The sequence below is a fragment of the Pseudophryne corroboree genome, chromosome 12 (assembly GCF_028390025.1).
Source record: "Pseudophryne corroboree isolate aPseCor3 chromosome 12, aPseCor3.hap2, whole genome shotgun sequence".
NCBI lineage: Eukaryota > Metazoa > Chordata > Amphibia > Anura > Myobatrachidae > Pseudophryne > Pseudophryne corroboree.
In genome coordinates, this window is record NC_086455.1 from 48,621,272 (window position 1) to 49,082,677 (window position 461,406).

General features: G+C 45.9%; 1 protein-coding gene and 2 long non-coding RNA genes across 4 annotated transcripts; 1 reads left to right on the top strand and 2 right to left on the bottom strand.

Moving 5' to 3' along the window:
• Positions 1-12,504: 12,504 nt before the first annotated feature.
• Positions 12,505-23,922, bottom strand: LOC134980014 (uncharacterized). 2 transcript variants are annotated; one of them, XR_010190314.1, is made up of 3 exons: positions 23,774-23,922; positions 22,833-22,982; positions 12,505-13,340 (listed from the first exon to the last, which is right to left on the bottom strand). It is a non-coding gene; the product is annotated as an uncharacterized LOC134980014 (long non-coding RNA). The 2 variants fall into 2 exon arrangements; XR_010190315.1 differs by having other exon boundaries at positions 23,748-23,922.
• A 36,817-nt stretch (positions 23,923-60,739) lies between these two features.
• On the top strand, positions 60,740-450,005 carry AKAP6 (A-kinase anchoring protein 6). Its single transcript, XM_063947473.1, has 14 exons — positions 60,740-60,845; positions 117,764-118,061; positions 177,841-178,092; positions 181,193-182,335; positions 234,777-234,899; positions 251,409-251,505; positions 261,405-261,559; positions 310,532-310,671; positions 311,689-311,809; positions 419,940-420,086; positions 423,676-423,891; positions 436,176-436,388; positions 438,727-441,531; positions 443,881-450,005. Exons 2-14 carry the CDS (start codon positions 117,825-117,827, stop codon positions 443,917-443,919), a joined length of 5,688 nt encoding a protein of 1,895 aa, XP_063803543.1. The 5' UTR covers positions 60,740-60,845; positions 117,764-117,824; the 3' UTR covers positions 443,920-450,005.
• On the bottom strand, positions 261,556-302,429 carry LOC134980596 (uncharacterized). Its single transcript, XR_010190442.1, has 3 exons — positions 302,229-302,429; positions 292,927-292,990; positions 261,556-261,817 (listed from the first exon to the last, which is right to left on the bottom strand). It is a non-coding gene; the product is annotated as an uncharacterized LOC134980596 (long non-coding RNA).
• Positions 450,006-461,406: the final 11,401 nt, after the last annotated feature.

Below are 461,406 nucleotides of genomic sequence, written 5' to 3' on the forward strand. Positions count from 1 at the left end.
TTCAGTTAGTCAAAAAAACTGCACTTTTCATCCTTTTTTTAGGTCGAATTTACAATGCCCGTGACATTTTTTTCGACTGGTCGAAAAATCCGGTATTTCGAAAACCACGTGTATTAGTGAATTCACCACTGATGCACGTGTTTTGGCAAATTATGTTATTGGCACCATTTTTGCCCATGCCGATTCAACAAAAAAAGTGAAATGGCATTGGCGAAAATGCCCGCAATTGAATACCTGGTGTCAAATTAGTGAAGTTTTTTTTTTACCAGTCTAAAGCAAACTGCACTTAATTACAGAAACACCTAGGAGAGTGGTTTTCAACTCCAACCCCCAACAAGTCATATTTCCAAGATTTCGGTTTATGGAAACAGGCAAGATAATTTTTCACCAAGCAAAATAGGTGAACTCACCTGTGTATGGTTAAAGAAATCTTGAAAACAAGACCAGTTGGGATCACTTGAAGATTTCATTTTGAAATCAAATGATTTAGGAAGCTTAATATAATGAAATCCGCATTAACTGGTAAAATATATAATCCGTAAGGAATGGACACAGATGGAAAAGCAGCAGTCTAATTCCAATTGATTAAAATACATGTATCCATTTACAGATGGAGAAACACAGAAATTAAGTTTGATCCCTAAATTAGTTGCTGCCATAGCTAGCATGTCTACCAGAACTACAATCTCCCACATCCTGGCATTAGTAAACACAATGGTGGCCTCATTTGATGCCTAGCGCAAATGTTATCACTTCTTGGATTCCTTATTATTCATACATATTTTAGGAATATCATTTAAGCATAAAAAATATATAATTATTATTTATTATTGATAGATAAATTATCATTTACCAGCTCAGATATTATTATGAAAACCTACATGTAGAATTATGTTTTTGAATGTTTTTGTATGTTGCTTATTTTTAAAGTTGGATTAATGCCAAAGGATTTCTTGGTGGTGGTAAGAAAAAATTTTGCTCACATTCTTGTAACTTCAGAGCAACAAAAAATAAAGCCGCATAGGGGTTAAATCCAGTATGGCCACAGTGGGCAGAGCCCCCAGATTATGAGGCAGACGCTCCGTATGGATATTCTGGAAAAGGTAAATAACCAGTACTTGGTTAAGTAGTATGGGAATCATTCAGAGGGATGAGTTTCCTGTATAGAGGCACCCTTAGCAAGTTATATTGCATTAACTATAGTGGCGAGAAAAGCCCTTGCTATTCCCATAGTCAGATGCTCAGGGGTATTTTTACTAAAGTGTAAGGGGAAACTTTAGGCTCCATGATACTGAAGTCTTAGAAATTAACCCATTTGGCACAGGAGCAAAGGTGAGGTATTTTTTTTTTTTATCTTGCATTACATCATCAATTCAAAGATGTTTAAGAGGATATAAATCAGGAATGCAATACAGCAGGCAGAATATTTATTCTACCTATAGGCAGCCCTTTTTAGGTTCCGAGATATAAGGTGAGTGGTAAAATCAGAGAATCCTCCACTTGCTATTGTCAGAATTGATTTAAGCACAGGACGTTATTCAGGTTCTGGATCATGTGATGAATCTTCCTGTTTACCGATCTGCCTTTCACCGTGGCAATGTCTTCAAGAACCTTTATAAAAGTGCTGGTGACATTAGTGGCACAATTATGAAAACCTGTTTAAGATATGGCCATATATGGAACATTTTATAAATGCCAATACAATGCAAGTAACCTTTGTGCAGAACCTGAGCTGACTCAACTTGTCCCCACAGCAAAAAAATAGTTCTACAGTAGGTATACAAATAAATACCATACTTAGCAAGTTAACGTTCAAATGAAAGATGTCTCAAATGAAAGTACGTGGCACATCACATCCAGATCCATCAGCCAACAACTGTAAGGAAATTGCTTCAACTCTTGGAATGGTTTCTACCACCATAGATATAGTCACCTGGGTAAGGTGGCATATGAACAGTTTTCAGATAGAATTACTGAACCTGGAATCAAAGACTCTGCTCTCTAGACCTAGAACTTACCATCAGATTAATCAGAACCATGCAGTGATATTTTGGCTGGTCACAAAATTCCAAAATGAAGACCAGTAATGATCCTGCATGGCTAATGCGGACAGCTGTAGAGGGCTCTTTCTGTCAAAGATAGTTCAGGGTACATGAGAAGAGCTGAAATATTGCATAAATGTACTGGAAATGAGAACAGTGTTGACAGCAGTTCCAACAAATTCACCAACCGTTACTGTTAAAGCATCCTGTATAGCCAGACAGCAAATCAGTGCTGGCCTTCATAAATGGTCAGACAGCAGAAGCACAAATCTGATGGTTGAGCTAGCAAAACTAGTATCTACGGCAGAAACAAAGCTAAGGTCACTTTCATAGTTACACATGGCGGGCAAAGAGAATGCAGTGCTTGATTATCTGAGCCAAAGGCAAATTTTTCCAAGGTAATGGTTTCTTAGGTATTTTTCCAACTACCAAGAATGAAATTGGGTTTCCCTAAATTGATATTACGGCTATAAACTATAGTGCCACATTATGCAGATTCTTCTGTAAACACAAAGTTCAAGGCACAGGAGTGACTGCAGTGTCAACCCCATGAAGGGTTCCACTAGCTCATGGGTCTTCTATCTGCGGCCTGCCAGCTGCTTGTGAACTACACATCCCAGCATGCCTTAATAGCAAACCTGTGGCATGCTGGGATGTGTAGTGTCACAGCAGCTGGAGGGGTGTAGTATGGTATGCCGGCGGTTGGGCTCCCAGCGACCAGCATACCGGCACCAGAAATCCCAACCGCCGGCATACTGACAGCTGAGCGAGCGCAAATGAGCCCCTTGCGGGCTTGCTGCGGGCACGGTGGCGTGCCACACTATCTATTATCCCTCCAGGGGGTCGTGGACCCCAAAAGGGAGAAGTGGTGTCGATATGCTGGTCGCCGGGAGGCCGGCCACTGGCAAAATGAAGACCACCCCAGCTGGAGGACCACAGGTTGAAAACCCATGCACTAGCTCATGGGTAGCGCTCCAGCTGCTGTGACACTACACATCTGCATTACCTGCAATAGTTTAAGCATGCCTTAACAGCAAAACTTTGGCAGGTTATGCTGGGATTTCTAGTGCCTAACCGTGATCTAGTCTGTGCCTTCCCTCCACTTATTCTCATCTGTCACACGCTGAGAGATGTAAGAAAAAGTGTTTGCAATCATTCTGTTTTGCCGTGAGCATCCGTGGTGTTCTGTAGCCTAAGAGAGAGAGAAACTTGATCCTCATGTACTCTTTTCCCAGTTTTCTTTCTTTCAGGGGTCCAGTTTTTGACACAGATATACAGCAGCTTGGACAAGACTTATTACAGAGTGATTATAAAATAAATCTGCCTAAGGCAACCATTCTACACATTGCTGACTTTCTGTAAAGGAATTGCCTTATGTACAAAGTTTCAGCACTGCATCATTGGAGACTGGAATTGTCCTTGGAAGAAATTTTTTATTTATTTTATTATTTCCAAGTAGTAAAAAGGATTTGCTCCTCTTTTAGGTCCCTTGTGGTTCTGTGCAACTCATCTCTATGCTTAAAGTGCTAATAATCGACGCACCATTTGAACCAATACGGGAAATGTCTGTAAGATGGACGACACTGAAGATAGCCTTCGTGGTGCTAATTACTTCTGCAAGAAGATTTGGATAGTGACAATCTATGGTGTAGGAAATGTTTATAGTAAAGTATTATAAAGGATAGGAAATGTGATACTGGAAACAAAGGAGGGAGAGGGTACCAGGAGATTGTTTTACTATCTTAAGAGAAGAAACGGCAGTCACTGTAGATTTATCCAGTACAAAGGGATCTGGCAAAACAGGAGTTATTTAACGGGCATGACCGGAAAAGTCATGTCCCTTAAATCATTTCCAGATGGATTAGAGAAGTGAGCATAAATGTATATATGTAACAAGGTTATAAAGTGACAGTAATAGTAAGAGTCCAGTAAACGCGAGTGGTTGGAACTTTATGGGCACAGACTGTCCAGGCCTCTGTGGACTTCAATCCATACTTTCTTTAGCCACCATCATTTAGATCTATTCTCCTCTACTGGCTATCCGTTTGCGAGAAGTTCTCAGTGCAACCACTTAGATTCTTAATTATGCGGCACACTGTGATTTAGTTTTTACTAAAGCGTTCCCTATGTTTTAATGGTGGAATTTAATGACTGCCATGGAGGAGCAATGAAGGAAAAAGGTGGTTTGCACTGATTAGTAATTCCTTTTCCTTTAAACACTTCATGGAAGCCGCGCTTCCTTTTCCACCTAGGCTGTCTACCATGTTTATTTTTCAAACACAGTTGAGTAGTTAGGAGGAGCTCATTATTTACCTTTGGGGGGGGGGTGTTTGATATTTATTTAATTAGTAGAGGAAGGCACACAGGTATATAACACAACACTTAACAAATAATGTGAATAAAAAAATAACACTCTTCATTTGAGTAACTGGCGGCTCTTAATCGAAATGCGCTTGGGTTAATCACATTAAAAAGTAATAGAAAATAACAGCATAAACTGCCCAATAGTGTGTGATTTCTTAATACACCGGGTGTATTAGGCACTTTTTATTTTCTATTTTAAATATGTATATAATACATTTTTAAATGTTAGTAAATGTACGGTTTAGGCCCTGAGACACAACGTCTAGTTATATCAATTCTTAGCAATTAAAATCAGCCCTTAAGTAAATTTACCCCCTAGAGTTTATTTTGAAAGGCTGAAACTTGGCAAGCTGATTTGATGGAAAATGACTGAGCTCTTCAGTATATCCTTTTCTGTATATGTCCATATACATTGAGGCATGATGGAAGAATCTGTCCTGCTGATGACATCGCCATGACTAGCCTTACTAGACTGGTGTGATCCCATTATCTGGTGGGCGCTGACATGCTTGTGTGTGGAGCCAATTTTTCAGTATGAAGTATTGACCAATGACTTTGGAGTAATTTGGAGGTATTTATGTACACAAGGTTTACACTATTTAAGTTCATTCTGCTGCTATAATCTTTACTACTCCATGGGGGTCATTCCGATTTGATCACTAGCTGCCGATGTTCGCTGCGTATCGATCATTGAAAAAAATGGCAAAACTACGCATGCGTATGGGGCACAATGCGCACGCACGACGTATGGGTACAAAGAGCATCGTGGTTTTGCATTGCTTCTAGCGACAATTCCATTCGCACAGCCGATCACAAGGAGATTGACAGGAAGTGGGAGTTTGAGTGTCAGCTGACCGTTTTCTGGGAGTGTTCGGAAAAACGCAGGCTTGTCCAAGCGTTTGCAGTGCGGGTATCTGACATCAATTCCAGGACCTTCGTCGCAGCAATCATCGCACAGAATAAGTAACTACAGGGCTGGTCTTGTTTTGCACAAAATGTTTTTGTACCACTCGGCTGCACAGGCGTTCGCACTCTTGCAAAGCGAAAATACAGTCCCCCGTGGGCGGCGACTATGCTTTTGCACGGCTTCTAAAAGTAGCTAGCGAGCAATCAACTCAGAATGAGGGCCCATGAACTTACCTCCACCATGTTTCAAAAATAATTTTGCACAATTTCAATCAGCTATAGTTACAGGTATGTAGAGAGTTGCCTTTGTCCCATCTGTCCATGGCACTTTATCAAGGTTTATCTTTGTCCCATCTGTCCATAATTTGCTTCAGAAAGTGACTAATTCATTTGTGTAGGTTTTTTGTTTGATTTTTAAAGACAAGTCTCAGTTTCTGGGGTTGTGTTAGCATCATGTGCTGTAGCCTTTATCCTTTGTATCTTTAGTTTGTGGTGTCATCACCAGTACACTATCATTGTGGCTGGTGACTTCAGACACGGATCATTTTCAGATTGTAAATTACATCATTTGTACCAGTATTTCCCAAACCTGGTCCTCATGGCCCACTCACAGTCCAGACATTAGGGGTATCGCTACTTCAGAACAGGTGGGTAAGGCAAACCAAGCAAATAATTAAACCACTTGTGTTCATGCATGAATATTCTTCGTACCTGGACTGTGAGTTGACCATGAAGACTGGGTTTGGGGCAGATGTATTAAGCCTGGAGACATAAGGAAGTGGTAAACCAGTGGTAAGTGCAAGATGATTAACGCATCAGCCAATCAGCTCCTACCTGTTAAATTACATATTGGAGCTGATTGGATGGTGCGTTTATCACCTTTCACTTATCACTGGTTTATCACTTCCTTATGCCTTCTCCAGGTTAATACATCTTCCCCAGCCTGTTCTTTATTGGTGTGGATTGTCCGTTCTTATTAGGCGCCAAATAGGCTGCAGAAATTCATGTTGAATGCTATGAAATGTCTGATTGGCATGACGGTTATAGGCCCTACACACTGGCCGATTTTCTGAAAGATGTGAAAGATCTCGTTCATAAATGAACGAGAACTCATTCATATCTTTCAGTGTGGAGACTCCAGCGATGAACGATGCGCGGTCCCGCGCTCGTTCATCGCTGGTCTCCCGTCGGCTGTGCATGCAGGCCAATATGGACGATCTCGTCCATATTTGCCTGCACTTCAATGGAGCCGCGTGACGGGGGGAGTGAAGAAACTTCACTCCCCCCCGTCACTGTTCCCCCGCCGCCGGGTCGGCCGTCGGGCACCTCGGCGGCGCATCGTGAAATGTGTAGGGCCCTTTACATCACTGACCAATCCGCTGCAAGCTCTCTCCATTTTGTGTGGTTTCTTAAATATGACCTATAAGCAAGCTTTGGACAATTTGCCCAGTGTTGTGGCTTCTGACCCCAGTTCCTAATAATTCTCCTATACCAATCTATATCAGTTGTCTTCAGACCTCATTTCCTGCACTGCTTGATAAATGACGCTTTGGCCTGCATATGCAGTCATCTACTATCCTCCTATTGGGCCACCAATAAAGCTTAGACAAAGACACATTTTTAGCTGATACTGTAGTAATTGTTTTGTGTGTTGCAACTTCCTAAAGTATAGGTAATAGTTGTTTTCAGTTCTGTGTGGGACAATATTTGAGATCATTAATGGCCAGAAAAATAGATTAATTCTAACTGCATATTGTGGTGGAAATATGATTCCTAGAAAAAAAGAAAAAAAACTAGCTCAATGAGAGAGTATTTCATGTTCATTATTTGTATATAGTGATGCTGCTAGTTACTAGCTGAGTCCACCAATGTGCAGGTGGGTTGGGTATGAAATTAATTTAGTCAGGACACCAACAGTGGGATCCCGAGGGCGAGAATTCCAACACATCACAGTAAGTATTTTCTACTTACCCCTAACCCACCCCTCCCGCTGCCTGACCCAAACCTCCCCCTCCCACAGCCTAACCCTAACCACCCGTTCCCTATCCCTAACCATCCATTCCCGCACCCTATCCCTAACCATCCATTCCCGCACCCTATCCCTAACCTCCCCCACTCCTGCTGCCTAACCCTCCTAGTGCCTATCACCAGCCCCAGTACTTACCTCCGGGATGTGTCGGGATTCGGACCATTGATATCCTGACTACTGGTATTTTGACCGCACCCTGTATGGGCTATATTACATAAGGGACTATCCTGCAAAAGCATCAGCTCTAGCTTCCAAAATTAAAGTCAGATGAGATAGAAAAGCCTTCTAAACAATGTCTGCTATCTCTGACATTCCCCTCACTCCATTTTTACTTGCAACGTGATCATTCGTATTCTGCTAGCTCATACATTTGTTGCCACATCTGTTGGAGATAGAATTCTAAGTAGCCACTGAAGGTTATTTACAATGTGATTGGTGAAGTGATAAGAATTCTAATAGCCCATTGCTCTGGAACAATTGTATTTTTGTGTCTGGGCAGATTAAATTATTGTATTTTCACTCTATGCACAAATTCTCAAGTTTATCATATATAGGGGTCAATCCAATTAGGTGCGAGTTGGGAGATGTTTCATGAAACTTGCAGATCTTTGCACAAATGTGTGATCCAGAGAATTCTCCAATCCAATTAAAAATGCTTATTTGCGGTAGTTGTCAGCCATATGCGATGTGAGTGAAGTGCATGAAAAAGTGGGATGTCCTTCCTGGACCCCCCAAAAAATTACAATTACATTTGCAGAAGGCTGTTAATGGGAATAAGAAAAGTACTGGAGACTTTTAAATGATGTTAAACGGCTGCTTTGTGCATTTGTTTTTTTAAAAGTAAAAAAAATCTATATAAAACGCAAACTTTTTGTTTACGTTCATGTGGAAAAAAAATTGGAAAAAAGTTGCTTTGGATGTACTCTGAGGTGACTAAAATATGTAAAAAAAAAAACAATTATAACACGCAATTATTTAAAAAAAAAATTGGGGTGCATAAAACATGATTTTGAGGTAAGCTGAGGCCATTTCTTTTAACACCCCAAAAATATATGTAGTTATTTGACTAATTAAGCTAATTGGAACTACCAATTGCCTAATTAGTTATTAGAGGGATGTCTGCACAGTGCCCTGACATTTTAACCTTAAAACAAGGAATCTCCCTTCCATCTCTCACCATCAGTGAGGTGCAAATGGAAAAATGTGAGTTTACTCTGCTTGGTTCAGTGCAAGTTTCTAATTGGATTGCAAAATGCAAATTTGCAGAGATAACTGCGATTTGCACCTAATGGGTTTGTCACCATAAATCAGGGATGGGGAACCTTCGGCCCTCCAGCTGTTGTTAAACTACACATACCAGCATGCCTGCCTTGCTGCAGTTTTGCTATGTGGCCATGCTAAAACTGTTGCAGGGCATGCTGGGAAGTGAAGTTCAACAACAGCTGGAGGGCCGAAGGTTCCCCATCCCTGCTATAAATTGTTGTGAGCAGCTACAAGTTGGCCACAGATTTCTTGAATCTGAATATTTGATTCAAATTCATGTATTTGTTGAATGTGTGTAATTAAAAAGTTAGAACCGAAACACCTGTTAGGTATAATTCTTGGGTTTTAATAATCCATAATAGATTGGATATAAGAAGGCACTGAATTCAATAGTGTTTTTTTATGTTTTTTACTATTTATTTTTTTTTACTAAAATTCATGTTTGCCTAAAATTATTTCCCTTTAGTTGTAATATAAAGCGCTATTATGTCAAGACAATAATAAAAATAAAGAGAACACTTGTATAATGTTCCTCAGCCTCCTCCCTAGTAGAATACATGCATAGGTTAATCCCCTTCACCAGCTAGACAGTACAGGTAAAGAAGAAACACCCGCAGCAAGCAGAGTCCTCCCTGTTTCCTGCGTCATCTTTTCCTTTTGTTCTAGGTCAGGACAGTTAGGCTTTCTTTTGTTTGTTGGCTTACCTGAGGTTACTCGGAGGAGGTTACAATGACCTCCATCTCTCCCGAAGACCCTGGTGTCTGACCCTACGGAGAAAAAGCCAGGGAGAAAAGGTAGGGTACCAGCCACATTAGAGACGTGCTGTAAAATTAGTGCCTCAACCGTTCCTGCAGTGGATTCTAAAAGTGCAGCTGTGATTGCTCTGCGTGGGTGTTGCGAAGGGGGGGGGATTGTCTTTACTCTGTGCAACTGCGTCAGTCCATGTGGGGGTTACAGGTGGATCGAATTACAGGAGCAGGGTTACATAGCAGCTGGTAAATATCAGAGATTATCAGCAGTCCGTTGAGGACTTGTATATTTCCACCTCCAGGGATTTTGCAGGATTGGAGCATAGAGAAAAAACACTCCCAGAGCAGGAGGTCAGGGTAAGCCCTACAAAATATTTTTGTTTTGTTTTTAGTTAGGACAATATGGTATACGGTTTCTGTGTTTAAAATAGCAATGTTTATTTTTTTTTTAGATCTGCAGAGGCACCTGTGGAAAGTCATCCAAAAAACCTAGATTTGTATATGGAAATGCAAGGTGTATCCCTTTCTAGCCCGGCTAGATATGGAAGGGAGGGGTGGTTTCACTTGGTTTGCCTGGTTGGAATTAAGGGTTCTACAGAGTATCTGAACTGGCTACAAGATTGAGTCATCCGTGGTGGGCATTTTTTCCCCCTTTTTTTACATTGTAGGTTTGTTCCAGAACAAACATCCATAGATGGAACAGATCCAATTGTATTCAACATCTTCCGATATCCCCCTTCCTGCCTCCTGTGATATTTCTCCCCACTGTGTTCGTTCCTTCTACCTTCGCTTATACCACCTTGGTCTCGTCTCTGTTTTTGTTGATGAATATGTTAAGTTGCCCTCACACCGTAATTGTTTTGAAGAATTCTTTATTTATCTGTATGTTTGTGACTGTAAATAAACATTGATTATACACACATATATATATATATATATATATATATATATATATATACACATACATACACACACAAGCGATAGAGGTAGGGTGCCACATGCGCATATGAACAACAACCGTATAAGAAGTCACTGACTGACCTGTATAAAACACTCCCTTAATATTTTCAGGTGTCAGATAGCCCCTAAGTATTAAGCATTGGTAAAGTGCTATAAATAAAGATATGGATGTAGGAATAGGGGTAAAGGCGACCAACGGTGTTTAAAACCTTATTTAGTTAAAAAGAAGGCTTAAAGGTGTGGAGAGTAATAATAAAACTAAGATATTAATTAAAAGTAAAAAAATAAATAAAATCGTATTAATTTAAGCAAGGTGAGACAAAATGCGTTTGTTTTAGCAATATATATAACAATAATTTTTATTCTAAACAATAATCATATATAAAAACAATTTAAGGGGCACATAAAAGGAGATTAAGGAGAAAGAAGCGGAACTCGAAATACACAAAACCAAAGAAGATTACAGAATCCATGAAAACGTCTTTAATAAGAAATTGGAGCATATTGAAGAGGAAGTCATACGAGGGAAAGAAAAAAAAGTTCATTTGAGTTAAGAATGATTATGACCAAGGGAAAGCCAATAGTTGGAGCAGGTTCAGAACCACAGACCAAGCACACACCACCACTCAGAAATACCAATGGAAAAAAATACCACAGAAAATACTTTGTTGATGCACCTGTGGCAGCAATTACGGCCTCAAGTCTTTTTGAATATGATGCTACAAGCTTGGCACACCTATCTTTGGGCAGTTTCACCCATTCCTCTTTGCAGCACCTCTCAAGCTCCATCAGGTTGGATGGAAAGCGTCGTTGCACAGCCATTTTCAGATCTCCAGAAATGTTCAATCGGATTTAAGTCTGGACTCTGACTGGGCCACTCAAGGACACTCAGAGTTGTCCTGAAGCCACTCCTTTGATATCTTAGCTGTGTGCTTAGGGTTGTTGTCCTGCTGAAAGATGAACCGTCGCCCCAGTCTGAGGTCAAGAGCGCTCCGGAATAGGTTTTCATCCAGGATGTCTTTGTACATTGCTGCATTCATCTTTCCCTCTATGCTGTCTAGTCTCCCAGTTCCTGCCGATGAAAAACAACCCCACAGGGGTGGTCTTCAGTTTACCGGTGACTGGGATCCCGACGAGCAGCATGCCGGCGCCGGAATCACGACTGCCGGCATACCAACGGCTTTTCTCCCTCTTGTGGATTCACGACCCCCCTGGAGGGGGGCTGTCAGTATGCCGGCGGTCGGGATTCTGGCGCCGGTATGCTGGCCGCTGGCATAACATACTACACCCCCCAACAGCATGATGCTGCTACGACCATGATTGCTGTAGGGATGGTATTGGCCTGGTGATGAGTGGTGCCTGGTTTACTCCAAACATGATGCCTGGCATTCATGCCAAAGCGTACAATCTTTGTCTCATCAGACCAGAGAATTTTGTTTCTCATGGTCTGAGAGTCCTTCAGGTGCATTTTGGCAAACTCCAGGCGGGCTGCCATGTGCTTTTTACTAAGGAGTAGCTTCTGTCTGGCCACTCTCCAATACAGGCCTGATTGGTTGATTGCTGCAGAGATGGTAGTCCTTATGGAAGGTTCTCCTCTCTCCACAGAGAAATGCTGTAGCTCTGACAGAATGACCATCGGGTTCTTGGACACCTCCCTGACTAGGGCCTTTCTTCCCTGATCACTCCGTTTAGATGGCCGGCCAGCTCTAGGAAGAGTCTTGGTGGTTCTGAACTTTTTCCATTTGCGGATGACGGAGGCCATTGTGCTTATTGGGACCTTCAAAGCAGCAGATATTTTTCTGTACCCTTCCCCAGATTTGTGCCTTGAGACAATCTTGTCTCGGTGGTCTACAGACAATTCCTTGGACTTCATGCTTGGTTTGCACTCAGACATGCACTGTCAAGTGTGTGACCTTATATAGGGGGTCATTCGGAGTTGATCGTAGCTGTGCAAAATTTTGCACAGCTACGATCAACTTTCCTGACATGCGGGGGGACGCCCAGCACGGGGCTAGGCCACCCCGCATGTCAGTCCGGCCCTCCTCGCAGAAGTGCAAAGGCATCACACAGTGGCGATGCCTTTGCACTTCAGGAGTAACTCCCGTCCAGCGCAGCTTTAGCGTATGACGTCACGCAGCCGCTGCGGACCGACCCTCCCCCCCCCCCCCCCCCCCCGTTCGGTTCGGACACAAATGCGTTGGTCGGACCACGCCTACGAAAAGGCAGCCAAAACGCTGCTGTTTCGCCCCCTTCCGCCCAGGCGATTGCTACCCTGCTACAGCCGTCCCGCAGACGCACAAAGGTGCATGCGCAGCAGGGATCCGTTCGCTCTGCTGCGTGAAAACGTGTGTGCCTTTCCAAATCATGTCCAGTCAACTGAATTTACCCCATGTGGATGCCAATTAAGCTGTAGGAACATCTCAAGGATGATCAGTGGAAACAGGATGCACCTGAGCTCAATTTTAAGCTTCATGGCAAAGGATGTGAATACTTATGTACATGTGATTTCTTAGTTTTTTATTTTTAATAAATTTGCAAAAAATCTAAATCACGTCATTATGGGGTATTGTGTGTAGAATTTAGAGGGGAAAAATTAATTTATTCCATTTTGGAATAAGGCTGTAACATAACAAAATGTGGAAAAAGTTAAGCGCTGTGAATACTTTCCGGATGCAATGTGTATGTATATATTTATTTCAGGCAGAGCAATGTCCCTCTCCTCAGACAGCAGAGCTGGTTAATGTCTTAAAGCATGTTTTTGTGCCAGAGCAGGATAAAATGGAATTTAGGCAGAAGAGGGCCAGGCCAATTGGCAGTGAGGATTCGGATGTATCTAGGTTGATTTTTCAGAGGATTTTCAAGATGAGTCTGTTGTGGTTTCAGAAGAGTGTTCCGTCAATTCTGATACGTTGGAGAATACCTTGAATGCACTTTATGAGATTATGGCCATTGAGGATATCAGTCAGAAGCTGCCACTGCCAGATATGCATTTTTGTGAATCGAGAAAGAAATGTAGAGTTTTCCTCTCTGTAATGTAATAAAAAAAGGTGATTATGGAGGAATAAAAAATGCCTGGGAAGCAAGTACTGACACTAGTAAACTTTGCCATATGTATCGTTTTGCTGAGAAGGAAACTAGTGTTGGGTCCTCCTTTGGAGGTATGACCCACATTCTAAACAGGTTGTCTAAGAAACATTAACAATGGTCCCGTGATGTTAGTAACTGTGATACAGTAATGTGTAAAAACCAGTCAACTAGGTATGATACAGCCTAGGGTATCGTGGCTCCCTGTATCTTGGTGGCAAGCGTGGGGAGGGCAGTTCAGCACATAATTTACCCAGTGAAGGGTGAACACAAAGAAGCAGGGTCAATAAAGGGGACTAGGAGGAGACAAGGAGCACAGGAAGTAAGGATAGTACTAGGGATGGGAAATGAGGAAGGAGGGCGAATCGCGGCAATTTTTCGCCGTTTTTTAATTCGACACAATTCGACAGGTGAATTCCGGCAGGTGGCTGCCGGAATTCACCATATTCAATGAAAAACGGATTCGACAGACCCGCGGGCGAAAATCGTCCAATTTGCCGGATTTTGCCGCGATTTTAAAAAGCGGGAAAAACCCGAAAAAAAAATGGCGTGGGGTCCCCCCTCCATAGCATAACCAGCCTCGGGCTCTTCGAGCTGGTCCTGGTTCTAAAAATGCGGGGGGAAATTGGGCAGGGATCCCCCGTATTTTTAAAACCAGCACCGGGCTCTGCGCCTGGTGCAAAAAATACGGGGGACAAAACGAGCTGGGGTCCCCCGTATTTTTCACACCAGCATCGGGCTCCACTAGCTGGACAGATAATGCCACAGCCGGGGGTCACTTTTATACAGTGCCCTGCGGCCGTGGCATCAAATATCCGACTAGTCACCCCTGGCCGGGGTACCCTGGGGGAGTGGGGACCCCTTCAACCAAGGGGTCCCCCCCCCCAGCCACCCAAGGGCCAGGGGTGAAGCCCGAGGCTGTCCCCCCCCCCCCCCCCCCATCCAATTGGCTGCGGATGGGGGGCTGATAGCCTTTTGTGAAAATGAAAAGATAGTTTTTTTCCAGTAGTACTACAAGTCCCAGCAAGCCTCCCCCGCAAGCTGGTACTTGGAGAACCACAAGTACCAGCATGCGGGAGTAAAACGGGCCCGCTGGTACCTGTAGTACTACTGGGAAAAAAATACCCAAATAAAAACAGTACACAGACACCTTGATAGTAAAACTTTATTACACACTGCCGACACACACATACGCACACACTGCCGACACACACACACACACTTTATTACACACTATGTTGACACGCCGACTGCCACGGTCTCCGACGATCCGAGGGTACCTGTGAAAAAATTATACTCACCTTCCAGCGGCCAGAGGTACATCCACGTCCAGATATAAATCCACGTACTTGGCAAAATAACAAACCGCAAATACCCGACCAGCGGACTGAAAGGGGTCCCATGTTGACACATGGGACACCTTTCCCCGAATGCAGAGACCTCTCAGAGTGACAGCTGTCACAGAAAGGTCTCTAAAGCCAATCAGGAAGCGCAACTTCGTTGCGCTCACCTGATTGGCTCTGCGCGTCTGAGCAGACAGCGCATCGCACAGCTCCGTCCATTATATTCAATGGTGGGAACTTAGCGGCTAGCGGTGAGGTCACCCGCCGGTCAGCGGCTGACCGCGGGTTAACCCCACCGCTAGCCGCTAAGTTCCCACCATTGAATATAATGGACGGAGCTGTGCGATGCGCTGTCTGAGTTCAGACAGCGCACAGCCAATCAGGTGAGCGCAACGAAGTTGCGCTTCCTGATTGGCTTTAGAGACCTTTGTGTGACAGCTGTCACTGACGGGTCTCATTCAGGGAAAGGGGTCTCATGTGTCAGCATGGGACCCCTTTCAGTCCGTTTGGTCGGGTGTCCGGTTTGTTTTTTTGCCAAGTCCGTGGATTTATCTCTGGACCCTGGTTGAGGTGAGTATATTGAACTTTTCTTTTCAGGTATCCGTGGATTCTACATGGAGAAGAGGACCAATGTCGGCGTGTGAACATAGGTAAGTATGTGTGTGTCGGCAGTGTGTAATAAAGTTTTACTTGTCACGGTGTCTGTGTACTGTTTTTATTTGGGTATTTTTTCCCCCAGTAGAACTACAGGTACCAGCGGGCCCGTTTTTCTCCCGCATGCTGGTACTTGTGGTTCTCCAAGTACCAGCTTGCGGGGGAGGCTTGCTGGGACTTGTAGTTCTTCTGGAAAAAAACAATATTCAGACAATTTTCTCATGGCTATCAGCCTCCCATCCGCAGCCCTTGGATGGGGGGGGACAGCCTCGGGCTTCACCCCTGGCCCTTGGGTGGCTGGGGGGGGACCCCTTGATTGAAGGGGTCCCCACTCCCCCAGGGTACCCCGGCCAGGGGTGACTAGTTGGATATTTAATGCCACGGCCGCAGGGCACTGTATAAAAGTGACCCCACGGCTGTGGCATTATCTGTCCAGCTAGTGGAGCCCGATGCTGGTGTGAAAAATACGGGGGACCGCTGCTCGTTTTGTCCCCCGTATTTTTTGCACCAGCACCAGGCGCAGAGCCCGGTGCTGGTTTTAAAAATACGGGGGATTCCTACCCAATTTTTCCCCGCATTTTTAGAACCAGGACCAGCTCGAAGAGCCCGAGGCTGGTTATGCTTTGGAGGGGGGACCCCACGCCATTTTTAAAAAAAAATTTACCGTTCCAGCAATAAAAAAGAAAAAATATTTTTAAAAATATATAAATAATACTTGTGCCTCCAAAAAAAAAAAAAAAAAGTACCTAATCCCTTCTAATATAAATAGATATGCTATTCCCCCCAAAAAAAAAACACAAAAAAAAAAATGTTTACATTTTTTTTTTATTGTTTTCACCCTCCAAAGTGTGGCAGATTGAAAATGACGAATTTGCTGTCTAAAAGCACTGCTGTCGAATTTCCAAACTTGAATTGAATATGCTTTTGTCGAATTGCAGCACTTGTATCATTGCAGATAAGTCGAATTTGCAAAAAAAACGAATTTCAAAAAGTCGAATTTTGAAAGTCCGTTTTTTTGACGGAAAGTACTGAATTGCATTGACGAATTATTTTTTTGGGGGGAAAATGACCCGAAATTTGACAATTTCGGGAATTCGACCGCAATTGCATATACCCCTAAAGGTCTTATATCTAAATATATATATATTATATATATATAGACACACAAACATACATACAGTTATGGTGTTTGTCAGTCACTATGGTAACAGCCCTGCCATCCGAGCCGGTCTGTATGGTGACCAGGATATGGAAGTGGGCGGAGCTTACTGGCATGGTGAAGGGAGCACTTAAATACCGGTATGTGCATTGTATTTTGTAAATGGCTTGATAAAAGCGCTGTACGGCGCTGAAACGTTGCCCAAACAGCCGACTGTTGTCATCTTTTCATAGCCTTGGAGTGACGCCAGTGGAGGAGTATATGACGTACAGCTGTTCAGGCTGTTATGTGGAAGGCACCGGGCGCGGTAACTTTACACATGTCGTGGAGTGCCGGGGCAATATATATATATATATATATATATATATATATATATATATATGAGTTTGGGTGATTTCTTTTTTTTGTGATAGTGTGCAGCTCCAGCCATTTGCGCCATAAGATCTTTGTCATTTGTTTATTCTCAGTGGGACTTTTATATCATAAGACAGAGTTAAAAGCTGGAGTTTTTTTTTTTCTTTGTTTGCAATGGCGCAGATTTGTGAATCACCACAGCCGAGAAGTACAGGCTATGGGAGATAATAATATGGGCGAGGCTTAGTCCCACATTCCTAAAAGGAGCAAGGTTTTTATTCAAGGACATTTATAATTCAAACACACACTGGAGTTTTCCATTCAGGGGCCTCAGCACAATAATGACCGCAGGTTCAGGATGGAGTCAGCAGCAAGGTCCATCTTACAAGCAATGGAAAGAGGACTCTATCAAAAGGTCATAAAGGCTTTTGTCTGCATAAACCTATTTATGTTTAACATCAGACGTTTATGCGATGTGCAACAGCATTAACCATTCAATTGTTTTCCCTTCGGCCTATCTGCATCACACTGCTAAATTCACAAAGGTGATCGTCGTAGTAACAGCTAAGCTAAGACAGGAATACATTTTTCTTTGGCCTTATTGATATAACGGTGGCAATAAAATCCAGACACCGTACGCTGCAAGCTACAGTCAGAGTTATTCTAGTCATGAAACAACATTGCTGGATAATAAATCAGGTAAAAAGTCATCTGCTGCCACCTCAGAGAATGATGTTCTTAGGAATGACTGAAGACACCGTTGGTAGAAAACCTTTCTTAACTCAAGAAAGGAAAGAAAAAGCTTAAGTCAGAAGTAGTTCAGTTAAGGAGGAAGTCTGGGTCCCAATAGCTGCCATAGACTTCATTCCTTGGGCTCCATTTTATGTGAGACCTTTACAACAAAGCTTATCAGGTTGCCTGGACCAAAGTGCAGTTGGATCAGTTATTGTGTCCATGGTACAAGTTAGTCGGTCTTCTATCCAATCTCCAAGAGATGAGGGAAGTAATTAAAGCATACCATCACTTTAAATCAGAGGTTCCCAAACTGTGTGACGTGGCTCTCTGGGGTGCCTCGGGACACTTGCAGGGGTGCCCTGGGTTGGTGGTCCAGGACCAATTCAAATTATTCATGGTCAATATAATAGGCAAAACCAGTGCTGGCGGCTGCCAGTCATAAAATATGTGGCCAAACAGAAGCAATTCTTGTCCCTCGCCACACAACTGACCCTAAGGATGACATATAAACGCGATATAGTAAATGTAATATTTCTTTCGAAATTTCTCAATAACAAATTTTTGGCCTAGGGGTGCCATGATTCAAAAATGTTTGGAAACCACTGCTTTAAATACAAGATACTGGCCAAAAAAAGCATTCGTCCAACCAGACAATCAAACCATGCTTTCCTACATAAATAGTCAAAGGGGCACAAAGGGTAATGATGCGTTAGTGAAGCCTTTTCTAAGATGGGCAGAGAACAAACTGCTTTTCCAGACACAAAGACAGCAATGCAATGTGCTGGCAGTCAAGTGTTAGTTCGATCTCACATATGTTTCTGCCAATTCCAATTCTCTCCAGGTGCTAAAGAAAATTCAGATAGACAAAGTGAAAGCAATGGTGTCTTCCCTTTCTTGTCACTCTGTGTAATTCCCAGGGTTCTGTACCTAGAAATTGACCAGCATCGATACCTTCCAGTCCAGTAGGATTGTTGAGGCCATAAATACACTATTACGAGCTTGGAAGCTAGCCACATAAAAAGCTTATTGGATAGTGCATGTAAGATCTTTAAACCTGGTGTGAGGGTAATAAATTGTACCCTTAGTAGCACAGCTAGATGAGTATCTGAGTTACAAGCACTCTGGATGGAGGAACCATGGCCCTCATTCCGAGTCGTTCGCTCTGTATTTTTCATCGCATCGCAGTGAAATTCCGCTTAGTATGCATGTGCAATATTCGCACTGCGACTGCGCCAAGTAATTTTACAATGAAGTTAGTATTTTTATTCACGGCTTTTTCTTCGCTCCGGCGATCGTAGTGTGATTGACAGGAAATGGGTGTTACTGGGCGGAAACACGGCGTTTTAGGGGCGTGTGGATAAAAACGCTACCGTTTCCGGAAAAAACGCAGGAGTGGCCGAAGAAACGGGGGAGTGTCTGGGCGAACGCTGGGTGTGTTTGTGACGTCAAACCAGGAACGACAAGCACTGAACTGATCGCAGATGCCGAGTAAGTGTGGAGCTACTCTGAAACTGCTAAGTAGTTTGTAATCGCAATATTGCGAATACATCGTTCGCAATTTTAAGATGCTAAGATACACTCCCAGTAGGCGGCGGCTTAGCGTGAGCAACTCTGCTAAATTCGCCTTGCGAGCGATCAACTCGGAATGAGGGCCCATATCTTTGTTTTTTTAGAACAGTGTAGTTCTTAGAACTAACCTATCTTTTCTTCCAAAATTAGTGTCACAATTTCATGCAAATAAAAAGTTTGTACTGCCATCATTATGCCCTAATCCAAAAATCGCAATGAAAGGAAGTTTCATTCTTTTGAATTTGAGTGCTATTAAAATGTACTTACATGCGACTGAGTATTTGAAAAAGTCTCGGCAATTATTTGTTCTTGTAGAAGAGAAAAACAAAGGGCAACTAGCCATAAAGGCATAAGTCTCTAGATCAGGCATTCCCAACCGCGGTCCTCAAGGCACACCAACATTGCAGGTTTTAGTGATATCCAGGCTGCAGAACAGATGGTTAAATCAAAATAACTGAGCTACTAATTATGTCACCTGTGCTGAAGCCTGAATATCACTAAAACCTGCACTGTTAGTGTGCCTTGAAGACCGTGGTTGGGAATGGGATCCGGATTGAAAGTCGACAGTAACTAGGTCGACAATGTCTAGGTCGACCACTATTGGTCGACAGTAACTAGGTCAACAGGGTCAAAAGGTCGACATGTTCTAGGTCGACAGGTCAAAAGGTCGACATGAGTTTTTCACACATTTTTTCTTTTTTTTAACCTTTTCATACTTAACGATCCACGTGGACTACGATTGGAACGGTAATCTGTGCCGAGCGAAGCAGTAGCGGAGCGAAGGCACCATGCCCGAAGCATGGCGAGCTAAGTGGTGCACTAATTGGAGTTCCCGGTCACTCTACGAAGAAAACGACACCAAAATAACATTAAAAACTCATGTCGACCTTTTGACCTGTCGATCTAGAACATGTTGACCTTTTGATCCTGTCGACCTAGTTACTGTCGACCAATAGTGGTCGACCTAGACATTGTCGACCTAGTTACTGTCGACTTTCAATACCACACCCGTTGGGAATGCCTGCTCTAGATGGATTAAGATATGTATTCAGGAATGTTTTAAGTTAGAAGAGCTTCCTGAACCGTAAGACATTAAGGCCCAATCTACAAGGGTGAGGGCTACTTCTTGTCCAGAGAAGGAATCGGCTTCATTAGAGGAGCTTTGTTAGGGGCAGGATGGTTGTCTTTTCATACAACCACTAAGCAGATGTAAAATTTGGCAGAAATGTCCTTAGGGGGTCATTCCGACCCGATCACACGCTGCAGTTTTTCGCAGTGATGCAATTGGGTCGTAACTGCACAGGCGCGTCACTGCCCGGAGACGGGAAACGGGTCCTTACGAAAAAAGCACTCGCAAGGAGATTGACAGCAAGAAGGCGTTTCTGGGTGGCAACTGACCGTGGGAGTGCCGTGGAAAATGCAGGCGTGTCCAGGCGTTTGCAGGGCGGGTGTCTGACGTCAGTTCCGGGACCGGACAGGCTGAAGTGATCGCAGCGGCTGAGTAAGTTCAGAGCTACTCGGAAACTGCACAAAAACTTTTTGCACAGCTCCCCTGCACAAGCGATCGCACACTTGCTATGCTAAAATACACTCCCCCATAGGCGGAGACTATCTGATCGCACGGCTGCAAAAAACTGCTACCGTGCGATCAACTCGGAATGTTCCCCTCAGTGCGGTAATTTAATCATAGCATTTATTAAGGTAGGGAGTAAATAATCTTCTGTTATTCTATTAAGAGTAGTAGTATTAATTTTTATTCTCAGTAACTTTACTAGAGGATCTTCTGTTTAGTAGAGGGAGTTCATGCATATATGATGTCAGGGAGAAGTACAGGTATATATATGATGTCAGGGAGAAGTACAGGTATATATATGATGTCAGGGAGAAGTACAGGTATATATATGATGTCAGGGAGAAGTACAGGTATATATATGATGTCAGTGAGAAGTACAGGTATATATATGATGTCAGGGAGAAGTACAGGTATATATATGATGTCAGGGAGAACTACAGGTATATATATATGATGTCAGGGAGAACTACAGGTATATATATGATGTCACGGAGAAGTACAGGTATATATATGATGTCAGGGAGAAGTACAGGTATATATATGATGTCAGGGAGAAGTACAGGTATATATATATGATGTCAGGGAGAAGTACAGGCATATATATATGATGTCAGGGAGAAGTACAGGCATATATATATGATGTCAGGGAGAAGTACAGGTATATATATGATGTCAGGGAGAAGTACAGGTATATATATGATGTCAGGGAGAAGTACAGGTATATATATGATTTCAGGGAGAAGTACAGGTATATATATGATGTCAGGGAGAAGTACAGGCATATATATATGATGTCAGGGAGAAGTACAGGTGTATATATATGATGTCAGGGAGAAGTACAGGCATATATGATGTCAGGGAGAAGTACAGGTATATATGATGTCAGGTAAAGTACAGGCATATATGATGTCAGGGAGAAGTACAGGTATATATATGATGTCAGGGAGAAGTGCAGGTATACATGATGTCAGGGATAAGTACAGGTATATATGATGTCAGGGAGAAGTACAGGTATACATGATGTCAGGGAGAAGTACAGGTATACATGATGTCAGGGAGAAGTACAGGTATACATGATGTCAGGGAGAAGTACAGGTATACATGATGTCAGGGAGAAGTACAGGTATATATATATGATGTCAGGGAGAAGTACAGGTATATATATATGATGTCAGGGAGAAGTACAGGTATATATATATGATGTCAGGGAGAAGTACAGGTATATATATGATGTCAGGGAGAAGTACAGGTATATATATGATGTCAGGGAGAAGTACAGGTATATATATGATGTCAGGGAGAAGTACAGGTATATATATATGATGTCAGGGAGAAGTACAGGTATATATATATGATGTCAGGGAGAAGTACAGGTATATATATGATGTCAGGGAGAAGTACAGGTATATATATGATGTCAGGGAGAAGTACAGGTATATATATGATGTCAGGGAGAAGTACAGGTATACATGATGTCAGGGAGAAGTACAGGTATATATATGATGTCAGGGAGAAGTACAGGTATATATATGATGTCAGGGAGAAGTACAGGTATATATATATGATGTCAGGGAGAAGTACAGGTATATATATATGATGTCAGGGAGAAGTACAGGTATATATATGATGTCAGGGAGAAGTACAGGTATATATATATATATATATATATATGATGTCAGGGAGAAGTACAGGTATATATATGATGTCAGGGAGAAGTACAGGTATATATGATGTCAGGGAGAAGTACAGGTATATATATATGATGTCAGGGAGAAGTACAGGTATATATAGATGATGTCAGGGAGAAGTACAGGTATATATAGATGATGTCAGGGAGAAGTACAGGTATATATATGATGTCAGGGAGAAGTACAGGTATATATATGATGTCAGGGAGAAGTACAGGTATATATATGATGTCAGGGAGAAGTACAGGTATATATATGATGTCAGGGAGAAGTACAGGTATACATGATGTCAGAGAGAAGTACAGGTATATATATGATGTCAGGGAGAAGTACAGGTATAAGGAAAAAGGTTTTATGTACCTGGTAATTGGGATTCTTTGGCAACATAATAGTTTTATGTCACTGATTTTGTTCTGGAATGTATGGTGTGCAGTGATTATTTCAGCTTGGGGAAAGCCCAATTACACAGTAGTCCGTTTGTGTCCGCTGGAGGTTTCTTCCTTAACTGTTCTGAAATGGAAGAGGAGGATATTAATCCACGTATTTATGCTGTCAAGCAGTAGGCAAGGAAACCCAGTTATCAGGTGCATAATACCCCTTTAGCTTCCTAATTACTTTAACATTTGGATACAATTTTCAATTCAAAATCTGTCTGAACTGTGAATATAGACTTGCTGCATTTAAACCTGGTTATGGGGGTAATTCCAAGTTGATCGCAGCAGGAATTCTGTTAGCAGTTGGGCAAAAACATGTGCATTGCAGGGGAGGCAGATATAACATGTGCAGAGAGAGTTATATTTGGGTCTGGTGTGTTCAATCTGCAATCTAAATTGCAATGTAAAAGTAAAGCAGCCAGTATTTACCCTGAACAGAAACAAAATAGCCCACCCAAATCTAACTCTCTCTGCACATGTTATATCTGCCCCCCCTGCAGTGCACATGGTTTTTGCCCAACTGCTAAAAAAATTTCCTGCTGCGATCAACTCAGAATTACCCCCATTGTGCACTGCAGGGGGGGCAGATATAACATGTGCAGAGAGTTAGATTTGGGTGGGGTGTGTTCAAACTGAAATCTAAATTGCAGTGTAAAAATAAAGCAGCCAGTATTTACCCTGCACAGAAACAAAATAACCCACCCAAATCTAACTCTCTCTGCACGTTATATCTGCTCCCCCTGCAGTGCACATGGTTTTGCCCAACTGCTAAAAAATTTCCTGCTGCGATCAACTTGGAATTACCCCCCATGTACGGTTTAATATTCAAAAGCGTGCTCACTTGTTGTCATTTTCTAATGAACGTACATTTTCAGAGATTTCTGCAGCAAGGTTTACAGCTGTGATTCTTTTCACCACCAGGCTGGTCTTGTCTATATAAAAATGTCTACTTTAAACCCTGCTGTAAGAATTGCAGGAAATCCTCTATTTTGCCAAATCACTGTGCATTACATTTTCATCCAAGAGTCCTTTACAAATTGAAAGAAATGCAGCCTCACAGCACATTTATGTTGCAGTTCTATGGCATTCCTAGGTTCATGGTCACATTCTGCCGTTGGGAACTGCCCCTGTGAAATCTCAAGAGAACACTGGGCTTTGTCTAGGGCAAGTGTGTGTTTAGATTGTAATGAACTGAAACAACAAATAATCATATGCAAATAACGTTAGGTGTTTGGTTATGCTGTAACGTGTGGTATTAATGTTACTGCTTTCAGCAACTTTTTATAAGGGTCAGTGCAATTAGCAGTACAGTAGGGAAATATACTATTGGGACGAAAAGAGCATTCAATCCAACAATTTAATTTAGTACACACAGGAAACCTACAGAGTTGGAGGCTGTGTGAGATACTGCAATGTCTACTGATGATTGGTCAGCAGATTCAGGGGGTAATTCAGAGTTGATCGCAGCAGCAGATTTGTTAGCAGTTGGGCAAAACCATGTGCACTGCAGGTGTGGCAGATATAACATGTGCAAAGAGAGTTAGATTTGGGTGGGTTATTTTGTTTCTGTGTAGAATAAATACTGGCTGCTTTATTTTTACACTGCAATTTAGATTTCAGTATGAACACACCCCACACAAATCTAACTCTCTCTGCACATGTTCTATCTGCCCCCCCTGCAGTGCACATTGTTTTGCCCAACTGCTAACAAATTTCCTGCTGCGATCAACTCTGAATTAGTCCCTCAGTACCAATCATTAAGAAATGGTAGCAGGACAAATTCAGGGACAGCCAGTACCAGCACTGGAATGCATGCAGTGCAGAGTAGTAAGGAGTAGTATGTAAAGTATGAACACAGAGAGCGGCATCATTTATGTTTGCAGTAAAATCACTCTTTGGTACCCCCTGCCATGCAAACTCTGCACTTGGGGGGTAATTCCAAGTTGATCGCAGCAGGAATTTTGTTAGCAGTTGGCCAAAACCATGTGCACTGCAGGGGAGGCAGATTTAACATGTGCAGAGAGAGTTCGATTTGGGTGGGGTGTATTCAAACTGAAATCTAAATTGCAGTGTAAAAATAAAGCAGCCAGTATTTACCCTGCACAGAAACAATATAGCCCACCCAAATCTAACTCTCTCTGCACATGTTATATCTACCTCCCCTGCAGTGCACATGGTTTTGCCCAACTGCTAACAAACTTGCTGCTGCGATCAACTCAGAATTACCCCCTTGGTCCAAATATTCTCTGTAAAGCGCTGCGGATTATGTGTGCGCCATATAAATAACTGGTAGTAATAATAATAATAATATACAGAAACAGCAGGTAGGATGGACAGAAATGTATCCACTGGATTGCTTTTGTAGTATTTTATCATAAAAACAATTTTGAGAGATAAACTATCATTGATTCCCAAAACTGTATAGTAACAAAACAAAACAAAAAACACCTCCAAGCATGCAAAATCTAATTTATATAATAAAGAGAAAATAATTTAAGATTTTCCAAGTGTCTCAAGGTTTGGGCACTTGTGTCTCACCTATCTGCATTGGTTTGAGAACCATTGGTGTAGTTGTAATAAATGTTCGTTAACATGAATCCGTTAGTAAACATAATTGCCCTTGCACTTTAAATTCTTACAATAAACCATCTGCAAAACTGAAGTGACTATCAAACAGCTGACCCTGGAATCACTCAAGAATAGTGAATTGGAGAAAACGAGTAAAAGTAATCCTACAGCAAAGTTGGCGACCTACTTCCACACCCTGCAGAGGTCAACGAATCAAGATGGCAGCCTGCCACTTGGAGCGAGGGATTAGAGCAGTCTGAGAAATAAATGAGATGAGCTAGACACAGAGGAGAGAAACACACATCGCCCTGTAACTGGGTGTTAAAGAATTTACTTAAAAACCTGAAAGCGTTCCATAGCCAAGATTTTACTGAGGCTGTTGCTGTAATAACATCAGACTTTAAATTCTCTTGTCACAAGAACGGAGAAAAGGAAATCTTGCAACAGAACTAACTAATAAGTACTGTGATCGTTTAGGATAAAAAATGCAAGGGATGGTGCCAAAATAATAGCGCAAAAATTAATAAATATTAATACAAGAAATACAAAAATAGAGAAAAACAAATATTACACTTAAAGGTGCATGCACATTGGGCGATATATCAATTGGCTGTTCAATTGAATGGCCGATATATCGATGTGTACCAGCAATATGTCTGTGAACTACGTCACATCGGCCATGCAGCACAGCCGATGGTCGATATATCTAAAGAAAGCGATAGAGATAGATATATATACACAAACAGATATAAAACCACAGCACTCGCCACCTCAGAAGCGGGGTGCAATGTCTGCACTCACCACTCATAGGGTGGGGTGCATGTAGCCTGTGACCACATACTTAAATACATACAAACAGAAAATTCAGCACTCTCCATAGCAAGCTCACTTATCCTCACCACATCAATAAATAAATGATGGGGGTTTAGTTAGTGAATTGGCCAATGCACAGAAGGCTGCCAACTGATCGCCAAGGTACCCCACCTTCTTGCAGGTCCTACACTATCACAGAGTCTTAAAACCTGGCAACTGTTTCACACATAATATAACTGCAAATATGCTTACTTGGTTTAATGTGCCCCAGCCAAATACCTTATGGCTTTTAAAGGTACACTAGTCACCTGACACTGGCTGATAAATTACTAAGGCACAGCTGACACAGGTTAAGGATAATTGAGTCTACATAGGGGTGCATGAAAAAGCTTATGACCACAGTTAATAAGAGTTAACCAAAGGTGCACATTAAACCAAGTGATGCATCTGGACGCTGGAATCCCAACACGATTCAGGAGACCAGCGCCGAATCACTTACAGCTGACACCTCAAAGGTGAGTATCAGGGTTAGGGTTAAGGCCGGTGGGGAATTTAGGGCTAGGCACTTGGGGGTTTAGGGTTAATCACTTAAGTGGTCGGCCGTAGCTTACACCCCTGCAGGGTTAGCCATAGACGCCACCCCCCTAAGGATTAGGGTAGGAGACGGTAAGGTAAAAAAAAAAATTGGGACGGGTAGATTAAGTGTCTGGTCAGGGGTGCCAGAATGTTTTCATTTTGTGGGGGTCAAGATATATCTATCTAAATAAATTAATTTCCACTCAGGTGTATTAAAAAATCACATCCGGAGTCTGACAAGTGGCTGTTATCAGGGAGGGATCCAAAGTCTCAGTCATAGCTCTCACCCTATCTGAGGATATTCATGAAGGGTAATGAGACTTGACTCTTGCCTCTGGCAGGGTACTTTTTCATCTGAACCCAGTGGGAAATGGGGGGTTGGGAAGTGCCGTAAGGGGGGTTGAGAGGTGTCACAAAAGGGGGGTGGTGGGGTTTGAGACCAGGTTGGGTTAATGGAAGGGGGCATGGGAGCCCAGCCCAAAGTAACTAGTAACATACTCTAGGGGTTGGAGGACCCAGATGGCAGCTGGAGAAGAGCTATTGGGAGGAAGGAAGTGGTGCAGCCAGAAAAGAGGATTTTGGTACTTACTGATAATCCATTTCTCTGAATCCACTCGGGGACACTGGAGATCTCAGACAGCTGGGGGTGTAAAGGATGCAGACTGTAGGTAGCACAATCTAATAAAAAAAAATATATTCACAACTGGCTCCTTCCCCTGCATGCCCCCTAATCCGTCCAGTTTGAAAAATTGACGGAGAGAAGAGGGAACATGAAAAATAAAAGCCATACGGGAAGGAATCAACCGCACCAACACATCAAACAGCAACCAAGAATCTTTGAACATAATGTCAAACTGTTTTAATTAAATTTAACAAGAACACGCAGGCTGACAGCGCTGAGGTGGGCGTCCAGTGTCCCCGAGTGGATTCAGAGAAATGGATTTATCGGTAAGTACCGAAATCCTCTTTTCTCTTTCATCGACTAGGGGAAACTGGAGATCTCAACCAACTGGGGACGTCCCAAAAATACTCCCATGGGCAGGAGTGCTGTCCAAAGCCTGAAGAACCAAACGACCAAACCTTGCATCTCTAGATTCAAACATGTCAAACTTGTAGAAACGAGTGAACATGTGTGCTGATGACTACGTTGCTGCTTTGCAAAACTGAGTAGTGGAGGCTCCTCTAGCCGCTGCCCATGAAGCACCAACTGACCTGGTAGTATGAGCACCTACCCAAAATGGAACTCTCTTACAACTTGGCCTGTTTTATGGTCAAATGTATCCATCTGGCCAAAGTCTGTTTAGAAGCCGGCCAGCCTTTCCTGGGACCATCATACAAGACAAACAAAGCGTCTGACTTCCTAATAAGGCTCTGACCACATCTAAGGTCAACTCCCCATCTCCGTGGAAGGAGGGGACCACAATTAGTTGGTATATAGGGAAACCGGAGACAACCTTAGGTAAAAACTCCGCCCTTGTACGTCGCTCCCCCTAACTCAGTGAGCCTCCTCGCTAAAGCTAATAGCAGGCTACTTTCCAGCTCAAGCATTTCAGATATGCCTTTTCCAAAGGCTCATAAACTGCTGATCTCAAAATCTCTAACACTAAATTTAGATCCCACAGGGCCGTGGAGGAAGGTGGTTGTATTCTCAAGACGCCTTGCAAAAACATCTGGACCTCCTGTAGAGCCACCAGATGCTGCTGAAAAATGATCGAGAGGGCTGAGACCTGGACCTTCAAGGATCCCAATATCAAACCACCATCCAAACCATTTTGGAGAAACCTCAAAAGTCTAGAAAGGCGGAACTCTCTGGGATTCCAACTCTTAGACTGGCTCCAGTCCATGTACTTCTACCAAATTCTATAGTAGTGTGCTGCAGTGACTGGCTTCCTTGCAGCTAACATGGTAGGAATAGCCGATTTTGGGATACCCCTGTCTCTTAGTATCCTGGTCTCAAGAACCACACCGTTAAACGTAGAGAGTTCGGATTTGGGTGAAGGACTGGCACTGTAACAACAGGTCCTCCCTCTGTGGAAGTCTTCAAGGATCTTCCGCTAGGATCCCCCTCAGGTCCAAGTCCCAACTTCTGTGAGGCCAATCTGGAGCTATTAAAATCACCACGCTCTTTCCCTTTTGACCTTCTTAACACTCTTGTAATAAGGGTAAACGGTGAGAAGATGTACACCCGATCGTACATCCAGGGACTCACCATGGCGTCCACCGCCTCTGCTGCTGGATCCCGCGTCCTTGCCACATATCTTGGCAGTTGATGGTTGTTCCACAAGGCCATTAGGTCTATCTGCGGTAGACCCCACCGTTGTACCACTGCCTTGAATACCTGTGGATGTAGACACCACTCCCCTGGATGCATGTCCTGACGACTGAGGTAGTATGCTTCCCAATTTTCCACTCCGGGAATGAAGGTTGCCGACAGGATTATCTTGCACTTTTCTGTCCATGAAAGAATCTCTGTGGCCTCTTTTAAAGCCATATGGCTTTTTGTTCCTCCCTGATGGTTTATGTGTGCTGTCACCATCACATCTGACTGCACTCTCACTTGCTGAGCCCATACTAGGCTTTCCGCCAGAAGGAGTGCATTGTAAATGGCTTTTAACTCCAGTACATTTATCGGGAGACTGCTCTCATGCGCTGACCATCTTCCCTGAAACTGATTGCTGCCCGGTACTGCACCCCATCCTCTGAGACTGGCATCTGTAGTCAAAATCTTCCAATCCCAGATTCCCAACCTCTTTCCCGCTGCTAGATTCTTGTGGACCGACCACCAAATTAACACTGTCCTGGCCTGAGGCGACAAGCAGGTCCTTCGGTGAAGAAGTAAATGCAAGCTTGCCCCCTGAGCAATCAGATTCAGCTGAAAGGGTCTGGAATGTAGTCTGCCATATTGGATCGCTTCAAATGATGCTACCATCTTTCCTAGAAGCCGTACACAAAGATGCAGAGAGACCGTCTGATTCATTTCCTTGATGTCTCGAATCTTCTCTTCTGAGAGAAACACCTTTATTTTAATCATTTCTAAAACAACGAGGCCCAGGAATTGAATCCACTGCATTGGTTGCAGATTGGACTTCTTGAAGTTTATGAACCAGCCGTGTCGTACCAGAAACTGATGAGTGATCTGAGCATCCCGGTTCAACTGGTCCTGAGGGGGAGCCTTGATAAGGAGGTTTTCCAGATACGGTATTATCGTTATCCCTAACTATCTTAATTTTGCCACCATGACTGCCATGATCTTTGTGAAGACTCTTGGGGCTGATGATAGGCTGAACGGTAGAGCTCTGAACTGATAATCATTCCTGCCCACTGCATACTGTAAATAGGCTTGGTGCAGGGTCCAAATTGGGACATGAAGGTATGAGTCCTTTATGTCCATCAACACCATGAACTCTCTTTGCTCCAGTCCCGCAATAACTGTCTGTATTTATTCCATTTTGAATCTGTAAGTTGTCAGGAATTGATTTAACATCTTTAAGTTGAGGACTGGCCTGACTGACCCATCCAGTTTTTGCACTACAAAAAGATTTGAATAAAATCCTATTCGTCTTTGAGAAGGTGGGACAGGCAAAATTACTTCCGTCTGAAGTAACTTTTATTTATTTATTATTTATTTATTAACAGTTTCTTATATAGCGCAGCATATTCCGTTGCGCTTTACAATTAGAACAACAGTAATAGAAAAAACTGGGTAAAAACAGACAGACATAGAGGTACGAAGGCCCTGCTCGCAAGCTTACAATCTATAGGGAAATAGGCATAGATACACAAGGATAGATGCTACCTATTGATTTGATTTTTAATTGCCTTCGCTTTCTGAAGGCAACGAGGAAGGCCTGTTGTAAAGAACTGACTGTGAGGTTGGTTCAGAAACTCTATCTTGTAACCCTGGGAAATAATATTGTTGGTCCAGAGTTCTGGTGAAGATTCGGCCCAGGTGTTCCGAAACCTTTCCAACCGTGCGCCCACCATAGGAGATCCCAGGTGAGCTGGGAGACCGTCATGCCATGGTCTTGTCAGCAGTTTTAGGGTCCTGTTTTTGGGTGTGGACTAGGGACATCCTCGGCCTCTGTTTCCACGTTGACCTCCAAAACCTCTTCCTCTAGCTTGAAAGGATTAAGACCTAAATGAATTGAACACCAGACCAGAGTAATTTCTTCTGACCAATTGCTTAGTTCTAGGATACGTGGTAGGCAGAAAAGTAGATTTTTCCGCATTAGCTTGTGAAATCCACTTGTCCAATTCTGGCCCAAATACAGCTTCCTCTACAAAGGGGATCACCTCCACCGCCTTCTTGGAATCAGAATCTACTTGCCATTCTCTGAGCCACAGAATTCTTCTGGCCAATATAGCCGAAGCCAAGATGCGTGATGCTATCCTGCTAGCATCCTTTGCAGCTTGGCAAATGTATGTAGCAGACTCACGGATATGTACCGCTAGCCGAGCTATGTCTTCCTGGTTGTTATCCGCCACTGCCGGAACAATTTGACCAGCCCATGCAACAATAGCCTTAATAACCCAAGCAGTTACAATCGTAGGTCTGTGTGATGCTCCTGCCTCCAGAAAGATCGATTTTTGTGCCGTATCCAATTTACGATCTGACACATCCTTTTGTATTGTCACGGTAGGTATGGGTAATATTGTCTTTTTTGACAGTCTAGCCAAAGATGCATCCACCATCGGTGGGACCTCCCACTTAGAGATGACACTCATGTGTAGTGGGTACTTTGCTGTAAACTTCTTGGGAATCTGGAAGCGTCTGTTTGGCTTCTTCCATGCTTCTCCCATTTGATTCTGGAAAGTCTGAGAAATTGGAAAAACTGCTGTTTGCGGTTTCTGAGACTCAAATAAATCATATACTTCACATTCCTTAACTTCTTCCTCTTTGACGTTAAGGACCTGTTTTACCTCTTTAATTAAGGAGTCTAACCCCTTGACCTCAGTGTCCTCCTCCTGAGGACTGATGTCTATTATTGCCTCAAGTGACTCTCCCTCCTCCTCATCATCTATGAGACTCTCCGCCTCTTTTGATTCTTCTTGCAGGATGGGGAGAGGTCTCTTAACCGCTTTATGCACATTCATTTCTACCAATGCAGGCGGAATTATTCTAATTAGGAATTCGTCCATAGTCTTGGAAAAACCCGCAGCCCATTCTAAATGTTGTTTGCGGAATTTCGCCATTTCCTTAGAAATATCTGCCAGGGCACTTTCCCATGACCCAGATGGACCACTGCTCCCAGGTTGAGCGTCCATTCCCAAACATGCGTCGCACACCCCAGAGCTGCCAACACTAGTGCTCTTTTCTCACATTTTGAACATACATAGCAAGTCTTTGTGGTCTTGGTTGGTGCTTTGGACATGTTAAAACACACACCAATCAGCAGTACTTTCACCATATCAGAATAGGAAGAGAAAGACCTTATGGATATAGGGAGCAATGGACACAGAGTCACCCAGCTGGAAATATATATAAAGACATTTTCTCATTTTTTTTTTTTACCAGCCTGACTTGATCAGGTTGAGTTCCTGTTGTTCCTACTCCGCAGGACCTGCAGCAGTGTCCTTTAGAAGAAAACATGAAATTTACTTTATTCAGATCGATCTTTTGTCAGGAGAGCTCTTAACAAAATATTTCTAGCCACAGGCAGTGCTATCATAGACATGATAACATATACCGAGTGCCCCCATGTCAATCACCGAAGAAGACTTCCCCCTCAGGGCGGTCCGCCGGCTGTAACTGCGCGCCTTGCAGAAAATTAAAATGGCTGCCACTGGATTTTTAACTACACATCGCAGCCTGGTCTCCCTATGTGGAGCTGATTGTCTGAGTTTGCTCTGTAATCCTCAAGCGGGCTCCCTTATGTACCTGATGTCCGTAGCTCCGCTTGCCTGATGCCGCTCTATAGTCTGGCCGAGTCCTCTACCACCACTCACAGCTTGCTCCCCCCTCAGCAGCGCATCACAGCTTTTCCCGCCGGCTGCGCTCTGAACGCTGCTCCGGGGTACTGGCCGCCTGCTGCCCTGCATGACCCTTTAGCCGAACAGCTTAGCCGCCTGCCGCTCTGAAAGCTCTGTGGGGGAAAAAAAAACTAGCGCCTATAAGGGATTAAGCTGCCCTCTATATTTCAGCCTGCGCGTCTACTCACAGCTCTCTGATCCAGATCCTCTGAGTGAGATGCTGATCCCTTCTCAACGGGATCTTTGTCTCACTTAAAACTGTTAATCCAGTTTCTCGGAGCCTTCACCTTCCTTTCCGTTAGGCAGGGTTGGCTCAGCAAGTTTTAATATCAAAAATTTTCTCTCAAAGAAGCAAGAGCTCCTTTCTTGTGCTGCTACCTCCAGCACAATTTTTCAAACTGGAGCAATTAGGGGGGTGAAGGGGGAGGAGCCAGTTGGGCATAATTTGTTTTTATTAGATTGTGCTACCTCCGGTCTGCGTCCTTCACACCCCCAGCTGTCTGAGATCTCCAGTGTCCCCCTAGTGGATGAAAGAGAAAAGGGATTATCTCCATCCAGACACACTCCTGTGGTAACCCTAGATGGCACCACTCGAACCAGTACATTGACTAGCGCCTTTCAAATGTTTGGGAAGGTTAAGGGATGGCTATTGTTGCATGGGCTGGAACCCCACTTTCAGGATGCAGACAGTCAGGATTCCGGCACCGACATTGTGATAGATGTTGGTATCCCGGCGTCGGTCTTCTGACCAGTGTCGGGATTCCAGCGTTGGGATTCTGACCACCTGTATCCCGAAAGCTGCTATATATATAAATATAGGAACAAAATTAAACGGCACTCACACAGACTTCAACTAAACGACTTCAAGTTGGTATCATAGTCTGATGTTTAAGTTCATTGTTAGACCTTTCTTTGAGAAGTGGAGTACAGGCTTTGGTTCTATGTATGTACATATATATATATATATATATATATATATATTTTCATCACAATATACTGGATATATACTACACTATAGACATGCTACATAAATATATAGCTATACTGTACAGGTGTGTCCTTATACAGCTTGTATGCATCGCGGGCTATAAGCCGCGGCATAGTGTACTGCTGCAGGTGCCGCCACTTCACAAAGTGAAAGTAAGCACACAGACGCTGCGGGTAGTAGGAAGTTAAGCTCCCGCTACCCACACCTAGAAGAGCACCCAACACTACATTAATGTGGGTAGCGTGAGGTTATGCTCCCGCTTCCTGGAGATCGCATTGCTACTGGCTATTGTAATGCGGGTGCTATGCTTTGGTATGCATCACGGCAGCACCAAGATATATATATGGTTGGGATGCAGGGGTCAGCATACCAACCGCAGCATCCCGATGATCAGAATCCCGACAGGGGAAGGTAAGTATACCTACCTTCCCCCAATGCCCCGTAACCCTCCCTTCTAGCAGCGTAAACCTAACCCTCCGTGGTGGTGCCTAAACCCAACCCCCCTTACTGTAGCATAAACCTAACCCTTCCCCACTGCAGCCTAACCCTGACCCTCCATCCCCTCCGTAGACTAACCCTAACCCTTCCCGGTGGTGCCTAAACCTAAACCCCTTACGGCCCGCCCCCCCCCCCGGTGGTACCTAAACCTAAGCCCCCTCCCTGCAGCCTAAACGTAACTCTTCCCCCCCAGGCTCAACCCTAACCCTGCCCGGCCCACTTCCTCCGCAGCCTAACCCTCCCCGGAAGTGCCTAAACCTAACCACCATCCCCACAGCCTAAACATAACCCCCCATCACAGCAGCCTAAGCCTAACCCCCTCCCCCACAGCCTAAACCTAACCCTCCCACCCCAACAGCCTTACCCTCCCAGTGGTGCCTAAACCTTACCCCCGCTCCCTGCAGCCTAAACCTAAACCCCCCAGCATGACTTACCGTCCCGGCAGATACTTGTTTGACAGGATCCTGACCACTGGGATCCTGACCGGATCCCATACACACACACAACACACACGCATACATACATACATACATACACACATATATATATATATATATAAGGTCGGCGGCGGCACTCATGGCATGAAGAAATCAGACAGCACATCCAATAGTCAATGTTTCAATGTTATTCACCAAACATTTTCATCAGGACAGATTGGGCGTGCTGCCTGATTTCTTCATGCCATGAGTGCCGCCGCCGACCTTCTTACATATATTTTGTCCAGACACCAGTGCTGAGACAATAGGGAGGCACCGGCTGTTATATTGCACTTTTGTTGATTTGGTTGTCCTGACAACGCGGTGCGGGGTGCTGACGTCACTAGTGGGCGCCTGCACGCTGATGCCGCGTTGAACTAGCCGATGGTGTTTGGATATATAAGGTATGTCTTTTTGTGTATTGACTTAACCTGAGGACGGGGTGAACAATAAAACCCAGAAACGTTGTTGCATTAGACCTGCTTCCAGAAGTTTATTCACAGAGTGCCGCCTCCATTGCTGTGTTTATGTTGGACCTCTTGCTGTGGTACCTAGGAGGGTACCAGAAAGGTTGCATTTATTATGGGAGTGCTGCCACAAGGATTTGTGTGTGTGTGTGTGTGTGTGTGTGTGTGTGTGTGTGTGTGTGTGTGTGTGTGTGTATATATATATATATATATATATATTAGATAGATAGATAGCGGAACGGTGACTCGTTTGACTTGTGGCAGCCTGCTGTAGCAAGAAAAAAAATGTTTCTGCTCTACAGCAGCTGCTCTGCATGTGCTGTGGGCCTATTTTAATGGGGGGCCTGGAGCTGCAGCTCCATCCGCCCCATTGTTAATCGGGCCCTGGCTGATTGGTTGGAACCTGATCCCTCTCCACTTTATATCTCTCCAAGCATTGATACATCTCCCCCAAAATAAGAAAAGCGGCAATGTGCATCATTTGCCAGAAACAAAACTTTAAACTGCTGTCCCTTCAAATATCTCCATGTAATGATGAAAGTAGGCAGGCATCACATGCATACTGTATATTCCCAATGTTTAATAGGTTATACTACGTAAGGATAACATTCCTTTTTGTAGGACAGGTTATCTCTGGGTGGTCTTCAGTATGAGCGCCGGCATACTGTACTACACCCGTTATCTCTCATTACCCCTGGTGCACCTCCCTTCAGCCTAGGGGTCACCACAGTTCTTAGTTCAGCATTGATTGTATGAGTTATTCTCAGCAGCCCAGGGCACAAAGTTTATTAAAAAAGAAAAAGTAGGAGTCATGTGGCTAATATAACAATATATAATAATTACCTGATTCTGGCACTGAGACTCCGTGATATGAACAGTATGTACAGGCTATGGGGGTCATTCCGAGTTGATCGCTCGCTAGCTGTTTTTAGCAGCCGTGCAAACGCTAAGCCACCGCCCTCTGGGAGTGTATCTTAGCCGAGTAGAAAGGATCGCAGAGCGGCTACAAAAAAAAATTGTGCAGTTTCAGAGTAGCTCCAGACCTACTCCTAGATTGCGATCACTTCTGACTGTTTAGTTCCGGATTTGACGTCACAAACACGCCCCCTGCGTTCACCCAGCCACGCCTGCATTTTTCCTGACATGCCTGCGTTTTTTTAATCCCTCTTCCTGTCAATCACTCTGTGGCGAGCACTGCAACTGAAAATCTTCACTAGACCTTGAGTGAAACTACATCGGCCGTTGTGAAAGTACATTGCGCGTGCGCATTGCACCGCATACGCATGCGCAGAAGTGCCGTTTTTTTGCATCATCGCTGCGCAGCGAACATTTTCAGCTAGCGATCAACTCGGAATGACCCCCTATATACAATACACACTGAGGCCATTATGGTATTAATTTAAAATGCAACTGTATTTTGGACTGTAACAAACTTAGCTAAGGGTTAAGTAGATGCTTCAACAATGGCTGGCTACAGTATTTACAAAACGTAAAGGTAGCTATATGCTTCATCTAAATGTCAGTGTACAAAATGTCAGGCAGCAGGGGTTCCACGTTTCAGTTCCAGGAGAAACTGTAGCATACACACAGTCCAGTCACATTATTATGACCACCTCCTACATTTGACGACGGCAGCACGTAGCCCATGAAGTACGTGACTTGTTGTGCGCTGGCTTGGTGGGTATATAAGGTGTGCGATAGGCCATCTGCACTATAGATTGTAAGCTTGCGAGCAGGGCTTCCTACCTCTATGACTGTTTGTTATAACCCAGTTTTGTTATATCATTGTTATTTCCAATTGTAAAGTGCAACGGAATTTGCTGCGCTATATAAGAAACTGTTAATAAATAAATATTACCAGCTCTTCAAGCATGGCGTTATGGGCCGTACGGCGTACCGGTAAGAAATTCCCAGCCGGTACGCCGTACCACTGGGCCGTCCACCATACCTGCATCCCGCTGGCTGCTATGTGAGGGGAGGAGAGCACATCGCTGTGCCTCTCCTGCTCCTCAATTCTGTGATACATGGTCTCCGGTGGCTGTGGTGGGGTGAATCTCAATAAGGCACCGGTTTGCTAGCCAATCAGAGCTCGCGGACCGGTAGCTGCGGCTACTGATTGGCTGCCAGTCTGCGAGCTCTGATTGGCTAACGTACCAGCGTCTCATTTTAGATACCCGCCGCCGGAGACCTGACTTCACAAACATTGAGGGGGAAGGAGAGGCGCTGCGCTCTCCTCCCCTCACACAGCAGCAACAGAGTGTAAATGCTGATTTACTTACAGGACTAAAAGCAATACCTTAATACACTCAATACACTTAAATTCAAGCCGCTGCGGCCGCTGTACGTAATCCTTAACCTGCGCACTTTTACTCAGTTAGCGCACAAAGGGCCGTACCATGTACGCACTTTGCGTACACACGCCGTGACGGGCGTACAAAGTGCACGCAGTACATACACACACACACATGACACACTGAGAGCACAATGCAGCTACACGTGTGGCTGTAATACACTTTAAACTTTTAGCAGGAAAGAGACACGACACCAATTGTATTTAGGATGTTGGGATCCAACCCACAAACATATAATTGCTGAAAGGGGGTTACAACAGATATACAATCACAATAAGAGAAAGGAGGCTACAATCAATGGTACATATGTTTTGTTTGGCCAGCGCCACACGGTCCCGGTGCTCAGTCAATCAAGCAAGATGACATTCAGAGAGAGTTAAATGACCAGCTAGGCAGCTTGGCTTTTATACAGTTGGGCAAAACACAATACAATAGAAACTGTAACCTCTTCATCTATAGGTCAAAGGGCTGGTCATTTACAGTACAGGAGGGGTCATAGGTTGGTTTGAATAGGTGGGCAATGTCTGGTCCAGGTGTGCTTGCAGTTGGTCTCCACTGGGTTCCCGCCGAATATCAAAGTACAGTAAACACAGTATAATATTAATATCCTGTTCCTGCGCAGGAGCGTGCTATCTTCTGCAAACTGCTACTGGAATGTTGCCCTTAAAATACCCTACAGTTGGATACCAAATACCACCTCATAACCTAATGCTGTCCCCTCATATCCTGTAAAGGTGAATCCCTTTGTTAGTTGTACCTTTTAAACAATTGTAACTTGCTGGTGTGGTGCGTGTAGGCTATGTGTACATTGTGCACTATGTGGATTAAATATGAGATATGTCCTTGTGTTTTTTTCATGCAAATACAAATGCTGCCGTAATTACTCATACCATGCGCTAATACACAGGACAGCGTGAGCGGTCATACGCAACTTGCGAATATGAGCACGCACAGCAGAACAAGTACATGCACGGAGGCCATCTGTGTGGAGTTTGTTTGTATGTGATGTGTGTACTGTAATATTTTCCAACTTCGACAGTCCACCCTTTGGCAGTCATCAATAACTGCCATTCTTAACTAATAAACTGAAAATATTACCTATACAATATATACAAAGCTTGGATGATCGGGGGAGAGTTGTAGGTGGGAAATGTATAGCCTAGTGGATAGTAAAACCATGTATGTATGAATCAATGTCTGAGGGGCATGTATCATCGTGCCATATGTGTTCTAAGTAAGCTTCAAGGTATTGCGAAGTATACATTAAATCATTCTTATCCCATTTGCGTGGGTTCAATCATGAGACCAAGCCAGTCCGTTCATTACCCACAGCCGTCAAGGTAAGGTTGTGCTTCCTCCTGAACTCCCACTTCAACTGTAAGATCTCATCCATCTTTTGATCGATGATCTCCATGGGGTTGTCAGTGCTATTCGTAATATACGTACAGCACTTCACGCCATATTGAGTTGCCAGGGTAACACAGTACCCACCTGTCACAGCCGTAACGTAATTTAGGACCATCCTGTGCTGGATCAATTCCTTTTTGTAGGCTTGTAACTCCCTTCCCGTATACCTGAAGGTGTCATCATACATCTCAGTGATATTATCTATCAAGTTCAACAGTGTATGGATGTACCTATAATGTTATATCTGCCCCCCCTGCAGTGCACATGGTTTTGCCCATCTGCTAACAAATTTTCTGCTACGATCAGGTCTGAATTAGGCCCCAGGAATGAAAGCAAGTAGCTGGGGGAATGCAGGCCAGCTATGCAGGATACCAGAGTACTGGAAGAATGCAGGCCAGCTACTCAATTACATGGGATTGACATGAGCAGAGTAGGACACAGCGATTGGCCGATGAGCAGAGCAAGAAACAGACGAACACCGGGATTGACCAATGAGCAGGGCTGAACACCGAGATTGACCGATGAGCAGTGATGCACAGTCGAACACCGGGATTGACTGATGAGCAGAGATGCACAGCAGGACAGCAACCTAGGAACACCGGGGTGGACCGATGACAACTTAGTGCAGCTACTCAGCATAGTTGTAGGAGGCAGGCAGTTTTATGGATGGAGTTAGCAATGGAGTCCAGAATTACCAGGAGCAGGTTTGCAGACTGTATATAGGCTATGAACAACAAAGTACTGGCCATTCCACAGTGCTGGGACACTGGCTTTATACCCCTGGCTGGATGGTGATTGGTCATGGCAATCAGCTGATGTCAGAGAGGCTCTGGATTGGATCCAGACCTGTCAACTGACCCGGACTATCATGGCTGCAGCGGTGTCACAAGGCGGGTGCGGGGTGTGCGGGACGCACCTGGGTGTGACACCTGAAGGGGGGGGTGACACCAAATGTCAGCTCCTACGCAGTGACAGGAGCCAGGTGCTGCAGTGAGAAAGTATCCTACAGCACCTGGCTCCTGTCACAGAAGTGCAGCCGACAGCGCACGGAGACTGTCTCTGGGGGAAGCCCAACATCTCCAGAGACTCTGGGCATGCCCCTGAGGTGACGATTCCGGAATCCCCATGAAGCCATGCCTCCTAAGTGTAAGACCACACCCCCTTTTTTATGCGATCGCGGCAGGAGATCAGGGGTGCACACCGGGTGTCACCACACCCGGTGACGCCTCTGCATGGCTGCGCCCAGTACTGGGCTTGGAGGGAAACTCCAGCATTGTGGAAACACATGGAGGTAGTAATGGCAGCAGAGTCAACGGAGACTGTATCTGGTGACACTGGAGTCAGAGAGGCATGTAACATAATGACAACATGGACAATCCTCAATGTTTGCTGTGTAGGCACAGAATGAAGAGACTTGCTGAATTCAGTATTCACCCAGAAGGTTAATCAACACAAGTGCAGCTCGTTAGCAACTCTTACCTTCCAGACAGAGAACTCAGCACTCAGGTATTTCATGGTACTGTGAGCCGTTTATACCAGTGAGCAGAAAAGACACAGGATCCAGGACAGATGGCAGAGGTAAAGCAAAAAATTATATTAATTTAGACAGGATTGTGACAATCCCAACACCAGAATCCCGACAAAGATCACCACCGGGCCCAATGCGTGGCAAACGCAGCAAACCCATTAGGGGACTCGCTACTCTCGCTGTCAGTATGGCGGCTGCCAGGAAACTGCTGATGGGATACTGACAGCCGGCATCCCAAAAGCCGGTATATCATATCATATGTATTCCACCCCTGGCCCAGATCATTGTAATGTGGTATACAGTGAACTGGGGACATTACTGGGGCACTGTAATGTGGCATAATATGAACTTGGGACACTGCGGGGAAGATTTATTAAGCCTGGTGAAGTGATAAAGAGGAAGGTGATGACGCACCAGCCAATCAGCTTCTAATTTCCATGTTACAGGCTGGGTTTGAAAAATGACAGGAGCGGATTGCCTGGTGCGTTATCACGTTCTACTTATCACTTTGCTAGGCTTAATAAATTTGCCCCCGGTATGTCATAATGTAAATTACGGACATTATATGTCATAATATGTACAGGCAGCCCCGCAATGTGACGTAATGTGAACAAGGGCACTACTGTGGTTCATAAAATAAACTAGGGCACTACTATGGGGCATAACATTAACCATACCGACCAACATTGGTGCCGGGATAGTTGGGACCCTGCACGCACATGTCCCAAAAAAGGGCAGAGCCTCACAGTCCCCCCATTCTCACCACTGTGCGGATGTGCCTAGCACTCTCTGAGATGCTTGGCTGCCCAGGCACTGTTCCCTGAACAGATGCCATGAACTCTGCTATGCAGGGGCATAGCCAGAACTTTGTGGGCCCCATAGCAACATTTTGAAGGGGCCCCCGTCCCAATGATTCTAGAGAGACACTTCTCTGCAGCAGTTGTTAATGTTATGCCCTATAATAGTGCCCTAGTTCATTTTCTGAAACATTGTACAACCTTATGTAATGTTATACCCCATAGTAGCGCCCTAGTTTCTTTTATGAATCACAGTAGTGCTTAAGTTCACCCTATGTCACATTTCAGAGCTGCCAGTACACATTATGCCGCATAGTACCCCCAATTCACATTATAATATGTACACTGTAGAGCTCCCCGTTCATATTGTGCCTCATTACAGTGCCCCGGTTCATATTATTATATTATTAAAAATGCCCTCCAGTTCATTTTGTACCACACTACAATGAGCAGCTTTGAAAGTTTGAAAGGACCAGTATGTACCACCCAATGGCGAAAAATTTATATAACACATGTAACTTCAACAGGGAAAGAGGGCCCCTCTCAGCTGTGGGCCCCATAGCAGCTGCACTGCCTGCACCTATGGTAGCTACTAGAGATGAGCGGGTTCGGTTTCTCTGAATCCGAACCCGCCAGAACTTCATGTTTTTTTTCACGGGTCCGAGCGACTCGGATCTTCCCGCCTTGCTCGGTTAACCCGAGCGCGCCCGAACGTCATCATGACGCTGTCGGATTCTCGCGAGGCTCGGATTCTATCGCGAGACTCGGATTCTATATAAGGAGCCGCGCGTCGCCGCCATTTTCACACGTGCATTGAGATTGATAGGGAGAGGACGTGGCTGGCGTCCTCTCCATTTAGATTATAAGAGACTGAGAGAGATTTACTGGAGCTGACTAGGAGGAGTACTGTTACTGTAGAAGTGTAGAGACTGAGTGGAGAGAGTTTACTAGTGAGGACAGTGCAGTTTACTTTATAATCCGTTCTCTGCCTGAAAAAAGCGATACACAGCACACAGTGACTCAGTCACATACCATATCTGTGTGCACTGCTCAGGCTCAGGCCAGTGTGCTGCATCATCTATTATCTATATATAATATTATATATATCTGTCTGACTGCTCAGCTCACACAGCTTATAATTGTGGGGGAGACTGGGGAGCACTACTGCAGTGCCAGTTATAGGTTATAGCAGGAGCCAGGAGTACATAATATATTATATAGTGAGTGACCACCAGACACACAGTGCAGTTTATTTAATATATCCGTTCTCTGCCTGAAAAAAGCGATACACACAGTGACTCAGTCAGTCACATACCATATCTGTGTGCACTGCTCAGGCTCAGGCCAGTGTGCTGCATCATCTATTATCTATATATAATATTATATATATCTGTCTGACTGCTCAGCTCACACAGCTTATAATTGTGGGGGAGACTGGGGAGCACTACTGCAGTGCCAGTTATAGGTTATAGCAGGAGCCAGGAGTACATAATATATTATATAGTGAGTGACCACCAGACACACAGTGCAGTTTATTTAATATATCCGTTCTCTGCCTGAAAAAAGCGATACACACAGTGACTCAGTCAGTCACATACCATATCTGTGTGCACTGCTCAGGCTCAGGCCAGTGTGCTGCATCATCTATTATCTATATATAATATTATATATATCTGTCTGACTGCTCAGCTCACACAGCTTATAATTGTGGGGGAGACTGGGGAGCACTACTGCAGTGCCAGTTATAGGTTATAGCAGGAGCCAGGAGTACATAATATATTATATAGTGAGTGACCACCAGACACACAGTGCAGTTTATTTAATATATCCGTTCTCTGCCTGAAAAAAGCGATACACACAGTGACTCAGTCAGTCACATACCATATCTGTGTGCACTGCTCAGGCTCAGGCCAGTGTGCTGCATCATCTATATATATTATATATCTGTCTGACTGCTCAGCTCACACAGCTTATAATTGTGGGGGAGACTGGGGAGCACTACTGCAGTGCCAGTTATAGGTTATAGCAGGAGCCAGGAGTACATATTATATTAAAATTAAACAGTGCACACTTTTGCTGCAGGAGTGCCACTGCCAGTGTGACTGACCAGTGACCTGACCACACTGACCACCAGTATAGTTAGTAGTATACTTATATTGTGATTGCCTGAAAAAGTTAAACACTCGTCGTGTGACTTCACTTGTGTGTTTTTTTTTTTTTTTATTCTATAAAAATAAAACTCATTCTGCTGACAGACAGTGTCCAGCAGGTCCGTCATTATATAATATATAATATATACCTGTCCGGCTGCAGTAGTGATATATATATATATTTTTTATATCATTTATCATCCAGTCGCAGCAGACACAGTACGGTAGTTCACGGCTGTGGCTACCTCTGTGTCTCTGCACTCGGCAGGCAGTCCGTCCATAATTGTAATACCACCTAACCGTGGATTTTTTTCATTCTTCTTTATACATACATAGTTACATAGACATCTTCTCTTTATCAACCAGTCTATATTAGCTGCAGACACAGTACAGTACGGTAGTTCACGGCTGTGGCTACCTCTGTGTCTGCACTCGGCAGGCAGTCCGTCCATAATTGTATACCACCTAACCGTGGTTTTTTTTCATTCTTCTTTATACATACATAGTTACATAGACATCTTCTCTTTATCAACCAGTCTATATTAGCTGCAGACACAGTACAGTACGGTAGTTCACGGCTGTGGCTACCTCTGTGTCTGCACTCGGCAGGCAGTCCGTCCATAATTGTATACCACCTAACCGTGGATTTTTTTCAGTCTTCTTTATACATACATAGTTACATAGACATCTTCTCTTTATCAACCAGTCTATATTAGCTGCAGACACAGTACAGTACGGTAGTTCACGGCTGTGGCTACCTCTGTGTCTGCAGTCGGCAGGCAGTCCATAATTGTATACTAGTATCCATCTCCATTGTTTACCTGAGGTGCCTTTTAGTTGTGCCTATTAAAATATGGAGAACAAAAATGTTGAGGTTCCAAAATTAGGGAAAGATCAAGATCCACTTCCACCTCGTGCTGAAGCTGCTGCCACTAGTCATGGCCGAGACGATGAAATGCCAGCAACGTCGTCTGCCAAGGCCGATGCCCAATGTCATAGTACAGAGCATGTCAAATCCAAAACACCAAATATCAGAAAAAAAAGGACTCCAAAACCTAAAATAAAATTGTCGGAGGAGAAGCGTAAACTTGCCAATATGCCATTTACCACACGGAGTGGCAAGGAACGGCTGAGGCCCTGGCCTATGTTCATGGCTAGTGGTTCAGCTTCACATGAGGATGGAAGCACTCAGCCTCTCGCTAGAAAAATGAAAAGACTCAAGCTGGCAAAAGCAGCACAGCAAAGAACTGTGCATTCTTCGAAATCCCAAATCCACAAGGAGAGTCCAATTGTGTCGGTTGCGATGCCTGACCTTCCCAACACTGGACGTGAAGAGCATGCGCCTTCCACCATTTGCACGCCCCCTGCAAGTGCTGGAAGGAGCACCCGCAGTCCAGTTCCTGATAGTCAGATTGAAGATGTCAGTGTTGAAGTACACCAGGATGAGGAGGATATGGGTGTTGCTGGCGCTGGGGAGGAAATTGACCAGGAGGATTCTGATGGTGAGGTGGTTTGTTTAAGTCAGGCACCCGGGGAGACACCTGTTGTCCGTGGGAGGAATATGGCCGTTGACATGCCAGGTGAAAATACCAAAAAAATCAGCTCTTCGGTGTGGAGGTATTTCACCAGAAATGCGGACAACAGGTGTCAAGCCGTGTGTTCCCTTTGTCAAGCTGTAATAAGTAGGGGTAAGGACGTTAACCACCTCGGAACATCCTCCCTTATACGTCACCTGCAGCGCATTCATAATAAGTCAGTGACAAGTTCAAAAACTTTGGGTGACAGCGGAAGCAGTCCACTGACCAGTAAATCCCTTCCTCTTGTAACCAAGCTCACGCAAACCACCCCACCAACTCCCTCAGTGTCAATTTCCTCCTTCCCCAGGAATGCCAATAGTCCTGCAGGCCATGTCACTGGCAATTCTGACGAGTCCTCTCCTGCCTGGGATTCCTCCGATGCATCCTTGCGTGTAACGCCTACTGCTGCTGGCGCTGCTGTTGTTGCCGCTGGGAGTCGATGGTCATCCCAGAGGGGAAGTCGTAAGCCCACTTGTACTACTTCCAGTAAGCAATTGACTGTTCAACAGTCCTTTGCGAGGAAGATGAAATATCACAGCAGTCATCCTACTGCAAAGCGGATAACTGAGGCCTTGACAACTATGTTGGTGTTAGACGTGCGTCCGGTATCCGCCGTTAGTTCACAGGGAACTAGACAATTTATTGAGGCAGTGTGCCCCCGTTACCAAATACCATCTAGGTTCCACTTCTCTAGGCAGGCGATACCGAGAATGTACACGGACGTCAGAAAAAGACTCACCAGTGTCCTAAAAAATGCAGTTGTACCCAATGTCCACTTAACCACGGACATGTGGACAAGTGGAGCAGGGCAGGGTCAGGACTATATGACTGTGACAGCCCACTGGGTAGATGTATGGACTCCCGCCGCAAGAACAGCAGCGGCGGCACCAGTAGCAGCATCTCGCAAACGCCAACTCTTTCCTAGGCAGGCTACGCTTTGTATCACCGCTTTCCAGAATACGCACACAGCTGAAAACCTCTTACGGCAACTGAGGAAGATCATCGCGGAATGGCTTACCCCAATTGGACTCTCCTGTGGATTTGTGGCATCGGACAACGCCAGCAATATTGTGTGTGCATTAAATATGGGCAAATTCCAGCACGTCCCATGTTTTGCACATACCTTGAATTTGGTGGTGCAGAATTTTTTTAAAAACGACAGGGGCGTGCAAGAGATGCTGTCGGTGGCCAGAAGAATTGCGGGACACTTTCGGCGTACAGGCACCACGTACAGAAGACTGGAGCACCACCAAAAACTACTGAACCTGCCCTGCCATCATCTGAAGCAAGAAGTGGTAACGAGGTGGAATTCAACCCTCTATATGCTTCAGAGGTTGGAGGAGCAGCAAAAGGCCATTCAAGCCTATACAATTGAGCACGATATAGGAGGTGGAATGCACCTGTCTCAAGTGCAGTGGAGAATGATTTCAACGTTGTGCAAGGTTCTGATGCCCTTTGAACTTGCCACACGTGAAGTCAGTTCAGACACTGCCAGCCTGAGTCAGGTCATTCCCCTCATCAGGCTTTTGCAGAAGAAGCTGGAGGCATTGAAGAAGGAGCTAAAAGGGAGCGATTCCGCTAGGCATGTGGGACTTGTGGATGCAGCCCTTAATTCGCTTAACAAGGATTCACGGGTGGTCAATCTGTTGAAATCAGAGCACTACATTTTGGCCACCGTGCTCGATCCGAGATTTAAAGCCTACCTTGGATCTCTCTTTCCGGCAGACACAAGTCTGCTGGGGTTGAAAGACCTGCTGGTGACAAAATTGTCAAGTCAAGCGGAACGCGACCTGTCAACATCTCCTCCTTCACATTCTCCCGCAACTGGGGGTGCGAGGAAAAGGCTCAGAATTCCGAGCCCACCCGCTGGCGGTGATGCAGGGCAGTCTGGAGCGACTGCTGATGCTGACATCTGGTCCGGACTGAAGGACCTGACAACGATTACGGACATGTCGTCTACTGTCACTGCATATGATTCTCTCAACATTGATAGAATGTAGTGATGAGCGAGGTTCGGATCACTAATAGAATGGTGGAGGATTATATGAGTGACCGCATCCAAGTAGGCACGTCACACAGTCCGTACTTATACTGGCAGGAAAAAGAGGCAATTTGGAGGCCCTTGCACAAACTGGCTTTATTCTACCTAAGTTGCCCTCCCACAAGTGTGTACTCCGAAAGAGTGTTTAGTGCCGCCGCTCACCTTGTCAGCAATCGGCGTACGAGGTTACATCCAGAAAATGTGGAGAAGATGATGTTCATTAAAATGAATTATAATCAATTCCTCCGCGGAGACATTGACCAGCAGCAATTGCCTCCACAAAGTACACAGGGAGCTGAGATGGTGGATTCCAGTGGGGACGAATTGATAATCTGTGAGGAGGGGGATGTACACGGTGATATATCGGAGGGTGAAGATGAGGTGGACATCTTGCCTCTGTAGAGCCAGTTTGTTCAAGGAGAGATTAATTGCTTCTTTTTTGGGGGGGGTCCAAACCAACCCGTCATATCAGTCACAGTCGTGTGGCAGACCCTGTCACTGAAATGATGGGTTGGTTAAAGTGTGCATGTCCTGTTTTGTTTATACAACATAAGGGTGGGTGGGAGGGCCCAAGGACAATTCCATCTTGCACCTCTTTTTTCTTTTCTTTTTCTTTGCATCATGTGCTGATTGGGGAGGGTTTTTTGGAAGGGACATCCTGCGTGACACTGCAGTGCCACTCCTAGATGGGCCCGGTGTTTGTGTCGGCCACTAGGGTCGCTAATCTTACTCACACAGCTACCTCATTGCGCCTCTTTTTTTCTTTGCGTCATGTGCTGTTTGGGGAGGGTTTTTTGGAAGGGACATCCTGCGTGACACTGCAGTGCCACTCCTAGATGGGCCCGGTGTTTGTGTCGGCCACTAGGGTCGCTAATCTTACTCACACAGCTACCTCATTGCGCCTCTTTTTTTCTTTGCGTCATGTGCTGTTTGGGGAGGGTTTTTTGGAAGGGCCATCCTGCGTGACACTGCAGTGCCACTCCTAGATGGGCCCGGTGTTTGTGTCGGCCACTAGGGTCGCTAATCTTACTCACACAGCTACCTCATTGCGCCTCTTTTTTTCTTTGCGTCATGTGCTGTTTGGGGAGGGTTTTTTGGAAGGGACATCCTGCGTGACACTGCAGTGCCACTCCTAGATGGGCCCGGTGTTTGTGTCGGCCACTAGGGTCGCTTATCTTACTCACACAGCGACCTCGGTGCAAATTTTAGGACTAAAAATAATATTGTGAGGTGTGAGGTATTCAGAATAGACTGAAAATGAGTGTAAATTATGGTTTTTGAGGTTAATAATACTTTGGGATCAAAATGACCCCCAAATTCTATGATTTAAGCTGTTTTTTAGTGTTTTTTGAAAAAAACACCCGAATCCAAAACACACCCGAATCCGACAAAAAAAATTCGGTGAGGTTTTGCCAAAACGCGTTCGAACCCAAAACACGGCCGCGGAACCGAACCCAAAACCAAAACACAAAACCCGAAAAATTTCAGGCGCTCATCCCTTGCTGCTATACAGAGCAGTGGTGACAGTGATTCCCCCAAACTTTCCCCCTACTGCGGCCCATGGGTGGGACAGTCCTAGAAAAACAGAACTGCCCAGATGAATGCGGGACAGTTGGGTGGTATTCATTAACTAAGACACTACTATAGTATAGTTCAGGAAATAAACTAAAGCTCTTTAATGGGTATAAAAATAGCACCTTCAAAATTTTGCTATGGGGACCACAAAGTTCTGGCTACGCCCCTGGTTTATAGTATCAAGCAGTAACAAAAGAGTGTAGAAATGAACAAGGGAAGAAGTTGCTCATAGAAATTAATCAGCTTCTAACTATAATTTTTTATACTATACCACATACATGTTACCTCAAAGTTGATTGGTTGCTATGGGCAACTTTTTCACTGGTTCATGTCTCCACTCTTGTCACTGCTTGGTACAGCAACCTCTTAATTCTGTGTGCGCAGTGTGAGTGCAGTTTCTGCCAACTTGGGTGCAACTCTCAAGCAATCTCAGGTTTTCTGACATTGTAAAATAAATAACTATTGGCAGTTCTTAACAATACTTGCCTACCCTCCTGGAATGGCCATGAGGCTCCCGAAAATTGGGTCTCACTCCTGGCCCCCTGGAAAGGTGGGCAAGTCTCCCAAACCTTCTGCCAACTGCTCTTACCCTCCCTCAGCCGCCCATTTATGGAGCACAAGTGGGCGGTCCGAGGGGACCCGATAATGCAATTTGTGCTGAATCGCATCATAGCAGCCCAACCCCTAACTATACAATGCCTGTTTTCTCTGCACTGTGTAGTGGAGGGGCACGATGAGGCGATCGTGCCACACACACCCCCTCCTTCCCCCACCCCCGCCCACCTTCATGCCTACAACACCCACTATGCACCAACCGGGCTGCCCCTTCCTTCAAAGTTGGCAAGTATGATCTTAACAGTTCCACCCATTGGCATATTTTTATGTAAAATGCAAAGACTGGGTTTCCTTTCTCTAAACAACCATATTTGAAAGAAACAAAGGGGGTAATTCCAAGTTGATCGCAGCAGGATTTTTGTTAGCAATTGGGCAAAACCATGTGCACTGCAGGGGAGGCAGATATAACATGTGCAGAGAGAGTTAGATTTGGGTGAGGTGTGTTCAATCTGCAATCTAATTTGCAGTGTAAAAATAAAGCAGCCAGTATTTACCCTGCACAGAAACAAAATAACCCACCCAAATCTAACTCTCTCTGCACATGTTATATCTGCCTCCCCTGCAGTGCACATGGTTTTGTCCAATTGCTATCAAAAATCCTGCTGCGATCAACTTGGAATTACCACCAAAAATATAATTGCTGGGAATTTATTATTAACAAAAAGAGAGATCTGCAAAATGTGTTTCTGAAATCTGTTGTGTCTTCTGCCACCTGCTGGGGACACCTGTTTTTGTAATCTCAATTAGTAGGATTCAACACCCAGGGCAAAGAGCGAGAAATATGCTGGTACCATATACCAATGATATCTTATATTTTATTTACATGCCCTGTTTATAGTAATGGCCGGCACTGCATCTACCTCTTAATCAAGTCCAAAGTTCTCTGTCTCAAAAAAACAAACCTTCAGTCCAGCAGGGGTGGTTTGTAGGTACTCAGACTCCCCCTTACCTTCCCCCCTTCCCCCTCCCCCCTCCCTCCTTAAGTGCACAATTAAGGTTGCATGCAGTAGATTGATTATGTGCTTGTATTAATGATCCATATGGACGTGATGAATTCCGGTTTATGGCCCTCATTCCGAGTTGTTCGCTCGCTAGCTGCTTTTAGCAGCATTGCAAACGCTAGGCCGCCGCCCTCTGGGAGTGTATCTTAGCTTAGCAAAATAGCAAACAAAAGATTAGCAGAACTGCTACTAAATAATTTGCTGCAGTTTCTGTGTAGCTCCAGACCTCCTACTAGACTGCGATCACCTCAGTCCGTTTATTTCCTGGTTTGACGTCACAAACACGCCCTGCGTTCGGCCAGCCACTCCCCCGTTTCTGCAGCCACTCCTGCGTTTTTACCTGGCACGCCTGCGTTTTTTTAGCATACTCCCTGAAAACGGCCAGTTTCCCCCCAGAAACACCCACTTCCTGTCAATCACACTACGATCACTCGAGCGATGACAAAACGTCGCTCGGCCTTGTGTAAATCTACAAAGTTTTGTGTGAAAGTACTTAGCGCATGCGCGCTGCGTACCATGCGCATTTTTGCCATTTTTTTACTTAATCGCTGCACTGCGAAAATCGGCAGCGAGCGAACAACTCGGAATGACCACCTATATCCATTGCACCGTCTTTGCTAATATGATGACATCTTCAAAAAATGATGCTGTTCCATATATGCTTGGCTCAGTCTATGAATACATTTTACTGTTGCCAGAGCAGTTTTATTTATTGACTATACTCTGTGACTTCAGATGCGGGATGACTTTTCTCAGAAACATGACAGCATGACGGAGTAACTTTTGAATAGTTTTCATGACTCACCATAGCGGCTCCAAAGCTGAAGGAAACGAAAGACAATACAGTTGATTATTCTCTACAGAATATCCAGACGTATTACAGGCAGCAAAAGCTGCAGTGTGTACAGACAATGGTCACAATGGCACTGCACTGATATAGGACAAAAAAACACTATATGTACTCTGTGTGTGTATATCTGATAATCTATGCAGAGCTTTCAAGTTCAGATCTCAGTGCTGAAGTATGCTTGTGAGAACACTGGGTTTAGCGCTTTATCTGATTTAGCATTAGCTGATCAGCCAGAAGGCAGCCTCATGTGCTTGTTGGGTTCCAATGTATGGACAGTGACTCGATCAGGCATGTCAAACTCAAAATCCCAACTGGGCCGAAATATCAAGGTCTAAGTCTTGTGTGGGCCACAAAAAAAATAAATCTATTACACATATACAGTATATATATCCATTATCCCTTATCCAAAATGATTGGGACCAGAATCATTTTGGATAATGGATTATTCTGTATTTCTGAATATTTTTATTTTTATGCCCCCCCCCCCACCTATAGTGACAGTTACACATAATGCCCCCAGTACAGTTCCAGTTACACAAAGAGCGGTATTCAAATGATATATCACGCCCAATATTCTTCCTAAAGTGATCCAAGTTATTGCGCATATCGCACCCATAGTAATCCGGTTTAGCTGCATAAAGGGTTAGGCGTCCTCGCTACAACGAGAGTAGCAAGCTGAAATGATGATACCACGCCCGTCAGCAGAAACAGAACGGGTGTGGAAGGGGGTGAAAAGAATTGAATACTGCCCATAATGTCTCCTAATATAGTGTCAGTTACACATAATGTCCCCCAGTACAGTGCTAGTTACACATAATGTCTTCTACAATACTGCCAGTTACACATAATGTCCCCCAGTACAGTGACAGTTACGCATAATGTATTCCACTATACTGCAAGTTACACATAATGTCCCCCAGTACAGTGGCAGTTACACATAATGTCTTCCACTATACTGCCAGTTACACATACTGTCCCCCAGTACAGTGGCAGTTACACATAATGTCTTCCACTATACTGCCAGTTACACATACTGTCCCCCAGTACAGTGGCAGTTACACATAATGTCTTCCACTATACTGCCAGTTACACATACTGTCCCCCAGTACAGTGGCAGTTACACATAATGTCTTCCACTATACTGCCAGTTACACATACTGTCCCCCAGTACAGTGCCAGTTACACATAATGTCTTCCACTATACTGCCAGTTACACATACTGTCCCCCAGTATATTGCTTGATACACATAATTCCCCCATTGCACCCCCATCCCCTGTGCAGCATGCCCCAGAGACTTATCTTTGCAGGGTGCTCCTTCGTGGGCACGTTGCTTCAGGGGTCTAGGCTCCAGCTTTAAGGGCTGTGGCTGACTGTGAGGCCTCAGCTGCTCCTTAATGGCTGCTTCACACCACTGCTAGCCATGACTTGTAGGTGCCGGTGGGCAGTGCAGGTACTGAGGCAACATCATCGTGGGTGGATAGAGGTGGAACGCTGGGGATGCAGTTCGCCCCAAATTAGCCCCTGCCAACGTGGCCGCAAAAGGTACCCTGCCCGCCGGCAGCAAAAAGGATGTGGTAGGGGCCGCATGCGGCCAGCGAGTTTGACACTCCTGATCTAGATTGACGGTCAATAGGTTATTCCATATGGTGGACATGCAATAGTTTGACATGGTCATAAGGTTTTTTTTCATGTTTTTGCTTTATTAACCATCCACGTGGACTATGATTAGGAATAGTAACCTGTGGCCATCACAGCGGTATCAGAGCAAACAACCTTGCCTGAAGCATGACGAGCATCTACATTTACACTAATTGTGGTCACAGACTGTGAAATGGACAAATTATGGCCAAAAATCTTGTGCCAACCTTTTTTGTGTTGACAATTTCCATGTCAACATTTTAACCCTGTTGACTTTAGACGTCAACTTTTTCACTGTTGAACTTATGGGCTGCATTCAAATAATACATCACACCCAATCTCCTTTCTAAAGTGATCCCCGTTCTCGCTCATATTGCGCCTATAGTAGTCAGGTCTAGCTGCATAAAGGGTTAGGGTGCCTCGCTTCCCCCGGGGGTAGCAAGTTGAAATGATGATACCACATCCGTCAGCAGAAACAGAACGGGTGTGGAAGGGGGAAAAAATAATTGAATACCGCCCTTTGACTCTGTCGACCTTTTGCATGTCGACCATATAGGGTGGACCTTTTGAATCTCTAATTTGTGTAGTTCTCGCTTGCTGATGGCAGGGCCACAAATAGAGGTGTGAGAGCAGTGCCTTCCCATAGAGCACATGCTCTGTAGGCAGGACCATCCCACAGAGCACATGCTCTGGAGGCAGGACCATCCCACGGAGCACATGCTCTGGAGGCAGGACCATCCCACGGAGCACATGCTCTGGAGGCAGGACCATCCCACGGAGCACATGCTCTGGAGGCAGGACCATCCCACGGAGCACATTCTCTGGAGGTAAGACTATCCCACAGGGCACAAGCTCTTGGGGGCAGGACCATCCCACAGAGCACATGCACTGGAGGCAGGACGATCCCACAGAGCACAGATTCTTGGGGGCACGACCATCTCACAGAGCACATTCTCTGGAGGTAGGTCCATCCCACAGAACACATGCTCTGGAGGCAGGACTATCCCATAGAGCACATTCTCTGGAGGCAGAACCCCAAAGAGCACATGCTATAGAGGGAGTACCATCCCACAGAGCACATGCTCTGGAGGCAGGACCATCCCTCGGAGCACATGTTCTGGAGGTAAGACCATCCCATGGAGCACATGCTCTGGAGGCAGGACCATCCCACAGAGCACATTCTCTGGAGGTAGGGCCATCCCACAGAGCATATTCTCTGGGGGCAGGACCATCGCTGCCTCATGGCACCTGCATGGGGCTTGTAGGGTGCAGAGAACACAATCCTGCAGCCATCTCCAGGCAAGCACCCTGCAGCATATGTCTACAATGTCATGGGTGTGGGGGGGGTGTACCTCTAAACATTGTTAATCACTTAGGCCAACAACTGAAAAAGTACAAGTGAACTTTATGTTCTATTAAAAAAATAAATAAAAGTAAAATGAAGACGGGGTTCACCGCACAGAGAGAGAGAGAGAGAGAGAGAGAGAGAGAGAGAGAGAGAGAGCATGTGCAGAGAGAGTTAGATTTAGGTGGGGTCTATTCAAATGGAAATCTAAATTGCAGTGTGAAAATAAAGCAGCCAGTATTTACCCTGCACAGAAACACTATAACCCACCCAAATCTAACTCTCTCTGCAAATGTTATATCTGCCCCCCCCCCCCCCCCCCCTGCAGTGCACATGGGCCCTCATTCTGAGTTGTTCGCTCGCAAGCTGCTTTTAGCAGCTTTGCACACGCTAAGCCGCCGCCTACTGGGAGTGAATCTTAGCTTCTTAAAATTGCGAACGAAAGATTCTCAAAATTGCGATTACACACCTCTTAGCAGTTTCAGAGTAGCTCCAGACTTACTCGGCATCTGCGATCAGTTCAGTGCTTGTCGTTCCTGGTTTGACGTCACAAACACACCCAGTGTTCGTCCAGACACTCCTCCGTTTCTCCAGCCACTCCCGCGTTTTTCCCAGAAACCCGTAGCGTTTTTTCGCACACACCCATAAAATGGCCAGTTTCCGCCCAGTAACACCCACTTCCTGTCAATCACATTACGATCACCAGAACGATGAAAAAGCCGTGAGTAAAATTCCTAACTGCATAGCAAATTTACTTGGCGCAGTCGCAGTGCAAACATTGCGCATGCACACTAAGCGGAAAATCGCTGCGATGCGAAGAAATTTACAGAGCGAACAACTCTGAATGACCACCATGGTTTTTCCCAACTGCTAACAAACTTGCTGCTTTAATCAGATCTCAATTAGGCCCTTGGTTTTGCCCATTAGCTAACATCATTTGCTGCTGCGATCAGGTCTGAATTAGGTCCTAAGTAGCTCCAGATTGTATGAAAAATATTTAATTTTATTCATATAAAAAAAATTACGTTAAACCCACTTGGCATCCGCTGTAACTGGTATTGATGTTGCATTGACTACATTGACTATTAAGTATTTAAATGTTATGTTTTCACAAGTCTTAAATGTTGCCGGTTGACTCCTCTACACGCAAGAATAAACAGACAACAAAAAAATATATGTACAGTATATATGCAAAAGTCAAGGCTGGCATTAGATAAAACTACAGCAGTTTAGATTTCTGGTATCAGGGATGGCAGCAGATTATGTGGTCTATTTACTAAACCTTGGAAAGAGATAAAGTGGATGGAGATAAAGTACCAGCCAAACAGCTCTTAACTGACATTTTTTCAAACACAGCCTGTGGCATGGCAGTTAGGAGCCGACTGGATGGTATTTTATCTCCATCTACTTTAACTCTCTCCAAGGCTTAGTAAATAGACCCCTGTATGTCTCTGCTGTTGTGGCTTGCCGAAGACTGAATTTGTGTAATCTGGTATATACTTACAATTGCTGGATGGTTACAGTTTTTGGTGTCCAAAAGGCATTCCAGTTCCTGTTTTTGAGCCTTGGTTTATTATTATATTTCTTAATACTAGTCTTTGGTAGAATTCCTGACTTTCTGACCTTTGCCTTTGTACTTGGATAATAAATCATTTTATCTTTATACTGTCCATAAACTGTAGAAATTCCTGTAAATTCCCTCATGTATGCTTCTTCCACCTCTGGAAAACTCAGAAATGTAATCGCTGGGATTTCCAATGATAAGAGAGAACCCTGCATCCAGTCAGTGATCCACTTCTCCCATGGAACAGCATCTGCTACATGTTACTGACATATCCCTAGTTTCCCCATAAAGAGTTTATTAAAAAATATATATATATATCCCTATAGAGTTACAATACACACATCAATCACTTCTAATAAATAACACACATTTGATATCCCAGTTAATGATGGAAATAATAGAACAAGATTATGGCCCTCATTCCGAGTCGTTCGCTCTGTAAATTTCATCGCATCGCAGTGATTTTCCGCTTAGTGTGCATGCGCAATGTCCGCACTGCGACTGCGCCAAGTAATTTTGCTTTGAAGATAGTATTTTTACTCACGGCATTTTCTTCGCTCCGGCGATCGTAATGTGATTGACAGGAAATGGGTGTTACTGGGCGGAAACAGGCCGTTTTATGGACGTGTGGGTAAAAACGCTACCGTTTCCGGAAAAAACGCGGGAGTGGCTGGAGAAACGGAGGAGTGTCTGGGCGAACGCTGGGTGTGTTTGTGACGTCAAACCAGGAACGACAAGAACTGAACTGATCGCAGATGCCGAGTAAGTCTGAAGCTACTCTGAAACTGCTAAGAAGTTTGTAATCGCAATATTGCGAATACATCGTTCGCAATTTTAAGAAGCTAAGATTCACTCCCAGTAGGCGGCGGCTTAGCGTGAGCAACTCTGCTAAAATCGCCTTGCGAGCTAACAACTCGGAATGACCTCCTATATTTGTAGGTTTACTATAACTGGGAAGACCCTGCATACAATGGAACGGATTCTGTCGGATGCAAATAGTAATGCTGACGGATCCTGCGGATTCAGCATACTGTGCAGGCACCAGAGAACGAAATTGGCGTCTGTGCATGCGCCCAATCAGACTTAAGAACACGGGCAGAGTTTGCTAGTGCATTCAGATTGATCTGTCCTTTTATGGACTGCACTGTAAATTGGGCATTACTGGGTGACCTTTGCAAAGACATGGATCTAGCAGGAGATTGTCCTGGGCATGTAGTACGACTTCATGCTTAAATGTAGTATGCAGAAGGTGGTGGGGCCATTGCTGTAACAGGTGGCAGTAGCCCTGGGCTGGCCTTGCCCCCTAAACCTGTGGTTGGCAGACTTGTGGACTTTCTGGCTGCCACCTCCGGGAGGAGGCACTGAGGCAGAAAGGTCAGCTCAACAAGGGGCGGTGCTTCAGCATAGGTGGCCGGTGCAGGGGCATGCAGGCTCGATCGCGTCAACATGGACACACCCCTGCTATACAATGCCCAGATTACCAGCATTGTCAAGCGGAAGGTGGGCCTACGATGATACGATTCAGTGCAAATCGCATCATGTGCCCGCCTACTTTCACTCAGGATGCGGAGGGGGTGGGGGACGGGAAGCTGAAGGCGTGCTCCGCAGACTTACCTACTTTTCCAGGTGTCTGAGACTGCCACCCGGTTTTCAGGAGCCTCCCAGCCGTTCCTGGAGTGTAGGCAAGTATGGTGGGTGGGAAGCTCTGGTCTACAAGAAGGAACATCAACTTGAAATTCTTTTTTTATAGAAAAAAAATAAAATGTGCACCGTGCAATACTGTAAACATCACACTGAAGAAGATCACCCTTCTACTACCCTAGGACAACCCCTTTCATATGATGAAGTTATTTTTCTCATTCTTATGCTAAGTGGGCCTAATTCATGTTTGTACACATTGGCCGATTATCACGCAGCGGATCGATTATCGGCAGACTGTGCATGTGCTGCGATTGCAATGCGCATTTGCCAAGGTGTCGGTGCATTGAGGATTTCATGGAAAAGTGATTGACGTGACCGCTTGGTGGTTTTAATGGGAGCTTATGGGAGTGGCCGTAAAAATGCAGGTATGTCATTGCCACTGCACATGCAGTCAGCTGTGTTCATGCACGCAGAGAAATATAGCGCCAGCATCATTATTGCCATATCCAGTCGGCATAGCCATACAGCTACCGTAGCAGACGATGTTCTCCTTTATTACGCATAGGCTGCGAATATGTGCGCAATTGCGAATGAGTTTGCAATGGATCAGGTGGACGTTTCTTTTCATTCCTGGGCGGCAACAGCACTTGCTATCATTTAGCAGTTCCGTAGCCTAGAAAATCACAATCACAATTACAATTGCATTTGCGTACAACCATGAATTAGATCCTGTTTTGCCTCATGTATGGATTAAATTAGTCATAGGAGTAAGGGGCGTTGGGAATTCCTTTATTACGGGGGGAATGAAGAGTTTGTTTCCATTGGACAAACTAGAGATGCAGTACTCCACTAAAGTGCACCAGGAGGGGCTAAATTCAGATCATTATGAGCGGATGAGTACCCACCGGCAGAAAGCTGTGCACCCTTCTGCAAAGCAAGGAAGAACTCTGCACCTATGCCCTCTCTACTCCTTTATCTCATTTCAATAATAAATAAGAAGTCATTTGTGTATTGCTTCAAAAATGTAGATGCTCCCAAGGAACACCCACAGTCTATCCAGCTAAAATAAGACCAGAAAGTGACTATATTATCATATATTACATAAGAGAGTCATCCTTGCATGGTGTGATTCTGTCACTGATCTTTCTGTTTTGCTAAATGAAGCTTCCTACTAGTTCTGTAATGTTACTGAAACTCCCACATGACTCAGACTGGGTTTTGGGCAATGACAGATAACACTGCCTTCCCACACATCTCAGTACTGGTACAAAGTAGCAGAAGACAGAAGAGGTCATGGCACTGACTGAGTGCATGCAAATCTCACCTCTCAGCCATTCCCACTCATTTCTGACTGCTCACATCAGAATGAAGTCATCAGTACCTCTCTGGCTGTTATCCGTCTTCATCTCCTATCATGCCAGTATGGGTGACGAGTACTGTAGTTCCACAACAGAGGTTACTTCAAACTTCTCTTACAGTCATGACACACTATTCAGAGTTTTCCAGAACCCGCAGGGGCTGATTATGAGTCATTTTAGGCCATAGCTCATTTTCCCCCTTCCTGAACAACGTCGCTCATTTTCCCCCTTCCTGAGCAACGTCGCTCATTTTCCCCCTTCCTGAGCGACGTCGCTAATTTTCCCCCTTCCTGAGCGACGTCGCTCATTTTCCCCCTTCCTGAGCGACGTCGCTCATTTTCCCCCTTCCTGAGCGACGTCGCTAATTTTCCCCCTTCCTGAGCGACATCGCTAATTTTCCCCCTTCCTGAGCGACGTCGCTCATTTTCCCCCTTCCTGAGCGACGTCGCTCATTTTCCCCCTTCCTGAGCGACGTCGCTCATTTTCCCCCCTCCTGAGCAACGTCGCTCATTTTTCCCCTTCCTGGGCGACGTCGCTCATTTTCCCCCCTCCTGAGCAACGTCGCTAATTTTCCCCCTTCCTGAGCGACGTCGCTAATTTTCCCCCTTCCTGAGCGACGTCGCTCATTTCCCCCCTTCCTGAGCGACCGCTCATTTCCCCCCTTCCTGAGCGACCGCTAATTTTTCCCCTTCCTGAGCGACGTCGCTCATTTTCCCCTTCCTGAGCGACGTGGCTCATTTTCTCGGCAAGTGTGTATGCTGCCAATAACAATCGATGCACGGCCCTGCGGGTCGGCAACGATCATCGTTGTCGGCAGTGCATGCACGCTCTATCTGGACTGTCGTCTAGGAGCTGCATGCACGGCCGGTGGCTGCGTGACGTCACTGGGCAATATAAGCGGTCATATCGTACAGTGTGTACGGGCGGCCGCCGACCGCCCGGCCCGGGATGGGAAACACTAGACGACGTCGCTCATAGAGCGACGTCGTCTAATGTGTATGGACTTTTAAATACAATATTATCATGTAAAACTAATAAATATTTAATAAGCAGATTAACAAGAGCTCATGTTAGTAGTAAAAATTCCACCAATAAGAACCAATTTCAGAAAAATTACATTGTGAGGTTTTAAGGATTTTTGTGATATCTAGAGTATATTTATATATTATGTATAGTTTTAAATGCGTCTTTATTTGCAATTTGTGTCTGTTTTACATTGTTACAACATGTTAGTTACAATGCTAGTATTTACCTTGTTTTTCCTATTTTGCTGTTGTAACAATGATTCCATCAGCAACTGTCAGTTCCAGACCATCACCTAGCAAAGAAGGCTATACAATGCCCCAAAATAAAGAGCTTGCACCTATCGAGGAAATGAAATTAGACATTGATGACTTTGCAAACTCACATAGGTAACCCTCTATTGTTATTGAGGACACAGGTGGGATGTATCATTGCATATTTGCTGTAGGTAAAGCTATAGGAAGCAGGGGTGTGCCCTGACAAGAGGATGCTGAACATGGAGGTATATAGTAATGGATGCTTGTCAGTGCACGTGAAAGCTGTAGTATACATCTGCTACATAAAGCATAACAGGACCTGCCTCGATTTTCTAACCATAGATCTGTATTGCACATGTACAAGATAAGAAAAGGTATATTCCATATTACATGAATGGGTCGGAATATGCAGTTTGGGATGTTTGGAAATATAAATCACATTGATTGCAATCTATACTATAAATAGTACAATCAATACAAATCATAGTTTATGGCATAAGCAGAGAATTTAAAAGGCTGCACAAACCTAATAAATTCACGTTAAACCGGATATCCATGAACCAGTCCAGACTAACAGCATATAAATCATTTCCCCTGACCTAAGTGTGCCTATCACAGGCTAGAGGTGTAAGTGCTCTCATCTCTATTATAGAAAGGGTTAAGACTATGTCTCAAGGTACATCCCATAATCCCAGTAATAACCATCCTCCCACCCTCCCTCTATCACATCCCAGGTTACTACAGCAACTGCAGCCCTAATGAGCAGCATCATCTGTGTTGATGTCACAGCATCATACAGCAGGTCACCGTACCAGTCACTCTCCGCCCAAAGCCTCAGACACAGGGTGCGCGGTCCGAGAGGAGGTGAGTGTTCCCCCAGACTCTTGGTTGGCCTTCCTGAGGATACTGCTGAGGGCAGAGCCTGCTCTGAGCATTTGATGGAGCTCTGAGATGTGGTACCCATACTCACAGCCTGGGGAGGAGAAGAGAGGGAGGGATGGATGCTGCAGACACACAAGGCCGTGATTGCAGGCTGGGAGACAAAGGCCTCACAATGAGAATATAGACATGCATGTACATACAGGCACCACATGCAGAACATGTACAACTACATATAGAAATAGAAAAATAGCACATGTATGTATAGGAGTCCACAGATAGCTGAACATACTGTGAAATGCATATGTAAGCTTGATGACAACAATAACACACAGCCTTCAAATATATGTGTATCATCTACAAGTGCCACAATATTTTATATATGTATATCTATATATATATATAATGTACAGGTGTAACTAATGTAGTAGCGGTTGCAGCTGACATGGGCTCTCATCTGTTGGAGACGCCTCCCCTGTCAAAGTTCCGTATGTAATTGTATATATTGTTTCCATTCTTGGGTGGTAAATGGGGGCCCTTACATAATCTTGCTGATGGGCCCCCTTGATATGCTCCCCATATATAGACTGTGTACAGTTAGACATAACCAGATGCACTATTTCCCTGAACACAGCACTAAATGGAGCTTTGCAGAGGTATCACTTATGTTCCATTACAGAACAGCGTTTCCATATTACTGTGTGCAAAGATTTGCTGCATGTGTATTGTGATATGGGTTTATTTGTGTCACTGCATTTACCTGCAGAATAGGATTTATTCTAAATAACACACATTATCTAAATGAAGTGCTTAGCATTAATGTCTCTCATATCAAAAAGAACTTTGTATGTAAATGCTCTGACATCTTTCTGCATAATAATCTTGCTTTGAAGAGTGTGATTAATACCGGAAGAGACCGGGGCATTTTATATATGTAGTTGTTTATGCAACCTTGCTTTTGTAATATCAAACACATTGTGATCCTGTACAAAGCATTCTTCCTCCTATTCAGCATCTTTGGTATATTATTGTGTTTTTTTTTTTTTTTTTTGGTGTGTCCTGTTTTATTGATGTAGTTTTAAATTTGTTGTGATTTATTTTCATGCTGCACTTTCAGATTTTTTATTTCAACACAGTTGCAGGCCTTGTATTGCAGGCTACTTCACAGTGCATTGTGGGCTCTGTAGTCCTGTTAGCTTTAGGGCGTTCCCCATAGAACTGTCTGAAAGGACAGGATCATTTTGGTTTACACAGAATATTGGGGCAGATTTATTAAGCTCGGTGAAGTGATAAAGTGGAAGGTGATAAAGGACCAGCCAATCAGATCCTAACTACCATGTCACAGGCTGGGTTTGAAAAATGACAGTTAGGAGCTGACTGGCTGGTCCTTTATCACCTTCCACTTGATCACTTCACCGAGCTTAATAAATCTGCCCCATTGATTCTTCCCTGGCTGCCCCCCTCCCCACCCCTCTCTACTTCCCCATGCTTTACCAGGGTGTGGAAATGTTTCCTTATACAGATGAATGTAAAGAATAGGATCCCTCCCAAGAGGTTTTAGCTTTCTATTTTCCAGATGTATTCAACATCTCTAAGCTTACTCAGTAACCCTTTTGTAACCTAAAAGTTGTGGCTGCACCATATATGTTTTCTGTGAAAATACTTTAAAGGGGGAGATTTACCAAAGCATGGACAGAGATAAAGTGGAGAGAAATAAAGTACCAACCAACCATCTTCTAACTAATTTTACAGGCAGTAGAAATAGGACTGGAGTTGATTGGTTGGTGCGTTATCTCTCTCTACTTCTCTCTCCAAGCTTTGTTAATGTTGTTATAGAACTGGAAGTTATTTTTTTTTAACAAAGACAGAAATGTAGATAAGACATTCTTCCTCCTGTGATGAAAGGGTTAATTCGGACCTCCCACCTACACAGTTTAAGCTACCCCTCCTGGATAAAATGGCAACAGTATTTAGTTTGGTGACCTTGGGGACATTAATTGATGCCAGACGCTGTGCGCTGCCCCAGGCCGGAATCCTATACATTGTTTATTTATAAGTGTGTACAGATTTCATGCATGTGACAGGCAGGAAATGAGGGGCCGCAGAAGTGAAACGGGATTGGATGTAAGTAAAAGGGGGATATTTAAGGATGCAGTGAACAAATGAGGCACCATGGAGGCTATCTGCACCATTCTTTTCCTGAAGATAACATCACTGGTCAGTAGTCAAACACTGGAATAGTATAATAGACATTGCTAGATGTTAGAGAGAAATGTAAAAAAGTAACATTTCATGGCGTGGGAGGTACTGAAAGAAATGTATTACTGTTAGTATCAAAGTATACTTTTAGGGGGCCAAACATTCTTCAGTGCCGCCCAATAGGGAAGTGAAGCATAGTGCATAAAAAGTGGGTAAACAAAATGCAGAACATTCAAAAACCATTAATGTAATATGAATAAGCGCAATGCAATAAGCATAATGGACAATGGGGGTCATTCCGAGTTGTTCGCTCGTTGCCGACCTTCGCAAAATAGCGATTAAGGCAAAAATGCGCATGTGCATGGTACGCAGTGCGCATGCGCTAAGTATTTTAGCACAAAACTTAGTAGATTTACTCACGTCCGAATGAAGAATTTTCATCGTTGAAGTGATCGGAGTGTGATTGACAGGTAAGGGGCGTTTCTGGGCGGAAACTGACCGTTTTCTGGGAGTGTGCGGAAAAACGCAGGCGTGCCAGGATAAAACGCGTGAGTGTCTGGAGAAACGGGGGAGTGGCTGGCCGAACGCAGGGCGTGTTTGTGACGTCAAACCAGGAACGAAATGGGCTGAATTGATCGCAGTCTAGGAGTAAGTCTCGAGCTACTCAGAAACTGCTAAGAATTTTCTATTCGCAATTCTGCTAATCTTTCGTTCGCAATTCTGCTAAGCGAAGATACACTCCCAGAGGGCGGCGGCTTAGCGTGTGCAATGCTGCTAAAATCTGCTAGCGAGCGAACAACTCGGAATGACCCCCAATGTACAGGATGGGCACGGTATAATAGGTTGGCAGTGACCATATCAACATTCATAATGTCAAAATAATAACGTTGGCATGGTCATAATGTTGACATGTTCATCATATCAACATTTAGTATGTCGACATGGGCACAGTGTCAACAATCAGGACTGTACCCATACCTAGGGGTGTACCAAGGGGTGTCTGGGTACCGAGTGCAGTACTTGACGCTACCCCCTCCCCCTTATCCATTATCCATAAAAGCATTTTTGCTTATAACTTGGCCATCCGCGCTATAACGGACATATTATTGTATACCCTGCTCGTAAACCTTACAATGTAGAATGTGAGGGAAGATACATGAGGGGGAGATTGGTCAGGTGTTGGGCAGAAAGGATGGGAGAGGGGGGCAGGAGAGGTGTAGTAGGAAAAGGGGTGAAGAGGGGGATAATTGAGGGGCAAGATGTGAAGCCTTGTAGAATATATACAAACAGAGAATAAAATATAGAGAAGGCAAGGAGGACATGACCTGAGTTACAGTGTAGAGAGGGGACATGACCTTAGTTACAGTGTAGAGAGGGGGCATGACCTGAGTTACAGTGTAAAGAGGGGACATGACCTGAGTTACAGTGTAGAGAGGGGACATGACCTTAGTTACAGTGTAGAGAGGGGGCATGACCTGAGTTACAGTGTAAAGAGGGGACATGACCTTAGTTACAGTGTAGAGAGGGGGCATGACCTGAGTTACAGTGTAGAGAGGGGGCATAACCTGAGTTACAGTGTAGAGAGGTGGGCATGACCTGAATTATAGTACAGGGAGGGGGCATATCCTGAGTTACCATGTAGAGATGGGGCATGACCTGAGTTAGAGAGTAGAGAGGTGGGCATGACCTGAGTTAAAATTTAGAGAGGACCATGACCTGAATTACAGTGTAGAGAGAGAGGAATTACCTGAATTACAATACCGAGAGGGTCATGACCTGAGTTACAGTGTAGAGAGGGGGCATGACCTGAGGATCAGTGTAGAGAGGGGTCATGACCTGAGTTACAGTGTAGAAAGGGGGCATGACCTGAGTTACAGTGTAGAGTGGGGGCATGACCAGAGTTTTAGTGTTGAAAGGGGGGCATAACCTGAATTACAATGTGAGAGGGGGCTTGACCTGAGTTACAGTGTAGAGAGAGGCATGACCTGAGTCACAGTGTAGAGAGGGGTATGACCTGAATTATAGTACAGGGAGGGGGCATATCCTGAGTTACAGTGTAGAGAGAGGGGCTTGACCTGAGTTACCATGTAGAGAGGGCACATGACCTGATTTACAGTGTAGAGAGGGGGCATGACCTAAGTTACAGTATAGAGAAGGGACATGACCTGAGTTACAGTGTAGAGAGGGGGCATGACCTAAGTTACAGTACAGAGAAGGGACATGACCTGAGTTACAGTGTAGAGATAGAGGAATTACCTGAATTACAATACAGAGAGGGTCATGATCTGAGTTACAGTGTAGAGTGAGGGCATGACCAGAGTTTTAGTGTTGAAAGGGCTGCATGACCTGAGTTACAGTGCAGAGAGGGGACAGGACCTGAGTTACAATGTAGAGAGGGGCATGACCTGAGTTACAGTGCAGAGAGGGGGCAGGACCTGAGTTACAGTGTAGAGAGGGGGCATGACCTGAGTTACAGTGTAGAGAGGGGGCATGACCTGAGTTACAGTGTAGAGAGAGGGGAATGACCTGAATTATAGTACAGGGAGGGGGCATATCCTGAGTTACTGTGTAGAGAGGGCACATGACCTGTGTTAAGAGTGTAGAGAGGATGATGACCTGAATTACAGTGTAGAGAGAGAGAGAGGAATTACCTGAGTTACAGTGTAGAGTGGGGGCATGACCTGAATTACAGTGTAGAGAGGGGGCTTGACCTGAGTTACAGTGTACAGAGGGGGGCATGACCTGAGTTACAGTGTAGAGAGGGGGGCATGACCTGAATTACAGTGCAGAGAGGGGACATGACCTGAATTACAGTGTAGAGAGGGGACTTGACCTGAGTTACAGTGTAGAGAGGGGGCATGACCTGAGTTACAGTGTAGAGAGGGGTCATGACCTGAGTTACAGTGTAGAAAGGGGGCATGACCTGAGTTACAGTGTAGAGAGGTGGGCATGATCTGAGTTACAGTGTACAGAGAGTGGCATGACCTGAATTGTAGTACAGGGAGGGGGCATATCCTGAGTTACAGTGTAGCGAGAGGGGCTTGACCTGAGTTACAGGGTAGAGTGGGGGCATGACCAGCGTTTTAGTGTTAAAAGGGGGGCATGAACCTGAGTTACAGTGTAGAGAGGGGACATGACCTGAGTTACAGTGTAGAAAGGCGGCTTGACCTGAGTTACAGTGTAGAGAGGGGCATGACCAGAGTTACAGTGTAGAGTGGGGGCATGACCAGAGTTTTACTGTAGAGAGGGGGGCATGACCTGAGTTACAGTATAGAGAGGGCACATGACCTGATTTACAGTGTAGAGAGGGGGCATGACCTAAGTTACAGTATAGAGAAGGGACATGACCTGAGTTACAGTGTAGAGAGGGGGCATGACCTAAGTTACAGTACAGAGAAGGGTCATGACCTGAGTTACAGTGTAGAGAGAGAGGAATTACCTGAATTACAATACAGAGAGGGTCATGATCTGAGTTACAGTGTAGAGAGGGGGCATGACCTGAGTTACAGTGTAGAGTGAGGGCATGACCAGAGTTTTAGTGTTGAAAGGGCTGCATGACCTGAGTTACAGTGCAGAGAGGGGACAGGACCTGAGTTACAGTGTAGAGAGGGGCATGACCTGAGTTACAGTGTAGAGAGGGGGCATGACCTGAGTTACAGTGTAGAGAGGGGGCATGACCTGAGTTACAGTGTAGAGAGAGGGGAATGACCTGAATTATAGTACAGGGAGGGGGCATATCCTGAGTTACTGTGTAGAGAGGGCACATGACCTGTGTTAAGAGTGTAGAGAGGATGATGACCTGAATTACAGTGTAGAGAGAGAGAGAGAGAGGAATTACCTGAGTTACAGTGTAGAGTGGGGGCATGACCTGAATTACAGTGTAGAGAGGGGGCTTGACCTGAGTTACAGTGTACAGAGGGGGGCATGACCTGAGTTACAGTGTAGAGAGGGGGGCATGACCTGAATTACAGTGCAGAGAGGGGACATGACCTGAATTACAGTGTAGAGAGGGTACTTGACCTGAGTTACAGTGTAGAGAGGGGGCATGACCTGAGTTACAGTGTAGAGAGGGGTCATGACCTGAGTTACAGTGTAGAAAGGGGGCATGACCTGAGTTACAGTGTAGAGAGGTGGGCATGATCTGAGTTACAGTGTAGAGAGAGTGGCATGACCTGAATTGTAGTACAGGGAGGGGGCATATCCTGAGTTACAGTGTAGCGAGAGGGGCTTGACCTGAGTTACAGGGTAGAGTGGGGGCATGACCAGCGTTTTAGTGTTGAAAGGAGGGCATGAACCTGAGTTACAGTGTAGAGAGGGGACATGACCTGAGTTACAGTGTAGAAAGGCGGCTTGACCTGAGTTACAGTGTAGAGAGCGGCATGACCTGAGTTACAGTGTAGAGTGGGGGCATGACCAGAGTTTTACTGTAGAGAGGGGGGCATGACCTGAGTTACAGTACAGAGAGGGGGCATGACCTGAGTTACAGTATAAAGAAGGGACATGACCTGAGTTACAGTGTAGAGAGGGGGCATGACCTGAGTTACAGTGTAGAGAGGGGACATGACCTGAGTTACAGTGTAGAGAGGGGGCATGACCTGAGTTACAATGTAGAGAGGGAGGCATGACCTGAGTTACAGTGTAGACATGGGGCATCACCTGAGTTACAGTGTAGAGAGAGGGCATGACCTGAGTTACAGTGTATAGAGGGGGCATCACCTGAGTTACAGTGCTGAGAGAGGGGGCATGACCTGAATTACAATACAGAGAGGGGGCATGAACCTGAGTTACAGTGTAGAGAGGGGGCATGACCTGAGTTACAGTGTAGAGAGGGGGCATAACCTGAGTTACAGTGTAGAGAGAGGGGCATGACCTGAATTATAGTACAGGGAGGGGGCATATCCTGAGTTACCGCATAGAGAGGGCACATGACCTGTGTTAAGAGTGTAGAGAGGATGATGACCTGAATTACAGTGTAGAGAGAGAGAGGAATTACCTGAGTTACAGTGTAGAGCGGGGGCATGACCTGAATTACAGTGTAGAGAGGGGGCTTGACCTGAGTTACAGTGTACAGAGGGGGGCATGACCTGAGTTACAGTGTAGAGAGGGGGGCATGACCTGAATTACAGTGGAGAGAGGGGACATGACCTGAATTACAGTGTAGAGAGGGGACTTGACCTGAGTTACAGTGTAGAGAGGGGGCATGACCTGAGGATCAGTGTAGAGAGGGGTCATGACCTGAGTTACAGTGTAGAAAGGGGTCATGACCTGAGTTACAGTGTAGAGAGGTGGGCATGATCTGAGTTACAGTGTAGAGAGAGGGGCATGACCTGAATTGTAGTACAGGGAGGGGGCATATCCTGAGGTAGGGGCCCTACACATATCTCGATGCGCCGCCGAGGTGCCCGACGGCCGATACGGCCGACGAGCGACCCGGCGGCGGAGGGGCAGTGACTGCACAGCCGACGGGAGACCAGCGATGAACGAGCGCGGGGACGCGCGTCGTTCATCGCTGGAGTCTCCACACTGAAAGATATGAACGAGTTCTCGTTCATTTATGAACGAGATCATTCATATCTTTCAGAAAATCGGCCAGTGTGTAGGGTCTATTACAGTGTAGAGAGAGGGGCTTGATCTGAGTTACAGGGTAGAGTGGGGGTATGACCAGCGTTTTAGTGTTGAAAGGGGGGCATGAACCTGAGTTACAGTGCAGAGAGGGGACATGACCTGAGTTACAGTGTAGAAAGGGGGCTTGATCTGAGTTACAGTGTAGAGAGGGGCATGACCTGAGTTACAGTGTAGAGTGGGGGCATGACCAGAGTTTTACTGTAGAGAGTGGGGCATGACCTGAGTTACAGTATAGAGAGGGGGCATGACCTGAGTTACAGTATAAAGAAGGGACATGACCTGAGTTACAGTGTAGTGTAGAGAGCGGGGCACGACCTGAGTTACAGTGTAGAGAGGGCCTTGACCTGAATTACAGTGTATAGAGAGGGGCATGACCTGAATTACAGTGTATAGAGGGGAGATGACCTGAGTTACAGTGTTAAGATGTGGCCATGACCCGAGTTACAGTGAAGAGAGGGAGGCATGACCAGAAATATAGTGTAGAGAGGGGCAAGACCTGAGTAACAGTGTAGAGAGAGGGGTATAACCCGAATTACAGTACAGAGAGTGGGCATGACCTGGTTTACAGTGTATCAAGGGAGCATGAACTGAGTTACAGTGCAGATGGTTGGGCGTGACCTGAGTTACAGTGTATAGAGTGGAGCATGACCTGTGTTGGAGTATAGAGAGGGGGGCATGACCTGTGTTAGAGTATAGAGAGAGAGGCATGACCTGAAGCAGAATCAGTAAAGAGGGGGGCATTACCTTATGTAGTCCATCAGCTCCAAGCAACCTGAAGGCTGTGCCGCACCTAGCAGTCTTATTCATTGTATTGCTATGTAGGGAGATGGGGGTCTTCTAAAACACTAATCACATCCCACATGCCCCTTCCACCTAGGAAAACAGATGATATTTTATACTCCTCCTGAATGATGTTCAGCAGGGTGTAGTCGGAAAAATATGAGCATTTTCTATACTAGCAATACCAGTGCATAAAGGTAAGCATGGCAGCTCTGCCCCAGTGTGGTTACGGTGCAGTTCCCGGTGCCCACTGTCCGGTTCTACCACTGACGTCCGGTGGGGTGAGGCAGGTGAGGCAGAGCCTTTCCTGTCATACTAACGTTTGCACCAGAGTTTTTACTGTATTAAGTATATGTAAAATACAAAGAATATGTTTGAAATATCATATTTGTATTATTCTAATAATTTTTATAGCCAAATCTCTGCAGTAAAAAAATCTATGGCAGGTGAGGCAGTGCCTCACCTTGCAATCTTTTCCGCACCTCTCAGATCAAAACTCACCAAATTTCCAGGGATTTATACTGCTGCAGATGTACCCTTTCCCTTTGGCAAATATATTGCGATTAAATCTGTCTCTGGTGCTAGCTAGTGCCTCCTGAGCCATTTAGCTCACCGCACGTCCCTGGGTTCTACTAGTGATAAGGTCCCAGATAGCTGCATGCGCCTCACTTCTATATCTTCCAATATCACTTCCATAATCATTAGCAGAACCCGACCTCCCTGCGACGTGTGGCTGAGTACAGGCCTGGCTACTTAGATACAGAGGCTGCCGCCCAGCAACAGACATGGGATATATAATATAGTAAATAATAATAAAGGTTTAGAATGGGTCATCTGTGTTATCGGATGAGCCCCCAATGGGGTGGCAGGCTGAACCAGGTGGCGCCACCCCTCGACCAGTGCCCAGGAGAGTGTCATCTGCCCAAGCCTAGTTACAGCCCTGTCGACAATGTATTGTAGAAGAATGCCTTGTTGGTATATGGAATGTATTATTGCGCTTCTTCCATGATCCTCGATAACTGAAGCATTTGATCCTTTACCAAGATGGGCGCCGTTCCTTAGTTTGCACATGCGTCACCATTTTGCCACTGTGTATGACAGCCACAGTAGTACACGCATGCGTACTGCTTAGCTCCATGGGGGACCCTGCTTAATCCTGTGATCCTGCCTCCATAAATTACTGGCTGGTCTGCTACCTGTGCAGATATCTGTGAGGGCGGCTGTACTGAAACTGTGCACTACAATAAATAGTAATACCAATTTGTGGATGAAGTATATCCAGCTGGTGTTCTATCCACTGATGTCTACTCTATAATAACTGTGTACAGCACAACATTTTGATTAATTTTCCATATGTCAACATTTTAACCATGTCAACATCATAACTGACAACATTATGAATGTCAACATAGTGACTGTTGACTTCCGGACTGCAAACTGTACAGAACACACATTGGGGGTTATTCAGGTTGGATTGCAGATTCTACTAAAAAGTCTGGCTGTGAAGCCAGGCGCACCGCCGCCTTGTTTTCCTACCGTGTGGCTACGTGTGACGTCACGCAGCTGCCCCAAAAACTGTGCCCCCCCACTTTGTTCGAAGCATCCCGCCACCGCAATACCTCTGCCTGTCAATCAGGCAGAGGCGGACGCAGCCAATGCGATCCAATCTGAATAACCCCCATAAGCCATAAATTATAGTACATAGCATGCAAGAGGAAGTGAAAGAATGCACAGATGGATCATGGGATGGGTGGGAGCAAACAAGACAAGACAAAAGGTGAATGGCCCTTTTCCATAGTTTTGACCCAAGTAGTTATTCCCATGCTTACAAATGAACTTGATGGATAGCCATAATTTTCAGATGAATGTTTCCATACCCACAATCATTAGCATAGATCGCAACAGGGGCGTAGCCAGAACTTTATAGGCCCCATTGCAACATTTTGAAGGGGCCCGTCCCAATGATTTTAGAGACACACCTCTCCCCAGCTGTTGTTAATTTTATGCCCCACAATAGTGCCCTGGTTCGTATTCTGAACCATGATAGAGCCTTAAATAATTTATGAACCATAGTAGTACCCTAAAATTATCACAAAAGAAATGCAGCGCCACTTGCGAGATTATTACTCCAAAAATAAATCTAATGACACTCCCAATTCTTGTGGTCGTCAGCTGTCCCTTAAATAAACAGTAACGGTGAGTTACTGCGAAAAAAGCATATATCAGCACAGAATAAGGGTCCCAATTTGCAGTACACTGATTAATAATTAAAAATTAAAATGCACGTATATAATAAAAATAGCAATAATATTTTATGTAAATACAAGCTCTCTCTATAAAAAAAAAATAATAATAATAAAATGCATGTGTATACATAATAAAAATGGACTATAATAGGGGACGGACAATAGCTAAAATGAATTAAAATAGTATAGGCGATATAAAGTTCAGGAGAGTCTAAGCTTAGTTGGCAGGAGGTCACAGAGGGAGAAACCAACGCGTTTCGTCCTTTAGACTTCCCCTTGAAGAATATTATTGTTATTTTTATGACATAGTAGTACCCTAGTTCACATTATGTCACATTGTAGGGCTGCTAGTACACATTATGTCACACAGTACCTCCAATGAACCCCAGTTCATATTATGCAACATTACAATGCCCCAATTAATATCATATAACATTATAATGCACTCCAGAACCACTTTACAATGAGCAGGTTCAGGGGCATACATAGATTAAATGCAGGCCCAAGGCAAAAGATTGTAAGAGCCCCTATGTACCACTCAATGGTGAAAAATGTATAGAACTCATGTACTGTAACATTGACAGGGAAGGTGGGCCCCTCTCAGCTCTAGGCCCCATAGCAGCTGCATTCCCTGCACCTATGGTAGCTACACCCTTGGATATCAATGAGGGTAATTCAGACCTGATCGTAGCAGCACATTTGTTAGCAGTTGGGCAAAACCATGTGCACTGCAGGTGTGGCAGATAAAACATTTGCAGAGAGAGTTAGATTTGGATGGGATATGTTGTTCCTGTGCAGGATAAATTCTGGCTGCTTTATTTTTACACAGGAATTTAGATTTCAGTTTGAACACACCCCACCCAAATCTAACTCTCTCTGCACATGTTATATCTCCCCCCCCCCCCGCAGTGCAAATAATCAGGTCATTCTGGCCTGCTGCCGTTCATCGCAGCACAGCGATCAGGTCAGAAGTGCTCATGCGCCGGCACCGCAGTGCGCCGGCGCATGGCTGACAGCCGATGGCTGTCGTTGCCTAGCGATCGCCTCTGCCTGATTGACAGGCAGAGGTGGTTGCTGGGCGGGAGGGGGCGGCACGGCGTTTCGTGGGTGCAGTCCGGCCAATGCAGGCATGGCCAGACCAGGCGGGGGGTCGGCCGCAGAGGCTGCATCACGTCACACACAGCTGCTGCGACCGGGGCAGCGACGAGTAGCTCCCGGCCAGCACGCAAAAGATGCGCTGGCCGGGAGCTACTCATGAGGTGCAAAAGCATCACCGCTGTGTGATGTTTTTGTACTTCTGCGGGGGGCGGGCCTGACATGCGGGGCAGACTAGCCCTACTAGCAGAGCCGGATTTAGGGTTCAGGCCGCCCCTAGGCACAATGATTCCCCCCCCCCCCATGCCCCACAGTATGGGAGGCAGAGTCCCCTTTCACACATTACAGCAACAGAGTCCCCATTTTTTTACGCATTACGGCAGCAGAGTGCCCTTTTTACACACTACGGCAGGCAGAGTCCCCTTTTAACACATTAGGCAGGCAGAGTCCCCCTTTTTACACACTATGGCAGTCGGCAGGTAGAGTCCCCTTTTTACACATTACGACACCTAGTTATGTTCTTGTATGGATCATGTTCCATAAATGTTACACACTCCACTCCATAAATGTTACCCCCCCCCCCCCCCAATAGGGCTTGCACTTGCAAAATGTAATCCTTTCTAGTTGTTGTTAACTCATTTCATTATCCATTGATGGCACTACTATCTCCTCTGCAATGTCTTGGAGTATTAATTGACTCCTCCCTCTCCTTCAAACCACACATTCAGCACCTCTCACAAACCTGCCATTTTCATAAAAAAATGATTTCGAGGATCAGACCCTTTCTGACCCAGGATACTACTAAGACTCTTATCCACTCACTGGTCATCTCCTGACAGGACTATTGTAATATCCTCCTGACTGGCATTCCTGACACATAACTCTCTCCACTCCAATCTATCCTCAATGCTGCTGCCCGGCTCATCTTCCTCACCAAACGCACTAAGTCTACCTCTCCTCTCTTACTAGACCTTCACTGGCTCCCCTTCCCTTTCAGAATCCATTTCAAGCGTCTCACACTCACTTACAAAGCCCTCACCCACTCCTCTCCCATCTACATCTCTGACCTTATCTCCCTTTACACTCCCACCCGTCCTCTTCGCTCTGCTAATGCATGCCGACTGCACGCTGACTCTCCTGCCTACTGATTACTTCCTCCCACTCCTACCTCCAAGATTTTTCACGTGCTGCTCTATTTCTCTGGAATTCCCTACCTCCCCCCCTCAGACTCTCCACCTCTCTACAAAACTTTAAACGGGCTCTCAAAACCCACTTCTTCACCAAACCCAGCCAAATCTCATCCTAACTCTGTTCCACGCTCTCTATGTACCCCGTCTGTGTCACCCCTGTCTGTCTACCCCTCCCCTTTAGAATGTAAGCTCTCACGAGTAGGGCCCTCTTCCCTCATGTGCTTATCCTTTCTTACTTTAATAATCTTCAACTGCACCAAATCCAGCAGTCTTCTGCCACCTGATACTTATTCCAGTGTCATCTGCTGATGTAACTATGTTTATTTACCCTGCACTTGTCCTATACTGTCATCAACTGTAAGTTGCTGTTTTCCTGTTTGATTATGTGCATATGTACTCTGTAACTGGGCGTTGCGGAACCCTTGTGGCGCCATATAAATAAAGGATAATAATAAGAATAATAATAAGAAGAAGAAGAAGAAAAAAGCATACCGTTTTGTGTCCTCCTCACCTCAGCCTCTCCCATACTGTGTCTTCCTGGCCGTCTCCTCATGCAGACTCACAAAGGCTCTCTGTGTGACGGTCGCGCTCAGATGTCATGTCACATGACATGACGCCAGAGCCCAGTCTGAAGCACAGATCGCACAAAGACAGAGGACGGAGGAGTGAGGAGGAGTGCCCGCGCCACCGCTGCTGATGGACGCTGCGCTCAGCAGGTGGGCGGCGCTTCTACTTATACTGCAGCACAATGGGTACACGGCTTGGCTTCTCTAATGGGGGGAAGAATTGCCATGCTGCCCCCAGCAGGTGCCACCCGTAGGCATGTGCCTCACGTGCATAGTGGGAAATCCGGCACTGCCTACTAGTCAGCCTAGGTTCTGGTCTATGGCTCTATGTGTAGTAAAAGAGTTTAGATTACCAAAATCTATTTTAACATTTTGATTTACTGAGATGCATTTTTCTCCTCTGCGCCTGCGGTTGTCTATTGCTTAAAAAACACAACATTTTGCAGATTGTTCTTTGCTGACCTATGGATGGGTAAGTAGGCAGGAGGGTGAGTTGGCTGATGCAACAAGCAACTCCGCTCTATCCTAACGTTATCAGAAAATCAGCGGGTTACAACAGGAGATGGAGTGGGATAGGGGAAAGGTGCAGAGGAATGCTATGGCAAAGGTGTTTTGGCAGCGACAATTGGAGAAGGAGCTCCGGTATTTTGGTGGTAATAATTAACTTCTGCCATTCTCAAGAATAATAAACTACTGAAATCTATAAAACTTCCCAGGTATGACTGTCACTAGCACAGGTAATCATAGTGCCATTGTTTTATATTGCTGAATCATTCTGTACTGCTGATCACAAGGGACATTTACCAATATACAGTATCTTTGTAGAAATAACCAATGTGAGAGGGTAGGTAGTGAAGAAGAAGGTAATGTATTATACCTGATGTAGTTCCACTCTGCTTGGCCATCTCACATATCTTTCCATGTGGCCTACACACGCCCATAGTCCCTCGCACCAAGCCCAATCACCAGTGGCGCCGAGAAAGGTGGGGAGAGGGTACAAATTACCCATACCTCCCAACATGACCCTCTCCAGGAGGGACAGAATGCTCTGCTCCTGGACTTCCCTCAAAATTACCTGAGCTTAGGTCTGTTGGAGGGGCCCAGGTCCACACCTCCTGTGATGAGGCCATGCCCCCTGAAAAGTACCTGGGTCCAACCAGGCTCTCCACTGCACTGGCTAGGGAGGCATGTCATGCTCCTGTGAGTAGGTGCTTCTCATGTGCTAGACACGCCCCGAAAGAGGTGTGGCCATGCCTCCAGCCCGCTGTGGTCACACCACCTTCAGGGGGACTCGGGGGCCCAGGAAGTTGTTGTACTGGGGCCCAGTATTTCTCTTGGCAGCCCTGCCAATCACTCCCTATCCAAGCAGCCTATGTGTCCAGTACTGAAGGTTCATAGAAAAATAGCAGTGTTGACAATCATGTGTAATTAGACAAGGTAAAAAAATTATTCCACAGGCACACTGCAATAGGCCAGAAAGGAGATTTACATCCTACTTAATAATAGTAATGCAGAGATCTCAGTTACACACATTTGCAAACATATGACTAGCCAGCAGCTACACCAAGGCATCTCTGTTTTACTGTATGCTAATATATTCTATGATACTATAAACTGTGCCATTATATATAGTTTTATGATCCGAAAATAAGATACATACTATGGCGGTGGCCATTGCCATTCTGGTATTTTTTGCAAAATGTAGTCCATAGGCTACAGCAGCTAATGCCAACTGAAGATGGCATCAACTGCAGGGGCCAAGCTCGGGAATGCTTTGCTTGGTAAATCTGACAGCATCGCAACTCTCTTAGAAACCTATGGGGTCTACGGCTGTTGTTGGAAATGAATGGACTACGGCAGATATGGAGATACTGTATGTGCAGCAGTCCTTCCTTCATACAGTCGAGGGATCCTGAATATTTGCTATTACCCCCCCCCCCCCAAAAAAAAAAAAAAAAAACCCCCAAAAAAACCCAAAAACCTATTTTTGGAGGATATGACTCAAATGTTCAATGATCTGGTGGGGCAGAGGATGGTCACATACTCGTGGAGCTCCCATACTCGGCTGAACAGTTGCCCTGTACTCCCTTGGAACTTCTCCGCTGATGGTCCATGGACAAGGAACGGGCACCACTTTTCCTGCAGTGGGGATATCTATGACCGCCCCAGCTGTGGATTTGCCCTCCGATCACAGCTGTGTTATGGGCTCCTGCCCGAGTCCCACACAAATAGGTCTGTGTTGATCACCCCCAGCCGTGCTGCCCACAGAGACCCCCAGACACAGGATGCCCTGGTGGCACTGCCCGCACAGACCCTGAGGCATGGGATCCCCTAGTGGCTGCCGGAGGAGAATACTGAGAGCACTGAGTCCTGGTGGTGCCCTCCATCTTGTCGTCTGCACACTGCCCTCTGGCTCTGCTAAGAGGCCACCATCTTGTCACTCACTCCCTCTGGCCAGCCGACTAGCCATTTGTCCCATTCTGTATATGCCTTGGGTCCCTGTATGGCTTACACCCTACAGTGTAACCTTTGTCGTGTGCCAAACATGGCTGCTTCATCTGGAACGCTCATGGATGGGATGTTTTTCTATTTCTAGTGTTATTAAGCTGCAACTATCCCATTTTGTGTCAACTATTCCAGGTGTAACCTATCCCACCCAGTAATTCTACATAGTGTGCTGAAGATGGCTGCCTCATCTGGTACCTTTTGTGGGTGGAATATACAACCCATGGAAGTTATTACCCAAAATATGTGCATTAACCCTGCACTACAATTATTGTGCTAGGCTGACCATATTATCCCTTTAACCTCGGACACTCATGAATTACACAGGTTCTGTGGCTGCTAAAAAAAAAACCAGGTGAAATGCAGGCTTGCAGTCAGCCAGCCACAGAACCTGTGTAAATCATGAGTGTCCCAGGTTAAAGGGATAATATGGTCAGCCTAATTGTGCCCTCTAGGTTTTGTTGTTTAATTATTTGACTTTGAGTCCTGCTGGAGAAAAGTGCTATATACAGTAAATACTACTATTATTATTATTATTATTATTATTATTATACATAGACCTCTTATAAATAGCCGTTTCTCTCTATTATAGCTCCCTAATCAGGGCTGGCCCTATAGTTACGCATACTACACAGCCGAGTAAGGCACCGCTCATCGGGGGCACTCTGCCCACAACAGAGGAGGCAGTCTGCGTCACTGCCTGCTGCAGATGTGGCTCTTCCTTGTGTAGTGTATATGTAATGAGTGACAGGGCGTCATTACGTCACACTGCACAATACAACATGCAAACTGTGCTGGGGCGGGATGCCCGCCACTGCTGCATGGAGCCTGGGGGGGGTCATTCCGAGCTGTTCGCTCGCTAGCAGTTTTTAGCAGCCGTGCAAACGCTATGCCGCCACCCACTTGGAGTGTATCTTAGCTTAGCAGAAGTGCGAACGAAAGGATCACAGAGCGGCTACAAAAAAATATTGTGCAGTTTCTGAGTAGCTTCAGACCTACTCAGCGCTTGCGATCACTTCAGACAATTCAGTTCCGGATTTGACGTCACAAACACGCCCTGCGTTCGACCAGCCACGCCTGCGTTTTTCCTGGCGAACAGTCCCTGAAAACGGTCAATTGACACCCAAGAAACGCCTACTTCATGTCAATCACTCTGCGGCCAGCAGTGCGACTGAAAAGCTTCGCTAGACCTTGTGTGAAAATACATTGTCCATTGTGAAAGTACGTAGCACGTGCGCACTGCGCCGCATACGCATGCGCAGAAGTGCCATTTTTTTCCTTTTTTTTTGTATAATCTGTTTTTATTCAGAAAGACACAGATAGTACATCACGTTCAAACACGTAGGCAACAGTGCTTATATTTAGGGTCAGGTACATTTTAGTCAAGGAAAACAGAGTGGCATGTAATTTCAGACTCTGGGAGTCGGTATAGGTACAAGCTTTAGTTCGTTGTCTTAGAGCATCAAAGTATTACCAACTAGTTTGCTACCTGTATAGTGACTACAATCGTGATGTCTTAGGTAAATATAATAAGATAGTTAAAAGGAAAAAGAGCGGGGAATGAGGTATAGAGAAGAAAAAGAAGATAGGAAAGAGTGACCAGGACTGGGGACCTTCGAAATGAGCAATAGCTGCAATGCATTCACTTTAATCAGGTGGCTGTGAAGCTAAATCATTTGGTAGCGTATACGTAGTCTTTGTAGTCCTTAGAGGACGTATATTCTATCCAGGGTAGCCAGGTGACCATGAACTCCGATAGTTTGTCTCTGGAGACCAGGAGGATATTCTCCATATTCATAAAATAGGTAATTCTAGTGAACCACAATTTTCTTGTGGGCGGGTTTGGGGATCTCCAGAGTGTGGGGATGACTGCCCGTGCTGCATTAGATAAGTGGCGGAGTAATGATATCTTATGTTGTGCCAGTGAAATTGAGGAGTGGGAGAGCAGCCAAAAGGCTGGGTCAGTAGGGACCGGGGTTTGGAGTATAGCTTGTGAAATGGAAATGATGTCGGCCCAAAAAGGGCAAAGTAGGGGGCAGTCCCACCAAATGTGCATTAGGGTGCCTGTGGCATTGAGGCATCTCCAGCATCTGTCCGTCACCCCAGGATACATAAAGTGAAGGAGAGAGGGGTGTCTGTACCATCTCATTAAAAGTTTATATTGGGTTTCCCTGACTTGAATACACACTGAGCTTTTGTGAGATTTGATGAATATCTTCTGCCACTCTTTTTCTGTAAGTTGGATCCCGAGGTCCCTCTCCCAGGCCACCTGGAAAGATGTGGGTGTCTGAGAATCAGAGCTCTGTAACAATCTGTAGAGTGCAGAGACAGTATGCTTGGGGGTACACTTAGAAACGCAGAGCCTTTCGAACTGTGTTAGTTCCCGTGAGGCCTGGATATATCTGTGCTTGGAGTGCAGGAAATGCCTAAGCTGTAGATATTTCCAGAAGTCATGTTGCGGGATTTCCCATTTTGATCGTACATCTGAAAACTGCCTAACACCTGAGGGGGACGCCAGCTGGCCTACTCTAAAGAGACCCTCAAGGGCCCAGTCTCTAAAGTGAGAGGGAGTTAGACCTGGCAGAAAGTCGGGGTTGGCTAGAAAAGAAGTCAATGGGCCAAAAGTGGATGATAGGGAGGGCCAGGTGCGTGCTTTTTTCCAGAAGGAGAGGGTAGCGGTGATAGTTGGGTGGGGAACTGGTAGCCTGGGTAGGGAAGGAAGCCAGGGGAAGATCTCTGGGAATTGTTGTATATATAGCCCCTCCAGGGCCACCCATTGCTTAGTATCCCGACTCCTCGTCCAATCCAACACCCTATTGAGCAATATTGCCCGATAATAGCCTCTGACATCAGGTAGTTGGAAGCCACCGCTACGGGAGGAACGGGTCATTATGGATCGGCTGATTCTGGGCCGTCTCCGGGACCATATGAATTGTTGTATCAAGAGCCGTATGGATATGAACCAGGAGTCCGGGATCTGTATGGGGAGGGTCTGTAATTCGTAGAGAAGCTTGGGGAGTGTATCCATTTTCACCACATTCACCCTACCCAACCATGAGAGTGTTTTGAGATACCATCTACTATAATCAGCTCTGAGTATTCGGAGAAGGGGCGTGAAATTCAAGGTGAACAAACGGGACAGATCGCTCGGCAGCTGTACTCCCAAGTAAGATAGATGGGAGGTGTTCCAAGTGAAGGGAAAGGATCGTTTAAGTGTGGCCACCGTGTCGGGTGGCGTGGAGATGTTCAGGGCACAGGATTTGGACATGTTAATCTTAAAATTGGAGAGAAGCCCAAAGTGAGACAGCTCTTGCATGAGGTGAGGAAGGGAAGAGGTCGGATGGGTTATTGTGGCTAATAAGTCATCAGCAAACAGGGAGAGTTTGTGGTCTGTATCGCCAACTCTCAGGCCAGTGATGCCATCGTTGGCTCTAATAGCTCTCGCGAGGGCCTCGATACAGAGGACAAAGAGTAAGGGGGATAGTGGGCAACCCTGTCTTGTCCCGTTACTTATAAAAAAGGGATCTGATAAGGATCCGTTAACGCGAACTCGAGCTGTGGGGGATCTGTAGAGTCCCATAATTCTACCAAGCGCTAGGGGGCCCAGTCCAATGTGCCCCAGTACAGTTCCCATAAAGCCCCAGCTAACTCTATCGAAAGCCTTCTCGGCGTCGGTAGATAGGAGCATGGTAGGGGGGCCGCCCTGGGATGCTATATGGATTAGGTTCAACACCTTTGTGGTGTTGTATTTAGCTTCACGATTTGGGACAAACCCAACCTGGTCGTTGTGGATTAGAGATGGTAGAAATGAATTTAGTCTAATTGCCATTATTTTTGCGAAAAGCTTGACATCGACACTTAGAAGGGATATGGGTCTATAGCTGGAGCACATCGAGGGGTCTTTGCCAGGCTTAGGCAGAACGGAAATGTGGGCCTCCAGGGATTGGCCCGAAAAATGGGTATCTGCGGAGATGGAGTTAAAGGCCTGTAGAAGATGGGAAGAGATGAGGTCTTTAAATTGCTTATAGTAGGTGAGTGTGAAGCCGTCCGGCCCCGGGCTCTTACCAGAGGATGTCGAAGCCAGAGCGTTTTCCAACTCTTGTTGGGTAAAAGTAGTTCCAGGGCTTCCCTATCTGAGGGTGAAAGGACGGGATAGGACACCTTTTCTAGATATGCCTTCGCCTGTTGGACATCATAGGGGGTAGCAGTGCCATCGGGTCGTTTTTCTAGATTGTAGAGAAGGGAGTAGTATTGTTTGAAGCATGCAGCAATTTCAGGGGTTTTGAATCGGAGAGGCGCGCTGAGCTTTAAGTGCTTGGGCTAGGAGGCGGCCAGGTTTATTGCCCCATTGATAATATTTGGAGTTGCATTTGCGGACCGAAAGCTGGATACTATCGGTGAGGGTTTTCTTTAATTGGGCACGTGTGTCGAGTAGCTCTAGATAGTCAGCCTCTGAAAGGGACATTTTATGCGAGGACTCGAGGTGGTGGAGACGTTCCATCAGTTTGGTGATTAGTGCTGACCGTTGTTTCTTCATAAATGACCCCAACTGTATGAGTTTGCCTCTCATGGTGCATTTATGAGCTTCCCACAAGATAATTTTGGAAACGTCATCGGTATCATTTATGGAGAAGAATTCAGCCAGGGCCTTTTCTATTTCATCTTTGCAGTATTGGTCTTGGAGTAAAGACTCGTTGAGGCGCCAAGTCCATTGGCCTGGGGAAGCCTGGGGGGATGATAGGGTCATATGTACCGGGGCATGGTCAGACCAGGATATCGAGCCTATGGAAGTAGAAGGAGTAGTCACGTTCGGAGGGATGGAGAACCCTCCAGGAATCGGCCAGCTGAAGGTCATGGAATAGTCGTCTAACTTGTTGGTATTGACGTTGGGAGGTTCGGGGGGCTCCGGAGGACGAGTCTAGTGATGGGTCCATTATCCAGTTCAGGTCTCCCCCCAAAACCACAACCCCCGAAAGGTGTGGTTCCATTTGGGTAAGGGCTGAGCGGAAAAATGGGAGCTGGTCCTTGTTTGGGGCGTAGAGAGCAACAAATGTGTATGAGAACATACATATTTTACAGCTTACTATCAAGAGGCGACCCGGGATCGGCCTATGTACTGATACGTCTGACAGTTGGAGGAACTTGGAGAATATTATCGCCACCCCTTTTGATTTAGTATCTGGGTTGTTATTATAAAAGGCCTGAGGGTAACGATGGTTTGTCAAGGGGGGGTTCTTGGCGGAAATTTTAAAGTGTGACTCTTGGACTAGCGCAACGTCTACTCTATCGGCCCAGAGGGAGCGCAGAAGGGATGATCTTTTCTCCGGCACATTAAGGCCCTTCGCATTGATCGATGTTACTTTAATTCTACCGGGGGATGCCATGGGAAGTAAGGGTCGTGGTTGAAGGCCGTGGGTCCAGAACGGTCAATGGGAGAGTGGGAGGAAGAATGGGAAAGAGTGAGAAAGAGACAGAGTGTGGAAAGAAAACAACAATAACATTCAAAAAACCCGCATTGAGGTTGCCGGTCCATCTAAGGACTGGAAACCTAAGAGGCATAACTGCCAGAGGCGGGTATGGGGCGAGTAAGGGAGCCACCGCCTGAGGCGACTTAACAGTGAGGATAGGAGAGTAACAATCATCAAACATATATAATTTGAGCTATTTGTAAACTGGAACTGTAAACTATAAACCTCGTTAACATGAAAAATTCTTAATTTGGTTAGGAGTAGGAAATCTCGTGAACATAAAGCAGGGGTTAACTCAGTGAGACATCGGATGATGTTTCGGCAGGAGTGGGGGATAGTGTCACACTAAGACCAAAAGAATCATATCCTGCTGCACCAGATCAATCAGGTAACGCTCGGGTCCCTGTCAGGGGGAGGGCCGCCGGAGCTTTTTCCTCCAGCCCTCCGCACCTCCTTCCAGGGTGCTCCGGTACACAGGGGTCGGAGGGATGGTAGCTCTGGGGTGGAGAAGTCCCAATTGCGTATATCAAGTATCGGTAGTCCCAGTCCAGTACAGAATTCCGGGAAGTCCGAATATGAGTTGAGGGTGTGGGTTTTCCCCGACAAGGAGACTTGTAGATTGAAGAGGAAGCCCCAGTGGTATTTCAACTGACGCTTACGGAGTTCATCCGTTAGGGGCTTGAGAGCCTTTCGCTGCTGGAGAATGTGCCAGGACAAATCTTGGTAGATCTGGATCGTTGAGCCATTGAAATCAACCCCATCGAGTTGCCGGACTTTACGCATGATATCGTCCTTTTGGGAGAAATAATGCAATCTGCAGATTACGTCTCGTGGTCTATCTGCAGGGAGACCTCTTGGTTTCAGAGCTCGATGGGCCCTATCGAAAGTGATGGCGTCGTTGGGGTCATTGCCCAGGATCTCGTTGAAGATTCTCGTGAGGGCGTCGACCAGACCCGCCTGTGGAACATCCTCCGGCAGTCCCCGGACACGGATATTGTTTCTCCTCCCTCTGTTATCCAGGTCCGTTAGCCGTGATTGGAGGGAGCGGATCTCTGCGGACTGAGTGTCTAGGATGGTAGTCAGGGACTGTAGGAGTGTGTCGGAGGTTTCCTGGTGGTCTTCCAGGCTCGTCACCCGGTCCGAGATGTGGGAGATGTCTTGTCGCATAGCTGCCAGCTCCCGCCTCACTGTATCCTGTAGATCTTGCTTAGTGGGCAGGTTTTTCATGTAAGCTAAGATATCCTGTAGATCCCTGCCTCCTGGGGGGCTAGTGTGTGTTGCTTCCGCGCCTGGAGGGGATGGGTGAGGGATCTGTGGGGGGGGGGTGGGGGGACCTGCGGCTGGGGGGCTATCGGCTGTAGCGGGTGGGGTGGGTTGTAAAAAGGACCTCATAGCGGACTGTGACATGTTTCCCCGCGGGGTGGATGTGTCGGTCTTTTTAGAAGGTCTCTTGTTCCTGGTCATCACTCAATCAGCAGCGGGAGGTTAAGATTCCCTGTAAGCAAATCAACGAGGTGAAATTTGATTGCATAGCTCACATATGGATGCCTGTAGCGGGGTGGCTCCCTGTGGGTTGGCATCAACAGCACATTACGGTATCGGTAACATCGACAGCCAGGTGCAGCACATGTCTAGCTGCGCTTTATACTCAGAGAGGTCAGAAGGCATTCATTAAGTTTCCCTGAGATGGGTTGGATGTACTTCTTTGGTGAATTGGCCTGAGGCGGCCACCAGGGGGAGTGCTCAGTGTGGGCGAAGACCCAGGATCCGTGGCCGGATCTCCTTCAGAGCCTCCCAGGTGTGGATGATAATTGAGACCCCGGCTTCAGAGATGGGGCTAGGCCGCAGCTTGCAGGGAGGTTTTGAGGCCCCCCCCAGCTCTGTGGGATCAGCCGCTGTTACCCAGGTGATGCCTCCTTGTCAAAGAAGGGAAAAATAAGGGGGGATTGGGTGGGTTTTGGGATGGAGGTGTTCGCCTCCGTGCGAGTGGTAGTGGGCCCGTCAGTTCAGGTGCCCCTTGTGGAGCAAGGGACTCCCGGGGCAGTGTTTCCGGGGGCGCGGGGGAGCTCCGGCATCTGTCCGTGTAGGGGATGGTCCGGGCAGCGAGGTTCACGGCGCTGCGCTGCGGGGTCGTGGGAGAGGTGCGGCCGGCCCGCGGAGATCGCGGGTGGGAGACAGGCCTGTCTACCGCCGTTTAAGCTCCGTTGACGGAGCGGACTCACCCTTAGATGCGGGTCTGGCCTCTCGTTACTCAGCCGGGGTGCGGGAGATCAGAGCGGGGCGGCGTTGTCCTCAGTCGCCGGCTCGCAGCGGGTGTCTGCCTCCGGAGGTGGTGATCCGGGTCTCCTCCGGCCCCAGGTCCCGGCTTCCGTCCGGGGAGAAGGCCGCAATCTGCAGGAGCGCTAAAAAGCGCTCCCCGACTCCGCGGGTCTCCCCGGGCCTCAGTAGTCGGTTAGGAGAGGCAGCCGGGGTCTTCACTGGTTGTTTGGGGAAGCGGACGGGGGGTAAAAGGGCCCCAATTATAATGGCTCTTGAGGAGCTGATGTAAAGCACGTCCACCGTCTGTGCTAGCCAAGCCATGCCCCCCCCCCATTTTTTTCCTTAATCGCAGCGCAGCGAACATTTTCAGCTAGCGATCAACTCGGAATGACCCCCCTGGAGCGGAGGAGACATACTTGAGCGGGTGGTCTCAGCCCACACTGCCCGCCTCCCCACCACTGTCATCTCAAGTTCCCAGAAACCACCCAGTTCTTTAGGTATGTGTTGCTTGGCTAAGTTGGCTGACAAGTATTATCAAGAGCCAGCCAGGGACAGGTTTAAGTTAACATTAATATCTTTTATACTTTTCAGTATGGTGCCCTCTTCATTCATAAACTGGAATTGCAGTGCCAGGCTCCACACAGCTTCAATGATAATGTCCCAGTCCCATTCTGTATTAACACACTAGGCTGCAGCCAGGGCCAGCAGCCCATTAGGCAAAGTAAGCATGTGCGTACGGCACCAGTTCTGCAAGGGCGCTATCTCCCACAGCTGGCCGAATCATACGCAGTCCTGTGGCTCCGATTATCATCTTGGTAGGACTCTGTTTCCCATGTTGGGTTCTGTTTTTGTCTCACTTTTAATCATTGTGTAGTATTAAATTTATATTTTATTCACATCAAGCCGGTACATTACATTTTATTGAGAAAATAGAAGTTCCTGCAAAAAGTGTAGCATTGGATTAGCGCCAAAGTGGTAGGAGTCACTTTACCATTTTCACTGCTGCATCCTGGCACCTGGGTCCCACTGATTACATTGTTAAAGCCAAATATTTATCTTATATAACACACTATAAAGAGGTTAAGAAACATAGTACGCAATTGGCGCACGAGGTACCGTAAGGGTACGCTCTTAGCGTAGCGGACGCTGTATCGGGAGCGAGCCGCTCGAGCGACACAAACGCTCGCGAGAATATGCTGTTGGTATCGGGCACACTATAGGTGAGCGACTACCGTAATGATACGCTATTAGCATAGCGGACGCTCGGGACCACGAGGAGATCACCAGCGGCGCAGACGCTCACAATGTTAAACCTTTATAACTATACCATAAACAATGTACTTATACTGTAAACCCTTGTGTAGTGATAAGGTGAAAATGCAACACAGTGTAAGCTGGTTTATACTAAAGCTGTTTGAGCGATAGAGACGCTCCTATTACCCACTGCAATATAATGAACACACACAATACCGGTCTAAGGGTCTAACGCCTTTTAAGGAAATGAATGAACGTTCAAAAAGAATAATACAATACAAGTCATACACTACCAATATAACATAGACTACCTAACCAGATAACTACACATGAAATACAATAGCAGTACAATAACAATATAAGAGAAACGAGAGAGAAAAGGGAGAAGAGAGAGAGAGAGATATATGGCTCACAATAACAAGAAAGACAATATGATTGCGGAGAAAACTTACGCACAAGGGGAAACAATCGCATGCGCCTCTGGATATCCAGCTCCCGATTATCAGCAATGAGAACCGTTGAAGAGAGTGAGCTGGATCAGGTCGGCTTGTCTATTTATGCCCCACACACAATACAATTCAATGGTCCCTACAATCTCATTGTTCATTGGACACAGGAATTCGTCTTCGCATTATAACAAAAGGTCATAGGTTGATTCATACAGGTGGGCTGAGACCATTTCCAACTGCTCAGGTGGGTGGGAAACTAGGTTTCCCGCCGCATGGATAAGTAAGTGCAAATAATAGTAAAAGTACATAAACTTCTTATGTCCATAACTATTCGCACGAGCGATTAATCCGCTTCAAACCAACACCGGAATATTGCTAATTAAATACTCTTCCGATGGATACTAAACACCACTGTATGACCCTTGTCTGACCCTTCGTATCAAACAAAGAGGGATCTCTTTGTCCATGAACATGCTATATTAACTAAACTTTCAGAATCTATCAAGGGGACCATGATCTACAAAATACATTATATAGTTAAAATATGTAACGATTGAGTCGCACGCTGGGCACACAGAAACTCTACCGTAAATGCGCATACCGTGCGCCTGCGGGTGCACGTAACAGCGGGTATGCGCACGCACGGGAGAGCGCACGCATGCGCAGCGCGGACCTGTATGAGGTGCAAATATGGTAGTGTGCATCGTGATATTTTTCTGACTTTGACAGTCCACCCTTTGGCAGTCAACAATAACTGCCACTTCCTAAAACATTTCAAAACGAGAAAAATATATGTCAGGTGTAAATACATTTCCATGGTTGGGTAAGGGAGGAGAGAAGAAGGTGTGAAAAGGGTATGACCTAGTGAGATAGCAGTAGCATGTGTGTATGAATCCATGTTTGGGGGGGTCATGTATCATCGTGCCGTACGTGTCTTAAATCAAGCTTCGAGGTATTGCGAAGTATACATTTGAATTCCTTCTTATCCCGTATTAAGGGTCTGTGGATGGGCTGTCAAACTTTACCGAGCTCTCTTCGGCTTTTGGTTGCAACAAAATGGGGGAGCACATTTTAGTTGATGATACATGAATGGGGGAATATGTGAATGCTGATATCTGTGCCGGTATTCCCTATCGACTATGTGTGTGCTTTACCTGAAGGTTGTAGAGATGAAGATAAGAAACAATTATGGTAAATGCAGTGGTATTCTATGTCAGGTTAATGAACATTTGTCGGTTGAAGTCTTGTCTGGTGTCTGTTGAATGCAGTCTTCTTTGGGCTTTTGCCAAAAAGTGCGGGCAAAAAGCTTTGTCAATGTCCATAGACTTACAAAAGTGTTGGGCTAGCGTAAATTTAAAATTTCTAGGGAAACTGGGGGTCTATGGCATAGTTCATCAATTATCTGTGTACAAGGTTGTCAAAACTTCTTCTTTAATCCATCTGTTGTCTGTATACAGGATCGCCAAATTCCTCTTCCAAGTGGGTTTTTTTTTTCCTTGGAGAAAAAACGAGAAACAGGTGAAAGAAACGGACCGCAGAATCGCATTTTCATCACATCATTGTCTCTATCGTTGGGTCATAAATCAAATCCATTGGAATTATAATGTCCTCACTCCTTAAACTCATCACCCTAGTACTTCGTTTACACTTCGTTAAAGCCTGAACGCATCTAAATATCAAGCCAATCGATATGACAACACCTAGGATACATAGAAGAAACTTCCCTACATCCATTATGACTCCTTGAGCCCATTCTCCTAAACCAGAGAACCAATTTCGCGGGTTCAACCATGACACCCAACCGGTCAGCTCATTACCCACAGCAGCAAGGGTGAGATTATGTCTCCTGCGAAATTCCCATTTTAATTGGAGAATGTCGTCCATCTTTTGGTCTATGACCTCGACCGGATCCTCGGTGCTATTCGTAATATAAGTGCAGCATTTTACGCCGTACTGCGTTGCCAGTGTGACACAATATCCGCCTGTTACTGCTGTGAGGTAATTAAGAACCATCCTATGCTGAACCAGTTCTGTTTTATAAGCTTGAAGCTCCCTTCCGGTATACCTAAAAGTGTCGTCATACATTTCAGTGATATTGTCTAATAAATTTGCAAGCGCAGATATATATTTATAATTTATCACTCCTCTGGCGGTACGAGTGATATCTAACGCGATTAGGAATTGAATCCCGGTGGATTCACTGATCAGGTCAGAGGCCGGATGCTCTGTTCTCTCTATCAGGTGCCGTTTAACGATGTGCTCGTAATGAGTGTGAGTATAAGGAGCTTGGGCACTGCGGTGAATATCTTTCATTTTAGTATGTGATACAGTCATTACCTCAGGCAGTACTTTTCCAATATAACACAACCCTTCTGAGTTTGGGGCAAGCCACTTATACGCCTTCCTCCCGCATATGAAATATGCATCATCGGGGAGAACATATGGGACAGAGTAGGACATAACCATATTACACATCTTCCATGTGAAATCTCCTAACCCTAATTCTCCCATCTGTCTAGTACACGTATCTGTTTGTATGATATGTGCACAGTATCCTGGTGATACCTCTCCAACTCTCATGATCCTATTTCCTAGGGTATACCTATATCGGAAATATTTTCCACTACCGGCTATGTGGCGTGTAAGTTCTGTATCTGTTGGCATTCTATCGGCTCTGTATGAAAAGGTCATGGTTTGGTTACTCCATGACACTTCCCAATTTCCCGGCTTTCGGGGATTGGAAATGTTAAAACATATTAGGGATCTATCCACATGATATTGGTGGGGCTTCAAACTAGGAGGACTGGAGATATTAAACCTCCTGTCCACCGGTCTCCCACCCTTTAGCTCAAGTACCTCCCCTACCGTTAAAGGGAATGGTACTAATCCTGATTTGCTATGGCCTTGAGGTACTTGAGAGCATACCCAACAATCTGTCTGATTTAACACATTACCCACTAAGGAGTGATAGTCACTCAATGGATGCCGGTTCATGTTAATGTTAAACTGGACTGACATTTCTTGATGCACCCATCCTCTACTACACTGTCACAGAGTCTACAGATACAGTTCTCTTTTCAGCTAACAATGTTTACAAATAACATGGCTGCTAGATCGTTTCCGGAACTCGCCTTTGCTTGGTGGTTGTGTTGCTATTGGAAATTTACACCTCCGTCTCAGTCATCAGAAACCCATTCTGGATCCTTTCTCGACCTCACTGGTACTCTCACCGAAACAGACTGCTCTGGTCAACATCAGGGTCAACATGAAAACACGGCTCACAGTCTCTCGAGGCGAGTCCATCTTACAGGAGGAGAAAAGGAGAAATTTGTAATGGGGGTACAGAAAAACAGTTTGAGGGGGAGAGAAACTTGTTACGATAATTAGTTCTCTAGTCTTGTCGTTCTTCTTGTTCTGCTGTCATCTCAAAGGTGCTGTCTCTCAGTCTTCCAACCGAACATTCTGGTGATACAATATTTCTTCCAAACCAGCGATCTTTCTGTAAGGAGCAAAAATCTTGCATTACCATTTGTCTAACTGATGTGTGACATACCATCTTTAAAACATGAAAACATGAGTGAGAAGAGGGAGAGGAAAAAAACAACAAGAGAGAGAGAACCGTTCACATATGTATATATCACATAAATCAACAATAAACAACCACAGGGAAAAAAACATTTTTCAAACATTTTAATATATTGTCAGATCATCAGGCTGTCATATCTACATGTCCAATGGTTTCCTTGCGCAGTCCCTCCCACCAGCACCTCCATACTCCACCCTCTGTATCTGGCCAGGATACATTGATGCGGATAGGTCATGCTGGGGTTTGGTAGACTTCTGCAAAGACCAAGTAGATATGCAATGTTTGAGTCCTACCAATAATCGTCAGGGATGGGGAGAGAAGAAGAAACATTTCACAGATACATATACAACGTTTCACCCGGTCATTCCTGTCTCTTCAGGGAATGACCTCCCAATTCATTAACTATTACCTCAGGCTTACCATCAGTCCTAATGATCACCTTTCTTGACTATATATTATGGGTGTGGCCCAAAATTCTTCCTATATGATCCCTGATTATAATTTGGTGTGTCATAATTTTGCTCATTTCTCTGTCTAGGGGGTCTGACTTTATGTGGGCTATTACAGTTGCTGGCATAATGCCCTTCTCTTCTACAAAGATAACAAATCCTTGGCTTCCTCCATGTGCTAGGGGCCTGGGGTTTCGGTCGACTTGATGCCTCCTCTAGTGCTTGGATGCTCATTACCATCAACCGTTCTCCCTGCGCTTCCCTGGTTCTTTGGATATTGCGGTCATGCTCGATAGCGGACTCTCTTAATGCAGCCACCGAGATACCTCTCCAGTGAGGTAGGGAGGTTTGTACCCTGATTTTTAGTGTGTCTTTTAAGCTGTCCATTAATACGGACACAGCTACCTCTCTGTGGTGTACATTAGTTTCAATGTCATCTATACCAGTGTACCTAGCCATATCCTGCAGAGCCCGATGAAAATACTCTGGTGTGGGTTCACTTTCTTTTTGTCTTATTGTAAAGATTTTATTCCACTTTACTACTGCAGGAAAATATACTCCTAACTGTAGATTGATTCTTTTTACATTATCTTGGTTGTACACATCCGTAAGGGGTACATCCTGATCCAATCCACAGTCAGCTAAAAATTGAGCTGAGTCGACATTGGAGGGTAAACATGCCCTCAGCAATATCTGCCAGTCTTTGTTATTGGGCTCTACAGTGTTCCCTAGGTCTCTGATGTATTTCTGACTTGCAACTAGATCTTTTCTAGGATCAGGGAATTCAGACACTATGGTTCTTAATTCCATTCGGGAAAACGGGCAGTACATGGCGATGTTCCTGACAGGAGTGGCTCCTGTAGTGTCAGTTTTCCCATTTGGTACTGCAATTACCCTGACAGGATTAAGTCCAATGACGTCATTCTGAATTGATTCTACGATATGAGGTACATTTGTTTGTGCGTGATGTATAACACCATACGTACCTGTGGACACAACCTCACCTGACCCTCCGTTAGGGGGTTTGATTACAGTCTTTACCGATTTGGTCGCGTCCACCTGGATGTCTTGTGTGATGGCTGCTGGAAAAGGTGCCGACATCGTGCTGGGCTCACTTTCTTGTTGGTGATCCTGAGGAAAGTTTAACATGGGGTGCGACTTGCATGGGTTAATAGTTGTACATTTAACACTTTCATTTTTATAAACCTGATTACGTTTGTTACTCTCATCCTTAATACAGTTGCTAAGTGCATTTTTATCGTACAACATTGTGCCTTTCTCCGCAACCATAATCCTCTCCATTGCCATGTCTCTCCTCTCAAGATGAAAGTCAGGTATGTAAGTTACATTTCTTGGCATTTCACTTTCCTGTTGCCATAACTGCAAACAATCATAATGTTTAACTCGTTGTTTCCAGGATTTTATGAGACAGATCCTCCGCCTTAAATTATGCAATACCTCTGAGTCAAAACTACCTATCCCGGGAAATGGTGCCTTATCCCCCGCAGTCATTCGTGTCCATTCGTCACAAAAGGTCTCAGTGTGGGGACCATATCTCCCCCACATTACTAACCGAGCAGACCCTCGGGGTCTGCAAGCCTCTGCAGTCTGAACCCTGACTGCTGAACGTCCCTGTGTTGTGCACTTGGCTGCCATTGTGGACCTCTTTTAACACAGAAAAACGTCCTAAAATGCACCAAACACAGTCTACGGTGGGAGTTTTCCAAGCTCTTCCACCAGCTTCTTCTGCTCCGGGTATCTCCGGTCCGCCTTCTAGCAGACACGTGTAACCATTACAGGCCCTATCTCTAGAGATTTTCCTGAGAGACCAGTGAAAATTCCCTTCCTTTTTCTTTACACAAATCACGCTTGCATGTGCTTCCCACAACACGTATGAGGGCAATTTACCTCGTATCACGTTGCGTTATTTGGTCACACCTACAACCGTGCGGTCCAATCATACCACTTATAGACACTTGTTGCCCATAAATGGTAGGATCATTGGAGTCTCCCTACTGTGCTCCAAAACAGCCAGAGCGTAATACAACGAAAAACTTTATCACACTCCGTCGCACGTTTTCACTTAGACCGTGCTCATCACGTATTCACCTTGATCGTGATTCACCAAGCACCAAGATTTCACCAAGAGGAGTTCAATACACTCATACCGTTTTCAACCCACTATCATTCTATAGTTTTCTGATCAGAAAAATCATTTCCCGTAATCTGATAGCTCTCCCCAGAGGCGTTACAGTAAAGTAAGGTATTTAAACTAATTTTTGGAAAACTGAAATCCCTTTGTGCTATTATCACGTGGCTATACTATACCGCCCCCACTAAAACAATGCTATTGTGCGATTTGAGTTTTCGGTGGGCGTACCCAGACGCTCCGTTGCGTAATATACGCTGCGTGCGTCGGCCTTTGTGTTGCGTACGCTAGTCTCACCCTTTTGTTAGAGACACGTGTACGCTGGCCACAAAAATACAATTAGCACCTTTATCAATGTAGATGATTTTTTTAACTGTAATCATCTACCAAGCACCACACAGGTCTCTCCTTGTATCTCAGGCAAAGCTGTGCGTGTGTTTTACAAATTACCCTTTAATGCATTACCTTTACTCTTTAACTACTGATAGCAACAAATCTTTCTTAGCACGTTAACAATTGTGAAATGGCAAACAGGAGAGTGATATGAAAATACACGAAAAAGAAATGCAGCTATATGCGTGTGTACGCAAAACAGAAATAAAACAGTTTTAAAAGATACTAGCGTGTTGTTCTTACCTCCGGTTCCCGGATTCCTTCAGCACCCTTTACTAAGCGAAGCAGACGCTTATCCAGTCAGCACTGCGAGGAATATGATCTCCCGCCCTTTGCTGATGGATAATGTCTGCTGAAATTACCTAGTGCAGATATGTGAAGGACGGGCGAGCCGCCAATTGTTAAAGCCAAATATTTATCTTATATAACACACTATAAAGAGGTTAAGAAACATAGTACGCAATTGGCGCACGAGGTACCGTAAGGGTACGCTCTTAGCGTAGCGGACACTGTATCGGGAGCGAGCCGCTCGAGCGACACAAACGCTCGCGAGAATATGCTGTTGGTATCGGGCACACTATAGGTGAGCGACTACCGTAATGATACGCTATTAGCGTAGCGGACGCTCGGGACCACGAGGAGATCACCAGCGGCGCAGACGCTCACAATGTTAAACCTTTATAACTATACCATAAACAATGTACTTATACTGTAAACCCTTGTGTAGTGATAAGGTGAAAATGCAACACAGTGTAAGCTGGTTTATACTAAAGCTGTTTGAGCGATAGAGACGCTCCTATTACCCACTGCAATATAATGAACACACACAATACCGGTCTAAGGGTCTAACGCCTTTTAAGGAAATGAATGAACGTTCAAAAAGAATAATACAATACAAGTCATACACTACCAATATAACATAGACTACCTAACCAGATAACTACACATGAAATACAATAGCAGTACAATAACAATATAAGAGAAACGAGAGAGAAAAGGGAGAAGAGAGAGAGAGAGAGAGATATATGGCTCACAATAACAAGAAAGACAATATGATTGCGGAGAAAACTTACGCACAAGGGGAAACAATCGCATGCGCCTCTGGATATCCAGCTCCCGATTATCAGCAATGAGAACCGTTGAAGAGAGTGAGCTGGATCAGGTCGGCTTGTCTATTTATGCCCCACACACAATACAATTCAATGGTCCCTACAATCTCATTGTTCATTGGACACAGGAATTCGTCTTCGCATTATAACAAAAGGTCATAGGTTGATTCATACAGGTGGGCTGAGACCATTTCCAACTGCTCAGGTGGGTGGGAAACTAGGTTTCCCGCCGCATGGATAAGTAAGTGCAAATAATAGTAAAAGTACATAAACTTCTTATGTCCATAACTATTCGCACGAGCGATTAATCCGCTTCAAACCAACACCGAAATATTGCTAATTAAATACTCTTCCGATGGATACTAAACACCACTGTATGACCCTTGTCTGACCCTTCGTATCAAACAAAGAGGGATCTCTTTGTCCATGAATATGCTATATTAACTAAACTTTCAGAATCTATCAAGGGGACCATGATCTACAAAATACATTATATAGTTAAAATATGTAACGATTGAGTCGCACGCTGGGCACACAGAAACTCTACCGTAAATGCGCATACCGTGCGCCTGCGGGTGCACGTAACAGCGGATATGCGCACGCACGGGAGAGCGCACGCATGCGCAGCGCGGACCTGTATGAGGTGCAAATATGGTAGTGTGCATCGTGATATTTTTCTGACTTTGACAACATGTAGGTTACACTCCAGGGACACCTGCAGGACAGCGCAGAGATACTTTTCACCCGGCGGGGGTGGAGGTGGGAGGTTGGTACTGCTGCTGCTGGAGCCTGGGGACTTCTTCAACCGCATATGTTGCCCACACTGCGCCCAGAACCCGCGCAAACAGTTACCCCCTTCACTGCCAGGCTTCATTTATCTAGACACACTGGGACAGAGCTTTCTGACACTATCTCCCTGTCACCCCTGTCTCACCAGTCACCCAATATCTCCCCAGTCTCACCTAATATCTCCCCAGTCACCCACTATCTCCCTGTCACCCCTGCCTCCCCAGTCACCCACTGTCACCCTGTCACCCCTTCCTCCCCAGTCATCTACTATCTCCCTGTACCCCCGGGGGGTACTATTGTGTGGCCACATCCCTTCATTGTGAGACCACGCTTTCAGCGTGTGCTGTCCCTTTAAGAATTTGATCTAAATTTGCTTATAAAAAAAATAAGCTTGGGCCGGGCCTGTCCCTACTACACTGTTTTATGCTTTCCTTGTCTTCTAGTTGTCTAGAAAATATAAATATTCTTTTGTGCAGACCTTCATCTTGTTCTTAGTACACTGTCATCAAGTTAATAAATGTCTTAAGGTTATTTTTTTTTTACAGCTAAGTTCTGTTTGCCCTTATCAGATGGGATGTCTTTATTAAATTACATGATCTCATAAGAACTGAATTTCTTCAAAAAACGTTGCCAATAATTTGTGCAGAATCCTTGATTCACCGTTATCTTTTCTTATAGAAAAATGTTAAAAGTATATTAAAGTACATTACTGTCTATATGGTGCTAATTAGCACCTTCCTTATGGCAGATCAATGTAACCAGTTTTACCTCCTTTGTTTATTGCACACACCTGGCGAAAAACTGGGACTACAGTGTGTGATGCTATGAAAGTGATTGAACAAGAGGGACCAATCAGACGCATCCATTGGGTATATTGTGGACCTGATTCAGTAGCACAAAAGTGTGCTCCGCGGGCAGAATTCATAAGTTGTAGCAGCTAGTGGTATGTATTGCAGCCAGTGGTCAAAGTGGGGGTATGGAAAATTCAAAGGGGTAGAATCCACCCCAGGGTGTACTGTTGTGCACACGGCAAAAAAGGTGTGTGGCCAATCACAAGGGGCATGTCCTTAAGTGGCATTGGATGAGAGGGAGGACACATGATGGAGAAAAGACTAAGGAGGACAGGGGCGTTAGATGAGGGGGGTGCAGGGTCGGAGGAGGACGCAGGGTGAGAGTGGGGTGCAGGATGGGAGAGGACGCAGGGTCAGAGTGGCATGCAGAGTGGGAGAGGACGCTGGGTGAGAGTGGCGTGCAGGGTGGGAAAGGATGCAGGGTCAGAGTGACGTGCAGGGTCTGAGAGGACACAGGATGAGATTGGGGTGCAGGGTGGGAGAGGACGCAGGGTGACAGTGACGTGCAGGGTGGGAGAGGATGCAGGCTGAGAGTGGCGTGCAGGGTGGGAGAGGACACAGGATGAGTTTGGGGTGCAGGGTGGGAGAGGAGGCAGGGTGACAGTGACGTGCAGGGTGGGAGAGGACGCAAGGTGAGAGTGGGGTGCAGGGTGGGAGAGGACGCAGGGTGAGAGTGGCATGCAGGGTGGGAAAGGACGCAGGGTGAGAGTGGCATGCAGGGTGGGAAAGGACGCAGGGTGAGAGTGGCGTGCAGAGTGGGAGAGGACGCTGGGTGAGAGTGGCGTGCAGGGTGGGAAAGGACGCAGGGTGAGAGTGGCGTGCAGGGTGGGAAAGGACGCAGGGTGAGAGTGGCGTGCAGGGTGGGAGAGGACACAGGATGAGATTGGGGTGCAGGGTAGGGAGGACGCAGGGTGACAGTGGCCTGCAGGGTGGGAGAGGACGCAGGGTGAGAGTGGCGTGCAGGGTGGGAGAGGACACAGGATGAGTTTGGGGTGCAGGGTGGGAGAGGACGCAGGGTGACAGTGGCGTACAGGGTGGGAGAGGACGCAAGGTGAGAGTGGGGTGCAGGGTGGGAGAGGACGCAGGGTGACAGTGGCATGCAGGGTGGGAGAGGACACAGGGTGAGAGTGGGGTGCAGTGTGGGAGAGGACACAGGGTGAGAGTGGCGTGCAGGGTGAGAGTGGGGTGCAGGGTGGGAGAGGACGCAGGGTGAGCGTGGGATGCAGAGTGGGAGAGGGCGCAGGGTAAGAGGGTGCGTGGTGAGAGTGGGGTGTAGGGTGGCAGAGGAAGCAGGGTTAGAGTTGCTTGCAGGGTGAGAGTGGACGCTGAGTGAGAGTGGCGTGCAGAGTGGGAGAGGACGCTGGGTGAGAGTGGCGTGCAGAGTGGGAGAGGACGCTGGGTGAGAGTGGCGTGCAGAGTGGGAGAGGACGCTGAGTGAGAGTGGCGTGCAGAGTGGGAGAGGACGCTGGGTGAGAGTGGCGTGCAGAGTGGGAGAGGACGCTGGGTGAGAGTGGCGTGCAGAGTGGGAGAGGACGCTGAGTGAGAGTGGCGTGCAGAGTGGGAGAGGACGCTGGGTGAGAGTGGCGTGCAGAGTGGGAGAGGACGCTGGGTGAGAGTGGCGTGCAGAGTGGGAGAGGACGCTGAGTGAGAGTGGCGTGCAGAGTGGGAGAGGACGCTGGGTGAGAGTGGCGTGCAGGGTGGGAGAGGACGCAGGGTGAGAGTGGCATGTAGAGGTAGGAGAGGATGCAGGGTGGGAGAGATTGCAGGGTGAGAGTGGCATGTAGAGGTGGGAGAGGACGCAGGGTGAGAGTGGGTTGCAGGGTGGGAGAGGACGCAGGGTGAGAGTGTGGTGCAGGGTGGGAGAGGATGCTGAGTGAGAGTGGCGTGCAGGGTGGGAGAGGATGCAGGGGAAGTGGGGGGTGCAGGGTGAAAGAGGGACATATTGGGGATTGTACTTTATTAAAGCCTACTGCCTACCAGTCCGCAACAGCAGGTACATGGGCTCCGGTGGCAGCAGTGACGATAGCCGGGCGCACCACATGTGGACGCCCGGCGGGGCTCCGGTGGTAGCAGGGAAGGAGAGCCGGATGCATTAGGTCAACAGGGTTTCTAGGTCAACAGGGTCATTAGGTCGACATGGGAAAATGTCGACATGGGAAAGGTCGACATGAGTTTATGATTTCTTTTGTCGTTTTCTTCGTAGAGTGACAGGGAACCCCAGTTAATGCGATTCGCTCGCCATGCTTCGGGCAAGGTGCCTCGCTGCACGCGGCACAGGTTACCGTTCCCAATTGTAGTTCACGTGCTTCGTAATGTATGAAAAAGTTCAAAAAATTAAAAAAAATTGTGAAAAACCCATGTCAATCTTTTTCCATGTCGACCTAGAACATGTCAACCTAATGACCATGTCGACCTAGAAACCCTGTCACCTAATGCATGTCAACCAATAGTGATCGACCTAATGACTGTCGACCTAATGCACGTCGACCTAAATTTGGAACCACCAGGACTCTTCCTAGAGCTGACCGGCCATCTAAACTGAGCACTCGGGGGAAAAGTCAGGGTGGTGACCAAGAACCCAATGGTCACTCTGTCAGAGCTACAGCATTCTTCAGTGGAGAGAGGAGAACCTTCCATAAGGACAACCATCTCTGCAGCAATCCACCAATCAGGCCTGTATTGTAGAGTGGCCAGACGGAAGCCACTCCTTAGATAAAAGCACATGGCAGCCCGCCTGGGGGTAAATTTACTAAGGTGGGAGTTTTTTTAGAACTGGTGATGTTGCCTATAGCAACCAATCAGATTATATCTATTATCTTCTAGAAGCAGCTTGATAAATGTTAAGTAGCATCTGATTGGTTGCTATGGGCAATATCACAAGTTCTAAAAAACTCCCACCTTAGTAAATTTACCCCCTGGAGTTTGCCAAAATGCACCTCAAGGACTCTCAGACCATGAGAAACAAAATTCTCTGGTCTGATGAGACAACGATTGAATTCGTGAATGACAGGCGTTATGTTTGGAGGAAACCAGGCACCGCTCATCACCAGGTCAATACCAGGACAACTGGTGAATGTTCTTGAGTGGCTCACCCAGAGCCCAGACTTCAAACCGATTGAACATCTCTGGAGAAATCTGAAAATGGCTGTGCACCGACGCTTCCCATCCAACCTGATGGAGCTTGAGAGGTGCTGCAAAGAGGAATGGGCGAAACTGGCCAAAGATAGGTGTGCCAAGCTTGTGGCATCATATTCAAAAAGACTTGAGGCTAAAGGTGCATCACCAAAGGATTGAGCAAAGGCTGTGAATACTTATGTACATGTGATTTCTTAGTTTTTATTTTTAAAAAACGTGCCAAAGTCTCAAAAAAACTTTTTTTCATGCTGTCATTATGGGGTATTGGCCCTCATTCCGAGTTGATCGCTCGCTAGCTGCTTTTAGCAGCAGTGCAAACGCTAAGCCTCCTCCCCCTGGGAGTGTATCTTAGCTTAGCAGAAGTGCGAACGAAAGGTTAGCAGAACTGCTCGTGAAATTTTTCATGCAGTTTCTGAGCAGCTCCAGACCTACTCCTACCTTGCGATCACTTCAGTCAGTTTAGTTCCTGCTTTGACGTCACAAACACGCCCTGCGTTCGGCCAGCCACTCCCCCGTTTTCCCAGGCACGCCTGCATTTTCACCTGTCACGCCTGCGTTTTTTAGCACACTCCCTGAAAATGGTCAGTTACCTCCCAGAAACACCCACTTCCTGTCAATCACTCACCGATCAGCAGAGCGACTGAAAAGCGTCGCTCGCCCTTGTGTAAAACTGCATAGTTTTGTGTGAAAGTACTTCGCGCGTGCCTACTGTGGCCTGTACGCATGCGCAGAAGTGACGTTTTTTGCCTGATCGCTGCGCTGCGCTGCAAACAACGGCAGCTAGCGATCAACTCGGAATGAGGGCCATTGTGTGTAGAATTTTGAGGGAAAAAATTAATTTATTCCATTTTGGTATAAGGCTGTAACATAAAATGTGGAAAAAGTGAAGCGCTGTGAATACTTTACGGATGCACTGTAAGTGTGTAGTGGGTGTGTAGATGGGATTACAGGCTGCTCAGACTTGAGTAAGCAGAGATCAGTCTGATTTCAGATGAGTCTCTTGCAACAAAGATAAGACTGCTGCAAGTCCGCAAAATAGTAATTATGGTTACTTGGACAAGTGGATGGATGGGTAGTGGGGTGTTTATATAGATGCTGGTGATACTGAATACAGCCTGAACTGTATATATTTCTCAGTAAAGAAAGCGGCCGCAGATGCACCAGCATTTTAAAGTGGGGAATGAAAATACTTTAGATAGTAAAACCAGTTTAGATTCATTTTGTACCAGTTTTAAATGATAAATTACAGGAGTGTCTGTGTTTTCATCATGAGGTGGTATGTGATGAGTACGTACGGAAAGTAACAAGTGTCTGGAGACTGTACATATGGGTTATGCCGAAACGCTCTGGATGTAACATCACTGACATAGATCGGAGGGGTCAGAGTATCAGGGTATCACAACAACTGCCATTACATGCCAGCGTAATGACATCACTTTTATCACTCTTCAGCAATATATATGTGATAGATATACCACTGTTGCGTGTGCGGTCACGCCCTGATATACGCATGCCAGAGGCTGTGTTCGTTCAACCACCCAATGCATGCGCATATCAGAGCGCAACCGCAAACCCAAGAGTGCTATAGCTATCTTATAAAATGGCCCCTGATATGATAAGATAGCTTACGTTTTTCTGTCACAAATGTGTTTGTATGTCAGTGAGGCAGGAATGTGCTGCTGTCAGTGAGGGAAGTATGTGCCGCTGTCAGTGAGGCAGGGATGTGCCGCTGTCAGTGAGGCAGGGATGTGCCGCTGTCAGTGAGGCGAGGATGTGCCGCTGTCAGTGAGGGGGGGATGTGCCGCTGTCAGTGAGGGGGGGATGTGCCGCTGTCAGTGAGGCAGGGATGTGCGAGGATGTGCCGCTGTCAGTGAGGGAAGTATGTGCCGCTGTCAGTGAGGCAGGGATGTGCCGCTGTCAGTGAGGCAGGGATGTGCTGCTGTCAGTGAGGGAAGTATGTGCCGCTGTCAGTGAGGCGGGGATGTGCCGCTGCCAGTGAGGCAAAGATGTGCCGCTTTCAGTGAGGGGGGATGTGCTGCTGTCAGTGAGGCAGGGATGTGCCGCTTTCAGTGAGGGGGGGGATGTGCCGCTGTCAGTGAGGCAAGGATGTGCCAGTGACAGTTGGAAGTAGTTCAGGTGTGCGGTTATGCTGGGAGGTGGGCGTTCATTGGGAAATAATGCACGGTCATGTGATAGTGTGTGTTAATCATGTCAGTGGGATATCTATCATTATAACAAACACACTAAATTACATGGGCCACCCGATTTCCAGGCACCTCCTGGCTGTTCATCAAATCTTCATATTGGACTATTTAGGATTCTCTAATCCCTTTCATGTTCCCTTCTATATAAATTCCTTTTCCCCCTGCCTACCCTTTTATTCATTCCTATTGTCTTATTTAGTGGAAGTAAGGATTCTATGGGGTCGCTGGAGATAACGTACCAGCCAGTCGGCTCCTAACTAACATGTCACAGGCTGGGTTTGAAAAATGACAGTTAGGAGCTGATTGGCTGGTACTTTATCTCCAGCGACTTTATCTCCATCCAAGGCTTAGTAAATAGACCCCTATGTCACTCACGTAACTAGGTGTGGGCGGATGGTGCGTTGCACATAGCGCATTTGCGCTGTGGGCGCACCACCAGCATCCACCACCACTATAATACAGTATAACATAGCAGCGTTGCGCCCAGCACTTTCTTTGCTGGACACACAGCTGCCGATTTACTGTACGTTACAGGCGGCAGCAGCAGCAGCGCACCCCGTTTCCCCCTCCTGCCTCGACTCCAGAAGCGCGCTGCACGCTGTACACGCTGTAGGAGGACGCGCCTCCGGCACATCCTGGCAGGGAGCTGTGCGGGAGCTGTGCGGCGGATGCTAGGGCTTTAACTAGCGGGCCGCAGCAGCTCCATACCTTGTTACATCCCCCGCCGCTGCCATGGCCGCCCGACCTCCCAAGAACAGCAGCTCTGAGCCTCCGGCACCGCCGATGGGTGAGTGCAGCTATGTGAACTCATCCTCTGCCAGCCCTGCACATTCACACTATGCAGCCATACACACTGACACTATGCAGCCATACACACTGACACTATGCAGCCATACACACTCACACTATGCAGCCATACACACTGACACTATGCAGCCATACACACTGACACTATGCAGCCATACACACTGACACTATGCAGCCATACACACTCACACTATACAGCCATACACACTCACACTATGCAGCCATACACACTGACACTATGCAGCCATACACACTGACACTATGCAGCCATACACACTCACACTATACAGCCATACACACTCACACTATGCAGCCATACACACTGACACTATGCAGCCATACACACTGACACTATGCAGCCATACACACTCACACTATACAGCCATACACACTCACACTATGCAGCCATACACACTCACACTATGCAGCCATACACACTCACACTATACAGCCATACACACTCACACTATGCAGCCATACACACTCACACTATGCAGCCATGGGGGGACGCTATCTGCCGTAATGTGTAAAAAGGGGGACGCTGTCTGCCGTAATGTGTAAAAAAAAAGGGGACGCTGTCTGCCGTAATGTGTAAAAAGGGGGACGCTGTCTGCCGTAATGTGTAAAAAGGGGGACGCTGTCTGCCGTAATGTGTAAAAAGGGGGACGCTGTCTGCCGTAATGTGTAAAAAGGGGGACGCTGTCTGCCGTAATGTGTAAAAAGGGGACTCTGTCTGCCGTACAGTGTAAAAAGGGGATGCTGTCTGACGTAATGTGTAAAAAGGGGGACGCTGTCTGCCGTAATGTGTAAAAAGGGGGACGCTGTTTGCCATAACGTGTAAAAAGGGGACACTGTCTGCCATACAGTTTAAAAAGGGGGACGCTGTCTGCCGTACAGTTTAAAAAGGGGGACGCTGTCTGCCGTAATGTGTAAAAAGGGGCCGCTGTCTGCCGTAATGTGTATAAAGGGCACGCTGTCTGCTGTAATGTGTAAAAAGGGGATGCTGTCTGCCGTAATGTGTAAAAAGGGGGACACTGTCTGCCGTAATGTGTAAAAAAGGGGCCGCTGTCTGCTGTAATGTGTAAAAAGGGCACGCTGTCTGCCTTAATGTGTAAAAAGGGCACGCTGTCTGCTGTAATGTGTAAAAAGGGGGCGCTGTCTGCCGTAATGTGTAAAAAGGGGGACACTGTCTGCCGTAATGTGTAAAAAAGGGGACGCTGTCTGCCGTAATGTGTAAAAAGGGGACGCTGTCTGCCGTAATGTGTGAAAAGGGGGACACTGTCTGCCGTAATGTGTAAAAAGGGGACGCTGTCTGCCGTAATGTGTAAAAAAGGGGACGTTGTCTGCCGTAATGTGTAGAAAAGGGGCTCTACCTGGTGTAGTGGCGCTACCGTGCGGCGTAATTTGAATAATGGAAATTACTGTGCACCGTAGTATGAATTGGTATTATGTTATGGCCACACCCCTTCCCCATGAAGCCACACCCCTATATATTTTTCTTGCGGGGGGGGGGCGCCAATGCCATTTCTTGCACACAGCGCTAAAATGCCTAGTTACGGCACTGATGGTACTGTACACCAAGCCATGTTTGTCAAGCTTTGTCTTTAATTATTAATAGATTGCAATTTCTTTTCAGTGGTTATTTATAAATAAAACCTTTGTGATTTATGAGTCATGATTCTAAAGATACTGTAAAAATGGTCTATATAAAGAAGTTGTGGAAATGGGACGGTCTGCAAAGATCAATAGAGATACGTAAAATTGAATAAGAGTTTAATATTATTGTAAATAGTAACTGGAAAGAGGATTTGTGTCTATGGTTGGTGCAGGAAGTGCAGTGCACACGGGCACCTGGGTCCATGTGGGCACACACCCTGCAACCATACACGCGGTGTCGGACTGGGGCACGAAGGGCCCACCGGGGGGGAATGCAGTGGTAGTGGCTCATGCTTAGGGGTGTGGCCAAGATCCAGATGGGGTGTGACCAACCGCCACAGAGGTTTTGCTAACCATTAGAGTGTGCATGGTCTGGCCCCTTTATAAATATACAGTATATACTGCAGGGGTTAAAGTGAGCCGGAACGGCGCCACAGGGAGATGCCGGGCGCCCGCTGAGATTGTGTTACCAGCAGGCGCCCGTCTCCCTCTCTACAGTGGAAGCCGGCAGCAGGAGCTCACTACTGAGCTCCGGCTTCCGGCGCTCTCACTGTGCGCTCTGGGAGAGACGTCATGACGTCTTTCCCATAGTGCCGAGGTGCGGAAGCCAAGAGAGGACTGCGGCGGGAGCGGGGCTCGGTGAGTATAGTGATTTTTGTTTGTTTTCTTCCTTAGTGTAGTGGCGCATCTACTGGAGCAAACTACTGGGGGGCATCTACTGGGGGCAAACTACTGGGGGGCATTACTACTGGGGGGGGATCTACAGGGGGCAAAGTACTGGGGGGCATTACTACTGGTGGGGCATCTACTGGGGGCCATTACTGCTGAGGGGCATCTACTGGGGGCAAACTCCTGGGGGGCATTACTACTGGGGGGCATCTACTGGGGGCATTACTACTGGGGGGGCATCTACTGGGGGCAAACTACTGGGGGACATTATTACTGGGGGCAAGCTACAAGGGGGCAAACTACTGACATGCATTTGTCAGAATGGATCCGACAAGGACTATTCAGTGATTCCTGACCATCTCTATCCGACTTTCCAAAAAGTTGGTTTGAGACGAGGGAGCTGAGAGGAGGTGACGGGGGAGAGCAGCGGCTACAGCATAGGGGAGCAGGAGGATGGGGTACCGCCACTAGGACCTCACTGCAGCGTTCACCTGGCTCCAGCAAGCGGGACCTAACTTGCTGGAGCCGGGTGGCCGCTGCTGTGAGCGGCGGCAGTGCCCCATCCTCCTGCTACGCTGTGCTGTAGCCGCTGCTCTCCCCCGTCTCCCCGCTGCTCTCCCCCATCTCCTCCTCTCAGTTCCCTCGTCTCAATACAACTTTTTTTAAAGTCGGATTGAGATGGTCGGAAATAGTGCCAAAACCTGTCGGATTTCCGACAGAAGCACGTGGATCGGCGGCTATTCCGCCAAACAACGTGCTTTCCAACAAGTCGGAATTTCTGACTTGTTGGAAAATTCTGGGGTGTATTGAAACCCTTCCGACCTAAAAAAGTCGAAAACTGTCATCTTTCTGACAGACGGCAGCTTTCGACTGCAATTGAATATACCCCATAACCACTGTAAAACGAAATGTGAATTACATGTGGTTTTGATGAGTTCCAATGTAAATTTAGTGCAGACTGAGGATTTAAGATCATGTTCTATGTAACATATATATATATATATATATGTGAAAGGGGGGATAAGGGTTTCAGCGACCAACAGTGTCTGATATAGTAAGATATAAATATGAGGAGACTTAATGGATACGTATAAAATAATAGAACATTTATTTATACAATATAAAAAATATATAATTAATATCAGGGTGGGTTAAAAGTCGGAGAACTAATACAAAATAAAAGGACAGCTAAAAAAACTAGATAATATCACATATAATAAAAGACAATAAATAATTAAATATCGGATAAAAGAGTGCTGCTTATCTTTCAAAGTGGAGAGTCAATTGAGGTACACCAAAGGGTTCTCCGGCTTTTAACCCACCCTGATATTAATTATATATTTTTTATATTGTATAAATAAATGTTCTATTATTTTATACGTATCCATTAAGTCTCCTCATATTTATATCTTACTATATCAGACACTGTTGGTCGCTGAAACCCTTATCCCCCCTTTCACATATCCTAAATTTAGGCAGTTTATCCCTGCCTAATACTTAAGGGTTAGCTGACGCCTTGTATTACTTAAGGAGTGTCTGAATTTATTGCATTTTTATCAAATTTATTTGTTCTATTGCTCACACACCTGTGGCGCCATACTTCCACTACCCAATATATATATATATATATATATATATATATATAAATTAAAAAAAATTGTCCATATTAATTACTACTTGAAGTCTGGGCTTCCAGTGCAGTGCCCAGCCGAGTCATACAGAAGAGACCGGGACTAGCTGGTAAAACATTACGTCTCTTCTGACTGCTGCTATCCAGTGTGGATGTGTAGCCGGGCATCGTGCCAGCTGCCTGGGCTAACTTCTTTTGGCAAATTGCTGCGTAAGAAAATCTTCCATCACTGCAATACAAAATCTTTCCTCTTGCCGCATAATGATAAATACACCCACCACTATTATATGCTTCTCATACTATTTTTTTCTCACATAAAATGTATATTTTGGGTCAGTAAGTTATTAATTAATTAGGAAAACTAACTGCAGAAGATAAAAGAGAAAGCTGATATTTTAACTGCAGGGATTTTTCTGTCTGTTTTCCCAAAGGATGAAACAAATACCAGGATACAGGCTGTGTATACTATACCCCTTTCACACCGCAGCTTATACCCGGTATTTTGCCGTTTTAACTGGCTTCCTAATCGGGTCAAGCTGCGATGTGAAAGGGTCCCCTTCAATTTACCGTTTTCAAAATACCGGTATTTTGAAACAGTAAAAAAGCAGGGTCCTACCCGTTTCAGTCCCATTTCACTGTGCAGTGTGAAAGGGTCTGAAACGGTATTTGCAAGCCCCAGAAGATGATAGGCTGTCTCCATGTGTGATGTCACCAGCCACAACCAGGAAACAGCTTGGAAAACATAGGAGACACATGAGAGAGTGGCTTTATACACGTTTAAATGTGAAAAACACGGGGGAAAAATGGCGTGGGGTCCCCCCTCCAAAGCATAACCAGCCTCGGGCTCTTCGAGCTGGTCCTGGTTCTAAAAATGCGGGGAAAAAATTGACAGGGGATCCCCCGTATTTTTAAAACCAGCACCAGGCTCTGCGCCTGGTGCTGGTGCAAAAAATACGGGGGACAAAAAGAGTAGGGGTCCCCCGTATTTTTCACACCAGCATCAGGCTCCACTAGCTGGACAGATAATGCCACAGCCGGGGGTCACTTTTATGCCGTGCCCTGCGGCCGTGGCATTAAATATCCAACTAGTCACCCCTGGCCGGGGTACCCTGGGGGAGTGGGGACCCCTTCAATCAAGGGGTCCCCCCCCCAGCCACCCAAGGGCCAGGGGTGAAGCCCGAGGCTGTCCCCCCCCATCCAATGGGCTGCGGATGGGGGGGCTGATAGCCTTTGTTGTAAATGAAAAGATATTGTTTTTTCCAGTAGTACTACAAGTCCCAGCAAGCCTCCCCTGCAAGCTGGTACTTGGAGAACCACAAGTACCAGCATGCGGGAGAAAAACGGGCCCGCTGGTACCTGTAGTTCTAATGGAAAAAAAATACCCAAATAAAAACAGGACACAGACACCGTCGACAGTAAAACTTTATTACACACTGCCGACACACACATACTTACCTATGTTCACACGCCGACATCGGTCCTCTTCTCCATGTAGAATCCAGGGGTACCTGAAAATAAAAGTTCAATATACTCACCTCAGCCATGGTCCAGAGATAAATCCACGGACTTGGCAAAAAAAGAAAACGAACACCCGGACCTGCGGACCGAAAGGGGTCCCATGCTGACACATGAGACCCCTCTCCCCGAATGCCGGGACATCACGTGACTCCTGTCACTGAAGTCCCTTCAGCCAATCAGGAAGCGCTACTTCCGTGGCGCTCACCTGATTGGCTGTGCACTGTCTGAGCTGTCAGACAGCGCATCGCAAAGCCGCTCCATTACTTTCAATGGTGGGAACTTTGCGGCTAGCGGTGGGGTCACCCGCGGTCAGCCGCTGACCGGCGGGTGACCTCACCGCTAGCCGCTAAGTTCCCACCATTGAATATAATGGACGAAGCTGTGCGATGCGCTGTCACAGCACAGACAGCGCACAGCCAATCAGGTGAGCGCCACGGAAGTAGCGCTTCCTGATTGGCTTAAGAGACCTTTCTGTGACAGCTGTCACTGACAGGTCTCATTCGTGGAAAGGGGTCTGATGTGTCAGCATGGGACCCCTTTCAGTCCGTGTGGTCGGTTGTCCGGTTTGTTTTTTTCTCCAAGTACGTGGATTTATCTCTGGAGCCTGGTTGAGGTGAGTATATTGATCTTTTATTTTCAGGTACCCCTGGATTCTACATGGAGAAGAGGACCGATGTCGGCGTGTGAACATAGGTAAGTATGTGTGTGTCGACGTATGAAATAAAGTTTTACTATCAAGGTGTGTGTGTACTGTTTTTATTTGGGTATTTTTTTTCCAGTAGAACTACAGGTACCAGCGGGCCCGTTTTTCTCCCGCATGCTGGTACTTGTGGTTCTCCAAGTACCAGCTTGCGGGGGAGGCTTGCTGGGACTTGTAGTACTACTGGAAAAAACAATATCTTTTCATTTACAACAAAGGCTATCAGCCCCCCCATCCGCAGCCCATTGGATGGGGGGGGGACAGCCTCGGGCTTCACCCCTGGCTCTTGGGTGGCTGGGGGGGGGGGACCCCTTGATTGAAGGGGTCCCCACTCCCCCAGGGTACCCCGGCCAGGGGTGACTAGTTGGATATTTAATGCCACGGCCGCAGGGCACGGCATAAAAGTGACCCCCGGCTGTGGCATTATCTGTCCAGCTAGTGGAGCCCGATGCTGGTCTGAAAAATACGGGGGACCCCTACTCGTTTTGTCCCCCGTATTTTTTGCACCAGCACCAGGCGCAGAGCCCGGTGCTGGTTTTAAAAATACGGGGGATCCCCTGTCAATTTTCCCCCCGCATTTTTAGAACCAGGACCAGCTCGAAGAGCCCGAGGCTGGTTATGCTTTGGAGGGGGGACCCCACGCCATTTTTTTCCTGTATTTAACCATTCCATCTAAAAAAAATAATAATAATTTAAAAAAATATATAAATAATACTTGTGCCTCCAAAAAAGACAAACCAAGTACCTAATCCCATCTAATAAAAATAGATATGCTTCAAGCTGCTGGGTTCCATCGTACGACTATCCAAATTATTAATAATGAATTAATTAGTGATTAATAATAATGTGTGGGCCAGAAAAGTCCATTTATAATGACAACCACTGTTTTCTATGGGTGAAACGGGTTCAGTGTGAAAGGTACCAAAACGGGAATGAAATGGTAATTTACTGGTTACAACATGAGATGTGAAAGGGGTTTAACTGCTCAGACCCGTTTTAAGAACCGTTTCAAATACCATTTCAAAAGCAGGTTTTGCGATGTGAAAGCAGCATTAGTAATGTATCCTGTAAAATATTACTGTCCTAACACAGGGTGAGATGCCGTTACGCCTTAACAAGATTAAGACAGATACCAAGCACCTGACTCAGATGGCATCCACCCAAGTGTGCTATAGGAACAAAGTTCAGTACTTAATAAACCATTGATTTTCTGTATTTATGGATCACGTTATATAGCCAGATTAGTGCTACAAGACTGGCAGAAGACAGATGTTGTACTAATCTAGTATAAGGAAACAAAATCTGAACCTGGAAATGTTAGCATCAGAGCCTAAATACTCAAACAAATTAAGGTGTGTCTATTTACTAAGCCTTGGATGGAAATAAAGTGGACTGAGATAAAGTAATAGTCAATCAGCTCCCAAAGCCTAGTACTGACGGGGAAATGTGATCAGAGATGTGTGCTGAGCCCCCCTGCAGTGCACATGGGGGGTCATTCCGCGTTGTTTGCTAGCTGCTTTCGGTCGCTGTGCAGCATTGAGGCAAAAAAAGGCAATTCTGCGCATGTGTATGCAGCGCAATGCGCACGCGCGTCGTACTATTACAACGAACTATGTAGTTTCACACAAGGTCTAGTGAAGCTTTTCAGTCGCACTGCTGGCCGCAGAGTAATTGACAGGAAGTGTGCGTTTCTGGGTGTCAACTGACCGTTTTCAGGGAGTGTTCGGAAAAACCCAGGCGTGCCAGGAAAAACGCAGGCGTGGCTGGGCGAACGCAGGGCGTGTTTGTGACGTCAAATCAGGAACTGAATGGTCTGAAGTGATCACAAGCGCTGAGTAGGTCTAAAGCTACTCTGAAACTGCACAAAATTATTTTGTAGCCGCTCTGCGATCCCTTCGTTCGCACTTCTGCTAAGCTAAAATACACTCCCAGTGGGAGGCGGCATAGCGTTTGCACGGCTGCTAAAAACTGCTAGCGAGCGATCAACTCGGAATAACCACCATGGTTTCCCCATCTGCTAACAAAGTTGCTGCTACGATCAGGTCTGAATTAGGGCCTAAAGCACTTGTTGACAAAGAGACACTACCTTTCATGGCTTGTACATGTGTTGTGTTCTACTCACAAGTGATTCCATATAAGTGGCCACGAGAAACCTTATTTGAAAATGAATGTAGCCATAGGAATCACTGGGCTTTAGGCCCTCATTCCGAGTTGATCGCTCGCTAGCTGTTTTTAGCAGCAGTGCAAACGCTAAGCCGCCGCCCTCTGGGAGTGTATCTTAGCTTAGCAGAAGTGCGAACAAAAAGATCATTGAGCTGCTACAAAAAAAGATTGTGCAGTTTCTGAGTAGCTCGAGACTTACTCCTAGCTAGCGATCACTTCAGACTGTTTAGTTCCTGTTTTGACATCACAAACACGCCCTGCATTCGGCCAGCTGCTCCACCGTTTCTCCAGCCACTCCTGCGTTTTTATCTGGCACGCCTGCGTTTTTCAGCACACTCCCTGAAAACGGTCAGTTTCCGCCCAGAAACACCCACTTCCTGTCAATCACTCAACAATCAGCAGTGCGACTGAAAAGAAACGCTAGACCTTGTGTGAAAGTACGTTGGCTTTTGTGAAAGTACGACGCGCGTGCGCACTGCGTACCATGCGCATGCGCAGAAATGCCGATTTTTTTTGCCTGATCGATGCACTGCGAACAACGGCAGCTAGCAATTAACTCAGAATGACCCCCTATAACCAATGCAGGAAAATGGCACTGATGATCTTATTTGAATGCATATCTTTCTCAGTTCTCCCCCCCCCAAGTATATAACAGCTTCATAATATGGGTAAGGTACAATCAGGGAGATTTCTGACTCTTCAGGGAGTCAGGGAGATTACTACTATTTCAGGAAGTCTCCTTGACATTCCGGGAGAGTTGGCAAGTATGATAGTATATAACCTACTGTAGGAGAGGAATAGAGGTCTGTCTAAACTTACACTTCTGCCCCCAGTGATTAAGCTACGCCCCTTGAAAAGTACCTGGGCCCAGCCCGGCTCTTGACTGCCCTGCTTCTGCCCCCCATACACTTGTGCGATGCCCTGCGACGCAACATCGCGGGGCATCGCACCGGCAGTTTAGGTGCAATGAAATCGCACCTGAACTGCCAAAGTGATTACCATGCGATCATGCGATAGATCACATGGTAATCACGCGATGGGCACATCACCGCTGGGTGGGAGCGACCTCTGTCCGCTCCCGGCGGGTGCCCATTGAGCATCGCTGTGCGATATATCACATGTGTTTTTAAAAACACATGCAATCGCACTGCAATGCAATAAATATTAAGTGCAGCACATAATATCTTGAGACGTGAGATTCGACCGGCGTGCCCGTGCATCGTGTCACATGCACGGGCACGCCGTGTCACATGGTACATAAAATCCTGCGATTTATCTCACAGATGCGGTCAAAATCAAACAAAATCAAATGGTTGTACCAGATATCTCACAAGTGTATGGGTCCCATTACAGTTAAGATGATAAACTTGGAGATGTTTAAAGCTTGGCAGACATGATGATGAGGTGACAGACTGGGAAATTAACCACTTAACTGACAATTTCCCCTCCACATTTTTTTTTTTACAAAAGTTGGGGGGGGGAGGGGGATTATGACAGAATTAGGGGAAAAACCTGTTTTTAAACATGTCCACAACGTTTTTATTAGACTAAAACAAAACATTTTTTCAATATTTTTTTTTTAATCCCCCCAACATCGGAACATTGGTCACCAGCGAAACATTGCGACCATTGACGCCGACGACGGTAATGGGGGAGAGATGTAAGAGGGGAGAGATGTGAGGGGGGAGGGGGTTGACGCTGGGCTGCCCTGTCACTGGCCATGATCGGGAGGGAGAAGAAGGGGGAAACAGAGCCGCATCTGTGTTTTGTTTTAATGCTTACAGGAGGGGTGACGCTGGGCTGGCTGCAGTGATCGGGACAGAGGGAGGAGGCAGGAGGGAGGGCACAGCTGTGCTGTTTAGCTTCACTTATGGTTCTATCACTGCACACAGTGATCAGGACAGAGGGAGGGAGTGTTTGCGCTGGATGGGGGAAATGCTGCAGTAATCGGGATACACTGGGGGCAGAGCCGCGGCGGTTGCAGAGGGCTGCCTAACAGGTCCCTCTGAGTGGCCGTTTCTGACCGGTCGCATCAGATGCGACCATGTCAGGGAAAGCCCAGCCTGGTGTGGTCGCATCTGATTTGATCATGCCAGGCAAGTGGTTAAGGGTGGGTACACACTAGGCAATGTGCACCATGAGCGGCGGCGTCTAGTGTGTTCCCTTTACTGCCGGGGAGGTCGTCGGCGGTACGTACACACGGAGCAGTATGAAAAGGATATCACTCATTGACGTCACGCCGCGGCCGGGCCGTGCATGCAGTTTTTGGATGACAGTCCAAAGTGAGCTACATGCACCCCGACACTGAGGGTCGTTAACGACCTGCGGGGCCGCGCATCGCTCATCGTTGGGCAGTGTAGTCAATATGGTAACCACATTGCTCAGGAAGGGTGAAATGAGCTACATCGTTTACTTTATCAGCAAGAGTGTACCCACCTTAAAGCTTTGAAAAACTGCTCTGGCATTACACAGACCAAAGGTCATTACAAAGTACTCTATAAGCTGCTGGTCATGCCCCCAGTCCCTCTCTCACCCATGAATAGACGCTGTGCGGATGAGGCAGGTGCACAGGTGTATTCATTACTCACTAATACATTTTAAAAGATCCACAGGTGGAGCTGATTATTTCACTTGCAATTCTGTGAAGAGCAGTAGCGGAACTTGCCACGGGCAAGCAGGACTTTTGCCCGGGGCGCCGCCTTCCGGAGGGCACAGGGTGCCGCACCAGGGGAAGATCCGCTGCTGCTGTGTGCCCTCCGCTGGCCGCTGCCCCCCTGCTGCCGCTGGCCGCTGCCCCCCCCCCGCTGCTGCTGTGAAGGGAAACTAGAAGCGTACGCGTCTAGTTTCCCTTCGTGGAGAAGTCCTTTACTGTGCAGTGCGCGATGACGTCATTGCGCACCGCACATCATTTAAGTCTGTACAGGGGGCGTAAATGGCCATGCCCCCTGTACGAAGCCATGCCCCCTATTGCCGCCTGGGGCGCACAGAGCCCCAGGACCGGCCCTGGTGAAGAGATCTGGAAAACATGAACTGTTTGGGTCCTGAAGACCAGGTTTGAGAACCTGCGGTCTAGGCCACTGTTTCCCAACCTTGGGCCTTAATGTACACTAAAGGCCCATACACATTGGGCGATTCTGAGCTCAAAGTAGCTCACTTTTGGCATTTTGAGCTACTTTGCGCTCAAACTCGTCCTGTGTGTATGGGCTAGCTATGAGCGCTGATGTGCGCTCCTGTATTATTGCTAGCCGCCGTTTGTTGGGCTGTTCCTGGACTTTCCTGGACCTGTGGTGAGCTAGGTAATTGATAAGAAAGGTGTTTCACCACAGGTGATGGCCATCATACATTACCAGAAAAGTCCAGGAACAGAGCATTGTCTCCCTCATGGAGAGGGTCAGGTAGGCAAGTATGGTACAAACAGCCCGACAAACGGCGGCTAGCAATAATACGTATGGTTTGTACAGCCGAGTGAAGCACTTTCCACAATCTCAGACCCTCCAACATGACCCGCCCCACTAGGTACAAAATACTCTGTTTCTGGACTTCCCTCTTAATGTATGATTGCCATCACCTGTGTTGAACTAGATAAATGATAAGAAAGCTGTTTCTTCACAGGTGATGGCAACAGGGCCCCGTGGACATCGCTGGCACAGGGAAAATAGCTCAGTGTGTATGCACTGAGCTATTTTCCTGCCAGCGATGTTCACATTATCACTGTGCATACACGCCCAGTGTGTGTGCACCATAACAGTCTAAGCCAGTGGTAGCCAACCCTGTTCCTCGAGAGCTACCAACAGTTCACATGTTCCAGCTCACCTACAGGTGCACAGGTGTATTCATTACTTACTGACACATTTTAATAAACCCACAGATGGAGCTAATTATTTAACTTGTAATTCTGTGAGGAGGAGACCTGGAAAACATTAACTGTTGGTAGCTTTCGAGGGCCAGGGTTGGCTACCACTGGTCTAAGCATTAAAGATATCTATTCTTGTGCACAGATGGTTCAATCAAAATAACCAATGCACTAATTAAGTCACCTGTGCTTAAGTATGGTTATCCTTAAAACCTGGACTGCCAGTGTGCCTTGAGGGCCATGGTTGACACCCTCTGGTGTAGACCTTTAGAATAATTATGCTTCTTGTATATGAAATTGAGTATAGTTGGATAAAAGTGAGATGGAGAAGGACGTTAGACTATTAGTTGACATGTAGCTGAATCAGCACACAGCGTGTGAGTGCAAAGGGGGATTACTGAATGAGATGCAACCATAGTATTATTATCATTGCTGTATATAAGTCATTACAAAGGCCATACCTTGATTTTGGAGTACATTTTTGGATGCCACCCTAGAAAAGGATATATAAGCTACGAAAGCTTTAGAGCAGAGGTTCTCAAACTCGGTCCTCGGGGGCCCACACAGTGCATGTTTTGCAGGTCTCCTCACAGAATCGCAAGTGAAATAATTAGCTCCACCTGTGGACCTTTTAAAATGTGTCAGTGAGTAATTAATACACCTGTGCACCTGCTGGGTTACCTGCAAAACATGCACTGTGTGGGCTCCCGAGGACCGAGTTTGAGAACCTCTGCTTTAGAGTCCAGCAAACTCATTAATAATGGGATAGGGTAGGGTTAAATAGTAAAGAGCAGCTCCAAAGTCTTGGTATGTTTGCATAGGATAAAAGGTGCTTAGAAGTGACCTATTACTCACCATGTATACAGTTACACAGTCATGTGAAAACAATAGTACACCCTCTTTCAATTAACACTGATATAGTGTTCACTAAGTTCTAAAATGTGTTAGGCAGATAATTCAATGGGGGTCATTCTTTTATAGGATCCTTGTACCATACCTCCCAACATGACCCTCTCCAGGAGGGACAGAATGCTCTGCTCCTGGACTTCCCTCTTACTGTATGATTGCCATCACCTGTGCTGATACACTTTTCTTATCCATTAACCTGTTCAAAACAGGTGACAGCAATCCTAAATTAAGATGAAAGTCCAGAAGCAGGGCATTTTGTCCCTCCTGGAGAGGGTCATGTTGGGAGGTATGGTGTACTGTAGCCTGATCCAGTTTTGGCCAAGTTACATTGTCTAACAAATAGCCTCACAGTTTCCTCTATAATGCTGTCTTATAAAGAGGATTTATAGTGGACAACCCGCATCTCCCCTCCATCACCATGCCTGATGGTTGGTATGTGGTACTTGCTGTGATTTGCTATGTTTGGTCTTTGACAAATGTGGGGGCAGATTCTGAGGGAGAAGCAGTGATAAGAGTGGAGAAGTGTGCCAGTGGAGAAGTTGAAGCCTCTGTGTACGCAAACACTTTTAGTGACACTCCCAGTGAATCTCCTTGCGTCTGATCAGAAGTCCCTCCTTCGTGACCCCTTCAGTCAGGCACAAAATGCTCTGCTCCTGGGCTTCCCTTTCGATTCATGATTGCTGTCACCTGTCTTGAAAAACCTTACTTACTGTATCAATTAACTATTTCAACACAGGTGCTAGCAGTACATTAAGATGTAAGCCCAAGAACAGAGCATTTTGTAACTGATGGAAGGGGTCATGTTGAAGGGTCTGGAATATCCACTTCTAAGTCACAGCTCAGGAACGCCCAGTACATGGCCAATGCATTTCTGAGACCATGTGTCTCAATATCTACCGTGATTCTGTGCACACGCACCGTAGGGGACACGCGCTGTACAACATTTTAGCTACTTGCACGCACAGCTGAAAAACGATGTTGTATATTAAGTCTAAATAACTCCACTTTGGTCTCATCTGTCCAGAGGATATGGTTCCAGAAGTCCTGTGTCTCAGATTATTAAGATGAAACTGTGCTAACCTTTGGAGAAATGAGACCTTCTCCCGGCCACCGACTATTCTTCCATGACAGTTATACTTCCTCAGTCTATTCCTGATGGCAGAGTCCTGAGTTTTAGCTGTGTTGACAGCAGCCTGTACATCCATGGTTGTAGTTTCTGGCTGGGATCTTTGGTATATCTTGCAGCATTAGAAGCTCTGATCTTTGGCTGAGTTTAGTAGAATAATTTGCAACACTCTTCAGATTTCTCCATTTGTAAATAATTTGCTCACTAATGATAAAGCAGTTGACTTCAAATTGCCTGGGAATGGCCTCTAGCTCTTTCCACTCTGATGAACAGCAGTCACTTCTCTGAGATCATTGCAGATGTCTTTTCTCTGCGGCATGGTATTAGCACAACCCTGTGTGCTACGGACTGTACTGCCAGACGCTCTGTCATATATAGAGGTGGTCGTACTTCCTGACAACCAAACAATGATGTGAATTTGATTAGCAACACCTGGTTCCCACTTCCTTGATTATTGATATGAGCATAGTTAGGGATTCTCAAACATAGCTTAATGTTGCTTTTGTTGCATAAAAGAATAACAATGTAATATCTGTTGTGATATTTGTCTCATGAGATTACCTAATCTTAAATGTAAAAATGTATTGAATTCCTTGTGTACAAAATATGTTATCTGTAAACAAGTTATGGGGGTGATTGATCCAGGGCATACTTACCTGGTAGATGCTAGATCCAAGTGGCCTTTGGGACCTTTTACGCCAGGGGGAGGAGCCACGATACAAGGGAGCTAGGCCAGTGGGATAGTTCCTCTACTATCCACGCCACCAACTATTACCTTTAGTAATCAGGTGGCGAGCGAAGCGGAGTGAGCCACCGAGCCCGAAGCGTGGCGAGCGAGGGTACTTTTCGGGTACCCTGTTCGGCTGTAGCTCCTCCCCCTGGTGACGTGTCTCCTCCCCTAGTGACGTCAGAAGGTACCTTCTCCCACTCCGATTTAGAACCAACCATACTTGCCTACCCTCTCGGAAGGCTCCCGAAAATCGTGTGGCGCTCCCGAAAATGAAAGGTGAACAAGTCTCCCATATCCGCCACCATCTCCCGCATCCCACCTCAGCAGCACACATCAGAGCACCAGTGACCGGTCTGAGAGGGACTAAAAGACTCGATGTGCGCTGAATTACGTCATCATAGCTTCGCCCCCCCGCTATCCATTGCCTGTTTTCTCTGCACTGTATGGAGTGTACTGTATGGGGTGGAGCCACAATGACCCATTTGTGCTGACCCCCCCCCCCCCCCGTACAGCCCCCTTCCCAACACACACACCCCCTATTTGCTGACCAGGCTGCCCCCGCCCGGATGGGACAGCATTGTAGGTAGGCAAGTATTATTCAGGGTTTTTACCCCATTGCCATTTCTGCGGTCAGTAAGGAATGCCATTCTCTTATGTCACACTATATGGGTTCTGTGTTCCTGTAGATCATTTAGAAAATAATCCTGATGGAACAGTATGTAATGCTTTCATGAAGTCCAGTTGCATGCAAACCAAAACAAATATCTGGATGAACCCTTGTAGGGGGAGTATATACTGTACTAAGACTAATGGCAATACATATATTTTAAATGTTCCATAGGCATGCCAAGCCTCCCACGAGTCTGACACTGACGCCAACTAGAAGCCAGGACGCTGATATCATGGAGCCTAATGCTTGTGATCCAAGTGAAATAAAGCCCCCTATTGGGCCGGATTGTGTCCAGCGCTATGAAAGACCACCTCCTGTCCACACGGCGGCTGACTGGAAAATTATACTGCACCTGCCCGAAATTGATACGTGGATACGAGGCACAGCTGATAGAGTGAGAGGACTTACACAGTCTGTGCAAGAGGATCCCCAGAGCAAGCACGTGGACGTGCACCTAATGCAGCTGAAGGTGAGCACAATACAGGAATGTGATGTAACACAATGCAGGAATGTGATGTAACACAATGCAGGAATGTGATGTAACACAATGCAGGAATGTGATGTAACACAATGCAGGAATGTGATGTAACACAATGCAGGAATGTGATGTAAGGTTTGCCGGCTCTGTATATTTCCCTATTACCTGGCTTGATTACTATCTTAATCCAGTGCTTAATCTTTCTGGCACCATAGAAAATAAACTACAAATCAGTATCATCCTCAGCTATGTGATTCCGACAGTACAGAGCGAGATGAATGCAGAAAATAGAGCTATGCGGGATAATTTGGTGCTGACAGTAGTTTTGGTGTAACATGTATATTTCCGCTCCACGCATGCCTAGGCGGAGTATGGTAATGGAGTGTATGTCTGACATACTCCCTGCGCACATGGGGGGGTCATTCCGAGTTGATCGCTAGCTGCTTTCGTTCGCAGCGCAGCGATCAGGCAAAAAAACGGCAGTTCTGCGCATGCGTATGCGGCGCAATGCACACGCGCGACGTACTCTTACAACGAACTATGTAGTTTCACACAAGGTCTAGCGACGCTTTTCAGTCGCACTGCTGACCGCAGAGTGATTGACAGGAAGTGGGTGTTTCTGGGTGTCAACTGACCGTTTTCAGGGAGTGAGTGAAAAAACGCAGGCGTGCCAGATAAAGACGCAGGTGTGGCTGGTGAAACGTAGGCATGGCCGGCCGAACGCAGGGCGTGTTCGTAACGTCAAAACAGGAACTAAATAGTCTGCAGTGATCGCAAACTAGGAGTAGGTCTGGAGCTACTCTGAAGCTGCACAAAATTATTTTGTAGCCGCTGTGCGATCCTTTCGTTCGCACTTCTGCTAAGCTAAGATATACTCCCAGAGGGCGGCGGCTTAGCGTTTGCACGGCTGCTAAAAACAGCTAGCGAGCGAACAACACGGAATGAGGGCCTTACTACTGTTTGAGTTTGACGCATCTTCAGATACATTCCACCCATCATCAACACAAGCTGCTCTTTGTGTACAGTAAATCTTTTCCTACCTAGGTAGATTTATCCAACTCTGTATGAGGCCTATCGTATACATACTGTGGGCTTGTGTGACTTGTCACAAGCGATCTCCATTCCCTCAGGATAAAGAAATTAGTGGAATCAAACCCAAACTGTCCATACACTTCTTCACATAAATGTTTTTTGTTTTTCTTTCTATATTGTTTTTTATCGAAAAGGAACACGTCATATCATTACACAATGTCAGTACATCGAAACACAAATGCATAGAAAAGTCTATAGCTAACAGGCTTAACTAGAAATAACGCATGAGGAAATGGCCGTCATAATGCATCCTCAGAATGGAGGGACACCATCCTCCCAGACGGTCATATTGTACCAAGCAGTTAATCTCATCACATTACGGATGTCATTAATCACCACAGGGGACAAGGTGATCAAATAGGGCAACCATATATCATTGTGCCCTAGACTCCGTAGCCAAAGAGCACTCTATCCAGTCCATTTGAAAAAGATAATGTAATCGCACCAATAATAAAGATAAGGGAATAGGGTCAGGTGTAATCCACTGGGATAGGATAGTTTTTTTGGAGACTGCTGCAATACGGGCCAATAATAATTTATTACCTCTGGAATTTGTCAGGGGGGGGGGGGGGGGGGGGGTGTATGTTCCATAAAGTCCAAGACTTTGCTATAGTTGTCACAACTGAGGGCCTGAGCTGACGGGAGGCAGCCTCAGTTGTAGGGGCTGAGATGTACCGGAACCTGGGAGGTTGTATCAGACCCCTGGACATGTAAGTAACATGAATAATAACTGCCCGAAGGCGTGACCACGACAACTTGGATAAAAGTCAATGATGTTTATTATGACAACCAAAGCACTGACGCCTTCCTTGCTCAGGCACAGTGTATTTATACCTGCAGCAAGGAAGGGATTGGCTAGGCAATTATGCAGATTATCAATACTGAGAACAGATTGGTGGAAATGATCAGCTGACAGAATCCAAGATGGCTGCGCCCATGCAGACACTTGGAGGGAAGTTTGGTTTGTAATCCATGTGGTAATGAAAACAGTAATGGCGGCGCCGGCCACCGGAGACAGGAGGCGCCAGGCTGACAGATGCACATCCAACCACGCGGACACAGCGGAGGCCGCGGCTGACGTAATCGCCACTCAGACACTCTGCATGCAGAAGTTCAGGGACGGCGGCGGAGGCCGCGGGAGACGCCATGCCAGGTGTAATATGGCGTTTACTGTGACAGCGTCCCAGAGTGACAGGAGAGGATACAGGAATGTACACATCAGGATAACAGATGGGATCCGGTCCTGGAGCGCTGAGCCAGCCTTAGGAGGCATCTGATGGGTAAGAAATGGCGTCCAGATACCCGGATCGTGACAATAGTGAAAGGAAGTTTTAGTTCGAGGTTAATATAGGTCCAGGCGGTTTTCCAAAATGTATGCACAATAGGGCACAACCTCATACAATGTAGAATTTCCGCTTCAGGAGTGGCACATTTGAAAGTTAGCATCATCTGCTACACCCGTAACAAATCACAATTTTTGTGTGTAATACGCCTTATGCAGTAGCTTATATAGTGCATCTCTGTATGGGAAGACAACACCAATTGTTTATTAAGTTATTGAAAGAAAGACAACACCTCTTTTAATGCCAAGCCAGTCCAGGCTCCCTTCCATTTACCCAAACCCAAAGCCACTTTATGCATTTCCAACTTACGTCTTGAACAACCATATATAAAGGAAGTGATATGAGTGGCCAGTGGGTTATGCCTTATTGAAACATCTAAGACACAAGGTGGGTTAGAGAAGTGTGTAAACATAACAGAGGTGAAGATACATTTATTTATTTATTATTTATTAACAGTTTCTGACATAGCGCAGCATATTCCGTTGCGCTTTACAATTAGAACAACAGTAATAGAACAAAACTGGGTAAAAACAGACAGACATAGAGGTAGGAAGGCCCTGCTCGTAAGCTTACAATCTATAGGGATAACTCTTTACTTGGAAATACAGAAATGGGAAAATCTATGGAGGTGAATTTTTCCTTAAATTGGGGTAATGTCAAAATGGATGAGCAATCCTTATCTAAAAATTGATATATCATTCTTAATCTCTGGAGGTGCCAAGTTTTATTCACCACGCCTGGAAAACCATTTTGAAAGTCTGGATTGGATGGGCCATCCGAGGGGTATAAACTTTACCACTGGGGGTAGCCGACCCACCAGAGTATGTAATAAATTTAAGAGGTCGGTACGTGGGCCTAAGGCATAATCCAGATTATGATTGCTGTGATTATCCTAACTCCCTATCCAATCCAGTGCAACCCTATAATTCACTGCCAAGGCATAATTATGGGCGCAAGGCAAATTAACACCTCCCTGAGAAGAAGGCTGTTGCAGCTTAAATAAAGAAATGCGAGGCCTCTTTCCTGCCTATATAAAATGATTGAGAGCTGTTTTAATAATCTGGTTATCCGTTTTTGAAATTAAAAAGGGAAGCATTTGTATTGAATACAGTAGTCTAGGAAATGTTATTTAATGATTGTACAGTAATACTCTTCTTCCACTTCCACAGAGCTTCTTACTCGTCGTTAGCTGTATGCTTGATGCTGCAACAGATTGGGAGGGGAGATGATTAGTGCGATCGCTCTTCCCCCATACTCTCCCTGCCCCCCCCCCCCCTCCCCGCAGGCAGAGGAGACTGCTGGTGCTCGGACCCACCGCAGCTCTACACACAGTAGCGGGGCTAGGAAGAGAGAATGCTGCCAGTGACATGTAAGGAAGGGTATGAAGATCTGGGCCCCTACAACAAGCCAGGGCCTGGGTAATTGTAGCCGCTCCCCGCTCTCCCTTCCCTTGTCAGAGCTCCTGGGCATGGTTGCACGGTTGTGAAAAGATTCAGACTGCGACACAGATGCACATTCGCATGAGAAAGTCATATTACTGGTGGTTGGTCAGGGACAGGTACAAACACTGGATTGCTAACACACTGCTGTTGATGATAAGTGCTTATTTTCATGTCTTGGGCATTTATTACAATTGTATGTGAGGATTTTAGTACATTTTATATTTATTTTTACCTTAATCGAGACATAATTGTTTCTGCTGTTTTAGAGAGGTTATTTGAATGTTTTAATGCCTGGTAGTCAGTGCTTAAAGTGGTCCTAGAGAGGTGGTGGAACTGCCCCCACCCTCCTTCCCGGCGCCTATGCAATAAAGGTATTGCGCGTGTCATAGGCTCGCACCCCCAAAAAGGGGCATGGTCTCAAAAACAAAGGGGCGTGGTCACACAATAGTAATAATGCCCACAGTAGTAGCACCCCGTAATACACAATGCCCACAGCAGTAGCACTCCTTTTACAATGCCCACAGTAGTAGTGCTCCTTATGCAATGTCCACTGTACTGGTAGTGCCCCTTATATAGAGCCCATAGTAGTGATGCCCCTTATGCAGTGCCCCCTTTACAATGCCCTCATTAGTAGTGCCCCCATTAGTAATGCCCTTATTAGTAATGCCCATGTGTAGTATTGCCCCCAGTAGTAATGTCGCCTGTAGTAATGCCCCCAGCCATTTAGCACCCTGTAGTTTAGCCCCAGTAGTTATGCCCCCAGTAGTTTAGCCCCCAGTGGTAATGCCCCTGCAGTTATGACCCCAGTAGTTTACCCCCCCTTTAGTTTAGCCTCCCAGTGGTAATGCCCCCCAGTAGTTTAGCCCCAGTAGTTTAGTCCTCATGTAGTTTGCCCCATGTAGTTTAGCCCCATGTAGTTTGCCCCAAGTAGTAATGCCCCCTGTAGTTTGCCTCCCTGTAGTTTAGCCCCCTTGTAGTTTAGCCCCCCTGTAGTAATTCCCCCAGTAGTTTAGCCCCTGTAGTTATGCCCCCAGTAGTAATGCCCCTGTAGTTATGCCCCCAGTAGTAATGCGCCCCTGTAGTAATGTTCCCAGTAGATTGCCCCCAGTGGTTAGCCCCCTCTAGCTTGCCCCCAGTAGTTTGCTGCCAGTAGATTGCCCCCAGTGGTTAGCCCCCTGTAGCTTGCCTCCAGTAGTTTGCCCCCCCTGTAGCTTGCCCCCAGTAGACGCGCTGCTAATACAGTCACACATATGTTTAAAAAAACAATCACCATACTTACCAAGCCCCGGTCCCGCGTCTGACCGCTGTGATCCTCCTAGCGTCCGCTCCCCGGCTCTATGAGAGAGACGTCATGAAGTCTCTCCCATAGTGTGCACTGACAGAGCCGGGAGCCGAAAGCAGGAGCTCAGTAGTGAGCTCCTGCCGCCGGCTTCCGCTGTGACGAGAGAGCCGAGCGCCCACTGGTAACACAATCTCAGCGGGTGCCTGGCATCTCCCTGCGGTGCCGGGCACACATCGGGTGAGGTGAGCCGGAGGAGGGGGAACTGCATTCCGTCTCCAAGTGGAACTGACGGAATGCAGTTCCGCCCCATTTCGGCTCACTTTAACCCCTGGTGATAGTGAATGTGTATATTGTAACTGTAAGCAAAACAATATGGATGTAAGCAGGGGCGGATTTAGGGGTGATGACGCCGCTAGGCACAACAGTAATGGATGCCACCCGCCCGCCTTATTTTATTATTTTTATTGATTGGTTATAAGCTCTCATTCGATGATAGCCAATTTCATAGAATAATAAAAAAGCCACTATGAAATGTTTTCATTTTTAAATACTGTATTTATACTAGAGATGTGCGGCGGACACTTTTCATGTTTTGGTTTTGGATCTGGATCCCCGCTCCTGTTTTGGAACCACTCTTTCGGGTTTTGGTTTTGGATCTGGATGATTTTTGAAAAAAACATAAAAACCGCTAAAATCACAGAATTTGGGGGTAATTTTGAACCTATGGTATTATTAACCTCAATGACATTGATTACCACTCATTTCCAGTCTATTCTGAACACCTCACACCTCACAATATTGTTTTTAGGCCAAAAGGTTGTACCAAGTACAGTAGCTGGATGACTAAGCTAAGCAACACAAGTGGGCGGCATAAACACCTGGCCCATCTAGTAGTGGCACTGCAGCGTCAGACAGGATGGCAGTTTTAAAAAAACTAGACCCCAAAGAGCACATAATGCAATGAAAGAAAAGAGACGCAAGATGGAATTGTCCTTTGGCTCTTGGGCCCTCCCACCCACCCTTATGTTGTTTAAACAGGACATGCACAGTTTCATTTCAGCGACAGGTGGTCCCCCTGGAAAAAGCTTGCCAAGTTCTCCGAATCATAGCTAGATACAAACATACCACCTCCATATTTGATGACTTTTCACATTATGAGAAGAGGCAAGAGGAAGAGGACAGTGTCAGGAAGGTGATTAAAAATTAGAGAGGCACATGCAATAAAGAACAACATTACTGGACAAACTGAAAAACTAGGCGCCAAAGCCTCCAAAATTGTACCCCCTTCTCCATTTTCAGGGATTGAGATAATCTCGGATTTAATGTTGGGATGCAAATAAACTGGTGTATACCACAGGATCAAGATTGGACATTTTCCCCTCCACGGAGTCTGGAGACTTATTTTGTGAAAAACTCGTGGGTTTCTTTTTTTCCATTTTTTTTATTGCATTTTTATTTACATATTTTGTGGCAGATGCCTTATTTTTGTTTTTCACAGCTCCCAGTTGCACGCATGTGAGCATACCTGTGTGTCCCAGTTGCACGCATATGAGCATACCTGTGTGTCCCAGTTACACGCATGTGAGCATACCTGTGTGTCTTGTTTATTTTATTCATATTTTATTTTTAACTAAAGCCGCTCCTTAAATGTTTTAGCAGCATTTCCTGAGCCCCCACAGCAGCCTTGGATGGGGCAAGTTGAGTTTGGGTAATTTTTTTGTTAATGAGCCCCTGCCCTAGTGGAGCTTACCACTCTACAGTCCAAACTCATTTCATACTATAAGAAGGACTGTGGGAGGAAGCAATGCTAACCTCTATGCCCACAGCATTCTCAGCCTGGCAAGCCAGACATCTTCGTTGCTGTAAGCCACCATGAGACTCCATACTGGGCTTTATCTAGTAACTGTTTGTGCCTCACAGGAGCTCCTGGCCCATCTAGTGCTGCAGTGCAATGGAAAGCTGATGCAATGCAAGATCACTCAAACTTTGTTCTTCTAACACCACAAGGTCTTGCGATAACCCTACGCAGCCCTTATGAAAAGAAGATCCCTGTACAACAAATGTGCATCTTCTAAATAAATAATCCCCAAAAAAGGAACATCAATAATAAATAATCAAAATTAAAGTTGACTAATTGGAGCCATTCAGTTGAGTGGTTCCCTAACATGAAATAATTGAGAAGAACCTCTCTCTAATGCTCCGGCAGAAAATATCACTTTTACCTCTCCAGCAGTTCAGCTGGATTATGATTCAGTCTCTCCCCACTTTATTTAAAAACACTTCGGCAATTTCCATTTTCAACTTTGCGGCTAGTTTTCACAAATCTGTTTGTGATGTTGAAGCTTGTTTCATATTTGCTCTACGCTTTCATTTAAATCTAGGATCAAGTGCAGCAGCACCCCTGGACTTATGCAGCACAGGCAGCGCTCTTGGAGAATTTTACAGCACAGCAGACAGTCAACAGCACCCCTGGACTTAAACAGCAGTGAGGCAGCACCCCAGGATTGATAGGGCAGAGGGGCAGCACCCCATATAGGGCAGCACCCCTGGAATGATGTGGCAAAGAAAGACGTGCAAGATGGAATTGTCCTTGGGCCCTTCCACCCACCATTATGTTGTATAAACAGGACTTGCACACTTTAACAAACCAATCATTTCAGCGTCAGGGTCTGCCATATGACTATGGCTGAAATGATTGGTTTGTTTGGGCCCCCACCAAAAAAAAGCAATTAATCTCTCCTTGCACAAACTGGCTCTGCAGTGGCAAGACGTTGTCCTCATCCTCAGATTCCCCCCCCTCTTCAGTGTTTACATCCTCACAGATAAATAATATTCAAACAAAACCACATTATTTAGGCGTCAGTGGCCTGCTTACGCTATTACCCAAAGTTTCTGAACTTGACAATGACCTATGATGAATGCGCTGCAGGTGGCGTATAAGGGAGGATTTTCCTAGGTGGTTAACGTCCTTACCCCTATTTATTATGGATTGACAAAGGCAACAGATGGCTTGAAACCTGTTGTCTGGATTGTGGAGAAATAATTCCACACCAAAGAAGTGGCTTTTTTGGTATTTTGTCCAGGCATGACAATGGGCTTTTTCATCCCATGGTCAACAACTGTCTCCACTGGTGCCTTATTCAAGCAAACCACATCACCATCAGAATCCTCATCGTCAACTTCCTCCGCAGCGCTAGCTACACCAATATCCTCCTCATCCTGGGGTACTTCTACAGTGACATCCTCACTCTCAATATCAGCAACTGGACTGGCGGTGCTCCTCCCAGCATTTGCAGGGGGCAAGCAAATGGTGGTAGGAGCCTCCTCTTCCCATACAGTGATGTGAAGGTCAGGCTTAGACATTGCAACCAAGGACAGTGCCAGCACCCCTGTATTTTAACAACACCCCTGTCATTTTACAGCATACAAGACAAGGCCAGTGTACATTTATTTATACTGCACCCCTGAATTTTTACAGCATACAAGACAGGGCCAGTGGGCCTAATTCAGACCTGTTCACGCGCTAGGTTTTTTTTTGCAGTCCTGCGTTCGCATAGTCGCCACCCATAGAGGAGTGTATTTTCGCTTTGCAAGTGTGCGAATACATGTGTAGCAGAGCTTGAGTCCTGTTTGCAGAAAGAGCGCTATATAAATAAAATTATTATTATTATTATTATTATTACAAACAGATTGTGTGCAGTCTCTGAGTAGCCCAGGACTTACTCAGCTGCTGCAAACACTTCAGCCTGTCTGGGTTGCTGTATGACCATATCATACATTAGGTATGGCAATCATACATTAGGTGAATATGCTGGTAGCATCTCACTGGGCTCCCGGGGTGTGCATGCGCAGTGCGGCCGCTGCGCGTGCGCACTCTACAAATCACAAAGTAATTTAGATTGCGATCGCTGGCGCTGCAGCGATCCAGTCTGACTTACCCCCAATATCATCAAATCTTCCTGCACTGCTCGCAGATGTGATGATGCAAGGAACAATAAATGCAAAAAGGGTAGAACAGCCAATGGCGCTTGATGGATTAACATCTGCCCAGGTGTATTCTAGTGGAACCCAACCACCAATTAAGTATAAAGAAACAGCATGAATTCGAAAAAACCCCTATGGCACTACCACCCTACTAGTTCAGCAATTTTTCTATTTTTTTTTTTTAATGAACACAATGTCACTTCATATAAAGTGTTCTAAGAAAGAAAGTCCAAAGAAAAGAAGTAATAGACATTGTATCTGCTGGAAAGGAGGTAATTTGGGAATTCGACTTCAGTTTTTTCTTAAGGACATTAATTCTTTTCTTTGGACTTTGATTCTTAGAACACTTTATATGAAGTGACATTGTGTTCATTAAAAAAAAAAAAATAGAAAGATTGCTGAACTAGTAGAGTGGTAGAACCAGAGGTGTTTTTTGAATTCATGATGCAAGGAACGATCATCCATACACACTAGACTATATGGATGATTTGTCATAACAATTCATCTCAAAATTACAAATTGTCCAATATATCGTTCAGTATGTACCAAGCTTTACTGTTGGTGTGAGGGTTACTGTTGGTGGATGTGTGAGTGGAGTTGGGGGGGGGTGTGAGGGTTACTGTTGGTGGATGTGTGAGTAGAGTTGAGGGAGGTGTGAGGGTTACTGTTGGTGGATGTGTGAGTGGAGTTGAGGGAGGTGTGAGGGTTACTGTTGGTGGATGTGTGAGTGGAGTTGGGGGAGGTGTAAGGGTTACTGTTGGTGGATGTGTGAGTGGAGTTGGGGAGATGTGAGGGTTACTGTTGGTGGATGTGTGAGTGGAGTTGGGGGAGGTGATTAGGGTTATTGTTGGTGGATGTGTGAGTGGAGTTGGAGGAGGTGATTAGGGTTACTGTTAGTAGATGTGTGAGTGGAGTTGGGGGAGGTGTGAGGGTTACTGTTGGTGGATGTGTGAGTGGAGTTTGGGGAGGTGTGAGGGTTACTGTTGGTGGATGTGTGAGTGGAGTTGGGGGACGTGTGAGGGTTACTGTTGGTAGATGTGTGAGTGGAGTTGGGGGAGGTGTGAGGGTTACTGTTGGTGGATGTGTGAGTGGAGTTGGGGGAGGTGTGAGGGTTACTGTTGGTGGATGTGTGAGTGGAGTTGGGGGAGGTGTGAGGGTTACTGTTGGTGGATGTGTGAGTGGAGTTGGGGTAGGTGTGAGGGTTACTGTTTGTAGAGGTGTGAGTGGAGTTAGTGTGGGTGTTAGGACTAATGGTGGTGAAAGTGTGAGTGGAGTTGGGGGAGGTGTGAGGGTTAATGGTGGTGAAAGTGTGAGTGGAGTTGGGGGAGCTGTTAGGACTAATGGTGGTGGAGGGGTGAGTGGAAAACAAGTTATAAGTACAGAGGGTATTTATTTAGAAAATATGGAGGGGTTGTGCAAGTCCCTTAATTTGCCTGAGGCGCTCGTACCCCTGGATAAACACCTGTAGGTGATGCATGATATACAATACATAAGAGATAGGGAGAATTCAATTAACTTACCCCTGCATGCAAAGAGGGCAAGCTGCCGTTGCGGCAGCGTTTAATTGCCGTCAACAGCATCTGAACTTCCCCCAGTCTCAGCTTGCAATCACGCCAGATATTTTTTTAATGAAACGCTTTTATTTAATTTTTCACTTCTTAACAAGTACAGAAAAAGGACAAACAGTAATAAGACAGAAAGTAAATAAGCATGATGGCATTGACATTAAAATACATTGTGTACATGTTTATCAGAGTCGGTACAAATAGATATCCCGGGAGCTGTGTTTTACAGGGACAATTCCCAGACTGAGCAGATTCTGTTTAGTAGATATATTAACATGCCATAATAGTACATGTATCCCAGAGTGCATACACGTATAGCCCCGAAAAGAGGCATTATAAGATTTAGACCATATATAAAATTTACATACATGTTTCCTATGCTAGTAAAATGAACATATAATTATAGTATCTCAGCACAACAAGGGTCGCTAATATCCAGGACCAGTCATCAACAGAACTAGTATCTACCTGGTAGGGGCTTTAGCTAAGGCGGAATTTAGCCACTTTGCCCAGATGCACTCGATCTTTGATTCCACATTTCTATCCAAATAAACATATTGTTTGAGGGCAATAGTAATATTAACCAGGGGAAACCAAGTATTGTAGACTGGTCCTGTGGGGGCCATCCCTGAACATGCAATGCAAACTTTGGCAAGCATACATAGGTTGATGCTGTATTGCCAGATATATTTATCTAGTAGGTCTTCCTCTATTACCACCAGGACACAAACTGCAGGGCTAAGGATAACACGATTTCAGATGTAGCTGATTAAACGTCTTGAGCCCTCCTTACTCATAAATCTGTCCAATGGAACCACTCCCCACTTAACCCACATCTCCCTGACCTGCAACTTGGGAAACAGAGGCATATTCCATCCTTGAACCTGGAAAATTTGTGTAACCAAGTTCCAGACTTGTAGGACTTGGTGAACTAATGGTAGCTTTATCCCAGACACACTGCCACTCAGAAGTGCCTGTAAGGGAGTATGGCCTGGGGTCAACTGAGCCATCATAAGAGTAGACAATGCATTAATGTTAGCCAATACCAAAGATGCACCAATAGAGTAGCATAGCGGTACAATCGTAAATGAGGAAGTTCAAGGCCCAACAATCGAGAGCTAGTTAGGACCTTGAGCTCAAAGTGAGTGCGGTGATCCACTCAGACCAGAGACAAGACGAGGCCATCTGTCTTATGAAATATTTAGTGGGATAAATACTCGGTCTTGCTGAAAGACAAACCAAAGTTTGGGCAGCAGAGCCATTTTAATAAGGTTAACAACACATTGTGAGGGAGAGAGGAAGCTTGTTCCAAACCCTTACTTGAGATCTCAGGTAGTCTATCTGGGACTGCAATTCAGGGCAACATAGTCCCGAGGAACATTAGAAACCTAAATGCCCTTGATATTTAAAAGTATTTACCTGTTATAATGGCAGAGACACAAAGGGCATGCAGGGCTTCGGTCCCCTAAGAGGGAGAATCCAGGGCTTTTCACAACTGATAAAAAGGACAAAGTAGGTGCCAAACTGATTGATCATCTTTAGGGCAATAGGCATGGAACAATAATATTCAGAGATAAATAATATGTGGTCTGAATATACTTTATCTTTTCTGGAGCCCAATTTGAATCCCCGGATATCCTGATGCACCCTAATCAAACAGGCCAGGGTCTCTACTCTATCACTATGGCAAATAAAGCAGGTGATAAGGGGCAACCCTGTCTCGTGCCCTGGGACATGTAGAACATAGGAAACCCATCTAGTCCAGGAGCTTTACCGCCAGGGAAGGAGCAAATAACCATATCTGTTTCCTAAAGAGTCAGTGGAGAATCTAAATATTCCCTGGCCTCTGCAGAGTGGGGAGGTCAATGGCTGCCAGACAGGAGTGAAATTCCATCACACTGCAAGCAAAATGGGTTTTATATAGATGTTGATAAAATTGCACAAACACTGCAGCAATATCGAGGGTTTGCATATTGCACTGGTTATTTTTGAGAGTCCCCAGCCACTGTAACTGTGGCATAAAGCTGTACTTACTCGCAGGTGCGATATAATTGCACCTTTTTAACTTCCCCCCCATAATATGATATATTTGAGAAGAATAGATTTATACAAAACATTTACAGATATGACAAAGATAAATATATAGGAGATACTGTACATAACAGACATGTAGCAAGCACACACTTAGGGGGTGTTTCCTGTTGCCCCTATTCCGTTCCAAATCAAGCATTTGAAAACCCCACTCTAGAAATGCCACGTTTGCCCCAGCATACATACTGTACCATGAAAAAAAATCAAGCAACTTGACAGAGCCATGTTGCATTGCAGGTGGGACAGATGTAACATGCACTGAGATTTAGATTTGGGTGGTGTGTGTTTAATCTGAAATCTAAATTTCAGTGTAAAAATAAAGCTAACATTTGTGGACTACAGTACAAGCAAAAGCAGTACCTAGAATCTCCCGTAATTCATCTGGGGGTGGAGCTTTTAGTCATGTGGCTCCGACTCTATGGAACTCACTTCCCCGCACAGTGCGAGAGGCCCCAACTATAGAATCCTTCAAAATAGACTCATGACTTTCCTGTTTATTCAAACATTTCCATAGTGTCCCTTTAGTATTTACATGCTTTTGTATTTTATGACAAGCTGTTCTGTACCTCATTGTTTCTATACTATATTATGCTATGTATCTGTTAAGCGCCTTGAGTCCTATTGGAGAAAGAGCGCTATATAAATAAAACTATTACAGGTTGAGTATCCCATATCCAAATATTCCGAAATACGGACTTTTTTGAGTGAGAGTAAAATAATGAAAATGTTGTTTTTTGATGGCTCAATGGAGGTCATTCCGAGTTGTTCGCTCGCAAGGCGATTTTAGCAGAGTTGCTCACGCTAAGCCGCCGCCTACTGGGAGTGAATCTTAGCATCTTAAAATTGCGAACGATGTATTCGCAATATTGCGATTACAAACTTCTTAGCAGTTTCAGAGTAGCTTCAGACTTACTCGGCATCTGCGATCAGTTCAGTGCTTGTCGTTCCTGGTTTGACGTCACAAACACACCCAGCGTTCGCCCAGACACTCCCCCGTTTCTCCAGCCACTCCTGCGTTTTTTCCGGAAACGGTAGCGTTTTTCCCCACACGCCCATAAAACGGCCTGTTACCGCCCAGAAACACCCATTTCCTGTCAATCACACTACGATGGCCTGAGCGATGAAAAAGCCGTGAGTAAAAATCCTAACTGCATAGCAAATTTACTTGGCGCAGTCGCAGTGCGGACATTGCGCATGCGCACTAAGCGGAAAATCGCTGCAATGCGATGAAATTTACCGAGCGAACAACTCGGAATGAGGGCCAATGTACACAAACTATGTTTAATACACAAAGTTATTAAAAATATTGTATTAAATTACCTCCAGGCTGTGTGTATAAGGCGTATATGAAACATAAATGAATTGTGTGAATGTACACACACTTTGTTTAATGCACAAAATGATAAAAAATATCATTATGGTATGCAATTATTCCAAAATACGGAAAAATCCCATATCCAAAATACCTCTGGTCCCAAGCGTTTTGGATAAGGGATACTCAACCTGTATTATTATTATTATTATTATTATTATTATTTATCCTGCACACAAAAATATAGATGTATTTGCTGGGTGGTCTTCTGTATGCCGGCGGTCGGGCTCCCGGCGCTCAGTATACGGGCGCCGGGAGCCCGACCGCCGGCATACCGACACTTATTTTCCCTTGTGGGGGTCCACGACCCCCATAGAGGGAGAATAAAATAGTGTGGCGCGCGTAGCGCGCCACCGTGCCCGTAGCGTGGCGAGCGCAGCGAGCCCGCAAGGGGCTCATTTGCGCTTGCCACACTGTCGGTAAGCCGGCGGTCGGGCTCCCGGCGCCGGTATGCTGGTCGCCGGGAGCCCGACCGCCGGCCAGCCGTAGTGAACCCGTATTTGCTTCCCTTGCATGAGAACATGGTTTGTTCCACACAAAAAGTTACTTACTTTATTTGCTTTACATAAAATTCTGAATTGGATCCTGTATGTCATAATGTGAATTGGGGGTACTGTGTGGCATAATGTGTACTGGCAAGCACTACAATGTGACATAATGTTAACTAGGGCACATCTATGGTTCAGAAAATGAACAAGGGCACTACTATGGGGCATAACATTAACCAAGCCACTACTATGGTTCAGAAAATGACTAGGGCACAGTTATGGGGTATAAAATGAACAACTGCTGTGGAGAGGTGTCTCTCTAGAAGTTTTGGGACAGGGGCCCCTTTAAAATGTTGCTATGGGGCCCACAAAGTTCTTGCTACGCTCCTGGTTGGGAAACTCCCTGGATTTCTGGATGCCAAGGACTGCTGCGAAGAAAGCTATGATTAACTTGCATAACCAATTAGTGCACAGCAGTAGGGGCCTGCTGTTCTATGTACTACATCCAGTGGTGCAAGTAGAAAAAATGTCTTACGGGTACTGTGTGCGCGGGTGCGAGCTCTGATTGGCTCACGGATCGGCGCTGAAGTAAACTGAAACACCCACCAGAGACTGAGGGGAAGGAGAGGCGCAGGCTGCGCTCTCCTGCCCTCACATCAGTGGCGGTGCGGCGTGTGCGGCGGTGCGGCGTGTGCGGCGGGGACGGCGTGGAGCAGGGGAGGGAGGGAGGGAAGGAAGAGGAGCGGTGGCCCGTCTGTGTGGGTACGGCGTACCCACGGCTAAATTCTTACGGGTACGCCTTACCCACCCGTACCCGCCCACTTGCACCACTGACTACATCATCATGACTTGTCCACCAATGCGCAATGACTCTGGGACTAATTCAGAGATGTGCACAAACCATTTCTGTTCTGCTCATGCACAGGATCTGTACTGCAAATGTGCACATCTGTGTCTGTGACAACGATCGCAGAGACCCTTGTGTGAAGGGGATTGTCCTGTCTGGTATTTGGGGTTGGGTATTGGTGATCGGCAGTTGGGATACCCTGACAGTCGGCATGCCGACTGTTGGGATTTCCCCTGTGCGGGATTCCGGCGTGGATATAGTGACCGTATTCCTTGTATTTGTGCTGCAGTGATGTTGTGAATCACTTCACCATGATCAATACCTAAAGCGTTTCTACTTCATTACTGCCTTCTTCCTCTATTAATGTTACCTTAGCTGCCTGTCCGAGATACATGTGTGCCAAAATAAGGTGTGTGTGAGCTTTCCTCTCATTTAAAAAAGAAAATAATACATAGGAAAACGAAATATGAAACATTTAACAGCGAGGGAAAAAAAACATGCATGTGCACAAAATCCAGCTCTAGGGCCTGCGTCAGATGCAGCTCCCAGAAGACAGGTAACACTGGTGTGATAGACGCAGAGGTGACTACACTTTGGTAGCACTTTCTGCTTTGGCATTCTTAGGGGGAGAAAACACTTTCCCCTAAAACTGACAGTCAGGTGGGAAGCCACAGCTAGCGCACAGACTGGGGGCTTAAAGGTAGTGCATTTTACGGGAAAGGGGGCTGCAGCTGATAAGGAATCATGTACACCCTATAACAGTTCTCACCAAGGCGGTCCAAACTCCTAGTGACTTCTAATCCTATATAATAAAAGGCGCTCCTCACCTCTGTTATGTGTGCCAGTGGCCACTAGAGGCCACCACACGGACCAAATGACCACTGGAGGGCGCCCAACGGAGCTCCGTTCAGGACACGGACACACACACCCTATGTACACTGCACTACCCACCCTATACTGCCGCTATACACACTGCACCCCCATCATCTTCCATATGCTGTACCCCGACCATATACTACCCCTATATACACACTGCACCCCCATACCCCTCCATATAGTGCCTCCTATATACAGGGCACCCCCCTCCTCCATATATTGCTCCTGTCATATACCACATACTCATACCTTCCAACTGTACCTTTTTGGCAGGTACAGTACCTTTTTTTATGATCTGTACCGATTTTTGGCTCTCCAAACTTCCACTGAAAGTATAGGAAAAGGGACCACGCCCACTTTACCTGTGGCCATGCCCTCTTTTCTAATTTGTACTGATTTTTATGTGTAAAACCTGCACCGCCTCCTCCATATACTATGCTGCCTGCAACCCCAGGTTACTTGCCGTCCCAGGACTCAGCAACAAGTAGCAGCAGTAACCAGGAAACGGATGCAGGAACCACTAGACGGTTCCCCAGCACACTGAGCGGAGGCACCGGGGACAAGTGTGGGCAGGTGAATCAGTCCAGCAGGAAGGGGGGGTCCTGTGCTCAACCCTCCCACACCCCTCGGGCAAGCTGCTGGTGGCTACTGGTGTAACCAGACTGGTCGGGAGCTGTGCGGGGTGTATATAGTACAGCATCATTATAGCCTGCCCATTACAGATATACAGCATCTCTATATAGGTATATATATTTATAAAAGGCTAACACTACACACACATTCAGCATAACATTTATTTATTTATTTATTAACAGTTTCTTATATAACGCAGCATATTCCATTGCGCTTTACAATTAGAACAACAGTAATAGAAGAAAACTGGGTAAAAACAGACAGACATAGAGGTAGAAAGAAAAAGAAAGATAACACCTGGGCGCAAATAGTTAAAAGATCTGGGATGTAACTAACAATACACCTGATCTGGGATTGCTGCTTCACCTAAGAGGTCACTGTTACCTCTCAAAAAATGTAAAAACCACAAAAGATAAAATGAAGCGCTATCCTGATCAGTATAAATTAAAACATATAACATTTATTAGACATTTATACAAACAACATTCATAACACGGCTTATAATTTCACCCTGTGGCCACTTATTAGTTGATCAACTTATTTACTGCAGTATAAATCAGCACAAATCCACATATTTATATTTGCAAAGATATAGATAGAGCAAAGCTTGGAGATGTTAGAAGCTGTTCGTTTAGAACAATTAGTTACTAACAGTTCATAACTTTTAGCCAGACGGAACCAGGCTCAGTGATGTTAGACAGGCTCACTTAATATCATGCAAGAATCTTCAACTGTTAGTTCGTAACTTTCCGAAATGATTCAAAGCATGCAAACAATTGCTTAATGGAATAGCTGTTTGAATGTTAATACTCAGGATTTTTGTCCATAGAATAATTCAACTGCAAAGTCCAGCGTGGCCACGCTATTAAATAGAACCCGACACAACGTGTCTTCAGACCAGGTAACTGATTAAAGAAGTGACGTCTCACTCTTGATAGTTACCACTCTTGTCCTCACGTATAGGTGCGGGATGCAACAGATCAACGCCGTGGATGGCACTCCTCTACGCGTTTCTCCGCCTGTGTGCAGATCGGCGGCTTCTTCAAAGAATAATTAATGAATGGTGGTACCTTCTATCCGTCTGCTATTTATACGGAGATCGGTACTATTACTACTTCCTGGTTCCGTGATTTACGCATGCGCATTCCATGCGTTCCACTCATGCGGGTCGTCTCTTCAATTTATATCGCTATCAGCTGATAAGTCCCGTTTACATACAAGCGCTGTGCGCCTTCGAATAATGCAATCCACTTTGTAACATTATAATAATTATAATACTAAAGTGTACACAGATCCAGTTATTACTTATATCATTCATCATTAATCAGAAAAATGTGCATATATATATTAAAACATAATCATTAAAAAAATATAGTTATTTAAAAAATTAAGGCAAATATTATATTCATCCCAGAACCTTTTTTCCTATACCGCTGATAGTCATTAGAAATAATTCATAAAAAATGTACTTAATTCATCTTGAAATTTTGACACCAAAACATACGTATATTTAATTAATTAAAATATCTCCAAAGCAATTAAAAAATTATTTAATTGATTCATACATGAAAACATAATAATTTGACAAAATCAATGTATGGATGTAGATACCCCTATTGCTCTCATATCATATATTATTCATATATTATTCAATTCAACTGTGTCATTCAGTCCCTGTGGTTTTAATGTGCATAATCTGAAAATCCAGAATGCTTCACGTTTACATAACCTATTGAAGCGATCACCCCCTCTTTGTGTGCTACTGATCTGTTCAATACCTTTAATTTTGATTTTCTCACATATACCTTGAGGGCAGTTAGATATATGGTTTGATAAGCAATGAGATTTAACCTTATTATTAATGTTACGTTTATGTTCCATAAACCTCACATGTAATGCCCTTGTGGTGCGGCCGACATATTGTTTTCCGCAACCACAAGTCAGCACGTATATAACATAGCTGGAACTACAATTGAGAAAATCCTTAATATCATACCTCTCTTTTGTGACAAAAGATGATATATCAGTTGACTTTTTATCCGTGTATTTACAAGTTTCACACCTATCTTTCCCACATCTGTGGAATCCAACAGGTAATTTAGTAGGTAACCAAATCCCTCCTTTGGTATCATTTTTAGAATAAGTATTTGTTCTCCTAAAGTGACTGGGTGCTAGTTTGCCCTTCAGGTTATCTGCTCTGCGAAACGTGACTCCTCCCTCTGATGTAATATATTCTCCTACATGTTGATCTAACTTTAATAATTGATTATTCTTCCTTATTATATTTTTAATATCTGTTGCACATGAGTTATATTGGGTAATAAAATTCATAGTTCTATCGTTTGTCCCTATAGCCACCTTATGTCCACTTTTTTGTCCAGTGAGTAAGGACTCTCTTTTTATTCCCTGTACTTCCTCATAGGCCTTTACCAATAGATCTTCTGGATAGCCTTGTTCAATAAATGAATTATAGAGTCTACCAGCTTGTCGCTCAAACCCATCATTAGACGAGCAATTCCTTTTCATGCGAATAAATTGTCCTTTTGGAATATTATCACGCCATTTCCTCAAATGATTGCTACGATAATCTAAAAATTTGTGCTGATCAACTTCCTTCACATATGTTTCTGTAGCTAATTTATTATCAATGACAGAAAGGGTTATATCCAAATATGTGATGGTTTCACAATTAAATTTACTAGTGAACGTGAGGCCATATTGATTCTGATTAAAACTATCTAAAAATGGAGTGAGGGGTGCTTGGTTGGAATCCCAAATAAAAAATAAATCATCTATGAATCGGCAATAGAGAACTAGGCCCGCCCCAAGCTCGCTCTCCCACACATGTTGGTGTTCAAACTCCCCCATGTATAGGTTCGCGAAACTTGGGGCGAACCTAGTTCCCATCGCCGTCCCCCGTGTTTGTAAATAATAACGTGCATCAAAAACAAAGTAATTGTGGTGCAATATAAAGTTAATGGAATTAAGTAAAAAAATTTGAAGGTCATTATTTATTGATTCATCTCTAGACAAGACTCTTTCAATAACCTGTACACCTTTATCTTGCGGTATGTTAGAGTACAATGACTCGACATCACAGGTGACCATACAATAGCCTTCCTTCCACCTTAAACCATTAATCAGGTGTAAAAATTGTGTGGTGTCTTTTATGTATGATTTCAGATTTTTTACATGACCTTGCAGAAATGAATCAACATAATGTGATAAATTATTCGTTAAGGAACCCACTCCCGAAATAATAGGTCTCCCGGGGGGTGCAGTGAGGGACTTGTGTATTTTGGGTAAGTGATAATACGTGGGGACAATGGGGTGTAGGGTGAACAAAAAATTATACGTGTCTTTGGATATTACTCCTTCTGCTTGGCCCTTCAGGAGCATCTTTTTTAATTTGGATTGAAACGATTCAGTGGGATTCCCCCCTAGCCTTTTATATATTTGGGTATTACTTAGTTGTCTCTCTGCCTCCTTTAAATAATCGGATAAATTTTGTATAACTAACCCCCCCCCCTTATCCGCAGATTTTATAATTAAATCCTGATTTTTACACAAATCTTTTATAGCTATTCTTTCATTATGGGTAAGATTGTCCCTTAGATGTTTTTTCTCTGCATTATTACACATGAATCGAAAATCCTCCATGGTTTTCTTGTAAAAGCTTTCTATATAGGGACCCCTGAATTGTAATGGATAGAAATCTGACCTTCGTCTGAATTTACTTCTATTATTAATATCATACACCTTTTCATAAGAGGTACCAATAAGACCTGTATTATGTCCTATATCATGTCCTGTATCCAAAGTTTCTAAGATAGACAGAGCAACTGCATCGTTATCATCCAAAATAATGGGTATGTCAGTATTGCCTGTCTTGGTTAGATTTTTAATTGCAAAATAGCGTTTCCTGCTCAATGTTCTAACGTATTTATTAAGATCTACAAATAATGTAAATATATTTGGTTTGCAGGCCGGGGCAAAATTTAATCCTTTGGAGAGGAGTTTTAATTCATCTTTGGTTAACTCTTTAGAGGATAAATTAAATATACCAGTGGGTTCTAATTTAGACGTACATTTTTTCCTCTGTTTCCTCCTTCCCCCTCTACATCCTCTAAATTCTGCTCTCTTCTTCTTTTGGTGGCTTCGCTCCTTTGGCTTAGATTCCTTGTGAATCTGGGTCTTTGATCTAAAAAAACATTTTGTCTAGGTGAGTAATCCTCACTCTCATTATTACTATGCCATCTAGATCTACTCGTCCCATGATTTTTCCAATATGGTGTATTAGGACTTTCTCTTCCATCCTCCTCTATTTCCAAAACATCATATTTATTTTTATGTATAAAATTTACTCTTTCCTTTTTAGTATTGGGATTTTGATAAGATTTATATTGAGATGTTCCTCTCCATTTCCCTGTATTATTGTAGGTAGAGTAGGTATTAGATGTTTTTAATTGACGATCTCTAATCAGACGATTATAAGTTCTTACAGTGCCTTTACTATAATCTCCTTTATCCCTGTTCATTTTACCATCTTTTTTTTCTATTAAGGATAATTCAAAGTCCTCTACTTTTTTATTAACCCTGGAATCTCTTTCCTTAAACCCTGAATCACCTGAGAACACAGCCAATTTTTCTTGTACTTGATCTATTTCATTTTTAATCACATTAACTTTCTCCTCTCTATATTTAATAAGTAATCGCATCAAGTTATTGGAACAATTATCCAAGAGTGTATTCCACTCGGTTACAAATTTCTCATCATCTTTAAAAGTCGCAGTTTTTAAAATACGTAATCCTCTAGGTATGAGGTTATTATCCAAATATTTCTGTAGTGTAATTTGGTCCCACCAGTGTTTAGTTTCTTGGATGCACAGATGTTCTAATTTGTTAAATAATTGGTGCATGCCACTCTGTTCATTTACAGAGTCTTTTACTATACTGGGACCAAATTCACCACCATTTAGATAACCATTCCTTCTCTCTAACCTTTCCAGGGTTAATAAAAAAGTAGAGGACTTTGAATTATCCTTAATAGAAAAAAAAGATGGTAAAATGAACAGGGATAAAGGAGATTATAGTAAAGGCACTGTAAGAACTTATAATCGTCTGATTAGAGATCGTCAATTAAAAACATCTAATACCTACTCTACCTACAATAATACAGGGAAATGGAGAGGAACATCTCAATATAAATCTTATCAAAATCCCAATACTAAAAAGGAAAGAGTAAATTTTATACATAAAAATAAATATGATGTTTTGGAAATAGAGGAGGATGGAAGAGAAAGTCCTAATACACCATATTGGAAAAATCATGGGACGAGTAGATCTAGATGGCATAGTAATAATGAGAGTGAGGATTACTCACCTAGACAAAATGTTTTTTTAGATCAAAGACCCAGATTCACAAGGAATCTAAGCCAAAGGAGCGAAGCCACCAAAAGAAGAAGAGAGCAGAATTTAGAGGATGTAGAGGGGGAAGGAGGAAACAGAGGAAAAAATGTACGTCTAAATTAGAACCCACTGGTATATTTAATTTATCCTCTAAAGAGTTAACCAAAGATGAATTAAAACTCCTCTCCAAAGGATTAAATTTTGCCCCGGCCTGCAAACCAAATATATTTACATTATTTGTAGATCTTAATAAATACGTTAGAACATTGAGCAGGAAACGCTATTTTGCAATTAAAAATCTAACCAAGACAGGCAATACTGACATACCCATTATTTTGGATGATAACGATGCAGTTGCTCTGTCTATCTTAGAAACTTTGGATACAGGACATGATATAGGACATAATACAGGTCTTATTGGTACCTCTTATGAAAAGGTGTATGATATTAATAATAGAAGTAAATTCAGACGAAGGTCAGATTTCTATCCATTACAATTCAGGGGTCCCTATATAGAAAGCTTTTACAAGAAAACCATGGAGGATTTTCGATTCATGTGTAATAATGCCGAGAAAAAACATCTAAGGGACAATCTTACCCATAATGAAAGAATAGCTATGAAAGATTTGTGTAAAAATCAGGATTTAATTATAAAATCTGCGGATAAGGGGGGGGGGGTTAGTGATACAAAATTTATCCGATTATTTAAAGGAGGCAGAGAGACAACTAAGTAATACCCAAATATATAAAAGGCTAGGGGGGAATCCCACTGAATCGTTTCAATCCAAATTAAAAAAGATGCTCCTGAAGGGCCAAGCAGAAGGAGTAATATCCAAAGACACGTATAATTTTTTGTTCACCCTACACCCCATTGTCCCCACGTATTATCACTTACCCAAAATACACAAGTCCCTCACTGCACCCCCCGGGAGACCTATTATTTCGGGAGTGGGTTCCTTAACGAATAATTTATCACATTATGTTGATTCATTTCTGCAAGGTCATGTAAAAAATCTGAAATCATACATAAAAGACACCACACAATTTTTACACCTGATTAATGGTTTAAGGTGGAAGGAAGGCTATTGTATGGTCACCTGTGATGTCGAGTCATTGTACTCTAACATACCGCAAGATAAAGGTGTACAGGTTATTGAAAGAGTCTTGTCTAGAGATGAATCAATAAATAATGACCTTCAAATTTTTTTACTTAATTCCATTAACTTTATATTGCACCACAATTACTTTGTTTTTGATGCACGTTATTATTTACAAACACGGGGGACGGCGATGGGAACTAGGTTCGCCCCAAGTTTCGCGAACCTATACATGGGGGAGTTTGAACACCAACATGTGTGGGAGAGCGAGCTTGGGGCGGGCCTAGTTCTCTATTGCCGATTCATAGATGATTTATTTTTTATTTGGGATTCCAACCAAGCACCCCTCACTCCATTTTTAGATAGTTTTAATCAGAATCAATATGGCCTCACGTTCACTAGTAAATTTAATTGTGAAACCATCACATATTTGGATATAACCCTTTCTGTCATTGATAATAAATTAGCTACAGAAACATATGTGAAGGAAGTTGATCAGCACAAATTTTTAGATTATCGTAGCAATCATTTGAGGAAATGGCGTGATAATATTCCAAAAGGACAATTTATTCGCATGAAAAGGAATTGCTCGTCTAATGATGGGTTTGAGCGACAAGCTGGTAGACTCTATAATTCATTTATTGAACAAGGCTATCCAGAAGATCTATTGGTAAAGGCCTATGAGGAAGTACAGGGAATAAAAAGAGAGTCCTTACTCACTGGACAAAAAAGTGGACATAAGGTGGCTATAGGGACAAACGATAGAACTATGAATTTTATTACCCAATATAACTCATGTGCAACAGATATTAAAAATATAATAAGGAAGAATAATCAATTATTAAAGTTAGATCAACATGTAGGAGAATATATTACATCAGAGGGAGGAGTCACGTTTCGCAGAGCAGATAACCTGAAGGGCAAACTAGCACCCAGTCACTTTAGGAGAACAAATACTTATTCTAAAAATGATACCAAAGGAGGGATTTGGTTACCTACTAAATTACCTGTTGGATTCCACAGATGTGGGAAAGATAGGTGTGAAACTTGTAAATACACGGATAAAAAGTCAACTGATATATCATCTTTTGTCACAAAAGAGAGGTATGATATTAAGGATTTTCTCAATTGTAGTTCCAGCTATGTTATATACGTGCTGACTTGTGGTTGCGGAAAACAATATGTCGGCCGCACCACAAGGGCATTACATGTGAGGTTTATGGAACATAAACGTAACATTAATAATAAGGTTAAATCTCATTGCTTATCAAACCATATATCTAACTGCCCTCAAGGTATATGTGAGAAAATCAAAATTAAAGGTATTGAACAGATCAGTAGCACACAAAGAGGGGGTGATCGCTTCAATAGGTTATGTAAACGTGAAGCATTCTGGATTTTCAGATTATGCACATTAAAACCACAGGGACTGAATGACACAGTTGAATTGAATAATATATGAATAATATATGATATGAGAGCAATAGGGGTATCTACATCCATACATTGATTTTGTCAAATTATTATGTTTTCATGTATGAATCAATGAAATAATTTTTTAATTGCTTTGGAGATATTTTAATTAATTAAATATACGTATGTTTTGGTGTCAAAATTTCAAGATGAATTAAGTACATTTTTTATGAATTATTTCTAATGACTATCAGCGGTATAGGAAAAAAGGTTCTGGGATGAATATAATATTTGCCTTAATTTTTTAAATAACTATATTTTTTTAATGATTATGTTTTAATATATATATGCACATTTTTCTGATTAATGATGAATGATATAAGTAATAACTGGATCTGTGTACACTTTAGTATTATAATTATTATAATGTTACAAAGTGGATTGCATTATTCGAAGGCGCACAGCGCTTGTATGTAAACGGGACTTATCAGCTGATAGCGATATAAATTGAAGAGACGACCCACATGAGTGGAACGCATGGAATGCGCATGCGTAAATCACGGAACCAGGAAGTAGTAATAGTACCGATCTCCGTATAAATAGCAGACGGATAGAAGGTACCACCATTCATTCATTATTCTTTGAAGAAGCCGCCGATCTGCACACAGGCGGAGAAACGCGTAGAGGAGTGCCATCCACGGCGTTGATCTGTTGCATCCCGCACCTATACGTGAGGACAAGAGTGGTAACTATCAAGAGTGAGACGTCACTTCTTTAATCAGTTACCTGGTCTGAAGACACGTTGTGTCGGGTTCTATTTAATAGCGTGGCCACGCTGGACTTTGCAGTTGAATTATTCTATGGACAAAAATCCTGAGTATTAACATTCAAACAGCTATTCCATTAAGCAATTGTTTGCATGCTTTGAATCATTTCGGAAAGTTACGAACTAACAGTTGAAGATTCTTGCATGATATTAAGTGAGCCTGTCTAACATCACTGAGCCTGGTTCCGTCTGGCTAAAAGTTATGAACTGTTAGTAACTAATTGTTCTAAACGAACAGCTTCTAACATCTCCAAGCTTTGCTCTATCTATATCTTTGCAAATATAAATATGTGGATTTGTGCTGGTTTATACTGCAGTAAATAAGTTGATCAACTAATAAGTGGCCACAGGGTGAAATTATAAGCCGTGTTATGAATGTTGTTTGTATAAATGTCTAATAAATGTTATATGTTTTAATTTATACTGATCAGGATAGCGCTTCATTTTATCTTTTGTGGTTTAGACATAGAGGTAGGAAGGCCCTGCTCGCAAGCTTACAGTCTATAGGGAAATAGGCATTGATACACAAGGATAGATGCTAACTACTGCATAATGGCCCTCATTCCGAGTCGCTCGCTCGGTAATTTTCTTCGCATCGCAGCGTTTTTCTGCTTAGTACGCATGTGCAATGTTGGCCAAGTGTCAGGAGGGTGTAAAGGCCAGTACTGACTGGCCGATGTGAGAGAGATGTGTGCTGAGCGAACCGCTCAGCACACATCTCTCCCGCCGCTCAGCACATCGCGATGTGTGCTGAGCATGCGGGGGGGCGCTCATTTCACCCAGCTGCGCATCGCTGTAGGGGGTACACACGGAGCGATCATGCTTAAAATCTAAGCAATCTAGTCAGATTGCTTAGATTTTAAGCAGCGATCGCTCTGTGAGTACCCCCCTTAAGAGTAAAGAAAGACAAGATATGTGATGTTATGTGTACTGTACAGAGAGGATATAATTAGATAGGGAAGCACTGAAGATTATGTGGGTGGGTCTGGAATTTGATAGGCTTGTCTGAAGAGGAGAGTTTTCAGGGAACGTTTAAAGGTTTGGAGACTAGAGGTGAGTCTTATTGTGCGTGGGAGGGTATTACACAGAGTGGGTGAAGCCCGGATAAAGTCCTGTCATTTTGAGTGTGAACAAGTAATACGTGTGGATAAGAGACACAGATCTTGTGCAGAGCGGAGAGGTCGGGTAGCGAGATATTTTGAGATGAGTGAAGAGATGTATGTTGGTGCACTTTGGTTAATGGCCTTGTATGTAAGTAAAAGTATTTTATAGCCCTGGCTCCCAGCAGCAGGGCTTCCAGAAACCTGGCAGCTCCTGTGTGAGTAGCGCCCCTTTTCCCACCATAATCGGGTCCTGGGGTCCGTCAATTTGACTGTTCTTTTAACTCAGTACTTTTTCAACAAGGGGATCCATTATCCCATAAATATCTACAGTATTTAAATCTCTTCCAACATTCAATGTAAAAGCTAAATTAAGATAAGAAAATCTATAAGTTAGTGAGAAGTAAAAGCACCTCATTAACACATTCCTTATTCTGTCCTCCTGGCCAGTAGCGGATCTTGCCACGGGCAAGCAGAACTTTTGCCCGGGCGACGCCTTCCGGAGGGCGCCGCACCATGGCAAGATCTGCTGCTCCTGTGGTGCCCCCCGCTGCCGCTGCCCGCTGTCCTGTGAAGGGAAACTAGACGCTACGCTTCTAGTTTCCCTTCCTGGAGAGGACCTCAACTGTAAGGATGTGCGGTGTACGTTGACGTCATCGCGCACCACACAGCAAAGGTCCGCTTCACGAAGGGAACTAGACGCTTAGCGTCTAGTTTTCCTTCGTGGAGAGGACCTTTGCTGTGCGGTGCGCGATGACGTCATCGCGCACCGCACATCCTAGTACAGTACAGGGGGCGTAACTGACCACGCCCCCTGTATGAAGCCACGCCCCTAATGTCGCCCGGGGCACAAGAAGCCCCGGAACCGGCCCTGCTCCTGGCCCAAGGTCTGACCACAAGTATGTCAGCAGCACTGCAGTAAATCCTTCTAGAAGGAACCAAATTGCTCCTTAATGAAACCATGTCATGTTGCAGGGAGGCAAATTATGTTGACAGAGTTAGTATGGGATTGTTACCGAACTCTGGTAAGAGCAGACATAGCGGCTTAGTAACTATAACATCAGCCTAGTGCTAATGCACTGTGTCTCACCTCCAGGCCGGCTCCACTGCACAATGCACATGCGCAAGATCTCCCATGTGCAGCCTGGACCCTCAGCCGCCAACACAGGTTAGTACACATACCAGCAAGTAATCCTTGTGATATGTGAAATAATGATAAGCAGCAAAAGTGCGCATATCGGTTTTTAATACATCTGAAAGATTTTCCGTTGTCATACAATATTATGGTGACAGTAAAACTGTTAGATGTTTGCAGATATTGCAGAGAAAAGTGATTTTTCTCTACGTTACTTGCTTTCATACAAGCTGAGGTTAGTTGTAAGTTTTGATATAGCGCTGGACTTTGGTTATTGAGCATTGGAAACTTACTACCTTTTTCTACATCTCCCCACTAACCTCTTTCTCTCTTTAGATCAATGACATTCTTATTGGAAACTTCATGAGAATAAGGTGGTCATTCTGACCTGATCGCATGCTAGGATTTTTCGCTGCGTTGCGATCAGGTCAATACTGCGCATGTGGATGCACCGCAATGCGCAGGCGCGTCGTACGGGTACAAAGCAGATTATTGCTGAGCGCTGAATTTTACGAAGAATCCATTCGCACAGCCGATCACAAGGAGAGTGACAGGATGAGGGCGCTTAAGGGTGTCAACTGACCGTTTTCTGGGAGTGGTTGGAAAAACGCAGGCGTGTCGAAGTGTTTGCAGGGCGAATTGTCTGACGTCAGTTACGGGCAAGAAGAGGCTGAAGTGATCGCAGCGGCTGAGTAAGTTCTGAGCTACTCAGAAACTGCACAAAACATTTTTGTACCGCTCGGCTGCACATGCGATCGCACACTTGCAAAGCGAAAATACACTCCCCTATAGGCGGCGACTATCTGTTCACAGCACTGCAAAAAATAGCTTGCAAGCGATTAACTCAGAATGACCCCCTAAGTTCACACTTCTCCCCCTGCTGTCCTGTAAATTACTAAGGGCAAGATACTAATGGCAGCCTGGTATCGGAGTAGCCACTGGCTTCTAACGTGAATAAAAATATACGGTAACTATTTATTTATCTTGTAACTCTATTTTCCCAGAATTACTTGCAAACACAATTTCAGAGCGGAGTGCATTATACCCATGAATAAACACAATACAACAATAATAATACTTAAGGTGGCACACTTCGCGATAAAGTAAACAACGTTGCTCATTTTGACACTTCCTGAGCGACTTTGTTTACTTTATCGCTAAATGTGTATGCCGCCACCGCCGCCGCCGAGCGATGCGCAGCCCCGTGGGTCGTTAATGACCCTTGGTGTTGGCCGTGCATGCAGCTCAATTTGGACTCATCGCCCAAAACTGCATGCTCCGGCCGGCCGCGGCATGACGTCACTGTGCAATATCATTAGTGATACCGTACAGTGTGAATACCCACCGTCAAGCACATCGCCTAGTGTGTAGCCACCTTTATAAAAGAAAATGGAAAATAAGCAAGACAAATAAATACAACAAGAAAAACATAAGAAAAGGGCAGACGAGTGCCAGACACATAATACAATTTTATATCACTGTAGCTCAAGGCCCATTAGAATCACAATGATGAACTGTAATATCTCTGACATTACTCCCTGCTACCTGTGTTAGGAGGCTCCTGAGGGTCATTGAAATCCAGTTTATGATGTGCCAGCAGCAGGAGTAATGGAAGAACATGCTGATGGCTTGCTTTAAGTGGCCTAATATTTATGGAACTCTTTTGTTATAACACAACAGTCAGGTTATGAGACTCCTGTCTTTCAGTCTCTATGACTGAAGTCCCGGCTCCGACCCGGGATACTGAACACATATCAGAGCTGGGCCCTCAGCTGTATGTATCCTTTTAACACCGCCTGATGGGTCCGGGTCATTGGCGTTCACACAGGATGCTTGGAGATGATGTCATCTCCAAGTGCTCCTGAGCCCGCCAATCAGCAGCCTTTTAGGCATGACCCGGGTCATGTATGACCGAGGTCTGCGCTCTGTGTGTGCCACCAGAGGAGGTGTTGTGTCTATCACTGGAAGGGTCTGCGCTTTGTGTGTCTATCACTGGAAGGGTCTGCGCTTTGTGTGTCTATCACTGGAAGGGTCTGCGCTTTGTGTGTGTATCACTGGAAGGGTCTGCGCTTTGTGTGTGTATCACTGGAAGGGTCTGCGCTTTGTGTGTCTATCACTGGAAGGGTCTGCGCTTTGTGTGTCTATCACTGGAAGGGTCTGCGCTTTGTGTGTGTATCACTGGAAGGGTCTGCGCTTTGTGTGTATTACTGGAGGGGGTTGTGCGTGTATCACTGGAAGGGTCTGCGCTTTGTGTGTGTTACTGGAGGGGGTTGTGTGTGTGTCACTGGAGAGGTTTGTGTGTGAAGGGTCTGCGCTTTGTGTGTGTTACTGGAGGGGGTTGTGACAGTGTGTTTGTCACTTGAAAGTTCTGCGTTGTGTGTGTGGTCACTGGAGGTTTTGTGTGTTTAACTGGAAGGGTCCAGGTACTTTTAAGGGGGTGTGGCCTAATCGCGGGTGGAGGGGCCAGGCTCCTTATGTAAATAAGCAGTAAACAATAATCTTTGCAGCATGAAGCAGTGAAAAATGAGAAGTGAGCCAGTGGAGAAGTTGCCCATGGCAACCAATCAGCATTGAAGTAACATTTATAATTTGCATACTATGCAATTGTACGGAGCAGCTGATTGGTTGCACTCCACAGGCTCACTTCTCCACACTTTTCACTGCTTTATCTCTTGTTAAGGCTTAATACATTTGTACCTAAATTCTTAGATTCTGTGTTACCTGCTGATTTGTATGAATATTGTAGACATGTTCTGCAATCCTTGCTCTGCATAGTTATAAGGCTGGCCTTGCAGGACTATATGCAAGTCACATCAAATGGTGTATTGAATGAAGACACAGACCGCGCCTCACAATTTGCTTTTTCCTAGTATTGGAGCACCCTCTAGTGGCTATTATCAAGTACAGCACATCTATATTGTGTATTTTTTTTCTGAATTATATATAATTTTATTACAAAAGTTGCTAAAAATAAAATAAAAAGTTAGAAAATAGTACAATGCACCAGATCTACGCTACTAAAGTATATTGGGTATTGTTACCTGCATTGGGCTACTCTTAGAACCCATTAAATATGCAGAAAAATCCCACATCAGCAGCTTAACTCTAAACAGCCCTCCAGCTAATCCTTACAGGTGAAACTCAGAAAATGAGAATATTGGGGGTAATTCCAAGTTGATCGCACCAGGAAATTTTTTAGCAGTTGGGCAAAACCATGTGCACTGCAGGGAGGGGGGGGGGGAGGGGGGCAGATTTAACATTTGCAGAGAGAGTTAGATTTGTGTGGATTATTTTGTTTCTGTGCAGGGTAAATACTGGCTGCTTTATTTTTACACTGCAATTTAGATTGCAGATTGATCTCACCACACCCAAATCTATCTCTCTCTGCACATGTTATATCTGCCCCCCCCTGCAGTGCACATGGTTTTGCCCAACTGCTAAAAAATTTCCTGCTGCGATCAACTTGGAATTACCCCCATTGTGCAAAAGTTCATTTATTTCAGTCATTCAACTTAAAAGGCAAAACTAATATATTATATAGACTCATTACATGCAAAGTGAGATATTTCAAGCCTTTATTTGTTATCATTTTGACGACTGTGGCCATGTCCCAAAAAAGGGGATGTGGCCTCAGGAGAACGGCGTGGCCTTTTTTGTCACTTGCCAGTGGCTCTGGTCTAACATCCCTCCGCCCCCCTTCACAAACACACACTGTAATCAGGTGCTCCCCTAACCTGCCTGCTGCTCACGGGATACGGTCGTTAGGTTGACACAGCTTAGGTCGACAGTCATTAGGTCGACCACTGAATGTTGACATGCATTAAACCGACATGGTCAATAGGTCAACATGGTCATTAGGTCGACATGTACTAGGTCGACAGGTCAAAAGGTTGACATGAGTTTTTAACTTTTTTCCATTTTTTGGATTTTTTCATACTTAATGATCCACGTGGACTACGATTGGAACGGTAACGGTGCCAAGCGCAGCGAGGCACCTTACCTTCGCTCGCCATGTGAGGGGACAAAGTGCACTAATTGGGGTTCCCTGTCACTTTACAAAGAAAATGACGCCAAAAACAGTATTAAAAAAAAAACTATGTCGACCTTTTGACCTGTCGACCTAGTACATGTTGACCTAATGACCATGTTGTCCTATTGTCCCTGTCGACCTAATGCATGTCGACCTCCCATGGTCGACCTAATGACTGTTGACCTAAGTTGTGTCTATCCAACGACCCATACCCGCTGCCCATGGAACACTGCAGCCCATACTTGCCTACTCTCCCTGAAGCTGCGGGAGACTTCTGTTTTTTGGGGTAGCCCCCCGCCCCCTGGAAGAGTAGGCAGGTCTCCCGCATCCTGCTTACATCGTAGTAATCAGCTCCTACACAGCGGCTTGCAATAATATGCATATTGTCTATGTCCTGTGTAAATAGACTCTTCCTGCCGGCTTCACTGATCGTCTGCTGTTTCCGAAAATACAGCATCAGATCATCTGCGTGAACAATGGCCATCTCAGTAACCCTCTTGTTAGCCAGGATGTCCATGTTTTCACGCTACTGGGTACAGAGAAGCTGCACCCAAGGACGTGGCCACTGGCCCCGACACACCCAGAAATGAGTCAGACACACACCAGTTTCCCCGCCCCCAAACGACTGTATCATGTCACTCGTGCTACGTCTTGGGGCAATGCAAACGTTGTAGCAGAAACTGATCTGCATATGTGCAGCGCGGATCTTGTGTAAGTGCAGATCACCTAACATCAGAGATGTATGTAACTCTGGTTTGCATACTGTATACTTCTGAATTTGGCCTTTAATTTATTGCTGTGGCTTCAATGTTATATCACGCTGCAGGCGTCTGTTTGCCGATGCAGCTGACTTTCAATTTACAAAATATCGCAGAGGATTGACATGCTGGACAATCTTGCATGGACGACCCATGATCGCCAGCATACACTGTACAATTATGTGCCTGCATAACAAAGCCAAAATAACTGAAAGTAGGAGAAGAGGGAGCTAGGCACACAGAACAGACACACATATGCTGAAAGGGAGCATAGTGGGCCTGGATTGCCACAACCCTAGGATACAGCCTTGAGCAAAGCCAGGGGAAGTTGTCCAGTGTACCCCATGGAATCCAGTGAAAAATGCATATGAAGTAAGAACCAAAATCCCATTTTCTCTTTTATCCATGGGGGACACAGTGATTTCCAAAAGTTGTCTCCTAAGGCAAGGAATACTCCTATTCTCTGCATAGGACCCTTCATCCAAAGCTAGCGTCCCAAGAAGTGAAGGTGTCAAATTAATAGAATTTAATGAAGGTGTGTGCAGAAAACCATGTAGCTGCCCTGCAAAGTTGCCCAATATGACAAGCTGCCCAAAATGTGCCAACCGATCGAGTCTTATGAACAGTCACCAAGTCTAGAAACAGTCTTGTTGGCCAAGGAGTAGGCCTGGCACATGACCATTTTAATCCGAGGAGCAATATCCTACTTGGTATCAGGCCAATCCCTTTTGTGGAATCAAATGAGGGGGGGGAATGTTCTACCACTTCTTCAACATTTTGTCTCAAGATGTGTGGGTTATTTTACAAAAACAGAGGAAAACAAATACAGTGTACACTGTGCAAGTCCAAAAACATATATTCTATATGATATATGCTCAGAAGTTCTGGAATGTAATAGAGCCTTGGTAAATACTGAAACCACTGCCCACCAGTGATTGCAGATTGCTTTGGTGTCTTTCAAACCTTCTGGTAGGTGTTCCTCAGGTAACGCAAAAAGGGTTACAGAAAGTTCTACTGTCGCATACTCAACCTTTGTAAATCTGTAATTAGCTTGGACATTCATTTATAATCCCAATGTCTGTTGATTTAATAGTAATAAAGTCCTGTTATCTCATTACAGAGAGGTATAAGCATTTAAATAATCTAGAGTGCGAGGGTTTTCTTAGATAAAATGTTTATATACAGTAGGGATGGTCCTCCCAATATAACGGACCCTGAGAAAGAAGACCTGGCCTAAGAGGAAGACACCAAGCAGGAGCAATAGACATCTGTCTGAGATCTACGTACTAGGCCCTGAATGGCTAATCTGGGGCCACCAGTATGGGAGACCTTCCCTCAAGCTTCAGCTTGTGAAGAAACAGAAGAAGCATAGACACTGGGTGAAAGAGGCATTTAAGGGGAAACACCCATTGGCCCGACAGAGCACCCAGCAGGGCTTCTGGATCCCAAACCATGTAGCAGTACTGGTCAAGCTTGCGATTGTGACCAGTGGTGAAGAGGGGGGGAGGAGGAAATAATTACTTGCTGGAGGTGCCCGGCATGGGCCCAGGTCAGCCGCTAAGGGGACATAGTTCAACTGCCGCAGCTCCTTTTGTGGTCCCTATTCCATTGTTTTTAGAAAACGTGGCTGCACCTACACAGATTTGGCAGTGCTCCCTTCAGTATCTGAGACCATGGCAATTTTTAATGGCCCTGATTGTAATGGGAGGCCATTACATCTATGGAAGGATGGCCCCAGTGTTCCACCAATATTTTAAACACTATGGGGTGATGGGAGAACACTCCCCCACCCTGATGACTGAGATAGTTAGCCTCCCAGTTGCCAAGACCTGGGAGATAAACTGTGGACAGAGCTGGGTGGAACCCCCTGGAGAGAAAACAGAGATAGACATTGAGCGACTTCAGGTTCGGGATACAGCGGAAGGAGCTACCGGACTTCTGCATAAGTTAAAGACTGGCGTATAAACCAGTCCCTCTTTGTTGAGATGGAACTAGGGAGATGCCTTCGTAGGCCAGAAGAGCCCTGACAGACTCCTGCTTGACTCGGTCAACAATAAGACCTGTAGTGAAGAACTGGCTTAGAGGAGCCTCTAGGAAGTCTAAAGCATAACTTTGAGACACTTGGGCCCGATAGTCAAATGCTGTCAGCAGCCATGCCTCAGTGAAAATGAGAAGACGACCTCATACCATAGGATCCCCTCAGGTGGAAGCTGAACCTGTCATGCTGCCTCCATACCCACAGACTTGGGAGCTGGCCTACGGCCTGCTCAAGTTTGTCTGCAGATAAGGCAGATAAGGGCTAAGCTTATTGTCAACTATTTCAGCTGTATTTAAAAAACAAAACAAAAAAAAATAATCCAAAATCCCCTCTAAACATGAATCAAAATCGAATTTGATTTGAAAATCGAATGCAAAATCGATTTTTAGTAAATTAGGTATTTTTTTCAGGGATTTAGAAAATCATAGAATCGATTTCAGTTGATTTTGTTGATTCATAAAAGTGATCTCGAAATTGTATTTTAGTAAATATACCCCCTGGTAGCTACAACAGAGGCTGCAACCTTAGCAGATATGTTTCAATGTATACAGTAGATAGACAGTGTCTAGAGATAAACAGTCAATGGGTAGAATTCAAATGTTTGAAAAGTCAGTTGGGTGTCAGTTTTTTCCTATTAGATAGGAAAAAACAGACACCCAATTGACTTTTCAAACAATTGAATATTCCCCAATAAGTCAACCCTATATGGTCTACATGCATTAGGTCGACGGGTTCAAGTTGTAACCGTGGCCGATTACAGATGATGAAAAATACAAAATGACACCCTAAAAAACTTGTGTCCACCTTTTTTTTGTGTCGACTGTTTGACCCTGTTGACTTTTTCACTCTATCAACCTTTTCAATGTTGACCCTAATGACCTTTTGACACTGTCGACCATATGAAGTAGACCTAATGACTGTAACTAATTACCGTAGTCTATACCACACCCTAGCGGACTGGATGCTAGAGTAAACATACCGTTAGAAATAATAAATCCCTGGTGGACGCATAGGATTTGGCCGACACTGGAAAATATTGCAAATATGCCTATACCGGTTCAAGGGGCTAATTCAGACCTGATCGCTGCTGTGCGTGTTCGCACAGCAGTGATCAGGTCTGAAGTGCGCATGCGCCGGCGCATGGCAGACAGCCGTAGGCTGTCTTAGCCCTGCGATCGTATCTGCCTGATTGACAGCGCAGGTGTGCCCGGACTTTTGGGGGGGCGGGCCTCAGCGGCTGCGTGACGTCACACGCAGCTGCTGCTACCCGAGCAGCGACATGTAGCTCCCTGCCAGCGCGCTGGAGCTGCGCTGGGGCTGCGCTGGGGCTGCGCTGGCTGGGAGCTACTCTTCCAGTACAAAAGCATCACCGCTGTGCGATGCTTTTGTACTGGTGTAACGGGGCAGGGACTGACATGCGGGGCGGACTAGCCCTGTGCTGGGCGTCCCCCCACATGTCAGGGAAGCTGATCGCAGATGTGCTAAATTTAGCACATCTTGATCGGGTCTGAATCAGCCCTTTAGTTACCTGTTGTGGTTATTCGTGGTATCACTGTAGACTCCGATTGAGTTTATATGGTTGTATGTTTGTTAATATTTATGTACTGACCCTTTATGGCTGTTCTTTTACATTTGTTACCATGAAATTTTCTTCCTTTTACCTCAAGTACCTAACACTTTCAGGATGCACCTCCACCAACTTTACTAGAATACACCAGTATAAGGTAATAAAAGTTTCTGGAACGTGGATAAGCCTACATAGCATCTAACAATTTTGGTTCATTAACACTTGTGCAACGACTTCAAAAAGAATCAGAATATCAAATAAACAATTGTGTTTTGCATCATATAAAATTATTTTTATTTTAACTGTGTGTAGGAGAAACCAGATATTAATACTATAATTGGTTTAAAGGGAAAGTGCAGAATATTTTCTAAATCCAGCCAAACTTAGCACTAAGAAGCCACGTCCCCTTCACTGTGGAGCCGACTGGTCTATAGAATGTCAGTTATACTTTTACGGCAGACCCATTTTACATGTCCCTTCTCTTACAATAGAAAAGAGGCGGAACATCAGGAGAGGAAGAAAACCGCATTTAGAACTACGACTGAGTTGTTACGTCTCAACTTTCAGTGAGAGCTAACATTAAGCTCTAGTCTGAAACTTTTTACTTTAAATAACCAATCATCCTATTATTTTACTTTCGTTTGGGATTTTATATATAGAGAACTAGGATTCCCAAGTGAGGTAGCATTTGCCTAGCCTGTGAAGGTCACCCTATACTGGGGTGCAAGATGCTGCATAACAATTACAGGAAGTCATTCAATTCAAACTAATTAAAAATTGTCTTGATCATCAGGTGTTTGAATGCTAATAAAATAGACATTTAATTCTGCTCATATCATTCAATATATATATATTTTATATATATATATATATATATATATACTGCTCAAAAAAATAAAGGGAACACTAAAATAACACATCCTAGATCTGAATGAATGAAATATTCTTATTAAATACTATGTTCTTTACATAGTTGTATGTGCGGACAACAAAATCACACAAAAATTATCAATGGAAATCAAATTTATTAACCCATGGAGGTCTGGATTTGGAGTCTCACTCAAAATTAAAGTGGAAAAACACACTACAGGCTGATCCAACTTTGATGTAATGTCCTTAAAACAAGTCAAAATGAGGCTCAGTAGTGTGTGTGGCCTCCACGTGCCTGTATGACCACGCCTGGGCATGCTCCTGATGAGGTGGTGGATGGTCTCCTGAGGGATCTCCTCCCAGACCTGGACTAAAGCATAAGCCAACTCCTGGACAGTCTGTGGTGCAACGTGGAATTGGTGGATGGAGCGAGACATGATGTCCCAGATGTGCTCAATTGGATTCAGGTCTGGGGAACGGGCGGGCTAGTCCATAGCATCAATGCCTTCGTCTTGCAGGAACTGCTGACACACTCCAGCCACATGAGCTCTAGCATTGTCTTGCATTAGGAGGAACCCAGGGCCAACCGCACCAGCATATGGTCTCACAAAGGGTCTGAGGATCTCATCTCGGTACCTAATAGCAGTCAGGCTACCTCTGGCGAGCACATGGAGGGCTGTGCGTCCCCCCAAAGAAATGCCACCCCACACCATTACTGACCCACTGCCAAACCGGTCATGCTGGAGGATGTTGCAGGCAGCAGAACGTTCTCCTTGGCGTCTCCAGACTCTGTCACGTCTGTCACATGTGCTCAGTGAGAACCTGCTTTCATCTGTGAAGAGCACAGGGCGCCAGTGGCGAATTTGCCAATCTTGGTGTTCTCTGGCAAATGCCAAACGTCCTTCACGGTGTTGGGCTGTAAGCACAACCCCCACCTGTGGACGTCGGGCCCTCATACCACCCTCATGGAGTCTGTTTCTGATAATTTGAGTAGACACATGCACATTTGTGGCTTGCTGGAGGTCATTTTGCAGGGCTCTGGCAGTGCTCCTCCTTTTCCTCCTTGCACAAAGGCGGAAGTAGCGGTCCTGCTGCTGGGTTGTTGCCCTCCTACGGCCTCCTCCACGTCTCCTGATGTACTGGCCTGTCTCCTGGTAGCGCCTCCATGCTCTGGACACTACGCTGACAGACACAGCAAACCTTCTTGTCACAGCTCGCATTGATGTGCCATCCTGGATGAGCTGCACTACCTGAGCCACTTGTGTGGGTTGTAGACTCCGTCTCATGGTACCACTAGAGTGAAAGCAACGCCAGCTTTCAAAAGTGACCAAAACATCAACCAGAAAGCATAGGAGCTGAGAAGTGGTCTGTGGTCACCACCTGCAGAACAACTCCTTTATTGGGGGTGTCTTGCTAATTGCCTATAATTCCCACCTGTTGTCTATTCCATTTGCACAACAGCATGTGAAATTGATTATCAATCAGTGTTGCTTCCTAAGTGAACAGTTTGATTTCACAGAAGTGTGATTGACTTCGAGTTGCATTGTGTTGTTTAAATGTTCCCTTTATTTTTTTGAGCAGTGTATGTCCCCTGGTAGCTATATATATATATATATATATATATATATATATATATATATATATAAATAGATGGGTATATACAATTGCAATCGAATTGCCGCAAATGTCGAAAAACGGGGCATTTTCAACACATAATAAAATTTGACAATGCAATACAGTACTTTTTGACAAAAAAACGGAGGTTTCAGATTCGACTTTTTGAAATTCGACAGTTGTCAAATTCGACATGTCTGCAATGGTCAAAATGCGGCTTTTCGACAAAAGTATATTCAATTGAAGAATGTTGATTCGACAACAGTGCTTTTCGACAGTAATTTCGTCAATTTCATTCCGCCTCACTTTGCTGGCGGAATCTAATAAAAAAATGTAAAAACATGTTTTTTTTGTGTGTTTTTTTTTTTGATTGCTAATAGCATATCTATTTATATTAGAAGGATTTATGCACTTGGTTTGTCTATTAGGAGACACAAGTATTATTTATATATTTTTTAAAAGAATATTTTTTTCTTTTACTGTCTAAAATAATATGGAGAGATCAGAGCATGTTTTTTAGTGGGAAGGAGTGGGAATGGGTTAAAAATCACGAAAAAAAATGCGTGGGCTAAGCATAACCAGCCTCGGGCTCTTCGAGCCGATCCTGGTTGTAAAAATACGGGGGGGAAATTGACAGGGGATCCCCCGTATTTTTACAACCAGCACCGGGCTCTGCACCTGGTCCTGGTGCAAAAAATACGGGGGACAAAAAGCGTAGGGGTCCCCCGTATTTTTAACACCAGCACCGGGCTCCACTAGCTGGAGAGATAATGCCACAGACGGGGGACACTTTTATACCGGTCCCTGCGGCCGTGGCATTAAATCCCCAACTAGTCACCCCTGGCCGGGGTACCCTGGAGGAGTGGGGACCCCTTAAATCAAGGGGTCCCCCCCTCCAGCCACCCAAGGGCCAGGGGTGAAGCCCGAGGCTGTCCCCCCCCCATCCAAGGGCTGCGGATGGGGGGCTGATAGCCTTGTGTAAAAAAAAAAGAGTATTGTTTTTTGTAGCAGAACTACAAGTCCCAGCAAGCCTCCCCCGCAAGCTGGTACTTGGAGAACCACAAGTACCAGCATGCGGGGGGGGGGGGAGGGCCCGCTGGTACCTGTAGTTTTACTGCAAAAAAAATACCCAAATAAAAACAGTACACGCACACCGTGAAAGTAAAAGTTTATTACATACATGCCGACACACACATACTTACCTATGTTCACACGAGGTTCGGTCCACTTCTCCAAGCAGAATCCACGGTGTACCTGAAAATAAAATTATACTCACCATAATCCTGTGTAGATCTGTCCTCTTCTGTTTTGTAATCCATGTACTTGGCAAAAAAACAAACCGACAAACCCTATTCACGCACTGAAAGGGGTCCCATGTTTACACATGGGACCCCTTTCCCCGACTGCTGAGACCCCCCGTGACTCCTGTCACAGAGGGTCCCTTCAGCCAATCAGGGAGTGCCACGTCGTGGCACTCTCCTGATTGGCTGTGCGCGTCTGAGCTGTCAGACGCGCATAGCACATACCGCTGCATTATCTTCAATGGTGGGAACTTTGCAGTCAGCGGTGAGGTTACTCGCGGTCAGACGTGGCGCTCCCTGATTGGCTGAAGGGACCCTCTGTGACAGGAGTCACGTGGGGTCCCGACATTCGGGGAAAGAGATCCCATGTGTAAACATGGGACCCCTTTCAGTGCGTGGATCGGGTAATGCGTTTTCTTTTTTTGCCAAGTATGTGGATTACAAAATAGAAGAGGACCGATCTACACTGGATTTTGGCGAGTATAATTTTATTTTCAGGTACACGTGGATTCTACTTGGAGAAGTGGACCGAACCTCGTGTGAACATAGGTAAGTATGTGTGTATGTTGGTGTGCTTATATGTAATAAAGTTTTACTTTCACGGTGTGCGTGTACTGTTTTTATTTGGGTATTTTTAATGCAGTAGAACTACAGGTACCAGCGGGCCCGTCCCCCCCCCCCGCATGCTGGTACTTGTGGTTCTCCAAGTGCCAGCTTGCGGCGGAGGCTTGCTGGGACTTGTAGTTCTGCTACAAAAAACAATACTCTTTTTTTTGACACAAGGCCATCAGCCCCCCATCCGCAGCCCTTGGATGGGGGGGACAGCCTCGGGCTTCACCCCTGGCCCTTGGGTGGCTGGAGGGGGGGACCCCTTGATTTAAGGGGTCCCCACTCCTCCAGGGTACCCTGGCCAGGGGTGACTAGTTGGGGATTTAATGCCACGGCCGCAGGGACCGGTATAAAAGTGTCCCCCGTCTGTGGCATTATCTCTCCAGCTAGTGGAGCCCGGTGCTGGTGTTAAAAATACGGGGGACCCCTACGCTTTTTGTCCCCCGTATTTTTTGCACCAGGACCAGGCGCAGAGCCCGGTGCTGGTTGTAAAAATACGGGGGATTCCCTGTCATTTCCCCCCCCCCCCCCCCCCGTATTTTTACAACCAGGACCGGCTCAAAGAGCCCGAGGCTGGTTATGCTTAGGAGGGGGGACCCCACGCATTTTTTTCTGGGTTTTTTAAACACTTTTATGCCGTCCAAAAAGTCGAATCCAGGACGCACACAATCCGTCAATTGGTCCGTTTTTCGACAGCGGGACTGTCGAATCCGTTTTTTATTGAATATGTCGAATTCGGGTCCCGGCGGGAGGGTATGTGACTGTCGAATTGTGTTGAATTTAAAAATGGTCGAATTCCAGCCGGAATTCGACCGCAATTGTATATACCCCATAGACTCGGAGCGGTGTCCGCCACTCTAAATATACAGCAGCTTACCCCGGTGCCCGAATTCGGAAGTAATGCAGAGGAGTAGAAATAAACGGCACTCGGGAAACAACAGGTTAAATGCAGTAACGGTCAACGTTTCGGAGACCTTTAATCTCCGTCGTCAGAACATACATACAGACAGTAAAAATGACATACCTTATATAAGTCACCTAAGTGCTCTGGTTTGTTCACGCCCGCTTCACGGCATGGTCCCGCCGACGTCACCAGAAGTGACCTCCCGTCCGCATCATCAGCCAGCCGGCCGGAGAAGGGAGGGCGGAACTTGTGAGTTTACACCTTAACCATGACAACGCTCAATACATTCAACTGAACAATGCTCTGTACAATCAAAGAAAGAGTAGTTTAACTTTATATACAGAATAACTGCAAGAGCCCCAGCATATCATATATTACTCACTCAGTGGTATTAATAGCATGAACAATCTGTGTAAAAAATATATGTAAAATAGTAGACCAAGTGGGACCCCCTATATAGTATATCTAGCCCAGTCAATGTGTAAACCACTTAATAATATCGGCTCTAAACACCACTTACTACTGTAAGATAACTGCTGGGGCTCTTGTAGTTATTCTGTATATAAACTACTCTTTGATTGAACAGAGCATTGTTCAGTTGAATGTATTGAGTGTTGTCATGGTGAAGGTGTAAACTCACAAGTTCCGCCCTCCCTTCTCCGTCCGGCTGGCTGATGACGCAGGCGGGAGGTCACTTCCGGTGACGTCGGCGTGACCATGTCGGGAAGTGGGTATGAACAAACCAGAGCACTTGGGTGACTTATATAAGGTATGTAATTTTTACTGTCTGTATGTATGTCCTGACAACAGAGATTAAAGGTCTCCGAAACGTTGACCGTTACCGCATTTAGGCCCTCATTCCGAGTTGTTCGCTCGCTAGCTGCTTTTAGCAGCATTGCACACGCTAAGCCGCCGCCCTCTGGGAGTGTATCTTAGCTTAACAGAATTGCGAACGAAAGATTCGCTAAATTGCAAATAGAAATTTCTTAGCAGTTTCTGAGTAGCTCGACACTTACTCTGCCACTGCGATCAGTTCAGTCAGTTTAGTTCCTGGTTTGACGTCACAAACACACCCAGCGTTCGCCCAGCCACTCCCCCGTTTCTCCAGCCACTCCCGCGTTTTTCCCAGAAACGGCAGCGTTTTTTCACACACACCCATAAAACGGCCAGTTTCCGCCCAGAAACACCCACTTCCTATCAATCACACTCTGATCACCAGAACGAAGAAAAATCCTCGTAATGCCGTGAGTAAAATACCTAACTATTGAGTAAAATAATTAAGCGCATGCGCTCTGCGAACATTGCGTATGCGCAGTAAGCGACTAATCGCAATATAGCGAAATTCGGCAACGAGCGAACAACTCGGAATGAGGGCCCTAACCTGTTGTTTCCCGAGTGCCGTTTATTTCTACTCCTCTCTCTCTCTTTCTATATATATATATATATATATATATGCAGCAAACAGAAACAGGCAGCGGCACTCAGAGACTGGATCCCAATAGATAATGTGCAAAAAAGAGGACTTTAATCCATAACAACAAAATAAGGTGACCAACGTTTCGGGGCACTAACGCCCCTTTGTCAAGGTGATATATATTTAATATTGTGTATCCCGATGACGAAGTAAATCTTCGAAACGTTGATACCATACCTGCCTGCTTGTGCATTTATTTCAGAGTGCCGCCGTTAGAGAGATATATGGTGGATCTGCAGAGGTACCTAGGAGAGCACCGGCAAAGCACTACATTTATTGGGAGTGCTGCTTCAACACAGTATATATATATATAGCTATATATGATACACAGAACTGCAGCATTTACAAAATCAAGATAAAGACTGTTTATAAAAGGGTGAATGTCAATAGAGGACACATAAGCACTTTCCTATACTCACAGAAAACATTGTAAACCTCGTGTCTCATTGAGATCTCGTGGGGCCAATGTCCCCAACTCGTGTATCCATTTTGCTTCCTTGCGTAATAAACACAATGATCTATCACCCCCTGTCAATTTTGGGGGTTCATGATTGATAACAATATACCGCAGTGCTGTCAAATTATGTTTCGCAAGTACAAAATGCCTTGCGACCGGCTGGTCGCTTTTGCCAGACATCAAGGCTGCCTTAATGGAAGATTTATGATTGGCCATCCATTCTCTCAGGGTACAGTCACTTTTCCCAATATAACTCAAGCCACATGGGCAAGTTATCATATAAATAATACATTTTGTGGTGCATGTGACCATATGTTAGATCTCATATCTTTTACCACTCCATGGATGGCTAAAAAATCTTCCTGCCGTAAGAGCCGGCGCAAGCCGCTCAGCAAAGGGATGCAGTGCAGGGAGGCGACAGGCTGGAGAGGCGCTCTCCCTGCGCTGCATCCATGTACTGAGCTGATGTCCCCCTGCTGCTGCTGCTTCTGTCGGCTGTTGCTGTGCCCTGCGGCGGATTGGCCTGCCCTTACGCCATGACAGTCTCCGCTCGGCTGGTCCCTTCATCTCATCAGGGGCTGGCCGTCACCCCTACCACTGCCTCATGCCAGGCTGGCTGCCACAAGCATTAGCCCCTCCCCCCGCCGGAGCTTACAAAGGCGGCCGATAGTGGCTTCCTTCCACTACTAAGTTTAAAGCAGCGGCATGTACATGGAGAACCCTCACTGCAGCCAGAGCTTACAACTGCGGCTGATAGTGCTTTCCCCGCCGAAGTGTTCAGCCTCAGCATGTGCAGAGAGCGGGTTTGCAGTAGAGGTCAGCATCCTGGAGCTGGGCTGTCTCTGCAGGTCAAGTCAGAGTCCTGGAGTGATTTTACCTCTGCACGGGGACAGGAGCACCATTTTAATGTTAGTTACTAGATATATAGCACATACCCAGGGGCTGATTGTGGGAGAGGTCTGGGTTTGTGGGGAAGACTGTGGGGCATGTAATGTTGTCTAGGAGGCATGTGGACATACCTCCTAATATTTACAAAACTCTGATACATCCAAACTCCAACTTGATCGGTCCAAAAGCATCCACTTTTTGATGAAGCTATGCCCTTTTGGTGATGTGGTAATGTATTCGTAACATATTACTTAATAAAATTTCACCCAGCCTCCAAGCCTTCATTAAGGCTGGGTACACATATGATATTTTGAACGATTCAGAATGACAAATCGTACAAAATCATCAAATGTGTACTCACTATCTGCATGCTCCCACAGTCATTAACAATGTTTTCTGGTCGGTGCTACAGTAGGGGTGATAGAAGACATTGCTAACGAATGCCATGCTGCGTTAGTTACCCCTGTCAATCCGTTGCCACCGGCATCGGCAAGTGTGTATGCATTTTCCCATGCCGGGTCGGCAACGCTCACGATGTCGGGCTGGTTACACATCATCTAATGTGTACCCATCCTTAAACCTGTGCTTCTAACCCTCCTGCCTCTGCAATGCCCAACTCTGCTTTCCACACCCATTTTGTATTTTGTACAAGGTGGTGTTACGTGTGTAAGTGTCACTGGTACAGGGTGGTGTTATGTGTGTAAGTGTCACTGGTACAGGGGGCGTTATGTGTGTAAGAGTTACTGGTACAGGGGGCGTTATGTGTGTAAGAGTTACTGGTACAGGGGGGTGTTACCTGTGTAAGCGTCACTGGTACAGGGGGCGTTACTTGTGTAACTGTCACTGGTACAGGGGGGTGTTACCTGTGTAAGCGTCACTGGTACAGAGGGGTGTTACCTGTGTAAGCGTCACTGGTACAGGGGGGTGTTACCTGTGTAAGCGTCACTGGTACAGGTGTCGTTATGTGTGTAAGTGTCACTGGTACAGGGGGGTGTTACCTGTGTAAGCGTCACTGCTACAGGGGGCGTTACATGTGTAAGTGTCACTGCTACAGGGGGCGTTATGTCATTGGTACGGCGGGCGTTATGTGTGTAAGCGTCAGTGTTACAGGGGGGCATTACGTGTGTAAGCATCACTGGTACAGGGGGGCGTTACGTGTGTATGCGTCACTGGTACAGGGGGCGTTACGTGTGTATGCGTCACTGGTACAGGGGGCGTTACGTGTGTAAGCGTCACTACTACAGGGGGCGTTACGTGTGTAAGCATCACTGGTACAGGGGGCGTTACGTGTGTAAGCATCACTGGTACAGGGGGCGTTATGTGTGTATGCGTCACTGGTACAGGGGGCGTTACGTGTGTATGCGTCACTGGTACAGGGGGCGTTACGTGTGTATGCGTCACTGGTACAGGGGGCGTTACGTGTGTAAGCGTCACTACTACAGGGGGCGTTACGTGTGTAAGCATCACTGGTACAGGGGTGCGTTACGTGTGTAAGCGTCACTACTACAGGGGGCGTTACGTGTGTATGCATCACTGGTACAGGGGTGCGTTACGTGTGTATGCGTCACTGGTACAGGGGGCGTTACGTGTGTAAGTATCACTACTACAGGGGGGCGTTACGTGTGTATGCGTCACTGGTACAGGGGGCGTTACGTGTGTATGCGTCACTGGTACAGGGGGCGTTACGTGTGTAAGCGTCACTACTACAGGGGGCGTTACGTGTGTAAGCATCACTGGTACAGGGGGCGTTACGTGTGTAAGCATCACTGGTACAGGGGGCGTTACGTGTGTAAGCGTCACTACTACAGGGGGCGTTACGTGTGCATGCGTCACTGGTAAAGGGGGCGTTACATGTGTAAGTATCACTACTACAGGGGGGCGTTACGTGTGTAAGCATCACTGGTACAGGGGGCGTTACGTGTGCATGCGTCACTGGTAAAGGGGGCGTTACATGTGTAAGCGTCACTGCTACAGTGGGCGTTACGTGCGCTGTCCCTTTGTAAAGTATGGGAGGGCGCAAATTTATAGTTTGCAGGAGGGCGCCGAACACCCTAGCACCGGCCCTGCCTGCCGTCATACATCATATGACGGCAGGAAGATTTTTTAGCCATCCGTTGAGTGGTAAGAGATATGAGATCCAAAATAATTTGTGATTGGTTGAAGTTGTCATCTGTTGCTAGGCAGATCAAGGTTTGTAGTGAGTGGTAATTGGTTAGGGCCAGCCTATCAGTGAGTATAGGGGCAGTGATGTTAGTGTAGGAGAAGCTTACCAGGATCCTTCCTCTTGTCGGTTTGGAAGCCCACCCACCCACCCTATTGGCTCTTTCATTTGGCTCCTTTCAGTTTGGCTAACTAATATCGTTTGTTTCAGAATTAGTGGGCGAGAAGGCGCTACAGGCCAGCAGTCACATGTAGCATAAGTGGAGTTGTGGGGCACTTACCACTTTTGAAGGACAGCGAGTGTGTCCTGCCCTTGTGTGTGTGTGGGGGGGGGGGGCGATGGACGCCTCCTTGGGGAGCGACCTCACAGTCCTATAGTAAGGGGTGGTGAGACCTTCACAACACAGGTTATGCTGATATATAGATGGGGAGTTTCAGTCGTCGCCATTTCAGTTGGGGCGTTTAGTCGCCGCCATTTTGTAAGATTTGTGACTAGAGCTGGATAGTTGTAGCGTCTTCCTGGCCACCCACTACGAATAAGGTCATTCCACTTAATAAATTCAATGACCATTTAATCCAACGCAGTTGTGTCTGTGTCTTTATTTTAGTTGATAAGCTAGCTTAAAGTGTATAGTGAATGTCAAGCACAATAAATTAATAGATGGCTTAATCATTTAAAAGCTATAAGAAGGCCACTAATCAGGAACTACAGTGAGGGACACATAATTAGTGGTAGCTGATCCTAAACCAAGATAAACTTCTGTAAAAGATTTGCTTTGTCCAATGGAATGCAAGATTTCATACATTTTGCCAGCAGAATTTGGCCTCAAGTATTCCAAGTCCTACCCCAAACGCCATGCAGCAGAATTAATTGACTATGGCAGTGGTTCTCAAATTGCGTGCCGTGGTACCCTGGGGTGCCTCGGAGTACCTGCAGGGGTGCCCTGGGTTGGTGGTCCAGGACCAATTCAAATTATTTACGGTCGATGAAATAGACAGAACCAGTGCTTGTGGCTTCCAGTCATAAAATATGTGGACAAACAGAAGTGAATCCTGTCCCTCACCACACAGCTGAACCTAAAAATGACATATAAACACAATTTACTTAATTAAATATTTTTTTTCTGAATTGCTCAATAAGACACTGTTGACCTAGGGGTGCCGTGAATAAAATTCTGATACTGGTAGGGCGCCGTGACCAGGCTTGGACTGGCCCACAGGGGTACAGGGAAAACCACCGGTGGGCCCCACTGTCCGGGGGCCCCTTCCCCTCCACTATAGACCAGGTTCCAGACTGTACACTTGACTTGTACAGTATACATGTTATTTTATACTGCACAGGACTATGGTGTATTTCTCTGGTACATTATCATGCATGCATTAGCAGTATTTACTACATATATTTATCAAGGGCCCAGCCTATGCACTCTCTCATGGTTAGGCAAACCAATGTGGTGGCTGGCCACACCCCTTCAGGAGACTGGCCACACGTCTAAACATGGGCCTCTACCACTTCATTCCCCTGGTGGGCCCTTTATGCCTCAGTCCGACACTGGCCGTGACTCAAAAAAGGTTGGGAACCACTGGACTATGGTCAGGGCCGGACTGGGACCAAAAATAGCCCCTGGCATTTTTTAAGCACACAGGCCCAACTCGGTGTCAGCATCTGACTCCTCCCCTTACTATTCCCGACCCCTCCTACTTCTTAGTCTATGCTCTTACAAATATAATTAATATTATGACAACATACAAGTGTACATCATTCTGTATTGAAATACACACAACTATTGGTTGAAGTGGGGGTATGGAAAAATAAAGGTTGTAACTAAGCGCGCGCGCTCCAGAAAAGGGGCGTGGACATGCATGCGCCCCATTCACTAGAATGAGAGCGTCTGTGTGCACTCCCGGCGGGGCTAATCGGCGACCAATCAGACAGAGAGTGTCCCAAAAATATGGGTGTGGCCAATTAAAATGGGACGTGATACACAGACATATGCCCCAAATAGTGCAGTGCCAGATCCACAATTGCCCCCACAGTGCAAGGCATACAAATGCCCCCACAGTGCCAGGTATACAAATGCCCCCACAGTGCCAGATCCACAAATGCCCCACAGTGCCAGGTATACAAATGCCCCCATAGTGACCAGATCCACAAATGCCCCCACAGTGCCAGATCCACAAATGCCCCACAGTGCCAGGTATACGGGCAGGGTGGCTATCTGCTTCAAAAAAGAACTTAAACTTAGGGTCCACCCTATTGAAATTACTCGCTCATTCGAGTGCATTGCTGCCCGGAGTTCAACAGGATTAAGTTTCAGAGTACTTCTCATTTACCGGCCACCTGGAGATGGAAAGATATTTCTACAAGAAATTGCAGACACTGTTGTTGGCCTGGTTCTGGAACATCAAAGATGGCTCATCCTCGGTAATTTCAATGCATGGGTGGATGATGAGCTCTCACGCTTTGGCCAAGACCTCCTGTGCACAATGAATGGTCTGGGCTTCACACAGGTCATTCCCTCTGCCACACATAAAAGTGGTCACACTCTCGATCTTGTCTTTCAGATTGGATTAGAAGTCACTGATCTAAAAATAAACCCAGTCATCTGGTCAGACCACTACTCCCTCTGGTTCTCAGTTGCAACCCCTCAAATAAGATCTCTGCCCGTGGAGCTGACTAGGTATTGTCCAAGGAGGGGTATGACTACCCAGGCTCTTGCAGCAAATCTGGATCTCTCTGCTATACTGGGTGCCTGTGAAGATCCCTGTTCCCTAGTCCGTTATTATAATAGGGACGTTATGGCTGCAGTTGATATTATCGCCCCTGTGCGTATAAGACCTCGTAAACCACAACGTCAAGCTCCATGGTTCGACAACAGTGTTAGTGAGCTCAAGAAAAGGGGGCGTAGACTGGAAAGACGATGGAGGAAGACTAACCTAGTGGATGACAAAATAAAACTAATAAAGCATAACAAAGAATATCAATCGACAATCACTCGTAAGAAATCACAGTTCCTGTCAAATGGGATCACAGCAGCAAACAACTCAACTTTTCCGCACAATGGAGATGCTTTGCAAGCCAGCATGCCTGCAGACTGATGAGACCCTCTCCCAGGCAAGATGCAACGAGTTTGCAAACTTCTTTGCAGATAAAGGGGTAAATTTACTAAGGTGGGAGATTTTTAGAACTGGTGATGTTGCCATAGCAACCAATCAGATTATGTCTATTATCTGCTAGAAGCAGCTAGATAAATGGTAAGTAGAATCTGATTGGTTGCCATGGGTAACATCACCAGTTCTAAAAATCTCCCACCATAGTAAATTTACCCCAAAATATCCACCATCCGGGCTGGAATCTCCACAGTGCCATCAAAGGAGTGCCAAACTACAAAGCCTGCCAATATAAGCTACCTGCCTTCATGGATCAGCTTTGACCCAGTGGATGTAAAGGACACTGCTGAAATTGCTCGGATTTTGCATCCCACCACCTGTGATCTGGACCCAGCCTCAACCAAGCTTCTAATAGGTTGTATGGATATAATTGGTCCTGTCTTTGCAAAAATTGTTCAATGCCCTTTGCAGACAGGCATTTTTCCTGGACCACTAAAGGAAGCAATTGTTAGACCGCTTCTTAAAAAACCTAATTTAGATCCCGACTGCATGACCAACTACAGACCGGTATCAAACCTTCCTTTCCTAGGAAAGGTTATTGAGAAAGTGGTTGCAAATCAACTGGAAACCCGCCTGACAACCCATGATATTTATGATCCATTTCAATCAGGATTCAGGAGAAGACATAGCAATGAAACAGCCCTGGTGTGTGTGTGTTAAATGATCTCCTGATGGCAAAAGACAGAGGTGACTGTTCAATATTAATCCTTCTGGATCTCTCGGCAGCATTTGATACCGTGGACCATGGGCTTCTGATTGAGCGACTGATACATTTCTGTGGTCTGGATGGCACAGTCCTAAGCTGGTTCAAATCATTTCTCATAGGCAGGTCACAGAGAGTATCATCTGGATTATACTCATCACCACCAGTGCCATTGCCATGTGGTGTCCCACAAGGTTCAATACTATCCCCCATGCTTTTTACAGTATACATGCTCCCATTGGGTGAAATAATCAGGCGCCATGGCCTGGTCTACCACTGCTATGCAGATGATACACAACTGTACTTGTCCTTTGCTCCGGGCACTGATAACCCAATAGCAACCCTAAATGGCTGTCTAGCTGAACTCCAGGAATGGATGAGTGCCAGTTGGCTGCGACTGAACCCGGATAAAACAGAGGGCCTTATGATATGACCGCAACATCAAAGGACAAGACTGCAGCATAGCCAACCAACTGGACTTACACTCGGGGATTCAGAATTACAAACCAGTGATCGTGTGCGGAATCTTGGCATTGTCCTGGATGGTGGCTTGACACTTAAACATCAGATATCAGCCACAATCAAATCCTCATTCTTTCACCTGAGGAACATAGCCAGAATCAAGCACTTAATTCCCTCAGATGATATGCCAAAAGTCATCCATGCATTTGTATCATCTCGATTAGACTACTGTAATGCCCTCTACCTTGGTCTACCAGCAAAAGAATTGCACCGCTTACAGTTGGTGCAAAACACAGCTGCCAGGCTGTTAACCAACCAGCCCTGTTCTAGCCACATAACACCCATCCTCTACTCCCTTCACTGGCTGCCTGTAAGATGGCGAATCATCTTCAAGATTGGCTTACTGAGTTTCAAAGCATTACATGACCAAGGCCCAAGGTACCTGAAACAGCTTCTGACCCCATACTGCCCCACTCGATTACTGCGATCTGTAGATGAAGGACTTTTAGCAGTACCTAGAATCTACCGTAATTCATCTGGGGGTCGAGCTTTTAGTCATGCGGCTCCGACTCTATGGAACTCACTTCCCCGCACAGTGCGAGAGGCTCCAACTATAGAATCCTTCAAAAGTAGACTCAAGACTTTTCTGTTTACTCAAGCATTTCCATAATGTCCCTTATAGTATCTCCATGCTTCTGTATTTTATGAAAATGTACTTCATTATTTTCTGTACTATATTATGCTATGTATCTGTTAAGCGCCTTGAGTCCTATTGGAGAAAGAGCGCTATATAAATAAAATTATTATTATTATTATTATTATTATTATACAAATGCCCCCACAATGCCAGATCCACAAATGCGCCCACAGTGCCAGATCCACAAATGCCCTCACAGTGCCAGATCCACAATTGCCCCCACAGTGTCAGGTAATACCTGACACTGTGGGAGCAATTGTGGATCTGGCACTGTGGGGGCAATTGTATACCTGACAGGTATACAAATGCCCCCACAGTGGCAGGTATACAATGCCCCCACAGTGCCAGGTAAACAATTGCCCCCACAGTGCCAGCTAATTGCCCCCACAGTGCCAGGTATACAAATGCCCCCACAGTGCCAGGTATACAAATGCCCCCACAGTGCCAAGTAAACAGTTGCCCCCACAGTGCCAGCTAATTGCCCTCACAGTGCCAAGTATACAAATGCCCCCACAGGGCCAGGTAAACAATTGCCCCCACAGTGCCAGCCAATTACCCCCACAGTTCCAGGTATACAAATGCCACAGTGCAATTGTATACCTGACAGGTATACAAATGCCCCCACAGTGCCAGGTATACAAATGCCCCCACAGTGCCAGGTAAACAATTGCCCCCACAGTGCCAGCCAATTGCCCCCACAGTGCCAGGTATACAAATGCCCCCACAGTGCTAGGTAAACAATTGCCCCCACAGTGCCAGCCAATTGCCCCCACAGTGCCAGGTAAACAATTGCCCACACAGTGCCAGCCAATTGCCCCCACAGTGCCAGGTATACAAATGCCCCCACAGTGCCAGGTATACAAATGCCCCCACAGTGCCAGTCAATTGCCCCCACAGTGCCAGGTATACAAATGCCCCCACAGTGCCAGCCAATTGCCCCACAGCAGTGCTGCAGCTGCTTACCGCTGCTTACCGCTGCTGCTCTTCCTCCGGCTGTGATGTGAGGTGTCAGGAGCTCTCAGAGCGCGCCAGCACGGCTATGTCTGGCGGCGTGTAGCGGACTTCTGACAGCTGAGACACGCTACCGCCGGACTGAGCGGCAGCGTGTCTCAGTGACACAAGAGGGGGTCGGCTGGACCGGCCCACGTGGCCATCGGCCCTTCTGGCATTTGCCAGAAGTGCCAGATGGCCAGTCCAGCCCTGACTATGGTATTCCCGACTAAAAATGGCCAAACTTAATATCTGCAAAATGACAAGTATACAAACACCGCTCAGGGGGCCTGATTACAATTTGTATGGTATTGGACAGCCGCAGGGTAGTGGCTGTGCAATTCCATACAACTAAAATGGAATTGAAGCAGGGGGTGTCTGTAATGTGAGTAATGTGACTAGTACTGTAAGGGAGTGGTCTGCACTTATGGGATGCGGTCAAGATCCCGCCAGACGGGATCCCGGCGGTCGGAATACCGACACCGAGATCCCGGCCGCCACAATCCCGACATATTCTCCCTTTGTGGGTGTCCACGACACCCATAGAGGGAGAATAAATTAGTGTGCCAAGAGTAGCGAGGCACCGTGCCCGCAAGAGGCTGCATTGTGCTCGCTCCCCTGTCGGGATTGTGCCGGTCGGGATCCCGGTGTCGGTATTCCGACCGCTAGGATCCCGTCCGGCGGGATCTCGTACTGATCCCGCACTTACTGGCTAAAAATACTGCATAAATGGACATTCTAGCCACCCTCCCGTCAACCAGCCCCAATATTAAAAAATAAAACACAAATTGGATTTATACGGCAGTACCGCTGGACATATACGGCAGTACCGCTGGACATATACGGCAGTATCAATGGACATATACAGCAGGATCACTGGATTTATACGGCAGTACCGCTGGACATATACAGCAGTACCGCTGGACAATCTGATTTTGCGTGTATTACATCTAGGCAAATTCCAGCACGTCCCATGTTGTTTGTGCCGCACACTTGTGTCGCTTAGCTTAGTCATACAGCTACCTCATTGCACCTCTTTTACTTCTTTGCATGATGTGCTGTTTGGGGACTAGTTTTTTTAAGTGCCATCCTGTCTGCAACTGCAGTGCCACTCCTAGATGGGCCAGGTGTTTGTTCCGCACACTTGTGTCGCTTAGCTTAGTCATACAGCTACCTCATTGCACCTCTTTTTCTTCTTTGCATGATGTGCTGTTTGGGGCCTATTTTTTAAATCTGCCATCCTGTCTGCCACTGCAGTGCCACTCCTAGACGGGCCAGGTGTTTGTGCCGCACACTTGTGTCACTTAGCTTAGTCATACAGCTACCTCGGTGCAACTTTTAGGCCTACAAACAATATTGTGAGGTGTGGGATGTTCAGAATAGATGAAATGAGTGGAAATGAATGTTATTGAGGTTAATAATACCGTAGGATCAAAATTACCCCCAAATTCTGTGATTTTAGCTGTTTTTATGTTTCTTTCAAAAATCATCCAGATCCAAAACCAAAACACGAAAGGGTGGTTTTGTCAAAACCAACCCCAAACCAAAACACGAGCAGGGAATTAGAACCAAAACCAAAACACAAACCACAAAAAGTGCCAGCCGCACATCTCTAGAGATGAGCAGGTTCGGTTCTCAGAGAACCGAACCCTACCGGACTTCACGTCACGAGCCCGGATCCGAGTCAGGCTCAGGTTTTCCCGCCTGACACGGAAACCAGAACGAGGCAAAACGTCATCATCCTGCTGTTGGATTCTTGCAGGATTTGGATTCCATATAAGGAGCCGTGCGTCACGGCCACTTTTACTCCAGTCTCGGAGAGTGTAGTGAGAGGAGGTGTCTCCGTCCTCAGTGTCTGTGTGGGTGGGAAAGTGGGGTGGCGAGTCTAGTGCTGTGTTGTGCTGCTCAGTCCAATCCAGTGTAGTCAGTGTCTTATGCTGCATCAGTCCAGCCAGTCACAGTGTTGGTGTCCTCTGCTGCTATATGTCCCCAGTGCTGCTGGCTGCTGTATAAGTCCCTTGCAGTTTTGCTGTATTGTCTTGCATCAGACCAGGGGAAGTGTCTTGTGCAGCATCAGTCCAGTGACCAGTCACAGTGGTGGTGTCCTCTGCTGCCATATATCCAGTGTTACTGGCGTATAATACCAGTGATATTGCCGTATAATTCCCGTGATATTGCCGTATAATTCCCGTGACACTGTCGTATAATTACAGTGATATTGCCGTATAATTCTCGGGATACTGGCGTATAATTCCTGTGATATTACTGTATAATTACAGTGATAATTACCCAAGACCAAAACACAAGTGGGGAATTAGAACCAAGACCAAAACACAAAACACGAAAAGTGCCGCCGCACATCTCTAATTTGTGCACATTTATGTATATATCACCAGCATACTCCATAGCACATTTCAGCCTTTTGTGCCTCATAGTGAAATGCAGGCTTGTTTGTAGTGGATGCTATTGCTGTACTGTAAGTTACATTGGTCACATGACTACAATGTTCTCCTCTTCCTTCTCCTCCATGTAGATTCCTGAAGCAGATTGCCTCATACTTTTCAAACAGAAATATAATAGGGGAATTTGGGAAAATTTGACAACCGCCCACACCTGACGTGGGAGTAAGCCTTGTGCATACAATTCATATTTTCCAATAGTACAGACTTTGTCTGGAATGTCCCATGTCACATGTCACAAGAGGTAACATTACAGTAGGCTGGGCTTGCAAGATGGGTATGGTTTTGATCAACTGTGGGTGTGGTTGGGCAGATTGGATGGGGATGATGTATGTAGTAGACATGCATTTTTTTAATTGTGTTTAATTTTTAGTGCAAATCATTTTTATTGATGTACACAGACAGAAGAAGACAAAGGGACTTCTTTTTTAGCTAAAACTGAAATTGTTCTACTCACATGCGGGGGAGGCGCCCAGCACAGAGCAAGGCCGCCCACCATGTGTAGCCCCGCCCTGCAATGTAATCGCAATTCAATTGTGATCGCATCGCGGAAATCTCAAATAGAGGTTGACTGGCTGCGTATGCAGGTGTATGGCTGCCGTGTTTCCAATACCAGAAAATTAAGGTGACATCATCAGCCGCCCCCAAAAATGGCCATGACATGCCTGTTTTTTTTTTTGTCGAATCGGCATGGGCGAATTGTCCCAAAAATGGGCGAAAATGCCTGTGAATTCGCCAAAACACGTGTATCAGCGGCGAATTCATTGATACACGTGGTTTGCTAGTGCTGGATTTTTCGAACAGTATAAAAAACAGCATTGGCATTAAATAGGTTGAATGTAAATTTGACCTAAAAATGGGCGAAAACAGTGCATTTTTTTCGACTGGTCGAAAAAACGGCACTAATTCATACTTGCCTACCTGACCCTCTCCATGAGGGAGAAAATGCTCTGTTCCTGGACTTTCCTGGTAATGTATGATTGCTATCATCTGTGGTGAAACACCTTTCTTATCAATTACCTAGCTCACCACAGGTGATGGCAATCATACATTATCAGGAAAGTCCAGGAATAGAGCATTTTCTCCCTCATGGAGAGGGTCAGGTAGGCAAGTATGCACTAATTGAATACCCCATAGAGCAAGAATAGAACCTGTGGCGAGCAAAGTGAGCACAACCCGGCCCACAGCGGGCCCACAAGAGGTCTCGATTGGCTTGCCCCGCTGCCAGCATTCTGGCACCCAGGATGTCAATGTCGGTATAGTGACATTCGGCATCCCGTAAGCCGGGATCCCATACCGATCCCCTAAGTAAGCTGTATTGCACTAGGCCAGTGGTTCTCAAACTCGGTCCTCAGGACCCCACACAGTGCATGTTTTGCAGGTAACCCAGCAGGTGCACAGTTGTATTAATTACTCACTGACACATTTTCAAAAGTCTGCAGGTGGAGCTAATTATTTCACCAGTGATTCTGTGAGGAGACCTGCAAAACATGCACTGTGCGGGGTCCTGAGGACCGAGTTTGAGAACCTGTGCAGTAGGCTATCAAGGGCAAATGAGAAAAGATAACTGTAATATTGCTGAGTCAACCAAAGCCTGCATGTAGTACAAACATTATATTGTAAGTCATTTATAAATAGGTTGATGCCAGCACATAAATCATACTTGCCTACCTGACCCTCTCCATGAGGGAGAAAATGCTCTGTTCCTGGACTTTCCTGGTAATGTATGATTGCCATCACCTGTGGTGAAACACCTTTCTTATCAATTACCCAGCTCACCACAGGTGATGGCAATCATACATTACCAGGAAAGTCCAGGAACAGAGCATTTTCTCCCTCATGGAGAGGGTCAGGTAGGCAAGTATGACATAAATTAAAGGGAAAACATCCTCAGAAATATGAATGTTGTGTTAAAAGTACAAGGTAAGACCGACATGTACCGGCAACTCGGGATCATACATTCCAGCAAATTAAGGAGGAGATTTATCAACGCTTGGAGAGAGATAAAGTGGTGTGAGATAGAGTACCAACCAGTTAGCTCCTAACTGCCATGTTTGAAAACTGAAAGTTAGCGGCTGATTGATTGTTACTTTATCTCTCTCAACTTTATCTCTCTCCAAGCTTTGCTAAATTGTGTCATGTTGACCTTTTGAATCTGTCGACATTTTGTACCTGTCGACTTTAAGCACGGCCAACCTTTTATCTTTGACCTATTGTACCTGTCGACCTTTTGCATGTCAACCATTTGGTGCCAACCTAATGCCTGTCAACCATAACCCTTGTTGATCCAACACCCATTGCTGTGATTATTAATCTTTAATATTGAGGGCTGGCTGCAATTATTAATAAATATGCCCCTTAAACAGATCCCCTCAGCTGTACTGTGGTGGAGAGATCCCTTCAACTGTACTGTGGTGAAGAGATCCCCTCAGCTGTACCGTGGTGGAGAGATCCCCTCAGCTGTACTGTGGTGAAGAGATCCCATCAGCTGTACCGTGGTGGAGAGATCCCCTCAACTGTACCGTGGTGAAGAGATCCACTCAGCTGTACCGTGGTGGAGAGATCCCCTCAGCTGTACTGTGGTGGAGAGATCCCTTCAACTGTACTGGGGTGAAGAGATCCCCTCAGCTGTACCGTGGTGGAGAGATCCCCTCAGCTGTACTGTGGTGGAGAGATCCCCTTAGCTGTACCGTGGTGGAGAGATCCCCTCAGCTGTACTGTGGTGGAGAGATCCCCTCAGCTGTACCGTGGTGGAGAGATCCCCTCAGCTGTACTGTGGTGGAGAGATCCCCTCAGCTGTACCGTGGTGGAGAGATCCCCTCAGATGTACCATGCTGGAGAGAACCCCTAAGCTGTATTCAGCTGTACCATGGTGCAGAGATCCTCTCGGCTGTACCATGGTGGAGAGATCCCCTCAGGTGTATTCAGCTGTACCGTGGTGGAGAGATATCCTCAGCTGCACCATGGAGAAGAGATCCCCTCATCTGTACCATGGTGGAGAGATCCCCTCAGCTATACTCAGCTATACCATGGTTGAGAGATCCCCTCAGCTGTACCATGGTGGAGAGATCCCCTCAGCTGTACCATGGAGAAGAGATCCCCTCATCTGTACCATGGTGGAGAGATCCCCTCAGCTATACTCAGCTGTACCATGGTGGAGAGATCCCCTCAGCTATACTCAGCTGTACCATGGTTGAGAGATCCCCTCAGCTATACTCAGCTGTACCATGGTGGAGAGATCCCCTCAGCTGTACCATGGTGGAGAGATCCCCTCAGCTGTACCATGCTGCAGAGATCCCCTCAGCTGTACCGTGGTGCAGAGATCCCCTCAGCTGTACCATGGTGCAGAGATCACCTCAGCTGTAGCTTTCTGAGTAGATGTGTTACCCTCCAGCAAGGTGCAGGTTAATGCTGTATCTCCTGTAATGTGTCAGTGAAGTGTGTCAGTCTCCTGTACTGCTGGGGGTTAAAGGGTCTCTCCCATTTTCTGTCACATTCCCCTGGTGAGAAATCAGCTCCTAAAATAGCTCTTGGGAGGGGCATTGAGTGACTGGCCTCAGAGGACATGGCTCAGAGTAGGGTCCTTCCAGACGCTGAGAAAGGCCCTATATCTTGGGCTTGACTGACAGACCAGTTGTGGGGACATAAATCATCTCCAGGTAGGGAACGCTTGTGTTTTTTTTGCAGGTCATGTATTAGGAATTATTAGAAAGTTTCAGGGCGTATACAAGCCTGCTCTGTATAGTGTGTCACTGTATAAGTCCCCAGAAGGTTTACCCAAAGCAGTGAATACATGTGACACTACATATTGATACTCAAATGCTCATGTTTGAGTTGTCTGAAGCATCGTCCTTCTGGTATTTATGTAGTGTGCTCCTAATGTGATTATGGCTAACAGCTCATTTGTGTGCAGTCCCCATTTTACAAGGAGATATAAAGTGTTTGTATGTAAAGTCTCAGACTGTGCCATCGATTGAAACAGCTCTGTGTGTGTTTTAGCAGCAAATAGGGCGACAGCTGAAAGGGTTGTGGCAGCTGTCCTCTTGTGTCATGATCTGGGGACACGCACAGGCACAGCCGGGGGCTGCCCAATGCCCTGCTCCTTTATACAGAGCTTACAGCTAATCTGATCATCAGCAATGGCTGCAACACCCTACTAAATTGCAAGTTCTTTGGGGTCAGAAGCATGAATGCAGATGCTTGGTATCTCTTTATTTAATGTCTATATATTTTAGGCTTTGCACAGCTGTATGGTGTAAGTATTAATATGAGACTGTTCATTTTCATGTCTTATCCTTTGTTCTCATTAACCCCTTATGAGCTGGTAAGTCAGCATAGGCTTTATTATCTTGCAGGAATATATATCGTCAGAGGGCTGAATTGCAAATCTGTATAATTTAAAGCTTCCGTTTCAGTTTATTGTCCTTTTCTTTTAAAACCGCTTTAATTATTTGATTCTTTCATTAGTTTTGCATCACTCGTTACTTCCTGTTTCTGTACATCTGTTTTTTTTTTTCTCCTTTGAATTACTATATTATGCTCTTTTGAATCTTATTGCTATGCTATGTTATGCACCTGCTGGTCTATTATCTCTGTAACATTCATTTCTTCTTTCCGTGGCAGGAAATCTGTGAGGATATCTCCGATCACGTGGAACAGATCCATGCTCTGCTGGATACAGAATTCTCCCTGAAGCTCTTGTCATACTCTGTCAATGTTATTGTGGATATACATACAGTGCAACTCTTGTGGCACCAGCTGCGGGTGTCTGTGCTGGTCCTGAGGGAGAGGATCCTACAAGGGCTGCAGGACAGCAACGGCAACTATACTCGGCAGACGGACATCCTGCAGTCGTTCACCAAGGTGGACCAAGAGGCAAGAAGCAGCAGGGCTGGGGAAAGGGCAGCAAATGGGGGTTGGAGAAAGGGAAGGGACAGAACAGAGGACAGAACAGGTGAACACAGTGCAGGGGGTGCATTAACCCAACGACTAATAATAGCTCTACTACCTTATATTATCGCATATTTCCAGCGAGGTGCAGTGAGGTAAATGGCTGGGGAGGCACTGGGTCCTACCAGAGCCAGATTTACACACACATATGATTTGGTGGTGAGTTTTAAATATAAAATGATTAGAATAATACGACGATGATAGTTATAAATATCTTCTTTGTATTATTATAATAATTTTTATAGTCAAAACTCTGGAGTACACTGGAGATGACAGGTGAGGCTCTGCCTACCCTGACTGCCCGTCGCCACCTATTTCATCCTGAAAACAACGCTCTGTAATGACTGCATCCAATGTAGGATGTGAGCATCACTTATAGTGACATCAAATATTTTTTCCACTATGATAAATACATTTTATTGGCCCTATTAGCAGTCCTTACTCCTTACTTTGGCACCCTAATATATTCATTAAGTAATATTGCCCTCATAAAGTAATTATTATTTTCTTTTTTCCTCTTTGTTCAGTGCATCTCATATATATATTTGTTCAGATCTGTGGCTCTATGACTCATTTGCTAACGCTGGGCGTGGCGCTGGGTGTGGCTAGGAGCGCTGAGTCATAGAGTCACAGATCTGGATAGGAGAGACCAGGCCTGTAAGTGTAGCGGTACGCCTGGGTACGGCATACTGTTAAGAATCTAGCCGCCCGTACGCTGTACCTGCGGGCCGCCACTCACACACACCATAGCCGCTGTTAGCGGCTATTACGGTAAAAGCCGCCGATGTAATCCTCCTCTCTTTCCCAGCCCGCTGCTGTGTCAGGGAAGGAGAGGAGAGCGGAGCGCAGTTCCGTCCCTCAGTGCTGCTCAGTCAGACTTTGGTCTCCGGGCGCAGCGTGTATCTTCTCATATGGGAGAAGATACACGGCACAGCCGGCACAGCCGGAGACCACCAGAGTCTGACTGAGCAGCACTGAGGGATGGGCCCGCGCTCTGCTCTCCTCTCCGTCCCCCGATCCAGCAGCAGCAGGTAAGCAGTTGGAGGGAGGTGGGAGGTGTGGGGTGGGTGGGACATATGTATAACTGGCATTGTGGGGCATATCTGGCACTGTGGGGCATATGTATATCTGGCATTGTGGGGCATATGTATATCTGGCATTGTGGGGCATATGTATATCTGGCATTATGGGGCATATCTGACACTGTGGGGCATATGTATAACTGGCACTGTGGGGCATATCTGGCACTATGGGGCATATGTGTATCTGGCATGATAGACTGCGGAGTGTGCGCGTCACCGTGACGTCATGGCAGTGCTGTGGGGAGACTACAACTCCCGGCATGCCTTGCGCGGCCAGGAAGAAACATGGTGATTGCTGTTTCTGGTGCTGGTGCAGAGGGAGAGTCTGTAGTGTGCAGTTATGAGGGATAAGTCCCCAGCGCCCACACTGTGTATGTGATATTATATAGGTGAGGGGCTGTATAGGGATATATATATATATATAAAATTAGGTTTCCCATTCACTTTATGAAGAAAATGACACACAAAAAAGTGAAAAAAATCATATCGACCTTATGTCATGTCGACCTAAAGTCCCTGTCGACCTAGAATCCATGTTGACCTACTTAGTGTCGACCAATAGTGGTCGACCTAGACACTGTTGACCTAACTCTTGTCGACCCTCCATACCACACCCGCCGCTGAGTAGTAGCAGTTTCACACCGCCACACAAGTTACTTATTATTATGTAGCATTTACACAAGTGTTGTTGCTATAGCAGAAGTTTTGCTACAACTTTATTGTACGTTAGTGCTCATGCACATTACATTGACATTAGATGTTTGTTCTTTAATGCATTTAGAATAGACCAATAAATACTGTAAGCAAGGAGACACACACTTTCTGATAAGCGTTCACTGTACTTTCCTGTGTGTCTATTTTAATGTGACCTGCAGCACCCAGAAGTGCTGGGTATCCGGTGGATAGATAGACAGTGTCTTGTTAGACAGTCAATAGATAGACACCATATGTTAGACAGACATTATGTCCACAGGGTCAAAAGGTCAACTTGAAAAAGGTAGACAGTACAAAAGTTCGACATGGTCAAAAGGTCGACATGAAAATGGTCGACATAAAAAAGATAGACACGTTTAAAAAAAAATAACAACATGTTTTTGGACTATTTCATACCTTCTCTATCCATGTCGGCATAGTCTTGGTTATAAAACTTGTGGCGAGCCACCGAGCCCGAAGCATGGCGAGTGAAGTGAGCCCCGCGAGGGTATGCCTTTCTACAATCGGGGGTCCCAGATGACAAAACTATCCACACAAACCACAAAAATGCAAAAAACATGGTGCCTACCTTTTTTTGTTGTTGTGTCGACTATTTTCATGTTGACCTTTTGACCCTGTCGACCTTTTGACCCTGTCGACCTAATGTCTGTCTAACATATGGTGTCTATCTATTGACTGTCTAACTAGACACCATCTATCTATCAACCCACACCCCTGCTCCCTGGTGATGTTGGCCCCGTACCCTCTGCGTAATGTCATGACACCATGCGTGCCAGGGGTGGGGGCAGCACTGGGCACACAGCTGCCCTGTTACACCACTGGTGGCACTATATAAAAGATGATGATGATGATGATGATAATAATAAATAATACAGTGGGGACGGGGCCAACATCACCAGGGAGCAGCACTGCCCAGAGTATCCTCAGGATGCTGTGAGTGGCTGTACAGAAAGCAGGGTGCATTGCCTGGAGCACCCACTCTGGGGGGTACTGCAGTAGCAATCTTGGCTCAGGAGTGCGGTTACATCAGTCTCTGGTCCACTGGCGCTCACAATATAATTACCCTAACAGACACAAACATATGGGAAGAAACCAACTTAAACTTAGTAAGCGCCACACTGATAAGGGCCTTGGTCAGAAATCTAACTCAATACTGTAAGGCACAACGCTTTGTGTACAATTGGTACTTAGGAATGGATAGTAAAACACTATTATTTTTCTTCTTTCAGGATAGGCTGGATGCTCTCACCGAAGTGGATGGCTCTGGTCAACTGACTATTCGATGCCCCCCAGACTACCTATCTCTGGATTGTGGGATAACTGCCTTCGAATTATCAGACTACAGTCCCAGGGAAGAAGACACCCCACCTCCACCTGCAAAGCCCCTAGAAGACTGGACATACAAAGCTATGCAACAGGAGTTTCCAGATCTCTTTAAGGGCCCTGGTCTTTTAAGCGTGATTCCTGACCAGGATACCCCAGTTGATGCCGAGATGGAAAAAGAGTCTGCACCTCAGATGGATGACCCAGGACATCAATCTCTCAAAACTTTACCTCCCACTGAAAGCACCACACCAAAAAGACCACTTCAGGAGAGCAGTGACCACGGAGGAGACTCTCCCACTCAGCCCTCTTTGCCAAAGAAGGGACTGTTTCTGAATGATGTGATTAACTGGGCCCAGACAGACAACGTAGCGTCTGTTGAGATGAACTCTCCACTGCCTGTATGTCTTTCTTCCCCAAAAAAACAGTTCAGTCTTAGTCTGACACCCACATACTCTTCTACAGCCCCACCATCTTTTAAATGCCAAGTACCTAAAGAGGATGGCACAGCACAGAATGTGGGGATGGAAGAGGATGACAGTCAAGTGCACCTGTCCCTTAATGGTAGACAGTTTCCTGGTAGTCCTAGTCACTCCCAATGTGGAACACCATATGAAAATCAGAGAGAGCTACATAATAACAGACTGCTGGTTTCACCACCCCAAGAATTAGGGACAGACAATTGGTATGGGTCAGATGAGTTCCTGGCCTTGCCCTCACACTTGCACCAAGCCGACCTTCTTGCCTTGCACCTAGGTAGCCTTTCACAACTGGTATCTCCAACCCCTGGAGATCCACAACCACCTCTAAGGGATGTGGAGGACTGGGAGGTTAGTTCAGGCTCAGAGGTTGGGCCCAGCTCACCCCGTTGTCTCTCTCCCAGTACCCCAAGTGACATGTCCTCATATCTGAAAGGCAGTGGGCAATCAAGTCCACATCTTGGTGGTCCAGCACACAGCGGGCGGCAAAACAGAGCAGCTCTAATACAGAGGCTAATGTGGGACATACAGAGACAGGACAATGACCGACACGTGTGGGACAGAATCCAGGTAAGGACAAACACTTTCACTGGAAACAGAAAGGGACTTTTCCAAGGGTGGAACTGTTATACATAGGTGTGTGATTGTGTATGTGTATTTGGAGCATTATCAGCAGACAAAGAATAACTACATGGTGACAATGTAGAAGATAGTGCTAGGGGTTAGTAAGTCTTATAGGAGAAATCATAATTAGTCATAAATTAATGCAGAATTTGTTACTAAAAGTAGGACATAAACACTTGAATTTTATTGATAACTATATTGGTTTTTGGGGTGCATCACCCTTAAGCGTATCACATGATCAGCATGGGATGAAATAAATATCCTGGCCGTCAGAATATTGACGCCTGGATCTCGACTGCCAAGAATGCCGACAGCTGTGCCAGGGCTATTCCCACTTGTTGGTGTCCACGTCACCCGTAGAACCTATGGCGAGCCACCGAGCCAGCAAGAGACTTTCTAGCGGCCGGGATCCCGGTGTCAATAAGAAGGTACACAATTAGATGTGAATACACAATATTGTAACAATAAAACATTATAATCAGATACTATGGAAGCAGGGTACACTGAAAATGAAGAAAGCAATAATATACAGTAATGTACAAACATACTATGGAAGCCCAAACAGCAAGTGCATACTACCAGAAGGCCCCGCAAAAATTAGTGTCTTACTGGTCACAAGGAACTGACATAAAGTGGACCGAAACACATACTTGCCTTCTCTCCTAGAAGAGTTGCGGGAGACTCCTAAGTTTTTGAATAGACCCCCGCAAGAGTAGGTGGATCTCCCGCATCCCGGCTGCTCCTAGTGAAGTGGACAGGATGGGGGGGGGAAACACCGGAATCATGGTGCTGTATTGAGGAGGCAGGGCTAAATGAAGCGACTTGTGGTGGGTGGGGCCTAATGGTGTGACCACTCAGCCCCTCCTCCCAAAGTGGCCAGCAGTATCTCCTCTCCTCTTTGGGCTTCTCCCAGAGAGGAGACAAAAATAATAATAAATACAGTATGCTGAAGCATAAGGGAAATATAGTTGAGGCACCAATGCGACTAAACAAGGGGAGGAATTATAAGGGGAAAGAAAGGATAGAAGATGATATGAAAGAAAAGGACATTAGCAGAGACCAGGGAGAGGTGAAGATTGAAGTTGGTACCACAGAGACCATACTTTGTGAAAGGTAGCAACGGTGCCATTTTTTAAGCTCGAGACGTATTCCACCGAGTCCACAAAATGACAACGAGCATGGACAGCTGTCACCGAGGTTGCTTTTGACAATCAAAGATTTTGCAGTTTAAAAAAAATATTAGCTTGTCTTGATGCTTGCTAGTGTAACCTGGGTTTAGTACTATTTTATCCAATGACAGTCGTCCATGTGATGGGATATTTTGCTATTATAAGCATCGCCCTATTAAATGTTTGGATTAAACATGTCAGGAAGCAGCCGCTTTTACAATCTGCCAATTACTAAATGAACCCCTAAAGCTGGGTACATACTAAACAATATTTTGAATGATTTGCCCGATTCCGACGGATCGGAACGACAAAATGTTACAATCATCCAGTGTGTATGCACTGTGTCGCTGTCGATGCACGCTTATGCGGGTCGTCGGCGACATCCTCTCTCGGACCTACGTTCAGGGCTAAAAGGGGATGTCATTAGCAATTGCCATGCTGCCGAATGCAGCATGACCACCACCATCACTCAGTCGCTGCCGGCATCGGCAAGTGTGTATGCATTTGCCGAGTCCAGCTCCACCACCAGGTCCCGTTGCTGCTGATGTCGCTGGGTACACACATCGTCTACTGTGTACCCAGCTTAAGAGTTTGTTTCTCCCAACTACTTTCATTTGATTATACTGCTATGCTAGAGAATTTGCAATTCCTGCATACAGCATGTAACAAAACTCAAAGCACTGGACCTGATTCTGATTTGGAAGTAAAGCAAAGTAGCAAGTAACTCTGTATGTGGAACAACCCATGTTACAATGCAAGGGGAGCAAATAAATGTATTTATTTTTGTGCAAGGTAAATACTGACTGCTTTTGCATGTAGCCCACAAATTAGACAGCTTTATTTTTACACTACAATTCAGATTTCAGTTTGGACACACCCCATCCAAATCTAACTCTCTGTCCCACCTGCAGTTCACCATAGTTTTGCCCAGGTGAACAGTAACTTTTTTTTTTGCTTTACTTCCAAATCAGAAGTTAGCAACATTCTATGGGGACGATTAAATTGTTGCCGGAACCTCCAGCTGGGCAACTGTGCTAATGGACATCTATCAGAGCTATTCAATTGTTTCTCCGATAGATTGGCTCCTATGTAACTGTTCTACGTATCTCTAACTACAATTTAGCACTGGTTTATAATTATAAATCGTTGTTTTATACCTTCTTTTTCTACCAGCCTCACAATGAATTCATTACTTTGTAAAGTGCCATTCTAAAGTCTTATGTTTTGATTGGCTCTCAATGATCACATGGGACAAGACATAGTAGTAAGTGGATTCTGAGAAACAAGTTTTCACATCACTTATTAAAAATGAATGTATGATATCTAGAAGAGTCCTTTCATACCATCTTAAGATGTTGGTCTAATTTGCATATTAACAAGATGAGAGGATGGTTAGCAGAGACAGGCGATTATACATCTACCGTTAATGCTGTAACAGCATATTATGTTCAGCAAACAAACACATTTCCCTTTATTTAACCTCTGTTGTATTTCAAGTGACTGTATAGATAACCCAGCATAAATGGAAAATGGCAAGACATGATAGATATCTAATGAAAATATCAAATCTGCACACAGAGGTTTTTGAAAAGTAGCCAAAGTCAGAATTTTGTTGCCTGTCATGTTTTGTAAGTGCCTATAGCAGTGGTTTCCAAACTTTTTTGACTCATGTCGCCCTAGAATATCAGAATTTTTTCACGGCACCCATAGGCCAAAAATTTCTTATTGAGAAATTTAGAAAGAAATATTACATTAAGTAGATCGTGTTTATATGTTATCCTTAGGGTCAGTTGTGTGGTGAGGGACAAGATTTGCTTCTGTTTGTCCACATATTTTATGACTGGCAGCCACCAGCACCGGTTTTGCCTATTATATTGACCATAAATAATTTGAATTGGTCCTGGACCACCAACCCAGGGCACCCCTGCAAGTGTCCCGAGGCACCCCAGGGAGCCACGGCACACAGTTTGGGAACCACTGGCCTATAGTCTTATACTGTATGTATTTTTTTTTAAGAGATATGCTCGGACCCCTGTGTTTTGGTTTAGGTTCTCATCCATCATCGTGTTTTGGCAAAACCACCCTCATGTGTTTTGATTTGGATTTGATTCTTGTTTCGGTTTTGGATTCCTTTAAAAATCGATAAAAATGTATTCAAAAGAATATCGATAAAAATCTGTAAAACAGCTAAAATCATGTAATTTGGACCTGTTTTGCAATCCAAAACCCTACTTCGAATTTTAAATCCAAGTTCCGAACTGATAACAGACCCGAGCCAGGACTCTGCTCCACTCAGGGTTGCACTGGCCCACAGGGGTACAGGTGAAACCACCGGTGGGCCCCACTGCCTGGGGGCCCACCTCCTCCTCTACGGATCAGGTCCCGACTGTGCACTTGAATTGTACATTATACATATTATCTACAGTGCATTGCTGTTATTAATCTGGTACATTATCATGCATGCACTAACAGTATTTACTATATACATATATATATTTATCATGGGGCCCATACCATGTTAGCCAAGCCTCTGTGGCAGCTGGCCACACCCCTAAGCATGGGCCGCTACATCTGCCCCCCCCCGGTGGGCCCTCCATGCCCCAGTCTGACAGTGGCTCCACTAGGAACCCCAAAGTGTTTCCGCACTGGGACTTGCTCCGATTTGGAAGCCCTAAGTTCAGGTGTGTTCGTATTTCAGGAAAATGGAACCACACATCTCTATATTTTATAAAACAACCCGTTTACACAGAATTGCTGTTTTCAATCTTCAAAACATAAATACATGATTCTATAGTCATCCTATTGGGCGCTGAATTCTGGAAAGAACCCTTATATACTATATGCAGTTTTAAAAACCAGGTTGACAATAGCACATTTTGGGCATGATTTGGACGTCTCTCTCCTCACTGATGCAAATAACGATTTGTACCGTAAGTACGTGTGCAGAAGCCAGATTACGCAATTTTGCGTACCTGTCATCAATTCTTAGTTGGTCGGAACTTTGTGGGATCTCGCTTTGTGTGAAATGTGCTTGAATCAGGTGGCTGCACGCAAGAGATCGGTCTTGTGTGAGTGTCTTGGGATTGTCGTGGCCATGCAGCTAAAGCAAAGCTCCACGCTGTTCTGCTTTGGAAGCATATTGTGGAGAATTGAATCTCATTCCACAAGTTATGTATACAGGCCACCATCTCTCAATGAAATCCACTTTTTTATCCATCATATAAGTAGTTGCAATGAGACTAGATTGCACAAGAGCTGACAATCCACTCCCTGGGAATAATCACTCATGTCTCTACTGTCTCCCAGTATTTAGTAGTTTCCACTACACTTAACATGTCCATTTATCTCCAATCGGGGATACGGACTACAGGTACGCTACAGTCTTGGGCCCACATTCCGAGTTGATCGCTCGCTAGCTACTTTTAGCAGCCGTGCAAACGCATAGTCGCCGCCCACGGGGGAGTGTATTTTCGCTTTGCAAGTGTGCGAACGCCGGTGCAGCCGAGCGGGCCGAAATTTTTTTATGCAGTTTCTGAGTAGCTCTGGATTTACTCAGCCCTTGCGATTACTTCAGTCTTTTTGGTCCCGGAATTGACGTCAGACACCCGCCCTGCAAACGCTTGGACACGCCTGCGTTTTCCCAAACACTCCCTGAAAATGGTCAGTTGCCACCCACAAACGCCCTCTTCCTGTCAATCTCCTTGCGATCGGCTGTGCGAATGGATTCTTCGTTAAAACCATCGCCCAGCAACGATCCGCTTTGTACCCGTATGACGCGCCTGCGCATTGCGGTGCATACGCATGCGCAGTAGTAACCTGTTCGCTGTGCTGCGAAAAACCGCAGCGAGCGATCAATTCGGAATGACCCCCTTGGTTAGTATGCTTAGGCTTCCTGACTGTACAGTCCTTGTCACACGATGGGATGACTGGACTGTTATAGGCTTGGTGCACTGTTCCCTTGCACAGAATATTTCTGTATCTCTTTATAGCTCTCGCTAATCTCACACTCGGAAACTCTACACATGTCTGACTACAGCCTGCTCTGTATCTCCCCTGTCAGTTCTCGGCTCTCTGGATCTCCTGACAGCTTCCAGACTAGGGCAAAGTTACTGTGTGCTGATGGATCTGAAATTGACGTGAGCCTGGACACACTAGAACAGACCCATGCAGTTTGGTCAGGGAAGGTTATTAAACTATTTAAATCCAAACGGCTGTACTTCCATCTCTGTCTGCGCATGTGAGGGCCACTGATCATGAATAATCGCATCCAGACCAGCCATACTGTGCAGTTCGCTAGTTGGTACTGGGGGGTTTCCCATTCATTGGGGATGGCTCCATATGGGCAGCCTATGGCCGGTATCCTATTAGCACCAATGCGATTTTGTCTGTTAAAAATGGGCGGATATCGCGATTAGTGACTCATTAGCGCTGGTCCACATCATCATAACCGTGTGCAAATGATGTCTTTCTCAAACATCTGCATGTCTCCGTCCTGGGCTGCATGTGCTCACAAATGTGTGACTACGCCTGTACTATACTGGAAATGTCCCTGTCCTACTACTTCTGTACATACATGAGATACTGACAAAGAGAAGGAATTAGGTTTTCCTACAGTATATACAGCAAGTCATAGGAAGCCTCTGTGAGCTCTCACAGCACCTGTTTCTCTTGCATGTAGACTACAGGCCCTTACTGTGGGATGAAGCCTGATGTCTTGTTAGGGGACCAAATTGAATCCAGCGACAGATCACTGCAGGGGTTTATTTGAAGCCTCCCTGTCCAACCAGTGGTGATAAGGTGACCTCTCTAACCTAGGGCCATACGTGAACATATGCATGACCAGGCTGGGTACAAGATACCACCGGTCACAATTCTGACACTGGCATTCCAACTGCCAAAATCCCGACAGGGGCAAGCAACTAAACTAACCCTAATCCTACCCCTAACCTTCCATTCCCACAGCCTGACCCTAAACCTCCCCTCCCACAGCCTGACCCTAACCTTCCCACCCCACCCCCGCCAGCCTAACCCTAACCCTCTCCGGCATACTTAGGTTTGGGATTCCAGCTGTCGGTATTCCGGCGTTGGCATTATGACAGTTGTCGGGATTCGAGTGCGGGTCTTCTAATGGCCGGCATCTCATCTCTGGGATGCCAACTACATCCCATGTGACTAAATGTGAGAAATCTGAGGGATCTGGCAGTCCGAAAGAGCACCATTAATGTGGTAGAATGATGATCACGTCTAACCATATTTACAGCATGTTCTGACATAGATAATGCTTAGAAGTCAGGAATGGTAGCTTTCTAGAGTTCAAATATTGGCATACAATATATCTTACCTTTGCTTTTTTTAGTTGTTCAACCCTCCATTTTATTTTCTCCTGGACATGTATGCAGGGCTGTGGCACCTATGTCCTATCCAGTGATGACATCATGTTGAGGGGGCAGGGCTTCTGGGACCACCAAGAAGTGCCCAAATCATCCAAAGTATGCTGCCTGGGCAGCTACACAAGCTTGCCTGTGACTTCTAATCACCAATAATTATTATATACATTATGTAGAGTATTAACACATGCATTGCATAGATGCAAGGGCGTAGCTACCATAGGTGCACTGAGTACAGCAGCTTTGGGGCCCAGAGCCGAGAGGGACCTACCTTCCCTGTCACAGTTACATAGGTAACGGGTTATATACATTTATCACAATTGGGTGGTCCATAGAGGCTCTTACAAACTTACACCTTGGGGCCTACAATATACCTAGTTATAAGCCTCTGGACCATGTTTTATAAAATAAACTGCAGGGCATTATAAGGTTAGTGCTATGAACTGGAGACATGGTAAGGTGGGGGACAATATGAGGTGGAGGCACTGTAATATGGCATAATAGGAAATGGGGACACTGGGGTAAATTTACTAAGATTCGTATTTTTCCGTTTGAGGTCAAAGTTCAATCACGAATGACATCGAAAGTGTAAATATGCAACTTTTTGAATTGATTACGACTAATTTACTAAGCTGCCGTATTCTGCATTTTCGGGTTTTCCGATGTCGATGTCATTCGTTTTTTTTGGCAGTGTTTTACGTGAGTGACTTGTAAAACACTGCCGACTTTAATACAATGAATCTCGGCCGGATCTGAGAGATCCGTGCTGGGCTTCATTGTGCACCTTGTAAAAAAAAAAAAAAAAAAAGTTTAAATGTTAAAAAAAAATTGCGTGGGGTCCCCCCTCCTAAGGCAAACCAGCCTCGGGCTCTTTGAGCCGATCCTGGTTGCAGAAATATGGGGAAAAAATGGACAGGGGTTCCCCCATATTTAAACAACCAGCATCGGGCTCTGCGCCTGGTCCTGGTTCCAAAAATACGGGGGACAAAAAGAGTAGGGGTCCCCCGTATTTTTGAAACCAGCACCAGGCTCCACTAGCTGGACAGATAATGCCACAGCCGGGGGTCACTTTTATACAGTGCCTTGCGGCCGTGGCATCAAATATCCAACTAGTCACCCTCAGCGGTTGACCGAGAGTAACCTCACCGCTGAGCAAAAAGTTCCCACCATTGGTTACAATGGAGCGCATTGTAACACTGCCGTGTGCCACCTGTCATACAGTACAGGAGCACACAGCCAATCAGGAGGGTGCCAAACGTGGCGCTCCCTGATTGGCTGATGGAACCTTCTTGGACTTAAGTCAGAGGCGTTCCAGGCATTCGGGGAAAGGGGACCCATGTGAAAACATGGGTCCCCTTTCAGTGCGAGGTCGGGTATCCGTTTTTTTATTTTTACAAGTACGTGGATTACAAAAGGATTTACCGTGGAGCCTAAAACACTGGATTATGTGAGTATAATTTTTTCTACAGTTACACCATGGATTCTACTGGAGAAGAGGACCGACCTGCGTGGGAACATAAGGTAAGTATGTGTATATGGAGGTGTGGATGGATGTATTAAAGTTATACTTTCAAGGTGTGTGTGTGTTGTATTTATTGGGGTATTTTTTTAGTAGTAGTACTACAGGTACCAGCGGGCCCATTTTTCCGCCGCATGCTGGTACTTGTGGTTCTCCAAGTACCAGCTTGCGGGGGAGGCTTGCTGGGCCTTGTAGTACTGCTACTAAAAACAATATCATTCACTTTGAACAAAGGCTATCAGCCCCCCATCCGCAGCCCATTGGATGGGGGGGACAGCCTCGGGCTTCACCCCTGGCCCTTGGGTGGCTGGCGGGGGGGACCCCTTGATTGAAGGGGTCCCCACTCCCCCAGGGTACCCCGGCCAGGGGTGACTAGTTGGATATTTGATGCCACGGCCGCAAGGCACTGTATAAAAGTGACCCTCGGCTGTGGCATTATCTGTCCAGCTAGTGGAGCCCGGTGCTGGTTTCAAAAATACGGGGGACCCCTACTCTTTTTGTCCCCCGTATTTTTGGAACCAGGACCAGGCGCAGAGCCCGATGCTGGTTGTTTAAATATGGGGGAACCCCTGTCCATTTTTTCCCCATATTTCTGCAACCAGGATCGGCTCAAAGAGCCCGAGGCTGGTTTGCCTTAGGAGGGGGGACCCCACACAATTTTTTTTTTTAATTTCAAACATTTCCCACCCCTTCCCACTGAAAAACATGCACGGATCTCATGGATCCGTGCATGCCTATCCAAACACGGGATAAAAAAGCAGGTCTGTTTTTTTTTAGCACTTTTTCACGATTTGTATTTCATCACGGCAGTGTTTGGCTATTGTCGGCAGTGTTTGTGTTTTGCACTTTTTAGTAAATTCCCGATTTCTACCAAATTGCAGGCGTATTTGACCGATGGTGTATTGATTCGTGATTTTTTCCTAGGCCTTCCAAAATATTACGAATGCCCTCATCACTGCCGTGATTTTTGCTTAGTAAATTACCGAGATGACACTTTGAAGAAAAAACGGCATCTCGGTCAAAATCGGGACCTTAGTAAATATACCCCACTATGTCATAAATTATGGGAAGTGGAATAAATGTAATTTTTTCCTTCAAAATTCTACACACAATACCCCATAATGACAATGTGAAAAAAGTATTTTTTTGCGATTTTTGCTAATTTATTCAAAATAAAAAAACTAAGGGGGTCATTCCGAACCGTTCGCACGCGGCGGTTTGTCGCTGCGGTGCAAACGGGTCCGGAATGTGCATGCATGGCGGCCGCAGTGCGGGTGCACGACTTTGCCCGGCGACAGGGGTCGCTGGGTTACATTGCGTCCTATGAAGGAAGCGGTCGCAGAGCCGACCGCAAAGAAGATTGACAGAAAGAAGGCGTACCTGGGCGGATCCGTACCGTTGAAGACTGTTTTCGGGGAGTGGAGAAAAAAACGCAGGCGTGTCCAGCAGAACGGAGGGCGGATGTCTGACGCCAAAGCCGGCTCCAGCATCGCAGAGATCGTCGCACAGGGTAAGTATGTCCAGGACTAGTCTACTTTTGCTTGAAATTGTTTTAGCTTAGCAGGGCTGCACAAGCGTTCGCAGCCCTGCTAAGCTAAAATACACTCCCCCATAGGCGTGGACTAGTTGATCGCAGCAGCAGCAAAATGTTGCTGGCTGCCATCAACTCGGAATGACCACCTAAGAAATCACATGTACTAAGAAGTATTCAGAGCCTTTGCTCAATACTTTGTTGATGCACCTTTGGTAGCAATTACAGCCTCAAGTCTTTTTGAATATGATGCCATAAGCTTGGCACACCTATCTTTGGGCACTTTTGCCTATTCCTCTTTGCAGCACCTCTCAAGCTCCATCAGGTTGGATGGGAAGCGTCGGTGCACAGCCATTTTCAGATCTCTCCAGAGATGTTCATTCGGATTCAAGTCTGGGCTCTGGCTGAGCTACTCAAGGACATTCACAGAGTTGTCTTGAAGCCACTCCTTTGATATCTTGGCTGTATGTTTAGGGTCGTTGCCCTGCTGAAAGATGAACCGTCGCCCCAGTCTGATGTCAAGAGCGCTCTGGAGCAGGTTTTCATCCAAGATGTCTCTGTACATTGCTGCATTCATCTTTCCCTCTATCCTGAGTTCCTGACTAGTCTCCCAGTTCCTGCTGCTGAAAAACATCCCCACAGCATGATGCTGCCACCACCATGCTTCACTATAGGGATGGTATTCGGCTGGTGATGAGCGGTGCCTGGTTTCCTCCAAACATGACACCTGGCATTCACACCAAAGAGTTCAATCTTTGTCTCATCAGACCAGAGAATTTTGTTTCTCATGGTCTGATAGTCCTTCAGGTGCTTTTTGGCAAACTCCAGGCGGAGTGCCATGTGCTTTTATCAAAGGAGTGGCTTCCGTGTGGCCACTCTACCATACAGGCCTGATTGGTGGATTGCTGCAGAGAGGGTTGTCCTTCTGGAAGGTTCTCCTCTCTCCACACAGGAATGCTGTAGCTCTGATAGAGTGACCATCAGGTTCTTGCTCACCTCCCTGACTAGGACCCTTCTCTCCCGATCGCTCAGTTTAGACGGCCGGCCAGCTCTAGGAAGAGTCCTGGTGGTTCTGAACTTATTCCATTTACGTATGATGGAGGCCACTGTGCTCATTGGGACCTTCAAAGCAGAAGATATTTTTCTGTACCCTTTCCGAGATTTGTGCCCTGAGACAATCCTGTCTCGGAGGTTTACAGACAATTCCTTTGACTTCATGCTTGGTTTGTGCTCAGACATGCACTGTCAAGTGTGGGACCTTATATAGACAGGTGTGTGCCTTTCCAAATCATGTCTAATCAACTGAATTTACCACAGGTGGACTCCAATTAAGCTGTAGGAACATCTCAAGGATGATCAGTGGAAACAGGATGCACCTGAGCTCAATTTTGAGCTTCATGGAAAAGGCTGTGAATACTTATATACATGTGATTTCTTAGTTTTTGATTTTTAATAAATTTGCAAAGATTTAAAAAAAAAACTTTTTCACGTTGTCATTATGGGGTATTGTGTGAAGAATTTTGAGGGAAAAAATTAATTTATTCCATTTTGGAATAAGGCTGTAACATAACAAAATGCGGAAAAAGTGAAGCGCTGTGAATACTTTCAGGATGCACTGTAAGTGAATTGGGGCACTAGTACTGTTCATAAAGTAAACTAGGGCAGAGCTATGGGGCATAAAATTAACCAGGGCATTATTATGGTTCAGAAACTTACACTATCAAGGGGTATAAAATAAACGACCAATGTGGAGACGGGGTTGGGTATGCTTTGCCGGCGGCTGGGATCACGGCGGCAAAGTATCCCGATGCCGGGATCCTAGCCGCCAGAATGCCAGCGGGGTGGGGGGGGGCAAGCGCAACGAGTGGGAATAGTCCCTGTTAGCATGCCGACTGTCGGCATTTCTAGCGGTCGGGATTCTGTCAACAGTATACTAACCGGTGGGATCCCGACTGCCGTTGTTATAATTACATCCCGTGGAGAGGTGTCTCTCTAGAACAGGGGGCCCCTTCAAAGTGTTGCTATGAGGCACTATAACATCCATAATAATAGATGTACTGAATTTGAAGAACATGTAATTATTTTTAAGTGCTTTTAACAAGGGTCTTTTTTTTTACACTGATCACCAGGTGATAACTTCTATAGGGGCGCATGCCAAGTCTGAAAGATTGCCTTCTCTGTCAGATATGCTCCACACATAAGGACCTTCATTGAGGAATGACATTTCTGAGTAACTATAGTGGGTGCAAGGGTGCCATTGCTATGGGCCCAGAGGCTTAGGGGGGCAAGGTTATAAAGTTGCATACCAATTTTCCACATCTGCCCACTAAACAATTGGGTCTGGTGGTCCACTGTCCAGCCTGAATTGTGTGACGTTACATTTTCAGTGAGAGGTTGTTATAATGGTAAGGGGGCACTGTAATGTGGCACAATATGAACTGGAGGCCACTGTAATGTGGCATAATCTGATCTGCTCATTGTGGAGTGCACTATAATGTTACATAATAAGAAATGTGGCACTTTATTGTGGCACTATGAAATGGAGGCACTATAGCATGATATAATTTGAACTGGAAGGCACTCTAATGTGGCACAGTATGACTATGGGGCACTGTAATGGGGCATAATATGAACTGGACGCACTGTATGTCATAATGTGAATTGGGGGTACTATGTGGCATAACAGCTTTAATTCAGATGCAGCGGCAAAGCTGCTCTTTTACGGAAATCGGACAATGTTCTCTTTCTGCACAAGCGTCTGAGCCACAGTGCGTATGAGCACCGAGTGAAATGCAAATGCTGTTGCACCGAGGAATTAGTAGCAAAGGTAGACTGCATATGGAACGTGGGAATGGGGAGTGGTTGGGTAAACGCAGACGTGTCATGGCCGCTCAGATGGCCTTTTCTGCACATGCATAAATTATCAGGTGCAATCTTGCTGGCTACTGGAGAGCCCCCTGCATCCCTTGAGAGCAGCTTAGCCTGCGCGTCTCCAGAGGCACTCAGACTCTGCAACATGACCCGCCGTCGCACGGCTCTGGCCGGGAGGGGACACACTAAGCAATGTCGCTCACAGTACCACCTTAACTGGTATTAAATAATAAATACATTTCCTCTCAATGGGGGTCATTCCGAGTTGTTCATTAGCTGCTTTCATTCGCTGTGCAGCGATCAGGCAAAAAATCGGCACTTGTGCGCATGTGTATGCAGCGCAATGCGCACGCGCGTCATACTATTACAACAAGCGATGTCGTTTCACACAAGGTCTAGCGAAGCTTTTCAGCCGCACTACTGGCCGCAGTGTGATTGACAGGAAGTGGGCGTTTCTGGGTGTCAACTGACCGTTTTCAGGGAGTGTTTGAAAAAACGCAGGCGTGCCAGGAAAAACGCAGGCGTGGCTTGGCGAACGCAGGGCATGTTTTTATGACGTCAAAACAGGAACTGAATGGTCTGAAGTGATTGCAAGTGCTGAGTAGGTCTGAAGCTACTCTGAAACTGCACAAAATTATTTTGTAGCCGCACTGCGATCCTTTCGTTGGCACTTCTGCTAAGCTAAAATACACTCCCAGTGGGAGGCGGCATAGCGTTTGCATGGCTGCAAAAAACTGCTAGCGAGCGAACAACTCGGAATGACCACTAATAAACAAAATTATAGGACAATTACTTTGTGATAGGCACTGCCATCTTGTGGCTACAAACATTATCACACTGCAAAGAAGTATTTTAGGTACAGTATATGTACAGTATATGTTAGTTATATAAGTAATGGAAAATAGATTAGTGTCTTGGTTAACTGCAAATTGGCTATTTTCATTAGTGTTATATTTTTGTGGGGTTTTTATTATAACAAACATGTTTTTGCCATATTTCAATATAGCAAATATTTTGTAAAATAAAAACAAAATAAAAAATGTACACTTGTACAATTAGGTACATTTCTGTCCATTAGCCGGTATAATGGAGAAGAATAAAAATAGTAAATGGGAAAAGAAATATATGATAAAACATAAAAATTGGCTTGAGATAAAAGCTGCCTTAAATAACAAAGCTATCTAGCTTCCCCTAAGGTTAGAATGACAGACAGGGGTGTATCTAGGGGTCCGAGCACCCCAGGCAAAGTAAGGGGAAGGGTGCCCCCCATATTTTAAATAAGATGTGAGTTGCCGAAAAAGAGGCATGTCCATAAAATAGTACCACAAATTGAAATTACACCACATAGTAGTGTCCCTTTCTCACGTTACGCCACACAGTAGTACCCCTTATACACAGTATGCCACACAGTAGTGCTCCTTACACACTGTGGCCAGTATTCAATTAGCTGCTGCAATTTACCGTGACTTGTTCAATTGTCTCGGCGATCATTATGCATGTTTACATCTAATATATGAACATTTAAAGACGTGGCGTGCCGCTGTTTTCTTTTTGGATACTTATATATAATACCTTAAATGCAGTGCCAGATAAAGGTCCACATGGGCCTGGAGCTGAAATGTATGAAGAGCCTATTTGCCACCTTCAGGGGGTGTGACTAGCATCATGCGGATGTGACTAGTGATGTTGGAGGTGTGACCAGTGTTGTGGGGGTGTGATCTGCACAGAGTGTATATTAATAGTATTGTGTGAGAGTCTTTGAATAAAGGTAAACACCAAGTGGAAACATGACCATAATATGCAGTGCTGTGCTGTCATTGCTATAGCAACACCAAATGCCCGCAACTGCCTCTCATATTTGAACAATAGAAAAACAATGACGTGCTAAGCTGCCAAAGTCAAAGGTTAAGAATAACTGACATAAATTATAACTAAAGATAAAAGCATATAAACATGGAGCCACACCCCAGAAAGGGATTTAAAAAACATAAGCTACTGTACCTGTGAAAGAGTGTCTGTATATTCAGGATGACAGCTTTTATGCCTAACTTTTTGACCACCCTGACATCTGTGGCTGATAAGTGTCTGGTGATCTATGGTTATACGGGTGGTATTCAGTATGCCGGCTGTTGGGATCCCGGCGCTCAGTACACCGGCGCCGGAATCCCAAAACCCGGCATACCGACAGCTATTCTCCCTCTTGGATGTCCATGACCCCCCTGGAGGGAGTATAAATAGCATGGCGCCCGTAGTGTGCCACCGTGCCCGCAGCGTAGCGAGTGCACCGAGCCCGCAAATGGCTCATTTGCGCTTGCCCCGCTGCCAACATGCTGGTGGTCGGGATCCCGGCGCCCAGCATAGCAATGTGCTGACTCCTTGCTGCATAGATAGATAGAGCAGCAGCACCACGCAGCACAACGCATGAACGGCAGCAGTCAGCAAGACAGACACTTAAAGATCAGACACCTTGCAGCGCCACCTTCATAAAGCTGAGCTCAGGCTCGACTTCTTTTCAGTGTGGTGGTGTGGCAGCACTGGTGTGACGTCACGCAGCACGGAGGAGGCAGGGATATAGCCTGGAGACATGGCACTCCGACTAAGCAAGCACATGGTATGGTGCCCCTCTCCTCCCTCCGTAGAAATTCACTAATGGAAGCATGGCCAGCATATGACAACAAGTTAAAGTGATCCTTATGAGTGGACTAATGCCATTTTAGCAAGGTGTTACACAGTGAAATGCAATGGCAGTCTTATCAGTCCTGGCATAGGCTCCCCCCCCCCCCCCCCCCAAAAAAAAAAAAAAAAAAAACACACACACACAAACTGTAATAAATATACACCTATAACGATGTAGGGAGAGATGTGAAAACCATTGCAAATAAAACTCCAATACATCGCCCCCTATTGGCATGCATGCTAGCGTTTTTGATTGCCATATACACGAATAACGTTATCCACTGGGACAGCTCTTCCAATATAGAGCTGCTCTGGTGATGCAGTTACTTCTGGGTTTATAACCTAGAAGATCAAAGGCTCGGCAGTCTGATGTTTCTCTGGGATTTTTGCAATAAGACGCCTATAGACTTCTATAGGCAATGCCATCTATTGATGGTGTTGCCTAGCAAGTACAAGCCCAGGAAAGTCAAACTTTCTGGAGTTGGTAGATGGGAGGAATAGAAAGAATAGAGGGAGATGGGAGGAATAAGGGAGATGGAAGGAATACAGGGAAGAATAGGAGGAGACAGGAGAAATAGGGGAGATGGGAGGAATACGGGGATTAGGAGGAGACAGGAGGAATAGGGGAGATGGGAGGAATACGGGGATTAGGAGGAGACAGGAGGAATAGGGGAGATGGGAGGAATACGGGGATTAGGAGGAGACAGGAGGAATAGGGGAGATGGGAGGAATACGGGGATTAGGAGGAGGCAGGAGGAATAGGGGTAGAATAGGTGGTGATAGGAGGAATAGGGGAGATGGGAGGAATACGGGGATTAGGAGGAGGCAGGAGGAATAGGGGTAGAATAGGTGGTGATAGGAGGAATAGGGGAGATGGGAGGAATACAGGGATTAGGAGGAGACAGGAGGAATAGGGGAGATGGGAGGAATACGGGGATTAGGAGGAGGCAGGAGGAATAGGGGTAGAATAGGTGGTGATAGGAGGAATAGGGGAGATGGGAGGAATACGGGGATTAGGAGTAGGCAGGAGGAATAGGGGAGATGGGAGGAATACGGGGATTAGGAGGAGGCAGGAGGAATAGGGGTAGAATAGGTGGTGATAGGAGGAATAGGGGAGATGGGAGGAATACGGGGATTAGGAGGAGGCAGGAGGAATAGGGGTAGAATAGGTGGTGATAGGAGGAATAGGGGAGATGGGAGGAATACAGGGATTAGGAGGAGACAGGAGGAATAGGGGAGATGGGAGGAATACGGGGATTAGGAGGAGACAGGAGGAATAGGGGAGATGGGAGGAATACGGGGATTAGGAGGAGGCAGGAGGAATAGGGGTAGAATAGGTGGTGATAGGAGGAATAGGGGAGATGGGAGGAATACGGGGATTAGGAGGAGGCAGGAGGAATAGGGGTAGAATAGGTGGTGATAGGAGGAATAGGGGAGATGGGAGGAATACGGGGATTAGGAGGAGACAGGAGGAATAGGGGAGATGGGAGGAATACGGGGATTAGGAGGAGACAGGAGGAATAGGGGAGATGGGAGGAATACGGGGATTAGGAGGAGACAGGAGGAATAGGGGAGATGGGAGGAATACGGGGATTAGGAGGAGGCAGGAGGAATAGGGGTAGAATAGGTGGTGATAGGAGGAATAGGGGAGATGGGAGGAATACGGGGATTAGGAGGAGGCAGGAGGAATAGGGGTAGAATAGGTGGTGATAGGAGGAATAGGGGAGATGGGAGGAATACAGGGATTAGGAGGAGACAGGAGGAATAGGGGAGATGGGAGGAATACGGGGATTAGGAGGAGGCAGGAGGAATAGGGGTAGAATAGGTGGTGATAGGAGGAATAGGGGAGATGGGAGGAATACGGGGATTAGGAGTAGGCAGGAGGAATAGGGGAGATGGGAGGAATACGGGGATTAGGAGGAGGCAGGAGGAATAGGGGTAGAATAGGTGGTGATAGGAGGAATAGGGGAGATGGGAGGAATACGGGGATTAGGAGGAGGCAGGAGGAATAGGGGTAGAATAGGTGGTGATAGGAGGAATAGGGGAGATGGGAGGAATACAGGGATTAGGAGGAGACAGGAGGAATAGGGGAGATGGGAGGAATACGGGGATTAGGAGTAGGCAGGAGGAATAGGGGTAGAATAGGTGGTGATAGGAGGAATAGGGGATATGGAAGGAATACGGGGAAGAATAGGGGGAGACAGGAGGAATAGGGGAATGATAGGTGGTGATGAGAATAATAGGAGGAGACAGGAGGAATAGGGGTAGAATAGGTGGTGATAGGAGGAATAGGGGATATGGAAGGAATACAGGGAAGAATAGGAGGAGACAGGAGGAATAGGGGAAGGATAGGTGGTGATGAGAATAATAAGAAGAGACAGGAGGAATAGGGGAAGGATAGGGCTCCATAGCAGTGCATGCTAATATGGATGAGATCGTCTATATTGGCCTGCATGCATAAGCGACAGGGCACCAACGATGAACGTGCGCGGGGCCGCGCATCGTTAATTGTTCGTGCCTACACACTGAACGATATGAACGAGTTTTCGTTCATTAATGAATGAGAACGTTCATATCGTTCAGTGTTATCTGCCAGAGTGTAGGGCCCATAAGTTCCGCATCCTGCTACAGAGCTGCTACAAGGACAGCACACCCCATGCGCAGCCGTGGGAAGGTGAGCAGTTGTCACTCACATCATACATGGAAGATGCAGGGAGAAGCTTCAGCCTGTAATACCCCTGGTTTAAGGGGCCATCCTGCCCTTGCCACTCATCAGTCTCTTCTCCTGATGTTAGCAGTGTGTGGAGCAATAACGGCTGCCACCCACCGTCTGCAGTGCAGTGCTGAGCAGCAATGCCTGCATTGGTCCCACTTGCTGACGGTGCCTGGTGGCCAGATCTCTTGCTCCAGTAGCTCCGCCCCCTGGGAGGAGGGGCCAGCCTGAAACACTGTGCTCAGTGTGCTGTGCTGCACATGGAGAGATAGTGAAGCCTCCCACTGTGCCACGGCCATGTGTGAGTCAGTGTGACAGTGTGCTTGGTGCTTTATCTGCTGGCAGGCAGCCAGAGTAGCTGGTTCACCAGGGTTTCAGCAGGCTGTAAAAGGAACAAACACTTGTCTTGTATACAGCAGCACATAGAGATGCTGTGGGCCTATTTTGGTTGGGAGGCCTGGAGCTGCAGCTCCATCAGGCCTATTGTTAATCCGGCCCTGCAGCTCCATCAGGCCTATTGTTAACCCCCCCCCCTCCCTTCCAGGGCAGTGTGCTCCTCTCTATATTCCTCACACACACACACACACACACACACACACACACACACACACACACACATACATCACTGGGCAGTGTTCTCTTCACTATACCCTCCTCATCACTGGGAAGTGTTCCCTTTTCTATATTCACCAGTGCAGTTTGTGCCTCTGTACAGCCTCCCTCCCCTCCACCCCAGTGCAGTGTGCTCCTACTTACAAGGATCCGTTTGAAAGCGCATTCTCCCTGGTTGGGAGGCTGACACTAGGCCCCGCGCGTCACTATCGCCGGTGCTAGATTGCCAAATCTGGTTAGAGACAGATGTATGCTGAGCATTCTGTGCTAGATCACTCAGCACACATCTCTGAGAGAAATCTCCCAGCGTGTACGGCCCTGTAGAGATGAGCGGGTTCGGATCTCAGAGATCTGAACCCCCCCGAACTTCACTATCCGGGAACCGAGTCCGGCTTGGGACTTCCCGCCAGACTCAGATCCCAGAACGAGGCAAAATGTCATCATCCCGCTGTCAGATTCTCATTGGTTTTGGATTCCATATAAGGAGCCGCATGTCGTCGCCATTTTCACTCCTGACTTGGAGAGTGAGGGAGACAGACCTCTGTCTCTCTGTGGGTCTTTAGGGGTGCTGTCCTGTGGTGTCCTGTGCTGTTAGGGGTGCTGTGCTGGGGTGTCCTGTGCTGTTTGAGGTGCTGTATAGGGGTGTTGCTGTCCTGTGCTGTACAGGGGTGCTGTTTGGGGTGCTGTCCTGGGGTGTCCTGTGCTGTACAGGGGTGTTGCTGTCCTGTGCTGTACAGGGGCACTATTCTGTGTGCTGTAAAAAAATACAGAGGTGCTATGAAAATACAGGGGTGCTGTGTCCCTGTCCTGTATGGTGTAAAAATACAGGGGGGTTGTAAAAATAAAGGAACACTGGCTCTGTCCTGTATGCTGTAAAAAAACATGGGTGTTGTTAAAATACAGGGGTGATGTGAAAATACAGGGGTGCTGTGTCCCTGTCCTGTATGGTGTAAAAATACAGGGGGGTTGTAAAAATAAAGGAACACTGGCTCTGTCCTGTATGCTGTAAAAAAACAGGGGTGGTGTTAAAATACAGGGGTGATGTGAAAATACAGGGGTGCTGTGTCCCTGTCCTGTATGCTGTAAAAATTCAGTGTGGGTTTAAAAAAAAAGGAACACTGGTCCTGTCCTGTATGCTGTAACAAGACAGGGTTTCTGTGAAAATACAGGGGTGCTGTATTCCTGTCCAGTATGCTGTAAAAATACAGGGTGGGGGTTTAAAAATAAAGGAACATTGGCCCTGTCCTGTATGCTGTAAAAATACAGGGGTGCTGTAAATATAAAGTAACTGTTCTGTTTACTATAAAAATAAAGGGGCACTGTTCTGTGTGATGAAATAATAAAGGGACACTGTCCTGTGAAATGGAGAACAAAAATTTGAAGGAAAAAATAATAAAGATCAGGAACCACTTCCGGTTACTAGTACCAGTGCTGAAGCTGCTGCTGCCACCAGTCATGACATTGACGATGCAATTCCATCAACGTCATCTGCTAAGGCCGATGCCCAATGTCATAGAGGGCATGTAAAATCCAAGAAGCAAAAATTAATAACCAAAAAAGAAAAAATAATTATCTGATGAGAAACGTAAAATTGGCAATATGCCATTCACGACACGAAGTGGCAAGGAAAGGCTAAGGCCTTGGCCTATGTTCATGACTGGTGGTTCAGCTTCTCATGAAGATGGAAACCCTCCTCTCTCTCGAAAAATTTATAATATAAAGCTTGTTAAAGCAAAGGAAAAAACAACTGTGCATTCAGAGATATCACAAATCCCCAAGGAGAGTCCAAGTGTGTCCGCGGTTGCGATGTCTAGGCCTGACCTTCCCAAGACTGTATGGGAAGAGGAGGCTACTAACACCATTTACAAACCCTCTGCAAGTACTGGGAGGAGCACCGCCAGTCCAGTTGCTGATATTGAGATTGAGGATGTCATTGTAGAAGTACCCCAGGATGAGGAGGATATGGGTATAGCTGGCGATGAGGAGGAAGTTGAGGATGAGGATTCTGATGGTGATGTGGTTTGTTTGAATAAGGCACCAGTGGAGACAGTTGTTGGCCATGGGATGAAAAAGCCCATTGTCATGCCTGGACAAAATACCAAAAAATCCACCTCTTCGTTGTGGAATTATTTCTTGATGAGGATGTAAACACTAAGTGGAGTGAGGAATCGGATGATGAGGACGACATCTTTCCTCTGCAGAGCCAGTTTGTGCAAGGAGAGATTTTTTTTTTCTTTGTGGGGCCCAAACAAACCACTCATTTCAGCCACAGTCGTATGGCAGACCCAGTCGCTGAAATGATTGTTTTGTTAAAGTGTGCATGTCCTGTTTATACAATATAAAGGTGGGTGGGAGGGCCAAAGGACAATTCCATCTTACACGTCTTTTCTTTGTCTGACACATCATTCCAGGGGTGCTACCCTATATGGGGTTCTGCCCCTCTGCCCTATCAGTCCAGGGGTGCTGCCCCACTGCCGTTTAAGTCCAGGGGTGCTGCTGCCTATCTGCTGTGCTGTGTAATTCTCCAGGGGTGCTGCCTATGCTGTATAAGTCCAGGGGTGTTGCCTATCTACTGTATAAGTCCAGGGGTGCTGCCTATCGGCTGTATAAATCCAGAGGTGCTGCTGTTTAACTCCAGGGATGCCCTGTCTAAACCCACTCATCTCTAGTAGATATATCTTCTAGTGTGCACTGTGTACCCAGCATTAGAGAGAGGTTCTTCTGAATTATTTCATGTTAGGGACTCAAATTGATGGCTCCAATTAGTCAACCTTAATTTTGATCTTTAAATGCTCCACATCCTGTTGTTTAGGGTTCTTTTCCTTTATTTTGTAAATGTTTTCTCCTTAATAATTGTACAATATAAGGGCTGCGTAAGGTTATCACTAGAGATGAGCGGGTTCAGTTCACAGAGAACCGAACTTACCTGAACATTCCATTCCAAGCTCAGATCCGAGTCCGGCTCAGGACTTCCCACCAGACTCTGAAACCAGAACGAGGCATAATGTCATCATCCTGCTGTTGGATTCTCGTGGGTTTTGGCTTCCATATAATCACTGGTATTTCATGTGCTGTTACGGGTGCTGCAGCTGTAAAATATAGGGGTGCTGCTGTTAAAATAACATTACACTGGCCCTGTATCCTGTAAAAATTTAGGGGTGCAGTTGTTAAAAATTAAAATCACACTGCTCCTGTATGCTGTAAAAATATAGGGGTGCTGCTGTTAAAATAACATTACACTGGCCCTGTATGCTGTAACAATTCAGGGGTACAGTTGTTAAAATTAAAAGCACACTGGTCCTGTATGCTGTAAAAATACAGGGGTGCTGCTGTTAAAATATGTATGGTGTAAAAATTCAGGGGTGCAGTTGTTAAAAATTAAAAGCACACTGATCCTGTATGCTGTAAAAATATAGGGGTGCTGCTGTTAAAATAACATTACACTGGCCCAGTATGCTGTAAAAATTCAGGGGTGCAGTTCAGCAGCGTCTTATGTGAGAAGGGGGCCCGTGTGCAGACTCCAGGTGGGCCCCCTCCTCTACACTGTGCCATAGGCTCCAACACTGTGCTGGAGCCTATTGCGCATGCACAGGTCTCCGGAAACATGGCACCCACCAAGTTCCGGAGACTAAAATTATACTGCGCATGCGTGGCAGTCATTTTGGAAGGTATTTTTGGTGCATCAGCTGTGGCTGCAGCGCCCGACGCTGGACTCCGGAGAGGTGAGTACTAAAATATGGGTGCAATGTGTGCTGTGTGGGCCCCCCTGGACACATTGCACCCATGATAGAAACACCAATGGTGCAGTTGTTAAAAATTTAAAATTAAAAGCACACTGCGCCTGTATGCTGTCAAAATATAGGGGTGCTGCTGTTAAAATAACATTACACTGGCCCTGTATGCTGTAAAAATTTAGGGGGGCAGTTGCTAAAATTAAAAGCACACTGGTCCTGTATGCTGCAAAATTATAGGGGTGCTGCTGTTAAAATAAAATTACACTGGCCCTGTATGCTGTAATAATTCTAGGGTGCAGTGAAAATCAATGTACACTGGCCCTGTCTTGTATGCTGTAAAACGTCAGGGGTGCAGTGAAAATAAATGTACATTGGCCCTGTATGCTGTAAAAATTCAGGGGTGCTGTTTTTTTTAAATAAAAGCACACTGGTCCTGTATGCTGTAAAAATACAGGGGTGCAGTGAAAATAAATGTCAAGCCATCTGTTGCCTTTGTTAATCCATAGTAAGCAGGAGTAAGGACGTTAACCACCTAGGAACATCCTCCCTTATACGTCACCTGCAGCGCATTCATCATAAGTCATTGTCAAGTTCAGAAACTTTGGGTTAGAGTGTAAGCAGTCCACTGACACCTATGTGGTTTGTTTGAATAGTATTTCTCTGTGAGGATGTAAACACTGAAGGGGGGGGGGGAATCTGAGTATAAGGACAACATCTTGCCACTGTAGAGCCAGTTTGTGCAAGGAGAGATTAATTGCTTCTTTTTTGGTGGGGGCCCAAACTAATCAATCATTTCAGCCAGAGTCGTGTGGCAGACCCTGTTGCTGAAATGATTGGTTTGTTAAAGTGTGCATGTCCTGTTTATACAACATAAGGGTGGGTGGGAGTGCCCAAGGACAAATCCATCTTGCACATCTTTTCTTTGACGCATCATTCCAGGGATGCTGCCCTATATGGGGTGCTGCCCCTCTGCCCTATCAGTCCAAGGGTGCTGCCCCACTGCCGTTTAAGTCCAGGGGTGCTGTTGCCTGTCTGCTGTGTTGTGTAATTCTCCAGGGGTGCTGCCTATGCTGTATAAGACCAGGGGTACTGCCGTACAATTCCATGGGTGCTGCTGTACTTGATCCTAGGTTTAAATGAAAGCCTAGAGCAGATATGAAAAAAGCTTCAACATCACAAACAGATTTGTGAAAACTAGCCGCAAAGGTGGAAATGGAAATTGCCGAAGTGTTTTTAAATAAAATGGGGAGAGACCACATTTGTGGCCAAAGTCAGTGTGACTCAGAAGAGACTGAATCATAATCCAGCGGAACTGCCGGAGAGGTAAAAATTTAATTTTCTGCTGGAGCATTAGAGAGAGGTTCTTCTCAATTATTTCATGTTAAGGAACCACTCAAATGAATGGCTCCAATTAGTCAACCTTATTTTTGATTTATTATTGATGTTCCACATTTTGGGATTATTTATTTAGAAGATGCGCATTTGTTGTACAGGGATCTTCTTTTCCTAAGGACTGCGTAGGGTTATTGCAAGGACCTTGTGGTGTTACTGCAGCACTAGTGCACTGCAGCACTAGATGGGCCAGCTCCTGTGAGGCACAAACTTTTACTGAATAAGGCTCAGTATGGAGTCTCATGGTGGCTTACAGCCAGGAAGATGTCTGGCTTGCCAGGCTGAGGCATGCTGTGGGCACAGGGGTTAGCATTGCTTCCTCCCACAGTCCTACTTATAATATGAAATGAGCTTGGACTGTAGAGTGGTAAGCTCCACTAGGGCAGGGGCTCAATAACAAAAAAATTTACTGCACAGTCGTGCTTAGTACTTTACCGAACCCACCCAAACTCAACTTGCCCCTCGGGGCTGCTGTGGGGGCTCAGGAGGGGATGCTAAAACATCTAAGGGGCTGCTTTAGTTAAAAATAAAATATGAATAAAATAAACAAGACACACAGGTATGCTCACATGCGTGTAACTGGAACACACAGGTAATGTGAAAAGTCATAAAATATGGAGGTGGCATGTTTGTAGCTAGCTATGATTCGGAGAACTTGGCAAGCTTTTTCCAGGGGGACCACCTGTCGCTGAAATGATGTGTTTATTAAACTGTGCATGTCCTGTTTAAACAACATAAGGGTGGGTGGGAGGGCACAAGGACAATTCCATCTTGCACCTCTTTTTTTTTCTTTGCATTATGTGCTCTTTTGGGACTAGTTTTTAAAACTGCCATCCTGTCTGCCACTGCAGTGTCACTCCTAGATGGGCCAGGTGTTTGTGCCACCCACTCGTGTCGCTCAGCTTAGTCATCCAGCTACCTCAGTGCAACCTTATGGCCTAAAAACAATATTGTGAGATGTCCAGAATAGACTGGAAATTAGTAGAAATGAATGTTACTGAGGTTAGGATAAAAAAAAAAACAAATTCTGTGATTATAGCTGTTTTTATGTTTGTTTTTATGTTTGTTTGTTTGTTTGTTTGTTTGTTTGTTTGTTTTTTTTAAATCCAGATCCAAAACCCAAAAGGGTGGTTTTGGCAAAACCAATCCAGAGCCAAAACAGGAACGGAGATCCAGATCCAAAACCAAAACACAAAACCCGAAAAGTGTCCGGTGTACATCTCTAGTTAGAGGTGTTAGTTTGGAAAGTTTGAGAGGACATTTAATAATATCAAAGTGGTGCTGAGATTTTAAATACTCAGTGGAGATGAGTGACTGAACCATACAGGACTTGTTTAGCAATGTTCAGAGCATTTTGATAGGAGTTGTTGATAGCAATATATTTCAGGACGTAATGGGGGTCATTCCGAGTTGATCGCAGCCAGCAACTTTTTGCTGCTGGTGCGATCAACTAATCCCCGCCTATGGGAGAGTGTATTTTAGCTTAGCAGGGCTGCTAAGCCTGGATCTACTTAGCCTGTGCGACAGATCCAGCGACGTTCCACCCGGCTTTGACGTCAGACATCCGCCCTCCGTTTGCCTGGACAGGCCTGCGTTCGGACGACCACTCCTCGAAAACGGCCTCCAACGCTGAGTATCCGCCCCGGAACGCCTCTCAGCTGTCAATCTTCTTCTGTCCAGCGCTGCGTCTATTTTTTTTGCACCATGCGCATGCGCAGTTCCGACCCATTCGCGCGGCAGCGAAGAACTGCTGCATGCGAACGGGTCGGAATGACCCCCAATGTAAGAGAAAGACTTTCACCAAACATTTTCAATTTTGTGATAGATCCTTTGCAGATAGTGTATTTTTGTGTACTAAGGAGATTGTGTTCCACACAGAGAAGAAAGAGTATCTGGAAACACTTCACCATGGGATGTTATTAAGATATGGCACTGTGAGATTAGGACAATATAATGTAGAAAGTGGGGAGTGAAGTTGTTGCACAGAGGTAAAAAAAAAAAAAAATGTATAGAAAAAATAAATCACTCCCTCTAGATTGTAAAGTGGCCCATACATCAATCGGGCAAATCCTCGATACCCCGGTGGCTGATATACTTGCTTCAGCAGCGTGGAAATACCAGCCACCCTGAGTAACCCGAGGGTTACTCAGTTGAACAATGAGCCTAATTCTTAGTTGATCGCAGCAGCTATTTTTTTAGCAGTTGGGCAAAACCATGTGCACTGCAGGGGGGACAGATATAATATGTGCAGAGAGAGTTAGATTTGGGTGGGGTGTGTTCAAACTGAAATCTAAATTGCAGTGTAAAAATAAAGCAGCCAGTATTTACCCTGCACAGAAACAAAATAACCCACCCAAATCTAACTCTCTCTGCACATGTTATATCTGCCCCCCCTGCAGTGCACATGGTTTTTCCCAATTGCTAACAAACTTGCTGCTGCGAATTACCCCCAATGTCCAAACGGATGATCCAATGCTTGCATGCAGCACAGATCAGAGAAGCCATGAGGAGTCTTTTTACACACGATTCCTCCTGCTCTATTAGGATATTATAGCACAGCCGCAGCACGCAGGCCAATATGTGTGTGTGTGTGTGTTTCCTGTGGGGGTCAGTGTGTGTATTTCTTTTCCCTGTGGGGCCAATCTGTGTGTTTTCCTGATTAAAAGCTTGGAAAGATCTATTTTTGGTTAATAAAATTATGACTGATGGATATAGTTGGATTGGGGGGAGGGGGCTCCAAAGTGTCTTGTACAGGGTGCAAGTAGACTTGGAGCTGGCCTTGTGGAACGTGACATATCAGCATTAGCTTAGCTGACCGTAATCACTTCCCATGCAACCGTGCCAGTTAAATGGTCACCTATGACTTTCTACCACTTTGAAATGGAATTACAGCTGCAGCCACCTCCAGGAAGTACTTTCCCTTATTCTGACTTGCATATGTTTTATTTCATTGTCAATTTTTATTTATGTAAATTCCAGTTTAAACTCCTCCACTTTTTAAAGATCCTTGAAATGCATTAAAAGGGATCTTAAGAAGACAGGCCGGGTAGGATGGATGTCTTTTGCTATTTCTCACCTCCACTCGATGCTGCTGCCACCAACACACTTCTGTGGAGAGGGTGTACAGTCTACCAATTTGTGCAGATCCTGTGCCTAAAGAGCAGAGGGGTGTATGAGGAATATATTACATAAATGTGGAATTCCTGGCTGGAAGGTAAAGGGAGGACCAGACAAGTCGCCAAGTTATGACATTTGTGGTGTTTGCTATTATCCTTCCTAACTCCTCAGGCTGAAAATCTTGTTGCCTATGCGCCAGCCTTGCGAGATTATGCTCTGCTAGTTTCTGCAGAAGGTTTTGCTTGGACACAGTCTTTATGCAAATTTTGTACATAAAGAACAGGGAAACATGGGAAATGTTTTACAGAAGAGTGAAATCACTGGAAGGGAAAACAGGACAGGGTTAGCAGGCTGAAACATTGTAATTTCTCTATTATCTTTATACCTCCAGGCGACACTTTTGCCGGGCTGGGGAGGTTGTTTAACAATTTATGCAGATTGTGTGCTTAAAGAACAGCGTGGAGCAAGAGGAATGTAGTGCACAACTGTGGAAGAAAAGTAAGTAGTGTGGCGCTCACTACATTTAGTAGTATCCACACACTTTACCAGCATTAGGCTTGTGGTGAGCACCACGCTACTTACTTTCCTATCACGCGATGTGAGAGGTCGGATACCTGTTGTGGGTTACAGCAGCCGCTATTAGGCCTGCACAGTATACTGTCTGACAGTGCATGAGTCTCATATATTGGTTATTACACAACAGTGGAATAACTGGAAGGGAATACCAGAGTAAGAAGTGAAATTGGGTTGTTTGTTAATTTTGTACCTCTTTGCACTTAAAGGGCCAGATTCAGCCACAATAAAATCTTTGTTAACCACCGTTTGACTTAACGCATTTATGGTCGTGCCGTTTAATGCACAAATCAACTAGTAAAGGCCATAGTTGCCGACATTCTGGCTGCCTTCTCCGGCTCAGCAGGGGGCATGGTGCAGCACAGGGGCGTCATGATGGGGAGGAGCAGGGAATGTGGTACGGCAGAGGGGAGGCGTGATGGGGAGGAGCAGGTGGCGTGGCCACGAGATCCCGTCATAGTGGCCCAGTCCCCGCAGCTAGGGATCTATGAGTGTTTCTCCTGGGGTCGCAGGGGCTTGGCTGCCGGCCGGGAGACTTGCAAACGTTTCCAGGTGGCCGGGAGCGCCATCAGATTTTCGGGAGCCTCCCGGCCATTTCGGAAGAGTGGGCAAGTGTGGTAAAGGCTTATCCCTGTTGTCACAAGGTAATTCTGGCTGATCATAACCAGCATTAAGTGTAGGGATACATAGGGAAATTATATGTCGAGGCTTAAGGCAAACACGGATGAATTTAAATTGTTTCTCTAATGCTGGCCGTTTAGGATATAAATGCTTTTGTATGAGTTATTACTTGAAATATCTTCCTTCTAACATTTCTTAGACATTCCCCATGTAATTCTGGCTAGTAATACCAATTGTGGGGATACATGGGGAAACTAATGCTCTAGATCAGTGGTTCTCAAACTCGGTCCTCAGGACCCCACACAGTGCATGTTTTGCAGGTAACCCAGCAAGTGCACAGGTGTATTAATTACTCACTGACACATTTTAAAAGGTCCACAGGTGGAGTTAATTATGTCACTTGTGATTCTGTGAGGAGACCTGCAAAACATGCACTGTGTGGGGTCCTGAGGACCGAGTTTGAGAACCTGTGCTCTAGATAAATTGGGGTGAACAAAAATGTCTGTCAGTTATTTTTTATTTTATGTGTCATTGTTGCCACTTTTAAAGACTTGTTAGAAATCACCTGTAACCAGGGCTGGACTGGCCCACCGGGGAAACTCCCTGTGGGCCACACTGCTTGGGTCCCCACCTCCTCCTCTAGAAATAAGTTTCCAGAACAATGCCGGAGTCTACAGCGCCATACAAAGGAGGGGGCCCACCCAGAGGTGCACACGGGCCCCCTCCTCTGTAGAAACGCCCCTGCGGTGGTCCCTCCATGCACCAGTCCGATACTGCCTGTAACTCCCATCTACAAGCTTCAAAACACCTGACCCATCCATACAGCAGTCTTATGTACCTGTTCCTCATCTTTTAACCCATTATTCTGCAAAACTTTTAAGTGCCTAATTAATCATTATGGGAGGGAATAGTCTGCATTGATTCATACGGAGAATTAACGCAGGGTAGGGTTGTACCAATAATTTGTGCTCCGACGCACATATGCTTCAGGATTTTGTGCTGTTATATATGACTGTGAGCAGGACTAGCTGTGGTTCATATACCAGAGTTTTGTTGAGAATGTAAACCAGGCTTTTAGGTATGGGAATGTATCCAAATCACTTTACAGGTACTTTCACTATTAGACCCCAAGATTTGTCTGTTTTGGATTTATTTAGCATTGCGTCGGACTCCTGCATGATAAACTCGGAAGTCCTCCCAATACAAAGGACAGCTCTTATCGGAAGAGCTGTCCTTTGCTTTTATATTTATGATTATTCATGTATATAGAGTTAATAAAGACATGTATCCTATGAAGCTCCATCCTTTCGGCCGCGGCCACACCGGGTGTCATTAGGGTGGGTGACACCTCTGCTGTACCTGCCTTTTGTGCTGAATATTGCAGATGGCAAGTGTTTCTAAGGAAATTGTGACAAGTATCTTACATAGACAACTATACACACTCTGTGCGGACAAGGTAAACAATACAGATGACTATACAAAAAACACAAAAATACATTAAATAAATAGGACAATTTATAGACATAAGCAACATGTTGACACTAGCGTCATATAGTGTAAATAATGATTGTGTAGAGTTCTAAAACCAGTTAATAAAGTATTGTGCAACAAAGAAATATAAATATGTAAGAAAAAGAATGCAGAGTTTGGGGTAGGTGTGATCCTGGGCAGGCGCCAGGGAGTGGTCATGTCTACAACATTTTGTATGAATAAAAATGGTTTATTTAAGTAAAAAAGAGCTTTAATGGCATGGGGGGATATGTTTGTGTGTTAGATGCATATGAGAGCTGTGAAAGAATATAAAGCAATTTAAAAACAGTAATTAAAGATTGAATTGAATAGTCATAAAAAGATTAAATAAAATAGCAATGTCAGACTAAATGAAAATAGTATAGCAGCTGAAACTTTGCCTTGGAAGAAGAAAGTCGAGAGATTAAAATGCAAGACAGCTCAGATCACTTACTTCTCTCCCCCATGGTGCTGTATGCTTAGGAAAGCAAAAAGAAGTAGTGCCGTAACTAGACATTCCCCCCTATGCAAACAGGACCAGTGAGCTTTGTAGTATAGGGGTGTGGCTTAATGAGGAAGAGGCGTGACCACAAAATAATACCAATTCATATTACGCTGTACAGTAGTCTCCATTATTCAAATTACGCCGCACAGTAGCGCCACTTACACACATTACACCAGGTAGAGCCCCTTTTACACATTACACCAGGTAGAGCCCTATTACACATTACACCAGGTAGAGCTCCTGTCACACATTATGCCAGGTAGAGCCCCTGTCACACATTACCCTAGGTAGAGCCCCTGTCGCACATTACCCCAGGTAGATCCCCATTTTACACATTACTCCAGATACAGCCCCTATCACACATTACGCCAGGTAGAGTCCCTTTCTACACAGTACGGCAGGTAGAATTCCCTTTTACACATTACGGCAGGTAGAGTCCCCTTTCACACAGTACGGCAGGTAGAGTCTCCTTTTACACATTAGGCAGGTAGAGTCCCCTTTTACACATTACGGCAGGTAGAGCTCCCTTTTACGCATTATGGCAGGTAGAGCTCCCGTTTAAACATTACGGCAGGTAGAGTCCCCCTTTTTACACATTACCACAGCAGAGTCGCCCTTTTTACACATTACAGCAGCAAATTAGGTGGCAGCAGGTGTGAGTGTACCAGAGATAGCGGCTGTGCACGTGTGCTGTCAGAGGGTGCGCCCTCAGTGCATTTCCGCTGTAGTCAAGGCACTATCGGCGCACACCTAGTTTCAGCCCTGAAAAGAAGGTTTCCTTATCGCAGTGCTATCAGATGATTAGAAGCAGATTCAATTAGCCATGGTGCTAACGGCTAAAGCTCTGTCTAATGCTTGGAGCTATTCAATTAATATTTTCCCATGCAGTAACCCCATGGCCAACACGTGTTGTTAACCCATAGATTAAGTGGCCAGAATATATGAGTTACCCTGTAAATTATACCTGGAGGTGCATTTAATACAGATTTTTCCTTGCAGCTACTAAGGCTGCAAGGAAAAATCTGTCTTATGTGTACCCTTTGGGGCTTAACACATGGTGTATCGGTATTTGATTCAATAGCTCAGGTAAACCCAGTGGCTAATTGAATCTGCACCATAGGGCTAATTGTTGGCATTTCCCGATTCAATTAGCTGCAGGAACCCCGTGCATTAATCCCCAGAGGCAGGATTTTTCCTTGCAGCCTCAGAAGCTGCAAGGAAAAATCTGCGTTAAATGCACCCCTCTTCATTTAACATGTGGGGAAACCCAGTCGATTCCATAATTTACACCAGGCATGTCAAACTCGTGGCCCTCCAGCTGTTATGAAACTACAGGTCCCAGCATGCTTTGCCAGCATACCTTCCACTGATCAGCTGGTAAAGCATGCTGGGACTTGTAGTTTCACAACATTTGGATGACCATGAGTTTGACATGCCTGATTTACATGGATTTGTGGGTTTCCATGCATTACCAGTGGATTTACCGTGCAGGTAGAAGGCTAAACTCACACCTAATTGAATAGCCCCATAATATTGCTTAATTATAGGGCCTTTGTGAGTAAATTGGTCAGTTGACCAAAGATATATGTGTATGTCCATACCTCCCAACATGACCCTGCTCTACTCCTGGACTTTTCTCTTAATTTGTGATTGCTGGCACCTGTTTTGAATGGGTTATTGAATAAGAAAAGTGTTTCCGCACAGGTGAGGGCAATCATACATTAAGAGGGAAGTCCAGTAGCAGAGCATTCTGTCCCTCCTGGAGAGGGTCATGTTGGGAGGTATGGTATGTCTGTGTCTATATCATACCTCCCAACATGACCCTCTCCAGGAGGGACAGAATGCTCTGCTCCTGGGCTTTTCTCTTAATTTATGATTGGCATCACCTGTGCTGAAACACCTTTCTTATCCATTAACCTGTTCCAAACAGGTGCCGGCAATCATATATTAAGAGAAAAGTCCAGAAGCAGAGCATTGTGTCCCTCCTGGAGAGGGTCATGTTGGGAGGTATGTCTATATATATATATATATATAGAGAGAGAGAGAGAGAGAGAGAGAGAGAGAGAGAGAGAGATACACATGCACGTATAGTTGATAACAATCAGGGTGGAATAGCCTCATAGAAGAAAGAATTTTAGGGACATACAGTATTATAGACTACAGGTTCTCAAACTTGCTCCTCAGGACCCCACACAGTCAGGCCCGGCGCATCCCGCTCAGCAAAGGGATGCAAAGCAGGTAGGCGCCTGGCTGGAGAGGCGCTCTGCCTGCTCTGCATCCCTGTCCCCCTTCTGCTGCCGGCAGCTGCGTCTGCAACACCGTATGTCAGGCAGCGGTGCCGGCAGCTGTACAGATAGAGGACCACCGGACTATAGCAACCACCTCTACTTAAAAGCAGTTAAAGCTCTGCCCCGGGCCGTCGCGCCCTACAGCGCGTCACATTGCTGCTGCTGCGGCCGCTCACTTCTCCCGTGCGGCCGCCAGAAACAGAATGACCCCAGACTCCTCACAGCAGACATGGGCTAAGACGGCGGGCAGCGCTGGAGCCAGAAACTCGGCATCACCAGCTGGTGGTCGCGGGCCGCGGCTGTAAGTTGTCACTGAGCAGGGGGAGAGAATGTGGGGGCAGCGCTGCAGTAGCCGGGTTAACATCATATACACAGAGACTCCGGGATCTTGCATTATTGCAGATACCTGGAAGTCTCTCATTAGCTGACAGTCACCAGGTCTCATAGGTAATAAGGGGGGGCGGGGGGGGGATGGGGGAGCAGATCGCCGGCTGTCAGGGACACAACAGTGACTTTGTACTTTGTAATCCCCCCTAACCTCTGTGTTCTGTTCTAGTCTTGATGTCACCCCCCCTCCTCTCTGTATTCTGTGTCAGCCATTGTCACCCACCCGTTTTCTGTCCCAACCATTGTCACCACCCTTGTGTTCTGTGTCAGCCATTGTCACCCCACCCGTGTTCTGTCCCAACCATTGTCACCTCCCCCGTGTTCTGTCCCAACCATTGTCACCTCCCCCGTGTTCTGTCCCAATCCTTGTCACCACCCCTGTATTCTGTCACTATGCCCCCCCCCCCCCACATGTTCTGTCCCAACCGTTGGTACCCCTACTGTGTTCTGTCCCAGTCATTGTCACCATCCCGGTGTTCTGTCCAGGCCCAGCGACAGGGGGGGTACAAAGGGTACACCCCTCCCAGGCTAGAGGTACAGAGGGGTCCCCAGGTATGGAGGGGCACAAAATGAGCCAGCTGCGGCTAACTTATTTATAATGCATACCGCACCAGCCATCCATCTGCCGCCATACGACACCCCCTGCTCGCCGACCCCCTCCCCAGCAACTCCCGCCACTTGCTGTGTGTAGCGCAATGACCCTGCCATTGCGGTGTCATGAAATGCTATCCAGGATAGCTTTTCATGACACCGCAATGGCGGCGTCATTGCGCTACACACAGCAAGATCCTCACAGCAAGATAGTATGCTGCGCCCGCGCTGAAAATCTTCTGTCCCCATTGCCAAGGCCAGCCTACAGCGGAAGGATGCAACCTGTCCAAGCACAAGAAGCAAGCTGCAGGAGCGTTGTGTGTCTTCTCCGCACTTGCAGAAACCCTCCCTACCTAGTGTGCGGTAAGCGTATATTTATTTCATTTAAATCCAATGTAATACTGACAACTTTCCGCAGTATTGTGCAACTTACAGTATTTTAGCCATGAGTGCCGTACCACTAATACTGTATCTCCCTAACTTTCATGTGAAGGCACCAGTATTTATTCATTTTACAATGAATCCGGCACTCTATGATGTCCCCTTAGGGCTTACTTGCTCCTGTGCCCTCCTTAGTAGGCCTGTGTCTCTATAATAGAATACAGATGGCAGCACTCGGAGGCTGGTGAATGGTGTAAAAGTGGATTTAATTAAGTCAACGTTTCGGGGATGTGGATTGCTGTCCATAGGAAGGGGAGTACATCTCTGAAATGTTGACTTAATTAAATCCACTTTTACACCGTTTAGAAGCCTCTGAGTGCGTTCTTCGTCTATCTATCTATCTATCTATCTATCTATCTATCTATCTATCTATCTATCTATCTAATCTTTCCTGAGACCACACTCCTATTTGCGACGCTGTCCCTTTGTAAAGTAGGGAAGGGAGGGCGCAAATTTATAGTTTGCAGGAGGGCGCCGAACACCCTGGCACCGGCCCTGCACACAGTGCATGTTTTCCAGGTTTCCTCACACAATCACTAGTGAAATTATTAGCTCCACCTGTGGATCTTTTAAAATGGGTTAGTGAGTAATGAGTACACCTGTGTACATGCTGGGTGACCTGGAAAATGAACTGTTTAGGGTCCTGAGGACCAAGTTTGAGAACCACTGCCACAGACAAACATTGACATGATATAGTGAGGACAGGTGATTCTGGATGGATTGCAGGAGTTAACTGAGCTAATGGCAGAGACATACCTGAAGAAGAAGCAAAGGAGAGTGGTTAGATCCATTCATTACCTCATAAATACCATCTAGTGAGAATATGTATTTTCTTTGATTAGAGTTTGATTAATACTTTGGCTCTGTGCATTCTAAAATCCGTCCATTTTTCTTCATTAGACCAAGTACTTAGATCTGCAATCCACTGGGCTTCATAAGCCCTTCTAGAGTTCCCCCTGTTAGGCAGGGGTAGCGTGATACAGACTAGTAATTAAACCCTTGCGTGTGTTATAATGCTTACACAGTACTTCACACAGGCTCGAGCTCTTAAAACCAGCATTTTTTTCCCCTTAATGAGGCTTTTACATCTTTTTTGAAGGCAAAGATTGCACAGATTTCTAGAGACACATATATCTCATGCTTAAATATTATCATTATCAAGAACCGTTTTGTAACCTTGTGATAGTAGTGTAATGTAATAAAATGAGTTAAAGTAGGCTTGCCACTTCAAAGTGGATGTATCATTTTGTAATACAGCCGTACATCACATACTACCTATGTATTATCCTAGTCACTTGGTACACAAATTGTTCTACACACTGCAGTGAAATAAATCATGACTGCAGAAATATCCAGTCAGATGTCTGAACAGCCAGGTATTCCCAATCTTACACACATACGTGCCGCCATATTAAACAGGCAACTGGTTGCTAGGGCCTGGATATGGCAATATAGAAATACACCAGAGATTCGGGTACTCTGCACATGGGCTGCCATATGCAGCTGCCTGCACTGCTTACTTTTTCCAGGTCATCAGCAGCAGACCGCCAAAGCAAAGAGCCTATGGGGGTCATTCCGAGTTGATCGTAGCTGTACTAAATTTAGCACAGCTATGATCATCTTCTCTGACATGCGGGGAGACGCTCAGCACAGGGCCATCCCGCCCCGCGTGTCAGTCCGCCCCTCCCCCCGCACAAATACAAAAGCATTGCACAGCGGCGATGCTTTTGTATTTGTGGAGTAACTCCCGGCCAGCGCAGCTCCTGCGACTGGCCTGGAGTTGATCGTCGCTGCCACTGGCCGCAGCACCCCCCCCCCCAACGGTCCGGCCACGCCTGCGTTGGCCAGACCGCGCCGCCATCCTGCCCCCTCCCGCCCTGCGACCGCCTCTGCCTGTCAATCAGGCAGAGGCGATCGCTACTGAATGACGGCCTTCGACCGTCCGGCATGCCAGCGCACTGTGGCGCTGGCGCATGCGCAATTCCAACCCGATCGCTGCGCTGCGATAAACTGCAGCGAGCGATCGGGTCGGAATGACCCCCTATGTGTAGTCATCTTTCCCCGTGTTGCGGTTTATCTTTTTCTCTATTTCTCTATTTCCTACGTGTTTGTCACTTTCATTCCATGGGAAAGCTTTATTTCTTTCGTTCAATGCAATAATTTGAGGTGATTCTTCCTATTTAAATAAGATTTTACTCTCAAGGTCACAGTTTTCGGTGACTCGCAGCTCCTTACCCTTGCCAACCTCCCATTCAGACCATTTTTATGAACTTTTGAAAAGGTGGCATGCAGACTGCATTTAAAGGGGATGTAGTTATGTGACAGGCGGTCTGGAGATCGCTGGTCTCAATACCTTCCACTACATGCCGACCATTTACAATCACGAAGAGTCAGCATGCCGACAAGCAACCCCTGTGATTAGTCCATCCCTAGTTCAGCAGAGAACTAGAAATGGTAGCCTTGTAGATCATTTGGTGTGACGACACTCCACAGAGAGTGCAACACTTTCCCCATATTTTGAAGGCTTTATGTGTGTGAGAATCATATAATGTGTGAGGTAGAGCACAGGGCTGCACTAAAATGTAGCTATCTACCTTTGGATTGATACAGGATCAGCATAATTGTATTCGATACACAGATAAATCAAGGACATAATATTCATCTTTTCTGGGATAGGTATTACTTTCATGCATGCACAATTGTCTATGAAGAAAAGTTAGAGATGAAAAAGGTCCCTCGTGCAGTGGACCAAGAGAAACTGGAGAGGAAGGCAAGAACATCACTGCCACCATAGAGATTGTGGGCAGTGGTCTAAATGCCACCATAGAGATTGTGGGCAGTGGTCTAAATGAATAGGAAGTTTGAACCACAAAGGAAGTTTAGGCAAAACTGAAAAACAGTTCATGAATGCTGGCTGAGGCGCTGGCTGTGATGATCGGTAAATATGGCTAGGAACCGCAACAGTTTGTTTCACAGTGCAGTGACAGACCGAGATGAGCCAGGAGCAGGGTCAGGAATTTCCAAGGCTTAGTTCAAAGGTTACGTGGTCAGAATACACAGGAGAGGAAGCAAGGATGATGCTACTGTAATTTAGCTTACAATAACCTTGCAATTACTTACAAAAAAAAAAAGTGCAATTATAGCATAAGGCGCTCTAAATTTTCTAAAAATAACAGTTTCTTTATCACATAAAAAATGATCACAGTGTTATCAGTGGATATTAAACAGTAGTTCTGATTTTAGTTACGCTCCTGCAGTGGGTTTAACATCCAGCATATAGGCCCTCACTCCGAGTTGTTCGCTCGCTGCTATTTTTAGCAGAATTGCTAATAGGCTAAAATCCGGCAGTTCTGCGCATGCGTATGCACAGTAGGGTGCACGCGCTAAGCAATTATACACAACACTATGCTATTTTACTCACGGCGAACAAAGCTTTTCAATCGCTCTGCTGATCGTAGTGTGATTGACAGGAAGTGGGTGTTTCTGGGCGGAAACTGGCCGTTTTCAGGGAGTGTGCTAAAAACCGCAGGCGTTCCAGGTAAAAACGCGGGAGTGGCTGGAGAAACGGAGGAGTGGCTGGCCGGACGCTGGACGTGTTTGTGACGTCAAACCAGGAACTAAACGTACTGAGGTGATCGCAATCTAGGAGTAGGTCTGGAGCTACTCAGAAACTGCAAGGAAATACTCAATAGCAGAATTGCTAATCTTTCGTTAGCAATTCTGCTATGCTAAGATACACTCCCAGAGGGCGGCGGCTTTGTGTTTGCATTTCTGCTAAAAGTAGCTAGCGAGCGAACAACTCGGAATGAGGGCCATAATCTCATCCTTTAGATGTCTCTATTGGGTGTGGTTCATTAGGTCGACATGAGTTAGGTCGACAAGCTATGTTTGCATACTCCTCTCTGTATTTCTTGACTGGAACACCTTTGTTGCTCCTCATTGAACTTCTGTTCCTTGACTAGTTATCTGCTTTGACACTCTTAGATTCAGACACGCTTTCTGCTGCCCGTTCATCCAATAATACATTTTCTTGTTGCTCCACTGCTCCAGTTAGTCGTGCTGTCTCGTAGAATACCACATCTCTGGATTTAAGAAGACGTTTACTTGTAACATCTCAAAGTCTGTTTCCTGTGCTTTCGTCGCAGTATCCGAGCATCATACATTCTATGGATTTTGGATTTAGCTTTCTCCTTTTCTCCTTTGGTATATGTGCGAAAGCTTTGCTCCCGAAGACACGAAGATGACTGACACTTGGCTTTTTCCTGGACCACGCATCCAGTGGCGTTTTTCCTTTGACGGCCACTGTAGCTGCACGATTCTTTAGGTATACTGCAGTAGATACTGCTTCTGCCCAAAACTTATTTTCCAGGCCAGCATCACTTAACATAGTCTGTGCTCTCTCAACAATTGTGCAGTTTGCCCGCTCACTCACGCCATTCTGTTCAGGTGCGTAGGCAATTGTTATCTGATGCTTTATGCCATATTCCTAAGGAATGCGGCTAAGACTTTGTATTCATATGCTCCACCGTTGTCTTATCTCAGGATCTTTACTTTTAGACCTGTCTGATTCTCCACCAGGTTTTTGTGTTCCACAATTTTGTTGACCACTTCACTCTTCTCTTTAAGGAAGTACACGTGTGTCAGTGTCATTCTTGTGGCGTCATCAATGAGCGTCATGAAATACAGTACCTGTAGCCACTGATTGATTCTTCCTCCATTGTACCACACACGTCTGTGCACTAGAGCTAACACTGTTTCTGCTCTACTAACTGACTCTGGAAATGAGTTGCGCGTTTACTTGCCTTTTATTCAACTCTCACACATGGGTCTTTCAGCATTGCTCATGGTGATCCCTGTTACCATTCCATCTAGCAGTTTCTGGACGTTGTCATATCCCAGATGCCACAGCTCCATCAACTGTTTTTCATCAGTAGCCATCATTGCAGTACACTTCTCGGTGTCCAGGACATATAGTTGGTTGCACCGGTTTGCTGCAGCAATAACAGTCCCTCTTTTATTCTGCACTATACATTTGAACTTCTGAAATCGGACTTCATGGCCTTTTTTTCTCTAGGACGCTGATAGCAATGAGATTACTTCCTAAATCTGGCACGTACAACACATCTTGGATATCTGTGACAACTGTTTCTCCTCCAATTCTTAAACGTACTGTGATTGTCCCAGCTTGTAATTCAGAAAGGACCTTATTTCCAATCCCTGTAACTGTAGTGGGAACACACAGTGTTAAAGTCTGAACCAATGCTTATTGCAACTGAAATGTCTAGTGGCCCCCCTAGTCCATGTACTAGAAATCCTTCCTGTGACTGTCTGCTACATTCGGTGCTGACTCATTTGGCTTGTCACGCTGCTTTTGCGCACCACTGGAATTTCTCATTCTGCAATATGAAGCTTTATGTCCTATCTTGTGAAATACAAAACACTTGAATTTGTGCTTTTTGGACTTTGTGCTCTTTGTGATCAAGGCAGAACCCTCAGCTATGGTCTCGACGGGAATACGTTCTTGGAACTGAAGCAACTTGGCCCTTACAATCTCCGTTGTCAGCTTAGTGTCATTTGACTCTAATGCAACCACCAAAAAAATCAAGTTCTGGCATCAGATTCTGTAACATAGCCATTGCCACTTCTTCCTCATCCACCTGTGCCCGCACAGATGACAACTGCTGAGCTATCGACTATAACTTATCAGTGTAATCGTTCATGTCCTTGCAGGTGCTCAGTTTCGTTCCATATAGCATGCGTCTTAAACTTATCCTTCTCATTAGACCTTTGTCTTCATATGCATTTTGCAGTGCTGTCCACATGTCCTTAGCTGACACTTTCCCACTGACTATTAAATAGACATGCTGCTCCACAGCTCTGTCTGCGTCATCTGGGTTTGGACCTGCTCCTGGGTCTACAGTAACCTTCCACAACTTTTCCCGCTTAAGCTGCATCTCCATGGCAAACTTCCATGGGGCATACTGTAGTTCTCTGAACCTTTCAGCTTAGCAAAGTTCATGCTGTGTCCTGTGTTATACATCCTTTCTGCTCTTGTATAAAATGTAACTTTAAACTTTCTGTGATTTACTCAAAAGCACTCGGGGTTAATCTTCAGGCACACATGGGTCTGGGTCACGAGACAGGGCCCATAACCTGTTGGAAAGTGTATTGGATTCCCTGGTGCAGTGACGTCAGTCCACACACTTAATGACTTAAACAGTAATGCAGGTTTATTCAATGAACACAAGTGACTCAGATGCAGTATTGATATAGGTAATTGGGCTCCTTATATCATACAAGGTAACAGCAGTGGTAGCGGTACTTATTAGGAGTTGCCTCCGGTGGTGAGGGATGGAGGACTGCACAGCTGTGCAGTCTGACTCCCGCTGTAGAGAAGATGCGGCGCCTGGCTCAGTGTCAGCTCCGGAGCCGTGATACATGAAAAAGGAACGCTGTAAGTCTCTGTATCTGAGATCTGCTCCCGGTCTCGGCACTGCACGCTTGCATTCACTCTAAGGACTTTGTCTCACACACTAAGATGGAGGAGCAGGGGATTACATCACATAGCTCCGCCTCTGAGTGACTCTTGGCTCAAGGGGATTAACACTAGGGGATGCGTCCATAGACTGCTATGTAGAAGGGGACAGGCACAGAGCGCACCATATCCTAACAGTTAGAAAGCTGGAAGCTGATTGGGCAACTTCTTTACACTCCCCTCTTTGGAACAATGTAATATATTTCCCTGAGGTGAGAAGCGTGATGGGAGAAGGAAAGCAGCGCATGCCTGGTATTGATGGTCAGATGCAGGGGCATTTCTAGAGATGAGGAGGCCCGTGTGCAGGCTCCGGCTGGGCCCCTCCTCTCTAGCCGGCAGCTCTGTGTTGACTCTGGGCACTAGGGTTCCTAGGGGACCCTAGCGCTGTCCCAGAGTCTACAGCGCATGCGCAGATCTCTGGGAAACTGGCTCGGCAGCCATTTTTCCAGTGATTTACCTACTGTGCATGCGCGAAACACTAGGAAAATGACGCAGCGCCATTTTCCCAGTGATTTTTGCAGTGCTGCTGCTGCTGCGCCCCGAGACTCCGGGTGGTAAGTATTTCTATTAATGGGTGTGCGGTGTGGGCCCCTTGGACCCCCGGGGGCCAGTGTGCACCGCACACACTGCATCCATTATAAAGACACCAGTAGTCGGATGCTTATAAGCAATTGGTGCCCCCTCTCCAGAAAAACACTGGACTGAGTGGACTGTCGTTAGGGATTTTATATGCACGTTGTAATGTTTTATGTACTGTATTTCTTTCAATAAAACCAGTATGTACATATATTAAGATATGTTACTGTATGAAATAAAAGGCCAATTCTGCTCCTCACCTCTTGGGGGGGGGGGGCGGATTGGAGATGGCTCCTGATGGAGCAATTGAATTATTGCTCTGTTCGGGCGTGCACAGTCCCCGGCGCTGACATTACTGTTATGTTGATCCATCATTTTGATGGGCTCGTAACTAGTATAAATTTAAAAAACAAAAAAGTAGGAAACATTAGAAATAAAAATAAGAAAGTATGTGCAAAAATAAGCATATGGATCACGCTATGATGAGAATTACAAACTTACATTATATATTACAAATTATATTACAAAGTAATTGTAGACTTAGTTGTTTTTCACAACCTTGCAGTTAAGGGGAGGGGGTTTATCACGTGTCACCGGTTGGGGTGCGGATGCAAAATTAGATATTTTTATGCTTGTTTAGGGGTAATCCCGGAATTGACCAAATGTACAGTAGTAGTCCTGGTAATATTCTCGGCTTAAGGGGATGCCCCATACCCTTAAATGATTAAGATGAGAGAGTTTGGAAAATAAAAGCATGTAGCCGTTTCTCTCCACTCTGATATTGTGCCAATTATATTTTAAGCGATGGTTGACTGTTGTGCAGGGAGAAGAGGCAGATAGTATTCCTGCTTGTGGTTATGCACTACTGAGACTGTCTGGTCCTACTCACCTTCACCACACGTATCTCCAAACTATTCTTACCTACTCTCCCGGAATGTCCAGAAGACTCCAGATATAATATGGAGTCCCCCAGACACACTTTTCCCCAGAAACATTGAGAGGTCCAGAAAATGACATATGTCATATGAGAGTTGTCTGCACCTCCTGTTCATTGTAGGAGACTGCACAGTCCAGGGGTCCCCAGAGTGAGCAGCACTAGACCCTGCTCCCCTTGCCCCGCTGGAAGTACCTGGCCTGTGGCCGAGTTTTGGTGGGTGATAGAGCAGCAGCACTGGCGTCCATAGGACAGCCTAACCCTGCTGCTCAAAGATGTTAAAAATAAAAACAAAATAAACCATAAAATAAAGCTTGGGGCTACTAAGAAGCAGCCTCACTGTTTAAATGGTGATCCAGCTCCTGCCAGCACCAAAACGAAACTGTTCTGCCTGATCATGGAGGCAGGGTATCGGGGGGAAGGACCGGAGCATCTTGGTATACCTAGAAGCTTAACTGTTTGGTGCCCTATCCTTTGCCACCACCTACTCCCCATTATCTCCCCTGTGGAGCCTATGAAACCTGAAGAAGTAAAATGATCATTGAACCCACACCCACCAGACTTTCACTATCAATTTCAGCCCATGCTGTCCAGAATACTGCATGCCGTGTGTCTGCCCCGGTATAGTGACACCAGCCCTGGCAGGTCAAGCATAGTGCTGGTTATTGGAAAACCCAGGGGCATCCTAATGTTTTTTGTCCCCACAATTTATCCACTACACGCAAATGTTTAAAAGCGTAATGCTTGCTAGCAATTTGCGAGAAGACCCCAGGCATTTTTTATAACAACATAGGGCCTAATTCAGACCTGATCGCTAGGCTGCATTTTCGTACAGCCTGCGATCAGGTCTGAACTGCGCCTGCGTATGCAACACAATGCGCAGGCGCGTCGGTCCGCAGTGACGGGGATCGGCGGGCAGCGACGGGATGGTGCGAGAAAAGCGATCGCACGGAGGATCACAAGGTGACTGACAGGAAGAGGCCGTTTGTGGGTGGCAACTGACCGTTTTTAAGGAATGTCCAGAGAAACGCAGGAGGGACCCGGCGTTTAAAGGGAGGGTTTCTGACGTCAGCTCCGGCCCCGATCATCACACGGGAAGAGTAAGTCCTGGTCTGTGCAGAGACAGCACAAACTTCTGTTTGTGCAGCTCTCCTGCACATGCGATCGCACCCCTGCACAGCGATTTCCCCCTCACCCTGTAGGCAGCGACTACCTGATCGCAGGGATGCAAAAAACGCACCCTAGATATCAGGTCTGAATTAGTCCCATAATGTAGAGAAGAATGCACGGATTCTAGGGTTCAGTCCAGTACTCTAAACCGCAGTGTTTATGTATTCAGTTTGCTGTGAAATCGGGGTTTAGCAAAACTCTAAACCGCAGTGTTTATGTATTCAGTTTGCTGTGAAATCGGGGTTTAGCAATTGACAGTGGGTTCTGTGTAGATTCAGAAGGTCAAAAGCACTTTTTTTTTTACATAGAAACGGCAGACCAATCCGCGGCGGGTCCTATCGGTTTATAAACCTCTTCAGAGCCATCATTTGCCAAATGTATCCCTACTTGGCAAGGTTCTTTCATCATCTGTGGATATTTTCGTTAACCTTGACATAACAAAAAAATGTAACGTCCTCACACACTTATTAATAAATGAAAAACTGCAAAAACCTGGCTCTCTGTGGAGACTATTGAGCAATGTGTGTCTTGCTGAAAAAGCATAGCAATAAAATGCTAGAAGAAACCTTATTTATAGATAAGTTATACTTTCCTTGCAACATTGTGACCAATTATCATTTAGGACTCAGTTTGCTGGAAGAACAGGCCAGAATGTGAGTTATTATAAGCCCTAGATACAGTTGGAAAACAAATTTGTTGAGCTTTCAGTAATATCTGAGGGACTATTACTGACAGCTTTTGGAATCAATCAAGTGCATAAGGGAGCCTATTAGTAATGTTTCTTAACGCTTGGGTAATTAGCTTTGTACTGCCCACAACTGCCATTATATTTATTCCAAGGATCTCAAAGTAGCAGAGCTGTTTAAAAACAACATGAAAATATTCAAGAGGTTAATGTTATGAATAAACTTCCTGAATGACTAACAATCTCTTATATACAGTATTAACCTGGTCTCTGACTCCTTATGTTAAAGAGCAGCTGTTCCATAGCTACATACAGCGGAGGCAGCCATTTTGTGTCTTATTCAATATGTATAATGATGTATAATGATGGAGGCACTTCCTGACTAAATACTCATGAGAAATGCTTCCTAGTGATTTGGCAGCATTTTCCTGAACCTACCTATAGATCTGGTCTCTCATTTGGTAAGCCAATTGTATACTCTACAAACAATTTTGATGTCCGTTGAACAACATGTCATCCAACAAATGATTAGATAATCGAATCAGATTTGAGTATTCAAAACTTGAAAGTCAGGTTGGTCAATGATGACCATTAGCACATTTGTGACAGTATCAGTCTGCTTCTTAAATGGTAGCCAGGGAAACTCTACTTTCAGATAAACGTATTGTTCAGGCAGATTTGTAATTGCCGCTCTTAAACTAGCCAATATTGCTTAATGGATGTGATGGAAAATGCATTCACAAGATGGCCGATATTTTCCTGTGGCAGTTTGGCCTTTGTCCACAATCAATGGATCCCATCCAAGTTGGCCCCTATGTTTATTGCTAAATTGAACAGTTATCCTGTAGTTTAAAATTCATACCTTTTTGTAGGATTATCCCGGAGTGGTTGCCTTATGATACAATAATAGATCTGATAAAATTGTATTCAGTATACAGACCTGAGATGTGTCTGGCGTTAAGACAACCAATGCATGCAAACATATTGCATTCCATGGGTGTTACAGTTGCTGTGGGTGAAGATTTCATTAAAATTGGGGGAGAGATTTATCAAATCTTGGAGAGACAAAAAGTGGAGAAGTTGCGTACTGTGACATCCTCCCATTCCTTCTCCCCCCTCTTCCATCACATAATAAACCAAGCATCTGTTTGCCTTTGTCAATGTAGCAGACAGAAGGGCATATTTACTAAGCATTGGACAGTGATAAGGTATAGAGAAATAAATTAAGAACAATTCAGCTTCTCACTGTCATTTTTAACCTACAGGAGAAAGAGTGCTATATAAATAAAATTATATTATTATTATTATTATTATTATTATTATTATTATCATAGCACAGCCAGAAAATGACAGCTAAAAGCTGATTGATTGGTTGGTACTTGGGCCTGATTCATGTTTGTAAGTAAAGCAAATAAAACAAATAACTGGGCAAAACCATGTTGCACTGCAGGTGGGGCAGATGTAACATGTGCAGAGAGATTTAGATTTGGGAGGGGTTATATTGTTTCTGTGCATGGTAAATACTATCTGCTTTTGCAGGTAGCCCACAAATGTTAGACGATTTTATGTTTACACTGCAATTTAGATTTCAGTTTGAACACACCCCACCCAAATCTAACTCTCTCTGCACATGTTACAGCTGCCCCATCTGGAGTGGGGATCCAGTCAGCATACCAGCGTTCGGGATGCCGGCAGTTGGAATGGCAACGCCGTATTCCCAACACTGGTTGTAATGCTGATGCTGGGATCTCAACATGAATCAAAATGCCATTACCGGAATCCCTACTGCTGGCCCCCCCCGAACGTAAGTATGCCCGGGGCTCCCTAGGGTCAGGCCGGGGGAGAGGCTAGGTTTAGGCTGCAGGGACGGGGGATTAGGCACCACCAGGGAGGGTTAGGGTTAGGCTGCGGGGTTGGGAGGGATAGGTTTAGGCTGCGGGTAGGGGGTTAGGTTGAGAAACCACCGGTGGAGGGATATAGTTAAGCTTTGTGGGGGGGGGGGGGGGATGTTAGGGTCAGACTGTGGGAAGGGAGGGTTAGGGTTAGAGGTAAAGAACAGGAGACAGGAGGCCGCAGTCGGTATGCTGATCGCTGGCATCCCACATGCCATGATCCCGATACCATCCCCAGCAGTGCAACATGGTTGTGCCCAGATGCTTGATTTTTTTCTTCACTTACAAACATGAGTCAGGACCTGTGTCTCTCTCCACTGTATCTCTCTACAAGATTTGATAAATCACCCCCTGGTTTTGATAGCATAACAGTTGAGGAGGTTCAGGACACCTTGGCAATACAATTCTCAGATAGGGAAGTTCATTTTTAACGCTGTGATCCAGTCATTCAATCTGATGCTCTAAGCCAGGGGTGGGGAACCTTTTTTCTACCAAGGGCCATTTGGATATTTATAAAATCCTTCGGGGGCCATATAAAAATTATCAACTTAAAAACTAGCCTGCCCCCAGTAGATATGCCCCCAGTAGATATGCCCCCAGTAGTTATGCCCCAGTAGATATGCCCCCAGTAGTTATGCCCCAGTAGATATGCCCCCAGTAGGTATGCCCCCAGTAGTTATGCCCCAGTAGATATGCCCCCAGTAGTTATGCCCCAGTAGATATGCCCCCAGTAGGTATGCCCCCAGTAGTTATGCCCCAGTAGATATGCCCCCAGTAGTTATGCCCCAGTAGATATGCCTCCAGTAGTTATGCCCCAGTAGATATGCCCCCAGTAGTTATGCCCCAGTAGATATGCCCCCAGTAGGTATGCCCCCAGTAGTTATGCCCCAGTAGATATGCCCCCAGTAGTTATGCCCCAGTAGATATGCCCCCAGTAGTTACGCCCCAGTAGATATGCCCCCAGTAGATATGCCCCAGTAGATATGCCCCCAGTAGGTATGCCCCAGTTGATATGCACCTTAGTGGTACTGTGTATGCGCGTCAAAGGCACGCATGCCAAAAAATGGGTGCCCCCAACAGTGCAGTGCCAGATACACATATGCCCCCAGTAGTGCACTGGCAGATACACATTGCCCCACTGTGCCAGATACACACTGCCCCACAGTTCTCCCCCTCCCCCCTGCTGCTCACCGCTGTTGTTGCTGCTATGTGAGGGGAGGAGAGCGCAGCGCCTCACCTGCCCCTCAATGCTCAGTGAAGTCCGGTCTCCGGCGGCGGGTATCTCAAGTGAGGCGCCGGTTCGTTAGCCAATCAGGAGCTGGTGCTGCTGGTCTGCGAGCTCTGACTGGCAAACAAACCAATGAGATTCACCTCACCGCCGGAGACCGGTAGGGAGCTACTTGGCGGGTGTGAAGGGGGGCTTGGGCCTGACATGCGGGGAAGGGGGGGGGAGGACTAGCCCTGTTCTGCGCATCCCCCCCACAGAGATACTGATCGTAGATGTGCTAAATTTAGCACATCTACGATCAGATCTGAATCACCCCCTTAGTTATTGTTCCGAGGCTGCTTATGTACAATTTGAACAGATAGTCTTCCATATGGGCAGCGAATAGAAAGAGGTATCAGCCAGAGTTCAGTGAAATAGCAACATTATGGGGGTCATTCCGAGTTGATAGCTCACTAGCAGTTTTTAGCAGCAGTGCAAACGCTAAGCCGCCGCCCACTGGGAGTGTATTTTAGCTTAGCAGAAGTGCGAACGAAAGGTTCGCAGAGCGGCTACAAAATTATTTTGTGCAGTTTCAGAGTAGCTTCAGACCTACTCAGCGCTTGCGATCACTTCAGACTGTTCAGTTCCTGTTTTGAACATGCCCTGCGTTCGGACAGCCACGCCTGCGTTTTTCCTGGCACGCCTGCGTTTTTTCAAACACTCCCTGAAAACGGTCAGTTGACACCCAGAAACGCCCTCTTCCTGTCAATCACTCTGCGGCCAGTAGTGCGACTGAAAAGCTTCGCTAGCCCTTGTGTGAAACTACATTGTTCATTGTAATAGTACGACACGCGTGCGCATTGCGCCGCATACGCATGCGCAGAAGTGCCATTTTTTGCCTCATCGCTGCGCAGCGACCGAAAGCAGCTAGCGATCAACTCGGAATGACCCACTATATACTGTAGTTCATATCTTCTTGTAGAAAACAAGTATAAAAAGTCTGTGAGAATGGAAAAGAGAGGACAAAATTTTAAAGGACACAAACAACCTCTGTATAATGATACTTTTTGCATGCACAGACTGTTTTTGGTGCGTGACAGCCTCTAACATATTTTTATTGCCACTCCATATAAAGTTCATATACTGAAAGGATTGTGTTCCGCCTTCACAAAGTGTAATGTGGAAACCCCAGAGTTATTGCTGCTAATTTTATAGTCAAATAGCTTCTGTGTTTCCGGCTGACATTTTGGAAGTTACTAAGTAGAGGAACTGCAATTTACTGTAGTACAATAGTTTTTTGTCCTTAATAATTGACAAACTTCCAATTTTTTCATTGTTCTGAATAATGCTAATGTCATTTAATCTTATATAAATAAGGTTGAACTACAGACTGGAAATGTGATGGGTGTGATGTAAGTTGATAACATTTCCTTTTACCGGCAGAGCCGGCCCTAACCAATATGATGCCCTAGGCAAGATTTTGGCTGGTGCCCCCTAGCACCACCGCTGGTTCCGCCTCTGACCTTGCACCTCTTTCCCAGCACCATCACCCCTCACCCATAGCAGTCCTTATTTTGGGGTTCGTACCCCCTATATTTTAAATAGGAACAGTTTGCACATTTGGCGCACAGCCCAAAAAGGAGTGTGTTTTTGCAGGCAAGGGGCATGGCCACACAATAGTAACCCCAATTCCAATTACGCCACACAGTACTGCAACTTTATTCACATTAGATCATGCAATAGTGTCCATAATTCATATTACATCCCACAGTAGTATCACTATACCTTATAAACGTTACTCCTCACAGTAGAGCCCCTTATTCACATAACATCACACTGAATTGCACCTTATTCACATTACACCACACCCTATCGCTCTTTATTCACATTAGATGACACAATAGTGCTGTTTCTATACGCAACACCACATAGTAGAGCACCTTATATACATAATGTAATGCATTTATACACATAATTCCACACAGTAATGCCCCTTATACATATGAGATACATTATTAATGTCCATATAAACATAATGCGCCTTACACATTATGACAACCTTTATTAATGCCCTTTTACACATAATGTCCCTTACACATATGCCGCACATTATACACATAATGACACACATAGTGCCCCCTACACATTTGCTGCACATTATTAGTGCCCCTATACACATAATGACCCACATACAGTAGTACCCTGTTACACATATGCCGCACATTATTAATGCCCTTATACACATAATGACACACAGTGCCCCTTACACATACAGTATGTTGCACATTATTAATGCATTTTTACATGACACACATAATGCTCCTTACACATTTTCCGAACACTACTGCACAACCAACCCACTCACATGCACACAGCACTCACACTGCCACTAACACTGTGACCTCTGCCTCTGCTTGGATACAGATGTGTCCTTATAAATCTTGCCCCAATGCTAACTTCGGGCACATTTTTTTTAATGAAAATGCATCTTATTTGCATTGATATGTGGCTAGGATGCACAAGCAGCTTCTGCTGATTAAAATGATATGCAGCATGCCTATATACTGTGTGAGACTGTGGCTGTATCTGCATATGAAATGGTACACACAGAATATAGGCATGCTGTATATCATTTTAATCAGCAGAAGCTGCTGATGCCCCTAGGCATATCAAATGCCCTAGGAAATTGCCTAGTTTGCCTATGCCTATGGCCGGATCTGTTTACCGGAACATAGTAATCATGGTTTTTCATAACATACTATTGCACAAGGGGGAGATGTATGATACCAAATTATATTCCGTCATTTCATAGACAGTGCTAGGTAACTGATAGCTAGAAGCTGATTGGTTGGGAAACTTCTCCACTTTATCTCTTTAAGCTGGGTCACCAGCTGGATTACTAAAAGTATCACAAAAACAACTGAACTGTGCAGTTAATTACATTTTTAGAATGCCCCTCCGGGAGACATCAAAGAGCTGGGATGTGCTGGGGGCATGGTACATGGAATTGTGCCATCGTGACCAGGATACTGCTTTGGCCATCGGGGGACTGGGCTGCAATGCATACTTGCCTACCCCGCTGATTCCTGCAGGAGAACCATGATATTTTGCGGGATTTTTCTGCACCCCTGGAAGAGTGGGTGCCCTTCCCGCATTCCGCCCTCTTCCTAGGGAAGTGGGCAGAGTTGGGAAATAAATACAGTGAATCTGTGGTCACTGAGGCATGGGCGAGGCCTAATTATTCGATTCTATGCTAATCACTGCTGTGCATTATGCCTGTGAGTGGGCACGGCCTAATCCGCACCCATGTCACCGCCCACCTGCATCTCCCAGAAAGGAAATCGGCAATGTAGGTAGGAATACGGCAATGAAGCATTCCACTGCAAAATACCTCATCAAGTCCCCAGAGAGTAACCAAACATGCTAGACTCTAATGGCATTTGTTTTATATAGGCTATAAATAGTGATAAAATACATTGGGGTTTCTGTATCAAGCATGAAAAGAGTGAAGAAGTGGATAAGTGGAGAAGTTGCCATTAGAAACCAATCAGCATATACTGTACCTCAGGGGCGTCTCTAGAGAGAAGGGGACCCGTGTGCAGGCTCCGTGTGTGGGCCCCCTCCTATCCCATAGCCGTTGCGCTGTAGACTCTGGCACAGTGCCAGAGACTACAGCGCATGTGCAGGACTCCGAAAAATGGCCGCCAGAGTCTCTAGTGGACAGTGCGCTAGCAGCGGCGCGACGGCTAGGGGAGAGTAGAGGGCCCACACACGGTCAGCAATGGACTCCGAAAAGGTAAGTATAGGAGAAATGGGTGCAGTGTGTGTGGTGTGTGCACCCCCCCCCCCCGTGACACTTTACCCATTACAGAAACGCCAGTGCTGTACCTATAGTTTTATAGTATGTGTACATGACAGCTGCTTACCCAAAGCTGATTGATTCCCGTGGGCAACTCCTCCACTGGTCTACTTCTCCACTATTTTCCATGCTTGATACATCAACCTCATTGTTCTGTGCTCCCTTGGCATTCAAGTAAAGTTTAGTATAGTGTAACCGCAACACCATTACAGCCAGCTACAGCCATACTGATATCCTTAGAACAGTGTCATCACTGGATCTGAGCAGAGGGGGATTTAGACCTCATGAGGCCCTAAGCAAGACACTGATTTGGGACCCCCCTTCCTCAAACAATTTCCCCCTCCGTCAGTCAGTGTATGCTAAATCCCCCTTAAAAAGGGGCGTGGTCTTGTGGTGAAGTGGTGTGACCAAAGAATAGTACTCCTAATTCAAATCACACTACATAGTAGTGCCCTTTACTCACATTACCCTTACACCACACAGTAGCCCCTTATTAACATTACATTACAAAGCAGTACAAAGTAGTGACAAAACGAAAAATACACTACAGCTCCCAGAAGCACTTGTGTCAGGGGGAGAGAAGAGCTGGGGCAGTGAGAATGAGGAGATGGTCTGGGCCAGTGTTACAAAGGAGAGAGGAGCTGGCGCAGTGTGACAGGAAAGAGGACAGGGAGGCTGGGGCAATGTGACGTGGAGAGAGGTGTTGGGACAGTGTGACGTGAACGAGGAGAGAGGGGCTGGGGCAGTGTGACGGGAATAAGGGGCCTAATTCAGACCTGATCGTAGCATTTGATAGCAGATGGGCAAAACCATGTGCACTGCAGGTGGGGCAGATGTAAAATTTGTAGAGAGAGTTAGATTTGGGTGGGGTATATTGTTTCTGTGCAGGGTAAATACTGGCTGCTTTATTTTTACACTGCAATTTAGATTTCAGTTTGAACACACCCCACCCAAATCTAACTCTCTCAGCACATGTTATATCTGCTCCACCTGCAGTGCACATGGTTTTGCCCAACTGCTAATAAAATTACTGCTGCGATCAACTAAGAATTAGGCCCCATGCCCCCAGCACATCCCAGCTCTTTGATGTCTCTTGGAGAGTGCATGGGCTGGGGTCCTCTTTATGAATATATATAGAAAATACTGCTAGTGCATGCATAATAATGTAGAAGATTAATCACAGCAATGCTAATATACCATAGCCCTGTGTAATATAAGGTAACATATGTATAATGTTTAATTAAAGTGCACTAGGATACAGTCTGGAACCTAATCCCTAGGCAGTGGGCACCACCGGGGGTTTCCCCTGTTTCCCTGTGGGCCTGTCCGACCCTGCATGGAGTGGAACATGCAAACTACACACATATACTTCACTGGTCAGAAAGCATTTTAGGTCCCATAATAACCTATTTGCTGACTTTAAACATTGTCCACTTGTGATAAAAAAAAGCGGTGGGAGAATTGACAGTATTGACCAACTGCTAAGTAAAGTTCCTCTTATTCTAGATATTGAATGCAATATTTACTGTCTAACCCTATTCTCTGTGATTTATAATAACCTGAGCATGTATACAGTAGAAATGACTGCCATGTTAATAAAGATCTTTATTCATTTAATGATGGGATTGTAATGCTTCAACTCTCAGTGCATGCAAGGAGAGGATCTTAAAAAATGTACAAGTCTAAGCTATATGCATAAATCATTTAAATAAGTGAAACATTGGACATTCTGGTGAAAAGAGAAGATATATATATATAACAGTTTGTACATTACAGATATATAGTAGTTTATTCCGTTTTAATTTTCTTGACCAACAGTCACCTTGAATGAACAGCAGATGGCGCTATTGCTTGTGATGTTTCTTTGACTTTTCTTTTTTCCCCTCATCCCAGGGTTTTGTATCCAAGCTTGATACATTCATACACTGGCTGCAAGATGCTATGGAAGCCACCGAGAACTGGACCCCTCCTCTGCCTGAAACAGAGGCCTTACAACTGTACCTGCATACACACCTGGTGAGGAGACCTATCATTTGAGCCAGAATCTAGAAAACATCTTATAAGGCCAGTCAAAAAGCAACATGGCCTATGTTATAAATACATACTGTATAAATATATATATATATATATAGATAGACACTGTGGTTCCTAGGGAGGATATAGCACACTCCCAAATGCTGAAAGAACCAGGCGGCACTCTGGGGACTGGTGCAACAAATAATGAAATTTTAGTGAAAAATCACATAAGTGAATGGCATAGCGTTGCCGACGTTTTCAGCGCCGCGCAGGGCGCTTTTTTCAAGGCTGTATGCTGTGGAAAGAACAAGAGTGCCGCCTGGTTCTTTCAGCATTTGGGAGTGTGCTATATCCTCCCTAGGAACCACAGTGTCTATACCAAGTCCCTTGGAGGGCACCGGGGCAGTTGACATTTGTTTGTCGGAGTGCCGACCATTGTTGGTCTTTCTCTACACACACACACACACACACACACACACACACACACACACACACACACACACACACACACACACACACACACACACACACACACACACACACACACACACACACCTGTTTAATTTTTAATGTCTTTACATTTTAACTTTCAATAGCAGGAATTTGTAAACTCTTTGCATTTACCCTAATGATAATCAATGTGACAGTAAGGAGGGTACTCTTTTATATGTGAGTATAGATGACGGCTGTTTTAACATGTGTCACCTAATACATTTGTACCTTTTATCACATAAGTTGCACAATTCCTATTTGTTGCCAGAATGGTTAAGGAGTGTTTCTTGAGTCCTTCAACAGAGAAGTTTGGATGTAGTGGGAATCATTCGGCGTAAGTTGGGATCCAAAAAGATAAATCAGAATCAGCTTTATTAGCCAGGTACACTTGCGTATACTAGGAATTTGTCCTTGGTTTGCTATACAACAGCCAAGTAGGTAACAGATAAACAGGTGGGGGGGAGGGGAAGTAAAGTCATACAGATAGGAATACCGTAGGGACACAAGTGAGTTACATGTACGTCTAGTCAGTCAATGTTCAGGGATTCAGCAGGCGGACTACTTGGGGAAAGAAACTTTTGAGGTTTCTGGTGGACCTGGGGGGATGGCCCTGCAACGCCTGCCTGAAGGAAGCAGGTTAAGCATGCTGTGGCCGGGGTGTAGCTGGTCCTTTACTATCTTCGTTGCCCACTTTTTAGCTCTGGACAGGTACAGGTCTTGCACTGAGGGAAGGTCAGCCCCGATGATCTTCTCTGCGGTTCTGACCACCTTTTGGAGCCTGCATCTGTCCCTTGCGGTGGCAGAGCCGTACCATACCAGTATCGAGGAGCACAGTACCGACTCCACAATCGCGGAGTAGAAGAGGAGCAGAAGCTTCTGTGGGATGTTGAACTTCCTTAGTTGCCTGAGAAAGAACAACCTCTGCTGTGTTTTCCCAACAGTGGCGTCAATGTTGGACCCCCGTTTAAGGACCCAGGAGATTGTGGTCCCTAGGAACTTGAAGGTGTCCACTAGCGATACCACACTGTCAGCAATCGGTTAGCGGAGGTGCACTAGCTGACTTCTGCCTGAAGCCCAATATCATCTCGACAGTTTTGAGGGGTTTGAGCTAAAGGTTGTTGTAGCTGCACCACTGGGCCAACTGGTCTACTTCCCGTCTATAGGTCGATTCGTCCCCGTCCTTCATGAGGCCGATGACGGTGGTGTCGTTGGCGAATTTGATTATCTTTACTGATTGCGCCTCTGAGGTGCAATCATTTGTGTACAGGGAGAAGAGCAGGGGTGAGAGGACACAGCCCTGAGGGGCCCCTGTACTAATGGACTGCGCTTGAGAGGTGAATTCCCCCCGCTTTCACCACCTGTGTCCTATCTGTCAGGAAGTCTACTATCCAGGAACAGGTAGCTTCTGGGACCCCTAGGTGAAGTAATTTGGGGTGGAGGATGCTGGGCACGATTGCATTGAAGGCCGAGCTGAAATTGACAAACAGGACCCTTGCGTAGGTACCGGGAATGTCTAGGTGCTGTAGGATGTAGTGCAGGCCCAAGTTGACTGCATCCTCGACACACCGATTCGATCGATAGGCGAACTGTAGGGGGTCCAGTTGGGGGCCAGTCACAGTTTTCAGGTGATTCAAAACCAGATGCTCGAACGTTTTCATGACCACAGACGTCAGTGCTATCGGCCTGTAGTCGTTCAGGTTCGTGATAGAGGGTTTCTTGGAGACGATAGTGGACCTTTTGCGGCAGGAAGGGACTTTCTATAACTCGAGCTATTTGTTGAAGATCTTGGTGAATATGGGGGCGAACTGACCCGCACATGCTCTCAGGGCAGATGGTGACACTCCGTCAGGAACCGGAGCTTTCCTGGGTTTGGCCCTTTTGAACAGTGCCTTCACCTCTTCTTTTATTATTATTATTATTATCCTTTATTTATATGGCACCAAAAGGGATCCGCAGCGCACATTACACAGTACATAATCAAATGAGCAAACATGAAAACAGCACTTACAGTTCAAGACAATATAGGACAGGTATAGAAAATCAGGGTTTAGGTGCTATCAAAGGGAGTATGGAGTATAAGATAGTGTAAGTAAGAAAAGGAAAGGCACATGAGGAAAGAAGTCCCTGCTCTTGCGAGCTTACAATCTAAAAGGTGAGGGGCTAACAGACCTTCTTGGGCGAATTGCAGTGCCTGGAGTTGGCCGTCGGTGTTTGGGGCATCGTAGAGGTGATTGTTTGGGTCGCAGGGGACTTCTTTAGCGAACCTGCAATAAAAGTGGTTCAGCTCGTCTGCTAAGTCTTGGTGCATGGTGGTGGACTTTGATGTTTTTCTTGTAGTTGGTTATGGATTGCATTCCTTTCCATACAGATATGGGGTCATTGGTGGAGAGATCGTTTGTCAGCTTGTCCGAGAACCATAGAGTTCCTAGTTCGGTTGTATAGTGCTCTGCCACTGCTGCTATAGGCCTCCTCTTTGACCTGACGATGTTGCCTGAGCTGGGCGATGAACCAGGGCTTGTTGTTGTTGTTGTTGTAAATGCAGTAAGTCTTGGTAGGTACACACGTCCTCACAGTAGCTGATGTAGGATGTTACAGTGTCTATCAGGTCATTCAGGTCGGTTGCCGAGGCTTCGAAGACCCCCCATTCCGTGCAGTCGAAGCAGGCCTGGAGCTTCATCTTAGCCTGGTTGGTCCATTTCTTAACAGTCTTGATGACAGGCTTATCCGCTCTCAGCTTCTGTGTATAGGTAGGGAGTAGGTGGATAAGGCTGTGGTCAGATAGGCTGAGTGCAGCACGTGGGATAAACTGGAAGGCAGACTTGAGGGTAGTGTAGCAGTGGTCAAGGGTGCACCCTTCTCTAGTGGGACATGTGACTTGTTGTTTGTACTTAGGAAGCTCCTTGCTCAGGTTAGTTCTGTTGAAGTTGCCCAGCACTATCAGCAGAGAGTCTGGGTGTTTTTGTTCTATATCGGATATGCATACGGCCAGGTGGTGCAGGGCTTCGTTCGCGCAGGTGAGGGGGGGGGGGGTGTACACTCCCACAAGGACAATTAAGGCAAATTCCCAGGGGGAATAGAAAGGGGTTGCAGTTGATACTTAGCATCTCCAGGTGAGGGCTACATGATTTGCCTAGGATCGTGACATTGGTGCACCATCTGTCGTTGATGTAGAAGCAGATGCCCCCACCCTTCGTTTTTCCTGAGAGAACCTTGGAACGATCGGCCCTGAAGAGACCAAAGCCCAGCAGTGACATCAGGTTGTCCACAATATTGTCGTCCATCCACGTTGTCAGATTGTGTTTGGTCTGTGTCCCCGGAGGGGGCGCTAGTGGGTCAGTGGAGGTAGGAGGAAAGAAACGAGGAGGTTGTATCACGTTCTTGCGCATGAGCGCAATGGTATTTATTCAGCAGATGAGTATTAACAGAAATGCAGCAGAAATAATAATAATAATAGCAGATGGAAAAGTCAAACACTTGGAATGATAACAACAGTCTATGGCAATGGGTGATAGGTGAGTTGAGAAATCATATCCGGAAATATAACAACAGAATGAATGTCAATGAAAAGATACTGGTTTAGAAACCAGAGCCGGGTTTTTAAAACAGAGAACTAAGGCAGTGATGGAAATTGCAAACCTGAGCATTAGCAGGAGACCAACTCACAGTGCAGGTGATCAGGCACTGGCAGCAGCAAGCTGTGTCACAGGTGGAGGAATGAACACACCTGGAGTTTAGTCTTCAACCGCAGGCTGAAGCACACAAGGTTGTGATGAGTGTGAAGCCCAATGCAGGTTGCCGGTATTGCTGAGCCTTGAAGTTCCACGGGAGCAAGCAGAATCACCAGGAGTATAAGTTCTAGCAGGAACTCAGGAGAGACAGGAGCTGATCCTTTCATGCAGGTAGTCAGAATGACACAAAGTCCAGGATGCCTGTGAGGTGAAACTGTAGCCTCCTATATACCCCATGGTGTGCAGGGATTGGATGGAGGAAAGGAAAGTGGGTGCGGCCACGCACCGGATTGGCCGCAGCATACTAGCTTGTTTGGAGACTGTCATGGCGGCGCCCACGCCGCGGCCTAGCGGGGACGCGGCGCGCACACGCCTGCTGGCTCAGGAGTACCCCCAGGATCCAGATGATGACCCATGGCAGGGGCATAGGTGACAGGTGACCGCAGGGAGCCAGGACGGAGTCCGCAGCGGCGGACGGATGCCAGCCTGGTGAGTCGATTCCTGACAGTACCCCCTCCTTTAGGGGTGGACACCGAACACCCACGTGGTTTGGAGGGATGAGTGCTGTGGAAGACACGGACCAACCTAGGAGCATGGACATCAGATGAATACACCCAGCTTCTCTCCTCTGGGCCATAACCGAACCAATCGACCAGGTACTGGAGACGTCCATACCGGCAACGAGAGTCCAGAATCTTGTTGATCTCAAATTCCACGCCCCGCTGAGTTCGAACCTTGGGACCTGCTGGAAGAGTATTCTGAAAGCGGTTTAGGACTAGAGGTCTGAGGAGAGAAATGTGAAAGGCATTAGGAATACGAAGTGAAGGTGGTAATTTCAACTTGTAAGCCACTGGGTTGATGACACTCTCAATAGGGTAAGGACCAATAAAGCGTGGTGCGAACTTCATGGAAGGAACCCTGAGACGAAGGTTGCGGGTTGATAACCAAACCCTGTCCCCCGGTTTCAAATGGGGAACCGCACGTCTCTTACGGTCGGCATAGATCTTGTATCGACTGGAGGCTTTTTTGAGGGAAACGTGAATTCTTTTCCAAATGGAGGAAAACTGGGTCAGAGCAGTAGTGGCAGCAGGAACATCTATGTGAGGAAGTTCTTGAAATTCAGGTACTCGGGGATGTTGCCCATAGACTGCAAAGAATGGTGTCGTGTCTGTAGCAGTGTGGTAACGAAAGTTATGGGCAAACTCGGCCCATGGGAGCAGATTAAACCAATCATCCTGGGAGGATGTCACATATAGCCGTAGGAAAGTCTCAAGTTCCTGATTGACTCTCTCTGTCTGCCCATTCGTCTGAGGATGGTATGAAGACGAGAATTTCAATTTTATCTGCATGGCAGAACAGAGGGCCCTCCAAAACCTTGCTACAAACTGTACCCCCCGATCAGATATTATTTCGGAGGGTAACCCGTGTAAACGGAAGATCTCCTGTAGAAAGATCTGGGCTAGTTTCGGGGCAGAAGGGAGACCCTGGAGAGGAACGAAATGAGCCATCTTGGAAAATCTGTCCACTACAACCCAAATAGTGTTATGTCCCTGAGAAGGTGGAAGATCAGTGATAAAGTCCATTGATAGATGAGACCAAGGACGACTAGGGACTGATAAGGGTTGCAACTGACCTGCTGGAGACTGACGAGGAGTCTTGTGCTGCACACATTTAGGACAGGATGCCACGAAATCCTGGATGTCCACTTTCATCTTCGGCCACCAATATGACGCAGAAAGGAACTTGAATGTCTTCAGGACACCAGGATGACCAGTAAACTTGGATTGGTGGGCCCAAGCTAGCAACTTGGGACGGAGTTCTGGGGAAACAAAAGTCTTACCCGGAGGTGGAGCTGGAGAAACTTGAGAGGTAGCGAAAACCACGGGACTCAGGATGGAATGTGGCACAGAGTCAGATGTTCCCTCTTCTGATTCCATGGACCGAGATAATGCGTCGGCTTTCACATTCTGTGAACCTGGGCGGAAATGAAGCCTAAAATTAAAACGAGAGAAAAACATAGCCCACCTGGACTGGCGAGGGTTAAGGCACTGAGCTGCTTTTAGGTATAGCAGGTTCTTATGATCCGTGAAGATGTTAAACGGATGTTTGGCCCCTTCTAGGAGATATCTCCATTCCTCGAGAGCCAGTTTGATTGCTAATAACTCTTGATCTCCCACGGAGTAGTTAGCTTCTGCAGGAAGAAACTTGCGAGAGTAGAATCCACAAGGGTGGACTTTCCCATCAGATCCCTTCTGGGAGAGAACAGCTCCAACCCCAACATTAGAGGCATCTACCTCCAACTCGAACGGCCTGTTGACATCTGGCTGTGACAGCACTGGAGCAGACATAAAGGCTAACTTGATCTTCCGGAAGGCTGCCAAGGCTTCTTCTGACCAGTTGGAATGATCTGCCCCTTTCCGAGTCAGGTTGGTAATAGGAGCGATGAGAGTGGAGAATCCTCGAATAAATTTTCTATAATAGTTGGCAAAACCCAGGAACCGCTGGATAGATTTGAGGGAGTTTGGAATGGACCAATTGGCAATGGCTTCCAATTTTGCCGGGTCCATCTGAAGATCCGATCCGGAAATTATATACCCCAGGAAGGGTATAGAGGGAACTTCGAAGGTGCATTTGGATAACTTCCCGTAGAGACGGTTCTCACGAAGACGTCGGAGAACTTCACAGACTTGTAGGCGATGAGATGAAAGGTCTTGAGAAAAGATAAGAATATCATCTAAGTAAACAACGAGGTACTTATACAGGACATCACGAAAAATTTCGTTCACGAAGTGTTGGAATACCGCTGGAGCATTACTCAACCCAAATGGCATTACCAGGTATTCATAATGGCCGTCACGAGTGTTGAAGGCTGTCTTCCACTCGTCACCACTCCGGATTCTGATGAGATTATAGGCACCGCGGAGATCTAACTTGGTGAAGATGCGAGCCCCCTTAACTCTATCAAACAGTTCGGTAATGAGTGGTAAAGGATAACTATTCTTGACGGTAATGTCGTTGAGACCCCGATAGTCAATGCATGGACGCAGTCCTCCATCCTTCTTTTTGACAAAGAAGAAACCTGCGCCAGCGGGTGATGATGACGGACGGATGAATCCTTTCTGAAGATTCTCTCTAATGTAGTTACTCATCGCCTCTGTTTCAGGAACAGACAAAGGATAGGTGCGCCCCCTGGGTGGCTTCTTGCCAGGAAGGAGATCAATGGGACAATCCCATTCCCTATGGGGCGGCAGGATATCAGCAGCTTTTTCGCAGAAGACGTCTGCGAAGTCTTGATAAACTGCTGGGAGACTTAGCTGTGACTTCACTTCGGTGGACTTAAGAGGACACACTTGGGCTAAGCAGGAATGATGACAGTGGGAACCCCATGAGGTAAGCTGCAACGTTGTCCAGTCAAACTGTGGGTTATGTAGCTGGAGCCATGGCATGCCCAAGACAATCTCCTGGGTGGCTTGAGGAATGACCAGGAACTTGATAATTTCTGAATGGAGAAATCCAACTCCCAGAACCACTGGGGTAGTTTGATGTGAAATGTTCCCTTTGGAGATTCTACTACCATCCACAGCAGTGATGTATACAGGACAAGAAAGTTCACAGGTAGACAGGCAAAATTTGTTTACCGCAGCTTGGGTGATAAAATTTCCTGCAGCACCGCAGTCCACTAATGCTGACGCAGACTGGAGCCCAACGGAAGTTTCTAGCGTCACTGGAATAATGAGATCTTGTTGAGAAGGAGCTTGACTGAATGATCCTAACTTGACTCCTCCCTTACAAGTCAGGATCTGGCGTTTCCCGAACGCATCGTGCAGGAGTTAATCTGATGACCCGCAGCAGCACAGTATAGGCAGAGCCTCTCTCGTATTCTCCTTGCCCGTTCCTCAGGGGTTAGGCGGAACCTATTTACCTGCATAGGCTCGTCAGAAGGAGAAGGAGGCTGGAACTGTACGGGGGGTATGAACCTTATTCTGCGAGGCTCACTCCGAGCGCGTTCATTATTGCGTTCGCGGATGCGAGAGTCCAGCTTTATACACAGGGAGATCAAGTCAGACAGTTGAACAGGAATGTCACGGGTTGCCAGTTCGTCCTTGATCCGATCCGAAAGTCCGTGCCAGAAGGTTGCTACCAGAGCTTGGTTGTTCCATTGGACCTCTGCAGCCAACGTCTGGAACTGGATGACATACTGTCCCATGCTTCGGTTACCTTGACGAATTTGGATCAGGTCTGCCGAAGCTGATGTTGCACGACCAGGCTCGTCAAAGATCCGTTTAAAGGTTGACACGAAGTCAGAGTAGTTATTGATCAGGGGGTCAGCACGTTCCCACAGAGGAGACACCCAATTCAAAGCAGATCCAGAGAGTAAGGAAATGATGTAGGCAACCTTGGACCTTGGTGTAGGAAAGTTATGTGGCAATAACTCAAACTGTATTTCGCACTGGTTAAGGAACCCGCGACATAATTTAGGACTGCCATCATATTTGCTCGGCACGGGCAGGTGCAGACGTGACACTGGAGCTGATGCAGCCGACACAGAAGAACTTACAGCACTGGCAGGTGCTGGGGTAACAGTAGGTGAGAGTACACTTGGCAGGGACTGCTGCAGTGTATCCAATCGGGAGGACATCCCTTGTAGAAAGTGAAGCAACTGCTGCTGCGCAACCTCTTGACCATCCAGACGGGAGACCAGATTTTGCAAGGCCTCTGACCCCACACTCCGTCCACCATCCGAGTCCATCGATCCTGGACTTACTGTCAGATTGTGTTTGGTCTGTGTCCCCGGAGGGGGCGCTAGTGGGTCAGTGGAGGTAGGAGGAAAGAAACGAGGAGGTTGTATCACGTTCTTGCGCATGAGCGCAATGGTATTTATTCAGCAGATGAGTATTAACAGAAATGCAGCAGAAATAATAATAATAATAGCAGATGGAAAAGTCAAACACTTGGAATGATAACAACAGTCTATGGCAATGGGTGATAGGTGAGTTGAGAAATCATATCCGGAAATATAACAACAGAATGAATGTCAATGAAAAGATACTGGTTTAGAAACCAGAGCCGGGTTTTTAAAACAGAGAACTAAGGCAGTGATGGAAATTGCAAACCTGAGCATTAGCAGGAGACCAACTCACAGTGCAGGTGATCAGGCACTGGCAGCAGCAAGCTGTGTCACAGGTGGAGGAATGAACACACCTGGAGTTTAGTCTTCAACCGCAGGCTGAAGCACACAAGGTTGTGATGAGTGTGAAGCCCAATGCAGGTTGCCGGTATTGCTGAGCCTTGAAGTTCCACGGGAGCAAGCAGAATCACCAGGAGTATAAGTTCTAGCAGGAACTCAGGAGAGACAGGAGCTGATCCTTTCATGCAGGTAGTCAGAATGACACAAAGTCCAGGATGCCTGTGAGGTGAAACTGTAGCCTCCTATATACCCCATGGTGTGCAGGGATTGGATGGAGGAAAGGAAAGTGGGTGCGGCCACGCACCGGATTGGCCGCAGCATACTAGCTTGTTTGGAGACTGTCATGGCGGCGCCCACGCCGCGGCCTAGCGGGGACGCGGCGCGCACACGCCTGCTGGCTCAGGAGTACCCCCAGGATCCAGATGATGACCCATGGCAGGGGCATAGGTGACAGGTGACCGCAGGGAGCCAGGACGGAGTCCGCAGCGGCGGACGGATGCCAGCCTGGTGAGTCGATTCCTGACACACGTCTCCGTAAAGCAGAGGACGGATGACCCTGTAATGACTGACCCTGCGCTGCCCAGAAGGAGGGATAGTTCATCGAACTTGTTGGCCAGTGAGTGCACGTTCAAGAGCAGGATCGCGGGAAGTGCATACCGGTGCCCTCGCCACCGCCACCTCACTAGGGCGCCTGCCTGACAGCCACTCCTCTGAGACCAGGTCCTTCTACTAGGGCCGACATGAGGGCCTCCATCATTCTCTTTCCAGGGCTGCCAATCCACCTGCCAGTCGCCGCCCGGGCTGCGGGGGGCCGTGGACGCTCGGTCATCCACTTCGGCGTACACAACGTCTGCATCTCTGCCACACAGGGCAACGAGGGCTGCAAGGGCCGCTGATCCGCCCGCCGATGGGCCCAAACATGCTTAGGAGGGCTTCCCTGGTGTATTTGGTCACCTGTGGGGTAGACAAGGGCAGGGGAAAGCAAGGGGAAACAGGTATTTTGGCTGAGCTGCATAGTTCCGAGGCAGCCATCTGCGCCATCTTGGATTGTAATCGCTATAATCGTTATTGCTATAACCTATTGCTGCTCTTTATTCTAATGGGTATATTTGAAACAAGTGATAAATAAAAAAAACTTTGCTTTTTTTGTTGCTGATTTAGTCAATTATTCCAGGACAAAGCAGGCTTCTGGAAAGGTATTAGAATCCAATCCTATTGTGTAGGTGTGAAAGATCTCAGTGTGAGAGGCCTTTGAAGTAGTGATAACATGTGTCCTGGGGAATGGCTCCTGCAATTTGAAATGAACAGTGACCCTTCAGCAATTCAGAGCCTGAAAGTGAATATACTGTATATTAGTTGATTAATACAAGAAGTCAGAGTTATTTGTTGCTCAGAGAACAGAGGTGAATGATGTCTAAGTGAGGGGCTGGATGGAGCCAAAGATAGGTTGTAGTCCACAGTACCTTGTCTGGTATGTCCAATGCAGAGTACAGTAGATTCCAGACTGATGGACTTCTCAGTGGAGAGATGCAGAGGTTTCAATCTAGTGTGTATCTCAGCGCAGGAATGCAATCCATTGGTTTTGATGAGATGTGTGCACCAGTCGTGGCTCGTACCACATAGTGTGAGGGGGCTACTGTGCTGATGTTTGGTCAGAGGTCTGCACTGTGTGCATGTGCAATGTATCTGAAAGATGCTACAACTTGCACATGCAAGCAAAGGGCTGCAGCCAGGGGCGCCGCCAGCTGTGCTGGGCCCAGGTAATGGGAGGGGGCATGACCAATTCAGGGAGGTGTGGCTATCCCCCTCCTTATGAAATATTAAAAATATTATTTAATGTGCGCCTGCGATGCACTGGACAGGGGGCATGTGGGAAGGTGGGCGGGGGGAGGCTGGGTGCGATCGATCACCACCCGCACATCAGTGAGAGAGAGGAATGACTGCTGCTTGCGGCAGCCTCTCTCCCCAGTGCAGCACATAGCAGCAGCTGCTTCTCTATCTCCCCGCCCCAAGTTGCCGATGTCTACAATGGGGAAGGGGAGGCAGCAGGACCCAGGTTCCCCCGGGCTCCTCCAACAGGCCCGGGTAAAAAGAACCTGCCCCCTTTCGGCGCCACTGGCTGCTGCCCCTAAATGTCAAGAAAATCTGTTTGAAAGGCAGGGTAGTGTGTTCCTATTGGAAGCATTCTCACTACAAATCACAATACAGACTGGCAGTCCCACGGAGAACAGAACACCTCCCCTGGGACTGCCTTTCTGGCATTTGATTAGCAGGTTAAAGGCATTGCCACTGCCACGGAAGACACCCAGTGTACAGACTCACTGGCTAACTTCACTGGGGTGGCTGATTTTATTGGGGGTGCTGCAGCTCCTAGATAAAATCCGCCACTGGTGTGCACACTCAGTAATTAGGTATGTGTTGGGTGTGGTACAAAATGTTGATATTCATAATATCAACACCAGAATAGAGATGTTTTTGAATGTTGATAGTCGACATGTTGACTATGCGGTTTTCAATTGCCAAGGTAAGTATCCCTAACCCTAACCACAGCCTAGCTCTAGCTGCAACTGATACCTAATCACAATCCCTAATCCTAATAACCTAACTGTAGCCCTAAAATCATTACAAATTTGCTGTAAACATTCACAATGTCAACATTATTTCATGCCGACAATCTGCTCTGGTCAAAATTCTGAACTTATGCTGTATGTGTCTAATTACAACAATGCTTATTTAACACAGATTTACTTAAAGCTCAAACCTAACCTGTAAAGATAAGCAAATGGCACCATGAATTCATAACAACTATGGTATTTATACTACACTATGTATATTTTGTCATACACTGATAACAATATTGTATGTTCCAGCTGGATAAAGTATCCTATGATGAATACACACAAAAAACTGAATTCAGAGTTGTACATAAAGGGCCCTACACACTGGCTGATAAAATGCAAAATATGAACGTTTTCGTTCATTAATGAACACAAACTCGTTCATATCGTGCAGTGTGTAGGCACCAACGACCTCGCGCTCATTAATCCTTGGTGCCCCATCGCTTATGCATGCAGGCCTATAAGGACGAGATTGTTTATATTAGCATGCATTGCTATGGAGCCGGGTGACGGTGGGAGTGAAGAAACTTCACTCCCCCTGTCACCTCCCCTCGCCGCCCGGGTCGCCCGTCAGCCGTATCCGGGCAGATCGGTAAGTGTGTAGGGCCCTTAAAAGTTTTGGCTTATGTGTGTATGGGCGTCTTTTGCAATAACCATATTTTTTATGTAAGCAAATTATACTTATAGTACAACTCCTTAAATCAAGGAGCTGTAATGAAGGATGAAGGGAGGTGTACATGCAGCCAAAGTACAGTTTGGGCATGCTAATGGGAATGCACCAGATGGCTGTCTAAAAGACTCATACGTGAGGACCTTGGCTTGTGAGTTCTCAAACTATGATGCAGCTAATAATGATGATGACAGCTACGTCTTATTCACCAAATACATCCAAGGTTTTAACACACATGGGGCCCTGTGCCTGCCCTCCCCCACAGCTTGTGACATCATGACATCACAACTAGGGGGCAGGGCCACTGGGACTAGGAAGTAGCTGAGCGACTGGAGCCTCCTAAGGATGCCCCGGTCTTCTCTCTAGGCCACCACCTTGCAAGCCAATTTCTGGTGCTACACAGGAGTGACTCTGCCACTCCCTAAAGCCCTATCCACTGGGCAGCCGAACAGCTCGTCCAATTTAATAGGCCCCCATATATTGCCGATATATTACTGCTATTTCCCGATACCCCGACGGCCGGGTCAGGGAATCGGCTATATTAACCGTGTTTAAAAATCTAGATTTCTCGATCCCGACCAAAAACAGTCAGAATCGGCAAATCAGGAATTTTTTTAAATTAATGCCATTGGGGAAACAGGTCTTTATTTACAGTACTGGACACACCAAGTTTTGCAAATGTAGTAAATATATAAACCTCCTATTGGCTGAGGATTGCCTTACTTAAGCATCAGTGATAATAATCAAATTAACGCAACTGAAATAAAGACACAGAGACATAAATTTGGCAGAAACCTGTAAGCTTTTTATTTAAATGGTATATAAATAATCTATCTGCTGTATGAAGTCCAAGGATAGTATGGTGGCAACTAAATAATGGCTAGAATCAGCCCAATCCAACTGCACTATAGGCACTAGTAATCAGAGAAAAACCGGATAGACAAAATGTAGAAAAAAGGTATCCACTTGAACTCTCTAACATGACTACCCACCCAGAAGGGTGATGAGGCTGCCACCTGTCAGAGTGGGATGCAGTCATTTACCTCCAATCAAAATCCTGACGATCTAAATCCCGACAGCAATTGACCGACGGTCAAAATCCCAACATGAACAAAATACCGACATTTAAAATACAGACAAGGTCAAAATACCGACATGTAAAATGCCGATAGGTCAAAATGCCGACATGAGTTTTTCATGATTTTTTCATTGAAACCGACTTGTTCATACTTTACGATCCCAGTGGACCTGGAGGGGGAATATAATAGTGTGCCGAGCGCAGCAAGGCTCCGTGCCCGAAGCATGGCGAGCGCAGCGGTACACTTATATGCTGTCCATGTCGGTCTATGTCGACACACACAAAACAATGAAAACGTATGTCGGTATTTTGACCTGTCGGCATTTTACATGTCGGTATTTTTACCTTGTCGGTATTGTAAATGTCGGTATTTTGTCCATGTCGGGATTTGACCTTGTCTGGGTTTTTGACCGTGGGTCAATTGCTGTTGGGATTTCAACCGCCAGGATTTTGATTGGAGGTGTGTAGCTAGCATAAACTGTACACATAAAAATTGGTAAAAATTTCAAAAGGGGGCGTGGCCACAGGTAAAAGGGTGTGGCCACACCCCTTTTCCTGTACTTTCAATGGAAGTTTGGAGAGCCAAAAATCGGTACAGACCATAAAAAAAATGTGCTGTACCTGCCAAAAAGGTACAGTTGGAGGGTATGCAACTACCACTACCACTAATACAAGTTTTACCACATAACCGTTTCGGTGACCTGCCATGCTTTCCTAGCTACAATAAGAAACCACCAAACCAGAAATATGGAAGTTGGAAGGGATGGTGGAAAGACATGTTCTCAAAAGGTTGGTCCCAGACTCACAAAGCTCTAAGATACTGCTAGAACAACACCCTTGCATCCTATAGGACCACTGTATCAGATGTTTCCCCACAGGCCCGCCCCCTGCCTTGGGGACTACAACACTCTGTTCTCATGCAATCATTCCGTTCCCTGTAAAAGTGCTGTGGCTAGTAGGATTACAGTGTAGTGTTTTTTTCTTAAATGAAAGCATGCTTCCTGCTCAGTTTGGGAAGGGGAAGACTGCTGATATATTTATTAGTGTTGACTGTAACAAAGTTAATATTTTGTATATCTTGTTCGATTTGCATTTCACAGGCTTTAAACGACTTGGGTACTTCTTTTCTACACTTTCCTGCCATTTACTTTATTGCGTACAAATTGTGTATACATCTCCTGTTGAATTCCTGGCACATCTGCTCATTAATTGCATGGCAAGGAAGCCACATGGCAAATGCTATTCTTTTCTCCAGTCCAATGGTGGATTGGGATGGAAAACCAGCCTGGGAAATTTATGGAAGCAGCTCTAATGGGGGTGCGTCTGATGAGGGGGTGGGGATTTGTTGAGGGGGGCGGGATCCCTCCTCATAGGGCCTGATTATATGTAAATGCGACCTTCCTTGTGTCTTTTGCTGCAGACTAGGGGCGGATTGGGAACTAATTGTGATAGCAGGTAACGCTTACTCCGCTTCAAGTGGCACCCAATGCGGTCCATAGAAGCTGGCTTGTTGATTGCGCGCATGCTCAGATCGCGATGTCGGATATGTGCAGACTAGACCTCTTGTGAATCTGTGTAGGAGTCACCGCAGGCTAGTACACGTCCCTCCCAACTCTACACGTCCCTCCCAACTCTAAATCTCTCTGCGCATGATAAATATGCCGGACTGCAGTGCGACATGCTCTCTTCATTTTTCATTTTGCTCCCAAAAATATGAATGAGGCCCTACATGAGCATTACTGTAATTCGACACATAGGGCCTAATACAGAGTTGTTCGCAGCAGCAAATTTGTTAGCAGTTGGTCAAAACCATGTGCACTGCAGGAGGGGGGGGGGGGGGGGCAGATATAACATGTGCAGAGAGAGTTAGATTTTGGAGGGGTGTGTTCAAACTGAAATCTAAATTGCTGTGTAAAAATAAAGCAGGCAGTATTTACCCTGCACAGAAACAATATAACCCACCCAAATCTAACTCTCTCTGCACGTGTTATATCTGCCCCCATGCCCACCCACCCCTCCCCCCCACACACACACGCAAGGTGCACATGGTTTTGACCAACTGCTGACAAATTTGCTGCTGTGATCAACTCTGAATTACCCCCATAGTTACTGGGAGGACGGTGCACATTACCAATAATTCCTTTTATGGGTCCTGACTTGTACCGAGGGATTCCTGCTAAAACCTTAATGCGAGTAACATACTGTAACATTGAATATAGCAGTATTTTTTGTGTGTATGATCTTGTATCCTTGTTTAAAAAGATAAAATCTGATCTAGAACCATTTTTTTTTTTTGTAATATATAATTTGTGTCTGCCCAGTTAGTAATGCAAATCTCAGCAATAGGCCATCAGCACATGCTAGGATTTAGGAAGTGCTTCAGCAGCAGCTTGGTCCAAATTTGCTTTAAGTAGATAATATAGGGAGAGACTTATCAAAGCTTGGAGCTAGATAAAGTACCAACCAATCACCTCCTAACGATCATTTTTCAAAACATCCTGTAAAATGACAGTTACGAGCTGGTTGGTACTTTATCATGTACTCTTATCTCTCTAGCCAAGGCTTGATAAATCTCACCCATACTCTTATATTCAGCGATATTCTTTAGCAATGCAAAATCCGCCAGTGTTAAAATATTTCTGCACTTGGCGTCAAACTAATTAATTTGAATTGATCATTGCAGGATGGTGCTTGTAAGATGTGTCCCTCACTGCGGTCTTCCTTGTCTCTTGTAGAACTTTAAGCAGAGTGTGGATGGTCACTGTGCACTGAAGGATGCAGTCCTGGAAGAAGGCCACAGGCTGATGGAAGTGCTTGTATCTCACAGGCAAGGTAATAATGGGGACATTGCAGACACGCCATATGTCTGCTGTGGAGCTGCATGCCAGAAGACAGCAGGGGAGAGAGAGAGAGAGAGAGAGAGAGAGAGAGAGTGTGTGTGTGTGTGTGTGTGTGTGTGTGTGTGTGTGTGTGTGTGTGTGTGTGTGTGTGTGTGTGTGTGTGTGTGTGTGTGTGTACACGTTCTACATTACACTTATTCAAATTTAGGTTTTTAGTTACATATAACAATAGATGGTTATATGCACCTCATTTATTGAATCAATTAACGTTCGAATAGCTGCCGAAGAGGTCTGTCCTGTTGAAGACCAGATTTATGGCTTACGATAGCAGAATCTAGGACATTGGGGTGATGGTGAATAAATGTAGTAGGCAGCACTAGGCTCAGTGTCGGACTGGGGCATGAAGGGCCCACCGGGGGGATGCAGTGATAGGGGCCCATATTTAGGGGTGTGACAAGCTTACAAAGGGGGTGTGGCCAGCCTCCACAGAGGCTTGAAATACACAATAGTCTAGTGCAGTGTAATGCAACATATCTACCATGTATAATACAAGTGCACAGTCTGGAACCTGATCCCTAGCGGAAGGAATGGGCCCTCAGGCAGTGGGGCCTACCGGTGGTTTCCCTGGTACCCCTGTGGGCCAGTCCGATCCTGACTAGGCTGCAACTTGCAGGTTAAGTCATTTATACCATGGAGGATGAGGAGAGAATTTGAGAGTTTCCTATTACTCGCTTACAATAAAGTTACATTGTAAAAGCTCTCCAAAATGAAATGAAACATAATCAATTGATGTCACAGGTTAAGAAAAAGGAGTCATAACGGGATGTAGTTATGTGACCGGCGTTCAGGAGTCCGCCAGTTACAATACCGACGCAAGCATCCTGACCCCTCAAAATCTCGACAGTCGACATGCCGACTAACAGGGACTATTCCCAATCGTGGGTGTCCACGACACCCACAGAGTGGGAATAGAACCTGTGGCGGACGTAGCTCCCCACCAAGCCCGCAAGGGGCTTCGTTGCATTGTGCCATGATCGTGTCTCAGAAATGAGATTCACATTGGGGTTGCGGCCACCATGACATGAATGAGTGCGAATTGCGTCATCTTATCCCCAGGCAAGAGGCTGGCCATCTCTTTCGGGAGTCTGAGAGCCCGCAAAACTTTTGCACTCTGCTGGACATTTTGGCAAAAGTTGCCTATTATTGTCCTTAGTTATACAGTAGCTGCAATGTCCGTAGTGCCCTACAGGGACATTACAATTACGCGCAAGCAAATACAATGGTGTATATTCATTTGGCAGCAGGATTTTTGCTGTAAAACTTAATGCAGCTTTCACGACCAATTTTTTTTAATAGCGCAGCTTTGAGCAATCTTAATTCTCACGCTATCCAATTGAAAAAAAATCGGGCAAGATAATTTTTAAAAAAAATGGGTAAAGCAGTCTGGGGTACATTTACAAAGCAGTGATAAGAGTGGAGAAGTGAACCAGTGGAGAAGTTGCCCATGGCATTGGCAACCAATCAGCCCTGAAGTAACATCTATAATTTGCATAGTATAAAATTATACAGAGCTGCTGATTGGTTGATGGGGAAATTTCTCCACTGGCTCACTTCTCCGCTCTTATCACTGCTTAATAAATGTTCCCCTCTGACCCTAAAAAACGTCAAACAAATATTGGATAACAGTATAGGTGTCTATTACTGTAAGATGTTTCAAATGGTTGATTTGTGCATGTTTTAATAACAATGAACAAAATGATAGAAAGCTAAAATAATTTTCCTTAAAATAAATGTTGTAGGTTACATTTGGGTTGCATAAACATGCCCACAAGCTGATATTTGAGTCATTAGAACCAACTTTAAATTATAATCTTTAAAAAACACTGTAACTGCCACCTGCAATCTTTAAAACACGTGCACCAACTATACAACACCCCCATAGGCATATACTTGTCCCATATATTTTAACCCGTTATTCTGTACTTTGCAGAATATCACCCCAATAATGACATGTAATTATTGGCCTAATTAAGCTAAATGAAAACATACAATTACCTAATTAATCATTGGTTGGGGGAGGGGTACCCAGGGGTTCTGAATCAAGTCTGACTTTTTTTTTACTTTTTCCTTACTTTGCACCGGCTCTGGGGTCATGAGAAAACAAGCAGCAGCAAGTCCTATAGAAATTTCTGCAGCTTACATTCGCATGGCCAAATGAATCGCAGACCAACACAGCCGGTCACAATTTCTTGCCACGTGGGAAAAATGATATTACACGTTGAACTGAATATACCCCAATAAGTTCAAACAGACAGTACATAGGGAAGGGGATGGGTGGGGGGGAATAACACACACTGACATTTCCATGCAACAGAGTGACAGAGAATAACAATAGCAGTCAGTGACCAGGCAGGATCAGGAACTACAACGAGATAGGGAAGGCTAGGGTTAGTCCATAATGGTATTCAAGCAGAAGACTATTGGTTATTAGAACTGAGCTCAAATTGTGATCTTATCAAGCTCTTTATAGGCATGTACTGAAAGCTAGCCATGGTCATTTTAATATGGAAAATGTAACCAGATGCTACACAGCTAGAGACTAGAGGGCCCTACACACTTAAAGATCCACCGCCGAGCTGCCCGGGGGGGGGGGGGGGGGGGGGGGGGGTCAGGCAGTGACGGGGGGAGTGAAGTTATTTCACTCCCCCTGTCACACGGCTCCATAGAAATGCAGGCAAATATGGACGAGATTGTTCATACTGGCCTGCATGCACAGCCGACGGGGCACCAGCGATGAACGAGTGCGGCGCCGCGCATCGTTCATCGCTGGTGCCTCCACACTCAAAGATATGAACGGTATCTCGTTCATTAATGAACGAGATCGTTCATATCTTTGAGTGATATCGCCCAGTGTGTAGGGCCTATTACCCTCTGAGTTCCAAACCCATCATGGCGGGGGGAGGGGAGGGGGGAAAGCTTTACAGGGGCATAGTAGGATGATTTTTAGGTGCTCAATTTCTTAAACCTCAAATTTACCATTTTCATGAGGTTGGTTACCTTATTCCTCATTAAAAAAAACGGAACTATAAATAATTAGCATGAGACTCTGCTAGCGTCAGGCATCTACTGTATTTTGCATCTTTATTGTTGAAAATGTGCTCATTAATTTGATATACAGTATGACCCTTGTATTTCAGTGAGTATCTGAGTCTGTATACGAAGTGCTACAATGTAGCAGCTGTAGCTTTTTTTCAATACAAGTTCTGTTCTGCTCCGTATACAGACTCAGGGGTATATTCAATTCCTGTCTCCGTTTTTAGGGTGAATTTCGATTCGCCCTATTTAATGTAAGTGCCGTTTTTTAGACACCGTCGCCACCGATCCACCTGTTTTGGCGAATTTGCGGGCGTTTTCAACTGTTTTTTGTACCGTTTTCACCCATGCCAATTCGGCTTTAAAAGAAGTCGGCTTGGCATGTCCCGACGGCAAATTGAACGCGGAGGATCTGACAGTAATTAAATATACCCCTCAGTCACACGCAATATTCAAGTGTCATATAGCAAATGAATCAGCACAATCTGTTGCACGGGCCCTGTCAGCTCACTCCCACCGGGCATCTCCCGCTGCGTAGCATATTGCGGCTAGGTGTATGAGGACACATCTATACATAGCATTTACATGTTCGGGGCAGACAGTAGCGGATCTTGCCACGGGCAAGCAGGACTTTTGCTCGGGGCGCCGCCTTCTGGAGGGCGCCGCACCAGGGCAAGATCCGCTGCTGCTGTGCCCCCCCCTGCCCGCTGCTGCTGTGAAGGGAAACTAGAGTTTCCCTTCGTGGAGAGGTCCTTTACTATGCGGTGCGCGATGACGTCATCGCGCACCGCACATTAAAGGACCTCTCCACGAAGGGCTTCACAGCGGCCAGCGGCAGCGGGGGGCAGAGGGCACATTTCAGAGCGCTACAGTAGTCTGTACAGGGGGCGTAAATGACCACGCCCCCTGTACAAAGCCACGCCCCCCATTGCCGCCCGGGGCGCGCAAAGCCCCAGAACCGGCCCTGGGGGCAGAGCATATCTATGTGGGTTTCAAAGAATTTCTACTGGGGTGCAAAACACTTATGTTGGGGGTGGTAGAGGTTTTTACGAGAATAAACAATAGAATTCTTGCAAAATCAAATAAGGGAAGAAAATACATTAGCAAAGCAAATATAAAAGAAATGTAAAGGATGCAAGCGAAACTGTACTTTGTGCTTGATTCAGAAAGTTACATAAATGAAATTAATTATACACACACACACACACTCTCTCTCTCTCTCTCTCTCTCTCTCTCTCTCTCTCTCTCTCTCTCTCTCTCCCTCTCCCTCTCTGCATGGTGCAATAGAAATAAGTGGTGCCTTCAAAAGAAAACCTCCTACTAATGAATGGCCCATGGCCACCCATACTTCTACTTACAGCTAGATTCCAATAGAGGGCAGCATAGTCAGTGGCTATCTCACAGGGTAAAGATGGCACAGTCTGCCCTTTGTATGCAGTGAGGCTCCCAGCTGTGACTTGTTACTGAAGCATGAAATTCTGCATGAAATAATAATGACTTACAGGGAAGGCACACAGTGACGCTGAGTATCATACTGTGTGTCAGTAAATAACAAGCTGACTTCTGATGTATTATTAATATTTACATTAACACTGAGACCTCCACTTCCTGTGGCAGAAATTGTTATATACTATACACATATTACTCCCTGTGTTATGCATGGACTGGTCACTGATAGGTCTTCAAAGACAAGTCTCCATGCCAAGGCGTTGCACATATGGGCGTTCATTCCACGTGTTTAATGTGTCTTCTTAAAGACTATTAAACACACTTGTGACTAGCTGTACTCATTTACATAAACACAAATTTACAAATCTTTTACGGGCCATTTACAACTTTAGAATCATGGGTCAGATCTCTGTTAAGTCCTGCAGTAAGGGTATTCTATAATCATCATTCAGATCAGGGGACAGTGAAAATCCCTTTTTAAGTCAAGTATCAGACTTTCAATAACAAAATAACACATTGTTCCAACAAAAAAGAGTGTTTTCTTGATTGACTATTAGAATTAAATTAATTGTTTAGATTTGTTTGTACATAACTTGCTTTGCTAAGCATGTATTTATATGATCAGGCAGTAGTATTTATACTGGGATGCAACACAGAGTTGCACGCTGCTTGCAATTGTATCCAATGCAGAGCGCATAAGGGCCCTCATTCCAAGTTGATCGCTCGCTAGCAGTTTTTAGCAGCCGTGCAAACGCATAGTTGCCGCCCACTGGGGAGTGTATTTTCGCTTTGCAGGAGTGCAAACGCCTGTGCAGCAGTGCGCCTGCATACACATTTTGTGCAAAACAAGACCAGCCCTGTAGTTACTTATCCTGTGCGATGATTACTGCGACGAGTGACACGGTAATGACGTCAGATACCCGCCCAGCAAACGCCCGGCCACGCCTGCGTTTTTCCAAACACTCGCAGAAAACGGTCAGTTGACACCCAGAAACTCCCACTTCCTGTCAATCTCCTTGTGTCCGCCAGTGCGACTGAAAGCGTCGCTAGAACCTGTGCAAAACCACGATGCTCGTTGTACCCGTACGCCGCACGTGCGCATTGCGGTGCATACGCGTGCACAGATTTGCCATTTTTTTAACTGATCGCTATGCAGCGAACAACTCGGAATGAGGGCCAAGGATGGTAATTCAGAACTGATCGTAGCAGCAAATTTGTCAGCAGTTGGGCAAAACCATATGCACTGCAGGGGGGGGGGGGGGGCAGATATAACATTTGCAGAGAGAGTTAGATTTGGGTGGGTTATATTGTTTCTGTGCAGGGTAAATACTGGCTGCTTTATTTTTACACTGCATTTTAGATTTCAGTTTGAACACACCCCACCCAAATCTAACTCTCTCTGCACATGTTATATCTGCCCCCCCTGCAGTGCTCATGGTTTTACCCAACTGCTAACAAATTTGCTGCTACAATCAGGTCTGAATTAGGGTGTGTACACATTGTGAGATCCTTGCTATGCCCGATTATCACTTGCGATTTCCCTTGAACTCCCCGGAGCCCAGATAGTACAGATTTTTTACTAACTTTTCTTGAGATATGGACTATGTGTGCTTACGATTTTGGCTTATGTGAGATGTCATTGACATGTGAGATGACCTAGATAGTACACTGATCTAGCAAGGATTGACTTGCCTGCACAGTCTATCTTTTCTTGCGATGCCGACCTGGCGGGACCGCGCATCGGGATCGCAAGGTGACTTTCACCTTGCGATCTGCACTAACTTTTCTTGCGATTTTGACTATATAGTCAAAATCGAAAGAAAATATCTCACCGTGTGTACACACCCTTAGGCCCAAGAAACCTTTATCTTGTCACTAGATAACAAAAATAAACAACATAGCCTGATGATATAAATACTTGGCCAATGCAATGAAGGCTACTGAAGGTGGATGATTAATTTAAAATGTCCCTTTATAGTTCTGTGTTATTTTCCGTTGCAAACCGTGCCATCAGCAGATAGAAGTAATATTTAATGGTCAATCTTTTTTCCTGTCTGCATATCCATGACTAAATAGAAATTAGGATGCAGTTTACCATTGAGCGGCTGGAGAGCACTTTTTATTTTTTACGGGGAGAGTTGGCAGGAGACACAGCAGTCCTGGCTTTCTATATGCCGACACATTTTGTCACAGGTAGTTATTTGCAACTGATTTACAACATTCTTAATGGACTATGTCAGACGGAGAACGCCAGCTGTACGCCTCTGTAGAGGTTAAAGTGTCCTCCACCTTTGTGATGGTGCTAACAATTCTGGCATTGCTGCAGATGTTTACTAAATGGCCACAGCTGTTTGTAGTAAATAGCCATTCAAGGTAAACAGCACTTTTTAATTGCATTTACCTTTCTAAATATACCCCATATGATCAAGATATTTACAACCCATGAGCTCTGCAGGCGGCGGAGCAAGACACAAGCACAAAGCACCTGTACAGCACTGCAGCCCTATCTGTGCGCACTGCAGGTGGCCCACACTATAAGGCTCATCTAGAGTGGCAGTGATCTCATAGGATGCACAGGACTACTTCTGTGTAAGTGCATCTCATGCAGTAGGAAGCTGCATCTGCATAAGACATAGGAGTCAGGTATTTTAAATGGCAAGGGTTACTTACTTGTTGTTATTATTTACTGTTATCCACCACAAGGCGTCCACAGCACTTTACATAAGGGGTAATTCTGAGTTGATCGCAGCAGGATTTTTGTTAGCAGTTGGGCAAAACCATGTGCACTGCAGGGGAGGCAGATATAACATGTGCAGAGAGAGTTAGATGTGGGTGGGTTATTTTGTTTCTGTGCAGGGTAAATACTGGCTGCTTTATTTTTACACTGCAATTTAGATTGCAGATTGAACACACCCCACCCAAATCTAATTCTCTCTGCACATGTTATATCTGCCCCCCCTGCAGTGCACATGGTTTTGCCCGACTGCTAACAAAAATCCTGCTACGGTCAACTCAGAATTACCCCCTTAGTGCACAAACAAAAGCAGTGCAAACAAAACAAATTAATTAAAAAGAACAAAACAGTGCATATCGGGGCTAATTCAGATCTGATCGCCGCTGTGCATTTTCGCACAGCCAGCGATCAGGTCTGAACTGCGCATGCGTATGCACTGCAGTGTGCTTGTGCATGCCAGAGATGCGATCGGCATCTCAGCCCAGCGATCGCCTCTGCCTGATTGACAGGCAGAGACGTTTGCTGGGCGGGAGGGGACGGGTCGGCTGCACGCATGTACCTGTGTATTGCTTTGTTTCTTGGTCCACGAATGCCAGCTATTTTGGAATTCTGTATATGTATATGTATATATATATATATATATATATATATAGGTGTATATATGGTATATATATGTGTAGATATGTGTATATATATATATATATATATATATATAGCAAAGAAAGAGGCGGCACTCAGAGTCAGCAAAAGCGTAACTTGTATTAAAGCAAAAAGCGTTGACGTTTCAGGGACGTGCTCCCCTTCCTCAGAACGTTCTGAGGAAGAGGAGCACGTCCCCGAAACGTCTACGCTATTTGGTTTAATACAAGTTACGCTTTTGCTGACTCCAAGTGCCGCCTATTTCTTTGCTGTTATTCTGGGGTAGCCCCCCTGATGGAAGGCACAGGAGCAAGTATTTCTACATTCAGCTAATCTATTGGAGTGCCGTAGCTGCTGCATTTATATATATATATATATATATATACATACACACACACAGACACACTAATTTTACGGACCCAGCATATACTGGGTCACCTCAGTCCCCACCTCCGTGATTGGCTCCACCCAGTTCTGGAAACCCCCCCATGCAAATCCTGCGTTTGCCACTGCGTATGACTGTATAATGGCATTAATATATATAGCTAGTGGCGGCACCGACATTATGGCCACAGCATCCACAGAGCTGGCCACTATGGGTGACTTCTGTGGCAGTGTTCCCACTGATGAGGGGGTTGCCAGATTTTGTATTACCTTGGTTAGTTTGGTTAAGGTGCGTGAGTGTGCCTAGTCTGCACCCAGGTAGGAAACTTCAAAGTTCGGCAGATAACTAATGGTCGACATACATTTGGTTGACATGGTCGAAAGTTTGACATGACAATGGTGGACGCGGCATATGGTCGACATGAGTTGTTGTTTTTTAATCAGAGTTTACATTTGTTCATACTTTACCATCCGAGTGGATTACAACTAGGAATGGTAATCTTGCCCAAAGCATGGTGAGCGCACGGGGCCACGGCGCACTAATTGGGCGTCTCTGTGTTGTGACAGCGAATACGGCACCAACAAAATTACAAAATTCAAGGCGACGTTTTCACCATGTCAACCTTTTTCCCATGTCGACATTTTCCAGGCCGACCCAATAAACCGCACCCAACTGTATGTGAATGAGTTATCAGGGTTGGAGAAGGTGCCGTTTGGGAGGTGTTCCAGCCATTATGAGCGAGCCTGAAATATTCCACCAAGACCGATATGGTGTAAGCCAGGACTTTCCACCTTCCAGTACATTCCTCTGTGCACTAGTGATACATAAGGGGGTCATTCTGACCCATTCGCTCGCTGCTTTTTAATGCAGCCAAGCGAACGGGTCCCTGCATGCCAGACGGCCGAAGGCCGTAGCAGGGCTGCGATCGCCTCTGTCTGATTGACAGGCAGAGGCAGTCGCTGGGCGGGAGGGGGCGGAACGGTGGCGTTTGGCCGCTGTTTCGTGGGTGCGGTCCAGGCCAATGCAGGCGTGGCCGGACCGAACGGGGGGCGGCCCGCAGCGGCTGCGTGACGTCACACGCAGCCGCTGCGGGCCACGGAGCAATGAGTAGCTCCCGGTCCGCACGCTAAAGCTGCGCTGGTCGGGAGCTACTCTTGAAGTGCAAAGGCATCGCCGCTGTGCGATGCCTTTGCACTTCTGTGCACAGCTACGATCAACTCGGAATGACCCCTATAGTACAGACATTCCCAATCTCCCTCACTTTCAGAATGAATTCAAGATATAAAGAAGGCTAAACCCAGTAGTATTTTAAGGACATACGTAAAAGGTGAAATTGGTTAATAAACTGGTCCTAAAATTTTAGTGGATTGGGCTATAAAAATGATCGTGTCACCCCCATACATTTCCAATGTATAAGCAAACCCACAGAGTGTTTTACGGGGCAGTTACAAGGACTGTGAAGTACACGTAAATGGCAGTATGGGTCCAACTTATTTGCTGTTTGCAAATAATCCTGTCTGTTGTGTCACACGCACTTTCAGCCCAGTACACATTAGTCTGACCAACCACTTGTTTTGTTGCTTGGATTCAGGTTTCCAAGAGATGCTGCAGATGATCACTGCGCAGTGGAAGGAGCTGCAGAAGCAGATACGGAGACAGCACAGTTGGATCCTTGGCGCGCTTGACACCGTTAAAGCAGATATACTGCAGAGAGATGAGATCCCTGAGGTTGTGACTGAATCACAGGTGAGACAGGCCAGGGAGTGGGCTGAAGTACTGACAGTGGAAAGTTGTCCACATAAGGTGATTTGATTACATGTGGAAACATACATTTGATGAGTCTTCACAGGACAAAGGTGAATACGCACACCAACATACACCTACAGGAAAATACTGCTTCTGCTGATGTATAGGCCTTCACATAGCCCACCTTTCCAACTACAGTGCTGGTTATAGCCGCTAGTAATTAGAATCTTCAGTCTTTATTATCCAGAGTCCAAGAGCCTGTAAAGAAGAGGCGAGATATAGCTGGGTACAGACTGAGAAAACCTTTTGTCATTTCGGTATACAGATTTTCAGCTATGACAGAAATTAGATGAGTGTCAGTAAAGGGTTACTGCTGCCTGTGCTACTCAGCGCCTATATAAAACAGTGTATATTCCATTTACACAGTGGAATATATCCCATGGGTGTCACACAGCAGGGCCATAGAATATTTATTGCCCTAATAAATCATAATTATGACTCTATTCTCTGACACCTTCAGTCACATGACTGCATCTAATGAGTGGCTTGACTAATTAAGAAAAAGAGAGTGGGGGCACAGACATTGCTCATTAGGTGTGCAAGTGGAGAGTAGCTCTTTGTCGCCTAGTGCAGTCTGATCGCAGTTGGTGCAATGCAGACCTTCCTGCCAGCTAAAGGGTTAAAACTTGTACTATTTACTTACACAGACCCTTAAAGGACACCATTGCTTCTCCTTAGACATAATATATTTCAAATGTACATTCACTGAACAATACCGCGTCATTAAAGTTGTACAAACATACTGAGCTCTCCTCTCTCCCGGCGCCCATAAAGCCTTGTATCTTATTACCTTTAGCATATGTTCTTGTTGTTGTTGACTGTGTGTGGTGTTTTCCCCTCACTCCTCCTCCCCTTCGTCCCCTCCTAAATGATCCCCCTCAGAACCATAAAATATTTTGAATGCTGATTATTTCATCCTCAGAATCACAATGCAGTAGAGTGATTGCCTACTGAGAATTCCATGACTGGTCCACAAATTTGAGGTTAAAAATTAAGGGTACACGAGAATATGAAGACACAAGTGCAGTTGCATTATATACAGTGTGTGTGTATATATATATATATATATCTTGACAAAGGTCCACACCAGGACCGAAACGATGATGTAATGATGTATTAACTACTGTCATGTTCATTTGATAAAAAGTCTGCATTAAGAAGACTGGTGAGTGTTCCCATTTTTTGGCTATTGAATTTGATTGGTGACCACAAAGGTTCCCCTTCATTGGATGCACCCCAGCAAGTACCTAACAATTGTGAGTGTGGACCATTGGTTTATATATATATATATATATATATATATATATACACACACATATATTGAACAAGTGTCTAAAAAATATATATAAAGTGGACCAAGTGTAAGTATAAGGACACTACTTATCTGATGCAAATAGTTTCTTTGGTCACATGACCAATGTGAGTATATAAAAAAGATAAGACAAAAATAACATAGCGCGTACAGTTTTCACATCATTTCACCATAAAATTAGTTGTATATAAAAAACCTTTTAAGGATAAGCAAATCCTAATATTTGAAATCCACAGCCAGGGATATCTATAGGTTTTTCACACAATTTTAATACAACATATAAAAGACAAATGTTAAAATTGCAAGCGTACAGAATAAAAGGAAATTCAAGCTTATCAGTCCATATAAGCAATCAGGTACATCCTGTTTCCCATAAATTTCCAAGTAATGGTAAAAATGCAAACGTACAAAAATGTAAATTAAAAAGGCTTATCTGTAAATAAAGAGGTTCAGGTGCAGCAGTCCAACGCGTTTCGTCAGTAGTTTGACTTCATCATGGGGATAGGGTAAGTAGAACAAAAGAGCCATATTTATACCTGCAGATAATGTGAAAGTCTAGCACATGCCTAAGCTAATGATGACATCACTTCCAGCTACTGTGGTGTTCAACGTGGCCATCTCACCCAGTTCCGGCGCTGCTCGCCCTCCTGCCTATACTGTGTATATGTCACAGTCCTTTTTATTCTATTCAAGCAGAATTTTAAAACCTGACCCTCCCGCTAGAGCAGCCGCTGTACGGAAAGCCGCTGGGATCAAATAATTAGGCAAAGAGACCGCCTGTTTACCAGGCACCGCACCCTCTCACCTTCAGGTCGTGGAAACTCCGACAGACCTGGAACTCCAAATGACAAATGGACGCGGAAACGATGACCTAGGGGGAAGGAGATTGTTGAGTGCCGTTCCTCCTAACTGCGGACCAAAACGCCCTCCGAAACTAAGGGAAATAGAACTTTCGGGCTAGGTGAATGTCCTCCTCGGCACTCGGCCTCAGAGCCTGAATTTCAGCTATCAGTACTCTCGCACCAGGTGTAAATTCAACCTTGGTTCACCGTTCACCCTGAAGGCAGGGAGATAGATAGGGAACAGACAGACACCGATGGAGACACACAAACAGAGATGTTTCTCACCGTCACAAATCTTGCATGCTGATTCTCCTTCTTCACTTACAGGTCCCTGTAAGGAGATAAGAACCACACTACCATGCAGGGCCTAACTCTATCCTGGTGTAACACCACTGCACTATCTACAACAGAAGAGCCCTCAAACTAACTTTGTGTGTATGGTGCACCAAAACTAAACACAACAATTCTACAACTTGGCCCTGCACGTAACCAATGTTCACTGATACAGTACAAGATTAGATGGTGCTGTCCCTTTAAATTCCTACCTACAGCTGGCCAGCCCTTCCTTGTCCCTGGATGCTTTTGTGGTTATGAGGATGGAGCTGGACCGCTCCTCCACACAGGGGAAAAACTACTTAAGATTACTGGGGAGTGGGCGCCGTACAGCCTCCCCATACAGTCATTTTCCAGGGGCTCAGGCCTTTGGGCCTGCCTACACGTGCACATTACAGTGGCCTGGGCCTGGTGCCCAGTACCACTTTTTATTCACCGGGGGCACAATTTATTCTGGGCCTAGTGCCCCCTAATTAACCACAGGCCAGAGGCCTGACAATTAGCCACGGGCCTAGTGCCCGCCTATCATGGTGCCGGCTGGGTGACTTGGGCCTAATGCCCAGGGTCACCTTATTCCCTAATGGGCCACACTTACACTAGAGCCTAATGCCCTCTATTACAGTCATAGGTCTAATGCCTGATATTGGCTCCGGGCCTAGTGCCCGCCTACAGGCCTGAGGCCTGACTGATCCCCTTGGGCCTAATAGCCGATCCCTGGTGGTCTAGGGAGGAGGGGTGGGTTTTGACAGGTGCCCTCACCGGTGGGAGAGGCACCAGGGGGGAGCTTCATTAGCTCTCTCTCTTTCCACCCCTGGTGTCCTCTCCGGGTCCTCAGCCGCACTCTTCTGCCGGTGGCCCATTCTGGACATCTTCCTTCTTGTTCTCGACATCTTCTGGCCTCTTCCGCTGCCTCTGGAGCTCTTCCCGCAGCATCTTCGTTCTTCTCCTTGAGCTGCCCGTCTCTTCTACGCTCTCCCTGGTGGCGTCTGACGTCAGGGGTGGGGCCAGGTACGGCGCAGCGAGCTCCGATTGGCTGCCAAATCGGTGCCAAATTTGAAACGCTGCTTCCGCGGTGCTGTCCATCGCCGCTCCTGGTCCAGTGCAGGGAACCAATACACAGTCCCGGCACCGGACACCCGACGCCGCTGATCTGATGTTCCCTGTGACACAGGGCACATCTCTACAGCTTAACCCTAACTTTCCCCTGGGGGTTGGCTAAACCTAACCCGTCCTCCACGCAGTGTAATGACAGCGGCAGGGGGTTATGCGTGGGTCGCCCTGAGATATATGCTCCCCAACATGGTGCTGCCTCCTTTTCATCCCGGTAGTACTGCCTACTCTGCCCCGGTGGCTCCGCCCCCAGGGGCGCCAAAATGAGGATCTTTTTCTCCCCCCCAACCTATAAATGTTCTGACGCCCCTGCTCTGCCGGCTAGAGAGGAGGGGGCCAGACAGAAACTGCACACAGGCCTCCTTATCTCTTGATGCACCCCTGACAGGGGATTCAGTATGGTTTCCCGACAGTCGGGATCCCGGTGGTCGAAATACCGGTGCCGGAATCCCAACAATCAAAATCTCGACATGGAGCAGAACGTTTTCCATCGCGGGCTCGGTGGCAAACTTTGCTCGCCACACTAATATTCCCCCTCGGGTGGTGGCATGGACCACCACCCTAGTGGGAATACCAGGCAACGGTCGGGGTTTTGACCGCCGACATTCACTGCTGTCGGGATTCCGGCATTGGTATTTCAACCGCAGGAATCCCGACTGTCGGGAACTTAACTGCATCCCCCTGATATATACATACAGTATATAAACACACACACAACTATGCATGTGGGCGAACATGCAGATTTATTTTCATGCATGCAGTGTGAGGACATATAAGGAAGATTTGCTTTCAACACTGCATCAGGCCCTATATGTCTAGTGCTGGATTAGGACAGATTTGCAGAATATTATTGTTAGCGCCATTAGCAAAAGCCTTTCTGTCTTGTATACATACAGTATATAGCAATAATACTTCCAGCGGATACCATGTACAATATGGGTAATTCCGAGTACAGCCATATTTATTTTTTGGTTGAAAATTTTGTCCAGTGCTATGATGGCAGCTTTCAATTAAGGCCTACTTGCCTACTCTCCCGATTTTTGGGTGTGGCTCACAAGCCAGCCCCTGTATAGCTGTATCTGGGAGGTGAGTACATTTAAGTGCAATGGGGGTCATTCCGAGTTGTTCGCTCGCAAGTGAATTTTAGCAGATTTGCTCATGCTAAGCCGCCGCCTACTGGGAGTGAATCTTAGCATCTTAAAATTGCGAACGATGTATTCGCAATATTGCGATTACACACCTCGTAGCAGTTTCTGAGTAGCTTCAGACTTACTCGGCATCTGCGATCATTTCAGTGCTTGTCGTTCCTGGTTTGACGTCACAAACACACCCAGCGTTCGCCCAGACACTCCCCCGTTTCTCCAGCCACTCCTGCGTTTTTTCCGGAAACGGTAGCGTTTTTTCCCACACGCCCATAAAACGGCCTGTTTCCGCCCAGTAACACCCATTTCCTGTCAATCACATTACGTTCGCCAGAACGATGAAAATGCCGTGAGTAAAATTCCTAAGTGCATAGCAAATTTACTTGGCGCAGTCGCAGTGCGGACATTGCGCATGCGCATTAAGCGGAAAATCGCTGCGATGCGAAGATTTTTACCGAGCGAACAACTCGGAATGACCCCCAATGTACCTGTAATGGTGTGCTGGGTATACTATATATGCTAGCGTAGGGACTTACAGAGAAGTGGGGTCCCTTGACGATGGGCTGCAAGCTTAAATGTTTTGATCAAAATATCAACAAGATCCACTTGGTGTTATTGCTACATTCACACAGATTTGTGGTATATTATTGTTAGCACCAATAGCAAAAGGCTCTCTGTTTTGTATGCATATATGACATTAATATTAATATTGCCACGCAGCTGGTACCATGTACAGTATAGGTAAAATAGACCACGTCGCAGCCTGTTATCAAAATCGCGACCAATGGTTCCCCCGCAGACTGCCAGCTGGGTAATTCTCAGCTTATAGTAATGCAGCAGGTGTTTCCAATATGATGCGCAATTAACTTAGAGTGCAGCTAAGTCAAGTGTAAAAAGAGGTGTATCCCACACTTCGAAAGATATAGCAATGGAAAGGGAGTATTCACATATGACAATAGCGCTCACCAAGTGACATGTGGGAATAATTAAACAGCTAATGAAAATGCATTCACCCTTAGTAATATTCCTTGTTGATGTAATGAATATAGGAAAAAGATTCACTTCGTTCCAGGGCATAGCATTCAGGTTTGAGCAGATGGATTCACAAACATCTGAAAGAAAATAGGTGCCTCGTTCCCCAAGATGTAAGGGTTTATGCAAGAGGCACCATTAAACGCAGACCATAGTGCAGTAGTTTTGTTAAAAGCACGCACAAATTTAATGCACAGATTAAACTTACAGGAAGCTAAAAAAACAAAGGCATGTCATAAAAGACTTCATGGGATAACACGGATGTTTATATCACCCAGCGATTTCTTGCAGCTACGGCAGATGGTATTGGAAAGTGTGCACAATCTCTCCAAGTGTCCAACAGCATGCAGGATGATGAAGGGTGAATGTGTCCAAATGTCCCAGGTTCAGTCAGAGTAAAAACAAGAAGCCACGCTTAACGCGTATCGGACGGTGTGTCCTTCATCTGATGAAGGACACACCGTCCGATACGCGTTAAGCGTGGCTTCTTGTTTTTACTCTGACTGAACCTGGGACATTTGGACACATTCACCCTTCATCATCCTGCATGCTGTTGGACACTTGGAGAGATTGTGCACACTTTCCAATACCATCTGCCGTAGCTGCAAGAAATCGCTGGGTGATATAAACATCTGTGTTATCCCATGAAGTCTTTTATGACATGCCTTTGTTTTTTTAGCTTCCTGTAAGTTTAATCTGTGCATTAAATTTGTGCGTGCTTTTAACAAAACTACTGCACTATGGTCTGCGTTTAATGGTGCCTCTTGCATAAACCCTTACATCTTGGGGAACGAGGCACCTATTTTCTTTCAGATGTTTGTGAATCCATCTGCTCAAACCTGAATGCTATGCCCTGGAACGAAGTGAATCTTTTTCCTATATTCATTACATCAACAAGGAATATTACTAAGGGTGAATGCATTTTCATTAGCTGTTTAATTATTCCCACATGTCACTTGGTGAGCGCTATTGTCATATGTGAATACTCCCTTTCCATTGCTAATTCTCAGCTTACCCAGACTGGCTATCGCAGGGCGGTTTGCAATGCCATGGAAACTACGTCTTGGGTCGCAGTCCTTGGCCTCGCCACTCTCGGAAACCAGTTGCGACACAACGCCGGGAATGCGACCGCAATATGTGTGTCCGCGCAGCCGCTGTGTGTCAGCTGGGCATGCACAGTTTGCCGCCATTGGCAAACTGTGTTGCAGGCCGCATCACCAACAGGGTCTGAATGACCCTCGTAGAGCGCATTGTGGAACCAGTGCAGAGCCATTGGTTGGCGGCTTTGCAGTGCAGAACTAATAGCCTACTATATGTTGCAGAATCCATTGGTGATCATTAAATAGTACAGAGCCCACTAGTGGGCCCAACACAAAGCAGAAAACCTTTGTGACCATTGCACAGTGCTGGTAACAATATATTGGTTAATGCACTATACAGAGAGAGCATACTAGTGACTATTATAGGTCTCATTCTGGTGACCAATATACACAATAGAAACTAAACTTGCCACCAATCGTGCAGAACCCCATTCCATTCAAAATGAATTATCTTGCTGTTGAAAAGGGTACAACTACAGTAATTCTATCTCCTCTATCTTCAGTTTGTACTTTCTCTCATTAGTCTAATAATGTAATCAGATATTTATTTGGTTTCAGAAGCTATTTATCATTTAGTGTTTCCCATTTGATTGATCCCCTAATTATAATTCATTCAGATGTGTCCTCATACACTGTTGCTCACAGGGCCAGCCCTGGGCATAGACGGCCTAGGCAGTTGCCTAGAGTTACCTACCCCGGGGAGAGGGGGCCGTCTAATGCTGTAATCAAGGCAAGGACGGCACTGCCACCGCCAAGGTGCAGTCGGGCAGTGGCAAGTGACAAAAGGAGGGGGGGCGCTGCCATCCTTCCTCCTCTGCTGTGCAGCTGTTGCCCTGGAACATCCACATCCATATGACATCATGACCAGATTCTCCTGACTGTTCCCACTCTCAGTGTGAAAAGCAGAGGAGAGGAACCGCTGCCGTTCTGCCTCTGCAATCCCTGAGCTTGAATCATTGCTGTAGGTAAGTGCAGCCTGTGGGAAGCACAGCACAGTACAGTGCGGGATGGGGTGGCAGAGTACAGTGGGTGGGAGGGGCGGGAGCACAGCACAGAACAATGTGGGATGGAGGGAGCACAGCACAGTACTGTGTGGGATGGGAGGGAGTACAGCATAGTGTGGGACGGGGGAAGCACAGCACAGTACAGTGTGCAGTAGGGGTGAACTGCATAGTACAGTGTGGGATGGGGTGGCAGAGTACAGTGGGTGGGATGGAGGGAGCACAGCACAGAACAATGTGGGATGGAGGGAGCACAGCACAGTACAGTGCAGGTTGGAGGGGAGGGAGCACAGCACAGAACAATGTGGGATGGAGGGAGCACAGCACAGTACAGTGTGTGATGGGAGAGAGTACAGCATAGTGTGGGATGGGAGGGAAGCACAGCACAGTACAGTGTGCGATGGGGGTGAACTGCACAGTACGCTGTGGGATGGGGGAGCACAGCACAGTAGTGTGAGATGGGGGAGCACAGCACAGTAGTGTGAGATAGGAGGAGCACAGCAACGGTAGTGTGGGATGGAGGGAGCACAGCATTGTACAGTGTGGGATGTGGGGAGCACAGCCCAGTAGTGTGGGATGGGAGGGAGCACAGCACAGTACAGTGTGCGATGTGGGCACAGTACAGTGTGGGATGGGGGAGAGCACAGGATAGTACCGTGTGAGATGGGGAGACACAGTACAGCCTGGATGGGAGGAGCACAGCACAGTAGTGTGGGATGGAGGGAGCACAGCATTGTACAGTGTGGGATGTGGGGAGCACAGCCCAGTAGTGTGGGATGGGAGGGAGCACAGCACAGTACAGTGTGCGATGTGGGCACAGTACAGTGTGGGATGGGGGAGAGCACAGGATAGTACCGTGTGAGATGGGGAGACACAGTACAGCCTGGATGGGAGGAGCACAGCACAGTAGTGTGGGATGGGGAGGAGCACAGTACAGTAGTGTGGGATGGGGAGGAGCACAGCACAGTAGTGTGGGATGAGGAGGAGCACAGTAGTGTGGGATGGGGAGGAGCACAGTACAGTAGTGTGGGATGGGGAGCACAGCACAGTAGTGTGGGATGAGGAGGAGCACAGTACAGTAGTGTGGGATGGGGAGGAGCACAGTACAGTAGTGTGGGATGGGGAGCACAGCACAGTAGTGTGGGATGGGGGAGCACAGCACAGTAGTGTGGGATGGGGGAGCACAGCACAGTAGTGTGGGATGGGGGAGCACAGCACAGTAGTGTGGGATGGGGGAGCACAGCACAGTAGTGTGGGATGAGGAGGAGCACAGTACAGTAGTGTGGGATGAGGAGGAACACAGTACAGTAGTGTGGGATGGGGAGGAGCACACTACAGTAGTGTGGGATGAGGAGGAACACAGTACAGTAGTGTGGGATGGGGGAGCACAGCACAGTAGTGTGGGATGAGGAGGAGCACACTACAGTAGTGTGGGATGGGGAGGAGCAAAGCACAGTAGTGTGGGATGAGGAGGAACACAGCACAGTAGTGTGGGATGAGGAGGGGCACACTACAGTAGTGTGGGATGGGGAGGAGCACAGCACAGTAGTGTGGGATGGGGGAGCACAGCACAGTAGTGTGGGATGGGGAGGAGCACAGCACAGTAGTGTGGGATGAGGAGGAGCACACTACAGTAGTGTGGGATGGGGAGGAGCACAGCACAGTAGTGTGGGATGAGGAGGAACACAGCACAGTAGTGTGGGATGAGAAGGAGCACACTACAGTAGTGTGGGATGGGGAGGAGCACAGTACAGTAGTGTGGGATGGGGGAGCACAGTACAGTAGTGTGGGATGGGGAGGAGCACAGCACAGTAGTGTGGGATGGGGGAGCACAGCACAGTAGTGTGGGATGGGGAGGAGCACAGCACAGTAGTGTGGGATGAGGAGGAGCACACTACAGTAGTGTGGGATGGGGAGGAGCACAGCACAGTAGTGTGGGATGAGGAGGAACACAGCACAGTAGTGTGGGATGAGAAGGAGCACACTACAGTAGTGTGGGATGGGGAGGAGCACAGTACAGTAGTGTGGGATGGGGGAGCACAGTACAGTAGTGTGGGATGGGGAGGAGCACAGCACAGTAGTGTGGGATGGGGGAGCACAGTACAGTAGTGTGGGATGAGGAGGAGCACACTACAGTAGTGTGGGATGAGGAGGAACACAGTACAGTAGTGTGGGATGAGGAGGAGCACAGCACAGTAGTGTGGGATGAGGAGGAGCACACTACAGTAGTGTGGGATGAGGAGGAACACAGTACAGTAGTGTGGGATGAGGAGGAGCACAGCACAGTAGTGTGGGATGAGGAGGAACACAGTACAGTAGTGTGGGATGAGGAGGAGCACAGCACAGTAGTGTGGGATGAGGAGGAGCACACTACAGTAGTGTGGGATGAGGAGGAACACAGTACAGTAGTGTGGGATGGGGAGGAGCACAGCACAGTAGTGTGGGATGAGGAGGAACACAGTACAGTAGTGTGGGATGAGGAGGAGCACAGCACAGTAGTGTGGGATGAGGAGGAGCACACTACAGTAGTGTGGGATGAGGAGGAACACAGTACAGTAGTGTGGGATGAGGAGGAGCACAGCACAGTAGTGTGGGATGAGGAGGAGCACACTACAGTAGTGTGGGATGAGGAGGAACACAGTACAGTAGTGTGGGATGAGGAGGAGCACAGCACAGTAGTGTGGGATGAGGAGGAACACAGTACAGTAGTGTGGGATGAGGAGGAGCACAGCACAGTAGTGTGGGATGAGGAGGAGCACACTACAGTAGTGTGGGATGAGGAGGAACACAGTACAGTAGTGTGGGATGGGGAGGAGCACAGCACAGTAGTGTGGGATGAGGAGGAACACAGTACAGTAGTGTGGGATGAGGAGGAGCACAGCACAGTAGTGTGGGATGAGGAGGAGCACACTACAGTAGTGTGGGATGAGGAGGAACACAGTACAGTAGTGTGGGATGGGGGAGCACAGCACAGTAGTGTGGGATGAGGAGGAGCACACTACAGTAGTGTGGGATGGGGAGGAGCACAGTACAGTAGTGTGGGATGGGGAGGAGCACAGCACAGTAGTGTGGGATGGGGAGGAGCACAGTACAGTAGTGCGGGATGGGGGAGCACAGCACAGTAGTGTGGGATGTAGTGTGGGATGGGGGAGCACAGCATAGTAGTGTGGGATGAGGAAGAGCACAGTACAGTAGTGTGGGATGAGGAGGAGCACAGTACAGTAGTGTGGGATGGGGAGGAGCACAGTACAGTAGTGCGGGATGGGGGAGCACAGCACAGTAGTGTGGGATGGGGAGGAGCACAGCAAAGTACAGTGTGGGATGGGGGAGAGCACAGGATAGTACCGTGTGAGATGGGGAGACACAGTACAGCCTGGATGGGAGGAGCACAGCACAGTAGTGTGGGATGAGGAGGAGCACACTACAGTAGTGTGGGATGAGGAGGAGCACAGTACAGCAGTGTGGGATGAGGAGGAGCACAGCACAGTACAGTAGTGTGGGATGAGGAGGAGCACAGTACAGTAGTGTGGGATGGGGGAGCACAGCACAGTAGTGTGGGATGGGGAGGAGCACAGTACAGTAGTGCGGGATGGGGGAGCACAGCACAGTAGTGTGGGATGGGGGAGCACAGCACAGTAGTGTGGGATGGGGGAGCACAGCACAGTAGTGTGGGATGGGAGGAGCACAGTACAGTAGTGTGGGATGGGGGAGCACAGCACAGTAGTTTGGGATGGGGGAGCACAGCACAGTAGTGTGGGATGGGGAGGAGCACAGTACAGTAGTGTGGGATGGGGAGCACAGCATAGTAGTGTGGAATGAGGAGGAGCACAGTACAGTAGTGTGGGATGAGGAGGAGCACAGTACAGTAGTGTGGGATGAGGAGGAGCACAGTACAGTAGTGTGGGATGGGGAGGAGCACAGTACAGTAGTGTGGGATGGGGAGGAGCACAGTACAGTAGTGTGGGATGAGGAGGAGCACAGTACAGTAGTGTGGGATGAGGAGGAGCTCAGTACAGTAGTGTGGGATGAGGAGGAGCACAGTACAGTAGTGTGGGATGAGGAGGAGCACAGTACAGTAGTGTGGGATGAGGAGGAGCACAGTACAGTAGTGTGGGATGAGGAGGAGCACAGTACAGTAGTGTGGGATGGGGAGGAGCACAGCACAGTAGTGTGGGATGGGGAGGAGCACAGCACAGTAGTGTGGGATGGGGAGGAGCACAGTACAGTAGTGCGGGATGGGGGAGAGCACAGCAAAGTACAGTGTGGGATGGGGGGGAGCGTTACAGTGTAGGACGAGGGAAGCACAGCACAGTACAGTGTGGGATGGAGGGCACAGCACAATACAGTGTGGGATAGGGGGGAACAGCACAGCGTGGGATTGGGTAAGATAGCACAGCACCATGAGGTCATGTCCTTTCTGTGAGTCCATCACCCTTTTCAGGTGTGTCCATGCCTTGTGTGCATGCAAAGGGTCCCACATGAGAGGTGGAGCACCAGCCAAAATCTTGCCTAGGGCACCAAATTGGTCATGGCCGGCCCTGGTAGTTAAAGTTGACTCATGTCCAATAGTCCCTCTCGTAGAGCCAGTTCACGGGCAAACTCTTTGATCAAAATGTGTGTCCTGTACGCACAAATAAAACTACTGGAAGCGTAGTGTTCTGCGTATAGGGTACGTAGACCAATGTGATTTGCGACGTGTACAATTGTGTGCGACTGAGTCTGATTTTGTGCATAACAGGGCTCGGATGTAAATAACTGCAGCTTTCCTCACGCTAACGGCTATATTTACTAAAGTGTTTTTAGAAGTGGAGATGTTGCCCATAGCAGCCAATCAGATTCTAGCTATTATCTTCTGGAAGGTGCTAGATAAATGATAAGCAGAATATGATTAGTTGCTAGGGGCAACAGCTTCAATTCTATAAACCCGCACTTTAGTAAATATACCCCTAAAGTCTGTTGTGCTCAATCTGCAACTTTGCAAACCTTACAGCATTGTGAGTAGGCAGTTCGGGACTCCATACGCCAAAGGCGCGCATGAAAAGGGGAGTGGCCATTTGAAATGGGGGCATGGCTGTGTGGGAATGACGCAATTGTGAGCCACGCCTCCCATTTTCATCACTGTGGGGACAAATCCTGCACTCTGTGAGCAGCTGGCATGCCCCCAGCCCCTCTGTCCCCTGTGAATAGAGACTGTGTGCATGCGCGCAGCATCAGTTCACCGCTGCTCTGCTAAGTGAGAGAGAGTCTGCCAACTGACCCCACCACCCCGGGACACTGCGGTCCGTGGGTGGGACAGCAAGACTGTCCTATGAAAATCGGGACAGTTGGGAGGTATGAATTTGTATGTGTGTAAAAACCAGTTCCGGGTTAAGTCACAGCCCAATACCTCTAGTACGCTGTGTGCAGCTCTTCACTGATTCTGTGATGCGTATAATACTTAGAGATGTGCACCGGAAATTTTTCGGGTTTTGTGTTTTGGTTTTGGGTTCGGTTCCGTGGCCGTGTTTTGGGTTCGAACGCGTTTTGGCAAAACCTCACCGAATTTTTTTTGTCGGATTCGGGTGTGTTTTGGATTCGGGTGTTTTTTTTCAAAAAATCCTAAAAAACAGCTTAAATCATAGAATTTGGGGGTCATTTTGATCCCAAAGTATTATTAACCTCAATAACCATAATTTCCACTCATTTTCAGTCTATTCTGAACACCTCACACCTCACAATATTATTTTTAGTCCTAAAATTTGCACCGAGGTCGCTGGATGACTAAGCTCAGCGACCCAAGTGGCCGACACAAACACCTGGCCCATCTAGGAGTGGCACTGCAGTGTCACGCAGGATGGCCCTTCAAAAAAACACTCCCCAAACAGCACATGACGCAAAGAAAAAAAGAGGCGCAATGAGGTAGCTGTGTGACTAAGCTCAGCGACCCAAGTGGCCGACACAAACACCTGGCCCATCTAGGAGTGGCACTGCAGTGTCACGCAGGATGGCCCTTCAAAAAAACACTCCCCAAACAGCACATGACGCAAAGAAAAAAAGAGGCGCAATGAGGTAGCTGTGTGACTAAGCTCAGCGACCCAAGTGGCCGACACAAACACCTGGCCCATCTAGGAGTGGCACTGCAGTGTCACGCAGGATGGCCCTTCCAAAAAACACTCCCCAAACAGCACATGACGCAAAGAAAAAAAGAGGCACAATGAGGTAGCTGTGTGAGTAAGCTAAGCGACCCTAGTGGCCGACACAAACACCTGGCCCATCTAGGAGTGGCACTGCAGTGTCAGGCCGGATGGCCCTTCCAAAAAATACTCCCCAAACAGCACATGACGCAAAGAAGAAAAAAAAGAGGCGCAATGAGGTAGCTGTGTGACTAAGATAAGTGACCCTAGTGGCCGACACAAACACCTGGCCCATCTAGGAGTGTCACTGCAGTGTCACGCAGGATGGCCCTTCCAAAAAATACTCCCCAAACAGCACATGACGCAAAGAAGAAAAAAAAGAGGCGCAATGAGGTAGCTGTGTGACTAAGATAAGCGACCCTAGTGGCCGACACAAACACCTGGCCCATCTAGGAGTGTCACTGCAGTGTCACGCAGGATGGCCCTTCCAAAACACACTCCCCAAACAGCACATGACGCAAAGAAAAATGAAAGAAAAAAGAGGTGCAAGATGGAATTGTCCTTGGGCCCTCCCACCCACCCTTATGTTGTATAAACAGGACATGCACACTTTAACCAACCCATCATTTCAGTGACAGGGTCTGCCACACGACTGTGACTGAAATGACGGGTTGGTTTGGACCCCCACCAAAAAGGAAGCAATTAATCTCTTCTTGCACAAACTGGCTCTACAGAGGCAAGATGTCCACCTCATCATCGTCCTCCGATTCATCACCGTGTACATCCCCCTCCTCACAGATTATCAATTCGTCCCCACTGGAATCCACCATCACAGCTCCCTGTGTACTTTGTGGAGGCAATTGCTGCTGGTGAATGTCTCCATGGAGGAATTGATTATAATTCATTTTAATGAACATCATCTCCACATTTTCTGGAAGTAACCTCGTACGCCGATTGCTGACAAGGTGAGCGGCGGCACTAAACACTCTTTCGGAGTACACACTTGTGGGAGGGCAACTTAGGTAGAATAAAGCCAGTTTGTGCAAGGGCCTCCAAATTGCCTCTTTTTCCTGCCAGTATACGTACGGACTGTCTGACGTGCCTACTTGGATGCGGTCACTCATATAATCCTCCACCATTCTTTCAATGGTGAGAGAATCATATGCAGTGACAGTAGACGACATGTCCATAATCGTTGGCAGGTCCTTCAGTCCGGACCAGATGTCAGCATCAGCAGTCGCTCCAGACTGCCCTGCATCACCGCCAGCGGGTGGGCTCGGAATTCTGAGCCTTTTCCTCGCACCCCCAGTTGCGGGAGAATGTGAAGGAGGAGATGTTGACAGGTCGCGTTCCGCTTGACTTGACAATTTTCTCACCAGCAGTTCTTTGAACCCCTGCAGACTTGTGTCTGCCGGAAAGAGAGATACAACGTAGGTTTTAAATCTAGGATCGAGCACGGTGGCCAAAATGTAGTGCTCTGATTTCAACAAATTGACCACCCGTGAATCCTTGTTAAGCGAATTAAGGGCTCCATCCACAAGTCCCACATGCCTAGCGGAATCGCTCAATGTTAGCTCCTCCTTCAATGTCTCCAGCTTCTTCTGCAAAAGCCTGATGAGGGGAATGACCTGACTCAGGCTGGCAGTGTCTGAACTGACATCACGTGTGGCAAGTTCAAAAGGTTGCAGAACCTTGCACAACGTTGAAATCATTCTCCACTGCGCTTGAGACAGGTGCATTCCACCTCCTATATCTGTCACGATCCGGGTATCTGGACGCCATTTCTTACCCATCAGATGCCTCCTAAGGCTGGCTCAGCGCTCCAGGACCGGATCCCATCTGTTATCCTGATGTGTACATTCCTGTATCCTCTCCTGTCACTCTGGGACGCTGTCACAGTAAACGCCATATTACACCTGGCATGGCGTCTCCCGCGGCCTCCGCCGCCGTCCCTGAACTTCTGCATGCAGAGTGTCTGAGTGGCGATTACGTCAGCCGCGGCCTCCGCTGTGTCCGCGTGGTTGGATGTGCATCTGTCAGCCTGGCGCCTCCTGTCTCCGGTGGCCGGCGCCGCCATTACTGTTTTCATTACCACATGGATTACAAACCAAACTTCCCTCCAAGTGTCTGCATGGGCGCAGCCATCTTGGATTCTGTCAGCTGATCATTTCCACCAATCTGTTCTCAGTATTGATAATCTGCATAATTGCCTAGCCAATCCCTTCCTTGCTGCAGGTATAAATACACTGTGCCTGAGCAAGGAAGGCGTCAGTGCTTTGGTTGTCAAACCTAGTTCCTGTTTGTCTCTCTCCTGTGATTGTCTTCCAGGTTCCAGCTCCTGTCTCAAGACTTCCACCATAGAGACCCGCACCAGCATTCCACCTGCGGTGTAGCCTGACTCTCCAATCCATTGTGGATTCATCTGTTTCCAGCTACAACATTACCTGCTTCCAGCTCAGCTTCCAGCAGAGTACAGCTTCTCTTAAAGGGCCGGTGTCCTTTCTACACTTTACCACTCTCCACCGGTATTATTATTTCTCCGCTCTCAAGTTCTACATTTCAGTTCATATTTCATCGCTCCCAAGTTCATTTATTATTTAACTGGTTCCAGCCAGTATCCACTCCGTGCTAACAACAGTCTGGTTCCAGCCAGTATCCACAGCAGCCGTTTTATCTTCAGCAACCCAGCTTTTCCTGGAACACCAGCTGGCACAATCCTGGGTTATCTCCATTGCTACAGTCGGGCCTGGTAAGGACTTTCCATCTAGAAGATTATAAGAACTATCTCACACTACCAGTGCCCTGTGGCTCCTGCCATCCTGTAGTACCCAGGAACTGTATTTATTCTTTGCTGACTTTTACGTTTTCTTTTACTGCTGCTGTGTTGCGGAGTTGTCATAATAAACATCATTGACTTTTATCCAAGTTGTCGTGGTCACGCCTTCGGGCAGTTATTATTCATGTTACTTACATGTCCAGGGGTCTGATACAACCTCCCAGGTTCCGGTACATCTCAGCCCCTACAACTGAGGCTGCCTCCCGTCAGCTCAGGCCCTCAGTTGTGACAGTAAGCACTGACCTAATGAATCCAGCCGGAGACCAGGATCAAGCGGCCAGGCCGATGCAAGAACTGGCAGCCCGACTAGAACATCAGGAGGCTGCACAGGGCCACATCATCCGCTGTCTCCAGGATCTCTCTACTCGGCTGGATGGGATTCAGACAACTCTCCGTGGATCAGGCGCGTCTGGTGCGTCAACCACAGTGACTCCAGCTATAACCCCACCCACCTTACCCATTTCTGCTCCACGTCTTCATCTTCCAACGCCAGCAAAATTTGACGGATCTCCAAGATTCTGCAGGGGATTTCTCAACCAGTGTGAGATTCAGTTTGAGCTACAACCTGGCAATTTTCCCAGTGACCGTACAAAAATTGCCTACATTATTTCTCTTCTCAGTGGCTCAGCCCTTGATTGGGCATCACCGTTATGGGAGAGGTCCGACACCCTGCTATCTTCCTACACTGCCTTCGTGTCAACATTCAGGCGCATCTTCGACGAGCCAGGCCGGGTAACCTCAGCTTCATCCGAGATTCTCCGTTTACGCCAGGGGTCACGTACTGTAGGACAATATCTGATACAGTTCCAGATCCTGGCATCCGAACTGGCATGGAACGACGAGGCCCTGTATGCTGCATTCTGGCATGGCTTATCTGAGCGTATTAAAGATGAGTTAGCTACCAGAGACTTACCTTCTAAGTTAGATGAGCTAATCTCACTCTGCACGAAAGTTGATTTACGTTTCAGAGAGAGAGCAACCGAGCGTGGAAGATCATCTGCTCCAAAATCTTCTGCTCCTCCTCCTCGTCAACTGTCACCATCTAAAGATGAGCCCATGCAACTTGGCCGTTCCCGTTTAACTCCTGCTGAGCGCCGAAGATGTCTCTACGAGTCTCTCTGTCTCTATTGTGCAGCTCCGTCTCACACCATTAATGCCTGTCCCAAACGTCCGGGAAACTCCAAATCCTAGCTCGCCAAGGAGAGGGCCGGCTAGGAGTAATGATCTCCTCTCCATCTCCTCAAGATTGTAATCTCCCAGTCTCGCTTCAAGTTGCTCAACGTTATCGGAACGTCATTGCCCTCCTTGATTCCGGAGCAGCTGGGAACTTTATTACCGAAGCCTATGTTAAACGGTGGTCCCTACCCACCGAGAGACTTCCTTCGTCCATTTCTTTAACTGCCGTGGATGGCAGCAAAATTTTTGATGCAGTTATTTCTTTAAGGACTCTACCAGTTCGTCTGAGAGTGGGAGTTCTTCATTCCGAACTTATTTCTTTTTTAGTGATTCCAAGAGCCACACATCCTGTGGTCCTGGGCCTTCCATGGCTCCGTCTTCACAATCCTACAATTGATTGGACGACTACGCAAATCCTGGCATGGGGTTCCTCCTGTGCTGAGACATGTTTGTTTAAAGTATTGCCTGTCTGTTCTTCCTCCCCCAGGTCGTCTGATGTTCCACCTCCTCCATATCAAGATTTCACGGATGTGTTCAGTAAAGCTTCTGCTGATATCCTTCCTCCTCATAGAGAATGGGACTGCCCGATTGATCTCGTTCCAGGGAAGGTTCCACCTCGAGGCCGAACTTATCCATTGTCTCTGCCTGAGACGCATTCTATGGAGGAATATATTAAAGAGAACCTAGCAAAGGGGTTCATTCGACCTTCTTCTTCTCCAGCCGGCGCAGGCTTCTTTTTTGTAAAAAAGAAAGATGGTGGTCTGCGGCCGTGCATTGACAACAGAGGTTTGAACGACATTACCATCAAGAACCGTTATCCTTTACCCCTGATTACTGAGCTCTTTGACAGAGTTAGCGGAGCTACCATCTTTACAAAGCTGGACTTGAGAGGTGCATACAATCTCATCCGGATCCGTGAGGGTGACGAGTGGAAGACCGCCTTTAACACCCGTGACGGACATTATGAGTACCTCGTCATGCCCTTCGGATTGAGCAATGCTCCAGCTGTCTTCCAGCATTTTGTCAATGAGATCTTCAGAGACATTCTATACCGTCATGTCGTGGTCTATCTAGACGATATCCTCATTTTTGCCAACGATTTAGAGGAACATCGTTTTTGGGTTAAAGAGGTTCTGTCCCGTCTCCGTGTCAATCATCTCTATTGCAAATTAGAAAAATGCGTCTTAGAAGTCAAGTCCATTCCGTTTCTAGGGTACATTGTGTCCGGTTCCGGACTAGAGATGGATCCTGAGAAACTACAAGCAATCCAAAATTGGCCGGTACCCTTAACCCTCAAAGGGGTCCAGAGGTTCTTAGGGTTCGCCAACTATTACCGAAAGTTTATACGAGACTTTTCCACCATTGTGGCGCCTATTACTGCTTTCACTAAGAAGGGTGCTAACCCGTCCAAGTGGTCTGAAGAAGCCATGCAAGCATTTCATCTTTTAAAACAAAGGTTCATCTCTGCGCCTGTTCTGAAACAGCCTGACATCGACTCTCCTTTCATCTTAGAGGTGGATGCCTCCTCCGTTGGAGTAGGAGCGGTGTTATCTCAGAGGGCTAAAGATGGCCATTTACACCCTTGCAGTTTCTTCTCCCGGAAGTTCTCCCCAGCTGAGCGCATTATGCCATTGGCGACCAGGAGTTGCTAGCCATCAAGCTCGCTCTAGAAGAGTGGAGGTATCTGTTGGAGGGAGCTTCTCATTCAATCACCATACTTACAGACCACAAGAACCTTTTATATCTGAAAGGCGCACAATGTCTCAACCCTCGTCAGGCCAGATGGGCACTTTTCTTTTCCAGGTTCGACTTTAAACTCCAGTTCTGTCCGGGCTCTCAGAATCGCAAGGCCGATGCCCTTTCCCGCTCATGGGAGCAAGAAAATGAGTCAGAGTCTTCAGACAAGCATCCTATTATAAATCCGTTGGCATTCTCCACGGTAGGGATGGACTCTACGCCCCCATCAGGGAAAAGTTTTGTGAAACCGATGCTAAGGAAGAAGCTCATGCATTGGGCCCATGCTTCCCGTTTTGCCGGACATACAGGTATCCAAAAAACCCTGGAGTTTATCTCTAGGTCCTATTGGTGGCCAACTCTGAAAAAGGACGTCTTGGAGTTTATTGCATCTTGCCCAAAGTGTGCTCAACATAAGGTATCCCGCCAGTCGCCTGCGGGGCAACTGGTTCCACTATCTGTTCCCCGTCGACCTTGGACCCATTTGTCGATGGAACAACAAACAAATCTCCTCCTGCGCTATGTATATTATGATATGATATGGCTCAGAGTTCAATAAAAACAAATAAATAAATTCATATATTCCATATATCTTTTTTATTATCACATATAAATATATATATAAAGAATAAACTATTTAGACCGGTCAAATATAACACTAACAAAAATCTTACCTAACTAAAGGAGGTGGATCTTAGATAAACTTCTGTGCACAGAATATAATGAAAAATTAATAAAATCACTAAAAAGTCAGTCCATGTATTGGATCATAAAATTAATTAACCAGCTGTAATTCGCACCTATGTGGTAGACAGCATATCATTATGTCTTTATATGTTGGATATCCTCAGTATGTTGCCACTCGGCCAAGAAGACAATGATATGCAAATCAACCGCTCCACACTGGAGCCTTACGTGTAGCTTGCACCTGTAGCTGTCATGCGGAAAAGGTGAATGACATGTGAGACGGTCTCGGGCTGCGGGAACGGCGCTTCACTGGCGCCTGCTGTGCTGATGATTAGCCCGACTTCCAAGCTCTGTGAGTCCACGTCTCCAGGTGCCGTGTGCAGACACCTCAGTCACAGTTGTAATCACCCGTTCTCCGTTAGCTCTCCAGATGCTGCTGCTGGATGTCAATATACTGTAGGGGTGCAATTCAGCTGGTATAAAGGTCCAAAGGTCTGCTTCTGACGCGTTTCGCTCCTCTTATGGGGGCTTCCTCATAGAATGAGCTCTCAATAGTCCAGGACCCTTTTTAAAGTAGAGATCTTTGCTCCTATTGGTGTTTCCACTAATGAATATGTAAAACACCTGGTACAACGTTTACCTGATTCCACCTCCTGATCCAACCTCCTTATAAACATCATTTAGTCTGAGACAAAAATATCTAGATAACGTTCTGATATAAAAATAGTACAAAATCATATATACAGATATAAATATAAATAAATAAAACCATATAAAGTTATATAAGATTATATACTCATACATATAAGCCCGCTCGTCCATCTAATATCTTTTATCTATACTATATATTCAATTGATTCCTAAACAAAAAATCAAAAATGAAACAACCAAATATATAAATAAATGAATATGTATACAAATAAATAAAAACTTGCACTTATATTGACAGTCCAACATATGAATTGAACCGAATACCCTATCTCTCATAGTCCGATGCTCTACCGCTAGTCTATCCTCAGTCTCCATAGACCTGTTTAATTCTAATGATATAAGTAATTCAAAACATACAAAATTGATCACAAGAGCATAATTAAGCACAAAGGGTGGGGTTCCCATCTTAGATAGGGAGGTTATTCAAATAGATCTCTTATGTTATTCATATTTATCACTCTAAAATAAAAACATATCTATTCCCGCAGTACCTACTAATATTAGTCTACGGGAAACAATGTTAGACTCTAATTGACAATCCTTGCATCGAACTCATAGTTACACCTTCCCCAAGCGGTTAATCTACCATTCCCCTATCCGTCATTTCTGTCCCCAAAGTATTCAATTTTTATATATATTACATTCGATTTCCCCATCTGTATCTTTTTGTAATGATTACACTATTTAGCTATTAATTATATTTAATTGGTTATACTTATTCATTCTCTATTAGTATTTCATGTCGTTTTTTATTTATTTATTATTTAGTACTTGTTGAAAATAATCCTATGTATATATATTTGTTCAAAAAATGGAGTACTAACTGCAAGTGTGGAACTGGTCCAAATCGCCCCCCACATTTAATTGTTAATGTTGACCAATCTCACCCACCACTCCCTTCCCACCCGCCAGTGGAAAACCATGCAAAAACCAAGATATATGGCTGTAAAACAGCCTAACAAAAATACCTATTAAGCTATAGCCCACTTTGAGCTTCAAGCGAACGATTCAAACTCAATACTCTCATTGAGTCCTTGTGGTGATATAGTTCTCAACTGGAAAATCCACAATGATTCCTTTCTGCAAAGTTTCCGAAAACGGTCTCCCCCTCTGATAGTCCCCTTCACATGATGGACTCCTGTGACTTTAAGACCTGCTGGATTTGATTGATGTACCAAGCAGAAGTGACGGGAAACACTGTGTTTATTGAAACCCTTCATAATATTGAGACGATGTTCCCTGAACCTGGTTTTTAAGGAACGGGTAGTCCTACCCACGTACTGCAGGCCACATGGGCACTGCAGTACGTAAAGTCAAGCTTTCTCTTGCAGCTTGAATATACACTAATTGCAATATTATTTGTATAAAATTTTCATTACCAGCAACACAATCATTTAAATCTGGTGATGATATATTAGCGCCTGGTTACTTTTTGTACCATTTGTCGATGGATTTTATTACAGATTTACCCATGTGCAACAAGTTCAATACCATCTGGGTGGTAGTTGACCGGTTCACCAAGATGGCACACTTCATTCCTCTCACCGGTCTTCCGTCAGCTTCCAAGTTGGCTCAAGTATTCATACAAGAGATCTTCCGACTCCACGGTCTTCCTGAAGAAATTATCTCAGATCGAGGAGTTCAATTCACAGCCAAATTCTGGCGAAGTTTATGTCAAGTCCTCCAAGTCAAGCTAAAGTTTTCCACGGCTTACCATCCTCAGACCAATGGTCAAACTGAGAGGGTGAATCAGGACTTGGAGGCCTTCCTCCGCATCTATGTGTCCTCCTCTCAAGATGACTGGGTTCAATTACTTCCCTGGGCCGAGTTCTGTCATAACAACCAGTATCATTCTTCATCTGCTTCAACACCATTCTTCACTAACTTTGGATTCCACCCTAAAGTCCCTGAGTTCCAACCGCTTCCAGCAACTTCTGTTCCCGCAGTGGATATCACCTTGCATCAGTTTGCCAATATCTGGAAGAGCGTACGATCAGCTCTGCTCAAGGCATCGTTCAGGTACAAGAAGTTTGCGGATAAGAAGCGTCGAGCAGTTCCTGCTCTCAAGGTGGGTGATCGGGTATGGTTATCCACGAAGAATTTGAGGTTAAGAGTTCCCAGTATGAAGTTTGCACCTCGCTATATCGGTCCTTTCAAGATTGAACAAGTCATCAATCCTGTTGCTTACAGACTCCAGTTGCCTCCCTTCTTAAAAATACCCAGGACATTCCATGTTTCCCTGTTGAAACCGCTGATCTTGAATCGGTTTCATTCCTCACTTCCTCCAACTCCGAAAGTCCAAACTCAACGAGGCGTTGAGTATGAAGTGGCCAAGATCCTGGACTCACGTCACCGTTACGGTCAACTACAATATCTTATTGACTGGAAGGGTTATGGTCCTGAGGAACGTTCATGGACCAATGCTTCTGATGTCCATGCTCCTGCCTTGGTCCGGAGATTCCATTCCAAGTTTCCTCAAAAGCCAAAGAAGTGTCCTGGGGCCACTCCTAAAGGGGGGGGTGCTGTCACGATCCGGGTATCTGGACGCCATTTCTTACCCATCAGATGCCTCCTAAGGCTGGCTCAGCGCTCCAGGACAGGATCCCATCTGTTATCCTGATGTGTACATTCCTGTATCCTCTCCTGTCACTCTGGGACGCTGTCACAGTAAACGCCATATTACACCTGGCATGGCGTCTCCCGCGGCCTCCGCCGCCGTCCCTGAACTTCTGCATGCAGAGTGTCTGAGTGGCGATTACGTCAGCCGCGGCCTCCGCTGTGTCCACGTGGTTGGATGTGCATCTGTCAGCCTGGCGCCTCCTGTCTCCGGTGGCCGGCGCCGCCATTACTGTTTTCATTACCACATGGATTACAAACCAAACTTCCCTCCAAGTGTCTGCATGGGCGCAGCCATCTTGGATTCTGTCAGCTGATCATTTCCACCAATCTGTTCTCAGTATTGATAATCTGCATAATTGCCTAGCCAATCCCTTCCTTGCTGCAGGTATAAATACACTGTGCCTGAGCAAGGAAGGCGTCAGTGCTTTGGTTGTCAAACCTAGTTCCTGTTTGTCTCTCTCCTGTGATTGTCTTCCAGGTTCCAGCTCCTGTCTCAAGACTTCCACCATAGAGACCCGCACCAGCATTCCACCTGCGGTGTAGCCTGACTCTCCAATCCATTGTGGATTCATCTGTTTCCAGCTACAACATTACCTGCTTCCAGCTCAGCTTCCAGCAGAGTACAGCTTCTCTTAAAGGGCCGGTGTCCTTTCTACACTTTACCACTCTCCACCGGTATTATTATTTCTCCGCTCTCAAGTTCTACATTTCAGTTCATATTTCATCGCTCCCAAGTTCATTTATTATTTAACTGGTTCCAGCCAGTATCCACTCCGTGCTAACAACAGTCTGGTTCCAGCCAGTATCCACAGCAGCCGTTTTATCTTCAGCAACCCAGCTTTTCCTGGAACACCAGCTGGCACAATCCTGGGTTATCTCCATTGCTACAGTCGGGCCTGGTAAGGACTTTCCATCTAGAAGATTATAAGAACTATCTCACACTACCAGTGCCCTGTGGCTCCTGCCATCCTGTAGTACCCAGGAACTGTATTTATTCTTTGCTGACTTTTACGTTTTCTTTTACTGCTGCTGTGTTGCGGAGTTGTCATAATAAACATCATTGACTTTTATCCAAGTTGTCGTGGTCACGCCTTCGGGCAGTTATTATTCATGTTACTTACATGTCCAGGGGTCTGATACAACCTCCCAGGTTCCGGTACATCTCAGCCCCTACAACTGAGGCTGCCTCCCGTCAGCTCAGGCCCTCAGTTGTGACAATATCGTGGTCAGTTGTATAGGCTTGAATGGCCTTTTGCTGCTCCTCCAACCTCTGAAGCATATAGAGGGTTGAATTCCACCTCGTTACCACTTCTTGCTTCAGATGATGGCAGGGCAGGTTCAGGCGTTTTTGGTGTTGCTCCAGTCTTCTGTACGTGGTGCCTGTACGCCGAAAGTGTCCCGCAATTCTTCTGGCCACCGACAGCATCTCTTGCACGCCCCTGTCGTTTTTTAAATAATTCTGCACCACCAAATTCAAGGTATGTGCAAAACATGGGACGTGCTGGAATTTGCCCAGATTTAATGCACACACAATATTGCTGGCGTTGTCCGATGCCACAAATCCACAGGAGAGTCCAATTGGGGTAAGCCATTCTGCGATGATCTTCCTCAGTTGCCGTAAGAGGTTTTCAGCTGTGTGCGTATTCTGGAAAGCGGTGATACAAAGCGTAGCCTGCCTAGGAAAGAGTTGGCGTTTGCGAGATGCTGCTACTGGTGCCGCCGCTGCTGTTCTTGCGGCGGGAGTCAATACATCTACCCAGTGGGCTGTCACAGTCATATAGTCCTGAGTCTGCCCTGCTCCACTTGTCCACATGTCCGTGGTTAAGTTGGGTACATTGGGTACAACTGCATTTTTTAGGACACTGGTGAGTCTTTTTCTGAGGTCTGTGTACATTTTCGGTATCGCCTGCCTCGAGAAATGGAACCTAGATGGTATTTGGTACCGGGGACACAGTACCTCAAACAAGTCTATAGTTGGCTCTGCAGTAATGATGGATACCGGAACCACGTTTCTCACCGCCCAGGATGCCAAGGCCTCAGTTATCCGCTTTGCAGCAAGATGACTGCTGTGATATTTCATCTTCCTCGCAAAGGACCGTTGGACAGTCAATTGCTTGGTGGAAGTAGTAAAAGTGGTCTTACGACTTCCCCTCTGGGATGACCATCGACTCCCAGCAGCAACAACAGCAGCGCCAGCAGCAGTAGGCGTTACACTCAAGGATGCATCGGAGGAATCCCAGGCAGGAGAGGACTCGTCAGAATTGCCAGTGACATGGCCTGCAGGACTATTGGCATTCCTGGGGAAGGAGGAAATTGACACTGAGGGAGTTGGTGGGGTGGTTTGCGTGAGCTTGGTTACAAGAGGAAGGGATTTACTGGTCAGTGGACTGCTTCCGCTGTCGCCCAAAGTTTTTGAACTTGTCACTGACTTATGATGAATGCGCTGCAGGTGACGTATAAGGGAGGATGTTCCTGAGGTGGTTAACGTCCTTACCCCTACTTATTACAGCTTGACAAAGGCAACACACGGCTTGACACCTGTTGTCCGCATTTCTGTTGAAATACTTCCACACCGAAGAGCTGATTTTTTGGGTATTTTCACCAGGCATGTCAATGGCCATATTCCTCCCACGGACAACAGGTGTCTCCCCGGGTGCCTGACTTAAACAAACCACCTCACCATCAGAATCCTCCTTGTCAATTTCCTCCCCAGCGCCAGCAACACCCATATCCTCCTCATCCTGGTGTACTTCAACACTGACATCTTCAATCTGACTATCAGGAACTGGACTGCGGGTGCTCCTTCCAGCACTTGCAGGGGGCGTGCAAATGGTGGAAGGCGCATGCTCTTCACGTCCAGTGTTGGGAAGGTCAGGCATCGCAACCGACACAATTGGACTCTCCTTGTGGATTTGTGATTTCGAAGAACGCACAGTTCTTTGCTGTGCTTTTGCCAGCTTAAGTCTTTTCATTTTTCTAGCGAGAGGCTGAGTGCTTCCATCCTCATGTGAAGCTGAACCACTAGCCATGAACATAGGCCAGGGCCTCAGCCGTTCCTTGCCACTCCGTGTGGTAAATGGCATATTGGCAAGTTTACGCTTCTCCTCCGACGATTTTATTTTAGATTTTTGAGTCCTTTTTTTACTGATATTTTGTGTTTTGGATTTTACATGCTCTGTACTATGACATTGGGCATCGGCCTTGGCAGACGACGTTGATGGAATTTCATCGTCTCGGCCATGACTAGTGGCAGCAGCTTCAGCACGAGGTGGAAGTGGATCTTGATCTTTCCCTATTTTTGGAACCTCAACATTTTTGTTCTCCATATTTTAATAGGCACAACTAAAAGGCACCTCAGGTAAACAATGGAGATGGATGGATACTAGTATACTTATGGATGACGAGTGACTGACGACACAGAGGTAGCTACAGCCGTGGACTACCGTACTGCGTCTGCTAGTATAGAGATGATAATGATATAAAAAATATATATATATCACTACTGCAGGTATATATAATATAATGACGGACCTGCTGGACACTGTCAGCAGACTCCTAAACTACTAGTATGAAGAAGATAGAAAAAAAACCCCACCACAGGTAGGTATACAATTATGGACGAGCATTGACGACACAGAGGTAGCTACAGGCGTGGACTACCGTACTGCGTCTGCTAGTATAGAGATGATAATGATATAAAAAATATATATATATCACTACTGCAGGTATATATAATATAATGACGGACCTGCTGGACACTGTCAGCAGACTCCTAAACTACTAGTATGAAGAAGATAGAAAAAAAAACCCCACCACAGGTAGGTATACAATTATGGACGAGCACTGACGACACAGAGGTAGCTACAGCCGTGGACTACCGTACTGCGTCTGCTAGTATAGAGATGATAATGATATAAAAAATATATATCTATCACTACTGCAGGTATATATAATATAATGACGGACCTGCTGGACACTGTCAGCAGACTCCTAAACGACTAGTATGAAGAAGATAGAAAAAAAAAACCCACCACAGGTAGGTATACAATTATGGACGAGCACTGACGACACAGAGGTAGCCACAGCCGTGGACTACCGTACTGCGTCTGCTAATATAGAGATGATAAAGATGATAGAGATGAACAAAAAAAATATAACACTACTGCAGGTAAATATTTATATAATATAATGAATGACGGACCTGCTGGACACTGTCAGCAGAATGCGTTTATAGAATAAAAAAAAAAAACACCACAGGAGTGTTTAACTTTTTCAGGCAGACAATATGCTGGTGGTCACTGGTCAGTCACACTGGCAGCAAAAGTGTGCACTGTACTCCTGCTATAACTGCACCCCAGTCTCCCCCACAATTCAGCTGTGTGAGCAGTGAGCACTCAGCACAGTCAGATATACATAGATGATATTATCATGCAGCACACTGAGGCTGAGCACAGATATGGTATGTGACTGTGTATCGTCTTTTTTCAGGCAGAGAACGGATTATATTAAATAATAAATAAAACTGGTGGTGGTCACTAGTAACTATCAGCAAAACTCTGCACTCTGAGTACTCCTAATGCTCCCCAAAATTACTAAGTTAGTAGTAAATCAACTCAAGTGTCTCTATCTATTCTAACGGAGAGGACGCCAGCCACGTCCTCTCCCTATCAATCTCAATGCACGTGTGAAAATGGCGGCGACGCGCGGCTCCTTATATAGAATCCGAGTCTCGCGATAGAATCCGAGCCTCGCGAGAATCCGACAGCGGGATGATGACGTTCGGGCGCGCTCGGGTTAACCGAGCAAGGCGGGAAGATCCGAGTCTGCCTCGGACCCGTGTATAAAGGCTGAAGTTCGGGGGGGTTCGGATTCCGAGGAACCGAACCCGCTCATCTCTAATAATACTCAAACCTTATTACTTATATACCTATTACCTATTACTTATATACTGTGTGCTACTCCTCTCGGAGCATCTCAGCATCTTGCCCCATATGACGTATAGACATTATGTAAATTTTCATCACATGAATACATACCACCCAACATTCCAGTATTGAGATGCAGGACTCCTGCACGCAACGCCCAAAACGTGGTGTGGCCTAAATGAAAGGGGGATGTGGTCTGGCGGCAGTGCCACCACAGCGAGTCACGCCCCCTTTTACGTCACTAAAGGGGGCATGACCAGCGCTCTATGAGCCGCTGGCATGCCCCCAGTCCCTCTGTCTTCACTGAATAGACGCTGCTAAGCAGGGCAGCGAGTGCAGGAGCCTACCAACTGCCACCCCCCCACCACGGGACACTGCGGCCCACGGGTGGGACAGCGGGACAGTCCCAAAAAAACGGGACTGTCCCGTGAAAATCGGGACAGTTGGGAGGTATTTGAATACTAGGATTATTACATTATAATACATAAATGCTAGAATATTTTAAAACTACTCTAAATACTATGGGCCAAATATGTTAGGGTGTGAGTTTGAAAAAGTAGTGCAATTCCAGCATATTTCCAGTGACTTTCATGTTGCCGTATGTAATAGAACATTACTACACCTAAACAGGAATTGCGGATCTGTAAATCTCGTCAGGCTCCTACCGGGAGAAGCTATACAATGTGTTTTTATTTTGCCTACTACATGGATGGAAGCCTGTTTGCTCAAAGAGGTCATTTGCCCAAGTATTTTGTAAGTAATACATGTGTAAATGAGGGGTCACGGGGAACTATACGGTTTTGTTTTTCTCCGTTTAGTGTCTGAGACCTGTGGGTATTTTTATATTTCTTTGCCAGGTGCACTATATGTGTCAGAAGACCCTGTCTGCCAGCACATGTTGACGGTCCTTACTACAGGTTGAGTATCCCATACCCAAATATTCCGAAATACGGAATATTCCGAAATACGGACTTTTTTGACTGAGAGTGAGATAGTGAAAACTTTGTTTTTTGATGGCTCAATGTACACAAACTTTGTTTAATACATAAAGTTATTAAAGATATTGTATTAAATGACCTCCAGGCTGTGTGTATAAGGTACATATGAAACATAAATGAATTGTGTGAATGTAGACACACTTTGTTTAATGCACAAAGTTACAAAAAATATTGGCCAAAATGACCTTCAGGCTGTGTGTATAAGGTGTATATGTAACATAAATGCATTCTGTGCTTAGATTTAGGTCCCATCACCATGATATCTCATTATGGTATGCAATTATTCCAAAATACGGAAAAATCCGATATCCAAAATACTTCTGGTCCCAAGCATTTTGGATAAGGGATACTCAACCTGTATTGTATGTGACAGGGCTTGCTGCATCTGTAAAAGGACAATATTATTTATACCATAAAACAGTTATTACCAACGTACCCAAAGCCCGGGGGTACAGAGATGCACCCTAGTGCTATTGGCACTATGGCAGGTTATACCCAGGAGGGGGGCCTGAGCTCCATCCCTTGAGAAAACCTGCTCTGGTGCCAATTGTCCTAGAAATGGTGTAATCATGGTTGGGGGACCCAGTTTGGTTTCACTAGTCCTTGCTGGGCAAGCCTACGCTGTTAAGTAACAATTCTGGTGACCACACACTCCTTGTCCCCGCTGATTTTTCCAATTGGCCAATACACTAAGTCTGGTTGTGCATAGGGGGGACCTTTCGCATGTTTTTCCTTTAAGTTATTTCTAGCAAACATACTGGAATGCCGGTGAGTGAGGCTTAATAATAACCCACTGCACAGCAAGCTGCTCTCTCAGCCTTTCAATGCAAACTCTCCAAGCTATAAGTCTCCAGAAATGTATAACCTCTTACGTTTCCCCCATATATGTAAACAGATAATTCTGATAATGTTGCTTCATTGTTTATTATAAAATTGTGTGCATTACACAGAATCATGCACCTCCTACTGTTAAAATATAGTTATTAGAAGTGAACGCTGCCAACTGCCTCATGCTTTTATATGGTTACCAAACATTCCTATGACTTCTAATATCCATATAACTTTTAATGTAGGATGTGCATTATTCCATGTAAGAATATATAAACCTGTTTCAGTTCCAAATCATCTCTCTGTTGGGTTTGTTGTATAAATCTGTATGAACAACAAACACCTGATTGTGTACAAATCAGGAATCATAATAATCTGTGTATCTTTTTTTTTTTGTGTGTGCATTATTATTTTAGTGCTTTATGATGTTGCTGTTGTTGTTGTTGTTGTTTTTGAGTTCATACTGCAAGTTGGATGATAAATCACCTACTGATGTGACTATTAACGAGTCTATATTTTCCCCTTGTGTTAAACTAGTTGATCAGCTGCATAACATGCAATCTCAGGGCCTCTTGGAAAACATTTTTTTTTAGGGGGGAGAGATTGATTCATTTCTAGCCCTCGCCATAAGCCTCCACTCTGCTTATCTGTCTATCTGTAGAAGCCTACACATGGAGAATTAAAGAGATAGTATTGGTGGGGACAGAGAGTATGGAGCAATACATAATATCGGCTAATGGGGATAGAGCTGTAATCCAGTCTAGTGGTCGCTATGTGTTATCTGTGAATTAAAGAAGGTGACACCTACTTAGTAATGTTATGGCAAGGTCTTCTGCACTCAGTGCTCCACGGTTTTTAAAGTTCTTCGATCACTGAAATATAAAATACACCTTTAACACAGACATAACTACATCAAACATCACCAATCGTACAGAGTACCTCTTTGGGTCTTTGAAAATTTGCAGCACTTAAAAGGTACCATTACTTCCACTGAGAAATATTTCCATAGCTTCTTCCCTTTCTTCTTCAATACCAAACTAGAGTATTGCCCGCACGTCTTTGAAATTCAGCGAGAATCAGCAGCTGTGATGCAAACCAACTAAAATATTGTCTTATTTTCCTACAGCTAGCAGTAAATTTCTCTTCCAGAAATAGTCAGTTTAATTACTCTTAAAAATAACATTTTTTAATTAAACACTCAGGTAAGCAGAAATTGATTTTGAATTTAAAAAAAAAATGAAATAAAACAATCAGACATCAAAAACCTTAGCACACCAATTTGCAATGAGAAATGACGAGAGTGGCGGGATGGGACATAAATGGTAAGATGGTATCATGTTCTTAGCACACCTCCTACCCCCCTCTCGTCTGAGAGTCTCCCGCATTCAGTACTCCCATTTTCCTCTTTTTTTATTTTTTTATTATTCATCTTGGGGAATCAGGATGAGAAGACAGAGTCAATACTTCCAGCATTTTAATTAAAACCGTTAGCGGAATAAATCCATTTCATTATCAGTTAATGAAATACAAGGTCATTTTACCACGTGTGATGACTGGTGAGGGTGGTAGGGGGGAAAACCCTTTCCTTGCCGAGGGGGATTAGAGCTCAACTTTTCTCAGCTGAGGTGGTCAAAATCTTCCTAAAGCTGGGCATACACTCTACAATTATCTGGCAGCTCATCTGCCAGATCTGGCTGGTTGGAATGAAAATCTGGATGAGAGCAAATGACAAGCGACCGTTTGCTCCCAAACACTGGAAAATGGACAAAACCTGTTGTTCAGACAAACTGGTTAAATCCTTGAACGACAGTTTTGTCCGTTTTCCAGTGTTTGGGAGCAAATGGTCGCTAGTCATTTGCTCTCATCCAGATTTTCATTCCAACCAGCCAGATATGGCAGATGATCTGCCAGATAATTGTAGAGTGTATGCCCAGCTTAACGTTCTCATTCTTCCTAGTAAGTGATAATTATTTCCAGGGACACTTTGCTGCAGAATACGTGGTTTTGCAGACTTGCACAAAGTCCCGCACCTCCAGGCAACTCACAGGCTGTTACTTGTAGCCCTTAATATGGAAGTGGGCTTTGTTTGCATACTGTACAGACAATGGGGGTCATTCTGAGATGATCGTAGCTGTGCTAAATTTAGCACAGCTACGATCATTCACACTGACATGCGGGGGGACGCCCAGCACAGGGCTAGTCTGCCCCGCATGTCAGTGCCGCCCCCCCCCCCCAGCCCCCCGCAGAAGTGCAAAGGCATCGCGCAGCGGCGATGCCTTTGCACTTCAAGAGTAGCTCCCAACCAGCGCAGCTTTAGCGTGCTGGCTGGGAGCCACTCATCGCTCCCCAGCCCGCATCGGCTGCGTGTGACGTCAAGCAGCCACTGCGGCCCGCCCCCCGTGCGGTCCGGCCACGCCTGCATTGGCCGGACCGCGCACATGAAACAGCGGCCAAACGCCGCCGTTCCATCCCCCCCCCCCTGCCCAGCGACCGCCTCTGCCTGTCAATCAGGCAGAGGCAATCGCAGCCCTGCTACGGCCTTCAGCCGCCTGGCATGCGTCGGCGCACTACGGCACCGGCACATGCAAGTGGGGACCCCTTCGCTCGTCTGCGATAAAAAGCAGCGAGCGAACGGGTCAGAATGACCCCCAGTATTGTGTTCATTTCTATGTGATCAGTATCTGATTACACGGTGATCAACTCATATTACAGTAGATCGTATCAATGTTTCGGTCGTTCACCATGTTGGACCTTTGTCAGAATCAAGGTAGAATTGCCACTCCGGTTGCAATGTGCAACATTTAATTTTTACATTGGCTTTTAAATAAATAATGGAAACTGCTGTATATTAATATTACATGGTGACAGATTTTAATATTTTATTACATACTGATATATAATTATAATGTATCCCTGAATGTAAATTATATGGCCAAAATAGACAATGTTCTGATTTTTCCTAATCATCTATGGCAATGTGAAAATCCATTTTTTCTAATGTTGCCTAATGCCTTGCTAATTAAAGTGTGCATGTTAATTAAGGCAGAGGCTAATGTTAATTACCTATATTAATGGGATCCTGCATTGCACCTGCCTAAAACGCTGCCTTCATTTTTCAAAATATCTCAATTACAACATAAAATAAAAAATTCCCACTTTTTTTCCTGAATTTGAATAGTAGACGGGGCCCGTTGTTCATCTAGAAGCCCCGAGTTATGGCAGCATTTTACACCAGACATGCTCAAAATAATTTAGTTCCATTCTGTAGGAATGTTATCCAGATCCAGAAGGTACAATACATTTCTAGAAAGTATACACTTTTATCATATGTTGTGCCATTATTTAGTAATGTGTTGAACAGATCCACTACTCTACTTCATGTGTGGTCTTCACCGCATTGCCTTAGCATACCTGTGTATAAGTTCTGCTCAGTACATTAGAATACAATGGAAGTACTGAGTATTGGTCATTTTAGTAACCATTAACCATTATACGTTATCATATCCTTATTGCAACTTCTGAAGAGAGATGGAATTGGTAGAACAAACAAGAAAATGGTCAGTGGACACAAAAAGAATTGGAGAAATTTACCACCAAAAAGGGGGTATTAAAAAAAGTTGGTAATGAGCTTTTGATCCTTTTAGGTTTTTTTGTTTGTCATATTTTTCAATTTTGATTTTGTAATATTCAGTTGTCCTATGGTCTTACTGTAATACAAAGCAGTAGATTTACTAAACGGCGCATTTTCAAAGCTGCCAATGATCGGTGGCTTTGAATGATGGATTTCAAAGCGCTGTAGTAATTAATGCTAAACAAGCCTGATTTAGCATTAATCAATATTGCCCTTTGAAATGCCTCGGTCAAAGCTGCCAATCATCAGAGGCTTTGAAATCTTATGTTTAGTGAATCTACCCCTAAAAGTAGTTTTGTAAAGTTTAAAAGTGCAGTATAGATCCCTGTTTCCATATGGTCCCAGCATCCTACTTACTTCCTTATGCTACAGTAAGAATCCACTCTGTGTGCTTGAGATCTCTACGTCTGTGTAGAAGCTGTGGGAGCCCACTGTTTTTTTTCCATCCACAGCCACAGCCGTCATCATTCATATGTAGGCTGGCCCCCATGCCACGTTGGGTGCAAAAGGTCCTCCAGAAACAGGCTTCCCGGGAGTTAGACTACAATCCCACATTTTTATGCATTCGCATGGTGCGGCCAAGTTACCACCCAGAAACACCCATTTTACTGGAGCAGTGTTTTGTCGATAGATGAATTAATCCGTATGTACATGCAAGCTCCTCCCGTGTGTGTACACCTGATCCAGTGCATGCACAGTTGCTGATTTCTTTCTTTGGCGCATGCACAGTATGCAGAATTCCGCAAGACCCCGATGCATTTTCCTTTGCATCTAACTCAGGACCAATAATGCTCAAGTGTCTACTTTATTTATTAATTAATTAACAGTTTCTTATATAGCGCAGTAAATTCCATTGCGCTTTACAACTGGACACAATTAGAAGACAAACTGGGTAAAAACAAACAGTCATAGACAGTGGCGGTTCTTGCCACGGGCAAGCGGTACTTTTGCCCGGGGCGCCGCCTTCCGGAGGGCGCCGGCGCCATCCGGAGGGCGCCGCACCAGGGCAAGATCCGCCACTGTGCCCCCCGCAGTGCCCTGCTGTGCCCCCCCGCTTTGAAGGGAACCAGACGCGTAGCGTCTAGTTTCCCTTCATTGAGAGGACCTTAGTTGTGCGGTGCGCGATGACGTCATCGCGCACCGCACAGCAAAGGTCCTCTCCATGAAGGGAAACTAGACGCTACGGTCTAGTTTCCCTTCGTGTAGAGGACCTTTGCTGTGCGATGCGCGATGACGTCATCGCGCACCGCACAGCATAGTGGCACAGACACTAGGGGTCACAATTGACCTCTAGTGTCTATGCTGTTCTATGGGAGAGACGTAATAACGTCTCTCCCATAGATCGAAGAGAGGAGAGGAGAAGAGCGGCGCCGCCGGCGGAGGGGGTCTGCAGCGGTCTAGATCAGGAACGGGGATGGTAAGTATACTTTTTATTTATTTATTTTTTCTTTCAGCGTCGTGACCACGCCCCCAATTGAAGCCACGCCCCCCTATTTTGCCCGGGGCGCCACAAGTCTAAGAACCGGCCCTGGTCATAGAGGTAGGAGGGCCCTGCTCGCAAGCTTACAATCTATGCATACAGTGAAACTACAGTATATTTGCCAATTTGTGCATGGGCAAAGATACTATGCCAAGCTCAAGGCTGGCGACAGGAAGGGTGGAGTGTTTATTAATTTCCCAGGTCCGGCTTGTTGGAAGGGGCTAGGGTCCACCACTGCTTCCCCCTCCCCATATCTTCACAGCGCTGCATATACTTTTTTTCCCTTCATTTTATTTTCTAAGGGGGCGTGGCAATGCATCCCTCAAAAAGTACCAGGTAGAACTCTCTATAGCCCTGGCCAGGCTACAAAAGTAATTAGTTGTATGGGTTGTTCAGTGAAGTTTAGCCATGTGTGTTCTGTGTTGTACCTAGTATTGCACAGAATAGGATTATTTCATTTTGTGTAACAGGGTTATTTGGCCAGTATGGATGGTGTAATGGTTAGAATTACTGTCTCAAAGCATTGAGGTCATGGGTTTGATTCCCACCATGGCTTCAACTGTGTGGAGTTTGTATCTTCTCCCTGGGCTTGTGTGGGTTTCCACCAGGTACTCCAATTTCCTCCCACACTCCGAAAATATACTGATAGGTTAACTGGCTCCCTATAAAAAAATTAACCCTCTGCCTTCAATTTCTATGTTTCTTTAATGAGTTGGTGGAGATTGAGGAGGTGGATTTAGGTATGGATTTCCTATTTTTAAGGTTGGCACACAGAATTTTATTCTCATTAAAGGTATTCACCAGATGATCAGAGGTGCTGAAAACCCAACTTTAACCCTACACTTATATTGGAACATGTTATGCACCATCCACCTGCAGTGTTATCGAATAAGTTAATTTCTAGACATACTCCAACTTGTAATGAATCGAATCCTGATGGTCCCTAATCCATACTTAATGTAAGCTGTCAGTGAGGCCAGGGTCGGACTGGCCCACAGGGGTACCAGTGAAACCACCGGTAGGCCCCACTGCCTGAGTGCCCACTCCTTCCTCTAGGGATCAGGTTCCAGACTGTGCACTTGTATTATACATGGTAGATATGTCGCATTACACTGCACTAGACTATTGTGTATTTCAAGCCTTTGTAGAGGCTGGACACACCCCCTTTGTAGGCTGACCACACCCTTAAGTATTGGCCCCTATCACTGCATTCCCCCGGTGGGCCCTTCATGCCCCAGTCCGACACTGAGTGAGGCAGTAGGATAAAAAGAAAAGTTTAGCGTAATGAATAGGGTAAGCCTAATGTGGGAGTTTGTTGTACTTTGTAGTGACAGTCTCACCATAATTTTCCACAGTTTTTACAACCTGTAGTTGCTGTATAAGTGCATCCCTGTAAAACTGGCAAGTGCTTATTTTTAAATGACGTGACCCAACAGAAACAACAGATTGCCAATATTTATGCAAATTGTAAGTAAAGGGCCCTACACACTTTGCGATCCCCCGCAGAGCAGCCCGACGGCGGATACGGGCGACCCCGCAACGTGGGGGGGGGGGGGCAGTGACGGGGGGAGTGAAGTTTCTTCACTTCCCCCGTCACCCAGCTCCATAGCAGTGCAGGCAAATATGAACGAGATCGTCCATATTGGCCTGCATGCACAAGCGACGGGGCACCAGCGATGAACGAGCGCGGGGCCGCGCATCGTTCATCGCTGGTGCCTCCACACTGACAGATATGAACGGTATCTTGTTTATTAATGAACGAGATCGTTCATAGCTTTCAGTATTATCGCCCAGTGTGTAGGGCCCATAAGAGTGTGAGCTTTTAGGATTATGACGGTAAATGTAGGTGTGGTTTATCTTAGCAGTGTGAGTGCGGAAATTCTAACCGGATCAGCACTAAAGGTCCGTACACATTAGACGTTGTCGCTCTGTGAGCGACGTCGTCTAATGTTTCCCCTCCCGGGCCGGCCGGTCGGCGCTGACTGTACACACTGAGCGATATCGCCCAGTGACGTCAAGCCCTGCATGCAGGTCGTGGACTACAGTCCAGATCCTGCATGCATGCCCTACCGACAGTGACGATCATTGCCAACCCGCGGGGCCGCGCATCGGTCGTCGCTGGCGGCATACACACTTGCCGATAAAATGAGCGACGTCGCTCATTTTATCGGCAAGTGTGTATGGGCCTTTAGACTACCACATAAGGGAACTGGAAGACATAAGTGTAACAATTATATTTAAGCTGCCACACTGTTAAAAATTGTGAGAGAACGAACAGTCCATTGTTTACTATGCTGTGCAATTCCAATTAATTAGTCAGTCATTTTTTTTTATTTTTATGCAATCTTTATTTAGTTTTGTATGAAATTATCTCTTATGAAGAAAATTATCTTTTGTGAAGGACCCACTGAGAAGGATCAAATTCCTTTAAGCATTTGGATATAAGGTATATCAGAGTAACTGTGTGTCTGGCATTATCTTGACACCTCCTAACGTGTAGCTAAAGAAAGCTGCACAAACAGGTGAATTGTGGTTTGGCTCTGAGTTATGGAGATTTGGATTCATAAAGAATTTGTGCCTTAGTTATAAACACACATGTACTAGACCCACCATACATACAGTAAACCAACTATAATGACAATGTGTAAGAAAAGAGGTACAGAGGCAGGGGCGGATTGGGAACAAAAAGCGGCCCTGGAAAGATTTGTACTAGTGGCCCCACATGGGCAGCACCAGAGGTGTAAGGTCTAGCCATGGGCCATGGCAGCAGCACCCTCCCCCCAAGACTTTCCAGATGTCTAGCATCAAGGGGGAAGTTAAAAGGAAATAAAATTAAATATTATGAGCACATTATATGATACACCTTCAGAATTTAGGAAACTATATAATTCTTTAGAAAGATATATTTTCTTGCTTATTACACCAACCGTATCCCAATCACTATTCACTTAATCTTATATGTCAGCCAAGCAGTTAGACAGAGCATACACTAGATCATCTGCAATCACAGGCTAAGTGGCAAAGTCATTTTCTTATATGCAAATTATTTTGCATCTTATTCATTATGTCTATAAAAAGGACAACATGTCCTCAAACAAAACAAGCCCCGCGGGTGCGTCGGCACCCGCCGGGGATCTTCCCTGCGAACCCTATGGCCAATCCGCCTCTGTACAGAGGGATAAGAGAGGTAGTAAATGGATCACGTCTAAAGACAAGGAGGATTGTTTTAATTATTATATTAACCTCTATGGCACAGGCATTCACTTCTGTCTGTTCTTGTTAATCTTTGGAGTCTTGTACTAGCTACCACTTTGCTTATTAAAGCATTCTACCACTTTTATTCTTGAAGCCACAATCAAATGCATCAGCGCTTACCTTGTGGGGGCGGGGGGCTGGTGGTGCCAGGAAAATGTCATTAATGGGGGGGTAAAGTGATATTTATTAAATTACGTCAGATAATCCAAAATATAAAAACTCCACATGCAAATATGTAGTCATTTTATTTTTTATGAAATGTTACTAATATATTGATGTGAATGACATTTTCTTTACTTGAAACTTTATACCCCACTAGTTAATAAGGCTTCTGTGTACCTATGCCTTTACTCCTTACATCTGTAAAGGGGGATTACTCACGGAGCGATCACTGCTTAAAATCTAAGCAATCTGACTAGATTGCTTAGATTTTAAGCAGTGATCTCTCCGTGTGTACCCCCCACAGCGATAGCGATGCGCAGCCCCGCGAATCGCTATCGCTGGTGCTAGATTGGCCTGCATGCAATCTAGCGGGTCGCTCACTTCACCCGCTGGGTGAAATGAGCGCCCCCGCTCCCCCCGCACGCTCAGCACACATCTCTCCCACATCAGCCAGTGAATACTGGCCTTTAGGATTAACCTTAGGCCGTTATTACCATGAAACAATAGAGGGTAATCACATTATTCCTACACTGGAATTATCATGTACTTTGACAACAGTTCATGCAGCCTATACTGTACCTTAATATAAAATACAATTTCATTCTTTATTTATTAAAGTATAAATGTTCAGATTACTCCCTGGCTGTATGGTGGTATGTGCATGTAAACATTCCTTTGCAAACCTACATATCCATGGGTATTAACCGTGTATGAATTCATAGAGCAGCGGAACCACTGTGCGTGTCTTTACCCCCTCCCCATAATTGAATCTCTTCTGCTTCACCCCCAGCTGTTCAATGTGCAGAAATAAGAAATATTTCCTTTCTGCATCTACCGCAAATCTTATACTTCCCTTCTCCAGGAGGATGAGAAATTTAATATAACAAAAGGCGAGCTCGGAATTGGCTGTATTATACATTGGGCCTCAGTAGCTCAGCAAATGTAAATAGTGTTTTATTTAAAACATCTGTCCGCAGTGGGACAGATGAATGCGCGTGTCTGCTGTCCAGCTGCTGACTTTTAATGCTTCGAATAATAATAATAAAATAAAAACCCCACAGAAATCCTGAAATCCCCAGGACAGGAATGTAGCATTCAGGATCCAACCAGCGGGCGCTCAAAACAAAGCGTTTTTTTGGATTTTATCTTTTCCAGTGCTGCAACTTTTCCGTTTGTCATTCAGGAGCACCATTCATTTATGGACAAGTTCAGATGAGGCAGATAGATATATATGCGTCAGGTTTCAATTTACAAGGCACTGATTTTTTAATACAATGTTATTGGTGTGTGTATGTATGTATGTATGTATGTATGTATGTATGTATGTATATATATATATATATATATATATATATATATACGGATGCTAGAACCGGCACTCCCCCTCAATAAGTAATGCTCCGGTGCCCTCTGGAAACATGGATGTACAGTCAGAAGTAAACAGGCAGCGGCACTCAGGAGACTTTTTCAAAGTAGATAAAGTGCAGAAATTTTAATCCATATTGAAATCGGGTGACCAACGTTTCGGGGCCGTGGCGCCCCTTTGTCAAGGTGATACAAACATGAAAAGAAAACAACATACCTTATATGCAAAAGATAACCCGCGAACGGGACACACGCCGGAGGAGGGGGTGGGAACTGTATCCGTCCTGTACTCCCCGGGCTGTGGTGACGCCAGCGCGTCTGAACCGCATCTGTCGTCACTTCCTGGAAACCGGAGCTTACACGGCAACCATGGTAACCGGCGCTTCCTGGCAACCAGGCTTCAGATAGGCGGCAGCGCTACTGAAAATAAACAAAGTGCAACATAGTAAAGTAAACCAATACGGTGCCCACAAACAATGCATGCATGTACATACAAATGGACCACGTCATTAAGAAAACACTTGTTAAAACAGTAATAATTAGTCTAAACAAACTACGTTATAGAAGTCGGGATATAGAACATGAATAGACATACCAGGGCAGATACAGATAGCCAAGCTAAAATTGGTATATTTGTGCGCATTATTTATGCAAAATATCAGTATGTATATATCTAACCCATATATATAGCTGCCCAAATATGTGGCTTCATATATACATAATGGGAGCTACTCCACCATGATTAGATGGACCCTACTATATATCACTAGATTCCATAACTGTCAAGTTAGCACTAACTGACAAACATGGTAAGTCCAGGATGTTACTGAAAGACACTCCATTGGATCTTGTCGTTGAGGCCCTTAGGTTTGATGGTGTCCAAAATGTACATCCATCTGGCCTCTTTCCGTAGGAGTTGACCACCTCGATCACCCCCTCTTATAGATTTGGGGATGTGGTCAATAATTTGAAATTTCAGTTCCTGCAGAGAATGTCCTTGTTCCGCAAAATGTTTTGCTACCGGCTGGTCCGAAGATTTCCCCGAAATAGCATACTTGATAGCCGATCGGTGCATAGCCAGCCGTTCACGTGCACAACGTACCGTCTTGCCCACGTATTGTAGCCTACAAGGGCACGTAATCAGGTACACTATATGAGTGGTAGTACAGGTGACCACATGTCTGATGGAAAACACTTTACCTGTGGCCATAGAACTGAAAGAGGCTCCAGGCTGCATACTGGTGCAAGTCGTGCACCCGAGACATCTATAGCAGCCTGGTGCTTTGGTCAAGAAGTTAGTTGTAATACATTCCTCAAATCCTGTAATATCTGTGTGGACAAGATGATCTTTAATGCTCTTACCCTTTTTATAGCAAACCAGCGGACGTTTGTCCCTGAATGTGGGTAATTTTCTGTCTGAAGCTACTATAGGCCACATAGCTTTAAGGGCCCTGGGTAGTACGGGACTGGAAGTATTGTATTTGGTAACAAGCGGCAAGATTTGTTGCTGAGGTTTTATCCCCTTGCTTAACAATACTTCCCTGGGTATACTGGCAACCTCCTGTTTATGTTTCCGTAGCTCTGTAGGATGTTTATAATGTTTGTAAAAGCATAAAGTGATTAGAAGATAATTAGCATTTATCGAGCTTCAAATTATACCCCTTTCAGACCGCCAGTGTGTAACCTTGGTTATTACACATGAGCGCACAGTCATCCGGGTTGCTGTGCAGTCTGAAAGGGCCCAGGGGAAATATCCCAGGTCGAGCGACCAGGATTGAATACGGCTTCAACTCGGGTCGCTGTGCGGTGTGAACGGGTTGATGCAACCCGTTTCCTGTTCACACTGTATGGACGGGCGGCGCTTGAAGATCATCTGATCTCCATGTGCCACCTCCTCACGCAACACCAAACCAGCAATATACCGGGCTGGGGACAACAGTGAGAAAAAGGGTCTCAGGCGGGTCTCACCCGTGTACGGCTCCCGGGTGAGACCGTCAAATGCCGTGTGAAAGGGGTATTAGCTGTGTGTTAAGCTTTCATCATACCTTATTTGAAGACACTGTAGTAAAGCTGGGTACACACCTATACAATCAAGGCCAGATCACCACATGTTGGGTGAATGGGATGCTGATAGTATAGGTGTATATGCTGTACCTGCAGCAGCGTTTGCCGATAAACAGCTTATTGCGCCCCTGTCGCATCTTATGTGCTGTGTAATATTTATCTGCCCAACATCCCAATCCCATAGCAGCCTGTACACACTGGGCTATTTGTAGCTCAGTGTGTACGGGGCTTGCAAGGAGCACCCAGGGGGTCAGCCTGGCCTTGCAGCACTCGGCTGATTGAGAACATTTACTGAGTGATCACAGAGGTGTGTACCCAGCTTTATATTAAAAATGATCAATGATAAAGGGTCATTATCTTTACAAACCAAGAAAGATGCAGTTACTCAGTACCAATGTTATTTCATTTTCCTTTTGTGCTGTTTATAAATTACGCTGACAGTGGTAATCTCCCAAAGCTTGCTTTGTGTTATTGAAATGCACAGATGGTATCATTTGGAAATTATTGATTTCAAGCTAATTTCATAAATGATGACACCCTCAGACACCCTGCATCTATATGGCAGTATGTGAATCGGGTGTCTCCATTATAGGGATGAGCTAAAGTGCAGCAGAATTTGGGAGGTGTGATATGACAGCAATATAATCTATGGGTTCTGCTTTTTCTTCATTATGGCGCACGCACTTATATATTTGTATATTACACTTTTCACGAAATTCTCAGTCTGTCCATATTGCCGGGACAACCATTGTTTGAACTCAGTATGCTGCGTTATATGGTTGGGGCATAACAAGAGAAACATTAAGGCATAACAATAATTAAGAGGGAATTCCAAGCAGAACACTTAATGCTAAATCCTGTCAGAGAAGGATAAAAAAATGTTTAAAACCCCCCCCACACCTAAATGCATAATGAGTTGAATCTTACATGTAATGGGTTTGACAATGAAGCTCATCTCCACTCGAATCCTAGCAGACAAGAAATGCTGCATAAAGATAGTCAGTGCAGTACAACATGTGGCCAGCCAGTGGCACTGTGGAAGCCAACGCATTGTTCTTTGCAGAGCAGTGTGATGTGTTTATTTTTTTAAGAGCAGCTTTGCAAATTATGTTTGTAGTCTGTTATTGTTATATACAGGTTACATGTATATTATTATTTGTATGTGAATATAGAAAATATAATGTGGCGGTATGTTTAAAGGCAAATGGTATGATTCCTAGGCTATATTACTATTGCAACCACATATTTACACTGTTGCTATTTTTTTTAATCAAGTATTTTTATTGATTTGACAAAGTTTCACACAAGTTAAAAGAAAAAGACAAACACAAAACAGAGCCGCACTAACAAAAAACGTTTAAAGAAAATAGTGATTGTAAGAGCATATGCATACATCCGCGTCATAAAATGTAACAGTACATACACGAAAATAGATGCCGGAAACGGATAAGGAGAAATGTTGCAGAATCAAACATTATCACTAAAAGCATATATAATAAGGCGTGAGCTGACGGAGGAACCTAGTCAAACCAGAAACCTGGGGCCTGGGCAGAAAGTCAGTGCAGCGAAAGCATGACAGGAGTCTTGCCACAACGACCAGACTTTATCAAACTTAGAGGAGCATTTTCTATTCTGATACATAAATCACTCATGAGGAACAGTAACAGTAATACCCCTTTCACACCAGAAATGCAGGGCCTAAACCCGGGAATTCTGCCACGGGCTCATCCAGGGACATTCCCGGGTTGGGCCCGTTTATACCAGCATTTGGAGCCGAGACATCCCGGGTCTGCACCTTTCATACTGAACCCGGGATGGCCCTGCATTTTCTGAGAATGGGCGTCTCAGAAAGAACACAAGACCAGGAAGTGCCCTGAAAAGCCAATCAGCATCAGCAGAGGCAACCCGGGAAGGTGGGACATGTCCCTGCACCATTCACACTGTCCAGGTTCAAGGGAACATCCCGGGACCAACCCTGGTCGATTGAAGGGTTGAAATGCGGGGACAGAAATCCCGGGTTTTTGTCCCTGTACCCTTTCACACTGAGAAATTTCCTGGGTTGATCCGCGTTCATGTGTTTTAACCCGGGAAATTTTGGGTTGTGTGAAAGGGGTATAACTAGCACTATCCAGGAGGAGAACGAGGGGGGATCAGATACCACTCGAGTATGGCATAGCCAGATTAAGAGGGGGATGCAGGGCATACTGTACCCCGGGCCCCCCTCTGTCAGGGGGCCCCCCAGGCCAGAGCATACTGACATCATTAGCTTTCCCTTTTATGCATCAGCAGAACCAGACAGCCAGAATGCGAGCAGGACAGAATGCAGTGCAGGCAAAGACACAGGAGTATCAGATTTCATGAACTATCAATGGAACTTCCCAACAGGAGAAATAGGAGGGTGGAGAGAGCTGTAAGTGATACAGAGTGGGATCCCTGTGTCACTTACAGCTCTCTCCACGCCTGGGTGGCTGAGTCCTGTGTAACTTATCTAATGAGGATCTAGAGAGAGAGAGACACACACACACACACACAGAGTCCTCCTGAGTCCTGTCCCAGTGTGTAAGTTGTACAGAGGCTGCTGCTATTTTTGCATGTGACAAGATAAATTATACATTTTATTTTTCTGTGTGTATTTTAAGGTTGGTTAAGTTGTCTTTGTTCCACTACAAGAATATTTTATAAAATAGTTGTCTTTCAATTATGTGGAGCTATAAACAGTACCCAGGCATTATTAAACTATTAATTTAAATCTAGTATACACCATTAGCTAAATGTAATATACACAATCCATTCCTCCCCCCATGACCAATTCCAGGAGGGACAAAATGCTCTCTACCTGGACTTCCTTCTTAAGTTATGATTGCAATCACCTGGGTTGAATTACCTTTCTTATCAATTAAATAGTTTAACCCAGGTGACACCAATCATATATTAAGCGGGAAGTCCATGTAAAGTGCATTTTGTCCCTCCTGGATGGGTCATGTTGGGAGGTATGCACAATCTTATACACAGCCCCCCCCCCCCACCTTCCACTGGGGCCCCCCCTGTCTAAAGTGCCCCGGGCATCCCCAAGGCTTAATCCGGCCCTGGAGTATGGGCAATACAAACGCTAGCCAACATTAAAAGGTTCTTTACATATAGACATAAAGGAACAGAGAGAGAGAGTCCTCCAAGTTGAAACCAAACAAGTACAGAAGCAACCACCTTAGGCCAAATAGAGGCCACCCTAGGACATGTACGTAGAAGATGGCAGAAGTCAGCAAAGGGAGCAGAACGTGTAGGACGTAAGTCAGAAGAAGACCCACCAAATACAAGTCGAAAAGGAGTACCCAGTATAAAATCTCACTCTTCATCAGTGAGAGCACCCAGACCTACAATCCAGTGAGAACTAAGGCTGAACATATCCCCTTTTCTAGAAGAAGAGAGGTGAGAGGAGTAGGCCAATGAAATGGAGCGGTGCCCAGGTAGTGTACACACTAAGCGACGAACTGGAGACTCAGAAAGAACCGGAGTAGTACGCCTCCACTGTGTACAAAGAGCTGCAGGTATCTATAAAACAGATGCGCTGGAAGACCATATGTAGTGGACAGAAAAGCAAATGTACGGAGAACCCCATCTTGACACATTTGACAAATAGAGGCCGGACCAAAGAACAACCACACAGAATTACCATCAAGTCCACATATCTCAGAGAAAGCTAAATTATGCCAGATCAGGGTGCAGGAGTCTAAATCAGTTTCCCCCCAAATTCTACTCACAGCCAACCAAACTCTAGTATTATTTATTTATTTATTTATTAACAGTTTCTTATATAGCGCAGCAAATTCCATTGCACTTTACAACTGGACACAATGCTAAGACAAAACTGGGTAATAACAAACAGTCATAGAGGTAGGAAGGCCTGGCTTGCAAGCTTACAATCAATGGGCCTGTTGTACTAAAGGAGGACCGCGAGCAAGTGATGAGTGGGCCAATAAAAACTGTTAGGGAGTAAAATGAGAACCCACCTTTTCTTGGAGAGCTACAGAAAGATCTCCCTGATCCAAAGGGGTAACCCACTCTCTCACTTAGTAGAGCAGCAAGATAATTAAGGCACAAGTCAGGCAGAAATAAATCTCCCTCCCCTTTAAACCTACAAAGAGTCTTATGGGCAATATAAGCCCTCTTATTCCCCAATAAAAGAGGTAATACACCAAGTAATAACCGCAAACTGGGATAGGGGAACATAAACTGGAGAGAGATAAAAAAATGTAAGAATTTGGGTAACATTATCCTCTTGATAAGATTGACACACCCAGTGACTGAGAGAGGAAGCTTCCGCCACACCTGATATTTATTCTTCACATATTCAATTTGGGGGACTAGATTTCAGAGTATAAACTCAGCTGTGGAGTGGGAAATCTAATGCCCAAATATTTGAATTCTGTACGCCACCTAAAGGGGAAGTCATGGGGAGAAGTTAGGGGGGGGGGGGGGGGGGGAATAGGAGAGGGAAAACCACATACTAAACATGAATACTAGAGTATAATCCGTACTCTACCAAAGTAAGAAGGGCAGGCAATGAAGTACTCATACACAGTGTCGGACTGGGGCATGTAGGGCCCACCGGGGGGATGCAGTGGTAGGGGCCTATGTTAGGAGTGTTGCCAGTCTGCTGAGGGGGCGTGGCCTGCCACATCATTGGTTTGACTAACCATTAGAGAGTGCAACGTCTGGGCCTCTTCATAAATATATACAGTAGATTCAGCTGCTGCATGCCTGATAATGTACCAGATTAATAACAGATTAATAACAGCAATGCACTGTAGAAAATACACCATAGTCCAGTATAAGGTAACACATGTATTATGTATAATTCAAGTGCACAGTCTGGAACCTGATCCTTAGAGCAGGTGGTCTGCCCCCAGGCAGTGGGGCCCACCGGTGGTTCCCCTTTACCCCTGTGGGCCAGTCCAAGCCTGCTCATACAGGTTAGGAACAAGATCATATCATCAGCATTTCTCATTAACCACAATGCTAAAGCCAGAGATCTCCGGAGAGGACCTGTTTGCACAAGTCAAAGGCTCTACAGCATACCTCCCAACATGACCCTCTCCAGGAGGGACAGAATGCTCTGCTCCTGGACTTCTGTCTTAATTTATGATTGCCAGCACCTGTGCTGAAACACCTATTTTTATCCATTAACTTGCTCCAGACAGGTGCAGACAATCATACATTAAGAGAAAAATCCAGGAGCAGAGCATTCTGTCCCTCCTGGAGAGGGTCATGTTGGGAGGTATGTCTACAGCACAGGCAAATATAAAGGGGACAACAGACAACCCTGCCATATCCCCCTTTCTAATAACAAGGTTTCCATAATGAAACCATTCACTCTAAACGCCCATACACACTAAACGAGTCCCCGCCACCGCCGATATTGGCGGCAGCGGGGGTGCCGGCAGCGGCAAGTGCATACACACTTGCCAATGCCGGTGGGGAAGGGAGTGACGGCGGGGGGAATAATGCCCATGCTGCATCTGCAACATGGATGTTGTTAAAGTTGACCTCCCTCGTCTGTTGAGACAAGGAAGGAGGTCATTAATGCATCGTTAACAACATTGAGTGCACACACTAGACGAGATTGTAAAAGATATCATTCAGATTGGCCATTCTGAGCGAGATCTTTTACTTTCTCGTCTAGTGTGTATAGGCCTTAATTCTAGTAGCCGGACAAGGATATAAAAGTCCAACCCATGCCACAAAGTTGGGCCCCACACCAAATCTAACAAGTACCTCCCAGAGAAAGAGGCACTCTACTGAATCAAAGGAATGGGCCTCACCCAGCGACACAACCAACCACCGCATCCTCACCCATCTTGTTGTCAGGCTTTTGTAAATATATAAATAGTCTTCTAAGATTAATGGCCGTGGATCTCCCCGGCATTAAGACCGTTTGATCGGGATGAATAATTCCAACTTTCCATGTATGACTTTATTAAGCTGAAAAGCCAGAGATGGGTCGGTATGAATCAGGATAAAGTGGATCTTTGCCTGGTTTCAGAATCAGGGCAATTATGGCCTCAGCCATGGAGGGAGGAAGAGATACAAGTCTCTGCCCTAGCTAAATACGCCAAGAATCTACCAGTGCCATTACCTTGTATATAGTAATCATGAGCAGCAAACATCAAGCGCCTGCGAGAATTGTCCAGCAGAAAATCTGTCCATTGTTATGTCAGCTAACAGGCCACTAGCCAAATAAGCTGCCTCAAAAGCTCCTCTCCAATTCCTCCTCGCGTTTTTTATGAAAAACTTTTATCTGTGCATCCCTAGAGATCAAGGAACCCCTAGGAAACTGCATTCCTATCAAAAAATCCATCCACACTGATGCTCTTCTGGTTGCTTTAAATCATTCACTGTATTTTCTTGTGACTGGTGTTCCCCCACGCTGTCTCTAATCTATGTCTCGTCACTCTACAGGTGGATGGGTCTCTCAGTTCCATAGAGGCCCAGAGAGATGCTGTTACCAAGATGTCACTGCAGCTGAGCAGTGCAGAGTATTGCAACACAGCTCATCACACTAACCCAACTCCTTTAAAGAGTAGCATGAGAAATGACAGGTAAGGGCGTCTCTGTGTTTTGCTCCTTAAACACCTTTAACTATCCTCCCCTGAATACGGATTAACAATATGCATGTTTGCAAAGGGCCCCATACACTAGAACGATAATGCCTGATTTCAGCCAATTTCGGGCATTCGGGACGATATATCGGGTGAAATGGGGCATTTTGGAGGTGTTTCCGATCCGATCCGATGCGTGTTCCCGTGTGGGTCGGATCGGCTTTCCTAGATCGTTAGTGCTGCACTATATGTCGGTTCCCGCAGTCATGGCTGGGATCGCATACGATATATCGCATGCAAAATGTACCAAATCATTTGGAATCGTATGGAACCATTCCCGGGAAGCTTCCAGGAGAGTTCAAGTGAAATCGCCTCCGACTTCAGCCTCAGACTTATCGTTCTAGTGTATGGGGCCCTTAAGACTAGCTTAACCAATTATATGTGTGGCAATATATATTATTCAATGATTCTTATGCCAAACTTTTAAAATGACTCTTGAGGTGGTGTTTATGTTGCTATTAATGTATATAAAGGAGTTTTAATTTTGACAATTTAATTTTTTACCGGAGAAGTCCATAAAAATTAATATTTTAATAAATTTACATAAGTCTGTTAAAGGGAATGTGCAGCTGTTCTTTCTTTGAACATAGCATACTGTTCATTTACACTAGCATAAAACGGGATGCGTTTATGTGACCGGCGGTCTCCACACTGTTCCAGAACCCTGAATATCCCGCCGGTCGGCATGCCAACCAACAGGAACTATTCCCATGACACCCATAGAGCGGGAATAGAACCTGTGGCGAGCACACCGAGCCCACTGCGTGGTGATCCTGCAAGGGGCTTCATTGCATTCGCCCTCCCCCCGCTCCCGCCGCCATTCTAACAGCCAGGATCCCAGCGTCGGCATTGTGACCGCCGGTCACACATACCCAGCCCCATAAAACAATCGACCTTTGAGTAATGCCCAGGTTACCCTATGAATGCCTTAGAGTGACAAATCTCTTCTACCCGCAGTGTCCAACTGGTGGAGGCAGAGTGTCAGGAGTTCTGGGAATGGCTGCTTGACATGGAGGCCACTGTGCAGAACAGTCTTGGGTTGCTGGTGTCTGAAGAACAACATCTACAGATGTGCAAGGTTGGCATCTAGTAACTAGAATGATTGGGGGTTTAAGTCTGTAATCTGGGAAATCAACATACTGTAGCAGCGTCATATTGCGTTACAGCACACCATACAGTACATCAGTGGTCCCCAAGCTCAGTCCTCAAGGCACCCTAATAGTTCAAGTGTTCAGGATATCCATGGTTGTGCACAGATAGTTAAATCAAATTGACTAAGGTACTAATTAAGTCACCTGTGGCCTAGCATGGTTGTCCTTAAAATCTGGACCATTTGGGTACCTTGAAAACAGAGCTTGGGAACCTCTGCCCAATACCATGTTCCACAATACATCTTCTCTAGGAACACTAACATCCAGGTTTTAATTGTGTGCCTGCTTGAGCACAGGTGGATTGATTAGTATCTCTGTTGTTTTGATTCAACCATCTGTGCTCAAGCATGGATATCCTTGAAACCTAGACTGTAAGTGCACCTTGAGGACTATGTGGTCTATTTACTAAGCCTTGCATGGAAATAAAATCGCTGGAGATATAGTACCAGCCAATCGGCTCCTAACTGTCATTTTTCAACACACCCTGTGACATGGCGGTTAGGAGCCGATTGGATGGTACTTTATCTCCAGCAACTATCTCCATCCAAGGCTTAGTAAATAGACCAGTAAGTTTGTGAAGCATTGTTGTGGAAGATAGAGTATATGAGCTAGTCAAGTCAGACCCGCTATGTAACCCCCATCCCTTGCCCTTCTATTATTCAGTATACACTAACATTGCTCACATAGGAAGATTTTGTTTGGTAAATTTAGACATTTCGACCACATTGATCATTGTACCGTAACAAAATCCAGTATCATTTGAACACACAGTATGTGATTAAGTATCATGAAACAGTGACCCCATTCTTGTGTAATTATTTGACCTGGACATCTGGGAGCCCGTGCCTTCACTGCAATCCAGTTCTTTAATTCGCAAGGTTTACTGTTATGGTATACCACTGGGGTCTCAGAGTAGCCATATCTCACCAGCAGTTTTATTTCTGTAAGGATATTGCGGAATCCATTAAACCCCCCAGTAGTTCACTGTAATACACAACAAACATTACTGCTGTGCCATACGGCTGGGGCAGGAAAGTAGGCATATTTTAGAAGCTGTTATAGATCAGAAACAATAACAGCTGTGTAGGGAAATCTCAGGAGCAGTAATAGCTCAGTTGGGCTGTTGTCTCTCCGTATCAGTAATATCTCAGTAGGGATATCTAACAAGCACTCATATCTGAGGCGAGCTATCTGACAAGCAGTGCAACGGATATGTGATGTCATCATGTAAGAACAGATTTGGAGAAACAAAACAATAAGGTTTGTGACTAGCTGACTACGTATCACACTTATGTATCACTAATACATTCATAATTGCAATGTATATACAGTACCTCAGAAATGGTGCTGTCTCCCAGTATGGCTTGCTGCTGACAAGCATTGATATCCCATTAGTGCTATCTGAGAATTATAATTTCTGTCATGATTCCCCAACATACAGAACTTCATAATGTGGGCACTTTATAAATACAAGATAATGATCATCGCAGTGGCTGTAATATATTATTATATGAGTATTTCTAATGCAGTCATTTCTTTGGGTGGATTGCTCAAAAGCGTTCATTTTCAGTATGGTTTGCTCACAATAATTATTACCACAGTACTGGTATCTCTCAGGGATTAATATCTTAATATCCATAAGTAATATCTCTGTATGGATTTTACAAGCAGTAATATCCCAATATGAATATCTCACAGACAGTAATATCCCAGTATAGATATATCTCAATCAGTAATATTCCACTATAGATATAACATACAGTAGGCATTAACATCCCAGTATAGATATCTCACAGACAGTAATATCCCAGTATGGATATATCACAGACAGTAATATCCCAGTATGGATATCTCACAGACAGTAATATCCCAGTATGGATGTCTCACAGACAGTAATATCCCAGTATGGATATCTCACAGACCGTAATATCCCAGTATAGATATCTCACAGACAGTAACATCCCAGTATAGATATCTCATAGACAGTAACATCCCAGTATGGATATCTCACAGACAATAATATCCCAGTATAGATATCTCACAGACAGTAATATCCCAGTATGGATATCTCACAGACAGTAATATCCCAGTATAGATATCTCACAGACAGTAACATCCCAGTATGGATATCTAACATACAGTAACATCCCAGTATGGATATCTCACAGACAGTAATATCCCAGTATGGATATCTCAAAGACGGTAATATCCCAGTATAGATATCTCACAGACAGTAATATCCCAGTATGGATATCTCATAGACAGTAATATCCGAGTATGGATATCTCACAGACAGTAATATCCCAGTATGGATATCTCACAGACAGTAATATCCCAGTATGGATATATCACAGACAGTAATATCCCAGTATGGATATCTCACAGACAGTAATATCCCAGTAAGGATATCTCATAGACAGTAACATCCCAGTATGGATATCTCACATACAGTAACATCCCAGTATGGATATCTCTCAAGAAATAATATTCCACTATAGATATAACATACAGTAGGCATTAACATCCCAGTATAGATATCTCACAGACAGTAATATCCCAGTATGGATATCTCACAGACAGTAATATCCCAGTATGGATATCTTACAGACAGTAATATCCCAGTATAGATATCTCACAGGCAGTAACATCCCAGTATGGATATCTCACAGACAGTAATATCCCAGTATAGATATCTCACAGACAGTAACATCCCAGTATGGATATCTCACAGACAATAATATCCCAGTATGGATATCTCACAGACAGTAATATCCCAGTATGGATATCTCACAGATGGTAATATCCCAGTAAGGATATCTCACAGACAGTAATATCCCAGTATGGATATCTCACAGACAGTAATATCCCAGTAAGGATATCTCACAGACAGTAATATCCCAGTATGGATATCTCACAGACAGTAATATCCTAGTATGGATATCTCACAGACAGTAATATCCCAGTATGGATATCTCACAGACGGTAATGTCCCATTAAGATCTCACAGACAGTAATATCCCAGTATGGATATCTCATAGACAGTAACATCCCAGTATGGATATCTCACAGACAGTAATATCCCAGTATGGATATCTCACAGATGGTAATATCCCAGTAAGGATATCTCACAGACAGTAATATCCCAGTATAGATATCTCATAGACAGTAACATCCCAGTATGGATATCTCACAGACAGTAATATCCCAGTATGGATATCTCACAGATGGTAATATCCCAGTATAGATATCTCACAGACAGTAATATCCCAGTATAGATATCTCACAGACAGTAATATCCCAGTATAGATATCTCACAGACAGTAACATCCCAGTATGGATATCTCACAGAATAATATCCCAGTATGGATATCTCACAGACAGTAACATCCCATTATGGATATCTCACAGACAGTAATATCCCAGTATGGATATCTCATAGACAGTAATATCCCAGTATGGATATCTCACAGACAGTAATATCACAGTATGGATATCTCACAGACAGTAATATCCCAGTATGGATATCTCACAGACAGTAATATCCCAGTATGGATATCTCACAGACAGTAATATCCCAGTAAGGATATCTCACAGACAGTAATATCCCAGTATGGATATCTCACAGACAGTAATATCCTAGTATGGATATCTCACAGACAGTGATATCCCAGTATGGATATCTCACAGACAGTAATATCCCAGTATGGATATCTCACAGACGGTAATATCCCAGTAAGGATATCTCACAGACAGTAATATCCCAGTAAGGATATCTCACAGACAGTAATATCCCAGTATGGATATCTCACAGACAGTAATATCCCAGTATGGATATCTCAGACAGTAATATCCCAGTATGGATATCTCACAGACAGTAATATCCTAGTATGGATATCTCACAGACAGTAGTATCCCAGTATGGATATCTCACAGACGGTAATATCCCATTAAGATCTCACAGACAGTAATATCCCAGTATGGATATCTCATAGACAGTAACATACCAGTATGGATATCTCACAGATGGTAATATCCCAGTAAGGATATCTCACAGACAGTAATATCCCAGTATAGAAATCTCACAGACAGTAATATCCCAGTAAGGATATCTCACAGACAGTAATATCCCAGTAAGGATATCTCACAGACAGTAATATCCCAGTATGGATATCTCACAGACAGTAATAAACCAGTATGGATATTTCACTGACAGTAATATCCCAGTAAGGATATCTCACAGACAGTAATATCCCAGTATGGATATCTCACAGACAGTAATATCCTAGTATGGATATCTCACAGATAGTAATATCCCAGTATGGATATCTCACAGATGGTAATATCCCATTAAGATCTCACAGACAGTAATATCCCAGTATGGATATCTCACAGACAGTAATATCCCAGTATGGATATCTCACAGATGGTAATATCCCAGTAAGGATATCTCACAGACAGTAATATCCCAGTAAGGATATCTCACAGACAGTAATATCTCAGTACAGATATCTCACAGACAGTAATATCCCAGTATGGATATCTCACAGACAGTAATATCCTAGTATGGATATCTCACAGACAGTAATATCCCAGTATGGATATCTCACAGACAGTAATATCCCAGTATGGATATCTCACAGACGGTAATATCCCAGTAAGGATATCTCACAGACGGTAATATCCCAGTATGGATATCTCACAGACGGTAATATCCCAGTATGGATATCTCACAGACAGTAATATCCCAGTAAGGATATCTCACAGACAGTAATATCCCAGTACGGATATCTCACAGACAGTAATATCTCAGTACAGATATCTCACAGACAGTAATATCCCAGTATGGATATCTCACAGACAGTAATATCCTAGTATGGATATCTCACAGACAGTAATATCCCAGTATGGATATCTCACAGACAGTAATATCCCAGTATGGATATCTCACAGATGGTAATATCCCAGTAAGGATATCTCACAGACGGTAATATCCCAGTAAGGATATCTCACAGACGGTAATATCCCAGTATGGATATCTCACAGACGGTAATATCCCAGTATGGATATCTCACAGACAGTAATATCCCAGTATGGATATCTCACAGACAGTAATATCCCAGTATGGAATGGATATCTCACAGACAGTAATATACCAGTATGGATATCTCACTGACAGTAATATCCCAGTAAGGATATCTCACAGACAGTAATATCCTAGTATGGATATCTCACAGACTTATGGATATCTCACAGACGGTAATATCCCAGTAAGGATATCTCACAGACGGTAATAATAAGAATTTACTTACCGATAATTCTATTTCTCGTAGTCCGTAGTGGATGCTGGGGACTCCGTCAGGACCATGGGGAATAGCGGGCTCCGCAGGAGACAGGGCACATCTAAAAAAGCTTTTAGGTCACATGGTGTGTACTGGCTCCTCCCCCTATGACCCTCCTCCAAGCCTCAGTTAGGTACTGTGCCCGGACGAGCGTACACAATAAGGAAGGATCTTGAATCCCGGGTAAGACTCATACCAGCCACACCAATCACACCGTACCACTTGTGATCTGAACCCAGTTAACAGTATGATAACAAAACGAAGTAGCCTCTGAAAAGATGGCTCACAACAAGAATAACCCGATTTTGTAACAATAACTATGTACAAGCATTGCAGACAATCCGCACTTGGGATGGGCGCCCAGCATCCACTACGGACTACGAGAAATAGAATTATCGGTAAGTAAATTCTTATTTTCTCTAACGTCCTAGTGGATGCTGGGGACTCCGTCAGGACCATGGGGATTATACCAAAGCTCCCAAACGGGCGGGAGAGTGCGGATGACTCTGCAGCACCGAATGAGAGAACTCCAGGTCCTCCTTAGCCAGAGTATCAAATTTGTAAAATTTTACAAACGTGTTCTCCCCTGACCACGTAGCTGCTCGGCAAAGTTGTAATGCCGAGACCCCTCGGGCAGCCGCCCAAGATGCGCCCACTTTCCTAGTGGAGTGGGCCTTTACAGATTTAGGCTGTGGCACGCCTGCCACAGAATGTGCAAGTTGGATTGTGCTACAGATCCAACGTGCAATCGTCTGTTTAGACGCAGGAGCACCCATATTGTTGGGTGCATACAATATAAACAGCAAGTCAGACTTTCTGACTCCAGCCGTCCTAAACTATATATATATATATATATATATATTTTTAGGGTCCTGACAACGTCTATTAACCTGGAGACCTCCAAGTCCCTAGAAGCCGCAGGCACCATAATAGGTTGTTTCAGGTGAAAAACCTGACACCCCCTTAGGAAGAAAACTGGAGACGAGTCCCAGTTCTGCCCTGTCCGAATGGAAATTTAAATATGGGCTTTTGTAAGACAAAGCCGCCCATTCTGACAATCGCCTGGCCGAGGCCAGGACCAACAGCATGGTCACTGTCCATGTGAGATATTGGTCAACAGCATGTTCACTTTCCATGTGATATATTTCAAATCCACAGATTTGAGCGGTTCAAACCAATATGATTTTAAGGAATCCCAACACTATGTTGAGATCCCACGGTGCCACTAGAGGCACAAAAAGGGGTGTATATGCAATACTCCCTTGACAATCTGGACTTCAGGAACTGAAGTCAATTCTTTTCGGAAGAAATTCTACAGGGCCGAAACTTAAAACCTTAAAGAACCCCAATTTTAGGCTCAAAACACTCCTGTTTTCAGGAAGTGTAGAATTCGACCTAGTTGAATTTTCTTCGTGGGGCCTTCCTGGCCTCACCCACGCAACATATTTTCACCACATGTGGTGATGACGTTGTGCGGTCACCTCCTTCCTGGCTTTGACCAGGGTAGGTATGACCTCTTATGGAATGCCTTTTTCCTTCAGGATCCGGCATTCAACCGCCATGCCGTCAAACGCAGCCGCGGTAAGTCTTGGAATAGACATGGTACCTGCTGAAGCAAGTCCCTTCTTAGCTCCCCAGGCCCTTAGTCCTCTGTGAGCATCTCTTGAAGTTCCGGGTACCAAGTCCCTCTTGGCCAATCCGGAGTCACGAGTATAGTTCATACTCCTCTATATCTTATAATTCTCAATACCTTGGTTATGAGAAGCAGAGGAGGGAACACATACACCGACTGTTACACCCACGGTGTTACTAGGACATCCACAGCTATCGCCTGAAGGTCTCATGACCTGGCGCAATACCTGTCCCGTTTTTTGTTCGGGCGGGACGCCATCATTTCCACCTTTGGTCTTTGCCAATGGCTCACAATCATGCGGAAAAACTTCCCTATGAAGTTCCCACTCTCCCAGGTGGAGGTCATGCCTGCTGAGGAAGTCTGCTTCCCAGTCGTCCACTCCCGGAGAGAACACTGCTGACAGTGCTATCACATGATTTTCCGCCTAGCGAAAAATCCTTGCAGTTTTTTCACTGCCCTCCAGCTTCTTGTGTCGCCGTTTCTGTTTACGTGGGCGACTGCCGTGATGTTATCCCACTGGATCAATACCGGCTGACCTTGAAGCAGAGGTCTTGCTAAGTTTAGAGCCTTATAATTTTGCTCTTAGCTCTATCTATGTGGAGAGAATTCTCCAGACTTGATCACACTTTCCTGGAAATTTTTTCCCTGTGTGACTGCTCCCCAGCCTCTCAGGCTGGCCTCCGTGGTCACCAGCATCCAATCCTGAATGCTGAATCTGTGGCCCTCTAGAAGATGAGCACTCTGTAATCACCACAGGAGAGACACCCTTGTCCTTGGATATAGGGTTATCCGCTGATGCATCTGAAGATGCGATCCGGACCATTTGTCCAGCAGATCCCACTGAAGAGTTCTTGCGTGAAATCTGCCGAATGGAATTGCTTCGTAATAAGCCACCATTTTTACCAGGACTCTTGTGCAATGATGCACTGACACTTTTCCTGGTTTTAGGAGGATCCCGATTAGCTCGGATAACTCCCTGGCTTTCTCCTCTGGGAGAAACACCTTTTTCTGGACTGTGTCCAGAATCATCCCTAGGAACAGTAGACGTGTCCTCGGAAAAGCTACGATTTTGGAATATTTAAAATCCACTCGTGCTGTCGTAGAACTATTAAAGATAGTGCTACTCCGACCTCCAACTGTTCTCTGGACCTTGCCCTTATCAGGAAAGCGTCCAAGTTTCTTTTAAGAAGAATCATCATTTCGGCCATTACCTTGGTAAAGACCCGGGGCGCCGTGGACAATCCAAACGGCAGCGTCTGAACTGATAGTGACAGTTCTGTACCACGAACCTGAAGTACCCTTGGTGAGAAGGGCAAATTTGGACATGTAGGTAAATGTCCCTGATATCCAGTGACACCATCTCGTCCCCTTCTTCCTGGTTCGCTATCACTGCTCTGAGTGACTCCATCTTGATTTGAACGCTTGTATGTAAGTGTTCAAATATTTCAGATCTCACCGAGCCGTTTGGCTTCAGTACCACAATATAGTGTGGAATAATACCCCCTCCCTTGTTGTAGGAGGGGTACTTTGATTATCACCTGCTGGGAATACAGCCTGTGAATTGTTTCCAATACTGCCTCCCTGTCGGAGGTAGACGTTGGTAAAACAGACTTCCGGAACTTGTGAGGAGGAGACGTCTCGAATTTCCAATGTACACCTGGGATACTACATGTAGGATCCAGGAGTCCCCTTGCGAGTGAGCCCACTGCGTGCTGAAACTCTTGAGATGACCCCCTACCGCACCTGAGTCCGCTTGTACTGCCCCAGCGTCATGCTGCGGACTTGGCAGAAGCTGTGAAGGGCTTCTGTTCCTGGGAATGGGCTGCTTGCTGCAGTCTTCTTCCCGTTCCTCTACCCCTGGGCAGATATGACTGGCCTTTGCCCGCCTGCCCGTATGGGGACGAAAGGACTGAGACTGAAAAGACTGTGTCCTTTTCTGCTGAGATGTGACTCGGGGAACAAAAGGTGGATTTTTCAGCTGTTGCCATGGCCACCAGGTCCGATGGACCGCCCCTTTATACGGCAATACTTCCATGTGCCGTCTGGAATCTGCCTCACCTGACCACTGTCGTGTCTTCGTCTGGCAGATATGGACATCACATTTACTCTTGATGCCAGAATGCAAATATCCCTCTGCGCATCACGCATATATAGAAATGCATCCTTAAAATGCTCTATAGACAATAAAATCTTGTCCCTGTCAAGGGTATCAAAATTTTCAGTCAGGAAATCCGACCAAGCCCCCTCAGCGCTGCACATCCAGTCTGAGGCGATTGCTGGTCGTAGTATAACACCAGTATGTGTGTATATACTTCTTAGGCTATTTTTCAGCTTCCTATCAGCTGGCTCCTTGAGGGCGGCCGTATCTGGAGACGGTAACGCCACTTGTTTTATAAGCGTGTGAGCGCCTTATCCACCCTAAGGTGTGTTTCCCAACTCGCCCTTACTTCTGGCGGGAAAGGGTATACCGCCCATAACTTTCTATCGGAGGAACCCCACGTATCATCACACACTTCATTTAATTTATCTGATTCAGGCAAAACTACAAGTAGTTTATTCACACCCTACAAAATACCCTTATTTGTGGTACTTGTAGTATCAGAAATATGTAACACCTCCTTCATTGCCCTTAACATGTAACGTGTGGCCCTAAAGGAAAACACGTTTGTTTCTTCACCGTCGACACTGGAGTCAGTGTCCGTGAGGTAAATGGGCGTTTTTACAAGCCCCTGACGGTGTCTGAGACGCCTGGACAGGTACTAATTTGTTTGCGGGTCGTCTCATGTCGTCAACCGGCTCGCAGCGTGTTGACATGATCACGTACTTCCACAAGTAAGCCATCCATTCCGGTGTCGACTCCCTAGAGAGTGACATCACCATTACAGGCAATTTGCTCCGCCTCCTCACCAACATTTTTCTCATACATGTCGACACACACGTACCGACATACAGCACCCACACAGGGAATGCTCTGATAGAGGACAGGACCCACTAGCCCTTTGGGGAGACAGAGGGAGAGTTTGCCAGCACACACCAAAATGCTATAATTATACAGGGACAACCTTTATAAAAGTGTTCCTCCCTTATAGCATTTAATATATATTTATATCGCCAAATCAGTGCCCCCCCTCTCTGTTTTAACCCTGTTTCTGTAGTGCAGTGCACGGGAGAGCATGGGAGCCTTCCCCTCAGCCTTTCTGTGAGGGAAAATGGCGCTGTGTGCTGAGGAGAATAAGCTCCGCCCCCTTTTCGGCTGGTTTTTTCTCCCGGTTTTTAAGAACTGGCCTGGGTTAAAATACATACATATAGCCTTAATGGCTATATGTGATGTATTTATTTTGCCAATAAGGTACTTATATTGCTGCCCAGGGCGCCCCCAGCAGCGCCCTGCACCCTCCGTGACTAGGTCAGTGAGCCGTGTGACAACAATGGCGCACAGCTGCAGTGCTGTGCGCTACCTTCATGAAGACTGTGAAGTCTTCTGCCGCCTGTTTCCGGACCTCCGTTCTGCCGTCTTCTTCAGCGTCTGTAAGGGGGATCGGCGGCGCGGCTCCGGGACGAACCCCAGGCTGACCTGTGTTCCGACTCCCTCTGGAGCTCAGTGTCCAGTAGCCTAAGATCCCAATCCATCCTGCACGCAGGTGAGTTGGAGATCTCTCCCCTAAGTCCCTCGTTGCAGTGATCCTGTTGCCAGCAGGAATCACTGAATGAAACCTAAAAAAAAACTTTTCTAAACAGCTCTTTAAGAGAGCCACCTAGATTGCACCCTTCTCGGACGGGCACAAAAACCTAACTGAGGCTTGGAGGAGGGTCATAGGGGGAGGAGCCAGTACACACCATGTGACCTAAAAGCTTTTTTAGATGTGCCCTGTCTCCTGCGGAGCCCGCTATTCCCCATGGTCCTGACGGAGTCCCCAGCATCCACTAGGACGTTAGAGAAATCCCAGTAAGGATATCTCACAGACAGTAATATCCCAGTATGGATATCTCACAGACGGTAATATCCCAGTAAGGATATCTCACAGACGGTAATATCCCAGTAAGGATATCTCACAGACAGTAATATCCCAGTATGGATATCTCACAGACAGTAATATCCCAGTAAGGATATCTCACAGACAGTAATATCCCAGTATGGATATCTCACAGACAGTAATATTTCAGTACGGATATCTCACAGACAGTAATATTCCAGTATGGATATCTCACAGACAGTAATATCCTAGTATGGATATCTCACAGACAGTAATATCCCAGTATGGATATCTCACAGACAGTAATATCCCAGTATGGATATCTCACAGACAGTAATATCCCAGTATGGATATCTTACAGACAGTAATATCCCAGTATAGATATCTCACAGGCAGTAACATCCCAGTATGGATATCTCACAGACAGTAATATCCCAGTATAGATATCTCACAGACAGTAACATCCCAGAATGGATATCTCACAGACAATAATATCCCAGTATGGATATCTCACAGACAGTAATATCCCAGTATGGATATCTCACAGATGGTAATATCCCAGTAAGGATATCTCACAGACAGTAATATCCCAGTATGGATATCTCACAGACAGTAATATCCCAGTAAGGATATCTCACAGACAGTAATATCCCAGTATGGATATCTCACAGACAGTAATATCCTAGTATGGATATCTCACAGACAGTAATATCCCAGTATGGATATCTCACAGACGGTAATGTCCCATTAAGATCTCACAGACAGTAATATCCCAGTATGGATATCTCATAGACAGTAACATCCCAGTATGGATATCTCACAGACAGTAATATCCCAGTATAGATATCTCATAGACAGTAACATCCCAGTATGGATATCTCACAGACAGTAATATCCCAGTATGGATATCTCACAGATGGTAATATCCCAGTATAGATATCTCACAGACAGTAATATCCCAGTATAGATATCTCACAGACAGTAATATCCCAGTATAGATATCTCACACACAGTAACATCCCAGTATGGATATCTCACAGAATAATATCCCAGTATGGATATCTCACAGACAGTAACATCCCATTATGGATATCTCACAGACAGTAATATCCCAGTATGGATATCTCATAGACAGTAATATCCCAGTATGGATATCTCACAGACAGTAATATCCCAGTATGGATATCTCACAGACAGTAATATCCCAGTATGGATATCTCACAGACAGTAATATCCCAGTATGGATATCTCACAGACAGTAATATCCCAGTAAGGATATCTCACAGACAGTAATATCCCAGTATGGATATCTCACAGACAGTAATATCCTAGTATGGATATCTCACAGACAGTGATATCCCAGTATGGATATCTCACAGACAGTAATATCCCAGTATGGATATCTCACAGACGGTAATATCCCAGTAAGGATATCTCACAGACAGTAATATCCCAGTAAGGATATCTCACAGACAGTAATATCCCAGTATGGATATCTCACAGACAGTAATATCCCAGTATGGATATCTCAGACAGTAATATCCCAGTATGGATATCTCACAGACAGTAATATCCTAGTATGGATATCTCACAGACAGTAGTATCCCAGTATGGCTATCTCACAGACGGTAATATCCCATTAAGATCTCACAGACAGTAATATCCCAGTATGGATATCTCATAGACAGTAACATACCAGTATGGATATCTCACAGATGGTAATATCCCAGTAAGGATATCTCACAGACAGTAATATCCCAGTATAGAAATCTCACAGACAGTAATATCCCAGTAAGGATATCTCACAGACAGTAATATCCCAGTAAGGATATCTCACACAGTAATATCCCAGTATGGATATCTCACAGACAGTAATATACCAGTATGGATATCTCACTGACAGTAATATCCCAGTAAGGATATCTCACAGACAGTAATATCCCAGTATGGATATCTCACAGACAGTAATATCCTAGTATGGATATCTCACAGATAGTAATATCCCAGTATGGATATCTCACAGATGGTAATATCCCATTAAGATCTCACAGACAGTAATATCCCAGTATGGATATCTCACAGACAGTAATATCCCAGTATGGATATCTCACAGATGGTAATATCCCAGTAAGGATATCTCACAGACAGTAATATCCCAGTAAGGATATCTCACAGACAGTAATATCCCAGTATGGATATCTCACAGACAGTAATATCTCAGTACAGATATCTCACAGACAGTAATATCCCAGTATGGATATCTCACAGACAGTAATATCCTAGTATGGATATCTCACAGACAGTAATATCCCAGTATGGATATCTCACAGACAGTAATATCCCAGTATGGATATCTCACAGACGGTAATATCCCAGTAAGGATATCTCACAGACAGTAATATCCCAGTATGGATATCTCACAGACAGTAATATCCCAGTATGGATATCTCACAGACAGTAATATCCCAGTAAGGATAATTCACAGACAGTAATATCCCAGTACGGATATCTCACAGACAGTAATATCTCAGTACAGATATCTCACAGACAGTAATATCCCAGTATGGATATCTCACAGACAGTAATATCCTAGTATGGATATCTCACAGACAGTAATATCCCAGTATGGATATCTCACAGACAGTAATATCCCAGTATGGATATCTCACAGACGGTAATATCCCAGTAAGGATATCTCACAGACGGTAATATCCCAGTAAGGATATCTCACAGACGGTAATATCCCAGTATGGATATCTCACAGACGGTAATATCCCAGTATGGATATCTCACAGACAGTAATATCCCAGTATGGATATCTCACAGACAGTAATATCCCAGTATGGAATGGATATCTCACAGACAGTAATATACCAGTATGGATATCTCACTGACAGTAATATCCCAGTAAGGATATCTCACAGACAGTAATATCCCAGTATGGATATCTCACAGACAGTAATATCCTAGTATGGATATCTCACAGACAGTAATATCCCAGTATGGATATCTCACAGACGGTAATATCCCAGTAAGGATATCTCACAGACGGTAATATCCCAGTAAGGATATCTCACAGACAGTAATATCCCAGTATGGATATCTCACAGACGGTAATATCCCAGTAAGGATATCTCACAGACGGTAATATCCCAGTAAGGATATCTCACAGACGGTAATATCCCAGTATGGATATCTCACAGACAGTAATATCCCAGTAAGGATATCTCACAGACGGTAATATCCCAGTATGGATATCTCACAGACGGTAATATCCCAGTAAGGATATCTCACAGACAGTAATATCCCAGTATGGATATCTCACAGACAGTAATATCCCAGTAAGGATATCTCACAGACAGTAATATTCCAGTATGGATATCTCACAGACAGTAATATCTCAGTACAGATACTGTATCTCACAAGAGGTGAGTTATCAGTATGGATTACTTACACACACTATTATCTCAGTATATAGTTGTCATGCAATTATCTCAGTTAAAAGCAGTAAAATCAAAGGTTGTGAATATCTCAAAGTCAGTAACACATCCTAAATAATAAAAGGCTCACAATGGTGGTCATTCTGAGTTGTTCACACGCTGCCGTTTTTCGCAGTGCAGCGATTAAGTGAAAAAACAGCAAAAATGCGCATGCGCATGGCAGGGCCGTTTCTAGACAATTTGGCTCCCAGTGCGAGATTTAAAAATGCGCCCCCCCCCCCATTGCTATAAAAAAAATTGCGTCCCCCCCATATAGCTATAAAAAGAAAAAGTATACGCGCGCCAGAGGCGCGCGCGCTCCCGACAAGGCGTGGCCTCATCTGATATCATCACGCCCACCACAGGGGGGAAAAAATAAAAAAAAGTCCCCATTTTACACATTACAGCAGCCAAGTGTCCCCATTTTACACAGTGCGGCAGGCAGGTGTCCCCATTTTACAGAGCGCAGCAGGCAGATATCCCCATTTTACACAGTACGCAGGCAGGTATCCCCATTTTACACAGTGCGGCAGGCAGATATCCCCATTTTACACAGTACGCAGGCAGGTATCCCCATTTTACACAGCGCGGCAGGCAGGTATCCCCATTTTACAAAGTGTGGCAGGCAGGTATCCCCATTTTACACAGTGCGGAAGGCAGATATCCCCATTTTACACAGTGCGGCATGCAGGTGTCCCCATTTTACACAGTGCGGCAGGCAGGTGTCCCCATTTTACACAGTGCGGCAGGCAGGTGTCCCCATTTTACACAGTGCGGCAGGCAGGTGTCCCCATTTTACACAGTGCGGCAGGCAGGTGTCCCCATTTTACACAGTGCGACAGGCAGGCCCCCATTTTACACAGCGTGGCAGGCAGGTGTCCCCAATTTACACAGTGCAGCAGGCAGGTATCCCCAGTGCAGCAGGCAGGTATCCCCAGTGCGGCAGGCAGGTATCCCCAGTGTGGCAGGCAGGTATCCCCAGTGTGGCAGGCAGGTGTCAAGTGGTGGGGGGGAAGGAAGGGGGAGAGAGAGATATACTTACATGTTCCGCTCTTTGGATCCCGCCGCCGGACGTCCCTCGCGCCGGCCGCCGCCGCCTCCTTCCAGGCTTCTCTCCTCCCTCTCCCCGAGCGCTCCTGCTCGAGGGGGCGGAGTTTCATGGAATGACGCGTTTGCGTCATGACGTCACGACGCAAACGCGTCATTTCGCGAAACTCCGCCCCCTCGAGCAGGAGCGCTCGGGGAGAGGGAGGAGAGGGGAAATAACACTTAAAGTGCCGCGGCGGGCGCCCCGTGCGGTTGCACGGCTCGCCCGCCGCTAGAAACGGCACTGGCGCATGGTACGCAGCGCGCATGCGCTAAGTACTTTCACACAAAACTTGTAGATTTACACAAGCTCGAGCGACGTTTTTTCATCGCTCGAGTGATCGTAGAGTGATTGACAGGAAGTGGGTGTTTCTGGGCGGAAACTGGCCGTTTTCAGGGAGTGTGCTAAAAAAACGCAGGCGTGCCAGGTAAAAACGCAGGAGTGGCTGGAGAAACGGGGGAGTGGCTGGACGAACGCAGGGCGTGTCTGTGACGTCAAACCAGGAACTAAACGGACGGACTGAGGTGATCGCAGTCTAGGAGTAGGTCTGGAGCTACTCAGAAACTGCAGGGAATTATTTAGTAGCAGTTCTGCTAATCTTTCGTTTGCTATTCTGCTAAACTAAGATACACTCCCAGAGGGCGGCGGCCAGGGCCGGATTAACAATGGGGCGGGTGGAGCTGCAGCTCCAGGCCCCCCATCAAAATAGGCCCACCGGATCTGCTTTGCTGCAGCCAGGGAGTTTTATTCCCTGCTACAGTGCTACAGCAAGAGCCGCCCCCTCCTGCCAGCAGCCAGCCATACCCACGCTTCTGGGAGCCGCTCTGGCAGCCGCAGGGCCGCTGGCAGCGCAGGGGATACAGGTCAGGAACAGTCACAGCCGGACACATGACTCGGGGGCGGAGCTACACGGGACTCGGGGGCGGAGCTACACGGAACTCAGGGCAGGCTGCTGCTCACATGCTGTGAGGGGGGAGAGGAGGAGAAGCTGCTGCACATCATCCAGGGACGGCCCAGCCTGTGAGACTGCACTCTGCTGTAGTGTGTAAGGTAAGAGTGAATGGAGGAGGACACGGTGTGTGTGTGTGTGTGTGTGTGTGTGTGTGTGTGTGTGTGTGTGTGTGTGTGTGTGTGTCTTAATTGTGAACTTCTGCAGGGAGTAGGGTAAAATATAGCACAAGGGTGAGGAAGTATGTCAGTGAGATAGAGCGCAGGGGGAGGGAGAGCGTCAGTGAGATCGAGCGCAGGCTGCAGGGTAAGGGAGAGCGTCAGTGTGATAGAGCGCAGGGTGAGGGAGAGCGTCAGTGAGATAGAGCGCAGGCTGCAGGGTGAGGGAGAGAGCGTCAGTGTGATAGAGCGCAAGGTGAGGGAGAGCATCAGTGAGATAGAGTGTAGGGTGAGGGAGAGCGTCAGTGAGATAGAGTGCAGGCTACAGGGTGAGGGAGAGCGTCAGTGAGATAGAGCGCAGGGTGAGGGAGAGCGTCCGTGAGATAGAGCGCAGGCTGCAGGGTGAGGGAGAGCGTCAGTGTGATAGAGCGCAGGCTGTAGGGTGAGGGAGAGTGTCAGTGTGATAGAGCGCAGGGTGAGGGAGAGCATCAGTGAGATAGAGTGCAGGGTGAGGGAGAGCGTCAGTGTGATAGAGCGCAGGCTGCAGGGTGAGGGGGAGCGTCAGGGAGATAGAGTGCAGGCTACAGGGTGAGGGAGAGTGTCAGTGTGATAGAGTGCAGGGTGAGGGAGAGCATCAGTGAGATAGAGTGCAGGGTGAGGGAGAGCGTCAGTGTGATAGAGCGCAGGCTGCAGGGTGAGGGAGAGCGTCAGTGTGATAGAGCGCAGGCTGCAGGGTGAGGAAGAGTGTCAGTGTGATAGAGCGCAGGGTGAGGGAGAGCGTCAGTGAGATAGAGCGCAGGCTACAGGGTGAGGGAGAGCGTCAGTGAGATAGAGCGCAGGGTGAGGGAGAGCGTCAGTGAGATAGAGCGCAGGATGCAGGGTGAGGGAGAGCGTCAGTGAGATAGAGCGCAGGGTGAGGGAGAGCGTCAGTGAGCTAGAGCGCAGGCTGCAGGGTGAGGGAGAGAGCGTCAGTGTGATAGAGCGCAAGGTGAGGGAGAGCATCAGTGAGATAGAGTGTAGGGTGAGGGAGAGCGTCAGTGTGATAGAGTGCAGTCTGCAGGGTGAGGGAGAGCGTCAGTGTGATAGAGCGCAGTCTACAAGATGAGGGAGAGCGTCAGTGTGATAGAGCGCAGGCTGCAGGGTGAGGGAGAGCGTCAGTGTGATAGAGCGCAGGCTGCAGGGGGAGGGAGAGCATCAGTAAGATAGAGCGCAGGCTACAGGGTGAGGAAGTGTGTCAGTGAGATTGAGCGCATGCTGCAGGGGGAGGAAGAGCGTCAGTGTGATAGAGCGCAGGATGCGGAAGGGCGTCAGTAAAATAGAGAGCAGGCTGCAGGGTGAGCAAGTGTGTAAGTAAGATAGAGCGCAGGCTGCAGGGGGAGGGAGAGCGTCAGTAAGATAGAGCGCAGGCTACAGGGTGAGGAAGTGTGTCAGTGAGATTGAGCGCAGGCTGCAGGGGGAGGGAGAGCGTCAGTGTGATAGAGTGCAGGCTGCGGAAGAGTGTCGGTAAGATAGAGCGCAGGGTGAGGAAGTGTGTCAGTAAGATAGAGCGCAGGCTGCAGGGGGGAGGGAGAGCGTTAGTGTGATAGAGCGCAGGGTGAGAGAGAGCGTCAGTGAGGTAGAGCGCAGGCTGCAGGGTGAGGGAGAGTGTCAGTAAGATAGAGTGCAGGCTGCAGGGTGAGGAAGTGTGTCAGTGTGATAGAGCACAGGCTGCAGGGGGGAGAGAGTGCATAGGTGTGATAGAGCGCAGGCCACAGGCAATAGGAGTGCATCAGTGTGATAGAGCGCAGGCCACGGGAGATGGGAGAGCGTCAGTGTGATAGAGTGCAGGCCGCGGGGGGAAGGAGAGCGTCAGTGTGATAGAGCACAGGCCGCGGGGGAGGGAGTGCGTAGGTGTGATAGAGCGCAGGGCACAGGCGGAGGGAGTGCATCAGTGTGATAGCGTGCAGGCCGCATGTTGGAGGGACTGTGTAAGTGTGATAGCGTGCAGGCCGCATGTTGGAGGGACTGTGTAAGTGTGATAGAGCGCAGGCCGCAGGGGGAGGGAGTGTGTCAGTGTGGTAGAGCGCAAGCCGCAGGGGGACAGAGTGTGTCAGTGTGATAGTAAGAAGACCGTGGGGGGAGGGAATGTGTGTGAGTGATAGGGTTCCGGGAATGTGTGAGTGTGATAGGGTGCAGGGGACGGAATGTGTGAGTGTGTTAGGGTGCAGGGCAAGGGAATGTGTGAGTGTGATAGGATGCAAGGGGACGGAATGTGTGAGTGTGATAGGGTGCAGGGGGAGGGAATGTGCGAGTGTGATAGGGTGCAGGGGGATGGAATGTGTGAGTGTGATAGGGTGCGGGGGGAGGGAATGTGTGAGTGTGATAGGGTGGCGAGGGAGGGAATGTGAGTGTGATAGGATGCAGGGGAAGGGAATGTGTGAGTGTGATAGGGTGCGGGGGGAGGGAATGTGTGAGTGTGGTAGGGTGCAGGGGAAGGAAATGTGTGAGTGTGATAGGGCGCATGGGGAGGGAATGTGTGAGTGTGATAGGGTGCCGGGGGAGGGAATGTGAGTGTGATAGGATGCAGGGGAAGGGAATGTGTGAGTGTGATAGGGTGCCGGGGGAGGGAATGTGTGAGTGTGATAGGGTGCCGGGGGAGGGAATGTGAGTGTGACAGGGTGCAGGGGGACGGAATGTGTGAGTGTGATAGGGTGCGGGGGGAGGGAATGTGTGAGTGTGATTGGGTGTGGGGTAGGGAATGTGTGAGTGTGATAGGGTGCCGGGGGAGGGAATGTGAGTGTGATAGGGTGCAGGGGGACGGAATGTGTGAGTGTGATAGGGTGCAGGGGGAGAGAATGTGAGTGTGTTAGGGTGCAGGGGGACGGAATGTGTGAGTGTGATAGGGTGCGGGGGGAGGGAATGTGTGAGTGTGATAGGGTGCAGGGGAAGGAAATGTGTGAGTGTGATAGGGTGCAGGGGGAGGGAATGTGTGAGTGTGATAGGGTGCCGGGGGAGGGAATGTGAGTGTGATAGGGTGCCGGGGGAGGGAATGTGAGTGTGATAGGATGCAGGGGAAGGGAATGTGTGAGTGTGATAGGGTGCAGGGGGAGGGAATGTGTGAGTGTGATAGGGTGCCGGGGGAGGGAATGTGAGTGTGATAGGGTGCAGGGGAAGGAAATGTGTGAGTGTGATAGGGTGCAGGGGGAGGGAATGTGTGAGTGTGATAGGGTGCCGGGGGAGGGAATGTGAGTGTGATAGGGTGCAGGGGGAGGGAATGTGTGAGTGTGATAGGGTGGCGGGGGAGGGAATGTGAGTGTGATAGGATGCAGGGGAAGGGAATGTGTGAGTGTGATAGGGTGCGGGGGGAGGGAATGTGTGAGTGTGATAGGGTGCCGGGGGAGGGAATGTGAGTGTGATAGGGTGCAGGGGGACGGAATGTGTGAGTGTGATAGGGTGCAGGGGGAGGGAATGTGAGTGTGATAGGGTGCAGGGGGACGGAATGTGTGAGTGTGATAGGGTGCGGGGGAGGGAATGTGAGTGTGATAGGATGCAGGGGAAGGGAATGTGTGAGTGTGATAGGGTGCTGGGGGAGGAAATGTGTGAGTGTGATAGGGTGCAGGGGAAGGAAATGTGTGAGCGTGATAGGGTGCAGGGGAAGGGAATGTGTGAGTGTGATAGGGTGGCGGGGGAGGGAATGTGAGTGTGATAGGATGCAGGGGAAGGGAATGTGTGAGTGTGATAGGGTGCAGGGGGAGGGAATGTGTGAGTGTGATAGGGTGCCGGGGGAGGGAATGTGAGTGTGATAGGGTGGCGGGGGAGGGAATGTGAGTGTGATAGGATGCAGGGGAAGGGAATGTGTGAGTGTGATAGGGTGCGGGGGGAGGGAATGTGTGAGTGTGATAGGGTGCCGAGGGAGGGAATGTGAGTGTGATAGGGTGCAGGGGGACGGAATGTGTGAGTGTGATAGGGTGCAGGGGGAGGGAATGTGAGTGTGATAGGGTGCAGGGGGACGGAATGTGTGAGTGTGATAGGGTGCCGGGGAGGGAGTGTAGGGTCAATATTTTTTTCCTATTGCAGCTATTAAGTTTTGTTTCCCCCCCCCTTTGGGGTTCAGTGTGTCTTATTTTACCTGTAGTGGCCAATGTTTTTTATTTATTCCTATTGAGGCCATTATATTTGTTTTTTTCCTGTAGTGGGGACAGTGTTATTTCCTGTAAGTTTTTTGGGGGGATTGGGAAAAAATAAGAATTTACTTACCGATAATTCTATTTCTCGGAGTCCGTAGTGGATGCTGGGGTTCCTGAAAGGACCATGGGGAATAGCGGCTCCGCAGGAGACAGGGCACAAAAAGTAAAGCTTTAGGATCAGGTGGTGTGCACTGGCTCCTCCCCCTATGACCCTCCTCCAAGCCTCAGTTAGGTACTGTGCCCGGACGAGCGTACACAATAAGGAAGGATTTATGAATCCCGGGTAAGACTCATACCAGCCACACCAATCACACTGTACAACCTGTGATCTGAACCCAGTTAACAGTATGATAACAGCGGAGCCTCTGAAAAGATGGCTCACAACAATAATAACCCGATTTTTGTAACTATGTACAAGTAATGCAGATAATCCGCACTTGGGATGGGCGCCCAGCATCCACTACGGACTCCGAGAAATAGAATTATCGGTAAGTAAATTCTTATTTTCTCTATCGTCCTAGTGGATGCTGGGGTTCCTGAAAGGACCATGGGGATTATACCAAAGCTCCCAAACGGGCGGGAGAGTGCGGATGACTCTGCAGCACCGAATGAACGAACTCCAGGTCCTCCTTAGCCAGGGTATCAAATTTGTAGGATTTTACAAACGTGTTTGCCCCTGACTAAATAGCCGCTCGGCAAAGTTGTAAAGCCGAGACCCCTCGGGCAGCCGCCCAAGATGAGCCCACCTTCCTTGTGGAATGGGCATTTACATATTTTGGCTGTGGCAGGCCTGCCACAGAATGTGCAAGCTGAATTGTATTACACATCCAACTAGCAAAAGTCTGCTTAAAAGCAAGAGCACCCAGTTTGTTGGGTGCATACAGGATAACAGCAAGTCAGTTTTCCTGACTCCAGCCGTCCTGGAACCTATATTTTCAGGGCCCTGACCACATCTAGCAACTTGGAGTCCTCCAAGTCCCTAGTAGGCGCAAGACACCACAATAAACTGGTTCAGGTGAAACACTGACACCACCTTAGGGAGAGAACTGGGGACGAGTCCGCAGCTCTGCCCTGTCCGAATGGACAAACAGATATGGGCTTTTTTGAGAAAAAAACCACCAATTTGACACTCGCCTGGTCCAGGCCAGGTCCAAGAGCATGTTCACTTTTCATGTGAGATGCTTCAAATCCACAGATTTGACTGGTTTTAAACCAATGTGTTTTGAGGAATCCCAGAACTACGTTGAGATCCCACAGTGCCACTGGAGGCACAAAAAGGGGGTTGTATATGCAATACTCCCTTGACAAACTTCTGGACTTCAGGAACTGAAGCCAATTCTTTCTGGAAGAAAAATCGACAGGGCCGAAATTTGAACCTTAATGGACCCCAATTTGAGGCCCATAGACACTCCTGTTTGCAAGAAATGCAGGAATCGACCGAGTTGAAATTTCTTCGTGGGGCCTTCCTGGCCTCACACCACGCAACATCTTTTCGCCACATGTGGTGATAATGTTGTGCGGTCACCTCCTTTCTGGCTTTGACCAGGGTAGGAATGACCTCTTCCTGAATGCCTTTTCCCTTAGGATCCGGCGTTCCACCGCCATGCCGTCAAACGCAGCTGCGGTAAGTCTTGGAACAGACATGGTACTTGCTGAAACAAGTCCCTTCTTAGCGGCAGAGGCCATAAGTCCTCTGTGAGCATCTCTTGAAGTTCCGGGTACCAAGTCCTTCTTGGCCAATCCGGAGCCATGAGTATAGTTCTTACTCCTCTACGTCTTATAATTCTCAGTACCTTAGGTATGAAAAGCAGAGGATGGAACACATACACCGACTGGTACACCCACGGTGTTACCAGAACGTCCACAGCTATTGCCTGAGGGTCTCTTAACCTGGCGCAATACCTGTCCCGTTTTTTGTTCAGACGGGACGCCATCATGTCCACCTTTGGTAATTCCCAACGGTTTACAATTATGTGGAAAAACTTCCCCATGAAGTTCCCACTCTGCCGGGTGGAGGTCGTGCCTACTGAGGAAGTCTGCTTCCCAGTTTCCATTCCCGGAATGAAACACTGCTGACAGTGCTATCACATGATTTTCCGCCCAGCGAAAAGTCCTTGCAGTTTTTGCCACTGCCCTCCTGCTTCTTGTGCCGCCCTGTCTATTTACGTGGGCGACTGCCGTGATGTTTTATCCCACTGGATCAATACCGGCTGACCTTGAAGCAGAGGTCTTGCTAAGCTTAGAGCATTATAAATTTACCCTTAGCTATAATTATGTGGAGAAAAATCTCCAGACTTGATCACACTCCCTGGAAATTTTTTCCTTGTGTGACTGCTCCCCAGCCTCTCGGGCTGGCCTCCGTGGTCACCAACATCCAAAACTGAATGCCGAATCTGCGGCCCTCTAGAAGATGAGCACTCTGTAACCACCACAGGAGAGACACCCTTGTCCTTGGATATAGGGTTATCCGCTGATGCATCTGAAGATGCGATCCGGACCATTTGTCCAGCAGATCCCACTGAAAAGTTCTTGCATGAAATCTGCCGACTGGAATTGCTTCGAAGGAAGTCACCATTTTTTTTACCATGGCCCTTGTGCAATGATGCACTGATTTTAGGAGGTTCCTGACTAGCTCGGATAACTCCCTGGCTTTCTCTTCCGGGAGAAACACCTTTTTCTGGACTGTGTCCAGAATCATCCCTAAGCACAGGAGACTTGTTGTCGGGATCAGCTGCGATTTTGGAATATTTAGAATCCACCCCTGCTGTTGTGACAGTATCCGAGATAGTGCTACTCCGACCTCCAACTGTTCCCTGGACTTTGCCCTTATCAGGAGATCGTCCAAGTAAGGGATAATTAAGACGCCTTTTCTTCGAAGAAGAACCATCATTTCGGCCATTACCTTGGTAAAGACCCGGGGTGCCGTAGACAATCCAAACGGCAGCGTCTGAAACTGATAGTGACAGTTCTGTACCACGAACCTGAGGTACCCTTAGTGATAAGGGCAAATTTGGGACATGGAGGTAAGCATCCCTGATGTCTCGGGACACCAGACAGTCCCCTTCTTCCCGGTTCGTTATCACTGCTCTGAGTGACTCCATCTTGATTTGAACCTTTGTAAGTGTTCAAATTTTTTTTTTTTTAGATTTAGAATAGGTCTCACCTAGCCTTCTGGCTTCAGTACCACAATATAGTGTGGAATAATACCCCTTTTCTTGTTGTAGGAGGGGTAATTTAATTATCACCTGCTGGGAATACAGCTCGTGAATTTTTTCCCATACTGCCTCCTTGTCGGAGGGAGACCTTGGTAAAGCAGACTTCAGGAGCCTGCGCAGGGGAAACGTCTCGACATTCCAAACTGTACCCCTGGGATACTACTTGTAGGATCCAGGGGTCCTGTACGGTCTCAGCGTCATGCTGAGAGCTTGTCAGAAGCGGTGGAACGCTTCTGTTCCTGGGAATGGGCTGCCTGCTGCAGTCTTCTTCCCTTTCCTCTATCCCTGGGCAGATATGACTCTTATAGGGACGAAAGGACTGAAGCTGAAAAGACGGTGTCTTTTTCTGCAGAGATGTGACTTAGGGTAAAAACGGTGGATTTTCCAGCAGTTGCCGTGGCCACCAGGTCCGATGGACCGACCCCAAATAACTCCTCTTCCTTTATACGGCAATACACCTTTGTGCCGTTTGGAATCTGCATCACCTGACCACTGTCGTGTCCATAAACATCTTCTGGCAGATATGGACATCGCACTTACTCTTGATGCCAGAGTGCAAATATCCCTCTGTGCATCTCGCATATATAGAAATACATCCTTTAAATGCTCTATAGTCAATAAAATACTGTCCCTGTCAAGGGTATCAATATTTTTAGTCAGGGAATCCGACCAAGCCACCCCAGCTCTGCACATCCAGGCTGAGGCGATCGCTGGTCGCAGTATAACACCAGTATGTGTGTATATACTTTTTATGATATTTTTCCAGCCTCCTGTCAACTGGCTCCTTGAGGACGGCCCTATCTATAGACGGTACCGCCACTTGTTCTGATAAGCGTGTGAGCGCCTTATCCACCCTAAGGGGTGTTTCCCAACGCGCCCTAACTTCTGGCGGGAAAGGGTATACCGCCCATATTTTCTATCGGGGGGAACCCACGCATCATCACACACTTCATTTAATTTATCTGATTCAGGAAAAACTACGGTAGTTTTTTCACATCCCACATAATACCCTCTTTTGTGGTACTTGTAGTATCAGAAATATGTAACACCTCCTTCATTGCCCTTAACGTGTGGCCCTAATAAGGAATACGTTTGTTTATTCACCGTCGACACTGGATTCAGTGTCCCTGTCTGTGTCTGTGTCGACCGACTAAAGTAAACGGGCGTTTTAAAACCCCTGACGGTGTTTTTGAGACGTCTGGACCGGTACTAATTGTTTGTCGGCCGTCTCATGTCGTCAACCGACCTTGGCGCGTGTTGACATTATCACGTAATTCCCTAAATAAGCCATCCATTCCGGTGTCGACTCCCTAGAGAGTGACATCACCATTACAGGCAATTGCTCCGCCTCCTCACCAACATCGTCCTCATACATGTCGACACACACGTACCGACACACAGCACACACACAGGGAATGCTCTGATAGAAGACAGGACCCACTAGCCCTTTGGAGAGACAGAGGGAGAGTTTGCCAGCACACACCAAAAACGCTATAATTATATAGGGACAACCTTATATAAGTGTTTTCCCTTATAGCATCTTTTTTACATATTTCTAACGCCAAATTAGTGCCCCCCCTCTCTGTTTTAACCCTGTTTCTGTAGTGCAGTGCAGGGGAGAGCCTGGGAGCCTTCCCTCCAGCCTTTCTGTGAGGGAAAATGGCGCTGTGTGCTGAGGAGATAGGCCCCGCCCCTTTTTCGGCGGCCTCGTCTCCCGCTCTTAACGGATTCTGGCAGGGGTTAAATATCTCCATATAGCCCCCGGAGGCTATATGTGAGGTATTTTTAGCCAAAAAAGGTTTTCATTTGCCTCCCAGGGCGCCCCCCTCCCAGCGCCCTGCACCCTCAGTGACTGCCGTGTGAAGTGTGCTGAGAGGAAAATGGCGCACAGCTGCAGTGCTGTGCGCTACCTTAAGAAGACTGAGGAGTCTTCTGCCGCCGATTCTGGACCTCTTCTCGTTTCAGCATCTGCAAGGGGGCCGGCGGCGAGGCTCCGGTGACCATCCAGGCTGTACCTGTGATCGTCCCTCTGGAGCTAATGTCCAGTAGCCAAGAAGCCAATCCATCCTGCACGCAGGTGAGTTCACTTCTTCTCCCCTAAGTCCCTCGTTGCAGTGATCCTGTTGCCAGCAGGACTCACTGTAAAATAAAAAACCTAAGCTAAACTTTTCTAAGCAGCTCTTTAGGAGAGCCACCTAGATTGCACCCTTCTCGGCCGGGCACAAAAATCTAACTGAGGCTTGGAGGAGGGTCATAGGGGGAGGAGCCAGTGCACACCACCTGATCCTAAAGCTTTACTTTTTGTGCCCTGTCTCCTGCGGAGCCGCTATTCCCCATGGTCCTTTCAGGAACCCCAGCATCCACTAGGACGATAGAGAAAACCAGAATGGTCCGGACCCTAGAACGCCGGACAGGACCTGCTCCCTGCAGCAAACTGTCATTCTGGAGCTTGTAGTACTTGTCCTCATCCGGGTGGTGTTATGTTCAGGAGGGTGCTTGTGACAGCTGTCACCAGGGAGGCAGTGAGGGAGAGATTACAGCCTCCCTGTATGATTCCAACCGTTACGGCTATTACCCCATCTCTGGATTATACAGGGAGGTGGTAATCTTTCCCTCCCCAACTCCCTTGTGACAGCTCCCCACAGGTAGGATACCCCCTGGACAGAGACGAGCACTACAAGCTCCAGGAAGCGGGTCCGGTCCGGCTTTCCAGGGTCTGAACTGTTCCGGTTTCTATCTAATCCTGTTTCTTTTTCCATGTACAGTAGGTGCTGTTTTATTATTTTCCAGTGGGGAGAGAATGTGTGTGACAATAGGTGTCTCAATCCTCGCACATTCGGACGCATGCATGTACAGATGTAGCCAGTCAGTCTTCCCCCTGTTTGGCCCTGTCCAGGCGACACCTCTCTCCAACCCCACTCCATCTATCCACCAGTCCTGATACGTATCTCTTCTTAGCATAGCTGTTATTAAAAAGGTAAGGTCTTTTTTTACATATAGAAAGATTTCACATTTACAGTATGATATCACTAAGCAACCCGTAGCCTCTTTCGTTAAGAGGTTTCATATTTACGTCATCACTATATTTTTCATATTACGGTCATGTTAACAAGATGTTTTCCTTTGTCCATTTGTAGATTTTTCAAGGTAGGCGCTAGTCACACCCTATGGCACAGGCCACATCCCCTGTGCAGATAGACCTCATAACATCAACCACACACCCCCATTACTAGTCATAGCCCCACAGCATTTTTCACTTCCTCTGCGGTGGCATATAATAGGCCCTTCATAAATTTCAGCTCCAGGCCCATGTGGACCTTAATCTGGCACTGGCGGCGGCCTAGCGTGTGCAATGCTGCTAAAAGCAGCTAGCGAGCGAACAACTCGGAATGAGGGCCAATGTTCCTTACCTCTATGGGGGAATTCAAGTGATTTGCATGCCAGCAGCCTCTAGATGGTGCCCGATAGAGCAATTCAAGTGTTGCTCCGTTCAGTTGCATGCAATATCGTCCGATTGGCCGTGCTGCACAGAGAGCATTCTATTGAACTCTAGACAATACACATAGTATTCCATTGATCAATATACAATGCACAGAGTTACCCATGTACAGTACACAGAGCATCCTGGGGATTTCCATACAATATAGAGAGCATCATAGTGACTGTCATGCAATTCAGAAAGCAGGCCACTAGCCTACTAGAAAAAGTCTTGTTAAAGAGTTTGGCCAATTTGTCCCCGATAATATCACGGTATGGGGCAGTAATCTCTCGCTATGAATATGTCACATGGAATGATAGCTCAGTATGGATATCTAGCAAGCAATAAGATTTCAATATTATATTCACAAGCCATTATTATTGTGCCACTTCATTTTACTTTATGATTTGGTAGGAAGATAGTGCTTGTCCAAGGTTATAAGAATCTGATAATAGGATTCTAACCTGAGCATCAGTACTGTGGTTTCTCAGTCTATATATAATTTGTATTAAAGATGTTACACCGTATTAAAAACATATCAAAGGTATAAAGTATATTGTAAATTCACTTTTCTAGAATCAGGGTGGGATTGAGAATGCGAATGGTGCATTACTGCATGGAAAATATGGGTGTAGTAGTAGTAAATTAATTAATTAATTAGTAGGGTGTAGTAAATTGATATAGGGGGAAAACAAAATTACCTGACAGTCTGACACATATCATGAAGGCCGTCTGGAGCTGAATGGGTTGAAAGATTTTGGCCCAAAGCAAGAAAACAATTTCATAGTAAGACAGAACGAGGGTGGGAAGAATAAGGAAGAAAGAGTGGGGGGGGGGCGTCTTCCATCCGAAATACCAACCTTCCATAAATCAAGCTCATTTAGGCAATTTTTATGGATGTAAATCTATAAACTGTCATGTCGGAATCACTGAGAACATATGGTGTATTTCACAGACCAGATTGCTACTCATAAAACCCAAAATTGATAACCAGCAACAAAAAATACAGAGAAAAAAAAAAGTCTTTTAATTCTATCAAATTCCCCTGGTCCCCTTCTATTTCTTTCCTACTCATCTATTCTCTCATTTATGTATTTACATGCATTATTTTTTATCTATTTATTTTGCTTGTTCTTTGACAACAAGGTTAACGGGACCTCTTCACACCATTCTAGCACTAGGTTACAGTAAACTAGTGTTTTAAACAGAAGTTTAAAATCGACAGCAGTAATGAAGGTGTAATCATCTATGGACTGATCGGGATCGGTATGAAATACCTCCAATCAAAATCCAGACGGTCGAAATCCCGACAGCAATTGACCGGCTGTCAAAATCCTGACAAGGTCAAAATCCTGACATGGACAAAATACCAACATTTAAAATACCGACAAGGTCAAAATACCGACATGTAAAATGCTGACAGATCAAAATGCCGACATGCGTTTTTCGGTGGTTTGTGTGTGTGTGTGTGTGTGTGTGTGTGTGTGTGTGTGTGTGTGTCGACATAGGTCGACATGAACACCATATAAGTGTACCGCTGCACTCGCCATGCTTAAGGCACGGTGCCTCGCTGCGCTCGGCACACTATTATATTCCCCCTCCAGGTCCACTGGGATGGTAAAGTATGAACAAGTCGGTTTCAATGAAAAAATAATGAAAAACTCATGTTGGCATTTTGACCTGTCGGCATTTTGACCTGTCGGTATTTTGACCTTGTCTGTATTTTGTCCATGTCGGGATTTTGACCTTCCGTAGAGCGTCACTGGATTATCACTGGTTATCGGGGCAGCAATGTCCTACCTGCGCATACAGTATTAGCTCTTGAATGCTGTAAGAGAATAGATAGAATGTATGATGTTGGAAACATTTTGCTGAGGGTCTTTTGAAAGCATGAATATAGAACTTTAGTTATGTATTTAGGGCAGGGAGCACTAGCTACTTACCATGTCACTCTGTAAGTGTCAGCCCATCATTTACAGTACGAACACTTTCAAGCTGTGGTGTGATGACATGGACCATTAAAACACGTCTGCTATTGGAAGGTTAGATATTTTTGGAACTTTTAATACAAAGACCTCATCTTCTGGGTAGGGTAAGCATTAGGCATGGGGGCCGTTCCAGTTGACGATGCCCCTCCCATTAGAAGTGGTGTCCAAACCCCATTACATTGAGGTGTTACCCTCCCCCACTGTAAGGTAGGCTATGCGTACTCTGCATCAGACCCTTTGGGAAGGCCATTGGGCGCCTCTGTGAGATCCAGGCAGCAAATGAATCATAAGTTCCATGGAATGGAAATACTTACCTGATTCTTCAACCTGTAGCACCGGCTCTCTTGCATAGCTGGCTACTTCGATTCGGCCTATGTGAGTGTCATCCATGTTTGCCTAGAAGAGTATGAAGACCGTGGGGCTGATCTGAGGACATCAGAAATTATGAAGTGCTACCATTTCAATCACTGGGGCAGATGTATTAACCTGGAGAAGGCATAAGGAAGTGATAAACCAATGATATGTGCAAGGTGATAAAGGCACCAGCCAATCAGATCCTGACTGTTAATTTACATATTGGAGCTGATTGGCTGGTGCCTTTATCACCTGGCACATATCACTGGTTTATCACTTCCTTATGCCTTCTCCAGGTTAATACATCTGCCCCACTGACAGTCTGGTGCATCCTATGTCGCATACGTGAAGTACCAAACATCGTGACGCAGTAACAGTGCGACCTGAATCAGGCCCATGGCTATCTAAACCAGCACACACTTGCTTTTAGATATTCACACAGCTATTTGGATGCTAAATTGCGTTACTCTAATTAATGAATTGTAACGTAGCAGCATTTAGTAAATAGGTCTGTATACTCAGCGGAATGCTTATTGGCTATGGGAGCAAACTTGGATGTATACGCAGGCTGCAAAAAGTTCAGGTCATAAGGACAGAAAGTACAGTATTTATCCTAGAATGTCCTGGTGCTGGAATGTGCTCTTTTGGCAGAAAAGCTATTCCTCAGGATGAGCTGTGTATGGGCGAGAGTACCCACACGCTGGGCTGATTAGCATGGCTCTCAGACAGACTGCACTGGCCTCCTGCCACAGGAAGTCTCTCACCACTGTCACCTCTTTATGCTTGGCGAGGAATACCTCCATCTTTATATAGGGTCAGATGGTCATAACCCTAAACCCTTGTGAGAGTAGCATCATCTATACAATTCCTTTTGCTGTCTATATATTAACCTCTGAATGCAAGGCTTGGCGTAGTCTCAGATAATGCATCAACTTAAAAAATGTTCCATGTGCTTTATGATCCCATCAATCTAAGGGCCTTATCCAGAAGTGGACGCAGTGTATGCACACGCGAACTGTCATAATGCGATTGCATCCCATGATTGACAGGCGACGGGCGTTCAGAGGCGGTGACACAGCATTGGGTGTGAGTGGAGCAGGAAACGCAGACGTAGCATGGCCATTTTCGGGGCAGCCCGATGGCATCACCTGCATTTCCTGCGATTGGAAACAGGTCGGCGGTGATGGTCTTCCTCAATTTCCGCTCCTGCGATGCGATCGTAATTTAATTGCTATTGCAACGTAGGGTGGCACTATACATGCTGGGCGGCCTTGCCCTGTGCTGGGCGACCCCTGAATAACCCCCTAAGAGAGTTTCCCAAACCCCACCATTACAGTCCAGGTTTTAAGGATATCCCTGCTTGAATCCAGATGGTTATATCAAATTGACTGAGGTACTAATTAAGTCATCTGTGCTCAAGCATGGATAGCCTTAAAACTAGAGGTGAGCGGGTTCGGTTTTTACTCGGATTTACCCGAATCTCCTTATTGGCTATCAGACATTACGTGTTTTGGTTAGCCAATAAGAATAATCCAGAAAATAAGAAATGGCGATAATTCTGGCGTAAAGAACCGAGTAAATCAGAAAATAAGAAATGGCGATAATTCTGGCGTAAAGAACCGAGTAAATCCGGAGCCGCTCATCTCTACTTAAAACCTGTACTGTAATGGCGGAGTTTCGGAAACTCTGGTCTAAGGGGGTAATTCTGAGTTGATCGCAGCAGGATTTTTGTTAGCAGTTGGGCAAAACCATGTGCACTGCAGGGTAGGCAGATATAACATGTGCAGAGAGAGTTAGATTTGGGTGGGTTATATTGTTTCTGTGCAGGGTAAATACTGGCTGCTTTATTTTTACACTGCAATTTAGATTTCAGTTTGAATACACCCCACCCAAATCTAACTCTCTCTGCGCATGTTATATCTGCCTACCCTGCAGTGCACATGGGGGGTCATTCCGAGTTGTTCGCTCGCAAGGCGATTTTAGCAGAGTTACACACGCTAAGCCTCCGCCTACTGGGAGTGAATCTTAGCTTCTTAAAATTGCGAACGATGTATTCGCAATATTGCGATTACAAACTACTTAGCAGTTTCAGAGTAGCTTCAGACTTACTCGGCATCTGCGATCAGTTCAGTGCTTGTCGTTCCTGGTTTGACGTCACAAACACACCCAGCGTTCGCCCAGACACTCCCCCGTTTCTCCAGCCACTCCCGTGTTTTTTCCGGAAACGGTAGCGTTTTTATCCACACGCCCATAAAACGCTGTGTTTCCGCCCAGTAACACCCATTTCCTGTCAATCACATTACGATCGCCGGAGCGAAGAAAAAGCCGTGAGTAAAAAAACTATCTTCATAGCAAAAATACTTGGCGCAGTCGCAGTGCGAACATTGCGCATGCGTACTAAGCAGAAAAACGCTGCGATGCGAAGAAAATTACAGAGCGAACGACTCGGAATGACCCCCATGGTTTTGCCCAACTGCTAACAAAAATCCTGCTGCGATCAACTCAGAATTACCCCCTTAAGTAAATAGCTAAAAGTAAAGTTACTGTTCTGTACAACAATTCTTTATGAAACAGTCATTTCTAAAAATGATTACAGAAACCAGAAATGTTTTATGGACAAATACTGATGCATTCTTTAAACAAAAGCATGTTTAGTATAATAATAATAATAATAATAATAATAATAATAATAATAAATAATAATGTTTAGTACAGTACATTAACTACAGTGCTTCAGTGGGTCATATTGTAAAAACTGAATGGACACAGCACTGACATACACAGCGGCCGTATGGCATTATAAGAAATCTACTCTCCGGATAAAGAAGACTTATGCAATACTGTGCAAGGGCCAAAGAACAGCTATTTAGAGAGCTAGGACACTAATTCTGATTAATAGCACTTTTTAAAAAGTTTACTAGATACAAAGATGATGGGGCCGTGGACCTGGAGGTCAGCCATTTAACCTGCCATTGAAGTTGATGATGAAGCACCTCATAAATGACAGTGCCACTAATATACTATTACAATTGTTCCCGGTCATTGAAATATGTTCTAGAGAAACTGCGAGGTACCAGTAAATATTGATATTGTAGGTAAAAGATGATGTAATCAGTTCAGGGTAATGCCAATTAGTGATGACACAGCGGCTGAAGTGGCCCCCTATCTGTTGTGTGAATGAGAGGTTTAGAAGCAGGCTCTAAGCATTTCCCAGTGTGGCTGCTCTGAATGGAACACAAGGGCACAAAGGGGACTCTGTGTACAGCATGGAGACCCTCCCCAGCGTCACCACGACAACCAGAATGCACACAGAACTTCCTTCAAAAACTGGTTCCATCCATCACGGGCTCCGGAAGGAGCAGAGACAATCTCAGGGCAGCAAGCCTAAGCCCAGGGAAATGCACTCCTTTACTACCCTCACTAAATGAAAGGCTTCTACTCTTTACAATGTATTTGCCAACATGGACCTTATGAATTATTATCTTAGAATTCCAAACTATTGTCTGCAAAGTTCTCTCTTCTATTTGTGCAAATTGTAAATGAAACATGTTATAATCATAGTATACCTTTGATAGCGAATTAATACATTACTATCATTCCATTAAAAAACAAAGCAGTAACATGGGGTAATCCAAAATCACAAATGTGTGGTTAGCGCCCGTCCTCTCTCACTGCGCCTATTCCAGGGTAGCATAAGGAGTGTTTATACCATATAGCAAACCAATCACATGCCTGGGATTATAGCACAGGTCCTTGGAACAACATAAAAATTGCAACATGTTCATTTTATTTGCTTATTCCCTGTATTTGTTTCTGCTTTTTGCTTATCTGAAAAAATAATGAATAAACTGGTGCAAAAAGAGCAAGACAGTGTCCAAATAGTGTTCTCTCTGAGTGGGATGTACTATGCATTTCATTGTGTATGTGATAGATCCCGCCACTTATTGAGAACATACTGGCATTAATAATTTATGTACCTAGATTTGCAATTAAAATCACGAAGGACAGTTCTTCCGATAAGAGCGATAGAAGGACTTTTGGGTTCATGACCTGGGACAGGGGCGTCTCTAGAGAGGAGGGGACCTGTGTGCAGACTCCGTGTGTGGGCCCCCTGCTCTCCCGTAGCCCTCGCGCCGCTGCTAGCGCTCTGAGTGCTGTAGACTCTGCCACAGTGCCAGAGTCTACAGCGCATGCGCAGGACTCCGAAAAATGGCCGCCGCACCATTTTTTCGGAGTTCTGCGCATGCGCTGTAGACTCTGGCACTGTGCCAGAGTCTCTAGAGGTCAGTGCACTAGCAGCAGCGCGACGGCTACAGGAGAGGAGGGGGCCCACACACGGTCAGCCATGGACTCCGGAAAGGTAAGTATAGGAGAAATGGGTGCAGTGTGTGTGGTGTGGGCCCCCCTTGGACTCGGGCCCGTGTGCACCGCACACACTGCACCCATTATAGAAACGCCAATGACCTGGGAGTCCTTCTGTGTATATACAGTATGACGTGTGCGCTGCAGGGGACACTGGGAGGGAGTGAGCACCTTCCCTAAGTACAAACTGCTTTTACAAATGTCATGAGAACAGCTCAGCTAGTGCTCCTGAGTATAGGGATCCATGTGTGTGTTATTTGTGTTAGAGGGCTAGAGCTGTAGTTGTTAACATATACTTTTTTGTATTCATATGTTTTCAGCTTTCACTGCTTAAGGGTGAAAAAAATATATTCACAGTTGTTAACAGTTTATGTATTACCAGTGATTTATATAGCGCAAGTGGTGCTAGTAGAAAAAAATGTCATATAGGTACTGTGAGTGGAAAAAATGTCATATAGGTACTGTGAGCACCAAAAAAATGGGTGTGGCCAAATGCCATGTGGGGCGTGGCCAATGAAAATGGGGGCGTGATACACATATGGGGGGGCAGATACACATATGACCCCAATAGTGCCAGATACACATATGCCCCCAAAGTGCCAGATACGCCTCCACTGTGGCAGATATTCTCCTACAGTGCCTGATATGCCCCCACAGTGCCAAATACACAAATGCCCCACAGTGCCAGATACACAAATGACCCACGGTGCCAGATACACAAATGCCCTACGGTGCCAGATACACAAATGCCCCATTGTGCCAGATACACAAATGCCCCCAGCAGTGCCATATATGCCTCCACAGTGCCAGATACGCACCCACTGTGCCAGATACACATTGCCCCACAGTGCCAGATACACATTGCCCCACAGTGCTAGATACACATTGTCCCACATTGCCAGATACACATTGCCCCACAGTGCCAGATACACATTGCCCCACAGTGCCAGATACACATACGCCTCCACTGTGGCAGATATTCTCCTACAGTGCCTGATATGCCCCCACAGTGCCAAATACACAAATGCCCCACAGTGCCAAATACACAAATGACCCACGGTGCCAGGTACACACATGCCCCATGGTGCCAGATACACAAATGCCCCATGGTGGCAGATATGCACCCACTGCGCCAGATACACATTGCCCCACAGTGCCAGATACACATTGCCCCACAATGCTAGATACACATTGCCCCACAGTGCCAGATACACATTGCCCCAGAGTGCCAGATACACGTTGCCCCACAATGCCAGATACACATTGCCCCACAGTGCCAGATACACATTGCCCTAGAGTGCCAGATACACGTTGCCCCACAGTGCCAGATACACAGTGAATTGATGATGAAAATAGTAATATTACTGTACCTCAGGCTCGGAGAGATGAGCCTGCTCCTTCCGCAACCTGTGCTGCTCAGCAGAGAGAGACATGGCTGCGGGAAGCCCAAGTAGAAGCGCCACAACCCGCCCAGCCAGCCCCCAGGGTCCTCTGCATGCCCGCCGTGCCAGCAACGGGAGCGTGATTAAGTCCCGGTCACGCTCCCAGCAGGCTGGGAAGGGGAGGTGGAGCACAGCGGCGGCATTTCCAGTAATAGCTGCTAACGGTGAGTGGCGTCCCGGCGGCAGTGGGTACAGCATAACGGCAGCTAAATTCTTAACGGTACGCCGTACCCGAGCGTACCGCCACACTTGCAGGCCTGTATAGCGCACCCTAAATACTGCAGCGCTTTACAGAGAGTCCTGGCAATTCACATCAGTCCCCACCGAGTAGCACTTACAATTCATATTACCTGTCACTTGTACACACACATACACGCTAGGGTTACATTTTGTTAGAAGACAATTAACCTAAGCTGTATGTCTCTGGATTATGCTAAGAAACAGGAAGGAATGCATGCAATCACAGGAGACTATGGGGCCTATTCACTAAGGCTTGGATGGAGATAAAGTGGCTGAAGATAAAGCACCAGCCAATCAGCTCCTAACTGTCATGTTACAGGCTGGGTTTGAAAAATTACAGTTAGGAGCTGATTGGCCGGTACTTTATATCTGTCCACTTTATCTCCCCCTGAGGCTTAGTAAATAGACCCCTATATAAACTACGCACAAAGTCTTGGTGGGAATTGAACCCAAGACCTTTATGCTGTAAGATAATCATTGCGCCCCCGTGCTGCACCCATGGGGCTTTGAAAGTGGAGTGGGCCCTCTCCATCAAGGCCACAACTAGGCGTGTGCGAGTGGTGCCCTTTAGCAGAGCACAGGGCTCTAGTGGCAGCATTGTCTGTGCCTCATGGCCCTTTCTTCTGGATTCTAGGGTGTCTAAAATGGCACCCTGCACCCAGGATTGCTGCTGCAGTGCTGCTCGGAGCACCCTGCAGCCTGTACAGCCACTTGAAGAGACCTCAGTGCTGCACTTCCCGGTGCTGGTGGCTCCGCCCCCTCTGTGCGACATCATGACATTATGGTCCCTGGGGGAGGGGCTGGCACAGATTGCACTGCCGTGCTGTTATGCCACTGCTCTCTACCTGTGAGCCCTGCAGGTGTCCTGTGCCACTTTGGTTGTCACGTCTCTGCACTGCCCTCTGCTGGAGGAAGTCCTTGTGATGTCATTGACCTGATATTACAGGATTCCTTCCTAAGATAAACGCTAGGTGACATACTTATCAGATCGAGTTTTAGACCAGACAATTGTAATTTCTGATCACTGCTATTCGTGGCAATAGCAACTTATATACCGCACAAATGTATCAAAAATAACACGCAGGGATAGGGGTTCTGAAAGGAGCCAGTGTCTGCGGTGTGTCCAGAATGAAGCGACCACTTCAGCGTTCACTTCACTCCTCTATCAGGACAACTGTGTGCTAATGTGCATGTTACTGACTACTAATGCACGTAGCCATTACTGGGAAGGGTTCCGGAGGAACCTTCTTCTGGTACTTTTTTGATGGTGTTAGCTGCAGGGGTCAAACTCCGGAATCCTTCACTTTTTTGGAGCTTGCAGCCACCGTAGGAAGCTATGGGGGCTGCAGGTGCTGTCGGAAGAAGAAGGACCATGGCAGATATGGACTTCTGCTGCAGTCCGTCCATGGGGGGTAATTCTGAGTTGATCGCAGCAGCAAGTTTGTTAGCAATTGGGCAAAACCATGTGCACTGCAGGGGTGGCAGATGTAACATGTGCAGAGTGCGTTAGATTTGGGTGGGTTATATTGTTTCTGTGCAAGGTAAATACTGGCTGCTTTATTTTTACACTGCAATTTAGATTTCAGTTTGAATACACCCCACCCAAATTTAACTCTCTCTGCACATGTTATATCTGCCCCCCCTGCAGTGCACATGGTTTTGCCCAACTGCTAACAAAATTCCTGCTGCAATCAACTCAGAATTACCCCCATGGTACATTCACAGGATTTTTTATATTTGCAGGTATCTCCCTGAAAAAACTTGTTTTTGGGGGATATCCCACAAATATTATTCGATAATTATGCCCCTAAGTGTGGGGACTGGGGTGCCAGGGACCAAATAAAACAGATCCTTGTCCTGTATGTGCTGACATAATTTTATGCTTCCCAGTTTAAACAGCAGTTTAGTTTTAAGAGGTCATCTGATATTTAGTACGGTGGAACATTGACAAGTGGGTAAAGGTTTCCTCTTGTTAAACAAAGCATTATTATATGCTGTGGGGCTGGTGGAGAGTTGAGAATAAGTGAGTTATCAGGGCACATCTGGCGTGTTTTCACACTGTGGAGAGTCCAAGCCAAATGCACACAACTACAGGGGATGCAACTCAGGCGTTTCTCCACTTGCGGCTGAATTGGCATATCTGGATTTCATGTAGGCTAAATCCAGAGGAGGCATGTAGATTAAATTATACAGCATTGGGCATATGTGCAATGAAACCTGTTATCAAATGGATCTTCTGCACCAAGAACAGGTGTTCACTAGTAATGATGACAGCCATGATGACTTTTCGGCCACAGAGATGCATATGTATCTGTCTATGGGTGAATATCATCATGTAGTCAGTCCTACGTTTGTTTTGCAGGAGCAATTACAGCTAGCATGCCTTTAATTCTGCATTCGACCCTACTTGAGAACCAACAAAAAGAAATTTCTCAATGTACTTGCAATGCTGCAAACAGACATTAGGTGGTGTAGTGAGCTAGATTCTACTGCATCGTATTTGTGTTTATTTAGATCCACTCTCCTATACACCACATACTGTGTGATGAATTTGTATTTTCATGGTAGCCATTTTGTAGTCAATGTTTGTACCATATGAAATTGCAAGTCAAAAAAGTAAATCAGGCTCTTTTAGCAACAGAAGGGTTAATAAAAAAAAAAAAAGATGTGCTTCCTCTTAAGGCCAGTGTGAATGATTATTATACTCAATTAGGGGAAACACCAGAGCAAGCACTTCACATAACAAGTCTTCTCCATTCTAGTTATCTGTGGTACTGGCTTTATCTGGATTGTTATTTGTGATGGTTTTGTATCTAGGAGACTCTTGTGCCTCCGTATATATTGTAATTATAGGGAGGACGAGGGGACAGCAGCTCCAGGGAACACAGCAGAAAAGGAAAACATAATGTACAGCAGCTGGTCATCTCTAATCTTGTTCTCTTAAATAAAATATTTTGTCCCTGCAAAGCTGAAACAGGTGGAATGTGGGAATACAGATTTATCCCCAGTTCTTTGTCATTTCCTTATGGTTTCTGTGGTAATAATAAACTTATTTCTGCAGAGTTAATATTATCCATTGTGGCCGTGTATACACACACCACAAAATACACCATCACTACTAGTTTTGGGGGGATTAGTGGGTTAACAATAAAAAGCAACATTTACTATAGTCATAACACAACCTAATTACAAGCAGTGTATGCCAGCCATATATAGATCATTTTTGTAATACAATGGCGGTGATTGACTAACAATGATTTATACAATCATACTTGACTCCTTTGGTAGACTCCAATGGGACTATTCATAAAGCAGTGAAAAATGTGGAGAAGTGAGCCAATGAAGACGTTGCCCATGGCAACCAATCAGCTCCTACGTATAATTTTATAGAATGCACTTTTTTAATGTTACCTCAACACTGATTGGATGCCATGGGGAATGGCTCCACTGGCTCACTTCTCCACTCTTCACTGCTTCATGTATAGACCCCCAACATTTTTAGGAGTTCTCCCCTACAGTGGGCTTCATGAATCAATATGCTGGGATTTGCACCAATGTGGGGCCCCACGCAAGGGCATGATGACACATTACGCGATGAATTGAGCCCCCAGTGCAATGGACCACGGATAACCTTATGGTACCCATATGCACAAGGCCAAATGAAAGGATTGGATTGAAATGTAGTCAGCGTGGATGTATGGATAAAGTGTGGGGCATGACTATACTCAGGTATCACCTGCAGCTACATTTATGTAAATTGCAGAAACCAGGCCTGGCTGCAGCCATGTGACATGTAGGGACAGTTGCTGTTGTTGCTGCCGCCATACTGGAAATGTCAGAGCTGATCAAATTATGGGCAGGAGACAACTTGGGTTCAGTCACAGACACATCTTGTGTTGCACATAGAAAATAACATTAATTATATTCTCTGTGGTAAACATTGTAATAGACTCCAACTGCACCGAAAACACAACAAAACTGCACCACATGTCAGAATACAAATCTGTAGCATTTTCACGTCACTTGATAGAGACACACACCTTTAGTGACTTCCACTTGATACATGACTTATCTCTCTTTAATAGCTTCATCTTTCTATTTCATTTTATGGTGCACTCACTCCTTCTGTCTCACTTACTCCCGCTCCCCCCGTTTCATTCTGTCCCACCGCAGGGGGCTTTAAAGCCGACACAATTCTCCTTTTTTTTTTGGCTGTGAGTTCCCCAGAAATGTAATTATGCTCTAAAATGTGGTTAGCATTGCAGTAAATATCGCACAGAGCTTCTAAATTACATTTGGGGTGTAAAGGGGATTGAATTTCATCGCAAGTTGACACTCAATTACAATTTCCATATATCTTGCATTTGAGGGGGCCTAGCAGAGTTAACCCTTGACTGCTCACATATAGTTTGAAATGCACTATCCAGGGATTTTATGAGGGAAACAAGTCATTACAGTATGAGAAATCTGTTGGGAATGAATAAAATGTGCAACTGTAACCTTGTGTGTTTTAAAGTCATGTAAAGTTGTGGATAAAGAAACAAATAGGAGTAGATTCATTTCTGAGCATGAGCTGGCAGTACGGGGCCCTTCAGAAGACAAGTTATAACCTATGGATGTGCTGACAGAATCTTCTTACCAAAATAAGCAGATAAATACACCATTAGCAGCTCGCGGATAATTAAATATGCCCCATATATAATACAGAATGAAGCTGATATATGCTAATAACCTAGAGGGGATTTGAGAATATACAAGCACCTTTGTCCAGGCTAATGAAAGTGGTGTTAGGAATGGATGTGGATGCCCAAGACTTCTTTGTTGCGCACACCTTGGTTCCCGGATAATTTGATTATTAATCTTCAGAAAGTTGTTCTGGTTACTTATAACCACTACCCAGTAGAGACATACTTAAACCTAAACAATTTCCCACTAACCCTGGCTTACTCTTTCATATGGCATATTCACATGAAAAACCTGGACATTGGTCAACAGCAGAGCCGTACTCAGGGTGGTGCAACCGATGCCATCGCCTCGGGCAAGGCCAGCGGTGACGGCATGGGTTGATGCCCCAGTGACACCTGTCTCCAGCTTGTTGTGACATCATGATGTCTTCTGTGAGGCAGGTGCTGGGGACTGTTACAGGGTTTAGCAATGGCGCAGATGGAGCTACTGATCCAGGCCTCCACATAAAAATAGGTGACCAGCACCAGCTGGCCACGTGGTCCGCCATAAATCTTAAATATTATTATTATTATTATTATTATTATTATTATTATGGTTTCCTCACAGAATGATGCAATTTTATACTTTTCCATATGTAAGGAGACATTGGGGCTGATAGTGTAGGGGGTGTACAAGCCCACATGACACTGGCCACACCCACACATCACTGGGAACACCTCCTCCACTTCTCACAATTGTCTCTTAAACATTTTCATACCCAGGTCCATGTGGCCCTTAATCCTTCCCTGCCAGTCGGCACTGGTCCATAGTATTGTTTCTCATGCCGTTCCTATTTGTTTAGTCAGTCACAGACTGTTTGTTTCAGGAAATACCCCTCATTTACACACAAACCTCTCCTTATTATGCCAAAACCCAGGGGCGTTTTAAGAGAGGAGGAGGCCCGGGTTCAGCCTCCTCCGTTCGGGCCCCCTCCCCTCTGCCAGCAGCGCTGAGAGTCTGAGCACTAGAGCGCTCAGACTCTACTGCGCATGCGATCTCCGGGAAAATGGTGCGGCTGACATTTTCCCTGAGATTTCTCTACTGCGCATGTGCAGAACTCTGTGAAAATGGCTGCTGGGCCATTTTCACGTAGTTTTAACACCGCCGTAGACGTCGTCGCGGGACTCCGGAGGGGTGAGTATTCAGAAAATGGGTGCAGCGTGTGCGGTGGGGGCCCCCTCTGGACTCAGGGGCCGTGTGCACCACACACACTACACCCATTATAGAAATGCCAGTGCCAAAACCAGTGCTGAGAAAATCTGATCTAGATCTCCATTGGTTTCCTTAGATTAAATATAGATAAAATATGTGTTGATGGTTAGTAATAGGATCCAGTGAAAATCTCTGGAGACAAATCAAATTTAGTGACAGAGAAATTATAAAATATCTACTGGTTATAGGAGTTGTCTAGAAGGTAGAGATAATACTATTTTGTCTGATAGACCAATATCAGTTATTATACTGTACATATCACATTTTTTTTTTCTATGATACAATCCAATGCCATATTTTTTATTTTCATTTGTTTTAGGCATGCGGGGATAATGCAAGATACAGTATACACATAAAGTTACTGTCCCCTTCCAGAGTGCAGTTTAAATTGATTTTTTTTTTTCATACCCTCCGAGGGAATAGAAAGTATTTCATCTATTTATAGTCTCACAGACATAAGAACAAACCTTCCCCTTTTCCCCGGCCGCCCCCCCCTCCCTCAGTCCCGGCTGCCGGAGGGATTCTGGGGTTAAGTTCGCTGCCCACTGCGGTGATGTAACTCTGGCTTTGTGTCATTTATATTCAGCCCAAAGAAAACAATTTTCCTGAATAGACAGGCGGACAATAATATTGTTCAGGGCTGATTTTACTTTGGACGTGATCCAAACTGCTCCCAGGCAGCTCAGACTGAGTTCCTTCTCCCACCATATCCCATGCCTCTCTCACATCACCTCTGGCCTGTCACTTTTCTCACTCACTCTCTTTCTGTGCACTCATCCATCCTCACTCCATCCTCTTACTAGTTATTTCTCTGCCTTTTTCTATTCTACCCACTCGCTTTGTACTAATCTGAATTCTTCCATTGATGCGTCCCCACTTCTTTCTATCTCCGGTTTCCTTCTCATTCTAAATTCCCCAGATTTACAACCATTTTGCATTATTTTATCTGTCCTCTTTTTCTTTTCTGTTTATTTTCTATCACTTACTTTTAAAACTTAGCAATTTATATCCACCCATATTGTTTCATTGTCTAATACAGTGCTATTGCAATCAATCTTTCACTCTCATATTGGACATTGTCTATAATTTTAGTTTCCAGTTTTATTTCACATGCTTATCTTTGACTTGACCATAAATGTATATTTGGTAGCATTAGTCCATATCTTGTACTTTTATCGTCATTCTTTCATACTTTATCTAAACTTTCCTTCACTTTCTATCTACCAACACACATAATCTCATCCTTATCTTTGCTGAACTGTTGATTTTAGCACACTTTTAACACAAATCTTAACTTTATTTTGGTTTCTTTCTTTTTTTTTTTTTTTAGCATTCTTGTATAATTCCCCCAAATTTCCCTCTGTTGTCTCTGTGTTAGCTTTCATGTAACACAAACTGCACATACAGAAGTCCCATTGCCCCCGGGGCTATCTTTTTATTTATACTTAAACCAGGGGCGTTTCAAAAGAGGTGGGGGCCCGTGTGCACCTTCGGGTGGGCCCCCTCCTCTGCATAGCGCAGTAGTCTTCAGCATTTGCCGGAGTCTACTGCGCATGCGCAGGTCTCCGGAAACATGGCGCCCGCTATGTTCCGGAGACCAATTTAACTACTGCGCATGCGCCGCGCCCATTTTGGAAAAGTAAGTATTCAAATATGGGTGAAGTGTGTGCGGTGTGGGCCACCCTGGAACCAGGGTCCCTTGTGCACCGCACACATTGCACCCATTATAGAAACACCAATGACTTAAGCTTATGTATATTGTTTAGTGTGATGGTAGTAAGAGACCAATAGCGATCTAACGTGATCAATAGGAAGTCACTTGTACAGTGCTCAATTATTTTTGTGGTCATAGTCCATGGTTACATTATGTTACATTCAGATTATATTTAGGCTGCACATAAAACATTTGATTACATTATAAATACAGATTTATTATGCAACAATATCTGGCACTATATGTACTTTGCACAGTACTCTTTAGTAAATGCTGCAACAGATTATATGTCATTTTGTATAAAGACCCTGTTACATATGTTACAAAAACAAGTCCCGGAGAAAAAAGGTCAGATCGCTACGTGTTTAAAATGAGTCATTTTAGAAACAACCTCTACTGTATAACATGCTTAGAAACAAATATTCTTACCAGCTTCACAAACTTAGTCAACAATTCTTTTCAATTTGTACTTATTAACATGTTTTATACATCTAAACTTGCCATCACATTGTAGTTATGAGCATTTTTTCACACACTATACTGCCCTGTTTTGTTTATCAACTTAATTTCACAATTTGTGTCTGTTCACATTCGCTATCTGAGCTGTTTTATTCACTCTAAGCATCCCTTCACCTGCGATTATTCACAATCACTTTAACATTTCCACAGCTTTCTATGTAGCAGCATTCTTTGACTTTCACCCTAAACCTTATTATAAGCATTCTTTACTATCTGTTGTCATCTTTGCTTCTCTTTCTATTTATCAGCATTCTTTCACATTCACTTTACAGTTTCCTTCTCTTTCTTTTTATCAGCATTCTTTCACATTTACTTTACATTTCACTTTCTGTTTATCTGCATTCTTTCACGTTCACTTTACACTTCCCTTCACTTTCTGTTTATCAACATTCTTTCACATTCACTTTCCTTCACTTTCCGTTTATCAGCATTCTTTCACATTCACTTTACACTTCCCTTCACTTTCTATTTATCAGTATTCTTTCACATTCACTTTACACTTCCCTTCACTTTCTATTTATCAGTATTCTTTCACATTCACTTTACACTTCCCTTCACTTTCTATTTATCAGCATTCTTTCACATTCACTTTACAGTTCCCTTCACTTTCTGTTTATCAGCATTCTGTCACATTCACTTTACACTTTCCTTCACTTTCCGTTTATCAGCATTCTTTCACATTCACTTTACACTTCCCTTCACTTTCTATTTATCAGTATTCTTTCACATTCACTACACTTCCCTTCACTTTCTATTTATCAGTATTCTTTCACATTCACTTTACACTCCCCTTCACTTTCTGTTTATCAGCATTCTTTCACATTCACTTTACACTTTCCTTCACTTTCCGTTTATCAGCATTCTTTCACATTAACTTTACACTTCCCTTCACTTTCTGTTTATCAGCATTCTCTCACATTCACTTTATACTTCCCTTCACTTTCTATTTATCAGCATTCTTTCACATTCACTTTACACTTCCCTTCACTTTCTATTTATCAGTATTCTTTCACATTCACTTTACACTCCCCTTCACTTTCTATTTATCAGCATTCTTTCACATTCACTTTACACTTTCCTTCACTTTCCGTTTATCAGCATTCTTTCACATTCACTTTACACTTCCCTTCACTTTCTGTTTATCAGCATTCTCTCACATTCACTTTATACTTCCCTTCACTTTTTATTTATCAGCATTCTTTCACATTCACTTTACACTTCCTTTCACTTTCTATTTATCAGTATTCTTTCACATTCACTTTACACTTCCCTTCACTTTCTATTTATCAGCATTCTTTCACATTCACTTTACACTTCCCTTCACTTTCTGTTTATCAGCATTCTCTCACATTCACTTTATACTTCCCTTCACTTTCTATTTATCAGCATTCTTTCACATTCACTTTACACTTCCCTTCACTTTCTATTTATCAGTATTCTTTCACATTCACTTTACACTCCCCCTCACTTTCTATTTATCAGCATTCTTTCACATTCACTTTACACTTTCCTTCACTTTCCGTTTATCAGCATTCTTTCACATTCACTTTACACTTCCCTTCACTTTCTGTTTATCAGCATTCTCTCACATTCACTTTATACTTCCCTTCACTTTCTATTTATCAGCATTCTTTCACATTCACTTTACACTTCCCTTCACTTTCTATTTATCAGTATTCTTTCACATTCATTGTTATCTGTCTATTATAAACATTCTCTCACACTCACATTAAAAGTTTCATTAACGTTCTGGGATCCGGTCTTAAGATCGACACTGTCTAGGTCGACCACTATAGGTCGACAGGGTTGGAAGGTCGACATGGTTTCTAGGTCGACATGTGCTAGGTTGACAGGTCAAAAGTTCGACATGAGTTTTTAAAAAAATAAATATTTTTTTGAACTTTTTCATACTTAACGATCCACGTGGACTACGATTGGAACGGTAATCTGTGCCGAGCGAAGTGGTAGCGGAGCGAGGCATCTTGCCCGAAACATGGCGAGCGAACACAGTGCACTAATTGGGGTTCCCGGTCACTCTACAAAGAAAATGACACCAAAAAAAAAATCATATCGACCTAGCACACGTCGACCTAGAAACCCTGTCGACCTTCCAACCCTGTCGACCTAGTCACTGTCGACCTATAGTGGTCGACCTAAACATTGTCGACATAGACACTGTCAATCTAATGATCCACACCCAACGTTCTTTGGTTTATCACATTTCTTTAAAACCATTCTACTCTTCACTGTCTATCAGGATTCTTTCACAATCATATAATACACTCACCTTCATTTCCTATATACTTTAACACTAATTTTAAACGTCACTTCATTATGCCTTTCTCATCGCATTTACTTCTATTACAGGGGGTATTTCAGATCTGATCGCTGTGCAGCGATTTTTGCAGCCCTGCGATCAGATAGTCGCCGCTTACAGGGGGAGTGGGTTTTCGCTGTACAAGTGTGCGTTCACATGTGTAGCAGAGCTGCACAAACTGATTTTGTGCAGTTTCTGCGCAGCCCATGACTTACTCAGCCGCTGCGATCCCATCAGGCTGTTCAGGACCAGATTTGACGTCAGACACCCTCCCTGGAAACGCTTGGTCCCGCCTGCATTTTCCCCGACACTCCCAGAAAACGGTCAGTTGCCACCCACAAACGGCCTCTTCCTGTCAATCTCCTTGCGATCGCTCATGCGAATGGATTTTTCGCACCATCCCGTCGCAGGGCGCTGATGCCCGTTGCAGCCGTGCGACGCGCCGGCGCAGTGCATGCGCATGTGCAGTTCGGATCTTATCGCCCGCTGTGCGGACATGCACAGATCTGACTTAGGTCCACTATCCGTTTACACTTGCTACAATTCTTTTGCATTGATTCTAAACTTCACCTCACAGGTGTCAGTAATATTTTCTCCCTCATTTCAGTGTGTCTTCCATTGTGTACCTACTAGCATTCTTCCTACCTCTTAAGGAAGCTTAAAGTGCCCACACGTGCTGCGATATATCAGCTGATGTCCTGCAATTGATCTAATGCTGTAGTGTGTGCTGTATATAGTAATAGATTATTGGTATTGGCAGAAAGTGCAGAGAAAAGATGATACTTGATGGTCTCTTAGGGCCACACTACTAGACTAAAATGGAGGCAGATGAGATCCAAACTATCTACCCAAGGAGCAGCACTGTTGGCTCCTATCCAAACCGTGACCATCCTCGTGTGTGGCCACATTGAACGATAATCCTGTTGTGTGACCCTTGGCTTGAGCAGCAGGATCAGCAGAACCAGTCTGTGTGTGGGCAGCTTAACAGTGCATTCTAATGTTCTGGATTCTTTTTATCTTTCAGGGTAAATTTCCCTATGCTGTCTCGTTATTAACATTCCGACTCATCCTTATTGTGTATTTAACACTCCTGTATAAAATCATCCTCATTTTTCTATAACATGCATATACATTTTTGCTCACTTTCTGTGTTTATACTATGAGGGAGCAATCTCTCATTTTTGAAGCTCACTCTGGTACTGTGTTCTGATTCGGGTTCCCACAAACTGTATTTCTCTCATGTTTTTGTTCCATTATCTGTAAACACTTGGTTGTTTCCTTCTGAAACTTGGCAGAGTCTTCATGGCAGGATTCCACTATTAGAATTCATCAGATGAAAATTGGCTGTTTATACTCTTCATATGTGTATGTTTATATATATGCGGGATAAACTTGACAACTAATGAGCTGATTTTAGTGGGGTTTTCACTGAAATGTTCCTTGAGATCCTCCGAGTAACATAGGCTATGAATCATCTTGCTATCATGTTAATTGGCTAATTAGCAAACAAAAAAAAACAAAAAACAATGGGGTAAGGACATCTTGTGGCCAAAAAGCAGAATGCTATTAGGCTACAAATTAGAGACTGTATACACACACACACACACACACACACACACACCATACATATACATACACCACACACATCATACACACACATCTATCTATATATTATATATCTATACTAATTATAAAATTGTTAATTTGTGTGTATTTTGCGATAAACTCAAGAACTACTAAACCAATTTTGACAGGCTTTGCCTCCTGTCGAACCCTGAGCAGCCAGCCAGAAGCCATAAGATGGCCACCACCCGCCCAAGTTAGCAGCACTGCAGTCAGGAACAATCAGGTGACAACCAACACAGTATTAGTTCCCTCAGCACACTGCACCCCAAAACACTAGTGCCCCCTCGCCCCCCTCCCCCATACCAGTGCGCATCTTTGCACACTGTGTTGTTGCACTTGAATAAAATCAAATAAAAAATTTCCTAAATGATGAGGGGTGCAAATGCCTTGGTGCCCTTTCAAATCCACCACCTGTCACCATTTGAAGTTAAGTGCTTACAATTTCCCGTTAGGATATGTTTTGGAATGTCAAGAAACAAAGCTCAAGACGAGTCCTTTAATGTCGTCGTGTGGACTTGCGCAGCGAGGTCTTCTCACATGGTCAGTTATACGTGGGTCTCTCCTGTATTGGTAATGCCACTGATCAAGTCATACTCATAAGTGATTACCATAATAAGACACTTAATGTGGATTACAACGATGTGTTTACAGACTGTAGGATAAGAAAATAAAAACATATTTTTACTGCAGGATACTAAGAAAGATGAGAAAAGATGTATCATTGAATAAAATTACTAATCACTCAGCAACAGTGGGTAGGCACTGCTAGTATATATATATATATAGAGAGAGAGAGAGAGAGAGACAATACTCCCCTTTTGTGCTATTCTTGTATAATAATGATATAATAGGCAGCCAATTTCACTAGGTCCCCTATTAGAAAGGACTGAACAAACAATATATACAGTACATCAATAATGAATCGGCGCCCCTGTATTGTTATAACAAATATTGTTAAATCACCAGCAAATCGCCTATTGGCAAAATATGATACTTAAAATCCAAGTTGACAAATTTGTACTTATTTTAAATAGTTATTAAAACATTTATAACATATCACAAACAAGTGTCCATTATTTCACAGATATCCTTTCATTTCCTCCTATTCGTGCGGATTGGAGGTTACAGGATGAATAGATAATCCAATGCGTTTTGTCTCAAACTGAGACTTCTTCAGGGGTATATCTTGTTGTTATAGACTTTGTTATGCCTAGCGCCCTTCCCTCTCCCCGCAGCCTAAGCCTAACCCTCCCTTCTGAGCATCCTAACCCTAACCCTCCCTGGGATGCCTAACCAGGACCCTGCTCCCCACTGCCTAACCCTCCCTTCCCTGCAGCCTAACCCTAACTCTCCCCGCAAGCTTAAACCTAACCACAAGACTTTATCTTTTCATAACATTTGTAGATGCATCAGTAGAAAAGGAAACAAGTAAGAGGTGTTCAAACTAATAATAATAATAATAATACAAAACTGAATAGCACTGTTATGAGTTGCAGCAGCAGCTCATCCTTGCTTGCTGATCTGGCTGTCTCCTAGCAACCGGGAGACTGGCTTCTGTGTGTTGCAGCACACTTGTTTGGGAGTGCTTTGTTACCTGACTTCAGCATGTGGTAGGGATGGCCATCGACCATCGATGATTCAAAATCCTCGATGGTCTATGACCAATGTCAAATACTTTTACCATCGATGGGGGAGGACCAGATGGTTTCCCACCATCAATGGTTCAGTGCTATCAAATTTTTTTTTTCTCATAGTGTCAGGGCATGGAGCTTAGCCCCGCCCCCTGACACCCACAAACCACACCCCCAGTCTCTAATTGGCCTGCAGTTAATAGTAATGCAGGGGTGACCATCGATGGGTAAAACTATTGATGGTTCCTTTACAGATGGGGTTACACCATCGAGGTTATCTATCAATGGTACCATCTATGGTGGCCATCGATGGATAACTTACCAATGGCCATCCCTAGCATGTGGTTCTTGTTTAAGTCAGGAGCCTGGGTTATGTGCAGTAGCACAGTTGTACTGAGTTAGTAATTAAAGGGGGCTTGTGTGTATTGAACCTTGCCATTGGTTAGTGCTCTCTTTACATTCCCAGTCTGCTCATTATTCCCTGCTGGTCATAGATCCTGTTTGCCGTGGAAGCCTTTGGCTCTCTGTTTTATATTCTTGTCCTGTGAGAGCCTGTGCTAAAGTGTCCTTGCCAGACCCAGTCCTGTCTGGTTCCTGTCTGTCTTGGCTGTAGCTGCAGTTGAGATCAGTGACGTCAGAAGGTGGGTGCGGGTCTGCACCCAGGTGTCACCCTTGGAGGTGTTGACACCAAAATGCCTTCCTCTCACACTCATAGGAGCCGGGTGCTGCAGTGTGACAGTAGCTTGCAGCACTCGGCTCCTGTGATCCATGCACTGACATTGCACATTTGCTGTTCAAAGGGGGAAGCCCAGCTTCTTCAGATGATGCTAGGCTGCCTCCGGAGTGATGTTACCGGATCCCCCTGCTAGGCCATGCCCATCCTACTTAGGCCACGCCCCTTTTTCAGCCGCTTCCATGTGCAAGAGGATGCAGAGTGCGCACAGGGTGTCACCAGACCCGGTGACGCCTCTGGTGGGGATTTCTCCACACCATACTTGTTCTTTGTCTTGTCTGTATGTTGGTCTTTCTGTTGTTATCCAGTATCATTTCATTTACATACAGATGCCTTACACATACCGCCACCTTTGTCTCTAATTCCACAGTCCTATTCCACTACAGTCGCTCTCTGGCCTGTTTATCTGTGTACATTGTCATAGTCCTATCAGTCTGTTCTCTGAACAATTCCTTGTCTCAGTCTTCTCTGCTCCTTTGTGTTGGTACTGCGGTTGCCAGGAGTAACATCCACTGTGTTGTTTTGTATGTCTGTTCTGCTTTCCCAGTCTGTATTCTATTGTCATGCATTTCTGTTGTTGCCAGTAGCAACCACTGTGAATTCGGAGCATTCCTTGTCATTTATGTACCAGTTGATATGTGTCTTATCCAGTCCTGATCTCACTGTGTGTTATATTCCTGCTATTCACCAGTACCTACCAGTCCAGTCTTGTCTTATCCAGTCCTGATCTCACTGTGTGTTATACTCCTGCTATTTACCAGTACCTACAAGTCCAATTTTGTCTAGTCCTTGTCTAGTGTGTGCCTATCTGTCCAGCTTTAACCCACTCCTAGCAGGTTGGTGTCTACTCCAGCATATTCCTTGCACTTGCCCAGCCTCCAATAGTTTCCTTGTCCACATTAAGACCTGGGGGACGCCTAAGTACTGGGTGGACTTAATCCACCCAGGAAAGGCAGCTGGCTGCTAAAGGTGAAGCTTTAGTATGCAGGAGACTTGAGGATTATTGGGCTTGCGTAACACTCCTTCCAGGCAGATACATGCCCCAGATCATAATAAGTACAAAGAAGGTGCAGAGGCTTCTTGTGTATGAATCATACTTGCCTACCCTCCCGGAATGGCCGGGTGGGGTCCCGAAAATCGGATGGCCCTCTCGGCCCCCCGGAAAGGTGGGCAAGCCTCACGTTTTTTCTGTCAGGCCCCCCGCTCCCGCCCTCGGCCACCTACAGCAGAGAACAAGTGGGCGGCCGAGGGAATCTGATGACGCGATTCGCGCTGAATTGCGTTATCGTAGCTCCGCCCCCCGCTATACAGTGCCTATTTTCTTGGCACTGTATAGCGGGGGGCTTAGCCACGATGACGTGATCATGATGTCACGCCCCCGAACTGCCCACTTCCCCCTCATCACTCCCCCGGACAGCCCACATTGGATCTGACCACGCCCTCGAATGGCCCATCATGCCGCCGGCCACGCCCCCATGCGCCTACAACGCTGTCTCCTCCCGGAGGAGGGAGCGGCAAGGTAGGCAAGTATGGTATGAATATAGTGGGTCATTCCGAGTTGTTCGCTCGTTATTTTTTTCTCGCAACGGAGCGATTAGTCGCTAATGCGCATGCGCAATGTCTGCAGTGCGACTGCGCCAAGTAAATTTGCTATGCAGTTAGGTATTTTACTCACGGCATTACGAGGTTTTTTCTTTGTTCTGGTGATCGTAATGTGATTGACAGGAAGTGGGTGTTTCTGGGCGGAAACTGGCCGTTTTATGGGAGTGTGTGAAAAAACGCTACCGTTTCTGGGGAAAATGCGGGAGTGGCTGGAGAAACGGGGGAGTGTCTGGGCAAACGCTGGGTGTGTTTGTGACGTCAAACCAGGAACGGCAAGCACTGAACTGATCGCACTAGCAGAGTAAGTCTCGAGCTACTCAGAAACTGCACAGAGAAGTCTTTTCGCAATATTGCGAATCTTTCGTTCGCAATTTTAATAAGCTAAGATTCACTCCCAGTAGGCAGCGGCTTAGCGTGTGCAAAGCTGCTAAAAGCAGCTTGCGAGCAAACAACTCGGAATGACCCCCATAAAGCGAAACGGAATTTGCTGCACTAGATAAGAAACTGTTAATAAATAAATAGTTAACATAATTTTTCTTACAAAGCAGTTTACAAGTATATTGATTTTGCTGTATACAGCTACATATAGCCAAACTGTAAATTTAATATGGACATTTTTTCATACATTACATTTTGCTTGACAAGACCTTGTCTTTCATACCCTGCAATTCTTGTAGATTCAGCCATTGGTGGGTACTATGTGACAAGCAGGAGAGACTTGTGTTAAAGATTCTGCTACTGGGGGGTCATTCCGAGTTGATCGTAGCTGTGCTAAATTTAGCACAGCTACGATCATCTTCCCTGACATGCGGGGGGACGCCCAGCACAGGGCTAGTCCACCCCGCATGTCAGTCCGCCCCCTCTCCCCCCCCCCACAAATACAAAAGCATCGCACAGTAGCGATGCTTTTGTATTTGTGGAGTAACTCCCGGCCAGTGCAGCTCCTGCGGCTGGCCAGGAGTTGATCGACACTGCCACTGGCCGCAGCGGTTGCGTGAGACGTCACGCAGCCGCCGCGGGCCACCCCCCCAATGGTCCAGCCACGCCTGCGTTGGCCGGACCGCGCCCCCTAAACGGCGGCTTAACGCCGCCGTCCAGCCCCCTCCCGCCCTGCGACCACCTCTGCCTGTCAATCAGATAGAGGCGATCGCTACTGAACGACGGCCTACGGCCCGTCCGGCATGCGCCGGCGCACTGTGGCGCCGATGCATGCGCAATTCTGACCCGATCGCTGTGCTGCGATATACTGCAGCGAGCAATCGGGTCGGAATGACCCCCACAGATTCAATTAAAAAAAAAGATATATATATATATATATATATATATATATAAATTCTAAAGCAAACTGCAACATAATTTACTGTGTCTAACGTGACGTTTCAATCAGTGATGTGTGGCCACGATAGGTAGGGGAGGCAGAGTCTCATCTGTCATACTCCAGTATACTCCAGTTTATTAGTATAAAAATGATTGGAATAATACAAAGAAGATATATGTATACTGTATATACACTATATATATATATATATATATATATTTCTCTATCGTCCTAGTGGATGCTGGGGTTCCTGAAAGGACCATGGGGAATAGCGGCTCCGCAGGAGACAGGGCACAAAAGTAAAGCTTTCCGATCAGGTGGTGTGCACTGGCTCCTCCCCCTATGACCCTCCTCCAAGCCAGTTAGATTTTTGTGCCCGGCCGAGAAGGGTGCAATCTAGGTGGCTCTCCTAAAGAGCTGCTTAGAAAAGTTTAGCTTAGGTTTTTTATTTTACAGTGAGTCCTGCTGGCAACAGGATCACTGCAACGAGGGACTTAGGGGAGAAGAAGTGAACTCACCTGCGTGCAGGATGGATTGGCTTCTTGGCTACTGGACATCAGCTCCAGAGGGACGATCACAGGTACAGCCTGGATGGTCACCGGAGCCTTGCCGCCGGCCCCCTTGCAGATGCTGAAGTAAGAAGAGGTCCAGAATCGGCGGCAGAAGACTCCTCAGTCTTCTAAAGGTAGCGCACAGCACTGCAGCTGTGCGCCATTTTCCTCTCAGCACACTTCACACGGCAGTCACTGAGGGTGCAGGGCGCTGGGAGGGGGGCGCCCTGGGAGGCAAATGAATACCTATTTTGGCTAAAAATACCTCACATATAGCCTCCGGAGGCTATATGGAGATATTTAACCCCTGCCAGAATCCGTTAAGAGCGGGAGACGAGGCCGCCGAAAAAGGGGCGGGGCCTATCTCCTCAGCACACAGCGCCATTTTCCCTCACAGAAAGGCTGGAGGGAAGGCTCCCAGGCTCTCCCCTGCACTGCACTACAGAAACAGGGTTAAAACAGAGAGGGGGGGGCACTAATTTGGCGTTAGAAATATATAAAAAAGATGCTATAAGGGAAAACACTTATATAAGGTTGTCCCTATATAAATTATAGCGTTTTTGGTGTGTGCTGGCAAACTCTCCCTCTGTCTCTCCAAAGGGCTAGTGGGTCCTGTCCTCTATCAGAGCATTCCCTGTGTGTGTGCTGTGTGTCGGTACGTGTGTGTCGACATGTAGGAGGACGATGTTGGTGAGGAGGCGGAGCAATTGCCTGTAATGGTGATGTCACTCTCTAGGGAGTCGACACCGGAATGGATGGCTTATTTAGGGAATTACGTGATAATGTCAACACGCTGCAAGGTCGGTTGACGACATGAGACGGCCGACAAACAATTAGTACCGGTCCAGACGTCTCAAAAACACCGTCAGGGGTTTTAAAACGCCCGTTTACTTTAGTCGGTCGACACAGACACAGACAGGGACACTGAATCCAGTGTCGACGGTGAATAAACAAACGTATTCCTTATTAGGGCCACACGTTAAAGGCAATGAAGGAGGTGTTACATATTTCTGATACTACAAGTACCACAAAAGAGGGTATTATGTGGGATGTGAAAAAACTACCATAGTTTTTCCTGAATCAGATAAATTAAATAAAGTGTGTGATGATGCGTGGGTTCCCCCCGATAGAAAATTATGGGCGGTATACCCTTTCCCGCCAGAAGTTAGGGCGCGTTGGGAAACACCCCTTAGGGTGGATAAGGCGCTCACACGCTTATCAAAACAAGTGACGGTACCGTCTATAGATAGGGCCGTCCTCAAGGACCAGCTGACAGGAGGCTGGAAAATATCATAAAAAGTATATACACACATACTGGTGTTATACTGCGACCAGCGATCGCCTCAGCCTGGATGTGCAGAGCTGGGGTGGCTTGGTCGGATTCCCTGACTAAAAATATTGATACCCTTGACAGGGACAGTATTTTATTGACTATAGAGCATTTAAAGGATGCATTTCTATATATGCGAGATGCACAGAGGGATATTTGCACTCTGGCATCATGAGTAAATGCGATGTCCATAACTGCCAGAAGATGTTATGGACACGACAGTGGTCAGGTGATGCAGATTCCAAACGGCACAAAGGTGTATTGCCGTATAAAGGAAGAGGAGTTATTTGGGGTCGGTCCATCGGACCTGGTGGCCACGGCAACTGCTGGAAAATCCACCGTTTTTTACCCTAAGTCACATCTCTGCAGAAAAAGACACCGTCTTTTCAGCCTCAGTCCTTTCGTCCCTATAAGATCATATCTGCCCAGGGATAGAGGAAAGGGAAGAAGACTGCAGCAGGCAGCCCATTCCCAGGAACAGAAGCGTTCCACCGCTTCTGACAAGTTCTCAGCATGGCGCTGAGACCGTACAGGACCCCTGGATCCTACAAGTAGTATCCCAGGGGTACAGATTGGAATGTCGAGACGTTTCCCCTTCGCAGGCTCCTGAAGTCTGCTTTACCAAGGTCTCCCTCCGACAAGGAGGCAGTATGGGAAAAAATTCACAAGCTGTATTCCCAGCAGGTGATAATTAAATTACCCCTCCTACTACAAGAAAAGGGGTATTATTCCACACTATATTGTGGTACTGAAGCCAGAAGGCTAGGTGAGACTTATTCTAAAAAAATTTTTTTTGAACACTTACAAAGGTTCAAATCAAGATGGAGTCACTCAGAGCAGTGATAACGAACCAGGAAGAAGGGGACTATATAGTGTCCCGGGACATCAGGGATGCTTACCTCTATGTCCCAAATTTGCCCTTCTCACTAAGGGTACCTCAGGTTCGTGGTGCAGAACTGTCACTATCAGTTTCAGACGCTGCCGTTTGGATTGTCCACGGCACCCCGGGTCTTTACCAAGGTAATGGCCGAAATGATGATTCTTCTTCGAAGAAAAGGCGTCTTAATTATCCCTTACTTGGACGATCTCCTGATAAGGGCATAGTCCAGGGAACAGTTGGAGGTCGGAGTAGCACTATCTCGGATACTGCTACAACAGCACGGGTGGATTCTAAATATTCCAAAATCGCAGCTGATCCCGACGACACGTCTGCTGTGCCTAGGGATGATTCTGGACACAGTCCAGAAAAAGGTGTTTCTCCCGGAAGAGAAAGCCAGGGAGTTATCCGAGCTAGTCAGGAACCTCCTAAAAACAGTGCATCATTGCACAAGGGTCCTGGTAAAAAATGGTGGCTTCCTACGAAGCAATTCCATTCGGCAGATTTCACGCAAGAACTTTTCAGTGGGATCTGCTGGACAAATGGTCCGGATCGCATCTTCAGATGCATCAGCGGATAACCCTATATCCAAGGACAAGGGTGTCTCTCCTGTGGTGGTTATAGAGTGCTCATCTTCTAGAGGGCCGCAGATTCGGCATTCAGGATTGGATGCTGGTGACCACGGAGCCCAGCCCGAGAGGCTGGGGAGCAGTCACACAAGGAAAAAATTTCCAGGGAGTGTGATCAAGTCTGGAGACTTTTCTCCACATAAATATACTGGAGCTAAGGGTAAATTTATAATGCTCTAAGCTTAGCAAGACCTCTGCTTCAAGGTCAGCCGGTATTGATCCAGTGGGAAAAACATCACGGCAGTCGCCCACGTAAACAGACAGGGCGACACAAGAAGCAGGAGGGCAATGGCAAAAACTGCAAGGACTTTTCGCTGGGCGGAAAATCATGTGATAGCACTGTCAGCAGTGTTTCATCCCGGGAATGGAAACTGGGAAGCAGACTTCCTCAGCAGGCACGACCTCCACCCGGGAGAGTGGAAACTTCATCGGGAAGTTTTTTCCACATGATTGTAAACCGTTGGGAAATACCAAAGGTGGACATGATGGCGTCCCGTCTGAACAAAAAACGGGACAGGTATTGCGCCAGGTCAAGAGACCCTCAGGCAATAGCTGTGGACGTTCTGGTAACACCGTGGGTGTACCAGTCGGTGTATGTGTTCCCTCCTCTGCTTCTCATACCTAAGGTGCTGAGAATTATAAGACGTAGAGGAGTAAGAACTATACTCATGGCTCCGGATTGGCCAAGAAGGACTTGGTACCCGGAACTTCAAGAGATGCTTACAGAGGTCTTATGGCCTCTGCCGCTAAGAAGGGACTTGCTTCAGCAAGTACCATGTCTGTTCCAAGACTTACCGCAGCTGCGTTTGTCGGCATGGCGGTGGAAAGCCGGATCCTAAGGGAAAAAGGCATTCCGGAAGAGGTCATTCCTACCCTGGTCAAAGCCAGAAAGGAGGTGACCGCACAACATTATCACCACATGTGGCGAAAATATGTTGCGTGGTGTGAGGCCAGGAAGGCCCCACAAAGAAATTTCAACTCGGTCGTTTCCTGCATTTCCTGCAAACAGGAGTGTCTATGGGCCTCAAATTGGGGTCCATTAAGGTTCAAATTTCGGCCCTGTCGATTTTCTTCCAGAAAGAATTGGCTTCAGTTCCTGAAGTCCAGAAGTTTGTCAAGGAAGTATTGCATATACAACCCCCTTTTGTGCCTCCAGTGGCACTGTGGGATCTCAACGTAGTTCTGGGATTCCTCAAATCACATTGGTTTAAAACCAGTCAAATCTGTGGATTTGAAGCATCTCACATGAAAAGTGACCATGCTCTTGGCCCTGGCCTGGACCAGGCGAGTGTCAAATTGGTGGTTTTTTCTCAAAAAAGCCCATATCTGTTTGTCCATTCGGACAGGGCAGAGCTGCGGACTCGTCCCCAGTTCTCTCCCTAAGGTGGTGTCAGTGTTTCACCTGAACCAGCTTATTGTGGTGCCTTGCACCTACTAGGGACTTGGAGGACTCCAAGTTGCTAGATGTTGTCAGGGCCCTGAAAATATGTTCCAGGACGGCTGGAGTCAGGAAAACTGACTTGCTGTTATCCTGTATGCACCCAACAAACTGGTTGCTCTTGCTTCTAAGCAGACTATTGCTAGTTGGATGTGTAATACAATTCAGCTTGCACATTCTGTGGCAGGTCTGCCACAGCCAAAATATGTAAATGCCCATTCCACAAGGAAGGTGGGCTCATCTTGGGCGGCTGCCCGAGGGGTCTCGGCTTTACAACTTTGCCGAGCAGCTACTTGGTCAGGGGCAAACACGTTTGCTAAATTCTACAAATTTGATACCCTGGCTAAGGAGGACCTGGAGTTCTCTCATTCGGTGCTGCAGAGTCATCCGCACTCTCCCGCCCGTTTGGGAGCTTTGGTATAATCCCCATGGTCCTTTCAGGAACCCCAGCATCCACTAGGACGATAGAGAAAATAAGAATTTACTTACCGATAATTCTATTTCTCGGAGTCCGTAGTGGATGCTGGGCGCCCATCCCAAGTGCGGATTATCTGCAATACTTGTACATAGTTACAAAAATCGGGTTATTATTGTTGTGAGCCATCTTTTCAGAGGCTCCGCTGTTATCATACTGTTAACTGGGTTTAGATCACAAGTTGTACGGTGTGATTGGTGTGGCTGGTATGAGTCTTACCCGGGATTCAAAATTCCTCCCTTATTGTGTACGCTCGTCCGGGCACAGTACCTAACTGGCTTGGAGGAGGGTCATAGGGGGAGGAGCCAGTGCACACCACCTGATCGGAAAGCTTTACTTTTGTGCCCTGTCTCCTGCGGAGCCGCTATTCCCCATGGTCCTTTCAGGAACCCCAGCATCCACTACGGACTCCGAGAAATAGAATTATCGGTAAGTAAATTCTTATTATATACACATTTATTTATATATATAACAAAGTATATACTGCTGCACCTTTACATAATGACAACATGATCCCTTGGGTTCATAAATTTCTATGTGTGTGTAAAAGCCTGGCCCTGATACTAGCCAGTCCTCCCAGCCATATATATATATATATATATATATATATATATATATATATATATATGAGACATGATTACATAGAGCTATGATACCCATGGCTATCATGTCCAGTATTTCCTGGAGTGGTGTCTCTGTTGAGCAATTGATAGTAGAAAAATACATTTAGGCCCTCATTCCGAGTTGATCGCTCGCTAGCTGCTTTTAGCAGCAGTGCACACACTAGGCCGCCGCCCTCTGGGAGTGTATCTTCTTAGCTTAGCAGAAGTGCGAACGAAAGGTTAGCAGAACTACTCGTAAAAATTTTCATGCAGTTTCTGAGCAGCTCCAGACTTACTCCTACCTAGCGATCACTTCAGTCAGTTTAGTTCCTGCTTTGACGTCACAAACACGCCCTGCGTTCGGCCAGCCACTCCCCCTTTTCCCCAGGCACGCCTGCGTTTTTTAGCACACTCCTGGAAAACGGTCAGTTACCACCCAGAAACACCCACTTCCTGTCAATCACTCACCGATCAGCAGAGCGACAGAAAAGCGCCGCTCGCCCTTGTGTAAAACTGCATAGTTTTGTGTGAAAGTACTTCATGCGTGCGTACTGCGGCCCGTACGCATGCGCAGAATTGCCATTTTTTTACCTGATCGCTGCGCTGCGAACAACAGCAGCTAGCGATCAACTCGGAATGAGGGCCATACATACTTACTGTCAGCAGTATACCCCCATATGTAATATCAAAGACAACCTGCATGCAGTTTGCTGTTATTTCCCTACTTTTTTTTATTGAAAACGGATGCACAGTAATATAAAAATAACATGATTTTTCAGTCAACATAAAATAAAATATATTTGCTAACAGCAATAGAAGCAGTGCTATTACTGAGCAAGTTCATTGGGAATGAATAAACTGCATTGTCACGACGATGGACTCATCCTACAAAATGTCCGCCTCTACTGTACGGTGGAACAGAAGACCCAAACTTAGGCTTTTAGTTCCACTTTTTGGAGAAAATCAAACAATTTAAATTATTATTAACCCATGGAGGTCTGGATTTGGAGTCACACTCAAAATTAAAGTGGAAAAACACACCATAGGCTGATCCAACTTTGATGCAATGTCCTTAAAACATGTCAAAATGAGGCTCAGTAGTGTGTGTGGCCTCCACGTGCCTGTATGACCTCCCTACAACACCTGGGCATGCTCCTGATGAGGTGGCGGATGGTCTCCTGAGGGATCTCCCCCAGACCTGGACTAAAGCATCCGCCAACTCATGGACAGTCTGTGGTGCAACATTTGGTGTTGGTGGATGGAGCGAGACATGATGTCCCAGATGTGCTCAATTGGATTCAGGTCTGGGGCACGGGCGGGCCAGTCACTAGCATCAATGCCTTTGTCTTGCAGGAACTGCTGACACACTCCAGCCACATGAGTCTAGCATTGTCTTGCATTAGGAGGAACCCAGGGCCAACCGCACCAGCATATGGTCTCACAAGGGGTCTGAGGATCTCATCTCGGTACCTAACGGCAGTCAGGCTACCTCTGGCGTGCACATGGAGGGCTGTGCGGCCCCCCAAAGAAATGCCACCCCACACCATTACTGACCCACTGCCAAACCGGTCATGCTGGAGGATGTTGCAGGCAGCAGAACGTTCTCCTTGGCATCTCCAGACTCTGTCACGTCTGTCACATGTGCTCAGTGAGAACCTGCTTTCATCTGTGAAGAGCACAGGGCGCCAGTGGCGAATTTGCCAATCTTGGTGTTCTCTGGCAAATGCCAAATGTCCTGCACGGTGTTGGGCTGTAAGCAGAACCCCCACCTGTGGACGTCGGGCCCTCATACCACCCTCATGGAGTCTGTTTCTGATCATTTGAGTTGACACATGCACATTTGTGGCTTGCTGGAGGTCATTTTGCAGGGCTCTGGCAGTGCTCCTCCTGTTCCTCCTTGCACAAAGGCGGAGGTAGCGATCCTGCTGTTGGGCTGTTGCCCTCTTACGGCCTCCTCCACATCTCCTGATGTACTGGCCTGTCTCCATGCTCTGGACACTACGCTGACGTACACAGCAAACCTTCTTTCCACAGCTCGCATTGATGTGCCATCCTGGATGAGCTGCACTACCTGAGCCACTTGTGTGGGTTGTAGACTCCGTCTCATGCTACCACTAGAGTGAAAGCACCGCCAGCTTTCAAAAGTGACCAAAACATCAGCCAGAAAGCATAGGAGCTGAGAAGTGGTCTGTGGTCGCCACCTGCAGAACAACTCCTTTATTGGGGGTGTCTTGCTAATTGCCTATAATTTCCACCTGTTGTCTATTCCATTTGCACAACAGCATGTGAAATTGATTGTCAATCAGTGTTGCTTCCTAAGTGGACAGTTTGATTTCACAGAAGTGTGATTGACTTGGAGTTACATTGTGTTGTTTAAGTGTTCCCTTTATTTTTTGAGCAGTGTATATATATATATATATATATATATGTATATATATATAAGCTCCAAAAAAGACAGCGGCACTCGAGGATTTAAAATGAAAAAGTGTAATCAAAAAATTAACAGGTAGCCGACGTTTCGGGGCTCACATGCCCCTTTGTCAAGACACCTTGACAAAGGGGCATGTGAGCCCCGAAACGTCGGCTACCTGTTCATTTTTTGATTACACTTTTTCATCTTAAATCCTCGAGTGCCGCTGTCTTTTTTGGAGCTTACACATCTGTCTCAGAAGGCACCGGGGTAAAAAGAGTCGGTTAGGAGAGTGCCGGTCCATTTTTGGTATTTATATATATATATATATATATATATATATATCTCTCTCTCAAAAAGAAAACTGCAGAATAATTCCCATGTGATTTTGTTTTTATTAATCAATAAAGGCAAGACCTGGTGAATTATTTTGTCCGGTGGTTGGTGGTGGGTGAGCTTTTGATAAATAGTTTTTGCTGGAGATATGGCTTTATTATTTATTAACAGTTTCTTATATAGAGCAGCAAATTCTGTTGCACTTTACAACTGGACACAATGATAAGATAAACTGGGTAATTATAAACAGTCATAGAGGTAGGAAGGCCCTGCTCACAAGCTTACAATCTATGGGGAAACAGGCATTGATACACAAGGATAGGCGCTATCTATTGCATAGTTGTCCACCAGATTGCAAAGGTTTTTGGTGGGCTGCATGATATCACAACACAGCAATGATGAACCAGGGTCAGGAGGAAGGGAAAGTGAAGAAAAAGAAAATATGTGGAGGATATGTGTGGACTGTACAGTGAGGATTTAATTGGATAGGAAAGCTAATAATGGATATGTGAGCGGTTCTGGAATTTGATAAGCTTGTCTGAATAGGTGAGTTTTCGGGGAACGCTTGAAGGTTTAGAGACTAAACCTTCTCAAGGAGAGTCTTATTGTATGTGGTAGGGCATTCCACAGAGTGGGTGCAGCCCGAAGAAAGTCCAATAATCGTGCATGGGAGCAAGTAATGAGTTTGGATGAGAGACTTAGATCTTGTGAAGGGCGAAGGCGCCGGGTTGGGAGATATTTTGAGATAAGCGAAGAGATGTATGTTTGTGCAGTTTGCAGCTTTGTGTGTGAGTAAAATTATTTTCATATTGAATATGGTAGAATACAGGTAACCAATGGAGGGACTGACAGAGCAGATCTGCAGACGATGAACGTTAAAGCGAGGAAGATTAACCTCACTGCTGCATTTAGAATGGATTGTAGTGGTGAGAGTCTCTTTTTGGTAAGACGAGTAAGAAGACTATTGCAATAACCAATGTGGGAGATAATGAGAGCATGGATTAGAGTTTTTGCAGGGTCTTGTGTAAGGTATGGTCGTATTTTGGATATGTTTTTTAGATGCATGTAACATGATTTAGAGACAGATTGAATGTGGGGAACAAAGGACAGTTCTGAGTCACCTAGGCAGCAAACTTGTGGGGTAGCATTGATTGTTGAGCTTCCATCCATTGGGTAGCTAAGCCTGTGTGTGAGAACATGGATGCATGTGACAGGGCTAGTAGGGTTTCTGTATGAGGTGGTGAGCAAAATTGAGGCTAACAGGAACCACAGACTTAGAGGCTAAGCTGCAGATGCTATACCAGGCTTGTTTAGCATTAATTACTATTGCAGCTTGAATTAACATTGATCAAAGTGCTAATCATTTGTTACTGCTGCGATTTTTGGCTATAAGACATGATAGTTTTCAGGGGTAAAATGCGGAGCATAATTAATATGCCCATATGCCAAGAAAAATACAGTTCCACTGGTCAGTGGAGGTTCAATGATCCTTCAGCCAACTAAAAAGGATCTTCATCCTGCTGTTTTGGCCAACCCAGGCTCGTCATGCCTAGATATAGTAAATGGCACCGTCCTTTCCTAGAGACAGGAAGAGGTGGTGCACTTTTTCCATGGGAACTTCTTCCATCTGAATGAAGATGCTCAGTGGTGGAATGACAGCTTCTAGCTGTCAGATTAGCATTAAAGGAATTCAGATGCTTTCTAGAGGAATTCCATATCCTAATAACAATACATATTGACCATCATTATACAGAGTACTTGAGAAATACCTAAAATATCAACCCACAACAAACTTGTGGACTCTGTAGTGTCCACCACTGATACTGAATTTATACTGCATTGATGAGAGTATTGGCCACCCACAATGGTCACCTCCTTCTTATAAAGCAGCTCAATGTGTCTTGGTCATCCACCTTCTAAGCTTGCTGCTCGCTTTACAGTGCCTTCACTATACTGTAGTATCTGTCACATGTGACTGCAAAGTTGCATTTTTCCTTATTTCATGCACCATATTCATTCAGTTTTTTACGGTCATTATTAGTATTGTCAAGCTCTCCTGAATGTGTACCCCATACATTGAGCAAAAAGTAAGCGTTATATGTCATAAGCAGTACATTGAGCTGGGAACGCAGAAGAAAGCATTACACCATGTTGCTGTTTGTACTGGGGGATTTCTAATAGCTTGCTCTTTCATTTGAGGTATTCTGTGTTGAGTTAAGGAATAATTTGGTAGGACAGGGTTAATCTTTTGAAAATTTGACAGCAGAGTAAATCTTTTCATAGCTACGTTAGAATAGAGCAACCAGCTTCCTTGTCTTGCCTAATTAATGAGGATAATATGCTCGGCTGCTAATGAGTTTATTAGCAAACAATATGCCCAGAACCGATTTAAGCGGCTCAGAGTTTTAAAGGATGGCTTAGCACCTCTTCCATTCTTGATGAGTTACACCAAGCGCAGGGAGACACCAGGAGCAGGGAGGAAACTTGGGTTTGGAAGACAAAGATGGGAGAGGGAGGGATGGTATGTTACAAAGTTAGAGATTCAGAAAGTGTCAGGTATGAGACAAGAGAGAAGGAAGAAACATAGGTGAGCAATGAATAGCAATGAAGTAGGAGGGATGACGTGATCGTCTGCATGTAAGGATGGAGAACGTTTGTTTGAGACAAGCAGTGTTGTGTATTGTGCCGTATTGGTTGCATATGATGTTTGTGAGGGTGCTCTACCTTAGTGTAACATTAATTGTCTTCAGCAATGCAAGAGCAGTAGGTCATAGGAGCTTTGGGGATATCTATTCCAGGGAGCTTATTCCCTCAAGCAGTTTGTAATGTATTTGGTTTCTAGAATTGAAGCAAAACATATAATACAGGCTGATTCAGTAGTGAAAACATATTTACCTACTCTCCTGCAGCGTCCAGGAGATTTTATCCACTTCTGTAGTGATGACACGACGCACGTGTAAAACCATCATACTTTGAGAGAACTTTGAAATACAGATATAGCCAGGAAATGTATCAGAGACTACACATTATGGGGGTCATTCTGACCCGTTTGCACGCAGGGGTTCTTTGCTGCGGTGTGAACGGGTCGGGACTGCGACTGCGCGGCACCAGCACAGAAAGTGATCGCAGCGGCGATCGCATGAAGACTGACAGGCGGGTGGCGTTTTGGGGCGGATACTCACCGTTTTCAAGGCGTGGTGAGGCGAACGCAGGCGGATCCAGGCGTTTGGAGGGCGGATGTCTGACGTCAATCCTGGGACCTTCGTCGCTGGATCCGTCGCACAGGGTAAGTAACCCTTACCCTGGTCTCGTTTTGCAGGAGACTTTTTTAGCATAGTAGGGCTGCACAAGCGTTCACAGCTCTGCTATGCTAAAATACACTCCCCCATAGGTGGCGTCAAGTTCATTGCACGAGCAGCAAAAAGTTTCTATGTGCGATCAACTCAGAATGAGGGCCTATATACTGTAATTATCTAGCCGATCAGCTGATAATTGGCTGATCGGCCCAATAATTGGATAGTGAGTATGCAGGAGCGTTAGCTGATAAACGGCTTCAAAAACTCCTGCAACGGAGGTTGGGAGGTCGGGACCTGGTGTGCTGCACATGCTATCTCGTTCCTGACTGCCCGATCCCATTGCAGAGATCTGAAGAAAGTGCACACTGAACTAGAAATTGCATAGTGTGTATGGGTGCACTCTGATCCAATACTAGCTCTGTCAGATTAGCAGAATTAATCAGCTAGCAGGGTTGGACTGGCGTGACAAATTGGTGAAAATGGCACTTTATGCAAGATATTTGTGTTATATTTCACAATATGTATTAAACTGTTACAGCATTAGAAATTACAAATCTCTACAAAGAAAATTTCCAAACTGTAAAATATGAGATTTTTTCCAGATGTATCACTACTCATTTTAACATGATGTCTTCATATCTGTCATTTATTATTTGCCATATCCAGGTTAATCAATAATACGAATGAAAGATCATTTTCCAAATAACGTATAAAAAAATTAAGTTTAACCCATAAGGCAGCCTAATAATTTTGCACCATGTCCATAGTTTGTTCTTCAATATAATAGTTTTGAAATGGTTTTAAAAAATTCTTATGCCTGTTACATTTTAATCACTTTTGCTGTAGATTGTTCTCATAGTTTTATTCTGAGGCCATTTTTAAACTTTTCTACTTATTGTAGGAGTCAGGAACATATACTTTTCGTATTTGAATTCACTTTGATACATTTAGCTGAAATGATTCCGCTTTATTATCATCACTATATTATAAATATCATTAAATTAAATATTTAATAATAATACTACACTATTATTATATTAAATTAAATATCATGAATTAGCATTAATTCAGCTTTATTATCATCACTATAAAAACTGATAATTTTTGCATCATGTGCAGACCACAATAATATAGAACTATTGCATCCATTGATTTGGGTTACTGCAGAACAGACAACGGTGTCCAATTTAATCGTCAGTATGTGCCCAAACTAGACAGATATACTAATATTTACAGTAGTATCAGGTTGAAGATATTAATCTATGTGGCCAACCAAATGTTAAAAGAGAGAGCATGGGGACACAGATTATGTACCACTTGTTATAATACAATTACAGTGCAAACTTCTTCATTCATTCTAAATACCATATAAATAATAAATATTATCCATGATTTTCAACAGTAATGTTCATTAATGTAAAGAGTATTTGCAAAATTGTCAGGGGAGCAAGGGAGCGAACAGAGGGGATGACGAAAAAGCGATGGAAGTGGAGGGGTGTAGGACTCATTCCGTTATTTTGGATTTGCCTGGAGTTTGGTTACAAGCCAAATTGAAGTGGGTCTGTAGTATATACACCATATAGTTTGAGAATTTAGCTGGTCTGTAGTTGGTCATGAAGTCGGGTCCTTTATTAGGTGTTTTAAGACGTGTTCTAACAATTGATTCCTTTAGGGGTTCAGGGAAATACCTGTCTACAAAGAGTATTTTACAAATACAGAGCTACTTATGTTCATGCACCTTACTAAAAGCCTGGTTGAAGCAGAGTCCAAATCACAGGTGGTAGGACACAACATTCGGATCATGTCTTTTACATCCTGTGGGTCAAAGGTGAAGACAGGTGGCTACCAATGGCAGGCTTAGTAGTTTGGCACTCTTTTAATGGCACTGTTCAGATTCCACCTTGGATGAAGGATACTATGGGGGTAATTCAGACCTGATCGCTAGGGTGCGTTTTGTTGCATCCCTGCGATCAGGTAATCGGCACCTACAGGGGGAGGGGAAATGTTCTGTGCAGGTGTGCGATTGCATTTTTAGCAGAGCTGCACAAACATCAGTTTGTGCAGTCTCTGCTCAGCCCAGGACTTACTCTGCTGCTGCGATGGATTGCTGGTGATTGGAGCTGATGTCAGACACCCTCCCTCCAAACGCCTGAGGCCGCCTGCCTTTTTCCAGACACTCCTTTAAAACGGTCATTTGCCACCCACAAACGGCCTCTTCCTGTCAATCACCTTGTGATTGCCCGTGCGATCACTTTTTTCGCACCATCCCGTCGCTATGCCATACCTCCCAACATGACCCTCTCCAGGAGGGACAGAATGCTCTGCTCCTGGACTTCCCACTTAATTTATGATTGCCATCACCTGTGCTGAAACATCTTTCTTATCCATTTACCTGTTCAAAACAGGTGATGGCAATCATAAATTAAGAGGGAAGTCCAGGAGCAGAGCATTTTGTCCCTCCTGGAGAGGGTCATGTTGGGAGGTATGGCTTTGCACCGATGCCCGGTGCAGTCGTCCAAACGCACCAGCGCATTGCGGTGCATATGCATGCGCAGTTCAGATCTGATCGACCGTTGTGCGAAAACGCAGAGCAGCGATCAGGTCTGAATTACCCCCTTTATCTGCAAAGACGTTTGCAAACTCAGTGCATTTTGACTTGGAAAGGGTTTCATCAGGCTTCAAGCATGCTGGTTTGCAGAGCAGCTCCACTGTATGGAAAAGCTGAGCTGACCTGTTGTTTGCTGCTTTGATCCCATTTGACAGGAACTCTGTATGCTAACAGGTGATTGTGGATTGATATTTCTATAATATGTTTGATTAGTTTTAACTTATCCGTTTCCAGGTTAGTCTTATGGTGTGTACACACGGTGAGATTTTTTCTTTTGATTTTGACTATATAGTCAAAATCGCAAGAAAAGTTAGTGCAAATCGCAAAGTGTTTTGCCACTTGCGATCCCGATTCGATCCCGATGCGCGGTCCTGTTAGGTCGGTATCGCAAGAAAAGATAGACTGTGCAGGTAAGTCAATCCTTGCTAGATCGGTGTACTATCTAGTTCATCTCACATGTCAATTAAATCTCACATAAGCCAAAATCTCACATAAGACAAAATCATAAGCACACATAGTCCATATCTCAAGAAAAGTTAGTCAAAATCGGTGGTGCTGGACTCCGGGGAGTTCAGGGGAAATCGCAAAGTGAAAATTGGGCATAGCAAGGATCCTTGCTATGCCCGATTTTCACTTGCGATTTCCCTTGAACTCCCCGGAGCCCAGCACCACCGATTTTGACTAACTTTTCTTGAGATATGGACTATGGGGGTCATTCCGAGTTATTCGCTCGTTATTTTTTTTCGCTACGGAGCGATTAGTCGCAAACTGCGCATGCGCAATGTACGCAGCGCGCCTGCGCCAAGTAAATTAGCACAAAAGTTTGGTATTTTACTCACGGCGTAACAAAGTTTTTTCATCGTTCTGCTAAACGGAGTGTGATTGACAGGAAGTGGGTGTTTCTGGGCGGAAACTGGCCGTTTTCTGGGAGTATGCGGAAAAACGCAGGCGTTTCAGGGAAAAACGCGGGAGTGTCTGGAGAAACGGGGGAGTGGCTGGGCGAACGCTGGGCGTGTGTGTGACGTCAAACCAGGAACGAAACTGACTGAACTGATCGCTATTTGTGAGTAAGTCTGGAGCTACTCAGAAACTGCTAAGAAATTTCTATTCGCAATTCTGCTAATCTTTCGTTCGCAATTCTGCTAAGCTTAGATACACTCCCAGAGGGCGGCGGCTTAGCGTGTGCAATACTGCTAAAAGCAGCTAGCGAGCGAACAACTCGGAATCACCCCCTATGTGTGCTTACGATTTTGGCTTATGTGAGATTTTGGCTTATGTGAGATGTCATTGACATGTGAGATGAACTAGATAGTACACCGATCTAGCAAGGATTGACTTGCCTGCACAGTCTATCTTTTCTTGCGATGCTGACCTGGCGGGACCGCGCATCGGGATCGAATCGGGATCGCAAGGTGACTTTCACCTTGCGAACTGCACTAACTTTTCTTGCGATTTTGACTATATAGTCAAAATCGAAAGAAAATATCTCACCGTATGTACACACCTTAACTCCATCGTCTTTCAAGTCTAAATCCCTTTTTCTTGAGTTCACTAATAAAGTGGTTCTCAAACAGTTCACATTTTCTACATCACCTAGCAGGTGCACAGGTGTATTCATTACTCACTTAGATCCACAGCTGGAGCTAATTATTTCACTACTGACTTTGTGAGGAGACCTGGAAAACATGCACTGTGTGGGGAACTGTGCACTAATACTGTTGTCAAACCAAGGGGTTTGACAGTGTGGTATGCGGGGTTGTATACGCATAGGCACGATAATATCCATTGCCGGTGTCACAACCCTGTTATAGCAATTTATTAGGGAACAGAGATCTTCACAGGCACCCAATACTACAGAGAGATCCAGATTCACTACAAGAGGCTGGGGAGTCATACCCTCCTTGGGCGATACCTGGTCAACCCGGCAACGTTTTTTTTCAAAGGGTTGCAATTAGGGTTACCACCTCACTCCTTTAATTCTGGATACATATTAATTACATAGGTTCTGTGGCTGGCTGACTTCAGGACATCATTTCAGCTGATTTTAATCAGCCACAGAACCTGTGTAATTAATATGTGTCCAGAATTAAAGGGATGAGGTGGTCACCCTAATTGCAATTGAGAACCAAACTGAGTGATGGTCTGACCATGTGACAGGGTTTATCTTTAGGCCATTGGGCTGTAACACACGCGCCGGCTTTTGTCGGCCGGGAAAAAGCCAGATGGCTTTTTCCCGTGCCGGTATTGTAATTAACAGTGTGAAGGGTAGGGTCCTTTCACACTGCACGGCCCCGGCCCAGCTGCCGGGTTGCAGACGGAAATATCCACTGGAAGTTCCGGCTGCCGAGCCGGGGCCGTGCCGTCTTTGAAGGCAGAGAACCGTGTGTGTGAGTGAGAGCTTTCACACACAACGTTTTTTTTCAAGCCGTGTCTGCTGCTGCGCATGCGCACAGCATTACACACGGCTCAAAGCCGTTGTGTGTGAAGGACTCTGCCGGATGGCAAAAAGCCGGACAACGTTTGTCCGGCTTTTTGCCATCCGGGGAAAACCGGGTAGTGTGTTTCGGCTTTAAGACTTCTAATCCAATCTGAAGACAAGATCAAGAGTGTGAGCACTTTTATGTGTAGCAGAAGCAATGACTTGTGCGAAGCCCAGAAAATTCATTGGGCACAGGAGGTCTTGGCCAAGGCGTGAGAGCTCATCATCCCATACATTGAAATCCCCAAGCATCTTTGATGCTCCAGAACTATTCCAGCAACAATATCTGCAATTTCTTGTAGATAAATATCTCCATCGATAGGGGAGCAGTAAATAAGAAGTACTCTCAAACCCAATCCTGTAGAGCTCCGGGCAGCGATACACTCAGCAAGTACTTTCCATTGGGTGGACACAAGTTTAAGTGCTTTTTTAAAGCCATCATCTAAACATCAATTAATTAATCAATGCCCCAGGGAAGAAAGTAATCAACTATGACTGGTAAGTAATAAAGGAATTAAATGTAAGTTCGAAGAAAGTTTTTTCAAGGGAGGTGCAGTCAATAACAGATGGATAGAAGAGAGTAGAGATTGCTTCCTTTAGGGGTTCAGGGAAATACCTGTTTGCAAGGAGTATTTTGCAAATACAGAGCTACTTATGTTCATACACCTTATTAAAAGCCTGGTTGAAGTAGAGTCCAGATCACAGGTGGTGGGACACAACATTCGGATCATGTCTTTTACATCCTTTGGGTCAAAGGTGGTCCATGAAGACAGGTGGCTACCAATGGCAGGCTTGGTAGTTTGGCACTCCTTTAATGGCACTGTTCAGATTCCACCCCGGATGAAGGATACTTTGGGGATAATTCAGACCTGATCGCTAGGGTGCATCAGGTAGTCGCCGCCTACAGGGGGAGGGGAAATGTTCTGTGCAGGTGTGCGATCGCATTTGTAGCAGAGCTGCACAAACATCAGTTTGTGCAGTCTCTGCTCAGCCCAGGACTTAGGTGGTCATTCCGAGTTGATCGCTCGCTGCAGATTTTCGCAACACAGCGATCAGGCTAAAATCGGCATTTCTGCGCATGCGCATGGGCCGCAGTGCGCACGCGCGAAGTACTTTCACACAAAACTATGCAGTTTTACACAAGGTCTAGCGGCGCTTTTCAGTCGCACTGCTGATCGGTGAGTGATTGACAGGAAAGGGGCGTTTCTGGGAGGTAACTGGACGTTTTCCGTGAGTGTGCTAAAAAACGCAGGCGTATCAGGCAAAAACGCAGGCGTGCCTGGGGAAACGGGGGAGTGGCTGGCCGAACACAGGGCGTGTATGTGACGTCAAAGCAGGAACCAAACTGTCTGCAGTGATCGCAAGGTAGGAGTAGGTCTGGAGCTACTCAGAAACTGCAGGAAAAGATTTACGAGCAATTCTGCTAATCTTTCGGTCGCACTTCTGCTAAGCTAAGATACACTCCCAGAGGGCGGCGGCTTAGCATTCGCATTGCTGCTAAAAGCAGCTAGCGAGCGATCAACTCGGAATGAGGGCCTTACTCGGCCTCTGCAATGGATTGTTGGTGATCGGGGCCGAAACTGACGTCAAACACCCTCCCTCCAAACGCCTGAGCCCGCCTGCGTTTTTCTGGACACTCCGTTAAAACGGTCAATTGACACCCACAAACATCAACTAATTAATCAATCAGTGCCCCAGGGCAGAAAGTAATCAACTATGACTGGCAAGTAATAAAGGAATTAAACGTAAGTGCGAAGAAAGTTTGACCAAGGGAGGTGCAGTCAATAACAGATGGATAGAAGAGAGTAGAGATTGCTGTAGGGTAAGACCTGGAGTAGCTGACACAGAGATGCAATGGGATAATGTCCCTCTTTTATACAATCAGCCTGCACATAAAATACACGGTTTTCTGCTGGCATTATCCTGCGCAGTTTTCCTTTGCAGTGTGTGTGAGTGTGTGTATGTATGTGCGCAGATGAACTGTGGTGCGGAGATTCAGAGACATAAAGGCCCTTTGTTGCCTTTTGAATAGAATTAGACATGGGCTTTAAGAGAACCCACCACGGAGGGAGCACTGCAAACACCATCATCAGCCACCATTATGTGCCAGAGGGATGCAGCCGCCTATCCAGCCATGAATATGTTTGGCCCTGGAACTTTGAATGAAGAAAGCAGCCTCTGTGCAAGAAAACGGAAACACTAAGAAGCATAGTTTGTTAGCTCTTGGGGTCAGCGGCTTCCCTAAAAATATTTTATTCTTGATGCCAGATGTGGTGACATTGTTAATATACAGGCATAGAAGAATATTAATGAGTATTATAGTGCTATGGTGATATACCTACCTAAAATAGGCTATGCGTGACCAGAGGAAATAGAATTTCCAGCTAATTTTAGAAGCTGAATCCTCGCAGACTTCACATTACACAATGACCAAACCTTTTTATGACACGTTCAGTCTGAATTAAAAAACAAACAAAAAACTGTTGGCATATTAAGAATAAAAAAATAAGCTATATAAAGTAAAAAAAATCAATATCTAATATTTGTGATAATAAATAGAATAAGGAAACTATTAAAAAGTCTTGTATTTCATAAAAACTTCTTAACCCTTTTTCTGCTGAAGAGTACATCAACGCTCTGTGTTACTGATTCTTCAGGCATAGAAGAGGTTAAGTGCTTAGCTTCCTTTTTCAAAAGGATTACAATGAAACGCAGGGTAAGGGGTCTCAATAGCTTTTCTCAGCTCTAATACCCCATGAAAAATAACTGATAATGAATGAATGTCTTAATTCCTTTGGCAGTCTCTCTTAATAGTATTGGTCTCCCCACTTTCTCTGACTGTCTCCCCCGCCCTCTCCTCTTTCCCCACCCTTCTGTTTTATGTAATGTTTCTCTTCTACCCTCCTGCCATTGTAAGCAAGGGCTCTGTATGGAAATTCTCTGGAGGACGATAGCTCCCCTCTTTCACCTATTGCACAGCTCTGTTTAGGGAGAATATATGTGCAACTGTGCAATGTATAGTCCACACTCCCTTGTGCACAAACACACACATTTTTGTCATCCGCCAATTAACCTACCAGTATGTTTTTTTGTGTGTATGAGGAAACACAAACATCAGGAGAACATACAAACTCTCCACATACGTGGCCCTGGTTGGAACTCTCCACATACGTGGCTTACGCAATGCTGTGAGGCAATAATGCTAACCACTGTGCAACTGTATTGCAAATGGACACCACCATTTTCATTTGTTTATTTTGAGCTGTTATCATATAAAATGTTCACGGAACTATATAGATGCAGCAGATTACAGCTTTGGGACACCATACCACGGGACGGGATGCAGTTGGAATCCCGGTGGTCAGAAACCCGACGGTGAAAATACTGACGGCGGAATCTCGACAGCGCTGCCACAGCTATTCCCAATCCTGGGTGTCCACGACACCCATGGAGTGGAAATAGAACCTGTGGCGAGCGAAGTCCGCAGCGTGGCGAGCGTTGCGAACCCGCAAGCCTTCCGCCATTCTGACGGTCGGGAATCTGGGATACCGGCATCTGTATTTTGACCGCCGGGATTCCGTACCCAACCCCATGGGACTATGGGGGTGATTCAGACCTGATCGTAGATGTGCTAAATTTAGCACATCTACGATCAGTCACACGGACATGCGGGGGGACGCCCAGCACAGGGCTAGTCCGCCCCCCATGTCAGGATCTACAGCTTTTGTACTGCAGGAGTAGCTCCCAGCCAGCGCAGCTCCCGCGCGCTGGCAGGGAGCTACTCATCGCTGCGTGTGACATCACACAGCCGCCGCAGCCCGCCCCCCAGCGATCCAGACACGCCTGCGTTGCCCAGAACACGCCCCCTAAAGGTGACCAAACGTATGCGCACGCGCATGCGCACTTCAGACCTGATCACTGCTGTGCGAACACGCACAGAAGCGATCAGGTCTGAATTAGCCCCCATATGATCACATGGTGGCGGAGGCTTACAGTAATTCCTTTCTAGAAAAAAACTACAAGAATTTGTCTGTCTCCTAGTAGAACATTTTGGACACAATGGGGTAAATTTACTAAGGTGGGAGATTTTTAGAACTGGTGATGTTGCCCATAGCAACCAATCAGATTATATCTATTATCTGCTAGAAGCAGCTAGATAAATGGTAAGTAGAATCTGATTGGTTGCCATGGGCAACATCACCAGTTCTAAAAATCTCCCACCTTAGTAAATTTACCCCAATAACTGTGATCATATATTTTACACACACCAGGAAGATCTTACAAATCACAAAGAGATCTGTGGAAATATTTCCTAGGTAACTCTAAATCTGTATGTCTGTATATATCTATTACCACTCATATATATATATATATATGTGTATATATAGAAGAGAATATCCGCACTATGCTGCCCATCAGAATCCACATGAGATGGTGCTCCACTCCACGGAACAGTTAATTCCAATAACAGTCATTTGTAAAGGAGGGCACTCACCAATTTTTTTTTTTAAATAATAGCTGTAGTTTTAATATCAAATCATCAAGTCGACGTTTCGATCACATCCCGGTGATCTTTGTCAAGACACCAAACAATGTTCAAGGCAACAGGACACCACAAGTAGCATGAAAACCTAGTAATGGATGAGAGCAACTGACAATCGACCATTTGCTCCCAAACACTGAAGAATGGACAAAACCTGTCCATGATTTAACCAAATTGTATAAACGACAGGTTTTGTCCATTTTACAACGTTTGGGAGTATATGGTCGATTGTCAGTTGCTCTCATCCTTTACCAGGTTTTCATTCCAACCACAGATATCTGCCAGATAATTGTATAGTATAGTGTATGCCCAGCTACAGTTGCAAGCCATTGTTTACACAAAAAATCATTTTCAAACAGTTCTTTTAACTTTTAAAATATATTGGTAGAAGCCAACTATGATATTTTCAAGTTTGTCGGCGGCGGCTCCTCATTCGAAAGGAAAGGCGTTTAATATTCATTAAAAGATTTTGATATTTTCCGTTTTAGTAATGAAGTGGTAGTTGTACCGCCTACAATTCCATTACAGGACATTTTAACACCTGCTAAACTAGACAAGACCCCTACACGGATTGCAAGTGTATGAAATGTCTGTGTGAATTTAGGGATGGGGATTAGCAAAAAAAAAAACCCTCATCCCTCCCCCAGCACCACCCCCCTCGCCATACTCTGCCTTATCCTTTCCAAAATTGAGTCTCTATAGCAACGATGAACTTCTTTTTCACCCTTCTTTGAGGTTATTGTGTGGATGTTTTTTCTTCGGATGGGGCAAAAGAAGAATGAGGGATTCACCCCCACCCCTCGGCCAAACATTCCATATACACTTTTGTACACAGGCATGTCTGATCTAGAGTTCTAGATTAAAATGCTTTAGAACAATTTAGGAGCATTTTGTCCTTGTGTGCAGTACATGAAGTGCAGATTGCTCTGTTTACAGCAGATATGATTTATTTGTGTATGACCATCCTATTCTGGCACTCCACCACTCCACGGGGGACTGCTTTTATGTTGCATGTTGGCATATTTGCATCTACAGAATGCCAGCAGTGATTATGATGGCTTTGCAAAAGGATGAATTAGGAAAGGTAGAGAAACATTTACAAGGCAAAATAACCTGGTTTTGCTTTGTAAATGATTGCCACTTTAAAAATACGAGTAGACTCGCAGACATTTCTGAACAGCCTGCACCTCTGCACCAGCCTATTACGTATTGCCCGAGGATTTGTATAGAGGCAGATATCTAGGGTGATCGCCAGGCTATAGCTACGAAGCAGCCACATCATATAAGCATGGCCGTAACTAGGGGGGGTTGGGGGGGCATGTAACCTGGGTGAAGGTTTTCGAGGGGGGGGGGGGGCCGAGAACAAGAAAATTTGAGGCAGACCCGGCAGCGGTACACATAACTTGGAGCTGTGCGGCTGTGAGAGGCGGACCCGCGGTGGAGCTGTGACACAGACGCCGGCTTCTCCTTGGAGCACTAGTGAAGCCGCGCCTCCCGAGTCCACGTGCTGAGGCACGCTGCTCTCCATGTGCAATGTCCCAGCTCTCTGGCAGCCTGTTCAAGTCACTAGCCGGCCAGAGGAAAGGAGGCATCCTGCAGAGTGTCAGTGAGTGCATGCAATCTCTGCTGCGCCCTGCCTCCTCTGTTAGTGACCTTTTGTACATAGTGGCTGGTCCCTGCTCCAGCCAACTGTGTGCTGCTGCTGGGAACCAGGCAACCCACCCCCTTCCATCCACCGAGCCCACTCCATGCTACCCTAATTGAAACCTATCTGGAGCTCCATAGTAGCACAGAGGCTGTAGTGTAGTTATGTAGTGTAGCATATAGGGCAGTGTCGGACTGGGGCATGAAGGACCCACCAGGGAAATGCAATCACGGGGGCCCACTAAGGGGTGTTGCCATATTCTGGAAGGGGTGTGGCCACGCGACCAGAGAGGAGTGTCCAGCCATTATAGGCACCACCTAGCATAGTGTATAAAGAGCTCTTCCTCTCTGCCCACTTCAAGCTGTTGTGCATGTGCCTGGGTTACACCGGAAGAGAACAGTAGTATATGCCCCAGATACAAATAATGACCCCAGTAGAGTGCCAGTTACACATACTACCCCCAGTATAGCACCAGATACACATAATTACCCCAGTAGATTGCCAGATACACATAATGACCTCAGTAGACTGTCAGATACACATACTACCCCCAGTATAGCACCAGATACACATAATTACCCCAGTAGAGTGCCAGATACAAATAATGACCTCAGTAGACTGTCAGATACACATACTACCCCCAGTATAGCACCAGATACACATAATGACCCCAGTATAGCACCAGATACATATAATGACCCCAGTAGAGTGCCAGATACACATACTACCCCCAGTATAGCACCAGATACACATAATGACCCCAGTAGAGTGCCAGATACACATAATGACCTCAGTAGACTGTCAGATACACATAATGACCCCAGTAGACTGTCAGATACACATGATGACCCTAGTAGAGTGCCAGATACACATATGCCCCCAGCAGTGACAGATACACATACACCCCCAGTGGTGCCAGATACACATATGCCCCCAGCAGTGCCAGATATACATATGCCCCCAGCAGTGCCAGATACACATACCCACCAAGTAGTGCAGTGCTAGACACACACATGTCCCCAGCAAGCCAGATAGACATACCTCCCAGTAGTGCAGTGACAGATACACATACCCCCCAGTCAGTGACGTGCGGTGGAGTGAGGCAGAGCCTTTCCTGTCATAATAATGTTTGTAACAGAGTTTTGATTGTATAAAGTATATGAAAAATACAAAGAATATGTTTGAAATATGTTCTTTGCATTATTCTAATCATTTTTATAGCCAAAACTCTGGAGTAAAAAGTCTATGGCAGGGGAGGCAGTGCCTCACCTGCTGACCTTTTATGCACTCCTCTGATCAAAACTCACCAAATTTCCAGAAGTTTATACTGCTGCACCTGTGTATAATGCCCAGATGTACCCTTTGGCTCATAAATTGCATTTAAATCTGGCTCTGGTGCTAGCCAGTGGCCCCTGAGCCATTTAGCTCACTGCACGTCCCTGCCCCCAGTAGTGCAGTGACAGATACACATACCACCCAGTAGTGCAGTGACAGATACACACAGAGCCGGCCTTAGCTATAGGCAGGCTAGGCATTTGCCTAGGGCATTCAAGCATGTCTAGGGGCATCCAAGCATGTCCCTGCAGTATCTCATGCTGAGAGGGACAGTCCGCAAACTAACTGTTACTTTCCAAATGTATTCAATCAGTACTTGTATACACTGTTGTTTACATTTGTCAAAAAAAAATGCACACTGTGCCTTAAACTTCCTCTGACATGCTTGAATGCCCCTGACTTGTGAGACCTCAGACAGACAGCAGAAGCCCAGTAAATGCAATTCCTGGACCTGTGACATTTTTACTGACTATATAAGGTTATTACTGGATGGATCCTTATGATACCACATGTGTATTTTGGAAGACTGCTTCACAGAAACCTGACATCACCTATACTGCTTGTGCACATGGGGGAGGGGGACCCTGCCATCCTGTGTGTGTCCCTTATCCCTGTGCAAACCCCAGGTGTCTGCAGGGACATAACATGGGCAATGTTCTCCCCACACTTTATTTCCTAGTCAGTCCATGCCGTAAAATTCCCCTGCCATCTAGCACTGTAACGTGGTCAGTAAGTTGCGTTGTGCTATTTCTATATGAAACATCAGTGCAGCGTGACTTTCACATCAGACTGGAGGGCAGAGCATATCGCTCCCACAGTATAAAATAAAGGGCACGCAGTTGCCGGGAGTAACAGACACCAGCAAACACACTGAATAGTGAAGAGAATGGACAGTTTCTACATGTTTGATACTGATCTTTTTGTATAACCAGCAAGTGTGGCAGTATCTGTGGCAGTATATGTGTATTATGGGCATTACTAATGTGGGGCATATGTGTAAGGTGCATTACTGTGTGGAATTATGTGTATTATGGGCATTACTAATGTGGGGCATATGTGTAAGGTTCCTTTACTGTGTGGAATTATATGTATTATGGTCATTACTGTGTGGCATTGTGCAGAGTTGAACTGGCCCACAGGGTAACCCCCCGGTGGGCCCCACTACCTGAGCGTTGCAGGTACAGATGCAGAACTAGCGGCGGAACTAGGGGGCACCAGACAAAATTTTGCCTAGGGCATCAAATTGGCTAGGGCCGGCTCTGGATACACATAACTCCCAGTAGTGCAGTGACAGATACACATACCCGCAGGTAGTGCAGTGACAAATACACACACACATATTTATATATAAATATATATATTTATATATATATATATATATATAAAAGAAAAGGGGGGGGGGGAGTAGCGACCAATGGTGTCTTAAAAAACTCACAATAAAAAGTATAGAATATAAGAACAATTTATTCACATAAAATAGGGTATTCACATAAAATTTGTTACATAAAAATATCTTAATAACAGGTCTCTTTAAAAAATGGGATAAAAACAAATTACACAGTTCTAAGTATGTTACCAGTTAAAAAACCAAATAAAAGGATTATAACTTAACTGGATGTAGGTCACTGTCAGGTTGCCCAACAGTGACCTACATCCAGTTAAGTTATAATCCTTTTATTTGTTTTTTTAACTGGTAACATACTTAGAACTGTGTAATTTGTTTTTATCCCATTTTTTAAAGAGACCTGTTATTAAGATATTTTTATGTAACAAATTTTATGTGAATACCCTATTTTATGTGAATAAATTGTTCTTATATTCTATACTTTTTATTGTGAGTTTTTTAAGACACCATTGGTCGCTACTCCCCCCCCCCCCTTTTTCTTTTAAATCTTTGTACATCGCAGGGAATTACCATCCTTGTCTAGGGGCCAGCTGACACCCTTTTGAATTTTTAGGGAGTGTGTTTTTGTAACTTCACATTTTATATTGTCTATTTTAATAATTGTTAAACACAAGTGGCGCAATAACTCCCCCATTTTCCATATATATATATATATATGTAGACAGCACACTGAACAGCTCACAGTAGCTGGGGGCTGGGACTGCTGCTGGCAGAGGCTCCCGATATTGATAGCACCGGAGGACCTCCTCATCTGTGTCAACAGAGGACCCCCTCAGCCCCCCTCCCGCTGATGGTGCCCACTAACCGCACTCACCAGCTCCAGGGTGTGCCTCCTACTCTTGCGGAGTGTGGTGGCGGGATCCACGGCGGGACTGTGAAGCGCAGTGTGACGTCATGACTCTTCTAGACGTCATAACGCTACAAACCCACAGTGCTCCTCTGGAAATGGAGCCTGCCACCTGCCTGGCTAAGTCCCGCCCCCCTGCAGATGTGGGCATGGCTATCAACTGGCAGGGCCTACCGGTGGATCCATCGGTACCCCGGCAGGCCAGTACGAGCCTGATATAGGGTATGTAGTGCAGTGTATAGAACATGTAGTGTAGTAATGTAGTGCAGCGTATAGGGGGTTTATAGTGTAATAATGTAGTGCAACGTATAGGGGTTACAGTGTAGTAATGTAGTGCAGTTTATAGGGGGTTATAGTGTAGTAATGTATTGCAGCGTACAGGGTGTTATAGTGTAGTAACATAGGGGGTAATTCCAAGTTGATCGCAGCAGGAAAGTTTTTAGCAGTTGGGCAAAACCATGTGCTCTGCAGGGGGGGCAGATATAACATCTGCAGAGAGAGTTAGATTTGGGTGGGTTATTTTGTTTCTGTGCAGGGGAAATACTGGCTGCTTTATTTTTACACTGCAATTTAGATTAAGTTTAGTTTAAACAGATCCCACCCAAATCTAACTCTCTCTGCACATGTTATATCTACCCCCCCCCCTGCAATGCACATGGTTTTGCCCAACTGCTAAAAAATTTCCTGCTGCGATCAACTTGGAATTACCCCCATAGTGCAACATATAGCGGATTACAGTGTAGTAATGTAGTGCAGTGTGTAGGGGGTTATAGTGTAGTAATGTAGTGCAACATATAGGGGGTTACAGTGTAGTAATGTAGTGCAGTTTATAGGGGGTTATAGTGTAGTAATGTATTGCAGCGGACAGGGTGTTATAGTGTAGTAACGTACTGCAACATATAGCGGGTTACAGTGTAGTAATGTAGTGCAGTGTGTAGGGGGTTATAGTGTAGTAATGTAGTGCAGTGTGTAGAGGGTTATAGGTGGTCATTCCGAGTTGTTCGCTCGCAAGCTGCTTTTAGCAGCTTTGCACACGCTAAGCCGCCGCCTACTGGGAGTGAATCTTAGCATAGTAAAATTGCGAACGAAAGATTAGCAGAATTGCGAATAGACACTTCTTAGCAGTTTCTGAGTAGCTCCAGACTTACTCGGCAACTGCGATCAGTTCAGTCAGTTTCTTTCCTGGTTTGACGTCACAAACACTCCCAGCGTTCGCCCAGTCACTCCCCCGTTTCTTCAGACACTCCCGCGTTTTTCCCAGAAACGGCAGCGTTTTTTCACACACACCCATAAAACGGCCAGTTTCCGCCCAGAAACACCCACTTCCTGTCAATCACATTACGATCACCAGAACGAAGAAAAAACCTTGTAATGCCGTGAGTAAAATTCCTAACTGCATAGCAAATTTACTTGGCGCAGTTGCAGTGCGAACATTGCGCATCCGCAATTAGCGGAAAATCGCTGCGATGCGAAGAAAATTACAGAGCGAACAACTCGGAATGAGGGCCATAGTGTAGTAATGTAGTGCAAAATATAGGGGGTTACACTGTAGTAATGTAGTGCAGCGTATAGGGGATTATAGTGTAGTAATGTTGTGCAGCGTATTGGGGGTTATAGTGTAGTAATGTAGTGCAACGTATAAGGGGTTAGAGTGCCGTAATGTAGTGCAGTGTATAGGGGTATGTAGTGTAGTGATGTAGCGCAGTGTGGCATATAGGGGGATGTTTAGTGATGTAGTGCTGCGTACAGGGGAATGTAGTGTAGTGATGTAGTGTAATGATGCAGGGCAGTGACATTGTGTAATGTATGGGGACACACATGGGGCATGTAGTGGAAGATGCTGTTGGGGAGGCCATGTGACAGAAGTTAAGCACATCTGGGGCACACAGTGGACATGTGGGGAACACGCTGCTGTGTGCTATATGACAGATGCTTAGGGCATTTGGGGCACACAAGGGGGCAATATAGTCTAATAGTTTCCACTGTTTTCTAAATATATGATAATTTAGTGTGATATGGGGGGGGGCGCCAAATTGCTGCCTTGCCCCGGGTGACGAAAATCCTAGAGGGAACTGATCACCTGACACTAACTGCTGTAAGCAGTGGCATATATATGGGTGCCCACCCTGCATGCATGTTCATTACTTCCCTCTCCGGAGTCTCGCGTCCACAGTGGTATCACTGCACATATCAGTGGGAAATGGCACAGTGCTGTAGAAAAATGAAGGATGCCTTGTTTCAGGATACCTGCGCATTCACAGTACACTCGGGCATTGCTCCAGAGTCTACTCATGCCGTTGGCTAGGAAGACACATGGATGACCTCCTCTCTTAATTACATCTGTCTGTATGGGCACCCCCCACCCCAATTCAACTTGCCACTTGCCAGGTGTGTTTGCATGAGATGCGGCCACGCCAAGCTGGACTTTCCCTGACATGGTCATATCTGGTGAACACCCACCTGTGGCTGCTGAAAGCTAATCTTCCAGCAGCCACCGGACTCAAACTGTCTGGCCAATTCTGCCCCAGCCTCCTCCTTCTCTCCCCAGCCGTGACTGCAAGAAGAGGTTATCTTTCTGTAGCCCAAAATCTCATCGATCACTGCAGCCGCCACTTCCCGCTGCTTCCCACGGCCACAATTTTTTTTTTTTCACTGCCCTGGATGATGAGTGGGATTTGACAGCTACGGTTTTACGGTATAAGCAGACAAAAGTCATTACAATGCCTGTTAAATCTATTTCCTTCCTTTCATGAGAATTCCACTGACCACTGGCATAGGGCCAGCAAAGCAGAGAGATGGGCAGGGAGGGGGTCTATATATTTTGCTGCCGAGTTGGCAGCTGAATTGACAACTTGTTTGTGCTATTGTTCTTTCTAAAATATCAGCTGTAATGAAAACGATATGTGTAAGTAGTAAGCACAGAAAAATTGAGCCATCATGGCCAGCAACCACTATGGCATTGGATCTCTTAATGCCTGGAGTTGTACTGGGGGTCTGCAGCTGCATTCATCCACACGTCCTTACAGGACATCCCATAGGTACTCTATTGGGTTCAAACCGGGTTATAACATCAGTGCCCTTCAGACCATTACCTGCTTTCTGGGTGGTGGCACTTTTATCTTGAGAGAACGTCCCATCAGGAAAGAAATGTTTGGTATAAAGATTATCACTCAGTTGCTTAAGTAGTAACTTGGATTTTGGATCGGACATTCACTGGGTTGCTAATTATCGCGCCCGTTGTTGCAGGGTTTTTTTTATTTGGATTACCATCCCTGTCCTCCCTCCTCCCATCTGTCTCTCTCTCTCGCTCTCTTCTCTCTTCCTCTCTCTCGCTCTCTCATATCTCTATCTCCCCTCCTGTTACTTCTCATGTCTATTCCTCCAAACCGTTTCTTTCTCTCATTTCAGTCCTCCCACCCCACCCCCCATCTCTCTCACACCTCTGTTCCCCTATCCCACACCAAAAATAGAATACAGACCTCCTATCTGTTTTCAGTGTTCCCTAGTGCTCAGTGCATGTGAGTGAAGTACTAGTGGTGGGCTCTGCCCTTCTGACCCTAGGGGGTGGGCTCTTCCCTTCTGACCCTAGGTGGTAGGCTCTTCCCTTCTGACCCTAGGTGGTGGGCACTGCCCTTCTGACCCTAGGTGGTGGGCATTGCCCTTCTAACCCTAGGTGGTGGACACTGCCCTTCTGACCCTAGATGGTGGCCACTGCCTTTCTGGCCCTAGGTGGTGGGCACTGCCATTAAGTGAGTTTTTAATATTGTATCAGTGTATGTGGAGCATTTGCATTAGAAGCTCATATATACATATCATGTATTTAACGTATGTCATTTATGCTGCAGCATTATATGTTAATAAATTATAATTCATGCATTTTTTATTAGTAGTTTGCTATTGTAATTATTTTTAGTTGTCTCCTATAATTAGTGAGGATAGCGCTCCTGATTTTCTACAGGGGGTTACACCCGTGTAGGTAGTTTGTGTGCTTTTTGTCTAATATAGGGATTGCAATTATCCCCATAATTAGGAGCAGCAGTCCTCACTATTATTTAAATCTCCTTCGGTCCAGCAGGTACTGGCGCCAGAGAGTATATACACCTGTCCTTACAAATACAGTGTGGGGGCGGTTGTGTATACACCCAGTACGACATTCTGGTCCTTGGTGGTGGGTGCGGCCCTTCTGACCCTAGATGGTGGCCACTGCCTTTCTGGCCCTAGGTGGTGGGCACTGCCCTTCTGGTCCTTGGTGGTGGGTGCGGCCCTTCTGACCCTAGAAGCCACTGACAGCTGTGATGGGTAGTGGTCCCTCCCATCAGCTCCAGTGCCCAGCTGTCAGGCTGATATTAAAAGAGGTTATGGTGGAGATGTAGAGAACAAGCAGAGCTGTTGCTCATATAAACCAATCACCTTCTAGCTATTGTTTATCAAGTGCATTCTATAAAATGATAGCTAGAAGCTGACTAGTTACTATGGGCAACTTCTCCACCTGTCTCCATTAGAAGGCTTGATACATCTCCTGCAAAAATATAGATTAGTATTTACCTTTCCTGCTAAGGTAATGCATGCACCCAACCCATGCGGGAAAATGGTTCTCACATCATGCTGGAACCCTTCACTGCTGTAACTAAGCTCTCGGGTACAGTGGAAATCTTTAGGTTGGTGTTGGATATGCACAGAGCCGGCTCTACCACTAGGCAGCTGTAGGTGGCTACCTAGGGGTGCCGGCCTCTGGAGGGCGCCACTGAATTAATCTAGCAAAAAACGTAAGGATGTCTTTGTATGCGGCCTCCTTCTTTTACACTGCGCTGGCTGCTGCTGCGGGTCTCATGAGGTGCAGCTGCCGCTATCAGGCTGTACCACATAGTGCCTCAGGCCTTCCTCCGTGCTGACACGTGTAACATCAAGTCATGTTAAGGCACATAGGACACAGATGTAACTATGGGTCCCGCTGGGCGCCCCCATGGCCGCTCCTTATATCCCTGATGTACCTCCTCTGTAAGAGGAACCATGCCAATTACGAGGGAAAACAAGGAAACAACTTTTAGGTAAGTAACCCATGGGGGAGTTACTTACCTGTATATGTACAGTATATAATGTAGGCACTCAACAAAAATGTGAAATTGGCCATAGTGTCCTATACAATTCCTAACATGCCAGCTAGTGTGTATACATAGGCAGAAAGAATGGTTGTCACTCATGGATTGGAAAGGGCTTTTCACTTTAACAGTCATAGGGGGAGATTCAAATGTTTGAAAAGTCTAATAGACAGGAAAAAACACCCAACCGACTTTTCAAACATTTGAATGCTGCCCTTGAGTGCTGTCCCGTTTCTCTGTATATGTATAATGATGCAATTCACCCCAGCCCACCTAGTGGCCACCTGCATCTCCCCTCCATGAGGGGATGGTGGTGGAGATTACAAGTTAGGCGGCGCTAGGCTGAAGCTCTGCCTAGGGTGCAGAGAGACCTTGCACCGGCCCCGCACATGCCCTGAGCACATCACGGTCCTTCACTGCTCCGTAGTGCTTTGCCTCTGCCAGGATGGATTTCTGGTTTTGGTGACTATGTCTTTCTGCCATGCTGATACTGTACCTCATTTACGTAGGTACAGTATTTCCAGTCATTGCCCGTTACCTTTATATATTATGGGATAAATAGGGGAGGCCAGTATTTGCAGATCTGTGTTTCTCAACTTCTTCATGCTTCACCATACCCATGCACTCATTTATCACTGAAGCAGCCAAGGCAGCACACACTGTACACTGCACAGAGGGTTTGTAAAAATTGTAGTTTCTAACGTTCTGTTTAATAAAACACAGTCCCATGTCCTGCGTGGCTCCCCCGCCATTACCCTTCTTTTCTTCCATTGGCTCTTGGCATTTGTATGGATAGCGATTCTGTTACTGTCACAACAAATGTTTTTCTATAGTCATTCGCTGTATTAATGTTTCTCTGACGTCCTAGTGGATGCTGGGGACTCCGAAAGGACCATGGGGAATAGCGGCTCCGCAGGAGACTGGGCACAAAAGTAAAAGCTTTAAGACTACCTGGTGTGCACTGGCTCCTCCAAGCCTCAGTTAGATTTTTGTGCCCGAACGAGAAGGGTGCAGTCTAGGTGGCTCTCCTGAGCTGCTTAGAAAAAAGTTTAGTTTTAGGTTTTTTATTTTCAGTGAGACCTGCTGGCAACAGGCTCACTGCATCGAGGGACTAAGGGGAGAAGAAGCGAACTCACCTGCGTGCAGAGTGGATTGGGCTTCTTAGGCTACCGGACATTAGCTCCAGAGGGACGATCACAGGCCCAGCCATGGATGGGTCCCAGAGCCGCGCCGCCGTCCCCCTTACAGAGCCAGAAGAGCAGAAGAGGTCCGGAAAAATCGGCGGCAGAAGACGTCCTGTCTTCAATAAGGTAGCGCACAGCACCGCAGCTGTGCGCCATTGCTCTCAGCACACTTCACACTCCGGTCACTAAGGGTGCAGGGCGCTGGGTGGGGGCGCCCTGAGACGCAATATAAACACCTTAGGGGGCAAAAAATGCATCACATATAGCTCCTGGGCTATATGGATGCATTTAACTCATGCCTGTTTTTCCATAAAAAAGCGGGAGAACGGCCGCCGAGAAGGGGGCGGAGCCTATCTCCTCAGCACACTGGCGCCATTTTTCCTCACAGCTCCGTTGGAGGGAAGCTCCCTGACTCTCCCCTGCAGTCCTGCACTACAGAAACAGGGTAAAACAAGAGAGGGGGGGCACTAAATTGGCAGATAAATCTATACAGCAGCTATATAAGGGAAAAACACTTATATAAGGTTATCCCTGTATATATATAGCGCTCTGGTGTGTGCTGGCAAACTCTCCCTCTGTCTCCCCAAAGGGCTAGTGGGGTCCTGTCCTCTATCAGAGCATTCCCTGTGTGTGTGCTGTGTGTCGGTACGTTGTGTCGACATGTATGAGGAGGAAAATGGTATGGAGGCTGAGCAATTGCCTGTATTAGTGATGTCACCCCCTAGGGAGTCGACACCTGACTGGATGGTCTTATGGAAGGAATTACGTGATAGTGTCAGCACTTTACAAAAGACTGTTGATGACATGAGACAGCCGGCAAATCAGTTAATACCTGTACAGGCGTCTCAAACACCGTCAGGGGCTCTAAAGCGCCCGTTACCTCAGGTGGTCGACACAGACCCAGACACGGACACTGACTCCAGTGTCGACGGTGAGGAAACAAACGTATTTTCCAGTAGGGCCACACGTTACATGATCACGGCAATGAAGGAGGTTTTGAACATTTCTGATACTACAAGTACCACAAAAAAGGGTATTATGTGGGGTGTGAAAAAACTACCCGTAGTTTTTCCTGAATCAGATGAATTAAATGAGGTGTGTGATGAAGCGTGGGTTTCCCCCGATAAAAAACTGCTAATTTCTAAAAAATTATTGGCATTATACCCTTTCCCGCCAGAGGTTAGGGCGCGTTGGGAAACACCCCCTAGGGTAGATAAGGCGCTCACACGCTTATCAAAACAAGTGGCGTTACCGTCTCCTGATACGGCCGCCCTCAAGGAACCAGCTGATAGGAAGCTGGAAAATATCCTAAAAAGTATATACACACTGTGACAAGAACACTGGGATAGTGTTTGAGGGCAGGTATATTTGTCCCAGGTTCTTGTCTTACATGTTTTAGAAAATGTTAACTTCTAGGAAAAATGCTTTTTTGTTTTGTCTGAACCTTTTCAGTTTGCTGTAAAAGCTGGGTAAAGGCTCTGAGAGAGAGATAAGGCGAGTTCTAGACATTGGGCCCAGTTCGGGTCTTTGGCCTCACAGAGGGCTAATCAGGGTTTCAGCTGTGTAAGAGTGATATAGTGCTTCTAACCTGATTAGTATGGGCAGACTGCCTGGGAAGGCTGCAGGATCTGTGTGTGAGAGACACGCTTTCTGATGCAAGTAAGCTATACAGTATGTACTGAAGAACTCTGTGTTTTGTTTAGTGACAGTTAGGAACATCTTATGTTTAGTTAGTGCCGGACAGGCAAGGTATTTTTATTTTGGGGTTTGTTTTATTTTCTGTTTCAATAAAACTGGCCGGGGTCAGTTGTACCAGAAACTGGACTTGTGTTGTTCCTCAGCTGCTGCGTGCTGCCATATTCCCCAGGAAAAGGCACCTTGCACCCCTACAGTGTTACAACTTGGTGGAGAATGCGAGCAGGCCGTTCTGCGCATAAGTGAAAGCAGCAGCTTTGTGAGGCCTGCAGAAAACGGTGGTTTATGCAGATACAGCCCAGTGTGAAGTTACTGAGACTCACCCCTGAGGGTTTGATATATGTCCTGGGTGAAAGCAGCTGCAAAGCCGCCTGAAAAATCTGTTGACATGGAGGATCTGCTTAAAGCCTTGCTGCAAGCTACAGCGGCTCAGCAGGAGGCCAACCGACAGCAGCAGGTGGCAATGGAGGAAAATAGGAGACAACAGCAGGTGGCAATGGAGGAAAATTGGAGACTACAGCAGGAGGCCAACAGACAGCAGCAGGTGGCAATGGAGGAAAATAAGAGACAACAGCAGGCAGTTGTTGATGAACTTTACAGGCAACAGCGTCAGGATAGAGAGGCCTTAGCAGAAGTGGTGCAGAGACTTGCAGCTCGGGTTGGAGACGTGGCCGTCAGTGCTCCAACCAGCTCTAGTTCTATACGAGCCAGTCACTTCCTGCAGAAAATGACAGAGGCTGATGATGTGGAGGCCTATCTGACCACGTTTGAAAGGACTGCCGAGCGTGAGAACTGGCCGAAAGCACAGTGGGCCAGTCTGCTGGCACCTTTCCTGTCAGGTGAGCCCCAAAAAGCTTACTTTGATTTAAGCCCTGCTGAGGCTCGGGACTATGATAAACTAAAGACTGAGATCCTGACCCGCCTGGGAGTCACGCTGTCAGTACGAGCACAACGGGTGCACCGTTGGCTGTACGCCATGGAGAAGCCTCCGCGCTCCCAGATGCACGACCTTATTCAGCTAACAAAAAAATGGCTGCAGCCAGAGACATTAACTGGTCCCCAGATGGTGGAAAGAGTCGTCATGGACCGCTACTTGAGATCTTTGCCCATGGTCCTGCGCAAGTGGGTGAGCCATGGAAACCCGGGTACTGCTGACCAATTAGTGGACATGGTAGAGAGGTATTTGGCAGCAGAGGAACTACTGATGACCACCCAGCAACCCATAGATCCTCGACAGCGCCCTTCAGTAAAGACTGGTAAGACTGTTCCGTGGGAAAACGTTGCTGGGCGGTTAAGAGAACGCAAGGCTGGAGAGACTGTAAACACTGGCCCTGGAAACAGGCCAATGGGGCTAGAACGGTCTATGCTGCCCAAATGGGTTGATAATCGTGTGGTTAAATGTTTTAGGTGTGGTATGCCAGGTCATGTTATTGCCAATTGCCCAGTCACGCAAGAACCCATGCAATGTGATGCTGCCTTTGAATGTCGCAGAATGTCTTTCTTTGCTAGGTTAGCCTGTACTGTGGTACCTTCACCTGAGCTGGAAAAACAAATGTGTGATGTGTTCTTAGAAGGTAACCGGGTAGAGGCCTTGCTAGATTCAGGAAGTTTAGTTACCCTCGTGAAAGCTGGGTTAGTGAACCCCTTAAAGGTCCAGCAAATACCTATTGGGGTAACTTGCATACATGGGGATACCCAATATTATGCCACTGCTGAGGTGAATATAGAAACTTGTTGTGGGTCAGCAATGGTTAAAGTGGGACTGGTCCCTACCTTGGTGCATGAGGCCATAATAGGGAGGGATTTTCCTCATTTTTGGAAACTGTGGGAATCACGGTTATCAACAGATGTGAGAAGTAAAAAGCCAGTTGATAATACCGGTGATTTTATGGATGTACGTGGGTCTTCGGAACTTTCTGGCCCTTTGCCTTTTGCTAGTTTGGCTGGGGAAGTGACAGATGGGGAGTCCAGTGAGGACCCTCTTGCCGGGAACAGAGACATAGTAGTTAGAACTGAAAGCGTGCCTGACCTGGAGGTAAAGAAGGATCTGTTTGCGTCTGAACAGTTAAAGGATCCTACCTTAATAAAGGCTAGAGAGAATGTTAAGATTGTTAATGGGGAACCTGTGGTACCAGGTGACAGGGTTACGTATCCCCACATGGCCATCTGTAATGAGCTCTTGTACCACATTGTCAAAAGGGGTGAGGATGTGGTGGAACAGCTGGTAGTTCCCCAGCCTTATCGGAGAACGGTACTAGATTTAGCTCATAGTCACGTTACCGCAGGACATTTAGGGGCAGAAAAAACCACTGAAAGAGTTTTACAAAGGTTCTTTTGGCCAGGGGTTTATAAAGAAGTGTCTGAATATTGTTCTTCCTGTCCTGAATGCCAGTATCATGCCCCTAGACCCCATTTCAGGAGCCCACTAGTTCCCATGCCTATTATAGAGGTCCCGTTTGACAGAATAGCCATGGATCTCGTGGGGCCCTTGTTAAAGTCTGCTCGGGGCCATCAGTATATCCTGGTAATTATGGACTATGCCACTCGATATCCTGAGGCTGTCCCTTTACGCACTATCACAACCAAGGCGATAGCTAGGGAGCTGGTGCAGGTATTTAGTAGAGTGGGAATACCAAAAGAAATTTTGACTGACCAAGGTACTCCATTTATGTCAAGGATCATGAAAGAATTGTGCAAGTTATTTAAGGTCACTCACCTCAGGACGTCCATCTACCATCCCCAAACTGACGGGTTGGTGGAAAGGTTTAATAAAACATTAAAAAGTATGTTAAAAAAGGTTGTTGAGAGAGATGGGAAAAACTGGGATTGTTTGTTGCCCTACTTGTTAATGGCCATCAGAGAAGTTCCTCAGTCCTCTACGGGGTTTTCTCCATTTGATTTGTTGTATGGTAGACACCCCAGAGGGCTGTTGGATGTTGCCAAAGAGACGTGGGAAGGACAGCCCACTCCTTATAGAAGCGTTATTGAGCATGTAACACAAATGCAGGATAGGATTGCAGCCGTGGTACCTGTTGTCAGAGAGCACATGGAACAGGCCCAAAGTGCTCAACAGAGGGTCTATAACCGGAGTGCCAAGATACGGGAATTTGCTCCTGGAGATAGAGTTCTTGTTTTGGTACCCACTGTGGAAAGCAAATTCCTAGCTAAATGGCAGGGTCCATTTGAGATGAGGGAAAAAGTGAATGAGGTTAATTACAAAGTATACCAGCCGGGAAAGAGAAAACCCGAACAGATCTACCATGTTAACTTAATCAAACCCTGGAAAGATAGGTTGTCTCTGTCAGCGGAGCCTTGCCCTTCGGTGTCTTCACCCCGGTTGCTTCCCGCAGTGAAGGTGTCAGAGACATTATCAGCTGATCAGAACAATCAGGTTAAAGAATTTCTCATCCAAAATAGGGAGGTATTTTCAGAGCTGCCTGGCCGAACGACCATAATAAAACATGACATTGTCACAGAACCAGGGGTCAGGGTTCATTTAAAGCCATATAGGATTCCTGAAGCTCAGCGAGAAGCTATTTCTAAGGAAGTTAAAACCATGTTAGAACTTGGAGTCATAGAGGAGTCTAACAGTGAGTGGTCCAGTCCCATAGTGCTCATCCCGAAGCCCGACGGTAGCATACGCTTCTGTAATGACTTTCGTAAGTTAAATGAGGTGTCCAAGTTTGACGCATACCCCATGCCCCGTGTGGATGAGCTTGTAGAAAGGCTGGGAACAGCCAGGTTTCTCACCACATTGGACCTGACCAAAGGTTACTGGCAAATACCTTTATCTGATAGCGCCAAAGAAAAAACAGCCTTTTCGGTTCCGGAGGGGCTGTACCAGTATAAGATGTTACCCTTTGGGTTGCATGGGGCTCCAGCAACCTTTCAACGGGCGATGGATAAAATTTTGAGGCCCCATAGAAAATATGCAGCTGCCTATTTGGATGATGTGGTAATTCACAGTACAGACTGGGGGTCACATTTGGTTAAAGTACAAGCAGTACTGGACTCAATCAGAGAGGCAGGGTTAACTGCTAACCCAAAGAAGTGCTGCCTCGCAATGGAGGAGGTCAAATACTTGGGCTTCACCATAGGCAGAGGTCTGATTAGGCCCCAAATGAATAAAGTTGATGCTATTCAAAACTGGCCTCGTCCAGTGAATAAAAAACAGGTAAGGGCTTTTTTGGGAATTACTGGGTACTATAGACGGTTTATTCCTAATTTTGCGACAACAGCGGTGCCGTTGTCAGACCTTACCAAAGGGAAGCAGTCAAATGTGGTGAAATGGAACCCTGATGCAGAAAAGGCGTTCCAAGCGTTAAAAGTGGCTTTGTGTTCACAACCGGTGTTGATAACACCAGATTTTTCAAAAGAATTTGTGGTACAGACAGATGCCTCAGAGGTTGGGATAGGTGCTGTGCTGTCCCAAACCAGAGATGGGGACGAACACCCTATCATTTATTTGAGTAGGAAACTCAATGAGCATGAAAAAAGGTATGCCATTGTGGAAAAGGAGGCTTTGGCCATTAAGTGGGCACTAGATACCTTGAGATATTACCTCTTGGGTAGACAATTCAGACTAGTGACAGACCATGCCCCTTTAAAATGGATGTATGTAAATAGAGGCAAGAATGCTCGTGTAACTAGATGGTTTCTAGCGTTGCAGGACTTTAAGTTTACTGTCGAACATAGACCGGGAACACAATTGGCCAACGCAGATGCATTGTCTCGCATCTTCTGTTTGGGGGCTACAAGTGTTCCGGCCCCTAGGTCGAAACAGGGGAGGGGGATATGTGACAAGAACACTGGGATAGTGTTTGAGGGCAGGTATATTTGTCCCAGGTTCTTGTCTTACATGTTTTAGAAAATGTTAACTTCTAGGAAAAATGCTTTTTTGTTTTGTCTGAACCTTTTCAGTTTGCTGTAAAAGCTGGGTAAAGGCTCTGAGAGAGAGATAAGGCGAGTTCTAGACATTGGGCCCAGTTCGGGTCTTTGGCCTCACAGAGGGCTAATCAGGGTTTCAGCTGTGTAAGAGTGATATAGTGCTTCTAACCTGATTAGTATGGGCAGACTGCCTGGGAAGGCTGCAGGATCTGTGTGTGAGAGACACGCTTTCTGATGCAAGTAAGCTATACAGTATGTACTGAAGAACTCTGTGTTTTGTTTAGTGACAGTTAGGAACATCTTATGTTTAGTTAGTGCCGGACAGGCAAGGTATTTTTATTTTGGGGTTTGTTTTATTTTCTGTTTCAATAAAACTGGCCGGGGTCAGTTGTACCAGAAACTGGACTTGTGTTGTTCCTCAGCTGCTGCGTGCTGCCATATTCCCCAGGAAAAGGCACCTTGCACCCCTACAGTGTTACAACACATACTGGTATTATACTGCGACCAGCAATCGCCTCAGCCTGGATGTGCAGTGCTGGGGTGGCTTGGTCGGATTCCCTGACTGAAAATATTGATACCCTGGACAGGGACAATATATTATTGACTATAGAGCATTTAAAGGATGCATTTCTATATATGAGAGATGCACAGAGGGATATTTGCACTCTGGCATCAAGAGTAAGTGCGCTGTCCATTTCTGCCAGAAGAGGGTTATGGACGCGACAGTGGTCAGGTGATGCGGATTCCAAACGGCATATGGAAGTATTGCCGTATAAAGGGGAGGAGTTATTTGGGGTCGGTCTATCGGACCTGGTGGCCACGGCAACGGCTGGGAAATCCACCTTTTTACCCCAGGTCACCTCTCAGCAGAAAAAGACACCGTCTTTTCAGGCTCAGTCCTTTCGTCCCCATAAGGGCAAGTGGGCAAAAGGCCACTCGTATCTGCCCCGGGGCAGAGGAAGGGGAAAAAGACTGCAGCAGACAGCCTCTTCCCAGGAACAGAAGCCCTCCCCCGCTTCTGCCAAGTCCTCAGCATGACGCTGGGGCCTTACAAGCGGACTCAGGCACGGTGGGGGCCCGTCTCAAGAATTTCAGCGCGCAGTGGGCTCACTCGCAAGTGGACCCCTGGATCCTGCAGGTAGTATCTCAGGGGTACAAATTGGAATTCGAGACGTCTCCCCCTCGCCGGTTCCTGAAGTCTGCTTTACCAACGTCTCCCCCCGACAGGGAGGCGGTATTGGAAGCCATTCACAAGCTGTATTCCCAGCAGGTGATAATCAAGGTACCCCTCCTACAACAGGGAAAGGGGTATTATTCCACGCTGTTTGTGGTACCGAAGCCGGACGGCTCGGTGAGACCTATTTTAAATCTGAAATCCTTGAACACTTACATACAAAGGTTCAAATTCAAGATGGAATCACTCAGAGCAGTGATAGCGAACCTGGAAGAAGGGGACTATATGGTGTCTCTGGACATCAAGGATGCTTACCTCCATGTCCCAATTTGCCCTTCTCACCAAGGGTACCTCAGGTTTGTGGTACAGAACTGTCACTATCAGTTTCAGACGCTGCCGTTTGGATTGTCCACGGCACCCCAGGTCTTTACCAAGGTAATGGCCGAAATGATGATTCTTCTTCGAAGAAAAGGCGTCTTAATTATCCCTTACTTGGACGATCTCCTGATAAGGGCAAGGTCCAGAGAACAGTTAGAGGTCGGAGTAGCACTATCTCAAGTAGTACTACGACAGCACGGATGGATTCTAAATATTCCAAAATCGCAGCTGATTCCGACGACACGTCTGCTGTTCCTAGGGATGATTCTGGACACAGTACAGAAAAAGGTGTTTCTCCCGGAGGAGAAAGCCAGGGAGTTATCCGACCTAGTCAGGAACCTCCTAAAACCAGGCCAAGTGTCAGTGCATCAATGCACAAGGGTCCTGGGAAAAATGGTGGCTTCTTACGAAGCGATTCCATTCGGCAGATTCCACGCAAGAACTTTTCAGTGGGATCTGCTGGACAAATGGTCCGGATCGCATCTTCAAATGCATCAGCGGATAACCCTGTCTCCAAGGACAAGGGTGTCTCTCCTGTGGTGGTTGCAGAGTGCTCATCTTCTAGAGGGACGCAGATTCGGCATTCAGGACTGGGTCCTGGTGACCACGGATGCCAGCCTGAGAGGCTGGGGAGCAGTCACACAGGGAAGAAATTTCCAGGGCTTGTGGTCAAGCATGGAAACGTCACTTCACATAAATATCCTGGAACTAAGGGCCATTTACAATGCCCTAAGTCAGGCAAGGCCTCTGCTTCAGGGTCAGCCGGTGCTGATCCAGTCGGACAACATCACGGCAGTCGCCCACGTAAACAGACAGGGCGGCACAAGAAGCAGGAGGGCAATGACGGAAGTTGCAAGGATTCTTCGCTGGGCGGAAAATCATGTGATAGCACTGTCAGCAGTGTTCATTCCGGGAGTGGACAACTGGGAAGCAGACTTCCTCAGCAGACACGATCTCCACCCGGGGGAGTGGGGACTTCACCCAGAAGTCTTCCACATGATTGTGAACCGTTGGGAAAAACCAAAGGTGGACATGATGGCGTCCCGCCTCAACAAAAAACTGGACAGATATTGCGCCAGGTCAAGGGACCCTCAGGAAATAGCTGTGGACGCTCTGGTAACACCGTGGGTGTACCAGTCAGTGTATGTGTTCCCTCCTCTGCCTCTCATACCCAAGGTACTGAGAATCATAAGAAGGAGAGGAGTAAGGACTATACTCGTGGCTCCGGATTGGCCAAGAAGGACTTGGTACCCGGAACTTCAAGAGATGCTCACGGAAGACCCGTGGCCTCTACCTCTAAGAAAGGACCTGCTCCAGCAGGGACCATGTCTGTTCCAAGACTTACCGCGGCTGCGTTTGACGGCATGGCGGTTGAAAGCCGGATCCTGAAGGAAAAAGGCATTCCGGATGAAGTCATCCCTACCCTGATCAAAGCCAGGAAGGATGTAACTGTGCAACATTATCACCGTATTTGGCGTAAATATTAGAGATGTGCACTTGAAATTTTTCGGGTTTTGTGTTTTGGTTTTGGGTTCGGTTCCGCGGTCGTGTTTTGGGTTCGACCGCGTTTTGGCAAAACCTCACCGAATTTTTTTTGTCGGATTCGGGTGTGTTTTGGATTCGGGTGTTTTTTTCAAAAAACACTAAAAAACAGCTTAAATCATAGAATTTGGGGGTCATTTTGATCCCAAAGTATTATTAACCTCAAAAACCATAATTTCCACTCATTTTCAGTCTATTCTGAATACCTCACACCTCACAATATTATTTTTAGTCCTAAAATTTGCACCGAGGTCGCTGGATGACTAAGCTAAGCGACCCTAATGGCCGACACAAACACCGGGCCCATCTAGGAGTGGCACTGCAGTGTCACGCAGGATGGCCCTTCCAAAAAACACTCCCCAAACAGCACATGACGCAAAGAAAAAAAGAGGCGCAATGAGGTAGCTGTGTGAGTAAGATAAGCGACCCTAGTGGCCGACACAAACACCGGGCCCATCTAGGAGTGGCACTGCAGTGTCACGCAGGATGGCCCTTCCAAAAAACACTCCCCAAACAGCACATGACGCAAAGAAAAAAAGAGGCGCAATGAGGTAGCTGTGTGAGTAAGCTAAGCGACCCTAGTGGCCGACACAAACACCTGGCCCATCTAGGAGTGGCACTGCAGTGTCACGCAGGATGGCCCTTCCAAAAAACACTCCCCAAACAGCACATGACGCAAAGAAAAAAAGAGGCGCAATGAGGTAGCTGTGTGAGTAAGATAAGCGACCCTAGTGGCCGACACAAACACCGGGCCCATCTAGGAGTGGCACTGCAGTGTCACGCAGGATGGCCCTTCCAAAAAACACTCCCCAAACAGCACATGACGCAAAGAAAAAAAGAGGCGCAATGAGGTAGCTGTGTGAGTAAGATAAGTGACCCTAGTGGCCGACACAAACACCGGGCCCATCTAGGAGTGGCACTGCAGTGTCACGCAGGATGGCCCTTCCAAAAAACACTCCCCAAACAGCACATGACGCAAAGAAAAAAAGAGGCGCAATGAGGTAGCTGTGTGAGTAAGATAAGCGACCCTAGTGGCCGACACAAACACCGGGCCCATCTAGGAGTGGCACTGCAGTGTCACGCAGGATGGCCCTTCCAAAAAACACTCCCCAAACAGCACATGACGCAAAGAAAAAAAGAGGCGCAATGAGGTAGCTGTGTGAGTAAGATAAGCGACCCTAGTGGCCGACACAAACACCGGGCCCATCTAGGAGTGGCACTGCAGTGTCACGCAGGATGGCCCTTCCAAAAAACACTCCCCAAACAGCACATGACGCAAAGAAAAAAAGAGGCGCAATGAGGTAGCTGTGTGAGTAAGCTAAGCGACCCTAGTGGCCGACACAAACACCTGGCCCATCTAGGAGTGGCACTGCAGTGTCACGCAGGATGGCCCTTCCAAAAAACACTCCCCAAACAGCACATGACGCAAAGAAAAAAAGAGGCGCAATGAGGTAGCTGTGTGAGTAAGCTAAGCGACCCTAGTGGCCGACACAAACACCTGGCCCATCTAGGAGTGGCACTGCAGTGTCACGCAGGATGGCCCTTCCAAAAAACACTCCCCAAACAGCACATGACGCAAAGAAAAAAAGAGGCGCAATGAGGTAGCTGTGTGAGTAAGATAAGCGACCCTAGTGGCCGACACAAACACCTGGCCCATCTAGGAGTGGCACTGCAGTGTCACGCAGGATGGCCCTTCCAAAAAACACTCCCCAAACAGCACATGACGCAAAGAAAAAAAGAGGCGCAATGAGGTAGCTGTGTGAGTAAGATAAGCGACCCTAGTGGCCGACACAAACACCGGGCCCATCTAGGAGTGGCACTGCAGTGTCACGCAGGATGGCCCTTCCAAAAAACACTCCCCAAACAGCACATGACGCAAAGAAAAAAAGAGGCGCAATGAGGTAGCTGTGTGAGTAAGATAAGTGACCCTAGTGGCCGACACAAACACCGGGCCCATCTAGGAGTGGCACTGCAGTGTCACGCAGGATGGCCCTTCCAAAAAACACTCCCCAAACAGCACATGACGCAAAGAAAAAAAGAGGCGCAATGAGGTAGCTGTGTGAGTAAGATAAGCGACCCTAGTGGCCGACACAAACACCGGGCCCATCTAGGAGTGGCACTGCAGTGTCACGCAGGATGGCCCTTCCAAAAAACACTCCCCAAACAGCACATGACGCAAAGAAAAAAAGAGGCGCAATGAGGTAGCTGTGTGAGTAAGATAAGCGACCCTAGTGGCCGACACAAACACCGGGCCCATCTAGGAGTGGCACTGCAGTGTCACGCAGGATGGCCCTTCCAAAAAACACTCCCCAAACAGCACATGACGCAAAGAAAAAAAGAGGCGCAATGAGGTAGCTGTGTGAGTAAGCTAAGCGACCCTAGTGGCCGACACAAACACCTGGCCCATCTAGGAGTGGCACTGCAGTGTCACGCAGGATGGCCCTTCCAAAAAACACTCCCCAAACAGCACATGACGCAAAGAAAAAAAGAGGCGCAATGAGGTAGCTGTGTGAGTAAGCTAAGCGACCCTAGTGGCCGACACAAACACCTGGCCCATCTAGGAGTGGCACTGCAGTGTCACGCAGGATGGCCCTTCCAAAAAACACTCCCCAAACAGCACATGACGCAAAGAAAAAAAGAGGCGCAATGAGGTAGCTGTGTGAGTAAGATAAGCGACCCTAGTGGCCGACACAAACACCTGGCCCATCTAGGAGTGGCACTGCAGTGTCACGCAGGATGGCCCTTCCAAAAAACACTCCCCAAACAGCACATGACGCAAAGAAAAATTAAAGAAAAAAGAGGTGCAAGATGGAATTGTCCTTGGGCCCTCCCACCCACCCTTATGTTGTATAAACAGGACATGCACACTTTAACCAACCCATCATTTCAGTGACAGGGTCTGCCACACGACTGTGACTGAAATGACGGGTTGGTTTGGACCCCCACCAAAAAAGAAGCAATTAATCTCTCCTTGCACAAACTGGCTCTACAGAGGCAAGATGTCCACCTCATCATCATCCTCCGATATATCACCGTGTACATCCCCCTCCTCACAGATTATCAATTCGTCCCCACTGGAATCCACCATCTCAGCTCCCTGTGTACTTTGTGGAGGCAATTGCTGCTGGTCAATGTCTCCACGGAGGAATTGATTATAATTCATTTTAATGAACATCATCTTCTCCACATTTTCTGGAAGTAACCTCGTACGCCGATTGCTGACAAGGTGAGCGGCGGCACTAAACACTCTTTCGGAGTACACACTTGTGGGAGGGCAACTTAGGTAGAATAAAGCCAGTTTGTGCAAGGGCCTCCAAATTGCCTCTTTTTCCTGCCAGTATAAGTACGGACTGTCTGACGTGCCTACTTGGATGCGGTCACTCATATAATCCTCCACCATTCTTTCAATGGGGAGAGAATCATATGCAGTGACAGTAGACGACATGTCCGTAATCGTTGACAGGTCCTTCAGTCCGGACCAGATGTCAGCATCAGCAGTCGCTCCAGACTGCCCTGCATCACCGCCAGCGGGTGGGCTCGGAATTCTGAGCCTTTTCCTCGCACCCCCAGTTGCGGGAGAATGTGAAGGAGGAGATGTTGACAGGTCGCGTTCCGCTTGACTTGACAATTTTCTCACCAGCAGGTCTTTGAACCCCAGCAGACTTGTGTCTGCCGGAAAGAGAGATCCAAGGTAGGTTTTAAATCTAGGATCGAGCACGGTGGCTAAAATGTAGTGCTCTGATTTCAACAGATTGACCACCCGTGAATCCTTGTTAAGCGAATTAAGGGCTCCATCCACAAGTCCCACATGCCTAGCGGAATCGCTCCGTGTTAGCTCCTCCTTCAATGTCTCCAGCTTCTTCTGCAAAAGCCTGATGAGGGGAATGACCTGACTCAGGCTGGCAGTGTCTGAACTGACTTCACGTGTGGCAAGTTTAAAGGGCAGCAGAACCTTGCACAACGTTGAAATCATTCTCCACTGCGCTTGAGACAGGTGCATTCCACCTCCTATATCGTGCTGAATTGTATAGGCTTGAATGGCCTTTTGCTGCTCCTCCAACCTCTGAAGCATATATAGGGTTGAATTCCACCTCGTTACCACTTCTTGCTTCAGATGATGGCAGGGCAGGTTCAGGCGTTTTTGGTGTTGCTCCAGTCTTCTGTACGTGGTGCCTGTACGCCGAAAGTGTCCCGCAATTCTTCTGGCCACCGACAGCATCTCTTGCACGCCCCTGTCGTTTTTTTAAAAATTCTGCACCACCAAATTCAAGGTATGTGCAAAACATGGGACGTGCTGGAATTTGCCCAGATTTAATGCACACACAATATTGCTGGCGTTGTCCGATGCCACAAATCCACAGGAGAGTCCAATTGGGGTAAGCCATTCCGCGATGATCTTCCTCAGTTGCCGTAAGAGGTTTTCAGCTGTGTGCGTATTCTGGAAACCGGTGATACAAAGCGTAGCCTGCCTAGGAAAGAGTTGGCGTTTGCGAGATGCTGCTACTGGTGCCGCCGCTGCTGTTCTTGCGGCGGGAGTCCATACATCTACCCAGTGGGCTGTCACAGTCATATAGTCCTGACCCTGCCCTGCTCCACTTGTCCACATGTCCGTGGTTAAGTGGACATTGGGTACAGCTGCATTTTTTAGGACACTGGTGACTCTTTTTCTGAGGTCTGTGTACATTTTCGGTATCGCCTGCCTAGAGAAATGGAACCTAGATGGTATTTGGTACCGGGGACACAGTACCTCCAACAAGTCTCTAGTTGGCTCTGCAGTAATGATGGATACCGGAACCACGTTTCTCACCACCCAGGATGCCAAGGCCTCAGTTATCCGCTTTGCAGCAGGATGACTGCTGTGATATTTCATCTTCCTCGCAAAGGACTGTTGGACAGTCAATTGCTTGGTGGAAGTAGTAAAAGTGGTCTTACGATTTCCCCTCTGGGATGACCATCGACTCCCAGCAGCAACAACAGCAGCGCCAGCAGCAGTAGGCGTTACACGCAAGGATGCATCGGAGGAATCCCAGGCAGGAGAGGAATCGTCAGAATTGCCAGTGACATGGCCTGCAGGACTATTGGCATTCCTGGGGAAGGAGGAAATTGACACCGAGGGAGTTGGTGGGGTGGTTTGCGTGAGCTTGGTTACAAGAGGAAGGGATTTACTGGTCAGTGGACTGCTTCCGCTGTCGCCCAAAGTTTTTGAACTTGTCACTGACTTATTATGAATGCGCTGCAGGTGACGTATAAGGGAGGATGTTCCGAGGTGGTTAACGTCCTTACCCCTACTTATTACAGCTTGACAAAGGCAACACACGGCTTGACAAATGTTGTCCGCATTTCTGGTGAAATACTTCCACACCGAAGAGCTGATTTTTTTGGTATTTTCACCAGGCATGTCAACGGCCCTATTCCTCCCACGGACAACAGGTGTCTCCCCAGGTGCCTGACTTAAACAAACCACCTCACCATCAGAATCCTCCTTGTCAATTTCCTCCCCAGCGCCAGCAACACCCATATCCTCCTCATCCAGGTGTACTTCAACACTGACATCTTCAATCTGACTATCAGGAACTGGACTGCGGGTGCTCCTTCCAGCACTTGCAGGGGGCGTGCAAATGGTGGAAGGCGCATGCTCTTCACGTCCAGTGTTGGGAAGGTCAGGCATCGCAACCGACACAATTGGACTCTCCTTGTGGATTTGGGATTTCGAAGAACGCACAGTTCTTTGCGGTGCTTTTGCCAGCTTGAGTCTTTTCAGTTTTCTAGCGAGAGGCTGAGTGCTTCCATCCTCATGTGAAGCTGAACCACTAGCCATGAACATAGGCCAGGGCCTCAGCCGTTCCTTGCCACTCCGTGTGGTAAATGGCATATTGGCAAGTTTACGCTTCTCCGACAATTTTATTTTAGATTTTGGAGTCCTTTTTTTACTGATATTTGGTGTTTTGGATTTTACATGCTCTGTACTATGACATTGGGCATCGGCCTTGGCAGACGACGTTGCTGGCATTTCATCGTCTCGGCCATGACTAGTGGCAGCAGCTTCAGCACGAGGTGGAAGTGGATCTTGATCTTTCCCTAATTTTGGAACCTCAACATTTTTGTTCTCCATATTTTAATAGGCACAACTAAAAGACACAGAGGTAGCTACAGCCGTGGACTACAGTACTGTGTCTGCTGCTAATATAGACTGGATGATAATGAGATGAAATCAATATATATTATATCACACTAGTACTGCAGCCGGACAGGTAGATATATTTATTATGTAATGACTGATGACGGACCTGCTGGACACTGTCAGCTCAGCAGCACCGCAGACTGCTACAGTAAGCTACTATAGTAGTATGTATAAAGAAGAAAGAAAAAAAAAAAACCACGGGTAGGTGGTATACAATTATGGATGGACGAGCGACTGCCGACACAGAGGTAGCTACAGCCGTGGACTACCGTACTGTGTCTGCTGCTAATATAGACTGGATGATAATGAGATGAAATCAATATATATATATATAATATCACACTAGTACTGCAGCCGGACAGGTAGATATATTTATTATGTAATGACTGATGACGGACCTGCTGGACACTGTCAGCTCAGCAGCACCGCAGACTGCTACAGTAAGCTACTATAGTAGTATGTATAAAGAAGAAAGAAAAAAAAAAAACACGGGTAGGTGGTATACAATTATGGATGGACGAGCGACTGCCGACACAGAGGTAGCTACAGCCGTGGACTACCGTACTGTGTCTGCTGCTAATATAGACTGGATGATAATGAGATGAAATCAATATATATATATATAATATCACTAGTACTGCAGCCGGACAGGTAGATATATTTATTATGTAATGACTGATGACGGACCTGCTGGACACTGTCAGCTCAGCAGCACCGCAGACTGCTACAGTAAGCTACTATAGTAGTATGTATAAAGAAGAAGAAAGAAAAAAAAAAAACGGGTAGGTGGTATACAATATTATATATATATTATATACAATTATATATATATATTATATATATTAAACTGGTGGTGATTATTAAACTGGTGGTCAGGTCACTGGTCACACTATCAGCAACTTGCAAGTAGTACTCCTAAGCAGACAATCACAATATATATTATACTGGTGGTCAGTGTGGTCACAATGGCAGTGTGGCACTCTGGCAGCAAAAGTGTGCACTGTACGTTATATGTACTCCTGAGTCCTGCTCTCAGACTCTAACTGCTCCCCACTGTCAGTGTCTCCCCCACAAGTCAGATAATACAGTCACACTATCTATCACTTCAGCAAGTAACTAGTCTAGTACTCCTCCTAATGCTCCCCAAAATTACTACTGTGTCTCTCTCTACTGTCTCACTCTCTTCTCTATAAACGGAGAGGACGCCAGCCACGTCCTCTCCCTATGAATCTCAATGCACGTGTGAAAATGGCGGCGACGCGCGGCTCCTTATATAGAATCCGAGTCTCGCGAGAATCCGACAGCGGGATGATGACGTTCGGGCGCGCTCGGGTTAACCGAGCAAGGCGGGAAGATCCGAGTCGCTCGGCCCCGTGTAAAAAAAAATGAAGTTCGGGCGGGTTCGGATTCCGAGGAACCGAACCCGCTCATCTCTAGTAAATATGTTGCGTGGTGTGAGGCCAGGAAGGCCCCTACAGAGGAATTTCAACTGGGTCGTTTCCTGCATTTCCTGCAAACAGGACTGTCTATGGGCCTAAAATTAGGGTCCATTAAGGTTCAAATTTCGGCCCTGTCAATATTCTTCCAAAAAGAACTAGCTTCAGTTCCTGAAGTTCAGACGTTTGTCAAGGGGGTACTGCATATACAGCCTCCTTTTGTGCCTCCAGTGGCACCTTGGGATCTCAATGTAGTTTTGGGGTTCCTAAAATCACATTGGTTTGAACCACTCACCACTGTGGACTTAAAATATCTCACATGGAAAGTGGTAATGCTGTTAGCCCTGGCCTCAGCCAGGCGTGTCTCAGAATTGGCGGCTTTATCCTATAAAAGCCCTTACCTAATTTTTCATACGGACAGGGCAGAATTGAGGACTCGTCCTCAATTTCTCCCTAAGGTGGTTTCAGCATTTCACTTAAACCAGCCTATTGTGGTGCCTGCGGCTACTGGGGACTTGGAGGATTCCAAGTTGCTGGACGTAGTCAGGGCCCTGAAAATATATGTTTCCAGGACGGCTGGAGTCAGAAAATCTGACTCGCTGTTTATCCTGTATGCACCCAACAAGCTGGGTGCTCCTGCTTCTAAGCAGACTATTGCTCGTTGGATTTGTAGTACAATTCAGCTTGCACATTCTGTGGCAGGCCTGCCACAGCCAAAATCTGTAAAAGCCCATTCCACACGGAAAGTGGGCTCATCTTGGGCGGCTGCCCGAGGGGTCTCGGCTTTACAACTTTGCCGAGCAGCTACTTGGTCAGGGGCAAACACGTTTGCTAAATTCTACAAATTTGATACCCTGGCTGAGGAGGACCTGGAGTTCTCTCATTCGGGGCTGCAGAGTCATCCGCATTCTCCCGCCCGTTTGGGAGCTTTGGTATAATCCCCATGGTCCTTTCGGAGTCCCCAGCATCCACTAGGACGTCAGAGAAAATAAGAATTTACTTACCGATAATTCTATTTCTCTTAATCCGTAGTGGATGCTGGGCGCCCATCCCAAGTGCGGATTGTCTGCAATACTTGTACATAGTTATTGTTACAAAAAATCGGGTTATTATTGTTGTGAGCCATCTTTTCAGAGGCTCCTCTGTTATCATGCTGTTAACTGGGTTCAGATCACAAGTTGTACGGTGTGATTGGTGTGGCTGGTATGAGTCTTACCCGGGATTCAAAATCCTTCCTTATTGTGTACGCTCGTCCGGGCACAGTATCCTAACTGAGGCTTGGAGGAGGGTCATAGGGGGAGGAGCCAGTGCACACCAGGTAGTCTTAAAGCTTTTACTTTTGTGCCCAGTCTCCTGCGGAGCCGCTATTCCCCATGGTCCTTTCCGAGTCCCCAGCATCCACTACGGACTATGAGAAATAGAATTATCGGTAAGTAAATTCTTATTTTTATTTACGCTGGATATTATCTACCCTGACTATAGGTGGAATTTATTTCTTTATTATGAATTATTTATATAGCGCACACATATTCCGCAGCACATTACAGATAATATTTTGGCCATTCATATCAGTCCCTGCAACAGAGCTTACATTTTATATTCCCTACCACATGTAGACGCACACACGTTCATGTTAGGGTTAATTTTGTAGGGACTCAATAACCTACCAGTATATTTTTGGATTGTGGGAGGAAACCGGAGCAAACCCACGCAAGTATGGGGAGAATATACAAACTCCACACAGTCAGGGCCATGGGGGAATGGAACCCATGACCTCAGTGCTGTGAGGCAGTAATGCTTACCATTACACCATCTGTACTACCGGTGGAATGACATTACTGACCATCCATTCTTATGTGCTGTCACTCTTTCCATAATAAGCTGTTTTTGGATGTTTGCCTACTGCCATGCATATGTCGAATTCTTCCTCACTTTTGTTCCATATCAATCAGTAAATAAATTCTGAGACTCAGTATTATGTTAAAATATGGAAATACAGTTTATTGGTGCATATAAATGATGTTAACAAAATAGCATGCAGTTCAAGAATGATAGGCAATGTAAGAATCAATGCTCAACTTGTATGTGAAAGTTCTTGAATATGTCTTTCATATCTTCAATAATCTGAGGGGGACCCATTACCCAATGATACTCAGAATCGATAGTCAATCTCGCTGCAGATGTACTAAGCACAGATGCATATCGCATGGCTCTCTGTCTTACTTGAATCCCAATTTCATAGAGGGAAGACTCCCTTGATACAGTATACTGTAGTTTCTGCTTACAAAGCTATTCTCCCTGATCCTGGTTCTAACTGGTATTTGGACCTATGCTCAGTGCACTCACGCTGTTACAATTACAACGCCATGGCTCACTGCTTATCTTCATGGTCTATTTTCTGCCTCAAGTATGTGTGCAAACTGCTTCTAAGGGCCTCATCCAACAGCTAGGCCTATAGAGGGTCTATTTGTCTGTGTACGGAGATTTAATAACACTGGGCAGTGGGCATATCACAATAAACTGTTAGGCATACTGCATAGGCGTTTCTATAATGAGTGCAGTGTTTGCAGTGCACACGAGCCCCTGGGTCAAGGGGGGCCCACACCGTACACCATGCACCCATAGATTATACTTACCCCTCTGGAGACCTGCGGCAGTGGACCTGTAGTGCGGACATAAATCACTTCGAAAATGGCTGCCGCTGCCATTTTGCCGAGTGGTTTGCGCATGTGCACTGGAGATGTCCCCGGAACAAGGTGCGGGTGCCATGTTCCCGGAGACCTGCGTGTATGCAGTAGTCTCTGGCATTATGCCAGAGTCTACTTGCTGCCGGAGAGGAGGGAGCCCGCGACGGGGGCTGCACCCGGGTCCCCTCCTCTCTTAAAAAGCTCCTGACATGCAGACATCATTTTAACCGACTGGCAACAATATGTAACATATTTTTCTGTATATTGAATCTTGTATCATTAATACTTGTGGTGCTTTCAACAGTAACCTGAATATGGCCCTGTATGTAAAGTACTGTAAATAGAGCGAAAATACACACACATATATATATATATATATATATATATATATCATACAGCACGGCACGGTGCAGCACTCCATGTGACTCTGAAATAATGCGTTCAGTCCGGCATCTAGTTGGCAACGTTTCAGTGCCCTTTAATACAGCGGCACTTTCGTCAGTGACCTGATGAAAGTCCCGCTATATTAAAGGGCACTGAAATGTTGGCGCTGAAATATATACACACATAATATTATACTGTATAACTGTATGACATACAATGTACAAAACCTGATGCTGGAAACTCATTTAGAAGGCACACAGCCCTATCTGAATTACCAGTACATGGCACATAAAGATCTGTCCCGTTGACCAGGTTATAGCTCATACCCCTATTCTGAAGCACAGTATCCGATTGAAGTAGTTCCTACTGTACATCCCTCTACAGCAACAGACCATAGCAGCTGTGCCCGGCCGGAGCATCTAGCAGGATTCCTGTTTGGTTTCCCACAGATGAAGGCAAAATGGTGCTGGGGTCACTTTTTCCCCTCTGCTTTGTGCAACACTTATTCCCTTTTCAGACTAAAAAGTAAACCCGGTTCCAATTTGAGTAATACCCCTTTCACACCGCCAATGCCGGATCCCACCCGGGACTTGGAAACGGGTCTTTCCCGGGTGGGATTCGGCATTGGACGCTGCCTGCTGGCTTCCCTGACCCGGCAATATGCCGGGCGGGTTGCCATAGCGGCTGCGGGTGGAGCCAGCAGCGGGGGCGGAGGTGGCGCAGGGAGATGAGATCATCTCCGCGCCGCCCCTCCCTGTTGTAGTGAACGGGTCCCGGGTCGCATCGACTCGGGAGCCCGTTTACGCTGCCATTGACTCGGAATTCAATCCGGGAATAACACTGCTTTATTCCCAGGTTGAATTGCCGGGTCAGGCACCCGGGATTTCAGCTATGGCGCTTTCACACCGCACGCTGACCAGTGTCGACCCGACAATATGCCGGGAAGATACCGGGTTATTTGTGCGGTGTGAAAGGGGTATTCGTAAGGTAGGAGGGATTTAACATTGTAACCTCTGTTCTCTGGAATAATTTATTTTATTAGGGTACTAAGGCTTGGGAAATAAATATGCAGACGGTATTGCTTGAGCACTGCCTAAGGTCAGAGGTAACTTTAAATTACTACTGCTAATAATCTGCATATTATGAGTGCAAACAATAAAACGATTGTGGCTGCGGTAGAATGGATTCGTATTTCCACTCCTACCTATAATCACTAGTAGCTTGTGCACGGCTGCCAGGAAGCAGCACTATACACCTGACACTGTTGTACAACACATGGCTTATTATAATGCACTGACTTCTATAAATCTGTGGTCACACATGCATTTCCCTTTCTATTACAGAGGTGCAGTGTGGAGATGTCACTGCGAGAGGACAGGGTGCGCTCTTTACTGTGTCAGCTTGCAACCCTCAGGAATGAAGGTGCTACACTGCCTGCTGGCATCCTGGACAAGGAAGTGTTGATTCGGGACAAATGGGAGATGTTAAAGGTGCGTTTATATGCTTTCCATTACATGTGCCTGACTGACGAGGATCTGGTGATGGTTTGGAGTATTTATCCAGATCTACATAAAATAACATGCACATATTCTGAACCTCATATGTTTATGCCATTAAACTCCAGACTAGTCAGCCAGTTCAGTGTGTACCGAATTATCATTACATGCTCCACCGTATGATGGGGGTCATTCCGAGTTGTTCGCTCGCAAGTGAATTTTAGCAGATTTGCTCACGCTAAGCCGCCGCCTACTGGGAGTGAATCTTAGCATCTTAAAATTGCGAACGATGTATTCGCAATATTGCGATTACACACCTCGTAGCAGTTTCTGAGTAGCTCCAGACTTACTTGGCATCTGCGATCATTTCACTGCTTGTCGTTCCTGGTTTGACGTCACAAACACACCCAGCGTTCGCCCAGACACTCCCCCGTTTCTCCAGCCACTCCCGCGTTTTTCCCGGAAACGGTAGCGTTTTTTCCCACACGCCCATAAAACGGCCTGTTTCCGCCCAGTAACACCCACTTCCTGTCAATCACATTACGATCGCCAGAACGATGAAAATGCCGTGAGTAAAAATCCTAAGTGCATAGCAAATTTACTTGGCGCAGTCGCAGTGCGGACATTGCGCATGCGCATTAAGCGGAAAATCGCTGCGATGCGAAGATTTTTACCGAGCGAACAACTCGGAATGACCCCCGATATGCAGAAAAATTCAAAGACGTACAAATGTGATGTTTACCATACATCTCAACTGTCCCGATTTTCGTGGGACAGTCCCGTTTTTTGGGGACTATCCCGCTGTCCCACCCACGGGCCGCAGTGTCCCGCGGTGGGGGGGGGCATTTGGGAGGATCTTGCACTCGCTACTCTGCTGAGCAGAGCAACGGTGAATAGATGCTGTGAGACAGAAGGAGAGGGGGGCATGCTAGCAGCTCACAGAGCGCTGGACATGCCCCCTCAGTGACGAAACCGGGGGCGTGGCTCACAATCGCGGGCCCTCTTGCAAAGTCACGCTCCCTTTTGCATTGGCCATGCCCCCTTTTCGGGCGGCCGCGCGCTACGTGTGCAGCTGTTCCTTCTTCCCTGGCCATCAAGCTGGGAGGTATGTGTTTACGGAACTGCGCATGAGCAGAACGGGTCCGGCGTGATCGTTCAGTCTCCCCTTAGCTGCGGCATCATTTACATGCTGCTGTGCTGGGGAAGGGTTACAAATCTCCATGGCTAATTACTAATGCTGCCTGTATGAATGGCCGACCCCCCGCCTGCTCTATAGGGGGGACGCAGAATCCACTGAATGTGACGTCACAAGTGGGCGGACATAGTCAAACAGATCTGCTGACCAGACATATCAGGCGGCGGATTGGTAAGTGTGTATGCACAAGACCGTTTGTGCATAAACCTTACCAATCATTCGATCGGTAAACGGATTGCCTGGATAGGCGATCCGCCGGTCAGGTGTGTACCCAGCCTAAAAACAGATATTTTCCGTCAAATTGCTTCTTTGATTAGTCTATGGGGTAAATTTACTAAGATGAGAGCTCTATTTAAGATGGGATGTTGCCCATAGCAACCAATCAGATTCTATGTCTCATTTATCTAGCACCATCTAGAATATAATACCTGAAATCTGATTGGTTGCTATGGGCAACTTATCAACTTTAATAGAACTCCCATCTTAGTAAATTTACCCCTATGTGTCTGTATTCACTGAAAACGTTGTCATTTAAATAAAACCCTGTTTATTTTTGTGGCTTATCAATGATCATAAAAACAGAATCAAATGATTTTTACATGACAGTCATCTGCACATCTCAATATATGAATAACAGGATGAATAACATATTGTGCTTAGGGGCCAATTGACATTCAGAATTTACAAGTAAACCATCCAAGGAAAATATATATTATTATTATTGTTATTTTTTTTATTTTTTTTTGGGGGGGGGGGGGGGGGTCGGATGACTGAGTGATTTGCATTAGCATGGCCCTAGCCTCTGTTGCACACTGCCCCTATTGCCATCATTCTGCAGGAGGGGTCGGGCAATGATGCAAAATCAAGACCCTGCCCACTTCACAAAATGGGTGTGACCCAGGAGGTTGGCATACTCTCTTGGATAACTCCTCAGTATTCCTCTCAGCAGCACAAATGTTGCAGCTTCTTAGTACTCAGTTGTCCTGAATTCAGAGTGAAATACAATAACCCATAATATGCAAAGCGTAATCATACCTTGTGTGAGTTACTATAACCCATCTATTAACAGCCCTACAGGCACATACCAGGCCATCTAGTCATATAGTCAATATTTTTTCTTATCCATATGATACCACATAGTAGTGTCTCTTATTCACAATACAGCAAATAGTAGTGCCCCTTATTCACGCTACGCCATACAGCAGTACCACTTATACACGATAACTACAGTAGTGCCTTACACATAATGCCTTACACATAATACCCACAGTAGTTGTGCCCCTTACACTTAATGCCCACAGTAGTAGTGCAGCTTACACACGTAATGCCCACACCCTTACACATAATACCCACAGTAGTTGTGCCCCTTACACTTAATGCCCACAGTAGGAGTACAGCTTATACACATAATTCCCACATTAATTGTGCCCCTTACCTTTAATGCCTACAGTATTAGTGCTACATGCACACATAATGCCCACTGTAGTTGTGCCCTTACACATAATGCCCACAGTAGTAGTGCCGCTTACACACTTAATGCCCACAGTAGTAGTGCCACTTACACACACAATGCCCACAGTATTTGTGCCCCTTACACTTAATGCCCACAGTAGTAATAGTGCTTACACACATAATGCCTACAGTAGTTATGTAGTTATGCCCCTTACACTTAATGCCCACAGTAGTAGCACTACTTACAAACAAAATACCCACAGTAGTTATGCCCCTTACACTTAATGCCCACAGTAGTAATGCCACTTGCAAACAAAATGCCCACAGACATAGCACTGTACTTTCTTGAAGCCTTGCTCCAGTGCACGCTGCTGTCCTACAGCTCCTCGAGCTTGGCACTGTGGGAGAGACGTTATGACATCCCTCTCTATCCACACTGCAGGAGCTGGAAGGCGGAGCTCAGGAATCAGCTCCAGCTGCAGGGAAAGAGCCACAAGGCGCCCGCCTGTCAAAGTGGATCACATCTGCTCACTGTCGGGCTGCAGCGCGGCTGAACCCTGCACAGGGTGGCTCTCTACGCGGTTGCGTACCCCGCGTAATAGTCAGGCTGGCCCTGAGTGCACACACACACACACACACACACACACACACACACACATACACACTATGGTTAATTTTTGTCAGAGGCCAGTTAACCTGTGGGTATATTGTTGGAGCAAACCAGAGGACATGGAGGAAGTCATGCCAACACAGGATAACATACATTCTCCTCACAGATAGGGCCTTGGTCAGGAATTGACCTCATGATGTCAAAGCGGTGTGGCTGTAATACTGAGCACTTTGCCAACTGTGCTGCCAAGAGATACTAAAAGGACCAAAAATGTATATTTTGTATGCTACTTATACTGCCTTACTCTCTGTTACTCTCATCCACAGAGGTCTCTTTCTGAGGCACTCTCGTGTTCAGCACCCTGTCCAGTGCTCTCTCCTGGAAGTGGTAGTCTAGTGCAGCAGCTGGAACAGCGAGTAAAGGAACTCAAATCCTGGCTGAGAGATACTGAACTGGCCCTATATAACTCCAGCTTGAGGGTGGGTAATGAAGAGAATGGTGGCGAGAAGGAAAGACTCCAGAGAGAGCGGCATCAGTTCCAGGTACCAGTAACTACTGCTGTTATTTTCCATATGATCTCATCCATTCTCCATGCTTTGTGAAACTAACACATAGGGGGACATTTACTAAGCAGCGATAAGAGCAGAGGAGTGAGCCAGTGGAGAAGTTGCCCATGGCAACCAATCAGCACTGAAGTAACATCTATAATTTGCATACTATAAAATTTATACAGAGCTGCTGACTGGTTGATGGGGCAACTTCTCCACTGGCTCACTTCTCCGCTCTTATCACTGCTTAGTAAATGTCCCCCATAAGTCCATACTGTTTGTATTATGTTGAGATAAATTACATATAAGTTGTAACTGTAACCTCTGTAAATCCCATTGTATATTTCTAGTCTTTAGTATTACAGTAGCTACGTTTATGCTCTTTCTACCACAGAGCACCAAACCTTGTTCCTGGTTGTGCTCTAAATTCCTTTGATCCTTAAATGATACTGTCTCAACCACATATTAGAAGGGGGCACTGCTGTTCCGGAATACTCACCTCACCTGCATTGTGCCAGATCCTCTCCTTATATCAACAACAGGGGAAAGAGGAGGTGCAATGAGCACTGTATTAGCCTGACTGCACAGAGGTTTGTCTTGGTCTGTTCTTGCATTATCAACTAGCAGAGATGAATACTCCATACCCCTGGGGCTCCCTGAGTCCCTGGCATGGGGACCTGGTGGCAAAAATAAAATGTATTTGTGGGTGATCCATGTTGTATTGTATTTTTAGATACATTTTAGAATGGTATATAGCAGGTCAAGATGGCTGCATGTAAAACTTTGCTCCGTCTGAGTGGAGGAACTGCACAGAGCAGGCTATTCCTTGGTGAATACAAGCTAGAGTGCCTAAATGCCAATACTAAGTCTCTTATTTAAATGAGCTCTAGAGGAGGAGGCTGTGCATTTTGGCGGAAACAGACCATTGCCTCCAACTGCAAAACAACCATATTTTGATGCACGCTCTGAGGTGCATCGTAAGAAAACCATTCAACTTTAAAAATAAGTGTAGTAAAGACGATCCTGGTTCTCAGAGGCATAGTACTCAGTTGCCAGGCCCCATAGCAAAACTTATTAGGTGGGCCAGTGCTACTTTTCAGATGTCCCATTCTCTTATTCTAAGTATGCATAGATGTCTGCGCGTACTCTGTGTAGTGCATGCTAACACAAAATACCAGCAATAAAATGGATTGGGTTCTGGCAACTAGGATTGGCACTATTCAGAACAGAGACAACGTTTAACGTACCAGTGGTTTATGCTAGGGACCCCCATAATGGGGTTTTGCGGCATCCTGGTTGCAGACCTCTGTTTAAAACGTAGTGTGACAGGCTGGTAAAACTCAAAACAACCAAGAGAAGAGAGACTCAGATGTGTTACCAGGAAAGCAAACTGAAGAGTCATCAGAACTAGCCAGGGGTCACAAGCAGAAGGCACTATAACAGCCCTAAGAGAGCAGATGTGAAAATTAATCAGAAGCAGGCCAGGTCAGAATGGAGGTATGTATAGCAATCTGGCAACAGGCTAGGGAGCATATCAGATTGTGTATACCGCCCAACATGACCCATTCCAGGAGGGACAAAATGCTCACTACCTGGACATCCCTTTTCATATATGATTAGTGCCATCTGTGTTGAACTATTTAATTGATAAAAAAAAGGTGTTTCAACAGAGATGATTACAATCATAAATTGAGAAGGAAGTCCAGGTAGAGAGCATTCTGTCCCTCCTGGAATTGGTCATGGCGGGAGGTATAACTTTTGTAAATTAAATATAAACCAATGGTGTTTATTAGATTTAAACTAATAGTTTAATAATGCCTGGGTACTGTTTATACCTCCACCTAATTTAGAGACAACTGCTATATTTCATAAACTTTTCCTGTAGTTGAACAAAGACAACTTAAACAACCTTGACATACACACAGAAAAATAAAATCTATAATTTATCTTGGAAAAAGCAATATTAGCAGTCTCTTCACTAATTACACAATGGGACAGGACTCAGGAGGACTCTGCGTGTCTCTCTCTCTCTAGACCCGAATGCTCTCATTACATACCAGGTTACACAGAACCCTCGCACCAAGGAGGTGAAGAGGAGAAGCTGGGCTCAATGGGTCACTCACATCCCTCTCCCCCCTCCTATCTCTCCTCCGGCCCAGAAACTCCGTCGGTTTCTCATGGCTTAATCTGGCCCTAGGCCAGGGAGAAGATCAAAGCTGAGCACCCACTCTAAGATGTAGGAGAGGTACCACCATAATGGATACCAGCTGTGGGGACTAGTCCTCCTGGGCCTGGTAGGAGAATGCTGGTCTCTGGTGGTTTGTGACACGTGCTCAGAACAGCAGAGCAAAAAGTACAAACAAGGGTCACGGCTCACCTACTGGCCCTCTAGCATGATTGGAAGACCCATAGCCATGCAACCTTTCATCATCGGGTCCCTTGGATTGCTTTAACTTGATGCTGGTGCTACAGTCATTGCTTATTTGAGACATTAATTAAGTTTTCTCTGACGTCCTAGTGGATGCTGGGAACTCCGTAAGGACCATGGGGAATAGACGGGCTCCGCAGGAGACTGGGCACTCTAAAAGAAAGATTAGGTACTATCTGGTGTGCACTGGCTCCTCCCTCTATGCCCCTCCTCCAGACCTCAGTTAGAATCTGTGCCCGGCCAGAGCTGGGTGCTCCTAGTGGGCTCTCCTGAGCTTGCTAGAAAGAAAGTATTTGTTAGGTTTTTTATTTTCAGTGAGATCTGCTGGCAACAGACTCACTGCTACGTGGGACTGAGGGGAGAGAAGCAAACCTACCTGCTTGCAGCTAGCTTGTGCTTCTTAGGCTACTGGACACCATTAGCTCCAGAGGGTTCGAACACAGGGCCTAACCTCGATCGTCCGTTCCCGGAGCCGCGCCGCCGTCCCCCTTGCAGAGCCAGAAGACAGAAGAGAAGCGATGAAATCGGCGGCAGAAGACTCCGGTCTTCATTAAGGTAGCGCACAGCACCGCAGCTGTGCGCCATTGCTCCCACAGCACACCACACACTCCGGTCACTGTAGGGTGCAGGGCGCTGGGGGGGACACCCTGGGCAGCAATAAAAATACCTTTGGCATAAAAATACACATAATACAATCTGTGACTGTATATGTGTAAAACCCCTGCCATTTTTAGTCAGAAACAGGACAGAAGCCCGCCGCTGAGGGGGCGGGGCCTTCTTCCTCAGCACACCAGCGCCATTTTCTCTTCACAGCTGCGCTGGAAGGAAGCTCCCCAGGCTCTCCCCTGCAGTATCCTGGTGCACAAAGGGTGAAAAGAGAGAGGGGGGGCACATAAATTTAGGCGCAAAAATTGTATATACAGCAGCTACTGGGTAAACACTGAGTTGTAGTGTAATCCCTGGGTTATATAGCGCTGGGGTGTGTGCTGGCATACTCTCTCTCTGTCTCTCCAAAGGGCCTTGTGGGGGAACTGTCCTCAAATAGAGCATCCCCTGTGTGTGTGGTGTGTCGGTATGCGTGTGTCGACATGTCTGAGGTAAAAGGCTCCTCTAAGGAGGTGATAGAGCGGATATGTGTGTGAGAGGGTGTCTCCGTCGACAACGCCGACACCTGTTTGGATATGTGTAAGTGCTAAGGTGAATTTATTGCACAAATGGTTAGGGAACAGACAGGAAATCTACCCATGTCTGTCCCTATGTCACAGAGACCTTCAGAGTCTCACAATGCTCACTATCCAAAATAACAAACACTGGTATCGACACGGAGTTTAACTCCACTGTCGACTACGATAATGCAAAGTTACAGCCAAGATGGCTAGAAGGTATTCATTTCAATATATGATTATTGAAATAAAAGATGATTTGCATATCACTGATGACTCATCTGTCCCTGACACGAGAGTACACATGTTTAAGGGGAAGAATGCTGAGGTAAATTTCCCTGCTCTCATGAGGAAAAAGAGCGGGAATCTCCAGACAAGAGACGGCAGCTTCCCACAAGAGAATTCTCAGGCTGTATCCTTTCCCCACTAGGGCCAGGATGTGTTGAGAATCTTCCCCTAGGGTGTCCTGTTTGCACAGACGGTAGCACTTGCTATTCTCAGGGATCCTGCAGATAGCGTGCACATTCTAGTATACTACCCAGACCGGCGATTGTGTTGGCATGAGTTTATAGCGCTGTGGCAGCGTGGACAGGTACCTTATCAGCAGAGATTGAGACCCTAGTAAATATATTAAAGATGCTGTCTTAAGTGATAGATATATAGTTATAAAGCATGCCCAAAGACACATGAGTATACTGGGTCCTAGAGTCAAAGCTATGTCGATCTCTGCTTGACGTGTCCTGTAGAATATGCATTGGACCGATGATGCCGACTTAAGAGGCATATGGAAGGCTGAGGATTGTGTGGAGAAGGGTTCTCGGGCCTCGTCTCCACAGCTATAGCTGGTAATTCTGCTAGTTTGCCTTATATTCCTGCACAGCCTAAGAAAGCATGACATTATTAAATGCAGACTTTCGAATAAAGAAACAAGAAAGTCTGAGGTGCATCCTTTCTTGTCAGAGCCGGGATCAACACAGCTAGTTCCCAGGAACAGAAGTCCTCCCCGGCCCCTACAAAAATCCACCTATGCCGCTGGGGCTCCACAGGCAGAGCTAGGCCCGGTGGGGACACGCCTTCGTAAGTTCAGCCACAAGTGGGTTCACTCCCTGTTAGGTCCCTGGGCAATAGATATTGTGTCTCAGGGATACAAGCTAGACTGTGAGAAGATGCCCCCTCACCGACGGCCCTGCGGGCTTCCCCCCAAGAGAGGGAGCCAGTGTTAACTGCAATTCACAAATTGTATCTTTAACAGGTGGTGGTCAAGGGTCCCCTCCTTCAACAAGAGGGTGTTATTATTCGACCATGTTGTAATCCCGAAACCAGACGGTTCAGTCAGACCCATATTGAATTAAAAATCCCTGAACATATACCTGAGAAGGTTCAAGTTCAAGATGGAATCGCTAAGAGCGGTCAGGGCAAGCCTAAAAAGAGGGAGACTTTATCATGAATCGGGTCATAAGGGATGCATACCTTCATGTCCCCATTTATCCACCTCATTAGGCGTACCTCAGAATTGCGGTACGGGATTGTCATAACCAAGGTAATGGCGGATATGATTGTGCTCCTGCGGAAGCAAGGTGTCACTATTATCACGTACTTGGACGATCTCCTCATACAAGCGAGATCAAGAGAGCAGTTGCTGAACAGCGTATCACTTTCTCTGGAAGTGTAACGGCAACACGGCTGGATTCTATATATTCCAAAGTCGCAGTTGGTTCCTACAGCTCATCTGCCTCTCCTAGGCACGATCCTAGACACAGACCAGAAAAGGGTTTATCTCCCGATAGAGAGAGCTCAGGAGCTCATGACACTGGTCAGGAATCTATTAAAACCAAAACAGGTGTCAGTGCATCACTGCACTCGAGTCCTGGGAAGGATGGTGGCATCATACGAGGCCATCCCCTTAGGCAGGTTCCGTGCGAGGACCTTCCAATGGGACTTACTGGACAAGTGGTCCGAATCACCTCTTCAGATGCATCGGTTAATCACCCTATCCCCCAGGGCCAGGGTGTCTCTCCTGTGGTGGCTGCAGAGTGCTCACCTTCTCGAGGGCCGCAGATTCGGCATTCAGGTCTGGATCCTGGTGACCACGGATGCAAGCCTCCGAGGGTGGGGGGCAGTTACACAGGGAAGAAATTTCCAATGTCTGTGGTCAAGTCAACAGACTTGCCTCCACATCAATATCCTTGAACTAAGGGCCATATACAACGCCCTAAGTCAAGCGGAGATCCTGCTTCGCGACCAACCGGTTCTGATCCAGTCAGACCGCAGGAGTTCATGTAAACCGCCAAGGCGGCACAAGGAGCAGGTTGGCGAGAGTAGAAGCCACCAGAATTCTTCGCTGGGCGGAGAATCAAGTAAGCGCACTGTCAGCAGTGTTCATTCCGGGAGTGGACAACTGGGAAGCAGACTTCCTCAGCAGGCACGACCTCCACCCGGGAAAGTGGGGACTTCATCAGGAAGTCTTCACGCAGTTTGCAAATTGATGGGAACTGCCTCAGGTGGACTAGATGGCGTCCCACCTCAATGAAAAGCTAAAAAAGGTTTTACGCCGGGTCAAGGGACCCTCAGGTGATAGCTGTGGTCGCACTAGTAACACTGTGGGTGTTCCAGTCGGCCTATGTATTCCCTCCTCTTCCTCTCATACCCAAGGGCTGAGAATTGTAATAAAAGGAGGAGTGAGAACAATATTCTTTGCTCCGAAGTGGCCAAGAAGGACTCGGTACCCGGAGCTGCAAGAAATGCTCTCAGAGGACTCAGGGCTTCTGCCTCTCAGACAGGACATGTTGCAACAGGGGCCCTGTCTGTTCCAAGACTTACCGCGGCTGCATTTGACGGCATGGCGGTGGAACGCCGGATCATAGCGGAAAAGGGCATTCCGGATGCAGTTATTCCTACGCTGATAAAGGCTAGGAAAGACGTGACAGCACAACTTTTTCACTGTATATAGCAAAAATAGGTTGCTTGGTGTGAGGCCGGGAAGGCCCTACAGAGGAATTCCAGCGGGGTCGATTCCTGCACTTCCTACAGTCAGGAGTGACTATGGGCCTAAAATTAGGATCCATAAAGGTCAAGATTTCGGCCCTATCCATTTTCTCTCAAAAAGAACTGGCTTCACTGCCTGAAGTTCAGACGTTGTTCCGGGGGTGCTGCATATTCAGCCTCCTTTTGGGCCACCGGTGGCACCTTGGGATCTTAATGTTGTGTTGGATTTCCTGAAATCCCACTGGTTTGAGCCACTTAAGACCGTGGAGCTAAAATATCTCACGTGGAAAGTGGTCATGCTATTGGCCTTAGCTTCGGCTAGGCGTGTGTCAGAATTGGCGGTTTTGTCATGTAAAAGCCCTTATCTGATCTTCCATATGGACAGGGCAGAATTGAGGACTCGTCCCCAATTTCTCCCTAGGGTGGTATCATCGTTTCATTTGAACCAGCCTATTGTGGTGCCTGCGGCTACTAGGGACTTGGAGGATTCCAAGTTGCTGGACGTAGTCCGGGCTTTGAAAATTTATGTTTCCGGAACGGCGGGAGTCAGAAAGTCTGACTCGCTGTTTATTCTGTATGCAGCCAACAAGGTTGGCGCTCCTGCTTCGAAGCAGACTATTGCTCGCTGGATCTATAGCACGATTCAGCTGGTTCACTCTGCGGCTGGATTGCCGCATCCAAAATGGTGAAAGCCCATTCCACAAGGAAGGTGGGCTCTTCTTGGGCGGCTGCCCGAGGGGTCTCGGCTTTACAGCTTTGCCGAGCTGCTACTTGGTCGGGGTCAAACAAGTTTGCTAAGTTCTACAAGTTTGATACCCTGGCTGAGGAGGACCTTGAGTTTGCTCATGCGGTGCTGCAGAGTCATCCGCACTCTCCCGCCCGTTTGGGAGCTTTGGTATAATCCCCATGGTCCTTACGGAGTTCCCAGCATCCACTGGGACGTCAGAGAAAATAAGAATTTACTCACCGGTAATTCTATTTCTCGTAGTCCGTAGTGGATGCTGGGCGCCCGTCCCAAGTGCGGACTGTCTGCAATACATGTATATAGTTATTGCTTAACTAAAGGGTTATTGTTATGAGCCATCCGTTAAATGAGGCTCAGTTGTTGTTCATACTGTTAACTGGGTATGGTTATCACAAGTTGTACATTGTGATTGGTGTGGCTGGTATGAGTCTTACCCTGGATTCCAAATCCTTTCCTTGTTGTGTCAGCTCTTCCGGGCACAGTTTCCCTAACTGAGGTCTGGAGGAGGGGCATAGAGGGAGGAGCCAGTGCACACCAGATAGTACCTAATCTTTCTTTTAGAGTGCCCAGTCTCCTGCGGAGCCCGTCTATTCCCCATGGTCCTTACGGAGTTCCCAGTATCCACTACGGACTACGAGAAATAGAATTACCGGTGAGTAAATTCTTATTTGTACAAGTAGTACTTGAGGAGAGAAATATAAAAGTTATATTGAATGAGGAGGTGGTCCAGAAGTGATGGCAGACAGAACTTGCATGCTATGATGATGATGATGACAAGGGATGGGGGCGGTGCAGTCGCATGGATTCCACTGACTTTGACTAGAGTTTTGCCCCTAGTCAAAGTCAGCCGCATCCATGCGACTGTATGGATAATGCAATGCGACCTCATTCTCCCGTCCCGGGGGCCAGTGCACATGCGTAGCTCCCGTTCTATGCGTGTTCAGCCCGGCCAATGCGATCGATTAGCCTTGATGCGAATGCCACTGCCTGATTGACAGACAGAGGCGTTTGCGGGGTGGCGACACAGCATGGGTGGGGCGTGATGGAAAAAACAGGGGTGGGTTCAGGCTTAATCAGCTGCCCACCATTAGTATGCTGGGCGGCCTTTCCCTGTGCTGGACGGCCCCTAGCATGCAATTGCAAGCAGTTGCAGTTTTTGCTATTTTAATTGTAGTTTTGCGGGGCGCGAGGGAACGTCGCATTGGCGTTTTGTGGGCGGCGGCGTGGCATTGGTGGGGGGGGAGGCATGGTCCAGACAATGCAGACGTATCCCGACCACTTGTGGGGCAGGCTGCAGTGGCTGCGTGACGTCCCCCGCAGCTGCTGCAACCCAAAAGATGGTGGGTTGCCGTCTGCCTTGTGAGAGCATTGCCTTTGTGCAGTGTGCTTGCATGTTTGTGGGGGGGGGGGGGGGGGGCAGGACCCCACATGCGAGGCGGACTTGCCCTGGGCTGGGCGCCCCCACTGCATGTCAGTGTTATGGATTGTAGATCCATACAGAATTAGGCCCAAAGTGCTAGGTTAAATCATAATAAATGTGGTCAGAGCACGGAAGTGACAGACGCAAGGCACCTACCAGCCTCAGAACATTATTGCTATACACGTCAAAGTGAAGAATCATGTTCCAAATGAACATCATTTCTGAGATCTAGGAATCGTAAAATATGGATCAGAGTGATGCAAGCAGAAGCTGCATATGTATTGTATATGACACAGTATGTAATAAATACAGTACTGTAGAGTACATAAGTAATTGTTAAATATTAAATTATGCATACAAACAAAAATGATTAACAAACTAACAAAACTGAAAGTTACTACAGACTTGTGAAGGTTAAATAACCAACGTACTGTACATAAGAGAACAAATTCCACACATTTCACAAAGTGGAGGAAATACATTTTTGCCTGTCTCTTTATTTGGCTCTCAAGCTTAATGCTGTTCCCCTACCAGCACAGTGTCAGGGTAAGTGATGTTGACAGGCACGATAGGAGATCAATATTCTCACTATAATTAGTAATAAAGCCTTGGTGCTGGGGTCAGGGAGCCATTGAGCCCCGTACTAGCAGAGCACCCTGCCAGGCTGCACCAAGCGTTCAACTGTATATAGCATCCAAATGTACCCAATGCACTTCTCTTATTTAGCGGTTCTACTGTGTATAAGTGATGCAAAGGGACACAATGTCATTTATCACAGAAATCACCCTCTGAGTTTAGATTTATGTGATTTCAAATTAACCAGGCAAGTTTACTTGATGGAGCAAATAATTGCCCTGGATTTTCAATAGAATTATGGGGGAGGGGATCATTCTGGATTTTCTGTAGCATTATTGGGGGAGGGGGGATCATTCTGGATCCCCACAATTTTGGGGATTCAGAATGAATTTTATTCTCTCTGTAAGGCTAAATTGGTAACTCGTACTGAGAATTTTGTTTTGTCTTCCTCTGATTTAGAATAAATAGATATAAGGGGCCAAATGTAATAGAGTGACAGTTTCACAAAGTGAGAGATTTGGTAAGGTTTTGCAGTTTTTTTTTAAGTGGCAATCATTTACACTGCAAAACCAGGTTGATCTTGCTGTGTAAATGATTGCCACTTTAAAAAAAACCTGAAAAACCTTACTGAATCTCTCACTTTCTGAAACTCTCACTCTGGGGCAGATGTATTAACCTGGAGAAGTCATAAGGAAGTGATAAACCAGTGATATGTGCAAGGTGATAAACACACCAGCCAATCAGCTCCAATATGTAAATTAACAGTTAGGATCTGATTGGCAGGTGCCTTTATCACCTTGCACATATCACTGGTTTATCACTTCCTTATGCCTTCTCCAGGTTAATACATCTGCCCCTCTATTACATTTGGCCCAAGAATTGTATGCAGCTGCAATGTAAATGTACTTAATAAAATCAGTGTTGCCATTTTCTCAGTGGATGGGTGAAAACATGTTTTATCGTGTGTAATAATACATGGCAAATTCCCGATAACAAATATGTATAAATAAATACATCTACATAACTAAATTCCTTTCTTTGGTCTCTGCTACCTTTAAACCTGCTAAACCCTGAAAAAAGCTATATACTGTAGTAGAGGAGGGTTCATCTTGTTTTTTAGGTCTATATACAGGGGTGTGATACATGAGACTGGAGGTTGGAATGCCGCCGTTCACATGACCGACACCATTATCCTGACCTTCAGAATGCCAACAGGGGTTTGGGGTAATTACTTTACCGTTCTCCTGCTCCCTACCATAACCCGCCTGGGGTGGCGGCTAGGGCTCAGATAGTGGGGGTGGTGGCTAGGGCTAAGACAACAGGGGTGGCGGCTAGGGCTAAGATAGTGGAGGTGGTGGCTAGGGCTAAGACACAGGGGTGGCGGCTAGGGCTAAGATAGTGGAGGTGGTGGCTAGGGCTAAGACACAGGGGTGACGGCTAGGGCTAAGATAGTGTGGGTGGTGGCTAGGTCTAAGACACAGGGGTGGCGGCTAGGGCTAAGACACAGGGATGGCGGCTACGGCTAACCCCCCTCCAGTGCCTAACTCTAACATCCCCCCTCCCCGAGCCCCAACCCTAACAGGTACCTTTTGACTTAGTTGTATGGTGTGGATTTTAAATACTGTTTTATATTGTTCTATTCCATACAATCAGTGCAGTGCAGCCAGTGGACCCACTGCAATTTTGCACACAGCAGTGTGTGCAGAGCTGGGGTGAGAGACTGCTGCTGCTGATAGGTTAAAAAAAAATAAAAAAGGGAGGGGCGTGGCAGTCCTACCACCTTCCCAGGCCCCTTCCAAGCATGTGCAGGAACTGGCACATATGCAATGAAACCCCCTTTATAAGAGAAGAGTGGGTGCTTTGGGAAGGTGTACTGGTGTCTCTAGACCCTCCTTCAAATGTTTTTGTGGTACCCAGCAACGAAGTGCTCCATCCCTGATATTTAAGAACAATTCTAGGGACAGCTACTGAGCTGGAACATCTACTCACATCACATGCAACCCTGTCTTGGCTGACATTGAACCTCTACAATCCCCATCATGGTATGTTGACTGAATTTAATTGCAATGAATTTTTTTACATTTTAAATTCTTTTCTTTAACAATTTGAAATGCCTAGAGGATATGAAATGATGGATTTTATTGTGCTGAAGGTCAACAATGGAAACTATGCTAGTTTTCCTGGACAGCATGTATTACCACATTCTGCAGGCGCTGACAGTATTGTGTTATGCGCTGTATATTCTCTGCACTCCTGTTGAATTCCTGCTCTCCCCTTCATCCTCTCGCCTGGTTACCAGTCTGATGTGCTCACTGATTTGGGTCCCTCTCCCCTGTGAGCTGTGATTAGGGCCCTGCCATGTGCTTCATTATCAGCGAACACTTTAATAGTGCCATTTAAAAGGCCATATTTCTGCCTCCCTCGTTGGACCAAGGATGATACATGGTGATAATTGGCAGAGAGATATGGCTCTCAGTGGCCTTTTAATCGCTCTATTTATCAGACTTGGTGTCTGTGTGAGACGAATCATTTTGATGGCCCCTCTTCGGTCTCTCCACGCTGACGCTTAACTTGTTCACTGCCATGGTTTTACACTTTGTATGCCTGTATTGCTGGAAATTCTCATTCTGGCATCATTTTTGCATATCATGGCTGAGAAAAAAGCAGAACGCCATCTTATTATGGGATATAATTCAAATTTGGTTTGATCATGTAATAACTGCACACTATTGGTTGGACTTTGCCCCAAATATTTATTGGTATCTATGCCAGTTTATTGTTTCTTGGCTCATCCGGAGGCCCTATTATTCTATTTCCTGCTCAGCGTGAGCGACTATTTAATCCTTGTGTATTTATTGCAGTTTTACGGATATAGCAAGTCATTTACACTTTTTATAGCATTGCTGCCTGCCAGGTTATTCTATGACTACATCTAACAGTTTTCTGTCTTCCCCCCTGCAGTGTCTCTGCTCCGAGCTCAGGCTGCGTAGGCGTGGGGTGAGATCCGTCCTGCGCTTGTGCCAACATCTCCTAAGTGTCCAGGACCAGTCTCCGCACCATGACCCCCCCAATCTGCAGCTCCTAAGTGTCAATTTGGAGAGGAGATGGGAAGCCATTGTGATGCAGAGTACACAATGGCAGAGGAGGCTGCAGAGGGAGCTGGGCGAAGAGCAGGTGAATGATAAAGAATGTTAATGGTCGTTAATGTACTTTTCAAAGTGCTAGGACACAGGTTCTCAAACTCGGTCCTCAGGACCCCACACGGTACATGTTTTGCAGGTCTCCTCACAGAATCACAAGTGAGATAATTAGCTCCACCTGCGGACCTTTTAAACTGTGTCAGTGAGTAATTAATACACCTGTGCACTTGCTGGGTTACCTGCAAAACATGCACTGTGTGGGGTCCTGAGGACCGAGTTTGAGAACCTATGTGCTAGGATATATAGAAGACATTGGATAGTATGGAGCATCTTCCAGTAATGAGCAAGTGGCAGGTTTATTTGGTTCCTGCCTGGGCAATGCTTTAACAGTGAGCCTCCCATTCCTTACCTGTTTCTACATTTACCATATCTTAGGCATAACAACACACTTGCCTTTTTTCATGGGAAACATACAGTAGGTAAAGTCAGATGTTAGTGTTCCAGTCTGTACTGCTGTCTCACATCATATATAAAGGTAACGTTACTGTAACATTCTAGTTAGTACATGCTTGAACCATTAGGGTTGGATGAGAAGCTACGGTCTCCCAGCTGTAACACAATTAAGGCCAGTACTCACTGGCCGATGCGGGAGAGATGTGTGCTGAGCGTGCGGGGGGAGACGGGGGGGGGGGGGGCTCATTTCACCCAATGGGCCCATTTCACCCAATGCACGGCAGGCCAATCTAGCACTAGCGATGTGCGGGGCTGGGCATCGCTATCGCTGTAGGGGGTACACATGGAGCGATCAGTCTTAAAATCTAAGCAATCTAGTCAGATTGCTTAGATTTTAAACAGCGATCGTTCCGTGAGTACCCCCCTTTACAGTATACTTATTACTGTTATCTGAAACTACCTAGTACCTCTATTTTTACATCTTTGCAAAGCCCAGCTTGGTCTGCTTCATTTCAGACATACGTTACTATCAAACAAAAGTGCATTTTGAGAAAATAAAAGGGATTTTATTGTAACAGTTGTGTGCCCTGTTATTCATATTCATCTAATGGGAATACTGACTTTTCCGTGGCGGGAAGAAGCGAAGAAGTGGTTATGAACTATTTTTGAGACTCCATAAACATTGCAGCCTCCCCCAGTTAGCGCCTATAGCGCTATCATTTATAGTGCATTTGTGCAGAAAAAAATCCTCTAGAATTCTGGGATACCCTATGGGCCAAAGACCTGCTGCCATCTTCCCATAATGCACACGCTGGGCCTGATTCAGATGTGGTTGGGGTTGGTATTGCGCAGTAGCGATAGCTCTAATATGGTAATGCAGCAAAAGGGGGTGTCACGCCTCCTGCATGCATTGCTGATCCGAGCTGCATCCGACACCATCAGCCAGCTGTGTGACTCATGGGGTCGCGCAAGCCCGCCGCCGCTGAAGCTACCAAAAATAAGGGCCAGAAAATCTCCATCCTAGGACAGAGATCCTGGCCTTGTCCCTCCCCCACAATGGCGGCGATGCCTCCATTGTGGGAAACTGAGGCCGTCGTTGCTCCCCCCCCCCCCCCCCAGACGGCATCACACTGTCAGTCTGCTGCCGTACCATATCTGTCGTCACAGGCCCATACTACACATGCGCAGTACAGGTCCGGGGCATGCGCAAAGTACCGAATAGCTGCGATAACTTTGGGATCTGAAGAAGGACCGCTGAATTGGCCCCAGTGACATCATTGACATGAATGATCTGTTTGCCCCAATCTGCCATGGCCATGCTTAGTAAACTACCCCCCCTTTGCATCCTACATTGGTTCGTTCTGTGTCATATGTAAGTAAAATATGTTGTGCAGGTTGAAATAAGCCAATTTCTGGAGATTTCTGAAGACGACATATGAAATAGCTAATCAGGCCGTAACTAGGAGTGCGTAAGCAGTGCTGTCCGTACAGAGGGTAGGGCTCTGGCTCCGTGACATTATGATGTAATGCACTCAGGGGACAGGGTGGCACAGGACGCACTGTCATCCGGTTATCCCGCTGTAACTAATAGCTGAAAGTAGAGAAAGTGGTATAAAAACAGTGTGTGTTTAGCTGTAGGATAGCTATATACACATAAAGATCCCATACTTGTTCAATATTCTATATTTACAGAAAGAGTTACACATCAAATATTCGGTAACACACTGGGAAACAAGCTCTACTTTCTTAATATAGGTGACCAGTGTTGGCGATATCTTCATGAATTTGGTTTTACAAGACTAAAAATGTGTATTGTGTTTTAATCAATGAATTAATATAGTGTGTATCGATGTTTATGTGTCTGTAAGTGCCGGTGTTTCTACGAAAACTGGGTTCAATTCTAACCTTGGTTGTTTCAGGAGCTGGATATGCTAGTGGACCCAGACTGGGCGGATTTAAGCAGTGCTGGTGGTGAGGAAGCCTTGGAATGGGATGAGACTGATATCACAGTGGAAGCTGCGTGTAGCGACCAGGATGATGGAACAGAGCCAGTTGTGTCAGCTAGAAGACACTGCTCAGGGCAAGATGATACAAGTCTAATCCATGAGCAAAACTCATTTCGCACACCTGTATACCAAGTCTACAATCTGCACAACATTGAGCTTTTCAGAGCAAACCTAGATCCAATATCAAAAAAAGCCCAAACATTTGGCACTTCGTCATCTCTTCCCCTCTCTCTTCTGCAAGGATGCCCCTTTTTATCTCTGCCAGATTTAGCTGATGGATCCCCACAAGCTCGCCATTTCCATCTTTCAAAAATCCCAAAAGATTTTAGTGGCCACTCCGAGAGCGAGAGTGGGATTGCAAGTGGAGGAGAAGGTGTGACTGCTGCCAATTCAGAGGGGTGCTTATCATTGGATGGGGATACACCACAAGGGATTCAGAGTCAGAACGACGACATGGTACAAGTTGGGGTTAAAGAACTTTATTTCAGAACAAAACCACATAGTCCACTCACATTTCACGATGCTTCTCAACTACAAGCTGATAGACTAAAACCTTTGATGCTGGAAAAAACACAGAGGCTAATACCTAATTTTTGTTTTCAGTGGACACCAGGTCTGACTGGTACAAATAGGACTTTGCTTCCAGCTAGCTCTGAAGACCATAGTCCAGAAGACACAGTTGATTTTCAGGACCTTATTGAAGTATTGAGCCCAGAAAACACTCCCCTTAATTCATCCTCTCTAGAATCTCTATCAGCGGTTGGTGGCGAGGTTCTAGAGATGGCAGTCCTTAGGCGTAGTGTGTCTCTAGAGAGCTGGCCTGCCTCATATAAAAGCAATGAAGACCTTTTCAGTCAGCAAGGCTCAGCTGATGTTACCCCAGGTAGTGAACCTGGTGAAGAGTTAAGCAAGCGTACCCTGGACCTACTAAAGAGACTGGAAGGTATTGAGTGTCCGTCTGAACAGAAAATGAAGCGCAGTCTTTCGGATGACATTACTCTACACAGCGGTTCTCGAAAAGCATCCTTAACTGGCTTCCACTCCCCACATGATAAGGAATCATCAGGGAATGAAGATATTGGTTCTGAGCTGACCGAACTGAGCAGTAGTGAAGAGCTTTCACTTAGATCAGAAGATATGGTTGTGCTAAAAGGACGGTTAGGTTTAGTGAACTCCAATGCCTCTTTCCGCAAGCACTTGAGCCGTTCTCTGGGAGGAGAAGAAGGTGAAGCCAACCTGAGCATGATTGTCAATGTCTCATGTACCTCAGCCTGCACTGATGAAGAGGATGACAGTGACTTGCTTTCAAGCTCCACCCTTACATTAACTGAGGAAGAGGACGAAGAGGAACTTGAAGAGCCAAACTCAAGTTTGGGAAGTGAAGACGAGACTGGGGATGGTACAGAACTGCCTTTGGGGGCTGATTTTATCAGACGGGAGTTGCAGGCATGGATTAGACCCTCATTTCTGCTTCCCAGAGAAAGAAGAAAAATGAATAGGCTGGTACAAGACATGACTGGTGCACCTAAGTCTGAGAAGATAGTGCGCAGTTCGGCACAATTGCAGAAAGAGACCAATGGAAATGGAAAAGATACATGCAAGGTTTTGACAAGAGCAGGAGAGGAGGAAATGCTATTTAGCTCAAGTCAGCTGGTGGATGATGTGGAAAATGGAAATGTCTATAGTAGGGTAGGTACAATGAAGGACTGTGTAGGTAAAAGAAACCTCCCTGATAGGAGCAAAAAATCTGGACTATACCCATCAATATCATTTACCAAAACAGAGAAACTTCATCCTCCCAGCATGCCTGCCTTGGCGTTCCACAAGCCCCGTGAGCTAGGACCATCTTCTAATGGGAAGAGCAATCTACGGGTTACATGTGATGCAACTGAAGATGTGGATATGCAAGATAACAGTTCTATGCCAGAAAAAGATCAAGAAGTACCTTCTTCTGCAGCTGCAGAGGCAGGGAATGACCCTTCCTGTTCTTGTCATAGCTCTGCACATGACAGGACGAGCAGTCCAGATTGCACTGTACAAGATTTTGTGAAGGAGATTTTAGGAATGACATCTAATGCACTCCATGGGTCACCGCCACAGAGTGGCCAGAGCCAAGGCACTGGGGCACAGATCAGGGAGAAAGTGTTGGAATATTCTCGCAGGCAGCTGGAAAGGGGTGACTTCTACTCTTATTTATCTCTCTCTTCCCATGACAGTGATTGTGGAGAGCTAAATGGATCTGTCCGGGCCACAACCCCTCAACCGCCAACAGAAGGATTCACGGAGGAGCAAATAGAGAGCATGTTTGAAGCCTGCACAGACAAGATGGAAGAGCAGATAAGTGACCAGTCTCTGGATTTCAAAGGTTATTCCACTTTGACCTCTACACAGCCTGTAGTAAAAGCTTTGCCAGTGAAAGAGCCTCTTAAGTCTGTTGGCAAAAAGAGTCCTCAGAGTAGACCTCCAGTTTTGGGACAAGAAGCAACTCCTAGGGCATCTGCCTGGAAATTTCAGGACCATTCATCAGTCACTGCAAATGGAGCTAGTAACAAAATCTCTTGCAAGAAACTGCCTTCCCCAAAAGAAGTACATCCTGAGTCTAAAGGGAAAAGTTCTGTAAAGCTCACTGTCTCTAGCCTCCCCATACTGCACAAAAGGGTGAGAGACCAAAGGCCAGCAATGACGGGCAGTACTACTCTGGGCACCGGGCATCACAAGGTACGTGTATGAAAGAGGTTACTATAACTCCATCCATTTTTTATAAAATTTAATTTCAAAAGTAGGGAGAAAATAAACAAATGCAGGTTTGGAGTAGGTATAATGCTAGGGGTCATTCAGGTGCAGACGCAGCTATTGTACGTATATCGAACGATATTTCCACACTGCATATGTCTCTGAGCCGCAGTGCGCACGTGCAGTGAGTGATTTGCGAGTGTGATTGCAGCGGGATTTTACTTGCAAAGTGAGTGACTGGAAGTTAGCATTTGGGGTTGGTAAGGACGAGTGGTCGGGCTAACGCAGGCATGTCATGGCCGTTCGTACGGAGTTTTCTAGGCGTGCATATATTAGCAGCTGCGATCACATTTGCTACTGGAGAGGCCTGTATCAACTCAGCCTGTGTGTCTACTGAGGCTCTGCGTAGCGATCTGAAGTGCGCTGATTTTAGCAATGTTTCAGCAATCATGCTGCGCCATATGCAAATGATGCAATCGCAGTGGGTGTTCTTTTGCTTCTATCTTAACATATAATTGCTATTGCATATGGCAAAACATTGCGGAATAAGAGGAACAACCACACCTGAATGACCCCCACTGTACCTTGGAGAATACCGCAATGTTCTAGACACAGTTGACCCACTGCTTTGCATGTTCTATACATGCTGTCACCTTCTGCATTTACTGTGCAGTTTGTTGTAAGCAATTGCTGCTTAATCTGACATTTCATAGAAACATAGATGGCAGATGAGAACCACTTGGCCCATCTAGTCTGCCCTAAACACATATACAATCATGCATTTACACACTAGGGTTAATTTTTGTCGGCAGCTAGTTAACCTACCAGTATATTTTTGGAGTGTGGGAGAAATACCGGAGTACCCGTAGGAAACCCACGCAAGCACGGGGAGAATATACAAACTCCGCACAGTTAAGGCCGTGGTGGGACTCAAACCCATGACCTCAGTGCTGTGAGGCAGTAATGCTAACCATTACACCATCCATACTCATGAGAGCACAATCCCCACATCATTATTACTATGAGCTTAAAGCTGAGGAACTGCCATTCACTAAAGGCCCAAATCATCGTAATAAAACCCCACTTGTGGATCCCTTTAGTAAGATAACACAAACTTGTATATAATAATCGTTTTGTTTATTGTGATTAAAGCTTAGTTCATATATTAGAATATACCATCTGCATACATGACAAAAAATAAATGCTGGTTTAAATATCATCTAATGATAGACACAGCAAGTAAAGCAAAGCATGAATATGCAATTGCTCATTAGCAATCATTATCATAATTACAGTAGCATTACTGCTGCTAACTGCACTTATTACATTTAAAAATACCAACCAATGGCTCTCATAAAAAGGAACTTTCTTTTAGTAATAATGAAGGTATACAGAATATATGATGGGGGTTTTGTACACTGTAGAGAATAATGAAACCTCACTGTCCATCACCATGGGAAATAGTGGAGGGATAGGTAACCCCAATTGTCACAGATATATTCCCTTATTTGGAGTTAGGTACACATTTATCTAACAGGTGCTAAATTGCACCTTGATAGACCATGGGGCAGATTCAGTTAGCTGCGGTGCTTACTGCGGACAGATAGCCTTGAGCTTTAATGCCTGGAGCTATTCAATTGTAAGGCCATAAGCACTGTCGACCTTTTATCTGTCGAGCTTTTGTACCTATCGTCATAATGCATGTCGATCATTTGGTGTTGGCCTATTGACAATTGAACATAACATTGCCGATCCATTGATCTACACCCGCGGCACATGAGCACTGTCGAACATAGATACATGCAGAGTGGTAATACATTGCTCCAACATCGACATTGAGCCTATCTCTAAAGGGCCCCATACAGTAAGACGACATGACGATCCGTCATGTCGTCTAGGATTTCCCTTCATTCTCCCGGCAGCCTCCCGGGCGGCAGGATAGTAAAAGATACATTGTATGCGGTCCTTTTGCATACGATGTATCTTTTACTATCCCATCCATTCCTGCGGGATCCGACATATCACGAGTGCAGCACTCGTGATATGTCGGATCTAGGGTGATCCGATCCAATGCTCACGGGAACGCGCATCGGATCGTCTATAAAGCACAATGAAAATGCCCGATTTCACCCAATATTGGCCCGAATGCCCGAATTGGGCTGAAATCGGGCATTATCGTTCTAGTGTATGGGGCCCTTAAGTCAGACCCTAAGATCTCTATTGTATTCATAAAATATCATACCAATATACAATTTCCTATATATTGTATACAGCAATCCTTTGGATTTTTCTCTTTCACTTGAGCGGTAATACAAACTCTTTACTCTCTTACAGAGACCATTAAATGGATCCAAGAGCCACAAGGACCTGTGATTGTAAGGATGCTTCCTCTGCAGGAGCTACGGTAGCAGTGTGGTGACCACTGCTCTCCTGTCTATGCTTCCACTCGCGCAGCACTTCGGGTTTACAATCCATTTGCTTTTTGTAGGAAACTAAAACCTGATAAACCCTTTTATTCCTTGGGTATAAAACAGGGTATAGATAATGAGTTGTCCTATGCCTGGCAATCTATATCACCATCAAGGACCAGTTTTGTGTCTCTTGATAATACAGTACGTGATTTACCTTGAAGGACTTAAAAGACCTCAATTTCTAATTCTGGGAGCAAAGCTAGACCACAGCTCTGTATTGCTGCAAGATTATATGTGCTATTTACAATGGAGACAGAAAACAGAATGATGGATACTACGTCGATAAGGTTGTTTTTAAGATGATAGTGGAAGAACGATATAATATGGAAGGTTAGTTTGTCCGTAGGGCCTATGAGACAGCACGTGAACCAAGAAGGAGTTAGGGTTAAGAATAAACACATTAAAGGAGAAAGTTTGGAATGCAAGTGCAAGAGGGTTAAACTAGAGGAAAGTGTAGACCTTAAACATGAAGACAAAATATGAAACGTGGCAGGGATTGCGTGGAATAACCCACGCTCTGTCAGAGGTTATCTTTCTGTGCAGTATTACGTTCCCCTACACACAGGAGACACTCATTTCCATTCATGATTGACGATGACCATTGTTTATGAAGGAGGATGTATGACACCCATATAACCGATGGTTGGAGATATATAACCTATTAAATATGCCTGAAATTACCTATTGTATGACAGTGTGCTAAGGTAGATTAATTAAAGATACTGTAAGGTGTTAAAAACCTTTTGAATGCCAAATAAATCAAAACAATAATTTCATTTCACAAATTTGTTATAACATTTTATGATGCTCCCCTATCGAATTCCTTTGCTGACTATATTTCAGATAAGATAGTTATTGCCTGTTAATTAGTGAGCGACTATACTTCTGGCAGCACCGTAACAATCAAGAACTTACACAGCAACAATGATAAATCAACAGCAACACTGGATCACATGTTGTCACACCTTTCCTCAGGTAGCCCCCAGCTGATTAGGATCTTTGGGGCAGATGTATTAATCCTGGAGAAGTGATAAAGTGGAGGATAACACACCAGCCAATCAGCCCCTAACTGTCAAGTTACAGACTGGGTTTGAAAATGACAGGAGCTGATTGGCTGGTGTTTTATTACCTTCCACTTTATCACTTCATCAGGCTTAATACATCTGCTTTGTTAGATTACCCTGTGTGCAAACATGAGGGCAATTAATGACCAACTCAGTTTCATGAACTCATCTGTGTATCAATTCTAGTATCAATGGGGGTCATTCTGACCCATTCGCTCTCTGCTTTTTAACGCAGCAGAGCAAACGGGTCCCAAGTGCGCATGCGCCGACGCCGTAGTGCTCCGGCGCATGGCAGACGGACGAAGGCCATAGCAGGGATGCGATAGCCTCTGCCTGATTGACAGGCAGAGGCGATCGTTGAGCGGGAAGGGGCGGAACGGCGGCGTTTGGCCGCCGTTTCGTGGGTGCGGTCTGGCAAACGCAGGCGTGGCCGGACCGAATGGGGGGTGGGCCGCAGCGGCTGCATGACGTCACACGCAGCCGCTGCGGGCCGGGGAGCGACGAGTAGCTCCCGGCCAGCAGGCTAAAGCTGCGCTGGCCGGGAGCTACTCTTGAAGTGCAAAGGCATCGCCGCTGTGTGATGCCTTTGCACTTCTGCAGGGGGGCTGGACTGACATGCGGGGCGGGCTAGCCCTGTGCTGGGTGTCCCCCCGCATGTCAGGGAAGATGATCGTAGCTGTGCTAAATTTTGCACAGCTACGATCAACTCGAAGTGACCCCCTATGTGATTAGCCTTCACCACTTCATCTTTACCACATTCCACTGGAGAACTTTGAGCTATTTCCATCAATGGGGCTATAGAACGGGCCTAGATTTATATTGCATCATCTTAGGCTGATCTCAATGGCCTTTCCTTTTCCAGCTGAGTTCAGTCCCAGTCCTTACCCTACCCCACAAAAGGTAAAAGTATTTGTCTAGTATTTAAACTGTCTGTTTACAAATCTGGGCATATTTACAGCTTAATCTGTGTTGGGTTAGGCCCTGTTATCTCCTATAAAATGGATTTTCCCCAAAGTGACCTAAACAAATGGTTATCATAATGTATGCATTTCCCTTTCCATATATTTGTCTACACAGCCCATATTTAATTTCTGCTCATCAAGAGATAAAGTAAAATGTTATTGTAGTCATTTTCTTATTTTTTGGTTAATAGGGGTGGATCTGTTGCCCCATGGGTGTCCCTGGGTATAATTGAACACCTCTGAAAGTTATTGTTCAATAAAACGACTTCCCATGACTCCCATTCTCTGCGTCCTACAGGGGGGATCAAAAGTCTTAGCATGTGTAGAATGGAAGTAATGGCACTCTCTCTTATTCAGCATTTACTGTCATCCAGGAAACGTGCAGACAGAGTTCTGACATAAAGCTGAATGTGTTGCCATACGATAATGTTATACAACTGTTAGAAATGTGTCACATTTACATCTAAAGAAAACCTGGTGCCTGTACAATGCCTCTCCCCTTATTTGGGGTAAAAGCAATTATGCATTGGTGTAATTTTTAAATTTTTCATCTACAAAGCAGTTTGGTAATTTACACCTCAAATTCTTTTAGGGTTCATCATAGACATGAGCCTGTGCTTTGTTGCTGCTTTTCACAGGGCATGTGTGTGTTGTTGTCCTGCAGCAGAGTGTTCTATGGTGTTAATCAGCGCTACATAGAACTCGCTTATATTATATTGAGCTTTAACGCTTGTGAATGCTGCAGGCAGCATTAATACTTACAGGAAGTCAAAATGAGATGAACGTCTGTCAGATAGTGGGGCAGATGTATTAATCCTGGAGAACTGATAAAGCAGTGATAAGTGCAAGGTGATAACGCACCAGCCAATCAGCTCATAACTGTCAATTTACATACTGGAGCTGATTGGCTGTTGCGTTATCACCTTGCACTTATCACTGCATTTTCACTCCGTTGTGCCTTCTCCAGGGTTAATACATCTGCCCCAGTGTGTGTACAGGTCTGTTTGCATACATTCTTCTAAGCATGCTCACCAGACTTTGCCATGTATTGAAGACTTTCTATTAATGCCTGTATGTATGAGACAAATGTTGCGTGGAACCTTTTTCTTTACCTGTATCATTAGAACGAGGGATGTGAGTGTAATACACATAACATGATTCTGTCTACAGTCTATGATACTGTCCCAGATCTGTCCCTGGCTCAGGCATGGAACGTGTGATGGAGGACAAGTGTAGTGTTACATTGTTGTGTTGCCAACACTGGTGGTAAAAGTGCCCCCACTGCAGGGAGCATGGCTGCTACAGCCCGGGCAGTGATCCACTGCACCTTTGCCAGGACTCACGAATGCTCTGAAGGACACGCCTCTCAATTTTGTTATGGTCCACTGGGTGCAATTCTATCCCAATACCCATTGCCATGTTCATGTACAGTAGTCTAGTACTTCACACAAAGTCTTCATGGTTCACTCACAGTTCAGGTACTAAGGATATCCTTGTTTGACCACAGATGGCTTGATTATTACCCCAGTCAGTATGTTTTATCCACCTGTGCCGAAGCAGGGATATCCCTAATGACTGGACTGTGAGTGGTCCATGAGGACTGAGTTCAGGAAACAGTGATGTAGTACAATTAAACTGTCATAATGAGCTTCAGGTGAAGGAAATTAATTTACAATACAGCTCTTAACACAGCCATGTATCTTTCTATTTCATATTACAATATACATAAATATTACGTTAGATTCAACTGCACTCTCTAATTAGCTCTATTTTGTAAAATTATATATATATATATATATATATATATCTCCTCCATATATAGGCATGTGACAGGGTGCCTGGAGGGTATGGACACACAGCAATGCTGGTCAGACTCCATGCCATATGCTGATATATGCCTGGTTTGCTAATGATACTGTCCAGTGGATTAAAGGATACTGGGGAGTTTATTTACTAAGCGCCGGATTGTAAAACCCCATCTCTCCGATCGTGTTCATGACAGAAATTTAATAGGGCAATGCTTTTACTAGCCATGTTTAGCTAGTAAAAGCATGTCCCTTTTAATTTTCCGGCATAAACTTGATCAGAATTGTTGGGTTTTTCAACCCAACGCTGCGTAAATAAATTCCTAAATGTCTGCTGCTCAGTAATAAAGAGCTCTGTCTAGGTCACTTTTGTAGACAATTAGTGGTTCTAATTGCCAACTAATCCATCTACTAGTACACAATGGATGGAATATAATAAGCAGCATAGCTGATGCTTATCACCAGGGGCGTATCTAGAACTTTGAGGGCCCCATAGCAAAATCTTAAAAGCCCCCACCCCCACCTGCCATTGTCACTTCAATGGCCCTTATGGGAGCAGGAGACAGAAAGAGTGAGGTTAGTAAGAGAGAGTTACACAGGAGGTGTCAGGAGGAGAGAGAGAGGAGCAAGAAGGAGAGAGAGGGGGTCAGGGAAAGAAAGAGAGAGGGTTTCATGTAAAAAGAGGGAATGAGAGAAAGAGAGACATAAGTGAGAGAGGGTATCAGAAAGAAAGAGAAAGGGATGAGAGGGGGAGAGAGAGAGGGCATCAGGGAGAGAGAAAGGGTGTCAGAGAGGGAGGGGTGCTATCGGCAGCTGTTCTCACCATGGGCGGGCGTGGAAGCAGCTCAGTCCCAATAACAGCTGCACCCACGGTAGTTACGCCACTGCTTATCACTGTCTTGCCAAAATGAAGCATTGCCAACCACAAGGTTAATTTGGCAGAGTATGCCAAGCACCATTTATATAACATCCCATTTTTGCAGGTAAGTACATAGATTTTTGGCAAAATTGGTGGTATCTATGAGGGTGCAGACAGTAGATGCTAGAATCAAGTGGGCTAAAGGACTTCTGATGTCAGGGGGAGGAGCTAGGCCAGTGGATAGTTTAACTATCCACGTCAACAACTACTCCCTTTATTAACCCTCGTTCGCCACCAAGCCCAAAGCATGGCGAGCGAAGCATGCCCGCGAAGGTATATTTGCTCCTCCCCCTGGTGACATCAGAGTTCCTTTCTCCAACTTGGTTTTAGCCATAACCGGGTACAGATGTCTGCTACTTTTGATATGAAGAGTTCTTGCAAAACCATATATAACACCTCCAAGTGTACCAACTTATCTGAGTTTGGGGGAGATTTATCAAAACTTGGGGCAAGATAAAGTATCCACCAAACAACTCATGCCATTTTTTCAAACACAACCTATAAAATTACAGAAGCTGATTGGTTGCTATCTCTATCCACTTTATCTCTTTCCAATATATTATAAATCACCCCCTTTGAGAGTACTAAGCCATTATTCCGTCTTACAGTGAAGAAGTCCCAAGTTGTCCAACTATACCCTACTGTATTGTGTAGCAAATGGGATATGGTCTGGGTTGTCATCACACATATTACATTATGACAAGGGCTGTACAGAGCTGTGGTTAGGAGAATCTACTTCAGTGTTTCTAAGTTCACACTAACAAAATTAAATGAATCCTTTGGGATATTTTTGCAAATCTTTAGTGATAATGGTTCCACCAGCTCCAAAGACTTTTTTGAATAGTTGTTTTTGCAGGTTTAATCTCATGCACTTACCATGCGATAAGCGATGTGCTTGTCTGTTACAGACACACAGTTGGGTTGGACAGAACATCAGGCAATTGTCCTCCAGAAATTCATTTTAAAGTGAGGGGCAGTATTCTCAGAAAAGGGTGCCTTGCCGTATGTCTTATTAGAGTAGTGTCCTCCTCAGTGGACGGTTTGTGCAGGAGAATCAGGAGGCTGCCGGTGATCAAAGCAGTAGGTGGGGAATGTGTGAATAATCTCTGTATATACATGGATGTAATATATCAGTGGCAAAAGCTTCAATGTCTGTAGTGTGACTATGTAAGGGATATTGGCCTTAAAATCAATAATATGCATGGGAACTTCAGTAATAAATGCTAAGAAAGTCAATATTTTCTAGACTGCTGTCTCTTTTATTTGAGAAGACGTTTATGGTGTATTTTTATCATATGAGTAATGGTTTGGATGCTTGTGTGTGCTGATAACTGACAATGGGGGGGGGGATAACTGACAAAGTGTTACTGCTGGTGTGCGTGACAATAGGGCTGTGTCTGACGGTGACACGCCGAGGCTACAGGTAGTGTGTTACTGAATGATGTGAAAGATAAATACACTTAGAAATTGCAGGTTTGCAGACTGTATAGCTTATGGCATTTCTCTGCCGGTCTCAATGGGAAGAAGACCCTGAAACATCTGCTACGAAACATTTGCATGTGAAGGCTATCCTGTGATTACAGTTTTATAAAGTGACTGTGCATTATTATCACACAGAGGATAAAAAAAAGATGCAAAGCCATTTCCGGGCTCATGTCTGTTGGAGGGGCCCAGTGGGAATCCAGCCCCCCCCCCTCCCCCTTTCTCCTCAGCCCTGCCAGCTATGCTGGGGTGCAATGTTGCCAGGGAGGGGCTTAAAATATATATATTTTCAGTATTTTTTTCTAAGAGTGAATGGCCACGCCTCCTGCGATTAGGCCACCCCCCCTGAAAAGTACCAGGGCCCAGCCAGGCTCTCTACTGCCCTGGCCATGGTGAGGGCCCTACATACAGATAGAAAATACAGTTGTATGATTAATATACCCAGAGATTTGAATGTGGAAATACACATAGCGTGTTTTGGGTTGGCCCATTCTGGCAAATGAATAAAATATGCCATGGTAGGGGATGGTATCAGGAGCCTGGCGCTTGCATCCGAACCTCCATGGGAGAACCAGTACTGAAAAGCTCCGCACACAGATGAAAGTATAAGCTGCTAAACTGATAAATGACGTGCCCAGCCCACATGTATCACCATATTTGAGAATAGAATTAGCTATTAGATATGGAAAAACAAATACAGAATTCATTCTTTGACAGAGAGATTTTAACTTTATTTACTGTCTGTAATTATTATATATACTGTAAATACACTATAGCCAGCGAGAGCAGTTACTCTCATTACATACGTTTCGATATGTTTTGTATAATGATTACTTTCTGCAGCGGGGTACACTGGTATTCCACAGAGAATAACATCGGGGTGTAGAGTTGGATCTTGATCCGAGGCACCAACAGGCTAAAGCTTTGACTGTTACCAGGACGCACTGCACCGCCTCCTCTATAGCCCCGCCTCCAGGCACTGGAGCTCAATTTGTAAGTTGGTGCCTGCAGTGCAGGCATCTAACAGGTGGGGCTGCGCTAGGCAGCCCTGAAAAGAGCTTTTTTAAAGAAGAAAGAAGACTTCAAGGGCCGCAGCACAGGCATGACATTCTGTGCTGTGGCTCCATCACCTCCCTCAGCGACGCTGGATACTCCCGCGCCCTGGTTGCCAGGTACTTGCAGCGGAGGCCCTCCGATTCCCTTAAGGCACCTATCACTGCTGCTGCTCTCCTGGATCGCGTGGCCGCACTTCAGGGAGGAGGTAAGAGGGTCCCCTAGCTGGGACCCGCCAAAATCACGATCCGGTCACGGTCCCAGGAGACGGACCGCGCCGCTGGCGTGGACACTGTGGCCGTGCAGGGACCCCACTATATCCACCAGGGCAGTGAGAACAGGTCGGATTTACTAAAATCTGTTTAACATAGGCTCCATAGTACCCGGTGGTGAAGTCCAGTAGAGGGGATAAGGCGCTGACCTGTAGCCCCTCCCCCAGCTCCGGGCGCCATCTACAGCAGGTGTTCCCTCCCTGGAGCTGCATCTCTTTCTCTCCCTCACTCCCTGTCAGCGTTTGGGCGCCATTTCACAGAGCTGCACTGATCCTGGGACTGCTGGGCACTGTCTCCTCTGTAAAGCCACCTGCATCATCAGCGCTGTGCATTTACAGGACACTTAAGTATTCTACATGTCATTTAGACAGCGCTAGTTAAGAACAAGTGCACTCTATATGAATATTTAGTACGAGTATTCTGTGATATACATCCAGTGTTTACTGTGCATTGTTATATCTGTATACATACATAGCTATAGTCCAGTGCAGTCTTATTGTTTATATGTAATAATTTCTACATAGTACCTGTGACTGTGTGTGCCTATAGCTGCTGTGTGAATTCTTTTCTGTGTATCACACATATTGCTATCACTATATTCTGTACCCTGGGGATCTAAGTGCGTCAGGGTCTCATATACCATATAGTGTTCTACTGGATATACTGTTTAGTATTTTTCACTGTGTGTTTCAGTCACATGATACCGCTTAAATCCTCTGTTGTGCTGTGAATTTGCGGTCACATAACACAGGGTTTTTGTCAGGTTTTGTGTTTGTCTGGCTATATTGTACTGTTACGCACTACGGATACATTCCCAATAATAATAGTAGATAATATCTTAACCAAAATGTAATAAGTAGAGAGAGAAAACAATGTTTTCTAATTAATCTTAGATTTGGCGGTGCACCCTGAGTCAGTAATGAAGCATGCAACAGAAAAGGAGAAAAGAAGACGTTTATACATACACATACAAGAGTGCGCCCACAAAAGAGTCTTCTTTTCTCCTTTTCTGTTACATTCCCAATAATGTCTGCTACACAGGGCGGGAAATCCGCAGACGCTCCTGCATTATGCAGTGCTGGCGCCACGGATTTATCCGAGGAAAAGATTTCTGCTGAGGGTTCAGGTAGTGGGTGTTCTGCCCCCCCCCCCCTCCCCCCTAGTCAGCCCGCAGCACCTGTGGCACATCAAGACCCACCTTGGGCTGCATTTTCCAATATGCTGACTACGCTAGTATCACGGTTTACGCCCCCTGTGGGACCTCCTGTGCCATTACAGCCACATATTGTCCCTGAAGTTAATCCACCATGGGCGGATACTCTGTCAACCCAGTTACAGCAATTAAATCAGTCCTTGGTTAAACAAAAACCTAACCCTCGCCCTTCTGGGACCAAAGGGTCATCTAAGTGGGCCATTTCTTCCTCACAATCTACTAATATTTCGGATGATTCTTCCGATTCGGATGGGGAATATACTGATCCATCAGATGCTGATACTGCTGCTTCTGATGATTCTACGACACAGGTTGATGTCCCTGACCTAGTGGAGGTTATCAAGCTGATTCTTCAGATTGATGATGACGTTGACCCTCCTGACACGTCTAAGAAACCTGATAAGTTCAAACGTCAGAAGGTAACTAAATTAGTTTTACCACATTCTGGCCATTTAATTGACATACGTCAAGAATCCTGGTCTTCTCCAGGAAAGAAATTTTCCCTGTCTAAAAAGATGCTAGCTCGTTATCCTATTTCTGCGGAGTTGAGTAACAAATGGGAAACCACGCCACCAGTGGACTCACATGTATCCTGTCTTGTGGTGTCATCTACTCTGCCTGTCCCCGCCATCACCTCGCTGAAGGAACCGACGGATAAACGTGTGGAAGGATGCTTGAAGTCTATTTACACCCTTACAGGTGCTGTACATAGACCCACTATGGCAGCTTCTTGCGCTGCAAAAGGCATTGAAGCATGGGTTCAAGCCTTTGAGGAAGAGCTACCTCTTAATTTTTCTGACACTGCCAGACAATATCTGTCATATATTACCACAGCTTCCCATTATATTCAGGAGGCGGCCTCTGATGCAGGCGTTATGGCGGCTAAGGCATCTACTACGTCTATCCTAGCTCGCCGAATTCTGTGGTAACGGTCCTGCAGAGCCGGCCCTAACCAATATGATGCCCTAGGCAAGATTTTGGCTGGTGCCCCCTAGCACCGCCGCTAGTTCTGCAGGAGATGCCTGGCATGAGTCAGCTGGCAGCTCTGCTAACGTCGGGCTCCTTTTGTTTATGAAAATGCATATTATTTGCATTACTATATGACTAGGATGCACAAGCAGCTTCTGCTGATTAAAATGATATGCAGCATGCCTGTGCGACTGCAGCTGTATCTGCATACGAAATGCTACATTACAGTGATTTCCAGGAATACACGCAACGTAGCATTTCGTATGCAGATACAGCCGCAGTCACACACAGAATATAGGCATGCCACATATCATTTTAATCAGCAGGAACTGCTGGTGCCCCTAAGCATACCAAATGCCCTAGGCATTTGCCTAGTTTGCCTATGCTTACGGCCGACTCTGCGGTCCTGGTCGGTGGACTTGGACTCTAAGAAGACCTTGGAGGTGCTCCCTTTTAAGGGAGATATACTATTTGGGGAGGATCTGAACAAGATTGTGACCGGCTTGGTGTTGGCCAAGACTGCATTTCTCCCAAGTACTAATCCTTTGGCTCCGAAGACTAAGAGTACTACTTTTCGTTCCTTTCGCCCTCCAGGTAAAGCAAAGGGTCAGGCGTACCCGAGACAGTCTCACACTTCCAAATCCTCTAAGCCCAAACCTAAACGTTCTTGGGCCACCCGTCAGCCTGCTTCCAAACCAGATGAGCCTGCTGCATGACGGGGCGGACCTCCCCCTGGGGGACCCCAGGATGGGAGGCCGACTTCTGCAGTTCACCCAGGTATGAATAAAGACCACTTCGGATGCCTGGGTGCAGGAAATGGTCTCTCACGGGTACGCGATCTCCTTCAGGAGACGTCCCCCTCGCCAGTTTTGCTCGATGGTTATCCCTTTGGATCCGTTAAAAGCACAATCACTACATTTGGTTGTACAATCCCTCCTGGATACTGGAGTGATTGTGCCGGTGCCTCTGTCTCAGAGAGGAAGGGGATACTATTCGGTGCTGTTTCTGGTTCCTAAGCCGAATGGATCCTCCCGGCCTATACTCAACCTCAAATCTTTGAACAAATTTGTCAGGGTATCCAAATTCTGTATGGAAACCCTGCGCACTATTGTACTGGCTTTGAAACCCAAGGATTATATGGTATCCCTGGACATACAGGATGCTTACCTACACATACCAATTGCCATGTCGCATCAGCAATATCTGTGGTTTGCTATTGGCATCCTACATTATCAATTCCAAGCCTTACCTTTCGGACTGACCACGGCTCCTCGGATCTTCACCAAGGTCATGGCGGTCATGACGGCCCTTCTCCGCCATCAGGGTATCAGGATCCTGCCGTTTGTGGACGAGTTGTTGATCCTGGTGAACTCCCCAGAGGTTCTTCTCCATCATCTGGAACTGACGGTCCAATTCCTACTAGCCCACGGGTGGCTCATCAACTGGAAGAAACCCTTGCTAGTCCCTGCTCAGAGCATGGTGCACCTGTGGGCATTACTGGACACACACAACCAACGTTTGTTCTCGTCTTTGGAGAAGGTCCTGAAACTTCAGGACATGATCAGATGCTTCCTCTCTCGTCCAAGAGTGTCGATACACTCGGCGATGCAAGTACTAGCCCTCATGGTGTCGGCTTTTGACATGGTAGAGTACGCTCAATTTCATTCCCGCCCTCTACTTCACCTGGTGTGCTACTAAGAATTATGATGCATACAAGTTTAGCACTGCCAGACTTTTGGTTTTTCTTCAACAAGGCCTGGACTTAGGCCTTTGTTTGGCCTCCCTCAAGGTTCATATAGCTGCCTTGTCGGTGTAGTTTCAGAGAAATATTGCGTTTCTTCCTGACGTTCATACTTTCACTCAGGGTGTTTTACGGGTTCAGCCCCCCTATGTCCCTCCTGTGGCTCCATGGGATCTGTCTGTTGTTCTGAATGCCCTGCAAGAGTCTCCATTTGAACCTCTTGACTCTGTGGACCTTAAATGCCTTACGCTTAAGGTCGTTTTTCTGTTGGCTATTGCCTCTGCTAGGAGGGTGTCGGACTTAGGCGCTTTGTCCTGTCGTCCACCCTTTCTGATATTTCACCGTGACCGTGCAGTTCTTAGAACTCACCCTGATTATCTACCCAAGGTGGTGTCATCTTTCCACCTTAATCAAGAGATTGTGTTTATGGCCTTTATCTCTCCTGGTTTGTCTTCAAAAGAGCGGTCTTTGGATGTGGTACGGGCTCTCCGTATATATGTGGAGAGGACTGCCTCCACCCGGAGGTCAGATTCTCTTTTTGTCCTTTTTGGTTTTCACAAACGTGGCTGGACTGTGAATAAGCAAACTTTGGCCAGATGGATTAGAATAGTGATTGCACAAGCTTATGCGCAGGCTGGGCTCCCAGCTCCTGCTGCTATTAAGGCCCATTCTACTTGGTCTGTTGGACCTTCTTGGGCGGCCCGCCGTGGCACGTCCCTGGAACAATTGTGCAAGGTGGCTACGTGGTCCTCAGTGAACACGTTCATCAGGTTCTGTGCTTTTGATACTTCCACCTCTCAGGATGCTTCCTTTGGACGCCGGGTTTTTGTACCCGCTACAGTGCGTCCCCTCCCATGAGGGACTGCTTTAGGACATCCCCGATGTTATTCCCTGTGGAATACCAGTGTACCCCACTGCAGAAAAGGAGATTTATGGTAGACGTACCATAGTTAGATCTCTTTCTGCGAGGTACACTGGATTTCACAGGGCACCCACCCTGACACACTTACCTTCTTTGGGTTTGTATGGCATTAGCCGCTGGTACTTTTTCCTGTCGTGAGAATGTGGTTCTATGTGGCTAACATCTACTGTCTCTATTTTACCTGCTACTGCATTGGACTGGTTAATGAATCTGAGCTCCAGTGCCTGGAGGCAGGGCTATAGAAGAGTCGGTGCAGTGCATCCTGGGAACAGTCAAAGCTTTAGCCTGCTGGTGCCTCGGATCAAGCTCCAACTCTACACCCTGATGTTATTCCCTGTGGAATCCAGTGTACTTCGCAGAAAGAGATTTAACTATGGTAAGTCTACCATAAATCTCCTTATTGCTTATATAGACCCATAGGCTTCAGGAGAATTTTTTTCTTTATTTAACCAACAGCGGGAGCCTGCTGCGATGCTTTTCATGCTGGCGGTGCACCCAGCTCCTTCTTTACATGCCTGCATACCTGCCCGGCTCCACCTCCGCCCCCACCCCTTATAGCCTTGGGATCCCTGTTCTCCGCTCCTCTCCCCTGCTGAGTCGCACACACATGGCAGCTGTGGGATCTCACTCACCCCGCTTGCTGCTTGCTCTCGTCTCTGGCTGCAAACACTCTTCTCCGGCATATCCTGCACAGCAGACTGACTGAAGGATATGTGAAGAAGTGCACCAATGCTCATCAGACTGACTGAAGGATATGTGAAGAAGTGCACCAATGCTCATCAGACTGACTGAAGGATATGTGAAGAAGTGCACCAATGCTCATCAGACTGACTGAAGGATATGTGAAGAAGTGCACCAATGCTCATCAGACTGACTGAAGGATATGTGAAGAAGTGCACCAATGCTCAGCAGACTGACTGAAGGATATGTGAAGAAGTGCACCCATGCTCAGCAGACTGACTGAAGGATATGTGCCAGCTACAGTAGGAAATTATAAGGCTGCCTTTATAGTGGGTCCCTGGTGTCCCATGCGGGTGATCTGGGAGAGCTGCAGTGCTGAATGGTGTTTACTAGACTCATTAAGAATGTGCAGACCCCTGTCTCATTACCGCAACCCCAATGCAGGGGTCTGCATTGGAGGTGGGCGGGAGTCACTAGAGTATAGTCTGCAATAGGGGAAAAGGTCATTAGATAGCAGTTCTTATTAGGGGAGGAGGGTGTTTGCATTGGGGTGGGTGTAATTAAATTGGTCTGCTTAAGGGGTGGGTGGGGGTCACTGAATTATGGCCTGCATTAGGGGATGGAGCGGATTAGACAGGGGTCTGCCTCACTACCTCTCCCTATCACCCCTGCCTCTCCCAGTCACCCACTGCCTCTACCATCACCCACTGCCTCTTACTTTCATGTCTGCCTCTTCCTATCCCCCCCACTGTCTCTGCCTTGCACCCTCTGTCTCTCCCCTGCTTCACTATCTCCCCATCACCCTCTGCCCATCATCCCTGTCGCTCACTGCCTCTTCCTTACACTGACTCCCCTATAACCTTTTCCCTGTCACTGCCTCTCTTATTATCTTTTCCCTGTCACCCACTGTCTTCCTGGTCACCCCATGTCTCTCCGTCTCTCACTATCTCTCCCCGTTACCTCTCTCATGTCACACTCTCCCTGTCACCTACTCCCTCTTCCTGTCACTTACTGCCTCTTTCAATCACCTTCACCCTATCATCCACTGCCTCTCCATCTCCCATTATCTCTCCCTATCACCCACTGCCTCTTTCCTGCATCAGTATCTCCCCATCATCCTCTCCTGACACCCTCTCCCCATCATATAGATACGGTATTCCCTTGGTGGCCACGTTTCTTGTTGTGCAGCCACACCCACTTCTCCAGGAGAGCACGTGCCTTCGGCATGCATATGACCCCCCTCCTCTTCTCCTATCATGATGCCCTCCCCTTTCCTTTTGTTGTGGTTCTGCCCCTGTTTAGAACCAATGATGTTATGCAGCCCTATCCAGAACATGTGCAGGCACCGGGACCTTCTTTTCAATGTTATCTGGATTACAGATTGACAGTGTATTGGTCAACACATTGATTAACAGTCAATAGGTTAACACCATATGGTTAACATGCATTAGGTCAACAGATAAAAGTTCGACAGGTACGAAAGGTCTACATGACAATGATCGACACATGGTTTTGGGGTTATTCACTTGTTTTCTCAACATGTGCTTGATATGCTAGCCACATGATTTACTATCCATGACATCTATTAGGAATAGTAGCCTGTGACAAGCGGAGCAGAGCGATCCACCTTGCCCAAAGCGTAGCAAGCAAAGCGAGCCCTCGGGGGTACATGTTTGTACTGATGGTGGTCACATAACATTAAATACAGTATACAAAAAAAACGTGTCAACCATTTGTATGTCGACCATTGTCATGGCTACCTTTTGAGCCTGCCGACCTAATGCATGTCGAACATTTGGTGTCAACCTAATGACCGTCGACCATAACATTGTCGATCCCTTGATCCACACCCTTTATTAATACTTACTAATTGTGTCCCTCAGTGAAAATTTAGGTACCCTCCTCTGCAGGGGCGTAGCCAGAACTTTGTGAGCCCCAAAGCTATATTTTGAAGGGGCCCCCGTCCCAGTGCTTCTAGAGAGACACTTCTCTGCAGCAGTTGTTAATTTGATGCCCTATAATAGTCCCCTAGTTCATTTTCTGAACCACAGTAGAGCCTTATTTAATGTTATGCCCCATAGTAGTGCCCTAGTATATTTTATGAATCGCAGTAGTGCTTAGGTTCACCCTATGTCACAATTCAGAGCTACCAGTACACATTATGCCGCACAGTACCCCCAATTCACATTATAATATATATAGTGCTCCCTGTTCATATTGTGCCTCATTATAGCGCTCCGGTTCATATTATATAATATTGAAATGCCTTCCAGTTTATTTTATACCACACTACAATGAGCAGGTCCAGAGGCATACCTAGATATATTGCAGGCCCCACAGAAAACGTTTGAAAGGACTCCTACGTAACACCCAATGGCAAAAAATGTATATAACACATGTAACTTTGACAAGGAAGGTGGGCCCCTCTCAGCTCTGGGCCCCATAGCAGCTGCACTGCCTGCACCTATGGTAGCTACGCCCTTGCTCCTCTGAAACCAGGCACCGGACAGCACCTATCAGAAGATTGAGCGACAGTAGCTGCTGCTGAAGACATATACCCCTTTTCCACCTGTGTACCGGGTCCAATCCAGGATGTTTAACCCGGCTACAACCCGTGTCGGCCCCGCCGTTTTCACTGCACTTTGACACGGGTTAATCCCGAGTCGGATCTGTTTCCACTTAACCCAGGTAAGCTCTGTAAAAGCCACTGATGTCACTCGTTACTCGGGTCTGAAAACACGGGTAATGACCATTTCCACTGCACAATTACCCGTGTCATTACCGTGTTACCGTGTTCAACCCAGGAAGCTACCCGGGTAGAATTCCAGGGTCACTCAACCCGTGTTGAGCCGTTTCCACTTACTAAAAACTTGTGTTGATGCGCGCCCCCATGCAAAAAGACGGGTAAATTTAGCTAGTGGAAAAGGGGTATGAGTGAGGGATGACACTTCTGTGAGGACAGGGCAGAAGCCACAGCCATCCAATCAGGCAACATATTTACTACACACCTTCCTATGTAGGTGGTACTATAATGCCTAATATGATTGAAGTCCTCCAGTACCCAAAGTTTCCTGACCCATAACCTGTCAATCAGCCCTTTCTGCCAGTAATAGCAAGGGACACCCACCATATCAAAACTATAGCTGAATAATTATTCTGCCAATCCTGATTATTTATTTATCCTATTTATTATAGCCTGTCAGTGTGTATAACTTGAGAATGTGTATGATAAATATGTGTAATGTAATGTAGCTATGAAAGAACCCCCTCGACAATGCCCCATTCAGTAACACAATATAAAAGTGGGAAGGTGGCACCACAATTACCTACAGTGTACTCCTGCTGTGCATGAACGGTGATCATGCAGATTCTCCAAAGAAAAGCTGGACAATCAAATGATATAAACAATGTCCTTCATCACACAGTCTGCCCTTATCATCAATTTGTCTCTCTCATTGGCAACAATTACTGCATTCAATACCACAAGCTCACCCACCATCTCTGCCTATTGTAAGATGTGAGAACCCAGAGTTATAGGAAGACTTTCATATCACTATGACAAAAGCATATTTTGTATAGTGCTTTGGGTATGCGGGGTGCAGAAATGAAGCCTGCACATCAATCATTAAAGATCAGCCTGAGCGGGGGTCTGCGTGACCAAGGAGCTTGCTTTCAAAACCAAAATATTTCCAAAGGTCCAACAAGCCCCTTATTAATGACTTGATCTATTGGGAAAAGGCCAAAAAAACAGGGAGACTCAATATTCAGGACCTCAGGGGTTAGCACAGGCTGGAGACGGCGGCTGCACACTGCAGACTATTGCACCATTCCCCCTCCCTCTATCACTCTGGCTGTATCGGAGTTTAAAAAAAATGAACATCTTGCTCACCTCAGGGGTAAGAAAAATCTATTAAAAGAAAATAAAAACAGCTATTTCCAATCCCCCCCTTGCTCTCCCCGCAACCTCCTTACTATCTGAAACATTGTGATTCCGCAGGGATTTTATCAGCAGGAATTGATCTGCTTGTGGATTCCTGGGGCTCTTTTGAGGTCTGAATTATACCAGTATTGACAAAGCCTGAAAAAGATAAATAATTTAAGACATACATCTTGTATCACATTCAGTGCACGCTCTGTCCAGGCTCTGTTCTATCAGTCTTAACCTTTACCTTCACTCTTTGGCTCTAAACAAATTAAGACACATTATTTAGCTTCAACATTTAAAGCCATACTTATGTGTGCAACAAATGTCTGCCGGTACTTCTTCTTGGCCAAGTGCAAAGCGTCAGGTGCATTCTGGGAAAGG

What these genes read in the sequence shown, in the direction of transcription:
- AKAP6 (XM_063947473.1), top strand. Translation starts at nt 117,825, where the DNA reads ATGGAGCCTAATGCTTGTGATCCAAGTGAAATAAAGCCCCCTATTGGG. An exon ending in TGTACCTGCATACACACCTG is followed by an intron (nt 234,900 to 251,408) that starts GTGAGGAGACCT and finishes TGTCTCTTGTAG; the next exon opens with AACTTTAAGCAGAGTGTGGA. An exon ending in AGGTTGTGACTGAATCACAG is followed by an intron (nt 261,560 to 310,531) that starts GTGAGACAGGCC and finishes GTCACTCTACAG; the next exon opens with GTGGATGGGTCTCTCAGTTC.